The sequence below is a fragment of the Ovis aries genome, chromosome 1 (genome assembly GCF_016772045.2).
Source record: "Ovis aries strain OAR_USU_Benz2616 breed Rambouillet chromosome 1, ARS-UI_Ramb_v3.0, whole genome shotgun sequence".
Classification (NCBI taxonomy): Eukaryota; Metazoa; Chordata; class Mammalia; order Artiodactyla; family Bovidae; genus Ovis; species Ovis aries.
In genome coordinates, this window is record NC_056054.1 from 62786550 (window position 1) to 63363265 (window position 576716).

The 576716-nt window shown below is 37.8% G+C and overlaps 1 protein-coding gene and 1 non-coding gene across 6 annotated transcripts; both read right to left on the reverse strand.

Annotated features, from left to right (window-relative positions):
* Positions 1 to 66151: 66151 nt before the first annotated feature.
* Positions 66152 to 460080, reverse strand: COL24A1 (collagen type XXIV alpha 1 chain). Of its 5 annotated transcripts, none has more exons than XM_060400630.1 (61): positions 459993 to 460080; positions 459424 to 459554; positions 447682 to 447746; positions 422700 to 424051; positions 414825 to 414878; positions 411875 to 411928; positions 386983 to 387036; positions 383638 to 383691; positions 367790 to 367834; positions 360135 to 360188; positions 358904 to 358948; positions 347877 to 347930; positions 344383 to 344427; positions 326222 to 326275; positions 324133 to 324177; positions 318177 to 318230; positions 318056 to 318100; positions 317759 to 317812; positions 317450 to 317503; positions 312636 to 312689; positions 289183 to 289236; positions 269263 to 269316; positions 268023 to 268067; positions 264995 to 265048; positions 258436 to 258480; positions 222794 to 222847; positions 216596 to 216649; positions 214979 to 215032; positions 213724 to 213777; positions 207664 to 207717; positions 207353 to 207397; positions 207190 to 207234; positions 194868 to 194921; positions 182495 to 182548; positions 177922 to 177975; positions 177343 to 177396; positions 175996 to 176049; positions 175726 to 175833; positions 163122 to 163175; positions 161395 to 161502; positions 157792 to 157845; positions 157483 to 157536; positions 156520 to 156576; positions 149178 to 149231; positions 142004 to 142057; positions 141840 to 141893; positions 136639 to 136692; positions 135391 to 135498; positions 111010 to 111117; positions 109278 to 109385; positions 109129 to 109182; positions 108399 to 108461; positions 105645 to 105698; positions 100726 to 100761; positions 86404 to 86439; positions 86277 to 86303; positions 78952 to 79017; positions 78151 to 78319; positions 73176 to 73285; positions 70382 to 70597; positions 66152 to 67596 (listed from the first exon to the last, which is right to left on the reverse strand). In XM_060400630.1, the coding sequence occupies exons 2-61, from the start codon at positions 459477 to 459479 to the stop codon at positions 67450 to 67452; spliced, it is 5127 nt and encodes a 1708-aa protein (XP_060256613.1). In that variant the 5' UTR covers positions 459480 to 459554; positions 459993 to 460080; the 3' UTR covers positions 66152 to 67449. The 5 variants fall into 5 exon arrangements, with proteins under 5 accessions (XP_060256613.1, XP_004002202.3, XP_060256596.1 ...); XM_004002153.6 differs by having other exon boundaries at positions 459989 to 460080; XM_060400613.1 differs by lacking the exon at positions 459993 to 460080 and adding an exon at positions 459774 to 459868.
* Positions 460081 to 508875: 48795 nt separating this feature from the next.
* TRNAV-CAC (transfer RNA valine (anticodon CAC)) lies at positions 508876 to 508948 on the reverse strand. The gene has a single exon. It is a non-coding gene; the product is annotated as a tRNA-Val (tRNA).
* Between the last annotated feature and the right edge of the window lie 67768 nt (positions 508949 to 576716).

The window sequence follows — 576716 nt, forward strand, 5'->3', positions numbered from 1 at the left end:
TTTAAGTTAAATAAGCAGGGTGACAGTATACAGCCTTGACATACTCCTTTTCCTATTTGGAACCATTCTGTTGTTCCATGTCCAGTTCTAACTGTTGCTTCCTGACCTGCATATAGGTTTCTCAAGAGGCAGGTCAGGTGGTCTGTATTCCCATCTCTTTCAGAATTTTCCACAGTTTATTGTGATCCACACAGTCAAAGGCTTTGGCATAGTCAATAAAGCAGAAATAGATATTTTTCTGGAACTCTCTTGCTTTCTCCATGATCCAGCGGATGTTGGCAATTTGATCTCTGGTTCCTCTGCCTTTTCTAAAACCAGCTTGAACATCTGGACGTTCACGGTTCATGTACTGCTAAATCCTGGCTTGTAGAATTTTGAGCATTACTTTACTAGCATGTGAGATGACCTCATTCAGTTGGGTCCTATCCAATTCTTCTAGGAAGAGGAAATTTGGACACAAAAGGAGCTATCAGGGATATATACACACAGAGAAAAACCATGAGAAGACATAGCAATGTCATCTACAACCTGAGGAGAGAGGTCTCAACTCAGAAGGAGCAAGATCTGCTGACACCCTGGTCTTGGATTTCTAGCCTCCAGAAGTTTTGGGAAATAAGCATCTATTATTTAAGCCACTCAGTTTGTTACAGCAGTCCTAGTAAACTAATATGCTGAGTAACAAATAGCAAGGATCTGAAGCTTCATAACAGCCATGTGAGTGAGCTTGGAAACACTTTCTCTAGTGTTTTTTTAAATATATAATTTTAATTACTTGTTTTTGGCTGTACTGGGTCTTCATTGCTGCGCTGGCTCTTTTCTATTTGTGGAGAGCAGGGGCTACTGTTTGTTATGGTGTGCAGGCTTTTCAGAGCAGTGCTGCTTTTGTTGCAGAGCGAGGCTCTAGGGCACTCAGGCTTCAGTACTTGTGGCACCTGGACTCTATAGGTATGGCTTTCAGGCTCTAGAGCACAGGCTCGATAGCTGTGGCACTCTGAGGCATGTGGGATCCTCCTGTACCAGGGATCAAACCCATCTCTCCTGCAGTGGCAGATGGATTCTTTACCACTGAGCCACCAGGGAGGCTCACAGTCTCTACTCCTACTAATCAGAGTCTTGACGTGACTACAGTTGTGACTGACAGCTGCACTCATAGTCCTCAATGAAAACATTGTGTGAAATAATAAATATTTGATGTTTTAAACTACTAACTTTCCAGGCAATTGTCACACAGCAATAGATAATTAATGACAAGATTGTGTATGGTTTGCAAATATTTCTCCCCATACTTATTTTTAATTTTCCTAATGTGTCTTTTAAAGAGTAAACGTTAAACATTTCAGTGAAGTGATTGCTTTTTTTAAATCATTTTTTAAATGAATTATGCTTTTTGTGTCACAGTAATAAATTTTCCCTGATGACTCAGTAGGTAAAGAATGTGCTTGCATGCAGGAGACCTGGGTTCCATCCCTGGGTTGGGAAGATTCCCTGGAGAAGGGAATGGCTACCCACTTGAGTATTCTTACCTGGGTTCCATGGTCAGAGAGGAACCTAATGGGCTACAGTCTATGGGGTCACAAAGAGTCGGACATAACTGAGTGACCAGCACACACAATAAATGTTTGCCTAGGCCAATATCCCAAAGATTGTTTTCCTATGTTTCCTAGAAGCTTTGATAATTTTAGCTCTTACATTTAGGTCTCTGACCTATTTTGAGTTGTTTTTTAATATATATTAATACTACAAAGTAATGGTTTAACTCCTTTTTTTCCATGGTTATTTAACTTATATGCAGAGAACATCACGAGAAATGCTGGGCTGGATGAAGCACAAGCTGGAATCAAGATTTCTAGGAGAAATATCAATAACCTCAGATATGCAGATGACATCACCCTTATGGCAGAAAGCAAAGAAGAACTAAAAAGCCTCTTGATAAAAGTGAAAGAGGAGAGTGAAAACTTGACTTAAAGGTCAACATTCAGAAAACGAAGATCATGGCATCCAGTCCCATCACTTCATGGCAAATAGGTGGGGAAACAATGGAAACAGTGACAGGCTTTATTTTGTGGGGCTCCAAAATCACTGCAGATGGTGATTGCAGCCATGAAATTAAAAGACGCTTACTCCTTGGAAGAAAAGTTATGCCCAACCTAGATAGCATATTAAAAAGCAGAGACATTTCAACAAAGGTCCATCTAGTCAAGGCTATGGTTTTTCCAGTAGTCATGTATGGATGTGAGAGTTGGACTATAAGAGAGCTTAGTGCCAAAGAATTAATGCTTTTGAACTATGGTGTTGGAGAAGAGTCTTGAGAGTCCCTTGGACTGCAAGGAGATCCAACCAGTCCATCCTAAAGGAGATCAGTCCTGGGTGTTCACTGGAAGGATTGATGTTGAAGCTGAAACTCCAATATTTTGGCCACCTAATGCAAAGAGCTGACTCATTTGAAAAGACCCTGATGTTGGGAAAGATTGAAGGCAGGAGGAGAAGGGGACAACAAAGGATAAGATAGTTGGATAGCATCACTGACTCAATGGACGTGGGTTTGGATGGACTCCGGTAGTTGGTGATGGACAGGGAGGTGTGGTGTGCTGCAGTTCATGGGGTCGCAAAAAGTTGGACACAACTGAGTGACTGAACTGAGTGATTTATTGTTTTAGTATCATTTGTTAAAATTATTATCCTTTCCTTTTGAATTGCCTTGACATTTTATAAAGAACCAAGTGACCACAGATGTAAGAATTTATTACTGAACTTTCTATCCTCTTTCCTTGATCTGTAGGTCTGTCTTTGCACCAATACCACACTCTCTTGATTTGTTGTTGTACAGTTGCTCAGTCATGTCCAACTCTTTGTGACCCTATGGACTGCAGCATGCCAGACTTCCCTGTCCTTCACCATCTCCCAGAACTTGCTCAAACTCGTCCACTGAGTCAGTGATGTCATCCAACCATCTCATCCGCTGTTTTCCCTTTCTCCCCCTGCTTTCTATCTTTCCCAGCATCAGGGAAACTCACTCATCTTTTCCACTGAGTCAGCTCTTCACATCAGGTAGCCAAAGTTTTGAAGCTTCAGTTTCAGCATCAGTCCTTCCAGTGAATATTCAGAGTTGATTTCCTTTAGGATTGACTGGTTTGATCTCCTTGCAGTCCAAGGGACTCTCAAGAGCCTTCTCCAACACCACAGTTCGAAAGCATCAATTCTTTGGCACTCAGCCTTCTCTATAGTTCAACTGTCACATCAGTACATGTGGAAAAACCACAGCTTTGACTATACAGACCTTTGTCAGCAAAGTAATAATCTCTGCTTTTTAATACACTGTCTAGGTTTGTCTCTTGATTACCATAACTTTAAGTTTTAAAATCAGATAATTAAGTCCTTCTAATTTTGTAAAAATATCTTGGCTATTCCAGGTCTTTTGCATATTCATATAAATTTTAGGATCAGTTTATCAGTTTCTACAAAAGAGCTTGCTGGTATTTTGACAAAGATTGTGTAGAACTGACAAATCATTTGGGAGAGAACTGGCACCTTAATGGTAATGTTTTATTGTGGTTGTTTAGTCTCCAAGTTGTGTCTGACTCTTTTGCAACCCCATGTACTGTAGCCTGCCAGGCTCTTCTGGTGTGTTTTATTACAGTCCATGAAAATGGAATGTTACTCATTTATTTAGATTATCTTTTAGTTTCATTTAACAATCCTTTGTAGTTTTTAGTGTAAGATTTTTTGCATGTCTTTTGCTAAATGTATTCCTAAGTGTTCTTTTTAATGTGATTTTGAAAGGGATTAGGTTCAATTTTGGATGTCATTGCTAGCATATAGATATACAATAGATTTTTTATGTTGATTTCATATCCTCAAACCTTTCTAAATTTATTTATTTTATTATATATGTTACATATAGTGTATATCTGATTGGCTTTGCTGTATTCTGTTTCTATGTTTCCATGTATGTTAATGAGAGATATTTGTCTATAGCTTTCTTTTCTTGAAATGTGATCAAGTTTTGTCTTCAGGGTTTTTTCTTCTCTCTTAAATTTTATGTTTCCCATCTTTTCATTGCTTCTAGATACATTTCTGGCAGAGATCCCCAACTAATTTCTACCTTACTATTTTGTTATTTTATGGTATCTAATCTTCGGCAATCTATGGGCTCAGTTTGTTTCAATGACTGCATTTTTCATAACCAGGGAAATAACTGGAAGCCAGAAACTTATTAGTGCTTCATATTGATAATATTCTTCCTTATCTTTTTGGTGGCATTTCTTTTACTCATTTAAGATTTCTCACTAGTTTTGGTCTAGTAATTCTGCTCCTCTAGGACAAATTGTCCAGTTTTTTTTTAAATTTCTTTTGTGGATTTATACTCTTCAACTGTAATATTTTCCCTATGATCTCATATTCTCTTGGGACTATCAGCAACTTCAGCTGTAATTCATACTTGAAAGGGAGGATCAAAAATCGGAGACTTGGACTGTGATTCCTCTGATGTGATTTTCTTTCTTTCTTTCTTTCTTTTTTTGAGATGGTACAGAAAAGAGGAACCTCAGGGTGAAAAGCCACTTTGTGTTACAATCTGGATTCTGCTAGTTCCATTCTACCTTTCCTTGAAGAGAACAAGCCTCTAGGTTTTTCCCCAGTATCCTGCATTTACTACCCCTTCTCCAGTAGCTGCTGTATTCTGTGGCATCATTTAGACCCCAGGGTGGAGGGAAGTAAAGGAGAGAACTATTTCAAGCCTACCTGTATGTGTAATTATCAGCTTCCCTATGTAACTCTGCCTGCTTGGATAGGTGCTGGACTGGACCTGCTGTTTTCATGCCCACCTCGAGTTGGGGTGTGCTGTGATAACTTCAGGATGATATGATTAGAAAAGGGCATAATCGGAGAGCCCATCTCCCCATTCTACTCCTTACCTAAACCAGTGTCTATCTGTGATGCCAGGCTTTCCTTTCCCCACAACAACGGCATCCAACTCCCTTTCATCTCCCAGGGGTTTCTTAAGAGTTTCTGAGTTATTCTCCAAGATCCATCATCACCCTCTCACTTACATGACATCTCAAGGATTAGATTTGGGTCCCTCTGTTCATTTCTTTTCAGGAACTGAATTCTACAGATTGAACTTTTAGGAGGTAGTCATGATAATGAATTTCTGAAATTACTTTAAAGGTAAGTCAGAGATCCTTCCTACTGGGCTTCCTGTGACATTGCTCAAATTTTTCAAGGATGCAAAACATTTCATTATATTCCCAAAGGTTTGTTTATATTCCCAACCTTGAGGCAATGCAGAAATTCCCATATGTTTGTTCATGGTCTCTTGCATCACTGTCACTTTGTGTACTTGATCAAAAATAGATTTCTGGGCCTCTTTCTAGAGATAATCAAAATGGAGAGATCTATTAGGAAATCTTTTTAACAGGTGTCTTTGTGCATACTTCTGATGTATAATCAGATTTGGAAACCACTTGGGGAAGGCATTACAGCTGCCACTGTCCAGTATGGTACCACGGGGCAAAGTGGCTATTGACCACTTGAAATGTACTGATCCAAGTTGAGATGTAGTATAAGTGTGAAATATTTATGTTGGATTACATGTAGTATAAATGTGAAATACATTGGATTACAAAGATTTAGTATTAAAATTTAATAACTTTCATATTGAATACATGTTGAAATAGTATTTTAGATACAGTGGGCTATGTATAATACATTATTAAAATTATTTTCACTTGTTTCATTTTACTTTTTAAAATGTAGGTACTTGAAAATTTTAGATTATGTATGTGGCTCATATTAAATTTTCATTGGACAATGCTGGACCAATGGACCAAGAAGATACTATTAAAATTTAAATTCTAATTAGATGGGCCTAGTATTCTCGCCTTGGAGAAGGAAATGGCAACTCACTCCAGTGTTCTTGCCTGGAGAATCTCAGGGACTGGGGAGCCTGATGGGCTACCATCTATGGGGTCGCACAGAGTCGGACATGACTAAAGTGAGTTAGCAGCAGCAGCAGCAGCAGCAGCAGCAGTATTCCCACCTAGAGAATCCTGTGGACAGAGGAGCCTGGTGGGCTGCTGTCCATGGGGTTGCACAGAGTTGGACACCACTGATGTGACTTAGAATGGATGCATGCATTGGAGAAGGAACTGGCAACCCACTCCAGTATTCCTGCCTGGAGAATCCCAGGGACAGAGGAGCCTGTGGGCTACTGTCTATGGGGTCGCACAGAGTTGGACACAACTGACATGACTTAGCAGCAGCAGCAGCAGCAGCAGAAGCAACTTAGCAGCAGCAGCAGCAACGTAATGTGAATAATCAAGAATTAGCTAAGTGTGTCAGTTCACTTATTAATTTGTTAATTCAGTCAGTAAATATTTGTTTCTTCAGTGTACTTTGCAGACTGCTGCTTGAGCATCTTTGCGAAACACAAGTCTGATACTGTCAGTCAATGCCTTAAAACTCTTGAATGCCTAATGTTGCTCTAAGGACAAAAGAGCTAAATCCTTATTATGGGCTTGCAAAGTCCCCTTATATTCTGACCCATAGCTTCTCCTCAGATGCTGGGAGCCAGCACAAGGAGTCCCACCCGTGGAAAAGGTCATGAGGTTAAGGGGTCCAACAGGCAAAGGCGAGTCTGGCCTTAAGGGAGCCTCGCTGAATCTGCTCGTGCATCTGCCCCCAAACCAGAGTCTGCCTGCCTTACTGCATTGTGCTTTTTGCCTACTTTTCTGACATTAACAGGGGGCTGTCCCCCCACCACCCTTTTCTGGAAAAAGTTAATTTAGAGCTTTTAGATAATAAGTCTCCTGGGCATAATGCGAGTGTTTCAATCCAAAAACCCCTCTGATGGCTTTCTAGCCTGCCTACAGGATTTTTACAGCTGCACATGTGATTGTTTGCAGCCTCCCGACTGTGAGAGGCATGGGAAACTTAAAACATCCTAGGAATGTAGGGGCTTCTGAGGAGTCAAAATCATTAGAATAGGACTGATTAAGGGCTTCATTGTTGAGCCAATATTTGCTGCCAAATTTTCATATCTTATATTTGTTGATATAGTTGGTATATAGAAAAAACAAGTAGCAACATAGATCTTTGAGTTAAGTACCTTCTTTGTTATAACCCACTGCACCTTTGTTCTATAGGGATGTAACTTTATTTAGTACTTTAAAGGTGATGCAGATTAAAGAAAAACACTACAGGGAAAATGAGATTAACATTCATTAAGGAAGAGAGCCATAAAATGTTAACAGGCCTTTTGGCCAGAAGATAATGTAAATCACCTGAGACCCTTTGTATATGGAAAGATTTGCAGAAAGAAAGCCTGGTCTTGATAAGGATCAGGGCTGCTGACCCTGCATAACTTTGTATTATCCATTGATCTCTATGTACAACCAAAAATATAAAAAGCTTTCCTGGAAAATAAAGGATGGACCAGTTTCTCAAACTAGTTTCTTGGAAATCTGGCTCCCCTTGTGTCGACTCTCTCTCTCTCTTTCTCTCTCTCCCTCCCTCTCTTTTTCAGGCTGATCCCTTAGAAGGCGGAGGCTCTCCTGTCTATTTATTTCCCCGGGCTTCTAAGACCCACGAGAGAGGGAGCCCAAGGTGGGGAACCCTCCGCTATTCAAGCGGGCGCCCATGGCCTAATGTAGACGGTGCAAGTTTCTTGTCTTGAGATTTTATTAGCTTTCTGTGTAAACCAAGGAATATCAGCCTCTTTTCTCCACTAATTTTCCTACTACACTATCCTTTCCTAATCTCTCTTTATATCTCTAATTAAATAATCCTTTCCTAAGATGCCGACTCCGTCCCCACTTTGAATTCCCTGGATCCAGCAGGGCTGGACCCTGGCACTCAGCCTCATTTCTAATTATTCATCCTCTAGATGGCCAGTAAGCACTACTTTCCTAGGGGAGCCTTCCTTAGCTACTGCTCCTTCTTCTGCTTCAGGCTCAGTAGAATTTCTGTGTGTTTCTTTCAAATTGTAATAATATATTCATGAATATTATCATTTTATTAACGCTAGTTTCTCTCCAGATAGTGAGTTCATTAAGCACAGGGACCTTGCCCTTTTGTTCATTTTAAATTGCCAACTTGGGTCTAGTTTGCAACACACAAGAAGACCTGAAGGACTTGAGCACCTGTTTGCATCATGCACCAGGCTGTTCTGTGTGATTATCAACATTAAAATCTATACTGTCTTCAGCGGGGTCACAGTTAAGTGAAGGAAGACAAACATGTGAAAAGCAGTAACAATAAAGTGAAATGAGTATAGGGGATAAAATGTGCTATAAAGAGGGGGAAGCCTGCATTCCTTTGTAGGGAAAGTTGGGAGAGCCTTCCTAAGGAGACGACTTGAAGAATGAGCAGGAATTGGCCAGGAGGTCAAGGTGGGAAAGCTTTCTAGAAAGAGGAATGAAAAAGTGTACCATGTTTAGGGAACAGCAGATAAGTTAGTTGTGAACTACTGGAGTATAATGACTCTGATTAGAAAGGAGGGAGAGAAGATTGACAAGTGATCAGAGGCCAGGTCTTCAAGGCCCAATAGGCCTTGGAGAGAAGCTTGTATGTCTTCATTTCCTAGGCAGTCAGGAGCCAGATTCATTTCCTGAGGCTGTGTTCTTAGGTTGGGACACAGAAGCAAGTGGTCAGGGAAGAAACCGCTGGTTGATTCTGGGTTTGATTATTCTTTAGCAGGGGAACATGACGTTCTGTGATTTGGATGGGCTTGTTATTACAACACAAGTAACAGTTCCCAAAGAATTGGCTGGATCTGTTATTGGCAAAAGCATGATAAGGATCTAATAAATAATCATGATTCAGGAGGGTTTAGTCATAATTGATGAGCCTTTAGAAGGATCCAGTAATTGGGTCATTGTTATTAGAGGAATCTAGGACCTAATACACAAGGCATTGTGTTTGCTGCAAAGAAGTATGTGGAATAGGTTCCTAAAATGATTTTAAAGTTTTCTGAAAAAAAATTCTAAAATTTTAATTTTTATCTTTTTAATACCTAAAGCCTAAAAACAGCAATTTTTTACTAGCCAGAGTAATACTTAGTTTTGAAACCAAACTAAACAAATTCTGCTTGTTTTAATTTCTCACTTCTAACTGTTAAACCAAAAACTTGTTTGGGTTTACTAATTACATTTTGTACAAAGTTTTAAGCTTTTCATTGTAGGAAAACTTGAAAGTTTTTCTGTGGTATTTTGAATTATATAGGAAATAGTAAGGGACAATTAAATATTACTTTAACTGAATATTTTTTATAGCATCTCAACATTTGTATTTATTGTTAAATGGCTTAATCTCTTTTACAAATCCAAAACATGTCACTGAGAAAAACGAAATATAAAATCCATAAAGTTTTCCTTTTTAAATGAATTACTCCTTTTAATGAAAATATTACAATTAATATTTTGAAATAGGTATCATTCATACCAATTACATGGCAGCAAATTGAAATAGAAAAAATAGGGCTATTATCTGGGTTTTTTAACTAATGCAAGTTATTTATAGAATAATAATGGAACATACATGGATGAAATAAGTTATCCTGGTTACAGAGGAGGAGCAGTGAAATCACAGAGAGCTAGGTTAAAATTATATCTCTGCAAGTTTTCTGCCATTTGACCTTGGGAAAAATCTCAGTTCTTCATATGTCAATTTATTTTAGGATTAAATGCATGAAAGCTTTTAGTACAGTTCCTCACATGATGAAAATACCTAACATAACATAAGTAAATCATTAATGATTATTATTGTTTTTTAAAATTTTTGGTTCCCTTTATTTTGTTTTAATTGTACTGCAGTATAGTTCATTTACAATGTAGTGTTAATTTCTGCTATACAACAAGTGACTCAGTTATACATACATAATTTTTTTGTATATGTAAAAGAATATATTTATATACTTTTTCATATTCTTATCCATTGTGGTTTATCACAGGATATATAATATAGTTCCTGATGTTATAGAGTAGTAGGACCTTGTTGTCTATCCATTCTATATATAATAGTTTGTATCTGCTAATTCCAAACTCCCAATCCTTCTCTTCCCTACTCCTCTCACCCTTGGAGCCACAGATCTGTTCTCTGTATCTGTGGGTCTGTTTTTGTTTCATAGATATGCTGTGTTGTATTTTATATTCCACACATAAGTGATATTCTACTGTATTTGTCTTTCTCTTTGACATATTTCAGTTTGTATGATAATCTCTGGTTGCACCCGTTTTGCTGCAAATGGCATTATTTTGTTCTTTTTTGTAGCTAATATTCCATTGTATATATGTACCATATCTCCTTTATCCATGCATCTGTCAATGGACATGTAAGTTGTTTCCATGTCTTGACTGTTGTGTATAGTGCTGCTATGAACATAGGACTGCATGTATCTTTTTGAATTATGGTTTTGTCTGGTTGTATGCTGAGGAGTGGGATTGCCAGATCATATGGCAACTCTAGTTTTAGTTTTTTTGAGAAACCTCCATACAGTTTTCCATCATGGCTGTACCAATTGACGTTCCTACCAACAGTGTAAGAAGTGTAAGAGGGTTCCCTTTTTTTCAACATCTCCAGCATTTGTTACTTGTAGACTTTTTAAAAATTAATTTATCTATTTTAATTGGAGGCTGATTACTTTACAGTGTTGCGGTGGTTTTTGCTATACGTCAACATGAATCAGCCATGGATGTACATATGTCGCCCCATCCTGAACCCACTTCCTGCCTCCCTCCCCACCCCATCCCTCCCAGTTGTCCCAGAGCACTGGCTTTGAGTGCTCTGCTTCATGCATCGAACTTGCCCTAGTCATCTATTTTACACACGCTGCTGCTGCTGCTAAGTCACTTCAGTCGTGTCTGACTCTGTGCAACCCCATAGATGGCAGCCCACCAGGCTCCTCTGACCATAGGATTCTCTAAGCAAGAATACTGGAGTGGGTTGCCATTTCCTTCTCCATTTACATGTGCACTGGTCATCTATTTCACATACATATTTCGATGTTGTGCTCTCAAATCATCCCACCCTTGCCTTCTCCCACATAGTCCAAAAGTCTGTTCTTTACATCTGTGTCTCTTTTGCTGTCTTGCTTATAGGGTCATCGGTACCGTCTTTCTAAATTCCATATATATGCATTAGTATATTATATTTGTATTTCTCTTTCTGACTTACTTCACTCTGTATAATAGGCTCCAGTTTCATCCATCTCTTTAGAACTGAATCAAATGTGTTCTTTTTTATAGCTGAGTAATATTCTGTTGTGTATATGTACCAAAACTTCCTTATCCATTCATCTACCATTGAACATCTAGACTGCTTCCCTGTTGCAGCTAAACAGTGCTGTAATGAACATTGGGGTACGTGTGTCTCTTTCAATTCTGATTTCCTCAGTGTATATGCCCAGCAGTGGGATTGCTGGGTCATATGGCAGTTCTATTTTCAGTTTTTTAAGGAATCTCCACACTGTTTTCCATAGTGTCTGTACATTCCCACCAACAGTGTAAGAGGGTTCCCTTTTCTCCACACCCTCTCCAGCATTTATTGTTTGTAGACTTTTTGATGGCAGCCATTCTGACCAGCTGAGATGGTACCTTGTTGTGGTCTTGATTTGCATTTCTCTGATAATGAGTGATGTTGAGCATCTTTTCATGTTTTTGTTAGTCATCTGTATGTCTTCTTTGGAAAAATGTCTGTTTAGTTCTTTGGCCCACTTTTTTATTGGGTCATTTATTTTTCTGGTGTTGAGCTGCATGAGCTGCTTGTGTATTTTGGAGATTAATTCTTTGTCACTTGTTTCATTTGCTATTATTTTGTCCTATTCTGAAGGCTACCCTTTCACCTTGTTCTGTTGTGCAAAAGCTTTTAAGTTTAATTAGGTCTCATTTGTTTATTTTTGTTTTTATTTCCATTACTCTGGGAGGTGGGTCATAGAGGATCTTGCTGTGATTTATGTCAAGAGTGTTCTGCCTAGGTTTTCCTCTAAGAGTTTTATAGTATCGGGTCTTAAATTTAAGTCTTTAATCCATTTTGAGTTTATTTTTATGTGTGGTGTTAGAAAGTGTTAGAGTTTCATTCCTTTACAACTTGTAGCCTTTTTAATGATGACCATTCTGACTGGTGTGAGGTGATAGTTTACTGCAGTTTCATTTCTCTAGTAACTAGTGATGATGAGTATCTTTTCGTGTGCTTACGGGCCATCTGTATGTCTCCTTTGAAGAAATGTCTATTTAGGTCTTTTGCCCACTTTATGACTGGGGTGTTTGTTTTTTGTTATTGAATTATGAAAGTTGTCTGTATATTTTGAAAATTAAGGGCATTGTTGATAGCATCATTTGCAATATTTTCTCCCCATATATAAGTTGGCTTTTTGTTTCTGTCTTCCTTTGCTGTGCCAAAGCTGATGAATTTGATTATTTCCCATTTGTTTATTTTTGCTTTATTTCTGTTGCCTTGAGAGACGGACTTAAGAAAATATTGGTATGATTCTTGTCAGAGAAAGTTTTGCCTATGTTCTCTTCTAGGATTTAATGGTGTCTTATACTTAAATCTTCAAGTGATTTTGAGTTTATTTTGTGCAGTGTCAGGTTGTGTTCTGAGTTCATTGATTTACATGCAGCTTTCTGACTTTTCCAGCACCACTAGATGAAGAGACTGTCTTCTCCCCATTAATTGTTCATAGGTGTTGGGTTTATTTCTGGGCTCTCTGTTCTGTTGATCTATATGTTTTGTTGTTCAGTCATTAAGTTGTGTCCAACTCTGAGACCCTGTGGACTGCAGCACACCAGGCTCCCATGTCTTTCACTATTTCCTGGAGTTTGCTCAAATCCATGTTCAATGAGTTGGTGATGTTACTTAACCATCTTATCCCCTGACACCCCCTTCTCCTTTTAAAAGACTTCAATCTTCCCCAGCATCAGGGTCATTTCTAGTGAGTTGGCTCTTCATATTAAGTGATCAAAGTATTAGAACTCAACAACAATCCTAATTGAATACTCACTGTTGATTTCCTTTAGGATTGACCAGTTTGATCTCCTTGCAGTCCGAGGGACCCTCAAGAGTCTTCTCCAGCACCACACCTCAAAACCATCAGTTTTTGGAGGTCAGCCTTTTTTATGGTCCAACTCTCATATCTGTACATGGCTACTGGAAAAACCATAGCTTTGACTATCTGTCACTGTTTCCACTTTCCCCCTTCTATTTTCCATGAGGTGATAGGACCCAGTGCCATGATCTTAGTTTTTTTAATGTTGAGTTATAAGCCAACCTTTTTCACTCTCCTCTTGCATCCTTATCAAGAGGCTTTTTAGTTCCTCTTCTCTGTCTGCCATTAAAGTGGTATCATCTGCATATCTGAGGTTGCTGATATTTTCCCCAGCAATCCTGACTCCAACTTGTGAGTCATCCAGCTTGGCATTTCAAATGATGTACTTTGCATAGCAGTTAAATAAGCAGGGTAACAATATCCAGCCTTGTTGTACCCCTTTCCCAATTTTGAACCAGTCCCATTGTTCCATATCTGGTTCTAACTATTGCTTCTTCACCTGCATACAGGTTTCTTAGGAGGCAGGTAAGGTGATCTGGTATTGCCATCTCTTTAAGACTTTTCCACAGTTTGTTGTGACACAGTCAAAGGCTTTATTGTAGTACTCAATGAAGCAGAAGTTTTTCTGGAATTCCCTTCCTTTCTCTGTTCAACGTATAGACCCAGTGGATGTTGGCATTTTGATCTCTGGTTCCTCTGTCTTTTCTGTATCCAGCTTGTACATCTGGATGTTCTTTGTTCACATATGAAGCCAGCTTGAAGGATTTTGAGCAATTACCCTACTAGCATGTGAAATGAACACAGTTATTCCATAGTTTGAACATGCTTTGGCACTGCCCTTCTTTGGAATTGAAATGAAAATTGACCTTTTCCAGTCCTGTGGCCACTGCTGAGTTTTACAAATTTGCTTGAATATTGAGTGCAGCACTTTAACAGCATCATCTTTCAGGATTATGACTAGCTCAGGTGGAATTTGTCACTTTCACTGGCTTTGCTTGTAGTAATGCTTCATAAGGCCCACTTGATTTCACGCTCCAGGATGTCTCACTCTAGGTGAGTGACCACAGCGTCATGGTTGTTGTTGTTCAGTTGACAGTTGTGTCCAACTCTTTGGGACCCCATGGACTGCAGCATTCCAGGCCTCCCTGTACCTTACCATTTCCTGAAGTTTGTCCAAGTTCATGTCCATTGCATTAGTGATGCCATCCAGTCATCTCATCCTCTGATGTCTTTGTGCATTGTGGTTAGGTTATCTGAGTCATTAAGACCTTTTTTTGTAGTTCTTATGTGTATTCTTGCCACTTTAGAATCTCTTCTGCTTCTGTTAGGTCTTCACAAGTTTCTGTCCTTTATCATGCACATCCTTGCATGAAAATTTCCCTGATCTCTTCAATTTTCATAAAGAGATCTCTAGTCTTTCCCATTCTGTTGTCTTCCTCTATTTGTTTGCATTGTTCATTTAAAAAGGACTTCCTATCTCCTTGCTATTCTCTGGAACTCTGCATTCAGTTGGGTATATCTTTCCCTTTCTACTTTGTCTTTTCCTTCTCTTCTTTCCTCAGCTATTTCTAAAGCCTCTTTAGACAATCACTTTGTGTTCTTGTATTTCTTTTTCTTGGGGATGGTTTTGGTCACTGCTTCCTGTACAATATTACAAACCTCCCTCCATATTTCTTCAGGCACTCTGTCTGCCAGATCTAATCCCTTGAATCTATTCATCAGCCCCACTGTATAATTATAAGGGATTTGATTTAGGTCATACCTGTATGGCCTAGAGGTTTCCCCTACTTTCTTCAATTTAAGCCTAAATTTTGTAATAAGGAGGCTTCCCTGGTGGCTCAGATGTAAAGAATCTGCTTGCAATGCAGGAGACCCAGGGTTAATCCCTGGAGAATACTCATTCCAGTATTCCTGCCTGGAGAAGTCCATGGACAGAGGAATCTGGCGGGGTATAGTCCATGGGGTGGCAGATAGTCAGTTAGACACAGTGATTTGAGCTACAGTCGACTCCAGGTCTTGTTTCTGCTCACTGTATACAGCTTCTCCATCTTTGGATGCAATGAAAATAATCAGTTTGATTTCGAGATTAACCATTAGGTGATGTCCATGTGTAGAATCATCTCTTGTCTTACTGAAAAATGGTGTTTGTTATGACCTGAATGTTCTCTTGATTAAACTGTTAGCCTTTGTCCTGCTTAATTTTGTACTTAAAGGCCAAACTTGCCTGTTACTTTAAGTATTGCTTGACTTTTTCAATCCAATTCCCTATGATGAAAAGGACATCTTTTTTTCTTGTTATAGTCCTGAAGGTCTTGTAGGTCTTCATGGAACCAATCAGCATCAGCTCTTTGGCATTAGTGGTTGGGGCAGAGACTTGGATTACTGTGATGTTGAATGGTTTGCCTGGGAAATGAACTGAGATCATTCTGTCGTTTTTGAGATTGCACCCAAATACTGCATTACAGACTCCCCTGACTATGAAGACCACTCCATTTTTTCTAAGGAGTTCTTGCTCACAGTGGTGGATATTAATATAATGGTCATCTGAATGAAATTTACCCCTTCCCATCCATTTTATTTCACTGATATCTAAGATGTTGATGTTCAGTCTTGCCATCTCATGCTTGGCCATATCCAATTTCCTTTTATTCATGGACCTAACATTCTAGGTTCCTATGCAGTATTATTCTTTGCAGCATCAGACTTTCATCACCAGAGAAATCTACAACTGAGCATTGTTTCCATTTTGTCCCAGTTGCTTTATACATTGTGGAAGTATAAATAATTGCCCTCTGCTCTTCCCCAGTAGCCTATTGAACAACTTCCAACCTGGGGTGCTCATCTTTGGTGTCATATCTTTTTGCTTTTTCAAACTGTTCATGGGTTTCTCATGACAAGAATACTGGAGTGGTTTGCCATTCCCTCCTCCAGTGGACCGTTTTTCCTCAGAACTCTTTACTATGACTCGTCCATCTTGGGTGGCCCTACATGGTGCGGCTCACAGCTTCATTGAGTTATGCAGGCCCCTTCACCACGACAAGACTGTGATCCATGATCCATGTGATCCACGCAGATACCAAAGTGTTTTGATTACTGTATCTTTGTAGTATTGTCTGAAGTCTGGGAGGTTTATGCCTCCTGCTTTGTTCCATTTTCTCAGACTTGTTTTGGCAATTCTTTTTTTTTTTTTTTTTTTCAGATACACTTTAGGATTGTTTGGTCTAGTTCTGTGAAAAATGTCGTGGGGATTTGATATGGTTTGCATTCAATCTGTAGATTGCTTTGGGTAGTATTGCCATTTTAATAATACCAATGTTTGCAATCCAGGAGCCTGAGATATCTTCCCATTTCTTTTATTCATCTTCAGTTTTCTTTATTAATGTTTATAGTTCTTGTCACATAAATCTTTCACCATCTTGGTGAGGTTTATTCTCAAGGTTTCTTTTTTGATGCATTTTAAAGGGGATTATTTGTTTACACTTGATATCTGCTGTTTCATTTAGCAGAAATGTTAGTGTAAAGAAATGCAACTGATTTCTGTATGTTAACCTCTTTATCCTTTTACTTTGCTGAATTCATTTATCATTTCTAATTGTTTTTTTTGTGTGTGTGGAGTCTAGGATTTTCTATGTATAGTATCATGTTATCTGCATATAATGACAATTTTATATCTTTCCTACCACTTTGAATATATTTATTTATTTTGTTGTCTGATTGCTGTGGCTGGGACTTCCAATACTGTGTTGAAGAGAACGGGTGAGAGTTGCATCCTTGTCTTGTTATAGATTTTAGCTGGAAGGTTTCAGCTTTTCACCATTGAGTATGTTATAGGCTGTGGATTTGCTGTAAATAGATTTTATTATGTTGAGATATATTCCCTCTATATCCACTTTGGTAAGAGTTTTTTCCATGAATGGATGTTGAATTTTATTGAATGTTTATTCTGTATCTGTTGCAGTGGTTGTGTGGTTTTGTATTTTCTGGATGTGTTGTTTCATTGTATAGCACATTGATTGCTGGGAGTATTTTTTTAACAAGATTTGTGTCCCTGGGATGAGTCCAACTTAGTCATGATGCATGATCTTTTAAATGTATTGTTTTATATTCACTTTACTAGTAGTTTGTTTAGAATGTTTGTATCTGTATTCATCAAGATATTGCCTGTAATTTTCTTTTTTGGTGGCATTTTTGTTTGGTTTTGGTATCAGGGCGATGTTGCCTTCATAGAATGTCTTTGGGAGTGTTTCTTCTTCTGGAACTTTTTGGGAAAAAAAGTCTTTTGGGAAAAGTTTGGCTTGGTTAAGTTCTTCTTTGTATGTTTTTAAAGTGTGTTAACACTTTCCTATATCTATTTGCTTTAGATTCAAACACATTCCAAATAAAAAAAGAATCTACTATTTCTTACTCTCCTACCCCATATTTTGTGATTTTGGTACCCTGTTTTATATCTTCTTTTCATTCTTTTGCTGTTCCTTGTGTTTATCTTTGCTTTTACAAATAGATTTTTTTTTCCTTTTTTGATCTGTATACTGGTGTGTTTAGGTGATTGACTGTAAATTGTGATTTTTTTTTCTTTCTATATATTCTTCTTTACTATTAGAGAAAGCCTTTCAATATTTCTTTTAGGATTGGTATAATATTGCTGTATTTTTTTTATAGTTTTGATTTTTTTGCTCTCTTGAGAAATTCTTTATCTCTCTTTCTATTCTAAATTATAGTCTTGCTGGATAGAGTACTCTAGCTGCAGATTTTTCCCTTACAAGATGTTAAGTGTATTTTCCCAACCCTTTCTGGCCTGCAGCAATTCTGTAGAGAAGTCAGATGATAGATTTATTGAGGTTCCCTTGTAATTAACTGTTTTTCTCTTGCTGCCTTTAGAATCTTCTTTGTAACTTTAACTTTGCCATTATTATTATATGTTTTGATGTGAATCTATTTGATATCATTTTTGCTTTTTTAAAAATTTATTTATTTTAATTGAAGGCTAATTACTTTACAATATTGTATTGGTTTTGCAGTATATCAACATAAATCCGCCACAGGTATACATGTGTTCCCCATCCTGAACCCCCCTCCCACCTTCCTTCCTGTACCATCTCTCTGGGTCATCCCAGTGCACCAGCCCCAAGCATCCTGTATCCTGCATTGAACCTGGACTGGCAATTTGTTTCTTATATGATATTATACAGGTTTCAATGCCATTCTCCCAAATCATACCACTCTCTCCCTCTCCCACAGAGTCCAAAAGACTGTTTTATACATCTGTGTCTCTTTTGCTGTCTTGCATACAGGGTTATCATTACCATCTTTCTAAATTTCGTATATATGTGTTCTTTGGAGAGAATGATGCTAAAGCTGAAACTCCAGTACTTTGGCTACCTCATGCGAAGAGTTGATTCATTGGAAAAAACTCTGATGCTGGGAGGGATTGGGGGCAGGAGGAGAAGGGGACAACCTGAGGATGAGATGGCTGGATGGCATCATGGACTCGGTGGACGTGAGTCTGGGTGAACTCCGGGAGATGGTGATGGACAGGGAGGCCTGGCGTGCTGCGATTCATGGGGTCACAAACAGTCAGACATGATTGAGCAACTGAACTGGACTGAACTGAACTGATACTGTATTGGTGTTTTTCTTTCTGGCTTACTTCGCTCTGTATGATAGCTCCAGTTTCATCTACCTCATTAGAACTGATTCAAATGTATTCTTTTTAATGGCTGAGTAATACTCCATTATGTATATGTACCACAGCTTTCTTATCCATTCATCTGCTGATGGACATCTAGGTTGTTTCCATGTCCTGGCTATTATAAACAGTGCTGCGATGAACATTGGGGTACACATGTCTCTTTCCATTCTGGTTTCCTTGGTGTGTATGCCCAGCAGTGGGATTGCTGGGTCATAAGGCAGTTCTATTTCCAGTTTTTTAAGGAATCTCCACACTGTTCTCCATAGTGGCTGTACTAGTTTGCATTCCCACCAACAGTGTAAGAGGATTCCCTTTTCTCCACACCCTCTCCAGCATTTATTGCTTGTAGACTTTTGGATAGCAGCCATTCTGACTGGTGTGAAATGGTACCTCGTGGTCTTGATTTGCATTTCTCTGATAATGAGTGATGTTGAGCATCGTTTCATGTGTTTGTTAGCCATCTGCATGTCTTCTTTGGAGAAATGCCTATTTAGTTTTTTGGCCCATTTTTTGATTGGGTCACTTATTTTTCTGGAATTGAGCTGCAGGAGTTGCTTGTATATTTTTGAGATTAGTTGTTTGTCAGTTGCTTCATTTGCTATTATTTTCTCCCATTCAGAAGGCTATCTTTTCACCTTGCTTATAGTTTCCTTTGTTGTGCAGAAGCTTTTAAGTTTAATTAGGTCCCATTTGTTTATTTTGCTTTTATTTCCAATATTCTGGGAGGTGGCTCATAGAGGATCCTGCTGTGATTTATGTCGGAGAGTGTTTTGCCTATGTTCTCCTCTAGGAGTTTTATAGTTTCTGGTCTTATGTTTAGATCTTTAATCCATTTTGAGTTTATTTTTGTGTATGGTGTTAGAAAGTGTTCTAGTTTCATTCTTTTACAAGTGGTTGACCAGTTTTCCCAGCATCACTTGTTAAAGAGATTGTCTTTTCTCCATCGTATATTCTTGCCTCCTTTGTCAAAGATAAGGTGTCCATAGGTGCGTGGATTTATCTCTGAGCTTTCTATTTTGTTCCGTTAATCTATATTTCTGTCTTTGTGCCAGTACCATACTGTCTTGATGACTGTGGCTTTGTAGTAGAGCCTGAAGTCAGGCAGGTTGATTCCTCCAGTTCCATTCTTCTTTCTCAAAATTGCTTAGGCTATTCAAGGTTTTTTTGTATTTCCATACAAATTGTGAAATTATTTGTTCTAGCTCTGTGAAAAATACCATTGGTAGCTTGATAGGGATTGCATTGAATCTATAGATTGCTTTGGGTATTATACTCATTTTCACTATATTGATTCTTCCAATCCATGAACATGATATATTTCTCCATCTATTACTGTCCTCTTTGATTTCTTTCACCAGTGTTTTATAGTTTTCTATATATAGGTCTTTAGTTTCTTTAGGTAGATATATTCCTAAGTATTTTATTTTTTTCATTGCAATGGTGAATGGAATTGTTTCGTTAATTTCTCTTTCTATTTTCTCATTATTAGTGTATAGGAATGCAAGGGATTTCTGTGTGTTGATTTTATATCCTGCAACTTTACTATATTCATTGATTAGCTCTAGCAATTTTCTGGAGGAGTCTTTAGGGTTTTCTATGTAGAGGATCATGTCATCTGCAAAAAGTGAGAGTTTTACTTCTTTTCCAATTTGGATTCCTTTTATTTCTTTTTCTGCTCTGATTGCTGTGGCCGAAACTTCCAAAACTAAGTTGAATAGTAGTGGTGAAAGTGGGCACCCTTGTCTTGTTCCTGACTTTAAGGGAAATGCTTTCAATTTTTCACCATGTTTGCTGTGGGTTTGTCATATATAGCTTTTATTGTGTTGAGGTATGTTCCTTCTACTCCTACTTTCTGGAGAGTTTTTATCATAAATGGATGTTGGATTTTGTCAAAGGCTTTCCCTGCATCTATTGAGATAATCATATGGCTTTAATTTTTCAATTTGTTAATGTGGTGTATTACATTCATTGATTTGCAGATATTGAAGAATCCTTGGATCCCTGGGATAAAGCCCACTTGGTCATGGTGTATGATCTTTTTAATGTGTTGTTGGATTCTGATTGCTAGAATTTTGTTAAGGATTTTTGCATCTATGTTCATCAGTGATATTGGCCTGTAGTTTTCTTTTTTTGTGGCATCTTTGTCAGGTTTTGGTATTAGGGTGATGGTGGCTTCATAGAATGAGTTTGGAAGTTTACCTTCCTTTGCAATATTCTGGAAGAGTTTGAGTAGGATAGGTGTTAGCTCTTCTTGAAATTTTTGGTAGAATTCAGCTGTGAAGCCATCTGGACCTGGATTTTTGTTTGCTGGAAGATTTCTGATTACAGTTTCAATTTCCATTCTTGTGATGGGTCTGTTAAGATTTTCCATTTCTTTCTGGTTCAGTTTTGGAAAGCTGTACTTTAATAAGAATTTGTCCATTTCTTCCAGGTTGTCCATTTTATTGGCATATAATGTCTCTTATGATCCTTTGTATTTCTGTGTTGTCTGTTGTGATCTCTCCAATTTCATTTCTAATTTTATTGATTTGATTTTTCTCCCTTGGTTTCTTGATGAGTCTGGCTAATGGTTTGTCAATTTTATTTATCCTTTCAAAGAACCAGCTTTTGGCTTTGTTGATTTTTGCTATGGTCTCTTTTGTTTCTTTTGCATTTATTTCTGCCCTAGTTTTTAAGATTTCTTTCCTTCTACTAACCCTGGGGTTCTTCATTTCTTCTGTTTCTAGTTACTTTAGGTGTAGAGTTAGGTTATTTATTTGACTTTTTTCTTGTTTCTTGAGGTATGCCTGTATTGCTATGAACCTTCCCCTTAGCACTGCTTTTACAGTGTCCCACAGGTTTTGTGTTGTTGTGTTTTCATTTTCTTTCATTTCTATGCATATTTTGATTTCTTCTGTGATTTGTTGGTTATTCAGCAGTTTGTTGTTCAGCCTCCATATGTTGGAATTTTTAGTAGTTTTTCTCCTGTAATTGAGATCTGATCTTACCGCACTGTGGTCAGAAAAGATGCTTGGAATGAGTTCAATTTTTTGAATTTACCAAGGCTAGATTTATGGCCCAGGATATGATCTATCCTGGAGAAGTTTCCGTGTACGCTTGAGAAAAAGGTGAAATTCATTGTTTTGGGGAGAAATGTCCTATAGATATCAATTAAGTCTAACTGGTCTTTTGTATCATTTAAAGTTTGTGTTTCCTTGTTAATTTTCTGTTTAGTTGATCTATCCATAGGTGTGAGTGGGGTATTAAAGACTCCCACTATTACTGTGTTATTGTTAATTTCCACTTTCATACTTGTTAGCATTTGTCTTACATATTGCGGTGCTCCTATGTTGGGTGCATATATATTTATAATTGTTATATCTTCTTCTTGGATTGATCCTTTTATCATTATGGCCTGGTGTGCTGCGATTCATGGGGTCACAAAGAGTCGGACACAACTGAGTGACTGAACTGAACTGAACTGAACTGAACTGAGTGTCCTTCTTTGTCTTTTTTCACAGCCTTTGTTTTAAAGTCTGTTTTATCTGATATGAGTATTGCTGCTCTTGCTTTCTTTTGGTCTCTACTTGCATAGAATATCTTTTTCCAGCCCTTCACTTTCAGTCTGTTTGTGTCCCTTGTTTTGAGGTGGGTCTCTTGTAGCAGCATATATAGGGGTCTTGTTTTTGTATCCATTCAGCCAGTCTTTGTCTTTTGGTTGGGGCATTCAACCCATTTACATTTATAGTAATTATTGACAAGTATGATCCCATCACCATTTACTTTATTGTTTTATGTTTCCTGTCTAGAGAAGATCCTTTAGCATTTGTTGGAGAGCTGGTTTGGTGGTGCTGAATTCTCTCAGCTTTTGCTTGTCTGTAAAGCTTTTGATTTCTCCTTCATATTTGAATGAGATCCTTGCTGGGTATAGTAATCTGGGCTGTAGGTTATTTTCTTTTGTCATTTTAAGTATGTCTTGCCATTCCCTCCTGGCCTGAAGAGTTTCTATTGAAAGATCAGCTGTTATCCTTATGGGAATCCCCTTGTGTGTTATTTATTGTTTTTCCCTTGCTGCTTTTAATATTTGTTCTTTGTGTTTGATCTTTCTTAATTTGATTAATATGTGTCTTGGGGTGTTTCACCTTGGGTTTATTCTGTTTGGGATTCTCTGGGTTTCTGGACTTGGGTGATTATTTCCTTCTCCATTTTAGCGAAGTTTTCAACTATTATCTCCTCAAGTATTTTCTCATGGTCTTTCTTTTTGTCTTCTTCTTCTGGGACTCCTATGATTCGAATGTTGGGGCATTTAACATTGTCCTGGAGGTCTCTGAGATTGTCCTCATTTCTTTTAATTCGTTTTTCTTTTTTCCTCTCTGATTCTTATATCTCTACCATTCCATCTTCTACTTCACTAATCCTATCTTCTGCCTCCGTTATTCTACTATTCTACTACTCCAAAGTGTTTTTTATCTCATTTATTGCATTATTCATTATATATTGACTCTTTTTATTTCTTCTAGGTCCTTGTTAAACCTTTCTTGCATCTTCTCAATCCTTGTTTCCAGGCTGTTTATCTGTGATTCCATTTTGATTTCAAGATTTTGGATCATTTTCACTATCATTATTCAGAATTCTTTTTCAGGTAGATTCCCTATCTCTTCATGTTTTGTTTGGTTTGGTGGGCATTTATCCTGTTCCTTTACCTGCTGGGTATTCCTCTGTCTCTTCATCTTGTTTATATTGCTGTGTTTGGGGTGGCCTTTCTGTATTTTGGCAGTTTGTGGAGTTCTCTTCATTGTGGAATTTCCTTTGTGTGGGTGGGGTTGTACGGGTGGCTTGTCAAGGTTTCCTGGTTAGGGAAGATTGTGTCGATGTTCTGGTGGGTGGAGCTGGATTTTTTCTCTCTGTAATGCAATGAAGTGTCCAATAATGAGTTATGAGATGGCAATGGGTTTGGAATTACTTTGGGCAGCCTGTATACCGAATCTCAGGGCTGTGTTCCTGTGTTGCTGGAGAACTTGTGTGGTATGTCTCGCTCTGGAACTTGTTGGCCCTTGGGTGGTGCTTGGTTTCAGTGTAGGTATGGAGGCGTTTGATGAGCTCCTGTCAATTAATGTTCCCTGGAGTCAGGAGTTCTCTGGTGTTCTCAGGATTGGATGTAAGCCTCCTGTTTCTGGTTTTCAGTCTTATTTTTACAGTAGCCTCAAGACTTCTCCATCTATACAGCACAGTTGATGAAACATCTAGGTTAAAGATTAAAAGTTTCTCCACAGTGAGGGACACCCAGAGAGATTCACAGAGTTACATGGAGAAGAGAAGAGGGAGGAGGGAGTTAGAGGTGACCCGAATGAGATCAGGTGGAATCAAAAGAATAGAGAGCAAGCTAGCCAGTAATCACTTCCTTATGTGCCTTCCACAGTCTGGACTGCTCAGAGATGTTCACGGAGTTATATAGAGAAGAGAAGAGGGAGTAAGGAGACAGAGGTGGCCAGGAGGATAAAGGGCAGAATCAAAAGGAGCGAGACAAACCCAGCCAGTAATCAGTTCCCTAAGCACAGGCAGCTGCAGCCGGTGCACTAAGCGCGGCTGAGAGGAGCTACCCCACGTCTGAGGTCAGGGGCAGTGGCCTAGAGTGCCAGGCTGCAACAGCATAGGAACGGCTGAGAGGAGCTACCCTGTGTCCGAGGTCATGAGTGGTGGCCGAGAGGAGCTACCCCACGTCCAAGGCCAGGGACGGTGGCCAGGAGGAGCCACCCCATGTCTGAGGCCAGGGGCAGCAACCAGGAGGAGCAACCCCACACTTGAGGCCAGGGGTGGCAGCTGGGAGAGAGCAACCCCACATCCAAGGAGCGGTGGCTGCGCAGGTGCAGGAGGGCCTAGAGGAGCCATCCCACATTGAAGGTCAGGAAGGGTGGCAGTGAGGAGATACCCCTCATCCAAGGTAAGGAGCAGTGGCTGTGCTTTGCTGGAACAGCTGTGAAGAGATACCCCACACCCAAGGTAAGAGAAACCCAAGTAAGATGGTAGGTATTGCAAGAGGGCATCAGAGGGCAGACATACTGAAACCATACTCACAGAAAACTAGTCAATCTAATCACACTAGGACCACAGCCTTGTCTAACTCAAAGAAACTAAGCCATGCCCGTGGGGCAGCCCAAGATAGGCAGGTCATGGTGGAGAGAGGCCTGACAGAATGTGGTCCACTGGAGAAGGGAATGGCAAACCACTTCAGTATTCTTGCCTTGAGAACCCCATGAAAAGGCGAAATGCAGGATACTGAAAGAAGAACTCCCCAGGTCAGTAGGTGCCCAATATGCTACTGGAGATCAGTGGAGAAATAACTCTAGAAAGAATCAAGGGAAGGAGCCAAAGCAAAAACAATACCCAGCTGTGGATGTGCCTGGTGATAGAAGAAAGGTCCGATGCTGTAAAGAGCAATATTGCATAGGAACCTGGAATGTCAGGTCCATGAATCAAGGCAAATTGGAAGTGGTCAAACAGGAGATGGCAAGAGTGAACATCGACATTCTAGGAATCAGCGAACTAAAATGGACTGGAATGGGTGAATTTAACTCACATGACCATTATATCTACTACTTCAGGCAGGAATCCCTCAGAAGAAATGGAGTAGCCATCATGGTCAACAAAAGAGTCTGAAATGCAGTACTTGGATGCAGTCTTAATAACGACAGAATGATCTCTGTTCATCTCCAAGGCAAACCATTCAATATCATGGTAATCCAAGTCTATGCCCCAACCAGTAATGCTGAAGAAGCTGAAGTTGAGCGGTTCTATGAAGACCTACAAGACCTTTTAGACCTAACACCTAAAAAAGATGTCTTTTTCATTATAGGGGACTGGAATGCAAAAGTAGGAAGTCAAGAAACACCTGGAGTAACAGGCAAATTTGGCCTTGGAATGCGGAATGAAGCAGGGCAAGACTAATAGAGTTTTGCCAAGAAAATGCACTGGTCATAGCAAACACCCTCTTCCAACAACACAAGAGAAGACTCTACACATGGACATCACCAGATGGTCAACACCGAAATCAGATTGATTATATTCTTTGCAGCCAAAGATGGAGAAGCTCTATACAGTCAACAAAAACAAGACCAGGAGCTGACTGTGGCTCAGATCATGAACTCCTTATTACCAAATTCAAACTCAAATTGAAGAAAGTAGGGAAAAACGCTAGACTATTCAGGTATGACCTAAATCAAATCCCTTATGATTATACAGTGGAAGTGAGAAATAGATTTAAGGGCCTAGATCTGGTAGATAGAGTGCCTGATGAACTATGGAATGAGGTTTGTGACATTGTACAGGAGACAGGGATCAAGACCATCCCCATGGAAAAGAAATGCAAAAGAGCAAAATAGCTGTCTGAGGAAGCCTTACAAATAGCTGGGAAAATAAGAGAAGTGAAAAGCAAAGGAGAAAAGGAAAGACATGTTCATTTGAATGAAGAGTTGCCAAAGAAGAGCAAGGAGAGATAAGAACGCCTTCTTCAGTGATCAATGCAAAGAAATAGAGGAAAACAACAGAATGGGAAAGACTAGAGATGTCTTCAGGAAAATTAGAGATACCAAGGGAATATTTCGAGCAAAGATGGGCTTGATAAAGGACAGAAATGGTATGGACCTAACAGAAGCAGAAGATACTGAAAAGAGGTGGCAAGAATACACAGAAGAACTGTACAAAAAAGATCTTCATGACCCGGATAATCACGATGGTGTGATCACTCATCTAGAGCCAGACATCCTGGAATGTGAAGTCAAGTGGGACTTAGAAAGCATTACTATGAACAAAGCTAGTGGAGGTGATGGAATTCCAGTTGAGCTATTTCAAATCCTGAAAGATGATGCTGTGAAAGTGCTGCACTCAATATGCCAGCAAATTTGGAAAACTCAGCAGTGGCCACAGGACTGGAAAAGGTCAGTATTCATTCCAATCCCAAAGAAAGGCAATGCCAAAGAATGCTCCAACTATTGCACAATTGCACTCATCTCACAAGCTAGTAAAGTAATGCTCAAAATTCTCCAAGCCAGGCTTCAGCAATACATGAACCGTGAACTTCCTGATGTTCAAGCTGGTTTTAGAGAAGGCAGAGGAACCAGAGATCAAATTGCCAACATCCGCTGGATCATAGAAAAAGCACAAGAGTTCCAGAAAAACATCTATTTCTGCTTTATTGACTATGCCAAAGCTTTGACTGTATGGATCACAATAATCTGTGGAAAATTCTGAAAGAAATGGGAATACCAGACCACCTGACGTGCCTCTTGAGAAATCTGTATGCAGATCAGGAAGCAACAGTTAGAACTGGACATGGAACAACAGAATGGTTCCAAATAGGAAAAGGAGTCCGTCAAGGCTGTATATTGTCACCCTGCTTATTTAACTTCTATGCAGAGTACATCATGAGAAACACTGGACTGGAAGAAATACAAGCTGGAATCAAGACTGCTGTGAGAAATATCAATAACCTCAGATATGCAGATGACACCACCCGTATGGCAGAAAGTGAAGAGGAACTAAAAAGCCTTTTGATGAAAGTGAAAGAAGAGAGTGAAAAAGTTGGCTTAAAGCTCAACATTCAGAAAACTTAAGATCATGGCATCCTGTCCCATCACTTCATGGGAAATAGAATGGGAAACAGTGTAAGACTTTATTTTTTTGGGCTCCAAAATCACTGCAGATGGTGATTGCAGCCATGAAATTAAAAGACGCTTACTCCTTGGAAGGAAAGCTATGATCAACCTAGATAGCATATTCAAAAACAGAGACATTACTTTGCCAACTAAGGTCCATCTAGTCAAGGCTATGGTTTTTCCTGTGGTCATGTATGCAGGTGAGAGTTGGACTGTGAAGAAGGCTGAGCGCCGAAGAATTGATGCTTTTGAACTGTGATGTTGGAAAAGACTCTTGAGAGTCCCTTGGACTGCAAGGAGATCCAACCAGTCCATTCTGAAGATCAGCCCTGGGATTTCTTTTGGAAGGAATGATGCTAAAGCTGAAACTCCAATACTTTGGCCACCTCATGGGAAGAGTTGACTCATTGGAAAAGACTCTGATGCTGGGAGGGATTGGGGGCAGGAGGAGAAGGGGACGACAGAGGATGAGATGGCTGGATGGCATTATGGATTCAATGAACGTGAATCTCAGTGAACTCTGGGAGTTGGTGATGGACAGGGAGGCCTGGTGTGGAGGCTTTGGACCACTTTGGAGTGGTCGCAAAGATTCGGACATGACTGAGCGACTGAACTGAACTGAACTGAACTGAAGTGTTCTCCACCGCCTGGAACACATAAAGAGATTCACAGAGGTGGGTTGAGAAGAGAATGGGGAGGGAGGAGATAGAGGCGACCTGGTAGAGAAAAAGGAGAGTCCAAAGAGGAAGCGAGCAGTCAAGCCAGTAATCTCACTCCCAGGTAAAAATGGGTACTGAAGATTGGGTTCTTAAAGGTATAAAATTGATAACAAATATGAAAAAGCAAAGATTAAAAATCTAGAGTAGAGTTTGGAGTTTCAAAAATACAATATTAAAGAAAAGAATAGAAAAAAATCACAAATATTTATAAAATAAATATATATGAATTATGCTTTAAAAATGGGGTCTCTCTTTTTTTAAAAATTAATGGTAGATTGTAAAAATGAAAATTAAAGGAGTAATAGAGGACTTAAAATTTTTTAAAAAATATTAAAGAAAGAGAATGATAGTAAAAATAGTAAAAATATAACTGGGACTTTCTCTGGTGTTGTTGTGGGCAGTGTGGGGTCAGTTCATTTTCAGATAGTTCCTTGGTCTGGCTTATATTTCTCAAGATCTGTAGGCCCCTTCCTATGTAGTTGGTACTAACTATAGGGTTTTAATCTATTGCACCTGTCACTTCCAAGGCGGTTTCCTCTGTTTAGCGTCTTCTGTGCACTGGTCTGTTTAGTGTCTGATTTCTGCCCTGACACAGGGGGGCGGTGGTGGACACGTTTTTAGGCTCACTGTTCAGTCACGCTGTGGGGAGGGAGGGATGCTCCTTTAGAAGACAATGAGTGCCTGATGTCCTCTGCCGGCATTCAGAAGTTGTTTTGTGGAATTTACTCAGCGTTTAAATGTTCTTTTGATGAATTTATGGGGGAGAAAGTGGTCTCCCGTCCTATTCCTCCACCATCTTAGGACCGCCTCTGTTCTCCATTTATTAATTTTTGTACTCATTGTCTTTAGTTTACCTTTCATCTCTGCAAATGAATTTTATAATTTTATTGACTCCACCTTATAGTTTCTAGTTTTCTTTTTCCGTAATTAGCATTTCTTTTGATAGCTTTTCTTAATTCCTCATTTTCATTATCTCCTTTTTTAAACTGTGTCTATTAGAAGGAAGAGGCCTGTTTCGTTTTTGTTGTTTTATGGGAATTCTCTTGGTGTTTTAATTGGGAATGGTTCATCTGCCTCTTCATTTTACTTGTATTTCTGTTGCTAGCCTATGATTTTAAGAGAAAATTTATCTTCTGTGTTCTTTGGTTGCTGTTCATTCACTCAGTCACGTCAAACTCTGTGATCCCATGGACTGCAGCTTGCCAAGCTTTTCCGTCCTTCACTATATTCTGGAGTTTGATGAAACTCATGTCCATTGTGTTGGTGAAGCCATCCAGCCATTTCATCCTCTGTCATCCCCTTCTCTTCCTGCCCTCCATCTTTCCCAGCATCAGGGTTTTTTTCATTGAGCTGGCTCTTCGCATCATGTGGCCAAAGTATTGGAACTTCAACACAGTCCTTCCAGTGAATAGTCATGGTTGATTTCCTTTAGGATTGACCTGTTTTTTCTCTTTTCTCTCCAAGGGGCTCTCAAGAGTCTTCTCCAGCTCCACATTTAAAAACCATCAGTTCTTTAGCACTAATCCTTCTTTATGGTCCAACTCTCACATCCATTCATGACTGCCAGAAAAACCATAGCTTTGACTAAGAACTTTTGTCAGCAATGTGATGTCTCTGCTTTTAATACGTTGTCTAGGTTTGTTATAGCTTTTCTTCTAAGCAGCAAGCATTTTTAAAATTTCATGGCTATAGTCACCATCCGCAGTGATTTTTGAAGGCTAAGAAAATAAAATCTGTCACTCTTTCCACTTTTTACCCTTCTATTTGCCATGAGGTATTGGGACCCGATGCCATGATCTTAGTTTTTTTTAATGTTGAGTCTTAAGCCAGCTTCTTCACTCTCTTGTATCCTTATCAAGAGACTCTTTAGTTCCTCATTACTTTCTGACATTAGAGTGGTATCATCTGCATATCTGAGGTTGCTGATATTTCTCTTGGCAATCTTGATTCCAGCTTATGAGTCATCCAGCCTGGTATTTCACATGATGTTCTCTGCATAGAAGTTAAATGAGCTGGGTAATAATATCTAGCCTCGTCGTACTCCTTTCCCAATTTTGAACCAGTGTGTTGTTCCATGTCTGGTTCTAACTGTTGCTTCTTGTCCTGCATACAGGTTTCTCCCAGACAGATAAGGTAGTCTGATATTCCTATCTCTTTCAGAAATTTCCACAGTTTGTTGTGATCCACATGGTCAAAGGCTTTAGTGTAGTACTCAATGCAGCAGAAGTTTTTTTTGGAATTCCCTTGCTTTCTTTGTCCAATGGATAGATTCAGTGGCTGTTGCAATTTGATTTCTAGTTCCTCTGCCTCTTTGAAACACAGCTTGTACATCTGGAAATTCTTTGCTCACATACTACTGAAGCCTAGCTTGAAGGATTTTGAGCATTGCCCTACTTGCATTTGAAATGAGCGCAGTTGTTTAGTACTTTGAATATGTTTTGGCATTACCCTTCTTTGATATTTGAATGAAAATTGACCTTCGAATCAATTTGCAAAAGGTAGGCTTCAACTGGAGAAAGCAGGAAAAACCACTAGGCCGCAGATGTGACCTAAATCAAATCCCATATGATTATACACTGGAGGTGACAACTAGATTCAAGGGATCAGATCTGGTAGACGGAGTGCCTGAAAAACTATGGACAGAGGTTCATAACATTGTACAGGAGGCAGTGACCATAACCATTCCCAAGAAAAAGAAATGCAAGAAGGCAAAGTGGTTGTCTGAAGAGGCCTTACAAATAGGAAAGAAGAGAAGTGAAAGGCAAGGAAGAAAGGGAAAGATATACCCAACTGAATGCAGAGTTCAGGACTCTGCAGGACCACTGTGAGTTTTCTACATTTCCAAAACTTGTGGCCACTGCTGAGTTTTCCAAATTTGCTGTCACATTGAATGAAGCACTTTAACAGCATCATCTTTTAGAATTTTTCAAAGGTGAGGTAGAAATTTGTCACTTCCACCAGCTTTGTTCATAGAAATGCTTCCTAAGGCTCACTTTACTTCACACTCCAGGATGTCTGCCTCTAGGCTGAGTGACCACAGCATCATGGTTATCTGGTTCATTAAGGCCTCTTTTGTGTAGTTCTTCTGTGTATTCTTGCCACCTCTTCTTAAATCTCTTCTGCTTTCATTAGGTCCTTATTGTGGACAGAAATAAAGTTTCTCTCCTTAATGTGCCCATGCTTGCATGAAATATTCCTTTGATCTCTCCAGTTTTCTTGAAGAAATATCTAGTCTTTCCCATTCTATTGTCTTCCTCTATTTCTTTGCATTGTTCATTTAAGAAGGACTTATTATCTCTCCTTGCTCTTCTCTGAGTAACAATATACAGCCTTGACCTACTCCATTCCCAATTTTGAACCAGTTCATTGTTCCATGTCCAGTTTTAACTGTTGCTTCTTGACCTGCGTATAGGTTTCTTTGGAGGCAGGTAAAGTGGTCTGATATTCTCATCTCGTTAAGAATTGTCCACAGTTTTTTGTGATCCACACAGTCAAAGGCTTTAGCATAGTGAATGAAGCAGAAATAGATATTTTTCTGGAATTCTCTTTTTCTTTGATCCAGTGGATGTTGGCAATTTGATCTCTGGTTCCTCTGCCTTTTCTAAATCCAGCTTGCACATCTGCAAGTTCTCAATTCACATTCTGCTGAAACCTAGCTTGAAGGATTTTGAATGTTACCTTGTTAGCGTGTGCAGTGAGCACAATTGTGCAGTAGTTTGAACATTCTTTGGCATTGGCCTTCTTTGGGATTGGAATGAAAACCTTTTCCAGTCCTGTGACTACTGCTGAGTTTTTCCAAATTTGCTGGTCTATTGAATGCAATATTTTAACAACAGCATTTTTTAGGATTTGAAATAGCTCATCTGGAATTCTATCACCTGTACTAGCTTCATTCGTAGTAATGCTTCCTAAGGCCCACTTGACTTCACAGTTCAGGATATCTGGCTCTAGATGAGTGATCACACCATTGTGGTTATTTGGGTCATGAAGACCTTTTTTGTACAGTTCTTTTTTGTTTTCTTGCCACCCCTTCTTAATCTCTTCTGCTTCTGTTAGGTCCATACTGTTTCTGTCCTTTATTGTGCCCATCTTTGCATGAAATGTTCCCTTTGGTATCTGTGATTTTCTGGAAGGGATCTCTAGTCATTCTTTGCATGTGTGTGTGTTAAGTCACTTCGGTTGTGCCCGACTCTTTGTGACGCTGTAGACTGTAGGTTCCTCTGTAGGACCCTGTAGACCAGGTTCCTCTGACTATGGAATTCACCAGGCAAGAGTACTGGAGTGGGTTGCCATTGCCTCTCCAGAGCATCTTCCACATCCAGGGATTGAACCTGGGTCTTTTGCAGCTCCTGCATTGCAGGCTGATTCTTTACCTCTGAGCCACTGGAGAAACCCCTAGTTCTTTGGATTATTCATTAAAGTTTTCTTATCTCTCCATGCTATCCTTTGGAACACTGCATTTAATTGGTTATATCTTTTCTTTTCTCCTTTGCCTTTCATTTGTCTTCTTTTCTCAGCTATTTGCACGACCTCCTCAGACGACCATTTTACCTTGTTGCATTTCTTTTTCTTGGGAATGGTTTTGGTCACCACCTCTGGTACAGTGTTACAAACCACTGTCCATAGTTCTTCAGTCACTCTGTCTATCATATCTGATCCCTTGAATCTATTTGTGACTTCCACGTATAATTATAAGGAGTTTGATTTAGGTCATACACGGATGGCTTAGTGGTTTTCCCTACTTTCTTCAACTTATGTCTGAATTTTGTAATAAAGAAGTCATGATTTCAGCTACAGTCAGATCCAGGGATTGTTTTTGCTGACTGTATAGAGCTTTTCCATCTTTGGCTGCAAAGAATATAATCAATCTGATTTCTGTACTGACCATCTGGTGATGTCCATGTGTAGAGTCTTCTCTTGTGTTGTTGGAAGACGGTGTTTGCTATTTTCTTGGAAAAATTGGTAGACTTTGTAGCCTTTTTAGCATTTGTACTCCAAGGCCAAACTTGCCTGTTACTCTATCTTTTGACTTTGTACTTTTACTTTCCTATCCTCGATTATGAAAAGGACATGTTTCTTTTGGTGTCAATTTTAGAAGGTCTTGTATGTCTTCATAGAGCTATTTTACTTCTTTGGCATTAATGGCTGGGGCATAGAATGGGATTGCTGTGTTGTTGAACAGCTTGCCTTGTAAATGAACCGAGGTCATTCTGTGCTTTTTGAGATTATGCCCATGTACTGCATTTCAGACTCTTGTTTATTATTAGGGCAACTTCGTATCTTCCAAGGGATTCTTGCCCACAGTAGTAGATATCATGGGCATCTGAATTAAATTCACCCATTCCTGTCCATTTAGTTCACTGATTCCTAAAATGTTGATCTTCACTTTTTCCATCTCCTGTTTGACCACATCCAGTTTACCTTGATTTACAGACCTAATGTTCCCGGCTCCTGTGCGATACTGTTCTTTACATCATTGGATTTTACTTTCATGGCCAGACACATCCACAAGTGGGTGTCATTTCCTTTTTGGCTTATCTTTTTAATTCTTTCTGGAGCTATTTCTCTGCTCTTCCCCTGTAGCATAATGGACACCTAGTGACTGAGGAATGGCACCCCACTCCAGTACTCTTGCCTGGCAAATCCCATGGATGGAGGAGCCTGGTGGGCTACAGTCCATGGGGTCTCTAGGAGTCGGACCCGACTGAGCGACTTCACTCTCACTTTTCACTTTCATGCATTGGAGAAGGAAATGGCAACCCACTCCAGTATTCTTGTCTGGAGAATCCCAGAGACCAGGGAGCCTGGTGGGCTGCTGTCTCTGGGGTCGCACAGAGTTGGACACGACTGAAGCGACTAAGCATCAGTAGTAGCAGCAGCAGTGACTGAGGGGCTCATCTTTCAGGGTCAGTTATTTTTGCTGTTTCATACTGTTCATGGGATTCTCAAGGCTGAAATGGTTTGCCATTCCCTTCTCCAGTGGTCTTGGGGGGCTATTTTTCAGAACGTCTCTGTGTAACTTGTGTTAGTTTTAAATTTTTTAGTGAGAGGGCTATTTTTATTTATTTTAAAAATTTTTCCTTAATATATATATTTTGTTGAAGTATAGTTGACTTAGAATGTTTCAGGTGCACAGCAAAATAATTCAGTTATACATATATGCATATATTATTTTGCATTATAGGTTATTGTAAGATATTGACTATAGTTCCCTGTACTATACAGTTAACCTTTGTTGCTTGTTGCATATCTATTCTTTAAATTAGAAATGTTACATCCTAATCATCCTAAGTCAAACAAAGGAAATCAAACTGTCATACATTTTTTAGTTATGCAAAAAATTAATTTTTTCTAAAATATATACATTATATATATATATATATATATATATATATATATATATACACACACACACACAGAAGCTTTTCTACTGTGCTTGATAAAGGCTTGAGAAAGAACATCAAAAAAAAAAAGAGATGGAGAAATTGAAAAACAAACTAAGTGAAATGGGAGCACTGTATGTGAAATGGGAGCACTGTATGTGAAATAGGAAAAGTGAAACAAGCTAGATAAAGTAAAAGATCATCAAATAGTCCAGTTGTTTTTAAACATGACTGCTCAGAAGTATATCTGGAGCACTGGAGAAAAAAATCAGTATCTGGGCATTTGTAATTTTCAAAAAATCCCAAGATAATTTTGATATGCATCTGGATTTTTAAAATTACTACACTTTTTTCTATTAAATCCCAGTTTTTTTGATGTAGAGTTATATTATTTTTGTTGACCAGTCATGATACAATGTTATTAAGTGAATAATGGTTACATAATCACAGTAATAAAAGATATTTATCAGTTTTCACTACCAGTAGTCAGACAAGAAATTAAAGATAATTACAATTGTAAGCCATAGTGGAAACATGATTAACTTAATATAAAATGCAGTTTGGGGGCTCAAGCCAAGTGATGTAAATGAAAGTGCATATATATACATGTTTTCATCTGCCCAGCCAGTCTATGTCTTTTGTTTCATCCATTTAAACCATATACATTTAAGGTTATTATCAATCTGTATGATCCTGTTATCATTTTCTTAATTGTTTTGAGTTTATTTTCTGGTCTTTTCCTTCTCTTGTGGTTTCCTGCCTAGAGAAGTTCCTTTAGCATTTGTCGTGAAGTTGGTTTGATGGTGCTGAATTCTGTTAACTTTTCCTTGTCTAGAAAGCTTTTGATTTGTCCATTAAATCTGAATGAGAGTCTTGCTGCGTAGAGAATTCTTGGCTGTTGGCTCTTCCCTTTCAACATTTTAAATATATCATCATGCCATTTCCTTATGGCTTGTAGAGTTTCTGTTAAGTCAGCTGATAACCTTATGGGAATACCTTGTATGTTATTTGTCGTTTTTCCCTTGTTGCTTCTAATATTTTATCTTTGTCTTTAATTTTTTCCATTTGGTTATTATGTGTCTTTGTGTGTTCTTCCTTGGGTTTATCCTGCCTGGGACTCTGTGCTTCTTAGACTTGGTTGACTATTTTCTTTCCCATGTTAGGGAAGTTTCCAGCTGTTATCTCTTCAAATATTTTCTCAGGTCCTTTCTCTCTATTTTCTGCATCTGGGAACCCTATAACATGACTGTTGGTGCATTTAATATTGTCCCAGAGGTCTCTTAGACTGTCTTCATTTAATTCTTTTTTGTATATTATGTTTTGTGGCAATGATTTCCACCATTCTGTCCTCCACGTCATTTATCTATTCTTTTGCCTCAGTTATATTGCTATTGATTTCTTTTAGTGTATTATTCATCTCTGTTCTTTAGTTCTTCTAGGTCTTTGGTAAACATTTCTTGCAATTTGTCAATTCTTTTTCCTAGATGCTAGATCATCTTCACTGTCATTATTCTGAATTCTTTTTCTGGAAGTTTGCCTGTCTCCACTTCATTTAGTTGTTTTTCTGGGGTTGTATATTGTCCGTTCATCTGGGACATAACTTTCTGCTTTGTCATGCTGATTAACTTTCTGTAATATGGATTTTGTTTTAGCTGCTGTGAGATTGTGGTTCTTCTTGCTTCTTTTGTCAGCTCTCTGGTGGATGAGGCTAAGAGGCTTGTGTAAGCTTCCTGATGGGAGGGACTGGCAATGGAAAAAATGGGGTCTTGCTCTGGTTGGCAGGGCCTTGCTCAGTAAGCCTTTAATTATCTGCTGATGATGGGGTTGTACTCCCACCCTGGCAGTTGTTTGACCTGAGGCAACCCAACCCTGGGGTCTATGGGCTCTATGGTAGGGTTAATGGTGAACTCCAAGAGGGGCCCTTCCCAGCCTGCTGCTGGGTGCCCCTGCCAACCCATGCCTCCACAGGAGACCCTCCAACATTATCATGTAGTTTTGGTTCAGTCTCCTGCGGGGTCACTGTGCCGCCTCTTTCCTGAGCATTATCTCCTCTGGGTCTTGGTGCATGCAAGATTTTGTTTGTGTCCTCCAAGACTGGAGTCTCTGTTTGCCCCAGTCCTGTGGAAGTCCTGTAATCAAATCCCGATGGCTTTCAAGGCCATATTCCCTGGGGGTTCCCAGTCCCTTTGTCAGGTCCCCAGGCTGGGAAGCCTGATGTGTAGTTCAGAACCTTCGCAATACTTCTTTGGTATATTGTTCTCTAGTCTGTGGGTCACCCACCTGGCAGGTATCAGATTTAATTTTAACATGATTGCATCCCTCTTACCATCTCACTGTGGCTTCTTCTTTGTCTTTGTTGTGGGCTCTCTTTTTTTTTGCTGGGTTCCAGTATCCTCCTGTCAACGGTTGTTCAATAGCTAGATGCAGTTTTGCTGCTCTCACAGGAGAAAATGAGCACATGTCCTTTGACTCTGCCATGTTGATCCGGAAACCCAGAGCGGGCTATTTTTAATATGGATGCCTGCAGCCTCTTTCTGAGCATTTGCTGGCTGTTATCTCCTCCATAAGAGAAGTGTCTGGTGTTTTGGTGACCAGAGACAGCGCTGGATATTGAGTGGGACTTCCTCTGTGCTCTGTGGTTGTCACTGCCCTGTTAGGGACTTGGTCTGCTCTGTAGCTGTTGGAGTAGAAGCCTCCAGATATATTTGTGAGCTGTGTTTCTGAGTTGCAGGTTTAGGAGGCAGGATTGGAGTACTCCCACTGAGGGTGGAGCTGCTGAGTATTCCTCTGCCACAACTGTTCACTGATGAGGGTGTTCTGTTGTGTTCCCTATCACCTGTTGTGTGGGCTTACAGTGGACACTATTGTTGGCACTCCCCTTGCCTCCTCAACCATGGGAATACCAGCTATCTGCCCTGGTGTCTCTCAGACCTTGTTTTCACAAGTCCACCAACACAGATCCACTGAAGTCTGGTCCCAGCCTGAACTGCAGTACTTGTGCACCTCGACCCACACTGGGAGCTGTGAAGACAGTTGAAACCCTGACCCGGCCCTGCCTCTGCGTGCACATGCCTACAGAGTCCACAGCTGCTAAGGCCAAGCCTGACCCATCTGTGCAAGCACCCATTTTCTGTTTAGATGTCCTGAAGTGCTGAGTTTACAAAGCCAGGGGCAGGAGTGTAAATCCACAGTTCTTGTAGCTGCAGGGAGAGATTTCAGCCTTACTTCCTAAGTTGCGTATTCCCTGGGGCCCAGCTGTGTTTCCAAGCTCAGTGTGTGAGTGGGCAGACCAATGGCATCTGTTTCCTGGGCCTGTCGAGGTGGCGGGTGACACGGGAGCTGGCTCAGGCAGGACTGGCGCATGGAGAAAGAGGCTGTAATGGCAGCCCCAACCCTCCCTTTGCACCCTACCCCTCTCAGGAGCTTTGCTTCTGTGGCCACAGGGCAGCTCCTTTGAACACTCCCAGTTGCAGCCTTACCACACTCTGGTCCCTTCAGGCTGTTTCTGCACAGCCAAAACTGGTCCTCTCCCTGGGTCTGTTCTCCAAACCCCAAGGTCCAGCACTCAACCAGTGCCCACACTAGCAGATCTGAATCTCAGGCTGGGGTGTACAGGGTGGTGTACAGGTCTCTCTTGTCTTCTGCCTGCCATAAGCCCCTTGTGGCATTGGGGCCTGTAAGTTTCCTTTTCTGTCCTGGCTCACCTCCCTGACAGTGAGTGTGCAGGAACCTATCTTCTTCTTTTCAGCTCCCTCTCAGGTATGTAGGTCCCATCTGCTTCCTCATCTCCCCCCACCCACCCCCACCTTTTGTCCTACCTGATTGTATGGATTTCTTTCTTATCTTTTCAGGTGTTGAAGGTCTTCTGCTAGTGTTCAGTAGGTGTTCTGTGACAATTGTTTTATTTTTAGATGTATTTTGATATGTATATGTGGGAGGAGGTGTGTTCCCCATTCTACTCTTCTACTATCTTGAACCCCTGAAGTTTTTCTTTTGTAATGGATAAGGGAAAGCTTTATCCCTTCATGAAGAATGTATTTTTCATGAAATTATTCAAAATCAACTTATTTTTAATGGCTTATTACTGAGCCATTTTTTATAGTTGTGTGCAGTCGTAAAATTTCCCTGCTAAGTACAACCAAGATGATAATTTACACGCCCCACCACGTGCTCTTCTCTACAGAAGTGTCGCTTTTCTAATCTGGCTTTGAATTATACCAGGACTCTGACCTCGGAACACACAAATTGCATAACTGTGCACCCAGGCTTAGATGACAATGACTTCATCATACTCATCATAGCCAATGACTATATAGGTCACAGTGAAAAGGTATGCCTTAATAGGACAGAGCACTGTACATTGAAGGCTTAGCTTACACTTATGTTTGATACTGCTAGTCTTCAGTGGAGGCCAGACTCATACATTTTGGTCAAAAAGTGAGGTTTGCCAGAGTGCCTGCTGCCAGATAAGAGTTTCCACAGTTCAAATCGTTTCTTTGCCACTACTGGCATTCCCTGTCTTTGTTTATTGCAAAGTTATCAAGTGAGAAAACAGAATCTTTTTGCTTCCTACAGAAAGAACTACATTTTTGTTTCATTACAGGTAAAAAGCAGGGATGGATCTGGGTTTCATGAGGCCTAAAACTCACAGTGCAGGGTCTTCTTTATGGAAAAGAGTTAAAAATTATTGTGTTTTTGCAAACTTTACAAATGTGAATGCCCATGTATAAACATTTTGAAGGCCACTTCAGGACCCTAAAGCTTTAGTTTACCAGTTTTACAGTAACCCTGCCTCTATAGAAAGCTTATTTTAGATAAACTTGATAGAACATTTCAAATTAATAAGCTGTAACTTTTACACTTTAGCTTAATGTGCTAAACTATTTCACCAATAGGAAAATATTTTTACATTGTAATTTGTGAACTGAAAGATTTTTGATTTATGGTTACCTGTCTCTATGTTCATAAGTGTTTTTGGTTTGGATATTCATGCTCTTTATTATATGAAAATTCATATAACAGGAAATTATAGGTGGAAAATATTGTACTGTGATGACATAGTGCCTTTTAGGCCTGAACTCAACAAACCCCAAGTAGGATAAATAGAAATACCTAAGTATATGATAGATACATTTCTGAAAGCAAAAGAAATATAAAGAGATATCTTGAAGAAGCAAAAGAAAGATGACATATTACAAATTGGGAATAAGAATATGAAGGATGGTGAATTTCTCTTTGCAAAGAATAGAGAACAAGGACTGATATATCCAAACCACTGAAGAGAAAGTGCAATCAATAATCCCATACCTAGAGAAAAATACATTTCAAAAATAATGGTGAAAGAAAGACAAGAAACAGAATCAATCACCAGACAACCTACACAGGGTATGGTAAAGGAAATTCTTCAGAAGAAGGGGAATGACACCAGATGGTAACTTGGATCTACAGAAACACTTACATATTTAAATTTATTCTCATAATTAAAATATATAAATGTTTAGAGAAAAAATTACCATACTATATTGTTGGATTTAGAATATATACATATATACTATGTATGACAACAATAGCACAAACAATGAGGGGACTAAATAGAAATATACTGTTGCAACAAAGGTCCATCTAGTCAAGGCTATGGTTTTTCCAGTGGTCATGTATGGATGTGAGAGTTGGACTGTGAAGAAAGCTGAGCACCGAAGAATTGATGCTTTTGAACTGTGGTGTTGGAGAAGACTCTTGAGAGTCCCTTGGACTGCAAGGAGATCCAACCAGTCTATCCTAAAGGAGATCAGTCCTGGGTCTTCATTGGAAGGACTGATGCTAAAGCTGAAACTCCAATACTTTGGCTACCTCATGTGAAGAGTTGACTCATTGGAAAAGACTCTGATGCTGGGAGGGATTGGGGGCAGGAGGAGAAGGGGACGACAGAGGATGAGATGGCTGGATGGCATCACTGACTCGATGGACATGAGTTTGAGTGAACTCTGGGAGTTGGTGATGGACAGGGAGGCCTGGCGTGCTGTGATTCATGGGGTCGCAAAGAATCAGACATGACTGAGTGACTGAACTGAACCGAACTGAATACTGTTGCAGGATTCCTATATTTTACTTTAAATAGTTCAGTATTAGCTCCAAGTGATAAATTAGAATTTAATACTGTAATTCCTAGAGAAACTACTAAAAACAGAACAAAGGGCATGGTTTGTAACACTTTTTTAGTAATTAAATTTATTTATTTTTAATTGAAGGATAATTGCTCTACAATATTGTGTTGGTTTCTGCCGAACATCAACATGACTCAGTCATAGGTATATCCATGTCTCTTCTCTCTTGAACCTCCCTCTCACCTCCCTTCCCATATTACCACTTTAGGTTGCTACAGTGCCTGGGTTTGAGTTTCCTGAGTCACAGCAAATTCCCTATTTTTTAAATTTTGTTTTAGCTAGGACTTCCAGAATTATGTTGACTAATAGTAATGAGAGTGGGCACCCTTCTTGTTCCTGATCTCAGAATATTTTCAGTTTTCTACAATTGAGAATAAATATTTGCTTTGTCATATATGGCCTTTATTATGCTGAGGTGGTTCCTTTTCTATGCCTAGTTTTTGAAGAATTTTTATCATAAGTGGGTGCTGAATTTTGTCAATGGCTTTTTCTGCATCTATTGAGATTATCACATGGTTTTTATATTTCAATTTGTTAATATGGTGTATCACATTGTTTGACTTACATATATTGAAGAATCCCTGCATCCTTGGGATAATCCCAATTTGATCGTCGTGTATGACCTTTTTAATGTGTTGTTGAATTCTGTCTGCTAGAATTTTGTTGAGGATTTTTGCATCTATGTTCATCGGTGATATTGGTGTGTAGTTTTCTTTTTTTGTGTTGTCTTTGGTTTTGGTATCAGGGTGATGGTGGCCTCATAGAATGAGTTGGGAGTATTCTTTCCTCTGCAATATTTTGAAAGAGTTTTAGAAGGATAGGCATTAGCTCTTCTCTAAATGTATGATGGCTTAAAATTCAGCATTCAAAAAACTAAGATCATGGCATCTAGTCCCATTACTTCATGGCAAATAGATTGGGAAACAATGGAAACAGTAACAGACTTTATTTTCTTGGGCTCCAAAATCACTGCAGATGGTCACTGCAGCCATGAAATGTGACAGATGCTTGGTCCTTGGAAGAAAAGCTTTGACAAGCCTAGACAGCACATTAAAAAGCCCAGACATTACTTTGCCGACAAAGGTCTGTCTAGTCAATGCTATGGTTTTTCCAGTAGTCATGTATGGATGTGAGAGTTGGACCATAAACAAAGCTGGGCACCCAAGAATTGATGGTTTTGAACTGTGGTGTTGGAAAAGACTCTTGAGAGTCCCTTGGACTGCCAGGAAATTCAACCAGTCTATCCTAAAGGAAATCAGTCTTGAATATTCATTAGAAGGACTGATGCTGAAGCTGAAACTCCAATACTTTGGTAACATGATGTGAAGAACTGACTTATTTGAAAAGACCCTAATGCTGGGATAGACTGAAGGCAGGAGAAGGGGAGGACAGAGGATGAGATGGTTGGATGGCATCACCAACTCAATAGGCATGAGTTTGAGCAAGCTCTGGGAGTTGGTGAAGTACAGGGAAGCCTGGCGTGCTGCAGTCCATGGGGTTGCAAAGGGTCAGACATGACTGAGCAACTAAACTGACTGAAATGTTTGATAGAATTCACCCATGAAGCCATCTGGCCCTGCCTGGGCTTTTGTTTTTTTGGGAGATTTTTGATAACAGTTTCAATTTCAGTGCTTGTCAATGGCTTTTCATAATTTATTTTTCTTCCTGATCAGTCTTGGAAGGTTGAACTTTTTAAAGAATCTGTCCATTTCTTCTGTTTTGCTCATTTTATTGGCACATAGTTGCTCGTAATATTCTCTTATGATCCTTTGTATTTTGTGTTGTCCTTTTCTATTTCTAATTTTGTTGATTTGATTCTTCTCTTTTTTTCTTGGAGTCTGGCTAACGATTTGTCCATTTTGTTTACCAACTGAAGAACCAGCTTTTGGTTTAATTATTCTTCATTATTGTTTCTTTCATTTCTTTTTCATTAATTTCTGCTCTGATCTTGATTTCTTCTAACTTTGGTGGTTTGTTGTTTTGTTGTTCTTTCATCTATTGTTTTTGATGTAAAGTTAGGTTGCTTTTTCGATGTTTTTCTTATTTCTTGAGGTAGGATTATACTGCTATAAGCGTCATTCTTAGAACTACTTTTGCAGCATCCCATAGGTTTTAAGTTGTCATGTTTTGTTGTTATTTGTTTCTAGAAATATTTTAATTTCTTTTAAAATTTCTTCAGTAACCAGTTCATTATTTAGAAATGTATTATTTAATCTCCATGTGTTTGTGATTTTTAGTTTTTTTCCTGTAATTGATATCCAGTCTCATGGTGTTGTGGTCAGAAAAGATGCTTAATACGGTTTTCTTAAATTTACTGAGGTTTGATATGTGACCCAAGATGTGGGTCTATCCAGGGGAATGTTTCATGTGCACTTGAGAAAAAACTGTTTCTGCATTTGGACGGAATGTGCTGAATGTATCAGTTAGATTCATCTGGTCTACTGTGTCATTTCAAGTTTGTGTTTCCTTATTATTTTTCTGTTTTGATTATCTGTCCACTGGTGTAAGTGGGGGGTGTTAAAGTACCCTACTATTATTGTGTTACTGTAAGTTTCTCCTTTATGTCTGTTAGTATTTGTCTTGTGTATTAAAGTGCTCCTTTGCTGGGTGCATGAATATTTATAATTGTTATGTCTTCCTCTTGGATTGATCCCTTGATCATCATGTAGTGTTGTTCCTTATTTCTTGTAATATTCTTTATTTTAAGGTCTATTTTGTCGGATATGGGTATTGCTACTCTGGGTTTCTTTTGATTTCCATTTACATGGAATATCATTTTCCTCTCTCTTTCAGTCTATATGTGTCTCTAGTTCTGAAGTGGGTCTCTTGTAGACAGCATATATATGGGTCTTGTTTTTGTTTCCATTCAGCCAGTCTGTGAGTTTTGGTTGGAGCATTTAATCCATTTACATTTAAAGTAATTATAGCTACATATGTTTCTGTTGCCATTTTCTTAATTCTTTGGGGTTTGATTTAGTAGGTCTTTTCCTTCTCTTGTGCTTCCTGTCTATATAAGTCCCTTTAATATTTGTTGTGGACTTCCCTGGTGGCTCAGATGGTGAAGCATCTGTTTACAATGTGAGAGACCTGAGTTCGATCCCTGGGTTGCTGGTTTAGTGGTACTAAATTCTCTTTAACTTTCACTTGTCTGTAAAGCTTTTGATTTCTCCATCAACTTTGAATGAGATCCTTGTTGGCTAGAGTAATCTTGGTTATAGATTTTTACCTTTCAGTACTTTAAATATAGCCTGCTATTCCCTTCTGGCCTGCAGAGTTTCTGCCAAAAGATAAGCTGTTAGTCCTTTGGGGTTTCCCTTGTATGTTACTTATTGCTTTTCTCTCGCTGCTTTCAAGATTCTTTGTGTTTAATCTTTATTCGTTTGATTAGTATGTGCCTCAGCGTGTTTCCCCTTGAGTTTATCCTGTATGGGTCTCTCTGCCCTTCTTGGGCCAGACTGACTGTTTACTTTCCCACGTTGAGGAAAATTTTGACTATGATCTCTTCAAAAATTTTCTCAGACCCCTTCTTTTTCTCTTCTTCTGCAACCCCTATAATTTGAATGTTTATGCATTAAATATTGTCCCAGAGGTCTCTGAGACTATCCATAGTTCTTTTCATTTTTTAAAATTTATTCTGCTCTTTGGCAGTTATTTCCCCTTGTTCTATCTTCCAGCTCACTTACCCATTCTTCTGTTTCAGATATTCTGCTTTGATTCCTTCTAGAGTATTTTTAATTTCAGTAATTGTATTGTTTGTCTCTGTTTGTTTATTCTTTATTTCTTCTAGATCCTTGTTACCTGCATGTGTTGATTCTTGCATTTCATCTATTGTAATTTTGAGGTTTTGGATCATCTTTACTATCATTAGTCTGAATTCTTTTTCTGGTACTTTGCCTGTTTTCTCTTTATTTGGTCTTCTGTGTTTCTAACTTTTTCCTTCATTTGTGCACTTCTCTACCTTTTCAATTTATTTATTTATTTTTAAAATCTCATTGTGTTTGAGGTCTCCTTTTCCCAGGCTTCAAGGTCAAATTCTTTCTACCTTTTGGTTTCTGCCCTCGGTGGGTATGGTTGGTCCAGTTGTTTGTGTAGGCTTCATGTTGTGCTTGCATTGGTGGGAGGAAGTGAGTTTATTCCCCCGCACCCCCCACCCCCACCCCCACTATGGGCAGGGCTGTGTGAGGTGGTAATCTTATCTGCTGATGATTTGGTTTGTGTTTTGGTCTTGTCTGTTGTTTAGGTGAGGCATCCTGCACTGGGCACTACCAGCAAGGTAATGCTGGGTCTTATATATAAGTAGAGGCAAGGGACCTGGGTGGCACCAAGTATGCTGGCACACCCACTGCCTTAGCTGCAGGAGCCATGGCCCTATTGGAGTCTCTTTCTATCCTCTGGTAGCTGGCAATCATGGTCCTCTTTGGCTGGTCCTTCTCTGTTGCTTGGCTCATTTAGGCACTTACAGGCCCCCTCTGTCTGGGATCCTTCTCTGTTGCTTGGCATGTGAGGTGCTTAAAGAGCCACCCTCTCTGGGGTGTTTTTTTATTACTGTTCAGCTGCTGGTGCTGGTGTGTGTGGAGAGAGAGGCTACAATGTTGGCTCTGCTCCTTGCTCATGAGTCAGCAGTATTGCCTTGCTTCCAGGACTGCCTGGTTTTCCTCCACAGGCATTTTTGACTGGAATCTCCTCTCTTATGTCCCCTCGGGCTGTCTCCTCACAATTAACAGCAGACCTAGCTCTGGGATTGCTCTCCAGTCCCTATACTCAAGATACCAGCTGCTGCGATTTCTAGGGGACTTGTGTCCCTATCTGGGGTATGTACGGCTGTGACAAGGATTCTCTGTGTGATTCTTATTCCATTTAGATTGTCACAGATCAGCTGCTTCACTCTCCAACATCCTCAGGTACTTCTCTTTTGTCCCAAACCATTGCCCTGATGTGGGGCTCTGACCCCTGCTTTAGTTCCTCCCATCCCACAGGTGCTAGTCTAGTTCTGCTCACTCTCTTCATTTTCCCTCTCTTTCCTTCATCCTACCAAGTTTTGTGTGGTTCTATATTTTCTTTTCTGGTGATCAGGTACTCTTGCCCCCTCTCAGCTGGTGTTCTGCAATATCTTTTGTGTCTTAGGGGGTAATCCTGATGTATCAATGGAGAGAGACATATACTTCATGCCACCTACTCCTCCACCGTCTTGTTCTCTCTCACCTTTCCTCCCTTATTATATGTAAGAAAACATCTGCTCCTGGCTATGATGGAATCTCTCACATCATACCAAACCTGTTGCTAAGACCAACTGTAAAATCTGGATAATAAAAAATTAGAGGTGTGACAGCATCAGTGATCATCCAAAGAAGGAAATACATAAAAGTGACATTTTGCCATCATGTTTTTCCTTCGGAGAAATTGTTGAGCAGGAAAATAATGTCTGAGAGCTTCTGACAGTGTTCAAAACTGAAGGGGTAAGAGAGTAGGGAAGAGAGTGAGATGAAACTGGAGTTCAGGATTGACAAAGGAGAATAGGATCCTTACACATAGGTTTTCAGTTGAGACACCTCAAGGGCTACATCTTAGGAGTAATGGAAATCTAGAGACAGACCAAAATCTGGAATCTGTAATCTCAAAAAGTGTAAAGCCCAATCTTGAACTATCTCAGTCACTGATTGATTCCAACTGCCTAAAGTGAATTAAATTCTCTCAATACTGGGCTATTGTAATTCAGGGTTTCTGAAATTTTTCACACATAATATATACCATTTAATAAATTATTGTACTGATATATGCCAGGAGACAAGACCAGATGGCTAGAAATGAAAGGAGAAAACAGACAATATAATACAAAATACCTTAGTGAAAGTGAAAGTTGCTCAGATGTGTCCAACTCTTCATGACCCCATGGACTATACAGTCCATGAAATTCTCTAGGCCAGAATACTGGAATGGATAGTCTTTCCCTTTTCTAGAGGATCCTCCCAACCTAGGGATCAAACCCAGGTCTCTCGCATTGCAGGCAGATTCTTTACCAGTTGAGCCACAAGGGAAGCCCAAGAATATTGGAGTGGGTAGCCTATTCATTCTCCAGGGGACCTTCCCAACCCAGGAATCAAATCAGGGTCTTCTGCATTGCAGGCAGATTCTTTACCAGTTGAGCCACAAAGGGAAGTCCAAGAATACTGGAGTGGGTAGACTATTCCTTCTCCAGGGGACCTTCCCAACCCGGAATCAAATCAGGGTCTTCTGCATTGCAGGCAGATTCTTTATTAACTGAGCTATGAAGGAAGCCCCCTCCTGCTACCCCCAAATACCTTAAGACATGCAGATTCTGGAATAATCAGATATGGACTTCAAGACAACACTTATTAATATACTCAATAAGTGATAATGACAAAACAAAAGATTTCCCCAAGGAACTGTAATCTATAAAAATTTAAATAAACACATTAGAACTGAAAATACCATTTCTAAAATTAGGAACTCAGAGGTAGATTTAACAGCAGATGTGTTGTTGTTCAGTTGCTGAGTTGTGTCTGACTCTTTGCAACCCCATGGACTGCAGCATGCCAGACTTTCCTTTCAGAAGCAAATTAGACACAGCAAAAATAGGGTATATAATCAGATCAATGAAATCTATATAAACAAAAGCATAAAGAGAAAAGACAGAAATACAGAGAAAAGTATGAGAGATATATACTTTTATATGATATAGTAAATATGTCTAAAATATGTGTAATTAGAATTCCAGAAAGAGAGAACTGTATAATGGGCAGTAGTAATATTTGAAGAAACTCTGGCCACAAGTTTTCTAAAACTGACTAATGAGATCAAGTCACAGAATTAGAAGTTGTTTAAATCCCAAGGAAATAATTAAACAGAAATCCACCTTAAGCATAGTATAGTAAAAAATAGTTAAAGACCAAAGACACATCTTAAGAGGAAAACACCTTCGTATGAAAAATTTAAAAAACCTTCGAATGAGCAGACCTCAAGCTGACAACTGACTTTTCTATAAAATTATGGAAACTATAGAATAATATAACAATGCATTTTAAAAAAAGAAAATGACCATCTTGAATTCTATACCCAGTAAAACTGTCTTATAGACAAACAAAAAACTGAGATAATTTATTTAAAATATATTTAAGGGATTTCACTAGCCAAAGAAAAATTACTCCAGATGAAAGCATTATAATGAGGGGATGAGAGGCATAAGAAAGTGTAAGTAGGTGGATAAAACTAAATATTGTTAGTTTAAAATATTGTTGTTTAGTTGTAAGCCACGTCAGACTCTTTGTGACCCCATGGACTGTAGCAGCCAGGTTACTCTATCCTCCACTATCTCCTGCAGTTTGCTCAATTTATGTCCATTGAATCGGTGATGCTATCTAATCATCTCATCCTCTGCCGCCTCCTTCTCTTTTCGTCTTCAATCTTTCCCAGCATCAGGGTCTTTTCCAATGAATTGGCTCTTTGCATCAGTGGCCAAAGTATTGGAGCTTTACGATGAATATTCAGGTTTGATTTCCTTTAGGATTGACTGGCTTGATCTCCTTGCTACCCAAAGGACTCTCAAGAATCTTTTCCAGAACCACAATTCAAAAGCATCAATTCTTTGGACTCAACCTTCTTTCTGGTCCAACTCTCACATCCATACATGACTGCTGAAAAGACCATAGCTTTGACTATGTGAACCTTTGTTGGCAAAGTGCTGTCTCTGCTTTTTAATATACTGTATAGGTTTTGTCATAGCTTTCCCTCCAAGGAGCAAATGTCTTTTTATTTTATGGTTGCAGTTGCCATCATAGTGATTTTGGAACCCAGGAAAACAAATTCTGTCACTGTTTCCATTTCCCCCCTTCTATTTGCCATGAAGTGATGGGACTGAATGCCATAATCTTAGTTTTTTGAATGTTCAGTTTTAAATCAGCTTTTTCACTGTCCTCTTTATCCTCCATCAAAAGGTTCTTTAGTTCCTCTTCATTTTCTGCCACTGGAGTGTTGTCATCTGCATATCTGAGCTTATTTATATTTTTCTTGGCAATATTGATTCCATCTTGTGCTTCATCCAGCCCAGCATTTCTCATGATGTACTCTGCATGTAAGTCAAATAAGCAGGGTGAAAATATATAGCCTTGATGTACTCCTTTCTCAATTTTAAACTAGTGCATTGTTCTATATCTGGTTCTAACTGTTGCTTCTTGACCTGCATACAGGTTTCGTGGGAGGCAGATAACGTGGTCTGGTATGCCCACCTCTTGAAGAATTTTCTGCAGCCTGTTGTAATCCACAAAGTCAAAGGCTTTAGTGTATTCAGTGAAGCAGATGGTTTTCTGGGATTTCTTTGCTTTTCCAGTGATCTAATGGATGTTGGCAACTTAATCTCTGGTTCCTCTGCTTTTTCTATATCCAGCTTGTATATCTAGATGCTCTCAGTTCAGATACTTTTAAAGCCTTGTTTGAAGGATTTTGAGAATTACCTTTCTGGCATGTGAATGAGTGTAACTGTTTGGTAGTTCAACATTCTTTGGCATTGCCTTTCTTTGAGACTAGAATGAAAACAAACCTTTTTCAGGCCTGTTGCCGTGGCTGAGTTTTCCAAATTTGTTGTCATATTGAGTGCAGCATTTTAACAGCATCTTCTTTTAGGATTTGAAATAGCTCCACTGGAATTTCATCACCTCCACTAGCTTTGTTTGTAGTAATGCTTCTAAAAGCCCACTTCACATCTGAGGACACCTGGCTCTCAGGTGAGATGAGTGATCATACCGTCATGGTTATGTGTGTCATTAAGACCTTTCTTGTACAGTTCTTCTATGTATTCTTGCCACCTTTTTTTTTTTTTAAATCTCTTCTGCTTCTGTTTAGTCCATAGTGTTTCTGTCCTCTATGGTGACTATCTTTGCATAAAATGTTCCCTTGGTATCTCTAATTTTGTGAAGAGATCTCTAGTCTATCACATTCTATTGTTTTTCTCTTTTTTTTGCATTGTGAATAATGCAAAGTCTTCAGTTAAGAAGGCTTTCTTATCTCTTCTTGGTATTCTTTGGAACTCTGCATTCAGATTGGTATATCTTTTATTTTCTCCTTTGACTTTTGCTTCTCTTCTTTTCTCAGCTATTTGTAAGGCCTCCTCAGACAACCATATTGCTTTGTTGCATTTCTTTTGATAGTTTTATTTACCACCTCCTGTACAGTGTTATCAACTTTTGTCCATAGTTCTTCAGGCACTCTATCAGATCTGATCCTTTGAATCTATTTGTCACTTCCACTGTATAATCATACGGGATTTAATTTAGGTTATACCTGAGTGGCCTGGGCTTCCCAGATGGTACTAGTGGTAATGCAGGAGACTTACTAGAGGTGAGTTCAATCCTTGGGTTGGGAAGATCCTCTGGAGAATGGCATGGCAACCTACTCCAGTATTCTTGCCTGGAGGATCCCATGGACAGAGGAGCCTGGTGGATTACAGTCCATAGGGTCACAAAGAGTCGGACACAACTGAAGTGACTTAGCATGCATACATGCATACCTGAGTGACCTAGTGGTTTTCCCTACTTAAAGTTGGAATTTTGCAATAATCATGATCTGAACTATAGTCAGCCCCTGGTCTTGTTTTTGCTGACTGTATAGAGCTTCTTCATCTTTGGCTGCAAAGAATATAATCAATCTGATTTCGGTGTTGACCTTCTGGTGATGTCCATGTAGAGTTTGAACTTTCGTTGTTGGAAGAAGGTGTTTGCTTTGACCAGTGCGTTCTCTTGGCAAAACCGTGTTAGCCTTTGCCCTGCTTCATTTTTAACTCCAAGGCCAAAGTTGCCTGTTACTCCAGGTATTTCTTGACTTTCTAATTTTGCTTTCCAGTCCCCTATGATGAAAAGGACATGATTCTTTGGTGTGAATTCTAGAAGGTCTTGTACATCTTCATAGAACTGTTTTACTTCTTTGGCATTAGTGGCTGGGGCATAGAATTGGATTGCTGTGATGTTGAACAGTTTGCCTTGTAAATGAACTGAGATCATTCTATCCTTTTTGAGACTGCACCCATGTAATACATTTCTGACTCTTTTGTTGATCATGAGGGCTGCTCCATTTCTTCCAAGGGATTCTTGCCTGCAATAGTATACATATTGGTCATCTAAAATAAATTCTTCCATTCCTGTCCATTAAGTTCACTGACTCCTAAAATGTTGATTTTCCCTTTTGCCATCTCCTGTTTGACCACTTCTAACTTACCTTGATTCATAAATCTAACATTATAGTTTCCTAAGCAATGTTCTTTACAGCATCGGAATTTACTTTCACCACCATGCACATCCATAACTGGGTGTCATTTCTGCTTTGGCTCAGACTCTTCATTCCTTCTGGATTCCTCCAATAGCATATTGTACCCCTACTGCCCTGGGGGCGTTCATCTTTTAGAGTCATATATCTTTTTGCATTTTCATAGTGTTCGTGGGGTTCTCAAGGCAAGAATGCTGAAGTGATTGCCATTCCCTTCTCCAGTAGACCATGTTTTTTCAGACCTCTCCACCATGACCCGTCCATCTTGGGTAGCCCTACACAGCAGGACTCATAGTTTAATTGAGTTCCAAAAGGCTGTGATCCATGTGATAATTTTGGTTTGTTTTCTGTGATTGTGTTTTTCATTCTGTCTGCCCTTAGAGGATGAGGATAAGAGGCTTCTGCAAGCTTCCTGATGGGAGGGTCTGTCTATGGGGAAAACTGGGTCTTGCTCTGGTGAGCAGGGCCATGCTCAGTAAATCTTTAATGCAATTTTCTGCTGATGGGTGCAGCTCTGCTCCCTTCCTGTAGTTTCAACTGAGGAGGCCCAGTCCCAGAATCTGTATTCTCTATGATAGGCTATAGGCTCTTGCCGGGAGCCAGTGTGAGGAATCCCGCCCGTGACAAGGTCATGAGGAAGGAAGCTGACATACGCAAGGTGTGCTCAGACTTCAGGGAGCCCTCTGGAAATTCCTAAGCATGTACCCCAACAAAAATCTGCCGGTTTTTGTGCTCTGCTTTTCCACTCTTCTGACATTCTCTGGAAAAAGCCAATTCAGGTCTTTAGCCTTCTGCATTTGAAAGAGTGTTTCAATCCAAAAACCCGTCAGATGGCTTTCTAGCCTGCCTGCAGGACTCGTACAGCTGCGTGTGATTGTTTGAGGCCTCCTGACTGCAGGAGGCACAGGAAGCTTAAAACATCCTAGGAATGTAGGGGCTTCCGAAGAGTCAAAATCTTTAGAATAGGACTGATTAAAAGTTTCGTTTGCTGAGTCAATGCTTGCTGCTGAAATTTTCATATCCTTTATTTTTAGATATAGTTGGTATATAGAAAAACAAGTAGTAGACCTTGTATTAGCAACATTAGATCTTTGAGTTAAGTACCTTCTTTGCTATAACCCACTGCACCTTTGTTCTACAGAGATGTAACTTTAATGCTTTAAGGAGATGCAGATTAAAGAAAAACACTCCAGGGGAAACAAAATTAACATTCATTAAGGAAGACAGCCAAAAAGTGTTAACAAGCCTCTTGGCCAAAAGATAATGTAAATCACCTGAGACCTTTTGTATACAAAATGATATACGGAAAGAATCTGGGTTGCGAACGCTACATAATTTTGTGTTACCCATTGATCTCCATATTTTATCAAAAGTATAAAAGGCCTTCTGAACAATAAAGGATGGGGCCAGTTTCTCGGGCCAGCTTCTCGGACCAGTTTCTCCAACTAGTCTCTCGGCCTGGTTTCTTGGGACTCTGGCTCCGCCCATGTCTTTCTCTCTCTCTTCTTCTCTCCCTTTCCTCTCTCTGCTCTTTAACTTCAGGCTGAATCTCCACCTGGGGCGCGGAGGCTCGCCAGGTCTACTTACTTGCCCTGCTGTTAAGACCCGCACGAAAGGGAGCTTAAGGCGAGGCACCCTTAGATATTCAAGCGGGCACCGGTGGCCCAACGTAGATGGTGCAAATTCCTTGTCTGGAATTTTATTGGCCTTCCGTGTAAACCAAGCTATTCAGCCCTCTTCCTCCACTTAATCTTCCTACTACGCTATAGTTTCTTAATCTAATCTTATATCAATCAATAAACAAGTCTTTCCACGCCAACGCCGTCCACCCTTCGAATTCCCTGGATCCACTGGGGCTGGACCCCGGCAGGCTCTATGGTAGGGGTAAAGGCTACCTCCTCCAGGAGGACTTACACCAGCACACCACACCTCCGAGGACTACTGCTGCCAGTTGCCCTAACCCTACAGCAGGCCACTGTTGACCCATGTGTTCACCCTAGACCTCCAAACGCTCACAGGCAAGTCTGCCTCAGTCTCTTGTGGTATCTCTGCTTCTTTCTCCTAGGTCCTGGTGCACACAAGGTTTTGTTTGTTCTTCCAATAGTCTCTTTCTCCAGCCCTGAGCAAGTTCTGTAATCCAATTCTACTGACCTTCAAAGTCAGATTTGGGGGATTCCCAGTTCTTTTCAGGATCCCAAGCTTGAGAAATCTGTTGTGGGGCCTAGAGCTGCTCAACAGTGCTAGAACCTCTTTGGTATAACTGTTCTCCAGTTTGTGGATTGCCACTCAGTGGCTCTGTGGTGGGGCTAAAAGTGACCTCTTGCAAGACCTCTTCCACCTGCCATGCCTTCCAGGACTGCTGCTTCCAGTGCCCATCCCTGTGACAGGCTACTGCTGGCCTGTACATCTGCAGGAGACCCTCAAACATTCACAGGCAGGTCAGGCTCAGTCTCTTGTAGGGGGGTCACTGCCCCTTTCCCTGAGTCCTGGGAACACAAGTTTGTTTGTCCCCTCCAAGAGTCTCTGGTGGCTATGAGGTTTGATTTTAAAGTGATTGCACCCCTCCTACCATCTTGTTGCAGCTTCTCCTTTGTCCTTGGATGTGGAGTATCTTTTTTTAGTGAGTTCCATCATTCTCCTATTGATGATTGATCAGCATCTAGTTATGACTTTGGTGTTCTTACAGGAGAAAGTGAGTGTATATCCTTTTACTCTGCCACCTGTCTGGTCTTGTTCATTTCCTCCCAGAAGATGAAGCGTCAACAGGGCAAAGGGAAGGTCTCTGGTGCTTGCAGAGTGGCACTGTGTCTGGATGGGGATGGCATTTAAACCAGTGGACTCAGTAAAGTAATCTGCCTTCTCCATGCGTGTAGGCATCATTATCCAGTCCTTTGAGGGCCTGTGTAGAAAAGGCAGAAGAAGGAGGAATTTCCCCATTTTTGCTTTCTTTCTGAATTCTTGAGTTGGGACATTTCACCTACTAGCCCCTAGGATGGGTTTTAAACCATTGGCTGACTTGGTTCTGAGCCCTTCAGACTTAACTGAATTATACCATTGCCTTTCCTGGGTTTGCAGTTTGCAGGTGTGGAACATTTCAGTTTCCATAATGTGAGCTTATTCATCATAATAAATCTGTGATGATTTATTATAAACAAACATATATATTGTTAATATTTTAATATTTTATAATTTTAATACACAACACTGATATTATAGTATATATTTAAAATGTTTATATATAGTGTTTTATAATGTGTTATTATATGTACATTATTGTATATGTTTAGTTGGTAAATCATGTCTGAATTTTTTTTTGAAATTTTTATTTTGTATTGGGAGAAGACTCTTGAGAGTTCCTTGGACTGCAAGGAGGTCCAATCAGTCCATCCTAAAGGAGATCAGTCCTGGGTGTTCATTGGAAGGACTGATGCTAAAGCTGAAACTCCAATACTTTGGGCACCTCATGCAAAGAGTTGGCTCATTGGAAAAGACTCTGATGCTGGAAGGGATTGGGGGCAGGAGGAGAAGGGGACAACAGAGGATGAGATGGCTGGATGGCATCACTGACTCGATGGACATGAGTTTGAGTGAATTCCGGGAATTGGTGATGGACAGGGAGGCCTGGCGTGCTGTGATTCATGGGGTCTCAAAGAGTCGGACACGACTGAGCGACTGAACTGAAATGAACTGATAGCCAGTTAACAATGTAATAGTTTCAGGTGAACAGCGAAGGGACTCAGCCATACATACACATGTACCCATTCTCCTCTAAACCCCTTTTCCGTCCAGACTGCCACAAACATTGAATAGAGTTCTTTGTGATATATAATAGATCCTTCTTGGTTATCCATTTTAAGTATAGCATTGTGTACATGACTGTCCCAAACTCCTTAACTGTCCCTTCTACCTGGCAATCATAACTTCATTTTCTAAGTCTGTGAGTCTCTTTGTGTTTTGTAAGTAAGCTCATTCATATAATTTATTTTTACATTCCACATATAAGGGATGCCATTTGATATTTCTCCTTTGAATGACTGACTTCAGTCAGTATGACACTCTCTATGTTCATCCATTTTGCTGCAGATGGCATTATTTCACCCTTTTTAATGCCTGAGAAATATATAAGTACACATCTTCTTTATCATTCCTCTGTTGATGGATTTTTATGTTTCTTTCATGTCTTGGCTATTGTAAATAGTGCTGCAGTGAAGTGTATGTATCCTTTTAGATTATGTTTTTCTATGGATCTAGGCCCAGGAGTAGGATTGCAGGGTCATATGGTAGCTTTATTTTTAGTTTTTTAGGGAACTTCCATACTGTTCTTCATAGTGGCTGTACCAATTTACATTCCCACAAACAGTATAGGAGAGTTCCCTTCTCTCCACATCCTTTGTAGCATTTATTGTTTGTGGATTTTTTTGATAATAGCCATTCTGGCTGGTGTGAGGTGATATCTCATTATAATTTTGATTTGCAGTTCTCAAATAAATAGTGATGCTGAACATCCTTTCATGCGCCTATTGGCCATCTCTATGCCTTCTTTGGAGAAATGTCTTATTAGGTCTCCTGCACATTTTTTGAGAGGGTTGTTTGTTTTGATGTGGCTAAGCATCATGAGCTGTTTGCCAATTTTGGAAACTAATCCCTTTTTGGTCACATCTTTTGCAAGTGTTTTCTCCCAATCTGTGGGTTGTCTTTTCTTTTTATTTATTTCTGTGAAAAAACTTTTGAGTTTGGGTAGGTCCCATTTGTTTATTGTTGTTATTTCCATTTTTCTGGGAAATGGATCAAAAAAAAAGTTGCTGTGATTTATTTTTTCCACTGGTTTTATAGCATCCAGGCTCACATTTAGATCTTTAATCCATTTTGAGTTTACTTCTGTATATGGAGTTAAAGAATGATCTAATTTCATGTTTTTACATGTGGCTGCCCAGTTTTCCCAAAACCATTTGTTGAAGACTGTCTTTCCAACATTGTGTAGTCTTGCCTCCTTTGTGATAGATGATTAATTGACCATACACACATGGGCTTATTTCTGGGGTTTTCTATCCATTGATCTGTATTCCTATTTTTTGTGCCATTATCATATTGCTTTGATGACTGTAGCTTTATAGTATAGTCTGAAATCAATAAGCCTGATTCCTCCAGCTCTGTTTTTCTTTCTCAGAATTGTTTTGGCTATTCAGGGTCTTTTGTGTCTCCATACAAATTTTGAGATTTTTTTTCCTGTGAAAAATGCCATTGTTAATTTGATAGGGATTGCATTGAATCTGTAGAGTCCCTTGGGTAGTGTAGTCATTTTGATAATACTGATCTTCTAATCCACGAACCTGCTATATCTTCCCATCCGCTTAGGTCTTCTTCAATTTCTTTCATCAGCATTTTATAGTTTTTGGAGTAAAGGTCTTTTTGTCTCCTTAGGTAGGTTTATTCTTAGGTATTTTATTCTTTCTGATGTCATGGTAAATGGAATTGTTTATTGAATTTCTCTTTCTGATATTTCATTGTTAGTCTATAGAAATGCAACATATTTCTATATATTAATTTTATAAGCCGCAACTTTACCAAATTCATTGAGTTCTAGTAGTTTTCTGGTAGCATCTTTAGGATCTTCTACGTAAAGTATCATGTCATCTTCAAACAGTGACTGTTTAATTTCTTTTCCAATTTGAACTCCCTTTATTTCTTTTTCTTGTCTGATTGCTGTAGCTATGACTTCCAAAACTATGTTAAATAAAAGTGGGGAGAGTGGACATCCTTTTGTTGTTCCTGATCTTAAAGGGAATGCTTTCAGCTTTTCACCATTGAGTATATGATGCTAGTTGTAGGTTTGTCATATATGGCCTTTATTATGTTGAGGTATAAACCCTTCTGTCCAATTTCTGGAGGGTTTTTATGATAAATGGGTGCTGAATTTTGTCAAAACCTTTTTCTGCATCTACCATCTGAGATGGTCATATGGTTTTTATTCTTCAATTTGTTGATGTGGTGTATCCCATATTGCAGATGCTGAAAATCCTTGCATCCCTGGGATGAATCACACTTGATAATGGTGTATGATCTTTTTAATACATTGTTGGATATGAATGGCTAGTATTTTGTTGAGGATTTTTGCAACTATGTTCATCGGTGATATTGGCTTGTAATTTCATTCTTTTGTGGAGTCTTTGTGTGGTTTTGGTATTAGGGTGGTGGTGGCCTTATAAAGGAATTCAGAAGTTTTTCTTCTGCAGTTTTTGGAACACATTAAGTAGGATATGCCTTCTCTAAATGTGTGATAAAATTTGACTGTGAAGCCATCATGTCCTGGACTTTCATTTCTTCAGTTTAGTTCAGGCACTCAGTTGTGTCCGAATCTTTGCGACCCCATGGAATGCAGCATGTCAGGCCTCCCTGTTCATCACCGACTCCCGGGGTTTACCCAAACTCATGTCCTTGAGTCAGTGATGCCATCCAACCATCTCATCCTCTGTTGACCCCTTCTCCTCCTGCCTTCAATCATTTCCAGCATCAGGGTCATTTCAGATGAGTCAGTTCTTCACCTCAGGTGGCGAAAGTATTGGAATTTCAGCTTCAGCATCAGTCCTTCCAATGAACGCCCAGGACTGATTTCCTTTAGGATGGACTGGATGGATCTTCTTGCAGTCCAAGGGACTCTCAAGAGTCTTCTCATCACCACAGTTTAAAAGCATCAGTTCTTCGAAACTCAGCTTTCTGTATAGTCTAACTTTCAATCCATACGTGACTACTGGGAAAAACAATAGCCTTAACTAGACGGACGTTTGTTGGCAAAGTAATGTCTCTGCTTTTGAATATGCTGTATAGATTGGTCATAACTTTCCTTCCAAGGAGTAAGCGTCTTTTAGTTTCATGGCTGCAATCACCATTGGCAGTGATTTTGGAGCCACCCAAAATAAAGTCTGTCACTGTTTCTACTGTTTCCCCATCTATTTGCCATGAAGGGATGGGACCAGATGCCATGATCTTCATTTTTTGAATGTTGAGCTTTAAGCCAACTTTTTTACTCTCCTCTTTCACTTTCATCAAGAGGCTTTTTAGTTCCTCTTCACTTTCTGCCATAAGGGTGGTGTCATCTGCATATCTGAGGTTATTGATATTTCTCCTGGCAATCTTGATTCCAGCTTGTGCTTCATCCAGCTCAGCATTTCTCATGATGTACTCTGCATGTAAGTTAAATAAGCATGGTGACAATATACAGCCTTGACGTACTCCTTTCCCAATTTGGAACCATTCCATTGTTCCATGTCCAGTTCTTACTGTTGCTTCCTGACGTGCATGCAGATTTCTCAAGAAGCAGGTCAGGTGGTCTGGTATTCCCATCTCTCTCAGAATTTTCCAGTTTATTGTGATCCACACAGTCAAAGGCTTTGGCATAGTCAATAAAGCAGAAATAGTTGTTTTTCTGGAACTCACTTGCTTTTTTGATGATCCAGTGGATGTTGGCAATTTGATCTCTGGTTCCTCTGCCTTTTCTAAAACCAGCTTGAACATGTGGAAGTTCATGGTTCACATACTGTTGAAGCCTGGGTTGGCTAATTTTGAGCATTACTTTGCTCCTGTGTGAGATGAGTGCAATTGTGCAGTAGTTTGGACTTCATTGGTGGCTCAGGTGGTAAAGCGTCTGCCTATAATGTGGGACACCCAGGCTCAATCCCTGGGTCAGGAAGATCTCCAGGAGAAGGAAATGGCAACCCACTCCAGTATTCTTGCCTGCAAAATCCCATGGATGGAGGAGCCTGGTAGGCCTGCAGTCCATGGCATCACAAAGAGTTGGACATGACTGAGTGACTTCACTTACTTGAGCATTTTTGGCATTGCCTTTCTTTGGGATTGGAATGAAAACTGACCTTTTCCAGTCCTCTGGCCACTGATGAGTTTTCCAAATTTGCTGGCATATTGAGTGTGGCACTTTCATAGCATCATCTTTTAGGATTTGAAATAGCTCCCCTGGAATTTTATCACCTCCTCTAGCTTTGTTTGTAGTGATGCTTCCTAAGGCCCACTTGACTTCACATTCCAGGATGTCTGGCTCTAGGTGAGTGATCATACCCTCATGATTATCTGGGTCAGGAAGATCTTTTTTGTATAGTTCTCTGTGTATTCTTGCCACCTCTTCTTAATATCTTCTGCTTCTGTTAGGTCCGTATCATTTCTGTCCTTTATTGTGCCCAGCTTTGCATGAAATGTTCCCCTGGTGTCTCTAATTTTCTTGAAGAGATCTCTAGTCTTTCCCATTCTATTGTTTTCCTCTATTTCTTTGCACTGATCACTGAGGAATGCTCTCTTATCTCTCCTTGCTATTCTTTGGAACTCTGCATTCAAATGGGTATATCTTTCCTTTTCTCCTTTGCTTTTCACTTCTCTTCATTTCACAGCTATTTGTAAGGCCTCCTCAGACAGCCATTTTGCTTTTTCGCATTTCTTTTTCTTGGGGGTGGTCTGATCCCTATCTCCTGTACAATGTCATGAACCTCCATCCACAGTTCATCAGGCACTCTGTCTATCTGATTTAATCCTTTGAATCTATTTGTCACTTCCACTGTATAATTGTAGGGGATTTGATTTAGGTCATACCTGAATGGTCTACTGGATTTCCCTACTTTCTTCAATTTAAGTCTGAATTTGGCAATAAGGAGTTCATGGTCTGAGCTACAGTCAGCTCCCAGTCTTGTTTTTGTTGACTGTAGAGCTTCTCCATCTTTGGCTGCAAAGAATATAATCAATCTGATTTCAGTGTTGACCATCTGGTGATGTCCATGTATATAGTCTTCTCTTGTGTTGTTGGAAGAGGTTGTTTGCTACGACCAGTGCGTTCTCTTGGCAGAACTCTGTTAGCCTTTGCACTGCTTCATTCTGTACACCGAGGCCAAATTTACCTGTTCAGTTCAGTTCAGTTCATTTCAGTCACTCAGTCATGTCCAACTCTTTGTGACCCCATGTATTGCAGCACGCCAGGCCTCCCTGTCCATCACCAACCCCCAGAGTTCATCCAAACTCATGTCCATTGAGTCAGTGATGCCATCCAGCCATCTCATCCTCTGTCGTCCCCTTCTCCTCCTGTCCCCAATCCCTCCTAGCATCAGAGTCTTTTCCAATGAGTCAACTCTTCACATCAGGTGGCCAAAGTATTGGAGTTTCAGCTTTAGCATCAGTCCTTCCAAGAACACCCAGGACTGATCTCCTTTAGAATGAACTGGTTGGATCCTCTTGCAGTCCAAGGGACTCTCAAGAGTCTTCTCCAACACCACAGTTCAAAAGCATCAGTTCTTCGGCGCTCAGCTTTCTTCACAGTCCAACTCTCACCTGCATACATGACCACTGGAAAAATCATAGCCTTGACTAGATGGATCTTTGTTGGCAAAGTAATGTCTCAGCTTTTCAATATGCTATATAGGTTGGTCATAACTTTCCTTCCAAGGAGTAAGCATCTTTTAATATCATGGTTGAAATCACCATCGGCAGTGATTTTGGAGCGCCCCCCCCCCCAAAGAGTCTGACACTGTTTCTACTGTTTCCCCATCTAATTCCCATGAAGTGATGGGACCAGATGCCATGATCTTCGTTGTCTGAATGTTGAGCTTTAAGCCAACTTTTTCACTCTCCTCTTTCACTTTCATCAAAAGGCTTTTTAGTTCCTCTTCACTTTCTGCCATAAGGGTGGTGTCATCTGCATATCTGAGGTTATTGATATTTCTCCTGGCAATCTTGATTCCAGCTTATGCTTCTTTCAGCCCAGAGTTTCTCATGATGTACCCTGCATACAAGTTAAATAAGCAGGGTGACAATATACAGCCTTGATGTACTCCTTTTCCTATTTGGAACCAATCTGTTGTTCCATGTCCAGTTCTAACTGTTGCTTCCTGAAGTGCATATAGGTTTCTCAAGAAGGTCACGTGGTCTGGTGTTACCATCTCTTTTAGAATTTTCCATAGTTCAGTCAAAGGCTTGAATTTACCTGTTACTCCAGGGCCTGGGAGGGATTGTGGGCAGGAGGAGAAGGGGATGACAGAGGATGAGATGGCTGGATGGCATCACTGACTCGATGGACGTGAGTCTGAGTGAACTCCGGGAGTTGGTGATGGACAGGGAGAGTCCTGGCATGCTGCGATTCATGGGGTCACAAAGAGTAGGACACGACTGAGTGACTGAACTGAACCAGGTACTTCTTGACTTCCTACTTTTGCATTCCAATCGCTATAATGAAAAGGACATCTTTGTGGGGCGTTAGTTCTAGAAGGTGTTGTAGATCTTCATAGAACCTTTCAACTTCAGCTTCCTCAGCATTACTGGTCGGCGCATGGACTTGGATTACCGTGATATTGAATGGTTTGCCTTGGAAACAAACAGAGATCATTCTGTCGTTTTTGAGACTGCACCCAAGTACTGCATTTTGGACTGTTTTGTTGACTATGATGGCTACTCCATTTCTTCTAAGGGATTTTCCCCCACAGTAGTAGGTATAATGGTCATTTGAGTTAAATTCATCCATTCTAGTCCATTTTAGTTTGCTGATTCCTAAAATGTCAGCGTTCACTCTTGCCATCTCCTGTTTGACCACTTCCAATTTACCTTGATTGATGGACCTAACATCTAGGTTCCTATGTAATATTGCTCTTTACAGCATCAGATTTTACTTGCATCACCAGTCACATCCACAACTGGGTGTTGTTTTTGCTTTGGCTCCATCATCATTCTTTCTGGAGTTATTTCTCTATTCTTCTCCAGTAGCATATTGGGCAACTACCAACATGGGGAGTTCATCTTTCAGTGTCCTATCTTTTTGCCTTTTCATACTATTCATAGAGTTCTCAAGGTAAGAATACTGAAGTGGTTTTCCATTTCCTTTTCCAGTGGACCACATTTTGTCAGACCTCTCCCCCATGAGTCCGTTTTGGGTGGCCCTACAAGGCATGGCTCATAGTTTCATTGAGTTAGACAAGGCTGTGGTCCATGTGATTAGATTGGTTAGTTTTCTGTGATTGTGGTTTTCAGTCTTTCTGCCCTCTGATGGATGGGGATAAGAAGCTTATGGAAGCTCCTGAAGGGAGAGACTGACTGAGGGGGAAGCTGGGTCTTGTTCTGATGGTGGGGACATGCTTGCTCAGTAAATCTTTAGTTTAATTTTCTATTGATGGGTGGAGTTGTGTTCCCTCCCTGCTATTTACCTGGGGCCAAACTATGGTGGAGGTAATGAAGATAATGGTGACCTCCTTCAGAAGATCCCATGCATGTACTTATACCCCCAACCCTGCAGCAGGCCACCACTGACCCATGCCGCTGCTGGAGACTCCTGGACATTCCTGGGCAAGCCTGGGTCAGTCTCTTGTGGGGTCACTGATCTTTTGTCCTGGGTCATGGTATACACAAGGTTCTGTTGTGCCCTCCAAGAGTCTATTTCCCAGTCCTGTGTAAGATCTGGCAGCTCTATGGTGGGGTTAATGGTGACATCCTTTGTTACTTGGGAAGTTTCTAATCACAGTTTCAATTTTAGCACTTGTGATTGGTCTGTTCAAATTTTCTATTTCGTTGTGGTTCCTTTCTAAGAATTTGTCCATTTCCTCCCCACTTACATTTTATTGGCATACAATTGTTCATAGTAGTCTCTTAACAATCCTTGGTATGCCTGTGGAGTCAATGGTAGCTTCTCTTTTTTCATTTCTAATTCATTTGAGTCCTCCCCCTCTTTTTCTATTTTGTTTATCTTTTCCAAGAGCTGGCTTTTAGTTTCATTGATCTTTACAGTTGTTTTCTTTGTCTCTGTTTTATTTCTGCTCTGATCTTTATGATTTATTTCCTTCTACTAACTTTAGGTTTTGGTTGTCCTTTCTCTAGTTGTTTTAGGTGTAAGGTTAGGTTATTTATTTGAGATTTTTCTTGTTTCTCGAGGTAAGGTTGTAAAAGTATTTCTTGAGGTATTGCTGTAAACTCCCCTCTTAGAACTGCTTTTGCTGCATCCCACTGTGCTTTGATTTTCATTTGTCTTCAGGTATTTTTAAATTTCCTCTTTGATTTCTTCAGTGATCCACTAGTTGTTTAGTAGCATATTCCTTAGCTGCCATGTGTTTGTGTTTTTTAGAGGTTTTTTCTTGTCGTTTTTTATTTCAGTGTTGTGGTCAGAAAAGATACTGGATATGTTTTCAGTTTTCTTAGATTTACCAAGGCTCACCTTGTGGTGCAGCATGTGGTTAATCCTGGAGAATGTTCCATGTGCACTTGATTAAGAATGTGTAGTCTGCTGCTTTTGGATGGAGTGCTCTATAAATATTAAGTCCAACTTGTCTAAAGTGTCATTTAAGGCCTGTGTTTTCTTATTAATTTCTGTCCAAATGATCTGTCCACTGACAAAAGGGGGGTATTAAAAATCCCCTATTACTTTAATACTGTCATTTTCTCCCTTTATGGTTGTTAGTGTTTACCTGACATTGAGGGGCTCCTATGCTGGACGCATATATAACTGTTATTATCTTCTTCTTGGATTGAACCTTTGATCATTAGGTAGTGGCCTTCTTTGTCTTTTAAAACAGTCTTTGTTTCAACGTCTATTTTGTCTGATATGAGTATTGCTATTCTAGCTTTCTTATGATTTCCATTTGCGTGGAATACCTTCTCCCATCTCCTTACTTTCAGTCTGTAAGTGTCCCTAGGTTTGAAGTGAGTCTCTTGTAGACAACATATGTACAGGTCTTATTTTTGTAACCACCCAGCCAGTCTGTGTCTTTTAGTTGGTTCATTTAATCCATTTACAATTAGGGTAATTTGTGACCCCATGGATTGTAGCCCACCAGGCTGCTCTGTCCATAGGATTTCCCAAGCAAGAATACTGGAGTAGGTTGCTATTTCCTTTTCCAGTGATCTTCCAGACCCAGTGATCAAAACCACGTCTTCTGCATTGGCAGGTGGGTTCTTTACTGCTGAGTCACCAGGAAAGCCCTATGTATATTAAATATATATATTTATATCTTTATAGTCATCTATCATCAATTTATCTGTTACCTTTCATCTGTCTATCTCTCCTACTATATGTTTCTCTGGAAAACCTTAATACTGATTTTTACTTTTATAATCCCCATTTTATAGTGAAGAAATTGTGACAAGGAAGAATAAATAATATACTCAAAGTCCATAGCTAATCCTCAGAGTATTCTTAACTACCAGACTATACCACCTATAATTAAGTTGATTAAAATTTGCTTTAAATTTAATATTTCAGGAACAAAACATGAACACAAAGTTAAGGTATTTCTATTTTATATATATTTCTGAAATGAGATCTAGGAAAATCACTTATGCCTCTGATACAAAGTTTTTTTTGTGTGTAGGGAGAGAACAGAAGGTATAGGATATAAACTGAAACCAGAGTATAAACTGTGGGTTCTTACATTTAGAATCAGTCTTGAAAGCAAAAGTGAAAGTGAAGTCGCTCAGTCCTGTCTGACTCTTTGCAACGCTATGGATTGTAGCATGCCAGGCTCCTCCCTCCATAAGATTTTCCAGGCAAGAATACTGGAGTGGGTTGCCATTTCCTTCTCCAGGGAAACTTCCCAATCCAGGGATTGAACATGGGTCTCCTGCATTACAGGCAGACTCTTTACTGTCTAAGCCACCTGAGAATCAGTCTTGGCTCTTTTAAAAACATTTTTATTTCTCAAGCAGGAAATCTGACATCTTTGCCATAGCCCCATTTTAAAAAATTGTGGTAAAATATATAACATAAAATGATTAAAACAACCAATTTAAAGTGTATAATTCAGCTGCATTAACTATATTCATATTGCTGTACAGCTGTCATTACCACCCATCTCCAGAAATTTGTCATTATTTCAAACAGAAACTCTATTCATTAAAAAATAATTTATTTTTACCTCATTTAGCCTCTGATAAACCTCTGTTATATTTTCTGTTTAGGAATTTTTAGGTAGTTCAAATGAATGGAATCATACAATACCCTTTTTTGTCTGTCTTTCTTCATGTAGCACAAAGTTTTCAAGGTACATCAATGTTTGAGCATATGTCAGAATTTCATTTTCAAGGCTTAATAATAGTCCAGTGTATGTGCATACCACATTTTGTTCATCAGTTCATCTATTGATACACACTGGGGTTATTTCCATCTTTTGGCTATTCTATATAATACTTCTATGAACACTGGTGTAAAAATATGTTGATTCCTTCTTTTGATTCTTTTAGGTATATATGTGAAGTAGAATTACTGTATCATATATGGTAATTCTACATGTAACTTTTGAGGAACTGCCAAATTATTCTCCACAGCAGTTGTGCCATTTTACATTCCCACCAGCAATTTATAAGGGTTACAGTTTCTTCATATCTTCACCAACACTTGTTATTTTCCTATTTTGGGGGGACAGTAATAACCACCTTAATTTGTACAAAATAGTATTTAACTATGGTTTTGATTTGCACCTAATGACTAGTGATGTTGAGCATCTTTTCATTTGTTGGCCATTTGTGTATCTTCAGAGAAATGCCTGTTAAGTCTTTTGCTCATTTTTACTTTGGGTTTCTTGAGGGTATTTTGTTGTTTTTTGGTTTGGGGTTTTAAGAGTTCTTCATATACTTTGGATAGTAATCCCTTATCAAACATATAATGCCCAAATATTTTCTCCCATTCAGTGGGATGTCTTTTTACTATTTTGATAGTGTCCCTGGCACAGAAATTTTAAGTTTTGCTATAGTCCAGTTTATTGTTCTCTTTTGTCAACTGTGCTTTTGGTGCCCTATCCAGGAATTAATTGCTAAATCTAATGTCATGAAGCCTTTCACCTAAGTGTTAAGAGTTTTATAGTTTTAGCTCTTACATTTAGGACTTTGATACATTTTATGTTACTTTTAAAATTTTTGATATTATCCCAAATGTTGTTTACAGTAATAGTTTTCATCATTTTGAATCAATTTTTATATATCATGTAAGATAAAGGTCTAACTTCATTCTTTTGCATTATGGATATCCAGTTTTCCCAAAACTATTTGTTGAAAAAACTGTCCTTCTTCCATTGAATGGTCTTGGCACCCTTGTTACAAATCAGTTGACCATATGAGAGAGAGTTTCTATGCCATGACCTAATTTTAAGTAGGAAATAGGCCCTATAATCCTTTTATAGGTGTATAATAGATATTTTCTAGTAGTACAATATACACAGAACAGAAGGTCTAAGTGAAAGAGGCTGTCCTACATAATAAAAGGGTATGGTTAAAGAAAAAAGCACCAAAAAAGATATTAAAGCACATTTTTATTATAGATAGGTAAGTGTGGTTTGATGGTATGTTTATAATAGATGTACATGCTTTTCAATATACCAAAAGGTATCATATTTTTAATGCTTAACATTTCTCTTTCAAGGAAAGTCTGAACTTAGCCTATTTTAAATGGCAAATGACTGTATTTGTTTTCTTGAATGTTGCTTTAACGACTGGTAAGTTGAATTCTTTTAGGTCCCAACACATTAAATTTAAGAATGGTGAAAGAAAATCAATGAATTACTAAAACACATGTAATTTCTATGAAACAGAAACAAAGTTTTTATAATTTAAAACAGCAGCAATTTCAAAAGATTTGCTGAATTACAACTTTACAAAATATATATACATAAACTATCATTCCAGATGATCATGGATTTTTAAAAATAGTATATCACAACCCCTAAACTCTAACCCAAACCTACTACTGGATGTAGCTGGCCTATAATATTTTTTACAGCAATTAAAACATAAACAATAAAACCCCCTCCCAATTCTCTTGTGTTTAAGCACAGGTTACAATGTGCTAGCTTTGATTTTATATCCACAAAGAGAATTTTAAAATAAGAACTTCACATAAATAATGTTTTACTTGTTATTAAGTATATGACCAAACAAATTAAAATAAGTACTAACAATCAAAACATATATTGATGTAACCAGTACATACACTCTTAAGGAATGACAAAGACGAATAAAGAAATAAAATAGTTTATGAAAGCCACAAGCACCTTGTTTTAGAAGAGCACCAAGCAACACAAAAAGGCAACATATAAGAGGTAGTGTACCACCGGCTAAGATGTATATGCCCACTGGGGACCTGAATACAGCTTAGTATTTGGGAAAAGAAGACATATTGACTGTGGCTTGAAGTTTTTAGACAGAAGCATTGCACATTTGGGAGCATTAGCCAGTATTGCTCCATAGTGCTTTGCATCTCCAGCTGTCTAATGGGTACTTTGCTCTCAGACAGTCAAAAAATATAGAATACCCTGAAGAATTCCATGTTTATAAATGTTCAGTTCTAGGGAATTCTCTAAAGCTCAGATCAATATAATTTTTCAAAGAATTAAATACTTTATCAGTTATAGTCCTTTAAAAAATGCCTTGTCTCCTTCTTAGGAGGAAGTCTTTTCTTCCTGAGATTCTTTAAAATTTAGCCAATGCTTTATTCCATGCATTTCATGATATCCAATAGTAACTTGCTGTCTATATTTTTCCCTCTGCAACAATTACCTGGCCAACAGCATGCATTCTGAACTAATTCAGAGACCTTAGAGAAAGCATACGGAACTGCTTTCAATGTAGTACTTCCGTTCGGTTTTGAGATGAGGAAGTTTTTGTACTTCTATTACTGGAAGTTGATTAGGGTCCTGGGTGTGAAAAAGGAATTTTGCCTTATGCCAGCTGCCATCTTGAATCTGAAAAATAAGAACAAAATGCTTTGATCTGTAATTTTTCCATTAGTAGCAGACAATGTCTTTTCATAGACGGTATAGATTTAAGGATTAGAAATAATGAATAGAAAGTACCTAGATAATGCCTGGCACAGAGTAAGTGCTCAATGAATGGGTAACAGTTACTATGAGTAAATGAACATATACGCTTATTCCATTTTCTAGATGGCATTGTGTGTTCTGATTTTTCTTGAGGCTTCCTGTTTCTGTTGTCTGTGGATCATTGGACCAGATATACCCTGCTTCTAATGTGACTAGTAACCATTTTGTTTTCCTTTATTTGGAACTGATGCTTCAGGATGGAAACTTGTCTTGGATGAAAGGGAATGAGTGCGCTTACCCTCTCTGTACTCTAGGCAGGAAATATGCAGAATCCCTTCAGTACAAGTAAATTATAATTATGTTGAACTATGTTTTAGGTTTCTTTTTTTCCATTCTGCGGTTACTGTTTATATAGTTTCATTCCTCCTTTCCTTTCTTTCTAGGCCTTTCTGTTTCCTTTTATTATTGTATGCTCTTTTTTGGAGGGTAAATTCTATTATAAAATAAAAACTATGCTCTGATTAAGTTTCAGGAAAACAAAATAGAGAAACAGTTATCTAGCTTTGTGAAGATTTTTATACAGAAGTTTATTCATTTACTCATTCACAGAATTATCATGGTATAAATTTTAGAATTTGAAGGAACTTTGGAGATTATTCAATCTATAAATTCTATTTTAAGTTAAGGCATAGAAGCTCACAGAAAATAAATTACCAAAGTCATAACCTTGGGGTAATAACTAGGCTAGAATTCTCTGCAACTTCATTAAGTCTCAAACAATATTTGTTGAAGACTAAGTATTTTTGGCACAGTTGAATAAAATGTAATCCTCCAGTTTCTTACAGTTCTTGAGAAATACAAAGATGAGTAAATTCTGGCTTCTGAGTTCTTGCAGCTTATAAATTTAGAAAGGGAGAGGAGAAACAAACAGCCGTAATATAAGGCCATCTATGACATGCATCATAACGAATATAGAGAGTGAATGCTGAGTTCCTCATTTCCAACTAGAACAGTCAGGGAAAAGCCTTGTATATTCAGAACCGAAGATAGGCCTTGAAGAATGCCTACAATTTCCACTTGGTTAGAGGGGTAGAGAACAGCATTTCAGAGAAGGGGAATGACATGAATAGGAAAAAACAAAACAGTTGGAAAGATAGAAAGTGGTTGTGAAAATAAGCCTAGCATGGGGTTTAAGTGCACAGATTTTGACAGACACCCAGGTATAGGTATTCTCACATATAAAATGTGAATTAGTGAGGATTAAGTGAGATTTCCGTTAAAAGTCCCTGGCAATATAGTGTGGACTTTGGAACTGTATACACTTAGGGTTGATTTCTTGCTCTGCTGTACCTTGAACAAGTTACTTAACCTCTGTGCCTTCAGTTTTTCTTACCTATAAAATGATACTAATAGTAACTTCATAGAGCTGTTATAGTTAAATAATGTATGTAATACACAGTACCTGCCATCTAATAAGTCCCCAACAATTAGTAGTAGGAATTGTTGTTGATATTATTATAAATAGATCAGTTTGACCAGAGTTCAGGGCACGCAGTCAGTGAAAGCCCAAGCTTGAAAAATAGGTTGGGGCCTAACTATTCTAACTGCTGGTAAGTTTTGATTGTGTCTCAGAAATAGTAATGGGTCACTAAAAGTTTCTGGACAAAATTGTGAAAGTTAATTTTGTTGGTAATGCTGATTTCTTCACCTACAGAGAGTGAGCCATATATTTATGACTATTTATTTTATGATTTTTCAAATATGCAAGTGTAGTTTATCTGAAAGTGAAATGTGAAAAAGTAAAGCACTCTAGTTGGGAAAAACCAAGCACTCAAAATATAAGACATGTTAAATCATGGGCTTCATGATACACAAGAGCAGGAAACCAAGCTCCTTAAAGAAGTTAATGATATGTAAGTGGATAACTCTATAATAGGGATCAGCAAACTCTTCTGTAAAGGGTTAGAAATAAATCTTTTAGTTTTGTGGGTCATATATACTTGACTCTGCCACTGTAGTGTGATAACAGCCCTAGATAATAAAGAGATGAACGAGCGTGGCTGTGTTTCAGTAACATATATTTAGTAAAGTGAATGCTGGGCTAGATTTGGTCTGTGGTTTGTAGTTTGCCAACACCTGCTCTACAATACAATGTTTTAAAATTATAAACTCTCCATTATTATTTAATTTTAATAGGAAAAATGGGCTATGTCAGATATTGATTTGTAGAGTCAAACTGCCATTTTGCCCATTATTTAGCATCAGGTTATGGGGACTGACAAAATATGAAATAAACCTGACTTGCCTCTATAACCTGTTTTTCATGAAGTAATGAAATGCAGAATCACAGCAGTAAAAATATACAAAAGAAAACATTTGTCTATAGGCCCTTATGCTCCATCTGCTATCATCTATAATTATTTCATATGGGGAATAAAAATTAATACATTAATAACACTCATTTTGCATATAAAACTCCATGGATGACCAATGGGTGTGACAAAAGTTGATATAAAAGAATAATTGATTATGAAAAATGTATGGTTATTACGCATTAGGCACATTAAAACTTATTCTTCTGTAGCTTCAAGTTGCAATGTCTTACTCTCATATTAATTATATAGTTTTACTCTTATGTTAATTATATATAGTCTAATCAATTTTAAGTTAGTTATATTGAATAAATCTAAACATGCCATTCCCTTACCTTGCAGTCATTTGAAAGCACTTTAGGTTCAAGTAGAGTGTTTTCTTCAAAAATCTGACCATTCCATCCCTTGAAACCAAGAGTCAATCCTGAGCCACTTGTCTGAGGACTTGTCCACACTGGAGTGTTTAGACAGTGAATGGTGATGATATGGGTGGCTTCTGAGCTCAGTAAATGAAGGAAGTTCATCTGGACTTTCCCGATTCCAAACTCCAACTAATGTTGTTGAAACAATATGTGAGTTATAAGATATGGCAACTGAAAAATTTATAGTTTGGAGAAACTTGAACAAAGTCCTTCAAAGGCAGGCTTGAGAAAGCTACTTTTTAGGACATTTAAGTGCCAGTCAGTGGTGTACTGGTAATGCTTAACCACCACCCCTGCAAGGGCAATTCTGAATTTCCATAGTTGTAAATACTCCTACCATGGCTGATTTTAGGCTATCAAGGTGGTGTCACTTAACATGGAATTCACAAGAGATCTTAAAATAAATAGGCTCTCCTGAGCAGTATGAGCTGGCTTTAGCATATCACTAGGCAACTAAATATGATTTAAAAAATAGTTTGTATAATATCATTTAAGATGCATTAATAACTTGTTGTGGATTATTGCTTAAAATTTCTTTCATAAAAATCTGAAATTCTGTCTGTGCTTTCATTTGAAGATTTATTGTTTTAGTTTTCAATGATAAGTTAAAAGTTGTGATAATTAATTGGTTGAATTATTTTAATTATGGAGCCTTTAAAGACAAAGACAAAGAATCTTAATCTTTGTGTTAGCCAACCCCTAATGCAGTTTTGGTCATACAGTGAGTCGTCAATAAGCTGTTTATTGCATGAATGAATGCATGAACAATATTAACTAATAAAGTGGACAATGTAGGATAGTACTGGAGCAAGAAGTTTCTAGATTTGGACAAGGAAGCAGATTTTTCTGTAGCTTTAGACATCATCATCATTTTAGCACTATTCAGACAGGGGTATGGTCATAACATAAATGAATAGAAGTGGTTCCTACTGAGGAATTTATACTAATCTCCAGTCACCAAATAAGAGTATCAGTTATAAGGTAATAGAACAACAACAACAAAACTGTAGGGAAAGAGAAGAAAAGGAAAGGAGGGCGGAGGGGAGGGGCATAAGGATGAAAGCATGGAAGGATCATCATGAGGAACATTAGAGCTGAAGCAGTTCAAATTCTTTGATTTTGTAGATGAGAACTACAAACCTGTGAAATACGGAGCCTTTCTAAGCCCAGTTTCCTTGTTGGCAAGTTTGGGTATAACAGCAATACAGGATTGTTACAAGGATGTGAGTTGTCAAGTGTCATTTAGTTAGCACAGTGCCTGGCAAGGAGTGGGCTTTCTGGTGGTTCATAGTATCATTTCCCAGGTTTTCAGAGGAACAGAAATTAGAATCCAGGTCCCTGATTCCAAGTCTACTATTCTTTCCATTACCTGTGCAGTCTTTCTAAAGTTGAATTTATGGATGGGAGAAATGGGGGAATTGATTCAGCCAAGGAAAGAACTGGAATATGGCTCCTTCACTGATTTTATCTTCTTTGTACTCCCCTCTTTCCTTTTTTTCCATGATGACCCAAATAAAAATCCTGGGCTAAAAGCAGGGGCATGAGGGTGATTATGTGGTTAGTTTGGAAGTAAGGCGATCTTACTGCTCCTCATTAGCATTATACATATTCCACAGAAATAGAAGAGTCCTCTCCTGTTCTGCTTTGGGTAACAGTGGTGAATGCCTAATGAGATAAGTGGATGAAACACCCTGGTTAATGAGGGGGAGCATTTCAGGAGAAGAGAACAGTCTAATTCTAAGCAGTTGGAGACACTGACAACACTGTACTTTTTAGCTGATGCCTTCTTATGGTGGAAAAAACACACAGTAGGTCCATGTATCACTTCTTTGTTCACGAAAAATTAGTTTCTGAGAGGGCCAAGGTGTTAACCAGAAAAAGAAAGAAATGCAGTTTTGGTTTCTTTGATATATGTTATAGGTAGATCCCATGGACGGAGGAGCCTGGTAGGCTGCAGTCCATGGGGTCGCGAAGAGTCGGATACAACTGAGCAACTTTACTTTCATGCATTGGAGAAGGAAATGGCAACCCACTCCAGTGTTCTTGCCTGGAGAATCCCAGGGATGGGGGAGCCTGGTGGGCTGCTGACTATGGGGTCGCACAGAGCCGGACATGACAGAAGCGACTTAGCAGCAGCAGCAGCAGCAGCAAGCTTTAGGATTGAGAAACGCTTGTTACAATACCCAGTGTTATACCAAACTAACTGTTGTTCTTTCTAAACATTTAGTTTATAGAATTATACATATGTTTTAAATACTACCCAGTGGATATTTCAGGGAGGTTAGTTTTGTTCCCAGTCACCCAAAATAGCAAGTTTTGTGGCAGAATTCTTCTTTTAATGATGATGATGTCATTTTCAGTAAAAACCTTAGGTAACTGATTACTGAATACAAACACTGCAGCTGTTTTGGAATTTCCTAATGAATGCATGAGCATAAAAACATATGTTTTACATTTTTAAAAGGGATTTAAAAAGCATAGTCAGTAGAGTAAGCCAAACTAAGCCAGTCATAAAAACATGCAATCAAAATGTCAAGAATTAACAGGATTAGTTTTAAAAACCAAAAAGTTTCTTTCTCATATATGGTAGAGAATATCTTGCTTCCACTCATAAAATTCATAATTATTTAAAGTGGAAGATTTTTAAAATCTCACTATTTACTGATAGTGGGCAAGTACCAGTATATATGCTAAATTCAGAATTTACCTTTGTCACAGAGATAGGAGATAAACATGTCTGACCACCAGCACTGAAATTGCAGAAAACCTCAATGGCATCTGAAGGGCATCCAAGATTTGGATCAATCCAATATTTTCCTATTTATTGTGAAACAAAAATATTTAAATGACATGTTAAAATATTTCTGAACAATCCTTAAAAAGTATCATACTTTCAACATATTTTTTCACACTTTTTCCTGTTAAAAAACTTAGAAGTTTATAAAGATCATACATTTAAACCAATACATTTAGTGAAAAAATAAAAGCCGCAAGCATTATGTTAAACTGATAGTGAAAATACTATATTTTTCACATACCTATCAATTTAAGGCCATTTCATAATTTTAATAAAAAATAATTGAATGGCTATATCTGTTACTTCATGCTATAGATAAAATGAACTCAGCAACTTAAGTGAATTGTCTACAGTTACAAAGTTAATACAGAAGTTGAAATTAATGTAGGATATGTGTCTATTTTTGTACTATGTCATTACAGAGCTTAAAAATGAATACATATATTTTAAAAATAGAAACCTCTTCAGTCTCCCTGAGGAAAAATATACCTTTGTTTAACTGAACTGACAATTAAAAAGAATAACCATTTTTGTTCCCAGAAGAAAAGTGTACAATTAAATGGTTATTTTTGTGCTTTCTTTTCAGATTTGTGAGTGGAAAAGACTGAAGTCTCTATAGCCAGTGTAAGCCTGCCAACCTTTGCATCCATTGAGTGTCCAGGAGAATCAAGTGGGGCATAAAGTTGGACTTTAGAACATATTCAAACTGAAAAGTACTGGGGTAGCATCTTAATTCTGGAATAACAGGCTCAGAATACTCAAACAGCACCTTATTCTAAATGCAAAGAGTAGGAATTTTTGAATTAGATGGCCCTGCCTTCTTGCATTAAAAAGGCAAGAAAAAATTAATAGTATTTGTTAAAGGCCATTTTCTATAATAGGTAGAAACCCCTTGTTTGTTTCATTTGTTTCCCATAGCAAAGATTTCTCTTGCTCATTCTGGGCTTCCCCTGGTCTGCCATTGTAGATTTACACACATCCTCGACCATTCCCCCTCTACTATTCTTCTAATCCTACAAAATGAAAACTTGAATTGTTACTTCCAAGAGTAGGGGACTATCTCTATTGCAGTGGTTTTCAGACTGCTGACGCTGTTAAAACAGCTGGGCCTCACCCCTAGAGTTACTAAATCATTACATTTGGGATGGGGCTTGAGAACCTGCATCTAATTCTAGTTCATGGATGATATTTGGAGAATCACTGATCTATACTGAAATATGGAAGAAAAGGGTGAAAAAGTCCTAATATCACCTCTGTATCCCATTTCTCCCTGCTCGATTTCCTCAGAATGCTGGACATTTTATAGTTTGTAGAAATTACAGCTGGCTTTTTAAAAACCAGGCTCTGATGCAGGCTTACAGTCTTAACTAAAGAGGTAGACATATATCTTGACTCATCATCTCCTCTCATTCAAGAAATAGTTTCCTTGACTATGTGAGCGGACATATAAGCTTTATAAAAGGTTTTCTATCAAGCAAGATCTCATTCTTATATGGGTTGGAGTGCTTTGAACTCAGGCATTGTTATTCACTGGTGAATTGGTAGGGGGCTTCATATTTTTTTAGGATATAAGCATTATACCATAATACATCTTTTGTAGGCCTAAATGCTTGAACTCAAAATTGGCTCTCTCCTGAGAACACTGCTTCCATGCAAGCCCTTTCTGCCACAGCCTCTACAGCATTGTGCCTGAGTCAGGAAGGGGTCTTTCTTGCTCCTTCTTGCCACTTTCAGACCATTATCCCTGCTTTCAGTCTGAGAACACTCCATGGTAAAATTTTTGTCATTGCACTCTATCGCCTGTCACCTGTTCCTGTTGCCATCATCAGCTTTATTTCTTTGATTTTAGCCTTTGGCTAGCTCTTTATAACCTAATTCATGGTGATTTTACATCCATGTTGTTGATATTTGTAATATTCTGACCTCTACTCAGTTCCTCCAATTCTTTCCCACCAATTTTTTTGTACCCTTCTCCTGTTCTGCTTACTTTCATCATTAACTCCCAAGGCCATGCCCTAGTCTTTTTTTAGGTTTATTACCTACAGCTAGATCTCCTCCATGATTTCACCTCTCTTCTCATTTTGGCTCATTCCCTCTAGTGTCCTGACTCCAATAATTCTTTGATCCTATCATTTTTACTCCCAGAGTACAGATCTTTGAAAGCCTGAATCCCCACCATCTGTGGGCTTCGGATTCCAACCTTCGATCCCCTATTACACTACTCAGTCGCTGGACGCACCCAGGGCAAAAGCAGCTGTAAGTGTGTGCCCATCTCTGCTGTGTTCTTCAAAATCCTTTCTACTTTGTCAGTATTTTATGTTTTTAGCTTTTTAAAAATTTAGTTAGGCAAATTGAATTATCTGCTTCCTAACTGAGAGTGGAAACTCTCAAGCTCCATTTTCTCTTAAAACCTGACAGTTTTAACTGCTACCATGCCTCTAAACTGCTCTTGCAAAGAGCATCAAAGAACTTCCCATTACTAAATCTAGTAGCCTTTTTCAGTCTTCACCTAACTTGACATTGGCCCAGTAGATCCCTGCCTCTTCAGGCAAACATTTTCTTCACATTCATCTACTTTTTCTCCTATCTCAGTGACAGCTTCTTCTTAGTTTTCTTTGCTAGTTCCTCCTCAACTGCCTGATCTCTAAACATGGAAGAGTTCTAAGACACAGTTTTTAGAACTTTAAAAAAATCTACTCTTTAGGGTAGTCCTAGAGAGTTTCAGGGCACTAGGTGCTATTTATATGCAAATTACTTTATATTTTTATCCATAACCAGGGCCTCTCTCCTGACCTCTCTCCTGAATAGACAACTACCTACTTGACATACTTCCTTGAACATCTAACAGACATCTCAAATACATCCCAAACTGAACTCCTCATCTTGATTCCAAACTTGCTTCTCTATCTGTATAGACAGCAATTCCACACTTCTAGTCCCACTGCAGTACTCTAGCCTGGAAACTCCCATGGATGGAGGAGCCTGGTAGGCTGCAGTCCATGGGGTCACACAGAGTCGGACACGACTGAAGCGACTTAGCAGTCCTTTAGTCAAAACTCTTAGTGTCATTCTTTCTCATTCTGTTTCTCTCAAAATCCATATCTGAATTATCAACAAAAAAACCTGTTGGCTCTACCTTAAAGCTTATCTAAAGATTTAACCATTTCTTACCACTTTCCCACCACTAACTCTAGTCCAAAACATCATCATCCCTTAGCTTTCTCAATGGCTCCTTCTACCCTGTCCTCATTATATTTGTGATACATCACCAAGAGTAACATTTTCAAAATTTAAGTCAAGTCTTGTCATTCCTTTGCTCTAACTCTTCTAAAACTTTCCATCCTATTCAGAGTAAGAGCTGGAGTCTTTTGATTAGCCTATAATATCCTATATAATCTGGTTTCTTGACATCTTTCTGACTTCATTTCCTACCATTCTTCTCCTTACGCACCTCTTCCAGTCACCTTAACCTTCTTGCTAATAGGACATGCTAAACACAGGTTCAGGGTCTTTGCATTTGTTCTTTCTTCCTGGAAAGCTCTTTCTCCCAGATTCCCTGTGGCTTCTTCCCTTACCTCCTCCTGATATTGCTCAAATGTCACTTTCTCAGAGATGATTTATCTACCTACTCTATTTAAAACTTCACCCTCAACCCTACTTTCTATCACATCCCCCCTTCCCTGTTGCTTTGTGTTTTTCTACTGCACTTACAATCTCCTAGTGATGAAAGTGTTTTTGGGTATAAATAATTTCCTAATACCTTGCAAGCCATACAACTTAGCTATTTCTCCTATGAAGAAGGCAGACCTTGAATTAGATTTTAGTAATTGGTATGCCCTATAATGTCTTTGTTCCTTTCAGTTCTATAGAAATATATTTTTATACCCTCAAATATAGGAAAGAGTCAAATTTGATTATGATGGGAAGCTATAACTAGAAATATTATTTGTTTTTGTGATAATCTAAGGTAGGAGACATCTATAGAAGTTAAACATTTTATTAATATAAATAAAACAAATATTTTTGCTACACTTCTAGAATGGAAGATGCTTTTAGACAAATATATATTTATACATGTATATTTGCATGTAAACACATGTGTATAAAAAATAAAATATGAACTACTGTCCATCCGACAGAATTAAGTAACTTATTGTCAAATCAGCATATGTATCATTGTATGTTAGGACTAGAGTTTTTCATAATTGATTGTATAGCTGACTATATAGACCCCATCAAAATTAAAATTAAATGACATTGTAGCAGACACGGTTTCCCTGTTGATCATCAGATAGTAATGGCTCCTCCACTTGCTTTAAACCTTTTGCTTGATGGCTCTATTTTTGCCACTCTGGCTAATGGATTTTGAGGTATCAATGTGAGGATGAGACGATTCCAAGCATGACAAGCCTCCATCTTTACAGTCAGATTCCAAAATGAGGCATTTAAATCCCATTTTATGTAAAAATTAATTTTAGGGAGTGTAATAGAGAGGGGAACTATGATCTCTTTCTTCATGTTGCCAACTCTGGTGGTCCTGACAGATAATATTGTCTGTTAGTTCAAAAGTTAACCTTTCCTATTTTTTATTTTTAACATGTATTCTAAGCACAGAGTATAAGTGAATGACATAGATGGGGTAAGAAAATCTGGGGACATGTCAGATTTTATAGTAGAAGATCAAGCAAACCCTTAAAAAAATGATACTTTGATATCAGAAACCATATTTACCTTAAGAAGTATGTATTTGGTTCTTGATGACCTTAAAATGCCTCTGCCATGGTTTTATCAAAAATCATAAGATTTGGCATAAATACACTAGAAGTCTCAAACACACTGAAATGATGAAATGAAGTATCACAGTTTAAGGAAACCAATAACTTACCGTCTGATACTTTGTGTTCACAGTTAAGCAAATCTTTGCAGATCTGTGCTGGATTATCTCGTGTGCCAAGAGGATGCTTGATGCTGTGTAGTAAATTGCCAAGATAGTTCAAGGTTTTGAAGATCTCTGCACTGTGGTCAATTAAAGTTACTTCAGTATTCTGGTAGCTCTGCCAAGTCATCATGAAAATCATATTAGCAAAGAAGCATAGAGTAGTCATCACCAGTATGTAACCCAAGTGATCAACAAAGATCAAGACAGAAGAAAAGTGTACTCCTATTGTGTGCAGTGAGTTGAGAGTAGGATGTAAAGAACAGTTTATATTTAACTATAAGTATTTGTGTTTTGTTATTCTTAATCCTAACAAGAGGTTAAATTCACACTCAAAAGTCTACTTTTCAAGCTGACCTAAAACTGAACGATTACTATCCCTACAGCATAATTAAAAAGAACCCCTATATACAATGAATAAATAGAGCTTAAGAAAAATGAATAATGATGCTAGATAGATGCCATTTTAAGAAATGGCTAACTTCATTTAACTATTTTCTTCTGTAATACCAAACTCTTATTTTGAAAATCCTTTGACAATATTTTTATTTTAAATGTTTTCCTTAAAAATCTTATACATGTATTTCTGTTTATTAAAATTGTTTTCTTTGTCCTTAAAAATGGTTTCATTACTTTTAATCTCTTGTAAATACAGGCCTTGAGATAAAGTCACATTTTGGCCTCTGAAAAAATATTTCTGTTTAATTTGTAGATTGAGTGTGCCAATGTAAATAAAGGCAGATATATTACCTCCATCTGTAGGGCAGTATGTGATTCAATCAAGGCTTGAATAGCAGCATTGATATCCATTTGTTTCTGTGTAAAACAAAACCATTTGCGATTAGCAATAAGATCAACACTGAGTGCTCTGAAGTAAAGGCTATAAATTCTGAAACCACTGCTGTTAAAGTATACTAGACTTATTATCTGAATTTGTAACTCTTATGGTTAGACTGATCTCACAAATATTGCCTAGCTATCTGAAAGGACAATATGCTACCTTCATCCAAATTTCAAAAGTCTCCTAATTAAAACAGGACCAAAGTCCAGAGTTTGCAAATGAAAAACTATTTGTCTCTGCTGCCTGAAAACACACAAAAGTTACTTACATGGAAGAAGAATGAAATATGATCCCCTCCGTTAATAAATTGTAAAGTGAAGAATAAATAACTGTAGTAATTTTTAACAGTTACATTCTTGGAAGAAGTAGAATAAAATATTACTGTCCTGAGGTAGTCACATTAGTTTAATCTGATACTTCTGTGGTCTTAAAAACAATTTCTGAAGTTGGAAAATGTGTCAAGTCCCAAAAGAAATAATACAACATAAATACAATCTCCTCCAGAATTTAATAAAAGATATTTTTAGAGAAAGACCCAGAATAACCATTAGTAAAAAGTCTTTTTGTATTTTATTTTTAAAAAAGCTTGGAAACTAAGAAGCATAAGTTGGGAGAAAATTCTGTGAAATGGCATTTGTGTGAGCAAATCAAGCATCTGATTTCTTTCAGAATGATTGTACTGCTAAGATATCTTTTTACTTGCAAGTCCATATAACAGAAGCTCTTTTCAACATCTCCCATAACTCATGGTTGATACTTTGTAAAACTATTTAAAATGATGGGACAATCAACAAAATATACTCATCCTTGCCTCAACATGTGGTTTTCAAGCTGGAAAATATTTGCATATGTATGCCGCCAAACACATATTGAGGATAAAATGGTAAGCAAATAATATAAAACAAAACAACCTTGCCCTTGTAGAGCTAAAGTTTAGAGGTCAAAAAAGGCATCAGTCAAATAATCTAAAACATAACACATTTACAAATTGGGATATGTGCTATTGAAGAAAAGTGCATGGACCTATAAGAGAAATTATGGAGTCTTATTTAATCAAATTTGGAGGATATAAGAGACTTGGAAGGAATAGATCTGCATAGGCTTCCTGGAGGTAGTGATATTTGAACTGAGATCTGAAGAATAAATATGAATTGTTAGGCAAATGGGTGGGAGAGTTTTCTAGGCAGAGGTGCCAACACAAAGGCCTGGAGATAGAGAAGCATGGCCTACTCAAGAAGAAAGGCTTTAGCATTAACAATTCTGTGCAAGTTAATTCTGACCATCATGTTTGTGAGAACTGGTAGATTTTGGACATGGCTCACAAAAAAAATATTGGCACTAAATATAGGCAATTGACTTAAGTAGGATGGGCTTCCCTGGTGGCTCAGAGGTTAAAGCGTCTACCTGCAATGCGGGAGACCTGGGTTCGATCCCTGGGTTGGGAAGGTCCCCTGGAGAAGGAAATGGCAACCCACTCTAGTATTCTTGCCTGGAGAATCCCATGGACACAGGAGTGTGGTGGGCTACAGTCCATGGGGTCGCAAAGAGTCGGACACGACTTAAGTAGGAAACAACAGCCATCTTTATTTGTCATTAGAGCTTTGATCATAGAAAAACTAGCAATGAGCAGTTCTCAGGTTCTTCTGACTCAGGACCCTGTTGTACTTTTAAATAAATAAATGTAAAGGGATTTAAAGAACTTTTATTTATGTGAATTATAGCTTTTGATATTTACCATAGTATGAATTAAAAATGTGTTAAATAAACCTATTACATGTTAATATAAATATTTTAAATGAAAAATTAACTTTTGAAAACTAAAAAATTTGTAAGAAGAATGGCACTGTTTTATACTTATGTATTCTCTTTAATGTCTGAATTAATAGGAAATAGCTAGATTCTCATATTTGCTTCTATTTTCAATCTGTTAAAATGTTATTTTAGCTGAACTATATGAAGAACTATATGAACTATATGAAGAAAATCTGGCCTAAAAGAAGATATGCAGTTGGCAAGAAAATATTTTAGTAGCCTTTTCAAATAATTGTGGATATTCTTCTTTGATATTATACCATAACTAGACAAATGGGAGTTAAGTGTTAGTTGAAATGTGAAGTCTGAAAACTTATCTATAAATTTTATACTCATATTAAAATCTATTAATCTATTAAACTTAAAAGATGGATTCTAAAAAAAAATCATTTACCTACTTTGTTAAAAATCATGATTTAAAAAAAATTCATGATTCAATTACTTGGAAAATGGTTAATGAGATAATGCAGTCCTTCCAAATACACGTTTTATTATGTTGTATCAAAAGATTACATTCATTAACATCATCACCAATCCCATCATAAAAACATAACTATTGGGAAGTTTTCAAACTTGTAATACATACAAGTTTTCAATTGTTACTGTTGCTTGAAAGCTTGAAATTTATTATTGGTATCAAGTTGTCAGTTGTTCTCCTTAAAATGACAGGCTCACTTAATTCATTTTCAAGAAAATATCTGCCAAATCCTCATGTTTAAACAACTGTCATTCTGACAATTAAAAATGGTGTTCCATGAAAAAAGCAGTTAGTTCAGCTTGCAACTGAATTCCACAAGCACTTTTGAGTCAGCCATTGTACTTCAGTGCAGCAAGACTGATCTATATGCTCTTCCATTTTATCACACAGAATATTTAAAAAATGTGTGCTGAAGATCAGAGACTTAGGAGACAGGAAAAATGGTGGACTAATGACCTCCCAGAATTCTCTCTTCTATAAAAGCAATGAGAAAACTGGAAAAAAGAATGTCAGAATGAAGTATTTCAGAATTACAGAAATTAACAAAATGCTTGCTGTAAATCCGGGGAGCATTCACTTCAGAAAAATATTGAATTTTAGGAAGGGCAGTGAGCTCTGTAAAGCTTTAATTTGCCCTATTCCCATGCCTCTCTTTCCAGCTCTGTGGTAGCTTTGAAAACCAACAGCCTGCAATTGCAGTGAAAACGAGACGCCTGGAAACCACAGGAGGGAGTAGAATGGGGCTGAGAGTTGCTTCAAAGCCTCCTTTCCAGTGAAATGTTGTTATTTGACCTGTCTGGTGGTTCCCTTAAAGCCACCACTTGCAAGGCTGTCTTTATTTTACCTGACTCAGAGCTCACTCAGTGCAGAAAGTCTTTCCTAAGGAACATTAAAAAAATTTTAGATGGAATTGTTTAACTTTGTGGCTGCTAGAAACATTAGAAGACAGTTGGGGCAAACAGGCAAAAATCAGGGAATGAGATGTCCTTAGAAATTCTGAAATGCTCTGGTGTGACATATTCCTGGAAATGCATAGGGCTGGGCACATGATCAGAAAAACACAAGAAGGTCCTAAGCTCTCTCCTCTGGCTCATCTTCAGGCTCTGTGAAAATAGGAATTTGTCAGTTGCCTGGCTGAGAACTGAAGGGATGCTCCAACATGCTCACAGAGACCCTTGGCAAAAACTGGGAAACATTAGTTCTGGCATTTAAGGAAACCTCTCCTCAACCCTTAGTTGACCACTAAACTAACTGAGTAGAGACTTTAGTGTTCCCATATGTCAAAGAACACAGACTTTATTAGGAAAAGTCACTAAATAATAAAAACAACAAGTAACAACACTAAACACTAAGGTTGGGGTGAATAATTTGACTTTCAGAGATGCCACTCTATATTATTAAAATGTCCAGTTTTCAAGAAAAAGTGACAAGCCATGCTAAGTAACATTAAAGTGTGACTCTTATACATGGGAAAAAAATCAAGCAGTCAATGGAAATTGTCCCTGTGGAAGCCTACATGTTGCATGTAGTAGACAAAACTTTGATTAGCTATTTTAGATATATTCAGAGAACTAAAGGAAATCATGTCTACAGAACTAAAGCATGAAAAAATGTCTTACCAAATAAAAAATGTAAGGAGATAGAAATTATAGAAAAGAACCAAGTATAAGTTTTGCAGTTGAACGTTAACAGTAACTGAAATGAAAATTTACTTGAGAGGCTCAACCGTAGATTTCAGTAGACAACAAAGAATCAGTGAGCTTGAAAACAGTTTATTGAGATTATCCAGTCAAAGGAATAAAAAGAAAAATTAATGCAGAAAATGAATAGACTCATAGACCTACAGAAACCGTAAAACATACCAATGTATGCGTGATGGGAGTCTCAGAAAAAAGGGGGCAGAAAGAATATTTCAAGAAATAATTGCTGAAAATTTCCCAAATTTGATGAAAAATATTAATCTCTGCATCCAAGAAGCTCATTGAACTCCCCTGCTGCTACTACTGCTAAGTCGCTTCAGTCGTGTTCAACTCTGTGCGACCCCATAGATGGCAGGCCACCAGGCTCCCCTGTCCCTGGGATTCTCCAGGCAAGAACACTGGAGTGGGTTGCCATTTCCTTCTCCAAAGCATGAAAGCGAAAGTGAAGTTGCTCAGTCGTGTCCGACTCTTCGAGACCCCATGGTCTGCAGCCTACCAGGCTCCTCCATCTATGGGATTTTCCAGGCAAGAGTACTGGAGTGGGGTGCCATTGCCTTCTCCATGAATTCCCCTAGATACCTCATAATCAAACTGTTGAAACCTAAAAATAGAGAATCTTGATTGCAGAGAGAAGGACTCATCATATCCAAGGGATGGGATTTTTCATCAAAAACCATAAAGGTGAGAAAGCAGTAGGATGACATATTTGGAGTGCTGAAAGAAAAAGACTGTCAACCAAGAATTCTATATCCAGTAAAACTATCCTTCAAGAAGAAGGAAAAATGAAGACATGCCTATTTAAAAACAAAAGCTGAGGTAATTTATCACTAGCAAACCCTTCCTAGAAAAACAATAAAGGGAGTCCTTTGGACAGAAATAAAGGATACAAGACAGAAGTTTGAATCCACATGAAGAAATAAATATCACTGGTAAAGATAACTGTACTAGTAACTATAAAAGAGAGTATATATCCCAAACAATTTTGAAGAAGGACAACAAAGCCGGAGGTTTCATACTTTAATTTCAAAACTTACTATAAAGTTAACAATAATCAAAACAGTGTGGTACTGGCATACAGATGGACACATAGATCAATGAAACAGAGTGCAGGAATAAACCCTTACACATATGGTTAAATAGTTTTTGAGAAAGGTGTTAAGGCCATTCCCTATGAAGAACAGTCTGTCAACAAATAGTGCTGGAAAAATTTGATATCCACATGAAACCCAATGAAGTTAGACACTTACTTATAAACAAAAATTAACTCAAAATGGGTCAGATAATTAAAGTAAGAACTAAAATTTTCAAACTCTTAGAAGTAAATATATGGGAAATGCTTCATGATATTGGATTTGGCACTGATTTCTTGTAGATAAAACCAAAGCTAAGGTTCCGGTGGTCATGTATGGATGTAAGAATTGGTCTGTGAAGAAAGCTGAGCACTGAAGAATTGATGCTTTTGAACTGTGGTGTTGGAGAAGACTCTTGAGAGTCCTTTGGACTGCAAGGAGCTCCAACCAGTCCATTCTGAAGGAGATCAGCCCTGGGATTTCTTTGGAAGGACTGATGCTAAAGCTGAAACTCCAGTACTTTGGCCACCTCATGCGAAGAGTTGACTATTGGAAAAGACCCTGATGCTGGGAGGGATTGGGGGCAGGAGGAGAAGGGGACGACAGAGGATGAGATGGCTGGATGGCATCACTGACTCGATGGACGTGAGTCTGAGTGAACTCTGGGAGTTGGTGATGGACAGGGAAGCCTGGCGTGCTGCAATTCACAGGGTCGCAAAGAGTCGGACACGACCGAGCAACTGAACTGAACTGAACTGAACTGAAGGTAACGACACAGTTTACAGCACACATATTTTTTCATTTAATACTCTTACTGATTCCTCAAAGTTACATATTCTTATCCACATTGTTCTCAGAGCAAAACTCTCTCACGAGTCCTAATTCATTTTGGCTGTATAGGAACACAAATATTTTCCAAGCAAGAGAGGGAAATGGTGACCACAAATCTGGCACTTTAATGTAAACATTTTCACTAAACACATTTAATTTACCAATGATGTATGACCTTTCTACAACTTGTTCTTTATTAGGAAGGCACCTATGATATATTAAAGTCATTATAAAATGATAAGGCAACTGATTAGGGTTTTTCTAACCTATGCAGTGTGATGATTGAGGAGGAAAGGAAGAACAGAGAAGTGGAGAGTAAAGATTTTTTTTTTAAAGACATTTGCACTGATGTTCATGCCAGGGAAGGTTTCAATCCCCATCAGACAGAAAGGGGGAATAATTTTTTTTTGAATCTTAGAGAAATAGATCTCGTTTCCAAGGAGACAATCTTCCTGAGGCACTTTGCTTGAAAGTTTTCCCTTGTCCTGAAGAAAAGTTGAGGGAAACGAAGAGTTCCTGACCTGCCGGGAGTGGATTGCACTCCCAGTGATCCACCAGCCTGAAATTTCAAAGATCCAAAGCAGAGAAGCATGTAAGTAAGACTTGGAAGGCATGGGACTGGCCATTTGTCTGAACTGTGTAGCCATTAGTGAATCTTGATTAGGCAGGAAATCAGACCAAAGACTGCTGCATTTGACCAGAATTCTGTAGAAATGGGGCATGGGTGAGGTTGAAGATAGGAGACCTCTTGTAAGAAGGGGGAAAGCAAAAATATTACCAACTAGGACAGTGGATACAACACACAACAATCAATCTGAAACACTGAGGCCAGGAGATGATAGCTGATAATGATGCAACAGAAGTATCGCCTCAAAGATAGGAGTAGCAAGTTTGGGGTTATAATAAATAACAAGCAAATACTGATACACGAGAAGTCCAAGGGCTTCCACAGCCACCAGCAGCTGAGAAGGATTCATGCAAACCTTAAAAACATGGAGAACTCTGTTGACAAAAATGAACATTTGAAGGAGGAGAGCTAGGATTCTGAAACAGGAAGAAATGGAGGGAGTTCTTTGTGAGTACTAATTATGTCAGACATTGTGCTGAGCACTTTACTTATTTAAAACTCAAATCCATCCAAAAAAGTAGGAGATATCATCCTACTTTATAGACAAAAAGTCTGAAGCCCAGATTTAAGGTTCTATTAGAGTTGTGAAGACCCTATATTAGATTAACAAAAAGAACAGAGGTGGGCAAAAGGGATACCTTTAACAGAGAGTTAATAGAAGAAGCTTAGAAAAAAAATATACTAAGGTAAAATGAACAAAATCAAGAAGACTTACTCTTGGGCCAGGTGCTCCAGGTGGACCCTACAATACAAAAAAAAAAATTAAGTACTTAGTAGATATCTCAAACCAAGCAGGTGCATAAGCATCAATGGTAAACAGATATAAATGTAAATAAACTCACTGGAGGCCCTGGTTGACCTCTTGGTCCTTGGGGACCCTAGGAGAAATGGAGACAAAGCACAGTATGTATACATTATCGTTTTGATTTGGTATAAAAAAACTATTAAGATTCAACTGATATCATTGCCTTTTTGTACAAGGCAAGTGATAAGATTCAAAGTTATTTTAGTATTTTGAGGTTGTATGTTCTTCAATTCAGCTATCACCCACATTCATGAACAAGCTGTATATATAATCTCATATTTTGTTGATATCACTAGAAACAAAATATATTAATTTTAAACTGAAAAATGTAAAATTTAAAAATGTTAATTATGTTTTCCCTGTTATTTCTATCTACCATTCACCTAATGGTAAAAAAAAGGAAACTTCAATGTTCTTGTGAAAAAGTGAAAGTGTTAGTCCCTCAGTCATGTCTGACTTTTTGTGACCCCATGGACTGTAGCCCACCAGGCTCATCTGTCAGTGGAATTCTCCAGACAAGAATACTGGAGTGGGTAGTCATTCCCTTCTGCAGGGGATCTTCCCAACCCAGGAACTGAAGCTGGGTCTCCTGCATTGTAGGCAGATTCTTTACTGTCTGAGCCACCAGGGAAGTCCAGTATCCTTCAACATCTTTTCCTTCAACATCTAACTATAATTTGGTTACCCATTACTGTTGATCTGACCTCCAAATCTTTCCCAAATACTACTGCTCCATCCTTATAGTAAATGTCTTAGTTTAGTGCTGATCACACTATGGACTATGTTTGTGTCCCCTCCTATATTCATATACTGAAGCCCTAGTCTCCAAGATAGGGGTCTTTTGGAGCTAATTAAATCATGTGGAGCCTCTATGAATTGCAGTGCCCTTATAAAGAGAGAAAATGGAGAGATGATCTTTCTCTACATGTGAGGTTGTAGTAAGAAGGCAGCTATCTGTAAACCAGGTGAAGAACCCTCACTAGACAGTGAATCTGTTAGCACCTTGATCTTGGATTTCCCAGTCTCCAGAACAATGAAAAATAATGTTTGTTGTTTAAGCCATCTAGTCCATGGCAATTAGTTATAGAAGCCCTAGCTAAGATCATGTGACTAGTTTGATTTACTGACTTTTTCCTTTCTACTACGCTAACTACATTCTATTTATAAAATAGAAATCTAAATATATCACTGTTTAATTAAAATCATCCCATGGCTTTTTTTTTTTAATTTTCACATATTTTTTAAATTTGAAAGCTGTTGAATCATGTACATATTTATTGATTACCAGGACAAACATACTTGAACACTATAAGTTTCTGTAATTTTTAAACTTAAAATTCAAGGAATAATAAGATATGATAAAAATAAACAGTATTTATGTGGAATGACAATAACATTAGTAGGTATTACTATTCATATACTTTATAAATGTTTACTGGATAATTATGAAAAATTTAGCAAGTGACAGCATTAGTTAAATGGACTATTTATATTCAAATATATTGTTATAGTAATAATATAAAACTTAAAGATATTTATGTTAATAATAATATTTTATTTTTCCATACTATTTTCAAATACAGAGTGAAGTAAGCCAGAAAGAAAAACACCAATACAGTATACTAACACATATATATGGAATTTAGGAAGATGGCAATGACGACCCTGTATGCAAGACAGGGAAAGAGACACAGATGTGTATAATGGACCTTTGGACTCAGAGGGAGAGGGAGAGGGTGGGATGATTTGGGAGAATGACATTCTAACATGTATACTATCATGTAAGAATTGAATCGCCAGTCTATGTCTGACGCAGGATGCAGCATGCTTGGGGCTGGTGCATGGGGATGACCCAGAGAGATGTTATGGGGAGGGAGGTGGGAGGGGGGTTCATGTTTGGGAACGCATGTAAGAATTAAAGATTTTAAAATTAAAAAAATAAAAAACCATCCCATGGCTTTTTGCTGCTTAGTGAATGAAGTATAAATTTCTTATCAGTTAAATACAAAAGTATATGTTCTTAGTCAATGTGCACCCCTGCCTTTTCAAAAACTTATTTTTTCTGGAACTTATTTCCACTTACTCTCCTCAACACATCCTAAACTCCATATATAATCAACTACTTGTGGATCTCTGAATCATCCAAGTTCTATCACACATATATTCTTTTGCATGTACTACTTCCTTGATCAGGAATGCTCCTCCTTCCCTTTTCTATTTAATCCCCATTATTCTTCCAATACTTGTTTAAAACTTTCTACCCACCTTGACACTTTCCTCCTCTTCAACTAACCACTTATGCATTCCTGTGGACCTCTAAAAGTGTCTTCAGTTCAGTTCAGTCGCTCAGTTGTGTCCGACTCTTTGCAACCTCGTGAACCACAGCATGCCAGGCCTCCCTGTCAATCACCAACTCCTGGAGTTTACCCAAACTCATGTCCATTGAGTTGATAATGTCATCCAACCATCTTATCCTCTGTTGTCCCCTTCTCCTCCTGCCCTCAATCTTTCCCAACATCAGGGTCTTCTCAAATGAGTCAGCTCTTCGCAACAGGTGGCCAAAAAGATTGGAGTTTCAGTTTCAACATTAGTCCTTCCAACGGACACCCAGGACTGATTTCCTTTAGGATGGGCTGGTCGGATCTCCAAGGGACTCTCAAGAGTCTTCTCCAACATCACAATTCAAAAGCATCAATTCTTCTGTGCTCAGTTTTCTTTACAGTCCAAATCTCACATCCATACATGACTACTGGAAAAACCATAGCCTTGACTAGATGAACCTTTGTTGACAAAGTAATGTCTCTGCTTTTTAATATGCTGTCTAGGTTGGTCATAACTTTCCTTCCAAGGAGTAAATATCTTTTGATTTCATGGCTGTAATCACCATCTGCAGTGATTTTAAAAGTGTCTTAGTCACTCTTTAGTTTTCTAGAACAGGAACAGTGCCTGATACACAGTAGATGTTCAAAGATTGTTAACAAATGAATGATGTTAAAATTAACTAGTATTAGTTTAGAAATTAAAAATAGTTAAACATTTAACTATTCTATTTTCTAAACTAATATAGTTTGGTATATAGTAAAATATGAAAAGTTATGCTGACTTTTTCCAAAATTAACAATAGTAATCACTGTTAAGAATGCTCAAAATTTAACTTACTCGATGGTCAACTGAACGTTAAAACTACATTGATTCAAATTCAGATTATGGTTAAAAGGTGACAAAGCAAAATTTATCCTCAACTGAGTTTTGGATAATCTTGATGCTATGCTTGATTAACTATCTTTTATGCCAAAGCTGTTGATTCTAAATATACTGTGACAAGAAGAACAACAACACAGAGTAACTTAAAAAGGATAGAGTACTCCAACACCATGTCCGTTGAACGTTTCTTAGTTTGCATGGTTTATGGTCATAACTTAAAGCAGAAAATGCATAAAACTTTTGACCCAGAAGCTGCATGATAAGTTAGAGAAATTTCGTGTTGGACATAGCCTTTTAAATATACAAAGGCTCGGAGTGAAACTAGCTGTGTAAGTTTCTCCATTTTGGATCAACATTGTAAAAATAAACTTTTAACCCTACGTAGCAGATTTTTAGGAAAATTGCACTGAAGGTTTAGTACAAAATATCTATCTTATCTTTGAAAAAGCTTTTTGTCATAGAAAGAAGAAACTATTTTTACTGAGCTTGTTATCCAGAACAAGTTAGATCACCACAAATATGACAAAATGAAATAAATTCAAACTAAACAAGACAGGGCAAGACAACCCCAATGAAATAAGTGCATAGAATAAGGCCAAGTAAAACAAATTATTATTCCAACAATAAAATATTTATTAGTTTTTTTCATTCTTTTACCTAACCCACTACTAAGGAAAAGTGACTCACTTTCTCTGGATATTATATAAACAAGCATGTAAAGAAGGTTACCATACAGTTTATAATAAAACTATAATTGTCTATGTTAATTTCTTATAAGAGAAACCAAATTAATGTGAATAATTATGGACGTTATTTGGCTATAGTGAAAGCACTACCTTTGCAAATAAATTTGCTCTCCATTTAATCCCACAAGCTGGAATCAAGATTGCCGGGAGAAATATCAATAACCTCAGATATGCAGATGACACCACCTTATGGCAGAAAGTGAGGAAGAACTAAAGAGCCTCCTGATGAAAGTGAAAGAGGAGAGTGAAAAAGTTGGCTTAAAGCTCAACATTCAGAAAACTAAGGTCAGGGCATCTAGTCCCATCACTTCATGGCAAATAAATGGGGAAACAGTGGACACAGTGGCTGACTTTATTTTCCTGGGCTCCAAAATCACTGCAGATGGTGATTGCAGCCATGAAATTAAAAGACGCGTACTCCTTGGAAGGACAGTTATGACCAACCTAGACAGCATATTAACAAGCAGAGACATTATTTTGCCAACAAAAGTCCATCTAGTCAAGGCTATGGTTTTTCCAGTGGTCATGTATGGATGTGAGAGATGGACTATAAAGAAGGCTGAGAACTGAAGAATTGATGCTTTTGAACTGTGGTGTTGGAGAAGACTCTTGAGAGTTCCTTGGACTGCAAGGAGATCCAACCAGTCCATCCTAAAGGAGATCAGTTCTGGGTGTTCATTGGAGGGACTGATGTTGAAGCTGAAACTCCAATACTTTGGCCACCTGATGAGAAGAGCTGACTCATTTGAAAAGACCCTGATGCTGGGAGGGATTGGGGGCAGGAGGAGAAGGGGACGACAAAGGATGAGATGGTTGGATGGCATTACCAACTCAATGGACATGGGTTTGGGTGGATTCCGGGAGTTGGTGATGGACAGGGAGGCATGGTGTGCTACCGTTCAGGGGGTCAAAAAGAGTTGGACATGACTGAGCGACTGAACTGAACTGATCCTTCAAAAGTAACATTCTTTTTCATTAAACTTGAAAAATACTGGTAAGTGTATGTCCTTAAACCTCAGCATGTTATATTTTGCCTTTATGAAAATGAAGTCTTGATTTTGTTTCATGATATACTTTCCTTTAGGCTGACGTGAGTTTGAGTGAACTCCAGGAGTTGGTGATGGACAGGGAGGCCTGGTGTGCTGTGATTCATGGGGTCACAAAGAGTCGGACACGACTGAGCAACTGAACTGCACTGAACTGAGGTAGAGAGAGCTTCCCTTTCATCATTTAAATACAGAAACCTGTCTGATAGGATGTTTAGCAGCATCAGTGGTCTCCACGCAACAGACACCACTTGGAACTCTCTCTTTTCTGCAGTGTGACAAAAATGTCTCCACACGTTGCCAAATGTCTCACGGGTAGGGGTGCAATATGGCTCCTGCATGAGTACCACTCGTTTAGTGGGTTTAATTAGGAGTTTAGAAATATTAAATAAGACTATTAGACAGTTGGAGAAGGAAATGGAAAGCCAATCCAGTATTCTTGCCTGGGAAATCCTATGGACAGAGGAGCCTAGTGGGCTATAGTCTGTGGAGTTGCAAAAGGGTTGGACAGGACTTAGCAAGTAAACAACAATAATTATTAGACAGCAATGTAATTAAGATGGAATGAATGAATTATAATATACAGCAGAATAACTACATATCAGGAATCCATTCATATGGAATCTGTATGTGGGTGGCTAGGCTACTCTTAATGTAGGTGGGAGATGTGTACATACCATTTTCCTTATGCAAGCTGCCCCTGACCCTTATTTTCTGAGAGGTACTATGATTAATAGAAAATCATGGGATTTGGGAGAACTGAGCTCTGGTCTTATCTCCGTACCTAATTAACTGTATGTTCTTGTAGGAGTCATTGTACATTTGGATCTAGAATATCTCAACTGTAACATAACAGGTTTGGTAAAGATAATTTCCAAGATTCATTTTAGAATTGTGATTTTTCAAGCCTTTTATCAATTTTATTCTTAATGTTTTGTATCTGGAAAAAGAAGGTCACATATGTATACAAATTGGGAACTTTAATTTTGACATCTGTATGAATGTAAGGAGAGTGTGTACTTGAATTAAAAGAGTTTGATAATTTTTCATTTGAATGAATTATACATTCTATGAATTTTAACAAGAATCATATACATATATGCTTCAAATATCCAGCAGGTTTGGCCTTGGAGTACAAAATGAAGCAGGACAAAGGCTAACAGAGTTTTGCCAAGAGAACACACTGGTCATGGCAAACATCTTCCAACAACACGAGATGACTATACACATGGACATTAAAAGATAGTCAATACAAAAATCAGACTGATTATGTTCTTTGCAGCCAAAGATGGAGAAGCTCTATATAGTCAACCAAAATAAGACAAGGAGCTGACTGTGGCTCAGATCATGAACTCCTTATTGCCAAATTCAGACTTACATTGAAAAAAGTAGGGAAAACCACTAGAACATTCAGGTATGACCTAAATCAAATCCCTTAAAACTATACAGTGGAAGTAACAGATTCAGGGATTAGATCTGATAGACAGAGTGCCTGAAGAACTATAGATAGAGGTTTGTAACACTGCACAGTAGGCAGTGATCGCAGCCATCCTCAAGAAAAAGCAATGCAAAAGGGAAAATGGTTATCTGAGGAGGCCTTACAAATAGATGAGAAGAGAAGCAAAAGGCAAAGAAGAAAATGAAAGATATAGTGATCTGAATGCAGAGTTGCAAAGAACAGGAGAGATAGGGAAGCCTTCCTAAGTGATCAGTGCAAAGAAATAGAGGAAAACAATAGAAGAGGAAAGACTAGAGATCTCAAGAAAATTAGAGATATCAAGGGAACATTTCATGAAAAGATGGGCTCAATAAAGGACAGAAATGGTATGGACCTAACGCAAGCAGAAGATATTAAGAAGAGGTGGCAAGAATACACAGAGAACATACAAAAGAGACCCTAATGACCCAGATAACTACAATGGTGTGGTCACTCACCTAGAGCCAGACATCCTGAAGTGTGAAGTCAAGTGGGCCTTAGGAAGTGTCATTGCAGAAAAAAAGCTAGTGGAGGTGATGGAATTCCAGTTGAGCTATTTCAAATCCTAAAATATGATGCTGTGAAAGTGCTGTACTCAATATGCCAGCAAATATGGAAAACTCAGCAATGGCCACCAGACTGGAAAAAGTCAGTTTTCATTCCAATCCCAAAGAAAGGCAACACCAAAGAATGCTCAAACTACTGTACAGTTGTACTCATCTCCCATGCTAGCAAAGTAATGCTCAAAATCCTCCAAGTTAGGCTTCAACAGTATGTGAACCCTGAAGTGAGAACTTGCCGATGTTCAAGCTGGATTTAGGAAAGGCAGAGATCAAATTGCCAATATCTGTTGGATCATAGGAAAAGCAAGACAATTCCAGAAAAACATCTCACTTCTGCTTCATTGACTATGCTAAAGTCTTTGACTGTGGGGATCACAACAAATTGGAAGAGATGAGAATACCAGACCACTTTATCTGCCTCCTGAGAAGTCTGTATGCAGGTCAAAAAGCAACAGTTAAAAATGGAAATGGAACAATGGACTGGTTCAAAATTGGGAAAGGAATACGTCAAGGCTGTATATTGTCACCCTGCTTATTTAACTTATATGCAGAGTACATCATGCAAAATGCTGGGCTGGTTGAAGGACAAGCTGGAATCAAGATTGCCGGGAGAAAGAGCAATAACCTCAGATATGCAGGTAACTCCACTCTTACAGCAGAAAGTGATGAGAAATTAAAGAGCCTCTTGATGAAGGTGAAAGAGGAGAGTGAAAAAGCTGGCTTAAAATGCAACATTCAAAAAACAAAGTTCATGGCATCTGGTCCCAACACTTAATGGCAAATAGATGGGGAAACAATGGAAATAGTGACAGACTTTATTTTTGGGGGCTCCTAAATCACTACAGATGTTGACTGCAGCCATGAAATTAAAAGATGCTTGCTCCTTGGAAGAAAAGGTATGAAAAATCTAGACAACATATTAAAAAATAGACATTACTTTGCCAACAAAGGTCTGTACAGTCAAAGCTATGATTTTCCCAATTGTCACGTATGGATGTGAGATTGGACCATAAAGAAGGCTGGGTGCTGAAGAACTGATGCTTTTGAACTGTGGTGTTGGAGAAGATTCTTGAAAGTCCCATGGACTGCAAGGAGATCAAACCAGACAATCCTGAAGGAAATCAATCCTGAATATTCATTGGAAGGACTAAGGCTGAACTGAAGCTTCAATACTTTGGCCACTTAATGTGAAGAGCCGACTTATTAGAAAAGACCTCGGGCCTGGGAAAGATTGAAGGCAGGAGGAGAAGGGGGAAACAGATGAAGAGATAGTTGGATGGCATCACCAACTCAATGGACATGAGTTTGAGCAAGCCCTGGGAGTTGGTGATGGACGGGAAAGCCTGGCATGCTGTAGTCCACGGGGTCACAAAGAGTTGGACACCACTGTGCAACTGAAGGTCAACAATGTTCAAATTCTTAATTTTTTAATATTTAGGACATATTTCCCACTGACTTTTTTTTCCCTTATAATGCTTCAAACATCCTCCTGTCTTTCAAACTGAGGGTAAGATAATTCTGCTAATCAAGAATTGTGAAACATTTCGACGTAATATTTGAAAAAGTGTTAATGAAACGCTCCAACATTTTACTAATTTTCATTCAACAATACAATATGAAAATGAAGCAGCTAATCTAAAAATTCACGCTGGATGCTTTTCATTTTTTTCTACTGCTGTGGCTCTAAGTCAAATGTTTCAGATTGTGATATTCCATCAAAATTGTTTTCAGATGACTAACACTAGTATATTATTTCTAGTATGAGTTAAACTTTTAAAATAATTTATCCCAATATTTCCAGCAATCTTTTTTGCATTATTTACTTATCAAATATTACTCAATCATGTTCTAAATGTGCTTGAGGCTCTCATGAAAATCAAGAGATTTTTGTAAGCTTTCAAGATTAATTTGCTATTAACATGAGAGTTCTGAAGCAGAGGGAGAGAAGGAAATTGTAGTGCTACCGACTAGGGGGTTTTCTCAGGATGTCATCAAACTCTGACTCAGTTTAGCATGTATTTATGAATCCAGGGACATATTTTTAAAATAGTCCACGGGGAAACAGACATGAGACAAATATAGAATAGAAAAGTAAGTCTTTCATGTAAAGGAATACAGAAATAGTTCTCTTAGTGGTGAAGGACTTATTTGGGATCGTTACTATAGTTAACAGTGTTAAACTGTAGAAGATATAAAGCCTCCTAACCAGGAAATCCAAATTCACACTAACAGGTATACTTTTCATATGTTGTGTAATGAGCTCCCCACCTCGTTTTTAAGGCACTGAATCATGATTTGGTCTTGGTACAAGACTTGGTAAGAACAGCACAGCTTTATAAATTCTTATGCCAGCTTAACTAAAAATAAGATTTATAAAACCAATAGACTGTTGTGATTCTGATCTTTGTACAAAGAGTGTCATATTTGTCCCAATAAAATAGGTCTTGGTTAATGAAATTCTTTCCCCAAATGCTCCACGTACTAGTATTATTTCTGGCTGACCCCCTCAATGGTATTACATTCTGAAACACAGTAGCTCATTAGGAATCTTTAGAAAGTCAATTATTTAAATCATTCCCTTTAAGAAAACAAACCTATAGCATCTACTGAAAAAGTCCTAAGGAGAGTATAAGAAATGTAACTAAGCTTTTCCATAGGATGAAAGCAGAAAAGGGTTTAAGTAAAGGTTTTATGTATTAAGTTAATTGCAGATGGTCTCTAGGAATTAAAAGATTACTTCTATAAAGCTCCTTAAATCATAATGGAATCAAATGAAAAGAGGTGATGAAAAGATATTTAATACCAGTTTATTCAACAATGAAAATAGAATAAACTAAGAATTCTAATGTGCCAATTAACCCTATTTTTCAGCAGCTAATTTTGCTACCTACACTGTGTCACTGTGTCCCCCACTTTGGCACTGAGTTTATACTGTTTCTGAGGAGAACTATGGTAACCACAGGCTTCCCAGGTGGTGCTAGGGGTAAAGAATCTGCCTGCCAGTGCAGGACATGTGGTTCGATCCCTGGGTCGGGAAGAGCCCCTGGAGGAGGACATGGCAGCCCACTCCGGTATTCTTGCCTGGAAAATCCCATGGACAGAGAAGCCTACCAGGCTACAGTCCAGAGGATGGAAAAGAGTGGACATGACTGAAGCGACTTAGCACAGACACATGCATGATAACCCACAGAGCAAAAGATATAAGAAGTATGTTAATTCAGGAAATGTTACTTTAACCAGCTAGACCTGGAAGTACTTATTAACTTTTTAATTTTAGGGAATAGCATTTATTTATTTATCAGTTCATTTCTCAAACGCTATCTACTATGTGGTAGGGTTTATTCTGGACACTGATAACCAGTGTATCAAAGTTCTCTGCTCTCAAGAAGTTCATATTCTAGCAGAGGAGATAGAAAATGAATACTTTCAAATAGCACTAACTGCTATCAATAAAACAAAACAGGAAAATTGTGAAAGAGAATGACCAGGAGTAACAAGGCCACATGGCCATGGAAGGCTTCCCTAAGATGATATTTGAGCACAGACCTGAATAGTGAGATAAGAACCAGTCATTTAAAGAGCAGGTGAAAGAATTCTCTAGATAAAAAGCAAGCATGTTGCAAAGAACAGAGATAAGGTCAGTGGAACTGGTAAGGAGAAAGTGGTGCATCTTGAGCCGGGAGAGGCAAGTAGGGTCTAGTCCATGCAGGGCACTGTAGGCCACAGTGAGGAATTTAGATTTATTCTAGTACAAGGAAGAGTACCAAGGAGGTTTCAAAGAGGGAACTGATATAGTCTGATTTATGCTTCAATGATATCACTCTAACTTCTATGTAGAGAATGTATTATAGTGAAGAAAAGTGGAGGGAGCGGAAAGAAGCCAGGAGTCCAGGGGGGACTCTACGGAGATGTGGACAAGGGTGCCAGTGATGAAAATAAACTTGAAATGGATCAAAGATCTCAACAGAAGACCAGAAACTATAAAACTCCTAGAGGAGAACATAGGCAGAACACTCTCCGACAGGATCACAGCAGGATCCTCTGTGACCCACCTCCCAGAATATTGGAAATAAAAGCAAAATTAAACAAATGGGACCTAATTAAACTTAAAAGCTTCTGCACAACAAAGGAAACTGAAAGCAAGGTAAAAAAACAGCCTTCAGAATGGGAGAAAATAATAGCAAATGAAGCAACAAAGAATTAATCTCAAAAATATACAAGCAACTCCTGCAGCTCAATTCCAGAAAAATAAATGATCCAATCAAAACATAGGCCAAAGAATTAAACAGACATTTCTCCAAAGAAGACATACAGATGGCTAACATACACATGAAAAGATGCTCAACATCATTCATTATCAGAGAAATGCAAATCAAAACCACAATGAGGTACCATTTCACGCCAGTCAGAATGGCTGCAATCCAAAAGTCTACAAGCAATAAATGCTGGAGAGGGTGTGGAGAAAAGGCAACCCTCTTACACTGTTGGTGGCAATGCAAACTAGTACAGCCACTATGGAGAACAGTGTGGAGATTCCTTAAAAAAACTGGAAATAGAACTGCCTTATGACCCAGCAATCCCACTTCTGGGCATACACACCAAGGAAACCAAAATTGAAAGAGACATGTGTACCCCAATGTTCATCGCAGCACTATTTATAATAGCCAGGACATGGAAGCAACCTAGATGTCCATCAGCAGATGAATGGATAAGAAAGCTGTGGTACATATACACAATGGAGTATCACTCAGCCATTAAAAAGAATACATTTGAATCAGTTCTAATGAGGTGGATGAAACTGGAGCTTATTATACACAGTGGAGTAAGCCAGAAAGAAAAACACCAATACAGTATACTAACGCATATATATGGAATTCAGAAAGATGGTAACGATAACCCTGTATGCGAGACAGCAAAAGAGACACAGATGTAGTGAACAGTCTTTTGGACTCTGTGGGACAGGGAGAGGGTGGGATGATTTGGGTGAATGGCATTGAAACATGTACAATATCATATATGAAATGAAAAAAAAAAGGGTGCCAGTGATGAAGAATGAAGTGGAAGGATTCTAAACAGAAATCTGATCTGACTGGAACTAACATGTGCTGTATGATGGGCTTATTAATTTTCTTTTGGTTAGACTCGCAAACTGAGAGCTGGAAGGAGTTTAAAGGTACATATTCTAATTCCCTACTCAGTGCAGGAAACTCAGAGAGAGAATCACTAGACTGCATGTGGCACACTCACTATTTCACAAAACTCTCTTGTCTTAAAGCAGCTCAATATTATACTGAGCTGAAATTCACTCCAGCATTCCATTCATTCAGTCAATCTATATCTGTCTTGTGATAATTATGTGCTGGGTATTATGACACATTGGGAATTAGATGGTATCAAATACATTTCATGCTCTCAGGGAACTCACTGTCTCTCAGAGAGCTAAACACAGACATTGAAAATTCAATGAATAAATCATTTAAATTTTATCCTCTAGAGTTACTCATTATACATATTCTTTCTTCCTTTCAAATATTTAAAATTCAAATATTGTATCTCCCCTCATCTGTATTCTAGGGAGGGGAAATGCAATAAGCAGAAAATGAAATAGATATGCAGTATGTCAGGTTTTAAGGCAACAGGTTAAGGAAAGATAAGGAATCTCAGACAGGTAGAGGCATTGCTGTTTTACATAGGGTTGGTCTGGAAGAGCCTCTCTGATAAGAGAACATTTAAGTAAGGAACAGTTGCCAGGCATTGCACTAGGTCCTGGGGACTAGCTTTATGTCCATGGGTGGCAACTGGGTGAGGCTAAAATCAGCAAATCTACCTTCAGCAAATTAAACTGCAACCTGAAGATGAGTAGGAACTATGGGGGTAAAAAATTGGGCAAGACAAAGCAGGTGCAAAACTTAGGAAGTGAAGAGAGAGCAAAAAGAACAAGGACAGGGAATGACTGGGCTCCTAGTTACATCACTGATCTGAGAAAATCCTTCTCTGAGTGTGCTTTAATTTTGTCCATGTTCCTCTTTGGGAATGACTGGTATCATTATCTGCTTTATTCTAGATGCCATATCTCTATTAGTGCAATCAGCAATTTCAGGCATAGTCCATTGAATTTGGACTATATATATATGGTAATCCATCAGAGCCACTGAATTTTTTTGCACATGAAATGCCAATGACAATCATTGTCATAGGTACTCGAGGAGTCCTACTCTTGACAGAGCTTATGCTGTAACCACAGTAATAGGAGAGGATAGATCAGGGAGGTGGTTAGAGACAGGTATGGAAAATGGCCTGTCTCTGTCAAGCCTCCTTGCTTTTTCTTTCTCATTTCCACTGCTCCTGGCATATATAGCTTCACTGTGTACGAACACCCTTGCTTCCTGCTACAGTAACTCTGCTGAGAAAATAGAAGGGACAAATTAAACGCATCTATTTTAATGCCCTTTGAGAATTCTTCAGCTATCTAAAAATCACATAAATTCCATTTTCCAGCAAACTAATATAACTACAGTTTGCTTAGTCTGAGCCCCAAGCATACCCCTATGGCGAAAAGCAAAAAATCTCAGCTGTCACTATATAATCTCATTACCTTATAAGCAAGGCTTTACTGCTCTCTTCCAGTTTATTCCTATGTGCCTTCTGTGCTTGGTTTCAATAGCCCTTACTTCACTCCATGCCTGTCCTCTGTTTATGCCGCTGCTTTAATAAGTTCTGCTGTAAAAGTGGCCCCTTTGCAAAGTATCGTCTTTAACTTGGAAGAACTGACATCCTAGAAAAGTAGGCAACAGTGCCAGCCTAAGTCACCTAGTGTGAAAATGCTGTGTACCTTTTGCTCTCACCGTTGTTTCCAGGTGGCTGAAATGTATTGGGTTGAACAAAAAGTCTGTTTGGGTTTTCCGGTCAGACAGTTATGGAATTCCAGTACAATACAACTAATGGGCTGCTTCTGCTTTGCAGCCCTCTAGGGTTCTGGCTGGGTCTAGTGGCATATATCTAAAGTGACTCAACAGCCCTCCTGTTCTGGCACCAGTGTAGAAAGCTTACACCTCCTCTCCTGATGCGTGACAAGGCATATATTCCATTTCACACAGTGATTTGGAAAGAATGTGACTGGCAGGTTCTTAAACATTAGGGCTTGCCAAGTTTCACTGCAATACACAATACAGGTTAGCTCTACTTCCTGAAAATTAAATTTTATTTTCCCTTCACAAGTATCAGAGAGATAATAATGAAAAAGTCAAAAGAAGTCCTTGCTTTCATGGAGCTGAAAACTTAGTGACAAAGTGATCCTATAACCACATATTTGGATAAACTTACAGTTTCACCTCTAAAGCCTTTTTCACCTCTGGGTCCCTGAAAGACAAAAGAAAATGTTAGTTTATTTTTTATCAAATGTACTTGAGGCTGTATACAGAACATGATAATTAATGGGCTTTTCCTTTTCCCTATCTAGCAAGACTTGTTTAGCTAAATTTACACAAATTCTAGTTTTATTTTCTTATGTTAAGCGAAGCAAAACAAAAACAAATACACTGTATTGATTCATCATATCTGTTTTGCTATTCCTAGTTTTACCTTAAAGTGAGATGTTATGCTACTCATTCATTCAATTAAGTTAAAGCAGCTGATCTGATAATCAAATGCAAAATAATTTAAAAAGGAAATTAACAAATTAAATTCTAATATCTATTTCCCTCAGCCTTCTAAAACCTTGCTTCCAGAGTGGTTTCCTGCTTCTCTTTTACCCTCTTTTTTTAAATCCTCCTTCTGAGCTACATCCTACAGATTTTGAAATGTTGTATATACTTTCATTCAGTTCAAAATATTTTCTAACTTTCTTTGAGACACTTGAGTCCATGAATTGTTTATAAGTGTGAGGCTTAATTTTCAAGTGTTTGGCGCTTTTCCTATTATCTTTCTAGTTTACTAATTCTTAGTTTAATTCCATTATGGCCAGAGAACATACCTTATATGGCTTCTATTCTTTTAAGTGTAATAAAATTTGTTTTATGATCTAAAATATGGTTTATTTCAGTAAATGTTCCATGTGCACATGAGTGCTGTTGCTGGAACTACTGTTATTTCTGTTACTATTTTCATGTTCATCCTTGTGGAAATTGTTATGTATTTTTTTAATTAAAAAATGAAATAATACTATTCATCTTTTCTATAACATGAATATGCACCCTCAAAATATTAATGCTTTTCTGTATCAACCCACAATTCCCACATAACTATAATGTTTACCAGTAGTACTTTGGCCACCTCATGAGAAGAGTTGACTCATTGGAAAAGACTCTGATGCTGGGAGGGATTGGGGGCAGGAGGAGAAGGGGACGACAGAGGATGAGATGGCTGGATGGCATCACTGACTCAATGGACGTGACTTTGAGTGAACTCCGGGAGTTGGTGATGGACAGGGAGGCCTGGCGTGCTGTGATTCATGGGGTTGCAAAGAGTCAGACACGACTGAGCAACTGAACTGAACTGAACTGAAAACCATATAATAATATTTTAAATAAATTGCCTATTATATATTTCTTTTTCTAATTTTTGTCATGATAGACAACACTGTGATGAATATCCTGGTACTCTTAAAATTTTTTTTTATAAAAATTGTCCTCCAGAAAGTTCGTTTGAATTTGCACTTATACTTGCAATACACAGGAGTGTATTCCTGACACATGCTCTAATGTACTATTACTTTTTGTTAATCCTGCAGGCTAAAAATACCATATCATTATCTAATCACAATTTATATTACTTATTTTGTGTTTCCTATCTTGTATTTCATTCATTTTAAACTAGGTATTAAATTTTAAAGGGGGCTTCTCTAGTGGCTCAGTGGTAAAGAATCAGCTTGCCAAGCAGGTGAACCAGGTTCAGTCCTTGGGTCAAGAAGATCCTCTGGAGAAGGATATGGCAACAAAACCACTCCAGTATTCTTGCCTGAAGAATTCCACAGATAGAGGAGTCTAGTGGGCTACAGTTCATAGGGTCGCGAAGAGTTGGACATGACTTAGCGACTAAACATGAGCAACTTTAAAAAGCTGATTTTTAAGCTAGCTTTACAGAACTTCTTTTTACACTCTCTCCCACCTCTAATCCAGTATTGACTTGGTATATATCTGTATTTTTTTCTAATCAAATATTGACAAATGTGTTTATATGTGGATGGAGTGATGGGTCGTATTTTATAATGCTGATATCATATACTCTTTTATGTATGATACATTTCATGCTAAATAATACATCATGAAACAAGTCAGCCAAACTAGATATAAATTCTAATAGTTTCATAATATTCCACAAAGTGGCTAGATCACAGTTTACTCAACCATTCTTCTACAGATGAGCATTCATGTTATTTTATACTTTTTTCCCCCCAGTAAAAATGGTGTTGTGGGGAAAACAAACAAACAAACAAACAAACAAACAAAAAAAACCCACCTCTTTGTTAAATTTCCTTAGTGTATTGAGTACTTTTATCTCTATGGGACAAATTCCTCAAAGGGGAACTTCTTGGTCTTCACATATATGTACATTTATTTTAACAAATATCTTTCCATAAAGGCTGTAATTCACATTTCTAACAAAAATACTAATCTCCCTGCAGCCTTTTCTGAGAGGTTAGATGCAATATCTCATTATTACTTCAATTTATGTTTCTCTGACTAAAAGTTAGGAGAGTACCTTTTCAGATAGTTACTGACCTTTTGATTTGTTCATTTCTCTAAGTTTTCTTTTTTATACCAATTTATAAAGCATATATATTAACCCATTATACATTGTTTGCTTTGCAATTACTTTTTCCCAATTGTATTAGTTTTATTTATGGAATCTTTTCCCATACAAAATTTAAAAAATTTAAAGTATTCAAATATGTTTTCTGTTCTTTCATAGTTTTCAGATGAAGTGGCAGAGGTTAAGAAGTTAGATAGCATCACTGACTCGGTGGACATGAGTTTGAGCAAACTCCAGGAGATAGTGAAGGACAGGGAAGCCTGTTGTGCTTCAGTTCATGGGGCCACAAGAGTGGGACACAACTTAGTCTCTGAACAACAAATAAAGGTCTCCTCAATCCTTAAGCTATACTTTAGCTTCCTACTTTTTCTAAGATTTTTAATTGTTTCTTTTCTTTCCTTTTTTAAAAAGTTCATCAGAGATTTTTGAAAAATTGAGTGAAATAGGGTTCCAATTTCTTACAGCAGTAGTAAGACTAAAAGGAACTTTGTCCTCCTTGCCTATCACTGGGGTAGGAATGGGTGTGTGGCTGATCAAAAGACATGAAAAAAAAAAAAAAAGGGAGACTTCTAGAAAAGTTTTATTTTTCCCAAGACAGGGATATAGGTCACTTTTTCACTTTGGATGATTATATCTAGATGTGATAACTGAGATATTGTGGTCATTTGCCCTAAACCTAATTATGAAGATAACATTTAGGATGGTAGAATACAGATATGGAAATGGTCTCGGATAACAAGATTAAGTCACCAAATACACCAAATCTGAAGCCCTTCCTAACTCTGAGATTCCCACAGTAAGATATAAGTTTCCTTATTGTTAAAGGTGGTTTGATTCAGGGTTTCTATTACTTGCAGCCCAAATCATACTGAGATACCATTTTCCTTATAATTAAATTCCCATGTAGTCTGAGATCTAATTCTGGGCTCTAAACTGCTACAATGATCTATTGTTTATACTAGCACATGGTTTCATTTACAAAGACTTTGAAATAATGTTTTCTTATTTGGAAGAGCAAGTTCCATCCCCCACCACTATTTTTTTCCACAATGTGTTTTGACCATTCTCAAATGCTTATTCTTTCATAATGAGCTTTCCTTATAAGTTTCTTCTGAGAATAGGAAAAATAGAAGATGGAAAAAATTTGATGTGCATGCTGAACATTGTAAGGGCCTTTAAGAACTATCTATAAACAAAACACAGTAAGATATTTTAATTGAGCCACTTCTTTATCATATTTTCCTTGACCAATTAATACTTCACATTTTTGATGGAAGAGAACAATCATTCCATAATCAGAACAGTATGTGTTCCTTAGCTTGCAGAAGAACCACCCACTGAAATATGAGAATTCTCCCACTTACAACGTCCCACTTAGACTGTATAGCTCTGAGTGGTAAATGCTGCAAATCTAGAGAAATAGTGAGTTACACATTTCATTTTTTTAAAAATCAAAAAGCCAATAACTTTGGTGGTGAATTCTTCCCTAAATTTATCAATAAGAATACTGACAATATTTGAAGGATTCTGTTTTATATTTTTAAACTCTGGTCTCTCTATATACCACACTTTCAAATGGTTCAAAATATTGATTCCTTGCAGAGAATGAATATTTCCTTTCCAAGTCTCAATTTTCCTCTTGTATATTTACACTATTTAGTGTTGCAAAACCCTCCCATGACTACCTCAACATTCACTGTCTTATTTTTCTATTTTATTTCATAGCAAGATTCCCTAAGGCAATGGCATATATTAACAGTCTCAATTTCCTCTCCAGACATTGCTTGAATGGAGTAGAAAGAGCACTGCTCTTGAAGTAAGAAATATTATCTATGCTATTCACTACCTGTATCATCTTAAATAACTAAGTGAACCTTCATAAACTTCATCTGTTTACTCCTGTCTTGAATGCAAATAACCATACAAGCTCCAAACTCTGCTTAAGAATTTGAGAAAAGTTATTATTACATATTTTTATTTACTTCCTTCCTCAGTGCAAACTGTACTCCATCTTGTACTGCAATTCATCCTCTTAAAGATCACTGTTAGCTACTCCTTTCTGGAAACTGACCTTAATCTTGTGCTTTTCTGGGTTTTCTGTTATTTCCACCAACTATTTCTTTCTGTTGTAAGAGTGAGTACTTTTAAAGACTCAAATCTTGGCTGTCTATCTTTTCTTATGCTCTCTCTTTCAGAAAATAAATTCTTTTTATTGCTTTCCTGATTATGATGCTCAACCCCTCCTCCCCTACCCAGTTCTATTTTCCTTTCTCAATTAGTTTTAAGTGCCTACCTCACTATATGTATCTTCTTCATTACATTTGATCTCTAAATTCTCAGGAAGAACTTTCTAGATGAAAATGTACATTTTTGCCCTTGCTTCTCAAATACCCAGAGTGATTCCTTGTGGATTACTCTAGAATAGGGTTAAATTAAAGGGGGAAAAAAAAGAAAATGGGGGGGAAAAAAGACCTTTATTGCAACGAACTTACAGTTCTACCTGTTGGACCTATTATACCTTCTCTGCCAAAGGGGCCAGTGTTTCCCTGTTGAGATAAAAAAAAAGAAAAGAAAACAAGTCAATTTCATTGCCAGTATTTCAGAAAAATTCTAGAAAATGTCTTGCACAATAGCAAAATTGTCCATGTCCACATAATTCCAGTTTTTATTACAAAATCTTATGGTGTTAGCAGAAATCATAGTAATTTTGATCTGATTAAAATCTGTATATTATTATAATTTTCCATGAGGAGAATTAACCTATAATTTCTAACAAACTGGTAAATCAGTATTACAATTTTTATTTGGTGATAGTTTCAATGATGCCATTTTATATGTATGTCATTGCATAACAAATGCAATTACTTTAAGAAAAAGAGTACAGAGGGTCATGTATATAATTTTAAATAAATTTATTTACAGATGTCTAAGGAGCAACTGTTTGAGTGGAACTGACAGAAATTATGGGAAAGGACCATAGGGCATGAGGCCATTGTAAGAGTTAAATGTGAAAAACAAGTTTGAAAGTGTAAGCTGCTACTGGATTATGAAGATAACTTTGAATAAGCTGTATGTCTAGTTAATTCCTCCCAAAGATGGAGCCTATCATTTCTTAATGAATACAAAATACTTACTTTAGCTATTTTCCCTCAACCCCTATTCCCACTCCCACTGGCTGCAAATTTCAGTGTTTCTAGCTCCACTTGACCTGGAATATATAAATGTGAATATCTAACAGGCTTTCTCTTTGTCCATCTCTTTTTCCTGCCAAGGTATAGAAAATACTGTCAATGGAGGTAATTACAATGCTATGCAGTCTACTGATAAAAAACTTTAACACTACTTTGGCTTAGAATGACAGAAATTATCTGATACTCTAAAAAGTAAATGTAATGAAATCACATTTAAAATGTAATCACATCACATTTAAACATTTATCACATTTAAGTGATAATTTTACAAGATGGTACACAAATCTCAAAGATTTACAATCAAGAGGCTTGATTTCTTAACCTAATCAAATATATCCTCGATACTGGCTAATTACTGAAAAAAAAAGTAAAGGTTTAATCTAATAAATTTGACCATGATCTATCTGAAACAATGATTTAGTTTTTAAAAATTCAGAGGTATACGTAAACTCTAGAAAGAGTAGAGCAAAGAGCAAAATACTGTTTATTTTTATCTAAATGTGTTCAAAAGATGAGGTGCTATGGTATTAACCACCTAAACGTAACTTTGAAATGGATAAGAATTAATCTAGATTTCCTATCTTAATTTAACCACCAAATATTGGTTATTGAGCAAGAACTAGGCACTAGGTCACTTAATATTCATTCTACTTTCCAATCATGCAACTAGCAAGCAACCTCTAAAATATTATTCAGTCAATCAGATGTGGATTCAAATAATGACTCCTTTACATACTAGCCATATATGGCTTTCAGCGAATTACCTTGTGGAGATTTAGTTTCCTTATCAGAAAAGTAGAGATAATAGCTTCTCTCATGGGATTTTTATAAGGAATAAACGATATAAGGACATAAACTGAATATCAGTATTTTGTACATAATAGTTTTCTGCTAAATATTAATCTAGCAAGGCTTTTCACTTGTCTCTATAATGACTTAATAAAGGAATATTTACAATTATAATTTACTTGTGAGCTAGTTACCAAACTTTATTATTTTAGAGCTGATAAAATTTCTGGAGCTGCAAAGCAGTATAGGCTTAGATCCTGGCTTACAGAGACACAGTGCTTAGGACAGAGGCTAGGCAAGCAGCCAACTTCTCTTTGACAATATCAATAAAATATTTAATTACCTGAGAACTTATTTGCACCTGGAGAAATGTTGAGAGGGGTCTGTAAATAAACATTTCCCATGACAACACTGCTCTTTGTATTATGGAAAACAATTTATTGGAACAGTTAGGGAAGGGGTGTAGGGTTTCTAAAAATTGACTTTTCATTTAATATTTGTAAAAGACAGTGTTTTTCAGTTGTTAAGTTCTTCAAGATTCAGTCCTCCTATGTCTGAACTGCTCACCTTCCTCTTCTCAACTCTCCCCACCGCTGCTTTAGCAGCTGCTATTAGTCATAGAGGGGTTTCCCTGGTGGCTCAGACAGTAAAGAAGCCTCCTGCATTAGTCATAGAGGAGCTACTACTACATTCAAACCAATGCTTCATTTTTTTTTTCACCTTTCTTTCTCTATAGTTTTATAGATCATCTCATCAGTTAGGAGAGTGTGGTTAATAAAAACAAAACTAAGAAAGCAAGCAAACAAAACAATAACCAATAACTGCTGGTGACTTATCTATGCTATTAATATTTATGTTCTTTACAGGTTACAGTTTCAGGCTCTAAACAGCTAACTGGAGTTCTTCTGAGCCCTGATCTTTCCAACTCTTTAATTAATTCCTCATCACTCTCTAGGGATACCCACCCCTGAGCAGAGCGATTGGGAACCATTCTTCAAAGTGTTGTCTGAGGAATTCAGGTCACAGACAAGTCTCCTCCAGGTGGTACATGAGGGTGGTCTCTAGTTCCTGGTCATATTAATGCTTATAACATGAAATCACTTTATGTTTTTGTTTCTGGTGTAAGTTAATAAATACATTATCCAGTAGTCATATTAATTCCTTTTTTTATTTTTATTTTTTTAAAGTAAGAACCAAGAAGCATGGGTGGTCTGTAATGAGTAAAGAAACACAATATATGGGAAGGCAGAATGACTTCATATTTACCCTCTGTCCAACAGGGCCTTTAGGACCTGATATTCCAACAATGCCAGCATCTCCATCGGGACCCTAGAAGCATGATTTTTAAAAAAGCCAAAATATGAACATTTTACACTTGAAATAACCTTGTACCAATCTATTAAGAACTGGCCCTTAAAAAATGGAACATGATAGTTAATGATGTACAGGCTGAAGTATTTTGGAGGAATTGTCCTGAGGTCTACAACTGACTTTGAAATACATCAAAACTGGATTGAGATAGAGGGAGATAGGAATAGTTGGTTGGATGGTTACATAATAAAGTGAGTAAAATGTTATTGTAGAATCTAGGTAATAGGTATATGCATGTTAACTCATTCTCTTAACTTTATGGTATGTTTGAAAATCTCCATAGTAAAATGTTTGGGAAAACAGAATCAGAAGATACAGAAGCAAATTATTCAATAAAACTGCTAGGAAAATATATAGTTACATAAGTTTTAAAATTAACATTCAGAACTCAATTATATAATTCTATACCAACTGAAATTTTGCCAATTAAAAAATACAGAAGCTCAAGTCGGAGATTAAATATTGGTATTTCAACACCTTTTCTTTTTTCTAGATAACTCGCTGCTGCTGCTGCTGCTAAGTCGCTTCAGTCGTGTCCGACTCTGTGCGACCCCACAGACGGCAGCCCACCAGGCTCCCCCATGCCTGGGATTCTCAGAGACCAGTAGAAAATATGTAAACATACTTTGGGACCTGGGAATCCTTGGAAACCCGTCAAACCTTGGATACCATGTTCTCCCTGTAGTGTGAATAGAAATGATTATCATTATTGTATGATGGTGGCCTGGTATGTAGAATAAGAAGTGCTCAGTGAATTTCTGAGTTGGCACCTACAGGTTCCCCTTTCATGCCAGACTCTCCACATGGTCCTTGATCACCTTGTGCTCCTTGGTGACCTCTTTTACCTGGAATTCCGGGTTGACCAGGTAGCCCTTGTTCACCCTATGGACAAAAAAAAAAAAAAAAAAGAAAGGTAATCTTGACTTTAGAACTTTTAAACATATTATTTTAAAATGAAACCTAAATTCTGGCCCATCCTCAATCGTAGTACAAAGCACTGGGGAAGTCAAAATCTGCATGATCATTCTCCCCACCAATATTCTCCACGTACATAATATTTGATTACAATGAACAAGAAACGTGGCAGTAGGGAAAGAGAATTCCAGAGATTGTGGTCATGACTACTGAAAAAGGAGGGGAGAGGGGGGCCTGCAAATGTGGGAGGAGGATAGTGGGGCTACAGAGAGGGTGTGGTATGTGTGGGGGTGTTTGTGTTTTATTTGAATGGAAATTATTTTGCTGTGTTTTCTTTACCATACAGAGATGATTCAGCTGATACCACAAACAGAGCAGAATCTCTTGAAATGTGAACCCTGGTTTTTGCCATGATTATTTTTTTCAATTCCATCATTAAGAAATTTCCATTATCTGTTTCCCAAGATTCCTTTGATACCAAGCCTCTTTATCTCATAAGAGTTCCTTTTAAAGATATAATTATTGTTATTTTGTTTTTAAAAGTCAAGTATTTTTAAATATATTTTTATTTTGTTTTTGAAGTGAGTTGCAATAGCTTTTACAATTTCTAAAAATAAGCTTAGAAATCATGTTCAGTTTGTAGATAAGGTAATGAAAAATGATGCTTGGTAAACTCTGACTAAAGCTTTCAGATTAGCAAATTATCCTTCACTGTCTTGAGATAAAGATATAACTTTGGGACTTGACAAATTGGATCCTTTTTTTTTTTTTTTCCCCCAGATTCACACAAAAGAGGTAAGGATATTATTTCTTTTTTCAATTTTAGCATTTGCTCAGCTATCTTTTTTTAGTAGAAAGGGATATTCATGGTATAAACATTAACAGTCTCAAATTGTAAACAATAAGTTGCTGAGTCATCATTTTCAGAATACCTCAAAATTCTTTAGATGTTAAGTCTTGAAAATCAAATTAAGAGATAATAATGATGAGGGTGCCAATGTCTTAATCCTGGTCTTTTATGAAACTGCATTAGATATTGGTCTAATCTCTTGGTTGTCTGGGTCAAATCTACAATACACTGAGATATTTCTAAGAGAGGTTTTGTAGGGAAAGCCTATTAACATGTGACAACACTCCTTGCAATGAAGATTAATGCAAGACAGTTACTACCACTTTGACTTTAAGAAATAATCTGTGCACTTATCATATTTGTTAATTAGTTGGTTAGGTTCAGACTTAGTGGAATAGGAAGTATACCTGAGAAAGTATGTAACTGGAAGTAAATACGATTTTTCTGTTTTGGAGGAGAAGATAGATGACAGAAAAGGAAGGAGAGATAAAATGAGTAAAATAGCATTTTTATAGTGTATCACTAATCCTGGGTTAATAAGTTGTTCCAGCAAATTACATGCACTGTGGCTATCATGGGAGATGGCTATGTCAAGGCTATGCACTCTTCTTTTTTCCTCATGTGTTTCTTATTATTGGCCAAATTTAATTACAGGCTGTCAGTCTTACCATCCTGTGATCTAGTCAATAACTCAGGGCCAGGAAAGATGCTGGTCGTCCATCTGAACAAACATGCAAGTACCTTTGGGCCTTGAACTCCTGGGCTTCCTGGTGGGCCTGACGAACCCTTTGCTCCTTGAGGACCTAGAGATCCAGTCAGTCCTGTTCTTCCCGGGCTGCCTCTGATGCCCTAAAAAACAGATAAGAAATGAGGACTGGGGTAGTTCTTAGGATATCCATCCAGAGACTCAATAAGTAAGGGAAGGGTTGGTGTGCTGAAAGGCTGCTATTGATACACTGCCTAGGTTTGGGAGTTACCCTGGGCTTCTTTCACAAATAAATGAAATGCTTAAATGATGTTTTGGCTTACCTGAAATCTCTAGTTATAGTTAATGTAATGGTCTTGGGTTTTTAAAATAAAAATACCTAGGCAGTACAAAGTCCACCAGTATCTCCTGACTAAAGAGCCGAGATATGAAGCATGTTTGTTGTATTCTAACTTTTTGTATTATACTCTGGTGTGCATGACAAATCTAATAACTGATTAATGTATCCTTAAGAAGGATTTTCTTCTTATTGTGGTCATTATTTCTCAATATATACAAATACCAAATCACTATATTGTACACTTGAAACTTATATAACATTATATTAACATTTCATTAAAAAATAATATTCTTTTTCAATCACATGATTCCAGAAAATTTGCTTCAAATAGCTTAATTAGAAATAAAGTTAGGTAAGTAAACAATATTTCCTCAAAGCCAAAACCTAAAACAAGGATTTTTGTAGAGCTTATAAGTGAAGGATAGTTATTACATTTTCATAGGTTTAAAACATCAAAAGAAAAATAATATTTCAAGACACAGAAATTATATGAAATTATAGTTTCCATATCTATAAACAAAGCTCATTCATTTGTATATTGTCTGTGACTGTTTTGTGCTAAAATGGTAGAGTTCAGTAGTTGTAGCAGAGGCTCAAAGGCACGTATTGCTTCCCACCTCTGACTGTTGCACTGAAAATTCCTGTGATGCGATTATAAATTGACAAGTGCTTCGAGCAGAACATATATTGACTTGTGAGATTTTATGATCACTGCATATCCATTGTATCAAAACAAAAAAAGAAAAAAGTCAACTTTGAATGTTGTATTTTTAAGGTACAGTGGAATGTGGATTATTTTGTGATCAAGCTAGATGTCAAAATTTTGTGTTTATTATGTGATGACACTACAGCTGTGCTTAAAAAAATACTATATACATCAACACTATTATACCAAGCACTTGACACAATATTCCCACTTCACAGAAATGTAACAGAAAAATCAGGAAAACTAAAATGGAGTATCTCATCACAATAAAAAATTCTTCACAAAAATTTGAAATGGAGTTGCAACTAAAGTGAAGTTTATAAGTGGTTCATTTGTTAGTCCAACAATGAAAGTCACTTATTGATAGACAATTAAATCATGCAGCAAAAATAAACTTGTTTGTTAGCCTTTTGGCAAGAACAGTTGCTTGAAATGTCAAGGACATCGGAGTACTATCAATAGTCAATTAAAAATCAAGGCAAATATTTCCAAGTGGTTTTACTTGCCTCTTGGTCAATTGATAGATGTTAGTAATACTACTATTTGTTTGAGGAATCAATGCTGAGTTTGAAGTGCCTGCAAAGTTAACCTCTATGAATAGTTGCTGGAGGTAAGAGTATATATAGGTAAGAGTAACTTCAAGTAAGTTACAAAACTAAATCAGTACAGACTGATGTGGAATCTGCTAAAATGTGATAAGATTGATAGCAAGAGATCAGAAAAAGATGAACTAGACAAATTAAAAACACTTGTGAAAAAGTTAAGATATTTAGAGCTATGATTATTCATTGTATTTTATTCACCAGGTACTCTGAGGAAATACTTGAATCTACAATACGTTATTGTGCCAGTACTATCAAGAGTGAACTCCATTGACTCTTGAACCACTTTCAGTGGTTCCATGAATTTTTTTTGTCAAAATAGAAACTGAATCTCCTGACTCCGACATGCAGCAGTTTGATGGCTTTGCAGGAATGAAGCTTTACTGGGCTTTTTGAGGTTACGACTCAAGGGTTTTTTTGTATAAGAACTGCCCTCAACCTCTATTACTAATGATATGTGATTTTAGAAATTAAATTTTGCTGCAGATTTATTTAATGTTTATCTGTGAATTCAACCCCAAACTGCAAGGCAGAATAATGCTTACATGTGAAACATAGTGTGATAAAATCATTTTGATGACAACTAATATTTGAATCACAAGTAGTTCAAACAACTTTATACACTTCCTCTGAAAAATTGAAACAAGTGAGATCTCCATTTCCACAAAAATTTTTGGTGGGTAGATATTCTGAACTCAAACACTTTCAGTAGTATTTTTCAGATCTAGATGTATGAAATTTCTCTATTTCAAAATGAATTTAACTATCTGAGGAGTTTCAACCGAAATTTCAACTGGAAATAACTAATGTACAACATAATGACATGCCTAAAAGGCAACTATCAAAAAAAGAACCTAGCAGAATTTTATAAATTCTTTCCAAGCAATGAATACGCTAGATTAAAATCATATGCTCATGAACTGCAATATTTGGCAGTACATGTCTATGTGAAAAGAATGTTCAAAGATGAAATATGTAAGACATGCAAATATCATTATGTCAGCATTAACAAATGAAATATTAATGACAAGAAATTATAATAAGCTAAAGGTTATCTCCCATGCAAAAGAATTCCGTTTTTCTCATTAGTAGACTTGTATCACAAAAATTATGCTAATATTTAAAATCCATAAAAATTTATTTTCTTTCTTGTTACATAAGTTCTTAAGCAATACTCCTGATTTTGCTTTTTGCCTTGCAAACTCAAAAACAGTTATTAATATTTACAGAAAAATTTTTCTGACCCCTATTTTAGGAGATTATTGTTACTTTCTGAGTTGATTCCTGGGATACTAAATTGGGTTGCACAATAGTCATTCTATGCATTGAACAACATTTGCTGAATATCATCTATGTATAAGAAAGGTACCATGGGAAGCCCTGTGAAAACCATAAACAAGATATAGTTTTAATTTTTAAGAAGCCTAAAATTAAGTGAGAAAGACTGTAATATATAAATAGTTCTAATAAAGGCAGAAATTTAAAAAAAAAACATGAGAAAAGAGATTTAAAGTAAATAATAGAGAGGTTCTGAAGAGGGGAAGTTACCTCTGGCACTAATCAGAAAAGGAATTACTGAGAAGGTAGGCTTAACTGGAATATAAGGTAAAGATATTCCCCTAAAAGTTATAAAAGTGGTAGGAGAAATGACTGGCTCAAGATAGGCTAGAGTCATTTCTGTGGAGAGCCTGGCTGGCAGAATAGGATTTAAAAAGTAAAGCCAATTTTGAATTTAATGCTAAAGCATTTTTCCTTTAAAAAAGAAAATCTCCAAATCATCTTGTATCTTTTTATCCTCTTACTAATGGCAAAAAATAGTTCAATATACTTAAAAAATGACCTTTTCAAAGTAGATTTTCCTCATGATCATAAAACACTAAAATAAGAATAAAATTGTATATTACATCACTAGGTGCCAGGTACTACACTTGGTGCTTAAGGATATAGACTCTCATTCCTCAGCTTGACCTTCACATCTTTCTTTGTCCCAATCTACATCAACCATTTTCTCTCTCACCACTTATCTATATTGGTGGCTCAGTATTTGTAAGGAACCTTTATGAGGGTAAAATCTTGATAGAGGGAAGGCGAATGAGGGCGGGAGGTAGGTAGGGAGAGAGATTCACACTGTGGATTTAGGATTCACGTGGTGTGGTTCTTCAAGTTTGCTTGCACCTTATCCTAAGCTAGTCAATGCTAGCTCTTTCCCTTTGATTTTTTTTTTTTTTTTTTGCTTTTTGGTTGCTGCTGCTGCTGCTGCTGCTACTGCGTCGCTTCAGTCGTGTCCAACTCTGTGCGACCCCATAGACGGCAGCCCACCAGGCTCCCCCTTCCCTGGGATTCTCCAGGCAAGAACATTGGAGCGGGTTGCCATTTCCTTCTCCAAGGCATGTGCAATCTTGGTTCTGGATCAGGGATCTAACCCATGTTCCCTGCATTGAGAACTGGAAGCACAGAATCTTAACCACTGTACCTCCATGGAAATCCCTCCCTTTTCTTCTTACAATGTGTTTTACATTGATTTAATTTGGTCTGTGAGCCTTTTGGTTCCATACCTTGGGGTAGATTATCTGGTAGTGTACATTCCATATGAATGATGAGAACCGTGGAGACAGGAGATAATGCCATTTAAGAGCTCATCATTACAAATGAAAGCAAATCCATTCATAGTCATTTGAAATTCTAGGATACAGAATTTCAGAAATGTTTAGGAAAGACCTAAGTCTTATATCAATGGCCAGGATTCTGATGCAAATATGACTGCAGGAAAATCCAGTTTCAAAAACAAAGTTTGGGTGAACAATGCTCCTCCCAATAAAAAGAGGTTAAAAACCTGAAGAAACCAATGGCCTGAAGAGAAAGCTGATTCTACAAAGTCATAAACAAAAGATGAAAGGAAGGAAGAAAACAGCTACAGCGGACCGCCAGAGCAGCTTCAGAATTAAACTAGCTGAAAAGTTGTAAACTATGGATCAGCATAATTTTTTTTTTTCTAAATAGTGGGTTGTCTTTCAAGACTGTGTATATCCGATGTCTGGATGTATTGAAGAAGTAATGGATTCCAGATGGAGAGAACACATAACACGTGAAAGATCACTCTAGCTGATTTTAGGGCACCACAACATCCTACAATTCTAAAATAGTACCACTTCACCTCACTTTATTTGTAATTTCGGTATTGAAAAAAAATCTTTATGCTCGAACAGAAAAAAAAAATGTATCTTTTGGATGACACATGAACCATGGACAGTCAGAGACTGCCAAACACTCCTGAAGTCAGTAAGTATTTTTAGTGAGAATAATAAAGGCCATATGCCTAGTCCACAGGGTTAACTGTACACTAGGAACTTAATTTTACTTGCAGTACTATCAGATATTTCACACAGCACAAAAAATGTGTTCCAAATCATTTACTGTTCACATTGGTTTCTTAGAGAAAAATCTGAGGAAAGTAGCAGAGTGTTCTGTACAGAGTTCCAAGCAATGTTTCATACAAGTAGAGAACAAACATTTCTTATTATGAATACACAGATGGATGAGTGATTCTGTGTTCAAGAGAAACAGATGCTAATCCCTAGGAATTCTTTCCAGTGTCTTCTAAATGATTTGTCTAAAACCAATCAGCAAAGGATAAGTTACTCTGAACAAATTTTAAAAAGCAAAAAAAATCAAAATTACCATTAATTTGTTCAGAGATGCTGAGACCAATCAACATTTTACCCAAGTCTTAGAAATGTTAATAAAATGGTAAAAGGACATGATGTCTCATGGCCAGAAACCTCCATTATCCTCAGATAGAAGCTAGCCTCCCTGCTGAGAAGGGTTTTGGCTCTGTAGGAAAGTGTCAGTTTTGACAGGACTGAAGCTAATGGCCACTTTAAGACTTGCATCTCCAAGGAAGCAAGTACTTGGATCAATAATGGCAGTATCAACCACCACCACAAGAGTTACTTCTGTGGACAGTCGTCTATGTATCTGTAATAGCAATATGGTTGTGTTGTTTTATCTAATCTGATGTCAGTTATGAAAAGAAAATGAAGTTGCTTTTCACTTTGACTTCTCTGCAGGGAAAGGAAGGAGTCGCTTAAGTATAAATATGCGGTCATCCTGGAACTAAATGTAAGGATCTGGTAATGAAAATGGGGCTATCCGTACATATCAGAGGATAGGCACAGAAAAAAATTTTGGAACAATGATGACTACTTTGGATTTAATAGTGAAATATACCACTGCTGTTTGAATGTCCCTTGGTTTAGCTGTCTTATTCTTATTAGAATGGAAACAAACATATTAAGAAAAAGAATGTGTTAAATAAAGGTTGGGCTTCCCTTGTGGCTCAGCTGCCTGCAATGTGGGAGATGTGGGTATGATCCTAGGGTTGGGGAAGATGCCCTGGAGAAGGGAAAGACTACCCACTCCAGCATTCGGGCCTAGAGAATTCCGTGAACTGTATAGTCCATGGGGTTGCAAAGAGTCGGACATGACTGAATGACTTTCATATAAAAACCCACATTTTAAGGAGGATTAGCAAATGAATACTATCTTTAAAGTTTTGCGTAAGATGAGAAATTTTTGATGTTAATTTCATTGATTTTTCAACAGTAGATTGATAAAATTTAAACTACACAGAACTTCAAATTGGTTATGATGTTTTTATCTAAAGTAAAATTACTAGGAAAAGAGTTTTATCTTTTCCCTGCTGCCAAGAACACTCCTTTGTGCTCAATCATATGTTTATATAGTTACTTGCTGTATGAGAAAACAGTAATTAAAACTAATGTAATTTCTATAGTACAAAAAAATAAATATGATGACCTAATAATTTTTTTTTTGGCATAATATTAGGCAACATAAGTGGGTTTTCCCCAGTGGCTCAGTGGTAAAGAATCCACTTGTAATGCAGGAGCCACAGGAAATGCTGATTCAATCCCTGGGTTAGGAAGATCCCCTGGAGGAGGGCATGGCAACCCACTCCAATATTCTTGCCTGAAGAATCCTATGGACAGAGAGGAGCCTGGCAGGCTACAGTCCATGGGGCTGCAAAGTTGGACACAACTGAGTGACTGAGCACAATAGTATATACATATATATATGTGTATATATATACACACACACATACACACACATGCATACAACATAAAAGTACCATATTTTTAAAGCCAGCAAACCAATGGGTTACAAAATAATACTTTGTTTCCTTTACTCCAAGCAACTGAAATCACTTCTGTTTAAGTAGGAATTTCTCATTTTATTTGGCTTACTAAATGTATCCCTCTTCGGAAAAAACTGGCTGTTTAAAAATATGTGGGGTAGCAATTATTAGGTGATTATGTGCAGGGCTATATTACGCATAAATATGGTAGTATTTATAACATTTTCTTGCAGGGGCAATCATAAATAATGTGGCCAAATGTTAGAAATAAGATTTATGAATGAGCTATATACTAAAATTAGGAGGTAACTTTAGTTTTGAATTGCTAAACCTGTTAAAGCCTATGGAACTCAGAGTGGGACTGAACTGAGGCATGTCTTAAGGTAGTGGAGACAAGTCTGCCTGACTAGGTCTGTTCTCAAGAGCATACACAACTGACTCTTGTTCAGTTTTAATAGATACAGGCATTTCAACATTGTATTACCTCACAGAAATGAATTACTCATTCATAGAACAATTGATGGTTTATCGTTCTTGCAAAACAGTGTTTCAAATGCCACTATAATATTGGACAACATTACTGTATGCTATGAAATCTCCTTTACCCAGGCCTCAGCCTATAATCACGAGACTAATGGGGGGGGAGGAGAATGAAGGAGGATATTTCACCTACGTCTTTCACTTTTAGCATGACTAGGCAGTCATACCACTATGAAGAAATGAAAATCTATCATTTATTTAAAAAATAATATGTCTATATCCATACTATCTTACTTGATCTTCAGGTAATCCTGTTAACATGCCAAACTTTATCCTGACTGCAGGTCTTTTCATTTGGGTCTTTCATATGGCAAGTTCTTCCCTCATTCTTTAAATATTTGGTTTACTCTTACCTTCAGCCCTTAGCTCAAATGGAAGCCTTCTCAGTGAGTCCTCTACAGTCTACAATCTATCTTAAAATCTATTTACCATTATGCTTTCTTTCTTGCATAGCTCTTCCAACCATTTAGAATTACTTGATTTGTTTATAGACTACTACTCAATCATTAAGTTGTTTCATATTAAATTGTGATTTTATTTTTAAGGTAAAAAATGGTTAAATGTCAGCAATTTCTTGCTGTTCCATGTATGTTCCAGGAGGGCAGTTCTTTGCCCATCTTGTTCACTGCGATCTTTCCTAACTCCAGGCTCATGCTGCAACTGAGCAGGACCCTATGGGGTCTTCCCTAGGATAGGCCCATCCCCCCATATCCTCTGCTTTAGCTCCCCTCTGAAGTATCTACACTATAATATCTGATGAACATTTCTTGAGTTGTTTCACACACATTCAAGAAGTGAAAGTCACTCAGTCATGTCTGACTCTTTGCAATCCCAAGGTCTGTATCCTACCAGGCTCCTCTGCCCATGGAATTCTCCAGGCAAGAATACTGGAGTGGGTTGCCATTCCATTCTTCAGAGGATCTTCTTGACCCATGGATTGAACCCAGGTCTCCCAAATTGCAGGTGGATTTTTTACTGTCTTAGCCACTAAAACCCTCACCAAACGGAAGAAATTAACTAGCTGATAGCTAGGGGTATGTGGCCCCCAGTCCCACTGACAGCTAAGGATTGACAATGTTAACCCTTCTGACCATCCTGTAACCTCACAATGAACCAGAGAACTGTTTATGAGCCAAACACATATCCTGTGATAGCCTTCCTTAACTGTGCTTGTCAAAATGCTTTGCTGAAACTCATCGGAGAGTTTGGGGCATTTTGAGCACTAGCTGTCTAGGACTCCTTGTATCGTGACTTACAATAAACACTGCACTTTCCTTCACCACAGCTTGGTGTCAGTGAATTGGCTTTACTGTGTAGGCGAGTGGACCCAAGTTTGGTTCAATAACACTGTTAAGTACTAAACAAATATTTGGTTACTGAATGTTAGCCTAGCCATGAAAATTATTATGAAAAAACATAACTCAATAAGTGCATGCAGCCTAGTAAGCACCTCACATACAACATCTCATTTGATCCTCATAAAAACCATATGAATTAGATATTACTGTATCGATTTTATAGATGATTCTTAAGTAGCAAGCATATCTTAATTTTAAACTCCATCTCAAGTCATAATTATTATGCAAAGAACATTTTTTCTTCAAATATTTATTGAGTTTCTTCTAAATGGACCTGACACTATGCTAAGTACTAGAGATACAAAAACAAAACAGAACAGCAGTACTAGAGCAGTTTACAAATGCCTGAGGGAGAAAGACATTAAGATCATTAATTAGTGCCCAAATGATCCATGCTCTGATGGAATCAGTGTACAGAGTGTACAGAAGTTCAGAGCAGGCATGCTTAGCTTTGACTAGTCCAAGGAAGGGTGCCTGAAAGAAATAACTGTTCAATCCTGAAATATTAAGAAGTTTTTCTTCCTATGGTTAAAGATGGAAGAGTCTTCAAAGCAGAGGGAATATATTACATGTACAAAGGCATGAAAGTGGGGGAAATATAAAGAATTTGGGGGAATGTCTAATAAATTAAGCACAATTGAAAAAGCATAGCACAATGGTTAAGAATACAGGCTCTGAATCTAGACTGTGTGATTTTGAATCCTGGCTCTATTATTTATTGTGTGTGTGATCTTGAGCAATTTACTTAGTCTGAGTCTCAGCTTCCTTTTCTGTAAACTGAAGATAATAGCTATACTTACTTCATGGAGTTTTGGTGAGAATAAACTTCATACATACTCAGCACCTTGCACATAGCATTTAATAATTGTTAGACTAAAAAAGAAAGGTGGAATATAAGACTGAGGCCAGATCATAAGGAAACAATATTCCACAAAGAGTACAGACTTTACTGGATTTGGAGTCACTGAAGAGTCAACTAGGAAAGTTACATCCTCTAGCAAATCTTTCATTTTGTTGCTAATAAGCAGCCCAATAGGCTGAGTTCTGTCTGTTTTGAAAGAGTTCCTAATGAGCAGTAAATGGGCCAAAACAAGCAGAAGGGTGGAGAAGAGGGAGAAAGTAGCAATCAGGATAAAGCCTAACTGGATAGTCAACCCCTTAATAATCAAGAGGTGACAGGATTTGATGAATGCAGATCTGGCCCATGCTGGTATGTTTCTTCCTTCAAAATACTAAGAAAAAAGAAATATATCTTGTTAGAAACAAGTTTCTTTGGGGTGACCAGCTCATAAACTAGGGACTACACCACCCAGAGGGGTGCTGGGACTGCTGGTGTTCTTAACAGAGGCTTCCATGGTGGTCCTGCTACTCTATGCTTGGATTATGAGTGGCTGATGAAGTGTGTTTTTCCTTCTTAGACTTAGACTACGTGGACACAATCCACAGGTGGAAAAATGCAAGACTTTCAACTTTCTTCAAAGAGAAGCATCTCATTTTTGACAACACTTAAGCCTGTGTTTATCTGATGAAGTTCAAAGTCAAGATTGAAACACTTGGATTGGTCCCAAGTCGTTAGTTTGTTTCTTTCCCTCTTTTTCAATAACCAATGTTATTAGTTGCAGCAATGAAATATAAAGACAGGTAAGCCTTCATTTTGATGACAAATAGATTTACGGTCTTTTCAGGGAAAAAGTTGTTTTCCTTTTTCATAAATGACTCAGGTATTATGCTAATACAGAAGTCCAGCTCAATGAAAACAGCATGGTAGACTCATTTACTGCAGATGTGCTAAGCTGACTAGTCTCAAACCACTCATTTATACAGAAGAAAATTCACACAGTCAACTGTGAGCTTCCCCAATACCATCCTTCAGTTGTAGTCACATGACCTTGAAGAAACACTGAAACTGCAGTGTGAGTATGCCAAAAATTCTTTAACTCTTTTGGCCGCATCAAAAAGAGAAAGAACATTGTTTAGGAAAATCAGGCACTTGCATAATCCTAGAAATCCCAGAATAAATATTTTTCTCAGTGGAAAAATCCAGCAGTCTTTAACGGCAAGCCAAAAAACACCATGGTGCCATGATTTGAAAAGAAGAAAATAAAAAAAGGAAACACACACACACAAAAGACCAATAGAATGATGCCCTTATCCTTTGTTGAAAATATTCCAGGTAACTTACTAATATTTAGAAATTATACTGCTTTCTCTTAAATTGTTTTTCTGTCACCATAGTAGCTTTTAGAAATAATTCCCTTAGAAATCACATTTCCTAATGACTAGTTTAGCCACTGTACCTAGTTTCACAGAACAGACTAGTCCCTTATTAAGCATTATAATTCTAGTTTCATAACAAATATTCTACAGGAAGCAGAGACATTTGTAAAAAATGCTTCTATATCCATAAATACCAATAGCATGTGTAAACCTTGGGGTTAAAAGGGGACTCCTTGAGGGAAAGTTATTTTGCTTTTATTTCAAAGGTTACAAAATACTTCAGTACTTTTAACCTCCTGATATTCTAAGTATGCATGTAATTTTTTTCCTAACATTTTTTGAAAACACTAAAAAGTAGGAGACAATGAGTTATGATCTGATACCTAATTGCTTACTAACAGAAATACCAGATGCTGCTCAATTTCATGGCTCTGGGAGGTATATTGTACAGTATTCAATATTATTGTAATTCATTTCATCTTTTCATCGCAAAATTCAATGAGTTTTTAATTCAAATATAAAGGGATATGTAGCTCAGAATCGATTTTTTAAATGACCCTCAATTAGAAGTAGGATAACTTTCTAAGTGGAGCTAGGATACGCACGTTTTGTTGTCTGACTAATCCCTTGATTTCAAGTATTCAGCATCTCCATCTATTCTAAGTTTTTCTAGCATTTAAATATGGTTAAGGTTCTCTAATTTAAGAATAACTTTCGACCTTAGACTCAGTTTCTTCTCTACTTATTTTCCTACCTTCTCCTTTAGAGCTGAATTTCTTCATTTAACTGTCTGTATATTTTGATTTCCTCACTACTGTCACTCTCAAGCACTAAGTCCTGTTTCTGCCTCCACTAATCAAATAACGATTTACTTGCTCAAGTTACCAATGATTTCCATATACTAATATGCAACAATTATAATGATATCTTATTAGATTTCTGTATTAGTCGGGGGGGGGTCCTTATTTGCAAACATCAGAAAACAATTAAGCAAAAAGTTTACTGTAAAGACATGGAGTAGCTCATATAATCACAGAAAAATCTAGAAAACCAGGTTTGGAAAGTGGATAAAATTAAAAGAGTAGGCAGCCAGAATTTGGACACTGTAGTCAGCACCACCCTAGCTCTTGAATGTTGACGCCAGTCATCCCTGGAGATTGAGTGCCATTGAAAGTTATTGCTACTGCCACCAGAAAAGAGTCTCATTATCCCCGGTTCTGCGTATTATTAACTTCTCAATTCAAAGTGTAGGTGAATATACTTGATTGCTTAGGCCTGGGTCATGGGCCAGCATCCCTGTTTCAAAGAGGGAATGCAAGGTGAAGGTCTGAAATTTTGACTTCTGTAGTAAAAGGTGGCTTCCCGTTAAGACTCAAAAAGAGAGAAAACACGAAAATTTCTGAACATAAAAATGGGATTGAGACACCGAGTAGCCAAAAAGCCAAACCAAAAACAGAATAAAACATGTCCAGCACAGTCTCTCATGATTATTAGATGCAGCTGATGAATCTCTCCCTTGAAATATTTTTAAGCTTGTAAGACAAGGCATTCTTTTTCTATTATGACCACTCTCTTAGGCTCCTTTGTAGTCCCCTCTTCTTTACATGACTTACAAAGGATAAAATTCATCACCACGTGGTTCTAGACCTTCTTTCTACTGTTAACCTAATATTTGTGTTTTTTCTTCATTTGCTCCCCATATCCCCCCCACTGCCTATCCTCTATGTTGTTAATTTTCCTAGGAGTCTCACCTTTATGGACTGCTTCCTCTGATTCTCTTGCGGTCTGACTTCCAGTTGTGGTTGGCCAATGGGATGAACCACTAGGACACCAAGTTACCAGAAGAGAGAGATAATATATGTTTTCTCCCATCTCCTCCCAACTTGGGCATTCTGTAAGTGACTGGGTTACTTTCAACTATGGCTCCTGTAGGATTCTCCTTTTCTAATAGCTCTGGGTCTCAACTTGACTCTCAACCTGACATTCTTTCTTTCCTTTAACCTTTCAGCTCTCAGGGTGGTTAACTGCTTCCTACTGTTGATAGGCTCTGAGTTTACCCAACATCATTTAGTGACTGACTCAACCCTGACCACACTTCTATAATTAGTCTCTTCAAAATTCCAGCTGAGTATTCCATCTACTTCAAAACAGGACTCTAGTACATTTTACTAGGTTGGTACTTTAAATTTATATTTGACTTCCTTTCTGAGCCCTAGCCCCAAATATCTAATTGCTCACTTACCACCTCTGCTTGAATGTCAGAACCTCTCCCACAAAATTTGCTTTTTTAGTGATGGGCACTACAATGCATTGAATTAGAAACTTGAACAAGTTAGAAATTTAGAAGTTATCCTTGACATCTCCCTTCCTCCTGCACCTTCCATAATCAAGCATTGAAGTCACATTAAAGCTATTTCTTAAATACTGCCTAAATCCATCCATTTCTTTCCATCTCCACTTCATCAGTCTAGTACAAACCGTGCATATATATAGCCTGGAATATTGCAGTACATAGTCTTTTTAGTCTTCTGCATCTACTCCTGCCCCTTCCCATCCATTTTTCACACTGGAGCCATAATAATATTCCCCCTACATTTAATATTCAATGGGGTCCCACTGTCTAGATAATGCTCAGTATCCCTGATAATTCTTTCATTATCCACCGTGATGCTGCTCTTGCTTACCTCAGCAGCACCAAACTGCATCATTCTACACTTTGCTCACTAAACTCTAGCCACAACTGACTTTCTTCCTCTTCTTCTTCAATCATACTGTTCTTCCTAGCATTGTATATGCTATTGTTTCTGCCTAGAATATTTCTTTTTTGCTTTCTCTACTCCCCATTATGATTCCTAATTTACTCCTGCTTATAGTTCAATGTCATCTCTCTCTCCCTATATCTTCATATAAAACCACTTTCCTGAGGTATAGTTGACATAAATTTCAAAATCTAGAGCCTGATAAATTGACATAAAGAATACATCTGTGAAAAAGTACATTAAAATGAAGGTAACATATCTACCACTTCCAAAATGTTCCCCCTCTCCCTCTGTAAGTCATCCTCACACACACTTTGCTCTCCAGGAAAACAATGACTTGCTTTCTGTCTCTACAGATTAGTTTCCAGGGTCTAGAATTTTATATAGGTGGCAGTATACAGTATGTCCTCTTTGCTGTGCCTTTTTCCCCACTCAGAATAATTATTTTGAGATATATTCATATTGTTCAGTTCAGTTCAGTCACTCAGTCATGTCCAACTTTTTGTGACCCCATGAATCACAGCACATCAGGCCTCCCTGTCCATCACCAACTCCTGGAGTTCACTCAGACTCACGTCCCTCGAGTCAGTGATGCCATCCAGCCATCTCATCCTCTGTCATCCCCTTCTCCTCCTGCCCCCAATCCCTCCCAGCGTCAAAGTCTTTTCCAATGAGTCAACTCTTCACATGAAGTGGCCAAAGTACTGGAGTTTCAGCTTTAGCATCATTCCTTCCAAAGAAATCTCATGGTTGATCTCCTTCAGAATGGACTGGTTGGATCTCCTTGCAGTCCAAGGAACTCTCAAGAGTCTTCTCCAACACCACAGTTCAAAAGCATCAATTCTTTGGCGCTCAGCCTTCTTCACAGTCCAACTCTCACATCCATACATGACTACTGGAAAAACCATAGCCTTGACTAGACAGACCTTAGTCGGCAAAGTAATATCTCTGCTTTTGAATATGCTGTCTAAGTTGGTCATAACTTTTCTTCCAAGGAGTAAGCGTCTTTTAATTTCATGGCTACAGTCACCATCTGCAGTGATTTTGGAGCCCCTCCCCGCCAAAAAAAGTCTGACACTGTTTCCACTGTTTCCCCATCTATTTCCCATGAAGTGATGGGATCGGATGCCATGATTTTCATTTTCTGAATGTTGAACTTTAAGCCAACTTTTTCACTCTCCTCTTTCACTTTCATCAAGAGGCTTTTTAGTTCCTTTTCACTTTCTGCCATAATTGCTCATTCTTTTATTGCAGAATAATATTTAATTATATATATGTACCACAATTTGTTTAGCCATTTACCTTTTGATGGACACATGGATTGTTTCCAATTTGGGGCTATTGCAAAGAAAACTGCAACACATATCCATGTGCAAGTTTCTGTGTGGACATATGCTTTTATTTCTCTAGGCAAGTTCAGAATGGCTGGTTCATAAGCCAGGTGTACCTTTAGAATTTTAAGATAAGGCCAGTGTATTAGATAATTGACATCTTAATAGTACTGAGTCCTTTGATTCGTGAATATAGTGTATACATCATTTATTTGAGTCTTTAATTTCTGTCAGCAATGTCATACAGTTTTCAGTATCAAATTGCATATTTTAGTGGGGTCAGATTATCCAATTTTAACTGCAGTAAATATTGCTTTTTAAATGTCAATTTCCTATTGCTCAGGAATACAGTATATAGAAATACATTTCATTTTCGCATATTGATATTGCACCCTGCAGCCTTGCTAAATTAATATTTTTTGTAGGTTCTGAAGGATTTTCTATATACATGATCATGTCATCTGTGAATAAAGACAGTTTTATTTCTTTCAGTCCAATCTGGTGGCTCTTCCTTTTTGTTTTATCGACTAGAAACACTGACAGTGCTGAATGTCTCATGTAAATGTAAGAGAATAATAAACATACCTGTTGGCATATGAGGCCTCAGGTTTGTCTCACAAACACCTACACAAAAAAATACTTCTTGGAGGAAGTATTCAAATAATAATAGAAACAAATTCAGAAGATTCTACAAGAAATACTGAAAGTAACAGTGACTGAATAGTTGCATTTACTACTCTGTTAAAAAAGAAACAAAGGATATAGAGAAGTAAATGCATGAGGATTAAGTCAAAATTCAACCTTATATTTAAAAAATGATGAAGGGAAAGGATGGCTTATGGAAACAAAAGGGCATGAGAGCAAATAAAAGTATTTGTTTTGTTAGAGGGAAGATACAATTAGTGACATATTAAAAAAATTACCAGAGTTAAATAAATACACATCTGGTTCTTAAATTCAGGGCAACTGCTACCAGAACACCAGCTGAAAGAGAATAGGTAACTTTTAAACCAGCAGAAGAGAATTCAATCAATACAATGAAAATTAGAAAATAAGAAAAAGAGAAACAAACACCCCAAAAGATAGTACAGGACAAAGAAACTAAAGAATAAAGATGGCAAAATATTCTTAATAGAGGAATTTAGACACAGTCTCTCTAAGACTAATAGTAGGATATAATAGGATTTCTGCTATTATTAGCAGTGGTAGAATGTCTACTATTACAGCTCCATTTTCAAATAGTAGTGGGAGTCCCTATCAGCCTGTGTTGAAAGAAGAAAAAAAAATTGAGTTTAAGAGTTACAGTTGCCAGTGTTTGAAAATATTACCACCTAAAGCCCCAATAGGATCACAATAGCAAATTATTAGAAATAAAAAATCCAATTGTATAGAATATAACATAAATCAGTAAAGGAAAGATACATCCATCTGAATGCAGAGTTTCCAGAGTAGCAAGGAGAGATAAGAAAGCCTTCCTAAGTGATCAATGCAAAGAAATAGAGGAAAACAATAGAATGGGAAAGACTAAAGATCTCTTCAAGAAAATCAGAGATACCAAGGGAACAGTTCATGCAAAGATGGGCACAATAAAGGACAGAAATAGTATGGACCTAACAGAAGCAGAAAAAATTAAAAAGAGGTGCAAGAATATATAGAAGAACTATATAAAAAAGATCTTAATGACCCAGATAACCATGATGGTGTGATCACTCACTCTGCTAGAGCCAGACATCCTGGAGTGGGAAGTCAAGTGGGCCTTAGGAAGCATCACTATGAACAAAGCTTGTGGAGGTGATGAAATTCCAGCTGAGCTATTTCAAATCCTAAAATGATGATGCTGTGGAAGTACTGTACTCAATATGCCAGCAAATTTGGAAAACTCAGCAGTGGCCACAGGACTGGAAAAGGTCAGTTTTCATTCCAATGCCAAAGAAAGGCAATGCCAAAGAATATTCAAACTACTGCACAATTGCACTAAACTCACACATTAGCAAGGTAATGCTCAAAATTCTCCAAGTTAGGCTTCAACAGTATGTGCACTGCAACTTGCAGATGTTCAAGCTGGATTTAGAAAAGGCAGAGGAACCAGAGATCAAATTGCCAATATTGGTTGGATCATAGAAAAAGCAAGAGAGTTCCAGAAAAACATCTGCTTCATTGGCTATGCCAAAGGCTTTGACTGTGTGGATCACAACAAACTGGAAAATTCTGAAAGAGATGAGAATAGCGGACCACCTTATTGGCCTCCTGAGAAACTTGTATGCAGGTCAAGAAGCAACAGTTAAAAACCAGACATGGAACAAAAGACAAGTGCCAAATTGGGAAAGGAGTATATTGGGATACAAGGTATACAAGACTGTATATTGTCATCTTGCTTATTTAACTTTTATGCATAGTACATTATGTGAAATGCCAGGCTGGATGAAGCACAAGCTGGAATCAAGATTGCTGGGAGAAATATCAATAACCTCAGATACGCAGATGACACCACCCTTATGGCAGAAAGTGAAGAGGAAGTAAAGAGCCTGTTGATGAAAGTGAAAGAGGAGAGTGAAAAAGCTGGCTTAAAACTCAAGATTCAAAAAATTAAGATCATGGCATCCAGTCCCATCAGTTCATGGCAAATAGATGGGGAAACAATGGAAACAGTGACAGACTTTATTCTCTTGGGCTTCAAAATTGCTACAGATGGTGAGTGCAGCCATGAAATTAAAAGACACTTGCTCCTTGGAAGAAAAGCTATGACAAACCTAGATAGCATATTAAAAAGCAGAAACATTACTTTACTGACAAAGGTCTGTCTAGTCAAAGCTATGGTTTTTCCAGTGGTCATGTATGGATGTGAGAGTTGGACTACAAAGAAAGCTGAGTGCAGAAGAACTGATGCTTTTGAACTGTGGTGTTGGAGAAGACTCTTGAGAGTCCTTTGGACTGTAAGGAGATCCAACCAGGCCATTCTAAAGGAAATTAGTCCTGATTATTCATTGGACGGACTGATACTGAAGCTGAAACTCCAGTGCTTTGGCCACCTGATGTGAAGAACTGACTCATTTGAAAAGACCCTGATGCTGGGAAAGATTGAGGTCAAGAGGAGAAGGGGTCAACAGAGGATGAGATGGTTGGATGGCATCACCGACTCAATGGACATGATTTGAGTAAGCTCTGGGAGTTAGTGGTGGACAGGGAAGCCTGGCATGCTGCAGTCCACGGGGCTGCAAAGAGTTGGACATGACTGAGCGACTGAACTGAACTGAACTTAAAGCTAAATAAGGGCACGAGGTGGAGAAAGAGTAGAACTCTAGGACAAAGGATGGGGATATCTGACCAGACATGGGCAAGACCAACAGACGTGGGCAAGACCAACAGACGTGGGCAAGACCAACAGACGTGGGCAAGACCAAGAACTGTGAACCTTCAGTCCCTCTTAGTCTTTCTTGCTTGTGGAGATAGCCACCCTGCTCAAGTATCTGGAAGCACCATTAACAGGCTGAAGGACTGGCAATCTGAAGCCTTGACTCAACTGTGGCCTACAGTCAATGAGGTTGAAGTGCTATAACTTCCCTGCTGCTGCTGCTGCTAAGTCACTTCAGTCATGTCCGAGTAAAGAGTAACTTTGCAGTGGAGATGCCTGAGGAACATGAATGCCAAGGCAGGTGACCAAAGTCAATATCGAGATGATGGCATGTCGATAATATTACATTTGACTTGAGGTGATGACAATGGCACTTAGTCTCTGTAGCACATGGTCTGCCTTCCAACAGGCCATGTCTATGGGGTGTGACCCCATAGACAGCAGCCCACCAGGCTTCCCTGTCCCTAGGATTCTCCAGGCAAGAACACTGGAGTGGGTTGCCATTTCCTTCTCCAATGCATGAAAGTGAAAAGTGAAAGGGAAGTCGCTCAGTCATGTCCGACTCTTTGCAACCCCATGGACTGCAGCCTACCAGGCTCCTCTGTCCATGGGATTTTCCAGGCAAGAGTGCTGGAGTGGGGTGCCATTGCCTTCTCCCTAGCATACTGCATAGGAAGGGTCCAAAGGCTCAGGAAGATAGAAATGTGCAGATATATTTATCATGTGCGATCTGATCAATCACCATCTAACGATGGCCCCTGAAAGGGATCAAAGGACACTCTTTACCAAGGTGTTAAGAAATCTCAGTATAAGGTTCCCTTATTTAAATAGGGGCCTTCTCTGGTGGCTTAGAGGGTAAAGCATCTGACTGCAATGTGGGAGACCTCAGTTCAATCCCTGGGTTGGGAAGATCCCATGGAGAAGGAAAGGGCAACCCACTCCAGTATTCATGCCTGGAGAATTCCATGGATGGAGGAGCCTGGTAGGCTATAGCCCACGGGGTTGCAAAGAGTTGGACATGACTGAGCGACTTCACTTCACTTCACTGGACTCTGAGTGGCAGAGTCTAGGTGACAGGGCTTTACTATCAGAGAAAAGGTAGAAGCAGTCATGACAATAAGCCACAGGATGGAGCAGAACCAGATGTTCTGGCCACAGAGATCTGTGGTGATTGTTAGTTGATCAAAGAGCCAAGAAATTAAACATACAATATGCCAATATATTGATATATGGGTAGGTCTGTATAATCCTAATTTAAGTCACTATACTTGGGATTCGGAGAAGGCGATGGCACCCCACTCCAGTACTCCTGCCTGGAAAATCCCATGGGCAGAGGAGACTGGAAGGCTGCAGCCCATGGGGTCGCTTCGAGTCGGACACAACTGAGCGACTTCACTTTCACTTTTCACTTTCACGCATTGGAGAAGGAAATGGCAACCCACTCCAGCGTTCTTTCCTGGAGAATCCCAGGGACGGAGGAGCCTGGTGGGCTGCTGTCTATGGGGTCACACAGAGTCAGACACGACTGAAGCGACTTAGCAGCAGCAGCATACTTGGGACTCAGGACCTCTCACTAAGTTCCCAGTCTCAAGCCAGTTCCTAGACCAGAACCTTTTGACTGAAGGGGAGGCAGGTTCTCTTTGAAGAACCTGCAATGTGGTCATAGGTGTACACAGCGACTCTTGCCCTAAGCCATCTTCAGAGGGACTTGTGTTCATTTACCAGGTGACTGAACACCGGGAAAAGGGAAAGTCTCAACCTTTCTGGGGCTGTTAGATATTGTACTTGAACTGATAATAAACCTTGGAAATCCAAAATATCGTCATGGCACTCTGGTCAGAGTGGAAAGTTTATGAAAGCTAAGTGATAAATAGTGATAAATGCAGTTTTGGCCTGATATCTTTTCCAAGTAGTTTCAGCAGGGTTATGAGCCCAGTTGTCATTTCTGTATTTTTTTCCTCCAATCTCAGAGAATAGTGAAAATTCCTAACTCATAAAGTAAAGGCTACTGTAGTAGAAAGGGAAGAGACACATGGAAGCCTTTGCTTCCCATCCCTTCCTATCTCTTCCTACCCCTTTCCCCACAGTAGTATACCTAAGGTAACAGCACATCCGTGCAGAAAACTGTGCACATTAACCACCATGTCCCTGTGGAAAATTGTAAATACTATTGCCAAAAGATGCAGGAGCAGTGATTCTACCATATTTTGCATCCATTTAACTCGACTGTTTGACGCAAACACCAGATAACTCCAACACTTAAACTTACAAAATTAATTGTGTATTGATCTCAGTCACCACTGCAGTTTCTGAATGGTGTCTTTACTAAACAGGATAGCCATTAGCAACAGCAGTTACTGGCCTAGTGAAATACTTCTTACCAATGTTTCTATCTGTAAAGATAATCAGAAGCGGTTTACTTGCTTTCACAAGGCAGAGAGAGCTGTATCCCTTCAATGCCTTATCTCAGTGTTATGTCAGCTCAGTTTCCTCTAATAAAACAGACCATTGGGATAGCTTAACAGTCTTGATAGCTCACAAAATATCATGCAGGTCCATTAAATTGAGGACACTGTGCAACCTGGACCGAATAAGTGCCCTAAAGATATGCTGGAAAAGTGAAAGTTGCTCAGTCATGTCTGACTCTTTGCAACCCCATGGACTATATGGTCCATGGAACTCTCTAGGCCAGAATACTGGAGTGGGCAGCCTTTATCTTCTCCAGGGGATCTTTCCAACCCAGGGATCAAACCCAAGTCTCCGGCACTGCAGGCGGATTTTTTACCAGCTGAGCCACAAGGGAAGCCCAAAGATATGTCAGAGGATAGAAGTAAAAAGTTCACGACACTTGGTAGATGGAAGAAGTTCCTAGGTTTGGGGGTATATCAGGATTCCCTCTCTAAGAGACAAGTACTTTGCATTGCTCAAAACAATAAAAGAGGCATGATGCTTGGTGAACCTCTCCAGACTTTGGAGTCAATCTATACCACCTTTAGGTATGCTGCTACAACCCACTTACTCACTTTATTGTGGCAAAATATATATAGCATATATTTACCATTTTAACCAGTTTTAGATATATAGTTCAGAGGCATTCAGTACATTCACACTGGTGTGTAACCATCACCATCATCCATCTGCAGAACCTTTTCTGTTGCCAAAATGAAACTCTGTACCCATTAAACAGTAACTTCTCCATTTCCTTCTCCTCCCAGTCCTTCCATTCTACTTTCTATGAATTTGACCACTTTAGGTACCTTATATAAATGGAATCGCATAATATCTTTACATTTGTGTCTGGCTTAGGATAATGTCTTCAAGGTTTATCCATGTTGTAGCATGTGTCAGAGTTTCCTTCCTTTTTAAGACAATAATATTCCACTGTATTAATATGTATATAACACATTTATCTGTTTCACTGTTGACACTCATGCGGGGTTGTTTGCATCTATTGATGACTGTGACTAGAGTAGTGCTATTATGAACACTGGGAAAATTTCTGTTCAAGTTTCTGCTTTCAGTTCTTTGGGGTATGCACCCAGGAGAGGAACTGTTGGATCATATGGTAATCCAATGTTTAATTTTTCAGGACCTGCCATACTGTTTTCCACAGTGGCTACATCATTTTACATTCCTATTAGCAGTGCACAAGGGTTCCAATTTCTTTACAAACTTACCAACGATTTTCTTATTTTACAATTTTCTTTCTTTTTTTGTGGGGGGTGGGTAGGTAATAGCTATCTTAGTGGTAGTAATTTGCTGTTGTTCTTGTTGTTTAGTTGCTAAGTCATGTCTGAGTCTTTGAGATCCCATGGACTATAGCCCACCAGGCTCCTCTGTCCATGGGATTTCCCAAGCAGGAATCCTGGAGCGGGTTGCCACTTCCTCCTCCAGGGGATCTTCCCAACCCAGAGGTCAAACTCACATCTCCTGTACTAGCAGGTGCTTTCTTTACCGCTGAGCCACCAGGGAAGCCCAAAGTGGTGTCTAATAGTGGTTTTGATTAGCATTGTCCCTAATGATTAGTGACGCTGAGCACCTTTCCTTGTGATTACAGGTCATTTGTGTATCTTATTTGAAGAAATATCCATTCAAGTCCTTTGCCAACTTGCTAGTTTTTGTGGGCCCTGAGGAAAAGTCTCTACAGCAGATTCAAGATGCCATGTAAATACCTTGTTATTTGAATGTATGACTGAGCAGATCCAATAATATGAGAAGGGTCTGTAGCTGATAGAGATGCTATATGCACCCTTTGATAACCCCAATAAGAGAATCAGAGCTTATACCCATAAGGCTTTGTCTAAGTCCAAATCAGAATTTTCAATCCTTTCCAGGGGGACCTGCAGGTGTCACATATTGCCAGAAAGAAGTTTTGACAATGAAGTATGAAGTGACCTGATATAAAAAGTAATGGATGACTTTGTCCTGTCACTAGTGTCTGATAAATATCTTATATGCTGAATATCTGAAATTCCTATTAAACACATATACATAGGATACTGATCTGCATTATCCATATCTGGAATAAGTGTCTGGGTTAGTGGTATTTTAGTTAGAAAACAAATGAGTTCCTCTTCCTGTAATTAAATCAATCTATTTGCTATTATTAGTATTTACAACTCAGTTATTAGCCTTATAGATTACTGGGCACATCCACATACATACCACACCCATGATTAAACTTGTGTTCACAGCAAAATATATGACATATTTTGAAATGTGGTTTTCCTTGTTTCAACCCTCAAAATCTTATTCAAAGCAATAAAATAAGATTCATTATAACATTTTTTAGGTAAAACTTAAACAGAGACTTAGACCAACTCTTAAGCCTTTGATATTGTATTTTTTAAAATCCACAACCTCATTTTAAGACTATTACATGGTGAGCCTAGAATGTAGCATCTAAATGAAGGCCCAGGGCATGAGCTTCCTTTAAGACTGAGATCTCAAATCAAAGTCCTCTTTTAACGAGACTGATGTTAACGGTAGAAGTTTATGAAGTACATATTTTAATTAAAAACATCAGCTTGACTTTCAAAGTTTTCTAGGCCTTAACCTGATGCTCTGATGTTCAGATACACTGTCTCCAAAACAAATAGAAACCAAGCTAAGCCTCCTTAAAAATATTCACCTTTCCAGATAGAATCTGGCTAGATATTTATTTCTTAAATAGTTAAATTTGCTGGTTATAATTCAATAGATTTTTTTTAAACAAATGATATAATTCATTACAGTGAAAGAAGAATATTAATTTGGGTTTGGTTTTGGTACAGTGCCACGGTTCATATGAATAAACAACTAGGACGGATTTATTTAAGAAAAGAAAAACAGATTAATATATAACCATATCCAAATAGTAGAAAAGTAAAAGGATAAATTTTACTGGGTTTACTGGATTACTGAAATATGTGATTAATTATTCTCATATTTCAAGTGGAAGCACAACATGGGATAACAATAAATATCCAGATTATAATGACCTTAGGAAGGAAACAGGGAAAATGGATAAATGAAGACAAAAGTATCATTTTAAGTTTCTGATCAAATAAATAAGATAGAAATTTGCATAAAAATAAGAACATATCATTGCTCACTGCATCACCAATGGATGAACACAGAGAAAATATTGACATAATTCTTATAAAATAGTGTGGCTATAAAAGTAAAGGGAAAATGATTTTGGCAGAGCTTACCTTGAGTTATTGCTAAGCCTGAAATGTTCCAAAGGTGGCTTAAGACATTTGATGAACTCAAAACAGTCAGCTTGTATAGCCTTTAAAATATTACTTCTTTATGGTTCCTATTTACTAGTTTTTATATGTACTAAGAATGATATAAATTATTAATAATATGGGTTGTTATATATAAAATATCAACAGAATGCACTCATTGACATTCCCTGAAAATCATAAACACAATTCCAAAATAATTATTATAGCAATGATTGGCTTACTCAGAGCGAATGTCAAAGCTAAGAAAGACAGCCAAAATATCTATGATCTTGTAAAGAGAAACTTATGCATAAGAAATAAAGTGCAAAGAACATTCAATCTACTCACAGGAAGTCCATGTTTTCCTGGTAGCCCAATTTTTCCAGGGTTTCCTGAAATGCCTTCTGCTCCATGGTATCCTTGCATGCCTTTTGGCCCAGGTAGTCCTGGAAGTCCCTTGATAATTAAAAATCACTTGGATTATAGAGAGATGCTACACAGATATTTAAATGACAAATACTTTTATACTTATTAAGATAGGGGGTTACATTTTTAATACCCTGTCCCAGGACAAATTTTCCTATTTCCTGTATTCCTTAATAATTTACTATTTGGATACAACAGATCAGTCAACTGTACCCTAAACAAAATGCCAAGCTAATCAGCAATTTACTTGGTAACCTTTTCTGCTTTAGTGTACTTTTCTAGTATTTCTCATTGTGTCAGCCCATGGTTTATCCAGCTGTGGAGAAAAGATCAGCCATGTGCACCTGTCAGCATAGAATACAGGCTGACATTCATCATCTCTAAAACTTCATACTGTATTTTTCCCCAAGAAATAAATTAAGTCTCTTTAATTGCCACTTTGAATTAGATAAATATACGACTGAATAAAGGTCTGAACATTTTTGTTTCTATTCTTGAGGAACAAGATTTAATCTACAGGGATCTCTGATCTCAATGTGCTTATAATTTATATTCACTTCTTTACTTTTCTTGAACCAACACAGGCCACTCAAATCAGGCTCTTGGCTAGGGGAGACCAGCAGGAAGCCTTTGCTAATAAGCTAGTCAACACATACTTGCCTGGCCAAAGAGGAAATGAATGGCTAAGGTAAAATTAAACTTTGTTTTATGATGAAAGGATTTGAAGTTGGTTTTTTTTTTTTCCTAAGACTTTCTGTTCTATTTCCCAGGAAAATGAGAGGTCGAGTTCTCTCGCTAAAATCCAGGTCATGTCCTTTTAATCATGCTTGGAAATCTCTGACCTTTGTCACCATTCATTTAGTCAAGACTCCAAGTTCCCTGTTTTTCAGTGGCTCATCATCAGACAGTAGTAGCATGAATTCACAGACAGGTCTCCATACACTGGAAAATAACATCCTTCAACTGCAGTGACTTCTATTTCAACACCAAGCTTGGTTTTGAGCTAATGGTCATATTTTGTTCCCTCTGTGTTCCAGCACGGGTTTAAACATTTTTTAAAGACAATGATTTATCCAACACTTGTCATAATTGGCTCCAAACTATTCTGCTTGCTAAAGTTGCCAATTCTATTTAGAAAAATAATAAAGATGAAGACAGCCTGTTACTTACAGGAATCCCAGGTTTCCCAGAAGGACCAGGAGCTCCTTTTTTCCCTTTAGGACCCTAAAAATGTGAAGCACTGCTGTCAATTGATTGCAATAAACAGAAGGCATAGAAAAGAACTCTAAGACCTGGATACTACAAGCTAGTCCTTACACTCACTAGTTGGTTATCATTGGGACTGCATTTAACTTTTCTGGGAGTCATTTTTTCCATGTGTAAATGAGATAATTAGACTAGATAAACAATGAATTTCCACCTGGCCTCCACAAAGAACTATCCTTGGTGGCTCAGGATGGTAAAGAATCTGCCTGCAATGCAGGAGACCCGGGTTTGATCCCTGGGTCAGGAAGATCCCCTGGAGAAGGAAATGGCACCTCACTCCAGTATTCTTGCCTGGAAAATTCCATAGATGGAGGAGCTTGGTGGTCTACAGTCCATGGTGTCGCAGAGTCAGACATGACTAAGCAATTAACTGTCAAAGATTTATAAAAAGTGAAAGTGAAGTCACTTAGTCATGTCCAACTCTTTGCGACTCCATGGACTATAGCCCACCAGGCTCCTCTGTTCACAGAATTTTCCAGGCAAGAATACTGGAGTGGGTTGCCATTTCCTTCTCCAGGGAATTTTCCCGACCCAGAGATCGAACCCAGGTCTCCCACAGTGCAGGCAGACACTTTACCGTCTGAGCCATGGGGAAGCCCCCATAGTTTTAAAAGAAACTGATTATTTAAACAAAAGTCCCCGCTTGTAGGCAAGGCCTTTGTCTCCCTATTGAAATTGGTTAAGTACCTATTTAATTAATGCAGTGAACATTCGCTGGGGCTTCCCCAGTGGCTTAGCGGTAAAGGATCCACTGCAACACAGGGGATGCAGGCTCAGTCCCTGGGCTGGGAAGATCCTCTGGAGAAGGAAATGCAACCCACTCCAGTATTCTTGCCTGGAAAATCCCATGGACAGAGGAGACTAGTGGACTACAGTGGATGGTGTTACAAAATAGTCAGACACGACTTTGCTATCTATTGACAAAATAACAGCAACAAACATTCATTGACTATGAGGTATCAGGGACTTTGTTATGCATTGGAGATGCAAAATTAAAGCTCTTGTTCCCAAGGCAGGTAAAGCAGAGTGAGGGATATGAACCACTCACTTAAAATGAGCTATCTGGAAGTACAGAGAAGAACATACTTGTGAATCAAAGAAAAGATATTTATTTCTCACAGAGCTGCTTGTTTTTCAGTGTGTGAGATGTTTTAAATTATAATTGATTCAGCTGTAATGGTCTGCCAGGATAGTTAGAAATTTGCCATTATTCTCATACTATCCTAAAATTATCTTAAGAAGAAAAATGTGGAAGAGAGTGACCTAGTTCAGAAATTTTTAAAAAAGAAGCATATTGCCATTACCAGACATATTTTTCAGAAGTCAGAAGTTCTCAGAAACAAGATAACTTCACCAAAATGGGATGTTAAGTTACTAAAATCTGAAGATAGTTGTGCTAAAAAGTCAATTTGACAATAATAGCAAGATAAAAAATTTCAAAAGATGTTACATACTCTGAAAATGAGCTTAAATATTTTAAGGAAAGATCGTGTATGTGGTAACAGAGAAAAAGGGCTTTTCTGTAAGAAATAGAAATCCCATTTTGCTAGAATTTGATGAAAGGGAACTATATTAATCAAGGGTTATACCTCCAGGTTCAAAAGCTATTTTACTTGCTTCAAAAAGTCACTAATGTAAATTCCTCCTAAAGGTAAGAAAATGGGATAGTTGGTGAACTGGGTTTACTTGAAGTAAATACAATTTCTGGAACATATGATCTCTAGAATAAAATTTTCCCCATAATAAAATTAATGGGAAAAACTCTCTAAATCAAATGCAAGACATCTGAGTGGACAGAGTTAAAGGCAATCCATTGACTAAATTTCCATGAATTAGGTTTCTACCACAGGCCAGGAAGGGCACTCAGAACAGAAATTAAGTTCCATTACAAAGAACATAAAGTTATACTTTTAGTGTACCTGAGTTTATGACTTAAGGTTCAGATATGCTATACATATATATATAAGTGCTTTATTCCAAACATTCCAATAACAAAATAAAAACAAAGACATTCATGTACCATCACAAATCAATTATGTTTTGGGGTAACTATTATGTTGGGAATTATTTCAGAACAGGTAAATATTGTACTCTAAAACCTACATATATGGGTCTATCATTATGAAAATTAGATCATTGTGAATATTAGTTATTAATACTTGGATAGGTATGAGGAAGTAGCTCCCAACAGAATAACACTAAAGGAAAATTATGGCTGTGCAGATTATTATTATTTTTTTGTGTGCAGATTATTTTTAAAGAATACTTTTGTCACTTTCAATGGTAAAATTGTGGCAGAAACCTACCTACTGAACATAAAGTGTATTGAAAATAACAAAATAGTCTCTGCTGTTTTTAGATGCTCAATTCATGAACAATTTCCTTATGACAATTATTGTCATCATAACTAATATGAAGTATGCCAGTTAGAGAAACCACAGACTTCCAATGGAGGTTTGAAATACATAAATGTCAACAAAGTGTAAAAGACTGGTATTTTTTTGAATTTGTGCATTAAAAAAAGCCTTGAATTTGGAATTGCTAGGTATTCTTATAATAAATTAAGAGCCAAATATTACTAAATGTTAATCCTACACAGAGGTGGTCTGTTCAGTAGGAAATTAAAGACTGGGCCAAAGACAAAGAAAAAACAGGTGTTAGCAGGCGATTAATTGAGTTGGTGTCATAAAAAGGGAGAGAAATGTCACTCTTCCACCAATGCCCAAAACTCAAACATCATAAAGCCAGAAGCATTCTACACTCTTTTCAAACAACTTACTCATATTATTTTATTTAAATTTAAGTATCTCATAAATCAAACAGACTTTCCTGTTCCCATAATAGGAAAGGTGAATGAATTCATATATAGTCTTTAGAGTATACCCAGAATTGTGCTCTTTTGTCTGCTTAGCTTTGAAAAATAGAATGACCCTCCTGAAATCAGATCCATTTGAAACAGCTTTCAATTCACTGGAATTGCACCACTTTACAGACTATGAAAGTAGGTAATCTAATTCTTTAGATAACAGAAAATTTTAAATGTGCCATTACTATACAAACACTCATTTGTTGCTTATTTAAATGAAGCTGAAAAATAGTCATCTGAATACTTTGCTAGTTCTAACTTTTTTAGAGAGGGTAGCTTTAAAATACAAACATAGACTTAGAGAGGTAAGTAAGACTCATACTCTTTTTAACCAAGAAATTTCAACTCACTAAAATCTGGAATTTTGTTTTGGGAAGAAAATAAAATTTTGGCTTGAGTCTCTGTATTTGAAAGCCATTATGGGACAGTTCACTACATCTGCATTATGAAAGCCTCTAAAAATGTAGTGGTTTGCAATTGGTTTTCACTTGACTTGCTCCAGTTTTTTTCAATAGTTGTCCACAGTTTCATATCTGAGAGACTAATAAATGGTTAATTAATGGTTGGTTAAGTAAAATTAATATTTAATTTAATCTATAAAAGAAGGCATCTGTGTAATAATGGGAGTCAAGAAATAAAGTTTCTAATGTTGGTTTTGTTGTAACCAGTTTTGTGATCTTAGTAACTCATAATCTCTTTGGGACCTGAACTACTTCATTTGAAAGATGAGAGGGCTGTCCAGATGATTTTAAAGGGCCCTTTCCAAATCTAAAAAACACATTTAAAGCTTTATAGAAATAAGATGACGGCTATTCCACAGTATCCATCTGGCTATTCAAAGTGACCCCAGTGAGTAACACAGTCAGTGATATTCTGGTAACAACCGTTCCTATCTGAAATTGTATAAAGGTTTTTAGTGTAACCTTGGAATGTATGCCAGCATTGCCCATAGTGGGAAAAGAACTATTTCTCATGGATTATACAGAATTTAAACCATGAATCCTCAGCACTTTTCAGTTCTAATACCTGGGAATAGCTGACTATATAGGCTGGAGGTGCAGTGATCTAGTAAGAATATTTTATTTTCATTGGTATAATTTTAACAGATATGAAGAAACAGCAAAAAAAAAAATTCTTCTTTCTGAGATATGTCAAAAAGCAAAATGAAAACACCAAGAAAATGAAAGCACTGTAAAGGATTCAAAATTTTAAGATCAAACCTTGGGAGAGCATTTTCATCCTTAGCCATTTAAAACAAGCATAAGTAAGTCACATGAAAGCATTAGTAGTGTTCTAGGTTCACAGATTTTTCCACTGCTTTTTTCAATTTGGGTATTACAAATTCTAAGTGCATGAGACAGCTGTATTCTTTCTCCGCATTTTTTTAATAAGGCTGAATGAAAAATTGGATAGCAATGAACTGATGCTACAAATTACAGATCCAGTTGTTACTTAAGGTTGTGTGTGTGTGCTCAGTTGCTCAGTGGTGTCCAGCTCTTACGACTCCATGAACTGGAACCAGCCAGGCTGCTCTGTCCATGGGATTTTCTAGGCAAGAATACTAGAATGGGTTGCCATTTCCTTCTCCATATGTAAGGTTGAAGCAACATCTATTCTGATACAGGGCAGGAGATGGCTAAATTCAGTAATAACATATTTTTAGTTTGTCGATAATAAACTATGGGAAAAAACATCTTTTAAGCCAATTTTGACTCTGTGTCATATAATCCAATGATTTATACCCCTACTTTACTACAGCAGCTATATAAGCATGACTGCTAAATTTTCTCTTGGCGATACTGGTTTTAAGGCTAGTTGTTATTTCTACCTGAAACCCCAAAGAAGGACAATTAGTTTGGGATAAGTCTAGGCAATTTTCTAAAAGCCAGAGTAGTCTGCTGGTAAAGGGAAATTTGGAGGGCAGTCAAAACACATAAATTAATCAATAATGATGCTTTAGCACAACCCACTCCAGTGTTCTTGCCTGGAGAATCCCAGGGACGGGGGAGCCTGGTGGCCTGCCATCTCTGGGATCGCACAGAGTCGGACACGACTGAAGCTACTTAGCAGCAGCAGCAGCAGCACAATTATTGACAAACACATTGTTTAGAGACCCATGGTGATTCTTGTTCTGAAAGGGTGAATGATCATTTAAGTTATAATGAACAGCAACTCCCTGTGTCTTTGCTTTCTCAAGCCAGCAATACATTTCAAATTGTCTTAAATGATTTCAACTTACTTCAGATCCTCTCTCTCCTTTTAGTCCTTGTTCACCCTGGTCACCTGGCTCACCCTTTAACAGGAATCAAAACAGAAATCACATATAAAGCAGAGACCAAATAAGATATGTTAACATTAATGTTTTTAAATGCCAGAGTTACAAAGAATGCTTTCAAAACATACTGGGGGCCCTTGCTGTCCAGTGGCACCTCTTGGTCCTGGTATACCCACATGGCCCTATGAAGAGAAAAGGATATATTATTAGAATACACAAAGAGGATAGAGTAGTATCACTTAAAGTGGAAGTGAAGTCGCTCAGTCATGTCTGACTCTTGGCAACGCCATGGACTGTAAACCCGCTACACTGCTCTGTCCGTGGGATTTTCCAGGCAAGAATACTGGAGTGGGTTGCCATTTCCTTCTCCAAGTATCACTTAAAGTGGTAGCAGAATGTTGCAAATTTCAATTTAAATATTATAGAGATAATGATTCTCTCTTAGAAACAGTACAGAACATAATAGCCACTTGCATATAGTGATGACTGAGAAAGAGTATAGAGGTTTTTTCCATATGGGTTAATATAGGTCTGCCAAAAGATGTCTTTGCCCTAATCCTCAAAACCTGTGAATGGGATCTTATTTGGAGAAAAGGGTCTTTGCAGATATCATCAAGTTAAGTATTTTAGAAGGAGATTATCCTGGACTCTTTGTGACCCTCTGGATTGTAGCCCTCCAGGCCCTTCTGTCCATGGGATTATCCATGCAAGAATCCTGGAGTGGGTTGCCATTTCCTCCTCTAGGAGATCTTCCCAACCCAGGGATCAAACCTCTGTCTCTCTTGTCTCCTGCATTAGCAGGTGGGTTCTTTACCGTAGAGCCACCTAGGAAGTTCTCTGGATTATCCATGTGGGCCCCAAATCCACTGACAGGTTTCCTTGTAAGACACACAGAGAAAGACAAGGATACAGAGGAGAAGGTCATGTGAAGATGAGCAGAGGATGGAGTAATGCAGCCACAAGAGATGTTGTTAGCTACCAGAAGCTGGAAGAAGCAAGAAAGGTTCTTTCCTAGAGCCAATGATGGGAGCCCAGCCCTGTTCATATCTTGCTTTTGGATTTCTGGCTTCCAGGATCACGAGAGAATAAATTTCTGTTGTTTTAAGCCACCTGGTTTGCGGTAATTTGTTACGGCAGGCTCAGGAAACTAACGCAGTAAATAACTAGTGAATAAAGAGTTTGAAAGCAAATGCCTTTTTTCAATCTTTTTTCCAGTGTCCTATGGTCTCCACTTTTACAAATGAAGGTCACAGCCATTTAGATAGTAAATTTACTGAGTTGAAGACTGGTAGTCGTTACTGCATATGCCAAGACATCAAGTGACTCTGACTCTAGCAATCTGTCATCAGCCCAGTTCTCCTAGAAAGGAATGCTGACCGACCACATATTTCAAGTGTGCACACAGAAACTAACAACAACCTAGGGGCATGTCAGGTAACAGTTACGCAGAAAGAATTCCACGTGTAATCTCTTTTATCCCCTTCCCCACTGTCCACTTCAGATTCCTTTCTTCCTGTATATTACAGAAAGGATGCCAATAGGAAGGACAGTTATCAGGCTCATCTCCTTTCTGGGCTAAGAGAAGAAGGGATTACTTAAGGCTAATGATTTATTCTCTTGCAAGATCATTTGAAGTCTTTTTTGTTTGCATTCTGCAGCATAAATGTTTATGGTTTTAAGATTCAACTTCCTGATAAAGTAAACAAATCCTGTTTAAGGGAGAGAACAGTTGCAAGAGATAAAGGCTAATTTGGAAAGCTTTCTATAAATAGCACACAGTCATAACTAAAGAGAAAAGGATGACCACCAACAAACAACATGACTCTTACCAACAAAACATGACCAGGATCAGCAAGTAACAGAATCAGGTCAACCATGAGGGAGCTTCATTCATGTAAAAAGCCAGCTCAAGAGAGAAGCAATTGGTGAAAAGTTGGGGTTACAAAGTGAACTAAGTGAGAGTAACCATACTGAGTCAACTATAAAACTCCAAACCATCATGGTCTATTATGGTTTTGTCACCGTTCTAGCTGCAGTTTTACAGAGACCTTTTTAGAATGATCATAGAAGAGCCAACTGTCTCTTATAGGTTTGTGATGTTTGGATGCAAACCTTAGGAAAGACTTGTCTACTAGGAGCTCCACTATAGGTCCTTTGGCTCGTTCCATCCCAATAAAAACTGACAAATTATTTTCTACAATGGTGAGAATTAAATATGCTGCAGTAAATATTATTATGAAGTTATGTGGGCAAGGTTACAGGAAGTGATTGATTTTTTTTTCTGGTGATATTAGTAGTGGGAGGGGTTGGATGATCAAAGGGAGCCTGGAGAGGATTTTATATGGAAAGTGATGATTATATATGATGATGATTATAAAATCATAAGTGATGATTTTATATGGGAAGCTGAAGTTTAAAGGATGAGTTTTCCAGGTGGTAAAGAAATAGGAAGGCATTCTGCAGAGGAATAGCATAGGAGAATGAATGGAGATTCATCTAACACAACATGTTAAGTGGAGAATGGATTTAAAAGGGCTATGACTGTTGATAGTGAGTCTAGTTAGTGAGCTATTAAAAGAATTCAGGCAAAAAATGATGAAACCCTAAAGTAGGGCAAAGTGGATAGACTCCAGAGTTACATAAAAGGTCAAAAGAAGTGGCCCATTGAAGCTGAGAGATGAGAGGATAGAGAAAGGGGAGAATGAGAAGGGAGAGGTGAGAGAAAAGAGAAAGCAAGAGAGACAGAGAGCGAAAAAGAGAAAGAGAGAGATAGAAAGAGGGAGGACTAGTTTACTAGACACCTGGATGTCTGCTGGTACTATTCACTGAATTAAAGACATAAAAAGAGGAGGATCAGATTTGGACTGGGACATGCTGAGTCTGAGGCACCTGTGATGATGTCTAGTAGCTATTTGGATGTGTATATCTAATGCTAAGGACTGAAGGCCAAATGAAGATAGGATTAGTAGTTATTTTATTGTATGCAAAAAATGCTATGGCCTTTGCCTAACCAAAGTAAAAAGGAGTTTAAGGTACATCATAATTTATTCAACTTATTTCTAGGGCTTTGTCCCATATAAGTTTAGATTGACTTAATCTTAGGTATTTATGTGTTTCTGCTCACACTTTTAAAACATGAATATTAACAGTATAGTGTTCTTATTCATAACATGTCCTCCGGCTCTCTATCAAGCCTCGAATTGATCTTGACATACATGATGTGTAGTTTTCTAGATGGCAAATATTTTACTATATCTGCTTTTATACTGACTAAATATTCTTGTTTTTAATATGTGATGTCCAGGGAGTCAAAGACTGTGTGTTGAGTGCTCCGTGTTATATTCAAGGCTCCTTCCTGGTCCATGGAAGACACTAAAATAAATGCTGAATGAGAAGAGATTTAATTATATGTAACACATAAACCCACTCCAGTGTTCTTGCCTGGAGAATCCCAGGGATGGGGGAGCCTGGTGGGCTGCCATCTATGGGGTCGCACAGAGTCAGACATGACTGAAGTGACTTAGCAGCAGCAGCAGCAGCAGCAGCAACACATAAAACATATCACATACAGCGATGACTAGTATATGTTTACTGATGATAATGAACAAGATACTTGACTTTTGTGATTCTCAGTTTCTTCAAGAGGAAAAAAAGAACAAAGGATGGTGATAAAGGTTTCAAAATGTTTTTCAGTTGTTCATAGCCAGATGAAAGCAAAGTATTCATTATCCATTCCATATTTTTTCTCCAACAGGAAAATCTTTAAGAATATTTGTGAATATAAAAGTGTTTTTAAAAGCTTGGTGATTATTCAACCATAAAAAGGAAAGAAGTACTGACGTATTTTACAGCATGGATGAATCTTGAGAATACTGTGTAAAGTGAAAGGAGCCAGACACAAAAGGCTATATATTGTACGATCCCAATTATATGAAAGATACAGAATAGATAATTTGGTAGAGGTAGAAAGCAGAGTATTGGTTTCCAGAGGTTGGGAGAAGTAGAATGACGGTTTAACAAGCACAGGGCTTCTTTTTTGGGGTGATGAAAATGTTCTAGGCAGTGTGTGATGATCGTACAATATTGCCGATATATTAAATGTCTCTAAATTGTATCATTTTAAAATGGCTAAAATGGTAAATTTTATGCTATGTGCATTTGAGCACAATTTTAAAAAGCTTATAATAATTCTGACCATCTGTTTACTAGAGTGAAATGGTCATGTCTACAATGCCCATATAGAAAAGCAATCATTTAAAAGTATCACGTAAGGGTATAACAGAATAATCTCACTCTGAATAAAGCATGGTTCCACTATTTGAATTGAACGTGTGCTTGCAAAAATGTGGCAGGGTACGAGTGTGGGTATTTCATGACTTAGAGATGTCTAAGCAATGAAGTTATTGTGACTGTCTGACACTAAAGGGCTTTTTCAAATAGATCCATCAACAAATGATAAAATGACTCTTAAAGCCTAAGAAACAAGATGGAATAAGACAAAGAAGAAAATGTATATCACATTTGGTGGTAAAACATCCATGACTGAAGACTTTATCAGCACTATATGGACTAAAGGAGAACCAGATTCTACAGCCATCCTAGTGAAAAACTTTCCTCTGATGAAGGATTTCTGAAGAATGCAGGGACTATCCAGAAAAACAGGGGCAGGATTTTTCTTCTCCCAGCCAGGTGAGGAAGAGATTCTTTCCCTTCTAACAGAATAATTAGCTGTTTGTTTGCCATGCTGATATAGCTACTGGTTGTAGTTCAGTTCGGTTCAGTTCAGTCACTCAGTTGTGTCCAACTGTTTGTGACCCCATGAATTGCAGCACACCAGGCCTCCCTGTCCATCACCAACTCCTGGAGTTCACTCAAACTCATGTCTATTGAGTCTGTGATGCCATCCAGCCATCTCATCCTCTGTCGTCCCCTTCTCCTCCTGCCCCCAAACCCTCCCAGCATCAGAGTCTTTTCCAATGAGTCAACTCTTCACATGAGGTGGCCAAAGTACTGGAGCTTCAGCTTTAGCATCATTCCTTCCAAAGAAATCCCAGGGCTGATCTCTTTCAGAATGGACTGGTTGGATCTCCTTGCAGTCCAAGGGACTCTCAAGAGTCTCCTCGAACACCACAGTTCAAAAGCATCAATTCTTCAGTGCTCAGCTTTCTTCACAGTCCAACTCTCACATCCATATATGGCTACTGGGAAAACCATAGCCTTGACTAGATGGACCTTTGTTGGCAAAGTAATATCTCTGAATTTTGAGTATGCTGTCTCAGTTCAGTTCAGTTCAGTTCAGTTGCTCAGTCGTGTCCGACTCTCTGCGACCCCATGAATCACAGCACACCAGGCCTCCCTGTTCATCACCATCTCCTGGAGTTCACTCAGACTCACGTCCATCAAGTCTGTGATGCCATCCAGCCATCTCATCCTCTGTCATCCCCTTCTCCTCCTGCCCCCAATCCCTCCCAGCATCACAGTCTTTTTCCAATGAGTCAACTCTTCACATGAGGTGGCCAAAGTACTGGAGTTTCAGCTTTAGCATCAGTCCTTCCAAAGAATACCCAGGACTGATCTCCTTCAGAATGGACTAGTTAGATCTCCTTGCAGTCCAAGGGACTCTCCAGAGTCTTCTCCAACACCACAGTTCAAAAGCATCAATTATTCGGCGCTCAGCCTTCTTCACAGTCCAACTCTCACATCCATACATGATCACAGGAAAAACCATAGCCTTTACTAGACAGACCTTAGTAGGCAAAGTAATGTCTCTGCTTTTCAATATGCTATCTAGGTTGGTCATAACTTTTCTTCCAAGGAGTAAGCGTCTTTTAATTTCATGGCTGCAGTCACCATCTGCAGTGATTCTGGAGCCCCCCCAAAATAAAATCTGACACTGTTTCCACTGTTTCCCCATCTATTTCTCATGAAGTGATGGGACCAGATGCCACGGTAGAAGTCAAAAGAAGACATTATAAGAACCCGATTTTCTGAAGAACATGTAGAGAAGTTAGCACAGAAAAAGTCAAAGAAGTTTAAGAAGCTTCTCAAATTATGCTGAAAGCCGTGAGTTGGCAAAGAAAAGTTAATTTCAAGTAAAGGAGAAGGGGGTGACAGAGGATGAGATGGTTGGATGGCATCGTTGACTCAATGGACATGAGTTTGAGCAAACTCTGGGAGGTAGTGAAGGACAGGGAAGCCCGGTGTGCTGCAGTCCATGGGGGTCTCAGACAGTTGGACATGATTTATGACCAAATAACAAAATATTATATACTATTATGTACAGGGCTTAAAACAGACATTGAACAAGAAAGAAAGAAGTCATATTTAAATTGAGGAGCTAAAATATCTACACATTAAAAACAATTAGCAAAAATGATAGTAGCACAGGATTTTAAAATATTTGTATTGAATGACTTCTATAACCAATAAATACTATAGGACTAGATTAGAGGGAAAGCTTGCTGCTAGACAGTAGAAAGGCGGTATGAATTAGATTATAAGGGGTAAACAGGATTTATGTAAGTAAAGATTATGTAATTTTGTGAGCAAGCAGATAATGTTGTGAGCAAAGGAAAAAGATAGGAGGTATAGGGAGAGAGTTAACAAATGACCATTTTATTTAGTATATGACATTATAAACAGAAATGGAAGAGATATAGGGCAGGAATACAGAACATCCTCAACACAGATATGCTAATAAATAATGACACTGAATAAATTCTCTCCATAGTCTAATATAATTTGAGCAATACAGCTTGCCTCTGAAAATCCTTTTAAGAATAAAAGAGGATAAGAATTGACATAAGAATATAATGGTGTTTAACCATTTGACAAGTCTTTAATGAATTTCTACTATATAGTAGGACATTTGTGTTCTAGAAATTGGGGATATAATGATGAAAAAATGACAGTCTTATTCTCATGGATATTATATTTTCTTAGGGGATGTAGACAATAAACAAAAAATGAATGTATAAAAAGGTGGTAAGATAATTTGGATAACATTAAATGTCATAAAATAAAGAGTAATAAGATATAAAGTGGTGGATAGAAAGGGCAGTTAGAGAAGCCCTCTCAAAAGTAACATTTCAGTTGAGATTTGAATGATGAGACAAAGGAGCAATGGAAGGAGATGAAGATAATTTTAGAAAGAAGGAACAGAAAATACAAACAGCTTCTAGGATCAAAAACGTGAGATATTCCTAATTATCTCAATGATGCTTATTTTCATTTGCAACTGAGAAGAACCACAGAGAAACCTATTCAAATTTAGAAGAAAGGTGTGAAATGTATAGGAATTACCTTATATCCCTCTGCTCCAGGTTCTCCTCTCTCTCCTTGTTCTCCCATTGGACCCTAAAGAGACCACAGGCAGAAACAATCAATGTATCTAAGTATTTGAGAACACAGATGAAATAGTTAATGTGGAATATTTTTTTCTGAAAAATATGAAATCAAATGTACAATAATTTGTTTAGTTCCACTGTCAGACAGTAAAGAATCTGTCTGCAATGTGGGAGACCCAAGTTCAGTCCCTGGGTTGGGAAGATCTCCTGGAGAAGGGAATGGCTCCTTGCCTGGAGAATTCCATGGACAGAGGAGCCTGGTGGGCTACAGTCCATGGGATCACAAAGAGTCAGACATGACTGAGCAACTAACACCTTTCACTTTCACCTTCAGATAATTTCAAAGGATTGAATTTCAACAACACTAAGAACACCATAAACACTGATTGTTCAAAGACAATCTCATAATTATTCTGCTAGAAAAAATACTGACAAAATGAAGTCCAAGTAAACAATGTGAATTTTCAGGTGAGTAAAGTATGTTATAAAAGATATCAAAATAACTTGCATTTGTACTGAATATTAAAATGACTGAAAACAATTTAAGTAGGACCACTCAGCCATTAATTAAGTGATTAATGCACTGAACCAATTGCATTAATTAGAAAATATTATATTTAATCACCTTTTTAAAAGTATCTAAGAGCTAATTTTACTTTATCATTCTTTATTAGAAATTATATTGTCTATTCTTTAATCTGCAAAATCTTAAATATTAAGATATAAATTGACCTAAAGAAATTATACTTACTCACTTTAATTCTTGAGGCAGAAACGAATAAATTGTGAAAGTCACTCAGTCGTGTCTGACTCTTTGTGACCCCATGGACTATACAGTCCATGGAATTCTCCAGGCCAGAATACTAGAGAGGGTAGCTAGACCCTTCTCCACGGGATCTTCCCAACCCAGGGACTGAACCCAGCTCTCCCACATTGCAGGTGGATTCTTTACCAGCTAAGCCACAAGGGAAGCCCGAGAATACTGGAGTCGGTAGCCTACCCCTTCCCCAGTGGATCTTCCTTACTCAGGAATCGAACCGGGGTCTCTTGCATTGCAGGTGGGTTCTTTACCAACTGAGCTATCAGGGAATGCCTACTTTTAACTTTTTCTAAACATTTCTAATATAAAATCCTTTGATATGATAAGCAGTTCAAACTACCTATTCTAAAATGCACTTGAAAAACCAATTATCACATATCAGGACCAACTATCCCAAAAGGAACTCAAAAGAAATTCTCACCAGAACCATAAAATTTATTATGGATAAATAGCTTACTTCTGTGAATAAAGATATTAGACATAATGTAAAGACACAAATCTCTGACTTTGATTTAATTATTTAGAATATTCTTGGTTCAATTTTCACACCTGTCTCAAGTTTACTAATAAAATGACCATTATTATACTAGCTGTGTAATAAATTTATTATATTTCAGTGACATTCTTTGAACATGGAATAGGTGAATCTGGAGAAAAAGCACTACTCTATTCTTCTTGCCCATATTTTTCTTTGTACTTTTAAATTTCTGTACTGTTTCCGTATTTGTGTCTCTCAGAGGTTTAGAGACATTTATTAGTATTTTTTTTTTGTAGAGACATTTAGAATGCATTTGATACAGGATTTTTAAAGATATCATTCTGTTTCTTAATGATTTACTCCTTAAATTTATATAAGGTATGGGGTAACTTGGATTCCTTTTTTTCAATTGAGGTATAGTTTATTTACAATACTATGTAAGTTTTTAGGTGCATGACATAGTGATTCACAATTTTTAAAAGGTTGTACTTTATTTACTGTTAAAACACTGACTATATTCCCTGTGTTGTACAATATATCCTTGTAGCTTATTTAATACACAGTAGTTTGTATCTTTTATCAACCAGGGGATCTTTGCAGAAACTAATACCTGTGAATACTGAAAGGTACCAGGTCAATAATGTTCAGGTAACAAAAGATGATTAAAGGTTTACTGAGCATGGCCCCACCAATCAAACAAGACCCAGTTTCCCACTCAGTCAGTCTCTCCCATCAGGAAGCTTCCATAAGCCTCTTATCCTTCTCCACCAGGGAGCAGAAAGATTGAAAACCACAATCACAGAAAACTAACCAATCTGATCACATGTACCACAGCCTTGTCTAACTCGATGAAACCATGATCTATGTCATGTAGGGCCACCCAAGACGGATGGGTGATGGTGGAGAGTTCTGACAAAATGTGGCCCACTGGAGAAAGGAATGGCAAACCACTTCAGTATTCTTGCCTTGAGAACCCCATGAAAAGTATGAAAAGGCAAAAAGATAGGACACTGAAAGAAGAAATCCCCAGTCGGTATGGGCCCAACATGCTACATGACATGAGTGGAGAAAAAATTCCAGAAACAATGAGGAGATGGAGCCAAAGCAAAAACAACACCCACTTGTGGATGTGACTGGTGATGGAAGTAAAGTCTGATGCTGTAAAGAGCAGTATTGCATAGGAATCTGGAACGTTACATTTATGAATCAAGGCAAATTGGAAGTGGTCAAACAGGAGATGGCAAAAGTGAATGTCGACATTTTAGAAATCAGCAAACTAAAATGGACTGGAATGGGTAAATTTAATTCAGATGACCATTGTATCTACTATTGTGGGCAAGAATACCTTAGAAGAAATGGAGTAGCCATCATAGTCAACAAAAGAATCCAAAATGCAGTATTTGGATGCTGTCTCAAAAATGACAGAATGATCTCTGTTCATTTCCAAGGCAAACCATTCAATATCACAGTAATCCAAGTCTATGCCCCAAAGAGTAATGCTGAAGAAGCTGAAGATTGAATGGTTCTATGAAGACCTACAAGACTTTCTAAAATTAACACCCCCAAAAGATGTCCTTTTCATTATAGGGCACTGGAATGCAAAAGTAAGAAGTCAAGAAATACCTGGAGTAACAGGCAAATTGGCATTGGAGTACAGAGTGAAGCAGGGTAAAGGCTAATAGAGTTTTTCCAAAAGAATGCACTGGTCATAGCAAACACCCTCTTCCAACAATACAAGAGAAGACTCTACACATGGACATCACCAGATGGTCAATACTGAAGTCAGATTGATTATATTCTTTGCAGCCAAAGGTGGAGAAGCTCTATAGAGCCAGCAAAAACAAGACTGGGAGCTGACTGTGGCTCAGATCATGAACTCCTTATTGCCAAATTCAGACTTAAATTGAAGAAAGTAGGGAAAACCACTAGACCATTCAGATATGACCTAAATCAAATCCCTTATGATTATACAGTGGGAATGATGAGTAGACTCAAGGGATTAGATCTGATAGACAGAGTACCTGAAGAACTATGGAAGGAGGTTCATGACATTGTACAGTAGGCAGTGATCAACACCATCCCCTAGAAAAAGAAATATAAAAAGGCAAAATGGTTGTCTGAGGAGGCCTTATAAATACCTGCGAAAAGAAGAGAAGCAAAAGGAAAAGGAGAAAAGGAAAGATATACCCATTTGAATGCAGAGTTCCAAAGAAGAGAAAGGAAAAATAAGAAAGCCTTCCTCAGTGACCAGCACAAAGAAAGAGAGAAAACAATAGGATGGGAAAGACTAGAGATCTCTTCCAGAAAATTAGAGATATCAAGAAAACTTTTCATGCAAAGATGGGCACAATAAAGGACAGAAATGTTATGGACCTAACAGAAGCAGAAGATATTAAGAAGAGGTTGCAAGAATATACAGAAGAACTATACAAAAAATTTTTCACAGCCCAGATAATCACAATGGTATGATCACTCACCTAGAGCCAGACATCCTGGAATGTGAAGTCAAATGGGCTTTCGGAAGTATCACTGCAAATAAAGCTAGTGGAGGTGATGGATATTCAGTTGAGCTATTTCAAATCCTAAAAGACAATGCTGTAAAAGTGCTATACTCAGTATGCCAGCAAATCTGGAAAACTCAGCAGTGGCCACAGGACTGGAAAAGGTCAGTTTTCATTCTAATCCCAAAGAAAGACAATGCCAAAGAATGTTCAAACTACTGCCCAATTGCACTTATCTCACATGCTAGCAAAGCAATGCTCAAAATTCTCCAAGCCAGGCTTCAACAGTAGATGAACTGTGAACTTGCAGATGTTCAAGCTGGATTTAGAAAAGGCAAAGGAACCAGAGATCAAATTGCCAACATCCGTTCGATCATTGAAAAAGCAAGTGAGTTCCAGAAAAACATCTATTTCTGCTTTATTGTCTATGCCAAAGCCTTTGACTGTGTGGATCACAACAAACTGTGGAAAATTCTGTAAGAGATGGGAATACCAGACCACTTGACAGGCCTGCCTCATGAGAAATCTGTATGCAGGTCAAGAAGCAACAGTTAGAACTGGACATGGAACAACAGACTGGTTCCAAATCCAGAATGGATTATGTCAAGGCTATATATTGTCACCCTGCTTATTTAACTTCAATGCAGAGTACATCATGAGAAATGCTGGACTGGATGAAGCACAAGCTGGAATCAAGACTGACAGGAGAAATATCAGTAACCGCAGATTCGCAGATGACACTACCCTTATGGCAGAAAGCAAAGAAGAACTAAAGAGCCTCTCAATGAAAGTGAAAGTGGAGAGTGAAAAAGCTGGCTTAAACTCAACATTCAGAGAATGAATGCCATCACTTCATGGCAAATAGATGGGGAAACAGTGTCAGACTTTATTCTGAGGGGCTCTAAAATCACTGCAGATGATTACTGAAGCCATGATATTAAAAGACGCTTGCTCTTTGGAAGAAAAGTTATGACCAACCTAGACAGCATATTAAAAAGCAAAGACATTGCTTTGCTGATAAAGGTCCATCTAGTCAAAGCTTTGGTTTTTCCTGTAGTTATGTATGGTCGTGAGAGTTGGACTATAAAGAAAGGTGAGCGCAGAATTGATGCTTTTGAACTGTGGTGTTGGAGAAGACTCTTGAGAGTCCCTTGGACTTCCAGGAGATCCAACCAGTCCGTTCTAAAGGAAATTAGTTGTGAATATTCACTGGAAGGATTGATGTTGAAGCTGAAACTCCAATACTTTGGCCACCTGATCTGAAGAACTGACTCATTTGAAAAGACCCTGATGCTGGGAAAGATTGAAGGCAGGAGGAGAAGGGGATAACAGAGGATGAGATGGTTAGATGGCATCACTGACTCCATGGACATGAGTTTGAGTAAACTGCGGGAGTTGGTGATGGACACAGAGGCCTGGGTGTGTTGTAGTCCATGGGGTTGCAAAGAATCGAATGGGACTGAGCAACTGAACTGAACTGACCTGATCAAAAGATGTATTAGTATGTCTCCCATCAGTGAACTGTTAGTCCTTTAACCTTATCTTGCCTCTCTCTCATTCTCCCTCTGCAGTGTTAACCACTAGTTTGTTCTCTATATCTGTGAGTCTGTTTTTTTGTTATATTTACTATCTGCCTCATTTTTTAGATTCCATATATATGTGCTATGACATAGTATTTTTATTTCTCTGTCTTATTTATTTCACTTCGCAAAATTATCTCTAAGTCTACCCACATTGTGGTAAATAAGTAGTATTGTATATATTTTTGGGTATATGTATGAAAGTGAAAGTGAAGTCGCTCAGTTGTGTCCGACTCTTTGTGACCCCATGGACTGTAGCCTACCAGGCTCCTCCATCCATGGAATTTTCCAGGCAACTGTACTGGAGTGGGTTGCCATTTCCTTCTCCAGGGGATCTTCCTGACCCAGGGATTGAACCCGGGTCTCCCACATTACAGCCAGACACTTTACCATCTGAGCCACCAGGGAAGCTCAGGGTATATGTATATACACATATATATATATATGACTACATCTTCTTCATTCATTAATCTGTGGATGGACATTTAAGCTTATTTCATATCTTGGTAACCGCAAACACTGCTGCTATGGAATCGGGGTGCATATATCTTTTCGGATTACTGTTTTTGTTTTCTGAATATGTACCCAGGAATGGAATTGATGGGTCTTATGGCAGTTCTATTTTTAGTTGTTTGGAAAACCTCATAGTGTTCTGCATATAGATGCACCAATTTATATTTCTCCCAACAGTGCACAGGGTTCCCTTTTCTCCATCAGCTCGTCAACATTTGTAATTTGTGGTCTTTTTGATGACAGCCATCTAGGTGTGAGGTGATTATCTCATTGTGGTTTTAATTTGCATTTCTCTGATGGTTAACAATGTCGAGTATCTTCATGTGCCTGGCTGGCCATCTGTATGTTTTCTTTGGAAAAGTGTCTACACAGGTCTTCTGCCCATTTTTTAAACTGAATTTTTTTTTGCTATTGAAATGTTTATGAAATGTCTGAAATGTTTATATATTTTGGATATTAGCCCCTGAGTGGCCATACCATTTGCAAGAATTTTCTTCCATTCAGTAGGTGTCTTTTCATTTTTTGTTGATTTCTGATAAAGAATTTTATATATTCTTATAGATGAGTTTGCCTCTGTGTGAGGTTGGTTTGATTTACTCAGAAAAACTCTAGAATTTTTCCTATTTCTAAAACAGAGTATACGTTTCAATCATTTCCAAAGAGTCAGGTCAAAATATTGGGAGTGACTGTATATTCTGATTCTTCTGTTTTAGGATTCTTTTATTTTATATGATATCATGTGAAATATAGAAAATTTAACCAATTATATTTATTTCTGTGAACCAGGCATTTTTGCACTATTCGTTTAATTTACATATATCCTGCATACTGTTTTAATTAAGTATGAACATACAGACAGTTATTCAAATAATCAAAGATAGAAGAGCTACTTTTAAAAAATCATGGTTACAGCTACTCTTTAAAATGCTTAATTAGAAGGTTACAGATTAATAATCTTTAAAGAATATTGGCTCTAATAACTAGTTAGATGAATTTTGAAATCATTTGGCAACTGTGTATAAACTACTATAAACAGGATATAGATCAGATTTTTAAACATACTTTAGAAATAAATCTGAATTTGATGTATAAATATCTGCCCTAAATGCCTAGAGTATGTAATATTTTGATAACCTTTGTAAAAGGTTGTTCTCATAAATTTAATGCTGGAAATTAGATTTGGAAGTTCCTATATTAAACTTCTATATAATGCTAAGGATCTTGATCTGTATATAAACAGTTTTACTATTTAGATTATGTGACTGCAAGTACTGCTGTCATATAAAACCATGTTATAAAACTAAAAACAAAAAAAGTTCTTAAAAAGATGTAATTGGTGTTATGAATCTATTGTACTAACTGCATTTTATCTTAAAACATCAAAATAATTTTAGAAAAAAACTTACTGGTTCACCCCGAGGCCCAGGTGGTCCTAGGATTGTATTATCTTCTCCTGGATAACCCTACAATGAAGATGATTTATAAATAAAGTTAAATTAATGAAATAAATTAAAAAATTAAGCCTATTACTTTTAATAGTTTATAAAATATGCAATCTGGTTTTATCTTTTTTAAATGAAAAAGTTTTATCTACAAAACCTAGCATATGATACTTTATACACAGTTGTAATTCATATATGGTTCTCTTTGGAAGTGTCAATCTCCTTTAGTTACATTAAAAGCAGCTTACTAATTTTCTCAGTGTAGAAGGCAATGGCACCCTACTCCAGTACTCTTGGCTGGAAACTCCCATGGAGGGAGGAGCCTGGTAGGCTGCAGTCCATGGGATCGTGAAGAGTCGGACATGACTGAGCAACTTTACTTTCACTTTTCACTTTCATGCACTGGAGAAGAAAATGGCAACCCACTCCAGTGTTCTTGCCTGGAGAATCCCAGGGACGGTGGAGCCTGTTGGGCTGCTGTCTATGGGGTCACACAGAGTTGGACACGACTGAAGTGACTTAGCAGCAGCAGCAGCAGCAGTAGTTTTCCAACAATATTACCAATCAAAAGGAGTACTATTGTAGTTATTCTTAATCCATAAAAATTTTACCATAAACATGCTATAGTTAGTCATTTAATCTACAGTCTCACAATCTCTTTCAATAAGCAAATTAACATTAGTTTTACAGATTGCAAAGTATTATAACATATCATTTCACCTCAATCTGAAACTATCTATCAAAGACTTCTTAATTATTTAAAATATTTCTCCCTTTATATTTATTTTTCTTCTAGAATCTACAATACTTCCCAGGTTGAAAAGTACTTATTTTATTCTTTGAAAATGCTTCCAGCATACTTTCAGAAAGAACACATGAATTCAGTGTTTACTTTTAGGATTAAAAAGTCAATATAAACATACACACCTTTTCTCCTTTAGGTCCTGGCAACCCAGAAAGTCCTGGTTGACCTTCATGGCCCTAAGAGAAGGACAAATAAGTAGACAATTTCCATATCATTAGTATGTGCTCTATATAATACTATCACGGCTATGCCATTAGATATTACACTAATTCTGGAAGAAAAATAGGATTCACTGTATAGGAGCCTGATGTCTAAATATGCTAGAAAGTATTATCAGGAGATTTCATCTGAATTTGTATATTTGGGATGACATCTTTATGTAATGTTTTTATGCAAATATACATTTCTTATTTCCAATTAGAAATGCTTACCCTATATCCTAGAATTCCAGGCTCTCCAGCAGGTCCCATCAATCCTAAATGTCCCTAAAAAACAAATCAAACATTAGAAGGAAAACAGACAATTGTTTAAATTGTTAAACCTGCATTTTTGTTAACTTAGATTTTTCAAAGTATGAAATTCTACCTAGTCTGAAACAGGAAAACAAAAAGTAATTCTCCAACTTGCATCTTATTTTACTTCTGAACCATGTAAGTCCCACACAAATATGTTTCTTTGGTTTATTTCTGGTATGAACATCTTTAATCATATTAAAAGAAGTACTTTCAGTTGCCAGAATGCTGTAAATTTCCAGCAAATTCTTGGAAATGTAGTTTGCATTTGTCAAAGTTTGTGGTATTTGCACATCACTAAATATTAGGGAGTGAATTCTGATAGTTTTTAGTATTGTCGTGATAGGATCGAGAACTCTGTGCTCATTCATAGCCTCAGGTGCTTTGATGAACATGATTTCAACTCTGGTCAAAGCTGTTAAAAGAGAATTGATTGACAACTTATGTATAATATTCATCTCTATTATTTACACTTATTATCAATTTACATAGATGAAGAAATCATAAGTTAAAGGCAAATCAGTAAATATTCCTAAACTACTGAAAAGATAACAGACAACTGAAAAAAAGCAAAAATAACACTCTTAAAAATGTCCCTTCCTTTTATATTATTAAAAAGTTTTCACACCAACTCTTCTATTTGAGTCTCAAAATAAATAGGAGATAAGGAAATTAAGGTACAGCCAAATGCCACATCAGCCAGAAGTTCTAACCAATGAAATAAGTAAGGATAATAAATAATAAATATGAGGAGGTGATAAAATTATTTACCTAAGGAATCCTTAGAATTATTAAAATTCACTGAAATAAATATAAAGTTTTAAAAAAAGATTTCTTACAAAGACCAGTAAGAAGATGAACTAGAAAAGGGACTACCCTAAAAACAACAAAATCTGTAAGAAACTAACAATACACGTAATAAGAAAGGTGTAAGAACAGAGATAAAGGAAATAACAAAGCTTTATTGAAGAATATAGAAGATATAAGTAAATAAAAAGACATGTTAATCATTCATAGAATGAATATGGTGATTCTATTTCTATGAATGATTCAATATTAAAAGAACTTGCAGAATTGTATTTTAAAGTTCAAACAGAAAACAGACGAAATTATAGTAAGAGCTGAGCTTTTCAGAAACATAAATTATGAAGTATTTGCCCTTCTAGATCTCAAAAGATACTGTAATGATGTAACAGTTTAAATGGTGTGGTACCTAGTAATAAACTAAAAAATTGAGAAAATAGAGAAAATGAAAACAGACCATTATTTGAGAGTAGCTTACAGTAAGGGTAGCATTTCAGAAAACTGGGAAATAGATTTATTAAATAGTATTGAGACAACTGGCTAAGAAGATGGAAAAAAGAAATTAGTCCTTCACAACTTATAGCAAAATAAACTCCATATGCTTTAACAGGGCTAAGGGTAACAATATTAGGAATAGGATATGGAAGAACATTTTTATATACTTTATGTAAAGAAGTCATTTCTAATTAACAGAAAGACTGACAAATTTGATTGCAATAATTAAAGCCTCTGTCCAGTAAAAGATAGTATAAACAAGATAAATGATAGAAAGGGAAAATATATTTGTAATATATCTGTAACATATTTAACAAAACTATATTATCTAAACTATATAAGGTGTTCTTACAATTAAGAAAAAGAAAATAGTCTAATAGAAAAAAATTTAAAGTACATATGAACAGGCAACTTTCAGAGGAAAAAGTACAATTTATTTAGTTGCAAGCAAGAAAACGTAAGAAAGAAAATGAGATATGCTTTTTCATTTATCAGATTTGCAAACATCAAAAGGATTAATATGAAGTATTCCCATAAAAGTCTCAAATGTAAGACTTGAAACCATAAATTTCTAGAAGAAAACACAGACTGTATGCTTTTTGATATTGGTCTTGGAAATATTTTTATTTTATATCTCTCCTCAGGTAAAATAAACAAAAGGAAAAATCAGTAGACAATATCAAACAAAATAGCTTTTACACAGTCAAAGAAACTATCAATAAAGCAAAAAGGTCACCTATTGAATAGGAGAAGATATTTGCAAACAATGAATCTGATAAGGACTTAATATCTAAATATAAAAATAATTCATACAACTCAACATCAAAAAGACAGACAACCCAATTTAAAAAATGGGCAGAGTATCTAAACAGATATTTTCCCAAGATAGCCAACAGGCACATGGAAAGATGCTCAACATCACTAATCATCAGGGAAATACAAATCAAAACCACAGTGAGATATCACCTCATACCTATTAGAATGGCTATTACCAAAAAGACAACAAATATCAAGTGTTGGGAAGGATGTGGAGAAAAGGGAACCCTTGTTCACTGTTGGTAGGAATATAAATTGTTGCAGCCATTATGGAAAACAGTATGTGGACTCCTCAAAAAATTAAAATTAAAAACAAAACACCATATGATCTAGCAATTCTACTCTTGGGCATCACATTATACACCATTTTTGAATTCATAGGGCATAGAAGAAAAATATTATCAATTTAAATAAAAGGAAGTACATACTACCTGACTTAGTAAGATGACAGTAAGGAATGGAACACTTAAAATGAGGCTGAGGAGTCTTACAATTGAGAGTAAGGGATAGAGGAGATAACGGATAGGGTAATCGCATTTAGAACATCAGAGAGCTTCAACTAAAAGAGCTGCCCATCAGAGACTGCTTTTTGATACTCCAGTCTAAACAATATATCCCTTCCTATGATTTTCCGCTAAAATGAGGCCAAGGAAAACCTTCTCCAGACAACAGATTATTCAATGCTCTCCAAAGGACTTGGTGAAAAGCCACTTGTGACATTTTAATGGTGACCAGGAAATACATATGGATTTGATATATAAGTTTATGAAATACTCAAAAGACTAAATTGGATAATCTCTTGAATATTTTGCATCTCTTTCTTCTGTGACTTTTTGAACAAGTTCAAATATGTTAGCAACATAATTTTGATATTAGTTTCAAAAGTATCATGCTATCTTTGCTTCCAATATCATGTAAAATTCATACGAAAGATTAAAAGTCAGTAGCTATTTGGGAGACTTATCACAGATGGTTATAAAGAAATAATCTCTAGATAAGCATGAGAGTCTAAGCGTATAAAGAAAACCCATTTTTGAGTAATTTTCAAAGCAATTTGTCAATCATGACAGCATAATTTTATACAGATATTAAATCCTGATTTAAAGTGCAACTTTATAAACTTTCCTACTTAGGTTGGGAGTTATAATCTGATTTTTAAAAATCTTATTTCATATTTAATTTCCATTTTGAGATTTTTTTCCTCTTTCCTTTTTCATGTCCAGAAGCCACTAAGCCATTTAAGTACTGTGGAATGCTTACAATTCTCCATATCCCATGGAGGTAGATTATTTTCAATGGAACTTTTGCTTTCTCTGTAAAATTAATCAAGAGATGAAGCTTTTAGACATGGATACATTTCTTTCCATCCGCAGTGAACTCAGTTTTGGAGACAAATCAAATACTGACCACAGCACCTCTAGTTCCTCTGGCACCCTTAAGACCACTTTCCCCAATTTGTCCAGGAGCACCTCTGCTTCCAATTTCTCCTGCAGGCCCCATTTGTCCTTTATCACCCTGTGGATGCCATTAGTAAGAGAGAAAAGTAAGAAAAAAACCTTATACTTAAATTAATCAACTACATCATATACCTGAATGGCTCCAGAGGATATTCTGTAGGCAAAATTCTATAAATAGTCATTTTGTTTTAACTTACTAGTACTACAGACCACCACTGACAAGAACAACATACCATCACCACCTGGGTTACCTTAAAAATGTAATTAAAAGTAACTTTGGAAAAAAGAATACAAAAGTTTTGCGCAAATAAGCAGGGAAGTCTGGCGCTCATGCTGAATTACAAATAACCAAGTGTTTTATTCGTGAAGCTTGTTATGTATTTATGTACAAATGCATGCACACGTATGTTTGCTCATGTCCTGAGAAAACACAGGCCCTATGACAAGCCTGTTTCTACAGAGAATTTCAGTGCCCCAAAGATACACTTAATGCATAAAGGCTCTAGTGGGCAGTTCTGTATACTCAGCATCATCACTTGGTTGGAATTTGTCTTTAAAAATCTGTGACATTTTTACATGATTTTACATCCATCTGAATACCAATTCTTCTGTTTTCCAACAGGCTAACTGATCATTCTCTAATATCAAAGTGCAGCTGCTTTTAAATAGTAAATGTTATAATTTATTCTCTACATGTGGTAACTCAGTTCTATTACTGATAATCAAGTAGACACAAAGAAAAACTAAACTATGATCATAGTCAGGAGATTTTTGGTGATTCATAATAATTCACAGGTTGCTGTATGGATCTGCACTGCCCTACTTGTAAAACCATTTAGAAAGTACATTATGTATGATGAAAAGAGACTTCAATATTGGGCATTATTTCATGACTGAGAATGGTAACTAAAATATACCTCATTCACTTGTATCTTCTATTATTTCTTATACTGCCCCCAAGTTATAAGAAAAATGGATTAGGTGCATATTCACAGAAATGATATAATTCAATTTTGGGAACTAGAATATGGTGTGATTTGTACTTAATTATAATAAATAGATTTATTGTATTACAATGGGAAAATAATTTTCATGTTTCACCAATACTTGAAAAAATTATTGACTCTATCCAAGTATGAATTATTTTATTATAAAGTACTAAATTTTACAAACACATCACATTTTCCTAGTAAAAGGAAGCAAATAACACATATTGTTTTGTGTCTCTTAGTTAATATATAGGGAAGATAAAATCAATACTAACCTTTTCAATTCGGAAAAATATATTCAAACCAGTCAGAAACAATTCTAATAATACTTCTCTCCCCTAAATATCTTACTAAAGTTGTTATTAAATGGCACAAATGGTATCGCATTTTTTCTTTTCTCTCTTTTCATGCCCATGGTCTACTAGAGAATTTCTGGTAAAGATGAGAAGAATAGGCAAAGATCTTTTCAGAAACGACAAAGTGAAAAATTTGACTTCATATAATTAAGGTAAAAAGTACTCCTATGTGGAATTAAATATTAATTTATACAGTTATGCCTTTTAAGTCAAATTTATGGCTCTTTAATGCTTTATTTCTAGTACAAATAAAAACATCACAGTATGCTATGGAGCTATGTGCACATCGGGATAAAGAAAACCAACATAAACAGATGTAGAAAAAAATTTACCTTCTTTCCTGGACGACCTCTTTGTCCTGGAATTCCTGTAATTCCTTCAGGTCCCTGGATAAAAAAGGAAATAAATTATTAGAGATACAACTAGATAGAATGCTTAAATACTTATATCACATAATCACTGACTTGAACACTAAATAAAAATGTGGGCTACTTCTCAACATTATTATGCTCATATAGCTATTTAAAAAGAGGTCATGATGAGTTAGAGGCCCAGCTGTTAATAGTGAGTAAAGTTCACATATACAAACTAGTCAAGAAGACAAAATGAAACCATTCTTAATCACAGAGGGAAAATAACTTGGTTTTAGCACAGCCAGTGAGAAAGCAATTAAAGTTAACCTAAATGCATCCATGTCAGCAGTTCTATGAGCTACTTTGGGTTCAACATCTTGTTGAATGAACAGGATTATAAAATATATCTAATACGTTGTCAGGGAGAATCTCAAAATCTCCACTGAAGGGTACGATTAAGCAAATACTCTTTTATCTGTGGGGGGAAAAAAAAGGAGAAAGGGGAAACACACTGAAAGAAAGGAGGTAGTCATATTAAACTGTTTAAAACAATATTTTTCTTTCAATTGGTATTTTATTTATACAAAAGTAGACTAAAAGTTTTCAATAAACACTTTTTTTAAAGTAAGAAGTGGTTAAAATATTTTAATGTCATATGAATTTGCAGGTCAACAATGGTTAGGCTTAAATGAGATCCACAGTAAGCCAGGCTTCAGATTCAAAAATAGCCAATAATTAATCACAGCATTCCTTGCATTAGTTGGAAATGAAAATGGAAATTTCAAATTTGTGTCCCAAAACTTGGCAAAAGGCAAAAATGATGTAGACAAGAAATAAATTGTGGTTTACCACTGTGCTACGGAGGCTCTTGATAAATATTTGTTAAACGAATAAACAGATACCTAAGGAAATGACTCATGCCCTGTGCTCCTGAGCAAATGTTCTTCTAGCCTCAGAAAACCCGCTGAATTTAGAGGCCAAGGCGGTTAAGTTCTATTGCTGTAGTTCCAGCTGCATCCAGAGGTTGAAATGATCGTTGCACTAACGGGAGACTTCTTTGCGGTTAACGTGGCCTTTTTAAGAGAGGGTGATTAACATTTACAGAGGTTAACGGCGTGAGCATTTAAGCCAGACTGCTCCAGTTTCGTATTTTGGCTCTGTCACCTAACAGCTGTATGGCTATAGGTGGATTATTTTACCTCTAACAGCCTGTTTCCTGTTATATAGCAGGGGTATATTAATACTTCTTCAGAGTTACTAAGATTGAATGAGAAAGGACTAGACTTATACTTGAAGAGCTCAAGAAATGTCAGTTCTCATTAATTTCTGTTGCCTTTTCAAAGGGTATTATGTAATAATTAACTATATATAAAAGATTATTAATAAAAGGTATAATAAACACCCAAGTGTTTACCACCCACTTTAAGAAATAGAAGCTACACACACACACATTCACAAATACACACAAGACTGAAGTCCCATATATGCACTTATAATTGCAAACATATCACCTTCTCTCCTCACTCAGGTGCAACCATTGTCTTCAATTTATCATCCCCGTGCATTTATTTACACGTTTACTCCATTTGTATATATTCCCAAGCATTATATGCTTATTTTGTGTCTTTTGAAACTTTCAATAAGCAGTATCATACTTTATACATTCTTTTGAAATTTTTTTTAGAACAATATTTTGTTTTTGAAATTATTTAGTGTCTCTACTCTACTTACATTTTGTAGTGGTGGTGGTTGTGGTTTAGTCATTAAGTTGTGTCCGACTCTTGTGACCCTATGGACTGTAGCCTGCTAGGCTCCTCTGTCCATAGGATTTCCTAGGCAAGAATGCTGGAGTGGGTTGCCATTTCCATCTCCAGGGGATCTTCCAGACCCAGGGATCAAACCTGGGTCTCCCACATTCCAGATTCTTTACCTACTGAGCTACAACATTAAATAGTAGGATTCCACTTTGTAATCAAACCACAATTAACTCGGCCATTTCCCTAGTGATGAGCTTTTGGTAGTTTTTGTTTGTTTGTTTGTTTGTTTGTTTTTTTATGCTACAAACAGTCCTTCAATAAACAGTCTTGCACCTACCTCTATATACCTACATCAAGAGTTTTTTGGGTGAGGGTGTATACTCTGGAATTGAATTCCTTGCAGGATACAAGTACCTTTCAGTACATAAGATTTTGGCAACTTGTTCTCCAGAGTTTTAGCCTATTTACATCCTCAAAAGCAACATTTAAGAGTTCCAGTTACTCCATATCTTACATGTTTGGTACTATCAGACTTAAAATTTGTCCATCTCAAGGGAGCAAAATGATATATTATTAGGGATTTAAATTCACATATTCCTGATTATAAAGGAAGATGAATCTCTCTTCATACAGTAATTCAGCATTTATATGTGAATCACTAGTTCCCATCTTTTGTCCAGTATTCTAGATCCAAGGCCTCTTCATCCTTGCCACCACTGCAAACACAGAGTCAGTATTAGGAAGTAAGGAAAGAGGGAGGTGGAAGACTGATACATCTGAGACTAAGCATCATAAGAGTCTGAGCTTTACCCAAAGAGACTACTAAATTATAGGAACAGATTAAGCTTTTAACTGAATTGGATGCAAAAGTTTCCTTTCTTTCTCCTTCAATTCCCCAACCACTCCTCACCAATCTAAATTAGGGCTTGTGAGGAAAACTAGATTAGCCAGAAATAAATGTTATATTTGCACATGTCAAAATGCCAATCTGTAACCCTGTTACACACTTAATTGTAATGAGCAACAACTCAGTTGCTCACCTAAAAATCAGATTTATTCTTTATTATGCTTTCCCTCTTTCTCAACATCCAAACCATGAGCAAATCCAGTCAACTATATCTCCAAGATGTCTTGAATCTGGTTAGTATTTACTGTCTCTATTGCTCCCCTGCATTCCAAGTCACTCTATCATTTTTTCGTCTACATGACCGCCACAGCCTTCTAAGTAATTTGGTCCATGTTTACCCTTATATTCCATTTCTTCAGAGTAACCCAAATGATCATGAACAATTTTAATCAAACATCTCTCCTTATGTAAAACCTTCCAAATGGCTCCCCAGCGCAATCAGAATAATCTTCAAACTGCTTATCATGGTCTCTAGTCCCCTATGTGATCTGCCACCTCACATTTCTCTGACATCATGTTTTCCAGTTATTTACTACTTGGACCCTTCCTTTTTAAAAATAGGGCATTTAATAAATACCCTTTCTATCTTGGGGCATTTGCATTAGATGTTTCCTCTGCCTAGAATGCTCCTTTTCAGATAGCCATGATTGGCTCCTTTTTATCTTTAGGCATCTAGCTCAATGTAACTTCAGGTGGTCCTTCTGTGGCCATCCCAATTAAAGTAGCCCCTTTATCAGGGCATTCAAAATCCCATTACCATGGTTTATTTTCCTCATAGGAAATAACTATCAGAAATTATTATTCTTGTTCACACTGTCCTTCTACACTGCATCTTCCATGACAGCAGAGATCTTATCTGTTTTGTTCATTGTTGTAACAGTGTCCAGAACTGTGTCTCATATATAATTGATGCTTAATAAATATTTAATAAATGAATGATAGAATACATGCCCATGTACTTTGGCCACCTCATGCGAAAAGTTGACTTATTGGAAAAGACTCTGATGCTGGGAGGGATTGGGGGCAGGAGGAAAAGGGGACGACAGAGGATGAGATGGCTGGATGGCATCACTGACTCGATGGACTTGAGTGTGAGTGAACTCTGGAAGTTGGTGATAGACAGGGAGGCCTGACGTGCTGCAATTCATGGGGTCGCAAAGTGGGACACGACTGAGCGACTGAATTGAACTGAACTGAATCAGACAGTAGCTGGTCTACTAGATATCTACTTGTAAATAAATAACACCTTAAAAAATTTACTATCTGCTGGAATTAAAACCAAAATTCATGAGTAAAAGGCAAAGGATAGTGACATTGTTTTACTTTTTAGCTTCTAGGAAATAGAACAAATGGAAATAAATCTTCCGCACAGTAAACTTTCAAACTTATTTGAAGAGCTCATTATATGTGAGAAAAGACATTGCCCGTTCTATATTGTATTTTCTTCTGTCATTATAATCAGAAAGATCTCTCCTGGTTCTTTCATTCACTTTTTTTCTATTTAAAGATGGCTTGTTTTTCTTTTTGGGGAGTGGCAGTGGTAAACTTCCACTGATATTAGGCTGGTTTATTTTTGTGTTTGTTCTGAAATGCATCAGTGATAATTTTCTCCAAAATGTTGGCTTTTAAAAGTTTACATGACCCACTACAACCTATTTGTGTATTTAGAGACTTGCAGGGCAGAGTAGAAAAAAGCAATCACTTCTCAATGTGCATGTTTTAATAGACTTCTTCAATGATTACACAAATAAGAATGCTTTTAAACAAATGTCATGTTGACAGAGAATAGCTGCCTTGATGTTCAGCCTACTTACACCACAGAGAACAGATTTGGGATTCCCTACTGATTTAACTTTGTGAGAGTAGCTGTAGTCTCAGAAGCAACACATCACATCCATTTTAAAAAACAATGGTTTTTGAGATATAATTCACATACCATATTATGAAACTATTTAAAGGAGTGACCCCCAATCATTCTGGCACCAGGGACTGGTTTCATGGAGGACAATTTTTCCATGGATGGGGGAGATAAGTATGGTTTCAGGATGATTTAAGTACATTACGTTTATTATGTCATCTCTGATCTGACAGGAGGCAGAGCTCACATAGTAATGAGAATGGTTGTAAATATAGATGAAGCTCTGCTTGCTCACCGTCTGTGTGGTCTGGTTCCTAATAGGTCCTGGACCAGTATCGGTCCACAGCCTGGGGGATGGGGGCTCCTGATTTGCAGTGTACGATTCAATGGTTTTTATAGTGTTGTGCAACCATCACCATAATTTTAGAATCAATTTCCACCACCCCATAAAGAATCCTGTACCCACTGGCAGTGATTTCCAGTTTCCTCCCAAGCCCCAGCCTTAGGCAACCCTAATTCACTGTCTCTAGAGATCTGCCTATTTGGGATATTACCTGTATTATGTGGTCTCTTATGGCTGACTGCTAGGCATAATGCTTTCAAAGTTCATCAAGGTTGTAGCATGAATCAATATTTATTTTTTTTGGTATGGATCAGTATATTTTTTATTGCCAAATAATATTCCATTGTATGAACATACTACATTAATTAATAAGCATTTATTAATTGATGACCATTTTGTGTTATTTCTTTTTGGCTATCATAAATAATGCTGCTATGAGCATTCATGTAAACATTTTTGTTTGAATTCTGTTTTCAATTCTTTGGGGTATATGCCAAGAACTGATGGGTCATATGGTAACTCTGTTTTTAACATTTTGAGAAACTGCCAAATTGATTTACAAAGTAGCTGCACCATTTTGCATCCAACCAATGATATATGAGTTCCAATTTCTTTACATTCTCATCAACACTTATTATTTTCTGGTTTTTTTGTTTTTGTTTTTTTCCTCTAGTGGATGTGAAGTGGTATCTCATTGCGGCTTTATTTGCATTTTCCTAATAGTTAATGATGTTGAGTATCTTTCGTGTGCTTATTTGCCAACTATATATATGTTCTTTGGAGAAATATCTGTTTAAAGACTTTTTACTTTTCAATTGAATTATCTTTTTATTATTGAGTTGTAAGAGTTCTTCATATATTTTTGGATACTAGTCCCTTATCACATACAATTTACAAATATTTTATCTCATTCTATGGTGTCTTTTCACTTTCTTGATGGTGTTCTTTGAAGTTCTAAAACTTTTCACTTTAATGCAGTCCAATATATCTGTTTTTCTTTCTTTTTTTTTTTTTTTTTTAATTTTGGTGTTATCTAAGAAGGCTTTGCATAACCCAAGGTCAAGAAGATTTCCTTCTATGTTGTCCTCCAAGACATTTATAGTTTTAGCTCTTAAATTTAGATCTATGACCCAGATTGAGTTAATTTTGTGTGTAGCATAAGGAAAGATCCAAATTAATTCTTTAGTGTGTGGGTATCCAGTAGTTTTAGCAACATTTGTTGAAAAGATCATTCTTTCCCTCATTAAATTTTCTCAGTACATCACATGCTTTTGTAATTCAAATTTATCTTGTTTATTTTTTTCCCCTGGAAATTAATTCATCCCTTGAGATAACCAATAACACTAGACATTGTTAAAATAAGTTTGGAAATTACAGAGAATGTTCCCATTAGAGACTATATTTTTCTTCTGCTTAAAACCTTTCAGTGGCTTCTTACTATATTTTAAATAAGCCCCAATTTTTTACTGTGGTTTAAAATCTCCTTCATGATTTGCTACCTATTTCCTCAAGCTCATCTCAAACAACTTTTCACTATTCACTCTGCTGTAACAAACTCCTTTTAGTTTTCCAAAAATACCGAGATCATTCTTACTTCCCTATCTTGGTCCTTGGTATTCCATTGCTATTTGACCTACCTTGAAGGGTCTCTCAAAGTTCTTTCATTCGCTGGCTCCTCTTCACTCTTCAGGTCTCAGTTCAATCCTCCCCTATCTAGAGAAGCCTTTCCTCAATGCCTTAGTGTAAACAGCTTCTCTTCTCTTAACTAGTTGGCTTTCCCTTCCCTTAACCAGTTGTCCTTTATCATCATCCTGTTTATCTTCATCACTACATTAACCACCACCTGCAGTGATCTTGCCTACTCAGTCTTCTCCATGATACCGTCAAATCTGAGATCAGGAACCTCTCTCATCTTGTTCCCCTCGGTATTTCCAAGGTTTAGCAGAGTTCTTGGCTCATCCAAGGAACTCATAAACTTCACTGAATTAGTGAATGGAAAAATTTTAGAGTCACAGTTTGTAAAGCTAACAAAAATTTAGAAACTATATAAAAATTCAGAAAATTAAAAAAATTTTAATTTCTAAAAATTTAGAAAATTTTTACAGAGTCACAGTTTGTAAAGCTAACAAATATTTAGAAACATCCAAGCTAATTTTTTTAAGGCTATGTAACCTTTTCTTCTCCAAAAACCCCTGTATAGAAGCTAATATGTTAACCAGACATGGAAGAATCTTCTCTGATTCAAGCAGATAAAGAATAAACAAAGTCCTTCCAGTTCAGCATCCTCCTTGACACAATCATCATAGGAGTTCTGCAGAGCTTGAACCCCGTTATTATGTGTAATGTGTAAACTGAGAAGCCAAAGAACGACTCTCTCAAGAATGTACAGCACTTTAGAAATAGACTAGGGGTTTGGACAATTCTTGCAGAGTAGACAGTGCATGGTTCTTTCTATTGTGTGTTGCTTTACAACACAACGGTTCAGGACACGCAAGTCTAAAACCAGAGTTATATGAATCATTCAGAAGATAAGGATTTAGATAACCTTTTACTCCTTAATGCCACTGACTTCAGATTCCTAAAGTGATTACTTTTCAGGGTTTCCAAGGAAATTGTCTTAGAAACAAGGGTCATGTATACCTCATTCTTTTCTAACTATTTCTAACTAGATATTTCTAACTATTCCTCTCGTCTTTTTGACTTCACTTTTAAGATTCTACTGGAAACGCTTCTTTGAAAAGTATGCATTATTTAATTTCAGATTCTCTTAAGATATTCACTTCTACCTAATATCATACCACCCTACACAGATGGGAAAATTAAACTTCAATAAATCCAACCAAGTTTTCTTGGAAAGGAATAAAACAAGATAATTTCATTTATACCTACTCAGCTTTAGAGTATATAGCTTCACATCTGTTTAGATCATAAATACCAGGGCAATACACTTTTTAAGAAATGAATGATGGCAGATGTTTCTTCACAGAAGCTTTCAAGCTCTTTTTCTCATGCAGAGTTATGCATTTAGACAACTGAATTGTCTATTTTAGAGTAGATTTCAAGCATGAAATACAATATGTTTTCCTTTGTTCAAAGAGCTTACATCTTGGATTTGGGAATTTGTTACCGATGTTTCCCTTGCCTTATTTTTCTATCCAGATTTCATTTTCCAATCTTTTAGAAAGTAAAAAGAACATCTCGTTACTTGAAGAAAATTAATTTCTTTTTTCACTCTCTTTCTTATTTTTTTAAAGAATTTTTAAGGTAGCATCTTTGTAACATTGCCTAAGGAAGAATTATTTTGAAGTGCAAAAATAAATTGAACATCAGGCTGCCTGATTAAGCAATAGCTCCTTGGATCATAAAATTCTTTTGAAAAAATACGCCATGGTATTTTTATTGAGCTTATGAGCTAAAAGGCATTTAAAATTCCAAGAAGAACAACAAAAAGAATAAAAAAGAAATGCACATGTGTTGTTACTAAAAAAGGCACCAAAGATGTGTACAAGGCAGGATTATTCCTGGGAAAAGTTATGAAGCAGATGAAGTCTGTGTTTATCATTTTTCCATGTCTTGTTTTGAGCCCCTTTTTCATCTCTGTTCTGCCCATCACCATTTGTCATGCTGCATCATCCCTCTGGGATTCCTGGCTGTGTTGACCTATGGCATGATTAGACCTCTCTTTTTGTTAGTCCTGTGTCCTGCCGCCCTCCCCGCCACCACTCCAAATAACTTTAGTATTTTCTTAGGGAATTAGGCCAGTTGTCTGAAAAAAAAATCTATGCTAAAATATTAATAATTATTAATGACTTTCTTATATAAAAACAAATTTGAGAAAGCTTCTCAGGAAGATAACCACATTTACTCAGTACTTCTTATTTGGCTTCTCTTTGGGTCCAGTCCTGATGAATCCTCTAAAAAAATTAAAACTATCAAGAATCCTAGAAACCCAAGTCTCAAGAAGTATGGCTTGGAACCTAAGGGTGAGGCTGAAGCAGGTTCTTGAATCACAGAGACAGAATAGCCACATTAGAAGCTGAAGGAAAGGTTTCATTTGGGTTGCACTGTCTTTTCCTCAGGCCAACATAGCATTGCAGAGTGAACCCATTTGATCTATAGCTTCTCCTGTAGGGAAAAAGAGAACCCAAAGTGGATATTCAGCCCATCTACTGTTGCAAGATGTTTCCAGAGTTGCCCAGTCAGGTCTGCATGAGGATCATTTGGGGAACTTGAGGTCCTGACAACTGGGGAAAAGATAAAAGATGGGCAAAGCGGCAAGACTTACAGTAACCAGCACTAAAGCATTATTGGACTCCATCTCTGCTTGTAGCAGCACCTGAACAGAGATCCCAGCCAGTGGTCTGCCTATCTGTGGAACTTAGCTGGTGGCGTTGTCTGATCAGGGAGCTTGGCTGAAGTTCTGCATGATTTGGAAAGTGAAAGTGAAAATCATTCAGTTGTGTCCGACTCTTTGCGACCCCATGGACTGCAGCAAGCCAGGCCTCCCTGTCTGTCACCAACTTCAGGAGTTTACCCAAACTTGTGTTCATTGAGTCGGTGATGCCATCCAACCATCTCATCTTCTATCATCCCCTTCTCCTCCTTCCCTCAATCTTTCCCAGCATCAGGGTCTTTTCTAATGAGTCAGCTCTTTGCATCAGGTGGCCAAAGTATTGGAGTTTCAGCTTCAACATTAGTCCTTCCAGTGAACACTCAGGACTGATTTCCTTTAGGATGGACTGGTTGGATCTCCTTGCAGTCCAAGGGACTCTCCAAGAGTCTTCTCCAACACCACAGTTCAAAAGCATCAATTCTGTGCTCAGCTTTCTTTATAGTCCAACTCTCACATCCATACATGACTACTGGAAAAACCATAGCCTTCACTAGACGGACCTTTGTTGGCAAAGTAATGGATTATATAGTCCATGAAATTCTCCAGGCCAGAATAATGGACTGGTGTGTGTCCCCAGTCAAATGTTCATCCCTGCTCTTGAGCCTGTTATATGGCCCTGCCTGGGCAGGTGAGTAATTCTACAACACTGCTCAATAGCTAAGCATGGGCTCCCATCCTTCTTGACCAGAAAGCCTCGTCTGAGAACTTAGGCAGCTGTAGAGTCCATACTACAGCCTTGCTCAGGCAGGGAGCCAAGCCAGCAGAGCAGGGACTCTGAACAGTGTCCTGGGCAGGCTTGGAGTCCAGTCTAAGTTAAATACTTCCCAGCTGTGGGTCCAGCTAACAGCCCTATTCAGCAGCAGTTTCATCTACAGCCTGTCCAACTATAAAAACAGCCTGTAGCCTCACCCTGGCAATGTAACTCCATCCTACCATGGAGTATTATCTGTGAGATGTAGCTGGGGCTCCACTTAATCAGAGAGCCTGGCAAGTGACCTCATCCAACAGAGAAGCATAGCCAGTGCCCTAACTGATCACAAAGCAACTCTGTTCAAACCTGGGGCACAGCCTGTAGCTCCATTCAACTGTGGAGCCATGTTGGCAGTTCTGCGTGAATATGGGGCTCTACCAGGGCCACATCCAGTTAGAGAGTATAACATGAGGCCTTGCCTAATTGCAGGATCCAACAAGTGCTACTGTCTTTCCAGGGAACATAGCCTAGATCATACCCTACCAGAGGTAACTTCAGAAGCCAGCTAATGGCCCCATCTGACCATGGAACCCAGCCAGCATACCTACCCCACCAGGGTGCCTATTTAGTGGCCCCACTACTATGTGGAGACTAGCCAGGTGGCCAACCCAACTGCAGAGACCAGCCAGTGGAAACTCTCCTGTTGCCTCACAATATGGGTAGGGAACTCACCAACCTGGAGATCTCAGTAGCAAGCTGTGCCTGCCCACAAACACTATAAGCAGACCCATCCAGTTCCCTCAAGCAAAGAGACTGGTGAAGGTCTTTCTCTGCCAAAACAAACCTATAAAATCTGGAAGAGGAGATCACTCACTCAAATGTGCAAACATCAATGCAAGGATATTATGATCATAAAAAAAACAGATAAACATAATAAAATCAAAAGAAACATAAAGTACTTCAATAATTGAAATGGAAGTCTGTGAACTGTCTAATAAAGAATTGAGAAGAGTGTGTTAGTTGTGCCTGACTCTTTGTGACCCCATGGACTGTAACCCTCCAGGGTCCTCCATCCATGGAATTCTCCAGGGAAGAATTGTTGTAGTTTAGCTGCTAAGTTGTGTTCGACTCTTTGCAACCCCATGGACTGCAACACACCAGGTGAGACTATTCCTCTTAGAAAAGTGCAGTGAACTTCAAGAATACATAGACAGATAACTAAATGAAATTAGGAAAACAATGCATGAGAAGTTCAACAAAGAAATCATGAGAATAAACAAAACAAAAATCTTAGAGATAAATACCATGACTGAACTGAAGAATTCAACAGTTTCAACAGCAGATCTGACCAAGCAGAAGAATCAATGAACTCAAAGATAAGTGATTTTCAATTATCCCAAAGAGAAAAAAGAAAAAAGACTAGGATACTTTATGGGAAAGCATCAAGTAGGACAGTATTGTGCAAATACCAGGAGAATAAAAAAAGAAAAGAGCAGAAAGAATATTTAAAGATTTTTGAGACTCAAAGGATCCCAAATAGGTTGAATCCAAAAAGGGCTACTTTGAGACACATTATAGTCAACACTCAGTACCTGCAGGTTTCACAACTGCAGAGTCAAACAACCAAAATATTAATAACATCAATACTTTTATTAATATTATCAAAATATTCAATAAAAATATTTTTTAAAAAATCCAGAAAGTTACAAAACTTGAATTTGCCATGCAATGACAATGGTTTACATAGCATCTATACTATATTTACAACATATTTGCATAGTATTTATTTTACTAGGTATATAAGTAATCTAGAGGTGATTTAAAGTATACAGGAGAATGTAGGTAAGTTATATGCAAATATTATGCCATTTTATGTAAGGGACTCAAGCATCTGCAGAGTTTGGTATCTGTGGCAGTCCTGGAACCAATCTCCCATGGAAACTGAGGGGTGACTGTAATTATACCGTCAAAGCAAAGAGAGAACTTTAAAAGTAGCAAGAGAAACGTGACTCATCACATATAACAACCCAAATAATACTATAAGTAGGTTTCTCAGTACATATTTTACAGACTGGAAGTGAATGAGATAACATCTTTAAAATATGGGAAGAAAAATGAAACCCTCTTAATGAAGAACACTATACCCAGAACTGTCCTTCAGGAATAAAGGAGTGATAAAGAGTTGCCCAAACAACCCCAAGCTGAAGAGTTCATCACTGCTAAACCTGTCTTACAAAAAAATGTTAAAGGGCATTCTTGAAGCTGAAATTCAACAATGTACCATTGTAATCATTTAGCAATATTTATGTATATCAAATCAACATGTCATGTACTATAAACTTGTATATGTCAATTATATCTCAAAGTGAGAGAAAAAATTAAGAAGTTCAATAGCCTGTGTGACATATGGGAAAAGTATCTTTTTTCCTTGGCTGTTAGGAAGGCTGATAATCAGTGTCCGGTTTGTCCCTCACTCAAGCCATAATTCTACACCTTCAAACACCAAATGGACATATAAGGGGGTCAAGAATGTGTGTATATGATTCACACGTGTGTGTGTGTGTGTGTGTGTGTGTGTGTGTGTGTGTGTGTAGAAGGCTGAGTTCACTGAGTATTGGACCCAGAGGTACTCACCGGAGGGCCCATCAGACCTGGTCCACCCAAAGGCCCTGTGGTCCCTGGTAAGCCTGTCTCTCCTTTTTCTCCATCCTCTCCAGGAAGTCCCCTTCCTCCTGGGTTCCCCTATAACCCAGAAAAAAATTTTAAGAAAAAGAAAGTAGTGAAATAATTATACCATGCAATAAGGAGATTTTTGCTGGCTCACAGAAAATTAAGTACAATATAATATTTTAAAGATTTCTCAAAAACATCTACCTTAATCATAATGTTAAAAGCATAATTTACCTTCAATCCATCTTTACCCTGGAGACCTTCTTCTCCAGGAGCTCCTGGTTCACCCTATTTGGCAGCAGAAAATAATATCTATTATGTTGTTAAATCATTTATCCTAATTTTTATTTTTTGCTCCTCGTATCCATAGACGTAGCAGTTTTATGAACATTTATTCCTAGTTCTACTTTATCTATAAGGAGTACCTGACAATACAATAAACATGATTTAATTTGCCTGGAATAACTCTGAAGATGATGTAAAGAGTTATAGCACTGTAAATTCAAATAAGAGGGTCCTGGAATATTAACAACTTTAAGATAATTAAGGGTAATACATATTCATTTGGTAGCTTTGGAAACAGACACCTACATCTACATTTCTTAAAGACTGTAAATACTGAATCTCATAAAATTGTAGTAGCTTGCTTTTCTGAATTTACATGGATTAATACAACTTAATTCAGTTGAAATCAGTGTACCAGATTTTGAGGTCTGTGTTTTCTCTCTTACACAGGAGAAGCAACATTCAGAGCAAGCCCTGGTATATTTGGAAGCTGTCTTCCTAGCTTAGAGCTTGCAGAAGTGAATGTAGAGCTACGCTTTATGAGGTGATTAAACAAGTGCTAATTCTCCAGCCACCTGAACCATTTAAAAATTAATTAATCAGTCTCTTCACAGCTGCCCACTGCTCCCACTGCTGATACTTCCATTACCCTCACCTCATACTGTCTGTGCCCCTGAAAAAAAGAGGAAAAATGAACAAGAAAGGAATTGGATGCCAAAAACATCTCCCAACTTTACCTCTTAGTAAAAAAGAAAACAAAGAAAGTCTCTTAAAATTATCTTGGCCCCTATTATCTTGGGAAAAACCTTACCACAGCTTAAATGAACCACTGTCTATATTAGAATGTAAGCTATCTCATTATAATTATCTAGTTATTTCTTTGAAACTTATTAACTTTGCATGCCTTTAGTTTTTTGTTTTTCTAAACACAAATTATGTTTCAATGCCTTATCTGTCTTGCTAGGTCAAGAAATAGCATGAGAGCTGATCCTTAGTATTTGTGCATTTCTTCTTCATGCTAACATCAGTGACATGCACAGTGACCCCACGCATTTGGCAAGGACTCTGCTGAGTACACCTGATTCTGCGAAAAGAATGTGTGAGGTTAGGGCTCTCAATGCTATTAAATAATAATGTGAAGAGCTTAGCATGCAGCTTTTCAAATTATGAAATAAAGACAAACATTCTAGAATAGAAGAGAAGTTTCCTATACAGTCGTTTAAGTCTTTACACTGAGTTTTCAATCTCTAAGATAGGTGGGCCAGTGCATCAAAACGGTTTCTAGTAGGCACTTACCCGTAACCCTGGCTCCCCAGCAGCTCCAACACTGCCCACAGGTCCAACATCTCCCTGAAGAAACAAAGGGGAAGATGAAACTCCTTTCTATTAAAATTGCATGTCTAATAATTATGGAGGGCATATTATGAAGATAGGGGTTCCAAAACAATGTTCGTTCCTTTTCTTCAGATTATTTATAATAATTTTGCTTTTTCATTTGTGCTCGTGCATGCTCAGTCCCTTTGGTCATGTCCGACTCTCCGTGATTCCATGGACTGCAGTCCGCCAGGCTCCTGTGTCCATGGGATTCTCCAGGCAAGGATCCTGGAGTGGGTTGCCATTTCCTTCTCCATTTCATTTGTATTCCTTCTTGTATATACATGTGTGTGTATATATATATACACACACACACACACACATATATGCATACATATAGATGAGTAAATAATATTTTTGACTCATTTGAGAACACTTTCTATTTTTATCTACTATTCTTTACCTGCTTCCAAGATGGTGGGTGTTCACCAAAATATGGGAAACATAGTGGTCAGTTGTGAAAGGTTTGAGAGCCTCTCCTTGACTGTTAAGGGCTGTTACCTTTGTGCCTGGCTCGCCTTGCAGACCAGATTCCCCTTCAGCACCTGGTGGTCCCTAGAAGAGAATAATTTGGCACATTGTTTGTGCACATTCCTTCACCGATACAAAGTCGGTAACAACCTCCTAAGAAGATGGTAGTAATCTTCAGCCCAAGGATGGAATGTCTATATCCAGCAAAGGATTCTTGTTGTCCCTTTATAAACTTCATGGCATAAGACAAGATAATTTCTGGGACTTTGAAGAGTTCAAGTGCTAAAACAGTATCACCAGAAATCAGGACTTCTTAGACCAGTTTCTCCTAATCCTTCCTCTTACCCTTTAATCTTTGGTTGCGAAAACCACTTCCCATTTCCTCTTTAATTTCTACCTTCATATCCTTATTAGTCTCTATGTTTTTCACTTTGTATTCTTCCCTCCATTTATTTTCATCCCTCTTGGAATTTACTTCCTGAAAAAAAATTCACTTTCTTTACTGGTTTTATAAAACATATCACACAAAGAAGATATGAATTACATATATACATATGTATGGCATTGTTTTCCCATTCTCCTTTCACAGGTGGGTTCATTGGGAAGCTTTTGATTGAAGCTTTTATCTTGAAAACATGTAATTTGTAATCTCTAGTTATTTATAAGCGTGGTGCTCCTGTAATTACTGTTGTATTTTTGTCTCTTGGAGATATTTATCTTGTTTTTGAGCATACTGTGCATGCCTCTGCTTTCTCTTCTTCCTCACTCTTTTTCTTCTCTTTTCTCTCAGTCTGTCTGTATTTGTATGTATGTGTACTTATATACACAATTATGAACACACACATATGCATTCTATATCCCCATATTTTCAGAGAACAGGGGTGGTTTAAAGCATTAACCTATGATACTAATACAGTTTGATCAGAAGTTTCCTGCTTGCTTTTTGTCTTCTAGGAATTCCCTCAATAGTTCTGATCCATGGGTGATAAACCTCCTTATAATTATTAGAGATTAAAATGTCTCTTATGCTGTTATAGTATTTTAGAGGAGAAGTTGTTTTCTATCTTGACTCAGCTTCCACAATCCATATTCACTTTGCTTTTTTGAAAATAAAAGCTAGAGTGCACAATAGTACAGATGAAGTTATAATGAACCGCCCCAGACCCACTCCTCAGAGGCAACTACTTTACAAAACAATTTTTCCTTTTAGTTTTCCTAATAATCAAGAAATATTCCCCTACTTATTGATGTATTACCTTGCTAAAAGATTAGTTCCCTTAAAACTCTCTCCCTTTTACCATAATTTCACCAATTTTTAGAATAATTATATTATTTAAAATTTTCCACTGGTTACCTTTGTGACTTTACTGTTACAAGAGACAGTGTATTACAGAACTTAAGAGGAAGGACCATGAAGTGAGACTGCCTGAGCTTCTGCTCTGCTTCAGAAATTATAGGATTTAATATTCTATCCTAAGGTTAAAATTCTCGCTCAAGAGAGAATTCCAACTCTCTTCAGATTTCTTCCATATCAAAATTGCTCTTAATCTCCTAGACCTCATCTAGTCCCCACTTTCACCCAATCTGTCAGCACGCCTTGGCTTTTTTATTCTTAGGCTAAATCCAATGGTTGATCTTCTGATCTCAGTGGTACCTCCTTTCTTATGCCAATCTTGGATTAGCACTTTGAATTGCCTTCTCTATTTCCATTCCTAGTTGAGTATCAATGGGAAAATTATACTCCTGTGCAAAGTGGCATCATTACATATTGAGAGGTATAGTGACTAAGAGACTGGGTTCCCTAAATGTGAATGTGGGCTCTGCCACTACTACTACTTATTGCTCTTGAACAAGTTGCTTAACCATTTCATGTCTCAATTTCCTCATTTGTAGAATGAGAATAACTGTATTACCTCACTGAGTATTGTAAGAATTTATTAATATGATAAAGCACATAGATAATGCTAGGCAAATAGAAATTTCTCTGAAATTGCTACCTATTATTAATCTAATGCAAATTCAAAGTCTCCCACTTCAGCTTGACTTTTAGTAAGGTATACTTGCTTTTACATGTCTTTAACCACTTTCCTCAACCACCATTTTTTTTTTTTTTTTTTTTTGGCCACACCACGGCATGTGCCATCTTTGTTTCTGACCAGGGATCAAATCCATACCCCCTGCATTGGAAGTATGAAGTCTTAACCGCTGGACTGCCAGGAAAGTTCCTTCAATCACTGTTCTGGCACATTTTCCTCAATGGATCTACTCAGTCCCTACTTTGTATCACAACATAATCGTCTCCTACTCTGTTAAAAACAACAACAACAACAACACTTCAAGTTATGACCTATGACTTTTCTCTGCTTTCTTTAGGTTCAGAGGATATCGTATAGTATATGTTATCAGCACTGGCTTTTGAATCAGGTTTGGATTCAAAACCAATGTCTGCTACTTGTTAACCATTTACCTTGGGCAAAGTAGCAGACTATGATGAACATTCTTCTTACTTGTCTCAGGAAAGGATATTGCCACCCATTCTGTTGCACCTAGAAATCTGGAAATAATTTTTGACTTCTCTTTTCCCTTTCCTTTTCATATCCCACAAGTATGCAGTTTCTCCAGAATTTATACAACAAACATTTCTCAAATCTGTCTCCTTCTCACATAGTTCAGACCTCTATCATTTCTTACCTAGTTCAATGCAACAGCTTTTTAGAAGGTATACATGTCTGCATTCTTGACTTCTTAAATATACCCTCCTTGAGGCTGCTAAAATGATCTTCCAAAGATACACAAGACTTTATCACTGCCCAGTGCCCTTACGGTGACTTACTATAGCCCATAAGGTAAAAAAGTTTAGGGACTTCCCTGGTGGTCCAGTGGTTAGGACTCTGCACTCTCAATGCAGGGTGCTTAGGTTCAATCTCTGGTCAGAAAACTAGATCCCTCATGCTGCAACTAAGAGCCCGCATGCCAGAACTAAAGATCCCACATGCTGCAATGAAGACCCGGCACAGCCAAATAAATATTTAGGAAAAAGATAAATGTTCAAGCCTCTTCATGAGTATGTAAGATTTTTTTTATTTGACCCAATCATTTCTCTATAATTTCATCTATCCTTACTCCTTATTTTGACTTTAAGAATCTCTACTGCCTCACGTTTGCATGTTCCTCCTCATACTATGCTGTGTACCCTTATTCTCTCTTTTCATATGGTTAACTCATACTCGGGCTTCTCTGGTGGCTCATTAGTAAAGAACTCGCCTGCCAAAACAGGAGATGGGGGTTCAGGAACTGAAGAAGATCCCCTGGAGAAGGAAATGGTAACCCACTTCAGTATTCTTGCCTGGAAATTCTCAGGGACAGAGGAGCCTGGCAGGCTACAGTCAATGGGGTTGCAAAAGAGTCAAACATGACTCAGTACCTAAACAGTAAACTCATATTCATTCCTTAAAACTCATTACCCTCCCCTTATCTCAACAGAGACAAGTCTTTTCCCCCTTATTCAGTTATGGCTATGTACCCACTACTGTACTCTCATAAAGTCCTGTGAATGTCTCCATCATTGGGTCTAACAGATTGAAGTATAATCATATTTTACATGATTATCTTCTGGAATGGATTATAAACTGCTAACGGAGTCAGGGATCGTATCTCAGCCACACTTGGATTTTCAGTGAATACACAGTGCATAGCAAAAAGGCATTGCATAATCATGGGATTAGAGGAGGAGAAAAGTTTTATTGGAATGTGGCTGAGCAGGTCTGCAGAGGTTAGACAATGCAGAACACTGTTACACATGTTAAGTAATTGGCAATTTATTAAAGACTGAGAGCTGATAAAAAATTTCAAGGACAAGGAAGATATGACAAAAATACACTGGCAACAAATAGCTAAGGAATAATAGCAGCTGAAGGAGACATGGAATAAGGAGCATTGGCAATAGGAACACAAAGAAAATGAGAGTTGAGACACTGGTGGGAGCTTATTAAAGGGAAAGCACAGCAGATTGGACAGGATGAAAGAGGAAGAGGAGTCTGGGAAAGCTCTCAGTTTGAGGTTCCTGGACATAAGAGGCATCTTTCAGTGGGAGGAGAATAAAAAGAATAACAGTGTGAAAGTGATGGGTTTGCTTTAGATATTTTGAATTTGAGAAGTTTGTAGGCTATCTAGGTGCATATATAGAAGACAATAGGAAATCAATAATTAAAGCCAAAGGGAGAGGCCTCAGTTAGAGCTATCTAGCTGAGAGCTTATTATTCTAAAATATACCTTGAATGAGTCACTTTTCAGTATTTTTCTATAATGGAGTGAAGGGCTATCAACATTAACTCTAAATCAGTAAAGAGAAAGTTATATTTACTTTTTGTTCTGTTATTTAAATGAACTGTTAAGAGAAAGTTACATGTATAAAATTAGGCTCATAGAACAGTTATCCCTGCTTTTAATAGAACTTTAGATTTTATTTTCTGAATATTAAATAAAGTACCATAAAATTATTCTTCAAAATATATATCTAAGATTTCAACTTTAGCTTTGAAAAGTCTTACAAAAAATACTAAGTACTGATGAACCAACAAGAAACAACCCCAAGAAAAATTACCTCAGCACCCATTTCTCCAGGAGGTCCAGCATCACCCTGTGGTCCTCGTGGTCCCTATATTAAAACAAAATTTAAGATGTGAGAAATAAAGTTCACTCTATATTTCAATTAATATGTGCATATAATTATATCATATGTAACAACACATAATACATTTATCAATGTATTACTTTACTCTGTATAGCGAAGTGAAGTCGTTCAATCATGTCTGACTCTTTTCGACCCCATGGACTGCAGCCTACCAGGCTCCTCCATCCATGGGATTTTCCAGGCAAGAGTACTGGAGTGGGTTGCATTTCCTTCTCCAGACCGGGATCGAACCCAGGTCTCCTGTACTGTAGACAGATGCTTTACCGTCTGAGCAACCAGGGAAGTCCCTTACTCTATATAAACAAAATTAAATCTTTACTTGATTCATCTTTTTTTGTTAATAATATTAAGCTTTGTTTGCATTCAAAAGGAAAGAAAGGATGGCGCCTTTCATTTTTTCATTCCCTAAATCACTCATTCATTCAACAAATATTTAATATAGTGCCTAGGGCTTTCAGAATTATCTTACTTAATGAGTATAACAATCATGTGCATGTGTGCACGATTAGTGGTGTCAGCTTTTTGCAACCCATGATCTGTAGCCCACCAGGCTCCTCTGCCCATGGGATTTTCCAGACAAGAGTATTGAGTGGGTTGTCATTTCCTCCTCCAGAGGATCTTCCCCACCCAGGGACTGAACCCATGTCTCTTGCGTCTCTTGCGTTGAGCAGACCGATTCTTTACCAATTGCACTACCTGGGAACCTCCCATGATAATCATAGATCTACTTAATATTCCTGAAAAATACATGGCAGACAAAGTAGCATTTTTAAAGAAGCAAATATATGGTCTCCAACTAAATAAAAATATGCTTGAGTTTGCTATATGATACATATTATCACAGTATTGAGTCCAGTTGAACAATTCTTCTATTTCATATGAATAACTGTAACAATGTTTACATGGGATAATCACTAGGCTGCAATAAAATGCATGTGGGACATTTATGGAGATCTTTTCCCCTGTAATACTTACTAGTAAATATAAGAAAATAAACACTAAATTATTAGTGTGTGAAGCCATTTCAGTTCAGTTCAGTTGCTCAGTCGTGTCTGACTCTCTGCGATCCCATGAATTGCAGCACACCAGGCCTCCCTGTCCATCACCATCTCACAGAGTTCACTTAGACTGACGTCCATCGAGTCAGTGATGCCATCCAGCCATCTCATCCTCTGTCGTCCCCTTCTCCTCCTGCCCCCAATCCCTCCCACCATCAGAGTCTTTTCCAATGAGTCAACTCTTCACATGAGGTGGCCAAAGTACTGGAGTTTCAGCTTTAGCATCATTCCTTCCAAAGAACACCCAGGACTTATCTCCTTTAGAATGGACTGGTTGGATCTCCTAGCAGTCCAAGGGACTCTCAAGAGTCTTCTCCAACACCACAGTTCAAAGCATCAATTCTTCGGTGCTCAGCCTTCTTCACAGTCCAACTCTCACATCCATACATGACCACAGGAAAAACCATAGCCTTGACTAGATGGACCTTAGTCGGCAAAGTAATGTCTCTGCTTTTGATTATACTATCTAGGTTGGTCATAACTTTCCTTCCAAGGAGTAAGCGTCTTTTAATTTCATGGCTGCAGTCACCACCTGCAGTGATTTTGGAGCTCCAAAAAATGAAGTCTGACACTGTTTCCACTGTTTCCCCATCTATTTCCCATGAAGTGATGGGACCAGATGCCATGAGTCAACTTTTTCACTCTCCACTTTCACTTTCATCAAGAGGCTTTTTAGTTCCTCTTCACTTTCTGCCATAAGGGTGCATATCTGAGGTTATTGATATTTCTCCCGGCAATCTTGATTCCAGCTTGTGATTCCTCCAGTCCAGCATTTCTCATGATGTACTCTGCATTGAAGTTAAATAAGCAGGGTGACAATATACAGGCTTGACATACTCCTTTTCCTATTTGGAACCAGTCTGTTGTTCCATGTCCAGTTCTAGCTGTTGCTTCCTGACCTGCATACAGATTTCTCAAGAGGCAGGTCAGGTGGTCTGGTGTTCCCATCTCTTTCAGAATTTTCCACAGTTTCTTGTGATCCACACAGTCAAAGGCTTTGGCATAGTCAATAAAGCAGAAATAGATGTTTTTCTGGAACTCTCTTGCCTTTTCCACAACCCAGCGGATGTTGGCAATTTGATCTCTGGTTCCTCTGCCTTTTCTAAAACCAGCTTGAACATCAAGAAGTTCACGGTTCATGTATTGCTGAAGCCTGGCTTGGAGAATTTTGAGCATTACTTTACTAGCATGTGAGATGAGTGCAATTGTGCGGTAATCTGAACATTCTTTGGCATTGCCTTTCCTTGAATTGGAATGAAAACTGACCTTTTCCAGTCCTATCTAAAATTACTTTAGATAGATTAACACTTGTTCAGTAAATATTAGTCACTCAGTTGTGTCTGACTCTTTGCAACCCCATGGACTGTAGCCCTCCAGGCTCCTCTCTCCATGGGATTACCCAGGGAAGAATAGAGAGGGGTGCAATTTCCTTCTCCAAAACACTTAATGCTATGTTTCCAGCCACCCAAAGAAGATGTTTGCAGTTTTTGGTCTTTCTGAAAGATAGTACAAAGAAGATGATTTTTAGATTCAGAAAATTATAAGATAGTTAAAATTCCATGAGCTTATGCTGCTGCTAAGTCGCTTCAGTCGTGTCCGACTCTGTGCGACCCATAGACGGCAGCCCACCAGGCTTCCCCGCCCCTGGGATTCTCCAGGCAAGAACACTGGAGTGGGTTGCCATTACCTTCTCCAATGCATGAAAGTGAAAAGTGAAAGTGAAGTCGCTCAGTCGTGTCCGACTCCTAGCGACCCTATGGACTGCAGTCTACCAGGCTCCTCCGTCCATGGGATTTTCCAGGCAAGAGTACTGGAGTGGAGTGCCATTGCCTTCTCCATCATGAGCTTACAGTCCATCACAATTTTGTACACACTTCACTTTAAAAAATGTAATAATAGGGAAAAAGTTGTGACATGCTTGGTTATCTTAAAATGTTTTTCTAAGTTGTATTAATGTTCATTTAAAATATTCAAAAAGTATGGAAACTACAAAAAGAAACAGATAAAGTAAATCATCTGTAATTCTGTCATACAGAGATGACACTGCAAATGTACTTGCATATTTCCTTCTTGTTCTTTTGTGGGAGCATATTTATAAATAACTGTATCTGTTTAATGCTTAAGAGTCTATTATAAATGCAAGTATTTCATCATATTTTAAATATTTCACAACAAAATTGTTCAATATCTATATAATATTATATTCTATTTAACATTCTGCAGTGCTATGATTTAATAATTTTCTTAATGCTAGACAGTTATATTGTTTTTATATCTTATTTACAATAAGTTTGCTTTTATTATATACAAGTTAGACTGTAAGTGAATGTTAAATCTGTTATATCAGAAAATATTGCCTAATAGTTGAGATAAATATTTGAATTAGAATTAAAAGGTTGGTATGTAGGTATCACAAATTTTCTTACTCAACAGAACAGCCATTAAAGGTTTTAAGAAGTCACTAATATTTTTCAATTACGGTTTGTTACATGTTATGCACAGTAATTCAAAATTTATGGATCCTCCTCAGAATGTTGTTTTATCCTAGTAGAAACACACTGAGAGAAACATGATAGCATTATTTGCTCATAACATCAAGTCAACTTTCAGAAAGGTTGCAAAAATTAATGTTTCACAATATATAAAATTAGAATCTATTTCATTAAATTCATACCAGCATAGAATATTATTTTATCAGTAAGTTATTTTTTAAGTTCTTCATTTTTGATGGACCAACTAGTATCTTAAAATTTTATATGTTTGATTACCAGTGAGGTTGAATATTCTGTCATTTGTTTATCAGATTTTTGAAATATTCTACATGTTGCCTGATTATGCTCTTTGCCTATGTATGTTGGGAGTCATTCAAAAAATTTTGTAGAGTTCTTAACTCTTTCCTTTAACTCTTTCCTTTCCTGTTTTATTGCTAACATTTGCCCAGTTTGTGACATGTCATTTTATTTTAAAAATATAATGTTAAAGATAACTTTCCCCCCAAATATGTTCACTATAGAATACTTGAAAATACATAAAAGTAAAAATTACCCCAAACCACCATTTAACCCTTTTAACATTTAGTGTATCTCCTAAAGTTTGTTTTTTATAATTGTACTTATTGATTTTTGGTTGCGCTGGGTCTTTGCTGCTACATGTGGGCTTTCTCTAGTTGCCGCAAGTGAGGGCTACTCTTCATTGTGGCATGTTGGCTTCTCATTGTGGTGACTTCTCTTGTTACAAAGCACAGGCTCTAGGCACAGGAGTTTCAGTAGTTGTGGTTCATGGCCTTAATTGCTCTGCAGCAAGTGGAATCTTCCTGAACCATGGATTGAATTCATGTTCCCTGCATTGGCTGGTGAACTCTTATCCAGTGTGCCACCAGAGAAGTCCTCTCCTTAAATCTTATACCATTTAAAACAAAAAATTAGGCTGGAAGAAATTTAAAATTTTCATGTACTTAAATCTAAGTCTTTTATGATTTTTTCCATCATATTTAAGTTTAAAACATTTCCATTAAAAAATTTCATCTACTCTTTTGTTAATCATGGTTTTAAAATACATATCTATTTAAACCATTGTTTTGATGTACAGTATGAGGTAAGAATCAAAACAAACTTTTAACCAAATAGCAATACATCCTCAGTTTAGTCACTCAGTAGTGTCCGACTCTTTGCGACCCCATGGACTGCAGCACGCCAGGCTTCTCTGTCCATCACCAACTCCTAGAGCTTGTTCAAACTCATGTCCATTGAGTCAGTGATGCCATCCAACCATCTCATCTTCTGTCGTCCCCTTCTCCTGCCCTTAATCTTTCTCAGCATCAGGATCTTTTCCAATGAGTTCTTTGCATCAGGTGACCAAAGTATTGGAGCTTCAGCTTCAGCATCAGTCCTTCCAATGAATATTCAGGACTAATTTTCTTTAGAATTAACTGGTTTGATTTCCTCGCAGTCCAGTGGACTCTCAAGAGTCTTCTCCAATGCTACAGTTCAAAAGCATCAATTATTCGACGCTCAGCTTTCTTTATGGTCCAACTCTCAAATCCATATATGACTAATGGAAAAACCATAGCTTTGACTGTATGGACCTTTGTTGGCAAAGTAATGTCTCTGCTTTTTAATATAATATCTAGGTTGGTCATAGGTTTTCTACCTTTCACATGATACTGTAGTGAATGCAACTGATTAGTTTTCTTGAAAATATCAGGCTGTTTCATGCCTGAATGTCTTTCCTCATGTTAAGTCCATAGTTTACACAGGGTTCACTCTGTGTTGTATAGTTTTGAGAAATGCATAATATCAGGTATCCACTTTCACAGTATTATACAAAATAGTTTCATTGCCCTAAAATTCCCCTTTTCTCCACTGATTCATCTCTTGGCCACTTCCCCCAATCCCTGGCAACCATCATTCTTCTTTACTGTCTCTAAAGTTTTGTCTTTTCCAGAATGTCATGTCGTTGGAATCATATGGTATTTATACTTTTAAGATTGGTGTTTTTCATTTAGCATGTATTGAAAAGTTACTCTATATCTTTCTGTGGACTAATACCTCATTCCTCTTTATTGCTGAACAATATTTCATTGTTTGGGTGTACCATAGTTTTTTAACCATTTACCCTTTGAAGGACATTACTTGTTGCTTCTAATTTTTAGCATCTATGAATAAAGCTGCTATGAACATTTATGTGCAGATTTTGGGCAGACACAGGTTTATACTTATTTTAGTAAACACCAAGGAGTATGATCGCTGTATCATTTGGTAAGAGTATGTTTAGCTTTGAAGGAAACTGCCAAATTATATTCCAAAGTTGCTTTCCACCAACAATGAATGAGAATTCCTTTTGTTCCACATCTTTTTTAGCATTTGGTATTGTCAGTGTTTTGGATTTTAGCCATTCTTAAAGATGTGTAATGGCATGCCATTATTTTAATTTACAGTTCTCTAATGACACATGCTGCTGTGCAGATCTTAATTTGCTTCTTACCATCTGTATGTCTGTTCAAACCTTTTCTGTATTTTTTTAATTGAACTGTTTGTTTTCTTATTGTTGAATTTTAAGAGTTCTTTCTGTATCTTTGGATATAAGTCCTTTAACAGATATCTGTCTTGCAAATATTTTTTCCCTGCTACGTGATATGTCTTCATTCTCCGAACATGTCCAAGAATAGAAATTTTTAGATTTTAATGAAGTCCAACCTATCAAAATTTTCATTCATGGATCATACTTTTCTTGTATCTGAAAACAAGATTGTTGTAGAAAATGGGTGTCATTTCATGATACCTTAAATCTCTGAAAGAATTCACTAGTAGGACCATCCAGGCCCAGTGCTTTCTGTTTTGGAAGGTTACTAATTATTAAGTTTAAGAGTTTTTTTATTTTACATTGGAGTATAATTGATTTACAATGTTGTGTTACTTTCAGGTACATGGCAAACTGATTCAGTTGTATTGATTCAGTTTCCTTAATCAAAATAGGACTATTCAGGTTATCAAAGTTTCCTTGTCTAAGTTTTGGTGGATTATGTCTCTCAAGGAATTTGTCCATTACACCTAGGCTATCAAATTTGTGAGCAAAGAGTTGTTCATAATATTCCTATATTGTCTTTTTAATGACTTTGGGATCTGTAGTGAAGGCCCTTTTTTCATTTTTACTATTAGAAATTAAACTCGTCTCTTTTTTTTTCTCTTGATAATCCTGCCTAAGGTTTCACCAATGTTATTGGTCTTTTCAAAGAATATATTTTTTGTTTCATTGATTTTCTCTATTTTCCTGTTTTTAATGTAATTGATTTCTGCTCTGATTTTTTTTTAACCCATTTATTTTTAGGCTGTTTGGTGTCCTTGTTGCTGCGTCCAAGCTTTCTGTAGATGTGGCAAGCAGGTGCTACTCTCTAGTTGTGGTGCGCAAGCTTCTCTTTAGGATGGCTTCTCTTGTCGCAGTGCAGAGGCTCCAGCGTGCATGGGCTTCAGCAGTTGCAGCACGTGGGCTCAGGAGTTGTGGCCCATGGGCTTAGTCGCCCCCAGGCCATGTGGAATCTTCCTGGACCAGGAATCAAACCCATGTCCACTGAACTGGCCATCTGCTCTAATTTCTTTATCACTTACTTTTTTCTGTTTACTTTGTATTTAATTTTCTATTCTTTTCCTAGTTTCCTAAAGTGGAAGCTTGGATTAGTGATTTTAGATCTTTCTTTTTCTCTAATATATGCATTTAATACTACAAATTTGCCTCTAAGCACTGTTTTCACTGCATTCTACAAAGTTTGATAAGTTATATTTTCATTTTCATTTAGTTGAAAATATTGTCAAATTTTCTCTTGAGACTTCTTCTTTCAACCAGTGTTATTTAGAAGTGTGTAGTTTAAATATTTTTCAGTTATGTTTCTCTTACTGAAATCTAGTTTAATTCCATTATGAATAGAGAATATATTTTCTATGACATCTCTTTGAAATTTGTTAAGGTGTGTTTTATGACCCAGAACACAGTTGATCTTGGTGAATATTCCATGTTAGCTTAAAAAGAATGTATATTCTGCTGTTATTGGATTAAGTCATCTATAAATGGGCTTCCCTGGTGGCTCAGAGGGTAAAATGTCTGCCTGCAACACAGGAGACCTGAGTTTAATCCCTGTGTCAGGAAGATTCCCTGGAGAAGAAAATGGCAACCCACTCCAGTATTCTTGCCTGGGAAATCCCATGGATGGACTGAAGCCTGGTAGGCTACAGTCCACGGGGTTGACAGAGTAGGACATGACTGAGCGACTTCATTTATACTTTCACTTTCATAAATGTTGATTAGATTCAGTTTTCTAATGGTGATGTTCAGTTCAACTATAATCTTACTGATTATCTGCTTGCTAGATCTCTCAATAACTGATAAACAGATGAGTGCTAAAGTCTCCAACTGAAATAATAAATTTGTCTATTTATCCTTGGAGTTCTATCAGTTTTTGCTTCACGTAATCTGATGCTCTCCTGTTAGATTCATATACATTAAGCACAATGATATCTTCTTGGAGAATTGATACCCTATCACTATATAGTATCCCCCTTTATCCCTCATAATTATCCTTGATCTACAGTGTATTTTGTTTGAAATTAATATAACTACTACAGTTGTCCTTTGGTTAGTGTTAGCATATCTTAGTCCATTTTGTCCATCCCTTTACTTTTAATATATCTGTGTCTTTATATTTAAAGTAGGTTCCTTGAAGACAACATACAGTTAGGTCTCATTTTTCTTTCTACTTTCTCTGTTTCTTAGAACATTGACATTTCAGTGATAACTGATATAGCTGTAAGACTTACTACATTTATTACCGTTTTCTATTTGCTACTCTTCTTTCTTTTTTTAGTTTCCATTCTTTCAGTTCAGTTCAGTCTCTTAGTCATATCTGACTCTTTGCAACCCCATGAACCACAGCACACCAGGCCTCCTTGTCCATAACCAACTCCGAGTCCACCCAAACTCACATCCATCGAGTTGATGATGCCATCCAACCATCTCATCCTCTGTTGTCCCTTTCTCCTCCTGCCCTCAATCTTTCCCAGCATCAGGGTCTTTTCCAATGAGTCAGCTCTTCGCATCAGGTGGCCAAAGTATTGGAACTTCAGCTTCCACATCATTCCTTCCAATGAACACCTAGGATTGATCTCCTCTAGGATGGACTGGTTGGATCTCCTTGCAGTCCAAGGGACTCTCAAGAGTTTTCTCCAACACCACAGTTCAAAAGCATCAATTCTTCGGCACTCAGCTTTCTTCACAGTCCAACTCTCACATCCATACATGACTACTGGAAAAACCATAGCCTTGACTAGATGAATCTTTGTTGGCAAAGTAATGTCTCTGCTTTTCAATATGCTCTCTAGGTTAGTCATAACTTTCCTTCCAATGAGTAAGTGTCTTTTAATTTCATGGCTGCAATCACCATCTGCAGTGATTTTCGAGCCCAGAAAAATAAGGTCTGACACTGCTTCCACTGTTTCCCCATCTATCTTCCGTGAAGTGATGGGACCAGATGCCATGATCTTCGTTTTCTGAATGTTGAGCTTTAAGCCAACTTTTTCACTCTCCTCTTTCACTTTCATCAAGAGGCTCTTTAGTTCTTCACTTTCTACCATAAGGGTGGTGTCATCTGCATATCTGAGGTTATTGATTTTTCTCCTTTCAATCTTGATTCCAGCTTGTGCTTCTTCCAGACCAGCATTTCTCACGATGTACTCTGCATATAAGTTAAATAAGCAGGGTGACAATATACAGCCTTGACATACTCCTTTTCCTATCTGGAACCAGTCTGTTGTTCCATGTCCAGTTCTAACTGTTCCTTCTTGACCTGCATACAGGTTTCTCAAGAGGCAGGTCAGGTGGTCTGGTATTCCCAACTCTTTCAGTATTTTCCACAGTTTATTGTGATCCACACAGTCAAAGGCTTTGGCATAGTGAATAAAGCAGAAACAGATGTTTCTCTGGAATTCTCTTACTTTTTCAATGACATTAAGACTTTTGATTCCATTTTCTCTCTTATTTTGGCATATAAATTTCACTTCTACTTTAATATAGATGTATTATTTTTGCTTACATACTTCTAAAGCAATTTAAGATTGTCATGAAGATTTTAAGATGGGTATGGTTAGTGCCGAACTCCTAACTTATATATCTGATTTTCTTCTTGCCTCTTTCAATCTTTTCTGCAGTTTCATTCCCTTTTATCAACATTTATTATATGTGGAATTTCTTCAAAGTTCATCCTAATATCTTTTTCTCTTTCCTATATGTTCTCCCTAGACCAATAACCCCAATATTTTAAATTTCAGGATATTATTCTGGTGGCTCAGATGATAAAGAGCCTGCCTGCAATGCAGGAGACCTGGATTCACTCCCAGCGTTGGGAAGATCCCTTGCAGAACAGAATGGCAACTCACAACAGTATTCTTGCCTGGAGAATCACATGGACAGAGAAGCCTGGCAGGCTGCCATCCATGGACTCGCAAAGAGTTGGACATGATTGAGTGACTAATACTTCAGTTTTCATTTCTTTCTGTTTTGAACTCCACAATCAACTGCCATCTTCATCTTTCTCAAAGACACCTCAGATCAACATAGCTAAATTTAATCTTCCATTCTCAAACATAAATTGCTGCTGATTTTTTTTCAGTTTTAATGAGAGATAACCTATTGATACTTCAAGCCACAACCTTAGAAACCATACTTCAGATATTTCACATACTTTACATCTTTCTCCTGTTGATTTTATCTCATTTGGAATATTTTATACCTACTTTTTTTTTCTGCTAATCAAAAATGTTCTACTGTATCTTATCTGGACTGTTGTAACAGAAAGGCTTTCTTGGTCCATTCCTATTTGGTTTGGGTGAGCTTTATGAAACAATAAGACAATCATAAAACTAGCCCTATCCCTTCAAAGATATCTCTTTGTTCTTATGCTAAAAATGCATATCCTTGGGAATGGGGCTTTTAGAGTTGCATGTGTTTCGTCCCCTGCCTCCCTTTCCATCCTCATCTTATACTCACTTCCCACTCGATTCCCTGTGTCACAGTCACACTGGCCTTCTTTTAGATCTTCAGATTAATATATAAGGCTTTCTCCCAGGTCATGACTTCTCTCTGGCATGACTTCTCTCTGGCATGACTTTCCCCCATATTTGCTTAAGTAACCCACTCTTCATCCTTCAGTTCACAGCACAAATTCTCCTCTTCTGGAAGTTTCCCTAACCCTAAATTAAGATGGTTTATTTTGTTATACATTCCCTTAGATTTTACTAGGTAGCTTAAATATGTGAAACAAAGCCCATCACACCCATTACAAATTGATTTATATTTTATTTACCAGAGCCACTGACCCTGGGACCTGAATGTCAATTTTTAAGCTTTTTCAGTCATTTAGTCATTTACAGTTACAACAGTAAATCTTTTTTTGTATAAAACTTGATATTATCTCTGTTGTTGTCATAGCTCTGTTGATACGCTTATCGTGACTTAAATGCATTTTTTATTAAGATTAATTTTAATGTTGTTTCACTTCAGCTAATATTACCAGCTAAATGATTACATCATGGGTATATGACTTTTTGGTTAGTGCTATTTAACAAACATGCACTAGATAGATAAATATGCCAGATATTGTACTAAGAAAGAGGATGGCAAAGATGAAAAAAAATGGTCTCTGACTTCAAGGAGCTATAGTTTCTTTAGAAGAAAGAGATATTTAGATATCTGCATGATTTTTGATCAAACAAATATTAGAAGTGGGATGGCAGGTTAAGAGATACAAACCAGAGAAAACTGAGAAGAATTTAGTTTGATAAAAATCAATATCACATTTAAGATTCTATATTTGGAAAAATTACACACATAGTCAAATCTTTACTTATTGTTTGAAGAGCTTATACCACAGGCTAAATGTATAAAGCAGGAAATGAACACAGATGGATAAGAATAGTTCTCTGACTATTAGAATTTTCCCCTTCATCCTAGCTAAATGAACTGTGCAAAAACCACTTATAAACTTTTGTGTCATGTGATGGATAAGATCAACCACACAGTAGTTTTAAAAACATTTGTATTGTAAATCTTAGGAGCATGTTACTGCACATTACATCTGATACCATTAGCCAGAAGAATGACTTCATAGGCAATAAAGAATATATTGTGAGAAAGAAGGTGTGGCAAGGTATTTCATTTTCACAGTTCATTTTCCATGGAAAATCTATAACTGAGTCCTATGTATGAAAATGTGATGTAAGTTTCTGAATTATTGACCTACTACCATTTCTGTCAAGTTTCCACATTTTGGCCCATTACGTGTAGAGTCTGGCTTCTCTATACGGTCTTTTATTACAGAGTTGCCTTCATAAGTGTGATTTTGTGTGTGTGTATGTGTGGGGGGAGTATAATAATTATTATATAAACAGCAGGCTGTTAAGAAAAAAATTCTGAGAGTCAATAAAACAGAATTATATTTGTTGAAAATAGAAATACATGCAGTGTTAATGGTTCCAGATAAACAGAACCAAATTTGACTTTATGAAACCAGAAAGGCACTATATATTATCTTCACAGCAAAATATTCATTCTTATAATTAACTGCCCATGATAAATGCTGGTTTCAAAAACATACCAGCCACATTACCACAGACAAATAATAAGAGGTAGGTAAAATACATTATGAGAAAAACGCAATTAGAAACACATAAAAATATACTTACTGGTTCTCCTGTAAGTCCCCTGTCTCCAGTACTCCCTGGGGGTCCTTGTAAACCCTGAATAAACAAAGGTAAAGCTTAGAGAAAAAATGATATTTGAAAATGTTTTAGTTTTCATACCTCAGCTTTCTTTTATGATCCTCCTATCTAATTTTTCTATCTTTATCCATTCTTTATTTTTTATTTTATGGTAAAATACGCATCACATATAATCCACCATTTTAATAATTTTAAAGTGTACAGTATGTGTAAATTTAGCGTACTATGGCATTAAGTATATTCACATTGTTGTGTTCACCATTATTACCACCATCCACTTTCAGAATTTTTTATATTCCCAAACTGAAACTCTGTACCCATTAAATAGCTCCCTATCCCCCACCCGCCTCCCCTGGCAACCACAATTCTACTTTCTGTCTCAATGAATTTGACTTAAAGTAGTCAAAGTAGGTGAAGAAGGCAATGGCAACCCACTCCAGTACTCTTGCCTGGAAAATCCCATGGGCAGAGGAGCCTGGTGGGCTGCCATCTATGGGGTCGCACAGAGTCGGACATGACTGAAGCAACTTAGCAGCAGCAGCAGCAGTCAAAGTAGGTAATTAAAGGGTCTTATATACATGGAATCATACAATATTTCTTCTTTTGTGTCTGGCTTATTTCATGTAGCATAAAGATCCATCCATTTGTAATGTGTGTAAAGACTTCTTTCCTTTTTAAGGTTGAATAATATTCTGCTGTATGTATATACCACATTTTCTTTATCCATTAATCATCAATAAAAAATTCAGGTTTTCTACACTTTGGTTATTATGTCTAACACTCCTATAAACATTAATATATAAGTATTTGTTTGTATCTGTACTTTACATTCTTTGGGGCACCTAGAAGTGAGTTATATGGGTTGATGGATAATATACAATTCTATGTTCAACAATTTGAGAAGCTGGGCAAACTGCTTTCCACAGCAGCCCCACCATTTTATATTCCCACCAGCATGGCACAATTCCTATTTCTCTGCATCCTTGTCAGCACTGATTATTTTTTCTTCATATATAGGTGTAGGGGTGTGTGTGTGTGTGTGTGTGTGTGTGTGTGTGTGTGTGATAATAGTCAACCTGGGTGGGAAGTGGTATCTCAGTGTGGTCTTGATTTGCATTTCCTGATTTCTTTGGAAGGAATGATGCTAAAGCTGAAACTCCAGTACTTTGGCCACCTCATGCGAAGAGTTGACTCATTGGAAAAGACTCTGATGCTGGGAGGGATTGGAGGCAGGAGGAGAAGGGGACGACAGAGGATAAGATGGCTGGATGGCATCACTGACTTGATGGGCGTGAGTCTGAGTGAACTCTGGGAGTTGGTGATGGACAGGGAGGCTTGGCGTGCTGCAATTCATGGAGTTGCAAAGAGTCGGACATGGCTGAGGGACTGAACTGAACTGAACTGAAAGACCAGTGATACTGAGAACCTTTTTATGTATTTCTTGGCCATTTATATATCTTCTTTAGAGGAATGGTTACTCAAGTCCTTTTGCTCATTTTGCCATTGTTGCTTATTATTCTGTCAATGAGTCATAGGAGTTCTTTATATCTGTGTGTATGCTCAGTCACTCAGTTACTCATACCCAGCTCTTTGTGATCATGGACTGTAGACTGCCAGGCTCCTCTGTCCGTGGGATTTTCCAGGCAAGATATAAAGGAGTGTGACTTATGCTCTCATAGCCTGGGAAGGCACAAGGGTCTCAGAACCTAATGACCAGAAATGATCAAATTGGACCTCTCCAATGTTCTTTATTTTACCCCATTTTTACACCATGCTATCCATGGTAACATAAAATAGAATCTTAGACATGGAGGTATATTCTAAAATGGTATGTAAAGTGAAAATTGCTCTGTCGTATCTTACTCTTTGCGACCCCATGAACTGTAGCCTGTCTGGCTCCTCTGTCCATGGAATTCTCCAGGCAAGAACACTGGAGGGGGTAGCCATTTCCTTCTCCAGGGCATCTGCCCAACCCATGAATCAAACCCAGGTCTCCGATATTGCAGGAGGATTCTTTATTGTCTGAGCCACCAGGGCTATAAAACTCTAAATCAAATTCCAGGTCCTCTTTGATCCTTCCATTCAAAGTATAACTGAGCATCTACTGTGTACCAGATACTGATGATTACTAATGATATATAAAATACTGACCTTATCTATTTGCCATTTGCTACTCCTACTCTTCTAAATTATTGCCTTTGGGAAGTTTGGCAATTATATAGCAGATCACAATTATTATTTTATCTTAAATTTAAAATTAAAAATTGATACTAAGTTGGAAGATATTAAAAATCTCCAGGAACAAAGAATCGAAGCTATAGTCATCAATGCTATGTTTAGTCACATATGATTGTCTGATTAGAGAAAGTAGCTGCTGTTGTTTGGCTGCTCAGTTGTGTCTGACTCTTTTGGGACCCCATGGACTGTAGTCTGCCAGCCGTCTCTGTCCATCGGATTTTTCAAGCAAGGATACTGGAGAGAGTTGCCATTTCCTTCTCTAGGAGATCTTCCCAACCCAGGAATTGAACCTGCATCCTGCATTGCAGGTGGATTCTTTACTGCTGAGCCACTGGTGAAGCGATTAGAGAAAGGCAGATTTGTAAAATCTTGTGGACTCTCATCTAAGACCATATTTCAGTTATGAAAATCACATTATCCATATACTCCTAAATTGAGACCAGATCAATATAAGGGATTCCTCTATGCCTGATATACCATTTGAAACATAAAGCACTTAGAATCTTAAATAATACTTGCCCAATTTGCTTTGTAAAGTGTGCCTGCACACAATATTAAGCTTGATATGTACTTTTAATACTGTTAATGCTGTATAAATGCTGTTTGGCAGAGCTATGAAATGATCTAAATGGACCCTAATTATTTTTATCGGAGATGAAAAAGAAAAGAACAAGCTGGCACAAAGTAAAAATTCCTTTTAAGGCTTTTCACATTCCCTTTTAAGGCTATAAGGCTACTGAAATACCTTATCTGTAGTACAACTCCTTGCTCCATGATGCATATCAGCAATGATACCAGTGATGACCAGGAGGCTAATGACTCTATAGTTATTATGGTTGCTATTTATTGAGGGCCTGTGCTAGGAACATAATGAGCATGATTTTTTTTTATAACTATAAATGTATCTCATTTTCCTGATAGGCAAACTGAAGTTCAGAAGGGTCAAATAATTTGTACTAAGTCAAAACAGCTGTAAGTGGAAGAACCAGAATCTGACTGAATCTGTCTGATTCCAATGTCAAGCTCTTTCACTATACTAAACTGCTTTTTACTGATTTCCATGAATTCAGTGCCCTTCTATTTTAAATAATCATGTGTAGGTTTGTATTCATATGTCAGACTCTAAGTTGACCAGACAAGGTTAAAAGCACTTAACAGAGATTTCAGCAGCCATCTACTCACAAAAGAGAGAAAACTTGGAATTTGATCACCAAGTTAAATGCCTACCAAATTAAAAAACAAACAATACTTTTCAAAGCAATATAATAGACTTTAGAGTCTCCACAATGAATAAGTCAAAATATTCAAGATATAGCTTAAAATTACTTAACAGGGAAAATTTCCCATATTTATAAGAAAAGGCAATTAATGGAAACCAGACTCAAGATAATATAGATTTTAGTAGTATCACATAACATTTTTAAAGTAGTTAATATAAAAATGCTCACTCATGTAAATAAAAGTGTGCTTATGATAAATAAACAGGAAATCTCAAAATAAAAAGTGTCTATAAAAAGAAACAATGACAAGTATAGAACTGAAAATTAAATCTCCAAATAAAAGTTTAAAATAAAATATCAAGAATAAAATTAAAAGGGCTTAGGGAACATAGGTTTAGGTTATCCAGTCTAAAAAAGAAAAAACAGGAAGAAGAAAGACTGAATTAGGAATGATAGGGCCCCAGGGACCTAAGGTAATCAGAATGACTAACATATATTTAACTAGAATACAAGAAGGAAAGAAGAGAGAAAATGGGGGTAGAAAAAATTAAAAATATATATTTTTCAATTTCCAAATTTAGTGAAAGATAATTTACACATGAAAAAAACTCAGCAAACCTCAAGCTGGATAAATGTGAAGAAAATTCACGTAGGCACGTCACAATCAAACTGCTGCTGCTGCTAAGTCACTTCAGTTATGTCCGACTCTGTGTGACCCCATAGGCAGCAGCCCACCAGGCTCCCCCATCCCTGCGATTCTCCAGGCAAGAACAGTGGAGTGGGTTGCCATTTCCTTCTCCAATGCACGAAAGTGAAAAGTGAAAGTGAAGTCGCTCAGTCGTGTCCTACTCTTCGCGACCCTGTGGACTGTAGCCTGCAAGGCTCCTCTGCACATGGGATTTTCCAGGCAAGAGTACTGGAGTGGGGTGCCATTGCCTTCTCCCACAATCAAACTACTGAAAACCAAAGATACAGAGATGCAGGGGAATAATGATAAAGATAAGTGTAGACCACTCTTCAGAAATAATGCAGGCCAAAAATAAATGGCATGTCATTTTTACAGCACTGAATGGAATCAGTACTGAATGGAAGCAAAAAAAAAAAACAAAAAAAAAACAAAAAAAAACAACTTTGTTGACCCAGAATTCTGTAATCAGTGAAAATATCCTTCAAGAATACACCACATTAACAAATTGAAAAATAAAGGCCATATGATTATCTCAATAGATGCAGAGAAAGCCTTTGACAAAATCAACATCCATTTATGATAAAAACTCTCCAGAAAGCAGGAATAGAAGGAATATACCTCAACATAATAAAAGCTATCTATGACAAACCCACAGGAAACATTGTCCTCAATGGTGAAAAGTTGAAAGCATTTCCCCTAAAGTCAGGAACAAGACAAGGGTGCCCACTTTCACCACTACTATTCAACATAGTTCTGGAAGTTTTGGCCACAGCAATAAGAGCAGGAAAAGAAATAAAAGGAATCCAAGTTGGAAAAGAAGAAGTAAAACTCTCACTGTTTGCAGATGTCATGATCCTCTACATAGAAAACCCTAAAGACTCTACCAGAAAATTACTAGAGCTAATCAATGAATATAGTAAAGTTGCAGGATATAAAATCAACACACAGAAATCCCTTGCATTCCTATACACTAATAATGAGAAAATAGAAAAAGAAATTAAGGAAACAATTCCATTCACGATTGCAATGAAAAGAATAAAATACTTAGAGTCTGGGTGAACTCCGGGAGTTGGTGATGGACAGGGAGGCCTGGTGTGCTGCGATTCATGGGGTAGCAAAGAGTCGGACATGACTGAGTGACTGAACTGAACTGAAAGAAACTAAAGACCTACATATAGAAAACTATAAAACACTGGTGAAAGAAATCAAAGAAGACACTAATAGATGGAGAAATATACCATGTTCATGGATCGGAAGAATCAAAATAGTGAAAATGAGTATACTACCCAAAGCAATCTATAGATTCAATGCAATCCCTATCAAGCTACCAGCGGTATTTTTCACAGAGCTAGAACAAATAATTTCACAATTTGTATGGAAATACAAAAAACCTCAAATTGCCAAATCAATCTTGAGAAAGAAGAATGGAACTGGAGGAATCAAGCTGCCTGACTTCAGGCTCTACTACAAAGCCACAGTCATCAAGACAATATGGTACTGGCACAAAGACAGAAATATAGATCAATGGAACAAAATAGAAAGCCCAGAGATAAATCCACCCACCTATGTACACCTTATCTTTGATAAAGGAGGCAAGAATATACAATGGAGAAAAGACAATCTCTTTAACAAGTGATGCTGGAAAACTGGTCAACCACTTGTAAAAGAATGAAACTGGAACACTTTCTAAGACCATATACAAAAATAAACTCAAAATGGATTAAAGATCTAAATGTAAGACCAGAAACTATAAAACTCCTAGAGGAGAACATAGGCAAAACACTCTCCGACATAAATCACAGCAGGATCCTCTATGATCCACCTCCCAGAATGCTGGAAATAAAAGCAAAAACAAACAAATGGGACCTGATTAAAATGAAAAGCTTCTGCACAACAAAGGAAACTGTAAGCAAGGTGAAAAGACTGCTTTTGGAATGGGAGAAAATAATAGCAAATGAAGCAACTGACAAACAACTAATCTCAAAAATATACAAGCAACTCCTGCAACTCAATTCCAGAAAAATAAACGACCCAATCAAAAAATGGGCCAAAGAACTAAACAGACATTTCTCCAAAGAAGATATACAGATGGCTAACATACACATGAAAAGATGCTCAGCATCACTCATTATCAGAGAAATGCAAATCAAAACCACAGTGAGGTACCATTTCATGCCAGTCAGAATGGCTGCGATCCAAAAGTCTACAAGCAATAAATGCTGGAGAGGGTGTGGAGAAAAGGGAACCCTCTTACACTGTTGGTGGCAATGCAAACTAGTACAGCCACTATGGAGAACAGTGTGGAGATTCCTTAAAAAAACTGGAAATAGACCTGCCTTATGACCCAGCAATCCCACTTCTGGGCATATACACCAACGAAACCAGAATTGAAAGAGACACGTGTACCCCAATGTTCATTGCAGCACTGTTTACAATAGCCAGGACATGGAAGCAACCTAGATGTCCATCAGTAGATGAATGGATAAGAAAGCTGTGGTACATATACACAATGGAGTATCACTCAGCCATTAAAAAGAATACATTTGAATCAGTTCTGATGAGATGGATGAAACTGGAGCTGATTATACAGAGTGAAGTAAGCCAGAAAAAAAAAAAACAAAACACCAATACAGTATACTAACGCATATATATGGAATTTAGAAAGAGGGTAACGATAACCCTGTGTGTGAGACAGCAAAAGAGACACAGATGTAAAGAACAGTCTTTTGGACTCTGTGGGAGAAGGGGAGGGTGGGATGATTTGGGAGAATGGCATGAAACATGTATAATATCATATAAGAAATGAATCACCAGTCTAGGTTCGACGCAGGATACAGGATGCTTGGGGTTGGTGCATTGGGATGACCCAGATGGATGGTATGGGGAGGAAGGTGGGAGGGCGGTTCAGGATTGGGAACACGTGTACATCCGTGGTGGATTCATGTTGATGTATGGCAAAACCAATACAATATTGTAAAGTAAAAAAAAAAAGAAAAAAAAAGAATAAACGTGAAATAAAGAAAAACTAAGAGACTTCATCAGTAAAAGAACTTGACTATAAGAAATCTAAAGGAAGTTCTACAGGCTTCAGGGAAATATACCTCTTAGAAATGTGCATATATAGAAAGAATTGAGAGCACCAGAAAGAGTAAATGCATGGATACATTTACAAATCACTACTTTCCTTCTAAATATCTCTAAAACATGTATTTCATTTATAGTAAGACAAAAATATTCTATTTATATTAAAGTAGAATTTTAACTTTGAAATATGGGGTTTATAACATATATAGAAATGTAATACATAAAACAAGTATAGCATGTAAGACAGGATGCTGGTAAATGAGTTTACATGGCCACAAGTTTCTTACTATTATGTTAAGTATTATTACCACATTAACTCTAAGTAGACATTAGAACCTTAGACTGTGACCCCTAAATCAGTTTTTGCAAACTACAGTCGGAGTGCCAAATTTAAGCTATCACCTGATGTTGTAAATAATTTTTTTGAACAATCATGCTCATTCTTTATATACTGTATATGGTTTCTTTCACACTATGACACTAGAGCTGAGGAGTTGCACCAGAGACCACATGGCCACAAAGGCTTAAATATTCTGTGGCTCTTTACAGAGATGGTTCGTTGACTTCTGACCTAGAATAACTACTGAAAGGCAATAATGAAAAGAAGTATAGCTAAAAAGTCAAGAGCTGAATTAAAATGGAGTTCTCAAAGTTATCCACTGCCTAAAGAAGGCACTCAGGGAGATGGTGAAAGACAGGGAAGCCTGGTGTGCTGCAGTCCATGGGGTCACAAAGAATTGGATGCTCCTGAGCAACTGAACAACAAAGAAGGCACTGAACACCACCACCATGACAAAGGAAAAACTGTCATAAAATGTCAAAAACTGTCATAAAATGGTAGGCCTAAATGCAGCTACATCAATAACTACATTAGGTGGAAATGGAGCCAACGCTAATTAAAAGGCAGAGGTTGTCAGGATGAATTAAAAGACAAGATGTAACTTTAAGACACTCACTTTAAACATCTAGGCACAGATAGCTTGAAAATAAATGAATGAAAAACATATGCCATGCAAACAGCTAGAGAGACTCATATCAAATAAAGTAGATTTCAAAATAAAAAGTATTACCAGAAAGAAAGAGGAACATTTTGTAATAAGAAAAGGGTCTGTTGATTGGGAAGACATAATAACCATTTGTAAATACTCTAAAAATAGTTTCAAAATGTACAAAGCAAAATCTGAAAGAATTAGAGTCACAGACAAATACAAAAATCGAAGGTAGAGGATTTAATACCCCTATCTCATCAACTGAAAGAGTATCTATATAAAAATCAATGCTGAATGAACTGTTAATAGTTTCTTTTATAAGATTTAGAAAACTAATAAGTTATGAAGACTTTATCACTTAATAATACAATGCATTGTGTCCTTTCTTCTTGATTCTCTCTTTGAGTCAGATATACACACGAACAGAAGAACAATATAGGAAATAACATTGTCCCACAGACAAATATGGGTAAGGTCAGTTTTCATCCAGTTCCAAAGAAGAGCAATATCAAAGAATGCTCAAACTCCTGCACAATTACACTCATTTCACAAGCAATCAAGTTAATGCTCAAAATTCTCCAAGCTAGGTTTCAACAGTATGTGAACTGAGAACTTCCAAATGTATAAGCTGGATTTAGAAAAGACAGAGGAACCAGAGATCAAATTGCCAACATCTATTAGATCACAGAAAATGCAAGGGAATTCCAGAAAAACATCTACTTCTGCTTCATTGACTATGCTAAGGCCCTTGACTCACAACAAACTGTGGAAAACTCTTAAAGAGATAGGAACACCAGCCACTTTACCTGTCTCCTGAGAAACCTGTAGGCAGGTCAAGAAGCAACAGTTAGAACCAGACATGATATAATGGATTGGTTCCCAATTAGGAAAGGAGTACATCAAGGCTATATATTGTCACCCTACTTATTTAACTTGTATGCAGAGTACATCATGCAAAATGCTGGGCTGGATGAAGCACAAGCTGGAATCAAGATTCCCAGGAGAAATATCAATAACCTCAGATATGCAGATGATACCACCCTAATGGCATAAAGTGAAGAGGAAATAAAAAGCCTCTTGATGGTGAAAGAGGAGAGTTAAAAAGCTGGCTTGAAACTCAACATTCAAAAAACTAAGATCATGGTATCTGATCCCATCATTTCATGGCAAATAGATAGGGAAAAAATTAAAACAGTAGCAGATTTTATTTCCTTGAGTTCTAAAATCACTGCAGGTGGTGACTGTAGCCATGAAAGTAAAGCATGCTTCCTCCTTTGAAGAAAAGCTATGACAAACCTGGACAGTGCATTAAAAAGCAGAGACATCACTTTGCCAACAAAGATCTATATAGTCAAAGCTATGGCTTTTCCAGTAGTGATGCACAGATGTGACAGTTGGACCATAAAGAAAGTTGAATGCTGAAGAATTGATGCTTTTGAATTGTGGTTCTGGAGAAGACTCTTGAGAGTCCCTTGCACTGCAAGGTAATCAAACCAGTCAATTCTAAATGAAATCAATCCTGAATATTCACTAGAAGGACTGATACTAAAGCTGAAGCTCCAATACTTTGACCACCTGATGCGAAGAGCTGACTCATTGGAAAAGATCCTGATGCTGGGAAAGATGGAAGGCAAACGGAGAAGATGGCAGTAGAGGATGAGGTGGTTAGATAGCATTATTGAATCAATGGACATGAGCTTGAGCACTGAGAGACAGTGAAGGACAAGGAAGTCTGGTATGCTACAGTCCATGGGGTTGCAAAGAGTCGGACATGACTGAGCAACTGAACAACAACACAACAAGTATACTTCTGTTTATTTGGACTAGCCAAGAACTATATGTGCTAACAATTTTCATTTAATACCTAGTTTTAGCATTATGACAATTTCAGTCAGTTCAGTTCAGTCACTCAGTGGTGTCTGACTTTTTGAGACCCCATGGACTGCAGCACGCCAGGCTCCCCTGTCCATCACCAACTCCTGGAGCTTACTCAGACTCATGTCCATTGAGTTGGTGATGCCATCCAACCATCTCATCCTCTGTTGTGCCCTTCTCCTCCTGCCTTCAATCATTCCCAGCATCAGGGTCTTTTCAAATGAGTCAGTTCCTTGCATCGGGTGGCCAAAGTATTGGAGTTTCAGCTTCAGCATCAGTCCTTCTAATGAATACTCAGGACTGATTTCCTTTAGGATGGACTGGTTGGATCTCCTTGCTGTTCAAGGGACTCTCAAGAGTCTTCTCCAACACCACAGTTCAAAAGCATCAATTCCATGACAATTTAGAGATGTCTATTTTACACATAAAGAAAATATGATCTGAAAAGCTAACCAATCTAGCCAAGACTATACATTATTAGCAGCATGCATTAAAACAAAGGTCAATCTGACCTCCAGTGCATCTTTCTATTATAAGCACTGTCTGATTGTTGACAGTGAAAAAATGACTAGAGACACTGAGATTACTCTGCAGGATCAAATGTATCTGGGGGGCATCTGGATTTGTTGGATTCACTGATGCTAGCTTTCTTCAGATCTCAAGTCTCTTTCAGTTCAATCAAGACCAAGGGGATGACGTATGTACAAGTCTAAGTAAACCTCAACAGTTAGTATTAACTCATTTTGTACTGTCATCTGCTAACGTAACTTTGCTGCTGCTGCTGCTAAGATGCTTCAGTCGTGTCCAACTCTGTGCGACCCCAGAGACGGCAGCCCACTGGGCTCTTACAATAATCTATGAGACTTGTTTGCTGTCAGTTACAAAATGGTTCTAGTAAGAACCATTTGGTTTCCTCAACCATTTTTGATTGAGGAAACCAGATATCTAATTTTACATTTATCCAGGCATATGTGATAAGCCGAACATGAGCTAAATCTAAGGAATGTCAACAATGTACAATATGTGTAAGTAATTTAACTTCTCCTGGTTTCATTTTTCTAAAATAAGAAGAACAGGCTTGAAAAATTCCCAATGTTTCCATTCATCACAAATGCTAATTTTGTGTACAGTGCAGCAACATGGAAGAATCTCCAGAAACACTGTTTACATTGATATAAAAGAAACTCAGATGATGAATATTAATACTCAGAAATAGTCTTCCAGGGTGACTTCAATTAATAATATATTCTCACAAATAAGTTCTTTCCCTGGAAAAACAACCGTTTTTCTCTTTTAAGTCTCTTCTGTAGGTTTGACCATTGTCAAATGTAATGCTATTATGGGAAACAACAGGCAGGGGGCAGCAGATTTCATAGACGAACAAGTGAATCCAGTGACATTAGTGATAACACTACAGCAGCTAAAACATTCTGTCCTATCCTTTTCTGACTATTCAGTTGCCGTATATTTAAACTGTATAACTTTAAATTATACATATATGTATATAACAAATCAAAATGACATTAAAAACTATGTTCAAAATGAAATAAAAAACCCAAACGTTTAAGCTCGTGTATTCAAAATTATACACGTATATATGAGTAACATACATGTGTATGTGAATATATTTCTCTTTTTAAAAACATACTTTCTTCCCTTTAATTAATATTGATAACCACAGAACTTATGTCCCAGAGAAAAAAATTGTATAATTGTGAGATTTTTGATGGTTAGGAAAATATTTAATATTATATGGTATTAAAAACTCTTAGAGTAGGGCCATGGGAAATATAAAGACACACACAGCTCTACACGCTAAGAGTCCAAACAATACAAGTTGAGTTAAAATGAAACTAGGCATGAGGCCTCAAAGAAGTTTCTTACGTTATCCTCATAATGTTCCATTATATTTATATGATATCACACTACTTTATCTTGAAATGGGTTTTACAGAAAAACTATCATAATCAGATGAAGTTAAAGTGTCGGTTACCACTATCAGTTCATAGATAGGTACAGAAAAGGCTCAGAATGAGTGAGCAATTTGCCCCAATGAAAGAATGACCTAAGGATTAAAGGAAGAAAATAACTTACACTCTCTTGTTCTAACATACTGATTACTAAACAAGAGTTGTATCAGAGGATAAAGTGTGTAAAATATATTTATGGTTTGATTATTTTTAATTACTTACTGGTTTTCCTTGAACTCCTCTCTCTCCAGGGTTTCCAGTCTTACCCTACACGAGAAAGAAAATGCCTGAGTTAAGCAGCTCCCCCCTCAAATATGAATCACAGATCAAGAAAAATGGAAGATTTTATATATTTATCATTAATGTGAAATATTTTACTACTCACAGTAAGACCATGAGGCCCTCTTTTTCCTTGATCTCCGGTTTCACCCTAACAAGAATCAATAACAGGTGAGTTAATAAGTATGGGTATTATGGTCTTACACACATACACTCACATACCAAAAAAGTAAGACATTAAATACATACTTCAAAAACACATTTCTGTGAGTACAGTAAAAACTTATGTATGTTTCATAATTAGACTTAAAAATTAGAAACATACTTTTATAAGAAAATACATCAGTGTTTAGACAGGTAGGAAATATAGGCTCAAAAATATTTAACTGCATATGAAATAAGAAAATAAATGATTACCTTGGTACCTTGTATACCCTGTTCTCCTAAGGGACCATCTGGTCCTCTTGGTCCCTAGAGATGAAAAAAGTATCCTGTTGTTAATTTTACATGTTTCTTTTGCACTGTTATGCATCCATACAAATGGAGACATTGCCCTCAATAGCTGACAAACTCCTTTTGCTTGTTTCTGGGCCAGGAATACAGTAAAGAATACAGCTGGGTATATGGGTGAACTCATTTGCATAGGAGAATCAGGCCAGTGTTTTCAAGACTTAATGCAAAATTGTAAATCAGATAACCATAAAAACAGCTGATTGAGTTGTTGAGGCAGGCAGCTGTAACATAGATTTGTTATTTAAGTATTTTGTTTACCTTATCATTTACTCTACAGAAATCCGGAATTTATCCTAAAAACAACTGTAAAGTAACTTTAAAGTAGCTAGTTTGTCCAAACAGTCTTCTTGTTTTATATTTCTGGAATGGCACTCTTCTCACCACTTTATTAGGAAATGAGTGCTGACTGCATGTTCTCTACCATGCACCTGCTTGACCACTGAAAGATGGCCATGGGCACAGAAAAGGAACAGAAAATGCTGCTGAGAATGTTCAGGTATGTTTAAAATTTCTGAGCTGTGTTGCTATTGATACTAAATGAGTAATTGGCTGTGAATATTAGTTGCAAAAGTCATTCTCTAATGAAAGATGGTATACATTCCTTGACAAAATTATAACTGTCCTTGGAAGATCTTAAAGTCCTTTTAAAGAGAATTAATCAAATTCTACAACCATTAACTGAACACTAACTGTGAAAAAGGCGCTGCATTAAATGTTATGGGTATCCATATTATAATATAAGGTAAATTACAAAAGAAACTATAATATAGGCAGAGATAAGGTGTGTTAAGGGGTAAAGTGATTTAAAGGAGGGAGAGAGCTTTCACAGGTTGTAAAGGGAATGGAGGTATTATTTTGACAGTCAGAGATCATGCTCTGGAAGAAATTCTAAATAGAGGGATAGTATGAGAAAAGGATACAGAGGCAGAAAAGAAGATATGCAACAATGAAAAATGTAGTTCGTTTAACCTGAGTTATTGATTACACCGAGCATTTTCTAGTATTTCTATATTAATAAATAATTGTAGAAAGACTGGGATTTAAAAGGTAAAGGACTGGAGTTTATAGCTGAATCAATAAACAATGAGGAGGCATTGAAGATTTCTACGCAAAACAGTGATACAAATTTCCTAATGTAACATGATGATTTGAAGGAGCCCCACAGGCTTCAGCACCTTCTACTGTATCCCATCTGAGGTCAACTTAGTTTATACTATACTGTTTATAAAGCCGCTTACTGTAATAGGATGCTCTTCCTGGGTGCTCTTGGGGTAACTGCATACCCTGATCCTGTTGGGAACATTCATGGGATTGCAGAGAAGACTCACGCTCCATGAGGCTGCATAGCTCCACTGGGCATGCCAGAGCCAAAGCACTATACTTTCTCAGTCTGTATTTAAGGCACTCCATGACATGTCCCCAGCTTACTTTTGACCCTATTTTCCCATAAAAGACTGCAAAACTAAGTTAAACTCTGAATGTATAGGACCCTGAATGTCAGATTGAGGAATATGGACTTAATAGCTATGTGACTTTCAAAGTGCTATTCACTTAACAAACATTTATAGAGGACCAACTGGGAGAAGAGACAAATCCCCGAATTTATAAGACAGCAAATATATATACAAAATTATAATATAAAATGACTATCAGTAGTCAGGTATAATGTAGAAAAATAAAGGTTAAGAGACTAGAAAGAATCTAAGGTGGGGAGGGGAGCTACTTTAGAGGGGTGTTTGAGAAAGCTCTCAAGGGACATGTGGCTAGACCTGAAGGAGATGAGACTGAGGGTATGCAAATAACTTGGGAAAGATCATTCTGGTAGGAGCAATAGAAACTGCAAATGTCCTGAGGTGGGGCTTCCTTGGAATGTTTGACAGCTAAGTAACTGAAGATAGAAGAAAAACCAAACTTAAAGGATGACTGAAGTTTCAAGAGCAATCTCACAGGACCTTGTTTTATAATTACCTTTACCTTAAAAATTCAGTGGCCTATATTGATTCTTTCCCTAGCACCTTCTATGCCCCTTTCCCTTTTTCTTCTCTTTAGGAAAACACTTTCAAAAATTTTTTGGAGTAGTAATAGAACATGGCTGAGAAAGTATGAGAAGAAATGAGTAGTTATCATTCTAAAATACCACAGGAAACAAGTAGGATCTAGAAGTGTGTCCACTGGTAACCAGGCATTTAACTCTTTTGTAACATGAAATTTCTGACTTTCTTGGATATTTTGCTAATATTAGCCAGTAGAATTATGACAGCATTAATATAAAATCAAATTGGAAATGTAAGTTTGCTTGTGGCAGAAAGCGGGTAGTGGCGAGAAGATAAAAATTCTGACTCCATGTTAAGACTGGCAGAACTCTTGAAAAGTCTGGTCCTCCCGATGTTTCAGTTAAGGGTTGGTTAATTAACTAAAGCTTAGCTTTATCAACATTTATAACTTTTACTTTGATATTGGTTGCAGAAGTTATCCCTGGGTTACTGTATATGCCTTCTCTGACTCCTGAGACAACAAGCTTCAGGTCAAGTTCTAAGAAGACTAGACAAGCAGTATTATAATAGGTACCTAATTGGGTATAAAGTTATTCTTTCTAGTACTTGCCTTAAAACATCCGACTAGCTATAATATAAAGCTCTTGAAGAATGTATTCTGGCTAAGTAAAAAAAAAAAAATCTGACCTTTTTTTTGTCCTCTTTTGGAAAAGTTAAAAGTCAGCTACAGGTTTGCTGTGTTCAGTCTCTAGATTGTGTCCGGCTCTTTGCGACCTCATGGACTGCACACCAGGCTTCCCTGTCTCCCAGAGTTTGCTCCAATTCATGTCCAGAGAGTCAGTGATTCCACCCAACCATCTCATCCTCTGTTGCCCTCTTCTCCTCCTGCCTTCAATCTTTCCCAGCATCAGGGTCTTTTCCAATGAGTCAGCTCTTTGAATCAGGTGGCTAAAGTATTGCAACTTCAGCATCAGTCCTTCCAATGAATATTCAGGGTCTATCTCCTTTAGAATTGACAGGTTGATCTTGCTGAAGAGTCTTCTCCAGAATCACAATTCAAAAGCTTCAGTTCTTCAGCGCTCAGCCCTCCTTATGGTCCAACTCTCACATCTGTACGTGACTACTGGAAAAACCATAGCTTCGATTGTATGGACCTTTGTTAGCAAAGTGATGTCTCTGCTTTTTAATATGCTATCTATGTTTGTCATAGTTTTTCTTCCAAGGAGCAAGCATCTTTTAATTTCATGGTTGCACATCCACAGTGATGTCAGAGCCCAAGAAAGGAAAATAAGTCACTACAGGCTACAGGTAACTCCCATCTAACAATCTCAAACTACATGAACATTTTCAGTCAATCCTGTCATCTTTTTCATAAAGGGCAGGATTATACAATCTTCACAAAACAAGTTAGAAAAGTTTTCATGATACTAAGTTGTTTAGGTTGTTTCCTGAGATGGCAGGTATTGTTGCTTGCCTGAGCTTTTGCTATTCTCTGTCAATATTGTATGATACTTTAAAAGCCACTGATTGTAAGTCATTAAACCATGAAATCATGTGGCTTATATCTAAGGAATAGTTAACCTTGAATTCCCCAAGATAGTAGGAGAGTTTGACAGATTGTATTAAATCAGCAAATGTTAGACAGATGAATGGCAGATGGATGGATAGCAGAGAATCAAATGGAGAAGCAGAATCCTTGGCTTGCAGTTCTACCATTCATGATGTTCACATAGTCACATATGATAAAAGCACAAATCACAGGCAGAACAGCAAGGGAGTATAAGCAGTAGTTTCATACTGAGAGTTTTTTGTATAGTTTCCATGAAAATGTGCCTAGCTTCCCCTCCAATGTACTGTGACACAGTTGTGTGTCATAAAGTGTTACACGTGTGCTGGAAATATTGACCTCTTCAGTCTTTGGGGTAGCAAGGAAAGGCTCGGGCACAGGCATCTCCATCCAAATAACTTGTATTAATCCTCGTAGGCTGGACAGAAATTCTCAAATTTTTGTGAGTGAAAAACATTTGAAATGATATGCATTATGATCACATCTATAGTGGAGAACAGGTGAGAAAATAGGTTGACGGCAGAAGAAGATACTAGGGGAGAACTAGAATGGAACTTCATAATACTGTATTTTTTCCTTAACATTCTGGTCTTCAGTTCTTTTTGTATTCCCAATGTTGACCGATTACATGAAATATTCTCCTGTAAAGGGAGTACTTTTGTACTAAATAAAGCCCTTATTTCTAAACTAGAACTTTGCTTAAGAAATATTGGATGCACTTTAAATAATTATGAGGAGTCATCTGGAAATATATCAGTAAAATGTATCTGGAGGATGAGAGAGACCTCTGAGGAGGGGAGAGATGAAGACAAAGTGTCAAATCAGAAAAGAGTGATACTTTGCCCAGGGATCACAGGAAAGTTAAAAAACTACAGATAAATAAACTTTCCATATGACATGAGATAGCACAAGTGATTCAGAAACATACCCTGCTTAAGTATATGGCTTATATATGCCTGGATAACCAATAATATCTCAATTATTTAGCTAACCAAATAAAGTTTTCTTTTTTTTCCATCTGTCACAAAGTTGGTTGAACTTTACCACTGTGAGTAACACAGCGCTGAATAAACACATTTGACCTGACCAAGTACTGAATGTTGGCAGGGTACAGACCACTAAAATGACAGAGTACAGATCATCTTCCATGATTTTTTATTATTCTAAATCTCATTTGGGCTAAAATTGATGTGGCCATCAGTATCATTTATAGACTGTAAATCCATAACCCAGAAAGGAAAATAGTTTTTCAGAAAAGCAGTGATGATACAGAAAAATTTGCTCTTTTTCTTTAATCCTCACCTAAAACACAGCACATGAAATTAAGGTCATTACTTCTTTGGGCTTATTTTATTTTTTGGCCACTCTGTGCAGCTTGTAGGCACTTAGCTCCCTGATCAGGGATTGAAACCAAGCCACAACAGTGAATGTGCCGAATTCATATCATTGTATTGCCAATGAGTTCTTAAAGTTGTTATTTTAAACTAAGCACCTTTCTTGCACTTGCCAACTGGAAAATGGGAGGGTGGTTTGTTTTGTTTTGTTTTGTTTTTTTAAGTCTTTGTTATTTGGAGGCCATTAGTTTAGCATTTTTAAATATTTTCTCCTCTAGCTGTAAAAGTCAAGGTAAAGCCAAGGAAGAAAACAGACTTCTTAGAGGCTACATATTCAAATTAATCAAGGAAAAATACTCTAATATTCAATGCAGTATTGAAAAACCATAGGCTTTGAAGTTAGACACTCTAAGGTTTGAATCCTAGTTGTGCCCTAGACCTATGCAACAGTTCATACGCTTAAACTCTTGGAGCCCCATTTTCCTCAACTATAATATCTGAGATAAATGCCTCTCCCTTTTAGAGTGGTTTTGAGTATTAGTATATGTAAAAGTGCTTGGCACATGACAGGCATGTAATAAATGGTGGTTCTTATTTCTTTAAAGAAAAAAATAGGATCTAAATGTTTAAAAGACTTGAGGAATGAAAGGTTTTTAACTTAATTTTCTTAAGCATAATTGTTAGACAATGATTATATTACCTCTTATTTACAGTGAATAAACTCTTAGTCATCCTTTGTATCCTCATTCTATTTCCTATCATTCTTTATCATGCTGTTACTATCTCTTGCTATATAAGTCTCTTTGTGAGTTCAAAAATAATTTTTTTAAACATCTTCACATTCACAATTCCCCCAGTGGATGAAACTGGAAGTTGGGAATAAGAGAGAATTCTTCAGTCAGTAAAATTTCTAAAACACAAAATGGAAAGGTATGGTTTTATAAGTACAAATGATTATAAATTACACTGCAATTAATGTTTCCATCTAATATAAGCTATTTTTGCTGAACACATCACTATTTACATTTCTTTTTTTAGGTTAACGTACTTCCTTGATTTGATAACTTACTCTTCGTCCTTTAGGACCTGGAATCCCAGGTGGTCCTCTTGCCCCCACATGACCCTACATGTTGAAAATTTAAAAATCAGTTACAGAATTCACAGGAATATTACAAGAATAGTAGCTATAACCATTCTTATGACATGCAATTCTCACTGGGAATTCTTAAAAAACAAATATCATATTGGCCTTTCCCAATACTCTGCCTTTGACATATCCTACTATTTGGAGAAATTTAATTTCTAAGTGTTTATACCCTGAAAAGAATGAGAAGTACTTAATATTCACTGACCGCATGGTTTTTATGATAAACACATATGGACTGGTAGTGGAGGGAGATATGCCCTTAACCAATGTGACCAGTCTAACCTGCCTGGTCCGTCAAAGAAGCAATGGCTACTTTTCCAAGATTTCTTTCTCATTCCTCTAGATGTTTATGATAATCCCATCACATAAAAATGGATTTTTTCTGTTACCATGAAAAATGCCACAAATTTTTCCAAAGTAATATGCTACAAAAATAGTCTTCAGTGAAGATTGCACTATTATTCAGTCAATTACAATGAGCTCTTTTTATACCTAATAGTCTTCAATGAAGACTTGCTTAGAAAGCAAATTTTATTTGTCTGTATAACGTAGGTAGATGAAAATGAAAACAGTGAACTTTCACAGGAAATAAAATCTATTTTTTATCTTACACGACTAAAAAAATTAGCAACCGTGCCCTAGATCAGTCTTCCTCATTTGCAAGTCAATACATGTCTATCAGTATGCTGGAAAATTGGGCTTATCTTCAAAACAGAACCTTCACAAAACAGCATAAACCCTTTTGGATAATAGTTCTACTTAGGGGATCACAAAGGCTCATATTTTTCACATTTAAGTACACAATAACTTTTAATCTTTAATCAGCAAACTTTCTCTTTAGAGACAAGACTTCATTATTTTCCTGTAAACACAAATGGAATTTTTCAAAACTCAATTTTTGAATACTAAATTTTTCTAAGGACTTTTTCAGTTGGAGAATATTAGCAAATTTCTAAGAACAGTATGTTGGAACTTGTGCTTGTGATTTGTCCAATTGGTCTTACTTCAAAGCTTAATTATTGACTATTTTCTTATATATGGCTATTGGTTGCAGAGCTGTACTATTAGAAGTGAGCAGTAAATAACAGAACAAGTATAAGCAAGGAAGTGAAAGACACCATGTTATATTCTAGAGTGTTTTCTAGTGATTGGGAAGAGAAGTCTTTTCTGTACTTACAGGTAGTCCCAGGGCACCTGTTGGTCCCGGAACCCCAGGAGGGCCTGGATATCCCTATAATTTAAGAAAAAATATAAGAGATATGAATTCTCCATTATATCTAATTATTTTCACTGAAGACAAACCAGTAAATGATAAATAGTAATTAAAAATGATAATTTGATAAACTCTCCATCTTCTATCCAAGACATGAGGCCACAGGAAATGTTCCAGAGATAGACAACAGAAACAAGAATGTTTACAGAGAAGCTGTGTGTCCTTTTATTAGAAACTCTTTGCCCAGAATCACATATTATAACCTACTGAGAGGAGAATATTCATCTCATCTTTCTCTAGGTTATGTTATGCTGTGAATAAATGTTCATTATGTTAAATACATACAGATTGGGAAACCATATCCTTTTCAATGTCAGGGAATTCAGAAATTAAGAAATGTGATTGTGAACAAATACTCTAGCCTATCAAATTTTACAAGGACTACACCCTTAGTGGACTTCCCTGGTGGCTCAGATGGTAAAGCGTCTGTCTACAATGTGGGAGACCCAGGTTTGAGCCCTGGGTTGGGAAGATCCCCTGGAGAAGGAAATAGCAATCCACTCCAGTACTATTCTGGAGAAGGAAATGGCAGCCTACTCCAGTACTCTTGCCTGGAGAATGCCATGGAGGGAGGAGCCTGGTAGGCTACAGTCCATGGGGTTGTAAAGAGTCGGACACGACTGAGTCACTTCACGTCACTCACTTCCAGTACTATTGCCTGGGAAATCCCATGGACAGAGGAGCCTGGAAGGCTACAGTCTATGGGGTCGCAAAGAGTTGGACATAACCGAGCGATTTCACTTCACTTCACACCCTTAGTGGTATTAACCATATTCAGATGCTTCAAAGAATATCTTAGGAGGCAATCATTTCTGAAATTAATTAGCCTTTAAAGGTATATTAAATTTCCTAGTTAACAGCAATTGGAGATAGGTAAAAGTAATCTTACAGTTTTACTCATAATACAGAAGTCAAAGTGCAGAAAAATTTATGTAAAAAGAATTTGCAGATAATATTAGGTACACCAGATCCATTACAATGCATTTCTGAAAGCAAGATTCTTTAGCTGAAAATAATTCTTAATTCTATTTTCTATCACATTTAGAAACTTCAATAAATGAAAAACTGTAATCTAGATATAAAATTTATCAGCTATTTCTATATGAAAGATATAAGACCATAAGACGAATTCCAGATATTCATACATAAAAGAATTACACTGTGACCACAAACTTATGGAAAGGTGGCAATGATGATATGTGTCATATAAACTATAAGTTGTCAAATCAAAGTAGACTCCTAATTGAATTTTCTTCTTCATCCACATATGCTAATTTAGGATGGTTAATTCTTCTCTTAAAACTATAGGCTCCTTTGGCTAAGCCATCTGATTTGCATGCTTTTGAGTGCAAATCAGCATTCCAAATGGTAAACAGTTTAGAAGATAACTTCTAATGCAAACTTACTACAAAATAGCATTTTTCACTTACTTGAATTTCATTCAAAGCAATTCTATCTCTGGAATGCCGTAACTTCACTATGTTCTTTGGACACATATCTTTCAGATTACTGAGTTCTTACCATTGCACCCTTTTCCCCCTGGGGACCTACTGGACCTGGACTTCCACGCTCTCCCTTTTGAAAAAAAGAAAAAAGCATGTTGAAGCATGTTGATTAGTCGTGAAAAGGTAGAATAGACTACGTATTATTTATTGACTCATTAGTTTGGTTTACAATGTTTAAATGTTTAGGCATATGGTATGTGGGCTTCTAATTATACTCTGACCCCAGGGCCTCCATTTATACTCTCATTCTAGATTCTACAGATGTCAGGATAGACCTGCACACACAAACCATGAGACATACACTTATCTCATTTATATAAGATGTGAATGAAATAACAAGTACATATTAGCAAGCCAAATATCAAATTAGTTATAACAATGTTCTCCGGGACACAGTAGACAAACTTGGAAGACAAAGTGGTTTAATAGCAAACCATTAATACAATGCACTTATAATACATAGTCTATTCTACTTTTTCGAATACACTTGTACAATGACAAAACAAATAATCTATAAAACTATTTTATGTTATTAAGAGTTGGCAAAATATTTAAGAAAAAACTGAATTTAATTATTATTGCTTCTATTCTGATGATGGACTGTCCATGTTTGACCATGTAATATAGTGTATAAAAATCTCTTAAATTGCTATATATTTATCTCAAAAAATATTTTACTTCCTCATTTATTCTTTTATTTCAGCAATATTACTGATCATACTGCTATAATCAATAATATTACATAATATTTTCTCTTGGCAGTAATGAAATAAAGTATGAAACAATGAAATATCATTAATTCAAAGTTTATAAAATGTGAAATACTTACATTAAAATGTAAATGAAAAATGTAATGCACAGAAAACTAAAAACTACTTCCAAATCATTAAAAAAATTAGTCAAGAATGAGCTAAGCTTGGACCATAAACTCATTCTAATTTTCAGTAAGTTTTAAATTCACAAATTTTGCAGTTTTACCCTAAAGTTGCTAGAGTTTTACTATTATTAAAGTTCTCTTAAGATACTTTTCAAGGGATAAAATATGAAGTTTATTTAAATGAAAAAATATAAATTATGAATAAACAAGATTTAAAATTGAGCATATATCATATGCTAAAGTTTTATAAGTAGAAATTCTCATAATTGTAGACATATAAAATATGAAGATAGTAAAAGTATGAAAGCAAACTGTAAAAATTAACTGATGTGTATAACCATTGAACAAAATTATCTTTCTGTAAACTTTTAACACAACCAAAATTATGATAATCAAATATGCCACAATAGATTAAAAGTCTAAGCTGATTCACATTAAAATTCCAAAGATTTTCAGCATGTTAGTGTAGAAGACAACTTAACACAGAAGTAACTAAATCGCAATGGAAAAGTTTATACTTTTAGACAGTTTTATAACTATCTAAATTTTTCTGAACTGAGGTCATTTTATATTTTTGTATTGTTAATAAAAATCAGTAAATATTTTAAAATCACTTTTAATGTACTGAGTGTTGGGGAGATATAACAGAAATTTGACTTAGACTCTACCCTCAAGTAATTATAAACATGTCATTAAGAAAGATGAATCAATTAAATTGTGTGGTACTTATTCCACATCCAGGAAAGGAAGAAATCAAGAAGGAATAGAATAATCTGGGAAGACTTTATAGAGGAGACAGAACTTCACTGAGTACTATAGTTTGGCTTTGAATAAATACAGGGAAAGGAAGAGGATACTCTAAACCAAGAAATTAGTAAGAATAATAATAGGAACAAGCATAAAATATGATGCAGGGGAGCAAGAAAGGTTTATACTGTGAACATCAGAAAATTCTTTACATGAACTGATTAAGCCAAAATCATGTAGTATCTTGACAGCAAAGTAGAGCTATTAATAGGCTTAAGCATGATGGCTCTGACAGTAAAGAATCTGCCTTCAATATGCGGGGCCCAGGTTCAATCCCTGGGTTGGGACAATCCTGTGGAGGAGGGCATGACAACCCATTCTAGTATTCTTGCCTGAAGTGACTTAGCACAAACACATAGGGAGTTAATGAAGGTTTCTCAATATGCTTTATCCTGACTCATCAAAAAAAGTGTTCCACTAGTAATATGTAGGCTGGATTACAGGATGGAAAGGGAAAGTGAAAAGAAAGAAAGTGAAGTCACTCAGTTGTGTCCGACTCTTTGCAACCCCATGGACTGTAGCCTACCAGGCTCCTCCGTCCATGAGATTTTCCAGGCAAGAGTACAGAGTCCAGGAGTGGGTTGCCATTTCCTTCTCCAGGGGATTTTCCAATCCAGTAATTGAACCCACGTCTCCAGCATTGGAGGCAGAGGCTTTACCATCTGAGCTACCAGGGAAGAGAGTAAATTTAAGAAAAACTAATAAGATTATGTCCGATGGGATAGCCTAGATTGATTATTAGAAAAGATAAACTGTTAAGAAACAACTCTAAGACCTACTAAAAAGATTCAGTTCAGTTCAGTCGCTTAGTCCTGTCCGACTTTTTGCGACTCCATGAATCGCAGCACACCAGGCCTCCCTGTCCATCACCAACTCCCGGAGTTCACTCAGACTCATGTCCATCGAGTCCGTGATGCCATCCAGCCATCTCATCCTCTGTTGTCCCCTTCTCCTCCTGCCCCCAATCCCTCCCAGCATCAGAGTCTTTTCCAATGAGTCAACTCTTCGCATGAGGTGGCCAAAGTACTGCAGCTTCAGCTTTAGCATCATTCCTTCCAAAGAAATCCCAGGGTTGATCTCCTTCAGAATGGACTGGTTGGACCTCCTTGCAGTCCAAGGGACTCTCCAGAGTCTTCTCCAACACCACAGTTCAAAAGCATCAATTCTTCAGCACTCAGCCGTCTTCACAACCCAACTCTCACATCCATACATGACCACAGGAAACACCATAGCCTTGACTAGACAGACCTCTGTTGGCAAAGTAATGTCTCTGCTTTTGAATATGCTATCTAGGTTGGTCATAACTTTTCTTCCAAGGAGTAAGCGTCTTTTAATTTCATGGCTGCAATCACCATCTGCAGTGATTTTGGAGCCCAGAAAAATAAAGTCTGACACTGTTTCCACTGTTTCCCCATCTATTTCCCATGGAGTGATGGGACTGGATGCCATGATCTTCGTTTTCTGAATTTTGAACTTTAGGCCAACTTTTTCACTCTCCTCTTTCACTTTCATCAAGAGGCTTTTTAGTTCCTCTTCACTTTCTGCCATAAGGGTGGTGTCATCTGCATATCTGAGGTTATTGATATTTCTCCCGGCAATCTTGATTCCAGCTTGTGTTTCTTCCAGACCAGTGTTTCTCATGATGTACTCTGCATAGAAGTTAAATAAGCAGGATGACAATATACAGCCTTGACGGACTCCTTTTCCTATTTGGAACCAGTCTGTTGTTCCATGTCCAGTTCTAGCTGTTGCTTCCTGACCTGCATACAGATTTCTCAAGAGGCAGGTCAGGTGGTCTGGTATTCCCATCTCTTTCAGAATCTTCCACAGTTTATTGTGATCCACACAGTCAAAGGCTTTGGCATAGTCAAGAAAGCAGAAATAGATGTTTTTCTGGAACTCTCTTGCTTTTTCCATGATCCAGCAGATGTTGGCAATTTGATCTCTGGTTCCTCTGCCTTTTCTAAAACCAGCCTGAACATCAGGAAGTTCACAGTTCACGTATTGCTGAAGCCTGGCTTGGAGAATTTTGAGCATTACTTTACTAGCATGTGAGATGAGTGCAATTGTGTGGTACTTTGAGCATTCTTTGGCATTGCCTTTCTTTGGAATTGGAATGAAAACTGACCTTTTCCAGTCCTGTGGCTAATGCTGAGTTTTCCAAATTTGCTGGCATATTGAGTGCGGCACTTTCACAGCATCATCTTTCAGGATTTGAAACTGGAATTCTATCACCTCCACTAGCTTTGTTCGTAGTGATGCTTTCTAAGGCCCACTTGACTTCACATTCCAAGATGTCTGCCTCTAGATGAGTGATCACACCGTCATGATTATCTGGGTCATGAAGATCTTTTTGTACAGTTCTTCTGTGTATTCTTGCCACCTCTTCTTAATATCTTCTGGTTCTGTTAGGTCCAGACCACTTCTGTCCTTTATTGAGCCCATGTTTGCATGAAATGTTCCCTTGGTATCTCTCATTTTCTTGAACAGATCTCTAGTCTTTCCCATTCTGTTGTTTCCCTCTATTTCTTTGCATTGATCACTGAAGAAGGCTTTCTTATCTCTCCTTGCTCTTCTCTGGAACTCTGCATTCAGATGCTTATACCTTTCCTTTTCTCCTTTGCTTTTTGCCTCTCTTCTTTTCACAGCTGTTTGTAAGTCCTCTCCAGACAGCCATTTTGCTTTTTGCATTTCTTTTCCATGGGATGGTCTTGATCCCTGTCTCCTGTACAATGTCACGAACCTCATTCCATAGTTCATCAGGCACTCTATCTCTCAGATCTAGGCCCTTAAATCTATTTCTCACTTCCACTGTATAATCATAAGGGATTTGATTTAGGTCATACCTGAATGGTCTAGTGGTTTTCCCTACTTTCTGCAATTTAAGTCTGAATTTGGTAATAAGGAGTTCATGATCTGAGCCACAGTCAGCTCCTGGTCTTGTTTTTGTTGACTGTATAGAGCTTCTCCATCTTTGGCTGCAAAGAATATAATCAATCTGATTTCGGTGTTAACCATCTGGTGATGTCCATGTGTAGAGTCTTCTCTTGTGTTGTTGGAAGAGGGTGTTTGCTATGACCAGTGCATTTTCTTGGCAAAACTCTATTGGTCTTTGCCCTGCTTCATTCCACATTCCAAGGCCAAATTTGCCCGTTACTCCAGGTGTTTCTTGACTTCCTACTTTTGCATTCCAGTCCCTTATAATGAAAAGGACATCTTTTTTGGGTGTTAGTTCTAAAAGGTCTTGTAGGTCTTCATAAAACCATTCAACTTCAGCTTCTTCAGAATTACTGGTTGGGGCATAGACTTGGATAACTGTGATATTGAGTGGTTTGCCTTGGAGACAAAAAGATTAAGCATAGAGAATGAGATGATTAGATAAGCAAGGGACATGAATTTGATTAGATAACTCAAGGGACAATGGCAATCCACTCCAGGACTGTTGCCTGGAAAATCCCACCGACAGTGGAGCTTGGTAGTCTACCATCCAGGGGGTCACAGAGTTGGACACGACTGAGCAACTTCACTTCACTTCACAAGGAGATAGTGGAGGACAGAGGAGCCTGGCATGCTGAAGTCCATGGGGTCCCAGAGTCAGACATGATTTAGTGACTGGACAACACAATGGAAGAAAAGGGAAATGCAAAGATGGGGTCACTCTACCTGGAACACTGGGAGAACAGAGATAGGTATAACCCAGACCAATAGAAATGAGAAAATTGGGAAGAGAACACTTTGGATGTGGGTGGAGGGGGAGGATGAATTTTAAATATATTGTTTAACTTAAATCAACAATTTCAGATGGAAATAACTGAAACACTATCTAATTTACTTCTAATCCTGGCTCTACTTATTTATTCACAAAGAGTAGCCCTGCATTAGATTACCAGGCTTCCATATTACATTCAGCAAGTCAGGTTTCAGTCAGAGTCCAAAATTTTCTAGTGATAATGAGTCAATTAAAAACAATTTAAGAAAATGTCTTTGTTGGTTTCAAATAAAGAAATACTTCTGATTTTTTTCAAAAATGACTTTCTTAAACTTGAAACTAAATATGGAAAATCACTCCCAAGATAATGATTTCTAGGAAATTTTTAAGTTTTAAATTTCCATCACAATAGCCAAAAAGATCCATGAATAACTTCATACTGGAATCCAAGAGGATATAAAGAGATTGTGACTAAAACTTGGATCAGGCAAAGCGATAACTTATTCTTCACTTTCAAAACTGTTTCCTTTAGGGACTTGTTCTCATAAAGTAGATTTAAATATTTTCTAGTCATATACCTAGACCATCTATTTCATCTTTTCCCTTCCAAGCACATAATTATAACCAAAAGAGTACTCTACTCTTTAAAATTTAGAAACATGTACACTATCAGCTATATTTCAGTATATTTAAGAGATTCAGTTTAGGTAATGCATTTTAAGTTATGAGTGATTTCTAATTCATAAAATATCATATGAGTATCCCTCCTTTGAGTTTACCTTAGAATCCTCACTATTGAACAAAACAATGAAAGAAATTACCTTTTCACCAATGCTTCCAGTCACCCCAACTTCTCCAGGTAAACCAACAGGTCCCTTTTAAAAAAGAGTATAATAGAAAATACATATATATTGTATTGCCATTATAGCATCCTGGTTTTAAATCTGTAAACACTATGTTTCTTTTTAACTTGTTCTAAATTCTAAATTGTCTTAGAGTAAAATTGTTCCTAGTATAGGTGTCTTGCCTAAGATTTCACATCAGAATTAATTATTCAGTCAATCACCAAATATATATGAATGTCTAATTCGTGACAGGCCCTGTGCTGGGAGGCATGTAGCTTTAATTGTCCTTGTAGAACTAACAGGTCAGTAGACGTAATAAAAACACCTGCAATTTTTACAGATTCTTGATGTGGATACACTAGCTTAAGAAATCATTTCTGTGACTTCCTTCTTTGAAAGCTCCTCAGTATATGAGGGAATAGCATATTAATTCACTCAAAAAATATCGGGTGCCTACTTTGTGCCTTGCCCTATGGTAGTTGCTGAGATTTCATTAGTAAGCAATGGAGACCTAGGACCTGCCCTGATGAGGCAAAAAGTCCTATAGAAATAAGAAAAACTAAATCAAAAAGTGAATAATTATAAATTATGATAAGAGGTTCACAAAGGAAACACCTGTGATGCTGAGGTGCAGGATAAAAGACATATTTTCACAAAAGATGGTCAGGGTAAATATGAGACCTAATATTTAAGCTGAAAGTTCAAGAATAAGAAGAGGACAGCCAGCCAAGGGAAGAAAGGAAGAGCTTTCTAGGCAGAGAAAATAGCTTGAGTAAAGATGAATTTGGCAGAAGTGAAAGAAGGCAATCAGTAACACTGTTTCAGAGTGAACAAGGTTCATGGTGCATCTATCTTTATGGATTCTGTCTCTATGGATTCTGCTTCAAGCAGTGTAGAAAGAAAAAATGGTAACGTAGAACAAGTTTCACAAGAGTATAATCCTTCTCCTGCTGCTGCTGCTGCTGCTAAGTCACTTCAGTCGTGTCTAACTCTGTGCGACCCCATAGACAGCAGCCCACCAGGATCCCCCATCCCTGGGATTCTCCAGGCAAGAACACTGGAGTGGGTTGCCATTTCCTTCTCCAATGCATGAAAGTGAAAAGGGAAAGTGAAGTTGCTCAGTCATGTCCGACTTAGCGACCCCATGGACTGCAGCCCACCAGGCTCCTCAGTCCAAGGGATTTTCCAGGCAAGAGTACTGGAGTGGGCTGCCATTGCCTTCTCCTGACTGTCTTCAATTATGAAGTTACTTTCTTTTATTTAAAAATGTATGAAATGGGTTTCCCTGGTGGGTCAGTGGTAAAGAATCTTCCTGCCAAGGCAGGAGACACAGGCTCAATCCCTGGCCTGAGAAAAGCCCTCATGCCATGGAGCAACTAAGCCTGTGTACCACAGCTACGAAGCCCACACTCTGGAGCCCCGGAACCACAACTCTGGAAGCCTGCATGCCCTAGAACGCTCAGCAGCAAGAGAAGTAACCACAGTGAGCAGCCCTGGCACCACAACTAAAGAGTAGCACTTGCTCGTCACAACTAGAGAAAAGCCCATGCACAGCAACAAAGACCCAGAATAGCCAATTAATAAATAAATCAAATTATTTTTTTAAATGTATGAAACATTGTCTTTTCCAATAGCTATCAAAGATACTACTTCAATAGATTATCATATAATAATACATATAAGCCATAGAAGATATCTGAACCATGAAAAATGGCTTGCTGTGTTGAAACTAACTGAAGTTAATATATAAGGGCATGTTTTTATCTACACACGCATATGTGTATATATATATATATATATATATAAAGAAAGCTGAATGCAGAAGAATTTATGCTTTTGAACTGTGGTGTTGGAGAAGACTCTTGAGAGTCCCTTGGATTGCAAGGAGATCTAACTAGTCCATTGTAAAGAGATCAGTCCTGACTGCTCACTGGAAGGACTGGTGTTGAAGCTGAAATACCAATACTTTGGCCACCTGATGCGAAGAGCTGACTCATTTGAAAAGACCCTGATGCTGGGAAAGATTGAGGGCAGGAGGAAAAGGGGACGACAGAAGATGAGATGGTTGGATGGCATCACCGACTCAATGGACATGGGTTTGGGTAAACTCTGGGAGTTGGTGATGGATAGGGAGGCCTGGTGTGCTGCGGTTCATGGGGTCGCAAAGAGTTGGACACAACTGAGCAACTGAACTGAACTGAATTACAAAAAGAATGCAAAATATCTAATTAATGACTATTTACATTGATTACATATTAAAATGATAATGCTTTGGATATATTAGTTGAAGTAAATATTAATAAAATCAATTTCACTATTTTTTTACAGTTTTAAATGTGGCTACTGGGAAATTTTAATTTAATTTGTGACTTACATCATATTTCTATTGGATAATACTAATCCATATTTTTAAACAACATGCTAATATTAGTAGTTATATCCAGATGAAAGGGACCTAATAATTTATTTCTATGGTTCTTTAAATTTAAGGGAGTAAAGGCTTTCATTCTGAAACAATCAATGATCAATGGTCAGTTAATCAAATCTGAGCAGAAACAATGAAATTGAGAGAAACTGTGAGAATGAAATTGTGAACAACGAAATTGTGAGACAATAACCAAAACAGCAGAACCTAAGAACTGCCTTATAGCTCAAATGGTAAAGAATCTGCCTGCAATGCAGGAGACCTGGGCTTGATCCCTGGGTCAGGAAGATCCTGTGGAGAAGGGAATGGCAATCCTCTCCAGTATTCTTGTTTGGAGAATCCCACAGAAAGAGAAGCCTGGATGGCTACAGTTTGTGGGGTCTGAGTCAGACACAACTGAGTGACTAACACTTTTCTAAACACAGACTAGTTAATTGAAGCAGGGGGCGGGGGGACTCCTTTTCCTGACACATTAAATTTAAATGAATGAATGGAATAGGGGCCATTTAGCTTATCCAAACAGTGGAAACAGTGTCAGACTTTATTTTTTAGGGCTCCAAAATCACTGCAGATGGTGATTGCAGCCATGAAATTAAAAGACGCTTACTTCTTGGAAGGAAAGTTATGACCAACCTAGATAGCATATTCAAAAGCAGAGACATTACTTTGCCAACAAAGGTCCATCTAGTCAAGACTATGGTTTTTCCAGTAGTCATGTATGGATGTGAGAGTTGGACTGTGAAGAAAGCTGAGCACCGAAGAATTGATGGTTTTGAACTGTGGTGTTGTAGAAGACTCTTGAGAGTCCCTTGGACTGCAAGGAGATTAACTAGTCCATTCTAAAGGAGATCATAGGCAAAACACTCTCAGACATAAATCACAGCAGGATCCTCTATGATCCACCTCCCAGAATTCTGGAAATAAAAGCAAAAATAAACAAATGGGATCTAATTAAAATTAAAAGCTTCTGCACAACAAAGGAAAATATAAGCAAGGTGAAAAGACAGCCTTCTGAATGGGAGAAAATAATAGCAAATGAAGCAACTGACAAGCAACTTCTGCAGCTCAACTCCAGAAAATAAACGACCCAATCAAAAAATGGGCCAAAGAACTAAATAGACATTTCTCCAAAGAAGACATACGGATGGCTAACAAACACATGAAAAGATGCTCAACATCACTCATTATTAGAGAAATGCAAATCAAAACCACAATGAGGTACCACTTCACACCAGTCAGAATGGCTGCGATCCAAAATCTGCAAGCAATAAATGCTGGAGAAAGGAACCCTCCTACACTGTTGGTGGGAATGCAAACTAGTACAGCCACTATGGAAAACAGTGTGGAGATTCCTTAAAAATTGCAAATAGAACTACCTTATGACCCAGCAATCCCACTTCTGGGCATACACACCGAGGAAACCAGAATTGAAAGAGACATCGCAGCACTGTTTATAATAGCCAGGACATGGAAACAACCTAGATGTCCATCAGCAGATGAATGGATAAGAAAGCTGTGGTACATATACACAATGGAGTATTACTCAGCCGTTAAAAGAATTCATTTGAATCAGTTCTGATGAGATGGATGAAACTGGAGCCGATTATACAGAGTGAAGTAAGCCAGAAAGAAAAACACCAATACAGTATATATGGAATTTAGGAAGATGGCAATGACGACCCTGTATGCAAGACAGGGAAAGAGACACAGATGTGTATAACGGACTTTTGGACTCAGAGGAGAGGAGAGGTGGGATGATTTGGGAGAATGACATTCTAACATGTATACTATCATGTGAATTGAATCGCCAGTCTATGTCTGACGCAGGATGCAGCATGCTTGGGGCTGGTGCATGGGGATGACCCAGAAAGATGTTATGGGGAGGGAGGTGGGAGTGGGGTTCATGTTTGGGAATGCATGTAAGAATTAAAGATTGTAAAATTTAAAAATAAAAAACTAAAAAAAAAAAAATAAAGGAGATCAGTCCTGGGTATTCTTTGGAAGGACTGATGATAAAGCTGAAACTCCAGTACTTTGGCCACCTCATGTGAAGAGTTGACTCATTGGAAAAGACTCTGATGCTGGGAGGGATTGGGGGCAGGAGGAGAAGGGGATGATATAGGATGAGATGGTTGGATGGCATCACCGACTCGATGGACAGGAGTTTGGGTGAACTCTGGGAGTTGGTGATGGACAGGGAGGCCTGGCGTGCTGTGATCCATGGGGTCACAAAGAGTCGGACACGACTGAGTGACTGAACTGAACTGGATGCTGACCATGCATACCAGAGTAATATTACCTACAAAAATATTTTACTTAGCCCACAGTTCATACATACTAATTTTAAAAAGCTGCATAAGGTGCTAAGATTTGTCAGTCTGGAGGTTTTATATTAAAAGTTTTATATATAAAGATTTATAAGATGCCTGGCTTCAGATGACTAGCATAGTGTATGCTAGGCTAGTGTATTCTCAAAGACAAATATTGGATGAGCACTCTTCAGTTCACCAGAGTCCCTGTCAATCGCTCATCTCACACCTAACCATTTCACTATTTATACTACCTGCCTGATCCCAATAGGGTATTTGAGTTTGTCACTCTTGATGTCAGTATAAGAAGGTGCAGTCCATCAAAAGGGCATAATTGGAAGAGGTAAGTTCTTATTGGAAAGACAAATAACTCCTAGGATTATATCCATTTCCACAGGGAATCTTTAAGGAAGCTTAGCTAGAGAACAGATGTAAAATGGTTTCCTTAGACTATTGCAGGACCCCAAAAGTCTAATACAAACATATTAAATCTGATAACACTCAAGTTTTGGCTTATAAAGTGGGGACAGAACTATACGTAACCAGTTTATATCACTGGTACATTACTCTGGAGAGCAACTGTATGTAGAGTATGTTATAAGAGAGCATATAGTAAAACAGAAGATGCATCTAATCCATAGCCTAGCACTTTCATTTCTAACTGGACACCTGGGTTTCACTCACACATACATGCACTAGGAGATACACAGAATATGTCCATGGTGGCATTATTTAAACTGAAATGTAGTCATACACTGGAAAAACTCGACAGCAATTAAAATTAATGGACCAGATCTCCATTCATGCACTGACCATGATTAATGGAGATCAGATCTCCATTGATTTTAATTGCTGTCGAGTTTTTCCAGTGTATGACTACATTTCAGTTTATCTGTTTACAGGCCAATAATTCAGATGGACAGGGAGGCCTGGCATGCTGCGATTCATGGGGTCGCAAAGAGTCGGACACGACTGAGCGACTGAACTGAACTGAACTGAATTCAGATGATTCTACTTTTCTACTTAAATAATGCCACCATGGACATATTCTGTGTATCTCCTAGTGCATGTATGTGTGAGTGGAAACCCAGGTATCCAGTTAGAAATGAAAGTGCTAGGCTATGGATTAGATGCATCTTCTGTTTTACTATATACTCTCTCACATGGTAGTAAAGTAATGCTCAAAATTCTCCAAGCCAGGCTTCAGCAACAGGTGAACCGTGACTTTCCTGATGTTCAAGCTGGTTTTAGAAAAGGCAGAGGAACCAGAGATCAAATTGCCAACATCCACTGGATCATGGAAAAAGCAAGAGAGTTCCAGAAAAACATCTATTTCTGCTTTCTTGACTATGCCAAAGCCTTTGACTGTGTGCATTACAATAAACTGTGGAAGATTCTGAGAGAGATGGGAATACCAGACCACCTGACCCGCCTCTTGAGAAATCTGTATGCAGGTCAGGAAGCAACAGTTAGAACCGGACATGGAACAACAGACTGGTTCCAAATAGGAAAAGGAATACGTCAAGGCTGTATATTGTCACCCTGCTTATTTAACTTATATGCAGAGTACATCATGAGAAATGTTGGACTGGAAGAAACACAAGCTGGAATCAAGATTGCTGGGAGAAATATCAATAACCTCAGATATGCAGATGACACCACCCTTATGGCAGAAAGTGAAGAAGAACTAAAAAGCCTCTTGATGAAAGTGAAAGAGGAGAGCGAAAAAGTCGGGTTAAAGCTCAACATTCAGAAAAGATCATGGCATCTGGTCCCATCACTTCATGGGAAATAGATGGGGAAAACAGTGGAAACAGTGTCAGACTTTATTTTGGGGGGCTCCAAAATCACTGCAGATGGTGACCGCAGCCATGAAATTAAAAGATGTTTACTCCTTGAAAGAAAAGTTATGACCAACCTAGATAGCATATTCAAAAGCAGAGACATTACTTTGCTGACTAAGGTCCATCTAGTCAAGGTTATGGTGTTTCCAGTAGTCATGTATGGATGGGAGAGTTGAACTGTGAAGAAGGTTGAGCACCGAAGAATTGATGCTTTTGAACTGTGGTGTTGGAGAAGACTCTTGAGAGTCCCTTGGACTGCAAGGAGATCCAACCAGTCCATTCTGAAGGAGATCAGCCCTGGAATTTCTTTGGAAGGAATGATGCTAAAGCTGAAACTCCAGTACTTTGGCCACCTCATGGGAAGAGTTGACTCACTGGAAAAGACTCTGATGCTGGGAGGGATTGGGGGCAGGAGGAGCAGGGGACGACAGAGGATGAGATGGCTGGATGGCATCACTGACTCGATGGATGTGAGTTTGGGTGAACTCCAGGAGTTGGTGATGGACAGGGAGGCCTGGTGTGCTGAGATTTATGGGGTCGCAAAGAGTTGGACACGACTGAATGACTGAACTGAACTGAATTGAACTGATCAATATAAATAAATGTTCTAAGACAATAATGTTGAGTGAGAAAAAATTATACATCCTTTTCAGAAGGATTTCGTTGTTGTTTTGTCATTTAGTTATTAAGTCGTGTCTGACTCTTGGCCATCTGATAGAGTGTCGCCTGCCATTCTCTACGGGATTTCCCAGGCAAACATGCTGAAGTGGGTTACCATTCCCTTTCCCAGGGGATCTTCCCGATTCACAGATCAAACCTGTGTCTCCTGCATTGGCAGGCTGATTCTTTACCACTGAGCCACCAGGGAAGCCAACAAAGGATACATCATTATGAAAACATTTTATGCAAAATTTTAAAATAAATATAATAATAGCATAATTTGTTACTGATGTAAAATACATGGAAATTACATATACAACTTCAGAGTAATGATTTATGTCTATGTATATAGACTGGTAGCTCATTGTTATTTTAATTTGCTTGCTCATTAACAGGAAAGCTTTTGTTGTTGTAAGCCACTGATATTTTGAGATTGTTTCTTTCTGGAGCAAAACTTAAGCCTAATGTGACTGATGCAATGTGTGTTTCAAAACTGATGAACTCTCTGGATAAGAAAGCTGTGGTACATATACACAATGGAGTATTACTCAGCCGTTAAAAAGAATTCATTTGAATCAGTTCTGATGAGATGGATGAAACTGGAGCCGATTATACAGAGTGAAGTAAGCCAGAAAGAAAAACACCAATACAGTATACTAACACATATATATGGAATTTAGAAAGATGGCAATGACGACCCTGTATGCAAGACAGCAAAAAAGACACAGATGTGTATAACGGACTTTTGGACTCTGTGGGAGAGGGGGCAGGGATGATTTGGGAGAATGGCATTGTAACATGTATACTATCATGTAAGAATCGAATCGCCAGTCTATGTCTGAGGCAGGATACAGCATGCTTGGGGCTGGTGCATGGGGATGACCCAGAGAGATGTTATGGGGAGGGAGGTGGGAGGGGGGTTCATGTTTGGGAATGCATGTAAGAATTAAAGATTTTAAAATTTTAAAACAAACAAACAAACAAAAAAAAACAAACAAAACTGATGAACTCTGGCATTTATTTATTTGAAAAACAGGTGTTTTTCCTTCACTTTCTTCTAACCCACATACTAAAGGCCCTAAGTGGTGGTGGAACTGTAAGGAAAAAGGAAGTTGGGATTCTAAGTCACTTTGTATGGGAGAGCTACTTGGTAATACCTGCACTGGACTATTAACATGAGCAAAAACAGCTTCTTATCAAGTGAAGCCTATAAAAATACTAAGTTTATTTGTCATAGCTGTTAATATTCCCCTAAAAATGTAGTGAATTAACATGTGTTGACAGAAAATTGTAAAGCTTTGTAACTCAGTTCAGTTGGCTTATTCAAAAGGTAGTCTCACAGAAATGATTCTATAAATAAAGATGGCATAGAGTGCACTGAACCAATCTCTAGTTTTGACTGCAATTAATTTATTCAGTAAGTACAAAATGATCTGAAGAAAATAAAATCGAATGCATATTTATTTACTCATGTAATAAGCTATATGCTAAGAGTGGTACAGGATATAAAGGTGAGTAAAATTTAATAAGAATGAATAATCTAGTAACCTAGATGAAGAAAAGCATATTTTCTGTAAGTTAAGGAAGAAAAAATAAAATCTAAATAATGTAAAGACAGGGGATATTGTATTTGGTTGAGAACATAAGGAAAAGCTTTACAGAGAACACACTATTTGAGGTATGGCTAACTGTTGACAAGATAAATGATGAAAGTATATTCAAAGCGGAGGGAATGATTTGAACAGAAAGTAGGAGGTAGCAAATGATGAAACATTCGTCAAAGATAAAGTAAATCCAGATTGTCTGGAGCACAGGATATGTGTAGGAAAGAGACTTGAACAGATATATGGGGATGTACTATTGAGGGCTTTGACTGTCAAGTGGGACATTTGTATTCGTGGTGCTTGCAGAAGAATTTGTGTTTGTAGAAGAATCATTGTTGGTTTGAGTAAAGGAGGAATATAATCATATCTGTACTGAAAGGATAGTAATTTAACAACATTATGTTCAATGTGTGGAAATGGGAAAACAAAACAGAAAATGGTGTGAAGAGTTAGAAGCTATTGTAATAGTACAGGTTAACTGTAATAACTCTTATGACAACAGTAACATGACTTGGAACAGCAGCTCAGGGGAGAGGCCAGTGTCAGAGGAAAGATGGATTAAGTCATGGGACAATTATGGCTCTTAGAGAGTTTATTCTGAAATATTAATTTGTGAGTCCATAGAAAAATCAATCCTGAAATCATAAGAATGACGCAGTACATACAGTAATAGAACAAAAACAGGAGAGAATTTTAATGAAGATTCTTTGGAAGCAAGAGATAGAGAGAAAAAAAGGGAAGCGTCAGAGAGGAGGGGAACCAGGAATTGCAAAAAAATGTTCAAGAAGGGAAAATTTTTAGATAGAGAGAAATTGGTATTATGTGGGAAGGGTTGAAAAGGATGAATACTGAGACAGTCATAGGATTTGGCAATTAGAAGCCTGGTCATGATCTTTAAGAACAATTTAAGTATCTTGTGTGTTTGAATATAATTTTGCCAAAGCGAAAGTGGGAAAAAGTTGGGTGGTTTATTATTTTAAGAAGTGTGATAATAAAAAGGAAGAGGCACAATAACTGCATGAGGACATAGTTTAAAAATAAAATTATTTTATTTAGACTCTAAATTTTATTCTCTGCCAAATAAAATAAACTTATCTACAATAGAAAAATACTCTTCTGAATAGAAGGAAATTATACTCAAAACCTATTTTTTGCTCTATTTCACAAGATGAGTTTAGGGAAAAAAAGGCTAATATTATGGCTTATTCCAACACATTTGTATCAGAGAGAAGATATTAGCAGGTTTTATAGGTTCTCAAAGTCTGTGAGTTATCTCTAGATAAGGTCCCAGAAGTTATCTCTACATAGCTTTCTTGCCCTGTGAATGCTTTGTAAGTTACAGAACTCAAAGCAGAGACATGTGTTAAGTAAAGGTTCTCTATAACCTCTTCTTTATTGAAGAAAGCACTATTTAAAAGGACAGATTAAGCTGCCAAGACTTGCTCTAATTTTAACCCATGAAACTGTAAGTGCCACATATGCCAATGAGAGCCAAGGACAGAAAATTATACATTCAATTTTAAAGTGCTCAAATGCAAATTATGAGTATGTGAAAATGCACACAATTTATCCATATTTTTTTTAATCTGTGGACCCTCAGAGTAAAAATATGGTTTCCTTTTCTGTTCCTTAAATTGTTCACACAATTGTACTAGCTATGTCTTGCTGCAGAACAAATTACCCCAAAGTCAGTGGCTTTAAAACCACACACACACACACACACACACACACACACACACACACACACACCAGACACTTATTATCTCACAGTTTCCGTCATTCAAGAATTCAGAGTAGCTTAGCTTGGGTGATTCTGGCTCAGAGCTTTTCATGTGGTTGCAGTTAAGATTTGACATGGGCTGTAGTCATCTGAAGACGTGACTGAGAATAGGGAATTCATTTCCAAGAAGGTTATTAGCTGGAGGCCTCAGTTTCTTGCTATGTAGGCCTCTGCAGTTTGATTATGTAGCAGCCAGAGTGAATAATTCAAAAGAGAGACTAATCCAAGAGAAAGAGTGAGCAAGGAAGAAGCTGCAATGTCTTTTATGACCTAGTTACACACTGCTGCTTCTGCTGTTGCCTATTCGTGAGTCACTAAGTCCACTACACACTCAGAGAGTGAAATAAGATTGTCTTCCGGAAAAGAGGAACATCAAAGAATTTGTAGACATATTTTAAAACTATCACAATGACTCAATTTTATTCTTGACTTGATGTTTTATTAAGACTTGATTCCTTCTAATAATTTCCTCCACTTTTTCACATCTATTAAGTTAGACACTTCAGTAGAAATATTCTAAGTAGTTTTAGAATGATGTACATTTTCCCAAAGATGAAATACATAAACTTTCATTCTTATTTCATTACTTATGATTATGTATCATGTACAAGACATTATACTAGTCAATTAATAACTAAAATATAAAGTTGATAATACAAGTTACAATAAGATAAATCACTGTAGAGCATCAGATAAAGGAGGAGTCAGCAATCCATGACCCTGAGAACTGGCTGCCTGTTTTTGTAAGTAAAGTTTTGTTGGAACACAGCCATGACCATTTATTTACCTTATTGTCTATGACTGCTTTCATCCTATGAAGGCAGAACTGAATGGTTGGGACGGAGATTGTATGGCCCACAAAACCCAAACCATTTCTGTTAGGTATTTAAGGGAAATGAAAAGTAGTTGTTGAAGCCATAGCCTCAACTTAAAAGAATTATCAGCAACTTACACCTTTTTGATAAAGAATTTTCATTAAAAATGTTTCAAAACACCTATACCACCTCTAATACACATTAAAAACAAACAAACAAAGCGTACAGCCAGAACATGACATGCCATCTGTCAAGAGCTAGATAACTCTATAATAATTGAAAACATTTCACTTTTTCAACATGGGATATGTAGTAATCTATGTAAACATTTTGTTGGTGCTAGTGGAAACTCAGAAGACCAAAAGGCCTTATGTATATTAAATAACTTGCTACAATTGAAAAGAAATACTATTTTTTTCCCCCAAAGTCAGTAAAACTCTAAAATACTCAAGTTGAATTTTTTTAAAAGTAACCACATCTTACTGAAAATAAAATTAGGATATTTCCTAGTTAAAGCCAAAATGTTAAAAAAATTTTATATGAAGTTCTTAGATTTGACAATTATCTTTTTAAAAAATCATTGTGCCTTAACTGTGGAACTATTCTGTATTGTTTCAAAATTTCTATTCAATGTAAAAAACAATCATACTTACAAGGATAAAAAATTTCAGACACCCAAACACTTCAAATTCACTTGAAAATACAATATACAAGGCTAATTCCCTACAATTTAGTTCTGTTTTATCTTAGAAACATATTAACTTCAGTGTTTACACTGATACTATTGTACGTATTCTTTGTTTAAGAGAATTTTAGTAGTCATCTTACCACAATAAAAGTAGTAATTGGTAGTGCCATATGTAATTGCTGATATTTGACTACTACTACATTTTAACCTTAAAAATGGTACAAACTTGGAAGACAGGAGAAACAGAAGATCCATTAGACATGAGGAAATCACTTCAAACACTACATGCAAAAATGTGTTTTTATTACAAGCAATTATTTCTCTATCTCAACTTCTCATACTTTTGTCCAAGGCGAGAACAATGCAGACTCTTGTCAGTTCAGACAGAAAAAGGGAAGATATAGAAAAGTGGAAAGAAAGGTTATATAACATGTTTGGACAAGAAAGAGGACCTCTATTTTAGATATAAGCAATAAGAGGCATACATGAAACACTTTGGTAGGAATACTTGATATACAATTGTGTAAGAGGGTCTAGAGCTAAAAGATATTTGTGAATCATCAGCAAATAGTAAAGACCTACAGAGTAAATGAGTCACCAAAGAAAGTAAATACACTGAGAAAAATAAAAGGCTAAGACCAGTAGCATTTAGAGAGGAAGATGAAAAAAAGGAAACTTACAGAAATGTCCTATATATAAAAAGGAAGTGTACTGACACAGCTATATTTAAAATGAGCAACCAGCAAAGACCTATTGTATAGCACATGGAACCCTGCTCATTGTTACGTGGCAGTCTGGATGAGAGGAGGATTTGAGGGAGAATGGAAACATGTATATGTATGGATGAGTGGATGAGTCCCTTTGCTGTTCATCTGAAAACTATCACAACATTGTTAATTGGCTATACTCCAATTCAAAATAAAAAGTTCAAAAAAATTTTTTTAAAAAGAAAGTATACTGTCAAAAGGAGAATATTGTCTATTTATTTACCATCCATAATATTTCTTCAGACCTTTTCATTTGGGGGTAATTTTATGACTTGACAAGAATGAACAAATACTTTCTATTGATTTGTACATACATCACTATTTCCAAATAGGTAATGTCTGGGCCACTTTACTCCTATTTTCAAACAAAATCTGTAAGCTAAGGATATACTTCTTGTGACTTGGAATAAGCTACTTTAGCTCACTGTGCCTTATCTTTCATGATTTAGGAAGACGTGACTTTATCAGTTCGTATGTTCTATAAAGCCAAGATGATGTCCTGTCTGATACTGAATCTCTTATGTCTTTAACATACTGCCTGGAATACATAAGATAATATATCTGGAATGAAAGAGTGAATAAATTAGATAGAGCAGTGGCAGTAGAAACAGAGATGAGCTGCACACACAATCTTTTAAGATCTTGATCTGTGGGTTTACTCTCAGGCCCAGCATGAGCTTTCACAGGATAAGCAGCTTTACTGAGTACGGGGGAGCCAGGTGCTTCAGGAATCTCAGAAAGGGCCATAAGACAAGGATAAGACAGAAGAGTAGGACTTGAGCTTAGCTGCTTTCACAAAAATGTCAAAATCACAAAAAACTGTTAAATAACCATCAACCAAAAAGACCGGAACCAACCAAAAAAGATACTTTACATTAAAAGACAAAGTAGAAACCACAACAAAATGGTAGGAAGGGATGCATTTGTGATAAAATCAAATACCATACACCCTGGGTAGGTGACCCACAAACTGGAAAATAATCTATCATAGACCTTCTCCCACAGGACTCAGAGACCTAAGCCCCACATCAGGCTCTCCAGTCTGGGGGTTTGCCATAGGGAAGAGGAGTTCCTAGGGCATCTGGTTTTGAAGGCTAGTGGGGCTTTGGTGCAGGACTAGGGGAAACAGAAACTCCACTCCTGGAGGGTGCACACAAGATTTCATAGGCACTGGGACCCAAAGCGAAGCAGTGACTGCACAGAACCCTGGGCCACACCTACCTATGAGACCTGGGAAGTCTCCTAGGGAGGCAGGGGGTGGCTATGGCTCACTGTAGGGACAAGGACACTGATGGTGGAGAGTTCAGGAAATACTCATTAGTATGAGCTCTCCTGAGTTAAACATTTTTGGCAGAGACTTGCCCCACTCAACAGCCTGCAGGGTCCAGTGCTGGGATATCTTAGTACGAACAACAAAAAGGTTAGGAACACAGACCCACCCATGAGCAGACAGGCTGCAGACAGGATCAGTGTTCCTGATCCCACAGCCACCTATAAACACACCCCTTGACACAGCCCTCTCCACCAGAGGGATCGGATCTAGCTCTAATACAGCTCTACCCACCAGTGAGTAGGTACCCATCTCTCCCACCAGGAAGCCTACACAAGCCCCAAGACCAACCTCACCCATCAGGGGACAGACAACAGAAGCAAGAGGAACTATAGTCCTGCAGTCTGCAGAATGGAGACCACAAACAGAGAAAGTTAAACAAAATGAGATGGCAGAGAAATACATTCCACCTAAAGGAACAGGATAAAAAACCAGAACAACAACTAAGGGAAGTGGGGATAGGCAATGTATCTGAAAAAGAATTCAGTGTAACGATAGTAAAGATGACACAAGATCTCAAAAAAAAAAAGAATGATGGCACAGACTGAGAAGATACAAGAAATGTCTACCAAAGAGCTAGGAGACTTAAAAAATGAAAAAAACAAAACAAAACACAGAGCTGAACAATATAATAGCCGAAATGAAAACTACACTAGGAGGAATCAACAGCAGAATAACTGAGGCAGAAGTGAACTGGAAGACAGAATCATGGAAATCACTGCCAAGAAACAAAATAAAGAAAAAATAATGAAAAGGAATAAGGACAGTCTAAGGGACTTCTGGGACAATATTAAATGTATCAACAGTCACATTACTGGGTTCCCAGAATGAATAGTGAAAAAGAGTCTGAGAAAATATGTGAGGAGATAATAGCTGAAAACTACTGAGCTTTTTTAACTTATATACTCTGTGAAATACTGGGCTGAATGACTCACAAGCTGGATCAAGATTACTGGGAGAAATATCAACAACCACAAATACGCAGATGATACCACTCTAATGGCAGAAAGCAAAGAGGAACTAAAACACCTTTTGATGAGGTTTAAAGAGGAGAGTGAAAAAGCTGGCTTAAAACTTCACATTAAAAAAACTAAGATCAAGGCATTTGGTGCCATCACTTCATGGCAACAGATAGGGGAAAAGTGGAAACCGTGACATATTTTATTTTATTGGGCTCCAAAAACGACTGTGGATGGTAACTGCAGCCATGAAATTAAAAGACACTAGCTCCTTGGATGGAGAAGGCAGTGGCAACCCACTCTAGTACTCTTGGCTGGAAAATCCCATGGACAGAGGAGCCTGGCAGGCTGCAGTTCCTGGGGTCGCTAAGAGTCGGACACAACTGAGCGACTTCACTTTCACTTTTCACTTTCATGTATTGGAGAAAGAAATGGCAATCCAGTCCAGCGTTCTTGCCTGGAGAATCCCAGGGATGGAGGAGCCTGGTGGACTGCCGTCTATGGGGTCGCACAGAGTTGGACACGACTGAAGAGACTTAGCAGCAGCAGCAGCAGCTCCTTGGAAGAAAAGCTATGACAAACCAGACAGAGCATTAAAAAGCAGAGACATCACTTTGCTGACAAAGGTCCGTAGAGTCAAAGCTATGGTTTTTCCAGCAGTCATGTACAGATGTGACAGTTGGATCATAAAGAAGGCTGAGCACCAAAGAATTGATGCCTTTGAATTGTGATGCTGGAGAAGACTCTTGAGACTCCTTTGGACAGCAGGGATATCAAACCAGTCAATCCTAAAGGAAATCAACCCTGAATATTCATGGAAGGACTAATGCTGAAGCTGAAGTTCCAATACTTTGGCTACCTGATGCAAAGAGCTGGCTTATTGGAAAAGCCCCTGATGCTGGGAAAGATTGAGGGCAGGAGGAGGTGGTGAGAGAGGATGAGATGGCTGGATGGCATCACCATCTCAATGGACATAGCTTGAGCAAACTCTGGGAGATAATGAAGGACAGGGAAGCCTGGCATGCTGCACTTCATGGCATTGCAAAGAGTTGAACACAACTTTGTGAGTAAACAACAACAATGGGAATGGAAACAGCCACCCAAGTCCAAGAAGCACAGAGAGTCCTATAAATGATAAACCCAAGAAGGAACATGCTGAGGCACATTTTAATCAAACTGACAAAAATTAAAGACAAAGAAAAAATATTAAAAGTAACAAGGGAAAAGCAAAAAATAACATACAATGGAATCCCTATACGGTTATCCTCTTATTTTTCAGTAGAAATTCTGTAGGCCAGAATGGAATAATCACATGTTTAAAGCGATGGAAGGAAAAATCTACAACCAAGAAACATCCCACCCAGCAAGGCTCTCATTCAGATTTGACAGAGAAATCAAAGGTTAACAGACAAGCAAAAATTAAGAGAATTCAGCCCCACAAAACCAGTCGTACAGCAAATGCTAAGGAAAATTTCTAGGTAGACAAGAAAAGCCCACAACTAGAAACAAGAAAATTATGAATGGAAAAGCTCACCAGGAAAGGCAAACATAAAGTAAAGGTGAGGAATCATCCACACACAATATAATATTAAACCCAGCAATCATGAGAAGAGGAGAAGTGCAGAATACTGGAAATGCATTTGAAATTAAGAGGCCAGAAACTTAAAGCAATCTTTTATATATTTATATATAGATGGTTATATTAAAACCTCAAGGTAATAGCAAAGCAGAAATCTACAATATATAAAAACACTAAATAGAAAAAGCAGTTCAAGTACGACACTATAGATAGTCATCAAATCACAAGAGAAGAGAATAAAAGAGGAAGGGAAGCAAAAGGACTACAAAAACAAATCCAAAACGATTAAAATGGCAATAAAAACATATATAGGTAATTACCTTTAATGTAAATGGATTAAATGCTCCAACCAAAAGACACAGACTAACTGAATGAATACAAAAACAAGACCCATATACATATTATCTCAAAGAGACCCATTTCAGATGTAGGGACACATACAAACTGTAAGTGTGGGGGTGGGAATAGGTGTTCCACGCAAATGGAAATCAAGAGAAAGCTGGAGCAGCGATACTCATATCCGACAAAATAGACTTTAAAATAAAGACTATTACAAAGACAGAGAAGGACACTATATAATGATCAAAGGATCAATCCGAAAAGATATAACAATTGTAAATGTATAAGCACTCCACATAGGAGCACCTCAAAATAAAAGGCAAATGATAACAGCCACAAAAGGGGAAATTAACAGTAACATAATAATAGTGGACTTCCATACCCCACTTACATCAATGGATAGGTCATTTAGATAGAACATCAATAAGGAAACATAGGTCTTAAATAATATATTAGATCAGATTAACTTAACTGATATTTATAGACTATTTCATCCAAAAGCAGCAGAATACATGTTCTTCTCAAGTTCACATGGAACATTCTCCAGGATAGATCCCATGCTGGGCCACAAAATAAGCCTCGGTAAATTTAAGAAAACAAATCATATCAAGCATCTTTTCCAACCATGATGCTATGAGATTAGAAAACAACCACACACACACACAAAAAAAAACCCCCAAACATGTGGAGGCTAAGCAATATGTTATGAAACAAAGAGGAAATAAATACATAGAGACAAATGAAAATGAAATCGGGATGATCCAAAACCTAAGAGATGCAGCAAAAGCAGATCTAAGAGGGAGTTTTATAGCAATACAAGCTTATCTCAGTAAGCAAAAAAAAAAAAAAAAGAAAAAGAATTCGAACCACCTAACTTTACAGCTAAAGCAACTAGAGAAAGAAGAAAAACTAGAATCCAAAGTTAGTAGCAGAAAAGAAATCATAAAGATCAGATCAGAACAGAAATAAATGAAACAGAGACAAAGGAAACCGTAGATTAGTGAAACTAAAAGTGATTTTTTGGAAAAGATGAAAAAAAAACCTGTTAAATCTTTAGCCAGACTCATCAAGAAAAAGAGAGAGAGGACCCAAATCAATAAAATTAAAAATGAAAAAGGAGAAGTTACAATAAACACCACAGAAAATACAAAGGATCATAAGACTACTGCAAGCAACTTTATGACTGTGTGACAATAAAATGGATGACCTAGAAGAAATGGACAGATTCTTAGGTATGATCTTCCAACACTGGATCAGAAAGAAATAGAACATATGAAGAGACCAATCACAAGCAGTGAAATTGAAACTGAAATTTAAAAACTTCCAACAAACAAGTCCAGGAAAAGGTGGTTTCACAGGGCGAATTCTATCAAACATTTAGAGAAGAGTTAACACCTATCCTTCTGATACTATTCCAAAAATTGCAGAGGAAGGAACACTCCAAAATCATACTATGAGGTCACCATCACCCTAAATACAAAATCAGACAAAGATACCACACATACACAAAAAATCACTCATGAACATAGACTCAAAAATCCTCAACAAAAACACTAACAATTGAATCCAACAATACATTAAAAGGATCAGACATAATGATTAAGTGGGATTTATCCCAAGGATGCCAGGATTTTTCAATATCTACAAATCAATTACCAAACTGAAGAATAAAAACTATGTAATCATCTCAATGGATGCAGAAAAAGCTTCCTGACAAAATTCAACAATGTATGATAAAAATCCTCCAGAAAGTGGGCCTTAACATAATAAAAGCCATACATGACAAACCCACAGCTATCATCACACTCAATGGTGAAAAGCTGAAAGTATTTCTTTTAGGATCAGGAACAAGACAAGGATGTTCACTCTCATCATTTTAGTCAACATAACTTTGGAAGTCCTATCCAGGGCAATCAGAAGAAAAAGAAATAAAAGAAATCCAGATTGGAAAAGAAGAGGTAAAACTTTCACTGTTTGCAGATGACATGATTCCATACATAGAAAATCCTAAAGATGCTACTAGAAAAGTACTAAAGCTCATCCATGAAAGTCTGCATTCATTCACACTTTAAAAAGTATCATAAAATAGATTTATGACATAAAGAAGTGTCATAAAATAAATTCATTTAGTCAACATTATTTGAGAATATATGCCAGACATTGATGAATGATGTGGAATATTTTACATAGTCAGTTAAATGTGGAATATAGGATAAGCACTTCATTATTTAAGAGGTTCCTGATTGGACAACAATTTATTTTGGTATCACAGTTCCTCTACTTCAGACTCTTGACATTTGGATATACAAGTTTCCTAAAAGATACAACTGGTCTGCTCAGTATCCAAATAGGGAATTCAGTCTCTGAAATTTCCCTGACAACTATTTGACTTGTATTCCCTTGGATCATACATGCAGTCATGAAAAAAAGTTCAGAATGAAGTTTTGCCTAGAGAAGGTCTGGCAATGATTAAAAGAATATGCCTGGAATGTCTACTTAACAGATGCTTTTACTCATGCTTATGTTATAGGAATCTTGAGACTAGAAAGGCAACTGGTTCTGTCCTTCCTGCACTAAATCGTCTGGCAATGTCGTCATGTATTCTGCTCTTTTGAATGAGTCTCTTGGCAATAAATCAAAGGCGATAAAGTGAATATCAGCACAGATTATTAGTTTTTCTTAAAAAATGTAAGTTGGATAAGAAATAAGAGGAATTATCCTACTATGATACTTGTGTGGCACAACACTTGAATTGCTAGCTCTTCCTAAAACTCTAATAACTAGAGTTTTAGAGTGAAATTCACTAGGATCATTCACAGCAAAGAATATGTGTTTATAATATTAGTATCTATTTTTTTCACACACAAAGCATTAAATCAGTTCTGTTTTTTTTTTTTTTTTTTTTTTATGTAGACTCCATAAAGTGAAAGAAAAGTGAAGTCATTCAGTTGTATCCAACTCTTTGTGACCCCATGGACTATAGCCCACCAAGCTCCTCCATCCATGGGATTCTCCAGGCAAGAATACTGGAGTGGGTTGCCATTTCTTTCTCCAGGGGATCTTCTGGACCCAGGGATCAAACTGACATCTCCTGTATTGCAGGCAGATGCTTTAACCTCTGAGCCACCAGGGCAGACCCCATAGGGACTGAGTTTTCCGTAGACTCTATCTGAAGATGAAACTAGAGTCAGAATATCTATTGTCTTATGCCTCCCATCAATGTCTACATCTAAAAATGAGAAAAATAACATGATGATATTAATATTTCCATGTGCTAATCTATAAAGACTTGAGCTTCAGATTAGATCTTCACCTCTGAAGAAAGTCATGTGACTAGATTGTGTCTCATTCTGCCAATTCTAAAAAACAAACGGGATAAACTAGATAATGTCTTGTACACTTTCCAGTTCTAAAATTCTATAACTTAAATATAAAGAGGAGGAGGAAACAGGAGGGAGAGGACATATGTATACTTATGGTTGATTCATGTTGATGTATGGCAGAAACCAACACACTATTGTAGAACAATTTTCCTCCAACTACAATTTTGAAAAAGAAGAGAAAAAACTGTAGGTATTTTAAATCTTTTGAACAGGTGAGAAAGATGTAATAAAAAAATAAACCCTGGAGTATTTTTATTCCATAGTGAGGAGGGTATGTCTAGCATTCTGGAGCTTCAGTATGACCAAAGAAACTATTTACTGACGACAGCTCTAGAAAGTAAATGTAGTGACTTCTCATAGCTCTTACTTTAAAAAAATAGAACTTCCTTGTTATCCTTCTGTTTATACAATAACAACAACTAATACAACCACTGCCATTTATTAAACACCTCCTGCGAGCATACTTCATCTCAGGCAGTTATTTTCCAACCCTGACAATAAACATAAAAAGATATCTCACTTAAGTTTTACAAATGAGAAAGAAGGAATTCAAGATCAGGTTTAAAGGAAGTGATACTTGGGCTGACTTGTGGAAGAAGAAGAGTAGGTAGTATTTGTAATCCTGAAAAGATAGGAAGGACATTATAGGAAGTAACAAGAGCCAGATGAGCTGTGACATACTATGAGCCTGGTGGGCTGCCGTCTATGGGGTCACACAGAGTCGGACACGACTGAAGCGACTTAGCAGCAGCCAGCTGTTCTGAACCGCTTATGATGCAGTTCTAAAAACACTCCCAGTCTTTCATGCCTCCATATATTTTGTGTTCTTGCTGTTCCCAATGAAGTGTCCTTCCATATTCTGACTATCTCACAAGAATATGTCATATTTTCTGAATTAGCTTAAGCACACTAAAATCCTTTTAGGAAACAGTAGCAAATATCAATAAATTAGAAAGTTACCTTTTCTTACTTTATCTCAGTTCATCATATATAACATATACTTATTGAAAATATATAATATAAAAGGCATTTACTTATTGCTCTGTGAGATAGTTTTCTGTTGAGATAGTTCAAATAAAAAAATAACTATGGTATGAAGCACTAAATTAAGAACCACAATTCTGAAGATAAAGGCTTAATGGAGGAAACAAGTGAATCTAATTGGGTAGGGAGAGCAGGAAAGACTTGAAGTTTGAGCAGATGATTTAAGATGGGTCTCAGAAGTTGATGCTAGGCCGACAGGTGTAGGAAAGTGATGGTCTTCAGAGGTGATGGAAACAATGCCGTAAGTAAGAGGGTTACATTTAAGGCATGTTGAATGCTCTGGTTTGGCCTAGAAAGTTGGGAAGTGTGAGAAATAATGATAAAGTTAAGTGAGGTATACACTGTGGAAGGTTTTTAAAGTCAGGGTGAGAAATTCTTATAGCCTACCTTCTTAGGCCTTTTACAGAATGATTCCTGCCTGCCCTGCCCCCTGTTATAATCTGCTATGTTCTGTCCCCCTGGTATTTCTGGAGAAGCTTGCATTATCTAGGTCTGTCCTGATTTTAATGACTATACCAGAAAAATATAGATTTTGTCATACAGTTTTTCCAAAACCCATTAATTAGAATCCTCCCCCCGAAACTGAGCTCTATATTCCAGCAACTATCTTGGTATCTGGAACTGAAGAAATGAAAGGTTATACAAAGTTTTCTTACACAAAGTTTTCTATAAAACACAAAGCTGGCTGTATTTATGGTTGGAATAAAATCCAGATTTCACTTATTTTTGCTGTTAAAAAAAAAGAGCACTAAAGGTTCCATACATATTTATGAGGAAAAATGCTGTGATACTCTCCATTAGGATGCTATGTTGAATTGATGGGAAAAAAAAAAAAAGATGTTTCAAAAACAGAAGATAGAGTGAAAATGAAAAAATCTCATTCTAATGGGGAATACAGGTTTAATGACATTCCCTTGGAATTTTTTTCCAAAGTAATGAAAGAAAAACTCATGAAAACTTAATATGTGGAAATCCTTTGACCCTTAAAACAGGACTTCAAAAAACAATGCATAATGTTCAGAAAAATGTTTCTAGTGAACATGTGCTATAAAGAATAGATTTCATTGTTCTTAGAAAATATTTCCTTTAAGATTCTTTAAGCATCTGTTAAGGAAAACAAACTATAAATCTTAGTAGGTTACTTTAGATGTACATGTGCTCTATATAAATGTAAATTAATTCACTATGTTCACACATAATATACAAAATCAATGTCTGTTAGCAATCTGAATATGTTTTCTAATTTGAAAACACATTTGTGTTTAGTAATTTTTTGTTTGTTTGTTTAAGAATAAATGACTAATAAAGCAGAATTGCAAATGGCAGATTGATATAATCAAACTGATACATTCCAAATAAAATTCTAGAATAGGAAAGGGCAATTAAAGCTTGCCAGCCAAATCCTGACCACTGTCTGTTTTTGTATATAAAATTTTATTCGGAACAAAGCCAGACTCATTCATTTACTTGTTGTCTATGACAGCAAATTTGGAAAACTCAGCAGTGGCCACAGAACTAGGAAAGGTCAGTTTTCATTCTAATCCCAAAGAAAGGCAATTCCAAAGAATGCGCAAACTACCACACAATTGCACTCATCTCACAGGCTAGTAAAGTAATGCTCAAAATTCTCCAAGTCAGGCTTCAGCAATATGTGAACCGTGAACTTCCAGATGTTCAAACTGGTTTTAGAAAAGGCAGAGGAACCAGAGATCAAATTGCCAACATGCGCTGGATCATCGAAAAAGCAAGAGAGTTCCAGATAAACGTCTATTCCTGCTTTATTGACTATGCCAAAGCCTTTGACTGTGTGGATCACAATAAACTGGAAAATTCTGAAAGAGATGGGAATACAGACCACCTGACCTGCCTCTTGGGAAACCTATATGCAGGTCAGGAAGCAACAGTTAGAAATGGACATGGAACAACAGACTGGTTCCAAATAGGAAAAGGAGTATATCAAGCCTGTATATTGTCACCCTGCTTACTTAACTTCAATGCAGAGTACATCATGACAAATGTTGGACTGGAGGAATCACAAGCTGGAATCAAGATTGCCGGGGGGAATCTCAATAACCTCAGATATGCAGATGACACCAGCCTTATGGCAAAAGTGAAGAAGAGCTAAAGAGCCTCTTGATGAAAGTGAAAGAGGAGACTGAAAAAGTTGGCTTAGAGCTCAACATTCAGAAAACTAAGATCATGGCATCTGGTCCCATCACTTCATGGCAAATAGATGGGGAAACAGTGAAAATAGTGGATGACTATATTTTTCTGGGCTCCAAAATCACTGCAGATGGTGATTGCAGCCATGAAATTAAAAGACACATACTCCTTGGAAGGAAAGGTTTGACCAACCTAGACAATGTATTAAAAAGCAGAGACATTACTTTGCCAACAAAGGTCTGTCTAGTCAAGGCTGTGGTTTTTCCAGGAGTCATGTAAGGATGTGAGAGCTGGACTATAAAGAGGGCTGAGCACAGAAGAATTGATGCTTTTGAACTGTGGTGTTGGAGAAGACTCTTGAGAGTCCCTTGGACTGCAAGGAGATCCAACCAGTCCATCCTAAAGGAGTTCAGTCCTGGGTGTTCATTGGAAGGACTGATGTTGAAGCTCAAACTCCAAAACTTTGGCCACCTGATGAGAAGAGCTGACTCATTTGAAAAGACCCTGATGCTGGGAAAGATTGAGGGCAGAAGGAGAAGTGGACGATAGAGGATGAGATGGCTGGATGGCATCACTGACTCAATGGACATGAATTTGAGTGAACTCCGGAGTTGGTGATGGACATGGAGGCCTGGTGTACTATTGTTCATGGTGTTGCAAAGAGTCGGACATGACTAAGTGACTGAACTGAACTGATGACTGCTTTTGCACTCCAACAGCAGACTTGAAACATGGTGACAGAAATGGTATGATCCCAAGTCTAACAGATAATATTTGGTCTGGTCTTTTATAGAAAAGTTTCTGATTCTTGTTCTAGGATAAATTTTAACCTTAAATTTGAAAAGGTAGTTACACTGATTATGTAGATCTTACTAAAGTAACATCTTTTAAAAGTCAGAACCACAAAGACTTTTCACTAGACTTATTCTCAGATTATAATTCTGCATCTACCTTCTCTAGGAGTGGCAGTACCTTAACCCTGGTCTCTATCACTACTTCCATTAGTCCATCCTGCATAAAAACATCACTAGATATTTGCTATTTTATGCATTAATATCTAAATAAAAAGTAGACAGTGCACTACTAAGAAAAGAAAACAGTGTAGTTTCTACGTAAACACAGATCCAAGGGAAGTCCCTCTTCCAACCAAAGTACCACCTCTAGATTCCTTCTATATAAAATTTAGAGTTTCCATTTCTTCAAAAGTGGTGATTACCACTTTATTACAGCATCCCTACCTAAAGGAATAGGAATACAATTCTAGTCAAACAAAGCCATATTTTCTCTATCAACATATATATCTTTTTGATAATTGTCAAACAAGTTTTACTTCCCTGTCTTAGAGTACCTTACATAACAGAACTAGCATTTGGGTGCAACTGTGTGTAGAATTCTTTACTCATTTTCTAGAATTTAAATCACTTAAGGATCAAGTCTTATTTAGTTGTATATCTAGCACACAAGAAGTGTTCAATAAGTATTTTTTAATGATAGAATAAGTGAAAGTTTACTAGTGTCTTTCATTTTGGGGGGGCTGTAAGAAATCACAATATCCTTCTAGAACACAGTACATGGTGAACATGTGAGTTACGCATATTTGTAGACAACTAATTTCCTTCAAATCATAGGATATTAGTTTTTAAATCTATTAGAATTCTGAATCTTCCTGTCCCAGATTCAAATACAAAATTATATTTTAAGCATTTTAAACAACAATTCCTTAAGAGTAAATCCTTGAAAGCCAAAGGAAACCAAAAAATGCTTCTTTTTTTTTTATCAATTCTAAAGTAAGTAAAGTTATCAAATTTATATTTTCTTAGAAGGCTAATAGGCTTAGTGTCCCAGGCAGTATACACACTGAATGTTTACATCTGAAAATGAGGGACACTTCTGTTGGTATTTGAAGGCACAAAGTCCCATTTAAATTTCTCTCTTATATGAGTCCTTTGAATCAGTTTTTTCCTAATTTGGGCAATCTGAGAAACTTTATTAGACTAAGAAGAGTACTTTTGTTTATTACTTTTAATATAATATGCATGATAAATACCTTGTTCCATATATTACTCCATATATGTTGGATCTTATTCCTTTTCTCAGAAGATTTTACTTTTTAATAGGCACTTAATGTACATTTAATAAGGATAAAAGAAAAATAAACATAATATAAAGTACACAAACCCTTATATTCTTGCCTTTCACTAACTTCTGTGTTTTTAGCTTTTAACATAGATCATGCGAATCATTCATTTCACCATAGATAGAAACTTTGGCCTTTAAGCTTTTATATTATAATCATGTGAATTTTTAAAATATTTTTGTTGGTTTATCCTTAATAACCACTTACATGTGATTTAATCTTTGTGTACCCCTTATGACATTTGGTTTTGTGATATAAACGATCTTCTACAGTCTTCATTTTTTCCATACATTTTAACTTTCATAGCTGTAGAAAAAAGTTCTACATTTAATATAGTATTTGCTATTTTCCTAGTTTTTACTTTGCTTTGTACAAAGAGATGTCATAAATGTCAAGAAAATAACATACTTTATAGCCACAAAGACTCAAAATCCTTCCACCTTTGTAAGCACCTCAACTGTTCCCTGCTGGCTCACATGGTAAAGCGTCTGCCTACAATGCGGGAGACCCAGGTTCAATCCCTGGGTTGGGAAGATCTCCTGAGAAGGAAATGGCAACCCACTCCAGTATTCTTGACTGGAAAATCCCATGGACAGAGGAGTTGGGTAAGCTATAGTCTATGGGGTCGCAAAGAGTCAGACATGACTGAGTGACTTCACTTTCACTTTCAACTGTTCCTAGAAATGTATTGACTCCAGTTTCTTAAATTTCTTATGTTTGAGATTTAAAAGCTATTGACATCTCATTTCTAAAGTAATAGTTTAACTTGGAGTTACCTGCTGCTGCTGCTGCTAAGTCACTTCAGTCATGTCCGATTCTGTGCGACCCCATAGACGGCAGCCCACCAGGCACCCCCGTCCCTGGGATTCTCCAGGCAAGAACACTGGAGTGGGTTGCCATCTCCTTCTCCAATGCATGAAAGTGAAAAGTAAAAGTGAATTCGCTCAGTTGTGTCCGACTCTTAGCGACCCCATGGACTGCAGCCCACCAGGCTCCTCCGTCCATGGGATTTTCCAGGCAAGAGTGCTGGAGTGGGGTGCCACTGCCTTCTCCGGAGTTACCTGCACCTGGTTTTTAGAGAATGGCAGGGTTAGTAGAAGTGTTTATTTTCATTCACTTCCCTTCAATTGATCTGAAATTGTAACTTTCTATATCTTCTCTGTTCATATCCACTAATATATCCACACTCTTTCATGTTTCCTCTCTTTTAATTTCACCGACTTATACTTTTTTCTACTTTTCTACACTTTCACAGACTTAATGGTATAGTGAAATTAATTCACTTGAGTAAGTGATGCTATTAAAACATTTCCAAGATGATAAATGTCAAATAAATGATCCTAAGTCATAAAAATTTTAACACACCCATGTCTTTGAGACACTAGTCAAGTCACAATATGGTTCTTGGTACCCCATACTTTTAAGCCTCAAACTGTAATAATAGGCTGTATTCATTAGAAAGCCAATTAGAATCTTCACCTTGAGGAAGCAGGATGATGTGGAGAAGTTAGTAATCACGTCTTTGTAATCTCAGGTCTGCTACTTTGCTATCTCACCTTGGACAAGTTTAACTTCTCTGAAATAAAAGTTTTCTTTTCTACAAAAAAGAATTATTATTTCCCAGGGTCTTGTAAGGATTAAAAGGTATAATGTATGGCAAATCACAAATTTTGAATAAATTGTAGCTATTTTTTTATCATATTCAGGTAATCATCCTTCTTGTGATGGGATGTATCATGGATAGATATTTCATATAATTTTCCATTCTCTGAGAAAAATTACCATGCCCTGTGATGCAGGAGATATACACAGGTTTGCACTTGTGCTACAGGTATGTGCAGCTTGAAAGCAGAAGGGAGTAGAAGACATTTTTTAAGATAAACACATTGAGTTTACAGAGGCCCTACAGAAGGGCAATTATTAAATAATAGAATTTTACTTTGTTCTTTCTTGACTAAATGGTGCCATCAGCTTTGGCACTTTTCCTCAGGGAAAATGAGTCGTTTTTTATGATTTAAGTACGTTCAGTCCATAGGGTTGCAAAGGCATGACTGAGAACACACCATGTCCATTTAAAGCTACCATTTTCTTCTTAATGAAAGAAAGAATGGAACTCATTAAGTAAAATCAACTTGTATTAAGTCTGATAATAATTTTATAGTAATGCTACCAGAAAGCAGAAAAACTAACTACTATATCAGATGAGAGTTTGTGTTGAGGACTTCTAAAATATTTTCTTCCAGATCCTTCAAATCTTTAATAATTCCATTGTAAATACATTAAGTTACATTTCAGTACTTCTCAGAAACCAACAGTATTTGATAATACTTTATTTGCCAGCTTGAACTATGAGATTACATAGTAAAATTTTATTTTGTCCTTGTCTAAGCTTTTCTAACCACTGATTCACAAGGGATGCACTTTGAGGTTCCATTAAAAACTTCAAATAGCCAAAGCAATCTTGAGAAAGAAGAATGGAACTGGAAGAATCAACCTGCCTGATTTCAGGCTCTACTACAAAGTCATAGTCATCAAGACAGTATGGGACTGGTACAAAGACAGAAATATAGATCAATGGAACAAAATAGAAAGCCCAGAGATAACTCCACACACCTATGGACACCTTATCTTTGACAAAGGAGGCAAGAATATACAATGGAGAAAAGATAATCTCTTTAACAAATGGTGCTGGAAAACTGGTCAACCACTTGTAAAAAAATGAAACTAGAATACTTTCTAAAACCATACACAAAAATAAACTCAAAATGGATTAAAGATCTAAACGTAAGACCAGAAACTATAAAACTCTTAGAGGAGAACATAGGCAAAACACTCTCTGACATAAATCACAGCAGGATCCTCTATGACCCACCTCCCAGAATATTAGAAATAAAAGCAAAACAAACAAATGGGACCTAATTAAAATTAAAAGCTTCTGCACAACAAAGGAAACTATAAGCAAGGTGAAAAGACAGCCTTCAGAATGGGAGAAAATAATAGCAAATGAAGCAACTGACAAACAACTGATCTCAAAAATATCCAAGCAACTCCTGCAGCTCTATTCCAGAAAAATAAACGACCCAATCAAAAAATGGGCCAAAGAACTAAACGGACATTTCTCCAAAGAAGACATACAGACAAACGCATGAAAAGATGCTCAACATCACTCATTATCAGAGAAATGCAAATCAAAACCACAATGAGGTACCATTTCACGCCAGTCAGAATGGCTGCAATCCAAAAGTCTACAAGCAATAAATGCTGGAGAGGGTGTGGAGAAAAGGGAAGCCTCTTACATTGTTGGTAGGAATGCAAACTAGTACAGCCACTATGGAGAACAGTGTGGAGATGCCTTAAAAAACTGGAAATAGACCTGCCTTATGACCCAGCAATCCCACTGCTGGGCATACACACCGAGGAAACCAGAATTGAAAGAGACACGTGTACTCCAGTGTTCATCACAGCACTGCTTATAATAGCCAGGACATGGAAACAACCTAGATGTCCATCAGCAGGTGAATGGATAAGAAAGCTGTGGTACATATACACAATGGAGTATCACTCAGCCATTAAAAGAATACATTTGAATCAGTTCTAATGAGTTGGATGAAACTGGAGCCTATTATACACAGTGAAGTAAGCCAGAAAGAAAAACACCAATACAGTATACTAACACATATATATGGAATTTAGAAAGATGGTAATGATAACCCTGTATGCGAGACAGCAAAAGAGACACAGATGCATAGAACAGTCTTTTGGACTCTGTGGGAGAAGGCGAGGGTAGGATGATTTGGGAGAATGGCATTGAAACATGTATAATATCATATAAGAAATGAATCGCCAGTCCAGGTTCGATGCAGGATGCAGGATACAGGATGCTTGGGGCTGGTACATTGGGGTGACCCAGCGGAGAAGGAAATGGCAACCCACTCTGGTGTTCTTGCCTGGAGAATCCCAGGGACAGGGGAGCCTGGTGGGCTGCTGTCTATGGGGTCGCACAGAGTTGGACATGACTGAAGTGACTTAGCAGCAGCAGCAGCAGAGGGATGGTATGGGGAGGGAGGTGGAAGGGAGGTTCAGAATGTGGAACATGTATACCCGTGGCAGATTCATGTTGATGTATGGCAAAACCAATACAATATTGTAAAGTAATTAGCCTCCAATTAAAATAAATAAATTTATATTAAACAAACAATAAATAAAGTTATTGCTAATATGAAAAAATAATTTTTAAAAGATTATAAATACCTATGCATATAAATATAAATAGATGTAATTTGGGGAATACAAAAAAAATGAAAATAGGACAAACTGATGATTGCTTGACACAGAGAAAAGAACCTCAGAACTGGAATTAGAAAATTCACATTTGCTTACTAGCTGTATGAAGTGAAACATATCAAATGACTTCAAAAATTTCAGTTTCCTCACTTAAAGAATGGCAACAAGATTTATCTTACAAGGATTGTTTTAAGATTAAATGAGATAATAGGCCTTCAAAAATTAGATTTCTTTTCATTTCTTCCTCTGACTCCACCTCTACTTGGACTTGAATGAATTAGTTATAATCCACCTTAGAATCAGCCATCAGAAGTTCTATGACTCTAAAGGTTTTAGAATGAGAACTTGCTTTTGAGGATTATCCATGGCCTTTTCTCTTCCCTTCTGTTGATCAGTCATTTACTATTAAACACTAGCACATTAGAGGACAGGCAAAAAAACATAGAGGACACAGTAGATTGCTTATGAAATATTACTAAAATCAATAAATTAAAGAGTAAATGAGGTAAAATCAAATAGTTGGATTTTAACACATATAAAGAGAGTCTGTGGTCAGCCTATAGGACAACCATGAGAAGCTCTTCAAGTGAGCAGAAAAATGGCATGTAAATTTAATGCAATCAAGGTTACTTTATGAAAAAAATTCCAAATTCTATCTTTAAAATAACAGACTAGAAAAAGATCTGGAGAGTGACTGCTGATCATTTTCCAAAGACAAACTAGTTTCCTGTTTTTGAAAAATGCCCACATAGTATCATCAATAATAAAGAAAAAATAAGAAGTTATCCCACTCCTAAAGAAGGTTGTAGAGCCACTGACTAAAATGTTTAGTTTTAGTTCTATTTGTTTCAACTCCAGAAAGACATAATGAACTGGAGGATAGCCAGAGAAAAGAAGCCAAATTGGCAGGTAAGGGAAGAATAGAAAACATTACAATTCTTAGAAGAGAGTCATAGATTCTTAGGACTGGAATTATCCTTAGACATCATATATACTAATTCCTTATGCTTTCAGAATATTCCTGATGAATCATAACTAGCTGAGTTATCAAAAGTCTATCACATGCTGGAGACTAACCAGAATCATTCCTTTTTGCTGCAGCGTTTGTCCAAATATCACCTTAAATACACCTCAAACACATCCACTTATCTCCACTGCCATCATCTGGCCCATCATTGTTCTTTTTCAATTAATCTAATGCAATAGCTTTCTAAACGGTTACCCTCTTACACTTCTGCTCCTCACAACCAAGCTCCAACTTCCCAATCCATTGCTACAGAGGGATCTTAAAAAAATTAAATCATGTCATTGGCTTACTTAGAATACTTCAGTGATTTTCCATCTACTTTAGGATCAATTCCAAAATAATAAACACAGCCCTGAGTGCTTGGCTCCTGCCTCCCTCACTGCTACCACCTAATATTGCTTTTTCTTTGGCTCACTAAGTCTATCCACACCGGCTTCCTTCAGTTCCTTTAAAGTTAAATGCTTTCCCACATAGAACCATAAATATAAGAATAACCACCACCACAACCATTACAGCTAACATTTTATCATGTTTTCACTATGTGACCAGCTCTGCGCTAAATGCTTTAAGTGCATTATATGTGTGGGAAGTATGTTATATTGCACATTCCAGGAACAGTTTTTCTCCCCACTCTTCCACAGCCAACTCATACCATTCTTTATGGTCACAGATCATATGGTATTTCCTCAGAAAAGTCTTCTCTCATCTCCAGATCTAAATTTGGCAACTGTCACAGTCCCTTAAAATTTTCCTCTATAGAATGTATCACAGTTATGATTATATAATTTTATGATATGATTTTTAATGTCTGTCTAACCTCTAATAGACTATAAATTTCATGAAGGCAAGGATCAAATGTTCAATAAATATTCCTGAATAAAATATCTGCTGAATCATTCAAATCTAAGAATGACATGTTCAATCACTCTATGGAAGAATCTGAGTGTTAGAAATCCTATTAAAATATTCTTGTCTACAAAGAAAGTTTGTTCCTTATAATGCCTATGTCTTATAATGTCTGTTCCCTTATAAGGACTGTATACTATTTTAATTCTATTCTCTTGACCAATACTGAAAAAGTATATTGTCTTCCCTTTTGTAGCTCTTCAAATACTTTCAGCCTGGAGAGTTAAAGATGTGAGATAATTCCAGATTTATTCATAACAAAAAGTTAGAATGCAGAGGACAAGGAGGTATCTTTCAAAATTAGAGACTTATTTAGGGCATATCTATAGAAATTAATTCTTTGCTTATAGTAAATAAATGTAACACATATACAGACATGTAATATAGATGGGACCACTCTGTTTGGCACTCTCTATCACAAACTGGGTTCTAATTTGTATAAATCTAGAAAGAAACAAAACTGGAGGAGATCCAATTAAATGACCATTCAGAAGGTTTGGGAAAAGTAATTAGCTATGCAATTACAACTAACCTTGCTGCTGCTGCTGCTAAGTTGCTTCAGTCGTGTCTGACTCTGTGCGACCCCATAGATGGCAGCCCACCAGACTCCCCCGTCCCTGGGATCCTCCAGGCAAGAACACTGGAGTGGATTGCCATTTCCTTCTCCAATGCATGAAAGTGAAATGTGAAAGTGAAGTCATTCAGTCGTGTCTGATTCTTAGTGACCCCATGGACTGCAGCCTGCCAGGATCCTCCATCCATGGGATTTTCCAGGCAGGAGTACTGGAATGGGGTGCCACTGCCTTCTCCTTAGATATCCTCAAATTACTAGACTGACATTGTGAAGTACAACTGTATTTTCCCACATCTCTTAAGAATTTTACTGAACTTTGGATTAGATGAACTATATTTCTAAGATTTTGAAGTTAATACAAAAAAAAAAGTTGGGAATTACCAAGAACCACAAATAATTCTTTAGGCATTTTATATATCAGTTCAGTTTCAGTTCAGTTCAGTCGCTCAGTCGTGTCCGACTCTTTGTGACCCTATGAATCGCAGCACGCCAGGCCTCCCTGTCCATCACCAACTCCCGGAGTTCACTCATACTCATGTCCATTGAGTCGGTGATGCCATCCAGCCATCTCATCCTAGGTTGTCCCCTTCTCCTCCTGCCCCCAATCCCTCCCAGCATCAGAGTCTTTTCCAATGAGTCAACTCTTCACATGAGGTGGCCAAAGTTCTGGAGTTTCAGCTTCAGCATCAGTCCTTCCAATAAACACCCAGGACTGATTTCCTTTAGAATGGACTGGTTGGATCTCCTTGCAGTCCAAGGGACTCTCACGAGTCTTCTCCAACACCACAGTTCAAAAGCATCAATTCTTTGGCACTCAGCTTTCTTCACAGTCCAACTCTCACATCCATACATGGAATGGAAAAACCATAGTCTTGACTAGATGAACCTTTGCTGGCAAAGTAATATCTCTGCTTTTTAATATGCTGTCTAGGTTGGTCATAACTTTTCTTCCAAGGAGTAAGCGTCTTTTAATTTCATGGCTGCAGTCACCATCTGCAGTGATTTTGGAGCCCCCAAAATAAAAGTCTGACACTGTTTCCACTGTTTCCCATCTATTTCCCATGAAGTGATGGGACCAGATGCCATGATCTTCGTTTTCTGAATGTTGAGCTTTAAGCCAACTTTTTCACTCTCCTCTTTCACTTTCATCAAGAGGCTTTTAGTTCTCTTCACTTTCTGCCATAAGGGTGGTGTCATCTGCATATCTGAGGTTATTGATATTTCTCCTATATGTTAATTCAATATAGCCACTAAAGTTTTTCAAAACACTTTATATCCCATCCTTAATGAGAAGATGGAATCTCAAAGTTGGAAAAGTCCTTTTGTTTCATAACTTATTTGATAACTAAACTGCCCTATAAAATCTAGGCCAAGTGGCTTTCCACTAACATTAAAATATCCCCAGCTTTGTTAACTAACTAGATCAAATCATTATATACACTTTATCTTAAATTTCATTAGTCAATTAAACCTCAATAAAGCTGGGAAAAAAGTCCCCAGCAAGGTATAAAGCTTTGAATTTTGAGCTCTGAGTTTCTTTGAACAGATTACTTACTGTGCTTCAGTTTATTCATTTCAAAAATCAGAATAACAAAATGTGCCTTTAAAAATTGTTTGAGAATCAAATGAATGCCACAATATAAAATATCATTTAGCATTATCCCTGGCACATAGTGAATAATCCATAATTGTTAATTTCCCTCCAATAATAGAAATCTACCACCTGCCAAGATAGTCCATTTCCTCTTTTGATACCACTGGTGATAGGTTCCTATACTATGTGGAACCAGCCCAACATTTTAAACTAAATAAAACTTAGAAGTCTGATACATGTTATCTGAAGAAAATATGTTTTTCATTGGTATTTTAAGTTTAGCTATAAATTCTAGTTTATATATTTTTATGCAATTTGTCACCCAGAAATGCAGAATTTCATTTTTTTAATTGAATTTTTAAAAATCTGAATGACAAGGAAATACCAATCACATCCATTTTTGATGAGGTGCCTTAAATAATTGAATTGATATAAATACTCCATTGAAATTTCCCTTTTTGGTTAAAAAAAGGAACAAAATATTCGCCTTCTAGCAGCTCAAGATTAAATGGTATAACAATGATCTTTTAAGACTAAGTGATCATCTCCTTATTTTTAATAATAATTCATGATAAAAATTAAGAGTATCAAAATGTATTGTTGTTTTACTATCAGACTAGAAAATATATTTAATTATTTAAGCTTACAAAACAATTTTTTAGACAATTTTATCTTTATGTTATAAGACAGGTTACAGAACATTGTATTTGCTCATCTAACCTACTAAATAAATATTGATATTAAACAGTATCACTTTTTTTGTGACAACCCAGTGCACACAATATATAAATTCACTTGCCTCTTATTAATTTAACTTACCATTTTATATGTTATGTAGGTTCATTTCTTAGAGAATATTATAGTTGGCTTTTCCCATAGCAAAGAAAAAAAAATTACCCCTAATATATCTGTTTCAAAAACAACATGAGCTGCCTATTTCTACAATAATGTTAATTTAAACAAGTTAAACTTTTTGAGAAAAGAAATTATGTCTTTCATTGAATTGTCTCACAGTTAATGCCAACCTTCCAAATATAAAGAAAACATTTTCCACCTATTATAATATTTAATGGCTTGAAAATTTGTAGCTTTTTAATCATGAAAAATGTTACAATCAAATGTCGCTTGAAATGATTGGAACTAAAGGTAAAGACCCAATATTAGAAACAAAAAGGTTCCTGAGATCACAAATGTAATTAATATTGGATGAAAATAGTATCTGTGTTTTCCCTCATTTCTTTTTTGTATAGTAGGTTTTATTTGCCACATAACAAATGACTTTATATTTATAGTGGATGAATATTTTGCATTCTGAAGTTTATAAGCATAGATCATGGCTAACATGATTCCTAAAAATGCTCATGAGAGGATTTAAAACATGAAAATAAGAGCATAAAATAAGCTTACTGTTTCGCCAATCTTCCCAATATTTCCTTGATCTCCTACTTCTCCCTGTTAATAAAGAATATAAAGTTGAAAAAAACTATTAATTTTCAAATAAGAATACTCTCAACATTGCTCCTGTTTTCATTTTAATGTAGTTTATCAAAACTCTGTTACAGTATTTGTGTGGGATACAGTCTTCGCTCTCTTTTCATTCAAATACTAGTAACCTGTTTTCTTAAATTACATTCTTCTATATCTGAATTTTAATCCCTTTTAAAATTCTTTTACAAATAAAATTTAAAAAATAAAATATCTACTGAGGTATACTCTATAAAAGGTAGAGTGGTAGGTGCTGTAGAAGATATTAACACGAGTGAAAATTAAGCCCTTGTCCACAGGGACCCTCTTTGCTTCAGTAGATAAAGGATCTCATGACTTTGAGCAGAACAAGCAAACAGAACAGAACCCACAGGAAGTAGCAAAGGAGTTCATAGGAGCAGCACCCTGTGGGTGGGTGCAGCTAGAGCTGACTTCACTGCAGAAGTAACATGTGTTCATAACTTTAACCACAATTCTGCCATCTGTAAAACTCTAAAAAACCAAAGTTTTTCACAACACACTTGGTGGCAAACTTGACCTAACCTGTGTTTATTTGGTAGCAATGCTTTTGCCTGACCCAAGTTATATAAAGTTAGTTTGATTACTTTGAACATCCCTACATTTCACCACAGAAATACCAATGTGTCTAATTATGGTTTTGCTATCCCATAGCCTACTGGCAGTGTTAAGATATAGTACATATACCATACTACCTTATCAGAAAAACAAATGACCCAATTAAAAAATGGGCAGAAGACCTAAACAAACATTTCTCCAAAAAAGACATACAGGTGGCCAATAAACCTGTGAAAAAATGCTCAACACCTTTCATTATTAAAGAAATGCAAATCAAAACCATCTCACATTGATCAGAACAGCCATCATCAAAAAATCTACAAAAAATCTACAAAAATCTACATCATCAAAAAATCTACAAACAGATGATGGAGAAAAGAGAACCCTCTTACACTGTTGATGGAAATGTAAACTGATATAGCCTCTATGGAGAAGAGTATGGAGATTCCTTAAAATACTAGCAATAAAATTACCATATGACCCAGCAATCCCACAACTGAGAATATGCCTTGAGAAAATTGCATTTCAAAAAGACACACATACCCCAATATTCACTGCAGCACTAATTACAATAGCTAGGACACGGAAGAAACCCAGATGTTCAACCACTGACAGAGGAATGGATAAACAAGTTGTGGTATTACACATATATACAACTGGATACTACTCAGTCATACAAAGGAACAAATTGAGTCAGTTCCAGTGAGGCAGGTGAGCCTAGAACTTGTTATAGAGTGAAATAAGTCAGAAAGAGAAAAACAGTGTATAAAATGGTACTGATGACCCCTATCTACAGGGCAAGAGTAGAGATGCAGACATAGAGAACAGACTTGTAGACACAGTGGGGGAAGGAGAGGGTGGGATGAACTGAGAGAGTAGCACTGAAGCATATACCTTACTATATGTCAAACAGAGAGCTAGTTGAAGTTGCTCGATAACACAGGTAGCTCAACTCAGTGCTCTGTGATAACCTAGAGAAGTGGGATCAGGTGGGGCTGGGAGGGAGGTTTATATTTATGTATGTATGTATAAATGATGTAAGCATATTTATGGAGGATTCATGTTGTATGGCAGAAATCAATACAAAATTGTAAGCAATTACCGTCCAGTTAAAAATAAATTGATAAAAATCCAAACATCAGTTGCTTCAAATAATAAATTATGAAACTGTATTTCTTAACTGTATTTCAAACTGTATGAGTTGGGCCCTGGATGACTTTTACACTGGTCATGAGAAAGGATCACTTTCAGTGGTGAGGAATGACATGAGCAAAGCCCCAACAAAAGCACAGACTAGTGAAAAGCAGTTTAGGGTGCCACGTATAATTAATCTGACAAGAACGCACATTTTATTTATACCGGAGAAAGGAGATTAAATGATTACCTGCTATCTGAAAAGTAATAATTATTTTGCAGTGTGGGACAGTTACACTCACCAAACAATATGGTAGTTACTCATGATATATAGCTACTCAGCACTTGAAATTAACTGGTCTCAACTGAAGTGTGATATAAATATAATATACACACTGTATTTCAAAGACTTTGTACAAAAATCTCATTAATAACTTTAATACTGATAACATGTTGAAATGATAATATTTTTATATCTTGGGTTACACAAAATATATTACTAAAATTAATCTCTCCTATTTCTTTCCACCTTTTTATTGCAGCTCTACATCTGTAATTCATATTTTATACTCTATTGGATGGTGGTGATTTTCAGTACTGAAACCTAATACTACTATAGGTAATCAGTTTGAAATAAGCTTTCAAAGACTACAAAAACTTGCTTTTCTATTTCCATATACATTCAGATAAATAGCAAATAAATAAAGCATTGTATAAATAAATAAAGCATTGAAGAAAGCATTGTAGTAGTATGCTGAAAATTCTAGTTTTTAAGAGTTCATTAGATGGCTTTTATAGAAAATTTGTGGCAGGACTTTATATTTATATATACAATATATATGTGTGTATGTATATGTGTGTGCATTTGAGTCACTTCTAATGAGGTGGATGAACCTAGAGCCTATTATGCAGAGTGAAGTTAAGTCAGAAAGAGAAAGATAAATATCATATACTAATGCTTATATATGGAATCTAGAAAGATGGTATGGAATAATTTATTTGCAGGGCAGGAAGAAATACACAGAACTGTACAAAAAAGATCTTCGCGACCCAGATAATCATGATGGTGTGATCACTCATCTAGAGCCAGACATCCTGGAATGTGAAGTCAAGAGGGCCTTAGAAAGCATCACTATGAACAAAGCTAGTGGAGGTGATGGAATTCCAGTTGAGCTATTTCAAATCCTGAAAGATGATGCTGTGAAAGTGCTGCACTCAATATGCCAGCAAATTTGGAAAACTCAGCAGTGGCCACAGGACTGGAAAAACTCAGTTTTCATTCCAATCCCAAAGAAAGGCAATGCCAAAGAATGCTTAAACTCCCGCACAATTGCACTCATCTCACAGGCTAGTAAAGTAATGCTCAAAATTCTCCAAGCCAGGCTTCAGCAATATGTGAACTGTGAACTTCCTGATGTTCAAGCTGATTTTAGAAAAGGCAGAGGAACCAGAGATCTAATTGCCAACATCCACTGGATCATCAAAAAGCAAGAGAGTTCCAGAAAAACATCTATTTCTGCTTTATTGACTAGGCCAAAGCCTTTGACTGTGTGCATCACAATAAACTGTGGAAGATTCTGAGATGGGAATACCAGACCACCTGACCTGCCTCTTGAGAAATTTGTATGCAGGTCAGGAAGCAACAGCTAGAACTGGACATGGAACAGACTGGTTCCAAATAGGAAAAGGAGTACGTCAAGGCTGTATATTGTCACCCTGCTTATTTAACTTCTATGCAGAGTACATCATGAGAAACACTGGGCTGGAAGAAACACAAGCTGGAATCAAGATTGCCGGGAGAAAAATCAATAACCTCAGATATGCAGATGACACCACCCTTATGGCAGAAAATGAAGAAGAACTAAACAGCCTCTTGATGAAAGTGAAAGAGGAGAGTGAAAAAGTCGGGTTAAAGCTCAACATTCAGAAAATGAAGATCATGGCATCTGGCTCCTTCACTTCATGGGAAATAGATGGGGAAACAGTGGAAACAGTGTCAGACTCTATTTTTTGGGGCCAGAATCACTGCAGATGGTGACTGCAGCCATGAAATTAAAAGACACTCCTTGGAAGAAAAGTTATGACCAACCTAGATAGCATATTGAAAAGCAGAGACATTACTTTCCCAACTAAAGTCCGTCTAGTCAAGGCCATGGTTTTTCTAGTAGTCATGTATGGATGTGAGAGTTGGACTGTGAAGAAAGCTGAGTGCCAAAGAATTGATGCTTTTGAACTGTGGTATTGGAGAAGACTCTTGAGAGTCCCTTGGACTGCAAGGAGATCCAACCAGTCCATTCTGAAAGAGATCAGCCCTGGGATTTCTTTGGAAGGAATGATGCTAAAGCTGAAACTCCAGTACTTTGGCCACATCATGCGAAGAGTTGACTCATTGGAAAATACTCTGATGCTGGGAGGGATTCGGGGCAGGAGGAGAAGGGGACGACTGAGGATGAGATGGCTGGATGGCATCACTGACTCGATGGACGTGAATCTGAGTGAACTCTGGGAGTTGGTGATGGACAGGGAGGTGTGGCGTGCTGTGATTCATGGGTTCGCAAAGAGTTGGACACGACTGAGTGACTGAACTAAATGGAGAAACAGACAAAGAGAACAGACTTATGAACACAGGGAGAGGGGAGGAGAAGGTGACATGTAAGGAGAGAGTAATGTGGAAACTTACATTACCATATGTAAAATAGATAGCCAATGGGAATTTGCTGTTTGTCTCAGAAAACTCAAGCAACAGCTCTGTATCAACCTAGAAGGGTGGGAGCGGGAGGGAAATGGGAAGGAGGTTCAAGAGGGAGGGGACATATGTATACCTATGGCTGATCCATGTTGAGGTTTGACAGAAAACAACAAAATTCTGTAAAGCAGTTATCCTTCAAGTAAAAAATAAATTAATTAAAAATAAATAAATTAATTAATTTATCCCACTAGAAAAAAAAATAGTTCATTAGACAGTTTTTATAGAAAATTTGTGGCAGGATTTGATTTTATATTTATATACACTATATATACGTGTGTATATATATGTGTATGCATATATAGATATAATTTTTTAAAAAAACTTCTCCTACTTAATGGTCCTCTCAAATTCCAATTAGGGAGATGAACCCTTTGTGATACATAATCTTAAGGGAGGTCTGTGTTAACAGGCAGAAAGCAAAAGTTGCTTGCAGATTACCTACATTCCTGCTTCAGTTTTCAGACAGCCTGAATGTAGGAGTTGAGTTGTCTTTGAGGATGCAAAGAGAGAGAGGAATAATTCCTCCAGGCCTATGGAGAGAACAGAGATCCTAGGGTTCTGTGAAAGGTGGTGGCTCTTAACAGTCTCCAAAGTGCTCCCCCAGAGTTCCAGATTCCCCCAAGGGAGTGCCAGGTCTAGGAAATAGCTATATGATATTCCAAAGAAGAAACTGCAGGAACAAGTATGAGGATTGATCAGTAAAGAACTTCCTTCACTTCCTAGGTAACACGGATGCCACCCAGATGCTGATGTAACTCCAGGGAGGAGGCAGGATGTCAGTAATGACTGAGATTAGTTTCCTGCCAGTTTGACTGGATGGTAGCTCATGGTGAATTTTCTAGTTGCTTGGTAGTACAGGGATTAATTACAGTAAAGAGAACTAAGACTTCTATTTATAAATACCATGCATCTATTTTCTGGGAGTTCTTCTATGTAACTTGAGAGTCAGGTATAGATAAACCCCACACATGCTGACACAGTAAAATATATTTTAGCTCATATTTATTATTGGCCTCAAAGAGTGTTGTTTGTTTTTCCCTTAATCTCTAGTATAATAAAAATGAAGAGTTTAATATAAATAATGAGCTCTGAACTCCAGATTTAAGAAATTAAGCAATAAATCTGTGATACAATTCAATTTTTAATTAAATTTGTACTGATCACCAATTCTCATAAGTTAGTTTCTTTCAGACCTTACTTAATGCTATACATGAAAAACCACTGCATTACTTTGTATTTGTTGGATAAAACTTCAACACAAAGCAAAAAAGTTGGTTGGTAGTACCTTTTTTAAATGTCATAAAATCTTAAAAGTACCCAATGATGATCCAGAGTATGTACTTAGACTCACTGTATACTTTCAGTTAAAGGACCCAGACTTAGTGAAGATACACAGACACATTTTTTAAATGTAGATTTAAACATTATAGATTTTTAACTTGTAGCTCTCTACCAGTGGAACAGATTTAAGAAATAAAGTTATAGTTTATTATCCTATGCACATGCATGCTAAGTCGCTTCAGTCGTGTCCGACTCATTGTCACCCTGTGGACTGTAGCCTGCCAGAATCCTCTGTCCATGGGATTCTTCAGCAAGACTACTTGAGTGGGTTGCCATGCTCTCCTCCAGGGGATCTTCCCGACCCAGGGATCGAATCTGCATCTCCTGCTGCTCCTGCCTTGCAGATGGATTCTTTACCACTGGGCCACTGGGGAAGCCTGTTATTGTCCTATATATAACCACAAATCTTAATATTTCTTTATTAAAATGCACATCTAATTACAGACATACACAAAGTCATAGTCATAGATATTTACAGACATATCTAGATGCAGATAAAGATATAAAGACATACAGTATTTCAAATGCTATTTGAACCAGCTTTAACATATAACTGGTACCCTCAATTAAGGGGGTTGAATAAAATCTTTGATATGTGTTCATTTTATATTGTTCTGAAAGTCATAAATTTATCTTTTGTAAATTGTACTATGTAAGTGGTAAGAAAATCAGTTGCTTTACCTTCAAGCCTTCTGGTCCTGGTTCACCGGCATACCCCTTTGGACCTGGTTTTCCCTTAGAAGGGAACAGGGGAAAAAAAGATATGTTTAATCCTTCTTCTTTCAGAAAGTTTGCTAATTTATGAAATTCAGACGATCCTATGAGATGAAACACTTCAAAATTACTTGATGAATGCATTTTATCAAACTTAGCCATTCATTCTACCGTGTCTGTCTACTTGCCATGCACTGTTTTAGGAACTGAGGATTGAGGAATGCAGTAAATATACTTACCTTTAGGGCTTCCCTGATAGCTCAGTTGGTAAAGAATCTGCCTGCAATGCAGGAGACTCCTGTTTGAGTCCTGGGTCAGGAAGATCCGCTGGAGAAGGGATAGGCTACCACTCCAGTATTCCTGGGCTTCCCTGGGGGCTCAGCTGGTAAAGAATCTGCCCACAGTATGGGAGACCTGACTTCAATCCCTGGATTGGGAAGATCACTGGAGAAGGGAAAGGCTACCCACTCCAGTATTCTGGCCTGGAGAATTCCATGGACTGTACAGTCCATGGAGTCACAAAGAGTGGAACACGACTGAGTGGCTTTCACTTTCACTTTTATAGAGCTTACATTCTATGGAGGATGACATAATTTTAAAAAAATAAGTAAAATACATGGTATACTAGGTAGTGGCAAACTTGAAGAACATCAAATTTAAGCAGGACAGGAGATATAAACTGTTGTGGCACTTTCTTTAAAATTTTGGTAAGACTAACAAAAAAGACCCCAATGAGAAGGTGGCAATAGAGTTAAGACTTTTTAAAAGGGAAAAGTTATATGGATACTTGGGGGAAGAGCATTCTAAGCAGAGGCAAAGAGCAGTATAAAGGCCCTGAGGCAAGAATGTAGCTGGAGAGCATAAGAGAGGAGATCAATAAGAAGATGAGGGATGAAAAGGGAATAGGGGAGAGGAAGCCAGGTCATGAGGGCCTGGAGATTATAGTAAGGGCTTTGGTTTTAACTAAGCAAGACAGGAAGCCTTAGCAAGCTTTGGAGAAGTGCCAGGATCTGTGATTTCACAGGATCACTCTGATGTCAGAGCAGAAGCAGGGAGTCCAAAGAGGAGTCATCTGCAATAATCCATGTGAGAGATGACAGTGGCATAAGCAGGATGGTAACAGAGGAGGTGGGCTTCCCTTGTGGCTGGTTCAGTGGTAAAGAATCCACCTCCCAATGCAGGAGATGCAGGTTTGATCCCTGAGTTGGGAATATTCCCTGGAGAAGAAAATAGCAACCCACTCCAGTATTCTTGCATGGGAAATTCCTTGAACAGAGGAGACTGGTGGGCTATGTTCCATTGGGTTGCAAAAGAGTCTACATGACTTAGTGCCTGAAACAACATCAGAGGAGGCTGTGGAAAGTGGTAAGATTCTGTATATAGTTTGAAAGTAGAGCTTCCAGGAATTGTGGGCAGGTCATGTGCAGAATGTGAGAGAAAGAGTCAAGAATGAATTCAAGAAAGAGTTCATTCATTTTTAATCTGTGTAAAGGACAAATGAAACGAGGTAGACAGTGGGAGAACAAGTTTGAAGGGTAAATTAAAGGCTCAGTTTTGGACATTTCCATTTGATAGTTTTCTTAGACCTCTAAGGGGAGGGATCTTGTGGTAGTTAATACAAGTACGGAGTTTAAGGGTAGAAGGTTCTGATCTAAATGTATAATTTTGGAAATCACTAGCATTTGATGGCATTTAAATCCATAAGAATGGACCAGTTCATCCAGGCAGTAAGTGTATAAAGAAAAGAGAAGTCTACAAATCAATCCAAAGGGCACCCTAAAATTTAGAAGAGATGCGTGGTCATGAGGGAGGTAAGAAATATGGAATATTAGAATCAATGAACTGAAATTTCTATTGGGACTGTTGGATTGGGCCACAAGAGAGAATGCAACAGAAAAAAAGGAGGTGATGGTTGGGGAATGAAAAGTTTAAAATTAAAAATTAAGAGGTTTCTGTAACTGGAATGATAAGGTCAAGGGTTTGTCCATAGCAGTAAGTAGCTGAAGGATATAAGAGGATGAGATCCTTGGAGGAGAGAAAGCCAATATCCTGGAGTAATCTATAGGACGTGGTTTCTAATATCAAATAACTGATGTCTGATTACACAAGATTTGATTAAGGAGATCATTATATCTCAACCAGTGATGAACATCATACATTATGATCTTCTCAAGAAAAAATGAGAGGTATTTCCTGCGAGACTAATAATGACTTAAAATATATGTGTTGTACACACCTTAATTATTTTATGATACTGTAAACTTTCATCATGTATCCCCAAATTCTTAAAAAATTCATTTTTAGAACATGAAAACAAGTAATTCATATATTACCACACAATATTATCTGAAAAAATAGTTGGCCAGGAAATATCTTATTTGCCTTCCATAAATTTACTAACAAACTCAGAAAATAGAAATTTCCAAAGTATCACTAAATAGTTAATGTATTTAGGTTCGTATGACATTTTGAGAAACTTGATAAATAACTTGCACAAATTACTAAGACCATGAGACTGGATGAACTGAAGGAATAAGTAAATATACAGTAGGTGTAATATCATTTAAAATATCCCTGGGAATTTTCAGTTGTAGGGCTTCCCTGGTAGCTCAGTTGGTAAAGAATACTGCAATGTAGGAGACTGGGGTTCAATCCCTGGGTTAGGAAGATCCCTGGAGAAGAAAACAGCAACCCACTCCAATATTCTTGCCGGGGAAATCCCATGGACAGAAGAGCCTGATGGGCTCTGGTCCATGGTGTCACAAATATGTAGTAGGCATGATATAATTTAAAATATCCTTGGAAAATTTTAGTTACAATACTATTTTATTTGAGGGGGTTGTATGGCTATAGACCATGGAGACCACTTCATAAACCACTATAGTTTGTTTTCATCTTATGCCCTTTGCTATAAACAAACTTTGGTGTTATTAAAAAACACAAAACCATTGTTTTAAGAGAAGCATTCTTTGAAAATTATTTATGTGGTACCTACTCTTGGCCCCAGTTCTCCAAAGGATCCGGTTGGTCCTTCTTCTCCCTTAACAAAGATCAGAACATGTCATGACCTCATGAGATGGGTATTTAAAAATGTAAACCCTTATTCCATTTATTCTGAAGTCTGAAGCTCTTTCTGAAATGTAATAAAAATAATTCTGTGATTTTCTTATATTTTAGAACTATGTCACCCCATAACATTTAAATTTTTTGTCTGATGACCCCATATCAAATTAAGAAGGATATGTACTTTTGGATTAGTTTTAAATTGGTAGATGATATAAGATAAACATAGAAAATTGAGAGTAGATAAGAGTGAAAGTGATTAGGGCATTGGAAAAATCAGCATTAGGAATCACTGAGATTGTGAAATGAGGACAAACTTGACTTTCTTGGACTCTATATCTCTGATATAAATAGATGGATTTCAGTACAAATTGTTTTATTAAAAATTATTGGTACAGAATCTGTTTGCTCTCGGCACATTCTGATTCTTAATTATTCAACAAATGTTTTTGAGTCTCAGTTCTTTCTTAAGCCTTAGAGATAAAGATATATCAGATCCTATACAAATGGAGCTCAATGTTTAGAGTTTCCTTATATTTAATTTGCAGATCCAACATTTTTGAGATCAAATCAGCTACAATGTCATAAAATATAAAATTTTGTGCATTCTTCTAAGGATTAAATATTGTATGGGTAGACAAAACAGAGAAACATAAAACAAATAATTTTTATACTTTATTCTATAAGAAAATTAAAATAATAAATATATTGATTCTATTTAACATATTTGCTAAACATACTGATTTTTTAAATCTTAAACAGTTCATATTTACCACATCTGAACACTTACAGACCTCTTAAATGATATATTTATTTAAAAACATTTTACTCAGTCCATAATTCAATTAAAAATAATTTATGGGTTGGAAATATAAAATAGACACAAATGGTAAATGTAAATTCTAGTCCATATGAGGGAGATTATGGTCTCAGATTCTTCAGCCATTTTGTAGAGACCACTTCATAAATCACTTAGTGAATTCAGAACATTAAAATGATTCCAAATTCCATCCCATAACTGCCAATACAAAACGGTAACTTGAAATCCTCAATGGCAAAAAATTGTCCATCTAATGCAGTTTTCTTTGAGCCAAAACTAAAGTCCCATAAAAAATAAAATAGAAAAATCTGAATTTAAAGAATTGCTGACTGGATATTTATTTTCTCCATACCTGAGTTCCTTTGAGACCAGGAGGTCCAGAAGGCCCTCTGTTTCCAATGAATCCCTGTAAAAGTAATACAAGGACACAAAGTAACATTTTTAGCTCTGTTAATACTTTTTCATTAGGCATTAGTCTCAGATGTGTAATAATATTTGATACCAATCATTTCTCATTGGGAAATTATCAAAATGATTTAGAGGATAGATAAGCAAAACACTGCATGTCATCCAAAAACTTGGAAAACATCTGATAAACTTTTTTTTAAACAATATGTTAATATTCATATAATCTGCTCAGTATGTCAACTCTTCAACCAGACCATTTTTCATAAAATGTACTAGAATTAAAGCAATAGGCCTAATTGTTAATCTGATACTTGTACAGTAAATACTGATGGATAATAGAGTGTCCACAAAGTCTGAAAACAGATGGAGAAGATATGTAGTGTTTTAACATCTGTTTAGAGACTAGCAAAGTCTGGAGCACGTTATTTATATGAAATGTTCTTCAACTTACTTCCTTTCTTGATACAAGCTAGTAAAAAAGAGAGAACAACTTACGGAAGAAAGTAACTATCTGAACACAATCATCAATTTTAAGATTAAAATACATCTTTTGTTCATCTAAATGCATGCTATTAAAAGTCAAATGCTCTTTGAATAACAATTCATCCAGTAACTAAAACAAAAATCTTCCTATTTTGGCAAACATTATATATCTTTTATTTAACATGGCAACATTTTTCTTGTTTTGTTCTGTTCCTCTAACTAGGCAATAAGCCAGAGCTTTAAGTAACTCTTTTTTAAAAGCTACATTTTGTATTATTGCTTTTAGTAAGCTTATAACCATTAAAGGTTTAGTCTTATTTTTAGCTGTAACAATAACTATGCCAAATAGTAGATCTACCTACATGACTGGTTTTTGGTTTGGAATGGAGCAGAGTGATAGACTGCATGAGAATCTTTCCTTCATGATATATCCTGGCTTATAATTGCTGTGTTCTAAACACAATCAAAAAATGAAAAACTGTTCAAGCTTAAAAGTCTGTAATATATTATCACAGACTTATTTTGTACATAAGCACTATTTAAGAAACTACATGAGTTTAGGCAATAACCTAGCTGTTTTGCTCAGCTTTCTTATTTTTAATAGCAAGAGATGGATTATTGAAATGAACATATACTGTTCTATATATTCATCTTTTTTTCAGGCAAAAGCATCCCAATTTTGCTTAATGAAGCAGTCTGTCCTCATGTAGTTTGAGGGGAGGTGTCTGTACCCTTGACTAAATTTAAGGATGGATATGCGACAAGGACCTAAATCAGCATAATCCACATGCCTAGAAACAGTGGTTGGTTCAGTAATGAGCCAGAAACCCAAGTTAGCCCAACTAAAGAAATTTTTGGCTTACAGTGGAACAACTGGGAAGACAGAATAGCATTAAGGATGATGTAAACCTAAACAGAAGGAAACCAAGAAGGGGAGAGAATCTGAGAATGAAACCAGTGAATAAATGAAGTGATTGGGTTTTAGGATATCTTTGGGGGTCTGGGTATAGCTGTGTTTGAATTCCTAAATTTCTCATATACAATCATATTTTAGTTGAGTTTTCTTTATTTACAATAAAAAAATCCTGACTGATACTGTGACTTCTAACTCTTAATATCTAAAATGGTCTTCTAGAACTCTAAGGTTTTAATGTTCAGACTAAAGGTCAGAATGTTGTGATATTTATTTATTTATTTATTTATTTTTTCTTTTTTTATTTTTATTTTTTAAATTTTAAAATCTTTAATTCTTACATGCATTCCCAAACATGAACCCCCCTCCCACCTCCCTCCCCATAACATCTTTCTGGGTCATCCCCATGCACCAGCCCCAAGCATGCTGCATCCTGCGTCAGACATAGACTGGCGATTCAATTCACATGATAGTATACATGTTAGAATGTCATTCTCCCAAATCATCCCACCCTCTCCCTCCCCCTCTGAGTCCAAAAGTCCGTTATACACATCTGTGTCTCTTTCCCTGTCTTGCATACAGGGTCGTCATTGCCATCTTCCTAAATTCCATATATATGTGTTAGTATACTGTATTGGTGTTTTTCTTTCTGGCTTACTTCACTCTGTATAATCGGCTCCAGTTTCATCCATCTCAACAGAACTGATTCAAATGAATTCTTTTTAACGGCTGAGTAATACTCCATTGTGTATATGTACCACAGCTTTCTTATCCATTCATCTGCTGATGGACATCTAGGTTGTTTCCATGTCCTGGCTATTATAAACAGTGCTGCGATGAACATTGGGGTACATGTGTCTCTTTCAATTCTGGTTTCCTCGGTGTGTATGCCCAGAAGTGGGATTGCTGGGTCATAAGGTAGTTCTATTTGCAATTTTTTAAGGAATCTCCACACTGTTCTCCATAGTGGCTGTACTAGTTTGCATTCCCACCAACAGTGTAGGAGGGTTCCCTTTTCTCCACACCCTCTCCAGCATTTATTGCTTGCAGATTTTTGGATCGCAGCCATTCTGACTGGTGTGAAGTGGTACCTCATTGTGGTTTTGATTTGCATTTCTCTAATAATGAGTGATGTTGAGCATCTTTTCATGTGTTTGTTAGCCATCCGTATGTCTTCTTTGGAGAAATGTCTATTTAGTTCTTTGGCCCATTTTTTGATTGGGTCGTTTATTTTTCTGGAGTTGAGCTGCAGAAGTTGCTTGTATATTTTTGAGATTAGTTGTTTGTCAGTTGCTTCATTTGCTATTATTTTCTCCCATTCAGAAGGCTGTCTTTTCACCTTGCTTATATTTTCCTTTGTTGTGCAGAAGCTTTTAATTTTAATTAGGTCCCATTTGTTTGTTTTGCTTTTATTTCCAGAATTCTGGGAGGTGAATCATAGAGGATCCTGCTGTGATTTATGTCTGAGAGTGTTTTGCCTATGTTCTCCTCTAGGAGTTTTATAGTTTCTGATCTTACATTTAGATCTTTAATCCATTTTGAGTTTATTTTTGTGTGCGGTGTTAGAAAGTGATCCAGTTTCATTCTTTTACAAGTGGTTGACCAGTTTTCCCAGCACCACTTGTTAAAGAGATTGTCTTTACTCCATTGTATATTCTTGCCTCCTTTGTCAAAGATAAGGTGTCCATATGTGTGTGGATTTATCTCTGGGCTTTCTATTTTGTTCCATTGATCTATATGTCTGTCTTTGTGCCAGTACCATACTGTCTTGATGACTGTGGCTTTGTAGTAGAGCCTGAAGTCAGGCAAGTTGATTCCTCCAGTTCCATTCTTCTTTCTCAAGAATGCTTTGGCTATTCGAGGTTTTTTGTATTTCCATACAAATCTTGAAATTATTTGTTCTAGTTATTCCATCACAGGATAGCTAATGTTTAGTTATTTATTCATATGTTCATTTTTTCAACAGACATTTTATTAATTTTCTACTATGTGCAAGGTCTAATAAAAAGCGTAATAGTAGTCTTGAACCATACAAATATGAATAATATAGAGTCTTTATTCTCAATGAATTAATAATTTACTATGGGAGAAGGCAATTTAAAATAAAAACTAGAGTAAGAGTTGTAATGGAATAGAAGTATTAGCAAAGTGGAAAAGGGGACTTAGATGAAGGAGAAAAAACTATTTTGGGAGGATCATAAATTTTTTAGGATGTGCAAACAACTTTGTATTGAATTACGATTGGTTAATAAAAACATGTATCTAAAAATAAGTTCACACCAAAAACTTACCAACAAGTGTGCGGTCTCAAAAGGCATTGATGAAGATACATTTTACGTTAGAGAATATATTTAAAAAACTTAGCTCCAAACCCAGAAGAGGGGCTAAGTGATCCAAGAGAACTCAATTTTGCTATTCTCTCACTGCAGCTATTTAGCCTGTGAAAGTGGCACCCCTGATGAAAACCTCCCAAAACACCCTTTCAGGGAGGCAAATAAGCCCAGGTTCCTTTTTCCTTCCTCTTCCAAGATTAATTTATAATCTTAAAGGAATAAAAGTTGAGTTAAAGGGGAATTAGTTACAGACTGTTTATAGGAAACACCTCTAAAACATAAAAATGAGGAAAATTAAATTTAAAAAATAGGAGGATTTATGCAAAGCAATTTACCAGCCACAAAATAGCTGAAGTAGGTGGCTCAGATGGTAAAGAATCTGCCTGCAATGCAAGAGATGGGGGTTCATCCCTGGGTTGGGAAGATCCCCTGGAAAAGGAAATGGTAACCCATCATAGTATTCTTGCTGAAGAATTCCTTAGACAGAGGTGCCTGGTGGGCTACAGTCCATGGGGTCACAAAGAGTCAGACATAGCTGAATGACTAACACATTGAACTCCAGAGCTAACAGATTTTAGGGTAAAACATTATTAGCATTAAGAGGGTCATTTGATAATGATCAAAGCCTATGTTCATTAGGAAGAGAAAAACCAGAAAATTTTTATGCATTGAGGAACACAACTTCTAAATATATACAATAAAACTGATAAAGATGAATTGAGAAATCCACTACTAGGGAAATTTTAACAGGTCTCTTCCAGAAATTAAGTTACTGAAGTATGTATGTAGTTTGATTTCCTTTATATTGATTTCTAAAACAACCAAATAAATATTATGAGTATAAACATAGATGGTGACAGGGAGAGAACAAAGCCTCACCCATCAGTAGACAGTCGGATTAAAGATTTACTGAGCATGCCCTGCCCACCAGAGGAGGACCCAGTTTTCCTCACAGCCAGGCTCTCCAATCAGAAAGCTTGCATAAGCCTCTTATTCTCATTCATCAGAGGGCAGACGGAAGAAGCAAAAACTATAATCCCACAGTCTCCAGAATGAAAACCACAATCACAGAAAGCTAACCAATAACCATGTGATAATCACACAGATCACAGCCTTGTATAACTCAATGAAGGTACAAGGCACGCTGTGCAGAGCCACCCAAGACAGATGGGTCATGGTGAAGAGTTCTGACCAAATATGGTCTACTGGAGGAAGGAATGCCAAAGTACTGCAGCATTCTTGCCTGGAGAACCCCGCAAACAGCATGAAAAGGAAAAAAGATATAACACTGGAAGATGAGACCCCCACCCATTCCCCGCCCCCACCTCAGGTGGATAGGTGTCCAACAGGCTACTAGGGAAGACAGGAGAAATAGTTCCAGAAAGAATGAAGAGGCTGAGCCAAAGTGTAAATAACACTAAGATGTGGATGTGTCTGGTAGTGAAAGTAAAGTCCCATTCTGTAAAGAACAGTATCACATAGGAACCTGGAATGTTAGATCTATGAATCAAGGTAAATTGGATAAGGTCAAACAGGAGATGGCAAAAGTGAACAACATCTTAGGAATCTGTCAACTAAAATGGACAGGAATGGACAAATTTAATTCAGATGACCTTTATATCTACTACCGTGGGCAAGAATCCCTAGAAGAAATTGAATAGCCCTCATGGTCAATAAAACAAAGTTCATAATGCAGGACTTGGGTACAACCTCAAAAACAACAGAATGATCTCGTTTCACTTCCAAGGCAAATCATGTAACATCACAGTAATCTAAGACTATGCCCTAACCACTAATGCTGAAGAAGCTGAACGGTTCTATGAAGACCTACCTGATCTTCTAGAACTAACACCAAAAAAAGATGTCCTTTTCATTATAGGGGACTAGAATGAAAAAGTAGGAAGTCAAGAGATACCAGGAGTGACAAGCAAGTTCGGCTTTGGAGTGCAAAATGAAGCAGGGCAAAGGCTAACAGAGTTTTGCCAAGAGGATACACCGGTCATAGCAAACACTCTCTTCCAATAATAAAAGAGTCAACTCCACATATGGACATCACCAGGTGGTCAACACCAAAATCAGATTGACTATATTCTTGGCATCTGAAGATGGAGAAGCTCTATTCATCCACCAAAAGCAAGACCTGGAGCTGACTGTGACTGTGCTCAGATCATCAGCTCCTCATTGCAAAATTAAAGCTTAAATTGAAGAAAGAAGGGAAAATCACTAGGCCATTCAGGTATTGCTGTTGTTGTTGCTCAGTCACCAAGTCATATGAAACTCTCTGCAACCACATTGACTGCAGGACACCAGGCCCCCCCATCCCCTTAACATCTCCCAGAGGTTGTCCAAGTTCCTGTCCACTGAATCAGTCATACCATCCACCCATCTCATCCTCTGTAGCCCTCTTCTCCTTCTGCCTTCAATATTTCCCAGCATCAGGGGCTTTTCCAATAAGTCAGCTCTTTCCATCAGCTGGCCAAAGTATTAGAGCTTCAGCTTCAGCATCAGTCCTTCCAATGAGTATTCAGGGTTGATTTCCTTTAGAATTGTCTGGTTTGATCTCCTTGCTGTCCAAGGGACTCTCAAGAGTCTTTTCTAGCACCACAGTACAAAAGCATCAATTCTTTGGTGTTCTGTCTTCGTTATGGTCCAACTCTCATAACCATACATGACTACATGCCTACATTCGGGTATGACCTAAATCAAATCCCTTATATAGTGGAGGTGACAAATAGATTAAAGGGATTAGATCTGGATGGAATGCCTTGAAGAACTATGGACAGAGATTTGTAACATTTGGGTACACAGATAGTGGTGACCAAAACCATCCTCAAGAAAAAGTAATGGAAGAATGCAAAGTGGCCATCTGAGGAGGCCTTACAGATAGGTGAGAAAAGAGGAGAAGCAAAACAAGAAAGGAAGAATATACCCAACTGAATGTAGAGTCAGAGAACAGCAAGAAGAGATAAAAAAAATCTTAAGTGAACAATGCAAAGAAATAGAGGAAAACATTACAATGGGAAAGACTAGCAATCTCTTCATGAAAATTGCATATTTTCATGCAAAGATGGGCACAATAAAGGACAGAATCAACAAGGACCTAACAGAAGCAGAAGAGATTAAGAAGAAGTGGCAAGAATACACAGATAACTACATGAAAAAGGTGTTAATGACCCAGATAACCATGGTGGTGTGCCTAGAACCAGACATCCTGGAGTATGCACTCAAGTGGGCCTTAGGAAGCAAAGGTAGTGAACAAAGCTAGCGGAGGTGATGGAATTCCTGCTGAACTATTTCAAATGCTAAAAGATGATGCTGTGAAAGTGCTGCACTCAATATGCCAACAATTTTGGAAAGGGCAGCAGTATCCATAGGACTGGAAAAGGTCAGTTTTCATTCCAACCCCAAAGAAAGTCAATGCCAAAGAATGTTCAAACTACCACACAATTGCACTCATCTCACATGCTAGCAAAGTCATGCTCAAAATTCTCCAAGCCAGGCTTCAATAGTATGTGAACTAAGAACTTGCAAATGTACAAACTGAATTTTTAAAAAGCAGAGGAATCAGAGATCAAATTGCCGACATAAGTTGGATCATAGAAAAAGCAAGGGAATTCCAAAAAATTATCTACTTCTGCATCACTGACTATGTGACAAATAAAAAGGATCACACGAGACTAATACCAGTAACAAACTGGATAACCTAGAAGAAACAGGTAAAATTCCTAGAAATACACAACCTACCAAAACTGAATCATAAAGAAAGAGAAAATCTTAACATAACTATAATTAGTAAGGAGACTGAATCATTCATCCAAAACCTCCCAGGAAATAACAAAACCTAGGATGGTTTCCCTGGAGAAGTCTACCACACATTTAAAAAAGAATTAATGTAAATCCTTCTGAAACTCTTCCAGAAAAGTTGAAGAGGGAATATTTTCAAAGTCATTTTATGAGGCCAGAGTTACCCTGATACCAAATCAAATAAAGATATTACTAGAACATAAAATTAGTGGCCAATATCTTTAATGAAAATAGATGTGAAAGTCCTTGAAAAAAACTAGCAATTGTGGGGTAGTCCAAGATGGCACCTCCTTCCATGGACATACCAAATCTACAACTACCTATAGAACAATTACCACTGAAAAAGAACTAGCTACACAGCACCCCCGCCCCCTCCACAACAAAGGATAAAAAAAGCCTCACTGAGATAAGTAGGAGAGGTAGACATATGGTTTCATCAAAAATTTCACCTCCAATAAGCAACCCCCTTAAGGGAGAGATCTCATGGTTTGGGGCTACTCCCTGAGATACAAGGGGTTTATACCAAACCTCAATAGCTGCACTAAAAAAATAAGGGTCCCCAAAATCTGGCTTTCAAAACTCAATGGGGCTTAATCCAAGGGAACTGGGGGCTACGGAATCTGATATACTCCTTTTGAAGGACTCATGCATGGTCTCACACTTTCTGGGACTCACTGCAAAAGCAGTAGTTAGAGAAGTTCATGGGCCACGTGTGAAGGAGACTGATTTACTAATCTTAAAGTGACTGCTAGTGAGGCAGGTATGAGCTGGGACTTTGGGACCGAGGTGATGATGAGCACCATTTTTGAAATTTCCCTACACCTGGAATGTTAGGCCCATGAATCACAGTAAACTGGAAGTGGTCAAACAGGAGATGGCAAGAGTGAACATTTTAGGAATCAGGGAACTAAAATGGACTGGAATGGGTGAATTTAATTCAGATGACCATTATATCTACTAATTGGGCACAAATCCCTTAGAAGAAATGGAGTAGCCCTCATGGTCAACAAAAGAAAGTTCATAATGCAGGACTTGGGTACAATCTCAAAAATGACAGAATGACCTTGGTTCACTTCCAAGGCAAATCATTCAACATCACAGTAATCTAAGACTATGCCCCAACCACCAATGCTGAAGAAGCTGAAGTTGAATGGTTCTATGAAGACCTACAAAACTTTCTAGAACTAACACCCAAAAAGATGTCCTTTTCCTTACAGGGGACTGGAATGCAAAAGTAAGAAGTCAAGAGATACCTGAAGTAACAAGCAAGTTTGGTTTTGGAGTACAAAATGAAGCAGGGTAAAGGCTAATAAAGTTTTGCCAAGACAACGCACTGGTCATAGCAAACACTCTCTTCCAACAATACAAGAGAAGACTCTATACATGGATGTCATCAGATGGTGAATACTGAAATCAGATTGATTATATTCTTTTCAGTCAAAGATGGAGAAGCTCTACACTGTCAGCAAAAACAAGACTGGGAGCTGACTGTGGCTCAGATCATGAACTCCTTATTGCCAAATATAGACTTATATTGAAGAAAGTAGGGAAAACCACTAGACCATGCAGGTAAGACCTAAATCAAATCCCTTACGATTATGCAGTGGAAGTGACAAACAGATTCAAGGGATTAGATCTGATAGACAGAATGCCTGAAGAAGTATGGACGGAGATTTATGACATTGTATAGGAGGAAGTGATCAAGACCATCTGCAAGAAAAAGAAAAAGAAATGGAAAAAGGCAAAATGGTTGTCTGAGGAGGTCTTACAAACAGCTACAAAAAGAAAAGAAGCAAAAGGCAAAGGAGAAAAGATATACCCATTTGAATGCAGAGTTCGAAAGAATAGCAAGGAGAGATAACAAGGCCTTCCTCAGTGATCAATGTAAAGAAATAGAAGAAAATAACAGAATGGGAAACGGTAGAGATCTCTTCAAGAAAATCAGAGATACCAAGGGACTATTTCATGCAAAGATGGGCTCAATAAAGGACAGAAATGGTATGGACCTACCACAAGCAGAAGCTATTAAGAGGTGGCAAGAATACACAACAGAACTATACAAAAAAGATCTTCATGACCCAGATAACTACGATGGTGTGATCACTCACCTAGAACCAGATATGCTGGAATGTGAATTCAAGTGGGCCTTAGGAACGATTACTACGAACAAAGCCATTGGAGGTGATGAATTCCAGTTGAGCAATTTTAAATCCTAAAAGGTGATGCTGTAAAAGTGCTGCATTCAACATGCCAGCAAATTTGGACAACTCAGCAGTGGCCACAGGACTGGAAAGGGTCTAACCCCAAAGAAAGGCAATGCCAAAGAACATTCAAACTACTGCACAATTGCACTCTTCTCACAGGCTAGCAAAGTAATGCTAAATTTCTCCAAGACAGGCTTCATCAGTACGTGAACTGTGAACTTCCAGATGTTCAAGCTGAATTTAGAAAAGGCAGAGGAAACAGAGATCAAATTGCCAATGCCCACTGGATCATCAGAAAAGCATCTACTTCTGCTTTATTGACTATGCCAAAGCCTTTGACTGTGTGGATCACAACAAACTGGAAAATTCTGAAAGAGGTGGGAATACCAGATCACCTTACCTGTCTCCTGAGACATCTGTATGTAGGTCAAGAAGCAATAGTTAGAACAGGACATGGAACAACAGACTGGTTCCAAATAGGGAAAGGAATATATCAAGGCTGTATACTGTCATCCAGCTTATTTAACGTATATGCAGAGTACATTATGCAAAATGCTAGGTTGGATGAAGCACAAGCTAGAATCAAGATTGCTGGGAGAAATATCAACCTCAGATATGCAGATGACACCACCCTTATGGAAGAAAGCAAAGAAGAACTAAAGAGCCTCTTGATGAAAGTGAAAGAGGAGAGTGAAAAAGTTGTCTTAAGACTCAACATTCAAAAAATGAAGATCATGGCATCTGGTCCCATCATTTCATGGCAAGTAGATGAGGAAACAATGGAAACAGCGACAGACTCTTTCTTTTCAGACTTTATTTTTTTGGTGCTCTAAAATCACTGCAGATGGCAACTCCAGTCATGAAATTAAAACACACTTGTTCCTTGGAAGAACATCTATGATAAACTAGTGAAAGTGGAGTCACTCAGTCATATCCCGACTCTTTGCGATCTCATGGACTGTAGCCCACAAGGCTCCTCAGTCCATGGAAATTTTCCAGGCAAGAGTGCTGGAGTGGGTTGCCATTTCCTTCTCCAGGGGATCTTCCTGACCCAGGGATCAAACCCGGGTCTCCCACATTGCAGGCAGATGCTTTACTGACTGAGCCACCAGGGAAGCCCATGATAAACCTAGATAGCATTTTAAAAACAGAGACATTACTTTGCCAACTAAGGTCTGTCTAGTCAAAATTATGGTTTTTTCAGTAGTAATGTATGGATGTGAGAGTTGGACCATAAAGAAAGCTAAGCACCGAAGAATTGATGTTTCTAAATAGTGGTTTTGGAGAAGACTCTTGAGAGTCCCTTGGACTGCAAGGGGATCAAACCAGTGAATCCTAAAGGAAATTAGTTCTGAATATTCATTGGAAGGACTGATGCTGTAGCTCAAATTCCAATACTTTGGCCACCTGATATGAAGAACTGACTCATTGGAAAAGACTCTGAATCTAGGAAGGATTAAAGGCAGGAGAAGGGGACGATAAAGGATGAGATGGTTGGATGGCATCACTGACTCAATAGACATGAGTTTGAGCAAGCCCCAGAAATTGGTGATGGACAGGGAAGCCTGGTGTGCTGCAGTCCAGCTGATGCCCATAAGTGGAACAATGTTAATGTTCCTTGATGTATGAGTGGATAGATAAAATATGGATTTTTAAACTATTGTATAAGGGACTATTTTCGTGCAGCTTTCAAAAAGAGTGAAATTCTGACATAGGCCATAATATGGATGAACCCTGAAGAAATTATGCTAAGTAAAATATGCCAGTCCCAGAAAGACAAATATTGCATAATTCTAATTATATGAAGTATCTAAAGTGGATTCTTTATTGTCTGAGCCCCCAGGGATGCCCATTTAGACTAATAGAAGCAGAAAGAATGATGGTTGTAGGGATTATGGGAGGTGGAAATTGGAGTTGCTATTAAATGGGTACAAAGTTTCAGTGGTGCAAGGTGAAAACATTCTAGAGATCTGCTGTGCAAAAATATGCATACAGTTAATACTGCACTACATACTTAAAAATCCCTGTCCATCACCAACTCCCGGTGCTTGCTCAAACTCATGTCCATCGAGTCGGTGATGCCATCCAACTATATCATCCTCTGTTGTGCCCTTCTCCTTCCACCTTCAATCTTTCCCAGCATCACGGTTTTTTCCAATGAGTCAGCTCTTTGCATTAGGTGGCCAAAGTATTGGAGCTTCAGCTTCAGCATCAGTCATTCCAATAAATATTCAGGACTGATTTCCTTTAGGATGGACTGGTTGGATCTCCTTGCTGTCCAAGGCACTCTCAAGAGTCTTCTCCAACACCATAGTTCAAAAGCATCAGTTCTTCGGTTCTCAGCTTTCTTTCTGGTCCAACTCTCACATCTCTACATGTCTCTGCTTTTTAATATGGTGTCTAGATTTGTCATATATTTTATTTTTAGTTTTCATCTTCAGTTCAGTTCAGTCACTCAGTCGTGTCTGACTCTTTGCGACCCCATGAATCGCAGCATGCCAGGCCTTCCTGTCCATCACCATCTCCCGGAGTTCACTCAGACTCAAGTCCATCGAGTCCATGATGCCATCCAGCCATCTCATCCTCAGCCGTCCCCTTCTCCTCCTGCCCCCAATCCCTCCCAGCATCAGAGTCTTTTCCAATGAGTCAACTCTTTGCATGAGGTGGCCAAAGTACTGGAGTTTCAGCTTTAGCATCATTCCTTCCAAAGAAATCCCAGGGCTGATCTCCTTCAGAATGGACTGGTTGGATCTCCTTGCAGTCCAAGGGACTCTCAAGAGTCTTCTCCAACATCACAGTTCAAACGCATCAATTCTTCGGCGCTTAGCCTTCTTCACAGTCCAACTCTCACATCCATACATGATCACAGGAAAAACCATAGCCTTGACTAGACAGACCTTTGTTGGCAAAGTAATGTCTCTGCTTTTGAATATACTATCTGGGTTGGTCATAACTTTTCTTCCAAGGAGTAAGAGTCTTTTAATTTCACGGCTGCAGTCATCATCTGCAGTGATTTTGGAGCCCCTCAAAACAAAGTCTGATATTGTTTCTACTGTTTCCCCATCTATTTCCCATGAAGTGATGGGACCGGATGCCATGATCTTTGTTTTCTGAATGTTGAGCTTTAACCCAACTTTTTCGCTCTCCTCTTTGACTTTCATCAAGAGGCTTTTTAGCTCCTCTTCACTTTCTGCCATCTTATTTTCAAGTAATTGCTTAACAAAGTCCATTGCCCACTGTACAAACTCAATAAATACTTCTCAGCTGACTAAATGCTGCCTGGAAAATCAAATGGTTAAGATAGGAAGTCAATGTACAAAATCTTGACTTTGGAATGTGCCTATTCAGGGTGGGGTTGCTGTGATCTCAGAGAACTATTTAGGAATGCAAGTTAGCTCACCTATATACAGGTAAGCATATAACATACTTTAATAATTCAGTGTAAAAAATTATTTCCATATATTCTGTAACATAACCTCTCAAATAGAACTTTTCTAAAAACTTAACAGGGATATTATACAACAGACAAGAACAGCCTGTTGTTAGCATCTTTAATTCCATAGCCAAAGCAACAACACAAACCATTATGGCAACAAATAAATCATTCCTTTCTTTACTGAAGAACAGAGAATATTTACTGGGTACTCGCTTTCTGCAGTAAGCAGCAAGGGATGTGGTTTTGCTAACGTTATGGAATGCATGAAAGCAGTTGCCAAATTGGGAAGCTCTCAAGAAGGCTTGCTGAAGTATGTTTTGTAACTATATACACACATACATACACACACAATCCCACAATGGATGGAACCATAATTAACACAAGTTTCCAAAGTTAGTTTGAGGTTTTTATTCAACTGGCAGAAAATGAGGAGAAAATAAAAGGCTTCTTTTAGAGCTGTGCCAAATTTCTCTGGAAGGAACACATTTTGTTTGCAAATAGGATAACCACGTATTTCAAATAGAGTGCACATAGTTTTCTTGATGACTAATTTATATAGCCTAAACAGAACTTTAATAATTTACACTGTCCTCAATTTCCAAATAAGATATATATATGAAAATAAAAAGTTTTAAGATGTTTCCATGACATAATGTATACAACCTAAGAAACACATCATGTGAATAGGGTCAATATATATGTCTCTATTTTTCCAATTTTAGAATTTCTGGAACAATTTCAAGGCAAATAGGAAAGATGAAAAAACGAGACAAAAACAGACCCTTCCCAACCTAGAAAACATAAAATCATACTCCTCTTCTTTTAAAATTTTCTGGTTCTCTTGATTAAATCATCTAAGATATTAAAATTCAGTGGTGTGTAGAAAAACAGTTAGTTTCATAATGTTGGTGCTAATGAGGCCATAAGTCATATTATTGAAAAAAATTAGATAAAGTTATCCAAAAAGTAATTACTACTCACTGGAAATTCAACCATTAATATTCATTAAAATGTCTTGCCTTCAGGTCTGTGTCACACTTTTAAATATTGTAATTTTAAAACTGAAGAAAGTAACGAGAAGGAAGTTAAAGATTAGTATTATAATAGTATTCAGGACGTCAACTGGCTTTCTTCAGTTCTGACATTTTTCTTAATGAAAATTTAAGAGAAACACAATTTACAAACTGAAGAGGATTTACAAAGTTATCCTGTGTTCTTCACCTAGTATGATATGCATAATTTAAAACATTAAATTAAGGAGTTGAGGGCAAGATGGAGTGGAAATTAAGAGGTACAAACTACTATGTATAAAAAAATAAAAAGTGCTACATTAAAAGGATCATACACCATGATCAACTTAGATTTATCCCAGAGGTGCAAGGATTTTTCAATATGTGCAAATCAATCAGTATGATACACCACATCAACAAATTGCAACACCATATGACCATCTCAATAGATGTAGAAAAAGCCTTTGACAAAATTCAACATCCATTTATGATTTTAAAAAAACCTCTCTAGAAAGTGGGCATAAAGAGACCATCCCTCAACATAATAAAGGCCACATATGACAAAACTGCAGATAAATCATACTCAGCTGTGAAAAGCTGAAAGCATTTCCTCTAAAATCAGGAACAAGACAAGGATTTCCACTCTTACCACTTTTAACCAACTTAGGTTTGGAAGTACTAGCCATAGCCATTACTGAAGGAAAAAAATGAAGGTACTCTAAATTAGAAAAGAAGAAGTAAAATGGTCACTGTTTGCGGATGACATAATACTACACAGAAAATCCTAAAGATACTACCAGAAAACTACTAGAGCTCATCAATGAATTTGGCAAAATTGCAGTATACAAAAATAATACACAGAAATCTCGTATATTTCTATACCTTAACAATGAAGAATCAGAAAGAAAAATTAATAAAACAATCCCACTTACCACTGCAACAAAAAGGATAAAATACCTAGGAATAAACCCATATAAGGAGGCAAAAGACCTGTACTCCAAAAACTGTAAGATGCTGATGAAAGTGAAGATGACACAAACAGATGGAAAAAATATAAATGTTTTTGGACTGGAAGAATCAACATTGTCAAAATGACTATACTATCAGGGCAATCTACAGATTCAGTGCAATCCCTATTAAATTACCAATGGCATTTCTCACAGAACTAGAACAAAAATCTTAAAATCTGTAGGGAGACACAGAACCCCCTGAATAGTCAAAGCAGTCTTGAGAAAGAAAAACAGAGCTGGAAGAATCACCTTCCCTGACTTCAGACCATACTATACAGCTACAGTCACCAGAACAGAAACATCCATCGACAGAACAGGGTAGAAAGTCCAGAAATAAACCCACACACCTATGGTCATCTAATCTACAACAAAGGAGTCAAGAATATACAATGGAGAAAAGACAGTATCTTCAATAAGTGGTATTGGAAAAATAGGACAGCTATGTGTAAAAAAATGAAATTAGAACATTCTTTGCCACCATGCAAAAAAATAAACTCAAAATGGATTAAAGACCTAAATGTAAGATTGGATACTATAAAACTCTTAGAACATAGGGAGAGTATTCTTTGACATAAATTTCAGTAGCATATTTACTTGTCTCCTAGAGTAATGTAAATAAAAACAAAAATAAACAAGTGAGACCTAATCAAATTCAAAAACTTTTACACAAGCAAAGGAAACCATAAACAAAACCAAAAGACAACCCACAGAATGTGAGAAAATATTTGCAAAAAAAGAGACCAACAAGTGATTAACCGCTAAAATTTACAAACAACACACGCAACTCAATTAAAAAAAAAAAAAACTAAATCAAAAGATGGACAGAAAATCTAAACAGACATTTAACCAAATGAGACATACAGATGGCCAAGACATATGAAAATATACTCAATATTGTTAATTATTAGAGAAATGCAAATCAAAACTACAATGAGACAATACCTCCCACCAGTCAGAAGGACCATCGAGTCCACTCAGACTCACGACCATCGAGTCTGCAAACAATGCTGGAGAAGGTGTGTAGAAAAGGGAATCCTTCTACAGAGTTTGGTAATGTAAATTGTTCCAGCTACTGTGGAGAACAGTATGACAGTTCCCGACGAAATTAAAAATAGAGCTACTACATGATCCAGCAATCCCACTCCTGGGTACATATCTGGAGAAAATCATAATTCAAAAAGACATATGTGCCCCAATGTTCACCGCAGCATACAATAGCCAGGACATGTTTTCAGGGAGGAGGGGACATAGTATACCTATGACTGATTCATGTTGATGTTTGGTAGAAATCAACACAATACTGTAAAACAATTATCCTTCAACCAAAAATAAATAAATTCTAAAAAAATAGCAAGGACATGGAAGCAACCTAAATGTCCATGGAGCAAAAGTCACTCAGTTGTGTCCAACTCTGCGATCCCATGGACTCCATGGAATTCTCCAGGCCAGAATACTGGAGTAAATAGCCTTTCCTGTCTCCAGGGGAATCTTACCAACCCAGTGATTGAACCCAGGTCTGCTTCATTGACGGCAGATTCTTTACCAGCTGAGCCACCAGGGAAGCCCCAAAAAACTGGAGTGAATAGCCTATCCCTTCTCCAGCAGATCTTCCTAACCCAGGAATTGAACCAGGGTCTCCTGCATTGCACATGGATTCTTTACCAACTGAGCTATTAGGGAAGTCCAGATAATATAGGAGAGGTGGTATGTATATACAGTGGAATATGACTCAGCCACTGAAAAGAATGAGATAATACAATTTGCAGCAACATGGATGGATGTGGAGACTATCATACTAAATGAAGTAAGTCAGAGAAAGACAAATATCATATGATATCAGTTATATGTGGAATCTAATAAAATGATACAAATGCACTTATTTACAAAACAGAAACAGACTCACAAATTTAGAGAATGAACTTATGGTTACCAGTGTGGAAAGGTGTGGTGGAAGCATAGATTGTGAGTTTGGGACAGACAAGTATGCACTGCTATATTTAAAATATAAGAGCCTCTTGCTGAAAGTGAAAGAGGAAAGTGAAAAAGCTGACTTAAAACTCAACATTCAAAAAACTAAGATCGTGGCATTTGGTCCCATCACTTCATGGCAATTGATGCGGAAACAACGGAAACAGTGACAGACTATTTTCCTGGGCTCCAAAATCACTGCAGATGGTGACTGCAGCCATGAAATTAAAAGAAACTTGCTCCCTAGAAGAAAAGCTATGACCAACCTAGACAGCATATTAAAAATTAGAGACATTACTTTGCTGACAAAGGTCTGTCTAGTCAAAGCTTCCCCAGAAGCCACATATGGATGTGTAAGTCGGACCATAAAGAAAGCTGAGTGCTGAAGAATTGATGCTTTTGAACTGTGGTGTTGGAGAAGATGCTTGAGAGTCCCTTGGACTGCAAGGAAATCAAACCAGTCAATCCTAAAGGAGATCAGACCTGAATATTCTTTGGAAGAACTGATGCTGAAGCTCCAATACTTTGGCCACCTGATGCAAAGATCTGACTCATTGGAAAAGACCCTGAATTTGGGAAAGATTGAAGACAGGAGGAGAAGGGGACAACAGAGGATGAGATGGTTGGATGGCAACACCAACTCGGTGGACATGAGTTTGAGCAAGCTGGGAAGCCTGGTGTGCTGCAATCCATGGGGTCACAAAGATTCGGACACGACTGAGTGACTGGACTGAACTACAGTAGTCCTGGTGAAGAATAAATAGGACCTAAACTAAAACATTAGCAATGAAAATGGCTTCAAGGGCAAAGTGGGGAAATTTGAGTCACAGTAGAGATCAGGATAAAGGTGATAATTGATGGCATGAAGTCATTCAGGAGCCAGGAGAAGGTTTGATACAAAACGTTTATGAAACCTGAATACTGAGGAAGGGGAGGAATACCTCTTCTATGGAGACAGAAAGGGAGGAGGAAATATGGTTGTGTATATATGGGGGGAGTTGACAGGTGGCCAGTAGTGTTGCCAGATAACACACGGCATGTCCAGTTAATTTGAACTTCACATAAACAGTGAATAACTTTTAAATACAATATGTTTCAAATACTGTACCTTCATATTCTCACAAGTTTCCTTTTCTTGAATGCCATACATCTCTTATATATAATGCCATGCATGCATACTTGTCTGCAAATTCCTATTCATTCATCATGTCAGCTCAAGTGCTACCTTCTCTACAAAGTGCAATCTGAGTCCCCTAACCCTGTACTCACACAGTATCACATATTATATGCTATTTACACAGTTATAATAAAGGATTTGCTACATATATTCCTCTAGATTATAAGTTTCTTGAAAACAGGGAGCAGGACTTTTCACTTTTGTAGCCCTTGTCTGTCATGTCATGTAAGAGGCAGTCAGTAAATATTTATTGATTGAATGAATGTTTTATTACACTTCAGATCTTTATAACTTCTTTTCCAGCTTTTTCTAGCTCATCTCTTTGCTTTCATTTTCTCTCCTGTTAAACCATTCTCCATGGCGACATAAGAGGTATCTTTATAAAACATAAATCACCTACAATGCTTTGCTCCTTAAAAATTGCTGATTACTTCATGATACGCATGGAAGAAGGAGAGACTCTTCAACATGGTCTTAAATCTTTCCCACAATTTAATCCCCAAACTAAGTGGTTAAGAGCTCTGACTTTGAAATCATGTCTGGATTAGAATCCTGTCTTAGTCACTTGAAAAGTTATGTGACTGTGAGGGAATAAGTTAACTATCTATAAAATAGGGGTAATATCTACCTCATAAAACTGCTGTGAAGATTAAAGGAGGTGTCTCCAAAACATTTACTATAGGGTTTTAGGACTTGCCACTATAGTACACTAACAAATATAGCTATATTAATATCCTTTCCAGCTTCATTCCCTAACACTTCCTCTCTACTCCCACTAATAACCTTCTGCAGCAGCTACACTTCATAACATGCCAGTTCTCCAAACTTCTGGCTGTTTCATCATTCTGCATATTTATTCACAATGCTTTATTTGTTTATAATGCTCATTCTATGGCAGCCTGCTTGGAAAGCCTGGCATTTAAAGTTCTGCTATGGATAATATCTAGTATATATACACAGTAACAGTAAAGGAAGTTAGAAATGACCAGGTTTTTCTGGTAGTTTGTGCTATGTATAAATTCTCGAACTGCATAGGCTTTCTTTATTTTAATCAGTAGATATTTTACAGGCCCTAAATACTTTACTGGTTTTAGTGGTCAGAATGCTCTCACCTATTTTGTGTATGCTATAGATTTTTGGCTTTTTAAATTTTTTTCACTTCTTAAAAGAAATCCATTTTCAGTTACTTGTGAGCTTTGCAAATACTGTCACCCTAATCTAAGTCTAGACCAAACCAGGAAAATCATTTCCAATAACCTGAACCCAAGAGACTGTATAAACATACTTCTACTCTAGGAGTATGTCTTTTGACACCAAAAAAACAACCAGACACGCAAACTACTTCCTGATTATTTTGAAATAAGATCTAAAAGGGTTTTTAAAATGTACTCGAGACAGCTCAAAAATATCCAGAAATGTTTTGATATTTCTAAAGTATTTTTTACCCATTCATGGAGATTTGAGAGTAGAAAACTACAGATACCATGCTCTTCCTTTTTTTCCTTTCTTTTTGTTTGTTTCTTTACCTTTGATCCTTCAGGGCCATTTTGTCCAGGAATCCCAATATCTCCAGGAAAACCCTAGGGAACACAAATAATACAGGGAGTTTATTCCATAGAAAATTACTTTAAATTTATTAAGCATACAAAAATTCCTTTTGCCTTTCTTTGAAGTCCAGTTAAAATGATTTATTCTCCTCAAAATTAATTAATTTAATACCTTTCAGTATTAAAGATTGTTAGGCAGTTGTCTGATAATGGAATGCAAAACTTATAAAGTATACTAAAATAAAGCTTACTCCATCAATTATTCACAAGCAATCCTCAGACCCAAAGAAAATTCTCTAATCTAGTCTAAGAAATTTTAAAAATCATATTCAGAATCATTCAACACTTGAAAAAGAAGACCAAAATATATGTAACAGGTCTTTTAAGTGTCATATGGGACACAGAGTCACCCAACAATTAAGAGAATGTACTTTGTTAGACTCACTGTTTACTGACTACACATGAATTCTTCTGTTTGGTAGAAAAGGAAAAAAACTCCACAGGTTACAGCTTAATATACAGGATACTAATTAGTTTTACATCAAACTCAACTATCTTATTCTAACATTCCCATATTCAACTGTCTATAAATGGATCAAATGTTCTTTGAATTTATTTTGACATTTTACTGGTTCTATCATTAGTTAATGAATTGAATAAAATCTTTGACCTACGTTTACTTAATATTTGCCTGAAAATCATAATATTACCTTTTTGGAAATTAAACTTTAGCAGTCTAAAACTGTTGTTTCAAGAAAAATGGACCAGTGTTAAATAAGTCTATGCTGAGATAAAGCCAAGAGTGTTGCTCTAAAATGTTAGAGCAATATTCTTTCTCAAATAATACATTAGAATGAAATTCATCAGGATCAGTTTCAATATTGATAATAAGCTAAGAATTATACTTTGCTCATATTTTGTCACAGATAGTTATTTTAGTGTTTTCTTCTGACATGGAAAAAGGAATAAAAAGCAAGATAAGTAGAAAAATCATATCTTTAAAAGTTAAGAAGGCGGCAATTAAGTATGAATATCAGCTAGAAAAGACAGTTCAGTGGAGGGATAAATATTATGATAATTAGTGCCAACTAATAAGATAGACTAGCAAGGTTGATTCTGGAAAACTCATTTTAGGGGAAAAAAAGTCGAAATTAAGTGATACCAATTCATCCGGTACGGATTAGGAAATAAATGTCTTGATTCCAATTTAAACTTGGGTTCTGTGGAGAAAATATTACTTGTGGATGTTTCTGCCAAGAGAAAAGGCAGTGGTAACAGAAAGCCTGGACACAAGGTCAGATTTCTGGAAGCTTTGGAACAGAACACATTCAATTCAGACATGCCAATTGCTTTTCTAAGGGAAATCATGGTTACCTATACCTTCTCTCCCTGGAGGAGGAAATATCAACCCACTCCAGTATTCTTGCCTGGGAAGTCTCTTGGACAGAGGAGTCTGGCAGGCTACAGTCCATGGGATCGCAAAGAGTCGGACACAACTGAGCGTGCGCACGTGTGCATGCACACACACACACACACACCTTCTCTGCCTTGAGTAATTTTTCTTTATCTTTCTTCATCTGCAACACTTACATTTTAAACAAGAGATTAAATAATATATTACTTGAAAATCTTTCTTTGACCTCCAATACCCTGAGTTAGGTCCCATCTAAGACCCTCACACCATCCTAGGGTCCTACAAGGTTACTTAACCTTGGCTGGTTTGCTATTCCTCATCAGATTATAACACAGGTATGTATAATAAATTATGTATGTTACATATATAATAAATTCCTGGAGGGCAATTTTATCTCTACTAACCACCATATTCCCAGAAACTAGTAAAACACCTGGCACATAATAAATGTTAAAAAGTTTTTATTTGTTTTTTGTTGTTGTTGAACAATGACAGGTATGTTTGTTTCTTTTGCCAAAAAAAAGATGACAACATGGCTAGTGGCTACTTTCGGCCCCTTGGTACCAGTTTACAACCACTGGTTCACAGCATCCTCATGGATAAATTCATAATTCCCATCCATTCAAAAGATAAGCCTAGAACACCTTTTATACTTGAAAGAAAGCTATAAAAGGTATAAAATTTGTCATGTTAAAAGAACTCTGGGAGTCTGAAAAGGATCTCACCAGCCAGATATGAGATAATATGAACTTCAATAAGGATAAAAATTGCAATGGATTGAAACATGTCAAATATGTTTAAATTAAAAAGTTCAAAATGATACAGTAACAAAAAATTATTCACATTAGAAGCTGAAAGAGAGCCAACTCATTTCCAAAACTGGTAAACAAAGGTGAAGAATCAAATGTTTATTCTAACTTTTCTATACATACTATAACTAACCAAAGAGCAGATTAGGGGATGTATTCAAGCCAATAAACCAAAAAAAAAAAAAAAAAAAACCAGAGAGAGAGAGCAAGAATATCACCATTTTGCAATACCCTACATGATCTAATGTATTAATATATAGGGAATTGAAGCATCACAACTGTTACTGATTTGTGCTTCCTGATGAAAGAACACAATATCACCCACAGTCTTGCCAAAAACAAACAAGCAAAACAGACTTTGGTCAGGCCTCTATATGTGACTACTAATTTGCAGGAAATACAGAGGAGGGAGAAAACATGCTTATCTACATCATGAGACTATAATCAGCAAAACCCATGCTGTTGGAAACTCTACACGTTAAATGACAGGGGATCTTCAACGATTATAAAGTGGGGAAAAAAACAATGGAAAAAGAACTTTTAAACTGAAAGACACAAGACTTAAAAAAAAAAAAGACTAAACAATAGTTTAAAAGATGTGCACTTGAGTGATAAACTATAAAAGAGGAACTGCTTACTTTCGGAAGGAGAAAAGAGGCTCGTGGCTGGGTTGGTATCGATAAAAATTTCTGGGGATAACTGGCAGTTTCATTCCTAAACTTTGCATTAGTTGTAAGAACATTTGTCTTATAAATGCCTGTGCTGTACATTTGTTTTATATAGTTTTCAGTGGCTGAAATTTATGTTCAATAGAACAGTAAAAAAAAAACAAAACGGTATTGTGCTTCTGGGTTAACTTGGACTATGGAGTATATACATGAACATCAGCTCCTTTTAAACATGAAAATTATAGTAAAGGAATGTGAAAAAGACAAAAAGTACCAAAGATGAGGGAATAAGAGACAAAAGATGTCAAAAAATTGGATCCTATATTATAGCCATGTAAGTTGACTATTTTAAAATTAAAACTTTATTTAAAAGTTCAGAAGCACATCAATTTAGTTATTAAAAAGAGGGCATGGGGGGGGAATGCTCTTCAAATAGTATACCTCAGAAACTTGGCCAGAGAATATTTTTATTATATAAAAAATTCCATACCTGAATTTTTGGTATGGATTGGGTTACCATCAGGTAAAGATCTTACCTTTTAAATAATAATAAGTTTAAAATATAAAAATCAGAGTTAACCTTGGTCAACTGTATTTTAATGATAATATATATCTATAAAAGATATCCTTTAACTTTCAAATTTACTGTTGAAATTGTTAATCAAATGACAGGACACGGCTACCATTGCCAAGTAGCAAAATTTCAAAGAGCTTAGAAATTGAAAGATTTAAAAATACACAGTTCGGCGTCTGTAACTTTCATCTAAAAAAACTACACTGGCATGAAACTACATAGAAAGAAAATTTAAAAATATAATAAAATGCTCTAATTCTGATTTTTTCATTTAAAATATTTTGGTAAACATTGAAAAGTCAAAATGGTTTCTTTCACAATGCACTTCACTATCTCTGCGGTCACATCACAACTGAAAACATAACACCTTACTGAGGAAAAGGACTAGGAGTTTGATTTCTGGAGATTTCTTAAAAAAAAAAAAACTGTGATATAACTGATATATAACATATTACTTTCAGGGTAAAACACCTGTATATACATAGAAATGATTATTACAATAAGTCTAGCTAACATCCATCACCATCGTTATAATTGTGTATGTGATAACTTTTGATATGTACTCTCTTAGCAACTTTCAAATATATAATATAGTATTATTAACTATCCCACCATGTTATACATTACATTCCTATGACTTACTTACTTACTGGTTTATTTTAGCCTTTGTTGTCTGTGCTTCTGGTGTCAAAGAGTAAAAGAAAAAGAAAGTCATCACCAAGACTAAGGTCAAGAAGCTTCTGCCAATGTTGTCTTCTATGAGTTTTATGGTTTCAGGTAGTCCAATCAAGCTTTATATCCAATTTGAGTTAATTTTTGTGAATAATTTAAGATAGAGGTCAAATTTATTTTCTTTCATTTTTTTTTTGCATGTGCTGTTCAATTTTCCCCAAACCATTACTATATGGACTGTCCTTTCCCTCACTGTATACTCTTAGCTCCTCTGTCATAGATTAACCGACCATATGTGGATGGGTTTATTTCTGATCTTTCTTTTTTTCCTTTCTATTTTGTTCCACTAATCTATGTGTCTGTTTTTATACCAATATCATACTATTTTAATTACTAAACCTTTGTAATGTAGTTTAAAACTAGGAGGTGTAATACCTCCAACTTCTTTCTTCTTTCTCAAGGTTGCTTTGGCTATTTGTTATCACTTACGATTCCATACTGGAGAAGGAAATGGCAACCCACTCCAGTATTCTTGCCTGGAAAATCCCATGGATGGAGAAGCCTGGTAGGCTACAGTCCGTGGGGTCACAAAGAGTCGGATGGTTTGTTCCATTTTTGTGAAAGATGCCACTGGAGTTTTGATAAGGATTGCACTGAATCTGTAGATTGCTTAGACAAGTATGGACATTTTAACAATATTAATAATTCTTCCAGTCAATGAACATGGAATATCTTCTCATTTATTTGTGTCTCCTTCAATTTCTTTCATCAATGTCTTACAGTTTTCAGTATACATGTCTTTCAGCTCCATGGTTAAATTTATTCCTAGGTTTTTGTTTTGTTTTTTTTTTTTTTGTTTTGAGGCAAATGGGATTGTTTTAAGGTCTCATTCTGATATTAGTGTATTGAAACAACTGAAAAAAAAAAAGAAAACTGATTTTTTGTATCGATTTTGTATTTTGCATCTGGTGCCTTTTTAATAGAAATAGTTTAATCACCATTTTTTATCAAGAAGCAAAAAAGTCAAGAAGCTTTAAAAATAATAAGTAAAATGTGTCTTCTATTTTTGGACTTCTAATATTTGTTTACTGTACTGAGAAGAGTGATTCAGCATTCTCTCCAGTAAAAACAATGTTTTATTATTCTCTGATCACTAAAACCTGGAGCCTAATTCACATTCATTTTTAAAGCAAAGCATGAAAATTAAAGCACTAACAGATTCCATTAGTTTCCTAAGTCATAAAAGTAAAACATTGTCTTTCCTACTCTGGCAAAGTGTCCTAATAGGATAAATATAATGTTCTATGGTATCCATTGAGCACATTAGCACCTCTTTAATAGGAGTAGTAAGTCTGTTTTATTTTGAAATATATAGTTCTTCTAGGTTAAAAAAAAAGTTTGAAATGGTAAATGGATAAATAATCCACAATAATTAATTCAATGGATAAACTAATTATGGTATATTGGTAAAATGAAACAACCTGGATGTGGCAACCTGGATTAATCTCAAATACATTATACTAAGTAAAAGAAGTCAGACCAAACAAGAGTACATACTGTGTGAATTCATTTACATACAACTTTGGAAAAATGCAAATTCACCTAAAATGCAAAAAGCAGATCAGTGGTAGCCTGGGAAGAACTGGGGCAGGAAAACAAAATGAGGGATTACAAAATGTGAGAAAGTGTTGAGTTTGATAAATACCTTTTCTATCTTGATCTTGGTGATGGTTTCACAGGTGGCACATAAATGAAAAATTACGAAATTACACAACTTAAAATATACACCGTGGCTCAGATGGTAAATCCGCCTGCAATGCAGGAGACCTGGGTTCCATTCCTGGGTTGAGAAAACTCTCTGGTGAAGGGAATGGCTATCTATCTTTCATTTATATTTTACAATAGTTAGGCACATGGAGATATTCTGGAGCACTTCTTACCAGGTTAGTCAATAAACAGCAATAAATGTTTTCTACCTCCTTGGCAAGGCCAATTTACAGGGACCGAGTAGGGAAAAAGTGCAGAAGCAGCCTTATGTCAGAAGATGAAAACTAGGGAAAAATGGAAGATTCTGGAAGTAAGATTTATGTTTAGGGGAAACATCAAAATCTCAAATACTAAGAGAAATAATGGAGTTTCCAGTGGGTAGCCATTTCCTTTTCCAAGGGATATTCCCAATCTAGGGGTTGAACCCAGGTCCCCCACATTGTAGGCTGATTCGTTACCATCTGAGCCATGGTGTATATTTTAAATTGTGTAATTTCATAATTTTTCACATATGCGTAACCTGTGAAACCATCACCAAGATGAAGATAGAAAAGGTTATTTGTATAACTCAGTACTGTGTGGATCACAGCAAACTGTGGAAAATTCTTTAAAAAATTGGGACTACCAGACCACCTGATCTGCCTCCTAAGAAACCTGCATGTAGATCAAAAAGCAACATTTAGAACTGGACATGGAACAACAGACTGGTTCAAAATTGGAAAAGAAGTACACTGAGGCTGTATATATGCATAGTACATTATGCGAAATGCTGGGCTAGATGAAGCCCAAGCTGGAAGCAAGATTGCTGGGGGAAATATTAATAACCTCAGATATGCAGATGACACCACCCTTATGGCAGAAAGTGAAGAGGAACTAAAGAGCCTCTTGATGAAAGTGAAAGAGGAGAGTGAAAGAGCTGGCTGAAAATGCAACATCTGAAAAACTAAGATCATGACATCTGGTCCCATCACTTCATGGTAAATAGATGGGGAAACAATGGAAACAGTGAGAGAATTTATTTTCTTGGGCTCCAAAATCAGGGCAAACAGTGACTGCAGCCATGAAATTAAAAGACACTTGATCTTTGGAAGAAAAGCTATGAGAAACAGACAACGTAATAAAAAGCAGAGATATCACTTTGCTGACAAAGGTCCATCCAGTCAAAGCTATGGCTTTTCCAGTAGTCGTGTATGGATGTGAGAGTTGGACCATAAAAAAGGATGAGCACAAAGAATTGATGCTTTTGAACTGTAGTGTTGGAGAAAACTCTTGAGAGTCCCTTGGACTGCAAGGAAATCAAACCAGTCAATAGAAAGGAAATACCTTAATATTCATTAAAAGGACTAATGTTGAAGCTGAAGCTCCAATACTCTGGCCACCTGATGGGAAGAAGTGACTCACTAGAAAATACCATGACGCTGGGAAAGATTGAAGACAGAAGGAAAAGGGAACACCAGAGGATGAGATAGCTGGATGGCATCATCAACTCAATGGACAGGAATTTGAGCAAACTCTAGCAGACAGTGAAGGACAGAGAAGTTTGGCATACTGCAGTTCATGGGGTCACAAAGAGTCAGACATGACTGAAGGACTGAACAACAACCCACTCCAGTATTCCTGCCTGAAGGATTCCATTCACAGAGGAGCTTGGTGGGCTACAGTCCATGGGGATGCCAAGAGTCAGACGTCAACTGAGGGACTCTCACCTTCACTTTTCATATGATAAATATATACCTCGATTATACCTATATAAAGCTATACAAATAAAAGCTAATTGGTATTGGGTGTTTTAGAAAATCATTTGCTCTTTGGTGAGCAACAGTTTGTTATGATTTGAAAGAAAGAAAAGAGAATTTATTCATTGAACCTGGCCCCAGATAAAATTTGTGAAATTCAGAATTTGAATAGTTTTGGAAGTAATAGCACATTCAATTATAATAGATTAAAAATAAAGCACATATTTGGGGAAATTTCCACTTTTATGTTATTTTATAATATAGCTTTATTTTTTATTTATTTTTTAAATGTGAATTTGGGGCTCATTTATTCACTTCTCTTTAACATGGTGCCTAAGCACTTCCAGGGATACAAATAATTTTTTTATAATGTTACTTTAGATACTCTGTTATTACAGATGAGTGACATTTATGTCATTTAACTGTCAAGATTTTTTCATTGATTTCTATATACATTGTGTATTACATACATAATACAATATGATTTGGCTTAAATTTATCTTCTGGGTAGTTTATAAGTCTAAACAAAGTAGAGACATTGCTTTGAAAAATAGTCATGTTGAGAAAAGATAAAATAAAAAAATTATGAATTCCTAGAGGCCAAAGTGGAGAAGGCAATGGCACCCCACTCCAGTACTCTTGCCTGGAACATCCCATGGACGGAGGAGCCTGGTAGGCTGCAGTCCATGGGGTCGCTAAGAGTCGGAGACGACTAAGAGACTTCACTTTGACTTTTCACTTTCATGCATTGGAGAAGGAAATGGCAACCCACTCCAGTATTCTTGCCTGGAGAATCCCAGGGACGGCAGAGCCTGGTGGGCTGCCATCTATGGGGTGGCACAGAGTCGGACACGACTGAAGCGACTTAGTAGTAGTAGAGGGCAAAGTTATGCAAATCCTCATCTGGTGCTGGACACACAGTACATTAAATAAATATTTGATGGCTGGAATTGATGAATACATTAAAAACAAATTCTATTTGAATAATTATATTTTCAATTATGCAGTTTCTAAAGTTACCCTTTGTCTGAAAAAATCACCAATTAGTATATATTCTATAAATAGGTTTAAATTTTACATATGCAAACAAGAAATGAATGCACTCAGAGGGAGAGAGATTCTGAAAGGGGGTTTGAGAAACGGATCCAAAAAACAATCATAAGATTTTGTTCTTTAGCATTTGTGGAAGTACATGCCATGTCAAGGAATATACTGAGTCCAAGTACGAAAGTAATAAAAGAAGATTAAAATGATCTTTTCTGAGTGAGGATAATCCATCCAAAAGTTAATGCCAAAAAAAATATTTGAAAGGACAAAAGTAAAAAAATCAGTTTCTCAGTAAATTATAGAAACTAAACTATAACACAGTGTGTAACTGCAAATTAAGAAACTGCTCTGTCTTCTGAGAAAACCACAAACAGAAAGCATGAGCTTCTGGAAAAAGAAATGCAGAATAAAGAATTCATCTAAGTATCTGGCTTGCTTTCATTTTCTTGCTGTTTTAGATCTAAAAATCCATTAAAACCAGATTTTTTTCACTATGATACTTATGAAAATCTCTGCAAATGATTATTGCTATTTATATTTTTCCCTTTTGCAACTCTGTACGTTTAAGCAGTAAAAATAGCACAGCTGAACTCTAAATTCCATTTATATTTAATATTCTAAAAACTCAGCAGAGAAAATCCACAAAGATGATAAAATGCCTTACAAGATAGCATACACTCTCTCCTGAATAAAACTTTGTTTAAATAGTATTTACAGAGTGTTTGAAGACACACACACAAAGAAAACCCTTCAAAGTCAGCTGCAAGTCTTTTATTCTACAGAAAGCTATAGAAAACTATCATTAAACTTATAATTTTAAATAAATTATTTTGATCATTATTTGATACTTAAGTTTGGATAACCTATAGTGACAAAAAACAATTCTATAGTAGAGTCGGGAAGGGAGGAACATGAAGGGCAAAATGGAAAGATTACAAAGGTGAACAAAGAAATTTTGGGGTTTGATGGGTAAGTTCACTATTTTGATTTTGGTGACTGTTTTACAAGGTAAACATATGTCAAGAATTATCAAATTATACAATTTAACTATATGCAGCTTTGCTGTATATAAATTATACTATAATAAAACTGTAAAACAAAAAGCAATATTTTATATAATCACCTGTTTGTTTTCTTTTTTTTTGGTAAACAATGGCTGTCAACCATTCAAAGAACCTCAGAAAATTTGTACTCAAATAAAAATCAGTGAAACTGAGACTTCAAAATGTTTTGGAGATAATAACATGACTGTGATTTAATACTTACCTTTAGATAAATATCATTGTGGGTACTCACTGTCTATATATTTAACTCATTTAGAATTCTTATGAGCATCTTAAAGAGTATCTAGTCATTCCTTCAACACATAGTTACTATGCGTCAAGCATTGTTCTTGGTACTGAACATATACTAGAGAAGGAAGATATTCCCTGGTTTCATAGAATGTATATTTTGAAGACTCTTCACCTTAGATTCTCATTTCATTGTAAATTTGTGGTAGGGAGTGAGAAGCTGGGTGATTTAAAAACTTGATTTATATTGTTACTGGGAACTGGCTTATATCAACTGCCCATATTTGTTCTAAATACATAACTATGGGCCAGGGGCTTCTTAGGTGGCTCAATGGTAAAGAATTCGCCTGCCAATGTAGGAGATGTGGGTTTGATCCCTGGGTGGGGAAGATCCCCTGGAGAAGGAAATGGCAACCCACTATAGTATTCTTGCCTGGAGAATCCCATGAACAGAGGAGCCTGGTGAGCTACAGTCCATAGGGTTGCAAAGAATCAGACATGACTGAGCGCACGCGCGCGCGCACACACACACACACACACACACACACACACACACGGGCCTGGGGCAGTCTATGTTTTTCTCATTCTCTTGTTTTCCAAATGGAATGAATATTGTGGCCATCTTGCTTTTCTCTAATATCATGTACTGACTAGTTAAGATATAGACTTATATCTATGCCTCACTGAGAATCCACCTTACCCAAAGAACCTGGCCTTGGAGCTCAAAGCAACAACTGACCAATAGGTTGTGTTATTTTTCTTTGGAGAAAGAGGAATGTATTTTCAGTTAAGTGGATGGCTGCAGCATATTACCAAAGGCATTTGAAAAACTATGTAAGTGGGAAGAACGGTATATAGGGAACCAAAGGCATAAAATGTAGAGGACATTTCTTTTTATCTGCTCACCATCTCTTTGGGAAATGACCCTCTTCGCCAATCTGTAGCGTGTGTGCTTCTGGTCCCCGTCGCAGTATTTAGGGGTAGGTAAATGATCCAAATTCTGCCAATTACAGTATTCCTGTTCCAATGGATGTTGTGATTGATTTAAAGATGACCTAATCCCAGTCAGGTTGGCTGCAGTCCATTTTAGAACTTCTGCTAGAGCTAAGCAGAAAGAAGAGTGCTTTCCTTTTGCTAAAATTGATCACTCAGAGCAACATAACCCCAGAGTTGCCAAAATCCACTGTTTCCACAGCATGTTGTGAATGAAGCCAATAGAGATAAGTTAAGACTAGGAGATGAGAGTAACTTGATTATATTCATCTAGTTCCTGTATCTAGTGAAACCTCTTGGCACACGCACTGCTGGACTTCCTGACTACTTCAGCCAGTCCTGAAAATTGGCTGAAAATTGTTTGAGTTAGCTTTCTGTCATTTTTAATGGAAATAGATCTGACTAAAACATGGAACTATCTGCAGTTCTCTAAATACACACAGCTTCATCATATACCTGTTCTGGAATATCCTTACCCTATGTTTGCATTTGGTTAAGTCTCTACTATTTCTTCATCAGCCAGTCTTCTTGGAAGTCTGTCTTACCTCCCTGCCCCAGGTTCCTTCATCACACAATTTGTCATCAACTCAATTATATCATGATCTGTGAAGCTTATCATAGTTCCTCTTAGTCAAAATCACCAACTTGTTCCTTTATATTCCTACATAACTATTAACATGGCTTTTTAGTACTTAATGCACTATATTATAATTTGGATGTGTTTCTTTATTCCAATGTGTGAGCTGAGGGAGGGAAATGAATGTCTCTTACTCATCTTTATACCTCCAACACTTAACTTAATATGTTGCTGAAGACAATGCTCCATAGTCTCGAATTTTGCACCTTACACAAATGAGGTACTTAGCTTTCCTCTTACAAGTCTCTCTTCAGGGAATTTTTCATAGTAAAGAGATAATGTCTTCCCCTACAGCAACAGGCAGAAATACTTACTGTCCAGATAATAATGTCTTTCTCTGGAACCCATTATCTTTTATAGCTGCCCATTATAAAAGATCTAGCTTACCTCAGCTCAAAGTTCCTCTTATATAATGCAACCCACTGCATATGCAAATAGCATCCAGCTCTCTTCACATCACCCTCTGAGAAATGAAGATAACTGAGTCAGTGAAAAAAATGTTGATACTCCAGCAACTACTACTGCTGAGAGTAATAAATGATCCTTTGTCTCTGTCCCAGGAGCCTTGTGTGTTCTCCCAGAATCTATGAAGTGGTTAAGTTAACTTGTTGTCTTGCCAATAGGATAAAATATCAGATCCTTCACAGTCCCTGATGATTCTAGGGATAGGAATGGAATACTGGTGGAGAGAGAGCTTTCTGGAAGAGAAAGTATGAGGGCTTCACCAGAAATGATAACAGGATAGGATATGGGAAGATTTCATGGGAACTGCCAGTGAACATGACCAAACTGTATAGTCAGCCAGGCAATAAGTTGTCCCCAACTATACCATCTGCTAAGAGGAGGAACTGGGAAAGATGGCTATAGACCAAGTACTGGGAGTAGGAAGTACCTTGTTGTTAACTCTTTTTTGGGTGGAAAGATATCCTCATTAATCTGTTGAGTAGCCTCAGGTCTAACTCACTGTAACAACAGTACTATTATTAACAGTAACTGATAAGATTTATCCTAGGTTGGCAGAAAATTCCACTCATGGACTACCATCCAAACTGAGTAAGAAAAGATAGAAATTTGTGAACACTAATGGGATCGAAAAAGCAAGAGGGTTTCAGAAAAGCATCTACTTTTGCTTTATAGACTATGCCAAAGCCTTTGACTGTGTGGATCACAACAAACTGTGGAAAATTCTTCAAGAGATGGGAATATCAGACCACCTTACCTGTCTCCTGAGAAATCTGTATACAGGTCAAGAAGCAAGTTAGAATTGGACATGGAACAACAGACTGGTTACAGATCAGAAAAGGAGTACATCAAGGCTGTATATTGTCACCCTGCTTATTTAACATATATGCAGAGTACATCACGCAAAATGCCAGGCTGGATGAAGTCCAAGCTGGAATCAAAATTGCCGGGAGAAATATCAATAACCTCAGATATGCAGATGACACCACCCTTATGGCAGAAAGTGAAGAAAAGCTGAAGAGCCTCTTGATGAAAGTGAAAGAGGAGAGTGAAAAAGTTGGCGTAACACTCAACATTCAGAAAACTAAGATCATGGCATCTGGTCCCATCACTTCATTGGAAATAGATGGGGAAACAGTGGAAACAGTGAGAGACTTTAATTTGGGGGGCTCCAAAATCACTGCAGATGGTGATTGTAGCCATGAAATTAAAAGACGCTTGCTTCTTGGAAGAAAAGCTATGACCAACCTAGACAGCATATTAAAAAGTAGAGACATTACTTTTGGTCCATCGAGTCAAAGCTATGATTTTTCCAGTAGTCATGTATGGATGTGAGAGTTGGACTATATAGAAAGCTGAGCACGGAAGAATTGATACTTCAAACTGTGGTGTTGGAGAAGACTCGGAGGTCAGACCAGTCAATCCTAAAGGAAATCAGCCCTGAATATTCATTGGAAGGACTGATGCTGTAGCTGAAACTAGAATACTTTAGCCACCTAATGTGAAGAACTGACTCACTGGAAAAGACTCTGATGCTGGGAAAGATTGAAGGAGGGAGGAGAAGGAAACAACAGAGGATGAGATGGTTGGATGGCATCACCAACACGATGGACATGAGTTTGAGTAGGCTCCAGGAGTTGGTGATGGACAGGGAGGCCTGATGTGCTGCAGTCCATGGGGTCGCAAAGAGTCAGACACGACTGAGCGACTGAACTGACCAATGGGCAGAAAGCAGGCAAATCAATACTACTATCACTGGTTTACCTGGGAGATGAGGGGGAAGGTTCCATATTTTTTTCCACAATACCATTGACATTAGGATTGGCTGGCTACTGAACACTGTTTCTGACACAGCTTGGAATCAAAGGCCTTATTCAACTGGCACCAATCTACTTTTTACAACTTTATCTGTCACTCTGTACCAACACAAGGACTCTGTATCAGCTAGCCAGTTTTAAGCACTGTCCGTACATCCACCATGAATATGGTTCAGTACCTAGATGTCCATCTCTGCTCGTGCGATTTACCCTGTCTGTACCGCCCTCCTGCTTTCCTGCCCTTATTCATCAACAATCTAATTCAAGATTCATCATTTCCATGAACTCTTCCCTAATTATCCTATCTCATGTTAATCTCTTTCTACTAACACTGAACTATACTATTCTAATTCTCACATGATGCCATTATCATTATGTAACAGTGTATGTACATATCTTGTCTTTCTCAAGCAGGCTGTAAATTTCCCCAAATTATGGATAATACATACATTTTCGAATATATCCTATTGTGTTCACTAGGCACAACCATGCCCACTGTAGGAACTCAAGAAATAATTTTTTTATTGACTGATTTAATCACATTTTCTTCCAGCATTACCTTCTGAGTAACAACTAGGAACACCAAATTAACCCAACAAAACCCAGGTGGTAAAAGACGCCAAAGATCTAATTGGTTTAAATGAAGGGAATTCATAAGCACTAAGTTCTACTCAACTCATATAGCTGGCCACAGGCAGCCTTATTCTGGTTAAGTTCATTAAAGTGCTAAAATGGACATTTAGAAGCACAGCTTGACTTTATATGAGCAGAGTCTCCAAATGAACTTCAGTTTTGGTCTCTAATGAAGACTACCCTGGTAGAAAAAGAGGGCCCACTTCATGTCCACTTCTGGTATCTCTGTGATTAGTGGTCACTTGTGCCGTAAACAACTGGCTTCATTTACCAAGAACTTCATCCAAAATTCAACTACTTGGAAATCGCTGTAGCCCAGGGAGGTTAACAGCTGGATAAACAAACATTCTAACTATCCTGCTACCAAATTTGAAGGTGGTTCACTGCCAGAACTGGGAGGAAGCATAAGGTCAGTGCTCAAAACTGATAATAATAATAACCATAATAAGGTTAAAGAAAAAGAAAAGAGTCTGGCCTAGTATTTTCCATATATTTTTATACAAGACAAAGAACTATTATGGAAAAAATTTAAACTATGTTTTAAAAGTACATGTTTTGAGATACCTCTAATATTTATAATTCTGTAAAAAGCTGAATGCACAGGTATATTTACTTCTTTGTTACAGAAATTTAATAATTCACCTGGAATAAGCAAAATGCTAAGAAGCAAGAAAAAAACTTAAGCAGTTTGAAGTGACATTTGTTCAGATGATCTTTAATGATGAATAGTTTTTTCAATGCCGATGTCAAATTCTACAACTCAAAATTCATTGTGTTAGTTTCAGCTTTCTGTTTAGTGTTGAAATGTAAATATCCTTGAGAGGGAATTATATTGCCCTTAGCTGTTAATCAGTTAATGATGGAAGTGAGATATATTTATCAGGTCTTTCTCTAAAACTAGGCTTTGACAAGAAGGGTAAATTATGGAAGGAAAAAGATACACTGGTTGTTTGAAATAGATAAGAACTCATGCCCAAGAGGGAAACAATATACACAGGAGAGACCAGAGGCCTCAGGAAAGAAATTCTTTGGCTATTTCTTAATTTTCTCTGAGAACTACACTGATCCTAGACTATTAAAGAATGACCTGATTTTCTATTTTTATCAAACCTAATTAATCTTGATGTTTGGGAAAAAGAGACAGTGGGGGCTTTACACAGTCTGAATTTAGTATTCAGTTCAGCCGCTCAGTTGTGTCCGACCCTTTGCGACCCCATGGACTGCAGCATGTCAGACTTCCCTTGTCCATCAACTCCTGGAGCTTGCTCAAACTCATGTTCAAGCTCTTTGAAGTTAAGACCTAATCTAATTCACCATTTTTTTGTTTGTTTTAGTGATTAACATAAAATAGGTATCTCTAGGACTTCCCTCGGGGTACAGTGGATGAAGAATCCACCTTGCAAGGCAGGGGACATGGGTTTGATCCTTGGTCCAGGAAGATTCCACCTGCAATGGAGCAGCTAAGCCTGAGTGCCACAGCCACTGAGCCAGTGAGCTGCAACTACTGAAGCTCTAGTGCCTGGAGCCTGTGCTCCTCAACAAAAGGAGCCATCAAGGTGAGAAGCCCACACACTACACCAGAGTAGCCCCCGCTCTCTGCAACCAGAGAAAGCCCACAAGCAGCAAAGAAGAGTCAGTGCAGCCAAACAAATAAAATAAACTAAAAGTAGGCATCTCTAAAGGATCTGTGAAAATTAGTAACTTATTTGGATTTTCTCTTAAAGAGGAGCCAGAAAGGCAAGGATACTCCTATAGTTATGTGCACCTTTGGTTCTAAGGATCAGCCAGTCACTAATATCTATATGGGGTTCCCTGATGGCTCAGTGGTCAACAATCTACCTCCCAATGCAGGAGATGTGGGTTCGATCCTTGGGTCAGGAAGATCCTCTGGAGGAAAAAATGGCAATGCACTCCAGTATTCTTGTCTGGGAAATTCCATGGACAGAGGAGCTTGGAATGCTATAGTATATGCGGTCACAAGAGTCAGATGTGATTAAGCAGCTAAACAACAATACACATCCACGTAAGTGCCAATAAAATTATATGTGGAGAGAATGTCCAAGATTAGTACCATCATTCAAGATCTAAAATACGTAGGGTTTGTGCTCTCTATCAGAGCACGGTTTAATTTGTCAGACTGGCCTCTACAGAGATCAGTTTTATTCTGGAGAATGATTGTAGACCACCACAGCCCCAGTTGCAGCTGCTGTGTCAGATGTATCAAATAATATTATTACCCAAGCAGATGATTGAGACCCCCTTCACATGGTGTGTAACCACTGATTTGGCAAATGCACCCTTTTCATTTATGATTTTTAAGAGATTGAAAGGTAGTTTACATTCATGTGGGCCCCTTTCAATCTAGAAGTATCAGCAGTTCATCTTTACAGAGACAGGTATTTTAGTTAAGTGTGCCTCTCCTCCCTTTATAGGTTTAACTAGCACCACTGTCTAGGGAATTACAGAATACCTGACCCACAGGCATGGATGCCCACAGAGCACAGCATCTCTACATTGAAGGAGATATAAAAGTATCCCCCATGATATGGTCCATTTGTCTTAATCCACCCTGTACCATCTAGAGGCAGCCAGTCTCATGGAACACTGGAACTGCCTTCTAAAGTTATAACTGAAGAACAAGCCCAGAGGATGTTTTGTCTCTAATAAGAAGGATACACAAGTTTGGAAACTAAGAAGTAGAAGTGTGTGTGGTCCTATCTGCCATCACTTCTAGTAAAACAGGATAATTTTTGCTTTCTGTCCCCACAATCTTGGACTTCACAGGGATGGAGATCCTGATACCCAAAGGGGCTCTCCCTTGACAGGAGACACAGCAAAGCTCTTAAACTAAAAATTATGGCTACTACCACTGCACTTTAGATTTTTTATGATAAGATATAAGCAAACAAAAAGAGAGGTCACCAACTTGGCATGGTTAATTGACTGAAAAACAGGAGGAACAGGAGGAAAGACTGCTTCATCCCAAAGAGGCAGGAAGGGATTTATGTGGAATACAGGTGATACAATGGAACTCCAAACAAAAGTTCATGCCCTCGGTTCAGGTTAGCCACTAGACAAGTCACCAAGACCTACTGAGAAGAAGGTGAGAGTGAAAGGGATTTGAAATGGATAGTGAAGGAGGGAGAAATAAGTACCAGTTGTGGCCCCAATGTAACTGGATTGACAACAACCGTAGTACATCCCATTAAAACAAACAGACCTATTAGGTCAAAAAATAAGTGTTGATACAGCACATGAAAAGAAGCTCAACATAAAAAAACAAACAGCCCAATAAAAAAAAGTGGACAGAAGATCTAAATAGGCATTTTTTTCAAAGAAGACATACAGATGGCCAAAAAGCACAAGAAAAGATGTTCAACACAATTAATTATTAGAGAAATGCAAACCAAAAGTACAGTGAAGTATTACTTCACACTGATCAGAATGGTCATCATCAAAAACATCTACAAACAATAAATGTTGGAGAGAGTGTAGAGGAAAGAGAACCCTTCAACATTGTCGGTGGCAATATAAATTGGTACAACCACTATGAAAAACAGTATGGAAGCTCCTTACAAAACTAAAAATAAAGCTACAGTATGATCTAACAATCCTACTCATGGGTATATATTCAGAGAAAAGCATAATTCAAAAAGGTAAGTGCACTCCAAAGTTCACTGCAGTACTATTTACAACAGCCAAGACATGGAAGCAACTGAAACATCCATCAACAAACGAAAGGTGTTGTATGTATATACAATGGAATATTACTCAGCCATAAAAGAATGAAATAATGCCATCTGAAGCAAAATGAATATAGTTTCTTATGCTAAGTGAAGTTAGCAAAAGACAAACATCATATGATGTCATTTATATGTGGAATATAAAAAAATGATACCAATGAACTTATTTTACTAAAAGGAAATAGACTTACAGACATAGAAAATAAACTTATGGCTACAAAAGGGGATAGTGGAGAGGAGCAGGGAGATAAGTTAGGAATTTGGGATTTACATATACATACTACTGTATATAAAATAGGTAGACAAGGACCTACTGTGTAGCAATGGAATTCTACTCAATATTCTGTAATGACCTAGAAGGGAAAAGAATCTAAAGAAGAGTGGATATATGTATATGCAAACCAATTCACTTTGTTTTACATTTAAAATGTACACAACTCTGTAAGTCAACTAAACTCCAATAACAATTTTTTTTTAATTTAAAAGAACTACATGAGGTGATGGATGTACTAATTATCTTGATCATGACAATAATTCCACAATGTATATCAAATCATCACATTGTATACTTTTGTAAATATAATTATATTTGCTGATTATTCCAGTTATTTTTCAATGAAGTTACAAAATATCATAGAGCTTCTTATCATTAAAACAACATGACAAGTGTGTAGGAACAGACAACCATTCAAGTGGAACAGAAAACAAAGTTCAGACATAGACCCAAAAACCATGAAAATTTAGTATATGATAACAGTGACATCTTAAAATCACTGCTGCAAAGACAAATTGCTTAACAAATGGTTCTGGGACAACTGAGAAGCCATTTAATAAAAGATAAACTTAAGCATATATATATTCCAATATTCACACACACACACACACACACAAAAAAAAGTAATTTGCTCAAGGTACTCAGGCTACCTCCTCAATTCTTATTCAGAAGACATCAATCCCAAGCATCGTATTTTTCAACTATTAACTTAAGCCTTGTGTAGGGATAACTTCTTTATTATCAATCTTCCTTGCTTTTTAAAAATGCACTGAAGTCTGTGAATTTCCCTCTAGGGTTTGGGTGTTGCTTTAGGTACAATATTGGATTTTATATGATTTGTTACTCAATTCTAAATATTTTCTAATTTCCATTGTGATTTTTTTTATTCTCATGATGTTTTTAAGTTACTGAAGTTTATTTTACTGTTCTTATTATTGTCAATTTAAAACTTAATTATACTGTAAACAGAGAATGACATTCACCTTCTGGAGGTGCCTAGGAATAGTACTTCTAAATCTTGTTTCACAAGTCCTAAATAATTTCATCTATTACAATTGCTTCATTTAATACTTCTATGTGGAGTACTATACCAACATGTTTCTCTAGTTCATTCTGAGTTTTAAGTCTACAATTTTCTATAAGTTTATGAGACTAATTTCCTGTATATCCCATAGGCACTTTAGCCCTAACAAAATTAAAACCAAAGCATTATCTCCACTCACCCTAAATATCTTCCTCCTTCTTTTTTATTGTTTTTAGAATGAAGATCTACATTCTCCCCAACTGTTCAAGCCAAAATTATTACATGCATCTTTTATTCCTTTCTCACATGAGTTGAATGAACTGGACTGTGATTCAAGCGCTGTGAATCATATTTCCTAATTATCTCTTGAAGCCGTCCTTTCCTCTCTATTTTTACAGGCCCTCATCATTAGCCCCTTGGCCTTGCATTATCCTCCCAAATAGCCACAGTCTTGCCACCTCTCCTTTTTCTCCTCCTTGTCATCTCTCCCTGTCTCCTTCTCTTCTTTGTTCCATCTACCACTTATACATTGAAATACATTTCTGATAATTGTATTCCTTTGGTTAAAATTTTTTGATCATTGTCTACAGGATAAAGTCTAAATATAGCATAACATATATGATCGTTTACCTGAGAAAATTCATTTGCTATGCAACAAGAAACTTTTCAGGTTTGATATATGGTTAAACATGCTATTTTAAATTCTTGGACATACAATTCTATTAAGAGCCTAATGTCAAGAAGGATTTAAACAGAAGTGCTGCCTTATATATGAAATCCTACATATTATATTTCTATGATCAAGAAGAAATTATGATCTGTGGATTTAGCCCCATTTCCCAAAACAACCTTGCACCACTTATTGAGAGAACACAGGTTGCATCTTTAGCCTCATAAACAATTTAAAATAGGTAAGCAGTGGCCACAGGACTGGAAAAGGTCAGTTATCATTCCAGTCCCCAAAAAGGACAATTCCAAAGAATGTTCAAACTACCATATAATTGTGCTCTCTTCACAAGCTAGCAAGGTTATGCTTAAAATCCTTCAAGCTAGGCTTTAGCAGTATGTCAACCAAGAACTTCCAGATAAACAAGCTGGGCTTCAAAGAGGTAGAGGAACCAATGATCAAATTGTCAACATTCACCGGATTATGGAGAAAGCAGAAGAGTTCCAGAAAAATAACCTACTTCTGCTTTACCAACTACGCTAACACTTTTTGACAATGTGGATCACAACAAACTGGGGAAAATTCATAAAGAGATGGGAATACCAGATGACCTCCTGAGAAACCTGTATGTGGATCAAGAAGCAATAGTCAGAACCAGTCAAGAACAACTGACTAGTTCCAAATTGGAAAAGGAATATGATAAGGCAGTATACTGTTACCCTACTTATTTAACTTACATGCAGAATACATCATGCGAAGTGTGGCTGGATGAAACACAAGTTGGAATCAAGATTGCCAGCCAGGAGAAATAGCAGATGTACCACTGATATGCAGATGTCCTACTCCAATGGCAGAAAGTGAGGAGGAACTAAAGAAAGTCTCCTGATGAGGGTGAAAGAGGAGAGTGAAAATGGAGAGGAGAGTGAAGGAAGAGAGTGGCCTAGAATTCAACATTCAAAAAACTAAGATCTTGGCATTCAGTCCCATCACTTCATGGCAAATAGAAGAGGAAAAGGGAAGCAGGGACAGGTTTTATTTTCCTGAGCTCCAAAATAACTGCAGATGGTGATTGTAGCCATGAAGTTAAAAGAAAGGAAAGCTATGACTAACCTTTCCTGCTTGAAAGGAAAGCAGCTTTGACAAACCTAGATAGCATATTAAAAAGCACCCGACAAAGGTCCGTATAGTCAGAGCTATGGTTTTTCCAGTAGTCATGTATGGATGTAAGAGTTGTTCCATAAAGAAGGCTGAGCACCAAATAATTGATGCCTTCTAGCTGTGCTGCTGGAGAAGACTCGTGGAAGTCCCCTGGACTTCAAGGAGATCAAACCAATCAATCCTAAAGGAAATCAACCCTGAGTATTCATTGGAAGGACTGATGCTAAAGCTGAAGCTCTAACACTTTGGCCACCCGATGCAAAGAGCCGATTCACTAGAAAAGACCCTGACGCTGGGAAAGATTGAGGGCAGGAGGAGAAGTGGGTGGCAAAGGACAAGATGGTTAAATAGTATCACTGACTCAGTGGACATGAATTTGAGCAAACTCTGGGAGATAGTGAAGGACAGAGGAGCCCGGCGTGCTGAAGTCTATAGGGTCACAAAGAATCAGATGTGACTTAGCAACTGAACAACAACAACAAAAGGAGGAAGAATTGGTATATGTTGGGACTGAGTACCTTCCAGGACTCAAAGACAGTTAGGCAATGCTCTGAATGGTGACTGAAAATCATAAAATTTCAAAAGCAACAGAGAAAATAATTTCTGGAAAACTAAGTGATGAGTGAAAACATGGCCCATGCATACTGTAACCTGGCTTTATAAAGAAAAGGAAACAATTCTAAACCACACTGATAGCAAGGAGATGACACACTCCTTCTAGGATATATACCATATGTAACTAAAATTATAATACAGTAATCCATGTTCATAAAAATAACCTTTAAAGATAATAAAAGATTAGTTAGATTCTACATCCTCAGTATGATGAAGACAGGTAAATATGATTCATTCCAGGAATGTTTTTATGACAAACGATTAAAAGAATGCAGTCTCATAAAAAAAGATAAACAGATTAATCAGTTAATTACTATTTTGTCTGTTAATAATAAATTTTATTACTATAAACAATTTCATTCCTCCCAGCATCATGACATCAATACATTGCTCTATTTTACCTCCTATTACCTATTATTAAAACTAGATGCAATTATATTGTCTTGATTTTTGAACCATTAACCTCTAATATGTTTTTAAATTAGACAGTAAGAATAGACATTTGCTAAAAGAAATCAGCCAATTCTGAAAGACAGTTGTGGAGTAAGAAACAGACCTTAGAGTTTACAAAGAGAAGGAGCATCAAGATAGCACTATTCCTAGAAACTCCGCCTACTGCTTTGACACTATGGGGACTTTATTGATCTAATTTATTTATTGTGAAGCCAAGTCCACTTTCTCAGTGTTACTGCTGCATCTGTGACTCTGAATTAGATGTGAATGTGTAGTTATATTTTTTTTGTTGTTTAGTCGCTCAGTTGTTCCAACTCTTTGTTCCCCCATCGACTACAGGGTTATATATTTATGTATGCCTATATTTTGGTTTATATTTTTGAACTAGGGTGAGCTTCAGAAACTTATCTCCATGTAGTATATCTTTGACTCATTAAATGATTTTTTTTAAAAAACTTAAATGTTTCATCTCATAAGTTTATGTCCTATGCAGTCTTGTAGAAAAGAAAAAGCCCCTCTACATCAAGGATTAAGCCAAAGTAAGAATTTCAAAGAATATACTATACAAGCAAATCTGATGCATGTACTACAGACTCACTCGTGTTTATTCTAGAATATGAGATCCAAATGATATGCACACACGAAAAAATTGGAAGCAGTCTGCATTAAAAATTCAACGGCATTTATGTTCTGAAATTTGACTGCAAGCCCCACCTATGTGTTTCTAGTAGTTGTTGTGCAGAACAAATAAATCGACTGTGATCTAACCAGGACTATGTGGCTATACCTTTTCTATTTTCTGAAGATCACTGTTGCATACCTCCCGACATATCAGAAAACATTTAGTCCAAACTGTTTACAAAGATATAAACTTTAAAGAGAATCTTGCTTAAGCCTATGATATAAAAGGTTTAACTAACCAAGTTTAATTGCTATGACATTTATTTAAATTAATTGCATTCCCACCAACATTTTACCTCTGGTCCTGGAGGGCCAGATGGCCCCGGGAGTCCTGGGTCACCTGTTTGGCCCTACAATGTGGAGGTTGGGGGAGAGAAATCAAAGTATAAACATTAATTTAATAAATATGATTGAAAAAGGAAACATAGTATGTAAAAACTACTAAATATATTATGTCACACAAAGTTGTAATGACTTTCAGGCAAACAGCAGTCAATATATTATTTCAAAGTTGTAATGACTATTCAGAAAGACTTAAAATCATCATAATTGTATGAAACTTATTATATAAGATACATATAGATCTATACATATTTACCTCTAAATATTAGAGATACAATTTAATGGAAATCAAATGAAGGAAAATAATTGTGGTGTGGGTGTGTGTTATCCAAAGATAAGAGAATAAAGTGTGACTTAACAAAGTAGGAAACTCTAGATAGGAACTGCTTTCATAAACAACTAGAATTCTAGGATTGCCTTTGAAAAATTCTCTCTCCTTTGGTAACTATAAGGGGCCTGATTAAGTAATTAAGAATCACCTGGGTTTAAATGCCTGTAGCTTAACTTCTCTCAGCCTATTTTCTCACCAATAAAACAGGAATAATAATAATGATACTGACAGTCTTACAGTCACTGTGAGAAATAGATGAGACAAATGTAAAGCGATAAGCACGGTGCTTAGCACACAGAACGGACTCATTAAATGTTGATCAGTTTTATAACTATTAATCCTCCCATTCACATCCTCGCTCATCTCCTGGGTGTTACCTAGAATTCCTAGATTGCTTTGATCCTTTGATTAAACTTCTGAAGATTTGATTTCTATATCTCTGCAGCCATTTTCTGACATTCAGATTAACAATGTGAAATCAGGGCTGGATAAGAAGGGTAAAAGCCTGATCCTGGAGAGGGTTGGTGATGCTCTCAAGAGGTGAAACTACAGAACACGGAAGGCCAATAGTCTGATATCCTTGTTTTCATCAGAACAACTGAATTCATTATTTTTGTCATATTAAATTTCTATGTGAGTTTCAAATCTGACAACAGGTCAAAGAATATATAAAATTTCTTGAATTTATTAACAATAAACTCTTCTGTACATGGGTGTATCCAGTTTCCAAGAAGTAAAGCATAGTTTTCCATGTGTACTAAATTCTTCCTCATACAGTGCTACAGTCTCTGGACTTAAGCAGTACACAGTACATCTACAAATAAACCTAGAGAAAAGTAGTCAAATCTCATGCAGAAGTTCACTTAAGTTCCCCTAAATAAACAAAATCATACTCCATAGTGAGTATATCTAAGGGAGTCAAATTCTTGAAAAGTACCTCAGATAGAAACAGCATTTTCACTGAGGCCCTCTAGTGGCAAAATCTGAACAAGACGCTAAATTTACAAGCTTGAGGAAAAAATGGAATACAGCAGGCCTTTGTTATCAGAAAAGTTGATCCACAACCTGATATTTAAGAACACGAACTTGTGGAATAATTTTATTTATCCTTCAGAAAAATTTTCATTTTGAAAACCTTCAACTGCAAGTTTCCTTGAATGTCAATTTACCTTCATAGAAATGTAAAGAACTGAATAATGTCTAAGTAAACGTCTATAAACGGCAGCAACTTCTACCTAAAATATGAAAAGGACATAATTGACTTTGTTTTTTCTCTTTAAAAAAACAATATTTCTTAACTTCAGATAGGTCATTTTCGCTAGTTTTTAAAAACTTGCAGAGTGAAAGTTTCCCTATTTCAGAATGTTAAAAACCTCCTAGATCAGAACATTCTTTTATCTTGAAAACATTCTTTCATGTTACAACCTAGATCCATTTGAAAACAGTATCAGTGACACTAACACTGTAGATAACAGAAAACCGAAAGTCGGAGACAGAAAAGAATAAAGACATTCGTGACTTTGGCATTCGTTGCATGATAGGGAGCAAATGCCTTAGAAAGACACCACCTTGTACAATTCATTTTTAATACAGCTGCTGATTTTTGTAAGAAATGTTTCATTAAACAAGTGTCTCTTTCCATAACTAGGAAAGGTTTCTAAGTCAAACATCTACACTTTTTTAAACAATAGTAAGATACAAGCAAGTGATAAAGTGAGAGTCTAAAGTCAAGGTGGTCTCACAGATAATAATTCCTGTCTCTTATCCTATCTTTAGTCCAAAGTACATATTTTTCAAGATTTGATAAAACAAACAAAAAATAATCAGCTGTCTCTGACCAAAGTAATCCCTGCTGATATTAACATTTTTTATTAGAATAGTACAGAAACGTATAATATGAACAAGTAAAAGCCTCACTCTCATCATTTCATGCTCCCTGAATCACTGCCTTGGAAGTACCACATTAGAGTGTCTAGTGACTCCAGAAGGAAAAAAATTAAAGGTTTTAAGACAACATGTTAAAGGTGAATCAGGAAGTCTTTGCTTTAGCTTGGACTAGAAAAACACTGATAAGCATTATTACTGAGAGGAAAGTATTAAAAAGTCACAGAGCTGCAAGGAACCTTACATATGATATAGTCTGACACTAATTTTAAACATGAGAAACTAGATACCATGGTGGTTAAATATCCAATGTCACAGCAGGTCGGTGTCAAGGCTGGAACCAAAATCTACATCTCTGTTATTTAGACCAGTTATCCAGCCTTCCCTAATTTCAATAAATATGCAATCATTGTAAATTAAATCAAAGAGTAAAGAAGGCATTAAAAAGGTTTACCTGATATAAGCATGATATGACTAGTTTTCTCAAGTAATTAATTATAAAGCATGAGAATAATGCCATTTATTACTTAGTACTGGCCTTAGAAAATATGTCATACCATTTCATTATTCTCAAAAGAAGTATTTTGCTAACACTGCAGATAGTTAAGCTTCTTTTACATGATTTCAAATCATCCTTGAAAAACAGAAGCTTTTTGTTAGCTTGACCCATTCTCCTGCCCTTATGAGATTCACATCCATGGCACAAGTCTGGGTACACTGTCAACTGAGTGAAAAGTAGTAAAGGCAAAGCTCACCATCAACATATCATTAGATAAACAGATGCCAACAACTGCTCTTTGGATTAAATGATTTCTGGGAAATGTATATAAAATGCTGTCACTGTTAGAAGTCATAAGGAATGGTGACGTAAAGCTACGTAAGTTAATGTTGCTAGCTGCTGCTGCTAAGTCGCTTCAGTCGTGTCTGACTCTGTGCGACCCCATAGAGGGCAGCCCACCAGGCACCCCCCCCCCACCCCGACCCCGTCCCTGGGATTCTCCAGGCAAGAACAGTGGAGTGGGTTGCCATTTCCTTCTCCAATGTGTGAAAGTGAAAAAAAGTGAAAGTGAAGTTGCTCAGTCGTATCCGATTCTTAGCAACCTCATGGACTGCAGCCTACCAGGCTCCTCCATCCATGGGGTTTTCCAGGCAAGAGTACTGGAGTGGGTAACCATTGCCTTCTCTGTTAATGCTGCTTACTTTGATGCAAAAATAAACAATCTAAAGATGAGAGGGTGGAGTTAGAGAAACCTGGTGAAATTGCTCAGGAAAACAACACTCTTTTATAATGTTAGATTACTAAATTATAATTTTATATCTAATTTTTGGATCTGAAGAATTCATTCCATGGACTGTATCGTCTATGGGGTCACAAAGAGTCGGACACGACTGAGCGACTTTCACTTCATTTTGGATCTACAATCATGGTCAAAGAGTTGCATAAAACCCTAAAACAATCTTAAAACACTGAAGCATAAAACACTATGGCACAGTGGCTACGTACATGGACTCTGACATCTGTGGTCACCAAGGTCTCCTTGGGTGACTACCAACTAACTATGGGACCTTGGGCAAGTTATTTAAGTCTCCGTGTCTCACTTTTCCTCATAGGTAAAATAGGAATAGGAATAGTACCAAATTCATATGACTGTTTTAAGGATTAAACTAGAAGTATAGGTCTTAGAATACTGCCTGAAGTGAAGTGAAGTGAAGTCGTTCAGTCGTGTCTGACTCTTTGCGACCCCATGGACTGTAGCCTACCAGGCTTCTCCGTCCATGGGATTTTCCAGGCAAGAATACTGGAGTGGGTTGCCATTTCCTTCTCCAGGGGAACTTCCTGACCCAGGGATCGAACCCGGGTCTCCCACATTGTAGGCAGACGCTTTACCGTCTGAGCCAGCAGGGAAGCTGCCTGGCTTTTGTAAACACTCAGTGAATTTTAGGTATAATCATTACTATGATTTTTAATATGTAGATATATACCATTAACTCAAGTTTTAACCACTCTATTTAAATGTTTTTAAGTATTCAGTAACTTTAGTTTTATAATTTACCAGGCTTCAGGTTAACTAGGATACATAGTATCCTTTTATTTCAATTAATTGATCCTCAAAGATTTAAAAAAGACAAGGAACTAGAATATTTGGGCCCATAAGAGGGTATGACATGCTATCTTTTCTTCAGAATGTTTCCTTAGTGAAACAGATATTTAGATAAATTACAGTGTTATTTACGGTTGCTTTATATTTTCTGGCTTAAAATCTACTGCTTAGTTTAAATTCTATCTATAATAGATTAACCAAAATCTTTAAGGCTCATGGAAATTTGGCTCTGGACTGGGATGGAGGAGGTAAGGAGGGTGAGGTCCCATAATCTATGGGATGTAAGTAGAAAACTTCAAGGATTAGCTGTATTCTAAAACTGGAGAGAAAATGCCATACTGGTAGACTTAAACCCTACTTCTTACACTCCAAGAACACCAACAGGTATCAAGAGTCATGCCATAGTGTGCACTCCATGAATCAGAAAGGACAAGCGAAAGTTCAAACCTACTGAAGGTCCTGGCTTTCCTCTCATCCCTGGCGGTCCAGGAAAACCCACAGCACCCTAAAGGAACAGTAAAGAGAGAAGTTATTACACCACAGAAGGCAGATATGCCTCTACTTAAAAACAATTAAAAGAAGTCATGGAATTATTGAAAAGAAAAGTGAGAAAATGTTTCAAACAAGACATGCAGAATCAAATTGATACTATATCCTAAAAAAAATACATGATTTGAAATAATGAGTACTCCTTTCTTTTTAAAGAATGCATACATTTTCACTGTTTTTTTCTTTTGTATTTATATAAAACTAATGGTACCTTGTCTCCAGTATACCCTGTTTCTCCTTGCTCTCCTGCAATGCCTTGTTCACCCTGGGGAGCACAATTTCATACAAAGACACTTAAGCAATGCAAATGTGGTGATAAGAAGGCAAATACAAGTTATACGAGAATAATTTCTCTATTTGTCCTACTTTTGAGAAAACTTATATAATTAATATTACTGATTGGATCCCATATTTTAATAAAAAATATTTTATAAGTGGTATTGACTCAAAAGAAAAGTAAATGTGATAAAAAAAATTATCTCTATGACAATGTAAATATTTAAATCACCTTATCACCTTTGATTCCAGGTAGGCCCTTATTGCCCGAAAGACCCTAAAAAAGAAAGTGATACTTTGTGACATTATAGAGAAATCAAAGTGAAATATCCATTATGTAAACAGAACCATACCATTGGGCCAGGGATTCCAGAAGGTCCAATTGGTCCCACAGGGCCAACACTGCCCTGGAAAGCAATAAGAAAGAAAGGTATCCTTGAGCACCACTAGGATTAAAAAGAGAACATGGTAAACTTAATGAAATAATTCATCTAACTAAGTTCCAACACATGCTTGTTCTCTAACAATTTCTTTTCCTCTTTGCATTTATAAATCATACCAATCATTCAAATTTTAGTGAGGTCTATTCTGCCTCCTTAAGCCTACTCATACTGATCTAATCTACTAGGATCCTTCTCTTCCTTGAGTTCTAATAGTTAATCCACAGGATTCATTTTGAAATACTTCTCCAGAGAGATATCTTGACGATAGGGGAAATATTTTAGTGCCATGTTCCCAAGAAGTGTTAAAAAAATACTTCACTTGATTTTCTTAGATTTTTCTTTCACCTATTTATTCAGCAAATATTTACTGGGCAGTTACTATATGCTAGGCATTCGAGTGACTTCATGATCTACAACTTACAGATAACAAAATTTACCATTAAGTTCAGGGAACTTACGGTAAAGTAGTAAATAAAAGCTACTTTATTGAGTAGTAAATAAAAGGCTCTGCTCTTCTGGGTTTCTCTCATTCATTCGTCATTTAACATTTATTGAGCAGAAAATGTATCAAACATTGTAGTAGTGCTGTATGGTAATGTTGAGGAAACAAACATGAAAAAGACACAGTCACCAATATCAAGCTTTTCAATTTAACTTCTCCAATGCAAGATTACTCAAAAACATTAACTACCACTACAATCTCTTGCAAGCAAGAAACCCAGAAAAACTTCAACACATCATCTTAAAATTCAAAGGGCAATAGCAACGATAAAAGTTTCTGAAAGTAAAATTTGAAAAAAATAGTGGAAACCTCTTGATTGTTTGGAGATCGCTTAATTTTTGTGTCAGCAATGTCTTCTTGTTTCTTTTCTCTTGCTTCCTCATTCTTTCTCTTACTACCTCTTTTCCTTCTTTCTCTTGCTACCTCTCTGTGCCTGGCTAACACATCATCCTTCATCCTCAAAGAGTTGCTTTCAACCTTCTTTTTATGCTTCCCAAATGTTTAGGAATTTTTAAAGGTGTATTTGTGACAATGCTGAAAATGTTGCTCAGTTTAGTTATAATCCATACTTCTTAGGACAGTATTCCAGACCCTTACTACTAGTTTTCCATCAGTACTTTCCATCTCACCTTCTTCCGGTTGTTCCTACTTGCCTTTTCCTTCTCCCTCCTCTAAATCCAACATTCTAGACGCAATGAACTGTTTTCTAGTCTGAACATACTCTCCCTTCTCACATGCTCCAAGCCTTTGAAAACCATTAATGGAATATGCTTCTGCTACAGTACTAAATATACTGCACTGGTTTTTTTTTTTTTTTTTTGGTTGGTTTCCTTTTTTGTTTGTTTTTCCCCTGTCTTCCTAGTCTGTGCATTCTGTGAGTGTAGAAGCATGTTTTATTCATTTTTTAATATCTCAAGCCCAACATAATAATTGGCACATAATAGTTTTGAAATGAAGTGTGGAATGAATACTGGAAGAAGAAATCAACTTTAAATTTAAAACAGTGATTTCTAGAGTGCTGACATAACAGTGTATTTCTAAGAGTCCACATTTATATACTACAAATTTCAGAATGGAAAATATGACATCTTTACTTTGGGGTGAGTCCTATAGTCTGTGAAACATAAGATAAATTATTCCCAACATGTTTAATCCTGAAAAATATGAGACTGTGAGAGGCAGAATAATATTTTCCAACTTAACAAATGGAAACACAGCATCAATACATCATTGACAAATTCCATTGATGGGAAATAATTATTCTTATAATTACAGTGGTTAGTTTATTCAAAGTTTATAGTTTTCAAACTTCTGATAGTCATTCAAAATACAATAAATGTCTCTGTTTGGAAATTACACAGCACTAATTCATGTAAGAAATGGAAAGGAATATCAAAAACAAATATTTCTTTGTTGTCCTGTTGTTCCTCTATAGACAATATCCTTAATTCTTATTTCAGTAAATATACTATGGTGCATAGTCTGGCATCTTCAGATGAATATGCCTTGTATGTACAATATTCTATTTTACTTTTTAGTATCTCTGAAAGAAAAATCACAAAATAGTAAATTTCAGAAGTATCAAAAAACATATTCATTATAAAGGACTGAGTAAAATAAAGAATTTGAAAGTAAAATGATATGGGTGTAGAAACTTCCAAGAAACATCAAATATGTTGTGGTATGTCACAGGCTGTATGGAAAATCCTACTCCTAAAAAACTACATACTCTGAAATTGATTAATGATAGATTAGTAACAGTTTTCAGCTCCATAAAGATAACCTGAAGGTTCTTCAACACTCCCTACCTACCACACTTCATTCCCATAAGAAGATGAAGCAGACAGAAGAAATAATTTCATGCACTGGGGCTTAGCAGAGGGTGTCTGGGATATAGTAATAGAAGCAAAAAAGCCTCCCACAGAGTGACAAATGACTCTCTGCAACCCCATACATGGCAGCCCATTAGGCTCCACCATCCCTGGGATTCTCCAGGCAAGAACACTGGAGTGGGTTGCCATTTCCTTCTCCAATGCATGAAAGTGAAGTCGCTCAGTTGTGTCTGACTCTTAGCAACCCCATGGACTGCAGCCTACCAGGCTCCTCCATCCATGGGATTTTTGCAGGCAAGAGTACTGGAGTGGGGTGCCATTGCCTTCTCTGATTGAGTCAAAGTCAGTCAAAGAAATAGAGAGACCCAAGGGCAGGTTCTTACCAAAGTAGCAGCCACTAGAAAATTATAGTTCATGAGTGAACATATCACCAAAAAGATTGTGAATGCCATTATTGGGCTTTTCGACCATACCCAGCCACACTACCAGGCAATAATCACTGTTACTAATTGAGAAGGCAAATGACAGTAACAATTAACTGCATGGAAAAAATAATCTAGAGAAAGCAGTGTCACTTCTTAACAGGAGCTATACCTGCCCTGCTGGAAGGGAACACATGAAAAACAACAGTTCAGGGCAAATAGATAAACTGTTTAATATGGAACACCAAAGTTCACATAGTCTTTCCTGAAAAAGTGAAAGTGAAAGTGAAGTCACTCAGTTCTGTCCGACTCTTTGCGACCCCGTGGACTGTAGCCTACCAGGCTCCTCCATCCATGGGATTCTCCAGGCAAGAGTACTGGAGTGGGTTGCCATTTCCTTCTCCATGGGATCTTCCCAATCCAGGGATTGAACCCAAGTCTCCTGCATTGGAGGCAGATGCTTTAACCTCTGAGCCACCAGGGAAGCGCTCAGCTCCTTCCATTCCTCTCCCATTACCCCATACTTCCCAGGCCACAAGCCCACTCATCCTCTTTTCATTTCCAAAACATTCCATTTCCCCCCACATCTATGCATCTGAACACAGCCTTCTTCTGCCCAAGAGCCCCTTTCCCAATTCATCCCACTCATATACAGTCAACAAAACAGCTTAAAAGACATCTCCTTTGTGAAGCCATTCTGATTTTCTAAGATAAATTGCTCCATTTTCAGTGGCGTGGCTTGACTTGAGGTCATATTAGATTATAATATTTCCAGGAAGCAGGAATCTTAATTTGTTTATATATACTTTTTAGGCCTGGGATCTAGTTCAGCATTCATGAACTAGATGATAATAATAATGGTACTCCCACTCTTTTGATTAAAATTGTAATAATTGTACAATAAATGTACAAGAGAGGAAGTAATAACACCTGTTCTATCTACTTTAAAAATTAGATCCATGTGAAAGAAAGTACTTTGAAAAGTATAAAATACCGTCTCTATTACTGTAGAACAGTGAGCACTACAAAAATGACTGTTAGTTTCATGAGCCATTTTCATTTCTATAGAATCTCTTCCCACCTACCAAAGGGTGAACGGAGGAAGAAAAAGGACAGAAAACCCAGGTATTTTTATTGAGCATTATTATGTGTCATACACTGTGCTAAGTCCTGGAACTGAAAGATAAGTAACAGTTAACTGTTGGGCAGAAAAGTAGAGCTTAATTATTTCAGGCAGACAAACAAGTGCAAAGGCCATGTAGTAAGCACGCTGCATCTGAAGAATGAACAGCTTGGCTTATGCGCAGAGTATATTCTCAAGATGCAGAGAGGAACCAAAAGCCTAGACATCTTAAGCCATGTAAAGAATATTGGTCTGGGTCTTAAACATAATAATGGAAACTTTGGAACTACCAACTTTAATGCTAATAGGTCAGATGAAGAATGCACAAAGTGTGTCTCTGGAGTCCAGCTCTCTTCCCCTGCTTCCTGTCTCTCCCCACTGGTAGGGCCAGTGACTACCACTTACAGGTACAGCCCTAGTCTACATTCTGAGAAAAGAAATTGGTCATTTGGGCTCTATCTTCACAGAGGGCTTCTCATGACATCTAAAGAAATCTCTTAAGAGATACAATACATATTTTAAGGTTGTAGAAGTTTTAAGGAAATGGTATAGCACAAGGGGGAGAATTCTGAACTCTGGATGTACATCACCTGGCTTCAAATCCAAGTTCAACAGTGATAAGCTAAATGGTCTTAGGCTGTTCTGAGAATTAAATTACCTGATCTTTGTGACTGGTGCATAGAAAATACTAAATGAAAGTGAGCTGTTATTGCTAATTTTATTATAATTACTAACAATATTATACAAGAGAAAAGTCTAAAGGTCTTAGACTAACTGTAGTTTTTAAACTCTCAGTTCTATCTTCCTGATATCCCATATGGGAAAGTTAAAATCTGTTATGCTGATTTTTATCACAGTTTCAATAACTAAATTTCTGAAAGATACTCCTTTGGCCAGGCCACCGCCTTCTGCCATGGGTTAAGTTAAGATGGGGGAAAAACTTTAAATTTGTAGTCAGAAGACCTGTGTTCAAGTTCAAGCTAAAAATACTGTAGCTATAATTTATGGCCTAAAACTCTGGAGTCTCAATTACCTACTTTACATTAGAGCGAGCTCTAAATTGATTTTTAAAGGAAATTCTACCTCTGCCACGGTCATGCCCTACTTTTATGTGAATAGAAATAGGCTTACCTTTAAGATTCTATTCTCATCAGGCTTCTTACATTTCATAAAAGTATGTCATTCTTGCTTTTAATTCAGTTCAATGTTAAAGCACATGGCTCTAAATTAATACCATATCTGTAACTTATATCCCTGTCATGAACCAGAAGTCTGGATAAGAGAAATTTATATTTAAGAAGACATATCAGAAGATACATATGACAGTTTGATTAGTCAAATGAATAATCAAAAATGTATCAGAAAGACATGTATCTGGACTGGATTGTTTTATCCTTCAAAGAACTTCTTTTACTAAACTGTACTTTGACGACATCAGAAACTTTAGTGAAATTTAAGAGTTGAATTTACTGTATAATTATTTTAAGTACAATAAATAAATGAGGTATGAAAATGTTCAATGGTACTGGTGAAGTCTGGCTGCTACCTTTTGTTCAGGATAATTTTCCTAGCCATTTATTTAATTTTATCTCATAAAGCCTATAGTTACAATGTGCTTTTGTTTGGCCCTATCTGTCTCTCCAGACCAGGTGGTATGAAAGACTACCTCAAAGGAAAGAAGTGGCTGTTCTAGGTCTCATACTTCTGGAGAAACTGAATCTTGATTAAGTATCCTTCAATGAAACAGATAAATACACTTATACATTAACCTGTAAAAATTTGTTATTTCAGCTTATCTTAAAGTATAATTCATATTCAGATTCATATTACTGATTAAATTCGTATATCTGGCAGGAAAACACATGTGAGCAAGGTTGATATTCAACAATGACATTAAAAATTTTCTTTATTCTAAATTTTGTAAAACACATTGAACAAATATAAATACACACAAAAGGATTTTATAAGGATGATATTTGATACTTACTCTAAGCCCAGGAAATCCCGGAGGACCAATGCTACCTATAAGTCCCTATGTAACAGAAATGTGCAAAATTGGTTAAATTTGATTCCAAACTAAGTGAATTTTCTAAAGGTGAAGACAAAAATTTCTAGGAAAAAATATATCAAATTTCACCTTCCTCTAGCTAACTTCTGCAACTTCCCTACTCTTTTGCATCCTAAGATGTGCAATTCTTTGGTAGCAGCTAACGTTCTATAAAAGTAGCCCTGGTTCCATGCTTTTGGATGCCAGGACTACCACCTAGCCTGGGATAATAGATTTCTCTGTCTGTTATGTGAGTCTCATAATAGCCAGCATTATAGACATAACATTAGCCTACTGTTGTTTAGCCTATTGCTGTTGTTGTTTAATCTCTAAGTTGTGCCTGGCTCCTTCTGTGATCCCATGGACTGTAGTCCACCAAGCTCCTTCTGTCCATGGAATTTCCCAGGCAAGAACACTGGACTGAGTTGCCGCTTCTATTCCAGGGGATCCTCCCTACCCAGCAGTGATCACACCCACGTCTCCTTCATTGCAGTTGGATTCTTTACCACTGAACCACCAGGGAAGCCCTAATTAGCCTATATGTAGTGAGAAGAGACAGGATGGTCAACTTGCTGGGGGAGAATAACATTTTCAGATGATTTAAAACACTGTCAGCTCTTTTGAGGTACTTTGTTTAAATTTTCTAAATTTCTCATTTATAAAATAAAAATAATATTTGTTTTTATTTTGTAAAGAACACAATGAAAACTGTTATATAAAAGGTTCTGCAAATTTTCATAAAGCACTATACAAATGTAAGAAATTCCCAACTTGGTTAAATTATTTGTATGAGGTTTTAAACTATCATTTTTACAGTTGCTTCCTGATGAGCCTTTGTGACAGTCTTTTGACCTCATCATTACAGTCCTTGTGATAATTCCTAATCTATACCACCTCAGTGTTATATCATTTACACGGCACAAAGTATAAGAATAAGCCTTCCTTTTTTTTTCTGCATTTACACTGTTTTGAAACAGAGGTGTAGTATAAAATTTAAAGAATTATAAACCAATACATTGAAAATATCCAGTTTATTTTAAAGATGATTCAAAATGCCGTCAAAAAGTGTAATTTAAGTATAAAAAGCAGATTTCAAAGGGTAAAATGTTAAATACTGTAGGAGTCCAACTCTAACAAACTTCATGTATACTTGACAAGATGGTTTCATACTAAGTGTATAAAGACATAAATGGTATAAAAGAAAAATATAAATAATGTTTAACATTATTATGCCTGAAATGAGAAGCTGCTCGGGATCATGGGCAAGAAAAAGATGACAAACATTTTATTTAAGACATGATTCGATTTTTTAACAATTTTCTTCAAAATCAGTTCTACTCTTATTTTATCTTCCAAGCCTTATAACAAAACTTTTGTTAAATTCAATGCATAGGCTAATATAGTTTATACCTTAGAAAATGAAATAAAAGGAAACTATTTTCAAACACTATTTTATTTACAGATGTCTAAATATAGGAATTATTCCTAATTCAGGCAAAACAGTGTTTCATCATTTTTTATAATATGTTAATTTTAGCATTTTAACTCCCTGATCTGAACACAGATATCTAAATGGCCCCCTCAAAGACTTCTCTATAAATTACCCAAAAGTAAGGTAGATCAATGATAGGCTTGAGTACCAAAGAGCAATCACTAAATGCACAATTTTTACATGAGGCTTGTTAGTACCTTGATGTATATATGAAAGGCTTCTTTCCCATGTCCGCCCACCACCCCCCCCCCACCGAATATACAAGTCAATATTGTGATTGTATACTTCTAATATTTTACTTAGTAATGTATAACATAGTCAAGATACTGATTTGTAAAGACCATCTCAAGACAGAATTTATAACACTTTGTTTTACTTCTCTTGTTGTAAAATCACAAAATAGAATGTGCTCAGTGGTATCACAATTGTCTGGTCAAGAGTGCTTATCAGGAATGTGGTAATGAGTATGACAAGTACGGATGCTATGGAATCCAAATGACTCTAGAATGCAAGGGTGGACCTTCACTCTTTACTCACAGGACTGCCATCAGGACCCGCAGGGCCTCTGTCTCCAAAGTCACCTGGAAAACCCTAACCCAAGGAAAAAGAAAGAAATGCTGTTAAGACCAAAATAAGGAATTCATCTTTGCTTTGTTTTCAGGTAAGGAACTTAGTAATAGGAAGTATTTATTTCCTAATCTATAAACTGTAGTGCAACAAAAATGTGTATTTGTTTTGCATAAAATGTCACTGATTTTTGAGTACATTATTTCTATATTTTATAAAGATTATTTTACATGCCACAAAATATATACAGAAAGATAAGCTGGAGGAAATAGAAATGTGTTCATCATTATATAAAGAATCACTGAATTAGAGGAAATACAATCAAGATTTCCAACTGACCAATACATTAGTTACATCCACTATTTCATGTTGTTCATATATACCCACTACAGAAAATGAAATGGCTAATAATACTGAGCATAAGCTTAGTACACTTATCTTGTGCAAAGGCTTTACGCACATTGTTACATATACACTACTTCAATCCATCTTCACAAAAGGTCAAATCAGTGAGTAAAATATCCTTACTTTGCAGCTGAGGAAACTACAGGGTAGAAGAGTTAAGTCACCTGCACTTTCTAGTGATGGCTGGGACCAAGATTTGAATGGATATAGTTTGACTGCAGAGCTCTTTTTACTGTCTATATGAATACTATAACTCATCACTTCAAGATATGATACAACATGTAAGAACTCATTTAAGAAAAAGAAAAATGTCTATAAATATTGCAAATACAAAATGAGATGTCACTGAAATATAGGCTTCTTAAATGCCTACTGAGAATTCCTTAGAGTAAAACTATTAAGGGCAGTAAGTTAACATACTTTCTAATTATAACTTCTATTATGAAATAACTCAATTACTTAGCTCTTACTTTACATATTAAAGTTTTCACCAGTGATTTATCACTAAGTTTATCAACTTTAAACCTCGCTTTTAAAAAGACTACTTTATGGGACTTCTCCAGTGGCACAGATTTACAAACTGGATTTAGAAAAGGCAGATGAACCAGAGATCAAATTGCCAACATCCGGTGGATCATAGAAAAAGCAAGAAAATTCCATAAAAACATCTACTTCTGCTTTATGGATTATGCCAAAGCCTTTGACTGGGTTGATCACAATAAACTGTGGAAAATTCTTAAAGAGATGGGAATACCAGACCACCTTACCGGCCTCCTGAGAAATCTGTATGCCGGTCAAGAAGCAACAGTTAGAACCAGACATGGAACAATGGACTGGTTCTAAATTGGGAAAGGAGTACATGAAAGCTGTATATTATCACCCTGCGTATTTATATGCAGAGTACATCATGCAAAATGCCACGCTGGATGAAGCACAAGCTGCAATCAAGATTACCAGGAGAAATATCAAAAACCTCAGATATGCATATGACACCACCCTTATGGCAGAAAGCGAAGAAAAACTAAAGAGCCTCTTGAAGAAGGTGAAAGAGGAGAGTGAAAAAGTGGGCTTAAAATTGAACATTCAAAAGACATGGCATCCAGTCCCATTACTTCATGGCAAATAGATGGGGAAACAGTGGAAACAATGAGAGACTTTATTCTTTTGGGCTCCAAAATCACTGCAGATGGTTACTGCAGTCATGAAATTAAAAGATGCTTGCTCCTTGGAAAAAAAGCTATGACCCACCTAGGTAGCATATTAAAAAGCAGAGACATTATTTTCCTGACAAAGGTTTGTCCAGTCAAAGCTATGATTTTTCCAGTAGTCATGTATGGATGTGAGAGCTGGACTATAAAGAAGGCTGAACACCAAAGAATTGATGCTTTTGAACTGTGGTTTTGGAGAAGATTCTTGAGAGTCCCTTGGACTGCAGGGAGATCAAACCAGTCAATCCTAAAGGAAATCAGTCCTGAATATACGTTGAAAGGGCTGATGCTGAAGCTGAAGCTCCAATACTTTGGCCACCTGATGCAAAGAACTGACTCATTTGAAAAGACCATGATGCTGGGAAAGATTGAAGGTGGGAGGAGAAGGGGACGACAGAAGATGAGATGGTTGGATGGCATCACTGACTCAGTGGGCATGAGTTTGAGTAAACTGTGGGAGTTGGTGATGGACAGGGAGTCCTGGCATGCTGCAGTCCATGGGGTCACAAAGTTGGGACACAACTGAGTGACTGAACAACAAGAACAACAACGACAAGGACACTGCAGTGGTGCAGTGGATAAGAACCTGCCTACCAATGCAGAGGACACGTGTTCAGTCCCTGGTCTGGGAGGATTCCACATGCCTCAGAGCAACTAACCCTGGCACCACAACTACTGAACCCGAGTGCTGTCACTACTGAAGCCCACGCGCATGGAACCTGTGCTCTGTAACAAGAGAAGCCACCACAATGAGAAGCCTGCACACTGCATCGAAGCGTAGCCCCCACTCGCTGCAACTAGAAAGAGCCGTCTCATTACAACGAAGACCTAGTGCAACCAAAAATAAATAATTTTTTTAAAGACTACAAAATGCTTTGTAAGACTTATTTCCAACAGTTTGATAGCATTCGTTTATAAAAACTGGTAAGACTAACAAAAATAACAGCACATTATTAGATTTTTTATAATCTTTTACTTAGGCAAGCCAGTATTAAATATGTTTAACAAACTGCCAGAAATCACTGCTTCACTAATACAAACATGAATGGACTAAATTGCAAAGTTGTTTTAAGAATGGGGAAAAAAAGGTATGATGTTTCTAAGACATAGTTAATTCCTACTAGAAGCAGTTTCCCTTATTTTGTAATTAGAGGATAATGCAAAATTCATCTGTGTAGTCAAACATATTGCAGCTATACCCCCTTTAAAATCAGTTGAAGCTCACACAGGGATTTGCTTTCATTGTCCTTGGAAGTCAAATGCTGTTGCCAACAAGCTTAAAAATCTATAGTACATCATTCCATTCAGTATGAATTATTATAGACATTTGAAAGTTTTTATGATATACAGGTAATGGAAAGAGTAGAATTAAAAAACTGTAATAAATCTGAAGTATAAGAGACGATTGATATTTTTAGACAGATCCTAAGTAAGTTTTCCAGAAACCTCAGTGAAATAATATACAATAGGGGACACACTGCCTGACTCCACTGATGTGAAATGTCCAGAACAAGTAAATCTACAGAGATAGAAAGTGGATTAATGATTGCCTACAGCTTGTGATGTGGTGAAGAACTGGGGGGTGACATCATATAGTTTCTTTCTGAGATAATGAAAATGTTCTAAAATTAGACAGTGTGATGGCTGCACAAGTCTGTGAGTATACTAATAACCACCGAATTGTACACTTTCAAGGGGCGAATGAATGTAAATTATATGTTAATAATTTTTTTTTAAGGGCAATTGGTCTAAACAAGAAGCCAGATTGCTAAAATCATTTTTGGAGAATCATTCAGGATGCCTAGAAGATGTGATCTTTGAAACCCATTGGCCCCCTACTCTCATCCAGTGGGGGAGGCTGCTCTCCAGTCCCTGGGGAGAAGGCAGAGACCTGTGACTAGTTCTCCCCTTATCACAAAGCCTGGATTCCCTACGAACAGCGTAAAAACAACGGAATAAGTACTTATTAATTTCAACTTCCTATTCTTCTGGTAGTTCAACAATATATGTAATAAATATTAGCTGCCCAATGTCACTTTGCCCCTGAAACAATTTAGTTGAACTGAAACTATATCTACTTTAAAAATTTGTATGTATTATTTCTCCTCTCACTTTGCTACCCATTAAGCATTCCACTCCATTTTTAATTTTTCTGTTCTAGACAGAGATAATTTATTGTTTTTATCTATTTTATTTATTGACCACTGTGTTACCAATATTTGAAATAATTGCTATTACATCTAGACGTTTTGTTGTATGAAATATAGTACAGTTAATGTCACAGAAAAGCATCATTTCGCTATATTGGCCGTATATCTTCTTTCGAAGGAAATCATGCCAGTGTTTCATAATGTTGCATATGCCCCTGCTTGTTCACCCTTTATTCAGTTGTTATTTCAATTCTGCCAACCACACGCATTTTTTTTTTCTTTTCTAATGCAGGAAGAGCTCTGAGTTCCTTTAATAAAATGAACCTAAGTGTTTGCAGCTATACTTTTTCCATTGTAAAAAAAAAAAAAAAGGATCTGAAATATTGATTGTGAAATATGGAACAATAGTGACAAAGCACTTTGCCTTTGAACTTGGAATACAAAGGAGTTTCTACAGTTTCCGTTTCTCCTCGAAAAAATACATTGCAAAATGAAATAAAATTTCCCTCATATTTACTTTGTGGAAAATTATAACCACTAATTTAATCAAACTGAGTTTTCCTACCAAAGGGTGTAATGGCCAATTTGCAGGTTATCATCCATAGGAAAGCTTGAGTTTTTGCCCTTTTTGCTCAACTTGCCAATTTCACAAATGGCAAGTTGGCATTATGGCATTTTAGCATAACTGGCAATTTCTTATCATCGTCTAAATGGGCATACCAGAGTTGTACTGTTGCTTCTATGAACATAATTCTCTTTCTTACATTTTTATTGTTTTGATCAGTTACAAAATTTTATTTTGTAAAGATTTATTTTGTAGGGGACTTCACTTGATCTCTTCAAGTTGTGAATAATTTTCTTGCTCATTTCCACTGCTTGATCACTGTAGTGAACAGACTTTAAGGTGACACCTCATGATTCCTACCTCCCAGTGTCCATATCTTTGTCCAAACCCTTCCTTTGAGTGTGGTGGGGCTATGATTTGCTTCTTCTAACAACTAGAATACAGTAAAGATGATGGGATGTCACTGATGTGATTATGCTATACCACACAAGTCCACTTTAGCAGTCTGGAGCTAGGATCTTCCCATGTGAGCTTGATGAAACAACCAGCTGTGTTGGAGATGCCTACATTGCAGGGAACTGTGAATGACCTCAAGGAACTATGGACATAGGACCTGAAGGTGGGCTACCCCACCCCCCTCAAATAAAAAGAAAAGCAAAAAGCCAGAGTCCTCAGTTCCACAAACTCAAGGAAAAAAATTCTTCTCACAACCTGAATGAGCTTGGAAATGAACTCTGCTCAGCCAAGACTCCAGGTAATAATGCAGCAGCTGACACTGCGGCTTCATGACCCTCAGCAGAAGACCTAGATAAGTAGTATCTGGATGGGTGACCCATGAAAACTGTGAGATAATAAATGAGTATTATTTTAAGCTGCTACGTTTGTAGTATTTATTATGTAGGAACAGATAGGAAACTTATACAAAAATGGTAATTAAATTTACATTTTAGAGTACATAATCCTATTACAAATTTTACTCTATGGTAATGCTCAATATAAGACCACTTGCACTATTTCTAGATTTTAAAAATTTAAGTAAATAATCTCTTTGAAAATTTTCTACTGATTTTTATTTTCTATTATAAATTATAAATATATTATACTATATACAAAGTATAAATAATGAATAATACTGGTTCAATAAATTTAAAATTTTATATTTTCTTTAAAATTTTAATGTAATCTAATATCTATATTTTGAAATTTTCATTATTCTAGCATTTCCTATGCATCTACTTGCCAATGTAAACAATTTTTATCCTGCTTCATGAATTTTGTGTCTATACCTATGAAATACAAATTTAAGAGTAATATGAATTATTTAATACTACAAAATGGTACAACTACTACAAATACTATACTCATTCTACTACCTCTGAAACCAAAAATCAGAGCACAAAGAGAAGCAGGAAAATAGACGGTTTGCATTACCAAAACAGTACTTCATTACACAAGATCCTATTGCATTCATGCTGAAAGGAGAATAAGATACATTAATTCATCTTTCCTTGACCTCAGTGCTTCTACTGGCTTCTCAATCTTCATCATAATCTCAAGCAGTTTCCATGTTTCATTTTGGCAGTGGTACCATCTACAAAACTTTATGGTATTCAGATGTGAGGTTATAGGCAAGATACGTGGAGAAGAATTTCTCTAGGCTTGAATTTTATTAAAATACCTTGGTAGCCAGCCTCAGAGATGGATCCTCAGGGTTTTCATGGTATTAATGCCCTTGTGTATCCTCTCTTATTTTGAATTCTGACTGGTCTATGCAACTAACGGAACATAGAAATGACAATATGTGACTTCCAAAGATATGTCACAAAAGGCACTAGCCATTCATCCTGTTCTCATTAACCATCTGCTCTGGTGGAAGCTAGCAGCCATGCTGTAAAGACACACAGGACTTACACTGCTGGCACAGTGGATAAGAATCTGCCAGCCAGCGCAGAGGAAATGGGCTTGGTCCCTGGTCTAGGAACATTCCACATGCCATGGGACAAGTAAGCCTACGCACCACAACTACTGAGCCCATACTCGAGAGCCCAAGAGCCACAACCACGGAGCCCTCACACCACAGCTATGGAAGCCTGCATGCTCTGGAGCTCATGAGCTGCAGCTAGTAAGCCTATGCGTCACAACTAATGAAGCTCATGAGCCTAGAGCCTGGGCTCCACAAGGGAAGCCACCACAATGAGAAGCTCACACACTGCAATGAAAGATAGCTCCCACTTATCACAACTAGACAAAGCCCATGTGCAACAGGGAAGACTCGGCACAGCCAAAAATTAAAAAAAAAAAATTAAACATTTACCGAAAAAAAGGACACTCAAGTTGCCATGTGGAGAGCTCCCCATCGGGAGGGAATGAGACTTCCCATCAGCCAGTAAGTGAGCCACCTTAATAAGATCCTTCAGTCCCACTCAAGCCTTCAGATGACTGGACTATCAGGTAGGAATTTTCATTGAAATATATTTTACAATGATTTCAACAAACAACTTTGCATCCATGCTCAGGGTACAAGTCAGTTCAGTGGAGCCAGATCTATATGGTCAAATCCTGACTCCCCTATAGGTGTGGGTGACCTTGAACAAGTGACCTAGCCTCCCTGTGCTTAATTCCCTTAAAAAACAGTGAGTAGAGGGGCTCCTTGCTGTTCAGTACTCAGTCATGTCCAACTCTTCATGACCTCATGGACTGCAGAACGCCAGGCCTCCCTGTCCCTCACAATCTCCCAGAGTTTGCTCAAACTCATGTCCATTGAGTCAGTGATGCCATCCAACCATCTCATCTTCTGTAGCCCCTTCTCCTCCTGCCCTCGATATTCACCAGGCTCCTTTCCAATGAGTCAGCTCTTCACATCAGGTGGCCCAAAGTATTGAAGCTTCAGCAGAATTAGTTGTTTTTCTGGAATTCCTTTGCGTTTTCTATGATCTAACAAATGTTGGTAATTTGACCTCTGGTCCCTCTGCCTTTTCTAAATCCAGCTTATACATCTGGAATTTCTTAGTTCATGTCCTGCTGAAGCCTAGCTTGAAGGACTTTGAGCATTACCTAGCTAGCAAATGTTGATTATAACTTCATATAAAACCCTAAGCTAAACCCACCCAAATAAGCCACTCCCAAATTCCTAACCCACAGAAACTATAAGAAATAACATATACGTATTGTTTTCTACACCTCTAACATGGAATAAGCAATAGGTACCTAATATATAACAACATGAATGGATGTCTAGGATTACAGGTCATACAATGCCAGTGCTAAAGGCTAGATCCTGAATGATGGGGAACTCATGTGTGTGTATGTGTGTGTGTGTGTGTGTGTGTGTGTGTGTGTGTGTGTGTGTGTGTGAATACATTTATTTTAATTGTTTTTGAAGTGCAGAGTCCTCTAAAATGCAGAACCCACATCAAGCTTCTCTCTTGCTTGGGTCTGATGTTACTGCTATCAAATATGGTAGTTATCAAACATTAAGAACAAAAGAAATATTCTAGACTTGGTATGCCTGAATACATATGTGGTGTTAATACCACAGACTACACATAGATACTATACTTGGTAGTAAGCTAAGTATCATGAAACAGTGGAAAACTTACCCCTTTTGGAATCTAGTAAGATAATTATTTTCCTAGTTCTACAAAGACATTTAAAAAATACTGAATATAAAACTAGAGAAAGATTAGAACTAAACCATAAAATCATTGATGACTATATTTATAGAATCAAAAAAATAAAATCATTGCAAACTTCTTCTATTAAAGACTTCAATGAACTGTGAACCCATTTTACTCTTTCTAAAGAACAAGTGTTTAGAAAAAAGTTCAACTTAAAGTAGAGATAAATAAAAGTTATCATAAAAGATACATACACTAAACAGGTATTACTGATAAACAGTCACTACCAATAAAAACAGAAATTCAACTTGTTCCAAGAGGAAGAAATAAAAAGAGAAGACTGCACCAAATTGTCTAGGATTAAATATACTAAAATAATAAAACCTACAGGTCAAGTTTATACATTCTACACATGAATACATATTACCAGAAAATCCTGATAGTTTAAAGTCCTTTAAAGACAAACACTTTACTATAAGGAAAATTAGAGTATAAAGCACTTGGTGATAATTCAGTCTTTGCTGCTTTCTTTTCCTCTTAGGTAAGACGATTTGATGCACATTTCAATGATAAACCATTCTGTAATAGTTGAAACTAATTGTAAACTTAGGTAAGAATTTAAGGGGTTTCAGCCAAATTCTTGGAGATTTAGCATCAAATCAGGTTTTATTATTAACCTAGCTTTCACTTTAACTTTTCACTTTCATGCATTGGAGAAGGAAATGGCAACCCACTCCAGCGTTCTTGCCTGGAGAATTCCAGGGACGGGGGAGCCTGGTGGGCTGCCGTCTATGTGGTCGCACAGAGTCAGACACGACTGAAGCGACTTAGCAGCAGCAGCAGCAGCTTTCACTTTTCACTTTCATGCATTGGAGAAGGAAATGTCAACCCACTCCAGCATTCTTGCCTAGAGAATCCCAGGGACAGGGGAGCCTGTTGGGCTGCCGCCTATGGGGTCGCACAGAGTCAGACACGACTGACGCAACTTAACAGCAGCAACAGCAGCTATGACCTGGGCCTCAGTTCTCAGACTGAAGCTCCTGTATTGTTGTTAAAGACTGGTTACCACTTGTACTCTAGTTCTAGGAACAAGAATATGCCTTAATCTTGTGTTCAAGAACCATTTTTGACACATAACATTATCCCTCAATCATAAAGGCCAACCTTATTCTTAAATTTTCCCACAAGGAGAATACAGATCATGAACCCAAGCCAAATTTCACTTCCATATCTGCACTCACATTTTCACATTCCTCATTTTTATAACCTACAAGACTCTCTTGAGTTCTCCCTGAAGTTTTTCACCCTGAAAATAAATGCCTGCCTAAATTTCTACTTGCTGGTGTCATACCCTCATGAAATCATGCTCTGCCTGGATTTTCTCAAATTTACTAATTGTGTTCACTGGGCATCTCTCTTCTTGGTCAGTAACTGACTTGACCTTGAATGTGAAGTCGCTCAGTCATGTCCAACTCTTTGCGACCCCATGGACTGTAGCCTACCAGGCTCCTCTGTCCATGGGATTTTCCAGGCAACAGTACTGGAGTGGATTGCCATTTCCTTCTCCAAGGGATCTTCCCAACCCAGGGATCGAACCCAGGTCTCCCACATCATAGACAGACGCTTTACCGTCTGAGTCACCAGGGAAGTGACTTGACCTTGAAGGTAGGTTTAATCCAAACTCCTGAGCTCTTCTTGCCAAGCTTATCACCACTAAGTCATGCCCAACTCTTTGCAAACCCATGGACTGTAGCCTGCCAGGCTCCTCTGTCCCTGGGATTCTCAGGCAAGAATACTGGAGTGGGTAGCCATTCCCTTCTCCAGGGGATCTTGCCAACCCAGGGATTGAATTCATGTTTCTGGCATCTCATGCATTGGCAGACAGATTCTTTGAACACTGAGCCACATAGGAAGCCCTCCTGTCAAGCTATAGTTAGCCAAACCTACTTACTACAGCCTAAGCCAGTAAAGCAGAATCCAGAAAATACAGTTTTCCTGAAAAATTAGTGACAATTTTTTGTAGTGCTCTAGCAATACTCGGAGAAGGCAATGGCAACCCGCTCCAGTCCTCTTGCCTGGAAAATCCCATGGACAGGGGAGCCTGGTGGGCTGCCGTCTATGGGGTCGCACAGAGTAAGACACGACTGAAGTGACTTAGCAGTAGCAGCAATACTAGTCCTTTCTTTTTCTATAATTTAACTCAAACTTTTCCTGGGACAAAGAAAACACTGTCTCCCAATTCTCCATAAAATGTATGTATTTGAAACATGGCTTTGCAGTACATATTTAAGATTGTTTGGGGCTAAAGAAAGAACTAATAACAGATGTCTAACAGAAGATTTTATATTCTGAAATTCTAACACTGGAGTTAGAAGCCAAAATACAGTTTACTTAAAATAGATTCTTCTAGCAGAAAGATGTCTGAGAACAGAACAGGAGATACTATTTTCTATACTTAGAAAAGTAAACATCTCTGAAGTCCCAGTGCCTAAGGGTGTTATTTTCCCCACTATTCTAGGTTGTGATACTTTGATGTTCATAGGAAGAAAACAGAATACTCTTTTGCTTTTAATCAAACTTCAATTATAATATGATTTGATTATTTATAACCTATTATTATCAGATCTGAAAAAGTCCTCAGGAAAAAAACGTCTACATTTTGACAACTATTTTCTAGGTATTGTTTAGAGCCAATCCAATCTCCAATATGTTATCTTCAATCCTGGAAAAGTCAGTTTTGGCATAGATATTTTAGGCCATGGATCTATATAAATTTGCTTCAACTTACTGTAAGAGACTATGGATAAAGACACTGTAAGACACTACTGTGACCCTGAAAAAAAAATTTCTTTTAATGGAGCTATAGAATTTCCTGTGGCACTACAGAATGAAGTTTGGAAACTCTGCCTTAAAAAGAGAGCTACTTGGAATTAGTAACATATATAAAATCCAGTCCCATCATTTCATGGCAAATAGAAGGGGAAAAAGTAGAAGCAGTGACAGATCCTATTTTCTTGCACTCCAAAATCACTGTGGACACTCAATCTATGAAATTAAAAGACACATGCTCCTTGGGAGAAAAGCTATGACAAAACTAGACAGCATATTAAATTGCAGAGACATCACTTTGCCAACAAAGGTCCATATAGTCAAAACTATGTTTTTCTAGTAGTCATGTATGGATGTGAGAGTTGGACCATAAAGAAAGCAGAGTGCTGAAAAATTGATGTTTTTGAATTGTGGTGTTGGAAAAAGACTCTTGAGAGTCCCCTGGACTACAAGATCCAACCAGTCAATCCTAAAGAAAATCAATCCTGAATATTCATTGGAAGGACTGATGCTGAAGCTCAAATACTTTGGCCACTTAATGCCAAGAGCTGACTCACTGGAAAAGATCTTAATGCTGATAAAGATTGAAGGGAAAAGGAGAAGGGGGGCAGCAGAAGATGAGATGGTTAGACACCATCACCAACTCAGTGGACATGAATTTGAGCAAACTTCAGGAGATAAGGGCAGGAGAGCCTGGCTTGCTGCAGTCCATGGGGTCACAAAGAGTTGGACACAACTTAGTGACTGAACAAGAACAATAAAATAAGTTTAACACATATACATAAATCCTCTTTCCCTGTATTGCTCATTTTTTTTTAACAGCATTCTTCTTTTCTATTATAAATCAGCGGGTAGTGTTATGCTTTTAAATAATTTGGTTCATATCATATGCTCCAAGAAGCTTCTCAAATAAAAACAGTAAGACATATAAAACAGAACAGTAGTTCTATCATGTTTAAGTGACAGTGAAGTCACTCAGTCATGTCCACCTCTTTGCGACCTGACTGTAGCCCACCAGGCTCCTCTGTCCATGGGATTCTCCAGGCAAGAATACTGGAGTGGGTTGCCATTTCCTTCTCCAGGGGATCTTCCCGAACCCAGGGATCGAACCCAGGTCTCCCGCATTACAGGCAGGCACTTTAACCTCTGAGCCACCAGGGAAGCCCTATCATGTCTAAGAGTCTCAGCTAATAAAGATTGCTGCTGCTGCTAAGTCGCTTCAGTCGTGTTCGACTCTGTGCGACCCCATAGATGGCAGCCCATGAGGCTCCCGCGTCCCTGGGATTCTCCAGGCAAGAACACTGGAGTGAGTTGCCATTTCCTTCTCCAATGCATGAAAGTGAAAAGTGAAAGTGAAGTCACTCAGTCGTGTCCGACTCTTAGCGACCCCATGGACTGCGGCCCACCAGGCTCCTCCATCCATGGGATTTTCCAGGCAAGAGTGCTGGAGTGGGGTGCCACTGCCTTCTCTGAAAGATTGTCTACTATCTTGTTTTAAGATCTCCAATATTAACTGACAATAAAGATTTTGATCCAATTGTGACAGTGTAGAGTGCAGCAAGGAAAAAAAGGAAGACGTAAGAACTACATTATCTCAGTATCCAAAAGCATGAGTACACAAATGTTGACTAATATGTAAGTGATTATATTAGGTCTTTAAAAATAATTGATTAGTAAGTACCTAATCAAAAGTAGTTTGGAAGAAAACCACTTCTCAAATGTCAACAATCTAAGCCTAAGGAACAAATGAGTTTTTTAATAAAACAATTTTAACACAGCCTGATCCTGAAATACACCAAATCCCTTAAAAAAACAATTTTTTACTTTTCTGGTTGAAAACCAAAAACATTGTGTTACAAATATCAACTCTATCTGCAAACTGAATAAAATACAATGTTTTATTTTGGGTGAAGTAAGTTTTCTGGTAAAATTTAAAATGAAATAATTTTAAACAGAAACACTGATTTTAAAATTCCAATATGAAGCCAAATAATAAATAATTCAAACAACCAAAATAACATGTTATTTTTAAATGTATCCATTTCAGTAGCATCATATAATATTTATACTATCTAGGAGAAGGTATCTCTTACTTGTAAGTCTATAATTTCATTAAAATAATACAGACATCACTAAGGAAGTTGGTTCACAACAACTTAATTCCATACTTAGTGTTTACTCAGGGAAATAAGTGATTCTTTGGCAACCAGTATGGGCATATGATTTATGACAATATCTTCCCAAATTTTTAGCTTAGCAATATTCTAACAGTTTTGGACTGAACTTTTACTGCTTCTCTATAAATTTCTGTGGTATACACATATATGCCATGTTAATACATATACATTTTCATACTTTTTAAAATTACTCATATCAAACATAGAGCTTTAGTATTCAGGTTAAAAAAAATAGTAATCCAAAGATCATATTTATAGTGACTTGGACTTGGATTTGGAAGTTTTCTATGCCCACTATCTTTACTATTTTGACTATCAGAGTGTTTCATATTTTATAATACAGAAAGTTATGTAATTTATTTTTACCAGTTTCTGGTAATTTTGAGACTCTAAAACTATAAGTGTAATATGTTACATAAAATTTAAGGAATTATCTAAAAACAGTTACTGTTATTCTACAAATTATATGCTATAATAATTACTTGACACTGAACCGTGTCCAACAGGCACATGAAAAGATGTTCAAAATGGCTAATTAACAGAGAAATGCAAATCAAAACTGCAGTGAGGTATCCCCTAACACCAGTCAGAATGGCCATCATCAAAAAGTCCACAAACAATAAACGCTGCAGATAGTGTGGAGAAAAGAAAACCTTCCGACACTGTTGTAAACTAGTGCCATCACTATGGAGAACAGCACAGAAGTTCCTTTAAAAAACAAAAATACAGTTACCATATGATCCAGCAACCCCACTCCAGGAGATATATCCAAAAAAGATGAAAACTCTAATTCAAAAAGATACATGCACTCCAATGTTCACAGCAGCACTATTTACAATAGCCAAGACATGGAAGTAACCTAAACATCCACTGACAAGATGAATGGATAAAGACATGATATGCATGTATGAATGTGTTTGTGTATATATATATATATATATACAAATGCATACATGAATATAATGGAATAGTACTCAATCATAAAAATTAGGTAATGCCATTTGAAGAAACATGGATGGACCTAGAGATTATCATATTAAGTAGAGTCAGACAAAAAAGATAAATATGATATCACGTATATGTGCAATCTAAAAGAATGATACAAATGCACTTATTTACAAAACAAGTAAAGACTCAAAGACACAGAAAACAAACTAATTACTGAAGGAGGAAGGGATAAAGGAAAGGAGAGATAAATGAGTAGTTTGGGATTAATAGACACACTGATTATTCAAATGATTCCATTTGCTCAGTCATGTCCGACTCTTTGCAACCCCATGGACTGTAGCCTACCAGTCTCCTCCGTCCATGGTATTTTCCAGGCAAGAGTACTGGAGTGGGTTGCCATTTCCTTCTCCAGAAGGGATCTTGCCATTTCCTTCTCCATAAGGGATCTTCCCAACTCAGGGATCGAACCCAGGTCTCCTGCATTGTAGGCAGATGCTTTACCGTCTGAGCTACCAGGGAAGCAGTGTGTAGCATAGGGAACTATCTTATAATAGTGAATATCTTATAATAACCTATAATGGAAAAGAATATAAAAAAGAATAGATATATATGTATAACTGAATCATTTTGCTACACACCCGAAACTAACACTGTAAATCTACTATACTTCAATTAAAAAATTGAATCATATTCTACGTGCAAAGACTGAGTAATTGTATCTACATAAAACTTGAGGAAACAAGCTCATTTACAATGTAAGACTAATTAAATTAATTAGAAGGGAGTGGTGAGTACAATAAGGTACATCTTATTCATACTTAAGGACAGTAAATGAAAAAACATGGGATCAACATAGCTGTACCTTAATGAAGCATCAATCCACCCTTCTAAGTAGCTATGAAACCAGCAGAAAATTGGAAGTAACAGTCTTTGAAATATGCATAGCCAAAAATTTATTAAATATAGATTCTTTTTAGACTTCAGCCTTTCCAGGTTTTTGTATTTTATTTCACATGTATGCTTTCTGTCAGCTTTTATGTTGGCCTGGATCATTTAATTCTGCTTCTGTATTTGAATATCTACCTCACATATAACAAATAGCATACATAATTTAATAAATTACCAAGAGATAATGGCCATGTTTGTATTAAAATGGCTAATATTTTCCACATCAAAGAGATCAGAAATGGTATCAAAAGATGTTTTCCATTTACTGTTATTAAAATTGTCATAAGTAACCATTCTTCTCATGGAATTTTAATCATCTAAATTGAAATATGTGTCCCATGATACGTAATACCCCATGCTAATATATTTGCCCTTACTTAATGTCAAAGCTATTTGAAGATGATTTTACTTAAAGTAAATAGAACGTAGTGGAGCATTTATGCATAGGATAATATTCTGCAACAGTCACTGAGGTCAATCTTGGCATAGTTTTACTTGTGGTTGTAACTGTATCTTAGTTTTAAGTACAGTGATTTCCTCATAAACATGGTCAAATCACTTTTTTGGTTCAAAAGAAAAAGCACACATGACACAGTAAAACACTAGACAGATTTTCTATAATAAATACCATTTAGGAAAAATGGGATACATATGTTTTTTGAATACAATTTTCCAAAGATCTAAATCTCTTAAAAAGGCATATATTTTTAAAGCAAGAAAACTTCAAAAAATTTGTAATGTAAAGAATAGCACAATTTTAAAAAAGAACCCAGTGATCACTCCATTCACTATTTTTCCACAATTTTCTTGAACTCCTCTTTTGAACTCAATAGCATATTGGATAATTTTGTATTTCCCTATGGGGTAAGAAACCAGAAGTTATCTAAAAACTTCCATGGACAATTTTACAGTTCATTATGGAGTAGGAAAGTAAATAATACTCATATATTGTCAAGATAAAGTTTATATATATGTATATATATATATATATAAGACCAGCTAAATTAATAAAGATGGTAGCCACTTAAGTGATATAACACTGAGACTCTGAGAAAATATTTTCTCAGCAACATTTAAAATTCCACCATTCAAGATTACTTATTTTGCCTTAAACTATATTTAAAATATAATTATTAATAGGTAAGGTAACTGTTTAAACACTGGAAGTAATACAGTAGCATAAATAAATTAATTAGTTCTTTTACTGACAGCATACTTTGCTAGGGAATGGATGGGAAAAAAATAAGACATAAAACAGACAAGACAAGAATAAGGAAGATAAACTTCACCTAATATAAATTTTGAGACAGCATATATCTGCATATTTAGATTAGAATTTTGACACATGAGAGGTATTTCTGTTGAAGTATGGGTATGAGGAATAAACTGTAAAGAAATAATATGCTTGCAGATAAAAAATGGTGATGATGGTAATGGTTATGGTACAGCTTCTGCTGTTATAATTGTTATAAGATTAGCTTTAATGTTGAATGTAATTGCAAGAAAACAAAATGTTTGCCTTACTTTTTATTTCTTAGTTTCATAAGTTTATCTTAATATATTAAACTCATTAAAGTGAAACTTTAACACATTTTGTCCCTATGTTATAAAAAAATAGCGTTCTTCTAAGTAGTAAGAGGTAGAAGATAGAGAGTAGCAATATCTAAGCAGTAAGAAAAAGGCTGTTGGATTTATATTCAAAGGAGGTGAGGTTCAATTCTTTATTTTACCACTTATAACTATGTGATCCTGAGCAAGACTTTTAATATCACTGGCCTTGTTCTCCTCACCCAAATAATGGTGACACTGACCTATTCTAATCTATAAGAAATAATGCAAAGCTCAAAGAATAAAATACTTTAAAAGGAAATGAATATTCTGGTAAGATTGCAATTGTTTAGCATTACAAGTAAGATTTTAATTACTAGGTTGGCCAAAAGGTTTGTTTGATTTTTTCCATAACAGTGTAGAGAAAAACCTGAATGAACTTTTGGGCCAACCCAATCTAGAAAAGGTGTTATGACAGACAATTTTCTTCCTCATAGAGTAGACAGCACACTGTAGCACACAATGTCTTAATCCTAATAAATATCTGAATTGTAACAAAAACAGCACAAGTGAAAAGCGGGTAGCTAACTAGCTATCTGGACTTCCCTCGTGGCTCAGATGGTAAAGAATGTGTCGGCAATGCAGGGGACCCGGGTTCAGGATCTGGGTTGGGAAGATTCCATGGAGAAGGGAATGGCAACCCACTCCAGTAGCCTTGCCTGGAGAATCCCATGTACAGAGGAGCGTGGCAGGATCCATGTGGTCGCAAGGAATTGGACACAACTGAGTCACTAACACCACGTACAAATTAGCTATACCAACACAGCCAGGATAACCCAAGAACACTTTTCTGAACCACAACTTTCTCACTTGTTAAATATAGGGGTATTAGATAATGTCACAATTTTTAACCATCTCTCAAATTATATTATCAAGCAAAATTCACTTGATTTAAAAAAAAAATCTAAATATATAAGAACCTAGTTTCTGAGCTATCATCTCAAATGGGCATTTTTAAAATCCCTAAAGCAGAAGGGTGAGTAATGCTGTTATTAGTGTGTTAAATTGTCCTTGTGTTTTCTGTAACATTTTAATTTTAGGACCTTCTCATAAGGCTTCCCTCGAAGCTCAGTTGGTAAAGAATCCACCTGCAATACAGGAGTCTGCCTGCAATCCAGGAGACTCGGGTTCAATTCCTGAGCCCAGAAGATTCCCTGGAGAAGGAAACGGCAACCCACTCCAGTATTCTTGCCTGGAAAATCCCATAGACAGAGGAGTTTGGCAGGGTACAGTCCATGGGGTCTCAAGAGTCGGACACAACTTAGCGACTAAACCACCACTGTAAGGATAAAGGTCTCTTCCACTCTTATATTAAATGGGTTGCTGCTGCTAAGTCGCTTCAGTCATGTCTGACTCTGTGCGACCCCATAGACGGCAGCCCACCAGGCTCCCCCATCCCTGGGATTCTCCAGGCAAGAGTACTGGAGTGGGGTGCCATTGCATTCTCCAATGAAATGGGTTAGAAGAGTTAAATTCCAAGTTATTTTTTAATCTAAATACTTCTTCATATTGTCAGGCATTATTGGGTAGGCTGTTAAAGTGGCAAAATTTAAACTCTGTTGAATGAGATGGATTGTGGATGACAAGAACAACAACTAGCTTAACAGGTGAGAAACATACATACAATTAGATTATATTCCTCTAAACCAAACCTCATAAAATAAGAATCTAATTACCTGTCTTCCCTTAAGACCCCTCTTTCCACGGATCCCAGGAACACCCTAGAATGTAAAAAAGTCAAAAGTAAATACCTATTTGCTTTTTTGATTGGGTTGTTTCTTTTTACGTTGAGTTGCATAAACCATTTTTACATTTTAGATATTATTAACTCCTTGTCAGTCATATAATTTGAAAATATTATCTCCCATTCAATAGGTTGTCTTTTCTATTTGTTGATGGTTTCCTATGCTATACAAAAGCTTGTATATTTAATTAAGTCCCATTCATTTATTTTTGCTTTAATTTATTTTGCCTTAGGAGACAGATCCCCCAAAATACTGCTATGATTTATGACAAAGAGTGTTCTACTTATGTACCAATCTAAGCGTTTTACAGTTTCAGGTTTTACATTTAGGTCTTTAATCCATTTTGAGTTTATTTTTGTGAATGGTGTAAGGAAATGTTCTAATTTCATTCTTTTACATGTAGCTGCCCAGTTTTCCCAGCATCCAAAGACATACAGTTAGCTAAGAAGCACATGAAGAGATGCCATATACTGCTAATTATTAGAGAAACGCAAATCAAAACTACATGAGGTATCCCTCACACCTGTCAGAATGGCCACCAAAGTGGGTACAAAAAGAGCACAAACAACAAATGTTGGTGAGGACATGGAAGAAAGGACCCTTCTATACTGTTGGTGGGAATATAAATTGATACAGCCACTATGGAAAATAGTAATGGGGTTTCTCAAAAAACTAAAAACAGAACTACATATGATTCAGCAGTTTGGGAATCATTAACCTGGGAAACAGTAATTTGAAAAGACACCTTCATACCAGCACTATTTATAATAGCCAAGACATGGAAGCAACCCTAGGGTCCATCAACAGATAAATGGATAAATACATCTGTGTGTATGTATGTATAAATACACATATATTATTTGTGTGTATATGTGTATTTGTGTGTGTGATATTATAGAGCCATAAAAAATTAAATTCTGACATCTGCAGCAGTGGATGGATTTAGAGAATATTATGATTAGTAAAACAAGTCAGAGAAAGATGAATATAGTGTAATATTCCACTTATAAGTGGAATCTAAAAAAATAAAACACACAAATATATATAGCAAAACAGAAACAGACTCACAGATACAGAATACAAACTAGTGGTTATTCATGGAGAGAGGGAAGGGGGAGGGGCAAGATAGGGCTATGGGATTAAGAGATAAAAATTAGTATGTGTAAAATACCTAAGCAATAGGGAATATACTCTATGGCACAGGGACGTATAGCCATTATTTTGTAATAACTTTTAATGGAGCATAATTCATCAAAATATTGAACCAAGATGCTATGTACCTAAAATACTGTAAATTAGCTATACTTCAAAAAACCAAATATTTATCAAATCAATGAGTTATTTTTTTCAAACATCAATTTGTGGAGTGTGAAAAAGAGAAAAATACATTATATTTTAAGCTTCAGTGATATTTAGAAGAGTGTCAATATATTAATTTAAGTAGCCCCTTTTCTTCCTCGTAACAAAATCTTGATTTTATTCAGAAATCCATCCCATCTGTATTTCCAAATGGGATCCTGCCATTCATCTGGTGATAATGATTTGTCAAGAGGTAGTATGTAACCAAAGTTGGTACAATCAGACAAACAGAAGTCTTATTTTCTGTACCCAGCAGACAATTACCACCTGTCTCCCTGTTTCTCTGGCTGAACATAAACAAAGGCATATTTAGCCCTTGCATTGGGAATCTTGCAATCATATGAGCAATCAGGTTTATGATAAAGCCAACATTGGTTAAGGCAAGTGGAGAAAACAATGATCTCACTGTGCTCACAGGATCACACTGTACCTAGATTCCACCTAACCTGTTGTTTCTGGTCATAAGAAGTAGTGGCAGGACACAGTACTCAAGTACTCAGGTTTTACAGCCAGAATATATATGTTTAAATCCTCATTTTAGTATCTGTGTATAATTTTAGGTAAATCTCTCTGTGTGCCTCATTTTCTTCATCTACGTGAGAATTATAGCTACAAGGGGCTTTCCTTGTAGCTCAATCGGTAAAGAATCTGCCTGCAGTGCAGGAGACCCAGGTTTGATCCCTGGGTTGGGAAGATCCTCTGGAGAAGGAAACGGCAACCCACTCCAGTATCTTTGCCTGGAAAATCTCATGGACACAGGACCCTGATGGGCTGCAGTCCATGGGGTTGCAAAGAGTCGGGCGACTGAATGACTAACATTTAACACTTTTAGTGAGAATTATAATACTATCTCATTGGGTATTGCAAGATTAAATGAATTAATATTACATAGTGAGTTACATATATATAACCATTACAATAAATCATTTGCTGTTATCATTGTTTATTTAAAATCTTCTCATTTTGAAGCCAGTTTGAAATGAAATTTTGTGTCACTCATAATCTAAAGCATACTTATTGATATAACTCCTTGAGACATAATCACTTTTATAAGCCCTTGAGACTATGAAATCTGTCAGAACTATGCATCTTGGGATTTTTGCATATGCAGATAAGTTAGCAGATATCAATGGTTGAAGTAATCCATTTACTTTCAACTGAACAGTGGTTGACAAAAATACTCATGTAATATCTCTACTGACAACAGAGTTCAAAGGTGAGCAATAGGACATTGTGCCTATTGATGGTCAGTGTCACTGGGATCCTTAAATCCAAGATGATGACATTTTGCAAGAACATATAACTTTGGTTTATTTATTACATCAATTGCTAGAAATAAGTTCATGCCAACAGGTCTGGAAAGGACTGTATCATAAGCAGCAGAGTTATTAACAATGTGAACTGTATACAGTAAGTCCCCTACATATGAACCTTCAAGTTGCAAACTTCAAAGATGTGGATGTGCGTCTGGTTCCAGCAAGGAACCAAAACCTATGCCATCAACATCAGTCATGAGAGAAACTACAGCTTGCCCTCCATCTCCTATTGCTGATGACCCTTCAGCTCTACCATCTCCCCCCTCTTCTCCCTCCCCCAGTCAGTAATTCTTCTTGCCTGTTCACTCTATGCCAGTCCTTGTACACCAGCTGTTGTACTGGATGACTATATTTTTCAAGGTACAGTACTGTAAGATTAAAACTCTTTTATTTTGTGTTTGTTTCAATGTATTATTTGTGTGAAAAGTATTATCAACCTATTACAGTATGGTACTATACAGCTGATTGTGTTAGTTGGGTACCTAGGCTAACTCTGTTGGATTTACAAACAAACTCTATTTACAGAACAGCACGCTTTTCTAGGTAGGGTACTAACCATGTACTCCTTTGGGTCAAAAAGAAGCAGTTCAATTCTTTGCATGATAGAATGAAAACATCATCTAATTTTTCTTAAAGCTGGTTTGTTTCACTCAGTAAAATTACCTGTCTGAAGTCTGGGTTTATCAGCACTGTTATACTCTACCCTTAGTATACCACATTAGAAATAATATTTGAAGGAAACAGACTTACTCTTTCTCCTTCAGGTCCCAATTGTCCTACTTCTCCAGGAGAGCCAATGAAACCCTTAAAGAAATCAAACAATCTTTGCATTATTTCATTTAAATAGTCACCATTAAGTATATAATTCTAGAGATACTTAAAATTTATTCATAGTAATATGAATTATAAGGCTTAACAGTATAATAACCTTGTTGCTTTTTTTCCTAAAAGTTACAGATCCGTCTTTTCATTAAAAAAAAAAAGTTGGAAATATAATTTAGACAAGTATAATTTAGGCTCATAAAAATCAACAAGCTCAAGCTCTTTTCTACACTGAATATTACAAGGGCAGAAAATACAGATACAATTAACTAAAATGTAAGGCAGAAAGGAGGTATCCAAGAATAAGAAATATGGAGGAGGGAGAGATTCATTCCAAGAATGAATCTGGTGGCAAGATACCATACCATACCTCTTGTGGCAAGAGGTAAAGACAATCAAAGAAGATTTCAGAGAAGACTGTCACTTGAGATAGGCCTACAGAGTAGGTGAAATATTGATAAGCAGATAATGGAGCAAGAACACTTCAGGCAGAACCACAGTAAGCAGAAACGAGACAGAGAGAACTACAGGAGTGCTTGTAAATGGTTAACTGAGTAACCATAGGTGCTCTGGAGAAAAGCAGACCCACACTGCCTTCATGGAGGTTCCCACTGGTCTGAGAAACAAGGGGTGCATCTAAGTAACAACACAAGCTACTTTGTACTACCACACCTTAGTTACATCTCACCTGTGGCAAATAATAACCTGTTTCATCAATTTAATGAATAAAGTGTATGGTAGTTTAGAGAATAGACTAAGGAAAGCCTTAAGTTTCAGGCTAAGAATTTTAGACTTTATATTTTAGATAACTGTAAATTACTGGGCTTTGAGGGAGTATGGTAATGACCTGATATTAAACTGTTTCTCTAAAATATTAAGCTGTTGACAAAATACAGAATATACCCCCGACAGGAAACACTGAATGTAGGAAATCTTGTTAGAATACTGCTGCAATGGTCCATATTTGAAAGAACATGAATCTGGGTCACTGATGCACAAAACATCATTTTAGTGCCCTCTGAAGTGAAGAGGACCTAAAAAGCCTCTTGATGAAAGTGAAAGAGGAGAGTGAAAAAGTTGGCTTAAAGCTCAACATTCAGAAAACGAAGATCATGGCATCTGATCCCATCACTTCATGGGAAATAGATGGGGAAACAGTGGAAACAGTGGCTGACTTTATTTTTGGGGGCTCCAAAATCACCGCAGATGGTGACTGCAGCCATGAAATTAAAAGACGCTTACTCCTTGGAAGAAAAGTTATGACCAACCTAGACAGCATATTCAAAAGCAGGGGCATTACTTTGCCGACTAAGGTCCGTCTAGTCAAGGCTATGGTTTTTCCTGTGGTCATGTATGGATGTGAGAGTTGGACTGTGAAGAAGGCTGAGCGCCGAAGAATTGATGCTTTTGAACTGTGGTGTTGGAGAAGACATTTGAGAGTCCCTTGCGCTGCAAGGAGATCCAACCAGTCCATTCTGAAGGAGATCAACCCTGGGATTTCTTTGGAAGGAATGATGCTGAAGCTGAAACTCCAGTACTTTGGCCACCTCATGCGAACAGTTCATTGAAAAAGACTCTGATGCTGGGAGGGATTGGGGGCAGGAGGAGAAGGGGACGAGCGAGGATGGGATGGCTGGATGGCATCATGGACTCGATGGACATGAGTCTAAGTGAACTCCGGGAGATGGTAATGGACAGGGAGGCCTGGCGTGCTGAGATTCACGGGGTCGCAAAGAGTCAGACACGACTGAGCGACTGAACTGAACTGAACTGTGTGCCAGGAATTGGGATTATAAAAATGAATATGAAAATCAGTGTCCTCAAGAAGCTGATAGTTTATTAGGAAGAAGGCATACAAATAACTGTCATATCATAAGATAACTGTGACATGATTATGTGACAGGTGATAAGATAAACACAATACACACAGAAACTTTAACTGGCAGAATGACCAATACTGCCTACAGGGAAGGGTTAGGAAGCTTTACAGAGGAGGCAACTTTTGAGCTGAGTCTTGAAGGAAAGAAAAGGCATTCCATGCAGGGTGATAAACAGTTGGGCATTACCATGGTAGGAGGGACACTTTTCTCTGACAAGGAAAAACACCTTTATGAACAAGCAATAAATAAAGGAAAAGATAATTGGTTTCCTTCTACTTAACTTTAATGGTAATCTACCTATAATTTGTTTGCTTAAAAGTCAAGCATCTGGAGGATGGAGAAACTTCCTTTAAAAATGAAACATCCAATAGTATTTCTGATTACTAAAACATTTAGGATTATGATGGCAAGCTACATGTATTTCAGAATCATCAGCTACAGATGGCCTCAAGTTAAAAAAAAGTTAACTTTTGCTTTAACATACACAACTGAAATTTTGCTTATAAATAAAAAGAACAAACACTCTAACTGTACATTTATCTAAAAACTCTGCTGAAAACTCAGGAGCTAAAAAATCAGACCTCTACTCAACACAGTCTGCACAGAACCAGCACAACATTTTAGAAATAAAGATTTTAAAGGAAATAATGCTATGCATAATTATGTAGGTGTTTCAGAAAACTTTCTTGATAATTATTATGATAATTAGAAATAAAATGTCAGGAGCATCCAACAAAGAAATCATATGGGCTTGTCATCATTCTAAAAACACTACCACTAAACTGGAGTTTAGGGTGTAAAGAAACAAGGAGCATAAAGAACATAATACTAATACAGATTGCTTTGCTTCTTGGATTGAAGTTTGTATATTCAAATAGAGGCAATTCTGTATTGCGTAAGACAGAGGCAATTCTGTCACCATCAGGGCAAATAAAAACGTCAAGAGAGGCCTACCTACTTCTACTTTTTGAGATACCTGGCCGGTTATTACACAAACAGATACCAAAGAAGGGCTGAAAAACAATTACATTTCTGATCTTACATTTAGATCTTTAATCCATTTTGAGTTTATTTTTGTGTACGGTGTTAGAAAGTGATCTAGTTTCATTCTTTTATAAGTGGTTGACCAGTTTTCCCAGCACCACTTGTTAAAGAGATTGTCTTTACTCCATTGTATATTCTTGCCTCCTTTGTCAAAGATAAGGTGTCCATATGTGTGTGGATTTATCTCTGGGCTTTCTATTTTGTTCCATTGATCTATGTGTCTGTCTGTGCCAGTACCATACTGTCTTGATGACTGTGGCTTTGTAGTAGAGCCTGAAGTCAGGCAAGTTGATTCCTCCAGTTCCATTCTTCTTTCTCAAGATTGCTTTGGCTATTCGAGGTTTTTTGTATTTCCATACAAATCTTGAAATTATTTGTTCTAGTTCTGTGAAAAATGTGGCTGGTAGCTTGACAGGGATTGCAATGAATTTGTAAATTGCTTTGGGTAGTATACTCATTTACACTATATTGATTCTTCCAATCCATGAACATGGTATATTTCTCCATCTATTAGTGTCCTCTTTGATTTCCTTCATCAGTGTTTTATAGTTTTCTATATATAGGTCTTTAGTTTCTTTAGGTAGATATATTCCTAAGTATTTTATTCTTTTCGTTGCAATGGTGAATGGAATTGTTTCCTTAATTTCTTTTTCTATTTTCTCATTATTCGTGTATAGGAATGCAAGGGATTTCTGTGTGTTGATTTTATATCCTGCAACTTTACTATATTCATTGATTAGCTCTAGTAATTTTCTGGTGGAGTCTTTAGGGTTTTCCATGTAGAGGATCATGTCATCTGCAAACAGTGAGAGTTTTACTTCTTCTTTTCCAATTTGGATTCCTTTTATTTCTTTTTCTGTTCTGATTGCTGTGGCCAAAACTTCCAGAACTATGTTGAATAGTAGCGGTGAAAGTGGACACCCTTGTCTTGTTCCTGACTTTAGGGGAAATGCTTTCAATTTTTCACCATTGAGGATAATGTTTGCTGTGGGTTTGTCATAGATAGCTTTTATTATGTTGAGGTATGTTCCTTCTATTCCTGCTTTCTGGAGAGTTTTTATCATAAATGGATGTTGAATTTTGTCAAAGGCCTTCTCTGCATCTATTGAGATAATCATATGGTTTTTATTTTTCAATTTGTTAATATGGTGAATTACATTGATTGATTTGCGGATATTGAAGAATCCTTGCATCCCTGGGATAAAGCCCACTTGGTCATGGTGTATGATCTTTTTAATGTTTTGTTGGATTCTGATTGCTAGAATTTTGTTGAGGATTTTTGCATCTATGTTCATCAGTGATATTGGCCTGTAGTTTTCTTTTTTTGTGACATCTTTGTCAGGTTTTGGTATTAGGGTGATGGTGGCCTCATAGAATGAGTTTGGAAGTTTACCTTCCTCTGCAATTTTCTGGAAGAGTTTGAGGAGGATAGGTGTTAGCTCTTCTCGAAAGAGGAGAATATAGGCAAAACACTCTCAGAAATAAATCACAGCAGGATCCTCTATGATCCATCTCCCAGAATACTGGAAATAAAAGCAAAAATAAACAAATGGGATCTAATTAAAATTAAAAGCTTCTGCACAACAAAGGAAAATATAAGCAAGGTGAAAAGACAGCCTTCTGAATGGGAGAAAATCATAGCAAATGAAGCAACTGACAAACAACTAATCTCAAAAATATACAAGCAACTTATGCAGCTCAATTCCAGAAAAATAAACGACCCAATCAAAAAATGGGCCAAAGAACTAAATAGACGTTTCTCCAAAGAAGACATACGGATGGCTAACAAACACATGAAAAGATGCTCAACATCACTCATTATTAGAGAAATGCAAATCAAAACCACAATGAGGTACCACTTCACACCAGTCAGAATGGCTGCGATCCAAAAATCTGTAAGCAATAAATGCTGGAGAGGGTGTGGAGAAAAGGGAACCCTCCTACACTGTTGGTGGGAATGCAAACTAGTACAGCCAATATGGAGAACAGTGTGGAGATTCCTTAAAAAATTGCAAATAGAACTACCTTATGACCCAGCAATCCCACTTCTGGGCATACACACCGAGGAAACCAGAATTGAAAGAGACACATGTACCCCAATGTTCATCGCAGCACTGTTTATAATAGCCAGGACATGGAAACAACCTAGATGTCCATCAGCAGATGAATGGATAAGAAAGCTGTGGTGCATATACACAATGGAGTATTACTCAGCCGTTAAAAAGAATTCATTTGAATCAGTTCTGATGAGATGGATGAAACTGGAGCCGATTATACAGAGTGAAGTAAGCCAGAAAGAAAAACACCAATACAGTATACTAACACATATATATGGAATTTAGGAAGATGGCAATGATGACCCTGTCTTGCAAGATAGAAAAAAAGACACAGATGTGTATAATGGACTTTTGGACTCAGAGGGAGAGGGAGAGGGTGGGATGATTTGGGAGAATGGGAATTCTAACATGTATACTATCATGTAAGAATTGAATCGCCAGTCCATGTCTGACGTAGGGTGCAGCATGCTTGGGGCTGGTGCATGGGGATGACCCAGAGAGATGTTGTGGGGAGGGAGGTGGGAGGGGGGGTCATGTTTGGGAACGCATGTAAGAATTAAAGATTTTAAAATTTAAAAAAAAAAAGAATAAGAAAAAAAAAAACAATTACATTTTAAAAATAATTATTTTAACACCAAAAAATGCAACCAAACAATAGGGACACTCAAAAGATATTTTATCACACGATTTATAAAAACATTAATTTACAATATATAGCATGTGGTATTGTACAGTAATAGGACACAAATTAAATAAAAAATATAATCCTGACAATGTAAATTTGTTTTGAACAATATTTGTTTTTTGAACATTTGTAGTTATTAATAATATCAAAGTTTACATTTGGACTCTGTGTGAATATGAAACCTAGAGAAATGGCTCTGCTGACTCTTCCCTCAACTGCAAAGGAAAATGAAAGGATTAAATCAATTATATTAGTCAGAAAAGGATTACTTTTTTTTTTTTATGCTTTCATGAAGTTGCCATCAAAACATAAAAAAACTTAAAAAGAGTTACACCCTACAGAGTAATTTTCAACACAAATGGGGAAGAAAGGAACAAAAGGATAGATAATATGATACAAAAATGACACAAAGGCGAACTTAGAAAACTTAAAGGAATCACAGAAGCAAGGTGAGAAAATGTAGTAAAGGAAAACTGCACAGAGCCAAATAACAGGTCTACAACTTTAGCTCACACACACAAGTAACTCCCAAATTCCAGAATAATGATCAAATCTGCAGAGAAAGTGCATGCCATGTGGTAGGCACTGTGCTTTAAGAATATTAAGCTCAGGTAGTTCTCATAAGCACCTAAAGGTAAGTTTCATTTTCACCTTTCACTAAGTTAAGAAAAATGAGACACAGAAGAGATTAACGGCATTGAAAGCCACAAAGCCAGTAAACGAGGGGTTCGTGGTGGGAGGGAAGCAGTCTTGTCTAACTCCAAAGCCCGTGTTCTTATCCAGTAATCTCTCCTTGCTTTCCAAATCCAAGTAGGTATGTACATTCAGTGCAGCTTTAATAAAATATACATCACTTTTCCCCATTATATTTTCACTTAGTGCAAGGGTAGAGACAGCACAGGATAGTGGAAGAGTACAGAGCTAAAGGTGAGAAGATGTTGGCTTGAGTTCTGCTAGGACTAGATCAAATCATGTCAGTTCCACAGCTTACTGTTTTATCATCTGTAAAATGGAGACAATATATGTGTTCTCCTACTTCACAGGATTGATAGCAAAATTAAAGAAGAAAATACACCTGAAATATTTGAAAATGTTTAAGAATTTTTAAAAAATGAAGGCATCATTATAGCACATACATTAAAACACATGGTTTCTGGCTACATGGAGCTACTGATGGGCACGTACCTTCTAGTCAGGGCCTGACAAAACGTGCTCCACTGAAGAAGTGAATGGGAAACCAATTAAGTATTTATGCCTTAAGAACCCCATGAACACAATGAAAAGGCAAAAATATATGACACCAGAAGATGAGCCCCCCAGGTTGATAGGTGCCTAACAGGCAACTGGGGAAAAGCAGAGAAATAGCTCCAGAAAGAATGAAGAGGCTGGGCAAAAGCAGAAATGTTGCTCAGCTGTGGATATGTCTGGTGGTTAAAGTCAAGTCCAATGCTGTAAAGAACAATACTGCATAGGAACCTGGAATGTTAGGCCCATAAATCAAGGTGACTTGGATGTGGTCAAGTAGGAGATGACAAGAGTGAACAATGACAGTCTAGGAATCAGTGAACTTAAATAGACGAGAATGATCGAATTTAATTCAAACAATCATAACATCTTCTACTGTGGGTAAGAATACCTTATAACAAATGGAGACGCCCTTGCTGTCAAAAAGAGAGTCTGAAATGCAGTACTTGGGTGCAGTCTCAAAAACGACTAAATGATCTCTGTTCATATCCAAGGCAAACCATTCAACATCACAGTAATCCAAGTCTATGCCCCAACCACTAATGCCAAAGAAGCTGAAGTAGAACGGTTCTGTGAAGACCTACAAGACCTTCTAGAACTACCAACAAAAAAATGATATCCTTTTCATCACAGGGGACTGGAATATGAACGTAGGAAGCCAAGAGACACATGGAATAACAGGCAAGCTTGGCCTTAGAGTACAAAATGAAGCAGGGCAAAGGCTAACAGAGTTTTGACAGGAGAACACACTGGTCATAGCAAACACTGTCTTCCAACAATACATGAGACAACTCTATACATAGATGTCATCAGACGGTGAATACTGAAATCGGATTGACTATATTCTTTGCAGCTGAATATGGAGAAACTAGACACAGTCAGCAAAAACAAAACCTGGGAATGACTGTGGCTCAGATCATGAGCTCCTTGTTGCAAATACAGACTTAAATTGAAGAAAGTAGGGAAAACCACTAGACCATTCAGGTATGGCCTAAATCAAACCCCTTATGAATATACAGTGGAGGTGACAAACAGATTCAAGGGATTAGGTCTAGTAGATGGAGTGCCAGAAGAACTATGGATAGAGGTCTGTAACGTTGTTCAGGATGATCAAAACCACCCCCAAGAAAAAGAAATACAAAAGGCAAAATGGTTGTCTGAGGAGGCGTTACAAACAGCTGAGAAAAGAAGAGAAGAAAAAGGCAAAGGAGAAAGGGAAAGATACACCCAACTGAACGAAGAGTTCCAGAGAACAGCAAGAAAAGATAAGAAAGGCTTAAGTGAACAATGCAAAGAAATAGAGGAAAACGATAGAATGGGAAAGACTAGAGATCTCTTCAAGAAAAGTGTAGATACCAAGGGAATACTTTATGCAAAGATGGGCACAATAAAGGACAGAAGCAGCAAGGACCAAAGAGAGATTAAGTAGAGGTGGCAGGAATACACAGAAGAACTATATAAATAAAGATCTTAATGACGCAGATGGAGAAGGAAATGGCACCCACTCCAGTATTTTTGCCTGGAGAATCCTGTGGACAGAGGAGCCTGGTGGGCTGCTGTCCATAGCATGGCATAGAGTCCGACATGACTGAAGCAACTTAGCATACATGCAGGCATTGGAGAAGGAAATGGTAATCCACTCCAGTTTTCTTGCCTGGAGAATCCCAGGGATGGAGGAGCCTGGTGGGCTGCCGTCTATGGGGTTGCACAGAGTTGGACACAACTGAAGTGACTTAGCAGCAGCAACAGCAATGACCCAGATAACCACAAAATGGTGTGGTCACTCACCTAGAGCCAGATAGTCTGGAATGTGAAGTTAAGTGGCCCTAGGAAACATCACTACGAATAAAGCTAGTGGAGGTGATGGAATTCCAAGTGAACTGTTTCAAATTCTAAAAGATGATGCTGATAAAGTGCTTCACTCAGTATGCCAGCAGATTTGGAAAACTCGGCAGTGGCCACAGGACTGGAAAAGGTCAATTTTCATTCCAATTCGAAAGGAAGGCAATGTCAAAAAATGTTCAAACTACTGTACAATTACACTCATTTCACATGCTAGCAAAGTAATGCTCAAAATTCTTCAGCTAGGCTTATGCAGTATGTGAATCATGAACTTCCAGATGTTCAAGGTTTATTTTAAAAAGGCAGAGGAACCAGAGATCAAATTGTCAACATCAGCTCGATCATAGAAAAAGCAAGGGAATTTCAGAAAAACATCTACTTCTGCTTTGTAGACTATACTAAAGCCTCTGACTGTGTGGATCACAACAAACTATGGAAAATTCTTAAAGAGACAAGAATACCAGACTACCTTATCTCTCTCCTGAGAAGCTGTATGCAGGACAAGATGCAACAGTTAGAATCAGACATGGAACAGTGGAGTGGTTCAAAACTAGGAAAGGAGTACATCAAGGTTTATGTTGTCACCCTGCTTATTTACTTCTACCAAGAGTACATCATGTGAAATGTCGGGCTGGATCAATCACAAGCTGGAAACAAGATTACTGGGAGAAATATCAACAACCTAAGATATGCAGACGATACTAATTTTATGGCAGACAACAAAGAGGAACTAAAGAGCCTCTTGATGAAGGGGAAAGAGGAGAGTAAAAAGCTGGCTTAAAACACAGTGGTCAAAAAACGAAGATCATGGCATCATTGTCCCATCACTTCATAGCAAATAGATGGAGAAAAAGGGGGAAACAGTGACAAAGTTTCTTTTCTTGGGTTCTAAAATCACTGCGAATGGTGACTGCAGCCACAAAATCAAAAGACATTTGCTCCTTTGAAGAAAACCTATGACCAACCTAGACAATGTATTAAAAAGCAGAGATATCACTTTGCTGACAAAGGTCCATCTAGTCAAAGCTATGGTATTTCCAGTAGTCATGTACGGATGTGAGAGTTGCACCATAAAGAAGGCAGAGCAACAGAGAACTGCTGCTTTAAAACTATGGTGCTGGAGAAGACTCTTGAGAGTCCCTTGGACAGCAAGGAGATCAAACCAGTCAATCCTAAAGGAAATCAGTCCTGAATATTCATTGGAATGATTGATGCTGAAGTTGAAGCTCCAAGAATTTGGCCACTTAATGTGAAGACTCTACTCCTTGGAAAAGACCTTGATGCTAAGAAAGATTGAGGGCAAGAGGAGACAGGGGCGACAGAGGATGAGATGGCTGGATGGCATCACTGACTCAATGGACATGAGTTTGAGCAAACTCCAGGAGATAGTGAAGAACAGGGCAGCCTAGTGTGCTGCAGTTCATGGGTTTGCAAAGAGTTGGGCATGACTTAGCAACTAAATAACAACAATAGCACATACTGTTTATGTATTTTTTGCTTTCCTTATTTCTAAAAGTTATCTTAGGTAATATAAAGAAGATACAGATTCTGGAAAATAACTGGCTATTAAATAGAGAATTTAAAAAGAAAAATTTTAGTTTTATAAATTTTTCCTAGAATCAGCTTTGATTTTAATTTATGGCACACTACGTAACACTGCATAGTAATTTTTTTTTACTCCCTTTATGATTAAAAGTGGTTAACAACTCCTTTAATGGTTAGAAGTGCAAAACGATGTTCTTGAACATGTAAGTTTCTTTCTTGCAGCTATTTCTTTAGTCCAGATAGTTTTTGTATTATTACTTCAGCCTTGAATAGGAATTTTTTTTGTCTCTTCACATTTCTTTCATCATGACTTAAGTCTACATATAGTCACATATAAAAAATACTACAAATGCTTATAGAGTGTATTTCTAACATACCAGAAATGGTATAACATACCATTTTGCAAGGGGATAGAAAAATAATATAAATAATATATATGTAGGAGCTATCAAAGAATGAGCAAGAACTACCACTATAAGATTGCTCTCTGTGGCCTTAACAATAAAGATGTAAATCAAATAAGTATACTTCTTTCCAGGCTAAACGTGCATTACGTTTAAAGTAGTAGAAGTGTGGAAGTGTGAAAATAAGTATCTTGTATACATCATTCTACTACATTTAAGCATACTTAACAAAATGATGAAAATGCTTACTCACTCGTACACCTTTAGGTCCTGGATTACCATCTGGTCCAGCTAAACCCTAGTGCAAACAAGACATCACCATTATACTCTAGTACTTTTTAAAGAGTTGCTGATAATTAATAAAAAGGGGCAAATAAAAGGTATCATTTTTACAAGTATAAATTTCAGAACTGTATACTTAGTAAAGACCATATACATTTTAGGGATTTTAGAATTTCAGAACCAAAAAAGCCATTGTATATAATCTATACATAAATATATTTTAGATTTCTAAATAAAGTAGATTAACACAACTGTCAGACACAATTATTTATTTTTCATTGGAGAACCCTGCTCTTTTAGAACACTTCTAATTCACTTATCTAAAATATATTCCTACTTTAAAAAAATAAGTACATTTTTTAACTTCAGATCAATTTCCATATGTCTAAGTATTTATAAGTTTTTCAGATAAACAAAACTTTACTTGGTGGTAAGACTCATGTAATACTCTCCACATACTTTAAAGGCTTAAAAATGGAATTTTATTAACAGTAGATTATCTTTTGGCATTTTTCAATTCCCTAATTCTAGAGAATAAAAAAGATATTTTAGAAAAATAAAGTTTTCTAGTATTCTAAATGAATAATTAATTTCAAGAGTAAGTAATTAATGAAAGCCTAAGAAAGAAAATTTTTTCTCTTATTAGCCTATATGAAATAGCTAGAGAAAGCTAGAAATTAGAGGGGAATAAATATGAAATGATTAAAATTAATTTTTGAAACAGTATACAAAGACTTGAGTCCAATTTAGATAAAAAGTATTCAGATAGTGGTATATGTAGCACTGGCAACTGTGTCCCAAGTGTTCATAATTGCATTATTAAAAATGTTGCATATCAAAGAGAGTTTAACTCATATCATTACTTCATTTTAGTCAGTGGTAATATTGTAAAATCACTGGCAACACTGTTTAACATTTTATTAGTCTACTGGGCCATTTTAATTTTAAAAATTCCAGTGAATATCATATCAAACTTATTTAAAAATCCCACTCTGATTCTAAGTAAAATTTTTCTGCAATAAAATTTTTGAAGAAGTTTTACAATTTTGGTATTAGAATTTTTTGGAATTATTTTGCTATGAGTAATTCATTATTTAATAAAATAAACCAATTATCATTTGAATATTAAGTCTTGAAATTGGAACATACAATGCATTAACCAAGAAGACATAAAAAGAAAAGTTTAAATATAGTTACCTCACCTGCCTGCCAGGGTAACCACGTGAACCAATATTACCAGTGAAACCTGGAATTCCCTAAAATGAAAAATAAAATAATAAAAAATACAGCAAAGTCCAAAGAAGCCCAAGAAAGCAAACTTGGTATATTCATAATACCCAAGTTTGGAAAGAATATTTTTCCTATATAAAAATATGAAGAGTCCTGCATGTTGCTTATCTGTCTGAAGTCATCTATTTAAAATGAAACTGGCCTCTTTCCTGGCTGAAACCATGGAGGGTGCAGAAGAGAAGGAAAAAAAGGTTTCTGCTATGCCAAAAATTCTTAAGAAAAAGCAAAAGAATTGCACAGAGCTTGAGATCAAGTGCTGAGAAATAATTTGCCTAAAAGATGCTTCGAAGGGCAAAAAGTTTATCTATGAAAAATCTAAGCACTATCACAAGGAAGACAAGCAGATATATAGAACTGAAATTCGAATGGCTAGGATGGGAAGAAAAGCCAGCAACTTCTATGTGCACACAGAACCCAAATTGGCATTTGTCATCAGGAACAGAAGTATCAAAGATTTGAAAGGCCTTGCAATTCTGCCTCTGTCAGATGTTCAGTGGCACCTCCTGAAGCTCAACAAGGTTTCAATTAACATGCTGAGAAGGGTAGAACCATACATAGCATGTGGTTTAGTTGCTAAGCTGTGTCCGACTCTTGCAACCCCATGGACTGTAGCTTGCCAGGCTCCTCTGTCCATGGGATTCTCAAGGCAAGAATACATTGCATGGGGGTACCCAAACCTGAAGACAGTAAATTAATTGATCAAAATCAACAAGCAGCAAATTGTCCTGACAGATACTATGTTGATCGCTGGTCTCTTGGCAAATACAGCATTATCTGCATGAAGGTCATCTGATTCATGAGATCTATACTGTTGGGAAATATTTCGAAGAAGCAACTTCTTATGGGCCTTCAAACTGTCTTCTCTGTGAGGTGAGACGAAGGAAAGGGCCATGCATTTTGTAGAAGCTGGAGATGCTGGCAACAGGGAAGACCATATTAACAGGCTTAATAGAAGGATGAACTGAAGTATCTACCATGATTATTTTTGTAATCTCATCAGTTAAGAAACATTGACTGCTTTCAAATTGAAAAAAAAAAAAAAGAAAATGAGATAAATTGCTAAACAAAAATGAATACAACTATTAGATTAGGGACCTAAATGAGATACTGATTATTAAATGTAGGATAGATGCAGATAAACATAGGATAAAAAAATTCAGTGATACATGAATTTTAAAAAACATTTACATTAGAGAAAGAGTTGATACATTGTGTAATAACCAGTATCTTTACAGATTGAACTCCTTGTCTCAGCCATCCTGCAACTCGCCTTAACTCTCAGAGCACAAGCTTCAGAACGTAGGTAAATGGATATCAAGAGTTAAATACCTGTATTATGACATAGGTATATCTAAAAATTCACACAGCAACTTTGAATGGGAAACTCACTTTGAATTGACAACTTTCTGTGCCTGATTTAAAACCCAGTTTACTCAAGGAAGGCTGATACATGGAGGCTCAAACACATAAGAAAGGAAACTTGCTGCAGAACCCTGTGGAAAAGTGAGAAGAAATACCTCCATATGTTGTGACTTTCTTCCACTGATACATGATTCATTCATTCATTTAGGTTATTCATTTAGGTCTAATACATAACTTGTGAAGTAAGGAAATGCCAAAAAAATATGTAAGAAAGGCAATACCAAAGTATGTTCAAACTACCGCACAATTGCACTCATCTCATACGCTAGCAAAGTAATGCTCAAACCAGGCTTCAACAGTACATGAACTGTGAACTTCTAGATGTTCAAGCTGGATTTAGAAAAGGCAGAGAAACCAGAGGTCAAATTGCCAACATCCATTGGATCACTGAAAAAGCAAGAGAGTTCCAGAAAAACATCTACTTCTGCTTTATTGATTGGACTGTGCCAAAACCTTCGACTCTGTGGATCACAACAAACTGGAAAATTCTTAAAGACATGAGAATACCAGACCACCTGGTCTGCCTCCTGAGAAATCTGTATACAGGTCAAGAAGCAACAGTTAGAACCAGACATAGAACAAGAGACTGGTTCCAAATTGGGAAAGGAGTACATAAAGGCTGTATATTGTCATGCTGTTTATTTAACTTCTATGCAGACTGCATCATGTGAAATGCCAGGCTGGATGAAGCACAAGCTGGAATCAAGACTGCTGGGAAAAATATCAATGACCTCAGATAGGCAGATAACACCACCATCACGGGAGAAAGCAAAGAAGAACTAAAGAGACTCTTGTTGAAAGTAAAGGAAGAAGTGAAAATGTTGGCTTAAAACTCAACATTCAGAAAACTAAGATTATAGCCTTTCGTCCCATCACTTCATGGCAAATAGATGGGGAAATAATGGGAACAATTACAGACTTTATTTTCTTGGGCTCCAAAATCACTGCAGACGGTGACTGCAGCCATGAAATTAAAAGACTCTTGCTCCTTGGAAGAAAAGCTATGACCAACCTAGACAGCATACTAAAAGAGCAGAGACTTTGCCAGCAAAGGTCCATCTAGTCAAAGCTATGGTTTTTCCAATAGTTATGTATGGATGTGAGAGTTGGACTATAAAGAAACCTGAGCACCAAAGAATTGAAGCTTTTAATCTGTGGTGTTGGAGAAGACTCTTGAGAGTCCCTTGGACAGCAAGGAGATCCAACCAGTTAATCCTAAAGGAAATCAGTCCTGAATATTCATTGGAAGGACTGATGCTGAAGCTGAAACCCCTCTACTTTGGCCACTTGATGTGAAGAACTGACTCATTTGAAAAGACCCTGATGCTGGGAAAGACTGAAGGCAGGAGGAGAAGGAGACGACAGAAGATGAGCTGTTTGGATTGCATCACTGACTCAGACATGAATTTGAGCAAGTACCAGGAGTTGGTGACAGACAGGGAAGCCTGGTGTGCTGCAGTCCATGGGGTCACAAAGAGTCAGACACTCTTTGACTGAAGTGAACCGAACTGAAATGATGACAGCAGTGATAATTTTCATAGATTCTTTATTCTGTAAAAATTCTTTTCCTGTTGTTTCTTTGTATTAGATAATACTACTAATACAAAGGACAATAGTCCTTTGCCCCTCTGCTCTGAAGTATACAGAAGATTGTGCTAATTTCTCTAGTTTAACCATAGAAACACTATAAAATTCCTGAAATTTAAAAAATCTAGAGAAAAAACAGTCCCAGAAAGAGGCAAATAAAGGATCACAGTTTTCACCCTTCCATTCTATTAGACTTGTATTCTCCTAATATGTCCTTCTCTGCACTTTTCTCAGAATACATTTCTCATTTTGTTTTCTCCCTTGTCTCTCCCCCTTCCTTTCCTTGCTTCAACAATTACTATTTACTTAACATTTTTCTGTGTATTGGGCTTCCCTCACAGCTCAGTTTGTAAAGAATCTGCCTGCAATGCAGGAGACCCCGGTTCAATTCCAAGGTCAGGAAGATCTACTGGAGAAGGAGTAGGCTACCCACTCTAGTATTCTTAGATTTCCCTTGCGGCTCAGGTGGTAAAAAATCCACCTGCAATGTGGGAGACCTGGGTTCGATCTGGTAAAGAATCCGATTGCAATCCAGGAGACCTAGGTTTGATCCCTGGGTGGGGAAGATCCCCTGGAGAAGGGAAAGCCTACTCACTCCTTCTGACCTGGAGAATTCCATGGACTATATAGTCCATGGGGTCACAAAGAGACATACATGACTGAGTGACTTTCACTTCACTTCAACACGTTTTTATGTGCTAATCACATCACCATGCAATGTGATTTACAGCTACTCTATATCTGTGATATAAAGTATGATAGATACTATGTTCTTCATTCTACATTTGAAGTAAGAAAGATACAGAGAAGTTATGAAATGTGCCTGAGATGGCATAGTAAGTAGCAGAGCCTGAATGTAAAACCAGGTGATCTGACAGAAGTTGTCACATGTGTATATGCACACACACACACACACACACACACACACACACACACATGACAATGAACAATTTAATAGAATGTGAATAAAGAGCGATCTTCTGAGAACTACAGAAAATTCTCATCTACATGTATAGATTATATCCTAAAATTTCAGAAACTATATTTATGTGCTAGAAATTACCTGACTAACATTATACATAGTATATATTTTATCCCTATAATGTTTATTGAGCACTGATATGCCAAGCACAATTTCAAGTATTTTATATGTATTATCATATTTTATCTACCCAAACCCTATAAGGTAGATATAATCCCTATTTTACAGATGCAAAAAATAAGACACAAAGTGTTTGCCACCAGTAGAAAGTCACTCAGCTATTTAGAAAGCCAGAATTTAAATTAGCAAGTCTAACTCCAGATACCACCATTCAAGGCTGCCTCCCTAGTGGAGGTTTGAAGTGCAAATAACTTATAGCAGTACTCAAAGGAAAACCCTCTAATTACGAGATTTGCTTCAGTCTGTTTACAAATGCTTCCTCAATTCCCCATCCAATTCTAAAACACACAGGCCTATATCCAGACATCCACAAAAACCTTATATTTGGATATGCCAATAGAAATGAGTGAAATAAATATAAAACGCTTTTTAAATTCTGTATGTTCTGGTTAATGGCAACCACTATCCCTTTCATTAGTTTCCTAGCCAAATTAGGTTAATCAACCTCAATTAAAAAGCAATCTGTTTTAAGACATAAATGAAATCTGATTTTAACAGATTTTCATAGAGAGTGTTAAGACAACATGTAGAGATATAACACATTCCAGCTGCACAGAGAAATACATAAAAGGACTCTATTTGATGATTCAATCCTGCTCTTCTGGAACAACAGTAAATAAAGTCAATAAGTAAGCTTTCAGCAGTCATATGTGGCATAAACATACTCTAAGCCAACCACACCCTAAAATCACTTGGACCACCACAGAACTCAAAAGACTCAAAAGAAATACTGTAACTTAATTCACTCATTCTGCATTTAAATAATGGCTCACTTTAATCTGTAGATTGTCTGGAGTAATTTAGACACAGGGTTATACCTCTACTCCTGGAAAAATCAGGAATAGTAAACCTGTCCCAATCCCACTTCTCACTTGAAGAATTAAAGCCGATGCTCTGAGTCAGACTTCATTGAGAGTCCAAGCACTGTCAGCATGGGTCCTCCCTATGTCTTCATTTATTCATGAGTAAAATACAGTGGTAATACTAGGTCACAGGATTATAATGTAGAGAAAATAGAACAATGTGGGAAAACATATTTAAAAGCAGGGGTAACTATAATAATTCTTAGTGTTGTGGAGCATCAAATGAGTTAACATATGGAAATATTCAATACACAATTATACTACTTGAAGTTCCAGTCAACAGTAGTACAGTTTGGCAACTAATAAAGACTCAGTAAATGACAGCTCTTAATACTAGAGCTTATACAGATGATATAATTACTTTCCTAAATGTTTCTGGCCAGTTAATAGATATTTACAAATTTTCCAGAAGGCAATGTCTCCTAGCAAATTAGTCATGCTCCTCTTAATGTCCACAGTGTTTCCAACAGTTAAAATGCAAAATGATTTTAGTTGTTCCTCACAGTTATCACCAATTTTGTCTTTTTTCTTCTGGAATTACATAAAATAGAACTGATTCCAATAATACGTGTTCCGTCTTTAAAATGGATTTTAGACTCTTCTCACAAGCATATCACCCTCAGAACAGGGACATGTATACTAATGGAACTAGATAATAGAGCAGTTATGAGAAAACTGGTCAGTATTGACAAACGGTCAGTTTTTTCACTTACTTGTGATGTGGCAGGTTTTCTTCATTGGAATCCACACATTTCTGCCAAAGCAGTATTCTAGGAATTTTTTTCCTTCCCCAGGATCTAATCTTTCTTTCCTTCTTACCCTTCTGGTTTTGTTTTTTTTTTTCCTACATATGCTCAAATGCTTTTCAGCACTCATTTGATCTTGTACTTGCGATTGCTAAGTACTGAAGAAACTGAGATTGTACTTGCAACAAATACATATATCGCTTTTCTTGCCATGTCCAGTAATTAGTAATCTTGAAAAACTGTGCCTCAGGGACTTAATAGAACTTAGAAGAAATGAAGTGAAGTCACTCAGTTGTGTCCGACTCCTTGCGACCCCATGGACTGTAGCCTACAAGGCTCCTCTGTTCATGGAATTTTCCAGGCAAGAGTACTAGAATGGGTTGCCATTTCCTTCTCCAGGGGATCTTCCCCACCCAGGGATCGAACCCAAGTCTCCTGCATTGCAGGCAGACGCTTTACCATCTGAACCACTAGGGAAGCCTAATAGAGCTTGCTGCTGCTGCTACGTCACTTCAGTTGTGCCCAACTTTGTGTGACCCCATAGACGGCAGCCCACCAGGCTCCCCCGTCCCTGGGATTCTCCAGGCAAGAACACTGGAGTGGGTTGCCATTTCCTTCTCTAATGCATGAACGTGAAAAGTGAAAGGGAAGTCGCTCAGTCGTGTCTGACTCTTCGCGACCCCACGGACCGCAGCCTACCAGGCTCCTCCGTCCATGGGATCTTCCAGGCAAGAGTACTGGAGTGGGGTGCCATCGCCTTCTCCCTAATAGAGCTTACTGTTCCTCTAACATGAATGAACAAAGCTTTATTTATTTATTTGTCTTTCCCTTGGGGATAATCCACCACTTTTCTTTCTGGAGCTCCTCTTAGGACTTCCTGAGGCTCTTTGCTAAACCTCCAGTAATGATTTGCCACCTTCAGTCAATTCAGTTCAGTTCAGTTCAGTCGCTCAGTCGTGTCCGACTCTTTGTGACCCCATGAATCACAGCACGCCAGGCCTCCCTGTCCATCACCAGCTCCCGGAGTTCACTCAGACTCACATCCACTGATTTATTCATTCTGGCCTAGTACACATTGTATTGAAAAGAAGAGATTTGACTTTATTTTTTCCTGTGACATATGATATATTATTTTCTGGTGGGAGAAAGAAGAAATAACATGATCAAAAACTAAACAGTTCCCAAACTATTTTGACGTTTACATATGTGTGTATATATAGAATGAACAAAAAATAGCATACTGCCATTCGAATTTGGATTGTTATCAAACTTCTTTGCATTCCTTCACACAACGCTAGGGAACTAACAGCTGTGAATAGACTTTGGAGAACAGGCAAGCCCCTGAAACATACAAGAAAATCAGAGAGTGTGCGTGTGTGCACGTGTGCATATGCATGGATAATCCGGGGACAGGGTTCACAACATTTATAAGATTCTCACAAGAGTTTATGAATAACAAACGTTTAAAACAGCTGTTCTGGAGCATGTTAGGCAGATAGTTGAAAGTAAGTCTAAGATACGAAAAAACCAACACAATTTAGTAGCTAATAAATCAGAAGTTTTCCCTGTACTAAAAAGAGTCAAAGAATTAAGAAAAATTGACAGGAAAAAGACATTAAGAAAATTGAAAGCATTAAGAAAAAAATAAGCATTAAAAAAAGCATTTCCTTAAAAGCATTAAGAAAAACTGAAAGAGTTGTGTGGAAAAATAATCTCTCAATGGAGTTTCCCACTGTGTATTTTTTTCACTGGAGAAGATTCAAGTCTGACAGAGGAAGAATACTTACTTGTTCCCCTTGGAGTCCTGGGAGTCCTGGATGCCCCTTGAGACCCTGCAATGGTAAAGGTGAAGACACGCTGTGAAAAGTAAACCCATGTGAGTCCAATAACTAGCCACAGTTGTCATTCACCCCAACTTCCGGTTTTCTCATTAACACAAACGTAATTATTACTAATCTATTTCTTATCAAACATTATCCTTTTAATAAAAATTTAATTTTATTAAATAATAAATTCTTATTAATAATTCTTAATCAATTTTGAGGGCTATTTGAATGATTTGTTGTTGGCAACTAAAATGGTTACATAGTATTGAATAAAAAAACAGCATCGTTTATAAGAAAAAGACATTAGTAACAAAAAAGATTTTCCAAATAAGAACCAAAGTCAAATTTTAATCTCTATCATCAACATTCAAAGATATAAAAGAGATAACAACCTTTATGCTCTAGAAAGATATTCTATGAGCAAAAGGAAGGAAGGTAAAAAAAAAAAAAGACAGGAACAAAGAATCAGCATATTTATACAGCTCAGCTTAACAGTCAGTAAATCAACCTGCTATTTACTCGATTTTGCTGTATATAAAAGAACAAAAGAAAATTCCTTTTTAAAAGAATCTCAGAATGCTAAGCAAACTTCAAAAATCTGAAATAAATCAGTTTACAAATATCTGAAACTTCAAATTAATGTACAGCAAACTGATATGTTTTGGGGGTTTCAGGATATAGACTAACAGAGGGAAGAGAGTCATTCAGGATTAATCACTGAGGATTTCTGAACATGAATTCATGAATTAGAGAAGGAAATTATACGCTGGTTAGACAATGGGAAAATTAGAAGAAGTGCCTCTTTGAAAAATAAGGAAATGATTTAAGCAGTTTCTGAGATGATAAACTTAAAACATAAGTAAACGTTTAAGTAGAGAGACTCTTGGGAACCAGAGTGAAGATCAGAAAATGTAAGAAAGCAAGTTGGAGGCAAAATTTTTGTGTTATCTGTAAATGTAAGCATATAAGTAACAAGGGAGTAACAGAAGTAACAGAAAAAACCAGAGTGCAGAGGAAATGGCCTGTCCTCTGGGAGCTCTGTTCTTTCCTGATTAGACTGTTAAAAATCAGAGAAGTGGCCACGACAAAGAATATGGGAAAAAAGAGGAGGAGAAGGAAGGAAAGCACAAACAAACTTCACTGAACTAATAAAACTAATAAAAACAAGGAAGTGGCTAATTCTATGGCAATCCTATGAAGCAGGTATCTTCCGCATTTATGTCATGCCAAGATGCTTCAGCTCAGTTCAGTTTAGCCATCCAGCCATCTCATCCTCTGTCGTCCCCTTCTCCTCCTGCCCCCAATCCCTCCCAGCATCAGAGTCTTTTCCAATGACTCAACTCTTTGCATGAGGTGGCCAAAGTACTGGAGTTTCAGCTTTAGCATCATTCCTTCCAAAGAAATCCCAGGGCTGGTTTCCTTCAGAATGGATTGGTTGGATCTCCTTGAAGTCCAAGGGACTCTCAAGAGTCTTCTCCAACACCACAGTTCAAAACCATCAATTCTTCGGGGCTCAGCCTTCTTCACAGTCCAACTCTCACATCCATACATGACCACAGGAAAAACCATAGCCTTGACTAGAGGGACCTTAGTCAGCAAAGTAATGTCTCTGCTTTTGAATATGCTATCTGGGTTGGCCATAACTTTTCTTCCAAGGAGTAAGTGTCTTTTAATTTCATGGCTGCAATCACCATCTGCAGTGATTTTGGAGCCCCAAAAAATAAAATCGGACACTGTTTCTACCGTTCCCCCATCTATTTCCCATGAAGTGATGGGACCAGATGCCATGATCTTCGTTTTCTGAATGTTGAGCTTTAGGCCAGCTTTTTCACTCTCCACTTTCACTTTCCTCAAGAGGTTTTTTAGTCCAACTCTTTGCGACCCCATGGACTGTAAACTGCCAGACTCCTCTGTCCATGGGATACTCCAGGCAAGAATACTGGAGTGGATTGCCATTTCCTTCTCCAATTTTACAGATGAGAAAATTCTCTGAGAAATTAAATGATATGACCAAAGTCATGTAGGTAGTAAGGTGGAATCATATTGGTTTGACAGATTCATCATGAGCTTAGTAACCTGCCCTTCTATTTACTTTATAAGCCTATATTTGTTTTAAACTCAAATGTAGGATAGTCTCATTCTCATCAAATGTTCAACTGTAGATAACCGAGACAAATCAACAAAGTTCAGTTCCGTTCAGTCGCTCAGTTGTGTCCGACTCTTTGCGACCCCATGAATTGCAGCACGCCAGGCCTACCTGTCCATCACCAACTCCCAGAGTTCACTCAGACTCACATCCATCGAGTCAGTGATGTCATCCAGCCATCTCATCCTCTGTCGTCCCCTTCTCCTCCTGCCCCCAATCCCTCCCAGCATCAGAGTCTTTTCCAATGAGTCAACTCTTCGCATGAGGTGGCCAAAGTACTGGAGTTTCAGCTTTAGCATCAAATCAGCAAAAGGAATTATTAAAGTTACACATTTACCAAGGGCCTCTAATACACCCACAGTTTCACTCTGAGTTTATAGTTTTTTAAGACAGCAAAATACCAGCCTAATGACAAAACAGGGACATTGTTTTCAGCTGTCCAAATGTTAAAGATTCTACAGATAAAAAATATCTACAAACCCAGCCTTTTCACTTTTTTAATATTGGGAAATAAGAAATGTCCTCAGCACTAAAATAGTGGCTGCAACTCCCCCAGATGAGGCAGCAGCTCTAGAAGGATGTAGTTCCTAGGAGACTGTCAGGAAGATGACAAATGGGGAGCCGGGGTGAGAGGCATATAGATAGAGAAATTCTCTACCATGGGCCTAGCTCCTTTTCTTTAAAAACAAACAAACAAACAAACAAAAAACCTGTATTAAATATTTACTTCCTTGTTTTTATTTCTGTGTACTGCTGAGTCTAACTATATGCTTCCCTTTCTTTGGCCAATATCTGTTTCTTCCTCCTCAGCCCTGGTGAAAGACTGGTGCTAATTTGTTAGCTTACTTTCCCTGAAGCAGATTATAACAGTGAACTAGACACATTGACCATAATATCCTCTAAACCTACAATTCCCTCCTAAGAGATTCTTCGTCATCAACAGCCTTTAATAAGAGGGCATCCCCAAACAGTCATGATCTTTTCTTCATGAGCTCACTCCTACTCCACCTCAGCCACAGGTGATGGCACAATCGAAGGGAAGCCAATATGAAGTCTGGCCAGTACACTATAAAGACACTTGGAATGGAGACTTTCTCATAAGCAGGGTCAAGCTGGGCCAATTAAAATCTTATTAAAAGTAAGTTCAACAGGAAGGAAGGAGGGAATAGAAGGAAGGAAAGACTAATTTAGGTACTTAGCTAAAGCTAGAAAGACTGACAAAGGAAAGAGAAGAGAAAGAGAAGAAAGCCAAAGTACAACTTAAAAAAATTATTGTGAAAAGAAACTATATTGAGAAAGAAAGTTGTCAGAGGGAAAACCAGGTAACACAAAAAGGCAGATGCAGAGAGAGGAGAGGAGCAGAAGTACTAACAGAAAAGTATAGCAAAAGAGCTACAAACTAATGCTACTAAGATACTCAGAGCTGCCTTGAATCAGTACCTGTCTCCATGAGACCAAGTCATATTACAATACATATGTTTAGATTCCATGGGTCTCCGGTTTCCCTTAATGCTATAGAGAGGACTGAAATAATTCTCTCTTCCTTGAGATAGCCTATGTCTCCATTCTTTGCAATCAAAAGAGCCTAAGCAAAGCACAAAATGCTTTGGTTTGGTTTGGTTTGATTTGCTACTAATAATGAAAAGACCAAGCACATGGAACCCTAGACCCAGTTATGCCACGACCTAGTTACATCATGAGTTTCAAAGTCTTCATCTGTAAAATGACGGCACTGAATTCAACTATTGCTAGATTTCCTTTAACCTGCTAGGATTCTGCAATTACTAGAATCTGTTCAGAAATTCACTTTTTCCTTTTCACCCTGCATTGAATGAAAAACAAAGGCGTTTGTAAGAGGCAATTCAGGCTCTGAGGCATAGGAAGAATTTAAGTAACACTGATACATGTATCAGAGGAAAACCAGATTCAGGTTCCCATGGGCATATGATCTGAAACAAAGATGGGGACTCTGGGATGAGTGGAAGGGAAAGAGACTGGATCAGGTAGGAGACTATTACGACCGTCTAGGTGAGACATGCTTATAAATTAGATTTGAGGGTGGAGTTAGAGATGGCATATGAGCCCCTTACAGAGTTTAAACCTAAGTTCTTGAACTAGTTTAATACAGTATGCTCAATGTCTAGAACATAGTAAGTGCTTGTCAATTAATTGATGGAAAGATCTGGATGAATAAATGAATTGATGTAAAGACGAAGAGGAATTTAAGTTATTTGGGGGAAAATAGATTCTAAGTATTATTTAATATGATATTTCAATTCTCTTAATATTGAAATGAAAGGTTCTAAGCGGGAGAAAGTATCTTTTTTGCTATTTTTCAATGTAATATTATTCCACTGTAATATACTGGAGTTTGCACCATTATTGTATAAAAGTCTCCCTATTCCTTAATTTGTGACTACAGGCCTCATTTGTTTTCTAAATACTAATCAGTAACATTTTTTTAAACAATAAAGGAAATAATGTTCCTGGGAAAAAATACCTAAATTCAAGTTTTGGCATAGCTCCAATCTAAGACCCTGAAAGTTTATTTTTTAAAATTTGTTTATATCGTAGTCTTTTGAGAGTATTATTTGAGTCACTGTTCTTCCTATAACCACACAGGAAGAACAAAAAAGGTCCAGTAACTAACAACATATGATTTTTCTCTGATGAATATACTGAAACTGAAATGAAAGCATTTCTTAAGTACCAATAGAAAAATTTACAAATTGTTTTAAAACAGTTTAAAAACTCAATGTAAAGAGTTATAGGGTTGTCTTTATTTTTGTTGTGACGGAAAGTTGCCTTGCTAAAAACTCCAATAAGTGGGGCTCAGAATCTAATTTTAATATAGAGATTTTAATTTTAATACTTCTGTTAACACTAATTTGAATCCTAACAAATAGGTTATCAATATATGACCACACAGGACAAAAAAGAAAGATACAACTGACTCAAAATTAGAAATATTAAGGGATGGAAAGGAAACAAACTTCAAGTGTATACCTGAACTTCCCCAAGTAACTAAATTTTGGACAAATAAATAAAATATTTATCCATAAGGAAAATAGTGGAACCATTTACATACAGAACCATCCTTCCTTTGCATGGTACTAGATATCCATAAAACTGAGCATATAGGCTGAAACCATGCAAGAAATATTAATAATGGGAAAACATCTGTGATCTTTGAAAATTTTTGTCAATGTTAAAAATCTGTCAGTTACACTTGTATAGGGAAATGAAAAAAATGTTCAACTAAGATTAATTTAGTACAGTCTAATTTAAAACATTGGAAACAGTGAAAATTAAAGTTTCATTTCTTAGCAAAAACTTAGGAAGAGTAGTTTGAATAGTGTGCTTTTCTTGTGTAAAGAACCATACTGAGCAGACATTTATCCTGTGGTTTGGCAAACTGTCACATCTCTTTCTAAGTATAGGTTAGCTTCCAACATTTCACCCTTTGCGCTTTCAGTGTCATGAAATAGGTCCAAGAGTTCTTCTTATAAAAGATTTTTCTTTCTTTTTTTTGCTGTTGTAAGCTCCTCTGGGACATCTCTCTCCTATTCATCACAACCCTTTCCTCTTATGTCAAAAATTCACCTTTACTAGGTTCTTCTCTCTGCATATCTAGTTAACTCAAGTGGCAACAGTGTTCCAGGATCAGCTATTTCTTCTATAATTCCATCTATATTCAACTCTAATTTCAATTTCTGTTATCACTATTTCTTTATTTCTCTGTACTGTCATCTTCTTTACCAGGCTTTTTTTTTTTTATCCATCTGTGTAAAATGTCACATGAGTTCATCACAGAGGGAAGGAAGCAACATAGCGACACTCTGCTGTCTATGTAGTAACTAACAGATGCGCCCGGTACAATCACCAGCAGATCCTGAGTGAAGTGATGTGACTGGTCACTGATCTTGATGCATATCTCCTATTTATGCAGAGACTTGTAAGCTGAAAAGCCGGTAGCAAAGTTTATACTTTATGCAGCTAATCACAGTTAATATATTGTGGTAAGTGAAATCTGAACCATGTTGTTGGAGACTGGTGTTAATTAAACCACGGCAAGTGAAAGCTGTGTATACTGGACCCACACAAAGTGAGGAATGCTTGTATATATGTATTGAGAAAGAGTCTCAATGATATTATCTCCATGTTGTCAACTTTTTATATGACTGGTTTTTTAAGTTTTTTTCCTCCACTAAATAGGAAGGACTTATATTCACTAAAATAATGATTTTTCCTACATATGAGAAAGTACCCCCTATGGTATAAGACAACTTCTGCACTATCAACTCTGTTTTCCTATCTTGAGCCTCCTTACCTAAACGTTAGGTTTTAGAAAAGTAGGAACATTCCTCTCTAGAATCCACAAAAACACCAAAGAAATTCTGGTGACTCAATGATTTGCCTCTGGCATTCCTCTTCTTAAAACCCTTCAGTAGCTCTCTACCATATGATAAACGCTCTACCATGGTATCCAAGCTCCTTCATGATTTGACCCCCGAATGCACCTTATTTCCAGACACACCCTGACTAACGCTTTATAATCTCCAAACAAGGACCTGCTTCTTGCCTCCAAGCCTTGGTTTATGTCATCACCTGTGTGTAGACAGCATACATGTCTACTAACTACGGTATCATCATGATAACTTCTGTTCATTCTCAAGATGCAGCTCAGATGCTGCCTCTGAGCAACATCAGAGTATTCTCTAAACACTTTCCCCACCTACAATCTTAAGAAGTTTAGGTAAGCTTCAATCACTGCTACAAAAACTTTTTCACATCTTCATCACTGCACTTGTTATAGACTAATTCACTTTTGTGATTTACTTTAGTATCTACTTACTTTTTTAAACAGTAAACTACTTGAACACAGGAACTATATCTTGTTTACCAAATACTGGTTTCCTGAATGAACTGTAGGATAAAATGATGTGATTAAAACAACTGCAGAATTCTAGTGACAAACTTTATCTCAAAACCACCCTTTTGTCTGAAGCAACTTCCTTGTATCTATCTTTTGCTTCTGTCTAGTCTCTGCAGGCTGAGGCAAAGGTGGGCTTTCCTTATACATGATCGTGTGAAAGGCAACATCACTGAGATATTAGTAGCAGGTTAACTAGTTCCACTCACTCTACCTAAATGGAATGGAGGGTGTTTGGAGGACTGAGGGGAAAATAAGACAGGTAAGAAGGGTTACTGACTTGAGAAGCACTCTTTCAAGAAGAAGATAAACACAAGGACTAGGTAAAAGGGAAGATTCACTTAAACTTATAAACAGCATCAGCAAATGAATGAATAAAGAAGACATGGCACATACATACAATGGAATATGACTCGACCATAAAAAGAATGAAATTGTGATATTTGCAGAGACGTGGGCAGACCCAGAGACTTTCACACAGGAAAATCAGAAAAACAAATATCATACATTAACATACACATATGGAATCTAGAAAAACGGTGCAGATGAACGTATTTTCAAAGCAGTAATAGAGAAACAGTTGTAGAGAGCAAACGTGGACACTAAGTGGAGAAAGGGAGGGGGAATTGGGAGATTGGGACTGACACATACACACTGCTGTGTACAAAACAGAAAACGAATGAGAACCCACAGAATAGCACAGGAAACTCAGCGCTCTGCTGAGGGGATATATAAAACACACACATAGACACACACACACAGACACACACACATACATATATGGCTGATTCACTTTGCTGTACAGCAGCAAACAATGCAACACTGTAAAGCAACTATGCTCCAATAAAAAACTTACAAGCAGCATTCATTCATTCACTAATAGCATGGCTTCTAAGTGGCATTCACTGGGCTGAAATACCACAGTGAATAAAACACAGTCCTTGCACTTAGGGACCCCTAAATCACACATAAATTTCCTTTTATTTCCTAATGCACTGTTATCTGAAGGCCATTATTAAAATTTCATTTTCTACAATATAATAGCATTCCTCTACAGACTAGGTCCAAGTATCTAATCATTTATCACACTCTACAGGACTCATGTCAGCAATGCCAAGAGGAATACGGTTTATAGCCATGTTTGGCCAAAATAATCAGGGAAACCTATGGCAAAAATGAGAAATAGTGATAAACCAGCCATAGCTGATTGAAAAAGAAGCCTTAAGCAAGAAATCAGAACAAGATTTTTAAAAAATCAACTACCGTGTATTAGGTTGGTACAAAAGTAATTGCAGTTTTGCATTGTTGAAGTTTGCAGTTTGATATGATTGGAATACATTCTTAAATGTGATTATGTTATATGTCATTTTAATGTGCATTTCTTGCTTTTTTTTACTAATGACTTATTACTTGCTTTTTTATACATTTATTTTAGACTAGGGAAATAATGTTAGACAAAAAGCAAATTCAAGTGATTTTCTTATTTGAATTCAAACTGGGTCCTAAAGCAGCAGAGACAGCTCACAACATCAGCAATGCATTTGACCCAGGAACTGCTAACTTGCAGTACAGTGCAGTGGCTCAAGGAGTTTTGCAAAGGAGAGGAGAGCCTTGAAGATGAGGAGTGTGGTGGTCAGCATCGTAAACTGACAATGACCAACTGAGAGGATCATCAAAACTGATCCTCTTACAACTACATGAGACGTTGCCAAAGACCTCAATGCTGACCATTCTACCGAATTTTGGCATTTGAAGCAAATTGGAAAGGTGAAAAAGCTAGCTAAATGGGTGCCTCATGAGCTGACTGCAAGTCAAAAAAAACCATCGTTTTGAAGTGTCATCTTTTCTTCTATGCAATAACAAACCATTTTTCTTGATCAGACTGTGACATGCAATGAAAAGTGGCTCTTATATGACAACCAGTGACAGACAACCAGCTCAGTGGCTGGATTGAGAAGAAGTTCGGAATCACTTCCGAAAGCTAAACTTGCCCTCCAAAAGGGTCCTCGTTACTGGTGGTCTGCTGCTGGTCTGACCCACTACAGCTTTCTGAATCCCAGTGAAGCCATGTTATCTGAGAAGTAGGGTAAGCAAATTGATGAGATGCACCAAAAGTTGCAACACCTGCAGCCAGCATTGGTCAAGAGAAAGGGCCCAATTCTCCTCCAGAAAATACCCCACTGCATGTCGCACAGCCAGCGCTTCAAAGTTGAATAAATTGGGCTATAAAGTTTTGCCTCATCCACCATATTCACCCGACTTCTTGCCAACTGACTACCACTTCTTCAAGAATCTCAACTACTTTTTGCAGGAAAAAGGCTTCCGTGGAAAGCAGGAAGCAGCAAATGCTTTCCAAGAATTTGTCAAATCTTGAAGGACAGATTTTTATACTGCAGGAATAAACAAACTTATTTCTCTTTGGCAAAAATGTGTTGATTGTAATGGTTCTTATTTTGATTAATAAAGATGTGTTTGAGCCTCGTTATAATGATATAAAATTCACGATCTGAAACTGCAACTACCTTTTCACCAACCTAATACTACTTGAGGTAAGGCAATAATGTTCCTGAAGTTTTGAGAATAAGCAAAAAATTATATAGAAAAATGATACCAGGTAACTGGGGAGATTGAGACAAATCATAAGAAGAAGACTGTGCAAACCTCTCTAATCTGCCTATCTCCTCTCCTTCTTTGAACATACTTCCCTCATGCCCACAATAGACTCCTGCCCACCTCTGTCCCAAACTCCTCACAATACTGACCTACAATGCCGCAGTGGTAAAGAATCCGCCTGCAATGGAGGAGATTCAGGTTCAATCCCTGGGTCAGGAAGATCCCCTGGAGAAGGAAATGGCAACCCACTCCAGTATTCTTGCCTGGAGAATGCTATAGACAGAGGAGCCTGACAGGCGGCAGTCCATGGGATCACAAATAGTCAGACGTGACTTAGTGACTAAACATCAACAACAACCTCCATTCATTAATACTCAGTTTTTACTTCAGCCCCCTTCAAGTCTAGTGGTAGTCCTTCTCAACTAGTTCTCATGGAGAAAAAGAGTAGGACAAACTAACTCTTAGAACGCTGCTATATGACTGACAACAGTTGTTTTTTGAAGACAGAGTATTTTTTCTTTAAACTTTCTGGAAACTGAAATACTTAGAGCCAAATGAATTTATCACAAATGTTAGAATGTCAATCACAAGAAGGAAATAACTTTGGGCAAAGGAACATTTCTGAAGTGCCACAAATTACACCACTTGGTAGGCAAGGGCTTGCCTGCGGGGGCATTCAGTATGTGTCGCCTTGTTCTCAGCTTCCCCTACCATTAGTGGGAAGACACAGCGCAGAGGAGATGCCCAAAGTGGTGACAGCACAGCCCCTAGGCAGCAGGTTTTATATTAGACTCTCGGTGCTAAGCTACACAAAGTGAAAATGTGACTCTGCAGATCTGTACAGGAATACTGGGCAGATGAGATGATCTATAAGCTATGGAACATAAGAATTCTCCTTACTTCTCTCTCCAGGCATGGATTTTCTTTTTATTGTTGTTCTCATCAAAATTCAGTATTGCTGTTCTCATCAAAATTCAGTATTGTTGTACCTCCTTAGTACTGTCCTTGCTTTGAATAATTGTGAAAAGCTGTATAGGTTTTGAGTGATTGATAAATCATAATGCAGTCTACTTGATGTTTTCAGCTCTTTCAGCCTTTCCAACTTGGAAAGGGAGAGATGCAATAGAAAGATCTTTTGTAACTTAACTAATTCCTAAGAATGCACATTGATTTATAATTATTACTACAAACATAGTAGTAGAATTTTTGGACATGCAGAAAAATACTGCCATACATTATTCCTAACAATCTGTTTTAAAATGTGTGTCTCATATTTCACAATTGTTCTGAGTTATACCTTCATGTTAAGATGTGCTTAACTGCTCCCATCTGACTTATCCTCCTGATTCTAGAAAAATGACTTCAATTGAAATCACTGGTAATGTTCTTACAATTTTAAATAGCAGACTTCCACTATTAATGTAGCAACTGATCAGCTATATTAAAATCCAATTTAAAAATTCATCTGGAGTCTAAGCTCTGATTTATGACTCTTGTCTTCCATCCAACCCACCATGCACTCTCGATGTAACTTATCTGCTTTTTGGCACAAGCCTAGACATTTAGCGGGAAGTGAAAACATACTTCAGTTCCTAGGAAAATAAAAGTTATATTAAGGTGGCTAAATTGAGGCAATATAACTAGTCAATCTGGGGAAACACACTGCTTGTTAAACATGGTATAACACTGGTTTATAAAAGGTCAAGGGGTGAGAGATAAAAGCAGAAAAGGCAGAAAACAACCCAAAAAAATCTACAGTAGAGTGAAGAAAAATTGCTGCTGATTTACTTGCTTTGTTTATTTCTGTCTCAATATTATTTCTAGTTTTCAGAACATCTTACACTAATCTTCTATCTCAAATTTTCATGAGCTGTGTATATTTCTACACACAATTTTCTTGCAGGTACTTCAAAGATTACTTGAAGGATTGAAATATTTTCAGATACTTCTAGAGAAAAGGAATAATTAACTCATTATTATTTGTTACCAAAAAATATATTTGTTCCCTTGGCTTTCAGGAAAAACAAAATTTTACTTTGCTTGAGACAAAAGTAGTAAAACACACATATAACAAATATCAGTATAATGAATAATATTAATGGGGAAATAGTATTTGAAGTTATTAAGAGAACAGTCATGACTTGGATTTGAGTCCTGTCAATTAGCAGTCATATGGCCTTGAATAAATGACTTAACCATTTATAACTCAACTAACTTACTTATGAATACTGAACATAGTATCTGTCTCAATGTGTGTTGTTTTTAAGATAAAGAGAAGATTCAGCAGATAAGTCTACACTGCACATAATAAAGGAGCTATTAATATTTACAATAATAATTATAATTCAAAAATAGTTTGATAAAATATGTAATAAACTTCATACTAATCAAAACCCAAGTACTTTATTCATCTTTCATAATAAGCATAGACTGTTAAAAGCACAATGAATTCAGTATTAGTAAGTTTTATCTCTCAATCCTGCTATCATTCTGAGTCACCCTGAGCAATTAATTCTCTTAACCTCTCTGCTGCTGCTGCTGCTAAGTTGCTTCAGTCGTGTCTGGCTCTGTGTGACCCCATAGACAGCAGTCCACCAGGCTCCGCTGTCCCTGGGATTCTCCAGGCGAGAACACTGGAGTGGGTTGCCATTTCCTTCTCCTCTCTAGGCTTAGGTTAAATTTACACAGAATGAATAACTTGAGTTCCTGTCTTGACCTTAAGAATTATTGTGGCATCTTAGCAGTAGAACTGAAAGGATGAAGGAATAGGAATTCTGGGTTATAACAAATATGAACTGTTATTCTAGGTTCTCCTAGCATGGATCCTATTTGCAGGAAGTAATTCTGAGAATGACTTAGGTCGTTAAAAAAATGAACTCAAATTAGTAAATCCCATAAAGCAGCTCATAACCTACCCAATGTTCTACCCAATATTCAGCCTGGTCCTTTCCTACTTCATACAAACCGCAAGAACAGTCTACCAAGCTCACTGTGAAAGTATTTCTACCACACATTCATATTAAAGTAAGGTATGCACATAGAAAGTGTGATGGAAACTTGTTCCAAGCCTGCTATGTGGAGAATTAGTTTAGGTTTAGATTGAGTACTTATGTCCCTTTCCTGGCATACTTGTTTTTTTTAAAGTCTGTATACAGTTTCCATTATTAGACATACTCTGAAGAGAGGGGACGCATTCTCAGAAAAACTACAAAATCATCTCAAGTATTTCAACACTGTTTAGAACTACTGTCAAAACATAGTGAACTATGGATGCTTCATTTATCACAAAGTAATTTGGTTTCTAAATATTTTCGACTAAACCTTCTCTAGAGAAAATTTAGTAACTGATAATATAGCAAGATACTAAACTTCTACAGTGTCTATTTCTATTAATTAACATTACAAGCTAGATTTTTAAAGTTTGAACAAACTGTATAAGAGAAAAGAAGTCTGTGAAAGATATGTAATCCATGATCCAATTTAACTTCACACTATCTCACTTTACTAGACTTATACAGACCAAAAGTTACATATTCTTAATATTTTAAAATACTGATGAGCCAAGACTCATAATATGTGCATAAGTCTTTGGAAGATAGTATCTTCTGCTTTAAGTAAAACTTCAGAGCTAAAAGTGATAATCTGCTCTAATAGTTAAAATCAGTCTTTTAAAAATTTCTCTATATAGTATTTCTTTATATACTCCTCTACATAGTAACTACTTACCCTTTATCAATAGTTTTTCACTTTCTGGAATGCTAATTTCATGAACCACAGGCATTATTAACCTTGGAAAATAACAATTAGTTTACTTTGTCTCATATACAATGTCATTGTCAGGATGCAATAACTGTATATTTAACAGTAAGTAAAATTAGTACGGTAATTTCCATAAGATTTTCTTTGATGTTATGCATCAGTACAGTTTCCTCAGGGGTCTACTTAGCAGTCAAAGGCATACTAAGTAGCGTTAATCAAACAGACTCACAACTGTATAATAAGATCAATTTTAGTAGAAATGATCACTCTGCAGTTTCATGGAAGCAACCAATAACCTCAAACTACTTGTCAGATTCCAAGAACTATCTAGGATGAAGACTAGTCTAAAAGCCATAAGAATAATGGTGTGGTATGATCATGGAAGGAAAGATACTCTAAGAGATCAAAATGCTTTTAATCAATTTGCAATTAGGAGGGTTTAGGAGGGAAGCAAACGGGGTCAGGATGCCTTCCAAATCCAGAAAAACGGCTTATGGTTAAGATATATTAACAGCTTGCTGTTTTTCTGACACTGTATTATCCCATTTCATATTCCCAACAAATCCCTATGAAGTAGGTAGTATTATCTTCACATTTTACAGATAAGGCAACTAAGGCCTAGAAAGGTTAAGCAACCTGCCCAAGGTTGATGAAACCTAGAAAATGGAAGAGGGGATCTAAACAAATTAACCAGACCTAGAATACCATCTTCAATCCAAATCTCCCAAGAGGAAAAGGATATGATACACTAAGACACCAACACAGTTCATTATTAAATACATTTAGAGATCTATATGATGATAGGTGTCTAAATACATAAATACATACTAAATGTATTTAGAAATCTACAGATTATACCAATCTAATGGGAGAAAGCAAAGAGGAAATAAAGAGCCTCTTGATGAGGGTGAAGGAGAAGAGTTAAAAAGCCAGTTTAAAACTCAGTATTAAAAAACTAAGATCACGGCATCCAGTCCCATCACTTCATGGCAAAAAGAGGGGGAAAAGGTGGAAGCAGCAACAGATTTCCTCTTCTTGGGCTCTAAAATCACTGCAGATGGTGACTGCAGCCATGAAATTAGAAGATAATTGCTTCTTGGCAGGAAAGTTATGACAAACCTAGATAGTGTGTTAAAAAGCAAAGACATCACTTTACTATATAGTCAAGGCTATGGTCTTTCCAGTAGTCATGTATGGGAGAGTTGGACTATAAAAAAAAAGCTGAGCGCTGAAGAATTGATGCTTTTGAACTGGTGCTGGAGAAGACTCGAGAGTCCCTTGGAAAGCAAGGAGATCAAACTGACCAATCTTAAAGGAAATCAACCCTGAATGCTCTTTGGAAGGACGGATGCTGAAGCTCTAATACTTTGGCCAACTGCTGCAAACAGCTGACTCATTGGAAAAACCCCTGATGCTGGGCAAGACTGAAGGTAGAAGAAGTGGACACCAGAGGATGAGATGGTTGGATGGCATCACCGACTCAATGGACATGAACTCGGGCAAACTCTGGGGGATGCTGAGGGACAGGGAAACCTGACGTGCTGTAGTCCATGGGGCCACAAAAAGTTGGACACAACTTGGCGACTGAACAACAGACATTTACATCAGCTCAAATACTGTTCTCCAATATTCTGGGGCCTCTACTACCTTAGACAGAAATTTTGTATCTTCTTTATCCCCTGCAGAAAATCAAGAACTAAGTGTTTGGGAAAAAGACAAGCTGACTATATAGAGGAGAATTTATACTTGTGTTAATTTATGAAACTGCATACCATATTTTATAAAAATAATTATAGCAGCAGTGTTGCTATTTCGTTTTACTTCAGAAAAAGCCTACTCATATGCACATGACTACTATTTTTTACTACCTATCCCCAGCTTTCGCTTCTACTCTACTTAAGCTTCAGGCTTCACGTTTGTATATACATCATGGCAGAGGTTATTAGTTCCTAATAAAATGAGAAACTCTTTAATAAAAAAGTCAAATATCTTACCTATATCCAACGGTACCTCACTTTGAACATATAAAAGTCACAAAGTGACTTTAATGTTTCAGAAGTAGATTACTGCCCTAATATAATTGTAAAAACAGAGAAAAGCTTCAATATTTTATCAGTGACTTTCTTCTGCATATGAATTTTGTCCCTTTTGTTATTGGAAAGGTTTTCTTATATTTTCTTAAGACTGTCATTGGTGGGCACCACTTTCCTGGATTAAGACAGCATCCTAATTCCTATTGCTGAGGAAAGGAATTTCAAACATTGACTTTGGGCTTAACTTCAGAACGAGATCTTAGGAGTTGGAGAACTCCCAGATCCACATGGAACCCACACATGTCAAAATAAAACTACATCTTACCTTAACACCTTGCATACCAGGGGGCCCCGTTAATCCAGAAAGTCCTGGATCACCCTAAGAACAAAACACAAATGGAGGTTTAATATTATGAAAAAACTGAAAAGTATGATTTCCACGCTGTAGGAGTTCATCTTGGCTGTCAAGATCTTATTTACTGATCCCCTCAATCTGGCTCAAGTTCCACGTGCTTTCTGAGAACTTCCTTGAGGTTCCCAACCCTTATTTCTTTCAGTACTGATTACCTGGACAATACTTCACCCTGTCCGTGGCCCTGCTGCTTTTTCTCTGATGTTCTTTTCTCTAGAAACACCCTTACTTCCCAAATTTCCACCTTTTCCAAGGCTTGCCATGTTTTAAAAATGTAAAGAAATCTGTTTAAAAATCCTACCAGCACTTTATAATACAGCTGCAGAGGGCTCAGGTCTGCCTTTTTTAGGTGACAACTCACAGGTTGGTGGGACTCCCACGTGGTACATCAATGAACAGCTGGGGGATGGGGAGCAGGACTAGGTTCTTTCCCTGGTCCAGGACTAGGACTCTGGAGCAGGGAAAGGGGCACTTCCCCTTCCAGGGCTGCCCTGGTGCCTTCCACTGTAGTAACCAGAGTACCTGCAGCGAAAATTTTGGGGACGACTGTGCTGGTCCACAGACTTCAATTTAACAAATTAGGGCCTTCTGTCCCCATCCCTTCCCCCAGATTTGATGAGGGCTTGCAGAGCAGGGTAGGAGGAGAAATTACACCAGTGAGGGGCAAGGAGTGTCTGTGGTGGGTAGAGGTGACAATGAGAGACACAGAGGATGATGTGTGAATGACAAGGACAAAACATATCAAAAAGGAATGGGGGTAAAATCTTAAACCAGTTTACTTAAGGTACGCTTTTTCTTTACCCCTGTTCCTTTCTCTCTTTCTGCTGTAACAAATTTATTGTGCGTGGAAGAAAAGTATGTTGTTTGAAAGGAAAGGAATACTTAGTTAATAATCCTAAATAAATTCCATAATGACTATTCATGTACTATTCATAGTACATAAATGTTTCACTGCATTAACTACTTTAATGTCATCAAGTTAAATAAACAGAAAAGAATGTTTCTGATTATTAACTATCAAGTGTTTTTCCATTTGTTCTAATATTTTATGTTCTTGTTCAATGTTTTATTAACATGGCGTCCATTCATTATGGTGTGATGGGTTTATACATATATTTTTTATACTTATTACTCTGATAGAAGGAAAAGAGAGCTACGTTAGGAAACAGAAGACTGGAGGCTCATCCCCTACTAGCTCTAGTCAAGGGTAGATCAGTTGATTTCCCTTCAAAATTCCTCCATCTGAAAGCTGAGAATAAGAATAATATCACATTTGTCTTATGGGAAAAGAAAAGTTGCCACTATTTAAACTAATTTGTTTGCCACTAAGGTCCCGCAAGGAATTAAATATGTATGTGTGTTCTATGAGAGGTGTTACTTACTGGATATTACATGCTGAAGGACTAGACTCTGCATTGCTTATATTGTTTCATCATTGACTATTTATTATAAAAATAGCTAAATGTTTAAAGATAAAATTCAATTGGGTCCCAATCCCCCTATACTCACACCAATTTAATGTTCATATTTTATTTGAATTTATATTGTATATGTATAAATATCCTGCTTCCTCAGTATAACTGAACCTAATTTTATATAAATATGATTTCTAAGAAAATTTTAAAAATTTTACCATTTTAGAAATATCTTTTATTTTGAAAGTTGGATTTCACTTAAAGCTTAATGAAAACATGTTATGAAGTCTTAAATCTTCTGACATTTTTCCTATATAGTACAGTTTGTACATGAGTAACTCAAAAATTAAAAAAAAGAAGACTGACATACTCCCTAGTCTCAACTCACAGGCTGAATCATCCTATATTTTGTACAGAAACTGTACATACACTGAACCACCCTATATTTTATACAGAGAGGCCACAAGTGAATATTAAAAATAAGTATTTGATAAAATCTGAATACTTAATTTGGGGAGATTATTTAAAGCACTCACCAAAAGAGAGTGGCTGTCTAGTTTCTTAATTTTAAGAAATCAAATATATCATATTTATACATTTTTAAACATGGTATCTCTATTTCTCAGATTGAAGAATTTTCTTCCTCATAATTAAGGGATGAATGAAGATACTGTTTTTAATAATAAACTTCCAGGACTTCCCTAGTGGTCCAGCAGCTAAGACTCTGTGCTCCCAATGCAGGAGGCCCAGGTTCGATCCCTGGTTGGGGAACTAGATCCCGCATGTTGCAACAAAAGATCCCGTGTGCTCCAAATAAGACTTGGTGCAGCCAAATAAATAAATAAAATATTATTTAAAAAAATAATAAACTTCCATTCCTTTTCTAACTTATTTAGTCAGTGAACTCAGTTCCATTACAGCAATGAAATTCTTACAACTCTAGATTAAACTTGATAATTCATTAGTATAACGTCCATTAATGTGAGGTAATTTTTCTTAAATTTACAAGAGTTTCTGTAAACCAATGAAAAGATCAGATTACAACCCAAGAACCACAAAAATTATTCAAGGATTTTAAAAGTTTGTGAATGTATACCACATAAACAAAACATTCTATAACTGTATCACATTCATCAAGTGCATGACTAAATAAAGCTTCCCAGATGTATTCCTAAATACTCAACTTGTATTCATTCTCACAGGAAAACAGTATCTTCCTCGTAAAACAGATTTTTGTTGCTATCGTTACTTTGAAATATTAGTTTCTTTTTACCTAAAGGAATATGTGTGTGTGTTTAAGAGCATTAAAAAATGAAAAGCATACTGTATTGAAGGTTAGAAAATTAAGATATATCACTAATTCTTCCACTCGCTAACTACTTAAATTCTATAAATCCTCTTTCTTAACTGAAAAAAAAAAAATAATGACGACAGCCTCCGTCACTGTTACTGTGAGACTTAAACAAGATAAAGTACATATAACCATTCTAAAGAAGGTGTAAAATGGCATTAAAATTTATAATGCCATCCATACTAACAGCCACATTCTTGAGGTTAGGACCAAAAACTTCTTGTTTTAATTTTTTGCCCCATCTGTTCCCAGTTGGCAGGAAGCACAAGAGCATGCCAGAATGGACATTCAGTAAGATTAATTATATGATTTTAACTGATATGTTAGGCTGATGACACCATTTACTTGATTCTTCAAATATTTCTTCATTAAAATCCAATAGTTATTGCACACTTTGAAATCAAGTAAAATCTATATTTTTTAAAAAGTAAAAGTTATTTTTAAATGCTTAAGATATATCAACAAGATTTTATTTCATGGACAAGTAATTACCTTTTCTCCAGAAAGAGCTTGATCTGGGGAAAAACCTGGATCTCCTTTAGGGCCCTAAATAAAATAGTTACAAAACACTTGATGAAACACAAATTACATGTCTCATACTTCCTCAATTGTATGTAATGTCATACACTATATATAGTTTGTATGGTATTGAATAAAATTACATATTTTAAATTAAGATGAGTATAGATTACTTATCTTTTTAATGTATATCTCATTTAACCTTAATTTTAAATGTTGAGAAAATTCCTAGAAATTTCCAAGATATAGCTAATTTTTCTAATCATTGAAACATTTCTTTATGAGAACTACATATGGTGACATCAGTTCAGTTCAGTCACTCAGTCATATCTGACTCTTTGTGACCCCATGGACTGCAGCATGCCAGCCCTCCCTGTCCATCACTAACTCCCGGAGCTTGCTCAAACTCATGTCCATCGAGTCAGTGATGCCATCCAACCATCTCATCCTCTGTCATCCCATTCTCTTAATTTTTCCCAGCATCAGGGTCTTTTCAAATGAGTCAGCTTTTTGCATCAGGTTTCAGCATTAGTCCTTCCAATGAATATTCAGGACTGATTTCCTTTAGGATTGATTGGTTCAATCTTCTTGCAGTCCAAGGGACTCTCAAGAGTCTTCTCCAACTCCACAGTTCAAAAGCATCAACTCTTCAGTGCTCAGCTTTCTTTATGGCCTTTGTGACATATTGAGTTATAATTTTTAGCATGGGGAAATGTTATTTTTAGTGGGGAAAAAACTGCTTATACTAATTTTCCAAATTTCAAGACATCATTCCAAGTTTAAATATTTTCCAAAATCTTGCAATGTACCGTGCATTGTGTGCATGCTCAGTTGTGTCCTATTCTTTGCAACCCCATGGACTGTGGCCTGCCACACTCCTCTGTCCATAGAATCTTAGAGGCAAGAATACTGGAGCGGGTTGCCATTTTTCCCTTCAGGGGATCTTTCCCTGTGGCTCCTGCATTGGCAGGTGGATTCTTTACCACTGAACCACCTGAGAAGCCCAAAGCACATGCATTACTTTTACAATAAAAAATAAACAAACAAACAAACAAAAACCCTCTAACTGGCAAAGTTCTTTTTATTGTTATAAAACAGTTATTTTTCATACTCTGGAAATCTTTTATATTTCAAGAGAAATATAACTTCATATTCCAATTGAAATATAACTTCATATCCCAATCTAAAATTTGGGGTACAATAGTAAAATCAACTTTTTTTTATTATTCATCATTGTTTAGTTGCTCAGTCCTATTTGACTATTACATACTAGGAAAAATATTTCCTTTTCTATTTCACTCTTCATAAAATACAGAATTGAGATTATCATTCAAATTCTGACTTCACTACCATTCACAGCTAACAATAGATAATTTTCCATTCTTAAATTTTATTTTCACCCCATGGGAAACAGGGAAACTGTTATGACTTCCTTCACATATTCAGGGATAATTTTTTTTTCTTTCACTCCACGGATATTTACTGAACAACTTCCTGAACAAAACAGGTAAATTATCTGTCCTCTTTAGGTTGACATTACACTGTGAGAAAAAAAAAAAAAGAATAAACAAATATCTATAAAAGAAATGTTTAAAATACAGTTTCTTGTATAGATAAGCGTCAGAGAGAAAGCAGGAGCTGGAGAAGGGAACTGTGACCAGCAGGGGCTTTGAGGGCTCCCTTCTTGTGTACAGTGGGGAGAACCATCCCCAAGAAGGGTATCTGACCAGAGAATTGAAAGATGTAAGGGAGGGAGTTATAAATATATCTGGAGGAAGATCATGAAAAGCATCCCCAGCAGAGGAAAAGAGTATGCGCAAATGGCCTGAGATTTACCTGAAAAACAGCAGGCTACCCAATGTAACAGGAGCAAAGGGGAGAGAGGGAGGTGTGTACTTCAGAGAGACAAATGGGGCTGGAACACAAAAGGAATGATTAGGCCTTATTTGTGGCTTGGCTTTTACTCAGATCTATCTTCTGAGATACCATTGGCTATAGTGTTGAAGAGACGTTATGGGAGTTGCAAATTCAAAACACATATTGAAGGCAGAGCTGACAGAATTTTTTTTCCCAGGATGGGAAGTGAAAGAGGCATATGTCATCTAGTTCATATACAATGGGAAAATGATTAATGGAAAAGATCCGGGAGAAGAGTAGGACTGGATATCAGCTGTAGTTCTCTCTTGGACATGTTAAAAGCAAGGTGTCTCTTGGATTTCCAAGTGGAGATGCTGTGTGTACTGTTGGATGCTGAGTCTGGAAATCAAAAGTCACCAGAATATAAACTGTATGTGAAACCATAGTGAAAGAGGAGAGTGAAAAAGCTAGCTTAAAACTCAACATTCAAAAAGTGAAGATCACAGCATCCAGTCCCATCACTTCACAGCAAATAGATGGGGAAAAAATGGGAACAGTGACAAACTATTTTCTTGGGCTCCAAAATCACGGTAGAGGGTGACTGCAGCCATGAAATTAAAGGACACTTTCTCCTTGGAAGAAAAGCTATGACAAACCTAGACAGCATATTCAAAAGCAGAGACATTATGTTGCTGACAAAGGTCTGTTTAGTCAAAGCTATGGTATATTCAGTAGTCATGTATGGATGTGAGAGTTGATCATTAAGAAGGCTGAGCACTGAAGAACTGATGCTTTCAAACTGCAGTGCTAGAGAAGACTACTGAGAGTCCTTACAGCAAAGAGATCAATCCAGTCAATCTTAAAGTAAATCAACCCTAAATATTCACTAGAAGGACTGATGCCAAAGCTGAAGTTCCAATACTTGGGCCATCTGATGTGAAGAGCTGACTCACTGGAAAAGACCCTGATGCTGGGAAAGATTTAAGGTAGGAGAAGGGGGTGACAGAGGATGAGATGGTTGGATGGCATCATCTACTCAGTTGGACATGAGTTTAAGCACACTCCAGGAGATACTGAAGGATACGGAAGCCTGGTGTGCTGCAGTCCGTGGGGTCGCAAAGAGTCAGCCACGACTGAAAGACTGAACGACAATTGAGACTAGGTGTAAATACAGAGAAAAGCAGAGGAAGGAGGATGGTTCACTAAATATGTTCCAATATTTAAAAACTGTAGGAGGAAAGACAGAAAGGGAGGATGAAGTGACACAGCAGGTCAGTCGGAAAGGTAAACAAAGTGACTGTGGGGCCTCCAAGTGTAGAGAAGACATTTCCAGAATGAAGGCATGGCCAACTGTGTCCACAGCTCCTGAAAAACAAGTCTGGGTGAGATGCTGTTGAGAAAGACAGAAGTGGTTGGTGACCTTGCCAGGTACCACATCAGTGGAGTGGTCAAGAATATGTGAAAGTCATGGGTGGTAAGACAGGAGCTTTGACTAATAAGACAAGTAGAGAAAAAAGGGGAGTACACGTTATTTTGTGAGAAAGATGTGAGTTCGAAGGGAAGCCTTAGGCTTTCAAATTTTTTTAACATGGAAACTAGTATACCAAGCTATTTTGTTGATGGGAATGATCTAGGAAAGAGGAAAGTTGAGCATAAGTTGGGAGAAATAAGTACTTCTCTTGAGTATGCCTCACAGATCCAGGGTCCAAGCAGAGACATTTCAGTAGGGACAATTAATCTGATTCAAACAATAATTCTAAGGGTAGAATATATGGGTACAAATGCTAGGTCACTAGCCTTGGTAATGGGAAAAAACATAAGAGCTAATTCTCATCTGACTGCTTCTAATTTCTCATTGAAATAAAATGTGAGGCCTACAGCTCAAAGTTAGAGGCGGGGAGTGGATATGGGAGAAATGCTTTCAAATAGCACTCAAACTAACAAAAGAAAGACAAAAAGTCCTTCATGTTCTCCAATAAGTTCTTTCATTTTACAGATTAGAAACAAGTCTTCATTGGCAGAAGTGTCAAAAAAGCGTAAAATAGTTTAATTTAAGCATAAAAAAAAATGTTTAAGGAAAAAGTTGTGTTCCAGTCTGACCTATTCCCTTTCATAGCTAATCACTACTTCTATCACTAACAAAATTTTAGATCACTGGTTACAAAATTGTAGGACCTCAGAAATGGCTTTAGGTTTTTCTTAGTATTTAAGAACTGAACTCTTCATCTAAAAAAAAAGAAGCTTAGAACTCATGAAATTTTAGAGCTTATCTAGCCAATCCCTTTATAGATAAAACAATAAGGTATAAAAGTACAAAAATATTAATTGAATTAAGACTGTCTACAAAAGTATCAATAAATCGGGTCAATTTTCTTTCTCATTATCACAATATCTGTTAAAGTAAAATTGTACTGATTTTTTTACACATTTTAATTTTCTATTATAAAGCCTAACTAATTGATTTGAGACAATATTTATAAAAAATTTAAAAAGAACTTAAATGACAGTCCTTGAGAAATTTGAATAAAACTTTCTATGGCCAATGTTCCTACTTTTAATTCTCACACTAAAAACTCTTATTTTTAGGTCCAATCTGAATTTTCTGAAAGTGAAATTCACTCAGTTGTGTCTGATTCTTTGTGACCCCATGGACTATACAGTCCAAGGAATTCTCCAGGCCAGAATACTGGAGTGGGTAGCCTTTCCCTTTTCCAGGGGATCTTCCTAACCCAGGGATCGAACCCAGGTCTGCCTCATTGCAGGCAGATTCTTTACCAGCTGAGCCACCAGGAAAGCCCAAGAATACTGGAGTTGGTGGCCTATCCCTTCTCTAGCGGATCTTCTCAACCCAGGAATCAAACCGGGGTCTCCTGCACTGCAGGTGGATTCTTTACCAACTGGGCTATCAGGTAAGCCCTGAGTTTTCTATTATATACCAACTTCCTTAATCTAATTATCTTTCAACTTTCTTGACATCATCTTCTAATCTGACATTTCATCTTCCAATTAAAAAAACACTGAAAAGTGAAAGTAATCAATTAAGCAATAAAAACCAGATGTAAAGACAAACTGTTTTCTTATTCGTAACCTTTATACATCTTGGCAACATATTTAAAGAGATATGTCAAAGCTCTTTTACTGACACACAAAGACACTTGAAGGTACTGATAAAATCATAACCTAGAACCAGAAATTTAAGTCAGCATGAAGAAAATGTTTTTAACCTGGCCAGTTGTGCACTGATCCTAGTATTAAATGCATAAGAAAGAAATTATTGAACATGCCAATTTTGTCTGAAATGTCAAGGAAGAAGGACATACTTTTCTGCATTTAAGGGAAACGCTCCAAAATTTCTTATTTCCTCTCATTTTGTATTTATTCTACAATTCCTGAAACACTTCTAGCCACACTTGATTGGCTTTTCACAAACTCCTGGGAACTAAAAATAATGTTTATAAATTAAATAATCAAACTAAGATTGTAGGCCCATAAAGATGTTAGAATAGTGTTTACTAGTATTAAAAATAACAGTAGTAAATACAATCATTTAAAAATGTTTACAATTTTTGTAACACAAGATAAACACAAACATTGTAAAAATGTTTACAATTATGGCCATCTTGAAAAGCAGAGAACAATTGAGTGAATTACTGATGAAGCAGAAATACTGAAAATAATTTGGAATGTAAAATTTCAGAGTATGAATAAGCTAAATTGGGAGAGTATCACAAAGAAAACATTAAATGACATGATCCTGAGATAGCACCACTTGAATATTCTTGGCTTTAATGTTAGCAATAACTACACAAGCTCTATAATCTCAATTTTAAGCCTTATGCTCTGTAACAACACCTTATCTTTATAGCTCACTCTAAGCCCTTATAACTTTAGCAATTATTTGACCACTGGAACAACTACATTTTCACTCTCATCCCCTATGTGGCCTCACTTTCCATCTCTAAAAAGCCTAGATTCCAGTGTCTTATATTCTAATTAATTCCTTGCATACATAAGTAACACCACTGCCTGTTTCTTTCTCTGTCATAGTTTACCTGGAAAATCTTGAATATAAACTCCACTTACTCTGACCCTACCCAGAGTGGGTAAACATAAGAGAAAACAATCATGATGACATATCTCACATTAAATTCATGACTTAAACTGATTTTGTCTTGTTTTGTCTTTTGATGTGTTCAGTTCATCAGGCACTCTGTCTATCAGATCTAGTCCCTTAAATCTATTTCTCACTTCCACTGTATGACCATTTAGGTCATATCTGAATGGTCTAGTGGTTTTCCCACTTTCTTCAATTTAAGTCTGAATTTGGCAATAAGGAGTTCATGATCAGAGCCACAGTCAGCTCCCGGTCTTGTTTTTGCTGACAGTATAGAGCTTCTCCATCTTTGGCTGCAAAGAATATAATCAATCTGATTTTGGTGTTGACCATCTGGTGATGTCCACGTGTAGATCTGATAGACAGAGTGCCTGATGAACTATGGATGGAGGATCGTGACATTGTACAAGACACAGGGACCAAGACCATACCCATGGAAAAGAAATGCAAAAAAGCAAAATGGCTGTCTGGAGGCCTTACAAATAGCTGTAAAAAGAAGAGAAGCAAAAAGCCAAGGAGAAAAGGAAAGATATAAGCATCTGAATGCAGAATTCCAAAGAAGAGCAAGGAGATAAGAAAGCTTTCTTCAGCAATCAATGCAAAGAAATGGAGGAAAAGAACAGAATGGGAAAGACTAGAGATCTCTTCAAGAAAATTAGAGACACCAAGGGAACATTTCATGCAAAGATGGGCTCAATAAAGGACAGAGATGGTATGGACCTAACAGAAGCAGAAGATATTAAGAAGAGGTGGCAAGAATACACAGAAGAACTGTACAAAAAAAGATCTTCACGACACAGATAATCACAATGGTGTGATCACTCACACTCACCTAGAGCCAGACAGCCTGGAATGTGAAGTCAAGTGGGCCTTAGAAAGCATCACTATGAACAAAGCTAGTGGAGGTGATGGAATTCCAGTTGAGCTATTTCAAATCCTGGAAGATGATGCTGTGAAAGTGCTGCACTCAATATGGCAGCAAATTTGGAAAACTCAGCAGTGGCCACAGGACTAGAAAAGGTCAGTTTTCATTCCAATCACAAAGAAAAGGTAATGCCAAAGAATGCTCAAACTACTGCACAATTGCACTCATCTCACACACTAGTAGAGTAATGCTCAAAATTCTCCAAGCCAGGCTTCAGCAATACGTGAACCGTGAACTTCCAGATGTTCAAATTGGTTTTAGAAAAGGCAGAGGAACCAGAGATCAAATTGCCAACATCTGATAGATTATGGAAAAAACAAGAGAGTTCCAGAAAGACATCTATTTCTGCTTTATTGACTATGCCAAAGCCTTTGACTGTGTGGATCACCATAAACTGTGGAAAATTCTGAAAGAGATGGGACTACCAGACCACCTGACCTGCCTCTGGAGAAACCTATATGCAGGTCAGGAAGCAACAGTTAGAACTGGACATGGAACTACAGACTGGTTCCAAATAGGAAAAGGTGTACGTCAAGGCTCTATACTGTCACCCTGCTTATTTAACTTCTATGCAGAGCACATCATGAGAAACGCTGGACTGGAAGAAGCACAAGCTGGAATCAAGATTGCCAGGAGAAATATCAATAACCTCAGATATGCAGATGACACCACCCTTATGGCAGAAAGTGAGGAGGAACTAAAAAGCCTCTTGATGAAAGTGAAAAAGGATAGTGAAAAAGTTGGCTTAAAGCTCAACATTCAGAAAACAAAGATCATGGCATCTGGTCCCATCATTTCATGGGAAATAGATAGGGAAATAGTGGAAACAGTGTCAGACTTTATTTTGGGGGGGCTCCAAAATCACTGCAGATGGTGAATGCAGCCTTGAAATTAAAAGACACTTACTCCTTGGAAGGAAAGTTATGACCAACCTAGATATAGATAGCATATTGAAAAGCAGAGATATTACTTTGCCAACAAAGGTATGTGTAGTCATGCCCAGGTCTCCTGCATTGCAGGCAGACGTTTTAACCTCTGAGCCACCAGGGACCGGCCATATGTCTAGTCAAGGCTATGGTTTTCCAGTGGTCATGTACGGATGTGAGAGTTGGACTGTGAAGAAAGCTGAGTGCCGAGGAATTGATGCTTTTGAACTGTGGTATTGGAGAAGACTCTTGAGAGTCCCTTGGACTGCAAGGAGATCCAACCAGTCCATTCTGAAGGAGATCAGCCCTGGGATTTCTTTGGAAGGAATGATGCTAAAGCCGAAACTCCAGTACTTTGGCCACCTTATGTGAAGAGTTGACTCATTGGAAAAGACTCTGATGCTGGGAGGGATTGGGGGCAGGAGGAGAAGGGGACGACAGAGGATGAGATGGCTGGATGGCATCACCAACTTGATGGACATTAGTTTGAGTGAACTCCGGGAGTTGGTGATGGACAGGGAGGCATGGTGTGCTGTGATTCATGGGGTCGCAAAGAGTCGGACACAAGTGAGTGACTGAACTGAACTGAACTGTGTTCAGCTGTTGTATAGTCAATTCACTTTCCCATTTTTCATAGGTGATTATTTCCTAACTTCTCTCTCTTCACTCTCAGCTGATTATCTTGCTTTTAGCTTTGATAAGCTCTCATAACCAAATCCACTATATCTCTCCTTAATCTGTTCCAAAATACTCTGCCATCACAACCAAACTCCCCAAGACATCATTGGTGCACTTCCCTACATTATTTTAATTTTTACATCTAAGATAATTGCTGTTGCCATGTAAACACAATGTAATTTCTCCAATCTTAAAAAACAACTTTCCTTGAGCCCACATCTCCCTTCTCTGCTCCATTATACTGTTTCCTTTTAGAGAAAACTGCTAGAAAGTTGTCTCTGTTAACTAGACGACTTCCTCTCCTGCCATTCCTTCTTAGATCTACTCTATTCAGGCTTTCGTCCCTATTACTATCCTACCTTATTGATCATTCTTTCTCAGTTCCCTCTATCAGTTCCTCTTCATCTTCCTAACTGAATTCTGAAGTAACCCAAGACTCAGTCCCGGGACATTTCTCTTCAATGTGTACATTCATCCCAATGTTATCTCATCAGTTCCATAGCTTTAAATTCCATATATACATTGATGACTCTGAAGTGTATACTTTTAGCTACAATATCTTCCCTGAGCTCCAAATCCATTTACTCTTATTATATATCTCCACTTGGATGTTAGTCATCTCAAATTGAGTATGATCAAAAAGGAACTCTTGGGAATTGACAGTGTCAGGGTTGCACATCTGCAGTTAATCCTCCTGCAGATTATAACTATGAACTCAAAACAAGATACATAAAACAATTACATGAAAACACAGGAGAACAATAAAAAAAAAAGGCTGGAGGGTATTCAATTTTTGAAAGAAGAATCCACACTTGGTGTATACACATTTATACAGCCTTTCTCCTAAAGGACATTTCCAAGTCTGCACGGAGTAGCTGGAATTGAAGCAGAAAACCAAACTTTTTGGCTAATGGTATCAGAAGACAGAGTGTAGGAGTACCAGAATGACTGTAAATTAAGGGATAAAATCCTAGAAAGAAAGTCAGCTTCCCCAAAAACTTAAATATAGACTTTCTTCAATTCTTGCCTGATCCTGACATGCATTTTCATGAGAGAGATTCCAAAAAGCTTTGCAGAAGGCAACAGCTAAAGGGCTAAGAGAATTAACAAATTTCAGCTGCTGGTCATTACAGAGGAAAGTTTGGGGTTTGATCCACATCATTTTAGAGGAACATGGTAAATATTTGAACACCTTTCCCCTAAAACTGAGGAAGAGTTATACTTTAGAAGCAAATACTATATTCTTGGACTAATGGACTTGCACTAAAACTGCAAGAAAACACTGAAATGTGCCCTTTACGTGTTTCTAAACCCGTAAAAGTTTAAGGTGATGAGCCAGTTATTTCAGTGCCTACAGAACAAAAATCAAGTCTCCAAAGAACAAAAGAGGGTTTCCCTGATGGCTCAGCAGGTCAAGAATCCTCCTGCAACGCAGGAGATACAAAAGACGTGGGTTTGATCCCTGGCTTGGGAAGATCCCCCATAGGAGGAAATAGCAATTCACTTCACTATTCTTGCCTAGGATATCCCACGGACAGAGGAGCCTGGTGGGCTACAGTCCAAAGGGTTGCAAAGAGTTGGACATGACTAAGCACACACAAAGACAAAAAGGGGTCAAAGTCCTCAAGAGGACTGATGTTAGAATTAGCAGTTGAGGATTTTATTAATTACTATAAATATGTTCAAGGACTTAAAGGAAAGGATGGTCATAATGAGTGAACAATTATCAACAGACAGATGAAAACTATAAAAAATCAACTAAAAACCTAGAACTGATGATAAAATATCTAAAATAAAAATTTACTGGATGGTATTAACACCATGTTAGAGAAGCCAGAAGTAAAGTTTAGTGAACTTAAAAGTAGATCCATAGAAGTTATCTGAAGCAGAGGAAAAAAATACATGGCAAAAATGAACAGAGATCTAGTGACCTATGGGACAATACTGAGTCGTCTAACATACATGTAAATGGAGTCCCAGAAGGAAAGGAGAGAAATAAATAATGCGACAGAAAGATCATTTGAAAAAGTAATGGCCAAAAATGCCCCAGATTTATTTTAAAAATCTTTATAGGTTAAAAGGCATTCGGTGAAGCCCAAATAAGAAATATCTAAAGGAAACAAACCATTCATATATCATAATAAAGCTACTAAAAGCCAGATTAAGATAAAAGCCTTAAGCAGCCTGTGAAAAATTACACATCATATTAAAAGAAGTAATGTTGGCTAAATTCTCATCAGAAACAGTAAAAGCCAAAGGATGAGAACAGCAGACATGCATAAAGTATGTGAAAAAAAACATTCTCAACCAAGATTTCTTTACTCAATAAATTTTTAACTATCCTTCAAATAAATGTAGACAAATTTCACGTAAACAAAAACCTAGAGAAATCACTGCCAGTAGAACTGTACTCCAAGAATATTGAAGGAATTTCTTCTAGCTAATGAGAAGTGACACCAGATAGAAACTCAGATCTATAGGAAGGAATAAAGAACTCTGGAAATGAAAATAAATCCCTTGCTTGTTTCTTCTAATTTCCTTAAAAGACTGATTACTTAATACAGAAATTATTTCATTGTACTATTGGGTTTATGATATAGATGCAAAATAAATAACAGAACACAAAATATGGGAGGATAATAGGTAAATAATTGTAAAAGTCATATTCTACATGAAATATTACCATACTAATTCCAAGTAAACTACAATAATTTAATAATGCATATTGTAATCCCTAAAGCAATGACTAAAGATCAGAGATACAGCTGAAATGCCAACAGAGAAATTAAATAGAATTCTAAAAAATATTTGATTATCGAAAAAGAAGGTAGAAAAAAGGAATAAAGGAGCCAAATATATGGGATAAATAGAAAAGAAATGACAATGCAGAAGAGCAAGACCCAATCATACCAAAATTATACAAGTATAAATGAACTTAATGCTCTAATGAAAAATCAGAGATCATCAGCCTGGATAAACTTGTAAGATCCAACTATACAGTATCTATAAGAGATGCAATTTAAATATAGAAAGGTAAAGGAAAGGAAATTTATATAGTAGACAGACAAAAAGCACTAAAAAGTTGGTATGGCTGTATTACTAACACATTAGACTTCAAAAAGAGGAGAATAACTAAACGTACTTGATAATGATAAAAATATCTGATAATCAGGAAAACAATCAACCTTATATGTGTATGCATCACACACTGCTGCAAAATACATGGAGCAAACACTAACTAAACACTTTCTAAACACAAATACAACTAGTAAGGATAGAGAAAATTTGACTCCAACTAGACCGAAAAAATTTAGTAAGGACAGAGAAAATTTGACTACCACAAACCACCCTAATCGAATTGACATTTATTGCACACTCATGGCAAATAGATGGGGAAATAATGGAAACAGTGAGAGACATTTTTTGGCTCCAAAATCACTGCAAGTGGTGACTGCAGCCATGAAATTAAAAGACTCTTGCTCCTTGGAAGAAAAGCTATGACCAATCTAGATAGCATATTAAAAAGCAGAGATTATTACTTTGCTGACAAAGGTCCGTCTATTCAAAGTGTGTGGATGTGAGAGTTGGACCATAAAGAAAGCTGAGTGCCAAAGAATTGATGCTTTTGAACTGTGGTGCTGAAGAAGACTCTTGAGAGTCCCTTACACTGCAAGGAGATCCAACCAGTCCATCCTAAAGGAAATCAGTCCTGAATATTCACTGGAAGGACTGATGCTGAAGCCAAAACTCCAATACCTTGGCCACCTGATGAGAAGAACTGACTCATTTGAAAAGACCCTGATGCTGGAAAAGATTGAAGGCAAGAGAAGGGGATGACAGATGAGACATTGGATGGCATCACCAACTCAATGGACGTGAGTTTGAGTTGGCTCCGGGAGTTGGTGATGGACAGGGAAGCCTGCCATTCTGCAGTCAGTGGGGTTGCAAAGAGTCGGACAGGACTGAGTGGCTGAACTGAACTGATACCCAACAAATACAAGATACACAATCTTCTGAAGTTCATGTGAAATATTAATCAAGATAGATCGCCTGTTGGGCCATAAAATGCCTCAACAAATTTTAAAAGATTAAACTCTTCCATTGTGTACTGACCACAGTGGAACTAAATTAGAAATCAGTAACAATAAAGTCACTAGAAAAGCTTCCAATTGATGAACATTAAACAAAACAATGTACTTCGGAATAACCCATGAGTGAAGATGAAAGCATTTATTTCAACTTAATGGAAACACAACACATCAAATGTGCACATGTGCATACTAACGAAGAGGAAAAGTTAAAATTTTATATAACCTCTTGTTCCTTCCGCCTCTGTATCTTAGCTTGCTCCTTACAGTCTGGATCACATAGGTCACATAGTCTCAGAAAGTAGGGACTTAACAGTACTAGGAACTGGAGCTTATCTCACTCACCCCTCTCTTGCTCTTTGCAATTGCCCAGCCTCTGCAAACCTGCTTAATCGCTCCTGTCCATGTAACGGTCAGGCATCCCCCTCCCGATCTTGACTGCTGTTCCCACACATGTGAAACCCCTTAGTTTAAACCAGCCTATTGCCCACTATAGTCCGTCTATTAAAAACTCTGTAATCCCTTTGTTCGAGGCTCAGAGCTTGGAGTATTAATTCCTCTGGGCCTGCCGGCATAATAAACCCAAGTTCTCCTACTCTCCAAGTGTGGTGCTTGGTTTCTCAAGTACTGGGTTCTGCAACACTAAGTCATTTCAGTCGTGTCCAACTCTTTGCAACCCCATGGTCTGTATCCCACCAGGCTTCTCTGTCCATGGGATTCCCCTAAAACTGGAGTGGGTTGCCATTTTCTTTTCCAGGGAAATCAGTCCTTAGAAAGAATTCATAGCTCTAAATAGATTAGAGCTAAAAATCAATCAAACACTAAATGGTCCATAGAAAAAATAAACAAATCCAAAGGTTGGTTCTTTGAAAACATTAATGAAGATGAACCCTTGATTTCATCCCAGGTGAAAACAAAACCAATAAAAACCCAAAATCATGTTCCTCCTCATTCCAGTAGATGGCAGCTCCCACAATACCAGCTGTTCAACTACTTAGGCCTTAGATTACCTTTGACTCCTCTCTCACTCCATATAAGTGACTCAGCAGCAATTATGTTGACTGTACCTCAAAATATGTATAGATTTTGACCACTTCACACTATCACTGTTGTTAACACTCTTTCCCTCATCCATGGCATGAGCCTGGGTAGACCAATGAAGAAGTCTCTAAACTGGTGTTCCTATTCCTGCTCTTCCCTTACCCCAGTCTATTCTCTGTGATAGCCAGAACCATCCTCCTATAACATAAATTGCATGACGCCATCTGTCTACTTGTTGTTCTTGTTCAGTCGCTCAGTCATGTCCAACTCTTTGCAACCCCACTGACTGCAGCACACCAGGCTTCCCTATACTTAGAACTCTCCAACAAATATACAACAGTAAAATTCAAACCAAAATTCTTACCTGTAAGGTCTGAACTAATCTGCCTCCTACTACCTCTCTGATCTATCTCCTACCACTTATCTCATTCAGCTATTCCTCAAAGCCTGCCAACCATCCTCCTGCCTCAAGGGCTTTGGACTTCCTGAGTTGTTTCTGTTTTCTAACCTTTTCTTCATCAGGATGGCAAAAATGGTGATTTTCAATTCTAGTATTTTTTCTTAATTTGCTAGATTTTTCTGTAAAAAGAAAATTCCCTTCATCAACCACTTGATTGTACTAATACTGTGCAGGGCCCTGTTGGGCTTCTGGGCACAAGGACTTTCTGTGTCCCCCATTTCTTTGATTATAGGAAACAGCCTTCCTTCAGCCTCCATGATGTTCCCTGAGTTCCAAAGGGCAGATTCAAGCAATTGTAAATTAGGGGGAGGGAGGTGATGTGAGATCAGGGAGAAAAAAAAAAAAAAAAAAAACAGTCAAGAGGAGCCTTGGGGCAAGGTCTTGCTTCCCCCATCAAAGGATACACACAACAGTATCTTTGAGCTATTTTGCAGATACTGAAACTCTTTCCAGGTGAGAGAAGTTAATGATTAATGATGGTATGCTACCCACAAGTATATAGACCTCACACCAGTTGGACCTGAAGGGTGACAATGTAGACTCCTAACTTACCTCATCACTAACCCTTCAGAAGAATGTCCACAAGCTAATCATGTCGTCCTCTTTCAGTAATTACTATAAAACTTGTCTCTATTTTCCCCAAGTTGGGACACATGCTTTTAAGAGTATGAGCCCACTGTATCCCCCTTTTCCTGGCAAGAAATAAAGCTATCCTTTTCCACATCACTCAAAACTCTGTCTCCGAGATTAAATTTGGCACCAGTATACAGAGAAGCTGAGTTTTCAGCATCAGAACTAAGCTTTAATTGTAAGAAAGGTAAGGCAATTTCATAACAAAAATTTATTCTTTCTCTTTATTTTTCTTCTGTTTACCATATTTTAAAATAATGACTGTGGTATAATAGAAGTTTTAGTTCAATTCAGTCACTCATTGGTGTACAACTCTTTGTGACGCCATGACTGCAGCATATCAGGCCTCGCTGTCCATCACCAACTCCCGGAGTTTACTCAAACTCATGTCCACTGAGTCAATGGTGCCATCCAACCATCTCATCCTCTGTCATCCCCTTTTCCTCGCACCTTCAATCTTTCCCAGCATCAGGGTCTTTTCAAATGAGTCAGCTCTTTGTATCAGGTGGCCAAAGTATTGGAGTTTCAGCTTCAACATCAGTCCTTCCAATGAATACTCAGGAATGATTTCCTATAGGATGGACTCCAATACCATAGTTCAAAAGCGTCAATTCTTTACCACTCAGCTTTATTTATAGTCCAACTCTCACATGCATACATGACCACTGGAAAAACCATAGCCTTGACTAGACGGACCTTTGTTGGCAAAGTAATGTCTCTGCTTTTTAATATGCTGTCCCGGTTGGTTCAAAACTTTCTTTCAGAGGAGTAAGCATCTTTTAATTTCATGGCTGCAATCACCATCTGCAGTAATTTTGGAGCCCAGAAAAATAAAGTCTGCCCCTGTTTCCACTGTTTCTCCATCTATTTGCCATGAAGTGATAGGACCAGAGGCCATGATCTTAGTTTTTTTAATGTGTTGCTTTAAGCCAACTTTTTCACTCTCCTCTTTCACTTTCATCAAGAGGCTATTTAGTTCTTCTTCACTTTCTGCCATAAAGGTGGTGTCATCTGCATATCTGAAGTTATTGACATTTCTCCCAGCAATCTTGATTCCACCTTGTGCTTCATCCAGCCCAGCATTTCTCATGATGTACTCTGCATATAAGACAGGGGAGCCTGGTGGGCTGCCGTCTATGGGGTCGCACAAAGTCGGACAAGACTGAAATGACTTAGCTTAAGCAGGATGAGAATATACAGCCTTGACGTACTCCTTTTCCTATTTGGAACCAGTCTGTTGTTCCATGTCCAGTTCTAACTGTTGCTTCCTGACCTGCATATAGGTTTTTCTAGAGGAAAGTCAGGTGGTCTGGTATTCCCAGCTCTTTCAGAATTTTCCACAGTTTATTGTGATCCACACAGTCAAAGGCTTTGGCATAGTCAATAAAGCAGAAATAGATGTTTCTCTGGAACTCTCATGCTTTTTCCATGATCCAGCAGATGTTGGCAATTTGATCTCTGGTTTCTCTGCCTTTTCTAAAACCAGCATGAGCATTTGGAAGTTTTCACATATTGCTGAAGCCTGGCTTGGAGAACTTTGAGCATTAATTTACTAGCGTGTGAGATGAGTGCAATTGTGCAGTAGTTTGAGCATTCTTTGGCATTGCCTTTCTTTGTGATTGCAATGAAAACTGACCTTTTCCAGTCCTGTGGCCACTGCTGAGTTTTCCAAATTTGCTGGCATATTGAGTGCAGCACTTTCACAGCATCATCTTTTGGGATTTGAAATAGCTCAACTGGAATTCCATCACCTCCACTAGCTTTGTTCATAGTGATGCTTTCTAAGGCCCACTTGACTTCACATTCCAGGATGTCTGGCTCTAGGTGAGTGATCATACCATCATGATTATCTGGGTCGTGAAGATCTTTTTTGTACAGTTCTTCTGTGTATTCTTTCCACCTCTTCTTAATATCTTCTGCTTCTGTTAGGTCCATACCATTTCTTTCCTTTATCGAGCCCATCTTTGCATGAAATGTTCCCTTGGTATCTCTAATTTTCTTGACGAGATCTCTAGGCTTTCCCATTCTGTTGTTTTCCTCTATTTCTTTGCATTGATCGCTGAGGAAGGCTTTCTTATCTCTCCTTGCTATTCTTTGAAACTCTGCATTCAGATGCTTTTATCTTTCCTTTTCTCCTTTGCTTTTTGCTTCTCTTCTTTTTACAGCTATTTGTAAGGCCTCCCCAGACAGCCATTTTTCCTTTTTGCATTTCTTTTCCATGGGGATGGTCTTGATCCCTGTTTCCTGTACAATGTCACGGACCTCATTCCATAGTTCATCAGGCACTCTGTCTATCAGGTCTAGCCCCTTAAATCTATTTCTCACTTCTACTGTATAATCATAAGGGATTTGATTTAGGTCATACCTGAATGGTCTAATGCTTTTCCCTATTTTCTTCAATTTAAGTCTGAATTTGGCAATAAGGAGTTCATGATCTGAGCCACAGTTGGGGCATACACTTGGATTACCGTGATATTGAATGGTTTGCCTTGGAAACGAATAGAGATCATTCTGTCGTTTTTGAGACTGCATCCAAGTACTGCATTTCGGACTCTTGTTGACCATGATGGCTACTCCATTTCTTCTAAGGGACTCCTGCCCACAGTAGTAGATATAATCGTTAGGGATTTGATTTAGGTCATACCTGAATGGTCTGTAGTTTTCCCTACTTTCCTTAATTTAAGTCTGAATTTGGCAATAAGGAGTTCATGAGCCACAGTCAGCTCCCGGTTTTGTTTTTGCTGACTGTATAGACCTTCTCCATCTTTGGCTGCTAAGAATATAACCAGTCTGATTTTGGTGTTGACCATCTGGTGATGTCCATGTGTACAGTCTTCTCTTGTGTTGTTGGAAGAGGGTGTTTGCTATGATCAGTGTGTTCTTGTGGCAAAACTCTGTTAGCCTTGGCCCTGCTTCATTCTGTACTCCAAGGCCAAATTTGCCTATTACCCCAGGTGTTTCTTGACTTCCTACTTTTGCATTCCAGTCCCCTATAATGAAAAGGACATCTTTGGGGGGTGTTCGTTCTAGAAGGTCTTGTAGGTCTTCATAGAACCATTCAGCTTCAGCTTCTTCGGCATTACTGGTTGGGGCATAGACTTGAATTGCCGTGATACTGAATGGTTTACCTTGGAAATTAATAGAGATCATTCTGTCATTTTTGAGATTGCATCCAAATACTGCATTTTGGACTCTTTCATTGACTATGATGGCTACTCCATTTCTTCTAAGGGATTCTTGCCCACAGTAGTAGATATAATGGTCATCTGAGTTAAATTCACCCATTCCAGTCCATGTTTGTTCACTGATTCCTAAAATGTCGATGTTCACTCACTCTTGCCATCTCCTATTTGATCATTTCCAATTTGCCTTGATTCACGGGCCTAATATTTCAGGTTCCTATGCAATATTGCTCTTTACAGCATCAGACCTTGCTTCCATCACCAGTCACATGCACAAATGGGTGTTGTTTTTTGCTTTGGCTCCATCTCTTCATTCTTTCTGGAGTTATTTCTCCATTGATCTCCAGTAGCATATTGGGCACCTACCAACATGGGGAGTTCATCTTTCAGTGTCCTATCTTTTTGGCTTTCATACTGTTCATGGGGCCCTCAAGGCAAGAATACTAAAGTGGTTTGCCATTCCCTTCTCCAGTGGACCACATTCTAAAAGTATACATTTTGTCTTTGGCCCTGGTTCCTGGCACAAAGATCCTAAAACCCTTGGAATTTCCTGAGTTGTAGGAGTGCTTTTTGTTATTCATAACAAGCCCTTTTTGATCTGAGCTTATGCTAATGAGGTGACTGGAGAAAGGGAGCCAGATAGCTTCAGGATGGGAACTAGTCACCAGAAAGGCAAACAAGCGATTAGAGGGTAGTAAAATTTAGCCCCATCTCCTCCCTCACCTCCAGAGACAGGAGGGGGTGGTAGAGATTTAGTATAAAAACTCTTAACAACATTCCAAGAGCTTCCAGTAGGTGAACACAGTGGGAGCATGACGTACCTGGGAAGGGCATGGGAGCTCTAGGCTTCTATTCTCCGTATTTTGCTCTATGCATCTCTACCTTTCAGTTATTTGAGTTCTATTTTTTAATAATAAATTGGTAAGCCTTATTAAAATGTTTTCCTGAGTTCTGTGAGCTATTCCAGCAAAATATCAGACCTGGGAAAGGAAGAGATTGTGGGAAGCCCTGGACATGTAGTCAGCCAGGCACAAGTGTTCCGTTAGCATCTCAAATGTGGGGAGTCATGTGGGATGGAGCCCCTAAATCTGTGGAGCCTGACACTAGCTTGGGGTAGTTAGTGTCAGATTTGAACTGAATTGTTGAATATACAATCTCATAGATGCAATTCCCTAGCATCCTCTAAAGGTGACCAGTGAGGGCTTCTCTGTTCTTAGCTACAAAGTAAACTCATGGATTTAGAGATATTTGATGTGACTTAATCCACTACAGTTAATATTCTTTTCTTTTTAATATTCTTAATGATATTCAAATTATACCAATCTTTGACTAGTATAAGCTTTTCAGATGGCCTTCTGAATCCTTTTGATGTGACCCTAATAGTCTTTGATGGCTAGAAGGAAAAAAATTTAATGTATTTGTCATATTTGTCTGGTCCTTTACATAAAGGTCCTTATGTTGTACAGAACAACAGGAGCACCTCAGTCTTCACATTTTATCATACTTTACGTTGTCAGAATGTTGGATTGAAAACTCTTCATAGCAATCTGACTCTGTAAAAAAGTTCTTAGAATGGGTCAGCATCTATACTTAACATATTTATTTAATTCACAAGCAAGGAAAATGGGAGCATGACGGAAACATGGGAACAGAGGGCCAAAACCAGAAATAAAGTATAGCACAAAGATATACTCTTTGGAATTCAATATTTAATATTATTAATTAATAGCATTTCATTTAATATTATTGAGTTGGCCAAAACTTCTTGCAGATTTTTCCATAAGACCTTAAAAGAAAATCCCAAATGAACATTTTGGCCAAGCCAATACTAACAGGACACTGTTAATAGCAGCTTACTAAGGTTAGATGTTTTCATTGAATGGGATTAAATTTGAAGGAGCTATTGAATTTGACTAAAGTAATATATGCTACTAATTAACATTCATGGGAAGTTTTAAAGTAGCCTTTAAGAAGCATTTTTGGGAAAGAAATTATCTGGACAAAAATAGATTGCCTGGACTAGAACTGCAAGTAGAAGATCTAGATTCTTCATTTAGATTCATGTCTGAAGATCTACTGCATAATTGATCATGTATTAATTAATAGTAATAAGAATTTCTAGCACCCTACAAATAAAGGTTATATTAAATAAGTAAATATGATGAACTGTGGACCTAGATGGTATTTGGTGTCAAGAAAAAAGTCCTTGTCTCTAGCAAACAGAGAAGCAGAATTCACTGGATATTTTTTAGAAAGATTTTTTTCTTAGAAAGACAGTATTTCTACCACGAGTCTACTGATTTCAGCTAAAGAACTCAATAGTTTACCTCTATTTTAAATTAGTCTTAATATTGCTGAAAAATGTTATATACCCACAAAATTTTTGTGTAGCATTTTGTTCTTCTACTATTTAGCAATCTAACAACACAGTGCTAAGGGATGAGAGTTCAGTTTCACTCTTTATGGTGTTTATATATTATTAGCATCCAAAGGATTAGCTGGAAACTTGGAATGGACATATTTTGTTCCTATTACTGAATGAATTCAGAAAGTCTTTCATTACACTAGGTTACCCCACCCTCATCTTTCCTCCTTAAGGTGCTGTTTCATACATTCAGGGTTCACAGTGAACCACTCACTATGCTAGTAGAGACAAATAGGCGTAGGGTAAAGAGTAAAACAGATCTAATTCTGATGCCAGTTAAACCGTGTTACCTTGGTTAAGTACTTACTTCTCCGAATATGTTTTCTTCTATGGAAAGCAGAAGGTAATAAAGCCTGCTCTGAATAGTACTCTTAATTGAAGTGGAATTGAATGAGATGGCAAACGTAAACTACTGTCAACTGATGCTAGATGCTCAGTAAGTGCTAGTTCTTATTCCCTTATGATGCCAGTGCCTTATTACTAACATTGTCTATTTATTACTTCAGTTTAACATTTATAGAATGCCCAACAAATGCTAGGCACTGGGATAGATACAAAGGCAAAGAGGGATAAGATCTGGCCCCTGCATTCAAATAACTCAGAATCTATTAAGGAAGACAAACATGTGAAAACTTATTTTGCTTGAACAGAGTTGAGAACCACCAAATATAAGTTTACATTCTTTGTCCTTTATGGTAAATACTAACTTAATTGTAAAAGTATAACAGAAAATAAAATGCTAGATTTTGCATCAATCTAGAGTATGTTTGCAAAATAAGCTTTATTCTTATAAACTTTAAAATAGCCTCATAATTAGAACATATTTCTATACTATCTTAAGGTATATTCATTCTTAAGAGACATAGACTTTTTATTTTATGTAACAAATAATAAATATGATATTTTCAGTAAAAGTTGCATCTCTGGACAAACAAATAAAAAGACCAAACAAATGAAAAGACCAAACAAAAAAAAAACCAACACCCAACTGCCGCTTCTGAAGAGCTGAGAGCCAAAACAGGGGGTCAGAGCAAAAGCAATGCATTGCATATACTTCTATATGCAACCTCTAATTGAACTGCAGGAGACCCCAGTTCAATTTGTGGGTCAGGAAGATGCCCTGGAAAAGGGATAGGCTACCTACTCCAGTATTCTTAGGCTTCCCTGGTGGCTCAGCTGGTAAGGAATCCACCTGCAATGCGGTAGACCTGGGTTCAATCCCTGGGTTGGGAAGATCCTCTGGAGAAGGGAACAGCTACACCCATTCCAGTATTCTGGCCTGGAGAATTCCATGGACTGTACAGTCCATGAGGACTGTATAGCCCATGACTGAGGGACTTTCACTTTCACTTTTTCACTATACACAACACCACCAAAGGGGTGAGAAAACATCTAAGCCAACCCTCTGGTCCAACCCCTGAACACACCCATTTCCTCACCCCACATAAGGAATCTGAAATTTCTATTGACTGGTTAAGGCCAAGAACCCTGTCTGGTTGATATCAGTTCTAACAATTTTTATGAAATATATTAATCCAAATATGATTGTATAAACATTTCATAATACACTGCATTTTCCATTGCAGTTAAATCTCTCTAAAATTGCAATTATCTTAATTTGGTCTTTTCAAAGGTTCGGGTAACCGCTTTTGAAATGTGCAATTTCTTATACAAGTGACAAGATTTTTTATACAATTTTCTTAGAGAATAATAATTCTATGTTATTCTTGCTAAATAATAACTAAAAAGAGAAAAATTCTGAAAATGTCTTAATACTGTAAAACCCATTAACCTAAAAGGGATCTTTGTTCTCAAAGGAAAATAAATCCTGTGATTACATGTCAAAATTTATCCTTGAGAGCATGAAATCTGCATATTTATTGCATTGTCTTGAATAAATACTATGAGAGGATTACAAAGTATAAAACTTGAATGTTCTATTAATCCTGATTACTTTAAAGCGTGTATTACTTTAAAATGTTAAATACCTAGGAAAATTGGTTTCATAAACCACACTACTAGTTTTGCTAAGCTGCTGCTGCTGCTTAGTCAATTCAGTCGTGTCTGACTCTGTGTGACCCCATAGATGGCAGCCCACCAGGCTCCCCCTGTTCCTGGGATTCTCCAAGCAAGAACACTGGAGTGGGTTGCCATTTCCTTCTCCAATGCCTGAAAGTGAAAAGTGAAAGTGAAGTCGCTCAGTCATGGCCGATTCTTTGTGACCCCATAGCCTACCAGGTTCCACCATCCATGGGATTTTCCAGGCAAGAATACTGGAGTGGGTTGCCATTTCCTTCTCCAAGAGATCTTCCTGACCCAGGGATTGAACCCGGGTCTCCTGCATTGTAGGCAGGCGTTTTACCGTCTGAGCCACCAGGGAAGTCCAATCTACTGTCCCCACAAATATGTGCAGTTAAAACAAATCATGGTCAGTTTTGGCTATTTTGAAAGATGGTTATCAAATTATTAAATTTAAATATAAACTAAGACTAATATTCAGGTTTATATGATTAAGTTCCCAAGAGGTTCAGTTAATTGCTTGCAAATTTTAAGTAGAACTTACAAAATCCCTAATATAGGGGTTCATAAAATATGTTATTGGTAAATAGTTATAGTCAAAATTATATTTATATTACTAGGTATGATATTAAAGAGAAATCTTGAGATTAAGACTTCATCTCTCCTAGAACATTTTATTGAAGGCACATACTCATATTAGTCAACACTGAAAAATACTCGGTTTTTAATATTTGGACAAAGGTAATTTTTCAGACACAGACGTCATTTTCTCAAGTATTTTCTCCTAAGTACACGCATTTTAAGAAGTCAATGAAATCAAAGGCTTTCCACTATTTCCGTCATCTCTCCCCACCCTATTCTCCACCTTTTTTGTTTCTTCAGGTATATGTTTGTTATTGGCTGAGGCAGGAAAAGAGAAGGATGACACAAGACATGTAGAAACCCCACCTCTATTCTGTCTTCCGTCGAGTTGTGGAGATGAGGCTGTTAGTAGGTTGGCAAGTCCCCTAGGACCTGAGCTCTGTGGAGGAACATGAGCTGGGTCTTTATAACCACACTAGCCTTCCACTAGTCTAAATATCCTTGAAGTTCCCAGAGAAAGCTTGGCGGGCTAGAGAATCACAAATTTAAAAACAAAATTCTAATTTCTTCAGAAGGCATTTGTCTTTTATCTCGTACACATCCAGTAGTTAAAAGCTTTTTTTCTGAGACATTTTATTAAACTCAAAAAGTTGTTGAGATTGATGAGAAACTGAGGGAGTCATTATTACTTGTTAATAATGGTATTGCTTATGACGTGTTAGCTCTGTTAAGGGCTTTGCTCACAATTTATTTAGCCTTCACTCCAGCCCTATGAGGACATACTATGGTTTTCCCTGTTTTGGAGAAGAAAATTAAGCCTAAAGGGGCAAAGCAAGTAATTTGTTTCTAGTCATACAAATCAAGGGGCTTTCCTGGTGGCTCAGATGGTAGAGAATTCGCCTGCAATGTGGGAGACCTGGATCAATCCCTGGGTTGGGAAGATCCTCTGGAGAAAGAAACGGCAACCCACTATAGCATTCTTGCCTGGAGAATCTCCATGGACAGAGGAGCCTGACAGGCTACAGTCTACGAGGTCACAGAGAGTCAGACACGACTAAACACAGTATATACTAATCAAGACGGCTAAACCTTGAATCCAAATCAGTTAGACTCCAAAACCTGTGTCCTTAAGCTCTATCCTATCTTAATCTTTATCTGTATGGTAACAGCTATTTGATTACTTTTGAGTGAGATAATTAATAAGCAGAGTGGTTATTAATGACCCTGAAATATTCATGATGTTACTGGCAACCAAAAACCCTAATGCTTACATACACATGTACATGTGTGTGTATAGATATGTATATTTACTTATATTTCCAGTTCCATACCTGCTATGAAGGTAACCAGCCTGGTATATATACTTTCATCTGTTTAAACAGACATGACTGAAGCGACTTCGCAGCAGCAGCAGCAGCAACATACTACTATCTGTCACACTACTATCACACAACTCTGTATGCTCATATTTTTACAGGTTTTCAGGTTAGTTGTTTTCATAAAAATATGAGTATATCCTATAAGCATTATCCTCATAGACCTTTTTCAAGTGAAAATATTAGAGAAGTATGAAACAGGGAAATAAATGATGTTTTATTTCCTCACTATTTATTTATACATTAAAATAGTCTTGACTTAAGGTCAATTACTCAAATCATAATCTGTACACTGCAGAGGTTTCCATGTATTGCCATCATATTTTGACAACAAAGTCTGGAATATCAAAGTAGGGCCATACTTGCCTTTACCACTAGCTATTTATAAATCCAAGCATGGTGGGCTCTCAAGGAACCTGGCCATCTGCCACCCTATGACAATCTTGCTGAAGATTCATGCTCTGGAGATGACAGAGATCCCTAACATTCCAAGGTTGACTTTAAAAGTTAAAGACCTTCTTTAGCAATGTGCTGAAAATCACGTGATATTCAAAGCACTCACCTTTGGACCTGGTAATCCAGGTAACCCAGGATTTCCATGTGGCCCTGGTATGCCCTACAAATAGAAAAAAAAATTCAGATCATTCTTAGATCTAGATACAAGTAAGTGTTTATTATAACATTCAAATAAATATTACATGATTCATTAAAATGGATATGTTATTTTACAAAGCTCATTATCTCTTCTGAGGTCTTGGATATTTCAGTCTTAGAAAAGACACCAATTACAGAGCAGAACTGCGGTTTCTGTTTTTTGCTTCAAAACACTGCTTTGAGGTATTTATGTCCCTTATTTATCACCTCTTATCTCCAGCCACATTGCTCAGCGCTACTTCTAAAAGTTGTGCAGAGTAAGAAGCCCAAAAATAACAAAGTGCAATTGTTTTACTCTCCTCTCAACATCCGGTAACCCTTTCTGCACTTGGGTTTTGTTTATGCTATGATGCGTGCCTTAAGACTTACCTCATTTAACCATGCCTCTCCTACACCTGCTCAAATCATGTTCAAGTGTCAACTGAGATACCACTTTAAAATCCTGGCTAGCATGAGGTGATTTCTCTTTCCCACTCAATCCCACAGAAACTGCTGCATACAAAATTATTTTGCAACTAATTATATGTTGCCTTGGGACAATTCTATTAATATTTTATTGCTATTTTAACTTCTTCATGACATGTGCTGTTTAGTTCTAGGATTATAAATTCTTTGAAAAGCAGCTGTTTTTAATATCACCAGTGTAATACTTAGCACATATCAGATTCCCAATGAATATCTGTCAATTTAGGGAATTCCCTGGTGATCCAGTGGTTAGAATCTGGTGCTTTCAGTGCCTGTGGTCCAGTTTTAATCCCTGGTTGGGGAACTGAGATCCCACAAGCCATGCAGTGTGGGGAATGTAAGAAAAAAGTGGTATTTGTCCATTTGAATTCAATAACTGCTTCTATTTACTAAATACCTACCATATCCAAGGAACTGTTACTGCTTTATTTTATTATTATTATTACTAATCCATATAACAATCCTGCAGGGTGGTTATTTATTCCCCTTTACAAATGGGTAAACTTAGGTTCATACAACCAGCAAATAGAAGAACCAGGATTCATCCCCAGGAAGCCTTTCAGGTCTCCAACACGTCTATACTCATTTGGGCTTGGTACCCACCTCTGTACCCTTTGGCTATGTAGTGGTTTAGTTGCTAAGTCATGTCCAACTCTTGCAACCCCATGGACTGTAGCCTACTAGGCTCCTCTGTCCCTAGGATTTCCCAGGCAAGAATACTGGAGTGGGTTTTCATTTCCTCCTCCAGGGGATCTTCCTGATCCAGGGATTGAACCCGGTCTCCTGCACTGCATGCAGATTCTTTACCAACTGAACTATGAGGGAAGACTCTTCCTTCAGTTATATCTCTATCTTAACACAGAAATACTTCATATTTATCTGGTTTTTTTCACTTCTGAATTAATAAAGCATCGTGTTTCAGAAGGGGGAGGAATGATAGCAATACAAACATGGAAAGTATATCTAGCAAGATGAAAACTAAGGGAAAATATTAGATTTCATGACCTCTCATTTGTGTTGGAGAAGGAAACGGCAGCCCACTCCGGTACTCTTGCCTGGAGAATCCCATGGACAGGGGAGCCTGGTAGGTTATGGTCCATGGGGTCACAAAGAGTCGGACACAACTGAGTGATTTCACTTTCACTTTCACTCATTTGTGTAGTCTTCAAAAATAAATTTTTCAATAAAATAGGTGGGAAAATTTATGAGGATTAACAAATGATTTGTTGATGTAGATGTGGGACCAATGGGTATAAAGTATTCCACAGAGCTCATTAGTGCAAGAGTGAGCAAGGACAATAACTTTAGGAAAAATTAGCATCAGTGAAAGTCTCGTACTTAAAAAAAAAAAGATAATAATTTGCTTTTTGTTGTCAAATAAGATAAAATCTAGGGATAGAAAAGGTTAAGTTGTGGAAGAACAGCCTTAGCAGTGGAGAGGGAATATAATTAATGCATAGGGGAACTCAGTCCCTCAGAAAGCAAAATCCAGGGTCTCCTGACAGAGAAGGGGGAGGACAGAAATGGTTTGCTGGCTGGAGGAGAGTGGAGAAGTTTAGAAAACACTCTTGAGAGGAATGTGGTAGGTCATCAAGTATAGAGAAAGGAAAGAAATGTTAAACAGCTAGAGCAGAGTAAGCATTCATCTTGAGCCTCACATCAACAAGAGCTTGATCTGAATATGGACCATTTAAATTAGCATTTTAGGGTGAGTTTTAGATTAATTTGTTTATATGATAAGCAAAAATTAGGAATGAAAGTGGATTGTATATGGTATTTACATTTGTTTTTATAACATACAATCATAATTCCTTTTCTAGCTCTTCGAAGAATTTCTGTTAGTAAAAGTTCACTTTTTTTTTTTTTTTGAGGTTTAAAAGAAATGAATCCTAACACAGCAATAAATCTTTTGTTGGACCTGTTTAATGTGAAAAACTACTGCTACCCTTGAGGAAGCTTTTTTCTCTGGACAATTTTTTTTTTAGTTTATAATTCCAACATTTTCCACTATGTAATTTAGGAATGCACTGTTTTAAGGCTGCCCACTCTTCTTCATTTCCCAAAGTAAATGATCCCCACCTTGGACTATCAACTACAGATGAGATCACTTTATAACTAAGAATAACGCTACAAGTAGCACCAAAACAATCTCGAATCTACAAATTTGATTATCTTTTGGGGCATGTTCACAGAGAATGCTTTGGCTGGGTGTTTACACTCAAATAAATAAGTGGCACATGTTCCCAGGCTTCTCTTGAATCGGCAAAGGCCAGGCTAGGTTTGACAATCCAGGCGGATTTCCAGAGGAAGTACAGACTGTACAACAGTAGGAAAAGCATATAGGAAAGCTACCAACTCTAACAGCAAGTGAGAAATGGAGCCCATCCACTTACCCGTGGACCTCTCTTTCCTGATGGACCTGGGATGCCTGCCGGGCCAGGGGGACCCTTAGAAAACAAATGCTGAGATATTAGACAAGAGAACAGACACATCGTTTCTCACAAGTCTTGTGAAGATTTCACTCCATGGCTCTTTTTTGGTCCCCAGTTACTAGCTGATGATGATTTTAAAATAACATGAAACCCCTCACCTCAATCAGCAGGAGGGAGAGTTGAAATTCAGACGTCCTCTTTAATCTGGTCAGATATGGCATCAGGAACTCTGTGACTTATGGTTACGGCCACTGTATCTGGTTTTTACAGGGACCATAACTAGTAGTTTTGTGGGTAGTTTTTTTACCTAAATTTACTTTTACTACTGAAAGAGGAATTCAATTTAGGGTTTGGAGACCAACAACTACAGGTTTTTTTGGTTTTTTTCCAAACACATTTCAAAAGAAGACTTGCCTTGAAAAAGTAAAGCATGGACCATTTTATGTTTTTTTAGACAACTTATACCTAAGATCTGTGTAATGTATTAAACTGTTACAATGAGATCCTTCTAGTATGTGAGTTGCTCAGCTGTGTCCAACTCTTTCCGAATCCATGGACTATACACAGTCCATGGAATTCTCCAGGTCAGCGTACTGGAGTGGTAGCCATTCCCTTCTCCAGGGATCTTCCCAACCCAGGGATTGAACCTAGGTCTCCTGCATTACAGACGGATTCTTTACCAGCTGAGCTAGTATATTCAGTAATATATCTGCCCTACACAAAATGCAGCATACCAAGAGGTCAATAGAGTTAAATGGCTTTGTCAAAGCAAAATCAATTTTAAGTAAAAACAGATCAATTTTAAGGTATTTTGAGTTCTTTAAATGTCACTTTTGAAATATATCAAATAAGAAATAGGAAACTACTACTTTGCTTCCACATATTAATGCCTTATATTATCTTTCTTTAACTTATTTTAACAATCAACTGGTAGAGGAATAAATATTCATTTGGGATATGATTAATACATTTTCATTCATTCATCTGCCTGTTCATTTCATTCTTACTGAGCATTCTGCTGCCACGGCATTATTCCTGATGTCTCAGAGCATACATATAGCTATGTTTTACATTTATATACAATGTTTTACAAACATTCATTCATTACTCCAGTAAAAATACTATGAACTTTGATATTAAACATGTCAAGGTTAAGATATTAGCCCTACCATTAACATATAGCATGACCTACTGATCTTCATTGTCATGTAACATTTTTCTCTTTGAAATGTTCTCCTTTATTGATGCTTTCTTTCAGTTTTTTTCAGTTTTCTAATGTTCTTTGTATATTTCAAACTGTCCATTTTCCTTTTTATTTTGCCTTTTTATACCCCTTAACAAAAACCTTTCATGTATTCCTTAAAATTGAAAAAGTAATATTTCTCTTTCAACCACATAAAAGTAATATTTCTATTTTCCATCCTGAACTATTCAAATATTTTGAGAATTACTACTGTATCACTGGCTTCCATCAAAACTTGACTTTCACTTTTTTTTGTTTGTTTGTTTTAAAATTTTTTAATTAAGTTAAACAATTAGAAAACAATGTATGAACTCTGATAGTCACCCAACTGATGTTTTCTTTTTCAGTTTTTTTCATTATTAGTTCTTTTTTTTTTTCTGGTTTTATTTTTATTTTTTTTTTAATTTTAGTTTTTTATTTTTTAAATTTTCACTTATTTTTTTAAAAAATTAAAACTCTTTTTAAACTAGTTCTGGTTCTACTTTTATCCTCAGAATTTAACAGCTGATGATTTCAAGTCCTCTAAAATAGACTCTAAAAATAAAAAATTACATGAAAAACTAAAATATCTAGTTTGGCTTACTGCCCCATCATGCTACTTTGTGACAAAAGAAACACTACTACATTCACACTGAAGAAGCAATTATTACAGTTCATATTAGATAGTGGAAGTGGGGAAAAAAAGTATATTTATGCTGTGATTAAAATATTTGAATTAATTAGCAATAAGTAAAAATAAATTTTAACTTGTCTTCACAATTTTTTATTTCTATATCTTTGAGAATAAGTTATTAATAGGCATTTCCTAGAAACCAGAGAAGGAAAGCAATTTTATATGATATGACTTTTTTATGAATTATTTTCTATAAATGAAGTGCTAGAAAAGGCACTTTAACTTTCAGATTATCAGTTATTAAGAGAAAGTATAATTCAGTTAGAGAGCAATGCTATGGCAATCATCCAAAGTGAAAGTGAAGTCACTCAGTCATGTCTGACTCTTTGCGACCCCATAGACTGTAGCCTACCAGGCTCCTCCATCCATGGGATTTTCCAGGCAAGAGTACTAGAGTGGGTTGCCATTTCCTTCTCCAGGGGATCTTCCCGACCCAGGGATCAAACCCAGGTCTCCCGCATTGTAGGCAGATGCTTTACTGTCTGAGCCATCAGGGAAGCCTGGCAATCATCCAGTCTATAGTCAGATCATGCTTCAATCATTTACTTGATGAATGACCTTAGACAAGTCAGCTACTCTTACTAAGACTTAGTTTTCTCATCTTTGTAACACTGATGATGTTATAGTGGATATTAAAGTTATTGTATATAAAATACTTGTAACTACGTCTGATATAGAGTAATTAACCATAAACTATAGAGCAATTTTTTAAAAGTATGCATGGAGCACATGTAGTACTCAATGTTAGTTACAATATTATTATTACCAAGGTAATATACTGAAGCAAATGTATCCAATATTTGTAAGAGAGTAATGTCTGGTTGATCTTGGAAGTCTTGCATCTAAATTTCTTTTTATAGTTCACTCACTCATTCATTCATTCACTTACTCAATAAACATTAGTAAGCATCAAAGCCTCCTGGAGCTGACAATGAGATAAAAAGACATCCACTAACAAATAAGCACATAATATGCATTTTATTTAGTGACATGAAGAAAAGAACAAGTAACCAAGAGAGATCAACAGAGTGCACATAATTTATATTGTGCTATGAGAGAATGTGTCTCTGAGGAAGCTCTAAATTAGACCTCAAAAATGAAGAGGAATGAGGAAAGAGGAGAAAATAAAATTTGAAAATAGGAATAAAATGAATGACAGCATGAGTAAAATAAAACAAACAAAAATACAATCTTATTAAGGAGCTAAAAGAAAGCCAACAGTGGAAGTAAGCAAAAGTGGAACAAGATGATGTTGCTGAGGAAAACAGGGGCCAGATGACATATGACTGCATGGGTCACGATAAAGACTTTTTAATTTATTCTAATTGCTATACTCTCCTGTCACTGAAGAGTCTTAAGCAGATAAACGACATGATCTAATTTACATTCTAAAATGGGCCACTAGAGAATTTCTATAAAAGATAGCAGAATGAGAACATTTTTAAAGCTACTCTCCTTCCCTCAAAAACCCTCTGAAAACAACAAAAAATACCAAAAGAAAAAAAAACTTCTCTGATGAAACAAAGAAACAACCACAACCACAAACCACAAAATATGAAAATTATCTTTCAAATAGTGAGACATTTTGGAATAAGGAAAGATGCTGAAAGATGACTAAAAACAAAAAACCCTCCTCAGACCTCAAACCTGGGACAGGCTACAGATATCTAACAGTATATCAGTCCAGAAAGTTCATTCCAATGATCCTTTAATGACAATAGCTAAGTTCAAGGGAATGGTAAAGCCACAGGGAATCTAATTCATGACCCTGCAAAGATCCAGTTCAAACAACCAAGAGCAAGGAAGACAGAGCTGAAAAGGAAGAACCCATCATTTTTATGGTCTACAACAAACCTCCTAACCTCAGGAAATTTCTGGTGCAGGGAGGAGGTAAAAGACAAGAGCATAAATCATCAAATCACTTCTAGATCGATACAGAGGGCTTCATGCACATGAAAATGAGAGGAGATACATTTCTAGGTAGAGGATACAATACATATTGAAAGATGGCATTGAAGGCAGCAACTTAAATTTGATGCTGTGTTCTACTCCACATTACTCCCTTTTGTCTCTCCCTACACCATGCTAAAACACATAGTGGCCCAAACAGTGGTGTCTCTATTTCAAAAACGAGCGATAACCAGAAAGAAATCAGCAAGGGACCTATACATTTTGAGGGGCTGGGGGAGTGTGAGGACAGAAACATAAATTAAAAGTAAATGAAATTTTTTTACCAGAAAAGGATTACTCCATGCAGAGAAAGAAGTTCATATAGTTCATTTTAAATCCAAAAAATTTCAAGATGCTGTTTTTCTACAAAAAGCTCCAAGCAGAGTCATAAAAGACAAAAATAACAACCAAGGTAATGAAATGTGAGCCAAAAGAGCTTCAAGATTGAAACAGCAAAATAAGAAAGAATTATAGACTAAATCCACATCAGAAGCAATAATAGCTGACCACAACTGAAAAAAAAATCAGTCAAGGAATATGGAGGTAGTTTAACTGAATTTACATAAAATAAAATGGAAAAAAGGCAAACACATGGACATCATTGTAGAGAAGATAATAAATACTATCATCACAAAGGACTTTTAAAATGTGTATACTGGTGTGCCTGAAGAATATAGAAAAATGGATAAGAAAAATACCTGAGCATATAAGGAGAGATGTTTCTTTAGTAAGCAAAAAACAAAACAAAAAACTCAGATCAAAAGAGTACCAGAAAAAAATGACACATAACCTAATAGCTTTAGTGAAATGAACTTCAAAGATATCAAAAGAACATCAAGGGTATGTAGATGAAAGACAGGCACCAACAATTAGGAAAGATCAAGCTGTCCTCAGGCTTAATCCACTTCAAGAAGCAGTGCATAGTTCATCATTTCATCACCATTTACTCTCTCATACACTTTCTAAAATTTACCTTTAGACTTCTACACTATGCTGAAATCGTTATCAAAGTTCAATAACAACTTTCCCACCAAAAGATCCAAAGGATTTCCTCTCAGTCTTTATCTCAGTCTTTCAGCACCGCTGATCAATTTCTTCTCAAAACTCTCATCTTTGGCTTTTATGAGTCTTTCAGCACCGCTGATCAATTTCTTCTCAAAACTCTCATCTTTGGCTTTTATGAGACAGTATTATGGGCTTCCCTGGTGGCTCAGACAGTAAAGAATCTGCCTGCATGCAGGAGACCCGGGTTTGATCCTGATCCTGGGTCGGGAAGATCCTCTGGACAAAAGAATGGCTCCCCACGCCAGTATTCTTGCCTGGAGAATTCCATGGACAGAGGAGCCTGGCAGGCTACCATGGGGTTACAAAGAGTCAGACACGACTGAGTGACTAACGCTAACTATATTTTTCTGTCCCATCTGTCTATCCCGTCACATTTCTGCTTTTTTATTTTTCCTTCTATAACCACAAAGCAAACATTCCTTACAATTTGGCTCTTGACTCTATGCCAAGTCCTTTCCTTGCAAATTTCTTGACTCTATAACACTGATGGGAAAACTCCCATAATCTATACCCCCCAACTTTGACTTCTCTTTTCACTTCACCTTCTTCAACTCTTTGAACAGCTTACTGATTTGCCAACAGCACCTTAAATGTTTTAACTTGGTTTCTTCTCCTAAAATCAACTTCCTGTCTTAATTATTGGTTTTTATATTGGTATCACCAGTCTCTCAACCCACAGGCTTAAAACCTTAGAGCCACCTTGATCCTCTTTCTTTTCATTTGGTCCCTAAGTCCAATTAATTTCCTAGTTCTACCAAACCTTCCCTCAAGATCTCCCCTGAATGCTACTTTTCCTTTGCATTTTCACTGCTGTCATTCTAGATAACGTCCCAGTTTTTTAACATCCAGATGATAACAGGAATTTCCTGTCTGTTCTGGGCACTGCCACAGACTGACTTCCCTATTCATACCTCTGCTTAGAAACCTATAAAATTCCCCACTGAGAACAAGATAAAGTCAGAACTATTAGTTTGAAAACTGAGACCTCTACAACCTGTACAGGTGTACCCTGGCCTTACATTTATCTACCATTATTCAGCCTCATATTGTGAACGAGTTTGACCTTTAGAGGCAGAAAACCTACCTCTAGGGTCAAAATCCTGGGTCTATCATTTATTGGCATGTGGTTATGAGCAAGCAAACAAATTACTCTGGGCTTCAGTTTCTTCACCTGAAAAGTGAGGGTAATAATACCAAACTTATCAAGTTTTTCTAAGATAACGAACATAAGGGGCATGGCAGAGTTCCTGCCACAGGTAAAAAATCTCAATAAATTATAGCTATTTTGCTGGTTTTCCTACATAAAAGATACAGCAGTTTCTTTCACCTATCAAAATCTTATCCATTATTTGAGGTCTAGGTTCTAAGTTTGCCCACAAGAACTGATCCTGAACAGCTCAGCCTTAAGTGATCCTTCAGAGTTCTCCTCAAAAAATTTTTCTTACCTTTGAAAATGTGTACTCCACATGTTTCATTTGCATCTCTCAGGGTCATGTATCTTACTTGACCATGAGACAGGTTATAGTGTACTTCTGTATCACTATTACCGCAACGTAAGCTCCTTCTGAGCAGTGACTCTGTTTTAAACAATTTATGTTTCTGCTTTGCCCATAGGAGAGACTAAGGAAGTATCTGTGGACTATTATTGCTTCACGAACCATTGCTGAAATAACTGTTTCTGGATTTAGAGCAGAGATTAATAGTCATCTCTGACATTTTTTGAAGAAATTAAACAGCTTCCTTAACTGTTTAATATGACCTGCCTAGTGGCTCAATTTTACTCCTAGCTGAAAAGCTATTTCTCTATAATATATTCTTCTGATTTTATTAAATCCTTTAAACATTCACTCTAAGCATTGCTCAATACCTATCAAGTTACTTTGAGTAATAACCATGAAAGAAACACAAGCTAAGCAAGTGGCATCATCTCTTGTTCTATGGTTTCTGGAACTAAACAAATGTCTCAAATTTTACTTCCATCAAATCAAGAAATATCTTAAGATATATTTTATTCTGCTTGCAATTAAAAAAAGATTTCTAAAGATATATAAGTTTATTGTTTAAAGGTATTCAAAATATGAAAGGTAAAAACATGTCTCTAATGTGATTTTAAATAGCTTTAAATGAGTCTTAAATGATTAAAAAAATCATCCATCAGTAATTGCCCCTACGTGACAAAAGAATTTCAGAGCTAAAGTCATCAATCTATTGTCTCATAGCTTTGTTAATGAATTACTAAGGAAGTGACTTGCCTTTTTTCCTACTGAATGGACTGATGGACTGCTGAGTGGCTATTTTTGCATGAGGTAGATGGAACTTCTATTAACTTATAAATGTAAATTGGTCATATCATGGAAGATATAATGAAATATGTTACTCTTTATAATCCTAAGTTCTATAATATAAGGGTTTGCTTTTCCCCAATGACTCACTATAAAATTATATCTAAAAGGTAATATTCTTTTAATTCATATGATATTACTTTGCTGAAAATACATTTAATAATGTATTCAAAATATTTTTATTTAGTCTACTCTAACTTTAATATTCTCTCCTAACATGACTATGCATTAAGTCTACAGGTTTTTAGTAAAATAGAATGCTGATCTGTATTTAGCAACTCAATTCCTGATTGAATTTTAACTGAACAAGAATAACATAGCTTACTCACCACTTTGCCAGAATTAAGTAACCTTCTGAGCCACCCAAGCATTTTTTAAAAGTACAACATTTGAGCCAGAGTAGCATTCTGGTTGGATATATTATAGCAACCATGAATGCACTCACAGTAAGCCAGGGTACATACTTAAGACAAATCTGTTCTATATTGTTCAGCCCAGAGAATTCTTTTTGAAATGGATGGTAAATTAGTGCATTAAGACATATTTTAAAAATAATAACTTACAGGAGGTCCAGTGTCCCCTTTTGGCCCTCTTAGATTCTCCATTTCGAGCACCGTATTAAGATCCTCATAATAATAATAATCATAAAGCTCAGTTTCATAGCTATTTTCAATGGGATAAGTAGCATCAGGATCAAATTCACCTTCCTTCCTTAGATCAAGGTGATTATCCACAGATGGCTCATCTGTCACTCTGTATAAGGTTGTGTTTAAAATATGCTGCAGTTCTATCAGTTCATTAGTGTGCAAATTTGCTGTGATAGCCTTCTTGAGATTCTTAACTGCATCTTGTTTTATATGTGGAAGACTGGATGATATCTTCTTAAGTGGTGACAGACCAGTTACTTTAGCATTATGTTGTGTGATATTGTCCGACGCATTTAGAAGAGAAATAAATTTATCCTTGTTTTTTTTCCTTGGCTCATTGAGGCTACCATGGGACATTGGCAGGCTTAAATTTGCCTGAATAAGTTGCTCAGTGGTCAGTTCTTTGGTCTGAATCACACGGTTCACAAGATCCATAGCAGAGACATTCTGTGAATGAAGAGAAGTTAACTGAGATCTTGATATCTGGTTTTCTTGTTGTTTATTCACTGCCACAGAATCATTATTTGTGAAATCTAGAACACTTTTGTTTTCAGTAAGGGTGTCCTGTGACAGTACTTTTTCACCCAATCTTTTGGGCAGGAGAGAGTTTTCTGGTATCTTAGTTGATACAATAGTTGTATGAGGAAGGCTTTTCTCAGGGCGACACTGCTGTTTCACATATCTGCAATAGTTTGCAGATGCTTCTGCAGAAGGAATAATATCCAACTGACATACTACTCCTTCAAAATGGACAGAATTATTATTCATACTTCCCAAGGTAAACACACTGTTCGAATCAAAGGTCTGAACTTCCGAAAGAGTCTCTCTGCTAAAATATTTCTTTCCACATTCAACAAACATTGAGACATCTTGATGGCTAACAGCAATGGCAAATGAGTGCCATCGCTCATCGTGAACGCTGTAGTTGAAAAAAACAGACTGCTTTCCTCCAAGGTATACCACTAATTTTTTAGGTAATAACTGTACTCCTAATTGCAGCCTATTTTTATTTCTAATGCTGAAGAGAAATGCATTGTTTACTCTATGTGACTGTAACCCAATTAATATTGTAAATGGCTGTTCTAAGTTGACTGGTAAAATTTTCATAAGAGGTGATTCAATACAGGAATTGTTTGTTAAAATGACACCCGATTCTGTTACATGGACCCCCTGAGGTAATGGTGTAGATGATGGTGGTACAGCGGTCACTGATGAAGAGTGTCTTACGTCTTTGCCTCCAAGGCCTAGTTGATGAAGAATATCTATGCCTGGAAATTAAAAAGAGAGAGAAAGAGAGAAAGAATCTTAGGCATTCATGTGTTCATATAAATGTTTGAGTAAGAAAATCTTCCTTGTAGGTATCAATAGTAATCCCTAAAATAAACATGCTCTATCAATAACTAATTTCTAGGTAATGAGAGGTATGGAAAGGGAGAGTAAAATGTTATTCTTTATCATCTGAAACACACACACCCCAATATCCCTATGCCCAAAGTTTAATAAATGTTCTTTCATTCTTCCAGTTAGGAAACTTATCTGTTACTCCAATGAATGTATATGTTCAAAGATTCCCAGATGGTCATTTACTTCTTTAATTTAGAATGTAAAATTTTATGACTTCTTTGATAAAGAGAAACTAGAGACAGACTTACAAAAAGAAATTTTAAGTTTGGAAACCATTTTATAAATTAAGTTCACACACCCATTTAAACTATAATTTTTCAGAATGTTTTCTCTTTAGCCTTCCAATAATTTGCAAGTTACATAAGAGCCCTCCCTATGCCTAATTCCTTAAGTGTGTGCTACACATATAGTACCCAGTACCCTGAAAACTTCTGGACAAGACAACTGAAATTCTTACAGTTGCTGATCACTGTATATTTTTCTCTCCCTTACATGTTCCTCTCTCTTCTATTTTGTCTGGGTCCTCCACAGTAATTCTTAATCCAAATAATTTATCAGTTCAGTTCAATTCAGTCGCTCAGTCGTGTCCGACTCCTTGCGACCCCATGAATCGCAGCACGCCAGGCCTCCCTGTAATTTATAGACTTTCTTAATAATTTTTATTAAAATATAGGTTTTACATATATTTTATAATTATGATTTTTCTAGTTTTCATTGTAATATTATTGATAGTGTATTGCCTATCTCCCTTACCCAATTATAAACTCTTGGAAGATGGATTCTATGTCTGCTTGGAATATCTATTATACCTATTATATTATCTATTATATTTCTCTTCAAACTTTTCTATAACTTCTGAATGAATGAATTTGCCCCACCCAAATCTGATCAGATGTAATATGTACCCCTAGAGTCCAACAAAATTATATACCATTTGTAAAAAATAATAAATCTTCTCAAAGATACAGAACAGCTTAAATAGTCATGTGATCTTTGTTATTCTTTGGGTGATAAATTTCCCAGTTGTATCACTGTACATTAAAGAACTATTTATTTATAACCATAAGTGAGGAAAAATTAAGATTTTTGAAGATTAGCCAGAAAGATTACACATCATCTTAGTTTTCCTTTCATAAGAGATTAGTAGATATTTGATAACTCATGCTTATTACAAACTGCAAATACAGCAGCAGATGTCCACCAAAATATTCCTGACAGCAGTTATAAATTATATGCCTCTCCAGGAATTTGGGGAAATACTTTAAAGAGGCCCCATAAAAACATGCAAAAATAATGTTGATGTCTTATGTTTTAAAATAATTCATAACAGATTTTAATTTTATTCCATAATATGGCTATTTGCTTTAATATAAGACATGAATTGCCAGCTAGACCATTCCCAATCTTCAGTGAAAATTTACAATTCTGAAACATAAGGGCTTATCTGTGACTTTGGGTATTCTCAATGCTAACCGCCTCTAAGGGTATTCTCAATTCAAGAAATAAACTACGGAAGAAACACTGCTAATATGAAAATCACAATGCTTGAAGTATATACAATAATAAAGTGTGTGAAAGTTATCATTCTATGATGCCAGATCAGCTACTTTTACACAAATGAAAAGTCAGAATTAAGTGGTATGATATCTAGGGCTGCTACTTGCCCAGAGAAAACCAATCTTTGTATTTAACCCCTGCTATCTACTACCTCAAATTTCTGATTCTATTAGAATGAAATACTAGAGAAAGTATTATTTTAAAACTTCAGTATACATCTTTTCAATATTTATATTCATATACACATAATATAAATGCCTCCTTCAATTCTAATATACAATACATGTATACTTCCTTCCATTCTGAGCTTTTATGACAAATAGCTAGGCTTTGTAAAAATCAAATGTTTTTAAGCATTTAATAATCAAAAAAATTTAATTTTTGAGCCATCCTCTCATTCCTAAAATAAAACCTACTTGATCATTGTATTTTATTCTTTTAATACCTTACTGATTGTTGAGTATTTTATATATAGACATACTGCATTAAGACTGGTCTGTGGTTTTTCCATTTTTATACTATCTTTATACAACTATAATGTTGGACTTTATTTTTTATGGCCTAGAACAGTTTAAATTCCTTTAAATTTTTTTCTCAAAAATTAAATAACACTCAGTTGTAAATCAAGGTTATCATGTTGGCCTTTTCATTGATAGCTCTTCATTCACCCTAATTTCTTTCATGTCAGTTAATTTATGCAAAATTTCAACTATCTTGAATCAATTTTTAAAATTTATATTTTTAGGAAATAACTTCCTTTTAGGCTCCAAATGTATTACTCAGAAATCATCATAATATTCCCTTGAAATTATTTTTGTTTCCCTATCTCAGATTCTCTCTTAAAATTTCCAATTTTGAATATTTTGGTCTATGTTCTTAAGGGTAACTATTGCTTATTTCAAAAGTAGAGCCTTGTGTTTGTTTATCCTTTCTATTATTTTCTGTCTGCTTTCTATATCATTTTCTGCATCTATCTTTATTATTTTTTCTTATTTTCATTTGATTTGATTCTTTTTCTAGTTTCTAGAGATGAACACTTATTCATAGTACCTAAGCAGTACATTTTCTAAACACTGTTTTAGCTGTATCCCATAGATTTTTGATGTATAATTTTCATTTTGTATGATTTTTCATTTCTGCAGAATTCTAGAAAGTATGCAATTTTTACTTGTATTTTTCCCATTGACCCAAATGACTTAAGAAGAAATGCAAAATTTTCCAGTTAGGTTTTATTTTCTGATTTTCTTAGTAAAACCTAACAGCACTGTGACTAGAAAATGGTGTCTAGGTTGCACTTTTTGTTTTTGAAATTTAGCCTAATAAATGGTTAATTATTTAGTGTTTGATCAGTACTTACAATGGTTTTCAGGGTATGGAATTTAAAACCAGTTGGCTGAACCTCATTGTTTATTTTATATCCTTTATATTCTCCTTTTTATACAGTTAATCTATCATGGAGTAAAAGATTAACAAAGTCTCATCACTATTTTATCTTTTTTGGCTTTTTATCTCATGTGGCCTTAACTTTATGAATATTAATGTTATGGTTGTTATACAGAGATAGTCATAATATTCATATATTTATTGGGTATTGCACCTTTTCAAATGATAAGGAGTAATGTCTATTTTGTTTATGACCTCTGCCTTATCTGGTATGAAGCCCCTTTGTCCTCACATTTTGTTTGCATTATCTGACAACATTTGCATATACTTTATTTTTATCTACTTTGAAGTTCTGTCTTAAGTGGAAGTAGTTTGACTTGTTTGTCTGAAAATTTTTTCTTTGAATATAAAATTAAATCTACTTACATTCATTGATGTAATAGTTTGCTTAATCTGTCATATTTTGCTTTCCCATTTTAATTTTTAAAGTCACTATGTGTTTCCTTTGCTATTTCATGTAGTTCTTTTGAGATAAGAAAGGTTTCTCTATTTTAAAGTTTACTTTTTTTTTTTTTTTTTTTTAGTTTTTTATTTTTTAAATTTTAAAATCTTTAATTCTTACATGCATTCCCAAACATGAACCCCCTCCCACCTCCCTCCCCATAACATCTTTCTGGGTCATCCCCATGCACCAGCCCCAAGCATGCTGCATCCTGCGTCAGACATAGACTGGCGATTCAATTCACATGATAGTATACATGTTAGAATGTCATTCTCCCAAATCATCCCACCCTCTCCCTCTCCCTCTGAGTCCAAAAGTCCGTTATAAGTTATAAGTGCATACAATGTCCCTAGTCCACTTTAGACATAGCTATTAATTTTACTGAACAATGTTTTCTTTTCTTTTTTCTCCTTTTTGTCCCTTTTTCCTTTACCACCTAATATTAGTCAATAAGATTATCTTTCTTAGTATTTACCTTTTCATTAAGTACTATCCTTACAGTGTTTTCTATTTAATTTATCTGCTTCAGATAATATTTAATTCTCAGCTTCTGATGAACCAATCAGCAAACTTAATCTACTTCCTGGGTTTTTTTCCTCTTTTCCTTCCCCCTTTTTTGGTGGCTGTATATATTGCCAGTTCATATGCTATTCATTTGTTTCATTCCCATATCTTCTTACGTTAAATAGAACCAGTCTTTCGTAGTCATTTCTCTTTGCTGAAGTCTATGCTCTATTAGTTTCCTTAAGAAGGGTTCATGAGAACCTTTCCTGACTTTTTTAAATGATTGGTAATGTTGTACCTTAAGTTTCACTGAATGTAACATTCTTTGTTGGTATTTTCTTTCTTTGAATATCTTACAATTATGTTTCTACCCGCCTTAGGTGTTGACGTTAGGGTCAAAAAATCTGAAGCCAGCTAACATTTTTCTCCTTCTAAGTGATTCAATTTTTTTTTTTAAACCAGCATACCCCAAAGATGTGTTATGTTCTTTATCTTCAAAGTACAGTGACTTTTTATTAGGATATGGCTTCATATGGGTCATTCTAGATAACTGTGTCTGGCACATCAGTTCAGTTCAGTTCAGCCGCTCAGTCGTGTCTGACTCTGCGACCCCAAGAATCGCAGCACGCCAGGCCTCCCTGTCCATCACCAACTCCCGGAGTTCACTCAGACTCACGTCCATCGAGTCAGTGATGCCATCCAGCCATCTCATCCTCGGTCGTCCCCTTCTCCCCCTGCCCCCAATCCCTCCCAGTATCAGAGTCTTTTCCAATGAGTCAACTCTTCACATGAGGTGGCCAAAGTACTGGAGTTTCAGCTTTAGCATCATTCCTTCCAAAGAAATCCCAGGGCTGATCTCCTTCAGAATGGACTAGTTGGATCTCCTTGCAGTCCAAGGGTCTCTCAAGAGTCTTCTCCAACACCACACTTCAAAAGCATCAATTCTTCAGCGCTCAGCCTTCTTCACAGTCCAACTCTCACATCCATACATGAAAAACCATAGCCTTGACTAGACGGACCTTATTCGGCAAAGTAATGTCTCTGTGTCTGGCACATAGTATGCTCATTTGTTGTAGAGATTCTTTTCCCTGTTTTCATCTTTCTTTCTTTCTTTTTTTTTTACTGCTAAGTTCTTTCGAATCTTAAATTCTCTTGAGTGTTTATTGTATTTTATAGTTTCGATTTTCTCCTTCAAAAATTCCTATTATAAACATGCTGAATCTCCATTGCTGTCCTCTATGTCATAGCTCTGTAAATGTTATCTTCAGTTCCATTTGTTTGATTTTCTCATATCTTGTGCTTCCTATAATGTCTAATCTCTTTGTGTTCCAATTTCATTTTGCTTTGTAAAAGGGTTTTTTCCCTTACTACTTCCTTTGAGTTCTACAAGCTCACAGTTCATATCCTTTTAATATATCTGAACTCTTCTATTTCTGCGTTATGATCTTCCTCCCATAGAAGGGATTGTTTTTCTGTGTGCACATTCTCATTTTTGCTTGTTTTCCCCTACATTTGAGCTTGTTGTGTTTTTCTATTTTAGTTTCTTATGGTTTCACATCCAAGCAATTTTTAGAAGGATGCTGGGAGAAAGTGGAGAGCCATTCCTGCCAAATCTCAAGAGCAGAGGTTTTGTTTCAGCATTATTGGAGTTTCCTGCTCAAACGGCTCCTTGATACAGTCCCACCTTCTCTGAACCAAAGCTAGTCTAGGAGGACTACACCCGGCTCTGTGCACAACTCCTCTCTCCTTCCCTGTAATCACTCCCACTGGCATACACTTCAGAATGAATCCTTCACCTTAGGAAGTAGATTTTTACTTTTTTTTTTTTTTTTTTTTGAGATCTGTCCCAATGAGCCATTTAGCTATTACCTGTGCTTCTTTCTTGTACTTCCCTCTGGGCAGCTTTGGTTCTCCCCAGATCCTGTGGCACTTGTTAGATACAACAGGGCTTCCTTGGTGGCTCAGAAGGTAAAGAATCTGCCTGCAATGCAGGAGACCCAGGTTTGATGCCTGGATTAGGAAGATCCCCTGGAGAAAAGAATGGCTACCCACCCCAGTATTCTTGCCTGGAGAACTCCATGGACGGAGGAGCATGGCGGGCTACAGTCCATGGGGTTGCAAAGAGTTGGACACGACTGAGCAACTAACACTTTCACTTTTCAAAGGTTAAGTACTTCAAGGTGTGCTCCTCACTTTCTGGAAGTTGGCTTTTGCTGTTACTTTCTGAAATCTTTCTATCGACTTTACTCCACAGAGCATCTGCTTTTCTCAGCAGAACTGGGGAGTTTGAAGATTATATCAGTACCTAGTTTTACTGGAAATGCAGTCTTTGGGTTCCTTTACTATTTCATTCACCTTATCTCATTTGTATGATATTCAGAAACAGAAAAAAGAAAGTATCTTAGAGTTTTAAGTTTATACTAAAGTCAATACTCATCTCATAGATGAAGAATATGAGGTCCAGAGACATTAAGTAACTTGGTCAAGGACACACAGTTGATAAAAGGTAGAAATGAATTTGAGCACAATCAGACTGACTTCAAAGTCTAACATCTTCAGCGTCTACCTTCCGCAGTGCCTTCTAGCCATGGTGCTCTCCACACCACCTCGTTGCCCTTGGAAAGCCGCACTAATCATGGCAGGATTATTTCCCCAACAGAAAACTGAGTGAAGAACAGTCTCTAGGTAGCCACCAGAGTTGGTATCTGATGTGAACTCTAATTATTATTCTAGTTTTAACCATTCTCATCTCATCGTGAATGTTTAGCAAATGTTTTGAGTAGATGACTAAAGAGAGCATATAGAAATATCTCAGAGATATTACAGGCTCTGTTACAAACTACCACAATAAAGTCAATATTGGAATAAAGTGAGTTGCACAAATTGCTTAGTTTCCCAGTGCATAGTAACTTATGTTTATACTATACTGTAGTCTATTTAGTATGCAACAGCATTATGTCTAAAAAATAATGTACATACTTTAATTAAAAACTACTTTATTGCTAAAAGTGCTAACCACCATCTGAGCCTTCAGAGAATTGGAGTCTTTTTGCAACAGTACCAGAAACACTGATCACAGATCACAAGAATAAATATAAAAATGAAAAAGTTTGAAATATGCAAGAATTACCCACAAGTGACACAGAGGTATAAAGTGAACAAATGCTGCTGGAAAAACAGCACTGGACAGACATGATTAAAATAAGGTTGCCACAAATGTCCACCTTGTAAAATAAACAATATCTGAGAAATGTGGTAAAGCCAAGTATAATAAAATGAGGCATGCTTGCAGAGAGTTTTTAAGGATAAAAAGTCACAGACAAGAGGGGTGGAGAGAACAGGAGGAAAAAGAAAAAGATTTCTATCATAGGACAGGCTTTTTACATTAATTTATGCCTAGCCCTAGATATCACCAAATTGCAATTTTAAATTTAGATAATTGGTACTGATGAATAGAGCAAGAAAAATCTCAGTTGTCTATAAGTTACTTGTTTCATGAGTTAACTCTAACCAGGAAATCAACCGAGTTTGTGTCACTTAGGAAACTAGTTACCATTTAAAGAATACTTATTATCAATCAGGCACTTCATTAGATGGTGTAAATTTTTTAAAGAATAAGAATAGCAGCATTAATTAAATTGTTTCTATGTACCAAGAACTATGTTAAGAATTTTACTATATTAAGCTAGGTAATTCCTGTAACATAATGAAGTATGTGCTATGGTTAATCCATCTGAGAGCTATAAAAACAAGTTACAGAGAATTTAAATAATTTTCCCAAGGTCATCCAACTAGAAAGTTCAGAGGCAGAATTTGAACGTAGGCAGTCCTCTGGAGCCAATCTTTTAGCATGACAACTTTCAGGAATGCGTATGTGGTGGCCCAATGGCAGAACTGATTGTATCTCCACCAATTTGCTTCTTAAATAGAAAATACATTATGGTGTTTCCAAGACAACGCTTTGCTCTTTTTACTGTAAACATCAAACATAATGACTTCATCTAAACCATGGTTGCAGTAACCACATACGCTGACTCAGAAAATTCTCTTCTGAGGTTTGAATAACTAATTACCCATTCAATTTATCCACTAGAGATTAGCTATCCCACTAGCACTTCTAACTCAATACATTCTACCCTACTTCTGTTCCTCTTACATTAGTGTCTTTCTCAGTGAAGATCCCCACTACCACACCACACCATCAGTCTGAGTAATGTTTCTATAGTGCAAATTATATCATGTTATTCTCCTGAGCAAAATTCAATGGCTTCCCATCATACTAAAAATGCAATCCAAACTTTGACACAATGCATGAAACCTATGTCAACAGCTCACTTCCTGCCTATCTCATCTGTCCTTTCATTTCATCCCACCTCTGCTCCAGCCATGCTGGTCTTTTCTTATGGCTTAAAGCCACTGAATTCATTTTTAACTCACAGTATTTGCATTCGTTTTTCTCTTTGCCTAGAATGCTATAAACCCTTAATTCATTCTGATCTAGGCTCAAATACGACCTGTTCAGAGAGGCTTTCCTTAGCCACATTACATAAACTATAAAATAGTCATCCTCCTTGCCCCAGTCATTCTCTAACTCTACTGTCTCACTGAGCTTTATTATTTCTTTGTAATACTGAAAATTTAGGAGAAAATATATGTGTATATAAACTTGCCTATTACTTGGCTCTTTGGCTGAAATGTAAGTACCTAAGAGAAGAACTTCATATTGTTTTATCATAATATTCCAATATTTAGGACAATGACTAAAAACAAAGTAGGTCCACAGTATTGCTTGAATGAATTAATCAACCCAATCATCTACCCCAGAAACCTGGTAATTATCTTTGATACTTCTCTTCCCACCCATTTTGTATCCAATTACCACGTCCAACACAACCCTTAGCTGAGTTCTCTTTACTTAGCCAGATTTTAATATCAGCCTCCAGATTTTAATATTAGCCTCCTAACAGATTTCTAGGACTTCCCTGATAGCTCATTTGGTAAAGAATCCAACTGCAATGCAGGAGACCCCAGTTCAATTCCTGGGTTGGGATGATCCCCTGGAAAAGGAATAGGCTACCTACTCCAGTATTCCTAGACTTCTCTTGTGGCTCAGCTGGTCTTGAACAACATCCTTGTCCCACCCCTCATCCACACTGCTACCACAGAAAGCTTGGTAAAGTACAGAACAAAACGAAGATTAGTTCATGACACTCCTTCCTATAATGCATCAGCAGTCCTTGTAGCTTTCAGTACAAAACTCAGTCATCTTAGTTCAGCCCTCAGGCCCTTAATGATGTAACCTCCTGCCTACATTTCTAATCTCACATTTCATACCTTCCTAGCAAGCTTTATCATATGGCAATATTCTGGGCATATTACTACATACTATTGCTGGGGAGGTTGGCACTATCATGATTCTATTAGGAATGGATAACTGGACACACCACATATGGGACTTTCCTAGATTCTTCTCCCTGAGTATCTTTTCCAGATTGATTTAATCTGTATTCTTTTGCTGACATCTACTATACCTGAGAGTATAAAAGATTTCCCTGAGTTCTGTGAATCCTTCTAGAGCATTGCTGAGACTGAAAATGGTCTTTGGGATCCTCAAATTTGCAGTTGGTGTCAAAGGAAGTGCGGTCTTCGCAATTGCCCCCTAATTTATACTAATTTATGCATTTTTTCCTCAATGATTTATCTTCTCATTCTACATTTCCTACCCTTGACATTTAACTTTCCTTTAATTTCTTGTTATATCAAAGCTTAAAAAAATGCATTCTTTCAGAGTCCTGATAAGAATGTCCCTTCATGCCAAATTTACTCATCTGACAAGACAGTTCAGGTGATACCTCCTGTTTAGGCATCAGTGCAATTTTTGGTTTGTTGTTGTTTTGTTACAAACTAATGACAAATAGGGGGCTTCACAAGTAGCACTAGTGGAAAAGAACCCACTTGCCAACACAGGAGACACAAGAGATGTGGTTTGATCTCTAGGTCAGGAAGATCCTCTGTAGTAGGAAATGGCAACCAACTGCAGTATTCTTGCCTGGAAAACTCCATGGACGGAGGAGCCTGGAGGATTACAGTCCATGGGGTAGCAAAGAGCGAGACACAACTCATGTGTATGTATAAGCACAGATTTGCATAATGACAAATAGATCCTTTCTCATGGTGGAGAGTTCTGACAAAATGTGGTCCAGTGGAGAAGGGAAGGGCAAACCACTTTAGTATTCTTGCCTTGAGAACCCCATGAGCAGTATGTAAAGGCAAAAAGATAGGACAGTGAAAGGTGAACTCCCCAGGTGGGTAGGGACCCAATATGCTACTGGGGATCAGTGGAGAAATAACTACAGAAAGAATGAAGAGATGGAGCCACAGCAAAAACAATACCCAGCTGTGGATGTTACTGGTGATGGAAGTAAAGTCAGAGGCTGTAAAGAGCAATAGTGCAAAGGAACCGGGAATGTTAGGTCCATGAATCAAGGCAAATTGGAAGTGGTCCAACAGGAGATGGCAAGAGTGAACATCAACATTTTAGGAATCAGTGAATTAAAATGGACTGGAATGGGTGAATTTAACTCAGATAACCATTATATCTACCACTGTGGGCAAGAATCAAGAATCCCTAAGAAAAAATGGAGTAGCCATCATAGTCAACAAAAGAGTCCAAAATGCAGTCAGTTCAGTTCAGTCGCTCAGTCGTGTCTGACTTCTTGCGACCCCATGAACCACAGCTCATCAGGCCTCCCTGTCCATCACCAACTCCCAGAGCTACCAAACCCATGTCCATTGACTGGGTGATGCCATCCAACCATCTCATCCTCTGTCATCGCCTTCTCCTACTGCCCTCAATCTTTCTCAATATCAGGGTCTTTTCAAATGGGTCAGCTCTTTGCATCAGGTGGCCAAAGTATTGGAGTTTCACTTTCAACATCAATCCTTCCAATGAACAAACAAGACTGATTTCCTTTAATATGAACTGATTGGATCTCCTTGCAAGCCAAGGGACTCTCAAGAGTCTTCTCCAACACCACAGTTCAAAAGCATCAATTCTTCGGCACTCAGCTTTCTTTATAGTCACAACTCTCACATCCATGCATGACCACTGGAAAAACCATAGCCTTGACTAGATGGACCTTTGTTGGCAAAGTAATGTCTCTGCTTTTTAATACACTGTCTAGGTTGGTCATAACTTTCCTTCCATGGAGTAAGTGTCTTTTAATTTCATGGCTGCAGTCCATCTGCAGTGATTTTGGAGCCCCCAAAAATAAAGTCTGACACTGTTTCCACTGTTTCCCCATCTATTTCCCATGAAGTGATGGGACCAGACGCCATTATCTTCGTTTTCTGAATGTTGAACTTTAAGCCAACTTTTTCACTCTCGTTTTTCACTTTTATCAAGAGGCTCTTTAGTTCTTCTTCACATTCTGCCATAAGCATGGTATCATCAGCATATCTGAGGTTATCAATATTTCTCCTGGCAATCTTGATTCCAGCCTGTGCTTCTTCCAGCCCAGCGTTTCTCATGATGTACTCTGCATATAAGTTAAATAAGCAGGGTGACAATATACAGCCTTGACGGACTCCTTTTCCTATTTGGAACCAGTCTGTTGTTCCATGTCCATTTATTGCCAAATTCAGACTGAAATTGAAGAAAGAGGAGAAAACCACTAGACCATTCAGGTATGACCTAAATCAAATCCCTTATGACTATACAGTGGAAGTGAAAAATAGATTTAAGGGACTAGATCTGATAGAGTGCCTGATGAACTATGGACAGAGGTTTGCGACATTGTACAGGAAATAGGAATCAAGACCATGCCCAAGAAAAAGAAATGCAAAAAAGCAAAATGGCTGTCTGAGGAGGCCTTACAAATAGCTGTGAAAAGAAGGGAAGTGAAAAGCAAAGGAGAAAAGGAAACATATAAGCATCTGAATACAGAGTTCCAAAGAATAGCACGGAGAAACAAGAAAGCCTTCCTCAGCAATCAATGCAAAGAAATAGAGGAAAACAATAGAATGGGAAAGATTAGAGATCTCTTCAAGAAAATTAGAGATGCCAAGGGAACATTCATGCAAAGATGGGCTCAATAAAGGACAGAAATGGTAGGGACCTAACAGAAGCAGAAGATGTTAAGAAGAGGTGGTAAGAATGCACAGAAGAACTATACAAAAAAGATCTTCATGACCCAGATAACGATGGTGTGATCACCAACCCAGAACCAGTCATCCTGGAATGTGAAGTCAAGCGGGCCTTAGGAAGCACCACTATGAACAAAGTTAGTGGAGGTGATGGAATTCCAGCTGAGCTGTTTCAAATCCTAAAAGATGATGCTGTGAAAGTGCTGTACTCAGTGTGCCAGGAAATTTGGAAAACATATCAGTGGTCACTGGACTAGAAAATGTCAGTTTTCATTACAATCCCAGAGAAAGGCAATGCCTAAGAAGGCTGAAACTATCACACAATTGTACTCATCTCAGCACTAGTAAAGTAATGCTTAAAATTCTCCAAGCCAGGCTTCAGCAATGCATGAACCGTGAACTTTCAGATATTAAAGCTGGATTTAGAAAATGCAGAGGAACCAGAGATCAAATTGCCAACATCTATTGGGTCATCAAAAAAGCAAGAGAGTTCCAGAAAAACATTTACTTCTGCTTTATTGACTATGCCAAAGCCTTTGACTGTTTGGATCACAATAAACTATGGAAAATTATGAAAAAGATGAGAATATAAGACCACCTGACCTGCCTCCTGAGAAATCTGTATGCAGGTCAAGAAGCAACCGTTAGAACCAGACGTGGAACAATGAACTGGTTCCAAATTGGGAAAGGAGTATGTCAAGGCTGTATATTGTCACCCTGCTTATTTATATGTAGAGTACATCATGCGAAATGCCGGGCTAGATGAAGCACAAGCTAGAATCAAGATTGCCGGGAGAAATATCAAAAACCTCAGATATGCAGATGATGCCAACATTATGGCAGAAAGTGAAGAAGAACTAAAGAGCCTCTTGAAGAAGGTGAAAGACGAGAGTGAAAAATCTGGCATAAAACTCAACATTCAGAAAATGAATATCATGGTATCTAGTCCCATCACTTCATGGCAACAGATGGGGAAACAATGGAAACAGGACAGGCTTTATTTTGGGGACCTCCAAAATCACTGCAGATTGTTACTGCAGCCATGAAATTGAGAGATGCTTGCTCCTTTGAAGAAAAGTTAGGACCAACTTAGACAGCATATTAAAAAGCAGAGACATTACTTTGCCAACAAAGTTCCATCTAGTCAAAGCTATCACTTTTCCAGTAGTCATGTATGGATGTGAGAGTTGGACTATGAAGAAAGCTGAGCACTGAAGAATTGATGCCTTTGAACTGTGGTGTTGGAGAAGACTCTTGAGAGTCCCTTGGCCTGCAAAGAGATCAAACCAGTCCATCCTGGTTTTTAAAGGAAATCAGTCCTGAATATTCATTGGAAGGACTGATGCTGACTCTGAAACTCCAATACTTCGGCCACCTGATGCGAAGAACTGACTCACGAAAAAGACCCTGATGCTGAGAAAGATTGAAGGTGGGAGCGGAAGGGGATGACAGAGAATGATATGGTTAGATGGCATCACCAACTTGATGGACGTGAGTTTGAGTAAGCTCCGGGAGTTGGTGATGGACATGGAAGCCTGGCGTGCTGCAGTCCATGGGGTCGCACAGAGTCGGACACAACTGAGTGACTGAACTGACTGAATAAAAATCAGTCTTCTAAGCCTGCAAGGCTAATGCCAGATATAAACACAGACATTTCAACCTCACTTGCCTTTCATTTGAAACCTGTATAATAAGCAGTATTGATATTATCACTAGCTAAGAGAAAAGAATTATGGGCAGAGGGAAGATGAGGGAGAGATGAAAAGAGAGATAGACAGGAAGTGGGGGGAGGGAGAAAAAAAGGAGAAATGGCATCTCTGTAGATGCTAAAACTATGACTCATACCCAAGCATGTAACTCACTCCAGTGGCTATATAATTGACTCTATGGTGTAGAAAATAATGTCTAAACCAACAGACAAGGAGAGTCAATGTCTATACTTGTTTCCTCAAATCCTGTGCTGTGCTAAGCCACTTCAGTCGCCTCTAACTCTTTGTGACCCTATGGACCAGAGCCCACCAGGCTCCTCTGTCCATAGGATTCTCCATGCAAGAATACTGGCGTGGGTTGCCATGCCGTCCTCCAGGGGATCTTCCCAACCCAGGGACTGATCCCACAGCTTACATCTCAAGTACACAAGAGCCAAAGACCCATTTTACCTTTCACCTGTCAACATTCAACAATACTCTATCACAAACTGGAGGAACAAGGATAGCATCATGTTTATCTTCCAAATGTAAAAATTCTTACACCTCTTAGAAGTTGGTAACACAAAAGATTTCAAAGAAAGTTATTAATTTTCAGATAACAAGTTATGAGTAATCTCATTTAATGGAGTATAATAAAATACAGTAATCACTCATTATTAAATAACTTAATTAATATAAAATAGCACTCATGTTAGTTGCTCAGTTGTGTCTGACTCTTCAAGACCCCATGAACTACAGTCCACCAGGCTCCTCTGTCCATGGAATTTTCCAGGCAAGAATGTTGGAGCAGATTTGCCATTTCCTTTTCCAGGGGATCTTTCTAACCCAGTGATCCAACCCCTGCCTTCCACATTGCAGGCACATTCTTTACCAACTGGGTCACCAGGAAAGCACTTAATTTTGACAAGTTCTCACTGTTTAAAATTTTCATATATGTTGGTCAATTAAGTCTCCAAAGCTATATTTTTTTCGTCTGTAAGAATGAAAAAATAAACTGATTGTCTAAAATAAAATCAGAGTTGTAAATCAGAAAGATCACACAGGCCTTAATATACTTTTCCTTGGCAAATTACCCAAATTGACCAGATTAACTAGGTAAGTACCCACTACCCACTTTCTACTGTTCTGTATAATCTCAGCCAAATTGTCTTGCCAGAATTAAGACTCAAAGATAGTGCAACTACAAACTGACACTTTCCATGGGCACTTGCCATCTACCTCTACACGGATTTAACCATGTTCTGCTATAGTTGCTGATCTTCAACACCCTCTGAAAGGAATTCAGGGTGGAGAGCAAAAATGAGCCATTTTGTGCTCTGAGAAAAACTGGCAGAACAGGTCATCAGATAGATATTTTCAGAAGCTGATTTTATGAGCCTAATTCTTGTATCTCCTCATGTCTAGAAAAGCAGGAAAGTCCTTCATGGTAACAAATGTTCATGATTAGCAGAAGCCTTCTGCAAAAAAATATATGCTTGACTGCATGTATTTCCCCTTCATCAAAATTATGTATATATTATGGATAGATGTGAGAGTTACACTATAAAGAAAGCTGAGTGCCGAAGTATTGATGCTTTTGAACTGTGGTGTTGGAGAAGACTCTTGAGAGTCTCTTGGACTGCAAGGAGATCCAACCAGTCCATCCTATAGGAGATTAGTCCTGGGTGTTCATTGGAAGGTCTGATGTTGAAGCTGAAACTCCAATAGTTTGGCCACCTCATGCGAAGAGCTGACTCATTTGAAAAGACCCTGATGCTGAGAAAGATTGAGGGTAGGAGGAGAAGGGGACGACAGAGCATGAGATGGTTGGATGGCATCACTGACTCAATGGACATGAGTTCGGGTAGGGTCCGGGAGTTGGTGTTGGACAGGGAGGCCTGGCGTACTACAGCTCATGGGGTCGCAAAGAGTCAGACATGACTGAGCGACTGAACTGAACTGACCTTCCTCCTGCCTCTTTTGCAGCAGTTCCCCAGAGCTGTCTAAAATGGTGTCTCTCCAAGACTTCAGTCCTCATTTTGCCCCATATAAAACAATTTTCACAATAGGCTTCCTGGATTCCAGCTCACTGAGTTAAGGAACTAAAGATGTTGTTTAAAACCAACTATTTTAATTTCTTCATACTATTGGTATATGGAAAAAGGAAGTTGTTCAGAGTATTTTTTTTTCCTACTGAATTTATCATATACTCATCATATATATAACAGCTATGCACTAAGCACTTTACATGTGTTATCTCATCTTATCCACACAATGACCTTCTTCTTACATAGTAAGAATTATTACCATCTTCATTTTGAAGTCCTGAAATCGAGGCTCAAAGTATGTAAGAAACTTGATCCAGGTCATATAACTGATAGGCACTAGAACCTGGGCACAGACCCAGGCTGCTGGTTCCAGAGCACCTACACCACAATGACTGGGTATGTTCAAAAAGGAAATGTGACTTTAAAAAGTATTCTTAATATAAATACACCTATTTTGGGTAAAGAAATAAAAGCAACTTATTTGTAAAATCAGGCTTCCTTGGTGGACTAGTGGTACAGAATCTGCCTTCAATGCAGGAGACCTGGGTTCAATCCCTGGGTCAGGAAGATCCCCTGGAGAAGGAAATGGCAGCCCAGCCCACTCCAGTATTCCTGCCTGGAGAATTCCATGGACAGAGGAGCCTGATGGGTTACAGTCCTTGGGGTTGCAGAGTCAGACACGACTTAGCAACTAAACAGCAACAACAGCAATTTGTAAAACGAGCAATGAAGCTCTACCTATGTGAAAAATTTTTGGTTAAGTGTCGGGGTTTTCACAGAAAATGCTTGGAGTTACTACAACTAGAATGAGCTGCTTCCTACACACACATTTTGGGTTAATACTTCCACAGAAAATATCTTTTGGAGACAAGTATTTTACACAGATTTCTACACATGTGGTTTGCACACCAAGCAATCATGAACTGGAGAATGCTGTGTATATTGACAATTAGTTTACATGCCATATGGTGTAACGTATTATGTAGAGGTGTTACAACTATGCTTATCTCCCTGGCCACCAACCCACCAACAACATAAGGAAAGTAGACTATTATGTAAGAAAAGGGATCATTATCTGCCAAATTCTCAGAAGACTCAACCTTAAACAATTTTCTTTTGAAGTATAATAGAATCATTTTTTCATTTGGTTATACCAAAACTATGGTTATAAAACAAATGATTTATGTTTATTAATATAATACTTTAATGGTCTTAGCTGTGCTAAAATGTAAATGAATAACAAAACATGGAAAATAACAGATGCTTATCTCTGCTCAGTCTTAAAATTTCACTAAAATGGGAATAAGAAAATGTGGTTTAAAACCATATGGGCAAAGTAAAAGGGTAGAAGAGACAACAGCAGGTAAGAGACATCAACAAATTTTTGAAAAATGAAAAACAGAGGAAGGAATTAGCAGAGCTGAGAAAACTGAACACTAAGGGCTTGCAGAAGCAATAAATAATAACAGGCAGGCCAGTTCACAAGGCAAAGTCCTGACAAAGCTCAAGAACCAAATGCACCAAATCACTGAATTCAGCATAAGGCATCATTTGTGGGAGGGGGAGGGCTTGAGAGTCTGTATAAGAAGCTTTGAGAGTAAAATTGAAGATTAAAGCTTACTTATGTACTAGAGAGACACTGCATAAATCCTAGCAGAAGATGGAAGAGAAGTGCCATAATGAGAACAAGTGAATTCAGTAAAAATCTACATACTAAATGGTGAGACCACCCCCTTTTCCCCTCATAAGAACCTCTTTATATTGTTTAACTCCAATAACAGTGGCAACCAGGATTATATTCTACAAGTAAGAAATTGGAGGATTCTTCTCTGAGCAAACTGGATAGCCTTAGACATTTGCAGTCCAACAACAAACTGGCCAGCAAAGCTCCTAATTTTTCACGCTCTAGGTAAAATATGCCAGTTAAAAAGCCCACACATGAAAAATGAGTTCCCAAGCATATTTTTATTGCCTTGCTTTTAAATTAAAACATAAGTACTAGAGACTTAAGAACTTTTCCAACATAAAAGACAGATTAAAGAAAGCCAAAACTTGTGGGAAACAAAGATAATACAGGGAGCAGAACAAAACTTCAACAAAATTATTTTTATCTTTGGAGAGCTGAGTAGATATTGCATCAAAGAAATAAGAACAAAATTTAAGGCACAATCAGAGTGAGAAATCTCTTTAAAATTTAAATACAGCATTAGTAAAAAAATTTAAATATTTGAGAATAGTGACTAATGAAAATCTGATATAAAATGGAAAGAAAATAAAAATGGAAAATCAGAGCTAAATAAATAAATAAAAATAAGGCACTCAATCCAGGAGATCAATATCTGACCAACAGAACTTGCAGAGAGAAGAAATAAATATGTCAGAGAGACAAAACTAAGATAGGAAAATTCCCAGAAAATGAAAGATGTTTCTATTACATTGAAAAGGCCTAATGACTACCCATCAGAATATATTGAAAAAAGACCTGTACCAAAACATATTATTGCAAAATTGTAAAATATTGGGGATAAACATGATCCTAAGGTTTAAAGTGGAAAGTTAAAAGGTAACATATAAAAAATCAAGAATTAGTAAAACATCAGATTTCTTAACTGCAAGCCAGAAGACAATTGATGCAAAAAATAGTTTAAAATTCCGACCAACAACTATTTATAGCCTAAAATTCTATACCCACCTAAACTCCCCTCAAGAAAATGAGTAAAATACAAAAAAAAAAAAAAATCTCAGAAATGCAATGTTACAAGGAGTATACCATCTAAGTACACATTCTCAGGATGCTACCAGATGATATGCTCCACTCAAATTAGGTAATGGACAATGAAAAAGGAAAATGAGTTCCAAGACACTGGATCTAACACAGATGAGAGACATCAATTCTACAGACAATTAGACAGCTCTCAGTCCATTCCAACAGAATGTCAGTTTCCAGAAGAAATATCTCCAAGGGTGGGAAAAAAATCAAATGATTAGAGTATGTGGTGCATTTTTTAAAAAATATTTTTCAAAGAGTTTTAAAACTCTTTTGGGATATCTGAGAATTAGTGACAGTGCCATAGAACATAAAGCAACAACAACAACAAAAAAGAGGAAACGAGAAAATTGAGAGACTAGAAGAAGAAGAGGGGGCATTAGGTCAGTTCAGTCACTCCATCATGTCCGACTCTATGCGACCCCATGGACTGCAGCGCACCAGGCTTCCCTGTCCATCACCAACTCCCGGAGCTTACTCAAACTCATGTCCATAGAGTCAGTGATGCCATCCAACCATCTCATCCTCTGTCATCCCCTTCTCCTCCTGCCTTCAGTCTTTTCCACCATCAGGGTCTTTTCAAATGAGTCACCTCTTCAGGTTGCCAAAATATTGGAGTTTCAGAGTCAGCATCAGTCCTTCCAATGAATGTTCAGGACTGATTTCCTTTAGGATGGACTGGTTGGATCTCCTTGCAGTCCAAGGGACTCTCAAGAGTCTTCTCCAACACCACAGTTCAAAAGTATCAATTCTTCAGCGCTCAGCTTTCTTCATAGTCCAACTCTCACATCCATACATGACTACTGGAAAAACCATAGCTTTGACTAGACAGACCTTTTTGGCAAAGAAATGGTCTCTGCTTTTTAATATGCTGTCTAATTTGGTCCTAACTTTTCTTCCAAGGAGAAAGCATCTTTTAATTTCATGGCTTCAGTCACCATCTGCAGTGATTTTGGAGCCCCAGAAAATAAAGTCAGCCACTGTTTCCACTGTTTCCCCATCTATTTGCCATGAAGTGATGGGACCAGATGCCATGATCTTCATTTTCTCAATGTTGAGTTTTAAGCCTACTTTTCCACTCTCCTCTTTCACTTGCAACAAGAGGCTCTTTAGTTCTAATCTGCTTTCTGCCATAAGTTTGGTATCATCTGCATATCTGAGGTTATTGATATTTCTCCCAGCAATTTTGATTCCACCCTGTGCTTCATCCAGTCCAGCATTTTGCATGATGTACTCTGCATACAAGTTAAATAAGCAGGGTGACAATATACAGCCTTGATGTACTCCCAGGACAACTCACCTTGTGCCAGTAAAAAGCATGTTGTGGGTGAGGGGCCTGGGAATTTTGAGACACTCTCTTTCTCTAATTAGGAGCCAGCTAGTAGCTATATAGTGGAGCATGGCCCTGGAATGACTTTGAGGAGATACCCCACGTCCAAGGTCAGAGAAGCCCCAGCAAGACAGTACGCACTGGAGTGGCATCTGCAAGGCACAGGAGCGGCTCTGAGGAGATAACCCACATTCAAGGGCAAAGGAGAAGCCCCTTGCTACCCCTAGCAAGATGGTAGGAGGGGCGAAATTGCATTTAGAATCAAACCCCATACCCGCCAGAGACACTCTGAGGGCTCAAACAAACCTTGTGCATACCAAGACCCAGAGACCCCACAGAGACTGAGGCAGAACTGTGTTTGAGGGTCTCCTGTAGAGGTACAGTGGACTGCTGCAGGGGCAGGGGCTCTAGGTGCAGTAGACGTGGGTATGGCATAAGCCCTCTTGGAAGAAGGTCGCCATTAACCCCACCATGGAGCCACCAGAACTCACACAGGACTGGGGAAACAGACTCTTGGAGGGCACAAACAAAACCTTGTGTGCACCAGGACCCAGGAGAAAGGAGCAATGACCCCAGAAGAGACTGACCCAGACTTGCCTGTGAGTGTCCAGGAGTCTCTGGCAGAGGCGTGGGTCAGTGGTGGCCTACTGTAGGATTGGGGCCCTGAGTGCAGTAGTGCCTACAAGGACCTTTTGAAGGAGGTTGCCATTATCTTCATTACCTCACCATAGTTTGGCCTCAAGTCAAATAACAGGGAGGGAACACAGCCTGCCCATCAAAAGAAAATTGGATTATAGAGTTACTGAGCATGGCCCCACCCATCAGAACAAGACCCAGTTTCCCTCTCAGTCAGTCTCTCCCGTCAGGAAGCTTCCATAAGCCTCTTATCCCTCTCCATCAGAGGGCAGACAGACTGAAAACCACAATCACAGAAAACTAACCAATCTGATCACGTGGGCCACAGCCTTGTCTAAGTCAGTGAAGGAGGGGCATGGGATAGTATAAAAATGTTAAATACTCATCATCAATAAAAGGAAGTCAATATAATATACAAGCATATTATTAAGAACTATGGATAGTAAAGCCAAAAGAAAGTGCTAAGAGTTTGGGTAAAGAATTTGCAGGATTAGATAAGGTCAGGGAATATTATTTTCTGTTACATGTTTTGCAGCTCAACTTGATTTTTAAACTGTATACTTGTACTAATACTTTGATACTTTAAGTTTTGGAAACTACTGTAAGCACCGATAAATATATTTGTTTCTGAAAACTCTAATTTGGGATCATCTCTTTCAAGGAGGCATATTCAGCAGTGTTAAGGTTACAAATGATATTTGTAACCATTATCAAATCACAATTTCTCTGAAAATATTTTTCTAGCCTCCTGATTAGACATTGTATCATCCTATTTCAACAACAACAATTTTAGGAAAATAGTACTTTTAAGTTTCTAATAACATACCACAATTTTCATTTCATTTTTGTGCTCGAAAGTATTCAATTTTATAAAATCAAAGAAGTTTTAAAAATATTTTTCTTTTTGTTGAGAACTCGAAATAAAATGGTAGAGATAAATGAAATTTTAAAAGGTGTTCACCCTGAAATAAAACAGCACATTTTGTATTCTATAAATGAAACCTTAAGGTTAAAAGAAAGATATTTCTTTCATATACTCCCTTCACTGGTTCTGAATTTTTAAAAATGTATTCATAAATATTCAGTTTTCCTTCTTCATTTAGGTTTTCAATATTTTGATAATGACACATTTTATAAATTATTAAACTCATAACACTAACAGATGGCAATTGTAAAACAACGGGATTTATAATGGAAAGAGGTGGTTTTTTTTGGTTTGGTTTTGGTTTTGGTTTTTATTTGGGGCAGGGGGCCCGAATGGTGCAGCTGTGACAGATCCAGATTCAGATCTTAGCTATATAAGCCTGGACCAGCACCTTCCTTGAGCCTCAGTTTCTTCATCTATAATAATCACCCTACTGGTTCATTATGAGGATTAGAATAGCATATGTAAAATTCCAGCAAAGGACAACACATGAAATAGATATTAATAATGACAATTCTCCTTTCCTTATCTTCTCTGTTGTCCAAGAGGCTTAATTTTAAAGACTCTGTAGACTCTGCAGCCTAAGTACCTGAGTTCAAATCTTAGTTCTTCCATTATTATTAGCCTGCAACCCTTGGGGTAGTTATTTATTCTTCTTAACCTTGGACTCAGAAATTCATGGGCGTAATTATAAAAACCCTGCGATGAAGTGGTGACGAAGAAAACATATATCCTGCTAGCACAGTGACTGGTACTTAACAAGTTCTCAGAAACTAACTAATAAAAACAAGAAATTGAAAGATAGTTTCTCTCTGCAGTTCAGCTCAGTTCAGTCGCTCAGCTGTGTCCGACTCTTTGCGACCCCATGGACTGCAGCACGCCAGGCTTCCCTGTCCATCACCAACTCCCAGAGCTTGCTCAAACTCATGTCCATCGAGTCGGTTATGCCATCCAACCATCTCATCCTTGGTTGTCCCTTTCTCCTCCTGCCTTCAAACTTTCCCTTTTAGTTTAGCAAACTAAAGTAACAAATGACTTGGTCAAGAATAGCACTTCATGAAGTTACATGTGACCTGATTTAATGACCTTCCCGTAAAAGACAATTAGAAAATGCCTTCTGTGATACATTTTAATCCATATTTGTGTTACTTGACAGAATACTTACCTTTGTCCACCTATCAGTTTGGTCAGAGTACCACCCCCTCTGTGCTCTTTCTACCTACAGCTATTTTACTAATATTATTCAATAAATTGACCAAATTGACAAGTGACTCCTCGCTCGTTGAAAAGTTGGTTCTATCAAGTGAGCACTTTTTTTTTTACCCTTTGACAACGGCACATGTTTTGTTTTCTTTTTCACTTTGGAGCCAGAGGCATTATTTTTTATTCACATTTCAATCATTGGCAATCAGGATATTATGTGGTAAACAGAAAATATTATTTAAATGCTGTTTAATAAATGAATAAATTAGGATATACATAGATACCAGAAACTCTATCACCATACTATCAGAGCAACTAGCTACCAAACAAAAACAAAATTTGAACTATTTTCCAAATCTCTCCATTTGAATTAAATGAAATCCCAAGCCCACTAGTATGCAAAATTTTGTTTCTTAATGATGTAAGTCTAGATGGAACATTTAGCATATGCTTGCGTTGTTTCAAGAAGTGCAAAGGTAATTCAGTCACAGTTTGCCACCCCCAATAACTCCCACTTAGAATGAAGTCACAAACAAAGTCTTTCTACTATACAAAACTTCCCTTTTACAGAGAGTTTTCTTAAAAATGTAAGTAATTTCACAGACAGATGATATGAGTAATTTCTTAAAGGTCATATTTCCCCCAAAATTGGTTTTTTCACCCTTACATTCTCATTGTCCTCTGTAAAGAATTTTTTATTCCTTAATGCTGAATTTAAGATTATAATGACTTTAAAGTTATATACTTTTGCTTTCGGGAATCCAATTTTTTACATAAACAAATAAGTAACAAGGTAACATTCTTACCTTGATCTTGTGCATGAACAGTACCCCCTGACACACATAGTACAATAAAATGAAGAAGCAGTTTCCTAAAAATAAAGAAAAAATTGGGAAAAACTTAGTTGGACATTTATGACCTATAAGTTATAAAACCCAAAATAAACTCTGCTGCTACTGCTACGGCTAAGTCACTTCAGTCGTGTCCAATTCTGAGAGACCCCATAGATGGCAGCCCACCAGGCTTCCCTGTCCCTAGGATTCTCCAGGCAAGAACACTGGAGTGGGTTTCCATTTCCTTCTCCAATGCATCAAAGTGAAAAGTGAAAGTGAAGTCGCTCAGTCGTGTCCAACTCTTAGCGACCCCACAGACTGCAGCCTACCAGGCTCCTCCATCCATGGGATTTTCCAGGCAAGAGGACTGGAGTGGGGTGCCATTGCCTTAGTAAAGGATTAAGAATGAAGCTATTTTTAATTAACACAGTATTTTAACACTAATACTGATTAAAAGCAAGAGCCCTGAATTCAAGTTTTGGTTTTGTCACTATGTGTCTTGGGCACCCTATTTAATAATCAGTCTGTGCCCTAGTGTTTCCATTCATTAAATCCATCTCATAAGGTTTTTTGAAGATTAACTAAAAAGCTTCATTTCAAGTACCCAAAACAGTACCTGGCACAGAGGAAAAACTCAGTAAATGTGAACTAATACAGGTGAAATTATTATAAGTGGTATATATTATGTCAAATCACCACAAATGCAATTTTACACAAAGTAAAATTATTGGCAGATTGGCACAAAATACAACTTACAGTCACTTAACTACAGTTATTATAAATTTATGGGATCAGTTATTTGTTTAAACATTTTTACATAAGATGTATGTGAAAATTATATTCAAATCACTTGTACTAGATTCATGACTGATTCTAAAAATATAACAACCTGTAGATATCAGCAATGACCACTGTGATTAGCATAATTGTAAACACCATACTCAAACCAACTACAAATCAAAATGTTCATTCACATTGATTAGTGACATAGAAAATACTTTACAATTTTTTAGCTTAATCAAACTTTTCATAGATTTTGTTGATTAGTCTTCATAATTGGCTTTATCTGCCTCTCAGCTGAAAATCAGAGATAGTTTCAAAAAGTAATGAGCATGCTGAAAATATTTTATAATCTAGTTTTTCTTGCTAATATAGACTCTGATTCTGTTCAGTCTAACTCAGAGACTCCCCAAATGATATTTCTGAAAACACAGTTCTGCAAGGAGTGATGACAAATCCCTTTGAAAATCAATTTTAGGTTCCTGCTGTGCTAGCAGGAATCGGTACATTTTCTATATATCACCAAAGCTATGTTTTTACCTTTGTCAACAAGAACAAGAAACATGTTAATGTAAAAAAGTGAGCCAATAGAAAATTATACTATTTATTTATAAGTCAGACACGACTGAGTGATTTCACTTCAGTATATAAAATGTATACTATAAATTTATACTATTTGAACAGAACAGTTTTTAATAGACTTTGATAAAATACTTAACTGTTATTAACTATACAAATCAATTTTAAATCATAGAAATTTCAACTGATATGTGCAAATAGTTGAACCATCTATTTAAATGAAGCCTATAATAGTTTCCCATATATGGTGTCATCCATGAGATGTTTCTCAAATGTTAGTCTGCCAACATTTTTGGGTTTTTGTGGAAAATCCAGATTCTGGGCCTTCCCAGAGACTTCATAAATTTGAAGTGGATCCTCAGCATGTACACATTTTTAACCAAGTGATCTAATACTGACTGTGTATGTACTAAACTCTGAGAAAACACAATTTAGAATATTTACTGTTAATAGTTACATTGTACTTAAAATAACCCAATATTAATACTTTGCTTAAATCGCATATCTAATTTATAATATGACACAAATAAGATTTGACCTTTAAAAAAAAATTCTTTTCTGCTACTCCAGATCATGGTTTTCAAACAGGAGCATGTAGCAAAAGATTCTGGGCTCCACCCTGAGAGTTTCTGACTCAGTAGGTCGGGGTGGAGCTCAAGAATTTGCAGTTATAACAAGTTCCCAGGCAATACTGATGCTACAGATCTGGGGCATCATACTCACAGTTCTGGAACAGGTGATGCTCAAGAGATGGTGTGAGGCCTACTTGTTTTTCAGCTTCTTACCATAGCTGATTAGTGGACTCACCTGGTGACTTCTAAAAACTACTAATACTTGGGTTGGCCCTCCCCAACCTCACCCTCAGAGATTCTGACTTTAGTTTGTTGTTACAGGGATTTTTAAACAATTCCCAGATGGCACCCCACTCCAGTACTCTTGCCTGGAAAATCCCATGGATGGAGGAGCCTGGTGGGCTGCAGTCCATGGGGTCGCTAAGAGTCGGACACAACTGAGTGACTTCACTTTCACTTTTCACTTTCATGCATTGGAGAAGGAAATGGCAACCCACTCCAGTGTTCTTGCCTGGAGGATCCCAGGGATGGGGGAGCCTGGTGGGCTGTGGTCTATGGGGTCACACAGAGTCGGACACAACTGAAGTGACTTAGCAGCAGCAGCAGCAGCAGCAGCAGATGATTCTAATGAGGAAAGTTGAGGACAGCAGTGTGAAATGAAAATGATTTCCTTGGATCCTCCAGGATGAATCGTAATGTCCTCTAGAATTTGAGTAAAAGAAGGAACTTTCCCTTTCAAATCTGTATTTTCAACTGGCAGCGTGTGCATCAGTAAGACTAGAAAATAGCTCAGGATTCCAGCCACTGAAGGAGAGTATATCCGGATTATGCTGTTTTAATAGAAAATGGAACAAGAAAGGAAGCACTTCTCACCTGCCCAAAGTAATCCAGTTCACTGAGAGTTTAGAAACAACGGAAAAGGCACTGTTCCGTTCCAAATACAGCTAAAGTACAACTAGCACTATTCACCAGGCAATTCAGTCAACTCATGGACTTCCCCAGTGACCTCAGGGGAGAAAAATGGAAGACAAGAGTTCTTTCTAGACATGTTAACAAGTCTATTCCTGGCGTGAGGCAGGAAAACCTGAACACATCAAATATCATCCCTTAGCCAGGTGATTTTAGGAGATTATGACAAGTCAGTTGAGTCACACCTTATATAAGTGTACCTACTTACTAACTTGATGACTAACAGAGAAGTAGAGATCAATGATATAGAAGAGATTTTCTTTATCTTTTTCTAATTCTGCCCCAAACAGAGCCAACTGCTGGGCGGTACCCCAGAGGCCTGCAAGCCTTAGAGGTGCCCAGCCACTAAACCGAGAGCCCAGAAACAGAGAGAGAGACATCAACGGCTTGTTGAAAAGGGGTCTTAAGAACCTGAAGGGAAAAAACGTCCTGGAGCAATACCTCCACCGTGCCCAGCAGACTGCAAGCAGGACACGGCTGTAACCTTCCAGAGGAAGGGAAGGCTGCCATTCATGGGGCAGAACTGCCGTCAGCTTGGCTCATCAGTTACCAGGGAAACCGGGGGCAGGGGCAAACAGGTAGGCAGTTACTAATTAAGTCCTACAATTAGGAAGACTCGATAATCACGAGAGTGAAGCAGGAGCTGGTGGAGCAGAAGACAGACAGGGAGCAAGAGGATCGCCATCTTGAATGGCCTAACCATACAACTAAGGAAGAATAGGAACAGTTTAAGTTCCTCACCAGGTGTTCAAGGTCCTTATCATTCAACTCCAACCTCCTCTTTTTTTAAAAAAAAAAAAGCAATAAATAGGGACCAATTACATCTGACACCCCAAAGCTCCAGCCACAGCATGTTTTTCTCTATTCTATGGACAAACTTTGTTAAGTGACTGAAAAGATCTCAGTCTCCATCTATCAGAATCTTAAGTATCATCAAAGCTTAATGTGAACACCCGCTCCATGAATTTTTCCCATCATCCCTAGAGAGGACTGCATCTTTTCCTCCCCTTTGCACTCTTGATGCTTTCATTATAAATTTAGTATAGCCTATATGTGCTGTATCTTTTATGATTAATTAGTAATAAATATCTGAGCAAGTAACAGGTCTTCACCTTTTGTCATTTTCTTACATAAAATTGACACAATAGATATGTTAAAACAGGAACAGAATAATAGTAAGACTGAGAAATTTAGTTCTTCCCTATGAACCTAATTCTTTTAACACTTAGGAAAAGTTAAGTAAAATAGGGGCACTTTTAGTTAGATGTCCAAAGAGAGAAAGAAGAATTAAAAATATATATATATACCTTCTGTGATAGGGTAAATGGAAGGCTTCTTTTTCATTTTAACTGTTTTTCTCATCTCTGAAGTGGGAATACAGAAAAGAGATCAAACCTAATTGATATAATCAGCTTGATAAAGAGCCCAACTCTATCAATGAATAAAATAATGTTTAACAAATCCAAGCTTTCTGGGAAATGTCTAGTTAAGTTTGCACTTGTTTATTTCTTTGCTTTTGCACTGTCCCCCAATGATTTTACACTTATAATACATTTACTTAATAAAGAAAAACTATCACACTTCCACATTAGCAAATGATACGAGTTCTCAAGGGTAGCAGTGTTTTGCGCTTCTACCCTGTTGTGCTGTGCTTATTGTACTAGACATGCTGGAGTCCTTAAATAAGTTAAAACTAAAACCGTAATAAGTTGTTGCAGAGAAAATAACATGGTTAATAAGAAAATAACAATGGACTAGGAGTCAAAAGATTAGTCCTAGATCTATTTCAAACTCATTATGTGAGCTTGGGTAGATTATTTCAAGGTTTTGAGTCTCAGCTGACTCATCTATTATGTGATGACAATATAAATTTTATATTTTAAATTCCAAATATAAAAGCCTAAAATTTGTGTGTACGGTAGACTCCTATTAATATTCTGGCATAGAAGACAAAGATCAAGTTACACTCTTAGCAAAATGTTCTATAAATCATCATATACAAAGGGCATATTGTTTAACCACAACTGGGAAAAGGTCCTCTTACAGTCCTGGCCAATTCTTTTTTTAATTAAGTAACCTAAAATAGTCTACTAAGTTTGCTAATTTGCTCATATATTTAGTTAACCCTAACAAAGTCCCCCCAGAGAAGGCGATGGCACCCCACTCCAGTACTCTTGCCTGGAGAATCCCATGGACAGAGGAGCCTGGTAGGCTGCAGTCCATGGGGTCGCTAAGGGTGGGACACGACTGAGCGACTTCACTTTCACTTTTCACTTTCACGCATTGGAGAAGGAAATGGCAACCCACTCCAGTATTTTTGCCTGAAGAATCCCAGGGACGGGGGGAGCCTGGTGGGCTGCCATCTATGGGGTCGCACAGAGTCAGACACGACTGAAGCGACTTAGCAGCAACAGCAACAAAGTCTCCCTTTTTCTTTTTTTTTCTTTTTCTTAAGGTGAAGTAAATATCTCCTGGAGGAGGAAATAGCAATCCACTCCAGTAATCTTGCCCGGACTATCCCATGGACAGAAGATCCTGGTGGGCTAGTCCATGGGGTTGCAAAAGAGTCAGAGATGACTGAGCAATTCAACAACAAGAACAAAAAGTCTAGTTAGTATATTAAACATGAATATTTTTCAAATATTCAAATCATGCCTGTTTTTGTTCACTTTTTTGTATGTCTGGACCAAGTGTCATTAATGTAAAGTAACAGAAGTACATGTACTTACACATTTAATAAAATCAGACTAGGTCTGACAAAAACTGACAATATAGTAGGAGATATTCAATAAATGTTCAGAAAATATAATCCATAATATTAATATTGGAGGATATCTAACAAAATGTGAAATACTCTGTGTGTCCGGTCTGCTAGCCACATTTTCAGTTTGACATAAGCCACAGTCAAAACATAACCAGACATGTGAAGGGTGAAGTCCTAGAGGAGATCAAGCAGGAAATAGATATCCAAAGACCATACTCAGAATATTTAAGGAATTAATATCCACCTCCAGGCATCTTCCCTAAATAATTCTTAGAGCTATTCAAGTTTCTCTTTATCTGAAGGGTCTAAGTTACCTTAGGGGAATTTCAGGCATCCTTTTGTTTAGGATACTCATGAGACCCCCAGGTTTTATGATATATGTCTTCAAGCTACTGATGGTCATTCCTACACAGGTTTAATTTGTGATAAGGAACTTTTGTAAAAAGTGAATTGGAGATTTTCATTTAAACCAATTGGAAAAAGTAAACTAATCTGAAAAACACACACTTGTAATATACATCAAGAATTTCAACAATTTCCATCACAGTACATTTACAAGCCAAAAAATTCTCCAAGTCATGACAGCTTTACAGATTTTGCTCTTTACTAGCTGCTAAGATCCAGAAATAGTAAAATTTCTATCCTTTGTTCCCAAAGTAATGGAAAAACAGTTCTTATCCCAGTAGTGGGGATAAAGTTGGATGATTCAGGGAATAAAATATTGTCAGTAACTTACACAAAATGAATTCAATTCAATAAGTACTTGTATACCTAACCTAGTGTGAAACATAGTAGAACTTTTGGTTAAATTCCAAACATACTGGCAACTTCTGAAATAGAAAGAAGATAAATGCTTAAGGATTTCAAGTGATCAAAATACCTAGAGTCCAGTCAGTAGCAGGGAAGAAATATACACACACATATATATAGTCTCTCCTTGAAATACCACAGAGATTGTTAAACTGATTACTCCCTAGAAAAGTTTCTGGCACATACTATTGTTGCACAATTGCACTCATCACACACACTAGCAAAATAATGCTCAAAATTCTCCAAGTTAGGCTTCAACAGTACATGAGCCGAGAACTTCCAGATGTTTAAGCTGGATTTAGGAAAGGCAGAAGAACCAGAGATCAAATTGCCAGCATCCATTGGATCATAGAAAAAGCAAGAGAATTCCAGAAAAACATCTACTTCTCCTTTATTAACTATGCAAAGCCTTTGACTGTGTGGATCACAACAAACTTTGGACAGTTCTTCAAGAGATGGAAATACCAGACCATCTGATGTGCCACCTGAGACATCTGCATGCAGGTCAAGAAGCAACAGTTAGACCCAGACATGAAACAATGGACTGGTTCCAAATCGGAAAAGGAGTACATCAAGGCTGTATACTGTCACCCTGCTTATTTAACTTATATGCAGAGTGAAAAGTGAAAGTCACTCAGTCATGTCTGACTCTTTGCAGATTATACAGTCCATGGAATTCTCCAGGCCAGAATACTGGAGTTTTAAACACAGGGATTAAATCCAGGTCTCCCTCATTGCAGGCAAATTCTTTACCAGCTGAGCCACAGAGTACATCATGCAAAATGCTGGGCTGCAAGAAGCGCAAGCTGGTAACAAGATTGCCAGGAGAAATACTAATAACCTCAGCTATGCATATGATACTACCTTTATGGCAGAAAGCAAAGAGGAACTAAAGAGCCTCTTGATGAAAGAGAAAGAGAAGAGTGAAAAAGCTGGCTTAAAACTCAACATTCAAAAAACTAAGATCATAGCATCCAATCCCATCACTTCATGCAAACAGATGGGGAAACAATGGAAACCATGACAGACATTTTTTCTTGGGCTCCAAAATCACTGCAGATGGTGACTGCAGCCATGAAATTAAAAGATGTTGCTCCTTGGAAGAAAAGCTATGACAAACCTATATAGCATATTAAAAAGTAGAGGCATTACTTTGCCAACAAATGTCCATATAGTCAGAGCTATGGTTTTTCCAGTAGTCATGAATAGATGTGACAGTTGGACCTTAAAGAAAGCTAAGCACCAAAGAATTGATGCTTTTGAACTTTTGAACTGTTGGAGAAGACTTGAGAGTCCCTTGGACTGCAAGTAGATCAAATCAGTCCATCCTAAGGGAAATCAGTCCTGAATATTCATTTGAAAGACTGATGCTGAAGCTGAAGCTCCAATTTTGGCCACCTGATGCAAAGTACTGACTTACTGGAAAAGACCCCAATGCTGGGCAAAACTGAGGGCAGGTGGTGAAGGGTATGACAGAGGATGAGATGGTTGAATGGCATCACTGACTTGATGGACATGAGTTTCAGCAAGCTCTGGGAGTTGGTGATTGACAGGGAAACCTGGCATGCTGCAGTCCATGGGGTTGCAAAGAGTTGGACAGGACTGAGCGACTGAACTGAACTGACACTACTGTTAAGTAAAAGATTTTTAAATGAATGAATGCATCAAATCTTCAGTCAATGAGATTATCAAGCTGTCTCGAGTTTCAATTGGTATATAACTCCTCTGACATTTTCCACCTGCACAGTGAACCCAAGATCAAGAAGTCAGGTCATCTAACCTCCATTTATTTAGCTCAGGAAGTAAAGAGTTTTCATGATCTAGTCTCTGTTTCTCTCTCCAAATCCTGCTTCAACCACTTTGCCCCTAGAATGTGTGTTCCAACCAACTTCATTTCTTCTGGGCCCTCAAATGCACCATGCTGTCTCACCTCTGAGCCTTTTACTGTTCTGTCTGTAAAGTTCCATGCATTTTGCACTTATGTCTCAGTCTAGATTTCATTTCCTCTGGTTAGCCTTTCCTTCCAATACTACCCCTCCCTATCTTCCCCAACTAACAAGACAGTTAGATGTCCTTCTGTATATATCCTTATGTCATTTTTTTTTTGCTGGTTTCATGGTTTATACTTGCTTGTTTCATTTTTTGTTTCCTATATTAACTGGGCACATTGGAAGGCAGCAATTGTGCTTCTGTCTTACTCAATCATTGTATCCCTTCTGCCTAGAATCATGCTAGACACATAGTGAACTCAGTGAACATTTGCTGAATAAATCAGTAAATGAATGATAAGTGAATGAATGATGGAACATTAGCCTTTTATGAGAATGAAAATGAAATCATCTTCACTTCTCACTCAGAATTACAAATTCTAAAATAAGTCAGAGTTGCAAAGCATGGCAAGAAAACTAGTACAGCTATTCTAGTTCCTATAATACGATTTATCATTCTCTAGCTTCACAGTTTATCAAGCACAGTGTATAAATAACTCAAAATTACTTACTATAAATTACAATTCCTCTTCCTAAGACATCCATTTGTTTTAAACATTTATTTGAACACAAAGATAATGAGGCAACTTTAAAAACAATTTCATGCAAGCTAGGAAATAGACCTTTATATCCCAAACTTTGTTTATACTTTTGTTTACAGAAATCAATGTACTTATCATTCTTAGTTTTTTTCATTAATTCCACAAATTCACATTAGGAATGTGAATCAAAATAAAAGCAGCTCTATGAAATAAAATGTCTGTAAGAATCTAGTTTTATTTTTAAAACTGTAAATATTTCTGGGTGACTAATCAGAATTGTGATTTTTTAAAAAACCACCTCTGCTCTTACAAAACATCTGGTGGAAAATTAAAACCTCAGGGGTTACATTAGGCACTGTAAGGTTTAATTCAGTGGCCTGACATTATCATCAGCTAATCAGCTGCTTGTCCCTAAGTCCCTATTCCTATGAGGTTGGTAGCATTTATTTCAAACTGAAGAACTCTGAATTCTTTATGGAAACTGGATTTTTTTCAAGAAACAATTTTCTCAGCTCAATTGGTAACTACATTTCCCCACTCTACATGCGTGTGGCTGAAGCTGTGAGGGGTTGCAATCTGATGTAATCTTGAATTACCCTCAATTTTCTGCAGTTCACCCTCACTGGGAACTGTCATGGAACAAACTTGATATCACAGGCGTGTGCAAGGCCCCTGGCTGGAGGCTGCTTGGGGAACAGGAGAGAGGAGGACCTTCACACAGGATCCTCTACCCATCTGATGCCTCTCCAGGAAGATTCTTTTCCCCAATTACTCATAGTCTAACTTTTCCTCAGAAGTTCCTCAGAGTAATCCATTCTGTTTGGTTTCTCTGCCTCCCTCCCCCCAATCATCTGGACCCAATTTACAAACCCCAAACTGCCCAAGAATGTATGCAGGACCTTTTCTGGGAGCGTCTGGAAGGGAACTGTAAACCAGACAAGACAGGGGCTAAGGAGCTGAAGATCTGTAATCTGCAAGGTTGGTCACAACTGCCAAGGGGAATGTTAGTCAGCAACGTGGGCTTCCTGTTGGGGCCAAGGGAAAGCCCTAGGGGTGGGCCCTGGCAGGGAGGGCAAGAAGGGCACATGGATGCAGGGGAACAGGGAGGGCAAGGAGCGCAATGGATGGCCGGGGACGCTGGAACGGCGGAACAGGAAGTGGAGGACCTCATCCAGTCTCTCGGGGTGGCTCTGGAGCCTCAGAGACCCAAGTCTGATTCTATCGTTCCTCTCACCCTGGTCCAGCGGTCCTCAGGATCCGCTGCACTCCCTACCCTGCTTTCCAAGGCAGGTCCATGCAAGGTGCTTTCATCGAGAGCAGTGGCGAGAAACCTGTCTGGAAAACTGATGAGCCCTGCGTGAGCAGCTCTGGGTCCAGCGGCCCGCAGGGACTAACCTCTTCTCGGACCCTGGAGGAGAAGTGTCAGGAATCCCGCTCTCCCCCTTGCCCCGGGGGTCCTGGGCACACCCTTGCATGGACGCACGTGGTGGCTGAGGTTTTGAGCTTTCCCGCTCACTGATTCATTCTGCAGCGGGCTCTTGGGTATGTGCATCCTCGTCCGTGGGGAAGCCGGCTGCCCGCCCAGGCTTCCAGATGTGGAAGGAGAGAGTGCGCGAGCCCCAGCCAGGCTCGGCTGCCAGCGGCTGGGAAGCACATGTTCATACAAACACTGCCACAAGGCGGTCTTTCTCTGCACTCCGCCTCTGCCTGCCCTTAGCTGGCACCCTCAGTCCTGCCCCCCTGCCCTCCTCCTTCCTACTCTCCCCGTTGCAGCCTAGTAGCAGAGAATGACCACAGCCGCCCTCGTCCCTCCTGCCCCTGAGGCCAAAACCAAACTTCTATAACCCACTGACATCTTCCAGGAAGCGCCAGGACAGCCAGCCAAGGCCACGCGCCCCCTACCCTTCATCCACACTCTTCTCCCACTGAGGCAGTGGGAGCCGGTACAATGCCCAAAGAGCAGATGCAGTGCCAGGGAGGGCCGGTGAGATCACTCCCTGGGAGCAGCAGCCCCGGGGGCCCCCCCGCCCTCCCCTCCGGGGTCCAGCCCCTTCCCCAATGACACTCCAGTGAGCAGGGGGCAGCCTGGGCCCCAGGTGGGCAGCACGTTTGTTGGCCTCCTAACGACTAGAGGCAACTGCCTCTGTGTCTCATGATTCCAGGAGCTCCGTGATGTCCGAGGTTTTGTGGGCACCCTCTCCCCCATTAGGCAACCCTGCCGCATGGTTCAGGCTCCGCGCACAGAGCCCAGGGGGACCGCGAGCACCCCAGCAGTTCCCAGGCTGGATGCCCGAGGAGCACCGAAGGGAAACAAGACCTCAGCCAGGGCCCTGAGGGAGGAGAACGGAAGGAGGATGCGAGGGCAATGGGAGCTGGAGCCCGGGCGGGCGTCAATGAGTCCAGCTCCGGGGCTGCAAGAGCCGCTACCACCGGCCTCGGGAAGTGAGCCAGCGAGCTGTTCCTCCCGAGCCGCAGGATCTCTTTAGCATAAACTGTCTGAGAGACCCGCTGGCAGGAGGCTTCCTTTCAAGCACGGTATTTTACAAATTGAGGAGACAAGGGGAGGATGCTGCGGCTGTTCGCCGGCTCCCAACTTCAAAAAAAAAAAAAAGTGCCAAGTAGCTAGGGCGCAAATCTCTAACTGGCTCAGCGGATCCAGGGGGTGGGGAGAGCTGCTGGTCTAACCCCTGCCCCGCGGGTGGGCTACTTACGATTTTGCCGTGTGGGAGACCTGTCCACGCCTTGTCCTGTGGGCTCCTAAATGCATTTGTATGCATTTGTCCTTACAGCGGGGCGCTAACGGAAAACAGAAGCCAACTCCGAACTGCTAAGTGTGCAGGTACTGTCCATGAAAAAGGGGGAAAAAAAATCACATGAAAACGATGCTCTAAAACCTCAACAATAACCAAAAAAGGGAGGGACAGATGGAAGAAGAGCAGAGAAATAGCACCGGGCGGGTAGACGGCTAGGCTGCCCAGGGCCCCAGCTCGGTAGCGGACAGGCCCGGGGTGGGTGAGGGGGAGCGCTCCCCTGGGAGGGCGGGCAAGGAGGGACACCTCACTGGCGGGCTGCAGGACGCCGGCAGCAGCGGGAGCTCGGCTGCGAGCGCAGCCCTCGAGTTCACTTGCGGTTCAAAGGCGACTCCGTGACTCCAGTGGAGTCCTCCGCTTTGGGCCTGGGAGGAGAAAGGAGTGGGGGGAGGGCAGGAGATGAAGTGGGGGAGGAAGTCCTTGGAAACAACCCGCGCTGGAACATTTGTCAGACAAGTACACACACCCACTTCGGAAATCTTGTCCGTGCGAGCTGGCCGGTGGCAACTGCAGGCGCTCGGCGTGGACTGCCGCCGGCTGCTTCCCCTGGAAGAAGAGGAGCCCAGCAAATCCGGCCGGTGTTAAATTTCACCGCTCCCTGACTTGCAATGACATCACCAAACACAGTGCACACCTCCCCCTCCACCCCGCAACCTTCCCCCTACCACGCGCCTAGCTGGGGCGCCCCAGTCCGCAAGCTCCCGGGCCCTGGGGCGAGCTCGCAGCCACTGGCACCGCCCAGACACTCCCGCTTCCCACACATTCCCGGGCTTGTAGGTGACTGGTATCCTTCCTCCCAAGCATCCGTGTACCGTTTCCTTTTTCAGCAGTCCCCAATTTGATGTTTTCTCCCATTTGATGTTTTCTCTCTTGCTGTCTCCCATCCCCCCTTTTCTGTCCTCTTCATACACACGTTCTAAAATCATGTATAAAACTCAGCAGAGTCCTTCACTCTCCTCCAATTCTCTTGCCTTTTTTTTTTGCAGCTATGCTTGTGGCCTAAATCATAAACTAACAGCAAATGTTCTCATTAATTCCTTTTCTCACCTTCACTCTTTCAATCGGCCCCCCGTATTACTTTCTACTGATTTTTCTTTCCTGTAATCCACTTTTCTGCCCTCTGCCCTTCTCTCCTATACAATCATGGACTAATAGTCTGCACTTATACGTGAAAAGCACAGGAACACACCACTGCCTTACCAGTTTGAATACCTTCTCCAAGGTTTGTGACAAGTTTCTTTTTCGATCTAAGTCCCATTCTCTCAACACGTTTTTTCATATTGAGAAGTCTACTTCCAAGATTTGCCAAAAAAAAAAAAAAAAAATTAAGTTCTGATTTATCTTCCTCAAATAAGACTGGAAATTCCAGGAGGCCAGGGATCTATTATCTTGCTCATCATTGTATTTTCAGCATCTCAAATACTATTTGTTATGTCTGTTTAATGAATGACTGCTGTATACAGTGAATATCATATCTTGGAGAAATGATGTTGTCTATTCATCCACAGCTAATGACCCTTTCACAAAGGCATCTCACATTACACACACATTACAAAGGCTTCAGTTCAGTTCAGTTCAGTCGCTCAGTCCTGTCTGACTCTTGTCGACCCCATGAGTCGCAGCACGCCAGGCCTCCCTGTCCATCACCAACTCCTGGAGCTCACTCAGACTCAAGTCCATCAAGTCAGTGATGCCATCCAGCCATCTCATGCTCTGTCATCCCCTTCTCCTCCTGCCCTCAATCCCTCCCAGCATCAGAGTCTTTTCCAATGAGTCAACTCTTCACATGAGGTGGCCAAAGTACTGGAGTTTCAGCTTTAGCATCATTCCTTCCAAAGAAATCCCAGGGTTGATCTCCTTCAGAATGGACTGGTTGGATCTCCCTGCAGTCCAAGGGACTCTCAAGAGTCTTCTCCAACACCACAGTTCAAAAGCATCAGTTCTTTGGCGCTCAGCCTTCTTCACAGTCCAACTCTCACATCCATACGTGACTACTACAAAAACCATAGCCTTGACTAGACGGGCTTTAGTCAGCAAAGTAATGTCTCTGCTTTTTAATATGCTATCCAAGTTGGTCATAACTTTTCTTCCAAGGAGTAAGCGTCTTTTAATTTCATGGCTACAATCACCATCTGCAGTGATTTTGGAGCCCCCAAAAAATAGTCTGACACTGTTTCTACTGTTTCCCCATCTATTTCCCATGAAGTGATGGGACCGGATGCCATGATCTTCGTTTTCTGAATGTTGAGCTTAGGTGACCATATTAATGATGGAAACAATTGATGTGGCCCTTGGAAATTGGGAGAGTTTTTCCTTTAAGAACATAGAGTTTAATCCATCCTCCTCAATTTTTCAACTTTTTATTTTGAAATTTTAGATTTACATAAAAGTTGCTTAAAAAGTAAAGAGAATTCCTATATAATCTTCATCTGACTTCTTCTAATGTTAATATCTTACATAACCATGTAAATTATCAAAACCAGGAAATTAATACCAATACAATACAACTAATCTATAGATCTCACTAAAATTTTGTCAGTTTTCCCAAATGTTCTTTGTTTTGTCCAAGATCTAATCCAGGATAGTTTAGTTAGTTAATTAAGTAATTACTCAAATCATACAATGGAAGTGACAAATAGATTCAAGGGGTTAGATCTGATAGATGTAGTGCCTGAAGAGCTATGGACCGAGGCTGTAGCTTTGCACAGGAGATGGTGATAAAAACCATACCCCAAAAAAATAAACGTAAAAAGGCAAAATGGTTGCCTCAGGAGGCATTACAAATAGCTGAGAAAAGAAGAGAAGCAAAGGCAAAGGAGAAAAGGAGAGATACCCATCTGAATGCAGAGTTTCTAAGAATAACAAGGAGAGTAAAGCCTTCCTCAGTGAACAATGCAAAGAAATAGAGGAAAACACTAGACTAGAGATCTCTTCAAGAAAATTAGAGATACCAAGGGAACATTTCTTGAAAAATGAGCACAATAAAGGACAGCAATGGTGTGGACATAACAGAAGCAGAAGATATTAAGAAGTGGCAAGAATACACAGAAGAAATATACAAAAAAGATCTTCATGACTCAGATAACCACCATGGTGTCATCACTTACCTGGAGCCAGACATCTTGGAGTGTCAAGTCAAGTGGGCCTTAGAAAGCATCACTATGAACAAAGCTAGTAGAGGTGATGGAATTCCAGCTAAGGTATTTCAAAGCCTAATGGTTGATGCTGTAAAAGTGCTCCACTCAAAATGCCAGCAAATTTGGAAAACTCAGCAGTGGCCACAGGACTGGGAAACCTCAGTTTTCATTCCAATCCCAAAGAAAGGCAATGCCAAAGAATGCTCAAACTACCCCACAATTGCACTCATTTCACATATTTCACACACTAACAAAGTAATGCTCAACATTCTCCAAGCTAGACTTCAACAGTACATGAACCGAGAACTCCCAGATGTTCAAGCTGAATTTAGAAAAGGCAGAGGAACCAGAGATCAAATTGTCAGCATCCCTTAGATCATAGAAAAAGCAAAAGAGATTTCCAGAAAAACATCTGTTTCATTGACTACACTAAAACCCTTGACTGTGTGGACCACAAAAGACTATGGAAAATTCTTCAAGAGATGGGAATACCAGACTACCTTACCTGCCTCCTGAGAAACCTGTTTGCAGGTCAAGAAGTAACAGATAGAACCAGACATGGAACAATGGACTGGTTCCAAATTGAGAAAGGAGTACGTCAAGGCTGTATATTGTCACCCAACTTATTTAACTTATATACAGAGTACATCATGTGAAATGCCAGGCTGGATGAAGCACAAGCTGGCATCAAGATTGCTGGGAGAAATATCAATGATCTCAGACATGCAGATGATACCAGTCTTGTGACAGAAAGTGAAGAGGAGCTAAAGAGTCTCTTGATGAAAGTGAAAGAGGAAAGTGAAAAAGCTAGCTTAAAATTGAACATTAAAAAAACTAAGGATATGGCATCTGGTCCCATCACTTCATGGCATATAGATGGGGAAACAATAGAAACAGTGACAGACTTTTTTGTGTGATTTTCTTGGGCTCTGCAAAATCACCACAGATGGTGACTACAAGCCATGAAATTAAAAGATGTTTGCTCCTTGGAAGAAAAGCTATGACAAACCTAGACAGCATGTTAAAAAGCAGATACATTACTTTGTTCACAATGGTCTGTCTAGTCAAAGCTATGGTTTTTCCAGAAGTCATGTATGGATGTGAGTTGGACCATAAAGAAAGCAAAGTGCCAAAGAATTGATGCTTTTGAACTGTGGTCTTGGAGAAGACTCTTGAGAGTCCCTTGGACTGCAAGCAGATGCAACCAGTCAATCCTAAAGAAAACCAGTCCTGTACATTCATTGGAAGGACAGATGGCTGAGGCTGAAGCTGAAGCTGCAATACTTTGGCCATATGATGGGAAGTACTGACTCATTGGAAAACACCCTGATGGCTGGCCAAAACTGAAGCCAGGATGAGAAGGGGAATGACAGAGAACAAGATGGTTAAATGGCATCACTGACTCAATGGACATGAGTTTAAGCAAGCCTTGGGAAATGAAGGACAGGGGAGTCTGGCATGCTGCATCCATGGGGTCTCAAAGAGTTGGACATGACTGAGCGACTAAACAACAACCATAGTTAATCAACTAAGATATTAAATAAATTGCCATATCTCCTTAGTCTCCTGCCATCTGTGGCATTCCCTGTTCAAAGAGCACTGGCCAGTGATTTTGTAAAAGTTCCCCAAATGTGGCTTTGGGTTATGTATTCTCATGATTCAGAGTTTGTATATTCAGCTAAAACACCACTGAGATGATATTGTGCCTTTCTCAGGGCATCATATTGAGCATACATAACACTGATATATTTTATTACTATTTATATTAACTTTGATCACTTAGTTCATGTGTCATATGCCAAATAGCCATTGTAACTAGCCCCCTTCCTCACTCTTGTAACAAATAGCCACAGCCTTCTGGAAACCTCCTAGATATCCAGTACCAAGGGAAGATATACATTCTTAACTTTAATAATTTCTACAGTATTCTATTCCTATAGTATTTCTATTTTTGACTATTGGTCAAAAATTTGTGTCTCTATTTCCCCTTCAATTATTTAAGGATTAAAAATATTTCTTTGTTCGCAATGTTGAGTCGATATTTGAATGCTGTATTAAATGGAATTATCATTAAAATGTATCTAAGTTTTTTTGAGTATAAAAAGAAAATATTTGTTAGTTAGGGTTAGTAAAGTTCTTTTCTTGCAGAAGTGGTGCTGGGAAAACTGGTCAACCACTTGTAAAAGAATGAAACTAGATCACTTTCTAACACCGCACACAAAAATAAACTCAAAATGGATTAAAGATCTAAATGTAAGATCAGAAACTATAAAACTCCTAGAGGAGAACATAGGCAAAACACTCTCAGACATAAATCACAGCAGGATCCTCTATGATCCACCTCCCAGAATGCTGGAAATAAAAGCAAAAATAAACAAATGGGATCTAATTAAAATTAAAAGCTTCTGCACAACAAAGGAAAATATACGCAAGGTGAAAAGACAGCCTTCTGAATGGGAGAAAATCATAGCAAATGAAGCAACTGACAAACAACTAATCTCAAAAATATACAAGCAACTTCTGCAGCTCAACTCCAGAAAAATAAACGACCCAATCAAAAAATGGGCCAAAGAACTAAATAGACATTTCTCCAAAGAAGACATACGGATGGCTAACAAACACATGAAAAGATGCTCAACATCACTCATTATTAGAGAAATGCAAATCAAAACCACAATGAGGTACCACTTCACACCAGTCAGAATGGCTGCAATCCAAAAATCTGCAAGCAATAAATGCTGGAGAGGGTGTGGAGAAAAGGGAACCCTCCTACACTGTTGGTGGGAATGCAAACTAGTACAGCCACTATGGAGAACAGTGTGGAGATTCCTTAAAAATTGCAAATAGAACTACCTTATGACCCAGCAATCCCACTTCTGGGCATACACACCGAGGAAACCAGAATTGAAAGAGACACATGTACCCCAATGTTCATCGCAGCACTGTTTATAATAGCCAGGACATGGAAACAACCTAGATGTCCATCAGCAGATGAATGGATAAGAAAGCTGTGGTACATATACACAATGGAGTATTACTCAGCCGTTAAAAAGAATTCATTTGAATCAGTTCTGATGAGATGGATGAAACTGGAGCCGATTATACAGAGTGAAGTAAGCCAGAAAGAAAAACACCAATACAGTATACTAACACATATATATGGAATTTAGGAAGATGGCAATGACGACCCTGTATGCAAGACAGGGAAAGAGACACAGATGTGTATAACGGACTTTTGGACTCAGAGGGAGAGGGAGAGGGTGGGATGATTTGGGAGAATGCCATTCTAACATGTATACTATCATGTGAATTGAATCGCCAGTCTATGTCTGACGCAGGATGCAGCATGCTTGGGGCTGGTGCATGGGGATGACCCAGAGAGATGTTATGGGGAGGGAGGTGGGAGGGGGGTTCATGTTTGGGAATGCATGTAAGAATTAAAGATTTTTAAAATTTAAAAAATAAAAAACTAAAAAAAAAAATAAAAAATTAAAAAAAAAAAAGAGTATGCATACCTTCAAATAGAATATATTTGATTGTGGGAGAGGAAGCATTTGCCCAGTAAAAAATAAACAATGTAAGGCTGCAATGATATAGACTTTTTACAATGCTGGAGTTTAGCATATTTCTAATTAATCAATATAGCTTAATGAAGACCATGGCATTTAGCTGGGCCTTGAAAAGTCAAGAGGATTTATATAGGTGGAGAAGAGAAAGATAATATGCTTAGAAATAGAGAACAGGAGACCAACAGTAATTGGACAAAAGGAAGATACATGAACTGTATTTAGGGGAAAGGAGTAGATTCATCAGCCTGGATTTAAGGTTTGTGCATTTGTATCGAGGTTGAGGGAAACTATGACAGTCCCTGAATGCCAGGATAAGTTCACTCAGTCATTCAGTAAGCACTTACTGTGTCACCTACTATGTACCAGGAACTCTTCTAGACACTAAATTACATCAGCAAAAAAAATGCTTGAAAATTCTTCCCCTCATGGAGATTATGTTTTATTATTTAAATTTAATCTATGGGTAATAGAAAACAAATTAAATAATTTTAAACATAAATGATTATGTTTTAAATTCCCATTTTAAGAAGACTGATCAACATCAGATGCTAAGATTGGAATGAGAGGAAGTTTGGAGGATAAGTTTGGTTTAAGTGTTGAAATAAGCGTATCGTGAACTATGGTAGGAACAACAGAAATGCTAAATAAGAGAATCATTATTAAAAGAAATCAAGACGATCTAAAAACCTCTTAGATTGGGAACGGAGGAAATATAGATGAAACTTCAAGTCTGAAAGATTAAGCAATTATGCCACTGTCCAATGGCAAAAGGACGACAACTAACTCAGTCTGTGACACAGTATATTGAGATCTTGGTAGGACCCTGTTTTGGAGCTATCCAGAGATCTGTTGGAGTTAGAATTAGGTCTGTTGAAGCTAGAGTTGAAGAAAAATGTTAGAGCTAGAGTTTTAGATTTCTTCATCATCTGCCTAAAATGGTATTTGAAGCCTTGACAGTAGAGTCTGTTTTCAAGGATGTGAACATTTTAATGAAGAACAGAGAGTCAAGGACATAAACTACAGAAAGTGGGAGGAAACAATGTGGAACTGAAGGAGCAAGAATAAAATACATAGAGCATTATTAAATAAGAGAACAGGAGCTCGGGGCTTCCCTGGTGGCTCAGCTGGTAAAGAATCTGCCTGCAATGTGGGAGACCTGGTTCAATCCCTGGGTTGGGAGGATCCCCTGGAGAAGGGAAAGGCTACCCACTCCAGTATTCTGGCCTGGAGAACTCCATGGAGCCTGGTAGGCTGCAGTCCATGGGATCCTAAAGAGTCAGACCGACTGTGCAATTTACACTCACTCACAGGGACTCAAAAAGTAATTATGTAGCAAATCCTTCACAGTGCTTACTGTGCATGCTGCTGCTGCTGCTAAGTTGCTTCAGTCGTGTCTGACTCGTAGTGACCCCATGGACTGCAGCCTACCAGGCTCCTCCGTCCATGGGATTTTCCAGGCAAGAGTCCTGGAGTGGGGTGCCATTGCTTCCTCCGTTACTATGCATGAGAATCAGTCTAATTATTTTAGATGTATTAACTCATTTTATTCTCTATCAGTCCTGTTAAGTAGGTACTAATTATCCTTTTTGTACAGAGGAGAAAATTAATGCAGAGAAGGGTTAAATTGCCTGGTCAGAAAACTGCTAATCAACATGTAACCATGCCAACTCTGGATAAAGTTGATGTTCTCAATAATTCCTTCTCCTTTCATTTTTTCTTCCTCCCTCCCTCCTTCTCAGGAGAAAACCATTTCAAGACAACTGGCTACTGAAACAGAATATAAGCTTCTACTACAGATTTTCATAAGAATGTAAAATTCAGTATATGATGAAAGTGGTATATGATGAAATTCAATATATGATTCAGTATATTTCAAAACTCCATAAATAAGATCTGCTTTACAAATAGTGTTAAAACTACTAGTTTTAAGGAGAGAATAAATTTATCTCCACCTCATGAGGTACAACCAAAGTAAATTCCAATACATAACATTAATGGGTTTATAAAAATATTTAACAGTGAAGATTTAGAAGTAATGATATGTAAAAATGTATCTTCTTTAGAGGTGAGTAAAATTAACTTATTAATTTGTTTATCAAGTATTTATTGGGCAGCAAGAGGTTTCAGACACTGTTCATGCTTGCTCTCTAGGACTAGAAGTATTTCAGAAAAACAGAAAGAAGTATGATGTAAAATTTGTGAGCGGTAAAGTAAAAAAGAAATACAAATGTCATACAATATAAACAAGTGAAGATATAAATGAAAAACTGGGGGAAATATTTATAGTGTATAGCAGGCAATTAATCTCTTTTTATAAAGCATTTTATGTTGAAATAATTATAGGCTTATAAAAAGTTACAAAACATAGTGTGAAGACTTTCCAAATACCTTTCCCTCTATGTTCCCCAATTGCTAACATTTTACTACGTTAACTTTATTATATTCTCTCTCTTTCTCTCCCCCAATTGGTTGAGAATAATTTTCAGACATTATGTCTCTTTATCCATAAACACTTCAATGTGTATTTCCTAAAAACAAAGATATTCTCTTCCATAGCCACAGTGCAATGATCATAATCAGGAAATTAATATGTATATGGTATTATTCTTTTTTTTTAATCAATTTACTTATTTTAATTGGAGACTAATTACTTTACAATATTGTAGTGGTTGTTGCCAAACATTGACATGAATCAGCCATGGGTACACATGTGTTCCCATCCAGAACCCCCCTCCCACATCCCTCCCTATCCCATCCCCCAGGGTCATCCCAGTGATCCTCTTCACATATGATAATATACACGTTTCAACACCACCCTCTCAAACCATCCCACGCTTGCCTTCTCCCACAGAGTCCAAAAGACTGTTCTTTAAATCTGTGTCTCTTTTGCTGTCTCGCATATAGGGTCATTGTTACCATCTTTCTAAATTCCATATATATGCATTAGTATACTGTATTGGTATTTTTCTTTCTGACTTACTTCACTCTGTATAATAGGCTCAAGTTTCTCCACCTCATTAGAACTGATTCAAATGCATTCTTTTTAATGGTGGAGTAATACTCCACTGTATATATGTACCACAGCTTTCTTATCCATTTGTCTGCTGATGGACATCTAGGTTGCTTCCATGTCCTGGCTATTGTAAACAGTGCTGCGATGAACATTGGGGTACCTGTGTCTCTTTCAGTTCTGGTTTCCTCGATGTGTATGCCCAGCAGTAGGATTGCTGGGTCACATGGCAGTTCTATTTCCAGTTTTTAAGGAATCTCCACACTGTTCTCCATAGTGGCTGTACTAGTTCGCATTCCCACTAACAGTGTAAGAGGGTTCCCTTTTCTCCACACCCTCTCCAGCTTTTATTGTTTGTAGACTTTTGGATAGCAGCCATTCTGACTGGCGTGAGATGGTACCTCACTGTGGTCTTGATTTGCATTTCTCTGATAATGAGTGATGTTGAGCATCTTTTCATGTGTATGTTAGCCATCTGTATGTCTTCTTTGGAGAAATGTCTGTTTGGTTCTTTGGCCCATGTTTTGATTGGGTCATTTATTTTTCTGGAATTGAGCTGCAGGAGCTGCTTATATATTTTTGAGATTAATTCTTTGTCATTTGCTTTGTTTGCTATTATTTTCTCCCATTCTGAAGGCTGTCTTTTCACCTTGCTTATAGTTTCCTTCATTGTGCAAAAGCTTTTAATTTTAATGGGTCCCATTTGTTTATTTTCGCTTTTATTTCCAATAATCTGAGAGGTGGGTCATAGAGGATCCTGCTGTGATTTATGTTGGAGAGTGTTTTGCCTATGTTCTTCTCTAGGAGTTTTATAGTTTCTAATCTTACGTTTAGATCTTTAATCCATTTTGAGTTTATTTTTGTGTGTGGTGTTAGAGAGTGTTCCAGTTTCAGTCTTTTACGAGTGGTTGACCAGTTTTCCCAGCATCATTTGTTACACAGATTGTCTTTTCTCCATTGTATACTCTTGCCCCCTTTGTCAAAGATAAGATGTTCATAGGTGGGTGGATTTATCTCTGGGCTTTCTATTTTATTCCATTGATCTATATTTCTGTCTTTGTGCCAGTACCATACTGTCTTGATGGTATTATTCTTTAATCTACAGACCAGTCAAGTTTCACCAGTTTTCTCTCTACATGATAGTAAACCTTTATTTTTCCTGCTTCAAGATCACATGTTTCATGAGTCAGACATGACTGAGCAACTTCACTTTCACTTTTCACTTTCATGTACTGGAGAAGGAAATGGCAACCACTCCAGTGTTCTTGCCTGGAGAATCCCAAGGGACGAGGGAGCCTGGTGGGCTGCCATCTATGAGGTTGCATAGAGTCGGACACGACTGAAGTGACTTAGCAGCAGCAGCAGCAGCAGCAGTCTCCCTTACCATGGAACAGCTCCTTAGTTAGGGTGACCAATTCATCCCTATTTACCCTGGTTTCCATTTCCTGCTTTTAGCCCTGAAATTGTCATGTCCTGAAAGAACCCCTCAGACCCAGGGAATCTGGCATGGCTGGTAACTTAATGACCTTCATACTTTCAAAAAAGTTAGGTTGCTCCTTAAATAGAATATCGAGACCTTTGATGCATGAATAATTCTTATAAATTAACAAGAAAAGAGATGAATATAGAAATGTAGAAAAATGGGCAAAGGGAATATGCTAAAGTTGGACCCAAAACACATTAAAATATTCAATGAACTCAATTCAAGTATGTTAAAGTAATTAAGATCCCACTGGGGTGGGGAGGGAAGCAAATGACAAAGATTTTTAGAGAAAGGATAACATCCAATGTTGATGAAGGTAGAGCGAAACTGGTAATTTTATAGAAGGTTGTAAATTAGGTAAAACTAGAGGAAATTTGCCAATTAGAATTAAGAACCTTTGAAAACTATATTTTTTGATCAGTGATTTGATTCTAGAAAAGTATTCCAAAGAAATAATAATCACATTCACCCACAAAAACACATGCAAAAGAATGATCATCACAGTATTATCCTATTTCTCAATAAATTAGGGCACATTCATATACTGTAATATTATACAATAATGAAAAAATAATGTTTTGAAAAGTATTTCCTAACAAAAAAAATCTTAAAATATTTCAAGACAAGATGCAAAAATATTTACAATACAAAATATATGGGTGTACATAGTATGTATTGCATATCTCAGAATAAAGACTGAAGGGAAGTATACCAAAGGATTAATAGTAGTATAAATAATATCTGGATGGTAAAATCAGTAATGATGAATTAAACTTCATCCTTCTTTTGTTTTTCTATTTATCTTTGTTTACAATAAGCATGTATTATTTACATAAATCAGCTGCTACTGCTAAGTCACTTCAGTCGTGTCTGACTCTGCGACCCCATGGACTGCAGCCTACCAGGCTCCTCCGTCCATGGGATTTTCCAGGCAAGAGTACTGGGCTGGGTTGCCACTGCCTTCTCCTGTAACTGCATAGTGATACACCAATTCAACTTACTGCTATGGGGGAAAAACACCATTTAATGAGACATGAAGACAAAGCACAGATCCTAAGGGGACACACGCTGTGGACCACAGCACAGCTATGACCAGAGTAAGTGAGGGGACGGGGGAGGGGAGATGGATGGGTAAACTATAGCCTCGAGGGCGTGGGGGGGGGGTGGTCTGGATTGAGGACAACTAAGCAGACAACAGGATGCGACAGGAAATCAAAACCAATGATGAAAGCAGACACACCGTCAGAGAACTCCAACAGCAAGGAAAACATACAGAACGGTTCTTTTACAAATATTCGGGAAGAAATCAAGCATGAAACCCCACAGAGAAATCGTCAAAGAATTTTAAATATCAACTAATTAGCCAATGATGCAAATTATAAAAACAGTGTGTCAAAAGACCACAAAATGGACTAGTTACCACTTCACAGGCCACTAAAATGATTCACGGTTAATTTAATTATAAGCTGACTAACCATGCAGCTAATATGAAATGGGTGGTAACAGAAAAACGTGATAATACAAGTCCAGTTACAAAGCAGAGTGTTGTACACGTGATTTCATGGGGGTAAATAGCAATGCACTCACAAAGCATAAGCTAAACATGCAAGAAAGCTGGAACATAAATCAGAGAAAAAAGTAATAAAGGTTTCAAGATTGAGGGAGATAGTTGGACTGGGGATGGCTTAAAATAATGAACATTAGAGAATATGCTAGGGAAGTAGCTAAAAGCTGAAAGAAATGGATTAAAATGAGTTTGTGTAGCTAGAGAAAGGCAGATCCTTAAACTGAGCTGGGCTCTAGGACAACCAAACAGGTAGTTAGATACATACTTGCATAGCTATGTCAGGAGAAAACTCTATACTTTAAGTGTAATGTTGCAAGTCAGTCTTCAGAAACCTCTTGGGGATTTTCCCTCTTTAACATGTAAAAGCAAGTTGGAGCCCTCTACTGGAATGGTCTTCTAGCAAGGGTAGAATTTATATTTGAAATTATAAAATAAGTGTATATGCCTCTAACCAGAAATAAACAGTGTTTTTCATATTCAGTTCTTTTGAGACCAATTTTCTAGTAACTGGATATTATTTTTCTCAGAATCATGTGACTATAAAGGGAAACATTATTTTACTGATGAAAAGGATAGGCTGGATGAAAGCGGACTACAGAGAATCCACAATTAGGTGAAATAGTTGCACAGCAACTGGCAAATGTTTGCATGAGTATAGATGGAATCTGATTTAGAAGGTAACTTAAGAGTGAAGAAGCTAAGGAAAGAAGACAATAGAGGAAAAAAATCTAGATCTTCAAATTTTAAATGTAAGGCAAGACATGATATATACTTTTCCTTTAGAACTAGTTGAATAGCTATCATTTGAAAGTATTAAAGGGCCAAATAGAATGCCTTGCTTCTCTTGAATTTCATTATGTGTTTGGTTGTCTTATAATAAGGTTTCGGAGAAGGCAATGGTGCCCCACTCCAGTACTCTTGCCTGGAAAATCCCGTGGATGGAGGAGCCTGGTAGGCTGCAGTCCATGGGGTCGCTAAGAGTTGGACACAACTGAGAGACTTCACTTTCACTTTTTACTTTCATGCATTGGAGAAGGAAATGGCAACCCATTCCACTGTTCTTGCCTGGAGAATCCCAGGGACAGGGGAGCCTGGTGGGCTGCCGTCTATGGGGTCACACAGAATCTGACATGACTGAAGTGACTTAGCAGCTTAGCAGCAGCATAATAAGGTTTATTTTCCCCATCAGAGTCAGTACTACAATTTTCTAACAATTTATATCATATATTTAGTGTATCTTACATGAATATTCATACAAAATGCTACTTTAACAGAGAACCTAACATAGAAACCAGTGATACAATACAAATCATCAAAAGTGATTATGAATAGCTGTCCATCTGCAGCAGCACATTAGAACTCCAACTCACACTTAGGATTCTCTTTCAGCACCTTTAGTTTAAATTCCTCTTACCTTACCAAGGATACTAAAAAATTCAATATGGAATTTTGAATTGTATCTATGTTATCTTGTTCAACAATTTAAAAGTGGATACAGCCCCTATACTTTTTTTTTAAAAGGCAAAATAAACTAATGGTAAGAGTATTTTTTGAGGTATAGAAACAGAACAGACTCTTCCATATTGTGAAATAAGATTCTTGCGACAACCATGGCAATATTATGAAAGATCATAGAAATATTTGTTATTCCAAGGAAGAGGAGGAAAGTCAATTTGCCAGACCAGTCCCCCAAATAACAAATGTCTATGAGGCTTCCCTGGTGGCTAAGTGGTAAAGAATCCGCCCCTGCTGATGCAGGAGATGTGGGGTTGATCCCTGGGTGAAGAAGATCCCCTGGAGAAGGAAATGACAATCCATCCCAGTATTCTTGCCTGAACAATCCCATGGATAAAAGAGCCTGGCAGGCTACAATCCATGGGGTCACAAAAGAGTTGGACACGACTTAGCAACAAAATAGCAGCAACAACAACAAATGCCTATAGCTTCTGTCACATGATTGCAAGTCTTGGCATAGTTTAGAAAGGGGATATCTACTTCTGCCAAAGTAAAAATTTAATATAAGCTGCATCAAAGTCTAAAGAGATCCATGAGATGAAAAAGCAAAATGAATATTTAGCATGTGCATGGAATTCAAGCAGTCATATTCAAAATTATTGTGATGATGCCAAAATTGTTTGGATTCTGCATGGAGGCTGACTAGGGACATGTATAGTGCTTATTTTCACATATTCTGATTGTTGAAGAGACCTTGAGGAGCAAAGTGAGACTGGAGTAGGAAAGCAAGAAAGGAATTAATATTACCAAGAACTTCTATGTAATGGGCACAGTGCTAGGTACTTTAACATATCTAATGTTATAACTATCTCAATCACCCAATGAGGAGATGTTATTATATTATTTTTTCTGTGTAAGAAAACTGAGGCCTCAAGAGTCTAATTGACATACTTAAAGTGATGAAAGAAAATAACCTACAGCCCAGATTACTGTACCCAGCAAGGATCTCATTCAAATATGAAGGAGAAATCAAAAGCTTTACAGACAAGCAAAAGCTGACAGAATTCAGCACCACCAAACCAGCTCTCCAACAATTGCTAAAGGATATTCTCTAGACAGGAAACACAAAAAGGGTGTATAAACCTGAACCCAAAACAATAAAGTAAATGGCAATGGGATCATACTTATCAATAATTACCTTAAATGTAAATGGGTTGAATGCCCCAACCAAAAGACAAAGACTGGCTGAATGGATACAAAAACAAGACCCCTATATATGTTGTCTACAAGAGACCCACCTCAAAACAAGAGACACATACAGACTGAAAGTGAAGGGCTGAAAAAAGATATTACATGCAAATAGAGACCAAAAGAAAGCAGGAGTAGCTATACTCATATCAGATAAAATAGACTTTAAAACAAAGGCTGTGAAAAGAGACAAAGAAGGCCACTACATAATGATCAAAGGATCAATCCAAGAAGAAGATATAACAATTATAAATATATATGCACCCAACATAGGAGCACCACAATATGTAAGACAAATGCTAACAAGTATGAAAGGGGAAATTGACAATAACACAATAACATGGGAGACTTTAATACCCCACTCACACCTATGCACAGATCAACTAAACAGAAAATTAACAAAGAAACATAAACTTTAAATGATACAACAGACCAGTTGGACCTAACTGATATCTATAGGACATTTCACCCTAAAACAATGAATTTCACCTTTTTCTCAAGTGCTCATGGAACCTTCTCCAGGATAGATCACATCCTGTGCCATAAATCTAACCTTGATAAATTCAAAAATAAATTGAAATCATTCCAAGCATCTTTTCTGACCATAATGCATTAAGATTAGATCTCAAATACAGGAGAAAAACTATTAAAACTTCCAACATATGGAGGCTGAACAACATGCTGTTGAATAACCAACAAATCACAGAAGAAATCAAAAAAGAAATAAAAATATGTATAGAAACAAATGAAAATGAAAACGCAACAACCCAAAACCTGTGGGACACTATAAAAGCAGTGTTAAGGGGAAAGTTCATAGCAATACAGGCATACCTCAAGAAACAAGAAAAAAGTCAAAAAATAACCTAAATCTACACCTAAAACAACTAGAAAAGGAAGAAATGGAGAACTCCCGGATTAGTAGAAGGAAAGAAATCTTAAAAATTAGGACAGAAATAAATGCAAAAGAAACAAAAGAGACCATAGCAAAAATCAACAAAGCCAAAAGCTGGTTCTTTGAAAGGATAAATAAAATTGACAAACCATTAGCCAGACTCATCAGGAAACAAAGAGAGAAAAATCAAACCAATAAAATTAGAAATGAAAATGGAGAGATCACAACAGACAACACAGAAATACAAAGGATCATAAGAGACTATTATCAGCAATTATATGCCAATAAAATGGACAATATGGAAGAAATGGACAAATTCTTAGAAAAGTACAACTTTCCAAAACTGAACCAGGAAGAAATAGAAAATCTTAACAGACCTATCACAAGCACAGAAATTGAAACTGTAATCAGAAATCTTCCAGCAAACAAAAGCCCAGGTTCAGATGGCTTCACAGCTGAATTCTACCAAAAATTTCAAGAAGAGCTAACACCTATCCTACTCAAACTCTTCCAGAAAATTGCAGAGGAAGGTAAACTTCCAAACTCCTTCTATGAGGCCACCATCACCCTAATACCAAAACCTGACAAAGATGCCACAAGGAAAGAAAACTACAGGCTGATATCACTGATGAACATAGATGCAAAAATCCTTAACAAAATTCCAGCAATCAGAATCCAGCAACACATTAAAAAGATCATACACCATGACCAAGTGGGCTTTATCCCAGGGATGCAAGGATTCTTCAATATCTGAAAATCAATCAATGTAATTCACCACATTAACAAATTGAAAAATTAAAGCCATATGATTATCTCAATAGATGCAGAGAAAGCCCTTGACAAAATTCAACATCCATTTATGATTAAAAAACTCTCCAGAAAGCAGGAATAGAAGGAACATACCTCAACATAATAAAAGCTATATATGACAAACCCACAGCAAACATTATCCTCAATGGTGAAAAATTGAAATCATTTCCCCTAAAGTCAGGAACAAGACAAGGATGCGCACTTTCACCGCTACTGTTCAACATAGTTCTGGAAGTTTTGGCCATAGCAATCAGAGCAGAAAAAGAAACAAAAGGAATCCAAATTGGAAAAGAAGAAGTAAAACTCTCAGTGTTTGCAGATGACATGATCTTCTACATAGAAAACCCTTAAGACTCCACCAGAAAATTACTAGAGCTAATCAATGAATATAGTAAAGTTGCAGGATATAAAATCAACACACAGAAATCCCTTGCATTCCTATACACTAATAATGAGAAACCAGAAAAAGAAATTGAGGAAAAAATTCCATTCACCATTGCAATGAAAAGAATAAAATACTTGGTAATATATCTACCTAAAGAAACTAAAGACCTAAATATAGAAAACGATAAAACACTGATGAAAGAGCTCAAAGAGGACACTAATCGATGGAGAAGTATACCATGTTCATGGATTGGAAGAATCAATATAGTGAAAATGAGTATACTACACAAAGTAATCTATAGATTCAATGCAATCCCTATCAAGCTACCAGCGGTATTTTTCACAGAGCTAGAACACATAATTTCACAATTTGTATGGAAGTACAAAAAACCTCGAATAGCCAAAGCAATCTTGAGAAAGAAGAATGGAGCTGGAGGAACCAACCTGCCTGACTTCAGGCTCTACTACAAAGCCACAGTCATCAAGACAGTATGGTACTGGCACAAAGACAGAAATATAGATCAATGGAACAAAATAAAAAGCCCCGAGATAAATCCACACACCTATGGACACCTTATCTTCAACAAAGAAGGCAAGAATATACAATGGAGAAAAGACACTGTCTTTAACAAGTGGTCCTGGGAAAACTGGTCAACCACTTGCACAAGAATGAAACTAGAACACTTTCTAACACCATACACAAAAATAAACTCAAAATGGATTAAAGATCTAAATGTAAGACCAGAAACTATAAAACTCCTAGAGGAGAACACAGGCAAAACACTCTCCGACATACATCACAGCAGGATCCTCTATGATCCACCTCCCAGAATGCTGGAAATAAAAGCAAAAATAAACAAATGGGACCTAATTAAAATGAAAAGCTTCTGCACAACAAAGGAAACTGTAAGCAAGGTGAAAAGACAGCCTTCAGAATGGGAGAAAATAATAGGAAATGAAGCAACTGACAAACAACTAATCTCAAAAATATACAAGCAACTCCTGCAGCTCAATTCCAGAAAAATAAACGACCCAATCAAAACATGGGCCAAAGAACTAAACAGACATTTCTCCAAAGAAGACATACGGATGACTAACAAACACATGAAAAGATGCTCAACATCACTCATTATCAGAAAAATGCAAATCAAGACCACAATGAGGTACCATCTCACGCCAGTCAGAATGGCTGCTATCCAAAAGTCCACAAGCAATAAATGTTGGAGAGGGTGTGGCAAAAAGGGAACCCTCTTACACTGTTGGTGGCAATGCAAACTAGTACAGCCACTATGGAGAACAGTGTGGAGATTCCTTAAAAACTACAAATAGAACTGCCTTTTGACCCAGCAATCCTACTGCTGGGCATACACATCGAGGAAACCAGAACTGAAAGAGACACGTGTACCCCAATGTTCATCACAGCACTGTTTACAATAGCCAGGACATGGAAGCAACCTAGATGTCCATCAGCAGACAAATGGATAAGAAAGCTGTGTTACATATACACAATGGAGTATTACTCAGCCATTAAAAAGAATGCATTTGAATTAGTTCTAATGAGGTGGATGAAACTTGAGCCTATTATACAGAGTGAAGTAAGCCAGAAAGAAAAACACCAATACAGTATACTAACACATATATATGGAATTTAGAAAGATGGTAATGATAACCCTATATGCGAGACAGCAAAAGAGACACAGATTTAAAGAACAGACTTTTGGACTCTGTGGGAGATGGAGAGGGTGGGATGATTTGGGAGAATGGCATTGAAACATGTATACTATCATGTAAGAAATGAATTGATAGTCTAGGTTCAATACAGGATACAGGATGCTTGGGGCTGGTGCACTGGGATGACCCAGAGAGATGATATGGGGAGGGTGGTGGGAGGGGGGTTCAGGGTTGGGAACTCATGTACACCTGTGGTGGATTCATGTCAATGTATGGCAAAACCAATATAGTATTGTAAAGTAAAACAATAAAATTTAAATTAAAAAAATAAAATAAAAAGTTTTTAAAAAAAGAGTCTAATTGACTTTTTCAAGGTTATATAGCTAATAAATGGTAGAACTGGAACCCTTTTCAGATCCATCAAATTCTGAAATCTGCCCTCTTTGGAATCCAATGATTCCAAATATTAGGATGTATATAAGTCACATGAGTTCCTTTTATAATTGCAGATTTCTGAACTTTATGTCTAGAGACTGTGAGTATGTTTGAGGTGGGACTCAGGAATATGAATTTTTAACAAGTTTACAAATTGTGATTTTAATAAGCTTATTATCATATGTTACCATGTCCAATCATTCTTGACTTGGTTACTGAACATAGTACTTATTGAATGCCTGTAAAATCTTTCCATGAGTAAGTGCTCTTATTCATATGTACCTGGACAGAATAATTATGACTTAACTAAAATTCCATGTTTAGATATTTATTGAATGAATGAATAATGAAAGAGTGGCTGGCATGCCTACTATGTTCTAGGCAATATTCTAAGACCAAGTGTCAAAAGGGTTTCCCTGGTGGCTCAGATGTATCTGCCTGCAATGCAGGAGACCCGGGTTCAATCACTGGGTTGAGAAGATCCCCTGGAGAAGGGAATGGCAACCCACTTCAGTATTCTTGCCTGGAGAATTCCATGGATAGAGGAGCCTGATGGGCTATAGTCCATGGGGTCACAAAAGAGTTGAACATGACTGAGCAACAAACACTTTCAAGGGGCATGAAGATATTTGACACAATTACTACTCTTAAGGAGCTTATAACCTGCTCGGGATAGAATCTAGTAAGAAAAACCAACTGGCAGTTGATAGAAAAAAAAAAAAAAAGAAAGAAAGAAAGAAAGAAAGAAAAATCAACTGGTGATATAGGGTAGCTGAGGCACAAAGGAGATAAAACATAATTCTATTGAGAATGAATGGGGACGTGTAAAGCTCAAATCTTTAAAAATGAGTATTTGCCAAATAGTCAAGGAAGTTCAAGCCAGTCTGGATGGAAGTGGCAATGCAGGCTGAGGTACAAAAGGCTCTGGCGCATGACCAGTTGGAATGGCTACAATATAGAGATGAGGCTGGAAAGATCACAGAGCATCTTTCAGGAACTTGGATTTAGCCTAATTTTCTTCTCTATCCACTAGTCCAGAAGTGTCTTTTATATTATTGCAAATGGCCATCATTCCTTGGAAACTGAGAAAATATTTGAGAGATAAACTTTGATCATTTTAAAAGATGGGTTCTAGAATTTGATTTCCTTTTGTTTTTAGAACGTGATGCACCTTAGTTAAGGACACAGAATCTGTTAAGGTAATAGGGATGTTTACTCTGGCTGCAGTAACCAGGTGGGAGCCCTAGGCTAATAACTGGAACGATTCTTTAACTGCAGACTTTGAGAAGGCAACAAAAAGTTGCATAAAAGTAACTGAATAAGCAATTTGGGAAGATAACCATATATACTTGTCACATAGCTAACTAAGGCATGTTTATATACAATAGATTACAAATGATAGAATCCTCAATCCCTCCTCACTAGGGAAACTGATGAAAACAGGTTAGATGGTGAGAAAATTTTTCAGTTCTGATCCAGTATAGATTTCCTGTCTCTTATCACTCAGACTTTGTTGATTTTTGTTGCCACTGTTTCCTTCCCCAGCCTATTTATGCTAGGATTTTTCTTCCTTTGTTCGTGTCCTATTCTCAATCTCATGAATTTACTCAAATGTGCATTTGATACAGTTCAGTTCTGTCGCTCAGTCATGTCCGACTCCTTGCGACCCCATGAATCACAGCACGCCAGGCCTCCCTGTCCATCACCAACTCCCAGAGTTCACTCAGACTCATCAAGTCCATCAAGTCCGTGATGCCATCCAGCCATCTCATCCTCTATCATCCCCTTCTCCTCCTGCCCCCAATCCCTCCCAGCATCAGAGTCTTTTCCAATGAGTCAACTCTTTGCATGAGGTGGCCAAAGTACTGGAGCTTCAGCTTTAGCATCATTCCTTCCAAAGAAATCCCAGGGCTGATCTCCTTCAGAATGGACTGGTTGGATCTCCTTGCAGTCCAAGGGACTCTTGAATGATTTTCCTTTCTTGGTTTGCTGGACCAGAAGCTAGTAAGCTCTACATAATAGGTTCTTTCAAGTGGATACCCACGTTCTTCAAGGTGCTTTGAGCCATGTGGTGCTGGAAGAGTGTTTTATTCTGACTTTTTGTGGGGAGTATAATATATTTATTGGGACCAAACCTAAAATCAGAGAGAAACACATACACTCTAGACACATTTTGTATAATACTAAGAGTCCACCATTCTAATTCCATACAATCCTACTCGCTTTGAACAGAATCTCAAGGTTAATCTGATTGGATCATTTCACATCTCCTGTAGTCTAGCTTCCTGTTAAAAAAAAAATTTTTTTTTTTTTTTAACCAACCTGGAAGTACCAAGACCTAAATGGGCCCACTGTCTATTATGAATTATCTTTGCTATCCTAGGTGCCTGTTTCTCACTCCTCCAATGTAATGGCTCATCATTATTCTAGTTATTGAGCATAGATTCTATATTGGTCCTTTGAGAAAGTGAACTAAATGGAAGCTACCACTTGAAAGATAACTCACTTCTTTCTGGCAGGGAAGCTTAAACAGCTTTAAGGTTATAGCTAAGAGACTAGGATAATCTGAGTCCAAACACTGGACAAGATAAAAGGGACACACATACAATAGACTGTCCCACTAAGTATTTCGATATTTTATTTGGTCTGCCCTACAGACAGGTATGTGTGTGCGTGTGTACACAGTTTTAAAAATTTTTAAAATATGGCCACGGGGATATCTGTTACAATAGCAACTTGCTTTATGTAATCAAGTGGTACAGAGGCACCACTGGTGCCACTGAAGTTCACAATCTGCCAGTATTTCCATTTTTTAAAGACTTTCTGAATGAATTCCAAAAGATACAGTGTTAGCAGAAAGCCATTAATTTTCAAATGAATATATGAAGTTAAATCAAAACGGAAACTTTGGAATTTGCCTCCAAAACTTTAGGGATTTCTCCCCCAACCCTTCCTTCTTTCTATTAAAAAATAATTGCTGCAAACAATGTGCTCCTGATACCAAACTTGGTAGCATGCTGAAGATAGAAGCGAGACTAAATGGGGGAGAATTCCATAAAGAGATATATTTTCTAACCATCTTAGTCTATCTCCACATAAATTTCTTTACAGAACTATTGTTATGGAGCCATTTTATGGGAATAACAGATTTCAGGAGGGAGAGGAAAATTTCTACTCAGATTTACTTTTCCTGACTCTCCTCTGGCAATTTCCTTCATTTTTCATAGGATAAAATTCTAGTCTTAAAGTTGCTGGAAAAATAACTTAATGTTACATCGTTTAAGAAGAGTGTGACACTGCTCTATATGTACATAAATAAAATACTTCTAATAATAGTTTTAAGGTATGTTAACAGGTAACTGAGGTGCTTAGAACCATATTAGCACACTAAATGGCATCTCTTAATGCTAAGAAATTTTATCAAGAAATATATCCTTGAAAGTGAGCATGCCATGTGCATGGGCTGTGCTTGTTGTTCAGTTGTGTCTGACCCTTTGTGACCCCATGGACTGCAGCCTGCCAGGCTCCTCTGTCCTTGGGAATTCTCCAGGCAAGAATACTAGAGTGGGTTGCCACACCCTCCTTCAGGGGATCTTCCCAACCCAGGGATCAAACCCAGGTCTCCTGCACTGCAGGTGATTCTTTATCAACTGAGCTACCAGGGGAGCCTCACTATGTGCTTATGTAAGTTGTTCAAAAAAACCCAACAGTACCATATAAGAAATATGACATTATTAGTACTTTTAAGTTTTTGTGTGTCCCACTTCCCTCCATCAACATTCCCTCTACCCTAGGTACATTGTTGATGTTTAAAAACAATTTTAGGATTTAGGCTTAAAGAATCTGTTGGCAAGTACATAAACAATTACCATTTACTCAAAGGCTTATGGTACAGAGCTTTGTGAAAGACTGTTTCTTTCCCCGCTAAAAATAAATGCATTGTTTTTTAGCTTCAAACACTTCTACAGTTTGTCCATGGCTGCTTCTCTGAGGCTCATCTAGGTCTTTGCTTGGAAATGGCTCTCTCATTTCTGATCTCTCTGTGCCAGCCTTATCTGTCTGTCAAGCTGTTTCCAGGCAGACCTGAAAATAAGAGGAGTGTGTGATTAACAGCAGGACTCAATATAACTACTGTTGATTCCACTGGCTCTCATCCAATAGGAAAACTGAAACCAAATGATTATATTTGACCCTTTTATGCTCTAAAATAAGATTTCTAACATAGTCACACTTTTATTTATTCAAAGATTGCAAAAGTTTCAGGTTGGCAAGAATTCCAAGATGAAATTTTCTAAATTTATCCTTTGAATTGCACTTTATTTATTTTTCCTGGCATAAAATTCTTAGGCTTTAATAGTTACTGTAATATAATATGTCTCCTATTTTGTTCAAGAAAACATGTAAGCTTATACTAATCATATGAACTAATCATTAGAGTTATTTTGCTTCTATTTTATTTTGTGTCATGTTCGCACACAGATTATTAAATCTAAATTCTTTTGCTGTGCACCTGTTGTGTGTATGTGTGTGTGTATGTGAGTGGAATGGGGGGGTAAGACTCAAGAATCAATTTCTCTTTTCATTGCTGCTCTTCATTTAAGTCTGTCTATTCAGCTATTTCCACATTTTAAATATTAGGAAATAAATTGACTGGAAGGCACTAGTTGGATCACATACAAAGCATTTCTCTTCTCAGAGGAAATTTCAGTCATATTTAAAAACTCTTTAAGAGCTCTAACAGCTCTTTAAATTAATGGAATAGTTTGTGTTAATACTGAATAAAACTAAATGAAATGTAAAAATACTTTGATGTTTAAACTGTCTCAAAATTAGGGATTTGGAATAGCATCTGCCCACTCTTAACATTGATCACTTTCTTCTCAGAGATTATTTAGTTTTTTAAAATTTTCCCACCCTCATTACCACTATTTCCAATGTGTAAAACAAAATTTTTGTAGCCTAGGGCCAGGATAGTATATTTTAGAATATATAATCAAGGGGAAAGTATTTAGAATTTCATTAGTGCCAGCACAAAAGCATGGAGCATTACTTTGGTTAAATAAATACTATGTGCGGACAGAAAATATTTAGGAAATATAAGAAATGGAAAAAGCTAGAGTGTGTCTTCAAGGATAACCAGTTAATTCTAGGAAAGATGGATGTTCTTCCTAAAAATCCTTCGTTTGAATAAAATGCAAAACAGTGTTGGATGACAGTAGGTGAATTTCCCCCATCAGCATTTTGTAAATGAAGGCATATAAAAGCAAGGATTTTTAAGCTCATGGACCAGGTTGTATAAAACATTGTTTCCATTATGTGAAAGTTGAATAGCACTTGAATAACATGAATGAATATATTCTTTGTGTGGAAAGCTTCTTTTAAATATGTTGTGATATTCAGCACATTTATGGAAATAATGGGTGATGGTTTTAGTATTATACAGAATTCACCTTGGTTATATGATATTTACGAAAGATTCTGCAAACTCTGTTACTTTTGGCTTGTGAAATCACATAGTTGTTTTTTTTTTTTTTTTAAGGAAATCCACAGGAATTTGTAAAATCTCCTTTCTTCTCTGAAAGAGAGAATCAATGCTCTTTTCATGTACATATATTTGTGTAGGTAGGTCTACAGCTTATAGCTGAAAAGGTACATGTGCTTGCCACAGGTAGAGTGACTTAGCCCGGTATGGAATCAAATCCTAGCTTTACCACTTAAAAGCCACGGGCTCTCAGATACATTATTTAATCTCTCTCAGCTTCAGTTTTCCTATTTGCAAAATAAGGGTAATACTACTATTTGTGCTCATGTGGGCACTATGAAGATTAAATGAAATAATCTATGAAAGGTACATAGCACCTGCTCAACAAATGTTGCTGCCTCCCAGCCATCCTGTGACGTCTGCAGTCCAGGTACTGTTTATTCCAATTTAATACATTATGAAACAGACTTGAAGATAAAGCTATAGTTACAGAGCCAGTGACTGACAGAGTCACATTAAGACTGCAGGTGTTTCTGATGATGATAATAATAATAATAATAGTAGTAACATTATTATTATTAGATAATGACTCTCATGCTCATTGGTTTTTTGATATTTTACTCTAAGACTTAAACATACGTCACAAATGGTGTCCATTATTAGGAAACTGAATTCATTCATTGTACCACAGTAAAGAAACAGGGCAAAAGTTTCTTGAATTGAACATACTGAGTGACTGTAGATTTCAATTCCAGCAATTAATTTTATACATTAAATATTAACCCCTTTCCTTCCTCACATTTGAAATTTGCTTCTTATCCACAACCCTATGAAGCTTACACTGAAGGCAGGGAATAAACTGTCCTCTCACAGAGAGAAAAACCTCTCTTCTCTAGCAAGCCCTGTTCTTACCTGAGGACAGAACGAAACAAATGCTGCAATTACTTAAGCTATCAGTTTAAACTGAGATGCATCTGCCATCAAACCTCCCCAAATGGTAATGATTCCTGTTTTAATGTTGATGTGCTATGCTAAGTCACTTCAGTCATGTCTGACTCTTTGCAACCCTATGGACCATAGCACTCCAGGCTGCTCTGTCCATAGGAATTTTCCAGGCAAGAATACTGGAGTGGGTTGCCATTTCCTCCTCCAGGGGATCTTCCCAACCAAGGGAACAAACTCCTGGTCTGTTATATCTCCTGCACTGGCAGGCAGGTTCTTACCACTAGCATCACCTGGGAAGCCTTAATATTGATGGCTTGCCACTAATCAGACCTGTATTTTATATCCCAGTTAGAACTGGACATGGAACAACAGACTGGTTCCAAATAGGAAAAGGAGTACATCAAGGCTGTATATTGTCATCCTGCTTATTTAACATATATGCAGAGTATATCATGAGAAACCCTGGGCTGGAAGAAGCACAAGCTGGAATCAAGATTGCCGGGAGAAATATCAATAACCTCAGATATGCAGATGACACCACCCTTATGGCAGAAAGTGAAGAGGAGCTAAAAGCCTCTTGATGAAAGTGGAAGTGGAGAGTGAAAAGGTTGGCTTAAAGCTTAACATTCAGAAAACGAAGATCATGGCATCTGGTCCCATCACTTCATGGGAAGTAGATGGGGAAATAGTGGAAACAGTGTCAGACTTTATTTTTGGGGGCTCCAAAATCACTGCAGATGGTGACTGCAGCCATGAAATTAAAAGACGCTTACTCCTCGGAAGAAAGTTATCATCAACCTAGATAGCATATTCAAAAGCAGAGACATTACTTTGCCAACAAAGGTCCATCTAGTCAAGGCTGTGGTTTTTCCAGTGGTCATGTATGGATGCAAGAATTGGACTGTGAAGAAAGCTGAGTGCCAAAGAATTGATGCTTTTGAACTGTGGTGTTGGAGAAGACTCATGAGAGTCCCTTGGACTGCAAGGAGATCCAACCAGTCCATTCTGAAGGAGATCAACCCTGGGATTTCTTTGGAGGGAATGATGCTGAAGCTGAAACTCCAATACTTTGGCCACCTCATGCGAAGGGTTGAGTCATTGGAAAAGACTCTGATGCTGGGAGGGATTGGGGGCAGGAGGAGAAGGAGACGACAGAGCATGAGATGGCTGGATGGCATCACTGACTTGATGGACATGAGTCTGAGTGAACTCCGGGAGTTGGTGATGGACAGGGAGGCCTGGTGTGCTGTGATTCACAAAGAGTCGGACATGATTGAGCAACTGAACTGAACTGAATGATTAGTGATTTTCTTCATCTTTTCCTTGCTTGTTCTTTCTATATTTTCTCTGGAAAGTATTTTTTCAAATCTGCCTAATTTTTTTTTAATTGGACTGGTTGTTTTTTGAGTTGTAGCAGTTCTTAGTATATTATACATAGCCATCCCAATGGGTATGTCTATATGATTGTAAATGCCATCAAATGCATTTAAGATTATGCTCTCATAAGATAAAATCATTTAGGAATTCTGAGCAGATGCTGTCAAGAAATTTAAAGGTTAGGGTGAAGAAGTTAAGGAGAAAGATTGAAGGGGTGAATCCTGAAGCAAAGAGACAATATAATTATCAGTCAAGAAATAATGAAGACCTTTGGTGGTGAAATTGGAGAAACAGAGAAATATATGAGATTTTAATATGGAAAAATCAAAAGGGCTATATGATTGACAGACTGTGACTGAGGGAAATCCAAGACAACTTCTTGGCTTCTCAGGAATACTGAGTGGATGGTAGTAGCATCATTCACCAAATTCAGAAGTCTAAGGAAGAGCAAAACAAGCTTGGGTTAAAATGAACATAAGCTAAGTGTGAGTTAGCCAGGTAGATATGACCTGGAACTCAGCATAAAAGGCTGGGCTTGAGACATACCTATCAATATGTAGGTGAGCCTTGAAACCACAGGTTGTCAAAGGACAGTATGTGATATAAGAAAAGTATATTGATTTCTGAGAAACACCAAAATTTATGAGCTTGGTGAAGGAAGAGGAGCCCACAAAGAAGAGCAAGAAAGAATATTCATGAAGGTAAGATGTCTAAGGAAATAATTCAGCTTAAGAACGTCCTAAAAATGAGTTGGCCAAGAAAATGGGGAAAAATTCTTCTTTTGAAAATGAGTTCCCAGCCCCTGTGGCTGTTGTCAGAAGCTGGACAACAGCTTGTTTAGCTGTCATAGGAGGGATTCAATCCCTGGTGAGGATTTGGTTTCCATACCAAACATATACTTTTTAATGACTAGAAAATTCAACTGTTTCATCAGAAAACAACGTGAATTAACAAAACTCTGGGAGATCTTTACTTATTTAATACTTGAGGTTTCCAGAACTGATTGAATTCATTAAGGAGAAACACATGAGCCTTTTTTAGTCTTCCAAGTCAAGGGGTAGGCATATCCCACTCAGAAATTGCTGCAAATATTTTGGGAATATAAGCCAAAATAATAAATGTGATTCTCTTATAAATAATACTGCTGAAAGACTCGGACGTACTGGCCAAAATACTTTGGTTCCAGTAAGAGGAGTAAGAAGGCTTGCCAGCACTTTGGAAGAGAACTCCGCTTATGTCAAAGAAAGGGGATCTGTGTGTGATAGTTTTATTTACAGTTATTAAATGTGAAGATGGGAACATATTATAAAGGAAATGTGAATAAGAATATACACCATAATTACTCTTGTTCTTTGTCCCAAATCATAAGGTTTACAGAATCTCTGGAAAATGAAAGCAATAGAGAAAAGCCTCTCCAACGAGCCACTTGATAAATACTCCCTCTTCTGTCTGGAGGAAAGAGTGGTCTTCTGTAAGTCCTTTACTCAGTTCTGTAACTCATAATAGGGTCCACCCTGCCTCAACAGGCTGACTGACAGTACAGCTACATTCTGTCAGACAAGATCTGCTCCTGAGACCCTCCATACCTGGATAAAGTTCAGATCATCCGTTAGGGCAATCCCATTGTCAGTTTCTGAGGAATGGTGACTGGCTTTCCAAACAAATGCAAAGAGTCTGGAAATCATCTTTATAGTCTACTCATATTCAGAGCTGTTTGGAATGAAGGTAATAAATCTTTGTTGTCTTAAAGTGTAAATTAATCATTTTTGACACCCCCATACCCATGCCTAAGAAAGTAAGATTTCTATAAAAGCTGCATCATTTTAACATCCTTTTGGGGTCAGTGAAGATTTGAACCCTGCCTTCCCTGGTGGCTCAGGTGGTAAAGAATCTGCCTGCAATGCACAGCACCGGGTTCTATCCCCAGGTTGGGAAGATCCGCTGGAGCAGGGAATGGCAATCCACTCCGGTATTCTTGCCTGGAGAATTCCGTGGAGAAAGGAGTCATGGAATTCCCAATGGCAAGCTACTGTCCATGGGGTCACAAAGAATTGGACATGACTGAGCAAACAACACTTTCACACTTTCTTTCATTTATTAGCTGTGTAATCTTGGCTATCTTTGCCTCAGTCAAATGAGGCTGTTATGAGAATTAAATAAGTTATAATACACAAAGAGCTTATAACAGTGTGGGTACATAGCGCTTAGCAAACGTATGCAGGATATGCAAGGTTTCTCTACCTACCAGTTTAAAGGATTTCTCAAACCAACTAATGTTCTTCCTGAGCAGGCAATGAAAGATAACTGAGGGTACTTAGAAAATTAACCTTTGGTTAAAAGTCTAAATAAGTTGCTTCATTTGCTGAACTATTGGAGTGAACTACCTTCTCATATCTGTTCTCCAGAGTTTAGGGTCTCTAGTCTTTTCCTGATGATGAACTATTTATGATATAGTTCAGTTCAGTTCAGTCGTTCAGTTGTGTCCAACTCTTTGCAACCCCATGGACTGCAGCACTCCATCACCAATTCCTGGAGCTTACTCAAATTCAAGTCCATCGAGTCAGTGATGTTATCCAACAATCTTATCCTCTGCTGTCGCCTTCTCCTCCAGCCGTCAATCTTTCCCCCAATCAGGGTCTTTTCATATGAGTCAGTTCTTCACATCAGGTGGCCACAGTATTGGAGTTTCAGCTTCAGCATCAGTCTTTCCAATCAGGACTGATTTCCTTTAGAATTGACTAATTGGATCTCCTTGCAGTCCAAGGGACTCTCACGAGTAGAGAGAGTCTCCAATACCACAGTTCAAAAGCATCGATTATTCGGCGCTCAGCTTTCTTTATAGTCTAACTCAGACATCCATACATGATAACTGGAAGAAACATAACTATGACTAGATGGACCTTTGTTGGCAAAGTAATATCTCTGCTTTTGAATATGCTGTCTAGGTTGGTTATAACTTTTCTTCCAAGGAGCAAGCATCTTTTAATTTAATGGCTGCAATCACCATCTGCAGTGATTTTGGAGCCAAAGAAAATAAAGTCTCTCACTATTTCCATTGTTTCCCCATCTATTTGCCATGAAGTGATGGGACCAGATGCCATAATCTTCATTTTTTGAATGTTGAGTTTTAAGCCAACTTTTCCACTCTCCTCTTTCACTTGCATCAAGAGGCTCTTTAATTCTTTGCTTTCTGCCATAAGGGTGGAGTCATCTGCATATCTGAGGTTACTGATATTTCTCCCAGCAATCCTGATTCCAGTTTGTGCTTCATCCAGCCCAGTATTTTGCATAATGTACTCTGCCTATAAGTTAAATAAACAGGGTGACAATATGCAGCTTTGATGTATTCCTTTCCTGATTTGAAACCAGTCTGTTTTTCCATGTCCAGTTCTAACTATTGCTTCCTGACCTGCATATAGATTTCTCAGGAGGGAGGTCAGGTGGTCTGGTATTCCCATCTCCTTCAGAATTTTTCATAGTTTGTTATGATCCACACAGTCAAAGGCTTTGGCATAGTCAATACAGCAGAAATAGGTGTTTTTCTGGAACTCTCTCACTTCTTTGACGATCCAGTTGGCAATGTTGGCAAATGTTGGCAATTTGATCTCTGGTTCCTCTGCCTTTTCTAAATCCAGCTTGAACATCTGGAAGTTCATGGTTCATGTATTGCTGAAGCCTGGCTTGGAGAATTTTGAGCATTACTTTATTAGCGTGTGAGATGAGTGCAATTGTGCAATAGTTTGAGCATTCCTTGGCATTGCCTTTCTTTGGGATTGGAATGAAAACTGACCTTTTCCAGTCCTGTGGCCACTGCTGAGTTTTCCAAATTTACTGGCACATTGAGTGCAGCACTTTCACAGTATCATCTTTTAGGATTTGAAATAGCTCAATTGGAATTCCATCACTACCACTAACTTTGTTCGTAGTGATGCTTCCTAAGGCCCACTTGATTTCGCATTCCAGGATGTATGGCTCTAGGTAAGTGATCACACCATCATGATTATCTGGGTCATGAAGATCTTTTTTGTATAATTCTTCTGTGTATTCTTGCCACCTTTTCTTTATATCTTCTGCTTCTGTTAGGTTTGCACCGTTTCTGTCCTTTATTGTGCCCATCTTTGCATGAAATGTTCCCTTGGTTTCTCTAATTTTCTTGAAGACATCTCTAGTCTTTGCCATTGTATTGTTTTCCTCTATTTCTTTGCATTGATCACTGAAGAAGGCTTTCTTATCTCTCCTTGCTATTCTTTGGAACTCTGCATTCAAAAGGGTATATCTTACTTTTTCTCCTTTGCCTTTCACGTCTTTTCTTTTCTCAGCTATTTGTAAGGCCTCCTCAGACAACCATTTTGCCTTTTTGCATTTCTTTTGCTTGGGGATGGTCTTGATCACTGCCTCCTCTGCAGTGTCATGAATCTCTGTCCATATTTCTTCAGGCACTCTGTCTATCAGATCTAATCCCTTGAATCTCTTCGTCACTTCTACTGTATAATTGGAAGGCAACCCTTTCAATATAACAGTAATCCAAGTCTATGCTCCAATCAGTAATGCTGAAGAAGCTGAAGTTGAACAGTTCACTGAAGACCTACAAGACCTTCTAGAACTAAGACCCAAAAAAGATGTCCTCTTCATTATAGTGGGCTGGAATCCAAAAGTAGGAGGTCAAGAAACACCTGGAGTAACAGGCAAATTTGACCTTGGAGTACGGAATGAAGCAGGGCAAAGGCTAACAGAGTTTTGCCAAGAGAACGCACTGGTCATAGCAAACACCCTTTTCCAACAACACAAGAAAAGACTCTGCACATGGACATTACCAGATGGTCAGTACTGAAATTAGATTGATTATATACTTTGCAGCCAAAGATGGAGAAGCTCTATACAGTCAGAAAAGACAAGACCGGGAGCTGACTGTGGCTCAGATCATGAACTCCTTATTGCCAAATTCAGACTTAAAGAAAGTAGGGAAAACCTCTAGACCATTCAGATATGATATAGTGTCATCCCACAAGTCTTCAGCAAGTTCATCTGTCTGGAGTCCTTAGTGTTCCAGGTGATGAGAGGTTTGCAGCCAGGAGAAAACCAATTTCTAAGAACTGATATCATCTAGCTTACTAACAGTATTTGAATTAGAGCATTTTTCTATTTTAAGCCATTACCATGATCATCAAATCATACATTTTTTGAGCTGGAAGGGGTCATTAATTATTATCAAATCCTATATCTTCATTTTATATATATATATATATATATATATATATATAAAGAAACTGAGACACAGAGATGTTAGGTCATTTGCTCAATATTTTTGAACAAACAGTTGTAGAGGACTAACAAAATCCATCTCTCCCAATTCAGCTCCCTCACTCATACATTTGTATACACACTTCTTAGATCCTTATGATGTGCTAGACATTGAGAGGAAGGAAGTGAATAAAACTTCTCCACCCTCAAGAATCTTCCAGCCTAGAGCAGAATTCTACCCTGTAAATGAACCACTACCCTACAGAGCGGTAAATACGAAGTGCTGTCGTGCTGGGTGGGAAGATGTAGGGGCACTGTAGATGTTGTAGCCTATTGATAACATTTTATCATCTCTGAGTAGGACCTGCTCTATGTCAACACTATCCTAGGTTCCAGGGATACAAATTTGAAAAATCACCATCGCTGGCCTCCAAAGACCATAAAGTTTACCACAAAGACTCATCTTGCATGCTACATGAGTGCTGCAGACAGCACAGGCTACGGGACTTTAGAAGATAGAGCTCACCAAGGGATGGGACCACTGCAGGAGATGAATGTGACGTTGAAAAAAGTAACAGGGAGAACTGGGCATGCTGTGCTCCGAATTTAATGGATGCTGGCAGAAATGTAACATTTCCTATAACAAATTAGATTCCTTCCTCAAATGGGATAGCTATCCTCATGACAGTCTTCTTAAGAAATTACAAGGGAGACCTTCATACTGAAAGCATGTATTGAAAGGATGTACTGAAAGCGTCCTTTCTTCTGCCGCATGTCTTATTTCTTCTGTGCTTCCCAGCTTATCTTCTGTCTAGGATTCCTTTTATATTCAAATGTATTTTAAAGATTATTCACCTATTCCTTTCTCAATACTCACCCTAGCTGTCCCTCAACAAGTCCTTTTCCTAATCCAGTCTCTTAAGGAATATTTCAAAATAGACTGTATTTTTTCATATTAAACTTCGACATTTTCCAAACATAACTCAATGTGTGACTTTTAAGTAAAAATATTTTCCAAACAGAATTGTCATCATGTCATGATTAAATAGTTTCCAACCATACATATGTGAAAGCTTGTATGTGAATTTTAGAATAAGTATGCAAGTCTACTAAGTAAGTGAATAAAAAGAAAATATCAATATCAGTGTGCCTAGACATTATTATCTAAATGGGTAAACTGGGATATTTTCCAAATCAAATATGAAAAATCATCAACCCAAGATGATTAGGAGAAGAATGATGTAATAAAATCAACTTTTAAATAGCCACAGCATGTTGTATTTCACAGGAATCCTCAAATGTTTGCTTAAGAATGGCCAAAGCAATTGAAATAAAACATAAAGTGCCAAAACAACGATTTGAAATCATATTTCTAAAAATTTATAAATTTCTCCAATTCTCTTCATTACTTAGGGAAAAAGTTACTTTCTCAGGAATGAAACTTCACTTTAAAAAACCACTGCAGTATTCCCTTTGCTAAGAAATAAGCCAAATGGTTCCAGTGCATGGAAATTTACTTGAGAAAAATTCAGAAATACAGGGAAACTTTAGTAACTCTTTGGTACTAACCACTTCTGTGTGATTCCTAGAAGTTTTCTTCCTGATGAAAGATGAGCAAATAGTTATCAATATCTACTAAAAAGCTAAATAAACAAATATTTGTACAAGTGGTCAATAAACACCAGGAAAACACACATCAGTACAACATTCTAGAAAGAAACTGGACTGTGATCAAGCTACCTGGATTTGCCACTTACTAAGCAGAGGAGAATGGATTCCATAGACAAGTTTTTAAAATGTTTCATTCTAAGTATACCATCTGATCTTTCTGACAAATGCATATTCCTGTAAAACCATTACCCCAGAGGTATAGAATGTTTCTATCACCCTAGAAAATTCTCTCCTGCTCCACCACAGTCAGTTTCCCTCCCTTCCCTGCCCCAGGCAGCCACTGGTTTTATTTCTATAGTTTTACCTTTTCCAGAACTTCATATAAATGGAACCATATACTATATATTCTCTTGCCTGTCTCCTGCTCAGTTGGTTTGGTGATCCATCCACATTGTTCTACTTTAGTTTTTCTTTTTTGTTACAGAGCATATTTTTTAAAAAGTGCTATCATGTGCCTTGAAGGTTATAGCAAAAGGTGAAATAATTCATAATTCTTTTAGCTAGGTTGGTGACCATTAGATAGTAGATTGCTTTAAAGTCTATGTTTTATTTACTTGTTTGTATATTGACTGATTGACTGACTTCAATTGCTGGTACTTAACCCATGGAAAGTGTGCTCAACACACCTCTGCTATTGAATGAACACCAGGAAAACACACCTGTTCCAGCTGCTTTGGCACATGAGACTCTGCAGAATGGTACCCTGCTGGCACCCCATAATTTCAGTCCAAACTGCCCTTGCGTGCTCACCTGCCTCAGTGGGAGGAAACAGGTACTCTTCACCAAAGAAACAGATGTCAGCCAATGTTGAAACTTGAATCCTGGCCTCATCAGTTATCACTCACTGTGTGACTATGGACAAACTACTCAATGTCACAGGGCCTCAGTTTTCTCATTTGTAAGGTATAAGTCATAACTGTACTGACTTCATAGGATTATCACAAGAATTAAAAGAATAATAGCATTGCATATGTGCTGGGCACATAAGATTTTAATCTACAGATATTATTAAACTATTATTGTTGTTATTGAACAATTTTAAGGAGACTAATTAATAAGAACGATAATGTTTTAAAATGCCAAACAATAGCTTCATACATGCCAACCAGATGTAGTAAGTACACCTTAAGTCAGTTATTAACTGAAAATCTGACTATTGACCAAGTTTTTCTTTTAGAAAATAATAAATTAGTTCCTGTATAAGCAATGACTTTGAAGTACTCGGAGGTATTCTCATGGCTGAAGCAACGTATATTTATTTACTTGATAACTGTGGTTGTCTGAATTGTGTCTCCCCAAGAGGCTAGGTGAATTCCTAGATCCCAGTACCTGTGAATGTGACCTTGTTTGGAAATGGGGTCTTTGCAAATATAATCAAGTTACAATGAAGCATATTAGGGTGAGCCCTAAATAAAATGGCTGGTGTCTGTACATGAAAAAGGAGAGGGATGGTCAGATACAGAGACAGATACACAGCAAAGCAGGGCATGTGATGGTGGAGGCAGAGACTAGAGTGCTGTAGCTGAAAGCAAGGAACAGCAAAACCCCTAGAAGCTGGGGAGAGGCAAAGATTCTTCCCCAGTATTTCACATAGGGAGTATGGGCCTGCCTACATCTTGATTTTGGACTTGAAGACTTCAGAACTGTAAGAGAATACATTTCTGTCACTTTTAAAGTATCGTTAATTTACAATGTTGTGTTAGTTTCAAGTATACAGCAAAGTGATTCAGTTATAAAATTCTTTTTAAGATTCTTTTCCATTATAAGTCATTACAAGATATGAGTATAGTTCCCTATGCTATACAGTGAAAGAAAGAAAGTGAAGTCGCTCAGTCATGTCTGACTCTTTGCGACCCCATGGACTGTAGCCCACCAGGCTGCTCTGTCCATGGGATTTTCCAAGCAAGAATACCAGAGGGGGTTGCCATTTCCTTCTCCAGGAGATCTTCCTGACCCAGGGATTGAACCCAGATCTCCTGCATTGTAGGCAGACGCTTTACCGTCTGAGCCACCAGGGAAGTCCATGCTATCCAGTCAAACGTGTCATCGCTCAGTCGTGTCCGATTCTTTGCGACCCCATGGACTATAGCCAACCAGGCTCCTCCGTCCATGGGATTTTCCAGGCAAGAGTACTGGAGTGAGGTGCCATTTCCTTCTCCAGGGGATCTTCCCGACCCACGGATCCAACCCGGGTCTCCCTCATTGCAGGCAGACGCTCTACCCTCTAAGCCACAAGGGAAGCCCTGCCATCCAGTAGGTCCCTGCTATTTATCTATTTTGTATAGCAGCAGCAGCAGCAGCAGCAGTGTATGTATGTTAATCCCAAACTCCTAATTTATCTCGCCCCTCCTCCCTGCTATCCCCTTTGGTAACCATAAGTTTGTTTTCTGAGTTTGTGAGTCTATTTCTCTTTTGTTCATTTTGAATCTTTTTTTTTTTTTAGATTTCACATAAAAGTAATATCATACAAGGTTTGTCTTTCTCTGTCTGACTGACTTCACTTAGTATGATAATGTATAGGTCCATCCACGTTGCTCCAAATGGTACTATTTCATTCTTTTTTATGGCTGAGTAATACTCTATTGCATACCGGTACCACATCTTCTTTATCCATCCACCTGTCAATGGACGTTTAGGTTGCTTCCATGTCTTGGCTGTTGTAAATAGTGCTTCTATGAACATTGGACTGCATGTACCTTTTTGAATTACAATTTTCTCTGGATATATGCCCAGGGGTAGGATTGCTGGATCATATGGTAATTCTATTTTTAGTTTTTTGAGGAACCTCCATACTGTTTTTCAGAATGGCTGTACCAATTTATATTCCCACCAACAATGTAGGAGGCTTTCCCTTCTCCACATCCTCTCCAGCATTTAATTTTTGTAGACTTTTTGTCGATGGCCATTCTGACTGGTGTGAGATGATAACCTCATTGCAGCTTTGATTTGCATTCTCTAATAATTAGCGATGTTGATGATCTTTTCACGTGCCTGTTGGCCATCTGTATGTGCCCTTTGAAGAAATGTCTATTTATGTCTTCTGCCCATTTTTTGATTGGGTGGCTTGTTTTTTAGATATTAAGCTTTCTGAGCTATTTGTGTATTTTGGAAATTAATCCTTTGTTGGTAGCATCACTTGCAAATATATTCTCCCAGACTATGGGTTGTCTTTTCATTTTGTTAATGACATTTCTGTCATTTTAAGCCACATAATTTTCCATACTTTATTATGGCCACCTTGGGAAACTAACCCATTAACTTACAGAAAGTGGGGAGGGCATTTTCTTCATTTTTCAAGTTCATTGTGAAACAAAGCTTTAAAAATATTCTTAGTTGGATTTTGTTCAAAATATATGGTTTGTAGGCAGGAACTTCACATTTCATTTTCCTTTTAAAATATTTTGGAGGGGTATGTTATTATAACCTATGGAAAGACAACTACAGGAAGAGGTGTTTTAAACATGGGGATATGTTCAAGCTATGATCAACATTACTGATCTTTAAGGAGTGTAAGTTATATTCTAATACTGTGGAAGTTCTTTATAATGTTTTCCAGGAGACAAGGTTTTTGAATTCTATGTGCAGGAAACCATTACATGGGGGAAAATATTGCTTTATGGGTCTCTGGCTGGAACTTTTAAGTGTTATGTATGAAAAAAACACTAAAACTGGGAGACGGGAAATATGTCATAACAAAGTGATTTGTATTAAGGTACAAAATGCTAAATTCTGAAGAGTGGTAATAAGCATCCTTCAAATTCATTCCTAATCAATTGCTTTTGTTCGCATTTTCAGAGTTGGTTTTAATTTTTTTTTAAATATCTCCTTTGAAAATAAAAATCAAAATTTCAGCAAGATATCACAGTACTAGTTAGGATAGATGACAAATGACCACCTTCCTACATTATGAAAACACAACTGAGGTCATTTAGTAGAGTGAATGAAAGTCGCTCAGTCATGTCCGACTCTTTATGACCCCATCGACTGTAGCCTGCCAGATTCCTCTGTCCATTGGATTTCCTAGGTGAGAATACTGGAGTGGGTTGCCATTCCCTTCCCCAGGGGATCTTCCTGACACAATGACTGAACTCAAGTCTTCTGCATTGCAGGCTGATGCTTTACTGTCTGAGCCACGAGGGAAGCCCTATGGAGTATCCAAAATATGGGCAGCAGACAACATGAGAAAGAAGAAAGAGCTCTGAAGTTACATAAAGTGCAGATAGTTAAGGGACATTAGCCAATTCAGTTACATTTATTTTACCTTTTAGTTTATTTACCTCTATAATAGGATAATTCTTACCTCCACTGGTTCTTGAAGGATTATTTGAGCTAAAATATACACAGTGGATAGAATAATTTCTAGCATTCATAGAAGTTCAATAAATACCTTTCTTCCTTCTCCATTGTATGTTTAACACACATTTGAAATCACCTCTCTGTCTCTACATGTGGGAACTGAGGAGAGGCTAGATAAAACTCTATAACTATGCTCATAGATCCAAATTATGGTGCAATGGCTAGGAAATTCTAGGATCTGCCTTAGCAGCACAGAACTTGTTAGACTTTCCTTGAAAGAAGCAGAGGCAATCATTCCAGGCACAGCCTGGAATTGCCTGTTCAAGAGTAATCACATTTGGCCTAGTATTTAAAGGAGATTTCTGCTTGCTTTAAGTTTCAGTATGGTTCAAGGAAAAAATACTGAACTGGGGACAATGAGTAATAGGCTAGGATAAATCTTTCTAGTCCATTTGCTTCATAATTTCTTCAACTGTAAATTCAGCAGGTAGGAATGGACTGATCTTCAAAATTATTTTGGAGCTATGTTAGCAATGGTATGTTTTGGAGTTGGGCAGCCATTGGTTTGAATCTCAGCTCTACTATTTAATTTCTTTTCAATCTTTGCCAAGTCATTTACCCTCTTGGAGCCCTAGTGGCACCAACTGTAAAGTAAGGAGTAATACCTAATTGAAAGGATCGTTGTAAGGACTCAACAAGAATAAAATACTGGAGGCAACTGGCACAAAGCATGCACTCAACAAATGTTAGTTCCCTTTCACTAGAACAGTGTTGCTCAAACTGTAGCATGAATCAGAACCACCTGGAGGGCTTGCTAAAACACAGAAGTCATGTCCCCATAGTAACTGATTCAGTAGGTCTAGAGTAAAGATCCCAAATTTCTAACACATGCCCTGTGATGCCCTTGATCATGCCATGAAAACCAATCCTCTGGATCGGGAGTTGGCTAACTATGGCACCTGGGTCCCCTACGGCCCACTGCTTGCCTTTGTAAATAAAGTTTTTTGGAATACACATGGTAATTAGTTTACATACAGTCTATAGCTGCTTTTGTGTTACAATGACCAAATGGTTGCAATAGAGACTGTGTAACCCACAAAACCTAAAATATTTGCTTTACAGAAGAATTCCAGACTATCATGTGGTATTCTTTCCAAGGAGTTTTAGGGCTCTGACAATTTGTTTAAAAATTTCTTTTCTGTCAGAATGCTTAGATATCTTTCCATATTGCAGAAACCATGACCTTTATAAACCTGAAGACTTAATTAACTGAACACACAAAAATAAATTGGGTTCTTGCATAGCATAGTTGTTAAGAAGGCTCTTGGATCTGAACCCAGTTTTGTTTTGGAGAATTTATTTCACTTATTATATGTTAAGTGGGGATACTAGTACTTACCATGTATATCATGTACGACATTATAAGGATTAAAGAGAATTATACACTTGAACCAGTTCAAAAAGTCCCTGGTATGTAGAAAGCCCTCGATAAGTATTAGCTGCCATTATCATTATTATTAAAATAACCTTTCAAAGTGTTCTGTTGAACCATATTTTCCTGTCCAGGTTTTTCAAGCTTTTTAATTAGTACATGAGATCATTAAGTGTATCCACTGTGTGTTTATAAGAGCAATGCAGCCATTTACTTTGGTTTAAAATATCTGATCACAAATCTTATCTCAAATAATTATCAAAAGCAGAGACAGAATTGCATTTTTATGGGGGTGATTCATTAGAATTAATGAAAAAATCAGTAGGACGGACCTTACCCAAATCTTTGCTTTTTCAACAATCCTTTTTGGTGCCTTAAAAGCTTTTCTGAAGTGGGAAGGCGATCAAAGGTCCTTTAAATAAAAATATCCAGCATATCATTCTAAGGAATCCCTGCAATCAAGCCTAAATTTTTGTCCTCAATTGTTTGTTCTGAATGTGAGGTTCTCCAGAAAAGCCTTGGGAAGTTCTTTTGGGGATAGCACTGTTTTGCCTATAGACCTTTGCCTTCCAATAAATAATATTTGAACCTGCAGTACCGAACTCACAAATGATGAAATACAGAGGCTCGCTCCGAGATATGAACACAGCATCAGCTCCATTCTCTTTCCTATTTTGTCCAGAAGTCATCTTGCTCTCACTCAATGCTGAATCTCCTCTTTCTTTTACCTCCTAACAGTGCAAGTCTTAGTGCTGAACGATCTCCACTCAGTTCCTAGTTTTTCCTCTTATAAGTTGTGAGCCTGTGCCTCTATTTCCTCCTTTCTAAAATGGGATAATGTAAGTATTGTAAACATTAAATATGAGAGCATATGACAAGCGCTCTGCAGAATTTCTGATGCATGTAAGGGCTCCACAAATGTTAGAGCTTTATCTTTCACCCTCACCACGCTCACCATCTTTTGAACTATGTAATGAGATTTTGTATTGTGTCATAGTCCTTTAAAAATTGTTTCCTAAATAATAAGAATCTATGTCCTTTAAGTGTGAGTGTAACCCTCACTCAAGGGGAACAGCTGTAAGTGAAAGAATTAAAAGCAGCTGAGGCTAGGCATGGTCATTCCTTTAGGTAGAGGTGGAGAATGCAAGAGGACCAGAGGAAACTATTAGGTAGATTGTTAGTTCAGTCGCTCAGTCGTGTCTGACTCTTTGCGACCCCATGAATCGCAGCACGCCAGGTCACCCTGTCCATCACCAACTTCCAGAGTTCACTCAGACTCGAGTCCATCGAGTCAGTGATGCCATCCAGCCATCTCATCCTCTATCGTCCCCTTCTTCTCCTGCCCTCATTCCCTCCCAGCATCAAAGTCTTTTCCAATAAGTCAACTCTTCGCATGAGGTGGCCAAAGTACTGGAGTTTCAGCTTTAGCATCATTCCTTCCAAAGAAATCCCAGGAGATCTAAAGATCTCCTTTAGAATGGACTGGTTGGATCTCCTTGCAGTCCAAGGGACTCTCAAGAGTCTTCTCCAACACCACAGTTCAAAAGCATCAATTCCTCGGCACTCAGCTTTCTTCACAGTCCAACTCTGACATCCATACATGACTACTGGAAAAACCATAGGCTTGACTAGACGGACCTTTGTTGGCAAAGTAATGTCTCTGCTTTTCAATATGCTATCTAGGTTGGTTATAACTTTTCTTCCAGGAAGTAAGCATCTTTTAATTTCACGGCTGCAGTCACCATCTGCAGTGATTTTGGAGCCCCCCAAAAATAAAGTCTGACACTGTTTCCACTATTTCCCCATCTATTTCCCATGAAGTGATGGGACCAGATGCCATGATCTTCGTTTTCTGAATGTTGAGCTTTAAGCCAACTTTTTCACTCTCCACTTTCACTATCATCAAGAGGCTTTTAGTTCCTCTTCACTTAAGGCCAGGATAAATTAATTGCTGCATGGGAGCCATGAATTGCTATTGGAGAAGTCCTCTGGTATTAATTAGGCAATTAACACGGGTTAAAAATAGTATCTAAGTTCAAGTTGAAACAGATAGGGTTGAAAGCAATGGAAAATGCTCTGAGGCGATTAAAGGTGCATATAAGGTGAAAACACATATATTTTAGGAAACTGAACTGCTAAATTAGTAAGCGTTCATACAAGATTAAAAAAGATTCCCTCTAACCATGGTATTACATAGATAAAAGAATGTAACATGTAGTATTAAAGAATTTACTTAGGTTAAAAACATGGGTGGGTGGAGAGCTTATTCCTTCATCTGTACAGTACTTCTCCACCCTAAGTCAAACTGTCTTACCAATATTACCCCAATTCTGCGTTTCATGATGACAGCCTAGGAATTGCTGGTGAAACCTCCACAGGCCTGTCCATTGTTACAGCGGATCTGAAGCTGCAGAAGAAAACCATAATCTGCACCTTTCTATCAAGTGAAAACCAAACACTGAACCTTTAGCTTTAAAGATAAATAAAGCTCTACAGCTCAACCTTCATTCCCCTTTACTTCTCTGCTCTCAACCAGATACAACTTTTTTTCCATTCCCCAAACAGTGACCAAATTTCTTGGTTCCTGGTTACAGAAAAGGACTTCATCTGTCCATCTCAAACACTGCAACCCTTTCCCTGACACAGCTAGAGAGTAGCAGAAATTACCATGAGTTTTACTGTTCCTATTTATCGTGGTAGATGATTGAGAGATGATCTGCAAAAAGTCTTAAACTCGTACAAAGATGTGTCAGTTTTTCACATGACAATCTGGTTTCAGTAACACCTCACTAGCACTTGCTGAAACTTCATAGACAAATGGTTATTTAAAACAAAAATAAATTAAAATGGTTTAAATGTAAAGTAACCCATTTTCTCCTAAACAAGAAGTTTTAAAATCCAAGGACAGAAATACTTTGAATTAAATATTAAATTTATAGCAGATTTTTACAAATGGTTTTCCAGGTAATATCTTTGAAAGTTTCCTATTACCTTCAAATAAACAACAGAACCTGTAAAAGGTGTTGGAGAGCTGAATTAAGGATAAAAGTTTCAAATGTGCTTTGCCTGCTAGAGAATGTGGAACTTATACATTCATCTGGTCTGGAGTTTAAATTTCCAATCTAACTCTAATTAGTGAAGAATTCAAACTTCAAAAGATAAGGTGAAAACACTTAAAGGCAAGGAAAATTTGACTAGGTTGGTTTAACCAAGATTAGTCTGATCAAGACTTTTTTATAAACCCAGTTATTCTTAATTTATTGCAGAATCTTTCTTCCTGAAAAAGGTTTCTGTTCAATTGCCTGTGGGCTATAATTAAGGAGGCTGACTATAAGCTAGCTGATTTACTGTGTAGATGTTGTAGAAACATCTTAGAAACTTTTATGAAACACAAATAATGACAATAACAGTTTAGAACTGACAAAAACAGTTTAGAATTTCTCTAACATCCTCAGGGATTAAAGTGTGGTATTGGGGGCCAGTGGTGAGGATGTTGTGATACCACTGAACAAGAGAAGAAGGCATGGAGAGGCTACTGAGCTGGAGAGCTGGAGCAGTACGCCTTCTTCCGCCACTGAGGCCTGCCTTGCATGGCTACTAATGCCTAAGTCGTTCAGCCTCTCAGGATTAAATCATGTTTAATTTCTCAGAAGAACTGGCTCAGTGGCAGAAAAGAATTTATCAGGAGGGTCAGACAATTACACAATGATCTTTGGACAATGTGTAAAAAGCATCCTGATGATTACAATGATGTCTTTGTTTTATGGCGGAGCATCTTAATTGTATTTGGCCTCCTAGTTGCTGGCACTGGAATACACAAACAGCTGTTTTACATCAATGCTCATCTGGTACATTCCACACAGTCCATCAGTCGTGAAGGGTAATCAATCAATTCTCCAATTTCTCAACAACCACAGGGCCTGATAAGATATGCTTTCTTAAGACCAAATGGTTTTCACTCTGTAGCCAGCAGTATTTCACACTAGCCATGTACCTTCCTCTTCCCCACTAATATATATTTTTTTCTGGTTGCCTTTAGCACCCATGACTAATAATACCCCATGCCTAATTGCAGGCTGTGTTCTGTCCTCATCTCAACTTTATTAGTTCACCCAAATCCTATTTCCTTGAGTGAACATCACAGATGGCATCTTTTATAATTAGCACGTTGGTCATACAGATTTAGAATTGTTTTGTGGATGGTAAGATAGAACTTGTGGCCCCGTCCACCTCTTTCTCCACCATCCTCTCTGGGACTCTCACTAATCTAAATTTTATGTTTCTATTGTTGAATAGGCTGAAAAACATGTTCTGTCATGCATATATGTGAGTAGATAAGCCTACAGGAAAAAGCTGATGATGTAAATCCATGACATCAGCAGTCTCATAACGCATCCTGTACCTCATAATGCCGAAAGGTTAAATATTGCGAGAAACTCATTGGTTTTCTAAAAAAAAAAAAATTGCAGTTGATGTATGATTTAGCTTATAAAATGTCTAATAAATTGTCATCAAATACCATTTAAATTCAACAAGTCAAATTTCCTCTAATACAAGCTAAAACTAAATATATATTTAGGTATATATATTAATTTATATAATTTATATTTAGGTATAAATTTTAGCAAATACTGCTTAATTTGGCATGCTGCAGATAATTTAACCCTATTAAACAGAAATTAATGCAGTTTCAAATAAATATATGATCTATAAATTTGGCAACAGAGAGGAAATAAAAGTGACACTGGCAAAAATTAGGATAAATTAAGATACATCAGGAAACAACTGAGATGGTGAAACCTTCCAACTCGGAAGAAATCACATAAAAGCTTTATGTCAAAGAAACTTCTGGGTGCTTCCTTGTGTCAAAATTGTAAGATGGAGAATTCTGACATCAGTATTAGAGAACTTTCAATGACAAAACTATGGCAAATGACTCCTGTTTCATGAAAGGATAGTATTCATTGGCTACTATTAATATCTGTCAACATGACACCTCCCTTCCACTACTAAGTTACTAAAACATGAGACTATGCGTGTGTGCTAATCTACTTCAATCGAGTCCGACTCTGTGACCCTATGGACTGTAGCCCCTGAGGCTCCTCTGTGCATGGGATTCTCCAGGCAAGAAGGGCAAGTTGCCATGCCCTTCTCCAGAGGATCTTCCTGATCCAGGGACCCCACATCTCTTATGTCTCCTGCATTGACAGGCGGCTTCTTTACCACTAGCACCACCCAAAAAAAAACGAGACTATTCTAAACTAATTCCTCTACAATAACATAGTTCATGGTGTTCCCCCAAATCCACACTATGTGATGAATCATTTTCATCCTATGTTCTTAGAGTAATGCTGTTTCTCACTAAGGTGATTGGAGAATCTTGCTCTGAAATTAAAACTCTAGTTCCCACTAACGGGCTCTCATGCTGACCCCTAAGTGACTCTAACTCCTAATCAAGTTCTTGTGAACTGTCTCCCCATCAGTACCTGTTCCTCAGAGACCAGATTTCTAGCTTGTTGCTGGTCCTTATCTGATTATGATGTTTTATTCCTTCACCTGAAAACTTACTTAAATGACAAGAGATTTATTGTTTTTAATTGCTCAGTCTAAACATGGTTTAATTGCTGTTTTGATAGCTCACATGTAAAGAAAGGCTAGTGAACTCAGTTACACAGTCTGGTCTTCAGGCAGCAAGCCAATTCTGAGATGAGTTTCTGAAATCAAAGTAACCACAATAGCTATTGGAATAAAAAAAATGTGGAAGGAGAGGTTAACATCATAAAAAGAAGAGAAGAATCTAAGGGGAAAATGAGGTCTCCCCACTTTTTCCTATCATGTCTTTCAAGGGTCTTTTTGGACAAGGAACCAAGACCATTTATGAAGGTTCTAGCTCATCGAGGCAAAGTCTACTGTGGACTTTCCATTCTAGAAGATTATATTGGCAAATGCCACACTTTGATATTGTGTGTATAGTGTGTGTGCTAGGCAATTTGAAGAAGAGCCTGGATTCTCCAGTGCTATCAATGATTAGATTTTTTCCCCCTGAACCAAAGTATCAATTTCTGAAAAACAGGTTTGTTTTTTGTTGTTGTTGTTGGGTTTTTTTTGGTATCTATTGTCCTACCACCTGGACTTTGTCAGGTGATTGTCTCACGTATTTAAATGAAACCCTAATTTTAGCCTGGGTTTGGACCTTTTCTTTCTCTACCTCAGTCCATCATCCTAATCCATCAAACCACAAGAACTCACCTGCTTCCTCCTAGAATGACCGACTGACTCTCCTCTGATCCCACTGGCCCACCTGGGCTCTGAGTGCTGCTTATCCCATCACCATGACAATCTCTGCAACGCTTCCGGCTTTGACTGCCAAGAGTCCTGCTTCAGACTGAGTGGGTCATGCCTATTATCCTACCAGGATCCATGGCTTCTGTCTGTGAGGGAAAAAATCTACCACTTTCTAGTCAGAGCTAATACCATTAGTGAAATTAAAAGGTTGGGTAAATAATTTCTAAAATCTGTCAGATAAAAATTCAGGGTTTCACATTTTGTAGATGAAAACACTGAGGCTCACAAAGCTTGACTCTTCAACCAGAAGAAAAGATGTGAAGCTGCCTATTGATAAAGATGGAGGTAGCATCGGAGACATGCTGATGTATGTTTAACGCTAGATCTCTGGAGTCTGATTTATAGCACTTCTGCGGTTTAATTCTGCGATGGCCATTTTTGTGGTGTAAATACTTCTATGACAACTGATTTCAAACTACCAACATGAGTCAACCAGCTGCAAAATTCTTAAAAATTGAACAATCAGCTCTTGGGAACTCGTACCGGTCAGCTCCAGCACACCCCCAACCAAGCTCTGGTTTTATAGTGATAATGGAAGGGCAGCTACTTAGTTCTATTTCCCTGCATTTCTCTGACCTTTACAAGTAAGACCACTTAACCCCAATCTTAGAGCATGACACCATTCCAGATTCTGAGATTAATCTTGTCCCTAGACCCAGGGAACAAACACTTTAGGGTTCACTGACTGAGCACAGATTTCTTCAGGATTCCTTGAACCCTTGTTCCTGGCCTTCTTCTTTCATTCTACTGTAAGAATAGCCAGGCTCCTCAACAACTGGCTTGCTGGTAACTAAAATCCGTCCCCAAACACACTTAGCCTAATATTTCAGTCTAATATTTTATCCAGTTATGCAGGTGAGAACTGAGTCACTGAGAGAGGCAGTTACAGTTGAACTGGGGACAGCAGGCATGGGGGCAGTGTGAGAAATGCTCGTAATGAATAAGCTTCCAGATCTATAGCCTCTATAGAAATGTATTGTTTCTAAAGACATTGAGTTCCTTTATCTTCTTTCACTTCTGATTTATAAAAGACCAAAAATGCACAAAAGCCTTTGATGCTGAGTCAAAGAAACATCAGAGAGAGTTATGTACCTCCCTCTTAAACAAAAGACATTCCACCATGATGTCATCAAAGATATACTGAATTCAAAATGTAGCCTAGGAAACTTAGTGAATAGCTATGATTCTGAAACCAGAATTTAAGAAGTTCTGACTCTGGCACAAAAATGAATGAGCAGTCATATGCAGTCACAGTCACAAATCATAGGTCATTGAGCAACTTGTTAACAATTCTAAAAAAATCAGCCCAATGACAGAGAAATAAATTAATGAGAATGCATCTAACAAATGAGCTATTATGCAAACCTTTAAAATTATACTTGTGAAGACCATGCAATCACATGAAGAATGCTTATGATTTGTTCAGTAAAAAGATACAAAACTGTGTATCATTAAGAGTATAAAACTATTTTTAAATGTACATGGGGAAAAAACCCTAAGAGGAGAAATTTTGAATTGTTATATTAGGGTGGGAATTATTATTTTCTTTCTTTATTTTTTACTTTCCAAATTTTCTACAATGTAGTTATATTATTCTTACATGGAAAAAAAAATCTAAGGTAAAAACAAATAATTAATTTAAAAATGCACAAACATCTTAGATCCTTAATCAGGACCCTGACCACTCCCCTGAACACTGAGAAAGCCCTGCCTGAAGGGGACCCTCTCTGTGATCTTGCAAGCCTCATCACACCACTGAGACCACTTCTGATTTATAAAAGACTTGAGACAAAGTGAGGATATTTGAGTTGAGTCACTGTCATCTCATTTTTATCTCAACTGTACTGGAGTGGGTTGCCATTTCCTCCCATGGAGTATGAAATGGCAACCCACTCCAATATTCTTGCCGGGAGAATTCCATGGACAGAGGAGCCTGGTGGGCTACAGTCCATGGGGTCACAAAGAGGCAGACACCACTGAGTGACCGAGCACGCATGCACACACCCTACTGAGAGGGCAGGCAGCCTCCTGTCACACTCTCGCTCCTGTGGAAGGCCTCCACTAAGGCGCAGTCTGCTGGAGACCAGCCCCTTCCCTGACTATGGTCTCTGGACCTTTCTTCCATTGTTAACTCACTCCCTTACATCTTCAATCTCTTTAAACCCTTGGATCTAGAGAAGGACTTGGCCTTCTCCTGGCCTCCCTCAGTTGTTTCCAAACTGCAGGCTTGACCGCTCTAGTAAAAGTCTCTCCTTCTTGAGTCTGTTACTCCACTGCCCCCTTTCCATCCTTCCTTGGCCATGTCCTTTACTGTCTCCTGGAGGCCCAGGTGGCACTAGTGGCAAAGAACCCACATGCCAACACAGGAGACACAAGAGATACAGGTTCGATTCCTGTGTCAGGAAGATCCCCTGGAGATGGGCATGGCAACCCACTGTGGTATTCTTGCCTGGAGAATTCCCATGGACAGAGGAGTCTGGTGGGCTACAGGCCATAGTGTTGTAGAGTCAGACACAACTGAAGTGACTTAGCACGCATGCAGGTTTCACTCTCTGATTGAAGACTCTGGTACACAGCTCACTATCTCCCTTATTACCCCAACCTGAAAAACTCCAAATACAGATCAATACTTTATTTGTATTCTCTATCTTATACTGAAGGATCTTATACTTTTAAGTATCTTAAAATTGCTGAAAAAGCAAATCACCTCGCAAAGTGGAACTGTTAAAAATTTGTAATCTCTCAGCTTCCTCAATTCAATCTCATTCATCTGTTTTAAAAAAGATGTTTATTTGGCTGCTTTGGGTCTCAGCTGTGGGGCAAGGGACCTTCAATCTTCATTGCAACATGCAGGATCTTTAGTTGTGGCACACGAACGCTTAGCTGCAGCATGTGGGATCTAGTTCCCTTACAAGGGATCGAACCTGGGCCCCCTGCATTGTGAGTGCAGAATCTTAACCACTGGACCACCAGGGAAGATCCTTTCTCTGCCAGATCCATTTTCCTAATCAATTTCATTCATCTTTACTGGAGATGGAAAGAAAGGTCTTTAGTAAACAAAGTAGCAAGGAGCCTGGAGTTTGTGCTCCTATAAACTGATTGCCTTTCAGCTGCAACTCACCCTTAAAATAGATGCTCTCTGACAGTGGATGGAATTGCTTTAAGCATTTGTCTGTTGGAGTGAACATGATGTTAAGCTCTCTCATTAGAGCGTGCTGGAATAGCACTGCAGGAGGAAGGCGCTCTCTGGTGGTCCCTGACTGTGGCATGGTGGATTAAGTGTGCTGAGAACATCTGGTGGTACTTGGTCCTAGACATTCACCTAGAAGCACTGTCCCTCAGGGACACAGTAGCCCCATGGTGGCCTGATGGTCATCTGTGCTGCCCTCTGCATATAGACTTTGGGCTTCCTGTTGGCATTGACTCCCTGATTGTTTGCACTCAATCACCTCCCCAGGCGTGTTTCCCATAGTCCTCTTGACACTCTGCTACTCCCCACTACACATCCCCTCCACAGGGACAGCAGGTCTCCGCCTGGACTGCAGGAGGCCAGGCATCCCACTCCTACCGCACAGCACACCCATGCAGTGGTGACCAGTTGTAGCTCGCCCACCCTGTTGGCACTCCAGAGGGTCCATTACTGCTCATCTTTGACTGAACACCAGCTCTGGCCAGCAAATCAGCCAACTTCCCTGCCATCCAGTGGGTTCAAAACCACATTTCTCCAATGAGATATGAACTGCAGCCTCAGGGAGAGGGCCCCCTCCCCAAGTTTGTCCATCTCCTTTGGCCTCAGGATACCATAAAGAGTATTCTTATACGCAAAGTTACTCTACTATCACAGATTAATCATTCTTTATGTTAAACATGAAATTAAAAGACGCTTACTCCTTGGAAGAAAAGTTATGACCAACCTAGATAGCATATTGAAAAGCAGAGACATTACTTTTCCAACAAAGGTCCATCTAGTCAAGGCTATGGTTTTTCCAGTGGTCATGCATGGATATGAGAGTTGGACTGTGAAAAAAGCTGAGCCCCAAAGAATTGATGCTTTTGAACTGTGGTGTTGGAGAAGACTTTTGAGAGTCCCTTGAACTGCAAGGAGATCCAACCAGTCCATCCTAAAGGAGACCAGTCCTGGGTGTTCACTGGAAGGACTGATGCTGATGCTGAAACTCCAATACTTTGGCCACCTCATGAGAAGAGTCGACTCATTGGAAAAGACCCTGATGCTGGGAGGGATTGAGGGCAGGAGGAGAAGGGGATGACAGAGGATGAGATGGCTGGATGGCATCACCGACTCGATGCACATGAGTTTGGGTGAACTCTGGGAGTTGGTGATGGACAGGGAGGCCTGGTGTGTTGCGATTCACGGGGTCACAAAGAGTTGGACATGACTGAGCAACTGAACTGAACTAAACTGAACCCTGTTTAAATTATTGTGTGGCTTCATTCTCCAGTTGAATCCAGACTGCTAGAATCCAAGAACTAATCTCTTTATACAGAGAGGATGGGTCTGATCAATGGAAGGTTTGTCTACATTTCCTGCTGCCTTGTCTTGACGTCCTATCTAGTCTTCATCCTGCTGCTCTCTAGCCTCCACCCCCATTTCACTGAAAATATTCTCTCTAGGATCACTAATGCTCTTGTTGTTACCTCTAATACACAGCATGTTGACCTCATCTGATGTGATGTGTCTGCTCCATCTGACCCTGCCTGGTTACCTTTACTACATTCTCTGGTTTCCTTCTATTTTGACAATTCTTTCTCAGTCTCCTTCACTGGCCCATCTCTCTACTTGTTTCCACAGTGTTGATGTTTTTCCAGGGTTCTGGCCCTTGGTCTTCTTCTCACTCCATGAAATTTCTTATGTGACCCCTTCCATTCTCCTTGTTTCCACTCTCATTTGCATAAGACACAGTCCAGATCTGTAAGCTTTGTTCAGATCTCTGACCTAAGCACAATCTTTCACTTACACATTTTCACCATGACTCACAGATAATTCAAACTTAATGTTCCCAAACTTAAATGATCCTTTCTCAGCCAGATCTATTTTCCTCCTCTACTTTCTGCAGCAGTGAATACCACCAGTCACCTTGCCCAAGGCAGGCACCTGGCTATTATCTCACATTCTCTTTCCCTATCTCACTTTCAAAATCCATCGGTCACAAAGTCCTATTGATTCTCCCTCCTAAATAACTCTTAAATCTTTCAACTTCTTTCCATCTCTATGGCCCATATTTTACTAAGTGGGTCAAATCTGAATGAGCACAAGGAAACTTGTTCAGAAAATGAGCAGACAACACGAGAGGGCTGGTTACAGCTTGTTGTAACAACCAGATGATGGTTACAGCTTCTGCAAGAGCACAGAGGCGTGAAGCAGTGTAATCTGAGTCCAAGGTGTTTCTCACCCTACCTGCCATATGGTTCAACCCACTCCAGTGTTCTTGCCTGGGGAATCCCAGGGACAAGGGAGCCTGGTGGGCTGCTGTCTATGGGGTTGCACAGAGTCAGACATGACTGAAGTGACTTAGCAGCAGCAGCAGCAGCAGCAGCCATATGGTTAGTTTTATGTAGCAACCAAGGCAGGCTATAGTATCCAGTTATTTAATAAGACACTAATCTGGGTGTTGCCATGAAGATATTTTGTAGATGTGGTTAACACCTACAATTAGTGAACTTTAAGTAGAAGGAGATTATCTTCAATAACACAGGTGAGGTTCACCCAATCAGTGGAGGGCAGAAAAAGAAAAAACTGAGCTTTTCTATAAAAAAAGATATTCTGCCAGCTATGGCATTAACTCCCTTTTGAGTTTCAAGCCTGTTGGCCTGCTCTACAAATGTCAAGTTTGCCAGTCCCAATAATTTGCACAAGTCAATTTTTTAAGCAAAAATATATGCATGTATATCTGTTATTTATATATGTATATAAATAAATATATACATATATGTGTATATATAAATTTATATGTGTGTATATATAAATAAATTTTTATATTTATATATATAAATAAATAAAAGACTATCTATCTATCTATGTTTCTCTGATATATCTTCAAAATTCCTTCCCTTGGCATACTCGAAACACTTGGTGGCCAAGTCAACAGATGGATCCATCTCAGAGTTTCAGGCTCTGCCATTTAAATTTGTCCACATTCAGCTAAATTATAAGATATGAAAACCAAAGATTATGTTTTTCATATTCTGTGTATGAAGTCATGTGGCATTTGTGATAAGAACTGTACTTTTTAACAGTTGGAGATATACTTTGTTGAAATGATTGGTTAATGAGAAGAGAGAAAAAACAAAACATGTCAGGAGAAAACCATTTTGGTTATCAGTCAATTAATTGGCCTGGCAGTTTCAGCAAAGAGAAAGTGGTAATTTCTCTTCTCTAGGGAGAAAATGAAAAATCAACTAGTTCAACACAGAGAGGGGAAGAAGTAAAAAATAAAATTCTACTTTGGGCTACTTAATATCCTCCTTAATATCCTACTTAATATCCTCCCCACACATGCTTTTTTGTTGTTGTTTTTAAACAGAGAAGCTGTGGGAGCAAGGAAACAGTGAGAAGGGTCTTTTTACTGCCACATACCATTTTATTTCTGGGGGTGGGAAACGGTAGAAAGAAAAAGTCTTGTCAAATTAGCATCTGTAGCAGGAAGGAGAACCCATTTATACTGTCCAACTATCTAGTCATTTGAAGGGGACATATTTGAATTAAATTTCCATCCAGAGATGACCTGGATTAGCTCAGAGACCATGAACATTTTTGCAAATGTAAAGAAGTCTTCTTTAAACGAGTCCTCATGTTGAAATGTCACATCATAATCTATACTGAGGGACCACCCCTAAGCACAGACTCTTTACTCAAGGAAAAATGAGCAGAATCACTGACCTCCAGAACTGGTGCTATGACTCATGCCGACCCCACGGTGCCTGAATAGAGCTTAGAGGACTTGTTCTTCTGTTCATTAGTTCCAAAAATATTTTAGAAACTTTTGTTTGCTTGTTTGGACTGCTTCATTTTCAGGGTAGAGGGAAGGAAGGAAAACACAGGAATTCTTTTAAAAGATTTATAGTTTTGAGTAGAGACATGCCAATTTAAAATTAAACAAGTGGACTAAAAAATGTCAGGAGTCTAAAACTATATGAGTTAAACATTTCAGTTTCTTAAGAGTTCCTTGCACTTAGAATGCATGTCAAAATACTCATGGAATGCATTACCTGAAATGTAATCCAATTATCAACTGAATTACATTAGGAATCACAAAGTAAACTCAAGGAAACCACAATAATAGTATACAATGGAGAACTGGAATTTTGCAATGGACAGTCTCAAAAAGGACCTTCCAAATTTAGTTTTCTTATCTGACGTTTTCAAGTAAAATTTAACTTTTTTCTTAAAGATCGAAATATGCCAAGCAACTAAGTTTGCAGGTCCTCTCCTAGTCGTATGACAAATTTCAGTGATCTATTGCAGAAAGTTTCATTTCTGAGTCTCATCTTACCATTATGACTGCCACACCACCATTTTAATGCTATGAATGTTCTGAAAAGACATAGAAGTTAGCAAAATAAGGTGTCAAGCACTTTCTTAGCACTCAAGCATATTGTTAAGTTGAAAGAATAAGGATTGATGAAACTTAGATGGTGGTGATAACTCTAAAACATTTTTGATTGGGAAATTAGATCATTACCCTAACCTGGAATCCATGAAGGCTATGGTGCTACATATAAATAAAAGGTTTATCTCAAAACTCCATTCATGAGATTTAACTCTACTCCAGACAAGGCAAAAATGTAGTTGCCTCCATTTTGACATTTGTGAAAAGTAAACAATATTCTAAGAGATTTAAACACAAATCACAACTATTCACATTTAATGGAATGACATACATTCCATACATGCATGCATAGTCGTGTCCAACTCTTTGCAACCCCATGGACTGTAGCCCCCAGGCTCTTCTGCCCATGGAATTTTCCAGGCAAGAATACTGGAGTGGGTTGCTATTTCCTACTCCAGGGGATATTCCTGACCCAGGAATCGAACCTGCATCTCTGTCATCTCCTGCATTGGTGAGTGGATTCTTTAACACTAGCACCACCTGGGAAGCCCTAACATATATTACTACCCTAAGAATAGCATCTTGACATAGTGACAACAGCATAGTGACACACAATAGGCACTTGAATGTCTAATTAAAATATTAAACAAACATGTGATTGCTTTTACATAATGGGGAAAACTTTCTCAGATTCTTACATTATTCAGCAGTTAGCACAACTGGTATTTCAGTTCAGTTCCAGCTGAAATAACTATCCAGGATTGGCAGTCCAGCCATGCACTCGTTTTGTATTAGTTATGCATTAATGAAGGATTGTTTGGCAGTGCTGTCAATTCTGGACCCTCAAATAATTTCTCCAGAGTCACTATCCATTGCTGTATTACAAATGTTATGGGTGGATTTGCAACTGAGAGACTGTCTCTCTTTGTTTAGTGACAGCATCATCCCCAGAAAGTAAGGAACTTCATGGGCAGGATTCAAGACTCAGTAGCAGCTGAAGCCTTTCCAAGAGCCTGTCTCAGGAGCCACTGCTATGAAGACCTGTCATCACCCTCACTTAGAAGGTGGGTGGCTAAGAGTTTCTCAGCTTAGCCTCTGTCCCAGAGGGAGGGAAGGAAAGTGGAAGGAGTGTAATTGGTAAGAAAGAAACTGCACGTAGCTGCGGCTGTCAGCTCCTTAAGGCTGGGCTCTTCTCAAGCGTCACCAAAGGAGAACCAAGGGCAAAATCTGTGACAACTGTAGACATAATAAGAAGCTAGGAAACAAGGCTCAGTCAAAGGGTTTAAGGAACTGGGATGATTTATTCTAAAGAAGAGAAGCTGAGCAAGATGTATTAGGGCTATGTATGACTCAGTAGGAGGAAATAAGTCTAAGTTGACTGGACACTTAGGCAATGAGCCAGGCATTTCCACATACTTGACTGCTATTTTATCTTAATACTAACCTTAAGAAGAGTCATCTTATGGATGAAGAAACTGAAGCTCTCAAAAGTGAAGCAATTTATTCAAATCACACAGCTAATATGAGCAAAGCTGGAGTTTTCTTTCAAGACAGCTTGACTGCCACAGTTCCCTATGTGGCAGGGACTGCTCTATAAAGTATAGTATTCACAAATGGATTTGGTTACAATTCCAGAATGGTAGGAAGGTGTCTGTATAAACATGTAATACAGCCCTAGTTGTATTGTGTCTGTTAAGGGCACCACCAAATGCACCTCTCTTTATTCCTTCCTACCCCAAACAGATTCCACACTTATTTCCAGGCTATAGAAGGACTTTAACTCAACTCTCTGAGTGACTCCAAGACATAATGTTGGTTTACACACACACACACACACACACACACACACACACACACACAAATTAAAGATGCTTGCTCCTTGGAAGAAAAGCTATGACAAACCTAGACAGTGTATTAAAAAGCAGAAGCATCATTTTACTGACAAAGGTCATACAGTCAAATCTATGGTTTTTCCATTAGTAATGTATAGATGTGAGAGCTGGACCATAGAGAAGGCAGGGTGCTGCATAATTGATTTTTTTGAATTGTGGTGCTGGAGAAGACCTTGAGAGTCCCTTGAACAGCAAGGAGATCAAATCAGTCACTCCTAAAGGAAATCAACCCTGAATATTCATTGGAAGGACTGATGCTGAAGCTGAAGCTTCAATACTTTGGCCACCTGATACAAAAAGCCAAGTCACTGGGAAAGACCCTGATGTTGGGAAAGATTGAACGCAGGGGGAGAATGGGATGACAAAGGATGAGACGGTTTGAGGGCATCACCAACTCAATGGACATGAGTTTAAGCAAACTCTGGGAGATAGTGAACGACAGGGAAGTCTGGTGTGCTGCAGTCCATGTGGTCCCAAAGAGTCAGACATGACTTAGCAACTAAACAACAACAACAACAACAACACACACACACACACACACACACACACACACATACACACACTTCTCTTAAAACTTTGGGATCGAGGTCATATACTTCAATAAAACAGTCAGTGCTTTCCAGTAAAGAAGCATAAGACTTTGAATTGGCCAATGTTTCCTGGAGAGTTAGAAAAGAAAGTAAAATGAAATAGTCACTACTCTAAAGGTGATTCAGGCAGAGACAAATAATGGTAAATCAGTAACAATCACCTTGTCACATCCTGGAGCCACAAGTAGCACTATTACAAAAAGATATTAGCTTATGCGTTACATTCCTTAAAACAGAGAAAGGCAGAGAGGGTCACCTATTCCAGATTCTACATCATCGATGAGCAATCCACCACTAAATGACTTTGGTTAGGACAAACCAGGATCAGAGTCTATATTTTCCAAGTATTCTAAGATTATCCATTAGGCTCCCATACAGTACTCTTGCCCGGAAAATCCCATGGATGGAGGAGCCTGGTGGGCTACAGTCCATGGGGTCGCAAACAAGTCCAACACGACTGAGTGACTTCACTTTCACTGTTCACTTTCATGCATTGGAGAAGGAAATGGCAACCCACTCCAGTGTTCTTGCCTAGAGAATCCCAGGGACGGAGGAGCCTGGTGGGCTACAGTCCACGGGGTTGCGCAGAGTCAGACATGACTGAAGCAACTTAGCAGCAGCAGCAGCAGCAGTCCCAGAAAATGTTAAGAGTCACTCCCATTTACTCCCATTTATTCAATGTCTTCAGCCCAGATACATAAGTCCTACTGTCTCATATATTTTATGATCCAGCCCCCACCACTCCATGTTTCATGAGCACGCATTGCATGCTCACACCTATGGGCTTTTGCTCACGCACTTTCCAGAGTCTGGAATGTCCTCACTGTTTAAACTGATAAACTCCCATTCAGCCTTCAAAACCCAGTTCAAAATCACCAACTCTGCGAACACTTCCAAAACCTTGTGGTCAGTGGCAACAAGACAATTAATGTATAAATGTTGTGTGACATTTATCATATTATAATCCCCTACTTCCAAAGAAATACATAACTTTATTACATACACTGTAAGCAACTGTGCCACTTTCTCATCTCTATTCCTTTCTGTCCTTTGATGTCAGAGGCATTTTCCCTTCGGAAATATTTGTGACTCTGCAGCTCTAAGAGGGGTCCTGAAGAACTGGAAGCAGGAGGCTGATCTCTTGGGATTTGCTTTGGATCTAAGACAGAGCTAAGTAACGAAGACTTTGGGTGTCTATCTAGTTTATATTAGCCAGGTTATCCAACTTGGAAAAGAGGCAGCAGAGGAGTGTAGAAACCCTTTCTAGAAATGAGTCCTACATTTTTCTGAACTATCCTAAGATTTGAACTAGAGTTTACACAAGAGTAAAAAACTTCAAGGGCTGCCACACAGTTGCATTTAATTAATATCTGTTACATTGGCTTGAATTGAAGAAAACTCTCTGTCAGTATGTACATTTTTCATCCAGATCTGGTCTTAAATAAAACCCCAAAAGCTCCTTTATCCATGTCCCTTCAGACTCTTGGGGCAAAGTCTGTCTCTGAAGGGTCCATGTTATATGAGAAGGAATGAGGTAATTTCCAACCATTATGCCCAGGGCCCTGATTAGTTTCTGCAGCTGGGGAATGATGAAAGTGAAACTCAAATGCTTGGGGAATAGATTTGAAAATGCCTGAATGCTCAAGCATTGCCTGGGGAAAGAAGACATTGTGGAAAAATGTTCTGATAAACTCTAAGAATTTTGCAGTGTACACAAGTGGGAGAAAGGTACTGGAAATCTGGGGGCACCTCGGAAGGTGGCCAAACTAAAGATAATTGAGAAAGCACCTAAATCAGCTTTGCTTGACTTCTCAAGCTAACCACAAGTCTAAGCCCCTAAATTTCTCATCACAAGTCATAGAAGTGGGCAAATGACTTATACATGCCCGAAGAAGCCCAGCCTCACCTAAGGGTCCCTTATGTTCTTCCTCCTGAAGGTCATTGCAGATCTAGCACCAAGCGAGTTAGTACTGACTGTGACCTGAGGGGCCAGCTGGTCTAGTCTTTTGGGGTACAGCAAAGAAAGCCAAGTCTCAAAAAATGTAAAGCCCTTATCAAGGTCAAACTGAAACCCTCATTCTCATTCTGGGCTTTATATACCCTATGCTGTCTCAATATTAAAAAAAAATAAATAAACTTAAAGAAGTTTGTATTACAACTTATTTTAGTGACTTCCCTGGTGGTCCAGTGGCTAAAACCCTATGCTCCCAATGCAGGGGTCCTGAGTTTGACCCCTGATCAAGGAATTAGATCCCATGTACTTCAGCTAAGAGCCCAGAGGCCACAATGAAGATCAAATATCCCATGTGCTATAACTAAAACCTGGAGCAGTCAAATAAATTTAAAAAACAAATAAACAAAAGACTTCTTTTGTAGAGCACCATACTTTCAAGCATAATATTCCTCCTCTGAACTCCTAAACATATATTCATGGTCATAAATACCCCTTGTCCTCAATAAAACACTTCATCCTTATAAGTTTTAAGGAAGAGATTTTACTGGTTGTATCCACTGGGTTCGTGATGGGTTTGGGAATAAACTTCAGTGCATTCGCATGTAGCATAGTTCAGCGATCTGAGTTCAAGTCCTGGCTAAGCTCTGTTGTAGATACAACCTCTCCGAGTCTTGATTTTCCCTTCTGTAAAGTGAGGGCAATATTTACCTCATGGAACTTTCGTGGAGATTAAAATTAGCAGAAAACTTTTATTACAGTGTCAGGCATTAATTCTCATTAACGCCAACATTATTATTTGCATTCCCTTTCTTTTGCTTCCATTGCTCAATTCAGCTCAGTTCAGTCAGTCAGTCATGTCTGACTCTTTATAACTCCATGAACCGCAGCACGCCAGGCCTCCCTGTCCATCACCAACTCCCGGAGTCCACCCAAACCCAAGCCCATTGAGTCGGTGATGCCATCCAACCATCTCATCCTCTGTGATCCCCTTCTCCTCCTGCGCTCAATCTTTTCCAGCATCAGGGTCTTTTCCAATGAGTCAGCTCTTCGCATCAGGTAGCCAAAAAGTATTGGAGTTTCAGCTTCAACATCAGTCCTTCCAATGAACACCCAGGACTGATCTCCTTTAGGATGGACTGGTTGGATCTCCCTGCAGTCCAAGGGACTCTCAAGAGTCTTCTCCAACACCACAGTTCAAAAGCACCAATTCTTCTGTGCTCAGCTTTCTTTATAGTCCAACTCTCACATCCATACATGACCACTGGAAAAACCATAGCCTTGACTAGACTGACCTTTGTTGGCAAAGTAATGTCTCTGCTTTTTAATATGCTGTCTAGGTTGGTCGTAACTTTCCTTCTTTATTTCTTTTATACTAGATAGTTTCCACCCTGGTTTGGTGTGTCTTGTTTGGTTTGCTCTGGATCTGTGATTCATTTATTCAGCAATAATCTATGAGGGGCTACTACTATATGCCTGGCACTGCTCCTAATAACAGGGATGCAATAAAAAGGCAGACACAGCTCTGCTCTAAAAGCTTCTTCCAGGTGACAGCACTCACTGATGGGGGCTCTCCAATCACTTTGCTCTGAAAACATTCTGCTTTTAACATGGTATATCTACATCATGTCCTCATCTCACCACAAAAAAAAAAAAAAAAAGAAAAAAAGGTATTCTGGATGCTCTGCAGTAAAGAATCTGCCTGCAATGCAGGAGATGCAGGAAACACAGATTTGATCCCTGGATCAGGAAGATCTCCTGCAGAAGAAAATAGCAACCCATTCCAGTATTCTTGCCTAGAAAATCCCATGGACAGAGGAACCTGGTGGACTATAGTCCATGGAACAGGGTCATACCTCATACTTGGGTTGCCCAGAGACCAAGGTTTTCTCTGTCTTATTGATTTCATATCCCCTAGGGTGAAGCCTTCATCTATTGGTCAAAGTTGGCTCTTACAACCATGTCCATTCTCAGAGGAACTCGGGGGCGTGGCTTGGGAATGCACCCATGACTTCCACTCTCATTCCATGGAGCAGAACTCAATCATATGGCTCCAAGGGAGGCTGGAAAATGTAGTCTCTAACTAGGTAACCACAGGCCCAGCTAAAATTTAAAGACAAGAAGATACTGGAGGTCAACTCTTGATACCTGCTGCAAATAGAGAAGTAGCTTTCCCATGAAGGAAACCAGCCAACTAGCTAGAACCTCACATACACAGGAGCTTCACTAGACATGAATGAGAATGACTGCATTGTTATATAGGGACTTGTTCCTGCACTGTTGGGACATATGCTCTCTGCATAAACCATTTTCAGCTTTAATGAAAAGAGTTATTTATGTTTTGAGGATGCTTCATTAGTAACACTGAACTGGCCACTGCCAGATACTTCTTTAGAACAAGAAAAAAGCTGTTATAGCTACATAAAACCCAAAATGTACAACATCACTTTATTGCAAAGAGAATTATGGCAACCTATATTCTTCTCAAAGAGCATGACTAACTCCTAGACCTACTGGATCATGAGTAACTTCCTTCTGTCAGATCTCAGTCACTAACAGACTTATTAATTTACTTTATCTCTCAGAGCAAAACCATGGTAATAGATGTTATAACATTTTATATGAGCAACATATATATTCAGATACAATAAATCAGCCAATTTTTAATTAATGAAAAAAGATATGACTTTTACAAAATTATCTCCTCCTGGAGAGACAAGAACACTTGACTCTATCTATATGAAAACATAAATTCAGCAACTTTGGAAAAATATAACATATATAACAAATACACATATGTAACCTTCTCTTAGGGCTTTGCTAGCCCGAGTTGCTTCTGTTTACATAGCACTATTTAGCTATCAACTTGAATGAGAAACTGTCCAGATGCCAGGGGAACATCAAGTTTTCTATCATGGCACACTAGGGCCCTGTGACATAATCAGCAGTTACCATCTACTAAATTCTTGTCTAAGCACTTCATGTAGAACTTTTCATGGGATCCTTACAATAGCTTATATACCATTAACCAATTATACAGGTGAGAAAATTGACCCACAGAGCTGTTAGGTAACTTTCCCTGAGTCATGCAACTAAACAGTGGCAGAGTCTGACTTCATAGGCCACACCCTTGACTATACAACATTGCCTCTTTAACAATATATGGTCTCTCTGACCGGTTTGACTCCATTTCTTGCTTCTTCCAGCTCCGCAAACTAAGTTCCAGCTACACTGAGTCACTTGCGTTCCCTGACACATGTCCTATTTCCCCCTGAAATGCCCTTCTTCCAGCCTCTTCACCTAGATAACTTCACTTGTATTTCAGGTCTCACTCAGACAGCTTCTCCAACCAGCAACATCTTCCTCGCCATCAACTACCTCCAACATGAAGTCCAGAATAGGTCTGGCATTTATTCACTCCCATTGGCCCTCTGCTTCCATATATCTGAAGCCCTGTCCTTTACTTACTTGTATGTTCTCTGAGAGGAAGACGCCTGAGTGCAAGAACCTGTCATGATGGCAGCACTGTGGCTTACACATAGAAATGTAGACAGGGAGGGATCAGGAGACCTGACACTCAAAGGAGATGTCTCCCAAATTCCAGGAAAGTTTCTGCATTTCTAAAAAGACTGCCACTAAAAGAATGTATGTTTCACAAGAACAGGAACATTTGTCAGTTTTATTCTCTGATGTGCTACTAGAGCCTAGAAAAGGGCCTGGCACCTTGGAAAAGCTCAATAAATGCTTATTAAATGATACAACAAAATAAAACTCATCTATACTTATTAACAATGCAATTCGGTTGGAAAAATATTACAATGAAGAACATTTTTATATCTAGAGTTTCCCAGTATTCATCCTCATACATTTGAATTAATTATTGATTTTATTGCATGTATGCAGACAAATTTTGGTAAATGTATACTATTTTAAGGACTTCCAAGAGTCCATTCTAAAGTATTCATAATTTTTATTCAAAATAATACATGTGGATAGGAAAAATTAGGGCAATAAAAATACCCATGATCATCTCACTAGAGTGATAACTACTTTTAACATATTGGTATTCTTTAAGCCCTCATATTATTTTCATTTTTTCCTCTCAACATGTACACATACCTTATATGTGCATGATATATATCAAATATATACACACAGACTGAAAAAGAAAAAATATATTTACATATATGTATATACACAGGTAGTCTTCCCTGGTGGCTCAGATGGTAAAGAATCTGACTGTGATGTGGAAGACCTGAGTTCAATCTCTGGGTTGGGAAGATTCCCTACAGGAGAGCATGACATCTCACTCCAGTATTCCTGCCTGGAAAATCCCCATGGATAGAGGTGCCTGGCAGGCTACAGCCCATGGAGTTGCAAAGAGTTGGCAATTAAGCACACACACATATACACATGTATTTAAATGTATACACATATATACGGTTCTGCAAATGTATTATACATACTGTTTTATAAACTCCTTTATTCACTTAACTACTTATAAGGAACGTGGTGTTTTTTTTTGTTTTTGTTTTTGTTTTTGTTTGCCAGTAAACACGTTTCCATATCGCCATTTAACCAACTTTAGGAATTTATCCTTTATCAGACTGTAATTAACTCAATATACCTAGTCCAATGGTTTATTTCAAGTGAGGATAAGCATAGCAGCCCTCAACAAATACACGTTGAATGGATGAGTGTAGCATTTAAATCTCTAAGCATGTCCTTGGTGATTTCCACTGGATACATTTTTTTTTTCACACCTAACGTCTCAGTTGGGGTTCATTCACCTTTGAGTGGTGGACAGTTACCTAAGCTACCACAGCCACAGAAGGCTGAAAATACTGACCAAGAAACAAGAGTCACGAGTCATAGCTGGACCTCCTATGGGATGAAAATCAAGAAGTCGCCCTGCTCTGGAACTCCACTGGAATCCTTCCCATTCCTCTTTGTGCCCACTTTTATTCTGGTCTCTCAGTACAGACTGGTTTTCTCTCTCTGTGGACAAGCAAAGCTGCAACAGAACTAGATTCTCAGCTCACATATTTTTGTTCAGGCAATGAGCAGACTGCAACTAGCCCCTCTCCGTCCCATCTTCACCCTCATAGGACAGAGAATCTGATCAGGGGTCCACAGTGGGTTTGATCTGCTCTCAGCAGACAGACAGAACAGAGGGAAGGGAAATATATCAGGGGGAAGGGAAATATCAGACAAGGAGGATCATAAGCCATTTGTGTTAGCAGTAATTCGATATAATTAACCCCACGTGTATATCTTGGAGAGCAGTAGAAATGAACAGAAGAGTAGATTCTACTAGAATTAAGGCAAACAACAATTTTCCACAAGCACTTCCAGTAATTTAATGTTTCTGATGGCTTTGTGTCTTCAAGGGCCTGCCCTCTGCAGACTTGTAACATAGGTCAAGTTAGTCATCTGTGCTGTGCCAGCTTCACTTTCAGAGTCCTTATCCCTCCACTCGGTCAGTCAGCCCCCTTTCTCCCTACTGAGCAAAAGCCCAAATCATTGCCAGCCTCCCTGGAAGCCTCCCTCCAACTCTCATGAAATAATATTCTGTTCCTTTAGAACTCTGCTGCTGCTGCTGCTGCTGCTGCTAAGTCGCTTCAGTCGTGTCCAACTCTATGCGACCCCAGAGACGGCAGCTCACCAGGCTCCCCCGTCCCTAGGATTCTCCAGGCAAGAACACTGGAGTGGGTTGCCATTTCCCTCTCCAATGTATGAAAGTAAAAAGTGAAAGCGAACTCGCTCAGTCGTGTCTGACTCCTAACAACCCCATGGACTGCAGCCTACCAGGCTCCTCCGCCCATGGGATTTTTCCAGGCAAGAGTACTGGAGTGGGGTGCCATTTAGAACTCTACTCCTCTGCAAATTTAATACACAAGGTCGTTACTAAGTTAGCAACTGCAGTGACTTATTTATATACACCTCTTCTCCTTCCAGAAAGGATTAAGGGCTGCTTATGCGGATACCTAAAATAATGCAAGATAGCTTAAGTGAAAGTTGGAAAAAAAGAAAAAAATGGTAGAAATGTAAAATGAAGCCAGGGATAAGGCCTTAAAGGATTCTTTCTATCCGCAAAGCCCTGTGAGTTTTCTGTAACTAGGTTAGTAATTTGGCTCAATGTTTAAGTAATAAGCACTAAAAGAGAAATCTAATTAATTGCCCAATTCATAGTATCTGAACAGTATAAACAGGCCAATTGCTCAAAAGTAATTCATAGATTAAAACAAAAATGGAATTGCTTTTATGTCCCTACAAAGATGACACAGTTTAATATCATTTAGAAAAGTCCTCACAAAGATAAGGTTCAGGTCTCAGTATAGCTAATACTATAATTTATCACACCCAGGGCTAAAGTAAGGGGTCAAGCCTGTTAGGCATTTTTCAAGGTCACTACTTTACAAGAATCATTAAAACATTGTGTTTGACAAATTGGAAACTTAGTGTCAATCGGCTTGGATTTTTACATATGACTTCATGTGTATCTGGTAAAAAATGAATTGAACTTACCAAATGGGAATTTGCCCTTGGGTCAAAAACCACACCTTATCTATAGTTTTATTTAGTCTTTTGTGGTAGCTGTAAGTTTTTTAGTACAATTACAGTGGAGACTAGTCATCCCTCAGGAACTTGAAGCTGAAATTCTAAATCTGAAAAATTTGTGGACTTGGTGCATTTACTGGGAGGGAGTGATTTATTTTATTCACAAGTTAAATCATTTAACATACTTCCAAAGAAGTTGTATAATTCCAAAAACTGAATGTAATAAATACATCTTATAAATTCCTTATTTTAAACAGAAAGTCGTTTGCATTTTACTTCCATTATTAGAAATCATTTTTCACTAAATAACTATTAAAAATATCCTTTTAAAACATCAGTTTGGTGGGGTGTCGCATGACTGTCTTACCCATGGCTTCCACGTGTCTCAGTCTAGACCTAGTTATACCAATGCTCAATTCAATAAAAGAAGCTCTGCAAGAGTTGTTGTTTAGTCATTAGGTCATGTCCGACTCTTCTGTGACTCCATGGACTGTAGCTCGTCAGCTCCTCTGTTCATGGGATTTTCCAGGTGAGAGTACTGGAGTGGGTTGCTATTTCCTTCTCCAAGAGGTATTCTTCACCCAGGGATTGAACCTGCACCTCCTGCATTAGCAGGTGGATTCTTACCACTGAGCCATTTGGGAAGCCCTGTGACTTAATATGCTGCTTCTCCCAGTGAATCTGAACCGAAGAAAGAAAAGAGATACTCATCATGTGGGTAAGTGCCTTTGCATACATTCATTACTAGTGCTGAAGTCCAGAGAGAATATAACTTTTTGTTGTTGTTCAGTCACACAGTGGTGTCCGACTCATTGCAATGCCAAGGACTGCAGCGTGCTAGGCTTCCCTGTCCTTCATCACCTCCTGGAGCTTGCTCAAACTCATATCCATTGCATTCGTGATGCCATAAAACCGTCTTGTCCTCTGTTGTCCCCTTATCCTCCTGCTTCGATCTTTCCCAGCATCAGGATCTTTTCAAAGGAGTCAGCTCTTTGCATCAGGTGGCCAAAGTATTGGAGCTTCAGCTTCAGCCTCAGTCCTTCCAATGAATATTCAGGACTGATTTCCTTTAGGATTGACTGGTTGGATCTCCTTGCTGTCCAAGGGACTCTCAAGAGTCTTCTCCAAAACCACCTTTCAAAAGCATCAATTGTTTGGCACTCAGCTTCCTTTATGGTCCAACACTCACATCCATACATGACCACTGGGAAAACCATAGCTTTGATTATATGAACGTTTGTTGGGAAAGTAATGTCTCTGCTTTTCAATATGCTGTCTAGGTTGGTCATAGCTTTTCATCCAAAGATCAAGCATCTTTTAATTTTGTGGCTGCAGTCAACATCTGCAATGATTTTGGAGCCCAAGAAAATAAAGTCTGTCACTGTTTCCATTGTTTCCCCATCTATTTGCCATGAAGTGATGGGACCAGAGACATTACTTTGCGAACAAAGGTCCATCTAGTCAAAACTGTGGTGTTGGAGAAGCCTCTTCAGAGTCCCTTGGACTGCAAGGAGATCAAGCAGTTAATCCTAAAGAAAATCAACCCTGAATATTCATCGGAAGGACTGATGCTGACTCTGAAACTCCAGTACTTTGGCCACCTGATCTGAAGAACTGACTCACTTGAAAACACCCTGATGCTGGGAAACATTGAAGGCAGGAGGAGAAGGGGATAACAGAGGATGAGATAGCTGGATGGCATCACTAACTCGATGGTCATGAGTTTGAGCATGCTCTGGGAGTTGGTGATGGACAGGGAAGCCTGGAGTGCTGTAGTCCATGGGATCACAGAGTTGGACACGACCAAGTGACTGAACTGAACTGATGGGACTAGATGACATGATCTCCATTTTTATGAATGTTGAGTTTTAAGCCAGCCTTTTCACTCTCCTCTTTCACCTTTATCAAGAGGTTGATTTATAACTTTAGTTCCTCTTTGCTTTCTCCATAAGGCTGGTGTCATCTGCATATCTGAGGTTATTGATATTTATCCTGGCAATCTTGATTCTTGCTTCTGCTTCATCCAGCCCAACATTTCACATACTGCACTTTGCATATAAGCTAAATAAGCAGGGTGACAATATACAGCCTTGAAGTATTCCTTTCCCAATTTGGAAACAGTCCCTTGTTCCAGGTCTGGTTCTAACTGTTGCTTCTTGACCTGTATACAGGTTTCTCAGGAGGTCTGGTATTCCCATCTCTTTAAGAATTTTCCACAGTTTGTCATGATCCACACAGTCAAAGGCTTTAGCATAGCCAATGGAGCAGAAGTAAATGTTTTTCTGGAATTCTCTTGCTTTTTCTATGATCCAACAGTTGTTGACCATTTGATCTCTGGTTCCTCTGCCTTTTCTAAATCCAGCTTGAACATCTGGAAGTTCTCCGTTCATGTACTATTGAAGCCTGTCTTGGAGAATGTTGAGCATTACTTTGTTTTGTGTGAAATGAGTGCAACTGTGCAGTAGTTTGAGCATTCTTTGGCATTGTCCTTCTTGGGAGTGGAATGAAAACTGACCTTTTCCAGTTCTCTGGCCACTGCCGAGTTTTCCAAATTTGCTGGCATATTGAATGCAGCACTTTCACGGCATCATCTTTTAGGATTTGAAATAGCCCAGCAGGAATTCCATCACCTCCACTAGCTTTGTTCACAATGATGCTTCCTAAGGCCTGGCTCTACACGAGTGTTCACACCATCGTGGTTATCTGGGTCATGAAGATCTTTTTTGTATAGTTCTTCTGGGTGTTCTTGCCACCTCTTCTTAATATCTTCTGCTTCTGTTAGGTCCGTATCATTTCTGTTCTTTATTATGCCCTTCTTTGCATGAAATGTTCCCTTGGTATCTCTTATTTTCTTGAAGAGATCTCTAGTCTTTCCCATTCTATTGTTTTCCTCTATTTCTTTGCATTGTTCACTGAGGGAAGCTTTCTCATCTCTCCTTGCTTTTCTTTGGAACTCTGCATTCAGATGGGTATATCTTTCCTTTTCTCCTTTGCCTTTCACTTCTCTTCTTCTCTAAGTTATTTGTAAGGCCTCCTCAGACAGCCATTTTGCCTTTTTGTGTTATTTTTCTTGGGGATAGTTTTGATCACTGCCTTTTATACAATGTCACAAACCACCTGTAGTTCTTCAGGCACTGTCTATCAGATCTAATCCCTTGAATCTATTTGTCACTTCTACTGTATAATCATAAGGGATTTGATTTAGGTCAAACATAATGGCCTAGTGGTTTTCCCTACTTTCCTCAGTTTAAGTCTGAATTATGCAATAAGGAATTCATGATCTGAGCCACAGTCAGTTCCCAGTCTTTTTTTGCTGGCTGCATAGATCTTCTCCAACTTCAACTGCAAAGATTAAAATCAGTCTTATTTTGGTATTAACCACCTGGTGATGTCCATGTGTAGAGCTGTCTCTTGTGTTGTTGGAAGAGGGTGTTTGCTATGACCAATGTGTTCTCTTGGCAAAACTCTTAGAATATAACTTGGCCATGATCATGCATTATTAACCAAATAGGAATCTACTTTCGAAAATCATTACCAGCTTATTGGATTCCCCTCAACCCCAAAAAACCCTCCACAAAACAAACCAAAAAACAGACCAAATTGACCAAAAAGTGAAAAGAGAGTTTGTTATATCAAGAGATGTTTTTATCACTTCACATTTAGCTATGTAACTGGGGTCAGCATATGATGCCTTGGTCTGTAGGAAGAATCAATCAATATGCAGCAACTGTTTATCCTTTACAAACTTCACGAATACCTTGTAAGGATGGATAGTTATCATCTTACAAAGGCTTCTGACTTTTTTCAGACAGTTATATTTAAAAATTCAGGGTGTTACAATAAAAGTAATGACCCACAGAGAAACTGAGAGTTCAGAAGACAAGCTTCATGATCTCACTAATAAATTTCTGCCGACAGGAAAATGTGTTCTCTTTCTGGAAGAAGAACTTCCCAAATTTTTAAAGAAAGTTTAGTCAACTTGTTCTAGTTTGCACATAAAAGAGCACAAATAAATATATTTAGAAAAGTATCTGGGATGAAAATGCGTGAATCTTCATTCCTGAAAGAAGTTTCAGTTCAGTGCAGTCGCTCAGTCATGTCCGACTCTTTGCGACCCCATGAACCGCAGCACGCCAGGCCTCCCTAGAGCCCCTCAAATCTTTGGATGCGTCTGCTGCTTTCTTGAGAAGTGCGCATGTAGTAACATGCCCTATGTTCACACACCAAATGCTGAGAAGAAAACGAAAAACACATGTGGTGGAGATTTCTTTTTTTAAGAAAAGAAAACCATATTTAAGGTTTCCTGTCCAGATGCATCAGTGAGACTCATCTTGCTTGTCTGCCTCTATAACATCCGGTCACGCTGCACAATTCTAATGTGAGCTGACAGATTCCTACCACAGGAAAGAGGGGAGTCAAGCTCTTGAAAAGTGAGTTAATTGATGCCACAACGTATATAAAGGTAGTTTCGAATGGTATCCCCCCTCCTCCATTTAAGTCTTTTTATTTAATTTTAAATCCATCATAGTTCTTGTTTGGATAACAGGAAGAAATAAATGTGGAACTTGAGCCCAAACTTGAGTGTTTGAGTATTTTGAGCCCTGTCTCGAGTCATTTAAGCAAATAAAGAAAATGTCTCTGTTCTAGTCTTCCTTTTCAAAATTGTTTCAGTAGGCTAATACTGATACTGTCCCTACAAGGCATTTGTTTCTAAGCTATGAGGGTTAATGGTACAACTGAGTCTTTTAATCCTAAGCTTTGGTCAGACTTGAGCTGACCTTTTCTGCTTAGTGCTGTATGACCTTTACTAAACTTTGTGAAATGGGATAAATAATAGTACCCAATAGTACCCAATTCATAAGTGGCTCAGCTGCAATGCGGGAGACCTGGGTTCAATCCTTGGGTTGGGAAGATCCCCTGGAAAAGGGAACAGCTACCCACTCCAGTATTCTGGCCTGGAGAATTCCATGGACTGTATAGTCCATGGGGTCGCAAAGAGTCGGACACGACTGAGCAACTTTCACTTTCACTTTCAATTCATAAGGTGGTTGTAAAAGTTAAATGAGAGAAATCATATGAAGTGCTTAAATGGTGCTAAGAACACGGTAAATTATTGACTATATGTTAGTTCAAAAATAAGCTATTAATGGTGAACTTCCCTCCCAATAATGACAGACTAGATAACTTGATAATAACTGGGAGATTGGACAAAATATACTTTAACTATGTCACCTGAACACATGAGAGAGCTAGAAAGGTAGTGAAGAATGATGGGGGTAATGGCTGGAAGAAGACAATTCAGAGAGCCTGGCTTGTGAGCTGTTTTTCCCCTAGGGATTTCTTTTATTTCTAGAAGTGGTAGCTGAGAACATTAGAAGCCAAAGCTTTTGTCAGCCTCATGGAGGGGTACAAAAACTGGAGTTCAATGGCTTCCAAAGGGAAAAGCTTTGGTTACAGACTAGAAATAAGAGCCAACTTGAAAGAGATCCTTGTAGTGGTGGACGTCTAGTTTCAGATCATCACAATTACCAGTTTTCATTACAGAGATCTGGCATTCATAGGGTCCCTACCTGTCTGCAGAAATATAAAATATTCCCTGGGGGAACAGAGAATCATTCTGGGTTTCACATGACTTCCATGATTTTTCATATATCATTTCTGGGGCTCAATCAAAAATAACTAGTCCTCAATTCCTTCTTGGATATTTCAGTTCATAATCCATTTGGTCAGTTCAGTTCAGTCACTCAGTCATGTTCGACTCTTTGCAACCCCACTGACACCAGTCTTCCCTGTCAATCACCAGCTCCCAGAGCTTACTAAAACTCATGTCCATTGAGTCAGTGATGTGATCCAACCATCTCATCCTCTGTCATCCCCTTCTCCTCCTGCCTTCAATCTTTCCCAGCATTGGGGTCTTTTCAAATGAGTTAGTTCTTCACATCATGTGGCCAAAGTATTGGAGTTTTGGAGTCAGCATTAGTCCTTCCAATGAATATTCAGGACTGATTTCCTTTAGGATTGACTAGTTTGATCTCCTTGCAGTCCAAGGGACTTTCAAAGAGTCTTCTCCAACACCACAGTTCAAAAGCATCAATTCTTCAGTGCTCAGCTTTCTTTATAGTCTAACTCTCACATCCATACATGACTACTGGAAAAATCATAGCTTTGGCTAGACGGCACTTTGTTGGCAAAGTAATGCTCTGCTTTTTAATACACTGTCTAGGTTGGTCATAACTTTTCTTCCAAGGAGCAAGCATCTTTTAATTTCATGGCTGCAGTCACCACCTGCAGTGATTTTGGACTCCAAGAAAATAAAATCTGTCACTGTTTCCATTGTTTCCCTATCTATTTGCCATAAATTATGGAGCTAGATGCCATGATCTTTGTTCTTTGAATGCTGAGTTTTAAGCCAGCTTTTTCACTCTCCTCTTTCACCTTCATCAAGAGGCTGTTTAGTTCCTCTTCACTTTCTGCCATAAAGGTGGTGTCATCTGCATATCTGAGGTTATTGATAGTTCTCCTGGCAATCTTGATTCCAACTTGTGCTTCATCCAGATCAGCATTTCACATGGGGAAACAGTGGAAACAGTGGCTGATTTTAGTTTTCTGGGCTCCAAAATCACTGCAGATGGTGATTGTAGCCATGAAATTAAAAGACGCTTACTCCTTGGAAGGAAAGTTATGACCAACCTAGACAGCATATTAAAAAGCAGAGACATTACTTTGCCAACAAAGGTTTGTATAGTCAAGGCTCTGGTTTTTCCAGTGGTCATGTATGGATGTGAGAGTTAGACTATAAAGAAAGCTGAGCGCAGAAGAATTGGTGCTTTTGAACTGTGGTATTGGAGAAGACTCCTGAGAGTCCCTTGGACTGCAAGGAGATCCAACCAGTCCATCCTAAAGGAGATCAGTCCTTGGGTGTTCATTGGAAAGACTGATGTTGATGCTAAAGCTGAAGCTCCAATACTTTGGCCACCTGATGCAAAGAGCTGACTCATTGGAAAAGACCTTGATGCTGGGAAAGACTGAGGGCAGGAGGAGAAAGGGACGACAGAGGATGAGATGGTTGGATGGCATCACCGACTCAATGGACATGGGTTTGGGTGGACTCTGGGAGTTGGTGATGGACAGGGAGGCCTGGCGTGCTGTGGTTCATGGGGTTGCAAAGAGTCGGACACGACTGAGCTACTGAACTGAACTGAACTGACTCTGCATATAAGTTAAATAAGCAGGGTGACAATATACAGCCTTGACACCCTCCTTTCCCAAGGGGCAACCAGTCTGTTGCTTCATGTCATGGTTCTAGCTGTTGCTTCTTGACCTTCATATAGATTTCTCAGGAGGCATGTAAGGTGGTCTGGTATTCCCGTCTCTTTAAGAATTTTCCACAGTTTGTTGCAATCCACACAGTCAAAGGTTGCTACATAAAAAACTGCTGCAAACTTGGAAGCTTAAAACAACACATGTTATTACCTCAAAGCTTTTATGGGACAGGAGTTCAGGGACCAATTATCTGAGTTCCCTGATCAGGTTCTTCCAAGGAAGCAATTAAGGTGTCATCTGGCCTATGTTCTCATCTGTAAGTTTGACTAGGGAGACTTACTTCTAAGCTCCTACAGGTTGTTGGAAGAATTAATTTTTGTAGCTACTAAACTGAAACTTCAGTTTCTTGCTTGTGATCAACATCAGTTCCTAGAGGATCCCTGTTTTCTGTGTTATATGGACCACTTCCTTCGTGCTGGCTTACTTCTTCAAGCTAGAAGGAGCATGAGAGTAAACTGCTAGGGAAGTGTAAGTATTTCATTGCTCAGTCCTGTCTGACTCTGTGACCTCATGGACTCATTTGCTCATGGAATTCTCCAAGCAAGAATACTGGAGTGGGTAGCTAAGTGCTTCTCTAGGGTATCTTCCTGACCCAGAGATCAAACCCTGGGTCTCCTGCATTGCAGGCAGATTCTTTACCATCTGATCCATGAGGGTTGCCATAAAACAATCTGGCAGTAACATCTTAAGAAAGAAAAATTGCAGGCCAATCTCACCCATAATCTGGAGATAAAAATCCTAAACAAAATACTAGTAAACAGACTCCAACAGTCTATGAAAAGGATAATATATCATGACAAAACTAAATTTATAGAATTGTAAGATTGATTTAACATTCAAAAAGTGATTGATGTAATTCATCATCTTGTTAGAATAAATTGTAAACATCATCCTATATGATTATCTCTAGAATGTGTGGAAAATATTTAGATAATATTAATATCTAACATTGATTCATGAAAAATACTCTTAGTAAGCAAGAAATGGAAAAGGTCTTAATTTGATAAAGGCTATCTACCAAAAAAAAAAAAAAAACTATAACAAACATCACACTTAATAGTGAAATATTGAAAGTGTTTTCTCTTAAATTGAGGAGACAAGTATACTCTCCATTACTACCAAACACATGATATTCCAAGCCAGTTAAATGAAGTAGGGAAGACAAAAACTATACAACTGAAAAGCAAAACACAAAACTTGATATTCATAGATAATATAATTGTTTATATAGAAAATTTAAAAACTACAGATAAATTATTAGAAATAATAAATGAGCTTAGCAAACTTGTTGGATACAAAGTAAAATTTTAAAAATTAACTGATTTTTACATTCTGGCCACAAATGGAAATTTAAAAATTTCTACACACAACAGCAAACATGAAAAATCAAATACATGGGAATAAGTCTTAATAAAAGTTGCACATAACATCTATACATAAACACATGTATTATTGGAAAAAATTTAAGAAGACCTAAACAAGTGGAGGTATTTACCACATTCATGAATTAGAAGATTAACTATTTCAAAGACAATATTTTTTCCCAAATGGAGCTAAAGTATCAATTCAACCTTTCAAAAAAGTTTAGGACTTTTGGTTTGTGATAAACTAATTCTAAAATATATATGGAGATGTAAGTAACTAAGAATGGTTATTACACTCTGGGGAGACAGCATATGAAGAAGACTTACTCTTCCAGTTATTGTAAAGCTACAGCAACTGAGACAATATAGTAATAGCAGTAGCTCGAGAGCAGACAAAGCAACCCATGGAACAGGATAGAAAATGGAGAAATAGACCTACACAGATACGGGCATTTGATGGTGATGAAGCACTACGCAGCAGTGGTTACCTGATAATCTTTTCAAAAAAAGATGCTGAGCCCACTGACATTTATATGGAAAAATAATAAAACTTAAGGCCTCGTACCATAGACACAAAAATAAATTCCAGGTTGATTACCAATTTAGTACAAGAGGCAAAACAATAAAGCTTCCAGAAGAAAACCTAGGAGGATATCTTCATGAACTTTGGGTAAGGGTGAGATTTCTTAATCAAGATATGAAAAGACTATCTATAAAGGGAAAAACTGATATAGACTATCTCAAAAATAAAAACTTTCATTCATTAAAAATTGTTATTAAGAAAGTGAAAGGCAAATCATATAGTGAAAAAAAAAATATATATATATATATATTCCAGATGGCTTCCCAGGATGGCTTCCCAGATGGCTCAGCAGGTAAAGAATAGGCCTGCAATGCAGGAGACACAGGAGACGAGGGTTTGATCCCTGGGTTGGGAAGATCCCTTGGAGAAGGAAATGGCAACCTGCTCCAGTATTCTTGCCTGGAAAACCCCATGGACAGAGGAGCTTGGCGGGCTACAGTACAAAGGGTCACAAAGAGTTGGACACGAATAAACACAAAAGTCATTATTAAGAAAGAAAAAGGCAAGTCACATAGTAGAAAAAGATATATATATCAGATATAACTGGCAAAGTATTCATGTTCAGGATATGTAAGAAATTCCTATAAATCAATAAGAAAAAGAAAATATCCAATAGAAAAGTAGGCAAGAGACTTGAATAGGCAGCTCACAAAATGAGACATTCAAATAGCCAATAAACAAATGGAAAACTACTCAATTTCATTATTCATCACCAAAATGCAAATTAAAACCAGTGTGAAATATCTTTAAATACCCAGAAGAACAAGCAAAATGTAAAAGATTGATGATTATACAAAGTTTTGGCAAGGATATGGAACAATGGGGACACTCACTACGACTATAGAACTCCAAATTGGTACAACTACTTTAGAAACATTTTTAACGTTAATAATGCTGAATGTAAGAAAAAAAGGAAAAGTTAACTCTAGACTATTAGGAGGAATGCTTCCTCAGTTATGGGATGGATTTATCTGGCTTTCAGCTTCCCAGGTGGCACTAATGGTAGACAGCCCACCCGCCAGTGCAGAAGACATAAGGGATTTGGGTTCGATCCCTGGGTTGGAAAGATACCCTGGAGAAGGAAACAGCAACCCCCTCCAGTATTCTTGCCTGGAGAATCCCATGGACAGAGGAGTCTGGTGGACTACAGTCCATAGGGTCGCAAAGAGTCAGACACTAATGAAGTGACTTAGCACACCACAGTGTTGAATGTAGGCATACCTGGTGATTTTGCAATTCCACCCCAAGGTACATACTAAATAGAAACGCATTTACATATGCACCATGATACATGTTTATGAATATTCATTAACAGCCCTCTTTATAAGAGCCAAAAATTAGAACCTCCCTCAGAAGTAGAAAGAATAAATAAATAAATATGCTACTGTTACACAGGGGAATACAATGAAGAAATAAAAACGAACAAGTCACAGCTATCTGAAACAGCATGGGTGAATCTTACATCCATAATATGGAGTAAAAAATGTCAAAAAAATAGTATAGACTCATGAGTTTCCACTTATATGAAGTTTAAAACTGAAGAAAAATAAACCAAAGTGCTAACATTTGGGATAGTGGTTATCTTAGGGGAAGAATGAAGGGCTAGTGAATGGGATATAGCACAGGATGGGTTTCTGGGAAGCTAGAGATATTCTGTTTCTTGAATGGAATGTTAATTACATGGTTATTGTTTTGAAATGATTCTTTGAGCTCTACATTTATATTCTCTCACTTTTCCATAGTAAATTATACTTCAATTAAAAACAAAAACATTAGCAACAGAGGCAGTTGTTGTTGTTGCTGTAGCCCGCCAGGCTCCTCTGTCCATGGAATTTCCCAGGCAAGAATACTGGAGTAGGTTGCCATTTCCTTCTCCAGGGGATTTTCCTGATCAGGGATTGAACCCGTGTCTCTCCTGCATTGCATTACCTCTGAGCCACCAGGGAAGCCCAACAACAGAGGTAGAGCTTTCCAAAGTCTAATTCTAAATAACCTGTAAAATTATGCCGTAAGGACATATATTGTTCAGCTTCTAGACATTTTCTTCATTTGTGTCAAGGGAGAGACTGAGCTTGAGGAAGAATCTGGTTAAAGAATACCAATACTGCTTCTACTGGGCTTCCCAGGTGGCTGCCGCCTGCAGTGCAGGAGATGCAGGAGACACGTGCTTGATCCCTGGTTGGGAAGATTCCCCTGGAGGAGGGCATGGCAACCCACTCCATGGAGTATTCTTTCCTGGAGAATCCCATGGACAGAGGAGCCTGGCAGGCTGCAGTCCATGGGGTCACACAGAGTCGGACAGGGCTGACGTGACTGGGCGCACAGGCACCGCTTCTACCACCACTGTCTTTTCTATTTTTGGATGTTATGATTATTATTTTTTTTTTATACTAAATAGCAAAACATAATAGGTACAGACCTTGAGAAATCTGAAGACTATCCCATCCAAACACAAATTTCCTGGAGGAAGGCAAAAGAAATGAAGCAGTAAAACTTGCATTTTCTCATCGTATCGATCACTCCATTCCTGTTTGACTTTGGGAAATAGCAGATCTTGTTGGAGCTGATTATCTTCTCCAGAGTAAAGTAGAAAGTGCCAACTCCTACAAGAATATACTTAAACAAACAACAACAAAAAAAAGATGATAACTTACAAGCCAAATCTCTATATATGTGTTGTCTACATTCACTATCAGATGAAGATCATTCTGAAATTCTTTGCCAATTATTTCTTTCTTCAAAGTGAACCCATGGGATGATGTCAACATCCGCGTTCACTAACGTCCCACATTTCTTTCTCAAGCACTTCATTTTTTCCCAAGCCTGCTTTGTCTGTTGGAACCAGTTATGTCTCCCACGTGATGCCAAGGGTTCAGTTCAACAAAAGTTTAAGTTCTAGGGATCTGCAGTATAACATTGTACTTATAGTTAGCAATGTTGAGTTATGTACTTAAAAGTTTGTTACGAGGTTAGATCTCATGTCAAGTGTTCTTGCCACTGTTAATTTTTTTAATATAAAACAGCATATATTTACCACTTATTTTATTCCAGGAATCTTGCTTCAGCCTCTCTGAGAAGGTTTATGTCCCATCCACAGGCACAGATATTCAACTTTTTTCCATAGGAATTTCCTGATGATTCTATTGCCAAAGCTTATTTCAGGATTTTACTTCACTTTATGGTGAACTCTAGAGTGAATGTTTTCACTTAAGAATTCAAACAAACTGGAACACTGTTGTATTCGACATGTATGCATTTTGACTTTCATCTCTCACAAAGAGGGTTGGAGGAGCAGGGTCACTAGGAAACATGAGAAACAGAAGTGGAAAGATCATGACTTTTTACAGTTTAGCCAGAAAAGTATAATTGAAACCAAAATAAGGAATACATCAAGTTACACAAATGAGGCATCTGTTATTACACCATGTGCTCATATGTTCAGTCCCTCAGCTGTGTCTGATTCTTTGCGACCCCATGGACTGCAGCCTGCCAGCTTCCTCAGTCTATGGGATTTTCCAAGCAAGAATACTGCAGTGGGTTGCCATCACATGTGTGATACAGAACAAAAGAAATTGCTGCCTAATTTAAAGGGATTGGGGCTAATTGGACTAGATATTTCTCACATAAATAATCTCCTTATATGACATGAAAATACTTCTGGAAGTTTCTAGATTCTGTAGGTAACGGATGCGAAGAGGAAACAGGAAAAAAGGTATCCTTTGGAAAACACTTTAGCATAACTGAAAATGTGTAACTTTGCAAGCACTGAATAACGTATGACTGTGATTAGACCATTTTTGTAATTAGATAAAGGCTATGAATTCTACAATAGTTATGAGACAATCTTGCAAATATTCAGATACAAAATGGCAAATACAAGAGGTTAGATTAAAGTTTTTGAATGTAAAGCCACATGAGGCTAAAGATTCACAACAATACAGTGTGAACTGTAAAACCCCATCACAGACTACTACAAGCCTGATGGCAGAAATGGCTTTTCCATTTCATTTCCTGATCTCACAGTCCTGTGTTATATAATATGTTTAAAATGAATGAATTTGTCTCCTTGATGAGTTTCCCAGTCCTCAGTTTTCAGAGGAAATGGAAAAGACTGTGGTTCCCGTGTAAAAAAAGGTTATATGTGTGAGCTTTTCACATGTCTTATTTTTATTCAATCCAAAATAAACTTTGACCCTCTGATACTGTAGGTGGCTTCTAGGGGAGAGACTACTGGACCAAACCAGAACATAACTGTGGCGTGTAAATGAATGCTCTTTGGTCAAGCCCTTTCAAAACTATAGTATTCCTAGCTCTTATGCACAGAGCTGGTCAAAAATATCTATCAGAAGAATCAAAATCGTTCTACCTTGTTTGGAAATATACAAAATAACTTAACCAGACTCTGTTTATAAGCAATTAGTAATTAGTAATTTCTTTTTTAAAAGATCTGCAGCGTTTTGACATTTCAGTTATACAATCCAAGATGATTTCAGAGGACAGCTAATTTGGAGCCTTTTCCATTTAGCTTTGTCTTACATTATCTCCCATGAGGATATAAGTATATAGTTTATTGAGCTATAGATTCCATGGAAGCCCATGAGTTGCGCTAGCGTCAGTTACTGGTACTATTGTTCAGTGTTTGTTTAAGGTACTGGGCCACTCACCAGCACATGTCCTGGGAGACCTCAAACTAGACCCAGCTTCTGACACTTTCGTCAAATCACAGTTCCCAGCTCAAAACAGTTCAAGCCCTCTACCTCAGAAATCCCATCTGTAGAACCGTACCTATTTTCAATTGTAAAGAAAACATCCAAACATGTCGCCATGCTGACACATCATTAGAAAAAATAGTGTCATTTGTAGGGAGGGGGATGGACCTAGAGGGTGTCATACAGAGTGAAGTCAGAAAGAGAAAAACAAAGATCTTACATTACTGCATATATGTGGAATCTAAAAAGGTGGTACAGATGATCTTATTTGCAAGCAGAAATAGAGAAACAGATGGAGAGAACAAATATATGGATACCAAGGGAGAAAGGGGAGTGGAGGGAGGAACTAGGAGACTGGAATTGACACATACACACTGTTGACACTATGAATGAAATAGATAACTAGTGAGAATATACAGTATAGCACAGGAAACTGCTTAATGCTCTGTGGTGACCTGTGTAGGGAAGAAGTCCAAAAGGGAGAAGATATATACATGTGCTCAGTCGCTCAGTTGTGTCCAACTCGTGGTGACCCCATGGTCTGTAGCTCGTCAGGCTCCTCTGTCCATGGGGACTCTCCAGGCAAGAATACTAGAAAGGGTTGCCATGCCCTCCTCCCAGGGATTTTCCCAACCCAGGGATTGAACCCAGGTGTCTCACATTGCAGGCAGATTTCTTTACCTTCTGAGCCATTTGCTGTATGGTAGAAACACAACATTGCAAAGCAACTATACTCCAAAAAAAATTAATCAAAAAAAATAAATAAAAGGAATTTAGCCTGATAGGGCAAAGTGACAGCTAATTTTCTTTTTTTCTTTTTTTTTTTTTTCTCACCTCCACCCTGTTCTTCTTTTCTGACTTCCTCAAAAACAGTACCTTTCTGGGCAAATGCATTTACAAAGCAAAAAGAACCAAGGAAAGGCTCTGATTGAGAAATTCCAGCCTGAAGTTCAGTGTTCTCCAAGGAGACTCAGAAGACCTACCAAAGTAGCCAGAGTTGTTTTAAGATTTTGTTTATTTAGTATAATTGTAATTACAAAGATAACAGTAATCATTATAGCTACAATTTGTTGCTTACTATGCCCGGCGTGCTGCGGTTCATGGGGTCGCAAAGAGTCGGACATGACTGAGCAACTGAACTGAACTGATGCATGAAATCGGTACCAATGCTATTCCTACTCAACAGATGAAGAAATAGAAGATTAGCAAATTCATCAACCTACCCGAAGCGAATTCTTAACTATCAAGTTGTATCATCTCACATTTTCTTTTTTACTTTTGTCCTTCTTATTTTATGTCTTGCCTGTTCTAAAAAGAGAGTTTGAAGTAGAGATTTATTTTCAGTGTACCAGCAGCAAATTACTGATTGAAGTAGCATTTTCCCTGTCTATCCATCATAAACACATACAAAAATATTACTAGTTTTAAATGATCATTACTAGATTATTGAAGTAAAAGTGTTGACCACTCAGTTGCGTCTGACTCTGCAACCCATGGACTATAGCCCACCAGGCTTCTCTCTCCATGGGAGTCCCAGGCAAGAATACTAGAGTGGGTTGCCATTCCCTTCTCCATGGGATCTTCCCAAATTAGGGATCAAACCTGGGTATCCTGCACTGTAGGCAGATTCTTTACCCTCTGAGCCATCAGGGAATCAGATTATTGAGCATGAATAAATCACAGCAAGGAGACGGGGTGGAGAGAGATTATCAGGCTTGGCCTTAGTCCTGAGCTCTAGCTCTACATGTCACTTTTCTCCTCGTTGTCTGACCTTGGGAGAGCCATGTGACCTATCTGAGCCTCAATTCTGTTATCAGGAAAATGGAGATCACATGGATCCTGACCACTATTGTCATAGGGGCAATTATAATATGTTACAGACTCTCAAGTGCCGTGCAGGTGTCAGGGAGACTTATCACCACATGTACAGTCCTTCATGCTGGGAAATCCCAGAAGGTCTTGCTACTACCTTGGAAGGGTTAGCAGTACATTGCGGCAGACTGGAAATGGGCCATATTCTAAGTTAGGTATGTTGGGATCCTAACAGTGTGAGCACAGCATGGGGACCGTGACTCCCTGTGGTTGAGGTGGCATGCTCTCAACTCACTGAGGGGCACTGTCATAATGAGTCATGGGGAGAGGAATGATGCCTCTTTCAGCTTATATCCCCAGCACTTGGCATGGTGCTTGGCACACAGTAGGTACTCAGTAGGCACAAGTTAAATTGAAAGCACCAGACAAATGAAATCTGATCAAAGATCCAGAGAAGAAAATTAACTTTCTTCCCAAACTCACGAGAGGGTAGCCTGCTCATTCAGATCCCATAGAAGTTTAACTTGGCAGATTAGCAGAGTGTCAAAAATTTGAGATTTCATTCCTGACCACTCTGCTACCATTTTCTCTAATTTGGGTCAGCTCCATGCCAAAGCAAGTCTGACATTTAAGCCTAAGCAAATATCAAAAACGGAGAAAGTAAGTGTGACAACACAGTTCCTAATGGATGTAACAGTGAGGAAGAAAGAGGAGCAGAGTGGCTTTAAGCTGTGGAAGAAAAAGAAAAAGCAATTGTGAGAAATCCTGGGAAACTGTCAAACCCACAGCTTCTACAGGCGCCAGAGTCCTTCTTGCGAAAATAATGATAAGTGACACTCAGGCTGCCTTTTTACAGCTTTCTATACAAAAGGCATTTGTGCCTCTAACCACAAGGGCTGCAAGCACAAACCAGGCAGTACAAAGGGAGGCAGGTTAGGATGTCATAAAGGCCAGCCTGGAGGCAGAGCCCAGAGGCAAAAGGATTCTGGGGTGCAGCTTATTCGAATGACTCAGAGTGGGACTGTGTCCATCCAGTAACCGGAAGCAGTTCATCTCTACCCAACAAAGGTACACTGGGGTTTGAACACTTCACCACACCCCTAAAGTGTCCTCTGAAAGGACCAGGAAATGTTTCTGATGAGATGATTCTGGAACAGTCCTCTGGACCCCTCAGGACAAGATCTGCCTTTATCCAGCTAATGTTCTCTTTCCAAATTGATCTTGGGTTAGTCAGGTGTCAGGTGAGATAGGAGTGGGGGAGAGAAGAGAGGCGGTGGAAGAGCTATTCATGTCTGAGAAAGCATTTATCTCCTGGTCAGCATTTTGTTAGACTCCAGAAAATGCTCCCCAAGATGGAGAGCCTGACAGATTTCAAATGTCATTAAGCTCTCTGCCAAGGACATGCCCCATGTTCAACATCTTTAGACACGGAAAAGTGAAACAAAAGGCAGAGAAGAGAGAGAAAACAAACACCTATTCTCTCCCTGGGAGGTAACGATTCTGGAGCATTATTAGCCTAGGGGTAGACAGCTCTCTATTGAGTACACCACACACTCCATAAATGAATATAATCTATGTTCATCTTTAGAGCAAAGCTATCACTCAGTTTGAAATCATTTCAATAAATTCATTTGGTCAGTGTACAAACACCATTGAAAGGATGATTTATCCTTTCTTACTCACAGGGAGCTTAAAACACCTTCTTTTACCTGCCTCTCTTACCTGAATAAGACAGATTCTGTTATCCTTCTTTATTTTAAGGAACAGAGGTTTAGTGAGATTAAGGAATATGACTAGCAGAGTTGAATTAAGAACCATGGGATTCAAGAGCATGCTCCTCCTAACAGCTCTACAGCACAGGTGTTGAACCCTGAGAAACTGGACTAACTTCACAAATGTGGAAACCGAGACTCAGGAATTGCGCAAGTTGACAACCTGAGGCACTTGCATTCAAACTTAAGCTTTCTCACTTCTGAACCCCTACTCTTTTCACTTGGCTTACTGCCAAGCTTCAGGATAAAAGGATTTCAAAAGCTGCCTTAGAGACAGCCAATATAATTTGAATAGGCATATGCAAATTCAGCACTACTGTTATGGAAATACCCTCCTTGCTTTTCTTAACAATTTCACACACAGCTGGTTGTCATCCTTGAGGAAATTCTGGTTAAGAGCAGTAAAATAAACTGAATGCTTGTTTCTCAACTCCTCAAATCTCAAATATTCACCCACGACAAGGGTATGTGCAGGGGTTTGGGGGATCAATGCTCTTTCCTAAGAAAGACCTCTGTTGTTGAATCATGTCTGTGATCTCATGGACTGCAGCACGCCAGGCTTCCCTGTCCACTATCTTCTGGAGTTTGTTCAAACTCACGTCCATTGAATCGGTGAAGAAAGACCTTAGTGGTCTCTTCTCCAGACGGTTAAAAAAATTTTATTTTGGCAGTTTCTCTCCTCCCATCTCTCTTTCTGATAACTTCAGAGCCATCGTAAGCTGGCTGGTATGTGAAGACTGAACGGTTTCTATCACAAGGAGACATGACCTTGGCAAACAAATTGGAAAGGCAGATAAAAAGATGGCAGATACTTTCTCATTTCCAGCGTTGGGCTCACTCCAGGTAGATTTTCATCCCGAAGCCATAGTCCTTGGAAGTAGTAGCAAATATTACGTCTGGGTCAATAACTCCCTAAGAATATCAATAGAGACATTCCTTCAGTCAAGAAAAAATCTGCACTATCACCATTGGATAGTGTAGCTCTTCTGTACATCATTAAGCAAAAAGGAGTTAATTGTGAGGAAAAAAGGAGGAGGGAGCCCTGCAGGGAAAAAGACATACGTTTCCTGTAGCTACATGTCCATCCCAGTAAAACAGTATTAACACAGAACTAGGTTCCATCATGAAGAAGATAGTGTCTTTCTTCTCATCTCTGGTATGATTAGTATGGTTGCCTACATGAGGGCAGTTACAGGTTAAATTACATCCCTCCAAAACAGATGTGTTCAAGTTCTAACACATCTTTGAAGTACCTCAGAATGTGCTCTATTTGGAAAGAGTCATTGCAGATGTAATTAGTCAAGTGAGGTTATACTTGATTAGGGTGGACTCTTAATCCAATATGACTGGTGTCCTTATTAAAAGGTAGGAAGACAAAGACACACAGGGAGACACACAGCAGAATTAGGTAGCTGCAAGCCTGAAAATGCAAAAGATGGCAGCCAAGGACCAGAAGCAAGGAAGAAGCAAGGAAGGATTTTCCTACAGGCTTTAGAGAGAGCACGAATTTTCCTACCACTTGACTTTGAAAACCTCGCCTCCAGAACTGTGAGAGTATACATTTCTGTCTTCAGCCACCCAGTTCACGGTATTTTGTTATGGTAGCCCTAGGAAACTAATACAAAGGTCCTCAGGTTCAGTCAGAGACAATGAATGTAGCCTCAAAGTACTGTGGCTTCTAGATGCTATACCTCTCACTTTAATGACAGAGGCCCAATACAGATAACAGCCATGATGAAAGCCTTCATCAGCATCATGAAAGGAGAAGGGTCATACAGAGTTGGGTCATCCCTGAGATTCAACCAGATATACTCCCTCTCCTTACCTCAGCCTCCTCACCTTCCAAGGACCACAGGAAAACACAGTTCCCCATGAGTCAGTCCCTCTACTTATTTTACTAAATCACCATATATCACAGTTGAAATTCTAAAACTATCCATTCTAGGCTATCTACCAGATGAATTGACTCATTCCTGTTCATAATGTTTGACCTTGTCAGTAGCAAGCTCTGCAAAGGACTGGGCAGCCCAATCTGGCTTTTAAGATTGTTTTGCATGTGTTTTTAGTGATCCCATCAGGCTGTACTAGAAATTTCAAAGAAGGAGGAGGAGGAGAGATTTTTACGGTAGAAATGTAAAGACTCATAACTGGAATAGTAAGCCCCATCAACGCATTTCACTGACCTCACCTGCTACAAGTCTCTCTTGAGATTTGGAAGCAATATGAAAAACCCTCCAGTTGACAAGTAGCAAGAATCCCAGAAGAGATGTAAAGCATATGGAGCTAAAACAGCCCTCAGATACCCAGAGAAAAATAAGCTTTGTTTTCTTGGGTCAATGTTGTAAGTCCTGGGACCCACATTAAGAGGGTCATCAGTGCTGCCCTGGTCTTCTGGAAATCTCTTCAAACAAGTTTTGTTTTGTTTTGCTTTGTTTTGACAATTTCAGCTGGCTTTGATTGGAATTCACATTTTAGCAAATTCAAATGGTGGGCCAGCTGGTTCCTCCAGTCTGCAACTTTTCTAACTCTAAACTGCCAACCATGTTCTTTGGAGTTTTCTTCTTAGCTATAAAGGGTCCAATCTACTTCTGCGTCTTTCTCTTTTACTTGCATAGAACACTTCACTTCTGACACCTCTGGTCACCAAATGTGTGGAGGTTTTCCCCACACCAAATATTCTCCATGCCACAAGCTGGTGCCCTACAACTTAATTCAAACACTAACTACATGGAGATACTGTAAAGCCCTACAGATTACGCTCTCCGTCCCACAAGGATGGAGGAGCATGGTGGGCTGCAGTCCATGGGGTTGCGAAGAGTCAGATACAACTGAGCGACTCACTTTTCACTTTCATACATTGGAGAAGGAAATGGCAACCCACTCCAGTGTTCTTGCCTGGAGAATCCCAGCAACAGGGGAGCCTGGTGGGCTGCCATCTATGGGGTCGCACAGAGTCGGACACGACTGAAGCCACCTAGCAGCAGCAGCAGCAGCAGCCACAAGACTGCTTTTCACTTGAGATGCCAGTCCCAAGTAGTAAGTTTCCAGATTGCCCACAACTTCTTTCCAGTTTGGCTACAAGTCACAGGTTCCCATAATCCCCTCCTTGGGACTGATTAATTTGCTACAGCAGCTCACAGAACTCAGGGAAACACTTAGGTGTTTTAGTTTGTTAAGGAATACAATAAAGCATACGGATGGACAGCCAGATGAAGAGTTACAGAGGGAAAGGTCTGGAAGAGTTGTGAGCATAGGAGCTTCTGTCTCCATGGAGTTGGGGATGTATTTGCCACCCTGAAAGCTCTCAAACCCATACTTCTGGGATTTTTATGGGGGCTTTGTCACATAGGCATGGTCCATTATTAATTCCATTTTCAGGCCTTCCCCCCTCTCAAGAGAATGGGGGATACAGCTGAAAATTCCAAGCTTCCAATCACAGCCTGGTCTTTCTGGTGACCAGCTCATCCAGAAGCCTGCCCAGAGTCCCCTCAGAACAAAAGATACTCCTATCACCTAGAAAATTACAAGGGTTTCAGGAGCCCCGTGTCAGGAACCGGAGTCAAAGACCAAATACTAGAACAAAGAATGCCCCTGGTGTTCTTATCACTTAGAAAAGGGCAAGGGTTTCAGGAGCTCTGTGCCCGGAACCAGAGACAAGGACCAGTATTTTCTATTACTTCACATTAGCTAAAGTCATTTCTTGGCAAGGTCTCCCTGAGATCATTCCCCCCAGAAGTGAAGTCTTTAACACTGACCCACACATGTTATGGATCATCAAAGCCATCCTACATACTCCATTGACCTCAGTTTCCATTTAAAGTGAGTTCGGTTGGATGAATAACCCAATTAGACTCACACAGAAAGATGAGACATTAATCTATCTTTTATTTGGAAAGCTTTTCATTAGTAGGATACAGCCCTCTTTTCATTTCCTTAAATTTACTGTCTGCATTCCTTCAGTTCAGTTCAGTTCAGTCACTCAGTCGTGTCCAACTCTTTGCGACCCCATGAATCGCAGCATGCCAGGCCTCCCTGTCCATCACCAACTCCCAGAGTTCACTCAAACTCATATCCATCAAGTCGGTGATGCCATCCAGCCATCTCATCCTCTGTCGTCCCCTTCTCCTCCTGCCCCCAATCCCTCCCAGCATCAGAGTCTTTTCCAATGAGTCAACTCTTCGCATGAGGTGGACAAAGTACTGGAGTTTCAGCTTTAGCATCAGTCCCTCCAAAGAACACTCAGGACCGATCTCCTTCAGAATGGACTGGTTGGATCTCCTTGCAGTCCAAGGGACTCTCAAGAGTCTTTTCCAACACCACATTTCAAAAGCATCAATTCTTCGGTGCTCAGCTTTCTTCACAGTCCAACTTTCACATCCATACATGACCACTGGGAAAACCATAGTCTTGACTAGACGGACCTTAGTCGGCAAAGTAATGTCTCTGCTTTTGAATATACTATCTAGGTTGGTCATAACTTTCCTTCTAAGGAGTATTTGTCTTTTAATTTCATGGCTGCAATCACCATCTGCAGTGATTTTGGAGCCCCCCAAAATAAAGTCTGACACTGTTTCTACTGTTTTCCCATCTATTTCCCATGAAGTTATGGGACCAGATTGCCATGATCTTATTTGTCCTTAAAGTGGAGCATTTTTATGATAGCTTTTATATTCATGTTTACACTACTGATTAATTAGTTCAACTATGTGCCATATACTGTTCTAGAGGATATGGATATAGTGTTGAATAAAGCAGAGAATTCCCTGGGTTTGTGGAATTTAGAGACCAGAGCAAATTGTTATAAACTGTTAAATCTGAATACGATGGTACATCACCAGCAGTGGGTCTCCATTGTGGCTATACTTTAGAATCCCCTGGAGAGCTATAAAAAATTCCAATACCAGGATTTCTGGTGCCAGACAGAATACAGTATCTTAAATTAGAGTAATCCTTCCATTAAAAATAATTTTAAAAGCTAAACAAAGTACACAGAAAGGCTATGTGAAGTCATTGGAGAGCAACCAACGCTGGTAGGACCTCAGGGACTGTAATTCCTGAGAGAAGGGAAGCACGGTTTCATGGCCACACTGGCTTTTTTCCTTGAAAGGCAAAATCCCAGAGAGGTGAGACCTGCAGGAAAGCAAACCCGAAAGTCTTGTGCAATTTCCCACCAAGGTATCCGATAACTGCTAAGCTGTGTACCTACGGGCAAGATTCCAAGAAACGCGGCAAAAAGTAACAGCTTAAGGCTAAATTGCTGACAGTGACTTCAGCACCCACATGCTGCTGGGCAGACGGAGGCTGGAGCTCCTCACCAAAGTGCTGAGTCCTAAATAAACATCTTGGGGTTTCATAAATGTAGAAGGGCTATCCTAAGAGTAAGGGATGTATCCTGGAGCGAGGGCTAAACTGAAATAGACCAGCCCTAAAAAGGTCTAACACCTGCCCTTGACAGGATTGCTCTGATCTAGATCTAAATATGTTGGGCAGAAGATATGTTAAGCCTCTTTGGAGGAAGACGACACCACCCAGAGACTATGCTTTTTAGTAAGGAATGTCTGATGCTTAATTTTTAAAAAGCAACCAAATTATTAAAAATCAAAAGAAAATAAAAACATACTGAGCATTTTCACTGCCCTAAAAATCTGTGTTCTGCCTATCCTTTCCTCCCTCTCTCCCTTGAAACTCCTGGCAACCACTGATCACTTTACTGTCTCCACAGTTGTGCCTTTTCCAGAATAGCATATAGTTAGAATCATATAATATGTAGCCCACATTTATCCAAACCCATTAAATGCACAATACCACAAGTGAACTGTAATGTAAACTATGGGCAAGGGGTGATCATAATGTATCAATACAGGTTCATCAACCCTAATAAATATACAATTTTGGTGGGGATATTGATAATGAAGTGGCTGTGTGTGTTGGGTGTGGCAGAGCATATTAAAAAAAATCACTGTACCTTCCCTTCAATTTTGATGTGATCCATCAACTGCTAAGTCTCAACAAAAAATTTCAAAATTAAAAAAGGTTAAAAATTAAAACAGACCTATAGGTGATTCAGTTATTTTAAAGTATCTCTAATATCTATGATTAACGTGTTCAAGAAATACAAAAGAGAAGAATCAAATGGAAATTCTAGAACTGAAATATACTATAGCTGAAATTAAAAATTAAGAACATAGATTTAATAGCAGGTTAGACACAAGCGAACAGAGCATTAATGAACTGAAAGATGGATCAGTGTAAAACATCAAGATTAAAACTCAGAGAAACATCCTGATGCCCAATGACATCAACACTTTTGGGAGAGAGATACAGGTGTCAGTATTTACTTTTAGGCCTCAATTGTGAATCCACTGTGCAGCCTGTTGAGAATCCCTGCACAAGAGTTTAAACAAAAAGATGATATGCTTTGGACATATGTTTTTAAATGACCACAGATCCTGTGGGGAAAATGAATCGAAGAAAATAGCAAAGAAGTAGGGAGATGAGGTAGGGTGATTTCACCCTCAGTTGCTATGATGGTTTTCTAGTGGTAGAGAGCCTGTCTATTTCAGGGCATATTTCATGGTACAAAATAAGGTCCAAGGTAAACGAGGGTGACATAATGTAAAACTTGCTGATGGATTCATGGAAGGTAGGGATGAAAGAAGACGACATCATAAAAAAGTAAGTGATTCTCATCCAGGAGCAATTGTGCCTCACAGAAACATGGGGGGAATCTGGAAAAATGCTGATTAACCTCTACAGTGCATCAGACAGTCCTGACAACAAAGAGCGACCTGGCCCAAATGCCAGTAGGGCTGCTGTGGAGAAACTCTGGTTTAACTCAAAAAGGTACGCCTTGGCCTCTAAAGTAGCTCTTCCCGGTGTGTCTGTGTTTTCAACTAAAATGTAAAATTCTAGAGAGCAGAGACCATATCTTTTACTTTTTTATCTTCACCTGCTCTATCTTGTTTATTAAAAAAATTAAATAGGCTTTGTTTTTTAGAGGAGCTTTATATTTACGGAAAAATTGAGTGAAAGTACAGAGAGTTCCCATACACCTTCTCTTCCCTCCATGTGTAATTTCTTGTGTAATAAAAAAAGGAAGAAAGGAATGGCTAGTAATAATTATTGAGCACCTGTGCTATACCAAGCACTATGCAAGTCTATGAATGTGAGCATGCTCAGTTGAGTTCTGACGCTATGAGACCCCACAGACTGTAGCCTGCCAGGCTCCTCTGTCCATGGGATTTCCCAAGCAAGAATCTGGAGTGGGGAGCCATTTACTTTTCCAGGGGATCTTCCCAACCCAGGGACTGAACCCTTTTGCATTGGCAGGCAGATTGTTTAACACTGTATCACATGGGAAGCCCATACAGGTCCATACATGTATATAAAACTCCTACATAGTTCATATATAATTATATGTAATACTGTTATTATATGTAACTATGTCAATAACTGTGAATTGGGCATTATAAATTTCAATCTTACAGATGAAAAAATTTAGGCTCAAAAATTTTATATTATTTGTACAGTCATGGAGCCTAATGAGTAGAGAAGAGGAATACAACCACTTCCATGTTCAGGGCCCATATACCTATAGTTCCGACAAATCTCCTTTACCTCACTCCCCCAGTTATTTTTTCCCACTTTTCCTGTTTTAAAATATCTTCACCTGCTTCTGCTGTACAGTTTCAAGGAGAAAGTAGTCCCATGAATCCTTGCAGCCTCATCTCTCAACTCCACCACTGGAGGTCCATGTGGTTCCAGTCTGTGCCAAATGGCTGCACCACCCCTGATACTTTTAAGCCAGGCTAGCACACCCACACAAATCCATAAAGTCAAGCTGCAAATGCTAGCAGATGTTCAGCAGTCTCTTGGCTCCCACTCTCACCTCCCTTTTGATGCTACCTAATTGAGCTCACTCTCAGCAACCCAGTTCTGGACCCTTGGCTCTCTCTGTACTCACCCTGCACCCCAGATTAGGACTCTAACTGGCATCTCCATGGAGGCCTTCTCCTCTGGTTCCCTGGTGTTTTCAGTTTCAGTTTGAATCTTCTACCTCGGGATCTCTCCTTGTCTCAAATGTGTCAGGGAACAACACCTTTATTTCCTTTCAGACCTAAATCTGGCCTGGAATCTCAACCCAGAGCAAGCTTAGACTCTCAGAACATTATAGATGTTAAGATTGGATGGAGATGACTTAGATGAAACATGGACGGAGGCTCTAGACCAGAAATAGTTTGGAAACATCCTCTCTGCCCTCAGCCTCAAGAGCCTCAGGAAATGCTGCAATTTAGAAACAGCCCACACCAGAGCACCAAAGCTCCAATGTGAGCCAACTTCCAGGGCAGTTCCACAGTCCCACCCACTTCCTTCACTTCTTTGCTTTTGTATGTATTTTTCTTCTCTCTCTAAATTACAAAGTCCTATTGGAGCAAGAATCGTTTTCATTCCTACCATGGTTTCCTTTTCTTACAATTCCAAGATCTGTACAAATATTTTAAATGTCTATAAAGCGCATTGTTCTCTTCTGCTTCTTTTGAATGATATTGGAAAATCCCATTTTTTGCCTTTCTCGCTCAACGTTCAGAAAATGAAGATCATGGCATCCGGTCCCATCACTTCATGGGAAATAGATGGGGAAACAGTGGAAACAGTGTCAGACTTTATTTTGGGGGGCTCCAAAATCACTGCAGATGGTGACTGCAGCCATGAAATTAAAAGACGCTTATTCCTTGGAAGAAAAGTTATGACCAACCTAGATAGCATATTCAAAAGCAGAGACATTACTTTGCCAACTAAGGTCCATCTATCAAGGCTATGGTTTTTCCTGTGATCACGTATGGATGTGAGAGTTGGACTGTGAAGAAAGATGAGCACTGAAGAATTGATGCTTTTGAACTGTGGTGTTGGAGAAGACTCTTGAGAGTCCCTTGGACTGCAAGGAGATCCAACCAGTCCCTTCTGAAGGAGATCAGCCCTGGGATTTCTTTGGAGGGAATGATGCTAAAGCTGAAGCTCCAGTACTTTGTCCACCTCATGCGAAGAGTTGTCTCATTGGAAAAGACTCTGATGCTGGGAGGGATTGGGGGCAGGAGGAGAAGGGGACGACTGAGGATGAGATGGCTGGATGGCATCATGGACTCGATGGACATGAGTCTGGGTGAACTCCAGGAGATGGTGATGGAGAGGGAGGCCTGGCGTGCTGTGATTCATGGGGTTGCAAATAGTCGGACACGACTGAGCGACTGAACTGAACTGAACTGGTGACATTGTTTCACTGCAAATGGATTTGCCACCATTGTCAAAAGTGCTATTGAACACACTATAGCAACTTCAGCATGCGGCCCCAGGGATGGATCTTGTTTTCCTTCCATTTCCTAAGCTTCTCTCTTTTCCTTTTAGTAAACACTGGTAGAAACTGAATTTATCTAATGAAAATTATTCACCAATTACAGATATTGCTTTGGTGTTATCTAAACAGAGTCGGCAATACTCTAGGTTTTCCTTCATTTCTTCTTTCATTCTCCTCCTCTTCCCATGACTACCCTTCATTCGGCTTTCTTTCCCTTTCTTCCTGTCCCATAGTGCTGTTGATGTTCCCTTGCAGGGGACTGGTTTCAGGAGAACAGGGGAAAAACTGCAATGCTCATGAGAATCTTGAATCTTAAGTTTCCAATTATTCTAGATATTTTCCTTCTTCTCCCAAGTCAGGCTAGTCATTTTGCATTATTTCTGGCAGCTAATATGCTTGGGAGAAAAAATACAGAGGGAGAAAGGGAAAATAGAATTTTCTGTTCATGAAACAGGATAAGAAGGTAAAATCTGGTTAGTCAAGCTGCTGAATAAAACACTAGATCTTGGATGGAACATGTTCTCTCTTTTAAAAAATATACCAGACATAAAGTTTATGAAACACGATATACAATTTAAAAAATAATATGCAACTACAAAGGATATTTCTCTCCTTAAATAATGCTCAGGCTGTAAACTTTACAGTTATTCTTGACTCTTCTCACATCCACATTCAATCAGTTAGCAAATCCAGTTACTTCTGCTTTCAAAAGCAGAGAAATGGACCCCTTTTCTCTACCTCAGCTGTGATGTCAAGCTAAGGTAGAGATTACCTGTCAAGGTAATCCAAGCCACCATCATCTCTTGCCTGATAATTTCAAGAGAAGATCTCCTTGAAATATATGACATCCCTTATGAAATGATACAAATGAACTTACTACAAAACAAAAGAGACTCACAGAAAACGAACTCATGGTTCCCCAGGAGAAGGGATAGTTATGGACTCTGGGAAGGTCATGTACACACTGCTATAGTTAAAATGGACAACAAAAACCTATAGTACAGCACATGAAACTCTGCTGAATGTTATGTGCCAGCCTGGATGGGAGGAGGGTTTGGGGGAGACTGGATACATGTGTATGTATGGCTGAGTCCCTTCATTGTTCACTTGAAACCATCACAACATTGTTAATCTGCTATATCCCAATACAAAATGTTTTTGGTATTTAAAAATATAATAAATATCAAATTAAAAAAATAAAAATATACTCTTAAAAAAATATTTCCTTTCTTTACACCTGGCACTCTTTACAATCTGTGAGTGTATGTGTGTTAGTCATTCAGTCACGTGAAACACTTTGTGACCCCAGGGACTATAGCCAGCCAGGGGATTCTCCAGGCAAGAATACTGGAGTGAGTGGCCATCCGCTTCTCCAGGGGATCTTCCTGATCCAGGCATCAAACCTGGATCTCCTGCATTGCACGCAGATTATTTACCATTTGAGTCACCAGGTAACCTACTCTAAAAATACAGCCAGAACAATCCTTTTAATTGACTAAGTTAGCATCTGCTGCTCTTCAATTCAAAAACTTACAATGGCCGCCTACCAGACCTACCACAGAGTTAGCAAACCATAGTCTGCAAGTTAAATCCACTCACCATCTATTTTTATAAAGTTACTGGAGTACAAAAACAACCATGTCCATTCATTACATATTGTCTATGGCTGCTTTCATGTTGTAACAGTAGAGCTGAGTATCTTCTGCTGAGACTCTATGACCCAAAAGCTTAAAATATTTCCTATCTGACCCATTAGAGAAGTTTGCCAATCTCTGACCTAGCATCTAACACCCTGTAATGCCCTGCTGATACCTCTGACCATACTGCTTATTCTATCTCAGCTGCAGTGCTCTCCTTACCTCTTCCTGAAGATATCAGACATATCATCATAACCAGACCATTGTGTGAATAATCCCTTTACCTAAAATGTTACTCACCAGAGGGGCATGTGACTTACTCTCTCTAGTCACTCAGTCGTGTCTGACTCTTTGCAATCCCAAGGACTATACAGTCCATGTCTTCCAAATCTTGGCTCAAAAATCACCTCAATGAAGCCTACCCTTATCATCTCGTTTCATTCTACAAACCATACACTCACTCTGCTCTGTCTTAACTCCCTGCAGTTCAGTTCACTTCATTCGCTCAGAGGTGTCTGACTCTTTACGAACCCATGGATTGCAGCACACCAGGCTTCTCTATCCATTACCAACACCCAGGGCTTACTCAAACTCATGTCCATCGAGTCAGTGATGCCATCGAATCATCTCATCCTCTGTCATCCCCTTCTCCTCCTGCCTTCGATCTTTCCCAGCATCAGGATCTTTTCCAATGAGTCAGTTCTTTGTATCAGGTGGCCAAAGTATTGGAGTTTCAGAATCAGCATCAGTCCTTCCAATGAATATTCAGGACTGCTTTCCTTTAGGATGGACTGGTTTGATTTCCAGTTTGATTTCCAGTTTGATTTTTAGTTTGGTCATAACTTTTATTCCAAGGAGCAAGCGTCTTTTGATTTCATGGCTGCAGTCACCATCTAGAATGATTTTGGAGCCCAAATAAATAAAGTCTGTCAATGTTTCCATTGTTTCCCCATCTATTTGCCATGAAGTGATGCAACCAGATGCCATGATCTTAGTTTTCTGAATGTTGAGTTTTAAACCAACTTTTTCCCTCTCCTCTTTCACTTTCTTCAGGAGGCTCCTTAGTTCTTCTTCACTTTCTGCCATAAGCGTGGGGTCATCTGCATATCTGAGGTTATTGAAATTTCTCCCTGAAATCTTGACTCCAGCTTGTGCTTCATCCAGCCCAGCATTTCACATGATATACTCTGCGTATAAGTTAAATAAGCAGGGTGACAATATACAGCCTTGACATACTCCTTTCCCAATCTGGAACTAGTCTGTTGTTCCATGTCCAGTTCCAACTGTTGCTTCCTAACCTGCATACAGATTTCTCAGGAGGCAGTCAAATGGTCTGGTATTCTCATCTTTTTAAGAATTTCTGTAGTTTGTTGTGATCCATACAGCAAAGGATTTGGTATAGTCAATAAAGCAGAAGTAAACATTTTTCTGGCACTCTCTTGCTTTTTCTATGATCCAGCAGATGTTGGCAATTTGATCTCTGGTTCCTCTGCCTTTTCTAAAACCAGCTTGAACATCTAGAAGTTCATGGTTCACATATTGCTGAAGCCTGGCTTGGAGAATTTTGATCATTACTTTACTGGCATCTGAGATGAGTGCAATTGTGTGGCAGTTTGAGCATTCTTTGGCATTGCCTTTCTTTGGGATTGGAATGAAAACTGACCTTTTCCAGTCCTGTGGCCACTGCTGAGTTTTCCAAATTTGCTGGCATATTGCATGCAGCACTTTCACAACATCATCTTTCAGGATTTGAAATAGCTCAACTGGAATTCCATTACCTCCACTAGCTTTGTTCATAGTGATGCTTCCTAAGGCCCACTTGACTTCTCATTCCAGGATGTCTGGCTCTAAGTAAGTGATCACACAATCATGGTTATCTGAGTCATGGAGGTCTTAACTCCCTTACCTTCTTATTTTTTCCATAGAACTCATCAACTTCTAAAACAATAATAATTTATTTAACTCATTGTTTTTTTTTTGTCTTGTGTTGTAGAATATGTTCTCCACAAAGGGCTTTTGTACTCTATGTGCTTATAGCAATGCCAAGCTTGTACTAGGCATTTAGGAAATATTGGCTGAATGAAATGATACTGAAGTAATAGAACATTACCATGTCTTTGATCTCTTTATGTGTTCTTCTATAACCACATCCCTTACTCACTCTCCTCCAATGTAAATACTCTCTGGATAATTTGTTAATCTTTTTTTTTTCTGCTTTTTTTTTTAGTTGGATTGAAGTATATTCAGTAAATAAAGAGAATATACTACAAAGTATATTCAGTAAAGCCAACTTTTTAACTTTGCATAAAATGAATAGTACTTGTATGTCCCCTTCTGAAACTTCTTTTTTTCTCAACATTGTTTATAACAGGGGTCCCCGACATCTGGAATCTAAAGCCTGATGATCTGAGGAAGAGCTGACATAACAGTAATAGAAATGAAGTGCACAATAAATGTAATGCACTTGAATCATCCCGAAGCCATCAACCTCCCCCAGTCTGTGAAAAATCTGTCTTCCATAAGCCCTGGTGCCAAAAAGGTTGGGGACCACTGGTTTATAACATTCATCCGTATTGATGCAAATGGTTATAATGCACTAATTTTCGCTGCCGGATGTTATTCCAGTGCATAAGCGCACTTCAATCCATCTATCTTTTCTACGGCACATGTATATTTATGTTGTTTTTCTCCATAAACTATACTGTCAGAACATTCTTATACACACCCTTCTACATAGGTGTGTAAGAGTTTTCCTAGGGTTCACACCGAAGAATAGAATAACTGGTCAGTAGGGGTATGCGTGTTCAATGTTATTGACTATGTTTTCAATAAAATTGCACAAATTTATCCTTCTACTAGCAGAATAAAAGCGTTCTATAGCTCCAAATCCGCAGTAACTCCTTGTTTTGTCAGACTTAGTTAGTGGTGGTATATGATAGTAACTCACTGTAGTTTTAATTTGTGTTTCTCTGATCATCAAGAAATTGAGAATCTTTCCATATGTTTAAGACACATTTGTTATCCCTTTTCTGTGAAATGCCTGTTCATTTCTCTTTTTTTTTTGGATTGTTTTGCTTTTCCTTACTGAGTCATAGGAGCTGTTTCTAAAAAAACGTAATTTTCTCAAAGCATTGTCTTTGAGGCCAATTGCACTACACAGCTTCACGACACCTGAGGGTAAAACTGTCTTGAAGTTTAACACAACCAATAATGTAGAACAATGATCCTGACTCACCAAGAGGAATTTACACAGCACTTGTTGATTAAGCAAATGAAAGAATAAATATTCAGTAGGATCCGTTAAAAGTGCAGTCCTGGTTTAAGTTAGGCAAATATTTTAATTAAATATTTTTAAAATTATTTTATTTAAATTTTAAATATTTTAATCAAATTTTAATTAAATATAGGTAAAATATTTTAATTAAATATAGGTAAAATATTTTAATTAAATATAGGTTAAATGAAAATAAAGGTACGTACATAAATCTCTCTGTGGAATTATTCATTTCCTAAAAATGTTCAATATTGACCTCATAAGTACAATTAGCTAAAGTATATTTCAGATAGACTAATCTTTAACTTGTCTTTTTCATTATGTTATAAAGATTTTTTTCTCTTACAGTTCTAGACATAATAATAAAAATTGGCATTAACAATGATGATTAATTGGCATTAATGTAACATCAAAATCACATTTTTCAATAAATCCTCAGTAAACCTTTTTTATTTTCTTTTAATCACTGTAAACTTTAAACATGTTCTCTATGACTCTAGTGTCTTAAAATTTTTAAATTATATTTATTACAATCCCAAATGCAAATGTAATCACTCTGCTATGTGAGAGTGAATGATGCTTACTCATTACTAAGATGGTTCAGTTCAGTTCAGTTCAGTCACTCAGTCGTGTTCGACTCTTTCCGACCCCATGAATTGCAGCATGCTAGGCCTCCCTGTCCATCACCAACTCTTGGAGTTTACCCAAACTCATGTCCATCGAGTTGGTGATGCCATCCAGCCATTTCATCCTCAGTCGTCCCCTTCTCCTCCTGCCCCCAATCCCTTCCAGCATCAGGGTCTTTTCCAATGAGTCAACTCTTTGCATGAGGTGGCCAAAGTATTGGAGTTTCAGCTTCAGCATCAGTCGTGCCAATGAACACCCAGGACTGATCTCCTTTAGGATGGACTGGTTGGATCTCCTTGCAGTCCAAGGGACTCTCAAAAGTCTTCTCCAACACCACAGTTCAAAAGCATCAATTCTTCGGTGCTCAGCTTTCTTCACAGTCCAACTCTCACATCCATACATGACTAAGATGGTATAATGTACCAAAGAACTGAGAAATAAATCCCATGACACTTTGTTACTAGACACAGTGTTCTCACTTGGAAAAGATTTAATCCACAGATCCTCCATTTTGCTTAGTTGTAAAGGGACTGCCTGGCTATAAATATCTGTGATAGAAACTAGGATGAACCTTATTCACCACGCAACTAAAACCAGGAAATTGTGGTTTCTTTATACTTCACATCTAGGAAAGACCTTGATTTATAACAGGGTAAATAAACTTTCACAGAAAATTCAGTGTCCCAGTACTTATTGAGAAATACCTTTCCTACTCTCTCTAGCTTCTTCATCCACTTAAAATGTCAAGCAGTAATTTTAATAAGAGATTTTTTAGAATCTGATAAATAATATACAAGGATATTATTGTATATAGAACAGAGTATATAACCAATATTTTATAATAACTTTAAATGGAACATAATCTATGAAAATATCAAATTATTATACTGTACACTTGAAACATATAGCATAGTAAATCAACTATACTTCAATAAAAAAGAAATAAAACAAATCTGAAAGTGACTTTTGAACTTGAGGCTTTAGAGCATATTAGAAAATATGCTTTAAAGAAAATTATCTAAGAATAGAAAGATGACTTTCTAGTTTGAAAGGGTCCACTGAAAATAAATGAAAATAGACCTACATTTGAACATGTAATTGTGAATTTTCAACATACAGATTTAACAGAACATGTTTAAAGTTTACAGTGATTAAAAATTAAATACATTAAAAAAAATACCATTTCACCTTAAAGTACTGAAAATCAGAAAAACACCTGACTATAACAGTAATGGAGTGATGCTTTAAAATTGGGAGAAAAAAAATATTTCTGACTTGTATTGGTTATTCTATACCAAATGAAACTATGAATTAAATGTAAAGGTGGAATAAAGATATTTTCAGGTATGCAACATCCCAGAGCAAAAGCCATTCTGGGCTTCCCTGGCAGCTCAGTGGTAAAGAATCCACCTGTCAATGCAGGAGACATGAGTTCAATCCCTACTCTGGGAAATACTACATGTCTTTGAGCAACTAAGCCCATGCATCATAACTACTGAGTCTGTGCTCTAGAGCCCAGAGACCGCAACTACTGAACCCCCCCCCCCATTAGAGTCCGTGCTCAGCAACAAGAGAAGCCACCGCCTGAGAAGCCCGAGCACGGCAACTAGAAAGTAGCCTGCACTCGCTGCAACTAGAGAAAAAGCCTTCATAGCAATGAAGACCCAGCAAACCAAAAATAAATAAACAAAATTATTAATAAAAAGTCTTTCCTCCTCTTTCAGAAAAATTACTGGACAATGTGCTTCTACAAAATGAGAGAGTAAAACAGGTAGGAAGAAAACATGGACTCCGGGAAAAAGGAACTCATTAGCACAGCAAGGGTAAGAGTATCCTAGGAAGACCATGAAAGATGAGGCCCCAGGAATCAGGTTACACAGTAAGTCTAGAAAGCAACCAGCCTGATGTAGAACAAGAGGATGCAGGACTTCAAGAGGAATGTCTCCCACAAACTGAGAGATTATCATATGTGTTTAAATGTAGTGAAAGGACACATTTTTATAAGGATTTTGGAGGAACCAGTGATACTAGGAGGAAAACTAAGCAAATAGGAAAGCAATGAAATTATTTCTTTTAGGAAAATAAAAAATTTGTGTAAGGAAAGAAATGAAATTGTATGTAAGCACATTCAGTATCTGACTTAACTGTGAATAACAATGCAAAATTTGAATATCTAACCACAATTTATGATCTATTATATAGGAAGTATTGATCCACTGGAGAAGGGAATGGCAAACCACTTCAGTATTCTTGCCTTGAGAACCCCATGAACAGTAGATAAAGGCAAAATGATAGGATACCAAAAGAGGAACTCGCCAGGTCATTAGGTGCCCAATATACTACTGGAGATCAGTGGAGAAATAACTCCAGAAAGAATGAAGGGATGGAGCCAAAGCAAAAACAATACCCAGGTGTGCATGTGACTGGTGATAGAAGCAAGATTCGATGCTATAAAGAGCAATATTGCATAGGAACCTGGAATGTCAGGTCCATGAATCAAGGAAAATTGGAAGTGGTCAAACAGGAGATAGCAAGAGTGAACGTTGACATTCTAGGAATCAGCAAACTAAAATGGACTGGAATGGGTGAATTTAACTCAGATGACCATTATATCTACTACTGCAGGCAGGAATCCCTCAGAAGAAATGGAGTAGCCATCATGGTCAACAAAAGAGTCCAAAATGCAGTACTTTGATGCAATCTCAAAAACGGCAGAATGATCTCTGTTCGTTTCCAAGGCAAACCATTCAATGTCACAGTTATCCAAGTCTATGCCCCAACCAGTAACGCTGAAGAAGCTGAAGTTGAACAGTTCTATGAAGACCTACAAAACCTTTTAGAACTAACACTCCAAAAAGATGTCCTTTTCATTATAGGGGACTGGAATGCAAAAGCAGGAAGTCAAGAAACACCTGGAGTAACAGGCAAATTTGGCCTTGGAATGTGGAATGAAGCAGGGCAAAGACTTGGCAAAGAGTTTTGCCAAGAAAATGCACTGGTCATAGCAAACACCCTCTTCCAACAACACAAGAGAAGACTCTACACATGGACATCACCAGATGGTCAACACTGAAATCAGATTGATTATATTCTTTGCAGCCAAAGATGGAGAAGCTCTATACAGTCAACAAAAACAAGACCAGGAGTTGACTGTGGCTCAGATCATGAGCGCCTTATTACCAAATTCAAACTCAAATTGAAGAAAGTAGGGAAAACCGCTAGACCATTCAGATATGACCTAAATAAAATCCTTATGATTATACAGTGGAAGTGAGAAATAGATTTAATGGAATGAGTTTCGTGACGTTGTACAGGAGACAGGGATCAAGACCATCCCCATGAAAAAGAAATGCAGAAAAGCAAAATGGCTGTCTGGGGAAGCTTTACAAATAGCTGTGAAAAGAAGAGAAGTGAAAAGCCAAGGAGATAAGGAAAGATAGAAGCATCTGAATGCAGAGTTCCAAAGAATAGCAAGAAGAGATAAGAAGGCCTTCTTCAGTGATGAATGCAAAGAAATAGAGGTAAACAACAGAATGGGAAAGACTACAGATCTCTTCAAGAAAATTCGAGATACCAAGGGAACATTTCATGCAAAGATGGGCTCGATAAAGGACAGAAATGGTATGGACCTAACAGAAGCAGAAGATATTAAGAAGAGGTGGCAAGAATACATGGAAGAACTGTACAAAAAAGATCTTCACGACCCAGATAATCATGATGCTGTGATCACTAATCTAGAGCCAGACATCTTGGAATGTGAGTCAAATGGGCCTTAGAAAGCATTACTACGAACAAAGCTAGTGGAGGTGATGGAATTCCAGTTGAGCTGTTTCAAATCCTGAAAGATGATGCTGTGAAAGTGCTGCACTCAATATGCCAGCAAATTTGGAAAACTCAGCAGTGGCCACAGGATGGGAAAAGGTCAGTTTTCATTCCAATTCCAAAGAAAGGAAATGCAAAAGAATGCTCAAACTACCGCACAGTTGCACTCATCTCATATGCTAGTAAAGTAATGCTCAAAATTCTTCAAGTCAGGCTTCAGCAATACGTGAACCATGAACTCCCTGATGTTCAAGCTGGTTTTAGAAAAGGCAGAGGAACCAGAGATCAAATTGCCAACATCCGCTGGATCATGGAAAAAGCAAGAGAGTTCCAGAGAAACATCTATTTCTGCTTTATTAACTATGCCAAAGCCTTTGACTGTGTGGATCACAAGAAACTGTGGAAAATTCTGAAAGAGATGGAAACACCAGACCATCTAACCTGCCTCTTGAGAAATCTGTATGCAGGTCAGGAAGCAACAGTTAGAACTGGACATGGAACAACAGACTGGTTCCAAATAGGAAAAGGAGTACATCAAGGCTGTATAGTGTCACCCTGCTTATTTAACTTATATGCAGAGTACATCATGAGAAACGCTGGACTGGAAGAAGCACAAGCTGGAATCAAGATTGCTGGGAGAAATATCAATAACCTCAGATATGCAGATGACACCACCCTTATGGCAGAAAGTGAAGAGGAGCTAAAAAGCCTCTTGATGAAAGTGAAAGAGGAGAGTGAAAAAGTTGGCTTAAAGCTCAACATTCAGAAAACGAAGATCATGCATCCAGTCCCATCACTTCATGGGATCCGGCCCCATCACTTCATGGGAAATAGATGGGGAAACAGTGGAAACAGTGTCAGACTTTATTTTTGGGGGCTTCAAAATCACTGCAGATGATGACTGCAGCCATGAAATTAAAAGATGCTTACTCCTTTGAAGACAAGTTACGGCCAAACTAGATATTATATTCAAAAGCAGAGACATTACTTTGCCAACTATGGTCCGTCTATCAAGGCTATGGTTTTTCCAGTAGTCATGTATAGATGTGAGACTTGGACTGTTAAGAAGGCTGAGCACCGAAAAATTGATGCTTTTGAACTGTGGTGTTGGAGAAGACTCTTGAGAGTCCCTTGGACTGCAAGGAGATCCAACCAGTCCATTCTGAAGGAGATCAGTCCTGGGTGTTCTTTGGAAGGAATGATGCTAAAGCTGAAACTCTAGTACTTTGGCCACCTCATGTGAAGAGTTGACTCATTGGAAAAGACTCTGATGCTGGGAGGGATTGGGGGCAGGAGGAGAAGGGGACGACCGAGGATGAGATGGCTGGATGGCATCACGGACTCGATGGATGTGAGTCTGGGTGATCTCTGGGACATGGTGATGGACAGGGAGGCCTGGCGTGCTGCGATTCATGGGGTTGCAAAGAGTCGGACATGACTGAGCGACTGAACTGAACTGAACTGAACTGAAGAGGAGTGGTGTGTGTGTGTGTCTATGAGAATAGTGTTAAACCCTTTTTGCCCATAGTGGGAAGTCAGTGAGTAATAATTAAAACTTTAAAAAAATAAACAAGAACTTCAGTTTAAGGCTGTTATTTAGATTTGCAGAGGTAAATTCCCAAATAAAGCACGGTAAAAGTAGCTGACTGAAATTTAGAGTGGAGGATGGAGAGGGTATGAACGTTTCCATTATAAGATTCATAGAGTTGTTAGATTTTTAAACTTACATGTTCAACTTAGATAAAAATAAAAGTTATTCCATGATACAATTAGGCAAATTAAAAGAAATATTATAATATCACCAGTATGAGACATCTTTTAACAGGAGAGTTTAGTGGAGTTGATGGAATTCCAGTTGAGCAATTTCAAATCCTGAGATGATGCTGTTAAAGTGTTGCACTCAATATGCCAGCAAATTTGGAAAACTCAGCAGTGGCCACAGGCCTGGTAAAGGTCAGCTTTCATTCCAATCTCAAAGAAAGGCAATGCTAAAGAATGTTCACACTACTGCACATTTCACTTATCTCCCACACTAGCAAAGTAATGCTCAAAATTCTCCAAGGCAGGTTTCAACAATATGTGAACCAAGAACTTACAGATGTTCAAGCTGGATTTAGAAAAGGCAGAGGAACCGGAGATCAAATTGCCAACACCAGTTGGATCATAGAAAAAGCAAGAGAATTCCAGAAAAAAAATATGCCTTATTGACTATACTAAAACCTTTGACTGTGTAGATTACAACAAACTGTGGAAAATTCTTAAAGAGATGGGAATAGCAGACCAGCTGCCCTGCCTCCTGAGGAGTCTATCTGAAGGTCAAGAAGCAATGGCTAGAACCATGACATGAAGTGACAGGCTGGTTCCACACTGGGAAAGGAGTATGTCAAAGCTGTATACTGTACCCTGCTTATTTAACTTATATTCAAAGTACATCATGCGAAATGCTGGGCTGGATGAAGCACAAGCTGGAATCAAGATTGCCAGGAGAAGTATCAATAACCTCAGATATGCAGACGACTCCACCCTTATGGCAGAAAGTGAAGAACTAAAGAGCCTCTTGATGAAGGTGAAAGAGGAGAGTGAAAAAGCTGGCTTAAAACTCAACATTCAAAAAACAAAGATCATGACATCCTGTTCCATCACTTCATGACAAATAGATGGGGGAACAATGGAAACAGTGACAGAATTTATTTTCTTGGGCTCCAAATCACTGCAGATGGTGACTCAGCCATGAAATTAAAAGATGCTTGCTCCTTGAAAGAAAAGTTATAACCAACCTAGACAGTATATTAAAAAGCAGAGAGGTTACTTTGCCAGTAAAGGTCCATCTAGTCAAAGCTATAGTTTTTCCACTAGTCATGTATGGCAGTAAGAGTTGGACCATAAAGAAAGCTGAGTGCTAAAAATTGATGCTTTTGAACTGTGGTATTGGAGAAGACTCTGGAGAGTCCCTTAGACTGTAAGGATATCAAACCAGTCCATCCTAAAGGAAATCAGTTCTGAATATTCAGGACTGATGCTGAAGCTGAAGCTCCAATACTTAGGCCACCTGATGTGAAGGACTGACTCATTGGAAAAGACCCTGATGCTGGGGAAAGATTGAAGGCGGGAGGAGAAGGGGACAACAGAGGATGAGATGGTTGGATGGCATCTCACTGTCTTGATAGACATGAGTCTGAGCAAGCTCTGGGAGTTGGTGATGGACAGGGAAGCCTGGCATGTTGCAGTCCATGGGGTCACAAAGAGTCAAAAACGACTGAGTGACTGAACTGACTTCTGGGGCCTGGAGAGAGAAAAGTCCAGGCTTGGAGATGAATAAAAGATTGGCAGGTAGTGTAAGAGGCTCTTCTGAAGGTTTAACTACTTACTGGAGATATACACACTGCTTGGATCCAATGTGCTGACTCTAGCCCAACTGATTTTACACGAAACTTTTTAGAGTTTGATTAAGTATTCGTCCATAGAATTTTATTCCTTCTGGATGATACTATATAAAACATTAGTGAAAATGGAAATACAGTCTCAGAATTAACATTTCTTGAATATCTACCATATGTTTAACATATCTTAACAGGTTTTATTTTCACAATAATCTGATAAAGTAGTAGTCATCACCATTTTACAAATGAGAAAACTGAGGTTTCTTCCTGACCTTGCTTGAGGTCACACAGGTAACAAGTATGAATTAGGGCATGGAACTGAGATTTGCATAACTCCAAAGTTTAATAAGGCCTCTCAGCTTCTCTTCCTCACATGACTATAAAGGGGTATGATAAGGGTGTTTACAATCAAGGATCAGGTCTTTTACACTATAAATAGGTCCAGTGGTGGGTGTGGCACCATCTTGTCTAGACCTGTGGGTAGATATTAAGAGTGCCTTGCCCCTACCTATCATGTATCTCTATCATAGGATTTATCACATCTCATCACAGTTTATCATTTGCACATCTGTCTCTCCAGACTGAAGAGCTTCACCAGGACAGGCAGTGAGTCCCACACATCTATGCAGGCTCAGCAACTGCCACTGAGTCAGTGCTCAAGAAATGTGAGTGAACAAACGTCTTAGTTTCAGCTTAAGGCACTGAGAATATTTCATGTTCTTTCTGGACAAATTTTACTACCTAATTTCCTATCCTTAGTCAGTCTAGATGGTTGATGGTTTAATTAGAAGGCAGTAGAAGGGAATTATTAATCAAAATCAAGATGATATTAATGTCACTTAGAACAAGTATATCCTTCTCATTATAGGGGACTAGAATGCAAAATAGGAAGTCAAGAAACACCTGGAGTAACCGGCAAATTTAGCCTTGGACTACAGAATGAAGTGAGGCAAAGTGTAATAGAGTTTTACCAAGAGAACACACTGGTCATAGCACACTTCCTACAACACAAGAGAGGACTCTACACATGGACATCACCAGATGGTCAACACCAAAATTAGACTGATTATATTCTTTGCAGCCAAAGATGGAGAAGCTCTATACAGTCAGGAAAAACAAGACCAGGAGCTGACTGCCGCTCAGATCATGAACTCCTTATTGCCAAATTCAGACTTGAATTGAAGAAAGTGGAGAAAACCATTAGACCATTCAGGTATGGCCTAAATCAAATCCCTTACAATTATATAGTTCAGTTCAATTCAGTTCAGTCGATCAGTTGTGTCCGACTTTGCGACCCCATGAATTGCAGCACAGCAGGCCTCCCTGTCCATCACCAACTCCCAGAGTTTACCCAAACTCATGTCCATTGAGTCGGTGATGCCATCCAGCCATCTCATCCTCTGTCATCCCCTTCTCCTTCTGCCCCCAATTCCTCCCAGTATCAGGGTCTTTTCCAGTGATTCAACTCTTCACATGAGGTGGCCAAAGTACTGGAGTTTCAGCTTCAACATCAGTCCTTCCAATGAACACCCAGGACTGATGTCCTTTAGGATGGACTGGTTGGACCTCCTTGCAGTCCAAGGGACTCTCAAGAGTCTTCTCCAACACCACAGTTCAAAAGCATCAATTCTTCAGTGCTCAGCTTTCTTCACAGTCCGACTCTCACATCTATACGTGACCACTGGAAAAACCATAGTGGCTAGATGGACCTTTCTGGCAAAGTAATGTCTCTGCTTTTTAATATGCTATCTAGGTTGGTCATAACTTTTCTTCCAAGAAGTAAGCATCTTTTAATTTCATGGCTGCAGTCACCATCTGCACTGATTTTAGAGCCCAAAAAATATAAAGTCTGACACTGTGTCCACTATTTCCCCATCTATTTCCCATGAAGTGATGGGACCAGATGCCATGATCTTCGTTTTCTGAATGTTGAGCTTTAAGCCAACTTTTTCGCTCTCCTCTTTCACCTTCATCAAGAGGCTTTTAGCTCCTCTTCACTTTCTGCCATAAGGGTGGTGTCATCTGCATATCTGAGGTTATTGATATTTCTCCCAGCAATCTTGATTCCAGCTTGTGCTTCTTCCAGTCCAGCGTTTCTCATGATGTACTCTGCATATAAGTTAAATAAGCAGGGTGACACTATACAGCCTTGATGTACTCCTTTTCCTATTTGGAACCAGTCTGTTTTTCCATGTTCAGTTCTAACTGTTGCTTCCTGACCTGAAATTATATAGTGGAAGTGACAAATAGATTCAAGAGATTAGATCTGCTAGAGTGCCTGAAGAACTATGGACAGAAATTCATGACATTGTACAGGAGGAAGTGATCAAGACCATCCCCCAGAAAAAGAAATGCAAAAAGGCAAAATGGTTGTCTGACGAGGCCTTACTAATAGCTGTGAAAAGACGAAAAGCAAAAGGCAAAGGAGAAAAGGAAAGACTTACCTAGTTGAATGCAGAGTTCCAAAGAATAGCAAGGAGAAATAGAAGGCCTTTCTCAGTGATCAGTGCAAAGAAATAGAGGAAAACAATAGAATGGGAAAGACTAGAGATCTCTTCAAGAAATTCAGAGATACCAAGGGAAGATTTTATGCAAAAATGGGAAGAATAAAGGACAAAAATTGTATGGACCTAACAGAAGCAGAAGATATTAAGAAGAGGTGGCAAGGATACACAGAACAACTGTACAAAACAGATCTTCATGATCCAGATAATCTCGATGGTATGATCACTCACCTAGAGCCAGACATCCTGGAATAAGAAGTCAAGTGGGTCTTGGGTATCATCACTATGAACAAAGCTAGTGGAGGTGATGGAATTCCAGTTGAGCTATTTCAAATCCTGAAAGATGATGTTGTAAAAGTGCTGCATGCAATATGCCAGCAAATTTGGAAAACTCAGCAGTGGCCACAGGACTGGAAAAGGTCAGTTTTCATTCCAATCCCAAAGAAAGGCAATGCCAAAGAATGCTAAAACTACCGCACAATTGTGCTCATCTCACACACTAGCAAAGTAATGCTCAAAATTCTCCAAGCCAGGTTTCAACAGTGCATGGACAGTGAACTTCCAGATGTTCAAGCTGGATTTAGAAAAGGCAGAGGAACCAGAGACCAAATTGCCAACATCTGCTGGATCATCAAAAAAGTGGGAGAGTTCCAGAAAAACATCTACATCTGCTTTACTGACTAAGCCAAAGCCTTTGACTGTGTGGATCAAAACTGAGGAAAATTCTTAAAGAGATGGGAATATCAGTCCATCTGACCTGCCTCCTGAGAAATCTGCGTACAGGTCAAGAAGCAACAATTGGAACTGGATATGGAACAACAGACTGGTTTCAAATTGGGAAAGGAGTATGTCTAGGCTGTATATTCTCACCCTGCTTATTTAACTTATATGCATAGTACATCATACGAAGTGCTGGGCTGGATGAAGCACAAGCTGGAGTCAAGGTTTCAGGGAGAAATATCAATAACCTCAGATATGCAGATGACACTACCCTTATGGCAGAAAACGAAGAAGAACTAAAGAGCCTCTTGATGAAAGTGAAAGAGGAGAGTGAAAAAGCTGGGTTAAAACTCAGCATTCAGAAAACGAAGATCATGGCATCTGGTCACATTACTTCATGGCAAATAGATGGGGAAACAATGGAAACAGCTACAGGTTATATTTTCTTTGCCAAAATCGCTGCAGATGGTGACTGCAGCCATGAAATTAAAAGACACTTGCTCTGTGGAAGAAAAGTTATGACCAACCTAGACAGCATGTTAAAAAGCAGAGACATTACTTTGCCAATAAAGGTCTGTCTAATCAAAGCTATGTTTTTTTCCAGTAGTCATGTATGGATGTGAGAGTTGGACCATAAAGAAAGCTGAGGGCCGAAGAACCGATGCATTTAAACTGCGGTGTTGGAGAAGACTCTTGAGAGTCCCTCAGACAGCAAGGAGATCCAACTAGTCCATCCTAAAGGAAATCAATCCTGAATATTAATTGGAAGGACTGATGCTGAAGCTGAAACTCCAATACTTTGGCCACCTGATGCAAAGAGCTGACTCCTCTGAAAAGACCCTGATGGTGGGAAAGATTGAAGGCGGTAGGAGAAGGGGACAACAGAGGATGAGATGGTTGGATGTCATCACTAACTCAATGGACATGAGTTTGAGTAAACTCCAGGAGTTAGTGATAGACAAGGAATCCTGGCATGCTGCAGTCTATGGGGTGACAAACAGCCTGACACGACCTGAGTGACTGAACTGAACAGAAGGACATTATGCTGTATTTTTCTCTGAAACAAACTTTTTCTTATGTACAGCAGTCATAAACCATGAAGCAAGGATGTATTTCAAAAGAAAAGTGACACCCTACAATGCAAAGGAAGAGGCTTCTGTTTAAGGAAGTGAACAGTTGCCATTTGTCATTTGTTAAAGAGATGGGAATACCAGTCCATCTGACCTGCCTCCTGAGACATCTGTACGCAGGTCAAGAAGCAACAGTTGGAACTGGACATGGAACAACAGACTGGTTCCAAATTGGGAAAAGAAGTTTCCAAGTGGGCAGTTGTCATTTGTCCATACTTTTCTTGCTAAACATAGATTATTCCTGAGTACAAATATTCTGTCTATCCTTTAAAATAGTATCCTGAGTAAGCCTGGGAGCCACAGATGGACACTGAAACCAAGACACCACTGTAATTATAACAAAGGATATGAAAATTAGTTTTTTTTCCCCTCATTCTCATTCACCTTCCCACTAAAAATTATCACACAAAGGCTTCTGTACAAGCAGGCTGAAAGAAGCATGTTTTTGTTTCAATCCATAAAAGAAGAGTGAGGAAGTTAAGAAAGGAATGCTGAGGGCATGAGCCAGGATTAGATGAAAGACAAAAGCTAATGGTGCTGTGCTGTGCAGTGTGTTTTGGTATCCCTTGTGCTTGGGAGTATCCCAGAACTGGTGAGCTGTTAATCAGGCTTGAGCCTGGACTAGGCTAGCTTTTTGCTTCTGATACACATCTGTGTACCCTGAGTACTCAGAACAGGAAGTTATCATCACCAGTAAAATTATACTAGTAGTAAGAGTTGTAATGATAATTAACATTTATTGAGGGCCTACTCTATTCCAGGCACTGCGACTGTGTCTTTATATACCTAATACAATTCTGACAATAGTCCTGTGAAAGTGAAAAGTGTTAGTCGCTCAGTCGTGTCCGACTGTTTGCGACCCCATGTTTGTAGCCCACCAGGCTCCTTCCTGTATGGAATTTTCCAGGCCAGAATAGTGGAGTGGGTAGCCATTCCCTTCTGCAAAGGATCTTCCCCACCCAGGGATTGAACCCATGTCTCCTATGTCTCCTGCACTGGTTCTTTACCACTAGCACCAGCTGGGCATCCTATGAAGTAAGTACAACTATTATCTGCATTTTGCTGTGAAAAAACTGAATCTCAGAAAGGACAAGTTACCTGCCCAGGGTCACTGAACAATCAGTAGCAATTTGATTCAACCGGAATTTGAATCTTCAGGATATTCATTCCCTGCTCCACATGTTATCTGAATAAAGTGAGTGGAGGTGCTGAAAGTTAAACTTGGAAGGAGAAGCTGCCATTATTCCTAAGGATTTGACTCTGACTTTTGAAGAATTCTCAATTTGGATTTCAAAACAATACACAAAACAGGTACCTTTGAGTGTAATAACACTAATGTTGGTGAGACATTACTTTGCCGACTAAGGTCCGTCTAGTCAAGGCTATGGTTTTTCCAGTAGTCATGTATGGATGTGAGAGTTAGACTGTGAAGAAGGCTGAGCACCGAAGAATTGATGCTTTTGAACTGTGGTGTTGGAGAAGACTTTTGAGAGTTCCTTGGACTGCAAGGAGATCCAACCAGTCCATTCTGGAGGAGATCAACCCTGGGATTTCTTTGGAAGGAATGATGCTAAAGCTGAAGCTCCAGTACTTTGGCCACTTCATGTGAAGAGTTGACTCATTGGAAAAGACTTTGATGCTGGGAGGGATTGGGGGCAGGAGGAGAAGCAGACGACCAAGGATGAGATGGCTGGATGGCATCACTGACTCGATGGACACGAGTCTGAGTGAACTCCAGGAGTTGGTGATGGACAGGGAGGCCTGGCGTGCTGCAGTACATGGGGTCACAAAGAGTCGGACACGACCGAGCGACTGAAATGAACTGAACTGAACTGAACTGGTGGGGTGTGACTGAGTAGGAATAGTCTTACATTGGAAATTCTCAGCAGTTACCCGAGTATTGCACAAAAGGAGGTGTGACACTGGGCAGATCCTAGCATGGTTATGAGAATGAAAGTGGGCTAATGAGACAGGAGAGTAAAGGGCAGATACAAAAGTCCAGGGCACCAAGGCTGAGCAAAGAAACATCTATATCTTTAAATAACAGAGACAGTTTAACTTTAAAACAGGAGTTCAATTGAGAGAGCAGCATTGGAAAGTACACATTACCATGTGTAAAACAGATAGCTAGTGGGAAGTTGCTGTGTAACGCAGGGAGCTCAGCCTGGTGCTCTGTGACAATCTAGAGGGGTGGGATAGGGTCGGGGGTGGCAGGGAGGTTCAGAAGGAAGGGGACCTATGTATACTTGTGGCTGAACCATATTGCTCTATGGAAGAAACCAACACAACATTGCAAAGCAATTATCCTCCAATTAAAAATAAATTAAAAAATACTAACAAAGCAACAAACAAACAAAAAAAACCAGCAGTTCTCCATTTTGGCCTCAAAAGGTAATCAGTTACAGCTCACCCACTTGGGGAGCTATAAAAATGCAGATGTCTGGGTCCAGCTGTATGCTCGCTCACAGGCCGAATGTTAGCACTTCTTCCCAGCTCCATGTTCCACAGCATCACGTTTGTTGCTCGAAATGATGGGAGTATTTATACCATGGAGATAGTGAAGGACAGGGAAGCCTGGCGTGCTGCAGTTCAGGGGGTCACAAAGAGTCAGACACGAGTTGTTGTCAGAGACTGAACAACAAGAAGACATCGTGGAAACTGGCCAGTGCTACAAATCCAGAAGAGCTGATGGCTAGCATCTACTGGCAGCCGATGCCTGGGTCCACTCTCAAAGATCTTGATTTACAGTTTGGGAATCAGGTGTTTTAAAACTCCCCCAGAGGATTCAATGCATATACATTTGAGCAAACTCCAGGAGGTAGTGAAGGATAGAGAAGTATGGTGTGCTGCAGGCTGTGAGGTCGCAAAGGGTTAGACACAACTTAGCAACTGAACAACAACAACAAGGGGATTCAAGCATACAACTAAGTACAACGGCTCCAGCCTAAAACTCAGTACTCAAAGTGCAGATTTCAGCACTGGGTGTCATCTGGGAACTCGGCAGAAATGTAGAATCTCTCCCCACCCTGCCACCCCTGGGGTATTGAATCAGAATCTGCATTTTAATAGCATATACATATTATTGTCAGAGAAGCCTGGATCTAAAACATTTATAACGTGCTGGTGCTTATGGTCCACTGACTAATAATATAAAAAGGAAAAGAGAGAAGTAGAGCAGAGCAAGACAGAGAGAAGGGCATGAGGGTGAGAACAGAGGTACAGCCAGCCCACAGAAAAGATGTATTTGGCAATTACTTGCAAGGCTGGGCTGAGATCCTATGTTTTATTTCTCTGTTCTTGTTATCTGTAAGTATGCCACTCATGTGACTTTTTACAAAATTCTTTCTCAACCATCAACTGTGAAGAACTGTGAAAAGAGGCAAAAGAAAAATATGTAGCTGAATTAACCAGTACAGCATGTCTCAGCAGGGTTTCCCAGATGGCTCTAGTGGTTAAGAATCTGCCTGACAATGCAGGAGATGCAAGAGAGGCAGGTTTGATTGCTGGGTTGGGAAAATCCCCTGGAGGAGGGCACGGCAACCCTCTCCAGTATTCTTGCCTGGACAATTCCATGGACAGAGGAGCCTGGCAGGCTACAGTCCATGGGGCCACAAAGAGTCGGATACAGCTGAGCACACACACATATTTCACATCAGTGCCTTTTTTAAACATCCCTACTGAGAATCCCAGGGACAGGGGAGCCTGGTGGGCTGCCGTCTATGGGGTTGCACAGAGTCAGACACAACTGAAGTGACTTAGCAGCAGCAAGCTTATAAAATCTGACCGAAGTCCCAATAGACAAAGCTTCAAGGATAAGGCCTGGCATGCTGGTGATGAATAATGACTTCACATGTCTTTACAGAGATTCTAGAGTTCAGATGTTTTTGGCAACTATTACTGTCACTTCACAATCAGTTTCTTATATGGTCTCAGACAGCTGGGCTCTGCTAATAATGAACTGATGAAAGCCTAACTTGAGAGAAAACCTTGCCATAACTTTCGGGGTCTCGCTCTTAAGCAGATTAGTATCAAGATCAGGAAATTTTTTTTTTCAGTGAAAAGGTTGAGAAATGCTTCAACTTACATCCAATGAAATGTTGAAATCTCAATGTTAAAAAGAATAATAGAATCATAGAGATTCTAATGGGAGAGACCTTAGAATTCCAACTTCAATCATCACTGAATCCACAAAATATCTCTTTCCCTCAAGGAACATGCAAATAATTTCCTGATTCTTTCATCATATTTCACTGGACACCAGACAGGGAAGTCTTCATTACTTATTCTCACAACAAAACTTTATTGAGTGCATGCTCTGTGCAGGCACTGAACTGAATATGCAGAATTTCAAGGTGTACGAGCTATGTGTTGCTTTTACTGGTTCATGGCTGATTTAACAAACACACTGCTGCAACCAGCTGCTTGCTGAACTGCCTTAGCATGCCCGCCCAAACTCTCCAAACAGAATTAAAAATCTGAAACTTTTCTCAGTGGGAAAAGACTGTGTGATTGGCCCAGAGTTTCTAGTGATGGCTTAGTTAAAGAATTCTATTATACTAGCTGAAGAGAAAAATTATTTTCAAAAGAGTGGAATGAATGAATGAATGAAGATATTATGACTCTGGGTTATTTCAACAGAAACATTTTTTATTGGTTGGTCAAGTGTGGCAGTATTGACCTCTTAATCTGTGTGTTGGTATTTCCTGGTTGAAAAATAGAATTCCACTTGCCTGACTTTTTTATTCTGAGACAAAGTCTTATCATGAAATAGCTTATAAAGGGCCAGAGGTACTTGATAGATAGGAATCTGCTCCATGCACAATTTCTTCTGCCAGACAGAATTAAAAGCAATACAGTAAAGTAAAGGCAAATAAGCAGGTTCTCCTTTCCACAGTGAAAAATAAGCAACATTCTAGACTTCACTTTCACTTTTCACTTTCCTGCATTGGAGAAGGAAATGGCAACCCAGGAACGGGGGAGCCTGGTGGGCTGCCATCTCTGGGGTCGCACAGAGTCAGACACGATTGAAGCGACTTAGCAGAGGCAGCAGCAGTCTGTCACTGGGGTCCTTTCAGATGAGCAGAATGTGGGGGTTCAGCAGCTTTCTGCATGAACACATTGAAATCACTGCACCAACTGGTGCCACCAGCTCTTTGACTTGAGAACACGCCCTTAAAAGTTAAAGAGCCATCAGTCATATAAGACTTTTCTATTTGTTTACTCTCTATAAAGTCCATCATTGTTTTCTCCTTCTAGTGACCTCAACCATGTGTCTTCGGTCATTTAAGAAGGAAAAGTCTGAGATCCCTTTGTTAAAAATTGGGAAGACAGCATTCTTACATAGAGAGAAAGGAGTGGGCCAACCAATTCCCTCTTTTTATTTGCATGATTCAGTCAACAACAAAAGAAAAACACACTTTTTTTTTTCATACATAACCTCAGATGAGACTGTAGATTCCTTAGCTCTTTGCAACAAAATGTGAAATTGTCTATAAGCCAGTCCACATGCACCTCGCCCGGATCATGTTAAATCGTCTTCTTCCCCTCTTGGAGCGGAGGCCCTAACTGGCCTGAAGTCTGGCTTGGCAAGCAGTGGACTTGCTGTGGACTCCAGCTGTGTCTGATGAGCATATGACAAGATAAAACACTCCTTTCACTGGAGTTCTTCACTAACTAGCCCAGGGTAGAAAATCAAAAACCCCATTGAACTGGGCCCTGTATCCGTCAGATCTTGATAAAAGGCAATATGGAGAAATGCTCTTCACTTGTAGCAAACCTGTGATGCACACTTCTTATTCTTTTTGTTTACAACTGCAATGAGTGTGGGCTTTCCAGCAGTGCTAGTGGTGAAGAACCCACCAGCCAACGCAGGAGATGTAAGAGATGCAGGCTCAGTCCCAAGACTGGGTGGATCCTCTGGAGCAGGAAATGGCAATCTGCTCCAGTATTCTTGCCTGGGAAATCCCATGGACTGAGGAGTTGGCAGGCTACAGTTCATGAGGCCGCAAAGAGTCAAACTTGATTTAGCACAAACACACATGTACGATGAGTTATAGACATGTTGAATAATAAAGTATGTCAAATTCTTTGAGGTGCTCATCTCAAAATTGAGAATACTGTTTCTTTTCTCTTGGAAGTATACACGGAAATAGTCAAAAATGAGATTAATTCACTGATAGTGAATTATTATTACTAAATTTTTATCATTTTTTTCACCAAGCTTTACATTTTGCACAGCATGTTTGCATCCACTACCTCTCTTAATTTTCACAAACCTGTCAATTGTGTAGCAAAGGGATATAGGTCATAGATTTGTTTGAACCCTGCTACAGAACTGACCAGATGAGGGACCCAGGGCAAGACATTTAACTGGTCCAAAGGCTAAGTTTCTTGATCATGATGTGTGGGTAAATAAAAGTTACCTCATAAGAATGCTGTAAGGATTAAGTGAGATAATCTTTGCTAAATTATTGTATGAGTATTAAATAATTACGTAAAGCTCTTTGCACATTGCCTGTCATATGGCACATGTTCATTAAATGGTAATTCTTACTATTATTAGACTGGGAAAGGTAGGTAACCACATTCAAGAGGGATTAAATGAATGTTCAAGGGCATATAATCAGCTGTTCGAAGCACCAGGGACTAGACCCTAGGCTTTCTGCCTTCTAACCCTGAATATTTTATCTGTGTACATGGAGTTTTTCTCCATGCAAATGGTACTATATGCAAGGGGTGAATACAAATGTTAAAAATCATAGTCCAGACTTCCACAGTCCAGACTTCCACAGTCCAGACTTCCATCAAAGCAAGGTGAAGGCACAGGTATTAGATTTACTCACCTGTCAATAACCTCAGATATGCAGATGACACCACCCTTATGGCAGAAAGTGAAGAGGAACTAAAAAGCCTCTTGATGAAAGTGAAAGAGGAGAGTGAAAAAGTTGGCTTAAAGCTCAACATTTAGAAAACGAAGATCATGACATCTGGTCCCATCACTTCACGGGAAAAAGATAGGGAAACAGTGGAAACAGTGTCAGACTTAATTTTTGGGGCTCCAAAATCACTGCAGATGGTGACTGCAGCCATGAAATTAAAAGACACTTACTCCTTGGAAGGAAAGTTATGACCAACCTAGATAGTATATTCAAAAGCAGAGACATTACTTTGCCGACTAAGGTCCGTCTAGTCAAGGCTACAGTTTTTCCTGTGGTCATGTATGGATGTGAGAGTTGGACTGTGAAGAAGGCTGAGCACCAAAGAATTGATGCTTTTGAACTGTGGTGTTGGAGAAGACTCTTGAGAGTTCCTTGGACTGCAAGGAGATCCAACGAGTCCATTCTGACGGAGATCAGCCCTGGGATTTCTTTGGAAGGAATGATGCTAAAGCTGAAATTCCAGTAAGTTGACTCATTGTAAAAGACTCTGATGCTGGGAGGGATTGGGGGCAGGAGAAGAAGGGGATGGCAAAGGATGAGATGGCTGGATGGCATCACCAACTCGATGGACGCGAGTCTGAGGGAACTCCGGGAGTTGGTGATGGACAGGGAGGCCTGGCATGCTGCAATTCATGGGGTCACAAAGAGTTGGACATGACTGAGCGACTGAACTAACTGAACTGAACACCTGTCTAAAACAACCAGAAATCCAACAGAATGTATAAAACAACATTTTCAAGATACTAGGTATCAGAAATGAAGAACACTGGTCTCCGAAAGATGGGAAGAAAACAAGGTGAGCCCTACAAGTATTCCAGTTTTAAACTCTGAGAGTTACCAGGGTGTGGTACAGGGAGGGGAAACCCAGGAGGCACCCAAAGGACATTCTAAGCTAAGGAGATATAGCTAAGTGCCTAGGGTGATCAAGGCAGTGAGAATTCATAGAACAAAGTACTATAGAGGAGATAGCTGCACAGACAGAAACTTGAAATCTGCAGAGATTTCCCCTTGAGTAACAATGGAACACTTATCAGTGCACATGTGTTAAGAAATCAATAACAGAAAGATATCTGGAAAATCCAAAAATACTTGGAAAGTAAAGTAACCAGGGGTCAAATAACTCAAAAAAGAAATTAGAAAATACTCTGAACTGAAAGAAAATGGAAACAAACATATCAAAATTTGTAGGATGCTACTAAAGAAGTATTAAGAGAGAAGTTTAATATTAAAAAAAT

Bases quoted from the DNA above. Each gene is read 5' to 3' on its own strand.
- COL24A1 (XM_060400630.1), bottom strand. From the start codon at position 459,479: ATGCATTTAGGAGCCCACAGGACAAGGCGTGGACAGGTCTCCCACACG. The intron at 207,398-207,663 runs GTAATCATTTAT...GATTCTTGTTAG, and splicing joins AGGGTATACAAGGTACCAAG to GGTGAAACCGGAGATCAAGG. The intron at 175,834-175,995 runs GTAAATTATGCT...TCTGGGTTATAG, and splicing joins AGGGTAAAGATGGATTGAAG to GGGAACCCAGGAGGAAGGGG.